Source organism: Schistocerca cancellata, chromosome 7, assembly GCF_023864275.1.
Source record: "Schistocerca cancellata isolate TAMUIC-IGC-003103 chromosome 7, iqSchCanc2.1, whole genome shotgun sequence".
NCBI classification, from domain to species: Eukaryota; Metazoa; Arthropoda; class Insecta; order Orthoptera; family Acrididae; genus Schistocerca; species Schistocerca cancellata.
The window spans coordinates 226,879,362-227,397,926 of record NC_064632.1 but is presented as its reverse complement, the minus strand read 5'-3'; the positions used below and the strand labels follow the sequence as shown (position 1 = coordinate 227,397,926).

Sequence of the window (518,565 nt, the reverse complement as noted above, 5' to 3'; positions counted from 1 at the left end):
GTTAATTGGTATACAGTATTGTGAACCAGTAGTTTGACAAATGCTGTTGTCACTGTAAAATGTGATATTTCATTTGACCACTTCGTGCTTTTTGTGTAAGCAGATAACAAACACTACTGTGAGGAAGCAAAATACTGCATTATGTTTGTTTTTAAAATTATGAGTGTAAGATTTAGTATTTATTCTGTGGCTGTGGCTGTTCTAAGTGCTATGTGAGTGACTGTGCCAGAATTTTTTTTTATCACTGTTCATTCAGTTTGTCATCTGAAGCTACACACAGAGCACGAAGAGTAAAGTTGTGAATTTTTAAATACACTCTATTTATCTTTTTCTGTACAGGTTTTGTGTATTAATAAATACAGTTCATTATTGGTATTGAAATTTCTTAATAGTATTGTTAATATGTGCGCCACCAAACTCAAGGCAGTATAAGAGCTAGGTGTACAGTCATTTCCCCACAGATTCTTTGGATCCTGATCTTTCAAATGAGAAAGTCCCTTTATTTTATAGATGCCAACCAAACTGAAGAGATGGAAAGAAATTGTTGTGTAAAAGAAAATCTTCGGCAAAGATGAAGAAAAAATATGTGCATGGGATGTAATGTGTCATCATTGTTTCTTATGGTTGCTGAGCAGTGGCGAAATGTGGCACTTTTTGTATAGTAGGCTGAGAATCACGAATTTCAAAAAGAAAAAGATCTTACAAAAAACTTGTAAAATAGAAATACTGCAAAAGTAACTTAGTTACATATTTCTCTTAAGACAGAAACTTCTACAGAAATTGTTATAAATAAATGCATAAAAATATTAAACAGCTATACATTAATAAAAATATAACTCACAGTTACAACTTTTTATAAATCAGTTCTATCCTGTCCTTTCCCATAGAGTAAACATCGCAGACATGAGAGATGAACTCCTGAGCCGCATTTAGGCACAACAAAAAGACTGTCACAGTATAATCTCTCAGCCATCAAGGCCTGTGTCGAAAATAGACCACACACACACACACACACACACACACACACACAGACAGGTGGAGGGATAGCTTGGTAGGGGTGGCGGACAGTGAAGTGGTGCTGTGGAGTGCTCAAGGGTGAGGTGGAGAGAAGGTAGGGCAGCTAGGTGCAGTTGGGAGGTTAGATGGAGGGCAGAAGGGAGGGTTTTTTTTTGGGGGAGGGGGGGGGGGGGGTTACAGAAAAGGAGAGAAGCGAAAACACTGGCTGCATTAGTGGAATGAGGGCTGTGAAGTGCTGGAATGGGAAAAGGGAAGGGGCTGGATGGGTGAGGACAATGGCTAATGAAGGTTGAGGCCAGGAGGGTAATGGAAACGTGGGATATATTGCAGGGAAGAGTTCTCACCTGTGCAATTCGGAAAAGTTGGTGTTGGTGGGAATGATCCATATGGCACAAGCTGTGAAGGGGTGGGAAGGATAGTGAGCAGGACATTTCTCATTTCAGTGCACGACAAGCAGTAGTCAAAACCCTGGGGGAAAATGTAATTCAGTTGCTCCAGTTCTGTGTGGTACTGAGTTACGAGGGGAATGCTCCTCTGTGGCTGGACAGTGAGCCTTAGGGAAGTTGTGGGAGATTGGAAAGTTAAGGCATGGGAGATTTGTTTTTGTACGAGGTTGGGAGGATAATTACGGTCTGTGAAAGCCTCGGTGAGACCCTTGGTATATTTTGAGAGGGACTGCTCGTCACTGCAGATGAACCACAGGTGACTAAGTGGAAATATTTCATGTGGTTAATAGGTTTGATATGGACAGTGGCATTGATGTAGTCATCTTTGTGGTGGAGGTCAACATCTAGGCAGGTGGTTTGTTGGTTTGAGTAGGACCAGATGAAGCAAATGAGGAAGAAACTGTTGAGTTTCTGGAGGAATGTGGATGAGGTGTCCTCTACCTTGATCTAATTCGCAAAGATGTTATGTTGTGCCCATGGCGACTCAGTATATCCTTTATATAGTGATTAGCAACTTTCCTTTTCATAATATTGTTAAATTCCATCCTGGATTTTCCATTGTTTGATAGATATGAACTCTTGTTGTTTGGTTGAAGATCTGAGAATTTCCTTCTCAATAGCCAAAATTGCCAAGTTTGTCAGTATGTCATTTGTCATCGTTTTGCTTCTTTTGCAAGATGTAGTGGTTCCTGGAATTCCAAGAACCAATGACAATAATTTCACACATTCAGAGAACATGTTTTTTAATCCATTGTTTATAATGGTTTTAAGGAGGTCCTGAAGCTGTAGACGTTTATCACCACTGTTGTCATAAATACAAATTCTCCTTTCAATTTTTCGCTGTCAAAGATTAATCAATATTTTAAGTATCATGGTTTGAGAAATTGTTTGGCCTGCTATAAACTGAGAACTTTTTATTTACAAGCTCTGTAAAATTTGTTTCATGAAAGTCCTGGAATCTAGTTTCCATGTTTACTACTACTGTGTCAACTGTTTCAAATGCTAGTCTTCTCAATTTCTGAATACTTGCTTCTGTTTCATTAAAATAAATTTCAGTTATTCTTGCTGAATTTATATGCTCTTAGCTTCCACTTTGCATTTAAAATAATTTCCTCACATGCTCTACTTACCCGCGAAAGGCAAAGGTCCCGAGTTCGAGTCTCGGTCTGGCACACAGTTTTAATCTGCCACAAAGTTTCATATCACCACACACGCCGCTGCAGAGTGAAAATCTCATTTAAGCTATAAATTGGTCCTCTTTGTCAGAGGAAGCACCTTTAAATACTCCACCGGATGATAAAAGATCCTTCATGTGCGATTCATCTTCTGCCAAGAAGTCCGAAAGTTCTAAATAATTCCCATTATTTACTGACACCTCAGATTTGTCATGACCTCAAAGGGATAACTCTTGCTGTGCTAAAAAGCAGATGGTCAAAATTATTTTCTTCATTATATTTCTGTTTTGATCAACCTTCTTGTTATGCTTCAAAGCTTTCAAGCATGTTACTTCTAAAAGAGCATGGTCAGTTCTTACTGTACCTAGCTGATTGTATTTAACATCTGCTGTGATATGTAAAATGAACATTCATACCTTGTAGTGTTTTGAAAGGAAATTTTGAAGACACTCTTCACCTACTCCCCAGTTACATCATTCAAAACTGTTATTACCCATTCCAAATAGCACACAGTAAAAAGAAAAAGGTTTTTTACTTAAAAACGTTGCCACTTAACCATAGTACCATTGTGTTTGGAAATGTCTTACAAATTTTCCATAAGATTTTGTAATAGGCAGAATTGGCATTGGCTTTCGTTCTTTCAGCAGGAGTTTATCTTCCAAAGAAAGATGAGAGAAGAATGCAGGGTTTTCAGTTACAAAATTCAGTGGGTCTTGTGATGAAATAAATGTGTCCATGGCAGTTTGAGATAGAAAGCAGTACTATGTGTTATATGATGATGATTTAAATATTAGACAACTTACAGTTTTCCTTTCGACAACCCAGTGACAAGATAAATTGACGTTGACACCTCACACATGACAGGGCACAGTGAAATATACTTCACTACCACTGCTTACAACATTTTAACTGCAAAAATCATGTTCCAGGTTTCACCATAAGCACATCTAGTACTGTTGATTTGAAGACCTACAGCCATGCTATTGAACTACCAACATTTGAAATAAGTAAAACTACTGAATTTTAATCTGAGGACCAATGAAAATACATGGACTATTTCCTATAATGTTGCAACATCATCCTGTGACGCATTCAAATTTATTTTCTGTGAATTATGGATGTCTTCGTGTTCTCTCTCTCTCTCTCTCTCTCTCTCTCTCTCTCTCTCTCTCTCTCCCTCTTTTTTAAATAAACTAGTGTGCTAGACAATGTGAATTAGCACTATCTATTAGGGAACTGCTGAGTGACTTGTCATTCCACTTAGACATGTGTCCACCTGCTGGCGAGCAGAAGAAACAGATCAAATGCCAGCTTTTAAAAACCGTATACACACTGTAGAAACCCCAGTCTGCCACGTGAAAGAAACAGGCGTACTGGGCTTGCTCGTAATGAGCATGGTATTCTGAGCTGCTATTGGTTGCAAAGTTGGGGGAGCGATGCACTATAATAGTGGGTGCCTATATGAAATTCAGATGTTAAATATTTGAAAAAAATTACTAGGATTCATGATCAGATCAGATTAAATTCATTTTAAGCAAATTATTTTGGAATTTTTCGGGTAGGCTGAGGGCCTTAATCGAAGCTTTGCCACTGTTGTTGGGGTAAGTGGTAAGACTGCCATAATTGGTCTCATGACATCTTTCAGCACCTGCATGAAATCTACTTATCAAATGGCTCTAGGTTGGAATAATGACAGTATTATGAAAAGGATAGATTGCTACTCACCGTATAGCAGAGATGCTGAGTCGCAGATAGGCACAACAAAAAGATTTTCAAACTTAAAGCTTTCTCCTAATGGCCTTTGCCCCCCCCCCCCCCCCCCCCCCCCCCCACACACACACACACACACACACACACACACACACACACAACCGTACACGCACTCAACACGCGCACACGCACAGCAACAGTCTGTGGCTGCCGCCAAGGCCAGACTGGGAGCAGCAGCGCAAGATTGGAGAGGCAATCTGTGCAATGGGAGTAAGGGGGAGGCTGTGGCGGGAATGGGAAGGGTGCGGGGTGAGGTGGAGAGAGGGTAGGGCAATTAGGTGGAGGCAGGGTGTTAGACGGAGGGTGAGGTGCAGCAGAAAAGAAGAGAAGTAAAAAGATTGTGGGTGCGTTGGTGGAATTGAGGGATTTGTAGTGCTAGAATGGGCACATGGTGGGTAGAGGTGGATAAAGGAGAAAGACTAACGAAGGTTGAGGCCAGGAGGGTTACGGAAATGTAGGATGTATTGCAGGGAGAGTTCCCACATGCATAGTTCAGAAAAGCTGGTGTTGGTAGGAAGGATCCAGATGGCACAGGCAGTGATGCAGTCACTGAAATGAAGACCATCATGTTGGGCAGCATGATCAGCAATGGGATGGTCCAGCTGATTCTTGGCTACCGTTTGTTGGTGGCGGCTATTCATGTGAACAGAGACAGCTTTTTGGCTGTCATCCCCACATAGAACGCAGCACAGTGGTTGCAGCTTAGCTTGTAGATCACATGACGGGTTTAACAGGTAGTCCTGCCTTTGATGGGATAGGTAATACTTGCGACTATACTGGAATAGGCAGTGATGGGAGGACGTATGGGACAGGTGTTGCATCTAGATCATATTACAGGAATATGAGCCATGAGACAACGGATTAGGAGCAGAGGTTTTATAAGAATGGAGGGGGATATAGTGTAGGTTTGGTGGGCAGTAGGACAATACCACTGTGGGAGGGGTGGCGAGGATAGTGGGCAGGACATTCCTCATTTCCCGGTACGATGAGAGGTAGTCGAAACCCTGGCGGAGAATGCGATTCATTTGCTTCATTCCTGGATGGTACCAAGTCCGAGGAGAATGGCTCCTTTGTGGCCAGATGGTGGTTCTTTGTGAGGTGATGGGGTGACTGGAGAGATAAGACACAGGAGATCTGTTTTTGTACAAGGTCTGTAATTAACAGATCTCCCGTGCCTTCTCTCTCCAGAGGCCCACCACCTCCCAAAGTCCGACTGTCTGGCCACAGAAGAGGATTCCCCTCATGACTCAGTACCGCCCAGTACTGGAGCAACTGAATTGCATTCTCCGCCAGTTTTTCGACTACCTCTCTCGTGCCCTGAAATGAGGAATGTCCTATTTACTATCCTACTTATCCCTCCCATACTTAGTATTCCACTGCCTACCAAATCAACAGAATATCCTTGTCCATCCCTACACAAACCCTGCTCCTAACCTCTTGCCTCTCATGGTCCATATCCCTGTAATACACCTAGATGCCAAACCTGTCCCATACGTCCTCCCACCACCACCACCACCACCACCACTGCCATCTAGTACTCCAGTCTGGTCACAAGCATAACTTATCCCCTCAAAGGCAGGGATACCTACGAAACCAGTCATGTGATCTACAAGCTAAACTGCTGAGCATGCTGCGCAACATGGTGTTCATTTCAGTGACTGCTTCACTGCCGGTGCCATCTGGATCCTTCCTGCTAACACCAGCTTTTCTGAATTGTGGATGTGGGAATTCACCCTGCAGTGTATCCTACATTTCCGTAATCCTCCTGGCCTAAACCTTCATTAGTCTTTGTCCTTTACCCACCTGTGCCCACGCTGTTCCCATTCCAGCACCATACAGCCCTTTATTCCACCAATCCATCCACCGTCTTTTTACTTCTCTCCATTTCCGCTGTCCCCCCTGGCCCTTCCCCCTTGCCCGCACTCTATCTATCCTCCCAACTGCACCTAGCTGCCCTACCTTCTCTCCACCTCGTCCCTGTATGCTCCCACAAGCAGCAATTTTCCATCCCCCACCCCTGCCCTGCTACCCCTTCCCATCCCAACCCCAGCCTCCCCGCATCATGCGCTGCTGCTCGCAGTCTGGCCTCGGCAGCCATTGACTGTTGTCCTGTGCATGTGAGTTTCTTTTGTGCGCGGATGTGTGTATGTGTTTAACTCTGATGAAGACCATTTTGGCTGAAAGCTTACTTGTTGTCTTTTTGTTGTGCCTATGTGAGACTCAGCATTTACACTATATGGTGAGTAGCAATTTATCCCTTTTCATAATACTGTTGTTACCAAATTTTTCTGTTTGTTCTGGTCAGTTATTTCTTGGTTTTACAATTTCCTTTATAACTAAAGTTCAACCTCAAAAAAAAGGGGGGGGGGGGGGGCGGGGGGCAAAGGTGGACGAAATTCAGTTCTGTTCCTTTGTATTAGAAATTCGTTGTGTGGTACAATATACAGCGTGTCCCAAACTGTCTGCTCAGAATGATACACATGGTACAAAATACTAAACTGAGTATTTTGAGAAAAAAACCAATGGTTGCAAGTAAATATTTCAGGCATTATGAGGTTTCGAATTAATGAGTTGTGTAAGGTAGGTGTTAGTAAACTGTGTATTAGGGATCAGTAATGAGCTCTGTGTACTCACTTTAAACTTGCCAGTGAGTCCTGTGACATCTCTGAACTTGGTAACAATTACATTGACATGTAGCACACTTTCATGTGGTTACCAAGTCAGTAATGACATTATCAGAAAATGTGTCATGAGGATGAAGTGCAATGTCTAAATGGTAGCTAATTATTAAAATACATTACAGAAATGAATTATAAGCTACACAACTCATGTTAGCCAGTGAACGTAAGTTGCCATGACAAAATGAATATAAAAATAGTGCTCTTTTTGGTCTTTGGGGTTTAACAATGAGGTTGTTCTGTGCGCAGCTTCCATTTCAACCTACTACATATGTTTTTTCGTGGTGGAGGTGGACTAAACAAGAATACAATCATTTCATTGGATGAAATTTGTTCTTCACCTGAAGCATTGATTACAGTATGAAACTTATTCCAGATATCACTTCTCTAATGTATCACATTTGAATTGTGTACTGTGCATCAGTTACTTTTTGTCTTACATCCTCCACAGTCCTACAAAACACAGTTTTGTTAAACGCCATCAGATCCCGAGAATTGGTCATTTTGCCTTGTCAGCGCTACTTCAGAGCAGCAAGATAGTGTACTCATCTTCCATACTAACAATAAATTACAATTAACACTATACTATTGCATGCTTCAGTAAGAGAGAACAAGTTGATGAGTAGGAAGTGACCACAGTGCCACAGTTCTCAGACTCTCATGCTCATTGAACTACTGCAGGAATGAAGGAAGCCAGTTAGCACTGATGTAACAGTGACACCTTGTTTTGTGAAGTCAAGTGATAGCTCTCACAATAACGACAGCGGTGCTTGTTATATTTCATGCATGTTTGTGTATTTATCAAAGTTCTGCCCTTTATTAACTTTGTAGTGCATAGAACTGCTATTTGCATCACACCAGGCATTTGTTTTGTGTTTGCTGCTTATAGTAATTAGATCCTCCAGTTGAGTGATAGTTCTCATAGCAGCAGCAGCAGCAGCAGCAGTGTATCAGATTACTGTGAGTTGGCCCAGCTTCTCATAGGAAGTGACTTATTTTAAATTTCATGAGAGTCTTTTAGCTTCAACTCCTGTATTTTGTGCATGTCTGAGAGTTTGTCAGGCTATATTTTGTATGGGTAGGAACTATAGTTGCTGTGCTCAGATGAAAATAGAGTTGGTAATCCATTGCTCACAGCTCCAGGCAGTGCTGGCTACAGTCATGCAACTTGAGGCTATTGCCAATGGGCATCGTTTTGGGCAACCAGATGGAGTGATCTGAGGGTGTCCCATGTGTGTCACCCAATCGGTCCACTACCGTGGTCACCACAGGTACTACCTGCACTGAAATTAACCCCTTACCTGTGGTTGAGTGAGAGGTTACTCCAAGGAGAGGCATGCAGTGAGACTTTCTTGGAGGAGGGGAGGGAAAGGGTGATCTTGAGGCCCCTTCCAGTTCGTCCGATGAACAAGTTTTGGGCGCTATCTGTGGTTGACAGAAGTTCCTGAGCCAGATGAAATTGCTTGCCTTGTTCTACAGGAATCCTCTCGGTCCACAAAGTCTGGGCATTCACAGAAAGTGGGATTACTGGTAGATGGGAGCTTCAATGTTAGGCTCGTAATGGGGCCTCTTAGGGGTGCGGCTGCAAAGGAGGGGAAGGAATTCAGTATGCACTTTGTGTGCATACCGGGAGGAGTTCAGATGTGGAACCGGTGCGTCTGGATACAGTAAAGAGCACAGGTACCAACGATGAGTTTTGCTTTGGATTGGAAGAGATTCTCTGTTTTCGGCTGGCTATCTGAAGTGGTAAAGTCTGTTAGTCTTGCTTGTAAGATGAAGGCAGATCTCACCAACTGTAGCATTGTCGACAGAACTGACTGTGGTCTTTTGGTACATAGTCTGGATTTCAGAGCGAGGTGCAAAAGAGTCTGGATTTCAAAGTGAGGTGCTTTTCATAGTTTCCACATCGAAACTCGTCTTGAAATCTGGCGAAAAGAAATCAGAAAGATTCTGATGATATGTAAAGTAAATCAGCAGAAAGAGACAATCAATACCTTCACTGTGTGACAGGAATGTTGACGTTACTGATGACGTGACACGCCACAAAAGCGGAATTACCAAATATGATTCTCTGACATTTCTTCACTATAGAAAACAAAGTAAATATTTCAGACTGGAATCAAGAACAGCTGCCAACATTTGTAACTTAGAAGTAGATATCCTCAGTACAGTGAAGGAGCTTTAATCACTTCATAAATAGAAGTTTTTTGGTCCAGATAGTATACCAGTTATGTTTCTTTTGATGCAGATGTTATTACTGAGCAATTGTATGCAACTGCTTGCTCAACAAAAGATCCATACTTAAAGACTGGAATGTTGCTCAAGTCATACCAATACTCAAGAAAGGAAATACAAATTACAGACAAGTATCACTGATGTTGATTTACAGTAGGATCTTGGAACACACATTATGCTCTAACCTAATAAACACCTCAAAGAAAATCACCTCTTGACAAAGTCACCACAGATTCAGAAAATATTGTTGTTATGAAACACAACTAGCTCTTTATTCACATAAAGTAATGAATGCCATCATCAGGGAATCTCAGATTGGTTCCATATTTTTAAATTTCCTAAAGGCCTTTGACACCATTCCTCACAAGTGACTTCTAATCAAATTGTGTGCCTACATCTCAGGTGTGTGAATTTATTTGTTATTTCCTGTAGAAAGATCACAGTACGTAGCAAATAATGGAAAACTATCGAGTAAAACAGAAGTGGTATCTACTGTTTCCCAAGATAGTGTTATAGGCCCTCTGCTGTTTCTAATCTATATAAACATTTTGGGAGACAATCTGAGCAGCCCTCTTCGATTGTTAGCAGATGATGCTGTCATTTACCATCTAGTTAGGTCTTCAGAAGATCGATGCAAAAATGTTTAGCCAAGGTATCTGTGTGGTGTGAAAACAATAAATCAAGCAAATCTAAAGGCTGTCAATTCACAAAATATTTAGGGATAAGAACTGAAATTGGAACAATCACAATGTTGTAGGGTAGGCAAATCAAAGATTGTGTTTTATTGACAGGACACTTTGAAGATGCAACAGATCTACTAAAGAAGCTGCCTACTCTACACTTGTCCATTCTCTTCAGGAGTATTGCTGTGTGATATGGGATCCTTAGGTAAGATCAATGGAGAACATTGAAAAAGTTCAAAGAAATAGTTTACCTTTTAATGAAATTGAAGTAGATAATTTCTTTCAGTTAATATGGGTAGAAGTTATACTTGACCAGAGTGAATTAATAACTGGTTCCTTTTACTGATCCCCTGACTCAGATGAACAGTTCAAAGATTACCTGAGTCTCATTTCAAATAAGTACTCCACTCATACAATTATAGATGGTCGTGACTTCAATGCACCCTCGATATATTGGCAAAAATACGTGTTTAAAGTTGCTGGTAGGCATGAAATTTTATCCAAAGTCGTACTGAATGCCTTCTGAGAAAACTGTTTTGAACAGCTACTTCAGGAGCCCACGCGAATTGTAAATGGTTGCAAAACATGCTTGTCCTGTTAGCAACAAATAATCCTGACCAAATAGGGTCCTGACAGTTAGTGACTACAAGGTTGTTATAGCTAGACTGAATACTATAACATCCAAACCCATCAAAAATGAACACAAAATACCTCTATTATTTTAAAAAATAATTTAAAAAAAAATCATATAATAATTTGCTTAAAACTTTCCTAAGAGACAGTCTCCACTTCTTCCAATTCGTCTGTGTAAGCACATACAAGCTGTGGTTTGAAATCAAAGATATAGTATCGACGGCAATTGAGAGAGGTATACGACATAAATTAATAAGAGATGGTACAGATTGTCTATGGTACACTAAACAGGTCAAAACACTGTTGCAGAAGCATAACAAAAATGCTAAATATAAAAGAATTCAGAATCACTCCAAAACTGGAGAAGTTTTGAAATCTACAGAAAACCAAAAGAGATTCTGATTGTATGTAAAGTACACAAGTGGCAAGATACAGCCAATACCTTCACTGCGTAATAATATTGATGTTATCGATGGCAGTGCCACCAAAGCAGAGTTACTAAACATGATTATTCAAAATTCCTTCATGAAAGAAGGCAAGGTAAATATTCCAGAATTCGAATCAAGAACAGCTGCCAGCATTAGTAACATAGATGTAGATATTCTCAGTGTAACAAAACAGCTTAAAACAGATAAGATAGGCCAGGTCTCTGGTTCAGATTGTCAGGTTCCTTTGAGAGAATGCTAATACAATAGCTCCATACTTAGCAGTCATATACAACAGTTGGCTTGTACAAAGATCCTTACATAAATACTGGAAAGTTGCACAAGTCACAACAATACCCAAGAAAGGAATCCATGAATTACAGACCCATATCACTAATGTTGGTTTCCAGTAGAATTTTGAAAAAGTATATTGTGTATGAACATTATGATTCACCTCGTACAAAACAGTTTATTTACGAATAGTCAACACAGATTCAGAAAATACTTTTCTTTTGAAATACAATTAACTCTTTATCCTTACGAAGTAATGAGTGGTATTGATATGGGACATCGAATTGATTGAGTTTTTAGGTTTCCAGAAGGCTTTTGACACCATTCCTCACAAGCGACTTCTAATTAAATTGCTTACCTATGGAGTATTGTCTCAGTTGTGTGGGAATAGCAGACTGGACTCGCATTCAGGAGGATGGTGTTTCTAACCTGCATCCGGCCATCCAGATTTAGGTTTTCCATGCTGCTTTCCCTAAATCATTCCAGGCAAATAACAGGATGGTTCCTTCTAAAGGGCACGGCCATTGTCCTTCCCCATCCCTGACACAATCCGAGCATGTGCTCCATCTCTAATGACCTCAGTGTCGATGGGATGTTAAACTCAATATTCCTTCCTTCAGTTGTATGACAGGATTCGTTTCCTGTCAGAGGAGGAGGAGGAGAAGAAGGAGAAGGAGATTAGTGTTTAACATCCCATCAACAACGAGGTCAGATTAGATTAGATTAGTTTTTCATTCCATAGATCCATGCTGAGGAGATCCTCGTGGATGTGGAACATGTCATTTCTTTTTAAGCTTAAATAACAATACTAATAGTATGAATATATACAATACATCATTTGTTTTTATTAAAAAATTCGTCAATGGAGTAGAAGGAGTTGGCCACTAGCAAGTCTTTCAGGCTCCTTTTAAACTGATCTTTATTTGTAACTAAATTTTTTATGTTTGCTGGCAAATTATTGAAGATGAGTGTTCCTTTTTGAACTAAAGTAAGTGCTTTTAAGTCCTTGTGCATATCATTTTTGTTCCTGGTATTGTGTGTTTGAATTGAGCTGTTTGTTGGAAAGAGAGATTTATTATTTAGGACAATTTTCATTAAGGAGTAAATATACTGAGAGGCAGTAGTTAGTATACCCAGTTCTTTGAAGAGGTTTCTACAGGACGTCTGTGAATTTACTCCACAAATAATACGTATTACACGCTTTTGGACTCTGAAAACTTTTGTTTGACTTGAAGAGTTACCCCAAAATATTATACCATATGACATTATGGAATGAAAGTAGGCAAAGTATGCAAACTTTTTCATTTCTATGTCACCTATGTCAGTTAACACTCAAATTGCAAATACAGATTTGTTAAGGCGTTTCTGCAGTTTTGTGGTGTGCTCCTCCCAACTGAATTTATTATCAAGTTGTAATCCCAGGAATTTGTCTGTCAACCTCTTCTATCTGCTCTTCATACTTTATGCATATGCTGGGTGGAAACCGCTTACAGGTCCTGAATTGCATATAGTGAGTCTTTTCGAAGTTTAATGTCAGTGAGTTGGCTTTAAACCATTTATTAATATCCATGAAAATATCATTAGCAGATCTTTCTAGAACTACACTCGACATACTATTTATTGCAATACTTGTGTCATCTGTAAACAAAACGAACTCTGCTTCTGGCAGTGTAACTGATGAGAGATCATTAATGTACACAAGAAAAAGCAATGGCCCTAAGATGGATCCTTGTGGGACATCACGTGTAATTTCTTCCCATTCTGATGATGACTGATGACTTAATTCACTAGTCCCTTGCACTGACACCCTTTGTTTCCTGTTAGCGATGTATGACTTGAACCATTTTGCAGCACTGCCTGTGACACCATAGAATTCTAATTTATTTAAAAGGATGTTGTGGTTCACACAATCAAATGCCTTTGACAAATCACAGAAAATACCCGCTGCTTGTAATTTGTTATTTAATGAATTAAGTACATTTTCACTGTAGGTGTAAATAGCCTTCTTGATATCAGAACCCTTATGATATCCAAACTGTTTTCTTGATAATATGTTATTTGTGGTCAGATGATTGAGAATCTGCCTGTACATTACTTTTTCTAAAATTTTTGAGAATGCTGGCAAAAGTGAAATCGGTCTGTAGTTTGATGGTATCTCTTTATTCCATTTCTTGAATAGAGGCTTAACATCTGCATATTTTACCCAGTCAGGAAATGTCCCAGTTATAATTGACTGGTTACACAAGTAACTTAGAATTGTACTAAACTCACAAGAACATGCCTTAATTAACTTTGTTGATATTTCATCATAACCACTGGAATGCTTTGTTTTTAAAGATTTTATTATGGAAGTTATTTATTTTGGTGAAGTGAGTGATATATTCATGTACCTGAAGCTATTTGTAAAGGCTAGTTTCAGATTTTCAAGGGCATTATTTACTGATCCTGACAATCCCGTTCTATCAGTAACGGATATAAAGTACTTGTTAAATAGATTTGCCACACTGTGCCCATCGGTTACTAATGTGTCATCTACCCTTAATGCTATTTGCTCCTATTCCTTTCTGGTTCTATCAGTCTCCTCTTTCACTCTATCCCATATTGTTTTTATTTTGTTCCCTGACATTGCTATCTTCTTTTCGTAGTGCATTTGTTTAGATGTCTGAATTACTTTTTTTTATATATATATATTTTACAGTATTCCTTGTATTTAGCTAAATCATCAGCATTGGAGCTATTCTTGGTCGACAGATACATTTTCCTTTTTGTCTTACAGAAAATCTTTATTCCTTGTGTAATCCATGATTTTATTATAGACTTCTGTTTAATTTGAGTAACTTTTAGAGGAAAACAGTTTTCAAATATGATACTGACATTGTTCATGAATGTGTTATATTTTTCATTCATGTCATGAGCACTATAAACATCTTTCCAGTTCATATCTTTGAGCAGTTTTCTAAAACATTCAATTTTTGGTTGATTGACTACTCTCCTGTACTGAGATTTAGCAGTCTCGATAATCTGCTTAGAATTTACATCTAAAACAAGGAGCTGCATGTCATGATCTGATAGTCCATTTATTACAGGTTTTATGATATGATTTTGTTCCTTTGATTAGTCTATAAAAATGTTATCAATGGCTGTCCTTGAGGATTTAGTGATCCTAGTTGGAAAGTTTACAGTATGAGTTAGATTGAAAGACAACATTATTAACTACAGTAAATGTTTACTGGAAGATTGCATTAGAAAATCTGTATTAAAATCACCAGCAATCAAAATTTCTTTGTTTCTTCCTGTTAAATAACCCAAAAGAGCCTCTAGATGATTTATGAATAGATCATAATTTCCTTCAGGTGCTCAGTAAATAGTTACTATTATATAGGATCTGTTATGGAACTCTACTTCTGTTGCACATGCTTCTAGATGCTGCTCTAAACAGAATTTATTAATGTCAATGTTCTTGAATTTATGGCAGTTTTTAATAAATGTGGCAACTTCTCCTCCATCCATATCTACTCTGCAGAAGTAGGAAGCTACCTTAAACCCTGAAATGTCTAACACATCTATACCAGTGGTCACAAGATGTTCAGAGAGGCAGATTATGTCAATTTGGTTAGATGAATTCATTTCATCAATACAAATGAGTAGTTCATCAACTTTATTTCTGAGTCCCTGAATGTTCTGATGTAATAAAGATAACTGATACTGCATACTATTGGGATTATAACTGCTTTGGTGAAGATGAACTGGCAGTTTCTGATTACTTTCTGTTAAAAATTGTTTTCTCAAACTGAGTGAGTCTGCCAATCTCTCTTAAAACTCATTTTATTTCCCCCTTCCCTATCCTAAAAAAGGCATCCCTCTGACACCTGTGACCAATGGTATTTTACCACGTGACAGTGTCCCCCCTTAAGTTTTCTGCAATCAACCCAGACAATTTTACCTTCCCTTTCCTATTGAGGTGAAGGCCATGCCTAGTGTAGTCCCACCTGTCGATAGCATCCACAGGAATCAAACCAATATGGGACCCCTATATCCATCCTAAGCAGCCACTCCAACTCCAAGTTCACGCTCCCAACAGAAGAGTTCAAATGAGGCTGATCATGGCATCTCTACACAGACACAAATCCCACACTCGTATGCTTCGTTGCTGATGCTATCTTTACCACGTCACTCTTTATGGAATATTCAGAGTCTCTGTCAATGCTGTTTCCCGGACCATCCACTATAACCACGGCATCCTCCTTTGTGAAATCCTTGCATAAAGAACCTACATCCTCTATTACCTGACCCAGATCTGCACTAGGCTTGAAAAAGTTTGTGACCTGGTACTCTGGTCCTAGATTTTCCTGCAGTAGTTGGCCAACACCTCTACCATGGGAGCTACGTAACAACAGAACTTTCTTTCTATTTACAAATTTCCCTACCTTTTTCAAGTCCTTGAAAGCTTGTTGTGCCCTTTCTACAGCTTCAGCTACATGAGGCTCATCCGATTCTGACTGAATCAACAGTTCAAATCTATTTTCAAGATTTATGACAAAGCTATCTGATGCTCTCCTTTGCCTTTAGAGACAGAGCACAAGCTCGGATTAGGGAAGGATGGGGAAGGAAATTGGCCATGCCCTTTCAAAGGAACCATCCCGGCACTTGCCTGAAATGATCTAGGGAAATCACGGAAAACTTAAATCAGGATGGCCAGACGCGGGATTGAACAGTCGTCCTCCCGAATGCAAGTCCAGTGGGATAACCACTGCGCCACCTCGCTCGGCTGTCAGGAAGGTCACAGATCGTAATTACTGATAGAAAGTCATCGAGTAAAACAGAAGTTATACCCGGAGTTCCCCAAGCAAGTGCTATAAGCCCTCTGCTGTTCCTGATCTACATAAACAATTTAGCAGACGAGCAGCCCTCTTCGCTTGTCTGCAGATGATGCTGTCATTTACCATCTTGTAAAGTCATCACATGATCAGAATGAATTGAAAAATGATTTAGGCTAGATATCTGTATGGTGCGAAAAGTGGCAGTTGACCTTAAATAATAAAGTGTGAAGTCATCCACATCAATACGAAAAGAAATCCGCTAAATTTCAGTTACACGATGAACCACACAAATCTAAAGGCTGTAAATTCAACTAAATGTTTAGGGATTAAAATTATTAAAAACATAAATTGGAATGATCACACAGATAATGCTGTGGAGGAAAGCAGGCCTAAGATTCCAATTTGGTGGCAGAACACTTAACAGATCTACGCTTGTCCACATTCTTCTGGCATGTTGCTGTGCGGTGTGGGATCCGTGTCAGATGGGTTGATGGAGGACATCAGAAAAGTTCAATGAAGGGCATCTCATTTTCTGTTACCATGAAATAAGGGAGAGTGTGCCACAGATAAGATACTCGAGTTGAGGCGACAGTCATTAAATCAAAGGTGTTTTTCGCTGTGGCAAGATCTTCTCATGAAATTTCAGTCACCAACTTTCTCGTCAGAGTGTGAAAATATTTTTTGGTGCACACCTACCAAGGAAGAAATGTCCATCATAATAAAACAACAGAAAATCAGAGCTCACAAGGAAAGATTTAAATGATTATTTTTCCTGTGCACTGTTTGAGAGTGGAATGGGAGAAAAGCATCTTAAATGTGGTTTGATGAACCCTCTGCCAGGTAGTTAACTGTGAATTGCAGAATAGTCATCTAGATTAGATGAAGTATGCAACCTGAACGTTAGACTCGTACTCGCTCTGTTTCTGATCTCTGCTGCTTATGTGTCTGTGTCAGTGTTGATGCCGCTAACTTGAAAAATAACACACAATGGTCTCTGGTGTAATCATTATGGATTCTTTGTGTGAAGAGAAAGTTGTTGGTTCAGTTCTAACTGCTTTTCTCATTGTACAAAAAACATTGTGAATATTTCGGAGAAATTTTATGCTCAGTTGTTATGCTAGAAAAATTTTATGCTCAGTTGTTGAGCTAAAAAGAATTTACGATTTGTTGTTATGCTTTTCTTGAGACTACTTGGAGTCTACTTCCCTTGGGTTTTGCGTGGTAGGCTATATCTGGTGTACAGTCATGAAAGCCTCTCTCTTTGAAGAAAAAGGAACTAATGACGAAGTAGTTTGGTTCCTTTAATCACCCAAGCAACGAACCAACAAACCTTGAGACCAACGTTTGGCGTTTTGAACAGTTGCCAAGAGCTAAAGTTGTTGCAGTAATGTGTAAGTTGTGTGTCAGCCAGAGACAGATTAGGATAATACCCATATTTCCCCCAGTGTCCTGTTCTAACTAACTAACTAAAAAGAGTGCGCGATCACTGAATCTTGTGAGTTTCCATAAATCCCCCCCCCCCCCCCCCCCCCCCCAAGCCTCCAGAGGGCTTACCACTCTTTGGTGAGATCATGCTTAGCTACCACGGGGCCCCAGCCTTAGCAGCACCTTTTCCCTTTCTGTACTACATGTCTATACTCCCACTATTCTTTTTCCCCCTCCTTTGGGGAACATGTCTAGGATATTTTTGGCGATGTGTTCTGAAGTTTTAGTATCCTGACATCAGCAGAGTCCCTCCACTACTTTTTTGTTACTTTCTTCATTTTCCGTCTCCTATCCTTCCTCTGCTTTGACGTTTGAGACCACAACAGCAGAATTGCTACCGACAAAGAACAAGATTAAAAATGACGGACCAGAGCCCATGTACTAATGAACTGAAATGGTACAATAAACTGCCAGAGCCCATGAAAAACAGTAATAAAAAGCAATTGAAATCAAAACTAAAGAATTCTTAACTGAAATGTGTCTATTCACTCAACAAATTTTAAATGGTTAAGTTTAAGAACTGTAAAATGTATAAAAGAATAATTGGCTGTATTAACATGTGTAAGATGTAATGTATTTTGACAACCATCTATTTACTGTTTAATTACTATCTGTAAGGCTAAGATCTAAATGTATTTTATGTTTGTAACTGCACTTGATGTTTGCAAAAACCATCATATTAATGATTTCACGCAAAAGAAATCTAAGTAAATTACTCTATCTTTCTTCTTTCTTGCTGCATGCTCCTGAAGGCTGGCCTACACGTCTGATGCATAATTGGTGACTGTGTAACGTGTAATTCCCAGCCCCGGGTTGACAAGTAAGGTAAAGACTACGCCCAGGGAGGGGTGATTACCTGAGCTGTTATCTTCCCAGATTGCCAATTAGTCCCTCTGTCAGGAGTTCAGGAGGTGTGACCTGAGGCATGAACAATCACCTAACGCAGGTGAGCTTCCCCCCCCCCCCCCCCCCCCCTCTCTGAGAGAGTCCTCCAGTTGGAAGGAGCATGCCATTGGTGACGTTGGCAATCGTGGGGGATTTTCTCACAATGATCCATTCACTATCTCAGTCTACATCCACCCAACGTAAACAGAATGAGGCTAAAGGTCCCAAGACACTCCCAGCTGCACCTCGGTTCCTTGTTGTATCACTTACTGAAGGAGGTCAGTCCTTTGCTACAGTTAATCCGTTTATTATTCAGAAAGGTATTGATACAATTGCAGACCCTGTGAAATCCTGCTCCTGTTTGATGTGACAACACTTTCCTTTTGGAGACCAATTGTGGTTTTCAAGCCCAATAACTCTTTGCAGCTTCACTATCCTGTTCGTTTCAAGGCTCATCGAGCGCTGAATTATTCATGTGGTGTTATTTGCACTAGGCTGCTTGATGGTCTGATTGAGGGAGAAATTCAAAGTTACCTCTCTGATCTAGACGTCACTGCAGTCCATCGGGTAATGAAAAAGGTTGTTGCAACATTAGTACCTACATGCACTCTTTTTTTCTCACATTAGATAGTGTAGTGCTTCCACCAAAGATCAAAACAGGCTCTGAAATCATCATAGTCTGACCTTACATTTCAAAACTGATGCACTGCTACCAGTGTCAACATTACAACCACTCTCAAATGTCTTCTTGAAATACAGCCAAATGTGTACTTGTGGTAGGGATGCTCACATGGGCGATTGCCCATGTCTGCCTCTCCGCTATATCAATTGCAATGGTGACCATGCTGCCTCATCCCAAGAATGTCCCATGTATCTCGATGAGTGGGCTATCCAGGAGATCTGGTTGAAGGAAAAAGTGCATTATCCTGTCACTTGCAAGTTGTTGGCCTGTCGAAAGCCCAGTGTTTTACCATCTTGCACTTACAGTACCATTCTTGCTACATCTCGCTCTATGAAGGACGTGGCCATGCAGTCTTGCGAGCTCAAATTCAGCACCGCAGTTGCAAAATCACCCAGTGTCATGGTAGCAGCACTGTCTCCTTCTCCTCCAGCGGTGAAACAAGCCACCAAATCTTTGTCTCCTGCAACGAAATCACCTGCTACACAACCAACAGGCCAGAAAAGACAGAAGATATACTCCCACAAAGACTTTTAATGTTCTTACACCTAACAAACATCCGAGTCTTCATCTGCCAACTGCAAAGGCTCCTAGAAATCGAGCAAAGGCAAACGGTCTTCTCCTTCGCCGAATAAGAGAGCTGCTTCAATGGTGTCACTGCATGATGCCCTCACCCGGCTGACCTCTGTTTCACTGGAGTGCACTGACAACTGTTTTTCACCTTGGAATTCACAGACTGACCAAGAGAGAATGCTGACACTTCAGTAGATCTTGTGGAACAGGATCTCCCAGCCTCTGTGCCCTGTAGCAATAAGTCTTCAAAGGTTGGCACTAGGCAGCCACTGAGGTGATTTAGCTTCATTTCTTCCTTCCTCTCCAATGCTTGTTATGACTCTTCTTGAGTGGAATATTCATGGGTTGAGATCCAACAAGGAGTAATTACAGCTGCTCTTGTAATCCCAGCGTACACTTGTTCTCTGCCTCCACGAAACAAAATTGTGTCCTCGCAACCACTTTGATCTATTGCATTTCCTTCCAGAGGACAGCATTCCATCTCATGGGGGAGTCATGCTGCTGATTGGGGATAAAATTCGTAGCCAAACGATAGCACTGAACACTCGGATGCTACAGTCCATATTATCCTTCCTTGCTTCACCTTTTCTCTTTGCAACATCTGCATCCCTCTGTTATTCCTCGTCATGAGGCAGACTTCCTCTAGCTTATTGATCAACTCCCTCACCTCTTTTTGCTGTTCGATGACATTAATGCATAACAGAACCTGTCAGATAGGTGCCCTCTTGGCTGACCTCAATCAACTCAGCCTCATCTGTCCTAACATTGGAGCACCCCTGTTCCTTCCAGGCTTTATTCCTCCCTGGCAACCTTCTACCAAGAAAATTTCTCCAGTTGTGATGACAATGTAGAGCACCCCACGAACGTTATTCTTACCACTGCAGAACATTCCATATGTTACATTTCCATCTTTACCGCTGCGTGTCTCGGTCAGCATTGGACTGAGGCATGCCGCTGGTCACCATTGGACTGAGGCATACCAGGACCTGATTTGTGTGCAGAGATGTGCTCTCAACTTCTTTAACCATGATCCTACAATGGTGAACTGTATTCGTTATAAACAGTTGTGTGCACAGTGTCATTGCAAACTTCGCAATAGGAAAAAAGCTAGCTAGATTTCATTTAATAGTTCTTTTAACAGTTCCATTCCCTTTCTGTCATGTAGGGGCAGCCTCAGTTGGCTCTCTGGGACCAAGCTCCATTTCCCAGTTTCTGGCCTGTCTGTAGCAGGTGATGTCATTGTGGACCCTATAGCATGTTTGAAAATATCTCTGTTATCCATGTTTTTGGATTATTCATGCATTTTCTTCCCCTATGGAGCGTCTCAACTGTCCACATCACTGTTAGTTTTTCCATGCTCAAGGAATTTGTTGAGTATTGACCTCAGATGTCGAAAAAGAGGGTGAGCATTACATTACCTGCTGAGCGCACAGTTTTGGATATTTGGTGGCGCTTGCGTGTTTTGTGTCCCTAGATGTCTCACTATATTATCCTAAAGCAATATTTCGTACCTTTTCATTTGAACATTCCTTATAACTGTTGACCAGGTGTAGCTTAAATTCAGAAAAATGGTGTCAACAGCAATTCAGCATTTTACACAAAGTAAATTAATAAGAGACAGACAAAATCTCCCATGGTTCATGAAACATATCAGGACACTATTTCAGAAGCAACGAAAAGAGCAGGCCAGATTTAAAATACCATAAAATATCCAAGGTTGGCAACAGTTTTCACAAGCTTTTAATAGTTTCTAAAACAAAACTCTGTCCTAAAATCTGTCAGAAATACTAAGAGATTCTGGTCATATGTTAAGTATACCAGTGGCATGATATGATTGGTACCTTCATTTCATGATGCAGTGGTACTGTCATTGACAACTGGGTAAATAAAGCAGAATTACTGAATACAGTTTTCCAAAATACCTACAGAAAAGAAGATGGAGTAAATATTCCAGAATCAAGAACAGCTGCCAACATGAGTAATTTGGAAGTAGGGACAGTACCCTCAGTGTAACAAAGCAACGCAGGTCACTTAATAAAGGTAAGTCTTCCAGTCCAGACTGCGTACCGCTTAGGTTCCTTTCAAAGAATGCTGATGTGAAATAGTCCTCTCTGTCTCTCTCTTTCTTTTTCGGTTGTATACAACCATGCGCTCAATGAAAAATCAGTGAAGTTGCACAGATCTTACTTATACAGGGTGAGTCACCTAACATTACCGCTGGATATATTTCGTAAACCACATCAAATACTGACGAATCGATTCCACAGACCGAACATGAGGAGAGGGGCTAGTGTAATTGGTTAATACAAACCATAAAAAAATGCACGGAAGTATGTTTTTTACCACAAACCTACGTTTTTTTAAATGGAACCCCGTTAGTTTTGTTAGCACATCTGAACATATAAACAAATACGTAATCAGTGCCGTTTTTTGCATTGTAAAATGTTAAAAACATCCGGAGATATTGTAACATAAAGTTGACGCTTGAGTACCACTCCTCCGCTGTTCAATCGTGTGTATCGGAGAGCACTGAATTACGTAGGGATCCAAAGGGAATGGTGATGTACCTTAGGTACAGAAGGGACTGGAACAGCACATTACGTCCACATGCTAACACCTTTTTATTGGACTTTTTCACTGACGCAAATGTACATTACCATGAGGGGTGAGGTACATGTTCGACGGGTGTTTCATAGGACGTGGAGGACACATAAACTGGCCAGCCCGTTCTCCTGATCTTACACCTCTAGACTTCTTTCTATGGGGTACGTTAAAGGAGAATGTGTACCTTGATGTGCCTACAACCCCAGAGGATATGAAACAACGTATTTTGGCAGCCTGCGGCGACATTACACCAGATGTACTGCGGCGTGTATGACATTCATTACGCCAGAGATTGCAATTGTGTGCAGCAAATGATGGCCACCACATTGAACATCTATTGGCCTGACATGTCGGGACACACTCTATTCCACTCCGTAATTGAAAACGGAAACCACGTGTGTATGTGTACCTCACCCCTCATGGTAATGTACATGTGCTTCAGTGAAAAAGATCAATAAAAAGGTGTTAGCATGTGGACGTAATGTGCTGTTCCAGTCTCTTCTGTACCTAAGGTACATCACCGTTCCCTTTGGATCCCTACGTAATTCGGTGCTCTCCGATACACACGATCGAACAGTGGAGGAGTGGTACTCAAGTGTCAATTTTAGGTTACAATATCTCTGGATGTAATTAACATTTTACAATGCAACAAACGGCACTGATTACGTATTTGTTTATATGTGCAGATGTGCTAACCAAACTAACTGTGTTCCATTTAAAAAAATGTAGGTTTGCGTTAAAAAACATACTTCTGTGCATTTTTTTATGGTTTGTATTAAGCAATTACACTAGCCCCTCTCCTCACGTTCGGTCTGTGGAATCGATTCGTCAGTATTTGATGTGGTTTACGAAATATATCCAGCGGTAACGTTAGGTGACTCACCCTGTATACGAGAAAGAAAATAGAAATACTTCACTTAATTATAGCCCTTTTTCATTGATTTCTAGCAGGATTTTGGAAAATATGCTGTGTTCCGACACTATCAAATACCCCAAAGAAAACTATATAGTAACACGCAACCAGCACGGGTTCAGAAAAAGTCATTCTTGGGAGACATGACTAGCTCTTTATTCACATTAAGTAATGACGCTATTGATACTCAATTGATTCCATATATCTATATTTACATAAGGCTTTTGAAACCAATCTGCATCCACTTACATTCTCTGCAAACCACCGTGTGGAGTGTGGTGGAGGGTACGTTGTACTATTGCCAGTCGTTCCCTTCCCAGTCCCAGTTTTAAATAGTAATGGAAAAAATGACTTTCTATGTGCCCCAATATGTGCCCTAATTTTCCTTATCTTTGCGGTACTTAATCTGAAATGTACACTGATGACAGTAGAATTGTTCCACAGTCAGCTTCAAATGCTGTTTCTCTAAACTGTCTTGGTAGTGTTCCACAAAAAGAAAATCGTCTTCCCTCCAAAGACTTCCATTGTGTTCATGAAGCATCTTGGTAATACTCCCATGTCGATCAGACCTACTGTTAACAAATCTAGCAACCTGTCACTGAATGGCTTTCATGTGTCCCTTTAATCTGACTATGTGGGTCCCCAAACACTTGAGCTATACTCAAGAATGGGTAATACTTGCATTCTATGTGCAGTCTCCTTTACAGATGAACTACACTTTTGTAAAATGCTTCCAATAAGCCAAAGTTGACATTAGCCTTCCCTACTACTATCCTTACTTGCTTGTACCATTTCAAATCGCTTTGCAATGTTACACCTAGATATTTAATTTATGTGACTGAGTCGAACAGTACCCAACTAATGCTGTATTTGAAAACTGTGGGATTGTTTTTCCTGCTCATCTGCCTTAACTTACATTTTCCTACATTTAGAGCAAGCAACTGTTTGTCACACAACTAAAAATTTTGTCTATGCCATCGTCTATCTTCGTGCAGTCACTCAACGGTGACATCTCCAGGTACACCACAGGATCATCAGGAAAAGATGTAGATTGTTGCCCGCACTGCCTGTCAGCTCATTTATGTGAATAGATAATAATACACTCCTGGAAATGGAAAAAAGAACACATTGACACCGGTGTGTCAGACCCACCATACTTGCTCCGGACACTGCGAGAGGGCTGTACAAGCAATGATCACACGCACGGCACAGCGGACACACCAGGAACCGCGGTGTTGGCCGTCGAATGGCGCTAGCTGCGCAGCATTTGTGCACCGCCGCCGTCAGTGTCAGCCAGTTTGCCGTGGCATACGGAGCTCCATCGCAGTCTTTAACACTGGTAGCATGCCACGACAGCGTGGACATGAACCGTATGTGCAGTTGACGGACTTTGAGCGAGGGCGTATAGTGGGCATGCGGGAGGCCGGGTGGACGTACCGCCGAATTGCTCAACACGTGGGGAGTGAGGTCTCCACAGTACATCGATGTTGTCGCCAGTGGTCGGCGGAAGGTGCACGTGCCCGTCGACCTGGGACCGGACCGCAGCGACGCACAGATGCACGCCAAGACCGTAGGATCCTACGCAGTGCCGTAGGGGACCGCACCGCCACTTCCCAGCAAATTAGGGACACTGTTGCTCCTGGGGTATCGGCGAGGACCATTCGCAACCGTCTCCATGAAGCTGGGCTACGGTCCTGCACACCGTTAGGCCGTCTTCCGCTCACGCCCCAACATCGTGCAGCCCGCCTCCAGTGGTGTCGCGACAGGCGTGAATGGAGGGAGGAATGGACACGTGTCGTCTTCAGCGATGAGAGTCGCTTCTGCCTTGGTGCCAATGATGGTCGTATGCGTGTTTGGCGCCGTGCAGGTGAGCGCCACAATCAGGACTGCATACGACCGAGGCACACAGGGCCAACACCCGGCATCATGGTGTGGGGAGCGATCTCCTACACTGGCCGTACACCACTGGTGATCGTCGAGGGGACACTGAATAGTGGACGGTACATCCAAACCATCATCGAACCCATCGTTCTACCATTCCTAGACCGGCAAGGGAACTTGCTGTTCCAACAGGGCAATGCACGTCCGCATGTATCCCGTGCCACCCAACGTGCTCTAGAAGGTGTAAGTCAACTACCCTGGCCAGCAAGATCTCCGGATCTGCCCCCATTGAGCATGTTTGGGACTGGATGAAGCGTCGTCTCACGCGGTCTGCACGTCCAGCACGAACGCTGGTCCAACTGAGGCGCCAGGTGGAAATGGCATGGCAAGCTGTTCCACAGGACTACATCCAGCATCTCTACGATCGTCTCCATGGGAGAATAGCAGCCTGCATTGCTGCGAAAGGTGGATATACACTGTACTAGTGCCGACATTGTGCATGCTCTGTTGCCTGTGTCTATGTGCCTGTGGTTCTGTCAGTGTGATCATGTGATGTATCTGACCCCAGGAATGTGTCAATAAAGTTTCCCCTTCCTGGGACAATGAATTCACGGTGTTCTTATTTCAATTTCCAGGAGTGTAGTTGTCCTAGCACTCTTCCCTGGGGCACTCCTGACAAGACATGTGTCTCTGATGAATCCTTGCCGTTGAGGACAGTATACTTGGTTCTGTTACTTAAGAAGTCTTCGAGCCACTCGTATAACAGGGAACCTATCCCGTACACTCGTACCTTCATTAATAGTCTGCATGGTTTGTGGAAAGGCTACACACGAATGATCCTTTCTAAGTTTGTGCTGGTTTGTGGAGAGAAGCTATTCCATCTTGAGGAAATTTATTATATTCAAATTGAGAATGTGTTCAAGAAATTTGGAGCAAACTGATGTTAAAGATATTGGTCTGTAATTTTGTGGGTTTGTTGTATTATGTTTCTTATATTGGGGTGTATACACTCTGGGACAGCTGTGAAATTCAGGAAAGCATGGTAATTTTTTCATCCACGAAAAATCGGCAGAATAATAGTACAGCAATAAAACACAAATGAGATAATAAAATTTAGTTGCAAAAAACACATTTTGCTGTTGACAGACGCAGCACACACAAGTGTCTGCCGACAGCAATATGCATCAAAAGCTTCAGGAAGAAGACTATGCAATACCATGTAACAACAAACATGCTTTTGATGAGCATGATGTCACAACTATTTACATTTCTAACAGGTCGCAGGAAAATGTTGGGAATGGTGGTTTGGGAAGCGTCATTTTCAAAGTAAATTTCCTTTTATGCAAGATGAATTGTATTACATGCAGTGAATTCTTGAATCATGGAGTGTTCTGACTCTCATTCAAAATTTAACACTTTAAGGACCAGCCACTTAGAAAAATGTTGGGCCCAGGAGACCAGCCATTTTTATTTAAAATTTTACTTGCACATTTGTGTTTGATATATCTTAAAGGGTAATACACGCTAAAAAAGACCACGCTTCAAGGTTAGTTTTTCATATTTATTTTAGTTCTTTCATAGATTACAAATTATACAATACTGTGGCAAAAAAATAAGTATCCTTTTCTGTGGAAAAGTCAAAGTGTTCTGGCATGCAGAGAGATATGTTGCAATCAAAGCAATACCCATGTGCTTCTTTTTGCCAGCAAACTGTCTTGTCTTCTCCAAACTGTGCTTTGAATATATGCTGTCATTGGCTGGTGAAATCACATGACACAAACTGTGATTGGCTGACAAAAGCATATTGCACAGCACAATTCCAATTTCATTGGTTTGGAAGCTACAGTATTGTATTTGGTGGAAATCATATTTATACTTTCTTAGTATTAAAATATGCAGTTTACATGTTGCTGCACATTTTTCCCAAACACATTGTTTTTTGCCGGGTTTTGTTTCGTGAAGTGCCAGGGAGTTCTGTGGCTGTGTATAAAACATTTACCATTCAAGGATTGTTAAGTTTTGCAGCTTCAGTGGAAGGTATATTGTCACTTAACAAGGCAAAAAAAAAAAAATCTTTTTATTTCTGTGTATACACCCTGTATGTACAGAAGGCACTTGCACTTTTTTTTCCAGGTGTGGGACTCTGCACTGGGCAAAAGATTTGGAATAAATGCAAGCTAAGTAAGCAGTCAGAGCTGTACTTGCTGTAAAACCAAATTTTGATTCCTTCCGGACCTGGTGACTTATTTGTTTTTAACTCTTTCAGTTTCTTATCTATGCCCGGGATGCCTATTGCTGTGTCTTCCATATGGGTGTCTGGGTAATGGTTGAATGATGGAATGTTTGTACCATCCTCCTGCATGTATGATGCCTTAAATGTAAGATTTAAAACTTCAGCTTTCCTTTGCTGTCTTCTATTGCCACACAAGTATAGTCAATGAGTGACTGGACAGAAGCCATAGACCCACTTAGCAATTTTACGTAGGATGGGAATTCTCTCAGGTTCTCAACAAGATAATTTGCTAAGTTATGTTTTGCACATTGATCTTTTTACAGACGCACAAAGTTCTACTAACTTTTGCTTGTTGTTATTTGCCCATTCTTTTTTGAATAAAGAGTGCAACAATCTCTGCTTCCTAAGCAATTTCCGAATTATGTTACGAAATCACAGTGGGGCTTTTCTGGTCTTAATTCACTTATCACATACTTACCCGGGTTGTGATTTACAAGCTGTTTAAAATTTACCCATATTCCTCTACATCCATTGTACTATAACTAAATTATGTCCATTAATTTTCTGAATGGGATGCTAACAACAGCTTATCCGTTCTTTCTAGCAGAAATAATTCCCTGGCCTTCCTAACAGATTTATTAACTTTAGTAACCATCGTAACTATGGCATTATGATCATTAATCCCTGTTTCTGTACTGACACCACTGATAAGTCCAGGCTTGTTTGAATCTGCAAGGTCTAAAATATTTCCATTGCCTATGGGCTGTTGAGCTAGCTGCTCAAGACAGTTTTTAGAATATGTGTTTCAAAGTAAATCTGCCTGCCTGTTGTAGCATCTGCAATGTATCTGTAGACATCCCAGTTTGTACTCATAGCTTGAAGTCATGTCCAACTAATAATGCATGATCTGGGTATTTCTGTGTATTTAGCATACACATTTCTTTGAACAATTCTAAAGCTGTCGTAGTGGAATTGTGTAGCCAGTAAAGAGTTCAGCTATCAGCTATAACTTTCTACTTTGAGTTTCAGCCAGATCTTTGTTCTGAAAATAATTTGAGTGCAACATGTTTCCTGAAGGATAGTTAATTCAGGAATTTTGCCATGAATACTTCAACAATTTACTGTCAAAATTTTTACAGTTGAAGTGTATTTGTGTGATCTGATTTCACTCTCTCCATAATGACTGGCAAGCGTTCATGACAGGATCTCAAATTACCACCTAGCATAAGAAAACCCTGTGTGCTCTTCACAAATACTCTGCTAACTGAATTGCCTGCTACCTTGATGTAGTGCACCCCTTGCCTGACCAAGGGGAGTTTGTCTACCCTGTAACACAGGTCCAGAAATCTGCAGGTGAGACCAGCACAGAATTGACGGAGCCTTTGGTTGAGACCCTCCACTTGACTCCAAACCAAAGGACCCCAATCAATTCTGGAATGATACAGCGAATGGTGAGCCTTGCTTGCATCCCATTTGTGAAATCAGCAGTCTTCACCACTTCCACCAGCTGCTCGTATGAACTGAGGATAACCTCAGAACCCAACTGACAGGCATCATTAGTGCCGAAATAAGCCAAAACTTGCAGATAACTGCACCCTGCATGGTCGATAGCACATCTCAGCACATCTCAGCAGATGTACCGAGTGTACACTTGATTTCTTTCTGGCCATGGGCACTATTTCTGTAAGGGGCTCCATAATGTGCCTAAGATAGGAGTTCCCTTCCCTGATAACTTGCAAATCCTGCCTCCTTGCACCTGCTCGGACCCAACTGAAGAAGTGCCACTTGTCCATTCAAAGGGTGAATGGGTGTGGCCAGACAACCAGCTTCCATGTTGGTTTGAGCAGCACAAACATGTTTCCACCCCTATCTCACCCTGCAGTGAGGGTGGATCTACAGAATAGGGCACACTGTAATATGCCTTGGAAGCAGAGCCCATGGGCAAAATAAGCAACACAGTGGTGGTGTTCCCATGTGATTCGCCAGTCTCCACCACCACTCCTCAAAAGTGGCTTTTAATTAAATTCCATGCCTATGAATCATTGCCTCAGTTGTCCTAGTGGATTTGTGATTTTCTGTCACAAAGATCACAGTTTGTGGGTTCAACTAAATATAAACAGATTACAATTACCAACACCTTAAACTGAAACCATCACATAGAAAAGAACTGTATTGTATTGACAAATGCTTAGGAGGTGTAACAAGTCTACTAAAGATACTGCCTACACTATACTAGCCTGTCCTCTTTTGTAGTATTGCTCTGCAGTATGGAATCCTTACCAAATTTGGTGGACAGAGGACATTTTCAAGTTCAAAGAAGGGGCAGCCCTTTTTGCATTATTGTGAAAAAAGGGAGGGAGTTGGGATGGCAATCAGTAAAAAAAATTGTTTTTCGTCATGACATAATCTTTTAATGAATTTTCAATCACGTCCTCTCCCCTCCCAAATCCAAAATATTTTGTTGATTCCCTCCTGCGTAGGGAGAAATTCACTTCTAAGTAAGAGAAATGAGAGGTTGTACAGCAATGTTTAGGTATTCATTTATCCCATATCTTATTTGAGATGGAACAGGAAAATAGTCCGGGAGATAGTCACGGTGTGGAGCCCTCCAATGACAGACACCTGCAAAGAAATGAACATCTCTGTTCTGGACTCCAAATGCCATATCCTGCAGTAGGGGCAGGGATGTGGTGTAACACCAGCATACAGGCACCCCAACAAGAGGAGAGTATTGTCATACTCCGAAGTTACCACACCATTCATGGTGGCACCTCGCCGTCCATCTGAAGTCATTAGAATGCAAGACACATAGACAGCCTGCTGAGCAGTGCATGTTGCCACCACCCAGCACCAACAGGTGGAGACAAGTAAGATTTGGCTATTTAACCCTGGAGAAGAGTTCACTGTTCCTCATCAAGCAATGTTCTATGGAACTGATAAACACACTACACTCAAGGATCTGGGATTGTTCAGTCGGCACAAACCTAGCTAGGTACATGGGCTCTTTATCATATGCAATTTTGGTTTACATATTAAAGTGATTCTCTATTAACTGCTGTTCTCGGTTTTGTGTGCCACACATTGCACAATGCCTGGCACACATGTAAATTCATGTAAGACAGTTAAACTGTTGGTGATTGATGTTTTCTTGTGGAAACCATACCATGTCGCATTCACAGTTACTCACTCACTTAGGATGCAGATGTGGGCTGGCAGGGTGGCCCACAGTGCCTAGCCCCGATGGTAATACAAGGAACCCTGTGATATGTATATTAGGGAAAGAGACAGGATTACATTTTAAGTTTAGTAAAAGCAGATAATACATATAGATTTGAGTCTATAGGAAGATGGTCATTATTTTCTTGTCTTCATAGACGACTATATAAGATATAATCATATTTATTTTTTAAGTTTCAAAAATCATGTGAGTTATACTTTTGAGAACTTTCATCAAGCAAGAGAAAGAGTAGTGGGAAAGAAGATCAAAATAGTCAGGCCTGATAATGGAGCAGTTTACCAATAAAAAATTCAGGAATAGTTTGAAGAAAGTAGGCATTAGGTACAAAACTGTTACAAGATACAGTCCATCCCCAAATGTTCTTGTTGACAAAGGAAATAAGACTATTGCTAAAAGGACAGCATGTTTGTTAACAGCTGCAGGATTACGTAAATGTTTTGGGGTAGACTTGATGTCGACAGCAGCATATTTGATCGATTGGTCATCTACCAAAGTGGATAAAAATTGAAGCCACTATGAATTGTGGAGAGGGAACAAGCCGAACCGAAGCAGCGTAAAAGTTTGTGGATGCAAGGCTATGATACAGGTCCTGAAACAGTTGAGTGTAAAATAGGACCCAAAGTCTAGAGGATGAAGAAGAGGAAGTATTTTAAGATGGTTCTTCTTGTGTTCCATATGTAAATCTAAATCTAAAGAAATGTATATAGCCCAAATTTGAATGATGAACCTACAATAGTGGTCTGAATTCTCAGAAATGGAGAGAAGCTATAGAAAGAAAAGAACTGTTGAAGATATGATGGGTTAAAAAAAAAAAAGAAAGTCCTGAGAGTGCAGCACTGACATACAAAGTACAAATTACAATCAAGGGATATTTATAAAAAGAATGGATAGACTAAAGAGAAACATTTTTGCCTTGCAAAATATTAATCACTTGATACCTTTTAGCCTTAGCAGTAAAAGATGATTTGCTAATTCATCAAATGAATGTGAAGACAACTTCATTAAATGGGAAATTAGATGATGAAGTATATATGATCCCACCAAAATAAAAAAGAAGCAAGAAAGACTTGTCTAGAAAAAGGGAAGATTTGGCAACTGAAGAAAAGTATATATGGATCGAAACAGTGTGGATGCTTCTGTAACAGATGTCTGCGCGAAACCTTGATTAGAGTGAGTATGAAACAGTGTAAGGCAGATCCTGGTATTTATTAGAGGAGTAAAGGAGAGGTCACAATAATGGCTACATGGGTGCATGATTTCTTCATTCTAACTACAGATAAAAATAGATGAACAATTTTAAAAGATAACTCCAAAGCAAACTTAACATGCACGACTTCAGAGAGGTAAAGCAGTATTTGGGTATGTAGATGGTCAAAAATACGAAGATAGAAGAGTTAAGCATAGTCCAATCATCAGACAAAGAGAAATTTTTGAAAAAAAAGGGGGGGGGGGGTGGGGTGGGAGAGAGAGAGGGAGAGAGAGAGAGAGAGAGAGAGATGGTAGGAGTGACTGTAAACCCATTTCTACATTGATGGAACCAGGAGCCAAGCTAATGACCAATGAAGATGATGGAGAGTACAATGAGTGTGTGTTGTCTGTGCGTATTTACTCTAGCTTGGATAACTCTGAAAGCTAGCAAGTTTTCTGTCTTTTGTTGTGCCTATCAATAACTAAATACTTTTGCTTTTCAGTGAGTGGTCTCCTTCAACTCAAAAGTATTTACACTTTACAAGAACTTTTCTACTACATATATCTGCATGTGTGTGTGACACAAGTTTACTAGATGGAGTTTAATAAACCTTATGGCCATGTTTTATGTACTCTGTGCTGTTACCTTGACAATGTACTATTATGTGCTGTTCTATGTAATCATGAATGTTGAAATATACCTACCTTAGTCCTGCAATTTAGCATTCAGGATTACTTATTTTACTGCACTAGTTCTTACAAGCAGCCTTAGAAATGATGGAAACTGTCATTTCCTTGCATCTCACTGCTTCAAGTTATTGTAATTTTAACTGAGCAATAATGTTTGTTAAGATTGGTATAATCATTCAAAATACCTTCCACATCATCATATGACAACCTCTGGAAGCAAATTGTTTGTCTAACTTTTGGATATTCCCTCAAGGGGCTGACAAACTTATCATGTGAGGTTCTTAACTGGCATTCCTTTGTTGGAACAACTACCTTCCTTTTACATTATTTTCCACATGAGAAAGTATTATAGCCACATGGAGGGACTGGGTATAAATGAGTGCGCTCTGATGGATTCAGAACAGCAGTTTGGAGTAACATATAGTTGTGTTGTAGTAGAAGAGAAAACATTTGACTAATTGAGAGTATGAATACATGTCACTGTTTACTTCAGTAGCTCTGAAAACAAATGTGTCAAGGCACCAATCCTGTATGTACATACATACTTCACAATCCACTATACATCACTTATTTTAGTGGAAGTCTATTGCCATTCATATATGGAGCAAGAGAAAATACCTGTATGCCTTTGTATTCACGTTAATCTTCCAACTATTGTCTTTACAGTTAATTTGTGAAATGATACGTGGAGTCAGAAGAATTCAACAATATGAAGTATTGATTCCTTAAGTTTATACAACAGCACATTTCATGATAAGCATCACTCATAATTTTTTATTTGCACAATATTTCTATGTGGACTAAAACCCCTGATTGCAACTGTAGCAGCACATGTAAAAATTCCTTTCAGCTTGTCTTCAGGTAGACAATGTGAGGACTCCAAACACAAACAGAACTAAAAAACAGTTCACTAATCTCACAAGTGATAAGTTCATCATTCTATGTGCAGGTAAGTCTTCCAACTTGTTCTACAAAGTTAATTTTATTCATTCAGCTTTACATAACTTAGTATCAATATAATAATATTATGAAAAAGATAGTTGTCAAATCACCATAGAGTGGAGATACTGAGTCGCAGATAGGCACAACAAAAAGACTCTCACATTTTATACCCTCTCTACTTCGACCATCATCAGTTATTTTGCTCCCCAAATAGCAATACTCATTTACTACTTTAAGCGTCTCATTTCCTAATCTAATTCCTGCAGCATCACCTGATTTAATTCGACTACATTCCATTATTCTCGTTTTGTTTTTGTTGATGTTCATCTTATATTCTCCTTTCAAGACCATGTCTATTCCGTTCAGCTGCTCTTCCAGGTCCTTTTCTGTCTCTGACAGAATTACAATGTCATCAGTTTTTATTTCTTCTCCGTGGATTTTAATTCCTACTCCAATTTTTTCTTTTGTTTCCTTTACTGCTTGCTCAATATACAAATTGAATAACATCGGAGAGAGGCTACAATCCTGTCTCACTCCCTTCCCAACCACTGTTCCCTTTCATGTCCCTCGACTCTTAGAACTGCCATCTGGTTTCTGTACAAATTGTAAATAGCCTTTTGCTCTCTGTATTTTACCCCTGCCACCTTCAGAATTTGAAAGAGACTATTCCAGTCAACGTTGTCAAAAGCTTTCTCTAAGTCTACAAATGCTAGAAACATAGGTTTGTCTTTCCTTAATCTATTTTCTAAGATAAGTCATAGGGTCAGTATTGCCTCACGTATTCCAACATTTCTATGGAATCCAAACTGATCTTCCCTGAGGTCAGCTTCTACCAGTTTTTCCATTCGCCTGTAAAGAATTCGTGTTAGTATTTTGCAGCAGTGGCTTATTAAACTGATAGTTCGGTAATTTTCACATCTGTCAACACCTGCTTTCTTTGGGATTGGAATTATTACACTCCTGGAAATTGAAATAAGAACACCGTGAATTCATTGTCCCAGGAAGGGGAAACTTTATTGACACATTCCTGGGGTCAGATACATCACATGATCACACTGACAGAACCACAGGCACATAGACACATGCAACAGAGCATGCACAATGTCAGCACTAGTACAGTGTATATCCACCTGTCGCAGCAATGCAGGCTGCTATTCTCCCATGGAGACAATCGTAGAGATGCTGGATGTAGTCCTGTGGAACGGCTTGCCATGCCATTTCCACCTGGCGCCTCAGTTGGACCAGCGTTCGTGCTGGACGTGCAGACCGCGTGAGACGACGCTTCATCCAGTCCCAAACATGCTCAATGGGGGACAGATCCGGAGATCTTGCTGGCCAGGGTAGTTGACTTACACCTTCTAGAGCACGTTGGGTGGCACGGGATACATGCAGACGTGCATTGTCCTGTTGGAACAGCAAGTTCCCTTGCCGGTCTAGGAATGGTAGAACGATGGGTTCGATGACGGTTTGGATGTACCGTGCACTATTCAGTGTCCCCTCGACGATCACCAGTGGTGTACGGCCAGTGTAGGAGATCGCTCCCCACACCATGATGCCGGGTGTTGGCCCTGTGTGCCTCGGTCGTATGCAGTCCTGATTGTGGCGCTCACCTGCACAGCGCCAAACACGCATACGACCATCATTGGCACCAAGGCAGAAGCGACTCTCATCGCTGAAGACGACACGTCTCCATTCGTCCCTCCATTCACGCCTGTCGCGACACCACTGGAGGCGGGCTGCACGATGTTGGGGCGTGAGCGGAAGACGGCCTAACGGTGTGCGGGACCGTAGCCCAGCTTCATGGAGACGGTTGTGAATGGTCCTCGCCGATACCCCAGGAGCAACAGTGTCCCTAATTTGCTGGGAAGTGGCGGTGCGGTCCCCTACGGCACTGCGTAGGATCCTACGGTCTTGGCGTGCATCCGTGCGTCGCTGCGGTCCGGTCCCAGGTCGACGGGCACGTGCACCTTCCGCCGACCACTGGCGACAACATCGATGTACTGTGGAGACCTCACGCCCCACGTGTTGAGCAATTCGGCGGTACGTCCACCCGGCCTCCCGCATGCCCGCTATACGCCCTCGCTCAAAGTCCGTCAACTGCACATACGGTTCACGTCCACGCTGTCGCGGCATGCTACCAGTGTTAAAGACTGCGATGGAGCTCCGTATGCCACGGCAAACTGGCTGACACTGACGGCGGCAGTGCACAAATGCTGCGCAGCTAGCGCCATTCGACGGCCAACACCGCGGTTCCTGGTGTGTCCGCTGTGCCGTGCGTGTGATCATTGCTTGTACAGCCCTCTCGCAGTGTCCAGAGCAAGTATGGTGGGTCTGACACACCGGTGTCAATGTGTTCTTTTTTCCATTTCCAGGAATGTATATTCTTCTTGAAGTCTGAGGGTATATCGCCTGTCTCATACATGTTGCTCACCAGATGGTAGAGTTTTGTCAGGACTGGCTATCCCAAGGCTGTCAGTAGTTTTAATGGAATGTTATCTACTACCGGGGCCTTGTTTTGACTTAGGTCTTTCAGTGCTCTGTCAAACTCTTCATGCAGTATCATATCTCCCATTTCATCTTCATCTACATCCTCTTCCATTTCTATAATATTATCCTTAAGAACATCGCCCTTGTATAGACCCTCTATATACTCCTTCCACCTTTCTGCTTTCCCTTCTTTGCTTAGAACTGGGTTTCCATCAAAGCTCTTGATATTCATGCAAGTGCTTCTTTTTTCTCCAAAGGTCTCTTTAATTTTCCTGTAGGCAGTATCTATCTTACCCCTCATGAGATAAACCTCTACATCCGTACATTTGTCGTCTAGCCATCCCTACTTAGCCATTTTGCACTTCCTGTCGATCTCATTTTTTAGACGTTTGTATTCCCTTTTGCCTGCTTCATTTAGTGCATTTTTATGTTTTCTCCTTTCATCAATTAAATTCAATATCTCTTCTGTTACCCAAAAATTTCTATTAGCCCTTATCTTTTTACCTACTTGATCCTCTGCTACCTTCACTATTTCGTCTCTCAAAGCTACCCATTCTTCTTCTACTGTATTTCTTTCCCCCATTCTTCTCAATCGTTCCCCAATGCTCTCCCTGAAGCTCTCTACAACCTCTGGTGCTTTCAGTTTATCCAGGTCTCATCTCCTCAAATTCCCACCTTTTTGCAGTTTCTTCAGTTTTAATCTACAGTTCATAACCAATAGATTGTGGTCAGAGTCCACTTCTGCCCCTTGAAAAGTCTTACAATTTAAAACCTGGTTCCTGAATCTATGTCTTACCATTATATAATCTATCCGAAACCTGTGAGTATCTCCAGGCTTCTTCCATGTATACAACCTTCTTTTATGATTCTTGAACCAAGTGGTAGCTATGATTAAGTTATGCTCTGTGCAAAATTCTACCAGGCGGCTTCCTCTTTTATTTCTTCCCCCCAATCCATATTCACATACTACGTTTACTTCTCTTCCTTTTCCTACTATCAAATTCCAGTCACCCATGACTATTAAATTTTTGTCTCCCTTCACTATCTGCAGAGCTAGTTGGCATATAAACTTGTACTACTGTGGTAGGCATGGGCTTCATATCTATCTTGGCCACAATAATGCGTTCACTATGCTGTTTGTAGTAGCTAACCCGCATTCGTATTTTCCTATTCATTATTAAACGTACTCCTGCATTACCCCTGTTTGATTTTGTATTTATAACCCTGTATTCACCTGATCAGAAGTCTTGTTCCTCCTGCGACCGAACTTCACTAAGTCCCACTATATCTCACTTTAACCTATCCATTTCCCTTTTTAAATTTTCTGACCTACCTGCTCAATTAAGGGAGCTGACATTCCATGCTCCGATCCGTAGAACGCCAGTTTTCTTTCTCCTGATAACAACATCCTCCTTAGTAGTCCCCACCTGGAGATCCGAATGGGGGCCTATTTTACCTCCAGAATATTTTACCCAAGAGGATGCCATCATCATTTAACCATACAGTAAATCTGCATGCCCTCGGGAAAAATTACGGCTGTAGTTTCCCCTTGCTTTCAGCCGTTCGCAGTACCAGAACAGCAAGGCCATTTTGGTTAGTGTTAAAAGGCCAGATCAGTCAATCATCCAGACTGTTGCCCCTGCAACTACTGAATAGGCTGCTGCCCCTCTTCGGGAACCACACGTTTGTCTGGCCTCTCAATAGATACCCCTCCGTTGTGGTTGCACCTATGGTACGGTTATCTGTATCGCTGAGGCACGCAAGCCTCCCCACCAGTGGTAAAGTCCATGGTTCATGGTTCATGGTTCTGTTTATATGTATTGTAAATATTAATAACCTATATGCCACATTACAAACACACAGCAATCTTACCTTTGTTTCCATTCTAATCTACTGTGAAGGGTGTGTTTTGGTGTCAAAAGTTTTAGACATTTTTGTGAGCTTTATGGGATGCATTGTAATCATTTATGGTTATTTTTTGAATTCAAAGACACTCTACTTCAAAATTTCTGGAGTATCTCATTGCCATCTGTTTGTTGACCAAGGGATTCTACAATCAGATGGAATACCCTATTGAAAATTATACACTGTGTTGATAATCTTGTCCTGAAATACTGTCTGTTAATTGGCACCTGTAAGTCCAGAAATTTACAAACAGAATAATCTTTCAGAAGAAGTAGACAATATATGGTTGAGGTTCGTAGTATTAAAAACTGGCAGAAGTGACACAATTGAGAGAGGTGGTGGTACAGTACAGTAATGTCACTTTATCATATGAAAACAATGAGTGTGTTTATTAGACAAACATGTGTAAATGCAAGTCTTACTCTCAGGGATGGACCTGATGCGACTGACACTATGCCGGGATGCACTGAAGAAGTAAGAGACCAATCCTTTACTGTGCAGGCTATGAAAGAGATTTCTGGACATAAGTTTTCTAAATGGAAGATAAATACCAGTTATTTTGAAGTATGAATAGATTCACATTTCATCAATTATTTGAAGACTATCTGTTGCCTCTAAATGTTATAGGTTAACTGGCTAAGAAATTGGGGTATAAATCTGCATTGACTGTAAAAATGAGTCATGATCTAATCTAAAAAGATTGCAGTCACTGATACTATAACATGTGGTCTTATAAAATTTTCCTTCTTTAATTTGAGAGAACTAATTTGTTATTTCACAATATTTACTGCATATGACTCATGTTCACCTTGTACCTGTTATGTGACTTAAAATGTATAATTACGATAAGCTTTGCAGTCACCACTGCTAACACTAGCAGTGCTGTCCCTTCTACCAGCAAAGATAGTGACAGCAGTCTAGAGTTGTTCCACTTTTGTTTGTGGCATGGGAACATCTGCCACATGTATGAGCACATGGTATATTACACACAATTAAGTAATGCCATCTTTTGCCATTAGTATCTGTCAATCACACAATTATTGTAACAGAGCTATAGAGGCACATACTGAATAAGATCTGGCTGAGTGTTTCTTATTGTTCTTTAAAATACACAATTTAATCACTTTTACTGCGGAATAATGATGCTTGTGTGTGTGTGTGTGTGTGTGTGTGTGTGTGTGTGTGTGTGTTTGGGATACGTATGATTTTTTTGAGGTTTTTCTGCTTCCTATACTGTTTGCACCTTATTTTGATATGTTATGAAATGGTTTGTTATCAAAACAATGGTTTATATTTCCATAGTCAGTCAGGTCTGCCAATTTATTCCCAATATAGTACAAGCTTTGATAAAAAAAATCATTTCTCCCTTTTTTCACTGTTAATGATCTTATCACATCCACTGACAACATTAAAAACTTGGTGGTTGATATTATTGCAAGAATCTTCTCTCTGTCAGTTGCAGACATAGCACAATATGTTTGTATTTATAGTTGTGACACTTACTTTGGGAGTGGGATCAAAGTCATTCAAAACTAGAGAGTAAATATTGTTTTGTAGACAGTCTAGATCATATGAACGTCCTTGATAACATGACTTTAGGCTGTTGATGCTAAAATAACATTTGGTAAAATTTTTGACAAGCGTGTGGTCACATCAATATGTGGATAAAACGGAAAATTTTTCTGTTACAGTTGAAAGTAATCTTCATTAGGACGCCTGATTGGAAAGCATTTGTTACAGCTGTGTGTTCCATTGGATTCCACGCCCTTCCAGTTGTCATTTGGTGGATGTGTTTAAGCGTTCTGTGTATTGTTTGGATTACACTTTCAAGCTGGAAGGAGATTAAGTATTTTATTGATGGAAGTGTTTGATTTTAATTTTTATTACTTGGTTAGGACACTTATCTATAGTCATCAAATGACCATGATGAATAGTGCAAGGGGGTGTGGAATACTCCGTGCAAGTGTTGGAGTCATTCATGATGATATTTACCCATTCACAGTTCTATGAAGAACACTTATTCTCTTAACATTACACAGAGAAGTGTTGGATCACCCATAAAAAACTGCAGAATTCGTTCACTAGTTTCCATCTGGTACTGTATTTAATCAATTCCTTGTCCAACTAATCATTTTGTGGCAACAAAAATATGCAGATGTCTGTCATATGATGGTTTCATTTCCATGCGGTAGACCTCTCCATACAAGATACAAACATTGATAAAGCAGTATGCCATGTGACTCTGTTCTAGTGGTTGATACATTTGGAAATAATTTAAGAATTGCTGCATGTAGACCTGTTCTTTCGGTTTGCAGTCTTATGAGAAATCAACTCTCCTGTCTTGTAATCTTCACCTGATAGACATTGACTGTTCTTGTTGTAAATGTTAACCTCATGCATTTGTTTCTCGAATTATCTTGTATGTACTGTCACATGCCGTACAACTTGACTTCACTAGTGTAACTGCAGCACAATATTGAAATGTTGTAATGTTGGAGTTATTTTGTAGTATCCATTCATTTTACGTCAATTAAAATTGCAAAAGTCGTATGGATGGCCCTTAATGAAGTTCACAAAAAGAGCTAAAATAAACATATTATTGCAATTACAGTCATTTAAGGAATTCTTAAAACTGATTTATTGGTTTGGTGGAAAGTACCCAGAGTCTATCAGATGCCTTCTTACCTCTGTTGCCTTCCTTGTAGCATTGCTGTTTGTTAGGTTATCACCAGTGCAGTTGAACTTCTTAGCCATTGAAAGTAGACCAGTAAATGTGAAACATAATGTATCCGGTCAATTTTGGTCTGTACTACATGTTCAGGATATATCTAAATAAATTATTATTGACAATTTTATTTCAACAGTTTTTAGATATGTATAATATAAGAGCACCTTGTAAAACCATCTCAAAATTCATGTTGTGGCTTCCAGTCTTGTCACTACATGCTAAGGTAAATCGTAGGATCTTTGGAGACAATGACAATTGCACTCAATTTTTTTTTTAAAAAAAGAAAAAAAAATATTTTTAATATGTACATCGAGTCTTAAAAAGCAAGTCCAAGGTTTACATTTGTTGCGATGTATAATACGAATATTGAAGACAATTATAAAACTGAAGGGTACCCATTTCCCACATTCTCTATTTTGTAGTTGAAGTATATATGACAGTGATGTGATTATTGGTTACTGTTGTGTTTGTCCTCTGGTGGAGATTTGGAACCTGAAAATGAATTATTAATCAGTTTGCAGACTGAAAATCATCATCAACAGATGGGTGAATATTCACGAAGTGTATAAAATAACAGTGAAGTTTCAAAGACAAAGTGACATATTTTTTTATATTAATTATGATACAAAAAATTAAATGACTATTTTACCCATGGCAGATTTATATTACGTATATTTTTGCCGAAATAAAAAAATGATAAAATTAGGTACCGGTTACAGCTGACTGTGTTCAACTAAAGAAAAGTGGACTTTAAGATGGAAATAGTATATAGAACAAACAAACATCTCTTTATTCTAGAACCAGTGTTCTGATTTTGCAGTTTTATTGATTCCATCTCCATGGAGTGCTTCCTATCCTGCCCCCCCCCCCCCCTTTTTTTTAAGTCTTCCTCTCATTTATTATTTACGATATGGATCTCGATGTTCTTTTCATGTGTTTGTCGAGAAGGCCTGTGATATTACTGGGAGGCGAACGTTTTTGTACAGCTCCTCGAACACAGATTCCAAGGACATCTTCCCATTTTTATATGGTGCTTCTGCTCTCCACGTTATTTTAAACAGCAAGTTGGTGACATACTCTGTGACTGTGTTGAACAAGAGAGCAGTGTCCATCACAGGAGTTATCAAGTGCGACTGTGTCCCCTATAACTGTTAATAAGGTAACTTTGACAGTAAGAGATCTTGTCCCATGTTTGTTGTTTGTTGATGATGTCTGTATCATTTGTTCCTCTCCAGCCTGGCACTGAGTGATTTGGTGCATTGGTAAAGCACTGCAATTGCTTACAAGGTGGTGGTCATGGTTCAAATCCTCATCTGGGAATCCAAACTTAGGTTTTATTTGGTTTCCGTAAATCACTTAAGGTATATTGTTAGATAGCTCCTTTGTAAAGGACGTGGCCAATTTCCTTTCCCACCCTTCAATAATCCGAGCTTGAGCATCATCTCTAATTACTTTGTTGTCCACAGAATCTAACCCCATTTTTCTTTTTCGAGTATTATAGCCAACTGACCTTCAGTTGAAACATGTTTAGAAGAACGGGCAGAGAAGAAAGGTTGTAATTTTTCACCTGGGTAGTCTATATGTAATCCTGTCCAACCAGTCATGTTCTATTTTTAATTTTGCTGAACTGAAGATGATTGACACTATTCTTAATTTTACCTGTTGGCCACACATTACATACATGAAAGAATTCGGCCTAAAAGCACTAAATATTTTAAATGTTGCTAGTCACAGCTCATGAGAAATAGATCAAACTTGTTTGTTTCACGAAGTCTTCATACTATTCAGGCTTGAGTATGGGTACACAGTATATCTAAAAATACTAGACGTGGTGGAGGAATTAGTATCGAACATGGACCTATGAGAACTGCCCTATTCCAACAAACACAAACATACACACAAAATTCAAGCTTTTGCAACCAACGGTTGCTTCGTCAGGAAAGAGGGAAGGAGAGGGAAAGACGAAAGGATGTGGGTTTTAAGGGAGAGGGTAAGGAGTCATTCCAATCCCGGGAGCGGAAAGACTTACCTTAGGGGGAAAAAGGACAGGTATACACTCGCGCACACACACACACACACTCATATCCATCCGCATATACACAGACACAAGCAGACATTTGTAAAGGCAAAGAGTTTGGGTAGAGATGTCAGTCGAGGCAGAAGTACAGAGGCAAAGATGTTGTTGAAAGACAGGTGAGGTATGAGCGGCGGCAAATTGAAATTAGAAATTAGCGGAGATTGAGGCCTGGCCGATAGCGAGAAGAGAGGATATGCTGAAGGGCAAGTTCCCATCTCCGGAGTTCTGACAGGTTGGTGTTAGTGGGAAGTATCCAGATAACCCGGACGGTGTAACACTGTGCCATGATGTGCTGGCCGTGCACCAAGGGATGTTTAGCCACAGGGTGATCTCTGTCCAAACTCTTTGCCTTTACAAATGTCTGCTTGTGTCTGTGTATGTGCGGATGGATATGTGTGTGTGTGCGAGTGTATACCTGTCCTTTTTTCCCCCCTAAGGTAAGTCTTTCCGCTCCCGGGATTGGAATGACTCCTTACCCTCTCCCTTAAAACCCACATCGTTTCATCTTTCCCTCTCCTTCCCTCTTCCCTGACGAAGCAACCAGGGGTTGCGAAAGCTCAAATTTTGTGTGTATGTTAGTGTTTGTTTGTGTGTCTATCGACCTGCCAGCGCTTTTGTTTGGTAAGTCTCATCATCTTTGTTTTTAGATATATTTTTCCCACGTGGAATGTTTCCCTCTATTATATTCATATCATGAATTTGAACCAAACAATTACGTTTGTTATTGTCACTGTTGCATTTCGAAGTCTTTTCTGTCGTCTTATTTCCTCCTTCTGTTTTTGCCAGTAGTTTCACTTTGTATTCACCTTCTCCTTTTTACCGTAATCTACTATACAATTTTATCCCGCCGATATATACTCAATAATACGTAATACGTAATAATACGTAACCCACTTCCAAACCATAACCAAAAAAATTTTTTTTCCGCTTTCAACACCACCGCTGCTATAAAATCCACCGTTTCTAGTTCACAAACAGTTCCTTTCACCTATTAAACAACCTTTTCGGCTAGTTCTAATAACTTTTGCTTTATTTCCATTTCCGTTTTTCTCACGTCACCGATCATTTTTAGCCGCTTCCCACAGGTTTTAACGTCATTGTTTCTTCATCAGACAATTGTTAGCCTCATTTCCATAATCTGCCACCACCAAACCACTCCTTTTAATACATCCTCACGTAGTTTTTTCGAAATTTTCCCGAATTTCTCCACCTTTTAACGTGTTTTGGCGGCAGCACAACCACCTAACCTTTATGCACATCATTATCTACTTACACAAGTTCACCACAGGATCAACATAGCCCAGTTCTAACCAACACTTTTTCGCCTTTTTTCACACCAGATCTCTATTTGCTTTCTAGTTCACCTTTATCTCTCCCCATATATTTTTATATTTATTTTCATTTTCATTGCAGCCTCATGTTACACTTTCCACCTTCTAGTACCATGTCACCCTCACAACACCTCCACAACGACACCATTAAGTCTTATTTACATTCCCTCCGCAAACATGCCTTCGCCCTAGCCAGATTACACTCCCATATTTTATTTTCTCAGGCTTGTCTGACATTTGGCATCACCCCCAAAGGCCTCACACTTAAAGTTCCCATCTCTGGCTGCAACCCTTCTTTCCATCAGTCCCTATACCAGTTCCAAACTGAACAATCCATTGCCCTCACCCACCTAATCCTGCCCTCACCCACCTAATCCTTCACCTACACATCCACTCAGCCAATCAACACACCCATCAACTCCTATCCTCAATAAAAGTCCTCAATCTTTCCTCTCCCACATCCACACCTGCTGTTCAGAGCATCCTCCTACAGGCCAACCGCAAATTAGAACAGCATGACACCCTCCACCTTAAAAAACTATCCAATCTCCTGGTTTTCCACCTCCGGAAAGGCAACTCACTCACCCTTCACAACCTTCCCAGCAAACCTCAACCTCCTCTCATTGCACACAAACCCAGTCTCTCCCATCTACTCAATCTCCCACTTCCAGCTCCACTCCCTCCAAAACCTCGAAATTCCAATCTACACAATCTGGAACCACAATACCCCAATTCAGTAGTTAACCTTTCCTCCAAACCTCTCTCCCAATCCGAAACCTCTGTCCTATCCAAAGGCCTCACCTTCAGCCCCACTCGCAGATTTAACCAAACAGCCCTCGTCAAAGATTTACTGTCCTACACCCATACTCTCTGCTGGAAATATCACTTTGCCACGAAGAAAAATGATCCTAATCCTACTCCTAATGATCCAACTCCCCAAGACACTATCCAAATTGAACCATGCCTGGAACAGTTCCGTCGTCCGTCACAGCGGGACCCACCTCCTCTTCCTCAAAATCACCCTCTCCTAACCTTCCAGGAATTTCTGACTTCCAGCCTTGCCTCTCAATCCTTCTTAAAAAACCTTAATCCTACTCCCAACATCACCACTGCTGAAGCCCAGGCTATCTGTGATCTGAAGGCTGACCAATCCATCGTCATTCTTCCGGCGGACAAGTGTTCCACGACTGTGGTACTTGATCGTCGGGAGTATGTGGCTGAGGGACTGCGTCAGCTTTCAGACAACACTACTTACAAAGTTTGCCAAGGTAATCCCATTCCTGATGTCCAGGCGGAGCTTCAAGGAATCCTCAGAACCTTAGGCCCCCTACAAAACCTTTCACCTGACTCCATCAACCTCCTGACCCCACCAACACCCCGCACCCCTACCTTCTATCTTCTTCCTAAAATTCACAAACCCAATCATCCCGGCCGTCCCATTGCAGCTGGTTACCAAGCCCCCACAGAACGCATCTCTGCCTACGTAGATCAACACCTTCAACCCATTACATGCAGTCTCCCATCCTTCATCAAAGACACCAACCACTTTCTCGAATGCCTGGAATCCCTACCCAGTCTGTTACCCTCGGAAACCATCCTTGTAACCATTGATGCCACTTCCTTATACACAAATATTCCGCATGTCCAGGGCCTCGCTGCGATGGAGCACTTCCTTTCACGCCGATCACCTGCCACCCTACCTAAAACCTCTTTCCTCATTACCTTAGCCAGCTTCATCCTGACCCACAACTTCTTCACTTTCGAAGGCCAGACATACCAACAATTAAAGGGAACAGCCATGGGTACCAGGATGGCCCCCTCATACGCCAACCTATTCATGGGTTGCTTAGAGGAAGCCTTCTTGGTTACCCAGGCCTGCCAACCCAAAGTTTGGTACAGATTTATTGATGACATTTTCATGATCTGGACTCACAGTGAAGAAGAACTCCAGAATTTCCTCAACTCCTTTGGTTCCATCAGATTCACCTGGTCCTACTCTAAATCCCATGCCACTTTCCTTGATGTTGACCTCCACCTGTCCAATGGCCAGCTTCACACGTCCGTCCACATCAAACCCACCAACAAGCAACAATACCTCCATTATGACAGCTGCCACCCATTCCACATCAAACGGTCCCTTCCCTACAGCCTAGGTCTTTGTGGCAAATGAATCTGCTCCAGTCCGGAATCCTTGAACCATTACACCAACAACCTGAAAACAGCTTTTGCATCCCGTAACTACCCTCCCGACCTGGTACAGAAGCAAATAACCAGAGCCACTTCCTCATCTCCTCAAACCCGGAACCTTCCACAGAAGAACCCCAAAAGTGCCCCACTTGTGACAGGATACTTTCCGGGACTGGATCAGATTCTGAATGTGGCTCTCCAGCAGGGATACGGCTTCCTCAAATCCTGCCCTGAAATTAGATCCATCCTTCATGAAATCCTCCCCACTCCACCTAGAGTGTCTTTCCGCCGTCCACCTAACCTTTGTAACCTCTTAGTTCATCCCTATGAAATCCCCAAACCACCTTCCCTACCCTCTGGCTCCTACCCTTGTAACCGCCTCCGGTGTAAAACCTGTCCCATGCACCCTCCCACCACCACCTATTCCAGTCCTGTAACCCGGAAGGTGTAGACAATCAAAGGCAGAGCCACGTGTGAAAGCACCCACGTGATTTACCAACTGACCTGCCTACACTGTGAAGCGTTCTATGTGGGAATGACCAGCAACAAACTGTCCATTCGCATGAATGGACACAGGCAGACAGTGTTTGTTGGTAATGAGGATCACCCTGTGGCTAAACATGCCTTGGTGCATGGCCAGCACATCTTGGCACAGTGTTCCACCGTCCGGGCTATCGGGATACCATGAATAGGTTGGCGTACGAGGGGGCCATCCTGGTACCCATGGCTGTTCCCTTTAATTGTTGGTATGTCTGGCCTTCGAAAGTGAAGAAGTTGTGGGTCAGGATGAAGCTGGCTAAGGTAATGAGGAAAGAGGTTTTAGGTAGGGTGGCAGGTGATCGGCGTGAAAGGAAGTGCTCCATCGCAGCGAGGCCCTGGACATGCGGAATATTTGTGTATAAGGAAGTGGCATCAATGGTTACAAGGATGGTTTCCGAGGGTAACAGACTGGGTAGGGATTCCAGGCATTCGAGAAAGTGGTTGGTGTCTTTGATGAAGGATGGGAGACTGCATGTAATGGGTTGAAGGTGTTGATCTACGTAGGCAGAGATGCGTTCTGTGGGGGCTTGGTAACCAGCTGCAATGGGACGGCCGGGATGATTGGGTTTGTGAATTTTAGGAAGAAGATAGAAGGTAGGGGTGCGGGGTGTTGGTGGGGTCAGGAGGTTGATGGAGTCAGGTGAAAGGTTTTGTAGGGGGCCTAAGGTTCTGAGGATTCCTTGAAGCTCCGCCTGGACATCAGGAATGGGATTACCTTGGCAAACTTTGTAAGTAGTGTTGTCTGAAAGCTGACGCAGTCCCTCAGCCACATACTCCCGACGATCAAGTACCACAGTCGTGGAACACTTGTCCGCCGGAAGAATGACGATGGATTGGTCAGCCTTCAGATCACAGATAGCCTGGGAACTTCCCACTAACACCAACCTGTCAGAACTCCGGAGATGGGAACTTGCCCTTCAGCATATCCTCTCTTCTCGCTATCCGCCAGGCCTCAATCTCTGCTAATTTCTAATTTCAATTTGCCGCCGCTCATACCTCACCTGTCTTTCAACAACATCTTTGCCTCTGTACTTCCGCCTCGACTGACATCTCTGCCCAAACTCTTTGCCTTTACAAATGTCTGCTTGTGTCTGTGTATATGCGGATGGATATGTGTGTGTGTGCGAGTGTATACCTGTCCTTTTTTCCCCCTAAGGTAAGTCTTTCCGCTCCCGGGATTGGAATGACTCCTTACCCTCTCCCTTAAAACCCAAATCCTTTCGTCTTTCCCTCTCCTTCCCTCTTTCCTGATGAGGCAACCGTTGGTTGCGAAAGCTTGAATTTTGTGTGTATGTTTGTGTTTGTTTGTGTGTCTATCGACCTGCCAGCGCTGTTGTTTGGTAAGTCTCATCATCTTTGTTTTTAGATATATTTTTCCCACGTGGAATGTTTCCCTCTATTTTTCACCGTCCCATAGGCACCTGCATACTATACCATTGCTCACCCACCAATGGAATGACTTTTTAACTAATTAAGTGTGAGCAATGAGGCCATTGTAGATTCGTGTGAAGAACTCTGTTTTAGAAGTGGGTGTATCTAATTTCAAAGTTCCATTTAAAGGTTGCAGCAGATCTACACGTTGGTTCCATAAGAGGTATAAAATTAAAGGAAACACATCCCCTCCTTCAACAGGAAGAGATACAAATGTCATCCTGCTGTACAAAGCGAAAAAAGTGGTCCAACTAAAACATTCATATTTCTTTACATACTAAACGAATATGTAATAAAACAATGTGGGTTCCTATTTTTTAAAAAAATGCAGTTGATATACGTTTGACCTATGGCAGCGCTATCTAGCGGGCCAACCATAGGGCCATCTGGTTTCCCCCTTCAAGCTAGACAAGTTTCGTTCTTTGTAGTTTTTTTGTTTGACGCTTATTTCGTGAGATATTTGGCCCGGTCATGACCAATGGACTACCCTGGCTATTCACACATCTTGGTGGCATTCTTTCAGTGGTTGCTCTATATGATAGCTTGATCCAGTGTAGGAAATGATCACTGGACTGAAGGTAACAGCAACATTTCACTGAACGGAATCTGTGAGGGCTGGAGAGCAGAACAGAGCTGATGTTGACCCAGTAATGGGGCTGAAGCGTGTGGTTGCCAGTGTTTAGAATACACAATTCCTCTCTAAAAATTGTTTCCATGGGTAAGTAGTTTATACTGTTTGCATGTAAGGTCTCCCAACAGGAGAAATGGTCATAGAGCTGTATTATTTTTGAGATCCCCATATCTAATTCATCTGGTGATAGCAGGTCGACAGACACACAAACGAACACAAACACACACACAAAATTCAAGCTTTCGCAACAAACTGTTGCCTCATCAGGAAAGAGGGAATTTCCCTCTCCTTCCCTCTTTCCTGATGAGGCAACAGTTTGTTGTGAAAGCTTGAATTTTGTGTGTATGTTTGTGTTCGTTTGTGTGTCTGTCGACCTGCCAGCACTTTCATTTGGTAAGTCACATCATCTTTGTTTTTAGGTATATTTTTCCTATGTGGAATGTTTCCTTCTATTATAATCATCTGGTGATAGGATGTACAGAGAGAACACTCTGATTTTTTCACCCACATGAGTTTCAACAGCAACTGCTTGAAGTTGTGTAGCCAAGTGTACAACAGAGGAGTGGTATGTGTTATGGACACAGTTGCCCCTCTTTTGGCTCTTTCCCTAGTAAGGTCGCCCTTGCAGTGGACAGTAAAACCTATTAGGGCAGGGTCATCAGTGAGTTTAAACTGAGTTTCTTGGAAACACAAGTACACTAGTCTTCCCTGTGCTAGGAATTTCAGTCTCTTGACATGTGTCATGAATCCATTTAATGTTCCACTGCAATATGGGAGCTTTGTCTTTCCCCTTATCCTTCTGCCATGTTAGGAAACCTAAACAGAATGGTGTATTGGATGAGGGGTGCAGCAGTTCCACCAAACAGTTTCCATAGACGATAGCATATGCACAAGTTTCTTCAGAATTGTCAGATAAACTAGTGTTGAGTATTCTGATGGCTTTGGACTCGAGTCTTTTATGTTTTCTATTTTTTGTTCCCTGTTTATCTTTTGTCAATGAAGGTGGGAATTAAACTCTTTTGCATATACTAGTTGGTTTATCTTTGTCTATTCTCTGTGCATTGTGCATTGTTCGTAAATGTGGGCTTCACTAGTTACTTGGAGGAGGTAGCCTGCTTTATAGTTATTGCTGTGGTATGTGCAGTTACAGGTGCATGTTGATTCTCTTTCACTACTGGTCTCAGTATATGACAACATCTGAACTTTTTGTGGCAGCTTTTTTATTTTAACCACAAATGACGTAAAGGTAGGCGTCTCATTCACATTTTTCACTTCACTGTAAGGTACCTACTTGGTCACTTTAATTTCCCAGAGCATCCCCTCCAATTAGTTAGGACAGCTGATCTCAGACTGGGTGGCTCTACCACTACTGAAGGTGTCAGTGGGAGAAAGTACTAAACCTCAATTCAGTAATGATTAGACGGGTCACTTTGTTGTGTTTGAGAATGTACACATCCTTGTAAATAGCAGGTCCGTGGTACACTGGAAAGCACTGTCTATCATCTAAATTGTTTTTTTTCCATATTGTACTTATGTTCTTATGTTTAACCAAACATATAACATGCAATAACTCAAGATACATCATTGAGTTAAGAAATTTTCTCTGATAACCTCATCAGTTAATATGAGTGTGTAGTTGGATACTGAAGCAACATATATTTTCTACAGTTACTGCATGATGCCCTGCCTTTACATTATAAAGTTGTGTGCCTAAAATCTTGACGTTTAATGCTTCTTAAAGGATCTGGTACATACAACCTTACTTTTAAGCAGATAAACACTGCTGTTAAATGTTAAGGAAGAACAGATGTATTAAACATCAAAACAAGTATAGCTGTCTTTTGTCTTTCCACACTGAATTTTTTTATGATATTATGTACATCATTCACTCCATCAATTCGACCAGCCACCATGTCATCCTTAGCCTACAGGCATCACTGGATGCAGATATGGAGGGGCGTGTGGTCAACACACCACTTTCCCCACCATATGTCAGTTTACGAGACAGGAGTCGCTACTTCTCAATCAAGTAGCTCCTCAGTTTACCTCATAAGGGCTAAAGTCTCAACAGCTTTGCTAAAATTTAGGATATTGTGCAGTTCCATCACATCTGGGCACCAACCAACTCATTACACATTCTGCAGCAGTATTGCCTGGCATGATGTAGCAGTTTTCATTAGCAGTGTACCCCTCTCTCTGTTTCTCAAACCTGCACTGCTCAATTGGGTTTTAGATAATTGTTTTGACAATCTTATAACAGATTATAACATCTAAAGATGTGTAATATTGTCATAATCTACGGCAACTTGAGATCCATTCATAAGTAAAATGGGTGTTAATGTGATTTGTTTGTATATCTTTCAACTGTATAAGAAAGTATGCTATATGATTTTACACTATCACGAATTTATGGCTTTCAATCATTGATGATCCTTTCCCATTGTTTTATCATCAAATGTTTGTTAATATCAAAAAATTAAAATGTTATTGAAAACCAAATTGCCAGTCACATCAACGATTTTTTGTCCTACTGACAAATTAGCCTAACTTTATTTCTTGATGATCATAATTACTTACATATATTGCTTTTATGGTAAAACCTGATGGTGTCTACATTTTAAAGCATCTCCTCCAAATTGTTTTAATTTTTTAATTACATAAAAAAATTTCATAACAAATGTAGAGGAAGTACTAGAAAGTATAACAAACATGCAAACAAAACTTTGTTCACAGTTCCAATGAATATGAAAGGAATTCTCTGATGTGATTAGATGACATAAGAAAATTTCATAGTTGGAATTTTAGTTTTTGTTCATAATGATACATATTTGTTTGTCACAGTAACTGAAATTGTGGCAAAATTATTATGCAGAGATTTAAAGTTTTGTAAGTACATACCAAATAATATTACCAGTATATTATTATTAGTGAAGTACTTCATTTTTTGAACCAGATGTGATTACGTACGATTTTTAATGTGCTTCTTCCTGGGGTGGTTTGGACAGGGCAGGTTCATCAAATGCTGTCGCCAACCATCCTCCCATGGTGGAATGTTGCTGTGACATAATGGACAGTGGTTGGCAGTGCTTAGGGGTTCCACAGCTGCAAGAAATATATCAGTCACTTAGCTTTGAAGCTGGTAGAACAACTGTGTGTTTCTAATTCTTTAAAGCCATTAGTTTTATTGTTGGACCAGTGCACCAGGATGGAGGGGGGGGGGGGGGGGTTGGGGGAGAGAATAGGAATTATGATTAATTATTGAGGTTGTATATTACTACCATAATTGAGTTTCAAGGCAGCACTATTTGAAATAATTTTCAAAAATCAGAGTGGTTGTCTAAAACAAGGTCAGAAAGAATGAAAAAATTTTAGATTCATCATGTAAACTCTTTATAAGAAGTAAGCCATGAAGCTTTTCAGTGCCAAAGAACTAATCAACATTATGCAAAGGTAATAACAAGCATAAAATAAAACTTAGTTATAAGAGTGGACAATCAAAAATGTGGAACAATAGTGACACATTACTCTCATTAGAAACATCTCTAATTTAAATCTTGAATTTATCTTTTCCTAACATTTTGGAAAAAAAAATTACAAGGTTCCTAAAATATTGTTCATTGAGAAATGAGTCCATAGCAAAAACTTTAAACAGAAATGTTATTTTTTTCCCATATCACTTTTGGGATAACAGAGATCCCTTGAGTGTGATGGTATATTTTAGTAGTGTATTGTCAAATAAAACGTATCTGTAAATACATCAAGAAAGATAGGGAAGAAATCCCTTAATGTAAATATACACTCATGGTTGTGGGTTAGCAAAAATTTTACGTGAAGATCATGATGTCAATGTTTGCAATTTTGTGAAATCAGTAGCACCCCTGTATGAAATTGGAAAAAAACATATAAGATGGCTCTCCAACAAATATAAGTGAATGTATGGTAATAGAGGGTGGAGCCAATGACATTTACAAAAACGAATTGTTGAGTGCAGTCCAAAACTTGAAGATGATACTTGATTCTAATGCTGATGTAATCTGTTTTAGTGAACACTTTATGAAACTTGGTTCTGACACACTGCAACTGAATAACTATAACCTAGCAGCTCTTTATTGTGGACATTCTTTAGATAAAGGTGGAGTGGCAATTTATGTTAAGAACAAAATAAGGTAATTTATGTTAAGAACAAAATAGCTTATCAATATTTAGACTTGAGTGAATACTGTATTGATCAACATTTTGAGGTCTGTGGAGTTGTAATCTGTACTGATTTTTCTGAAATTACTGTCCTCTCATTTTGTGGGACTCCTACAGCCAAAATCTGTATTTTTCTAAACAGTTAGAATTTCTGTTAACTCATTTTTTTGCAAAAACAAAAATATTATAATTTTATGTGATTTTAACGTTGATTTTCTTACTGATAACAGGGGAAGAACTGAATTATCACTTTTAATTAGCTCTTTTAATTTAACAACACTGATTGATTTGCCCACTGGAGTCATAGCTAATTCCATGAGTCAAATTGACATCTTAGACAGAAGCAGAAATCTAAACACAACTGTAAAACACATATTAAATGGGCTCTCAGACCATGATGGTCAGCTACTTTCAATTGAAGGTGTTAGCCCTCTTAGTAAGAACAATTTCTACTGTAAAACTTTCAGAGTAATTAGCACACAATCTATCAATACCTTCTGTAATTTCCTACAAGAAGTTGATTCAGACCAGTCTGAGCTCTTTGACATCGTTAATGACAAGTATAATGCTTTTCTAAATTAATTTATCTGCCTATTTGAAGTGGCCTTTCTTAAAAGGACTACCAAATTCAAACATGAAACCTGTTCTAATGAAAGTTGGTTAACTTTGGCCATCAAAACCTCCAGCAGAAGGAAATGTAATCTGTATGCCTTACTCAAATCCAGTTATGGCCTGGAAAACGAAAAACATTACGAACTATACTGCTCTATCCTTTAAAAAGTTCTAAGTATTTCTATAAAATAAAAAATTGATGTCTCTAATAATAAAACTTAAACCATACATGATGTAATATAAAGGGAAACAGGTAAAATCCCTGCTGAAGAAAACACCATAGAAACTAAAACAATTGATAATGTTGAAATAATTACTGATGTTTTTAACAATCCCTTTTTTTTGCATCAGTAGCCCAAACTGGAAAAACATGTTCTGTTAATGAAGCCATATTATCCCTTCAAAAAGCTATTAATAAAAATCCAAGCAGATTAAACTATCTCCTGTCACAGTACATGAAACTAAGAATATAATAAGAGAGATGAAAAGCAAGAGTTCCATTGGTGGTAATCTTCGAGATTACTGAAGGAATGCTATAAGCCAATAAGCAGAGTGCTGTGCCATGTATTCAGTGAATCCATCCAGCGTCGGATGATCATGAGGAACAAAAGTATCCTATTGTGAAACTTCTCTTTTAAAAAAGGAGATAAAACTATTATCAACTATCAGCTTATTTCTCTTTTAACAACCTTGTCTTAAATTCTTAGAAATTGGTTCAAAAAAGACTTATTGAGCACATCATTTATTATAAGGTATTAAACAGTAGCCAGTTTGGATTTTGACAGGGTGTATCAATAGAGCAAGCTATTTTCTGCTTCACTCATCAAATCTTAGTCTTTTCATAATTAGTTATCTTCTCTGGGTATCTTCTGTGACCTTTCTAAGGCCTTTGATAGTGTTAACCATGAAATCCTCTTAGCAAAGGCTGAATATTATGGTATAAGTGGATCAGCTCAAGGATTAAATCCTACCTAACTGGAAGAAAGCAGAAGGTCATGTTGAATGACTCTGAGGGGCACCCTGTGACATCTAGCTGGGACTCTGTTGGCTGTGGTGTTCCTCAGGGCTCAGTACTCGGCTCCCTGCTCTTATTCATATTTATTAATGACCTTGTGTACTAGATTTATAACTATTTTACCCTTTTCACTGATGACACCTCCATCCTCATCAACAAAACTCCCAACCACAATCCTGAGGAATCAGACAATATTATCTTTAATGAAGTAGTTAACTGGTTTGAAATAAAGGGTTATCACTAAATGTCAACAAGACCTGGTTTGCTCATTTCCAAGTAAGTAAAGAAGTGGGGGTCAATTAAGTATTAACTGTAATTGTAGTGAGTTACTACAAGTTGAGTCATCCAAGTTCCTGCTTGTACACACTGACAGCAATCTAAAATGGTCTGGTTATATTTTTCAACTTCTCAAAAAACTCAGCTCAGCAACATTCACCATTCATATGATTTTCATTGTCTGTGACCTAGACACCACAAAAACTGCTTATTTTAGTTACTTCCATACACTATTGATGTATGACATAGTTTTCTGGGGTAATCAGCCACTTTCAAAAAAAAAAAAATTCATTGCCCAAAAGAGAATTATTAGGATAATGAGCAGAGTCCAGCCTAGATATTCTAGTAGAAACATTTTTAGAAAATTAGGGATACTGACAACTATGACACTATATCTGCTCTCTGTTATGTTTCATTGGTAAAAATGAGCAACTATACAAAATCAATGAGTCATACCATACCCACAATACCAGGAGGAAGATGGACCTCCATTATGAATTAAAAAACTTTAGTACTGTACAAAAAGGAGTCCATTACATGAGCTGCAAGGTGTTCAGTGTTCTCCCACCATGACTGAAATCACTTGTCCATGAGCTTCCCAAATTTAAACAACACCTCAAACATTATCTAAAAGATAATTATTTTTATTCGGGTGAAGAATATTTCAATTGTGTTAACTGTAATTGATTTTTTCTTTTAATTAAATCTGATGTACACTAATGCATTGCGAGAGTTGGAATCATTGCTAACATTACTATATATTTTATATAGCTTTATTTCAACCTTTTTAAGTTTAATTTTGTCTCGTTTTACTAAGGTTTGAAGCTCCTCTTGATGTTCTTCTGTGTTTGTGATTTAAAATGTGGTTGTTTTGAGAAATAGCCTTATGCAAATACCGTTTGTTTATTTTTGTATTTACCCAGACATGTTTCAACACCTATGTGTCATCTTCTGTAGTTCAATTTTTTTTTATTTCTTAAAATTACATCACTAAATCGTCTGCATTATTATACACCAGTTTTTGTGCTCTTTTTTGTTATTTTTTTGAGAGCACGTCATGCGCATTTTTTTTTTTTTTTTTCGTCCAGTTACGTGCCTGTTGGTGTCTAGATCAATGGCTATTCAGTACACTGTTTCTACACAGTTTTTCACACAATTTCTGCTCACTAATACACTTCAAATGCACTTACACAAAATGTGCTGAAACATGATGTGAGCAGACACGTCTGACTCCATTCTCAGTGAGAGGTGTTATAACACATGCTGTCAAAAAAAGTCAAGAAAGAGCTCAAAAACTGGTGTGTAATAATGCTTATCATTTAGTGAGAAATTTTACTTGAAAGGTGCTGGCCCAGTGCTGGTGGATACATACAATATTACAGTGCCTGTGTTATTCCGAATTATGAGGCAATGTTCCTTTGGACATGCATGCACACAATATCGTATTTATCCTCATGAATGTCCAAAGGAACATTGCATCATAATTCGGAATAACATAGGCCCTGCAATATGGTATTGTGTAATATAACTCGTTTTCAAGAGATTGTCATTTCTGTTCATCTGATCTTCCCAAGTCATTAGCCACATCTAACAGAGTCACAATGTCAATGACAAACCTAAATGTTTTTTCTTCTTCTGGAACTTTAATTGCTTTTTCCAAATTTCCCTTATGTTTCATGTACTGCTTTCCCTGTGTACAAATTGAACAACATGAGGCAGGCCATGAAATCCCATCTCACTCCCTTCTGAACTACTGCCTACTCTGTGTCCTTCAGTTCTAATAACTGCAGTGTGGTTTCTGGGCCAGCTGCTCTCTGTATTTTATCTATAATAATTTCAGAATTCAAATAATTTATTCCAGTCAACAGTGCCAAAAGCTTTTCCTAAATTAACAAATGATGTAAATGTAGGTCTATCTCTCTTCAATATATTTTCTAAGATAAGTTGTTATATCAGTATTACCTTTTGTGTTCCAACATTTCTCCAGAACTGAAACTGATCTCTCCCAGGTCAGCTTCTACCAGTTTACCTATTTTTTTTTTGTAGTTAATTATTGTTAGTATTTTGCAGCCATAATTTATTAAACTGATGGTTTGGTGATAATCCTGTCTGTTAGCATCCACCTTCTTTGGTATTGGGATTATTATAGAGAGTAGGGTCTTTTTGAGTCTGGGGATTTTTCACCCTTCTCATGTATCCCATATATCAAATGGATCAATATTATGAAACGGAAAGTTGCTACTCACCATATAGCGGAGATGCTGAGTCGCAGGTAAAGACAACCAAAAGACTGTCACAAAATAAGCTTTCGGCCAGCGAGGCCTTTGTCAAAAACAGATCTCTCTCTCTCTCTCTCTCTCTCTCTCTCTCTCTCTCTCTCTCACACACACACACACACACACACACACACACACACACACACACACAAATACAAACACAACTCACACACAAACGACAGCAGTCTCTGGCAGCTGAAGCCGCACTGCAAGCAGCAGCAGCAGTGCATGATGGGACTGGCAATTGGGTGGGGGTAAGGAGAGGGTGGGGCAGGGCAGCTAGGTGTAGTCCGGAGGTTAGACAGTGGGCAGGGGAGGGGTGGGTGGGAGGTGGTGTAGCGGAAAAGGAGGGAAGTAAAAAGACTGGGATGCATTGGTAGAATAAGGGCTGCATAGTGCTGGAATGGGAACAGGCAAGGGGCTGAATGGGTGAGGACAATGACTAACAAAGGTTCAGGCCAGGACTGCAACTGCTGTGTTTGGATGCAGGCTGAGTTGGCATCCCTTCGCTCCCAGCTTCAGGCAGTGTTGGCTTCAGTCACACAGCTTGAGGCTGTTGCCAATGGTTATCACTGTGGGGGTCCAGATGGGGGTTTGTCGGGGACGGCCAGCTCGTCCCACGCATCCCCCGATCGGATTACGACTGTGGCTGCCCGGCGTACTGCCCACATTGAGGCTGATCCCTCACATGTGGTAGAGTGGGAGGTCGTCTAGAGGTGTGTCAGGGGGCGAAAGACATTCTGGAGGGCTGAACGGAAAGCCTCTCCAGTTTGTCTGACGAACCGGTTTCTGGCTCTGTCTCAGGCTGATACTGATCTTCGGTTGGACATGGCTGCATGTCCTGTTCCAGAGGTTGCCCCTCAGTCTGCAAGATCCGGGCGGTCGCAGAGGGTGGGCTTACTGGTAGTTGGGAGCTCCAACGTCAGGCGCGTAATGGGGCCCCTTAGGGATATGGCAGCAAGAGAGGGGAAGAAAACCAATGTGAACTCCATGTGCATACCAGGGGGAGTCATTCCAGATGTGGAAAGGATCCTTCCAGATGCCATGAAGGGTACAGGGTGCATCCATCTGCAGGTGGTCGCTCATGTCAGCACCAATGATGTGTGTCGCTATGGATCGGAGGAAATCCTCTCTGGTTTCCAGCGGCTATCTGATTTGGTGAAGACTGCCAGTCTCGCTAGCGGGATGAAGGCAGAGCTCACCATCTGCAGCATCATCGACAGGACTGACTGTGGACCTTTGGTACAGAGCCGAGTGGAGGGTCTGAATCAGAGGCTGAGACGGTTCTGTGATTGTGTGGGCTGCAGATTCCTCGACTTGCGCCATAGGGTGGTGGGGTTTCGGGTTCCGATGGATAGGTCAGGAGTCCACTACATGCAGCAAGCGGCTACATGGGTAGCAGGGGTTGTGTGGCATAGACTGGGCGGTTTTTTAGGTTAGATAGCCTCGGGCAAGTACAGAAAGGGCAACAGACTCAAAGGGTGCGGGGCAAAGTCAGGACATGTGGGGACCAAGCAGCAATCGGTATTGTAATTGTAAACTGTCAAAGCTGCATTGGTAAAGTACCGGAACTTCAAGCGCTGATAGAAAGCACCGAAGCTGAAATCGTTATAGGTACAGAAAGCTGGCTGAAGCCAGAGATAAATTCTGCCGAAATTTTTACAAAGGCACAGACGGTGTTTAGAAAGGATAGATTGCATGCAACCGGTGGTGGCGTGTTTGTCGCTGTTATTAGTAGTTTATCCTGTAGTGAGGTAGAAGTGGATAGTTTCTGTGAATTATTATGGGTGAAGGTTACACTCAACAACCGAGCTAGGTTAATAGTTGGCTCCTTTTGCCGACCTCCTGACTCAGCAGCATTAGTGGCAGAACAACTGAGAGAAAATGTGGAATACATTTCACGTAAATTTTCTCAGCATGTTATAGCCTTAGGTGGAGATTTCAATTTACCAGAGCATCAAGTGACATTATACTGAGTGCACTATCCAAAAATTACCTCGAGCAATTAAACAGAGAACCGACTCATGGAGATAACATCTTGGACCTACTGATAACAAACAGACCCGAACTTCTCGACTCTGTAAGTGTAGAACAGGACCGTTGCAGCATCCCTGAATATGAAAGTTAATAGGAATATAAAAAAAGGGAGGAAGGTTTATCTGTTTAGCAAGAGTAATAGAAGGCAGATTTCAGACTACCTAACAGATCAAAATGAAAATTTCTGTTCCGACACTGACAATGTTGAGTGTTTATGAAAAAAGTTCAAGGCAATTGTAAAATGCGTTTTAGACAGGTATGTGCCAAGTAAAACTGTGAGGGACAGAAAGAACCCACCGTGGTTCAACAACAAAGTTAGGAAACTACTGCGAAAGCAAAGAGAGCTTCACTGCAAGTTTAAACACAGCCAAAACCTCTCAGACAAACAGAAGTTAAACGATGTCAAAGTTAGCGTAAGGAGGGCTATGCGTGAAGCGTTCAGTGAATTCGAAAGTAAAATTCTATGTACCGACTTGACAGAAAATCCTAGGAAGTTCTGGTCTTACGTTAAATCAGTAAGTGGCTCGAAACAGCATATCCAGACACTCCAGGATGATGATGGCATTGAAGCAGAGGATGTCACACGTAAAGCTGAAATACTAAACACCTTTTTCCAAAGCTGTTTCACAGAGGAAGATCGCACTGCAGTTCCTTCTCTAAATCCTCGCACAAAGGAAAAAATGGCTGACATTGAAATAAGTGTCCAAGGAATAGAAAAGCAACTGGAATCACTCAACAGAGGAAAGTCCACTAGACCTGACAGGATACCAATTCGATTCTACACAGAGTACGCAAAAGTACTTGCCCCCCTTCTAACAGCCGTGTACCGCAAGTCTCTAGAGGAACAGAAGGTTCCAAATGATTGGAAAAGAGCACAGGTAGTCCCAGTCTTCAAGAAGGGTCGTCGAGCAGATGCACAAAACTATAGACCTATATCTCTGACGTCGATCTGTTGTAGAATTTTAGAACATGTTTTTTGCTCGTGTATCATGTCGTTTTTGGAAACCCAGAATGTACTCTGTAGGAATCAACATGGATTCCAGAAACAGCAATCATGTGAGACCCAACTCGCTTTATTTGTTCATGAGACCCAGAAAATATTAGATACAGGCTCCCAGGTAGATGCTATTTTCCTTGACTTCCGGAAGGCATTTGATACAGTTCCGCACTGTCGCCTGATAAACAAAGTAAGAGCCTACGGAATATCAGACCAGCTGTGTGGCTGGATTGAAGAGTTTTTAGCAAACAGAACACAGAATGTTGTTATCAATGGAGAGACGTCTACAGACGTTAAGGTAACCTCTGGCGTGCCACAGGGGAGTGTTATGGGACCACTGCTTTTCACAATATATAAAAATGACCTAGTAGATAGTGTCGGAAGTTCCATGCGGCTTTTTGCAGATGATGCTGTAGTACACAGAGAAGTTGCAGAATTAGAAAATTGTAGCGAAATGCAGGAACATCTGCAGCGGATAGGCACTTGGTGCAGGGAGTGGCAACTGACCCTTAACATAGATAAATGTAATGTATTGCAAATACATAGAAAGAAGGATCTTTTATTGTATGATTATATGATAGCAGAACAAACACTGGTTGCAGTTACTTCTGTAAAATATCTGGGAGTATGCGTGTGGAACAATTTGAAGTGGAATGATCACATTAAATTAATTGTTGGTAAGGCGGGTACCAGGTTGAGATTCATTGGGAGAGTCCTTAGAAAATGTAGTCCATCAACAAAGGAGGTGGCTTACAAAACACTCGTTCGACCTATACTTGAGTATTGCTCATCAGTGTGGGATCCGCACCAGATCAGGGTGATGGAGGAGATAGAGAAGATCCAAAGAAGAGCGGCGTGTTTTGTCACAGGGTTATTTGGTAACCGTGATAGCGCTACAGAGAAGTTTAGCAATGGTCCCATAACACTCCCCTGTGGCACGCGGTGTAGCTTGCTCGCCAGGTTTCGAGAGGGTGCGTTTCTGGATGAGGTATCGAATATATTGTTTCCCTCTACTTATACCTCCCGAGGAGATCATGAATGTAAAATTAGAGAGATTCGAGCACGCACGGAGGCTTTCAGACAGTCGTCTTCCCACGAACCATACACGACTGCAGCAGAAAAGGGAGGTAATGACAGTGCCACGTAAAGTGCCCTCCGCCACACGCCATTGGGTGGCTTGCGGAGTATAGATGTAGATGTAGATGTAGATGTAGATGGTTATGGAAATGTGCTGCATTCTATGTGAACATGACAACCAACAAGTTGTCTGTCCACATGAAAGGCCACCAACAAACTGTGGCCGTAAACAAGTGGACCACCCTATTGCTGAGCGCGCTGCCCAACACAACATCCTTCATTTCAATGACTGCTTCACGGCCTGTGCCATATGGATCCTTTCCACCAGCACCAGCTTTTCTGAATTGCGTGGCTGGGAACCCTTGTTTGCATAATATCCTACATTCCCGTAACCCTCCTGGCCTCTACCTTCGTTAGTCATTGTCCTCACCCATTCAGCCCCTTGTCTGTTCCCATTCCAGCATTATACAGTCCTCATTTTACCAATGCACCCAGTCTTTTTACTTCTCTCCTTTTCCACTACCACCTCTGCCCTGCCCTCCGTCTAACCTCCCAACTGCACCTAGCTGCTGTGCCCTCTCTCCACCTCATCCCTGCCCACTCCCCAGCAGCACTTCACTGTTCTCCACCCCCACCCTGCTGTCCCTCCCCCTCCCTGTCCCATCCTCCTCCTTACCCCTACCCAGTTACCACTCCCCTCATGCACTGTTGCTGCTGCTCGCAGTGTGGCTTCCACATGCCAGAGACTGCAGTCATGTGTGTTGTGAGTTGCATTTGTATGTGTGTGTGTGTGTGTGTGTGTGTGTGAGAAAGGCCTTGTTGGCTGTCTTTTTGTTGTGCCTATCTGCGGCCCAGCATCTCGATATACGGTGAGTAGCAGCTTTCCTTTTCATAATATACATTCCATCCTGGATTTTCCATTGTTTGATATATCAGGTGAAACATTTTTCTCATGATTGGTTCTCATAAGGATATTAATAATTCAGAGCAAATTTTGTTTACATCAGGTGCCTTGTTTTGAGTTAAGTCTTTTTATGCTTTCCCTTCTTTGCTTAGCACTAGCTTGCCAAGTGAGTTCTTGATGTTAATACAGATGCTTCTCACTTCTCCAAATATATATGGAATCTCTCTTTCCTACAGTCATACAGGCTTTTAGAGCTTTCTATTTCTCCACTGTCCATTTCTGCTTTTTAATTTGAACTTTCTTTCACTTCCAGTTTTAGATATCTTTATTCCTTGTGCCTGCTCATTTGATGTATTTTTGTATTTCTCCTTTCATCGGTTACACTTAATAATATCTCATGTGTGATTCTCTGCGCTTTCTCCCTTTGCCTTGTTTCTCTGTTGTCTTTTCTATTTCATGTCTCAAATAAGCTAGCCATTATCTTTGTTGTCTTTTTTTGTCTATTTCAATAAGTTGTTATCTATTGCTCCCACTGAAACTCTCACCAATCCCTGATCTTATCCAGACCACACTCTTTCATTCCCTATCATTTACTAATCAATTAATTATTGTTGAAGTCCAGATCTGCTCCTGGAAACATTTTGCAGTTTAATATCTAATTTCTTAACTATCTATCTTAATATTATATGAAGGTGTTCTGAAAAGTAATGCCTCCAAATTTTTTATATGAAAAATCTTATAAGCATTTTAAATAAAGCAAATTTTATTAACAGTCTACATCTATACTTTCATGACTACATATCTATTTCTCAACAATGTCACCCTGGCAATGAAAACGTTTCACCTTATGAGACACCAGTTTGTTGATACCGTCACTGTAGAATATTTGACCTTGTTGGAACCACAACCGCATTTCTGCTTGCACTGCTTCATCACTAGGTGAAGCCCTTGAATGTGTTCTTTAAGTTTTGGAATGAAAATCAGATGGGGCCCAGTTGGGACTGTGTGGAGGATGATCAATGACAGTGGACACAGGGCACTGGTTTTTTTGCGTATGTTGCAGTGCTTGTGTGTGGTCCAGCATTGACATGGTGAAGGAGAGGGTGCTCCATGTGTGAACAAACTCTTCAAATTCGAAACTCAATTACAGCACACTGTTTCTCATGGACTGACATAATTACATTATACACTGCCATGTTACACACTACAATTCAGAGCCCTCTAGTGAGAAATGGCTGCAAATGTGTAAACACGGAGAATAAAGACAGAGAACATTATTAACATTTGATTTATTTTAATAAGTTCACTGCACTGCTTGTCATTACCAGCATTTCTTTTTTCTTGTTCATTAATAGAGCTACTCCTGTGTTACCCCTGTATGACTTTGTGTTGATAAACCTGTGCTCACATGACCAGAAGTCCTGTTCTTGCACATGTTGTAACTTTCTTTGCAGGCTTTATGGTTCTTCAGTGGATACAGGAGTGAGGAACAGATGCGGTTCATGGACAGAGAATTCAGATGTTAATTCAATCTAGGGCTAATATAAAACAGGAAAAGTAATACATAACTTTGTTTGCTGTAGTTCCAGCATCAGTTGCTAACAGTAGATTTGAATGTAGAAATACCTACAGATACAAAGGTTTACAATTCAGGCAGCCTTCAATAGAATGTCTATTCTGCAGATGGCAAGTCCTACTGCTATGAAAGTCTGTTGTGAAATGGCTAACAACAAAATGGGCTCTGTGCATCAATGTTTGAACTTAAGTACATGTGCTGCTGGAGCTTTGTAGAGGCGATGCTTGCATATCATTGGCAGCAGCTTAAGCATTAGTGGTAGCGCCCCTTGTCATGATGGCAGCTGTAGGAAACAAGGTGGTGTGACTGGTGGCACACATGTTTTTAAGTGCAGCCGACCAGATGGTGGCTGACACCGTAGCTCCCATACTTTACTAATTCCCACTATATCTACATTCAACCTACCCTTTACCTTTTCACGTTTGCTCAACTACCTACCTGAGTAAGGGATCTAAAATTCCATTCTCTGAACTGAACATCAGTTTTGTTTTCTCTGATGACGTCATCGTAGTCTCTGCCTGGGCAGTAATTTCCCCTTGCTTTTAGAGCGGTGCTCCAGTATGAAAATAGCAAGGTCAAGGTCATGCCGGGTAATATTACATGGCTAGATCACTTAGTCAGCCAGACTGTTAACCCAGCAACTACTGGAAAGGCTGCTGCCCCTTTTCTGGAACCATAGCTTAGCCTCTCCACAGATACCCTATACCATGATGTCATCGTGTTGTATTGTAAGGTGCTATGTATATCGTTTGTGTATGTATACGTGTATGTCATCGTCGTCGTCTCTTCTTTCCCTCATCAGTATCAGAGCATGAGAAATGTTTATGTTTGTGTTTACCTATTTGTTGTTGACAACACACAACTACACGGCCATGGTACCACCTGATTACAGAATAGCTAGCTTAATATGGTATAGAGGTAGTGGGTTTCGATGCAGCGTTATTTAAGTGTGATTTTATTCTTTACTTAATCTTTGAGACTCTTAAGAACAAGCTATGCTTAATCAGGCCCAAACCTTGACTTGTAACAAGAGCACTTATGACCAGTCTGTCACAATATTAATAATATGTAAGGCTCCACACCACTATAAGAAAATATCACTGTTCATGAAATAACAAAATATACGAATAAACTTCTTTATATCTTACCTTTTATTCAATCAAATGTTTTCAAATATTTATTTCATATCCACAAATCATTCACACCTTGATGTAGAGTGTAAATGTGTGCATGAAAAATAGTACACTGTTTCTGCTGATAACCATGTATGAGCTTTTGGGTTGCAAGGCTACATCGATCAACACGATTTATATAGGATTTTGAAATTGATCTTTCTATCCAAACTTATGTCTTCCATAATGGCCCTTCAACAGTGGGATAACCATCAAATATTCTACCCTTTCACTATAATTAAGAATTCGTGTAAATTGTATTTTCGCGAGTTTAAAGCAAACCATCGGGCACGAAAACAGTCTTGATATCGCGACATGCTCATGACGCTAACTAGCCTGTCACGAAATTGACCTTCATACATCTACAATCAATTCCAAGGTCATAATTTGCCCCACAAAATTGTGTGCAATTGAACTTCGTCAAATCAATTATTTCTCGAATCGTAATCACTGATCTTGACACTGACCGTTCATAAACGCACAATTAACACTCTTTTTCTAACAGTATAAGAGTGATGCCATGTCATTTGCATGGTTATTAAAATATTATTCCAAATGACCTCAAAACATTTATCATCATTATATTTTAACGGTAATCAGAAAAATATGATTTATTACCAGAAAATAAAACATAACAGATCGCAAATCGCATGTAACTAAATGAGAGCTTCGCATAGAGTCGGGACTTACTCAAGCAAAACTATATGAAGAAATGCCTGAAATCTCAATTTCTCCATACCAACTGACAGATACAAATAAGATATTCAAGACTTCATAGATCAATCCTGACCTGTAATGTTATAACTCCTCTTGTGTGGTGGCATCTATAGTACGCCACTCTACCACCAAGGCATGTAAGCCACCCTGCCATGGCAATATCAATGGTTTGTGGGGGTCAGTGGTACTACTACTCTACATTTTTAGTACATTAAATTGAAGATTCTTGGTTTTTGTGATGTGCTGTGCCACAATGTTTCTTTAGCATACATTATAATCAGAATAGATCTTCACTTTCCATCCTCTCTTGTTCCATTACTGTTTTTACTCACTGAAAAATACAGCTGATAGTATATGTGAAAATTTTGTCTATACTGTTAGGTATACTAATGTTGTGCCATTTGAGACATGCTGGCTTTCATGTCTGCCTCTGGAATACATTGCACAGATAGCTCAGCATATAGTTGTGCCTCCACTGAGAAAGACTTCCTGGTTGTCACATATACACTGGAATATGAGAAGCATGTTTGATGCTCTGTTAGCAGCTGTCTTCCTATGTCTGTACTGATCCAGAATCCCTAATCTCTATTAAATGAGATGCTCTGCAATGCAAATACATATGGCTTTTTGCCAGATGTATTTTGATTGAAACTGAAATACATAAGGAAAATATGTAATATGTATTCCTCTTGTGGACACACTACATAACACCACAAACAGGCGATTATTGTTAGATTACAAACTGGAGTGCCTTTGCTTCAAATTCTGCCCTGGCTTTGATACTGTGGGGAGTTGACGAGACCTGTAAAACAATGCTATCAATTTGTGCTAAGGAGTTGAAAATTAAAAAAAAAATGTTAATCAGGCCAGGTATATTGCCTTAGACAATTACAGTGCCCACTTTATTATTTATTTATTATATACTAACTGTTACCCATGACTGTGCTCGCATATCAGAAGTTTGGTTATGAGGATTTATGGTGGGTAAGTTCAGTATTGTACATGCAATAACCTCAGCTACCTCACATGTCTACTGTTGGGTAAGCATAGCTCAGAATGTGCACCCCACTCTCCCTCCTCCCAAGCTGTCGCAACTCATGATGCATTGGCATGCACAGTGCCACTGCCAAGCCGTGTGTACAGAGGGTCATAGGCAGAAGCACACATCTATGCATTGTGCCATTGAAGTAGCTATACATTATACAACATATACATTATGAAACAGTGTGGAAGTTTGTACTGAACACTCTGAACATTGCATTCAGTACTTTGAATCATTTTATGCAGCAAAAAAAGCATTTTCATGGACGTGATAGAGATCAAAGTCCGAGTGTAAATAGCTTTTGAAGAGTAAATAGTTTTCTCTAATTCATATAATATTCTTCAAATCAATAAGTATCTTGTATTACACACTTTTTAAAGAAGTTTATGTTCTTCCTCAGTTTTTAATCTTTGTTCATGCCAAATTTCATCAAAATCAATTCAGTGGATTGGTTATGAAAATGTAACAGGAAAGTTACTTTCACATCTATAAAATTAGTGTGGCTAAAGCTTTCAGTTATGATTTATGTTTTTTCTGTGGTCTGATTTTGGTGAAATAAGCCTATATTGTGCCCAAAGCAATGCTCAAGTTAAATGTGGAAGCCCCATGAAAATTCATTCTGTAGTTTTGGAGAAGTATGTTCAGACAGACAGAGAACAGTTTACAGGTTTTTTATTAGCATAGATTTCAGCCTCAGATCACACAAATGTTATCATTACTGGTTTCAACTTATCAAGTCATCATCATATGATCTGTTTAAAAAGAAAGAATTGGGAGGAGGGGGGGGGGTAATAAAATACTAGAAAATTATATTACAAATCAAACTAATTTCTATTATGCCAGTTGTGCTTTCTGGTATGTTTGGTGACATCTATGGGAGATTTTAGGTACTACCTGTTCCACTGTGCTGATCAATTATATGAGTGCCTACCCCGGTATATTCATCTGACGAGTTACTATGTAATATAATAAAGTATGACAATTGTGTATACAAATTAGCTTGGTTTGTAACGTAGTGCTTAGTGTTTTACTAATCCTCTTTTTATTTCTTTTTAAACACATACAGGTAATCTGACAATGACTTGGTAACAAGTTGAAATTGGCACTAATACTTGCGACCTGAGGCTAGTGTACATAACTAAGAAATAATAATAATTTCAAAGATAGAACATTTTTGAGTAACTGAATTGAATGATTATTATTACAGATTTTTGGCAAAACATTATGTCTATCAGATTAAAATATGGTGGCCTATCAGTGAAACTGCAATTATGGAGATGCTTGGGAAGGTAATGTACTTCCACTGTTACATTCAAACAAAGGAGAATACCACCATTTTTATTCTTCAGCAGATGTATAATCTGTATTGCTCAGGAAACATATGATATGATGATACCACTAAAGTGAATGCATCTTGATGAGTGCCATATACCTGTGAATCCTGTCAGTCATGTCACTGTTTAATCTAAGGACATTAGGTTGTCCCCATGAGTGGAAGTATGTGTCAGAATGTGGCAGCTGTGCTTTCTGATATCTTCTGTGATATATATGAGAGATTTTAGGTACTGCCTGTTTGAAAGAGATGATTTACCCTGGATAGAAGCTGTCCCAAGTATAGGTGTAATGTTTATCCCCTTCTTCCTTAAGAAAGCAACACACATCAACATTTTCTTTAATGGCATTTTGGGAGGAGGAGAGAGGTTGGGATGGGGGTGGGGTGGGACACTGTGTCATTAACAATATTTTGAGTTTTGACCTTTGTACATCTAAGAATTCTATACTTTCAGGCGTAAGCTCCTGTCAGTGAGAGAAGAAACCTCCTTGTTACAATGCACTGAAAAAGCCTTTGAATGACAATATTTAGTTTCACTCTGAAGCACAGACATCATCAGAAAGCTCTGAATATATTATCAGATGCCCTGCTGGATGTACCGTATTTACTCGAATCTAAGCCGCACTCAAATCTAAAGGCCCGTCCACACGCAACGATCTGTCTGCGCACATCACATTTGCGCAGACAGATCGTTGCGTGTGGACAGAACCTGGAAGTTGAAGTTGGAGGTTTGAGCGAAACCTCTCAAATCTGTGGGTTCAAATCACATCTGCGCAGACAAGTTGGAGCGTGTGGACAGGAGATCGCCGCAAATCTGGCACGAAACAGCTGTTTGCTCAGTCTAGTGTTTGTATTTGTGCGCATAGGGCACTAAAATGACTGATACTCGTCAGTGTTCTAAAGAGTTTGTAAGTGAATTCATTGAAATATATAGAAACTACCCATGTTTGTGGAAGATTAAAAGTAAAGAATATAGTGCCCAAGACAAAAAGACAGCAGCATACAATGCTCTAATTGAAAAATTGCGGGCAGTTGACGACTCGGCAAACAGAGAAACGGTAATAAAAAAAAAAATTCGTTGCGAACTGGCGAAATTATTTGCAGATGGATGTCGAAACTTATAATTATCTCTTAAAGCTTGTAACCCCTCATATTATGAGAAAAAAATACTTGTATGAGAAGGGCAATTTCTCCTCATAAACGGCTGGCGTAACATCAAGATTCCTAGCAACAGGAAGGAGCTACAAGGATTTGGAATTTTCAACTTCAATATCGAAACAAGCGTTGAGTAAAATAATACCCAACACATGTGAAGCTATTTACGCTGTCCTGCAGAATGAGTTCATGAAGGCAAGTCAAGTAAATTAAGTCTGTCAGCGAACTGTTTACCGAAAAGTTCAGAAATCTAGAAGATCTGGTGTAAGAGTAGATCAAGTATACCAGCCAACGTTATGGTATTTTGATCTGCTTGGCTTTCTTAGTGATCAAGAAACGCCAAGACCAAGCAGGAGTACAACTGAAGATGAAATTGGAGTGTCAATGTGCGAGGAAATGGAACACGAGGTAATGTAAAACAAAACAGGTTCGCCCTGCAACTCTCGCAGTAAATGTACGTGAGAAAACTGCTTTCGCTTTAGCAGCCACTGTCTTCACCATTTTGACCGCCTTCTCTGTTTCCTGCCGTTGGTCTGAATGTTTTTTGCAACACAAGCTGCGAACACAGACCACAACAGAACTTCCTCCATTTCTATATTTCAAAATAACTGAATTAAGTTTTTGACGTTAACGGGGAGCGTAGTCGCTTGCCACTGATATTTCTTTTCTGCACCGACAGATGGCGGGCGAGTAGTAGATTGGGGTTTGTGTCGTGTGAACACACCACATTTGCAGCGATCTTTTGCATGTACAGACATCTGCGCCAATGTCTGCGCAGACGGATCGTTGCGTGTGGACCGGGCTTAAGCCGCACCTTAAAAATGAGACTCGAAATCGAGGAAAAAAAAATTTCCCCAATCTAAGCCGCACCTGAAATTTGAGACTCGAAATTCAAGGGGAGAGAAAAATTATAGGCCGCATCTCCAAATCGAAACAAAGTTGGTCCATTGTAATATGAGACACAATTTAGGTCGAATGAATGACGATACAGCTACAGTAGTTTGGTTCGAGTCGTAAACTTTGCAGTTAAGCTTTACCAGGTAGCCATTGCTATGCGTCAGGCGCTCCATCCGTATTTATACGGGTACCCTTCCTTTTCCACGTGCTTCGTCTGATTTGAATTGATTGCTTATTTTTCTTTGATCTGATATGCGCAGTTTTCTTTGTTATAGGTGTTTACGTCACTCTAAGCTGAAAATGCATTACTGTACTGCGTCATGTATTGTTTGTCGCATTCTGATAGTGCGTGTTTACGGCCTGTCGACGCTCGTGGCATGGCTTGCTTTTGTGCGCGCTTCCGCCGCTTTAATATATATATATATATATATATATATATATATATATATATATATATATATATATGAGAGATAAAGAGAGGAATCGTCTCATTAGCGAAACAATGGCAAGAAACTGCTTTTTCTTGTTACTTACACTGCTGCTTTCTTTGATAATGATCAACAAGAACCAAATAATAGATAGAAGATATTCTGAACGAGAGTTTAGCGAAAATTTTTCTCCGTTTGCAGGCGCCTCTTTAGTACATTACATTCTACACAGAAATTAGAGTCATCTTAGATTTAAAAATCTAGTCAATTGCCGTGTTTCATTTATGACTGTATCACTATTAAGCATAATAATAATACGAATATAAACATGACATGATATGTATATTCTTCCACGTTTGCTGCTGTCTCACTCTAGTTTCGTAGTTTATTAGGCAGACAGGATTTAAATGAGATAGCAGCAAACATGAAACAATACATGGCAAAATGTTTATATGCGTATTATTCTTGTGGTGACGAGAATACTGCATGTGATTTACAATTTATAAAAGTTCCTCTTAGCAACCATCTCTTCTCACAGATAGGAAACAATTCAGGACGTAGAGTTGGCCATATTGACAAACATACCAAACATTCTTGCCAGTCGGATTTTCGTAGTACACTGAAATGCTGCTACATTCGAAGATGAACAATACGGAATTTATATTTACTTCGTTGGATAATGTATGAAAATGTAGTGGTCGAAACTCGGGAGCGGAGAAAATAGCCCGTCTTCCATCTTTTTTTTTTTTAATTTATTTAGTGACGCAGAGGTTTTGGCGCCAGTATTTATCTTTGTGCCAACAAAGCATACCCGTGTAGCGCTACATATATTCGACGGCAGAAGTAAGTTTTGGCGGCACCCACCAACTTTTTTCAGAATTTCCGCTTGCTTTACACTCGATTCTAAGCCGCAGGCGGTTTATAGGATTTCAAAAACCAGAACAAAAGTGCGGCTTAGATTCGAGTAAATACGGTAGCTTGCTCACATCCTGGCACGCACACACTATTGGTTTGGGACTCTACGAAGAGATATTGCCATGAAGAACTGCTGCAGTAGTTATCTGGCAACAGCCACCTGAAAATGCAGAGCTACTGTCTCTACAAAATACTGAGAGAATGTGATCCAGCTGCAACTGGGGGATTAAATATTGTTCACAAAATTAGCATGATAACAGTGAAAGGCCCTCTGCATTGCATACAGTACTTGTGTAAAAAGTCATGGAGTGGTTTCTGCTCAGGGCATGTAATACATTTGTTACCTCCAGGCCCAGATATATGGGAGGGGGAGGGGGGGGGGGAGACAAACCCATATATGTGCACTGGGCGGCAATTTCTTCAACCATCAGATTCATATTCTTGAATGAAAAAACCTTGTTTCACAAAACACCTAGCATCCAGCGCACTTTGGCCCATCAGTCATTCATATGATTTTGAAACACATCCCAATTGGTTTGAACACATTGTAAGTTGATTTCTGAACAAATCATAAGTTGGTTTTTGAATGCATGGAGAGTGTACATGAAGTCTCTGCCAGGGGAACGCTGTCGCATGTAGAAACAAAAAACATTCCTGCAGATGAAAGGGGATGAGGCTATGCGAGCCAAGCCGAATAAACCTGAACGGGTTAATGCCGATCGCTGTTTGTTTATGTAGTTGATTGGGTGAGCAAATGATCATTGTTGTAATGATTAATAGTGAAATCCATAGATTCAGATTACCAGGGTGGAAATAAAGAAATATCATATATTATCTTCTCAATGTGTCCAGCAAAATGAAATTTTGACAGAAAATTTTTGCCAGATTGCTACATTACCTGTTGTACAGTCCCCAGTTAGCAGCTGCTTTAAGTTCTATTCTCAGAATAGTGTGGAAAATGTGTTATTCAAACATGCAATAACGTCTAACTTGAAAATAAATGTGGGATAACTGTAACTGTGATTCTGGCAGTGTTACTGAAGTTAACAGGAGAACAAGTTTTGACAGTGGCAAGAATAGTTACAGAATTAGTGATGACAAGATTGTTTGCTAGAACGAGGAAGGAGAAGCAAGGGGGACATCATACAAATTATATGGAAGAATATGATGATTACAACTTTATGTAAGAATTTCATACTACTACTTTTCAATGTCATAGTTAAGAAACTGGAATGTATGAATGGAACATGAAATTATTTGCTAACATAAAACGTTTTGCTAATAATAGACCTAATAGGCACTTGATTTGGTATTTTGTGAATTATGTTGCATCATGTTATTTATGTAAATGAGGTAAACAAAAATGATCATTTGTGCCGAAACAGTTTTGCTTATATTTGGCACATGTTACAATTGCTGCAATATTAGAAAGGCCTATTTTGTTTTATCTAGCAGACAGTGACAAAGTAGGTGTAATCAAATCGAGAAACCACACCAGTATTGGGTATTACTACTAAAGCTGTAGCAAGCTGGGACCTAAGGATTGAAGAAATGTGTACCATCTTGCTTGTATCTTATCTTTACTGGTTTTATGTTTCCTATATTTAATTACTGCTGGGCCTTCATGGTCTGTTCTGGGGGAGTTTAGTTTTTAGTTTTAATATTTAACTTTGTCACATAAAAGAGAAAGTTGTTAGCTAATAGGCAACAAAGAGTGCAAATTTTATGAAGAGTTCTTACTCTCCTGGTCACAAATACATCATAATACCACCCAGTATTAATTATGAGTTTCTTTTGTTGAGGAGGATAGGATGTCAAACCAGCTGACTGGGAGCAGAAGAGGAACCACAGGATATTTTCATTTCCACTGTCCTGAATATAGGTTTGATGGTTTCCATTACAAAATATACATGTTTGAATTCCACAGAGTGAAATATAGTAGTGATGTGTGATAGAAGAATGCTGTGTAAAGAGGTATGGCACTTCACTTTGCCGCACTTAAAAAGACCAAATAACATGTCTTACATTTCCTTGAACATAAATGTTTTATATATAAAAGTCTTCAGAAAGATGTATGCTACAAAATGAAAATAATTTTGAAAATTCGATTTTTTGTTTTTAATTTTTGATGTTCTAACTCAAAAGCTCTAGGGAGATGGAGAGGGGGGGGGGGGGGGGTGATCAAGTTTATGCTCCGGTTCGGAAGTGTCATAGATCCGGAGCTATTTACCTAGTCCAGTCTTCTAGAATAGCAGTTAACAGACTGAGTAGAATAAAATGTTATCTGTTGACTGATGTCTGCTTGTCCCATTAAAGTTTTTATCTGATAGATAACCTTCAGTCACATTGTTGACTATCATTATGAAATCTAAATAACCAAAAAGTCTGAAGCACTGCAATGTGTTCCTTTAAGCAACATCTAACACCTAAACTGGTCATTATCTCATTAAAAAAATTAAAAGCAGATTATATATTCTGCCAGAAAAAAAATATTTTACTTGTTTCTCTTTAAAGCACTGGAGTAATTTTCTGGTTTTATGTTTATTTCTTTGGAAAAAAATTCAGAATAATTACCGATTTACTGTAAATAATATTCTAAGACTCTAATGTTTTCAGCATCTAACACTGTTGATTACTTACGGACACATTCAGTAGAGCTGATGTGGTCATCAAAATAATCTTCCAGGATGGCTTCAGTGCAACGCTCACATTTCTTGTACAGGTGTCGCATGTCACATTCATCTGTAAATACAGTTTCATTGATATTTTTTTGAAATCTGTTAATTTTTCTGTTGCAAATTTAGCAAAGATCAATCATATTAAAAGTCTGCATGTTTGATCTTACAGTGTTTTTGTCCAATATCGAGAATTGAAAAATTTGAGAAAGGAAAAAAATGTAAAGTCTGAAATTTTGAGTGCCACCTCTCAGATCATTTAAAAGAAATCCAAACGTATTACAGTTTTAAATGCTGTGTGCTGTTGCATAAAGTAGATTCTAATGCAGATTGCGAACCACAAAATTAAGGATGAGTATACATTTGGTATTTATAGAATAGTATATTGTTCTGCTGGGAAATGACATCTTACTGTGGGACATTTTGCTTATATTGGCTATTAAATCTGTGAAGGGCCTGAATTTCATATGCTTCTCAATGAATAAGGAAAAGCAATAATCATTTCTCCTTTGTGGTCTATGTACAACATATTGTATCAATTGTGGTTACTTGGAAGTGAATATTTTCTGCTATAAACAATTGCTTGTCATTTTGAGTAAACAAGTTGCATAAATCAGTGGCTGTAACTTCACATATGACACCATTTATTTATAGCGCATGATAGCTTCATTTTGTTTCCCTTAGCATTATGGACAAAAGACAAAATATTCCAAGAGGTCTGTTTAAAAGGTATCATTTGGTTGCAATAGCTTGTGCAATTTTAAAGTGGTTTTTTACATCCAAAAACAAAGATGGCGCGACCCACCAAACGAAAGCTCCGGCAGGCCGACAGACACACAAACAAACACAAACACACACACAAAACCCAAGCCCCCGCAACCAACGGCCACCCCGCCAGGAAAGAGGGAAGGAGAGGTAAAGACAAAAGGATGCGGGTCCCAAGGGAGAGGGCAAGGAGTCACTCCAATCCCGGGATTGGAGTGACTCCTTGCCCTCTCCCTTGGGACTCGCATCCTTTTGTCTTTACCTCTCCTTCCCTGTTTCCTGGCGGGGCAGCCGTTGGTTGCGGGGGCTTGAGTTTTGTGTGTGTGTGTGTGTTTGTGTTTGTTTGTGTGTCTATCGGCCTGCCGGCGCTTTTGTTTGGTGGGTCGCGCCATCTTTGTTTTCGGATGTAATTTTCCCACGTGGAATGTTTCCTTCTATTACATTCATATCATTTAAAGTGGTTTTGTAAGAAATGACATTGCATTCTGGCTGGATGGTATCAAACAGTTAGAAAAATGCTTTATATCAGTCTTCAAATGGGGTTTTTTCACTTTTAGTTGTGGCATGAAGGCAGAAAGCCTACATATAGGACATGCTGCATACATATATTTGAATACAAACTTCACAAAAAACATTTGGTATCAACATCATAAGAACTTCTATAATTTTTTTAAGAGCAATTTCTTTTTCAATACTCTTTTGCTCACAGGAAATCACTTCATACAGCCAGCTGTTTAATGGAGATACAAGTAAATCTGCAGTCACTATACTTGAGTGGTGTACACTTAGTTGCCAATTGTGAATGTGAATTTGCCAACATGACTTGAAGGACCATTTTAAACTTAGACTGTGCACTCATAGCAACTTTACAAAACCAGTTATCAACAAAGGAAGTTGCCCATCAAATAGCATACATCATAGTTACTTCATCTGAATGTTCATCCACCTTCATGAGACACACAACAGTGAAGATCTGCCTCTTAGTGGTCATGTGCAATCAGCATCAACAGCTGATGATCACCGCATACAAGTTGTAACTCATTGGTACCCTGAAGAGAATGGAACGGACAGTGTGCTGTGTTTTGAAGGCTATTGGGAGTATTGTGTCAACTCTGACAGTGCACAACCATTCCCATATGACAAATTTGAGCTCTAAGCATACATCATGAGCAACAGTATAAATCCCCCATCACTATGGTGTGTGAATAAAGTGAGAAATGGTAGACTTTTAATCACTGGCATAAGGTTCTTTTCACTGATTTGTGATAGAGTTGTCTAATGCCTGATGTTCATCATAGAATAGTGATAACAAAACACATCTCAGGCATTGTGGCTTCTGCAGGGAGGGGGGGGGGGGGGACAGGTGGGAGGGTTGAGTCATGTTTGGACGGGAATCGTGTATGGATATGTATTGTTAACAGGGTCCTCCAACCTATTGTGCAGCCCGACAGCCAATATTTCATAGACATGTTCATCCATCAAAATGATAATGCATAAGTACACTGCAACCATCTTGTAAACACTTTCCTCCAAGAACCAACTAAATGTAAGATTTGTTGACATGAACCTGATGGAGAATATTTTGGACAGTTGAAATTTATATTATTGCAATAATCCTTCTCACATTGGACAATCTCAGGGGGGCTTGAGCACCAACATTTCTTTCTTGTGGAAAGCATGCCAAGAAGAGGTCCAAGCATGTTATAATTAACAGGTTGCAGCAACTTAGTGCTGAAAGTTAGTCAACAGGAGACCTTTGTGGATATGCAGGTTGTGTCAAACTTTTTAAAATAGGCTTTTCAAACAATTTCGGACCTATCAAAAAATTATTACAAAGGAAGCATTTGTCAGTTTTTCCTGTAATAATCTGTTCATTATTATCCGAATACAGAAAATAATGAATTGTGCTAAGACTTACAATAATGAATAATTTTTGAGCAATTCATACTTTTGTTTCTGCATGCATATAATTTAGGAGTGTTCATTTCTACATTAGGCATGTATTCTGTCTGTGGCATAAATTGGGACTTGTAATACTGTGCTTTGCTGAACAGAGGACCACATATACATTCTTGAAAATTATGTGAGAAATGGCACTACTGCTTAAAATTTAGTCAGATGAATGCAACATGTACACAAAGTAATTTACTTATACAGATATTGTGTAATACTGATGGTGAAAAATTAAATTCAACTTTTCATTAAATTTAATTTTCTAACTGAACATGTATTTTCCAATAGGTTTAATGTTACATGTCAGAATGTTGTCTTCTTACCTGTCAGATGATGCGACAGGACTGATATCTCAACAACTTGCTTGCAGTGCACACAACGTGTTAACATGGGACATGAACGCCAGTAATGTATATTTAATCCTTCCTCGGTGAAGTTTTCTGCTCTCACAAGGCAGAAAATACACATTCTGTCAACAAAAATTGCAAAGAAATGAAACATATCTGGAGAGCAGAAGGTTGATTTTATCACATAAGAAAATCTCTTTGGAATATTTATATGAAACCCATAAAGCTGCTCCTGCATAGTCATGAGAAAAAAAATGCTCAGCATCTGTCAGTACACATTTTATAATGACAAAAGTTAGTGAGCCTGGTTATTTGTGCTCTATGATGGCCTAACAGAATTTATGGCTTAATATTGATAGTGAAACTCAAATATTGTAGTACTTGTGGCCCCCTGTCTGTCCCTCAAAAATCATGTAGTAGTTAAAATTATAGACTGGAGTATAACGTGAAATAGTGATGTATATATCACATGGTAATAGAGGTGATGCTTTGAAGCAGTTACTTTTAGAATGATGTTATTTTCTGCAATGTGATGTAAAGTAGATGATAATCCAACTTTCAGGATGTGAAATATTTATACCATTGTTATCAATACAGCAAATTCCTTTCTACATGCACTCTTGGTTGCCACCTATATTGAGAGTAAGATGATACACAGAATGCTCTAAATTTCCTAGGAAAGAATAAATATATGATGCATTCAAAAAGAAATTGACTCTTTGCAATAACACCTCTACTGCTTATCGCACAAACTTTTAAGGACTGCCCCCCTCAAAATAGCCCCTCTACTGGCAATACATTGTTCCCATCATTTCTTCCACTTTTGGAAAGCCTCCTGGATCACATTTTATGGGACAGTGTGATGAAGCAAGCTGGGATATTTTTACTTCCCCTCTTGTTTTGCCATCTGCCCCCATAAATTTTTTTTTTTCTCTTTTAACTAATTTTCATTAACATACATGAGTATAAAATACATTTTCATGAAATAAATAGCTTGGCCCTTAGTTTTAAAGAATATAGCACCAGATCTAATTTTGTACTTAGTTTTATGTATGTAGTTGATTTTATAATTTATTTTGACTATTCCTAGTTAATATCTTTCATTGTAGGGTGAAATCAGTAATTGTTTCGTAACTTAAATTCTATTGTTGACTTATATACAAATATAAATTCTGTACTAATTATAAACATTTGGAAGACAAAACACTGGCATTCTTTAAGTATTTATTTGGCTCTATTCAAAAACATGTTAGCGAAGTCAGCTCATAATTAATTCCAAAGTAATTAACAGTTTTGTCAAAAGTATTGTTTGCATAACAATATCTGTTAATTTCATCATTTAAACAAATAATTTGGCCTAACCCTAGTAGCAGAAAAAGCTCTTAAAAAGAACCAATTTTTCAATGTATTCAGTTAATTGAATGAGTTAAGTTTCAGTTGTAATTTCTGTAAATTAAACATTGAACAACATGTAGTTTCAGTGCCTATTATTGTGAGGATATAAAAGGGCCCAATTTTGGTCCCGAGTCAGTCAGTCAGTCAGTCCATGGCCAAGTTTCAGACAAGGAACCTGTGTTGGTTAAAACAACAACAATGCAACAACTTAACTGTGAAGTGTAACCCAATTAGGCCGTGTGTTAAAACAATGACAGTGTCTGTTCCATACGTACCTTATTATTCTACAAAAACGGTGTAATGTGTGGTTAGGTTTTTACTGCTCGTAGATGTTCAACAGGAAACTATTGTAGCAGTTTGTGGACGTTTAGCCTGCAAACTATTAATGAGGGGTATCGAAAGTTATCTAATAGTGCACTATACCATATAACTGTGTAATATTAGGGGGTTGTGAACAGTGAAAGTAAAGAACTGTGAAACACAAATGTGCATCTGTTGGCTACATCATTTAAAGTAATCAGTGTTTGACTTCCACCCCCCCCCCCTTTTTTCAGCCAGTATAGCAACACTGAGGACCATTGATGAGGAAATAAAACAGGCGAACATCACAATGGCATGTAGGTCTTGTGTTGCATTGTCCTGATTCTCCTCTGTGGTTCGGAAATGACATACTTTCAACATGATTTTAAGTTTGGAAAACAGGAAAAAGTTTGATGGGGCTAGGTCTGGAGAATGCAGTGGATTGGGCACAACAGGAATGTGATCTTTTACTAGATGGCTCCAGACAAGAATAATGCTTGAGCCAGCACATTCTCATGATGCAACATCCAAGTCTCATTTTCCCACTATTCTGGTCTCTTCATATGCATGACATATTGCTCACTTGCATGGAGGATTTGTCAACAACTTCTCAAAAAGTTAAATGACAATTTATGTGAATCACAGCATGAACTCTCATGACATGGTCATCATTTATTGATGTGATGTGGAAGGTTGTCCTGGTTTGGGATTGTCATCAACTGACATTCTGCTCTGTTGAAAATGCTTTACCACTCATAGCACTATGTGTGACTTCCTGCGCTCTCTCTCTCTCTCTCTCTCTCTCTCTCTCTCTCTCTCTCTCTCTCTCACACGCCCACACACACACACACACACACACACACACACACACACAGTACTTCCACATCTTTTTCACTATCACTTTAACACTAACCAGATGAGCAGCTTGTGCATTTGCTCACTTCAGCACAAGCTTATAATATGACATCAGTGACTGTAGCTTGCTGACTAGTAATCAGAGTGAAATGCGGCAAACAACAGCTCCCTCTGCTGATTGGTGTACTATTTCGAAAGTTTGGTTTCTTTTTTAAGGCATCTTGTATGCTCATTTGTGACTGTATAACTACAGTGCTGTGACTATGTAGTTAGCCAGAACAATGTAGCCATGTGTGCGTATGGATGTAAATGTTATCTTTCTTTTTTTTTTTTTTAGTTGTCTCTAAATAAGAATGTTGTTTGAAAGATCAGCACTGTTTTCAGTCTCGTCTATGCATCTGTCAGTTACTCAATGTCTCAACTATACTTTAATCCTTCCATTAACTCTGAGGACTTTCCAGTATCATATGTATACAATTAGATTAATTTATGAAAAAACAGAAATGTATTACTTAAGAAAATTCCATGAACTGTCATCTTAAGTTTAGGTCTTTAGTGAGACAGTAATGATGTACCATCATTTGGCGTCCACACATATAGTGAAACAATTATACTGAAATTGAAATAGAATTAAAAACATTTGCATTCAATTGTCTTTTTGCTATGAAACCCAAGATGCCACTCCACCATTTGATGGTCAGAGTACTGAAAAAAAGATAGATAGATAGATAGAGAGAGAGAGAGGGAGAGAGAGAGAGAGAGAGAGAGAGAGAGAGAGAGAGAGAAAGGGGGGGGGGGGGGGAGAACTTACTTCCCCACCATTTCTTTTAAAAAACTAAAACTGATCAGAGACATTGCATTACTAAAATTATTTTTAATGTACTTTGAATTTGCCACTACATAATCAGATAACTACTATTTATTGAAATCTAATGCATGTATGTTTCTTCTGTGTGACAGGAAGTGATCACAGCTCTCTGCTATTTAACAGTGAGTTAAGAGTGTCAGATCAACAAAACTGAAACTGACAGACATGTAAGCAAGTCTGAAAATGTTGCGAAGCTTTTGGACAGTGTGCTCCTTCAGAGTGAACTAGTAAAGAACACACATATACTGTACATACACATGGCTACCCTGAACTGGAACTGCTGCTCTACTGGGGTGATGTGCTGTGTCATACGGATTGGATGAGAGGAAGGTTGACTGAGGGCTAGGGGAGATTTGGAAAGAGAACAGAGTAGGACTGTGGCCCCAGTGAGCTCATCCTGATGTAGGTAGGGCGCTTTGCATCTGGCACTCAGTGGTCTGGCAGGGTGATATGGAACAGAGGAAGAAAGAGACTGCAGAGAGGAAAGTGTGAGTGTGGATTGATGGGATGGAGAGAGGGGCATGACAAGACTGGAGATGGGTGTAAGGCAGGGTCTAGCAGAAACTGAGACCAGAAAGATTGTGGGACTGAAGACATGTTGTGAGGAGAATTGATTTCTGTTTATTACGATGATGATGGTATTGGGAATGAGGTGAGGGTTACAGATTGCATGAATTGTGAAGCAGTCATGGAATTCCAGAATGTTGTACTCAACAGTGTGTTCTCCCTCTGGGTGGCCAATTTCGCTCTTGTCCACAGTTTGGTGGGCCATCCATTTGGGTCGGCAGCTGCTTGGTGGTCATGTGCACATTTGAATTTCTACAAAAGTTTAACAGAGATGGTATATGACATGAGTACTTTCACAGGTAGCCCTGAATCTGATAAGGTAGGATAGGCCTTTGACTGTACTGGAAAGGGATATGCTGGTGGGTGCATAGGACAGGTCTTGCATCTGGGTCTGACACAGTGATATGACTCAGAACTATGTGTAAAGCAGTTGGAAGTAAAGATGGCATAAGAATGGACCAGCCGTATCCCACATACCCCACTTCACCCATCACTCTACATCCACACTTTCTTCTTCGCAGTCTCCCTCTTCCTCTGTTCCAATCGTCTCTCCCAAAACATTCTTCCACTTCATCGTTCTCCACAACTTCCCTATCTATGGCATTGTGAGCTCATTGGTGCCATATTTGCTTGTTAGAACTGAAGAAGAACATTGTCCGCAAGTTTGAAAGCTTAGCAATGTTTTCCACCTTGTTTATGTGCCTATAAACCACTTAATGCAAAACCATACAATAAGTCATTACCTTCAGTCTTTCCATTATTTGTGTTCATTGAGGACTTTTTCCTGAACAACACTTTTAACTGCTGTCTTATTTTTCTGAGTTGTAGATCAGTGCAGATAAGGTTTTTGAATATGGCATATGCTTTTGTAACAGTCAACATAGGTTTTTGAGGGAATGGTCACATGACACTGAATCTACTTCTTTCTATTTTGGACACAATCATTTAATACTAAATATTATGGCAATACTTGGCGTTAACACTTCATTTTTCAAATGTCACCTGTAATGTTTAGAATCTGAAGTTGGCCAATGTGCGGCCAAAACCAATTATGATTGTTATCACATTACATGATTGTGTCTGAAATTAGCTCTTCTCCACAGAGAGAATGTTGTTTTTCCAGAAACTGAATCCATAGGGTTTAGTTTACAGTGATTGCTCTTAGTTTATCTGGAACAATTTATGAAACAGTATACACTCACTTCAGGTACTTGTGTCAACATAATGACTCTACTTGGCATCAAGGGATATGGATGATGACAAAGTTCAATCGCATAATAAACTCTATTGTAAAACTCTTAAGTAAAGTCAGGAGAACATCAAAATTTATGTACATGAAAAAATCAAGTAAATTAAGAAATTTCTTTTAAGGTAGATAATGAACTGGTCAAAGAGATCTCTAAAACTGCAGGAACTTTTAATAACATTGTTCTGTCAGTGGTATATGATTTGGATTTGAACACTCCGTTAGCAGATAGCCCAAAGTCCTTAAGGAAAGCCTTCCAAACAAGTTTGACAAAATTCAACTGCAGCCGACATCTCCAAAAGAAAGGTAAAGTTTTATCAACCCCTTAAACATAAATATTTAAGGTTTTATGATGAAATCAGTAGTAAAATAATGAAATATCATTCAGCTGAATTCTGTAATTTTTGAGTTACTTGGAGACTTAAACATGCTTTTGTCAAGCCACTCCAAAAGAAAAAAAAAGGCAAAACATCAGTAAAGAATTACTGGTCCATATGATTATTGTTAGTATTTTCAAAAAATTTTGAGAAGATAAGGTACAATAGCCTTCATACTTACTTAGTACATGAAAGCATATTCATTAGCAAACAATTTGGATTTCAAAGAGGACTGTCAACTGAACCTTGATAGATAATATACTAGAATCAGCAACACAGAGATTATTACCACTGGGAACATTTTGTGGCTTAGCTAGGGCTTTTGACTGTGTGAACCATTACATCTTAATCCAAAAGTTAAAACATTACAGAACAGTAGACACAGAAGTTCATAGTTTTTATCTTACCTCAATGACAGAAAACAATGTGTATCATTTCCATGTCAGTCACATAATAACAGGCATTCAGAATGTGAGCAGTCAGACATGCTGTACCACAAGTTGCATTTTGAATTCTCTGTTAGTTCTGATATATATAAATGATCTTCAACTTATAATTTCAGAAGATGCACATTTTGTACTTTTTGCAGATAACGTAAGTGTAAGAATAAAAAGCAGTACCTGTCCTCATACCAAAAAGGCAGATAATGAAAGATTTGAAAACATTAACAGATGGTTCAGGGCAAATCAATTATCATTCAAATCTCAATTCAATTATCATTCAGACTCAGTACATACAGTATAGTTCATCTCCAGAACTCCACAAGCCATAAAGATAATTTTCTCAAACGATGCATGCATGAGGTAGAAAGTGTGAAGTTTATGGTACTAAACATAGATCACAACCTCAATGGAAAAACCCACTGCCTAGCATTACTGAAACACCTTGCTTCACCCGTGTTCACAATATGCATGTTTACTGCAGTACGCAATTTGAAAATGAAGAAACTGGTTTATTTTGCATGTTTCCATTTGCTAATGAGTGGTGCAATCATTTTCTGGGCAAATTCGAATTACAGGTATAGTATTTTCAAAATACAGAATTGTGTTACAAGAATTATATCTGCTAATAATTACTGATTTACACAGCTTGGACTCCACCATGTAACTGGTCTGAAGTGGCTGTATACAGGCATGAGGAAGAACACAGTTAGTCTTTAATAGTCATTTGAGTGTGTTTCTGTTTTTTTTTTTTTCTAATATTCTAGCATAGTAGTGACAAGGAAGGAAGCACAGCATACAGTTGATACCTGCTACCTCATAGGCAGTGCTGAGCTGGCATCTATGGTATGCCAGTGCTGAACTGACAGCAGTGATCAAGCACCACTCTTGGTTTTCTGCACCACAGGGCGGCTGGCAAGGTCAGCTGGTACAGCAAAAGGTCACAATGTCTCAGCTACATGGCAATGGCACTGCCTGGAGTTAGAATTGGATCCGATGCTGTAGAGCAAGGGCAAGTAGCTGGCTGTGTGGTGGCTGCCTGGACTGGGCAGATAGGCTGAGGTCTCTGGATCACAGCCCAGCAGCAGCAGTGGTGACAGTGGCTGGATGTCACATAACTGCCCACCTGGCTAAATGCTGGCTGGTTCAGGTGAGCTTAAATGCTGTTACAGCTCGCTGACTTTGTGGGAGACATGGCATTAGTAGTTCACACCAAATTATCTGGAATGAAGTTAATGACCGGCTGGGTGGGTCGAGCAGCTGGTCTTCCTGGTGACTGGCCAGGTTTTGTCATGTGGATGCTGCGACACACAATAGCAGAAGTCCATTCAGCTCGATGGTTGCTGACCGGTGCCGGACTGACTCCGGTATGTGGCTTAATTACCACCCTGGTGCTCCATCACCAACTTCAAGTCCTGTTGAACTTCTTTCCTTTACAACGAATGTAGCACTAGCACCTAAAATAATGTCTACAAAAACCTCAAGTGGTCAACATGTGTACATTCAAATGTCATGTAGTTAATTTAAGACTTTGTATTGAACTCCTTCTTCTCCACTTAAGAGTACCTTCACCTACATTCTTAAATTCAACTTTTGTGATCCTGTCTTCTTCAGTTGCTTGTAATATTGCAGTATATTGATAATTTTTATTTTTTGGACTACCTTGACTACAACTGAATGAAACATGATTTTTGTGCCATACACATTTTGCAAGGCATCTTCAGTGGCAGGTTGTGTGGACGATTTTCTACATGGTATGTTTCTGTTCCATTTTTGGTGCCGTTCCTCTTCTTATAATTGTCACTTCAGGATTTTTACACATTTCACTGAACACTTGTTTTGATGCACCCCTACACAGACTGCACTCGCAGTGAAAATCAGGTCAGTACTATGGACACTATGGTCAAATTTGTAGTGCAGAGTTTTAATTTGAAAATAAATTAAACCGTCGCACTGTGTGTTTGTTCCTTGTGCTACATTAGTTACTAACTCTGTATTCTGTACCATGTAAATGTATTCAGTTCAAAATAAACACTACCAGGCATGTCTGCAAATTGTATTGGCACTGATATAACAGCCCCATTGCAGAAGTGTGGGGTGATAGAATTTGTACCTTTTCCTTGTGACATATTGTGGTAGCCACAGAGGAGACTCGCTAGCTCTCTCTTGAGTTTGCAGATGGACTATGCTCATAGAAATGCGAACACACACATGTGCTCAGAGAGGTACTTTTAAAAGCGCTACGTAAAATCTAACACAATACTTAAATAATCTTTACACTGTGGCTATTCGTACACAGAGTGTGAATCAGCTTTTGACACTGTTGGATGGCAGCTATCAATCTAAAAATAGAGAACTCTTCTAGCCAGACTAGTCAATGCCCATGAGTCAGTGCCGGTTGTATTTTTGCACTTCTCTCAGCCATGCAGCGGAGCTGGCGGTTTGAGGTCCATCCCATTGGGAACCTTGGTTCTTTTCATGCATCAAAACAAGTGTTCAGTTCCTAGTGTTGTGAAATGTGGAAAAAAAACTCCAAGTGGCAATTATAAGAAGATGAATGGCACCAAAAATGGAACAGAAACATAATACTTATAAAATCGTCCATGCAACCTGCCACTGAAGATGCCTTGCACAGAATAAAGGTGAAACGCATATGGCATGCAAATTGTGTTTCATTTAGTTGTTGTCAGACAGTCCAAAAAGTAAAAAATTATCAATATATCATAATCTTAAATTCAGTGTTTTAAGTTAATGTATAATTATACTTAACACTGGAATAAGGTAATATTATGTCATTTAGCAGTATTGCACTTGAATGAAATTAAATTTACATTCTCAAGTTCTTCCATCCCAGAGCTCACTCTTCATGGGACCCAAGGAGTATCACTAAAGTAATACAGTATGATATTCTTGACAAATAAGGATTTGTATGCAACACAGTGTTTAAGTTTTTAGTCATTAAGGAAGTAAATGACAGCTGGCAATGCACTGGCAAAGGAAGGTATGCATCCAAACAGCCTCCACATATTTACTTGAGTGTCTGGCTTGTTTCAAATAAGATGCTGAACCAGTGTAAATGGAGGCAGTGTGACCACTGACTGGTTTGTTTACACATTATGAGACTCTCTGAAATGTTTTGCATGGCAGTTAGCAAAGAGAACAATCAGTCAGTGAAGTAGCATGTAAAAAAAAGCTAAAAAGGTTCTCTCTTCACCGCATCATTCGTATGTTGTGTTGGCCAAGAGGAAGAAATGATACATGACTTAGCTTATTCACAGTGTCTGTAGGTATCTATATACTTTTTATTGGTTGAATTTTGAGAGGGTTATGGGGAATGAGAGACCTAAATCTTGCCATTCTGGAGTGGGAAAGGAGCATTGCAAGTGGAGCAAGTGTTATCTTCCTCATATAGTGCAGCCACCATTTCTACACTTTCTGCTAATTATCTGTGGTGGTAACTCTTATTGTTTGTAGAAAAGTTATTCCACCAAGGAGGGAGCCTCTTGCAGTATCCATGAAGTATCAGAAACTGATTCAGTTCTCATTTTATCACAAAGAAACTGAACATGGCACAGTGAAATAAAAAATAGCTCTCATCAATGACTATACTCTCACAGTATTGTTTGATCACTTAAATTGACAGTGATTGAGATCAAAACACTAACAGTCCAAAGTCTTCTGGTTTCTACTGATTTAGAGCTAGGAACTAGGAAGCTGAGATGTCAACAAATCTGTTGCACACTGTAATTTTTGGTGTATTCCATTTGTGGAATAGCACCACCTCAGTAACAAGAGGATATTTCATGTACGTCACAGAAACTTAGGTAGCACAAATACGGTTAAAAAAATGTTTGAAGTTATGCACCCTGACATGATGCTAATAGTGTATATCTGTGACACTTTTTTCCAGCAAGTCACATTTCCAAGAGGTGGTATAATGCTGATCTTTTGATGACTTTTATTGGTTTTGCTTTACTTTTCATTAAAGTGGTTATGGTTTGAAGTAAATACAAGAAACATTTTATTACAGTAATTCAAACACAAAATATACAGAATACACATACATAAAACAAGAATAAAGAACATTCATAGAACTAACAGCACAGAACATGTATATTTGTAGAGGTATAGATTCTCATTTATACATTCCCACTAGAAACAGTGTTGTGTTGACCGTGATGTTTAGCACCAGACAAGCTTGCAATCACAAAAGCTTAATTTGACACAGTACTGCAAGAGTGCATTGTTAGACCATCAAACAGCTGTGGTCTTATGCCTTACATCTGGTGCCAAAGAAGGGTGGAGCCTGGTGCCCATATGGGGACTGTCGTGCTCTGAACTAATAATAATGTTGGACTGATATCATGTGCCACTACTAACAGACTGTAACTACATGTTACACAGTCTGAGGATATTCAGCATCTTAGACAGTGCTAAAGCCTATGATCAGATACCCGTGACTAAAGAGGACATTCTGAAGACTGCAATTATAACACCATTTGGCCTGTTTGAGAGTATGTGTGGAGCCTCACCAAGTGTGTTTTCAGATAATCTGAAGCGACCTTCTTGGGATGTAGAATACTGCTGTTGGCTCCCTACTTCGGACTGAGAAGACTGGTGTGATTTTACAGTTACCTGGGCCAGACAAAATCAAGGAATTGAGTTAGTTCCTTGGTACACTGAATTTTTATCGTTGCTGTCTGTCTCGTGCACTATAATAGCAGGAACCATTGACAGCAGCACTAACTGGTCCTAAGACAAAAGCAACTCCCCAGTGCAGAGGACTGAGTCTATGTGTTCTGCATTTGAAGCCATGAAACAGAGCATGGCTGACGCAGTGCTTCTAGCTCATCCTAAGCTCGATGCACCTCTTGCATTAGTTGGGGATGCAAGACAGTTGGCTATCAGTGTGGTGCTACACTCTGGAGGAAGGTTTATGGCAACCACTGGCATACTTCTCATGAAAACTGTTACCATCTCAGAGAAAGTGGAACACCTACAACCATGAGTTCCAGGTGGCATTTGAAGAGGAGAAATACTTTAATCCTCAAATCAAAGCTCGAATGTCCACGACATTAACAGATCATAAACCACTGACCTTTGTATTCAAGTGGAACAATGCCAACCTATCTCCTCACCAGTTCAACCATCTATGGTTCATAGCCCAGTTCATTACTAAACATCAAGCACTTTTTGGGAATTGATAATGTAGTGACTGACTGTCTTTCTTGATGAATGCTATCCACTTTTCTCCATTGACCCAGGCACAAGAAGAAAATGAGAAACTCCAAATGTTTCTCAACAATGGCATGTCATCATTAGAACTGCAGTTCCTGGAGAGGATGTCAAGCTCTACTGCAATGTCTCTCATGGATAACCATACCCATTTCTTCCATCAGCATTCAGAAGACAAGCCTTCAACAGCATTCGTAACTTGTGCCATCCAAGAGTGTATGTCCCACTTTTCAACCCCTGTTCCAGTGCATTGTGTGGCCAAGGATGGAAAAGGACTGTCAAGAATGAGCAAGGACTTGTTTGCATTACCAAAGGTGTAAAAAGTCTCAGTGTATGCATGTCTGGGTTAGTAACACGTTTTGCCCATGTACATTTATATGTTGTGGGACATCCTCCATCGAACAGTCAATGCTACCTTTTGGCAACGACTGATTGTTTTACCCACTGGCCAAAAGCAGTGCCAATTTGACTGCAGAAATGTTAGCCTCTACCTTTGTGTCAGTGTGGTTAATGAGGCTTGGGTGCCCACAGCATATCACTATCAACTATGGGTGGCAGTTTGATTTGGACCCATTCAGTTGGCTTGCCAAGTTTTGCAGGTAGATCCACCACAATACCACCAGTTACCATACTGCTAGCAATGGCATGGTTGAACACTTGCATCATTCCTTGAAGATGACGCTCATGTGCTATGGAAACACATGGACTTCGGCTCTTCCAATGTTTCTACTTGGCCTACAAACAGCTTATAAAGCTGATTTTGATTTTTGGCCATGGAGTTGGTCTATGCAGAGACATTGTGTCTGTCTGGTGAATTTGTCAATGCTGATACAATGAAAACAGCTGCACTAGACCAACTGGATTTCTCACATCACCAAGGAACCTTGTCACATAGATCCATCCTATGAGGCTTCATGTCACAGCACACTGCCTTATTATGTGCATCAGGTCCTGGATCACTGCTCTCATGTCACACTCTGCACCGACAATGTAAAACCACCATTGCAGCCTCCATCCCCTGGTCCATACTGCACATTATGGAGAAGTATAAAGACAATGTACATATTGGTAAACAGTAAACCAATGACTGTTTCCCTGCGCACAGAAGTGAAGTGCTCACACAGTGTTGCATAATGTAACAGGTGAATTGCAGCCATCATGGTAGCTCCACACAGGCTGCCAGAGGCAGTGTGTTTTTCACATGTAATAAGTGAATCACGGCTGTCAAAGAGTCCTGCAATCACCGCCAGGAAAACTGTTTTTTTCTGGTGTGTGATTTTGCCTTCTCCATGCATGATATTTATTGCTGCGTTTTTATGTTTTTATATATTCTGAACTGTCACCCTGTGTTACATGTCAATTAACCTCCTGCCTTCATTGAATAAAAAGTGTTTGTTAAGTGTAATCCTTTGGCATTGGATTAATCAGTATTCTTAAGTTGATCAGTTTCAATTATGCAAAAAATTGTTCAAATGGCTCTAAGCACTATGGGACTTAACATCTAAAGTCATCAGTCCCCTAGACTGAGAACTACTTAAACCTAACTAACCCAAGGACATCACACATATCCATGCCCGAGGCAGGATTCAAACCTGCGACCGTAGCAGCTGCATGGTTCCGAACTGAAGCACCTAGAACCGGTCAGCCACAGTGACCAGCTTCAGTTATGCAGGTCTCATCAACATTGTATTCTTGACAGTGACTTAGCCATCATAAAGTAAGCGTCTGCTCCATCAGGATTTGTCCTACCGTGACTTGAGCTGAGTCTATTTTTTTCTCTAAAAACCACTTGTTTTGGTTAAGTCAACTGCATCTTTGTTACCACAATAAAGTTTAACTGGCCACTTTCAGGGCATGAACAGATTTATTTTATTAACCTTTGTAGCCAGTGTCTCTCTAGACAGACAAATTGAGGCTAGGGCCATGTATTCAGCTTCAGTAGTTGATAGGGCAACTGTGGTGCTGAAACAACTTAGCAACTGTGATTGAATATGCGAGGTCAGGTCTTGTTCCCATATGTGCATACATCAAACTGCCTACGGCTTCTCTGTGGGGAATATTTTGATATCTGTTCCCACTTCATCTGTCATGATGGTCATATTATGTGTGGGTACTTGATTGTTTTCCAAAGATGTCAACAGTGAAGTGCAATCCTTCATGTTGTATTTATTTAAGATTTGTTCTATATAATGAGACTGATCCACCCGCTAGACTATTCTTGTGATCTCTTGTGACTCTGATGCCAAAGCAATTTGTCACTTGTCTGAGTTCTCTCAATTTAAATTACTCTTTGAGTTTCTTTTTGAAGATTTCCTTCTCTGGTAGATCATTACTGAAAATTAACATGTCGTCCACATAAACTGCAACAATTAAAATGTTATTTATGCCATTCTTCTGATAAACAAATGGATGTTCTGTGCTTCTTGTAAAGTTCAAGCTGAAAAGTGCTTCATTTAGGTTAACATCCCAGTTACAAGTACCTAATTTTAATCGAGACGCTGCTTTGTTAAGCCTCATGATATATTTGTTCTTAACAGTTGTAGTATCAAAATCGATTTCTGGAATTCTCTGTGTTAAATACTTGATGTTATGCATATAGTGAGGAAAAGTTTAGAAATGTTTGAAATTATGTTTAAAATTTAGTGGAAGTTGCTAAGTGCTCTCATTCTCAAATGCTTGATGAATATAATCTGAGTGAGAGTTATACACAGTTTCTAATTGTGATATTTGTATTACTGTGTTAAACTTTTAACATAAGATTATGCTTTTTAATGAGTAGATTATGATAGTATTTTAAATTTTTAAAGTCAGTGAATAACTATATGAAATACTGAAAATCAAGTTTTTGTTGCCACTGGAAGCTGCTAGATAGGTGACTGGAGCCGTGCACTGGGTATGCCATTTAGTAATATGGACAATGATCAGATATTTGCATATTTAGATTAATTTATTTATTAGTTTCAGAACTGTATTCCCACAGAGACAACAGCAGAATCATTTTAGAGGAGCTACACAGGAAAGTTACTTGACTCCTTAGAAATTATTTTGTACTTAAATATATTTACTTGTCATCACTGACGTCTTGCTGAGATGCATCACTTGGTGAGGTTATTATACTTGCTGATGAGGAACTGCTTCCTGTTTGATGGCCAGGTGATTTGTTGACATTTGCATTGTTTGTAGGACTTGTAGACACGTTTGTAACTTGTGCAGCTGCACGAACCACTTGCCTGTTTCTTTCTAGGACCTCCCTCTTCCGCTGAAAGTATTTTGCCATAAATCACTCATCAACGAACAAGAAATTATTGTGAAATTTTGTTACTATTCCTTTTTTTGCACTGTTACTTGGATCATTTGACATTGCATTAGGAAATCTACCCACTGCATTGCTTTTGATGGTACTCAGTTCACTTTCTTAAATAATTACTGGCTGTAAAGGTAAAGGAAAGTAACAAAATTAGTTAAGCTTTGCAGATGTAACAAGCAGTTGGATGTATCTAAAAAAGTCCACAGATATGTAGAATAAGGTATGATAAAGTACTGATCAGAAACGGTAATGTACATTTATTCATTCACAATCAGATTTCCTAATTTTTCTAAATATTTTATAAATACCACAGTTGCAGTACAAAAGTTGGTGAAGATGACTTCGTGCAGAAAACAAAAGTACATTCCAAATTAAATAAAAAACTAAATGTTAATGGTTTCAAGGTAGTGTGTCAAAACAAAAATAACTGGAATAATGGATATGGGAACAAAATTTAGAAAATGTAATTTAATGTCTTTCCTTTAAAACATTAAAATAATTTCTATGCCAAGAGAATGAGATCAACTGTATTTTGTATTTTTGCACTCTCCGAGTACTATCAAAGTTGTTCTTGTTTTGGCAGCTGCTATATAACTGCTATTAATACATAAAATTTTTGTAATGTTATACATATACTCTACATCTTTTTTGTTTGTTTTTATTTATTTTATTTATTTATTTTGTTTATTTACATATTCCTTAGATCCTTTAATGAGTGTGAGATGCTAGGATGTGAAACGACGTAAAGAATTTATGAATGTATTTTCATAGAATGTAGTAGTTACTTTATGAAAACAGACATTAGACATAACAATAATTATACAAAAACAGTTGCAGGGAAAGTACATAATATAAAACTACAACAGAAAAAATAAGTTATTTTACAAAAACAGCTTTTTCAAGAGTGTTGTCATTGTGGCATAGTTCTATTAATAATGCTCATTATTTCCCATAGCTGATTTAGATCATGATAATATTTACTACATTAATGAAAATTCCATGGTGGAAACAATAAGCAAAATATTAGGATAGGCAGCATCTCACATACAGTTGATTGAAGTAGGGCGCACAAAACATTCTGCTTCTTTCCATATCCATACTGGTCACCCATTGTTACTCAGATCTAATGCTTACTTTTATAACATCCAATTATATAAACAATTGCCACACTGAAGCACAATACTCTCTTGGCAAGGCACTTATTTTATTATTAGGATCTTTTCTTCTGGACTCTTACTCTCATTTCTTCTATCAATATACATTACATAAGATACCAGCAGCTCAGCTTCTTAATTGTGAATATTTGTTTAAATTTTAGACACAGCTTACCAAGTGCACATTTTTAATATGTCCATTCTAATTTTCTATGGTGTTTTACTAAATTTTTGACTCCTGTCTCCATTTATTATCACAGCATTCACTTATTTTCAAAAGTATTCTGTTATTGCATTTTAATTCTTTATTCCTCTTTCAACATGCTTTGTTTTCTACCAGTCTGGCTCATTCTGACTCTAACAGTTAAAAAAAATTGACTCCACCCTAGCCAAAGAGAATCCCAAACATCTTCCTGAACTCCTATTCCTATGGTTGGCTGCCATCCATCCTTTCACAATGATTTCACTTTTTCAGAATCCATAAATTCTAAGAACTTTGCCAGTCTGGTCACACAAGTCACACCATCCAAGCACAGACCTTACTTAACTGCTTCTGCTCCTTTTGCAGATTGACTCTGTGAGTGCAATTGCCTGCATCCTGTCTTTGAGATCGAGACTTTTGCTAGAACAACTCTCTCAACATCATTTGATGAAAGATAACAGCTATTATCAAAACCACCCAACTGCCTATCGAACTCCTCACAGTCCCAAGACAATGGCATGATGACCTACTTCACCTCCCACATTCCCCAGAAACTTCTTTTATCTGCTGCCTTACCATGGTTTTCGGCCTGTTATGACCAGAACCCTTGCTTTTCACTGTGGTCACTCCATCCCTGTGCACCAAGATCCCCCTTGACTTTGCTGCAATGTAACCTTATTCTGACCCACAATTATTTCTCCTTTGAATGCCAAATCTGTAAAAAAGATCTGTTTAACTGCCATGTGGACTCACATGGTCCCTTTCCATGCCAAATTGTTTATGGGCCACTTACAGAAATTCTTCCTTTCCACTCAACACCTTAACTCCCTTGTCTGGTCAGATTCATTGATGACTCTACATGATGTGGACCCACAGTGAGGACAGCTTATATTCTTTCCTACCCACAAATCTGCTTCACATTGTCTTCCTTACCTCAGTGAATCACCTTTCCTGATATTGATCTCAAACTTCTCAAGTAATTATGCATAAACCTCTGTCCATATTCGATGCTCTAACAGCCATTGAATTGCATTGAATCCATGGGACCTATAGGTGCTGCATCTACAGTGGAAAGTAGGAGTTATCCAAGTATGCTGACACACAATGTCCTACTTGGTAACCCAAAAACAGATTTTCTGTGCTATCTCTTCATAAAACAGCAACAAACCTATTGTCATTGTGAAACAGGCATCACTCAGAACTCTCATTATCACTTAATAGTATCCACACACAGTGACATTAAATCATACCTTTATCCAGAGCTTTGATTACTTCTTGTAGTGCCTTGTAATGTGAAATATGCTATCCAAAATCCTGCCTCCATCAGTCAAAGTAGTCCTGTCACTCACCCATCATCCCTATACCAGCCCTGCTCCTGCACTTACATGTCACTCCCCTCAGGCAAACTGGTTTAAAGACATGTCCCATACACCCACCCACCACCTTCCACAGCAGGTCGTTCTGTTTGGTTCAATTGCAGGACTAAATGTGAAAGCAGTCACATAATGTACCAGCTATACTGTGCTAACTGTGCAGTGTTCAGCATATATATAATTCTCCAGGGTATTTTTGATCTGGCATTGCAACTAATAATTAACCTGCTGTGTCTGCTAGCATCAGTGGCCCCCATCAAACTGTGGCTCACCACCTACTTTACTGCTTCAAATGCAATAGTACACGCACACAAGCACGCACACGTGCACACGCGCGCACACACACACACACACACACACACACACACACACGGGACTGCATGGACTGGGGAAGGGGAGGGATAGCAGGGCAGGGGTGGGTGAAGATGCCAGTGGGAGCATGCAGGGACGTAGTTGGACAGGATAGGGCTGTTAGGTGCTGCATCAGGAGTCTGGAGAAGGATGGAGATAGGAGATAGGAGAAAGGAGAGAATTAGCAAAAAGGTCTATGTAGGTGTGCTGACAGAGTAGAAGGCATGTGTAGTACTGGAGTGGGAAGTGGGAACAGAACGAGATAGGCAGCTGGGGAACAGGGACTAGTGAAGGTTGAGGCCAGAGGGGCTATGGAAATCAAGGATATGTAGTTAGGGAGAGTTCCCACCTGCACAGCTGAAAAAAGCTGCTGTTGGTTAGAAGAATACAGATAACAAAGACTGTGAAGCAGCTGTTAACGTGAAGCACATCATGTTGGGTGGCATGTTTAGTAACTGGGTGGTCCAGCTGTCTCCTGGCCACAGTTTGGCAGAGGCCATCCATGTGGACTGACAGCTTGTTAGCTGTCACGACCACAGAACATAAATATATTTCTAATTGCTTTGTTATGCGAGCTATATGAAACTTGTTCATGAAATGCCAACATTCTTTTACAAACTGTATTTGTCTAATCCTTACTGGCCAAGAGTGTAATTTACATTTAATTGGTGATCACAATATAAAATTTGACCCCACTAACAATTGTTTGTTTCAGGACTGACATACCTCATTTTCAAGCACTCTTCTACATAAAACATTTTGTTTTCTTTCAAAATTTTGTAATTATGGAAATATTTCTGTTAAAAACTTATCATAAGAAACATGTTACTTGAATTTTAAAATGGAAATCTCTTTAAAAATCCAGTATTACCATTTTATAGCTCTGAATTTTCTGTCTCTAAATTATGCATTGTTACTGGGAAAATGTGTTAGTTAATTAAATATGTCAAATATATGTATTGTTTTGATAACAACCTTGGTGAACTTAATTAGAAAACATGGGACAAATTTCGTACCTAAAAATCTCATCATAAAAGTAGAACACAAATAATTTCATTTCTAAATGTACACAAGTATTACCTACAACCATTGTCTTTTATCTTATTATCAGATATATAATTGGCCTGTATTTTAATATTTTGTAAAAAGTTAGCTAAGTGAGTCTTCAATCAGCTACTGTGGACAAAGAAAGATATGTTCAGTCTCTGTCAAACATTCATTCAGTGATATTCTGATAGTTGCCCCTAGTCATCCTTAAGCATTTAGTAATGAACATTAACAATGAGTCAACCTTAAACAACTTTAGAGGTCAGTCATGTTCAGTTAAGCCTCTGTTAGTTTCTGCTATTTATTCGAGGGAAATGTAAAGAACCAATATTCAGTTGCTACTCATACAAATAGACAGGATTCTCTGTAATCTCAGCAGGTCATTGACCTAATTTTGTGAACATTAATGATAACCACAGCCTGCATGCTGATCAGGTTGTGTGTGAGTGTGATAATAAATTGATACTGACTGTAATATAATTATCTGCACTGCTGATATGTTTATCCAAAATTTTAGCTGGCCATTAAGTGAGCTATAAGTAAGACACTGTGTGAGGCACACTAAAGGCAAGTGAGATAACATGCTCAAATGCTGAACATGCTGCACGCCACAGTACCAATGACATCAACAGCTATTTCTCTCTGGATCCTCTGCCCAGTACTTTCTTCTCTGAACTATGCAGGTGGGAACTGGCTCCTCTTAATATCCTCCTTTCTCCTAATCATCAAGGCCTAATCCTCTGCTGCTCTTCCTTCTCACCAACCCCTTTCCTACTTCTTTGCTCTTATCCTTTCCTCTTCTATCAATTTTCATTCCATTCCTCTCTTGTAGAGACCTTGTAGCCTCTAATCTCCCCCCCCCCCCCCCAATCCCCCTCTACACTAAAAAAAATCTAACTTCACCCTCAAATTTTGTGGTGTTCCCTTTATTTTATCCTCATTTTGCTTCAGGAAATCAACTTTCTTCTTCACTCATACCTCTCATTACATCCCTACAGTCCATTTTGTCTAATTCCAGTTACCACATGCCTCCACTTAATCCACAAGCCTGAGCAAACTACTTATAAATGGCATTGCCAAATCTGCAGGTGAGTAGTGCACAGCTTCATTTCTCTTTATTTTAAACAATATCTTGAGTGACTTGGTTGCCAGTTAACCTTCCACATTGTGTGGTCACAGTCTATGAAACATTTTTGTTCCTGGTGTTGTGTCGCTAGAGCTGCGTTGAACATTTACATTACTGCTCCTTGTTCCAATGAGCCTTGCTGACTGATGGGTTGGACTTTGATGAGTGACATAAATACTGTGAAAAAGGGCATGATAAAAGCTTAGACATGACTGGCAGAGAGAATCCTTGTCAGAATTGAACCTAACTGTCGGACTGTTATCTCTCGATTCTGTAGAGCGACTCTCCACGTATCACCGAGTTTCTTAGCTTCTTCTTATTATCCCCATGTTTATATATTTTGAAGGCTTCTCTGTGTAGCCATGGAGAATAGTTTGTCATTGTAGATAAAATTTTAGATTTGAAAATTTTCACATAATTTTTTCCTGATTGAAGAGCATGTTCTGATACAGTTGATATTTCTATTTTCCCTAGCTGGCAAAGACTTCTGTGTTTCTTCAGTCATATATTTACACTTCTCTTGTTAGTTACAATGTAGACCTTACCACACATACACAAGTTTTGTATACCATACATGCCAATAGAAGATGGTGTTCATCCTTTACAGATCTGAGGACTTGATGTAGTTTCCTTGTTGGTCTAAAAACTGTCATGACATTATGTTTCTGTAAAATCTTCACAATCTGATCTGTTACTGGAAGAACACTGTCTTCCTTCCATTGAAGATCACAGTTTAAATAGAGAAGCCATCAAAATATGTAAACATGGGGATAATTTTACAGGAAAGAAGAAGCCCTGAAACTTAGTGACATATTGACAGTACCTCCATTGAATCAATAGATTAGTCTTATCTTCTGAAGATATCTGCACAGCTCTGAACAAAACATCAGGACTGAAAACATTTCATGGAGCATACAATGTGCAAGATTCCCCAACAGCTAAGGCAACCAGTCATGAAAGGCTTCACTGTATGATTTAGAATGACTTTCATTTATTTATTCACCTGCATGTCAATGAGATCAAATTCATGAAACAACTGACGATATAGAAGGTTCCTCCGAGTAATGTCATCATCAGGTGGCAGCTGTTTCCTCACAAGTCGAGGATTGACCCTGTACACAAGAGTGAGCACTCTCTCTGCCACTTTACGCACTGCTTCAGCAGGATGATGCAGACCAGATGAGCCAAACTCAGCAAGTACACGGCATGTCAAACCACTGAAACATAGTTGGTACAACATCTCATATGAACAGTGAATAAAACAATAAATTATGTTAAGAATTTGTGTTCCCTCCAGTCTAACATTAAAAGCACATATAGTTACAAAGAAAAAAGTGTGTGTCTTGGGGGCCGAGGGAGGGGAGTGGGGAATGATGAGGCAGAAATAGAGAATTCGTTTTGGCATTAAGCATATCGCCGTGCATGAATTATATTAAAATGTTATTTGACAGCAATGTGTTCAAAAGTGGACTCTCATTGTTTGAGATTTTTTCATGTACGATATTGTCTTTCAGTGGAAGGGAGTCATTTGTGACAGCAACTACTGAAATAATTTTTTTATGATGGCAGAATAATCTCTGGAATGATTTCATTATTACGGTATCAGTGGTCACTGGACTGCTATAAAATTAAGTCTGTGGAATTATACTAGGTTAAGCTACTGGCAGAGCAACCAGCACACTTATGGGGTTTCAGTTATTAAGTCCCTACTGGGCCAATAAAGGCACATACAATGATGACTTGTTATTTGCAAGTGTTGAGAAAGTATATATAGCCTTGTAAATGCTATGGATGTGATGAATACTATCCACTTTTCACAGATAGAAGAACTATTACAGATCAACAGGGAGACTATTTCCACAATCATGGAAATAATGGCTGTTTCATAACATCATTTTACAAAATCAAGGAAGCACAGACATTTTTGTCTCAATCATCATTTGAAAATTTGCTACTTTCCAATAATATGGTCAAATAATCAAGTCTGCAGAATAGTAATACTCACATGCCAAATAAAGACAGAAAAACTTCTACTTACAAAACTACAGTAGACTGACTGAAATAAAATGATCAGGGCTTCCTCATTCAACAATGTACAGATACAAGTAATATTCAGTTCTGTACAGATCTTGGATTTAACCTATTTGTTTGTAGCTGTATGTGTTTCTGTCAGTTTCTGTATGTTTTCGTTAGCCTGCTAATACTTGATAATCACAGGTTATTTCTACCCTCCTTTACTTATACTACACAGGAAAAATGCACTGCAGATTACCTTTGCTTGTCTGTAGAGATACCGTGGCTTAAAACCAACTGTTCCACCATCTCAATGCGGCTGAGAGCAAGTCTAGGATGTATGCTGCTCGTTAATGGACGTGTAAGGTGCACTGGTATAATATGCAGCTCTCTGGAAAATTTAAAAGTTTGGTTGGATTAACTACAAAGTATAACAAAATTCAGCGATAAGAAGAAGTATATAAGAAGAGAGGAACAAAGTAAATCATGTAAAAAGATGGTGAAGCTATGACTCGGAAAAAAATTATTGAAGGCTTTTTGCAATGCAGTGAAGAGAGGGAAGGAGGGAAACAAATGGAGACAGAGACAGAGAGAGAGAGAGAGAGATAACAGGAACTATGCATATTATTTTGAGAAAAGTGGGGAGTCTATTCTTTCCATATTGTTGTTATTCCAACCTGAGATTTCCATTGTTTGAAAATTTTACTTAAGCAGTATACAATTTAAATATAATTATTATTAATTTAAGAAAATTCTGTTGAATGTTTCTCTTTGTGTTGTGAAATTGGCCACAGTTGGAAAACAACATTTATTATTTCTCTATAAGCATGATGCTGCCTGCTTACAGTGAATGCCATAATCATTTCACTGTTTGCCTCACATAAAGTTTTTTCTTATTTTGTAAATGGTTTTCTCTGTTTATCTCAATATCTACCCACTGATTTTGTGTAAGCTTTGGCGTATAAGTTCTTTTTTTAAAAAAATGATTTTTTTTTCTTTTTTTTCTCTCTGCATACAATTTGACAATGGCAACACAACTTGCATCCTAAGGCAAAACTCATTCCATCTGTATGATAACTATTGGATTGAATATTGTCCCTCCCTCTTCTTATTGTGTTTGTTTTAAAGATTTATACTGTTGGTGCCTAGTTTATTTAATCTAAACTCGAGAGGAAATATGAAGTTTATCTTGACATATTTTGAAATTTTTTACTGTATAAAATTGTACTCTTATAGGCTATATTCCGAGACTTTCATAAAAATGTTGGATACTGGTTTTCTACATAAGCTACTGTTAAGCAGACTAGCATATTTAACAGAAGCTTCTGAGTGTGTCTGCTATGCTTGTAAACTGTAAGGTATCTTGTCTTGCTCCTGCAGGAATTTTTTAACAACATAGTAATTCAGTAAACAGAGATACTTGATAATTATGAGGACAAAAACACTGAATCAAGCAATAATAACCATGCTGTTGTGTAATGTGACCAAAACAAGAAAAACAAGGTTTGATTAATGTGCTCCACAGGAAGACATAAAGAGGCTTATGAAAATAAATGGATGTGCATGTTAAAGGAAGCGATGAGATCTTGCAGGATCAACAGACTTTTTATGTTTTTCAACAGTACGCAACTTGTGTAACTGGTGAGCATTACTGCACTGAGTTCAATACCTGACCTCCTGGCAGTCTGCCATACTAAGTATGGTGTGAACAGCCATATTATGAATCCGTGGAGTGGTGTCACCAGATTTGGACAACAGTTCTGGGAGCAGACGCTCTACACTTCTAGATACCTCTGCTGAAGTAACCCTGAACAAAACAACATACAGTTATTGTATTAAAGTGTGATGTACACAATTTGAACAATGAAGGTCTACAAATTTCATTTAACAGAAAGTATATTGGTTTATAAAATAGCAGCAGTTCATTAAATTCTCAACTCTTAAATTACCATTACAGTCTATTATTTGATTTTTATTCCACTATGTTCATCACAGATGTCTCTGTATTATAGATTTGAAGAAACTTATTAATCTTTGAACCCCCTACTTGATAGATATCATCTTCCTTATTCTTTCCTTTTCGTGTCACTTCCAAAGGAAAGTAGCTTTTTTAAGACTTTTAAAATATCTAAGTGTCACTACCAACTTCTTTGAACTTCTCACAAGAAACTGGAGCAGTGTACCCTTCTACTCATAGCATTCTCAGGGCCAACTTTCTCAGGGCCATCATACAACTGGTTCACGTGTTGGGCATTGTAATTTTGTGCAATGATAGTGCAGGTTATGGGACTCAATCATGTGATCAGACACATTGGAAAGTCAGACAGTGATACTGTATGGTTAACACAGGGGACACACATGTAATGAGAGTATCAAGTATGAAACGGCAGTTTATATTTGATAATCATCATCATTTTCCAACTCCAGTTTCCCCGATGTGGTGTACAAGTGCTTGCCATCTCCTTCTGTCTTCATAAATCTTCTTGTTCTGGCGTAATGACAAGCATTGGCATGAAGATCAAGAGCTATACAGCAGAGAGGGCTGTGAGACAACGTCAGCCAATAGCATGCTGACTAGGACATCAGCATGACAGAAGTGACCTTTACATGAAGAGAATAAAAGTGACATGCTGCTCAGCTGCAGCCAGACTAGAAGAGAGGCTCTAGAAGATGCACTAGAAGAGCTGCAGTGATATTAATGATAGCAGTGACTTGTGAACTTGTGTGATTAGTTGGGATGGAAATTGTATATACTATTGTATATTACCAGCCCTTAGTCTCACCTGGATGAGTCTGTCTGTGCGTCTGTATCTTTATGGAGGATGAGGCCAATTCCATTTTTGGATTCATTGCTGTCATCACTCCATTATGGCACGTATCCATTTCTCAGTGGTTTCTTCCCATAGCTTTTCCACTTTGTCTCACTCAACCCCAATATCCTGAGCTTACACCTGTCCATAAGATTTACTAGTTCTTTACATTTGTTGGTGAGAGTGAGGATACTGACTGTATCAATTTTCACTTTATATTTGATGAGATTTAATTTTTTTGAGAAGGACAAAGCACCATACATCATTGTCAAGACAGAGATTTATTAGAATTACTTATAACTTTCTGAGAACATTTTATGCAACAGTTACTGACCCGATCATTGAAAACAGTTTGAACACTTTCAACCAAACTTTGTAACTGCACCCAAATTATTTTGCAGACTGTACTCTTTATCAATTAATCTAAATATACAGCCAGATTTATATCTTTAGTAATGTAGTTATACATGAGAAAGGCAGAACTGTGATTTCTAGCTCACTAAAAGTATTGAGCTACGATTAAAAGAATATCTGCATCCACATCCATGCATTGCAAAGCATTGTGAAGTGCATGGGAGAGGTTGTTTGTCATTGTAATACTTATGAATGTTTCTTCTCATTCCATTCAAACATGGCTTTAGGGAAAGAATGATTGCTTAAGTGTCTCTGTTTTTATGTAATTAGATGAAGCTTGCTTTCATGGTCCTTTTTTAAGTCATCAGTCTTTGACTACTTTGACATTGTCTGCCATGAGTTCCTCTCCTGCACCAACCTTTTCATTTCAGAGCAGCAATTGCAACCTATGTCTTCTATTATTTGCTGGGTTTTTTCCAACCTCTCTCCCTCTATAGTTTTTACCCTCTGCAGCTCCCTCCAGTACCATGGAAATAATACCCTGATGTCTAACAGACATCCTGTCATTCTGTCCCTCCTCCTTGTCAGTGTGTTCCGTGAATTTCTTTCCTCACCAATTCTGTGGAGAACTTCCTCATTCCTTACCTCATCAGTCCATCCAATTTTCAGTGGTCTTTGTAGCACCATATCTCAAATTCTTCTGTTCTCTTCTGTTCTGGTTTTCCCACAGTTCATGATTGACTACCATGCAATGCTGTACTCCAAATGTACATTCTCAGAAATTCTTCCTCAAATCAAGCCCTATGTTTGATACTAGCAAACTTCTCTTGGCCAGGAATAACTTTCTTGCCAGTGCTAGTTTGCTTTTTATGTCATCCATGCTCCATCCATCGTGGATTATTTTGCTGCCTAGATATCAGAATTCCTTAACTTCATCTACTTTGTGATCCCCAACCCTGATGTTAAGTTTCTCGCTGTTCTCATTTCCGATACTCCTAATTACTTTTGTTTTTCTTTGGTTTACTCTCAGTCCACATTCTGTACTCATTATACTGTTCATTCCATTCAACAGATATTATAATTCTTCTTCACTTTCACAGAAGATAGCAATGTCATGAGCAAATCTTATCATTGATATCCTTTCACCTCATATTTTAATCTCACTCTTGAACCTTTCTTTTATTCTCATCATTTCTTCTTCAATGCTTAGACTGAAGGTGATCCACATTGGAGTGATATGTAGGTGGCTGCAGTATATTCCTGGATTGCTCATTTAATATCAGTTCATGAAACTTTGTGAACAGACTTTCACAGGACTGTTGGCATGTATCTTCAACTTCTGCCAGTTCAGGTTTTCCAGCATCTCAGCAACACTGTCCACTTGGGCACACAAATGGTTATAAACATTTAAAATTCTGGTTGAATTTTTTTCTCACAGAAAGAAGAAGGAGGTGCTTAAGAAGAATGACTACACAAGGCACAAGAAATGACTATCTGGAGATTGCAACAGTGTATTTTTTCAGGCATTCTGGTTCACACTTCTCCTCAGCATGACACTTTCAACAGAAGTCCTCATCGACTCTGTGGGATGTCTGCAAACTTTATTAATTATTGGCAAGGTAACATTGCTGTCCAAGAAGTGGGAAAATTACACCTCACTTTTTCGCCTCAATTATGCATTGGCTTTGTAAAATTCATCATCCTATTGCCAGGTTTGGGCTCCACAAAGGCTGTGTCTTACCTTTACTCATCCAATGTCTGATTTCCATTACCAAACTTGCACCATATAGATCAATATTTACCAGAGGATAAAAAGCTAATGTGTTTCTCAGTAGGAACACTGCACACTGTCATGCCACCTTTCTATTTAGCAACGTCTCTCATGTAAACTGCATGTTAGTTCCCGAAAATACATACCTGGTCACAAATTTCTCATTATTATTGTGAATTTCATTATTGTTAATACCTTTCTTTTGATGACGTCAGGTTATAAATTTTGTGGATATTGGAATGTAGATTGCTCCTCCTTATGTTATACAAGGGGGGACCCAAAAATAAATGGAATTTCTTTCTAGAAAGCATATACTTTATTGTTTTCAAATACAACCTTAATCTCCTTTGAAGTACTCTCCATTAGCATTAATACACTTGTCCAAACGTTCATTCCAGTGTTCAAAGCACCTTTTAAATTCATCCTCTTTGATACCTGCTAGCACTTTCATGACAATGCATTTTACGTCTTCCACATCCGCAAAATGTTTCCCTCTCAGGTCTCTTTTCATTGTCAGGAATAGGAAAAAGTCCGAGGGTGCTAAATTGGTGTATAGGGTGCATGGGTCAAGGAAGTCATCTTTGTTTAGGCCAAAAACTGGCGAACGCTGAGAGCCATGTGTGCAGGAGCATTGTTGTGATGCAGGAACCACATGCCAAAGCCTGACATTTTCGCGACAAACTTCTACAAAGCCATTTCATAACCTCCAAATAGAATTGTTGGTTTACTGTCTGGTTTTCAGGGACAAATTCAGTGTACGATCCCTTTGATGTCTAAAAAACAGATCATCATCGTTTTCACATTTGATTTCACTTGTTGAGCTTTTTTTGGTCGAGGGAGCCAGGTGACTTCCATTGTGATGACTGTTGTTTACTTTCTGGATTGTACCCATAGCACCATGACTCATCACCTGTAATGATTTTGTTGAAAAAATTTGGATCATCTTTGAACGCATCCTTCATTTCGAGACAGGCTTGACAATCCCTTTGATCTCCTGTAAGAAGCTTTGGCACGAATTTTGCTGCCACTCTTCACATCCCCAAATCGATGGTCAAGATGCGCAGAATTGAGCTCCAGGACAACCCGGACAAGTTATTGAGTTGGACGATTGTCCTGCGTCAATCTCCACTGATGAGATCATGGATTTTGTCGATTTTGTTTTTGCTTCGAGCAGTTGAAGGTCGACTGGAACGGGGCTGATCTTCAACCACCATTTCTCCCTTTTTAAACTGAGAAAACCATTTGTACACTTGCCTTTTACTAAGAGCATGGTCTTTGTAGGCTGTCTGAATCATCGCAACAGTTTCTGCTGCATTCTTGCTGAGCAAGAAACAAAACTTCACTGCCGCACGTTCCTCATGTCACGTCTGCACTGTATACACACTCAAAGAACTGCTAAAGAGACCACACTTCTCACTGTTGGGTGACGCTGTGTAGCAGAATGACTCAGCAGAGCTCCTACTACAACCCTCTGGTGGCGCAACCTGCTACTACAAGTACACAATATGCAGCAATGCAGCATTATGATTCCAGTTACTTTTGGGTCCCCCCTTGTATTTATAGGTACAGTGTTTCAGGATTGCCAACTCTTGTTTTATTGGCACATATGTTTCTGCTATGATGGAAGAGTTGTTATGAAAACAGAATTCCAGTTTTTTTTCCGATTACAGCTTTGCTGTCAGTCATACATTTTATTTCAGTTTTAAGTGAATAAATCACCACTTTGTGAAATATAGAATAGTTTTGCAAAGAATAATAAAGTAATTTTTCTTATATTACCACATCATTTATGCATACCATAAATGATTCAGGCAGACACCTTTGAAGAGAGAATAACTGTGTTGTGAAGTTCCCAAAAACATAGTAATTGCTTAAAGAGGTTCTTGCTAGACTGTGACAGGCAAATCATACACACTGTTTGTTCCACTTGTCCATTTCCAGTGCAGATATTGTTGTTAAGAGGTGACTTACAGATCGAAACTATGGTGGAAGGACAGTAAATAGAAATGTTGAAAATATTGTCATATTAATGATTTACTTTTCCTTAAACAAAGAAATAATTTATCTGAATTATTTAGGAGTCAACTTGATGTAGTTATTCATTTTAAGTTCTTGATGATGAACACACATGCAAAAATACTGAAGATTTGTTACACATATATCAGGACTACATTTATTATTTATGTTATATCTTTTATGACCTGGGTAAAAGTTGTTTAAAACAATGAAAATTTCTTAACATGTATTTTCTACTTACCATTTTAAAACTAGAGAGTGTAAGCTTTATGTTTACACTGTTTGAACAACTACAGATAATTTCCAATAATAAAGTATGTAAAGAACACGTTCAATTTTTACCTGGTAGGAACAAATTCTGAGAAAAACAGCCTAATATTTTCAGCTGCCAAACTGTAGACGGAATATACCTTATCCCTGAGTGCCCTGTGTAATAAGAAAATTGCAGCCCTTGCAATTTTGTTTGGTGAAGCACTTGGTTGCTCAGGATGTTTCTCTCCAGATGCATATGCCCGAAGCACATCTTTCAACTGCTGCAAACCCTCCTCCTTGTCTGAATACTGCTTTGAGTAGAACTTCTCAACCTAAAAGAGTGATACAGCTGATTAATTTTTACTTACAACTGCCTCATTTCTTTCAACGATAGGAAACAAAACAACATATTCAAATATACTACTGTGAAACATCATGTTGTGAATAAAATTAACTCAGTCATATAATCATAAGGGATAAGATGGCCAACTGTTCACTGTGTGTATTGTCATTCATAACTTGTAAGATGGCTAACATTTCATAACAATCATTTTCTGTCCTGCAGAACAGTTTATGGAATCTTCCTGCAAGGGAGTTTTGTTAGTATGGTACAAGCACTACAGTTTGAGAAAGTTTCAAGGACATTTCTATGTAAGTGCATAATGCTTGCAATCTTTTTATACTGCACTGTTTAGTTGTTCCAAATTTCCCCACATCATTTCCGCACTCATAATTCAGTTCTGCTTTACAGGAGTGTAATGTCACCCCCTTCCCTGTTTTATATCGTATTATTGCACTTGATACAGTCTGCTGCACATAAATTGGAATTTATCCACCTATGAATAACAGGAGGCAGGTAGTTACTTGTTTAATTATACTAATGCAACAAATGGTATTACATAGAACCTGTAGTGAATGTCAAAGTATAATAGATAGTAAGTGACTGGGATGAACTGGCTTTATACACAAAAGGAACAATGAAGTACTTGTTGGTGATCTGTGGAAATCCTTCCTAAAAACACAAGTGACACATAATGTGTGTGTGTGCCAAGAAGAGCGCTATTTCTCAGTGAAGAGATCTTATTGTGAAAAGCTTACGATTGACAGAAGGAACTAGTCATAGCTGGCTGTCTACACTAGGGAAAAACATTCTTTCACTTATACGTGCACCTCTGTGAAGCACCTGAAGACTCCTTGAGGGGTTAGCATGTTTGCAAAATGCTGAAAGCCATTATCTTCTTCAACAGAACCTTGAAAATGCTTGATGGATCTGAGTAAGCAAAAATCCTGCTGGTTTTAAGAAGAAAGTTGGCACCCTGGAACAAGCAATCCAGAGGAAGAGAACTGCCTAGGAGGAATTGTCTATTGCCAGGAACTGATGTATCATCAGCCATTGGTAAGCTGCAATGACAAAATTTCAGTGACCTGGGAGTGTAAGAGGGGGAAGAACTGGATCAGAATCAGAGAGTTGGAAAGGGAAAGGACTGTTTTTGGTAGCGTGATGTGATTTTATGACGACATTTCGTGGACTTTTTTGGTGGAGACATCCAGTGTGGAGCAAGACTTCATAATGAGTCTTTCAGGAGACTTCACATTAGGACTTCATCTCGAGACTTGGTAGTAAGGACTTGGTCTGCACTTGCCCTCGATGCTGATCTGATGCGGTGATGACTTCAGTTTACTCCATGTTGTTTTAATTCCCATTCCAGTCTGCTGGATTTAATCCCAGTCCAATGCTTATTCTTATAACGATTCAACTATGTTCTCTTATTTAAAGCCAGTTTTCTGACTCTCGCCTGATGCTTCTTTTGCAGCTTGATTCCAGTACTGATCCGAATATTGACTCCGTTACCAACGAGTCATTCTCAAGACCATTGTAACTAGCTCAAATACTCCCTTGGTCAGAAAAGTTCCAGGACAGCTTTTATTTTTTTCTTTCTTTGTTTGTAATACTAAAAAGAACAAATGTTGCTTTTATGTTACCTGGTATATGTGTCTGTGCTTGAAATGATTTTGCCCATGTTTCCATGCAAACTCACTAGGTGGCAGTGTTGTGCTTAGAAACACAGTTTTGGTTCTTGGTGCATTAGCTATGGTGGCACAATAGATGCTGATTGTGAGCAAAGAGTGAACATTAAGTTCTGTGTTAAGCTCGCAAAAAGCCCTAGTGAAACACAGACGACATTATGCAAGCATATGCAGGTGAGGCACTTTCAAGAAGTCATGTTTTCGAGTGGCACAAAAGGTTTTGTGACAGCTGAGTTTCAGTGCAAGATGATCTCAGAGCTGGTCGCCTATCAACAGCACATACCAATGAAAATATGGAGCAAGTTAGGCAGTATTGCAAGAAGACTGTAATGTGTCTGTCCATGCGATATCAGAGGAACTTAATCTGAATTGTGATGTGTGTCACATTTTATGCAAAGATTTAGGGAAACGGAAACTTAATGCAAAATTTGTCTCTCACACCCTAACAAATGAACAGAAAGGGAAAAGACAAAGGATATCTGCTGAACTACTGCATAGAGCCAGGCATGATCCCACATTCTGGTCAAAGATTTTTGCTGGGGATGAAAGTTGATGACCCTCACACAAAGCTTCAAAGTCAGGCTCCAGCTCTTGGCTGCAATACAGGTGTGTCTACCAAGCAACAAGTTAAGAGTTTATCCTTTTCTGTGTTTTTCTCATAGTATATTTATTAAATTTCACAAGTGTTTCTCTATTTAAGAGGGTTAATCTTGTGTTTTTGTAAGTGTAAATTCATTCAGCCTGTAGCATAGTAGTTGCTCATTTGTTTTGTTTTGAAAGCAACCATCCATTTATTTAGTAAGCCAGTCAGTCAGGCTCCATCTCTCAGCTGTGGTATGAGTACATCTACAGAGTGTTAACAGAATCTACCATCAGTTCTTATATTTATATTTTTATTTATTTACTGTTCAATCTTTTACTTTTTCATAGCATTACCACCACTCTGTGAAAGATGTTACTTACTGTATGTTTCTGCTTCACTCTGGACGTGTTACTTCTCTTCCAATGTTATTTGCAAACATTGTAACTTCTTTGGTGACAATACTCAGTAAATGTCTGAAGATGGCCTTGTAAGCCAAATATTGGTTAACACAAGAAAAGTAATACTGTGGAACAAAAGCAAACTGGTGCTTTTCATTTGTTAAGTGTTTATCCTTTTCTGTGTTTTCCACATAGCATATTTATTAAATTTCTTGTATGCTTTTCTGTTTAAAGGGATTAATATCACATTTCTGTGAGTGAAAATTCGTTCAGTTTTTAGTGCAATTGTTGCTCACTGAATAGCCAGCTATGTAGCTCTTTAACACATCTGCGTCCATTGGTGACAGATCAGCAGGGTAGCATGTCACATATCTAGGATTGTCTCCTTTTATAGTTCATTTCTTCAGTTAGTCTTGGTAGGACAGATAGGATGTGTGCATGCTGTGTGCCGATGCAAGAGGAGCTGGCTGCATTTTGCGAACTGTGTTGCTGCTGTTGCTGTTGACTGGTCAGTCACCTTCAGGCTGCTGCCTTGGGGTGTAACGGTGGTGGAGAGTATGGCATGTAACATGGGACACCTCAGGTGTCACTTGTTTTGCCTGCATGCTCTGCTTCCAAGTCACCTCCCAGAGCACACGACATAGTGGATCCACAGGGTGAGTGGCTGGTGGTAACATGTTCGTGTCAAGGATGCGTAGTGCCAATGTGGAGACTAGCCACCTGGTCTCACCCGTTCACCCTGTGAGTGGATAGATGGCTGGTCCTTCAGCAGGATCTGAGCAGGCACACATAGGGTAGGGGTTTATCGGTTACTGGAAACTACAATGTTGGGCGCGTTATGGAGCCCCTGAGACAGATAGCATTCAGGGCTGGAAAGAAAGCCATTGTGGTCTCAGTATGTCTGCTGAGGGGCCTCATCTGAGATGCGGAGGTAGTCTTGCCTGTGGCTATTGAGCATGCAGGGTGCAGTCGTCTGCATAATGTGGCTCATGTCAGCACCAACGATGCCTGTTGCATGGGTTCTGAGACAATCCTTAGTTCATGCAGGTGGCTGGTGGAGTAGGTGAGGGCTGCTGGCCTCATGTGTGGGATGAAAGCACAGATTGCAATTTGCAGCATCATTCCCAGAGTTGATTGGGGTCCTTTGGCTTTGAGCCAAGTGGAGGATCTCAACCAAAGGCTTCATCAACTCTGTGATGGTCTTGGCTGCGGATTTCTAGACCTACGTTATCATGTGGGGATTTGTAAGACTCTCCTTGATATGTCAGGGGTGCATTACACAATGGAAGCAGCTACTTGGGTAGCAGAGTACTTGTGGAGTGCACATGAGGATTTTTTTAGGCTAGGCGGCAGTTTGAAGTGCTCTAAAGAACACTTGCTAGTTGATTCACACCTAGGGAAGTCAAATGGGGTTCAGAATAAAGATGCTTCAACTGTCACAATTTTATCAGTAAACTATCAAAGCATTCGTAACAAAATTTCTGAATTTACTACCCTCCAGGAAAGTTCTCTCACTCAAATTATCATGTGGGGATTTGTAGGACTCTCCTTGATAGGTCAGGGGTGCATTACACAATGGAAGCAGCTACTTGGGTAGCAGAGTACTTGTGGAATGCACATGAGGATTTTTTAGGCTAGGCGGTAGTTTGAAGTGCTCTAAAAAACACTTGCTAGTTGATTCACAGCTAGGGAAGTCAAATGGGGTTCAGAATAAAGACCCTTCAATTGTCACAATTTTATCAGTAAACTGTCAAAGCATTCGTAATAAAGTTCCTGAATTTACTACCCTCCAGGAAAGTTCTCGCACTCAAATTATTCTTGGGAATGAAACCTTGCTGAAACCCAAAGTGGAAAGCTCTGAGATATTTAGTGAGTCATGGAACGTATATTGGAAAGACAGATTAGAGGTCATAGATGGGGGAATGCTCATTGCAGTTGACAAAAATATTGTCTCTATTGAGGTCAAAGTTATGTGTGACAGTGAAGTCATCTGATCATGTACAACAGGTGTAGATGAAACTAAGTTAATCGTTGGATGTTTTTACTGGACACCCAATTCTGCTGTGACTGCTCTAGAGTCATTCAAAGAAAGTCTATGGTCAATGGTGTGTAAATACTCAAATCATGCAATACTAGTTGGAGGTGACTCTAACCTGCTGAGTATAGACTCAGATTTTTATGGATTCATTGCAAGGGATGTAGACAACATTCATGTGAAATACTTTTGGACACATTTTCTGAAAATTGCCTTGAGCACCTAGCTTAGTAGCCCATGTGCAATGGAAATATTTTAGACCTTGCAGCTACAAATAGGCCAGACCTTATCGACAATGTTAGTATAGAAATGGGGATTAGCAATAATGATATCATTAGAGCAACTACAATTATGAAAGTTAATGAATCGGTAAAGAAGGCTAGGAGAGTGTTTCTGCTAGATAGAGCAGACCAGCAGTTATTAACATCTCACTTAGACAGTGAATTGATATCGCTTAATTACAGTAAGATGGATGTAGAGGAATGTAACAATATTGTGAAAAGGAAAGTTGCTACTCACTAAATAGCAGAGATGCTGAGTCACAGATATGCGCAACAAAAAGACTGTCACAAATATAGCATTCAGCCAGTAAGGCCTTCATCAGAATTAAGACGGCAAACACACCCACACACACACACCCATCCACCCACCCACCCACACACACACACACACACACACACACACACACACACACACACACACACACACACTTATGCAAATGCAACTCACACACATATGACTGCAGCCTCAGGCAATTGAGGCCACACTGTGAGCAGCAGCACCAGTGCATGATGAGAGTGGTGACTAGGTGGGGGTAAGGAGGAGGCTGGGGCGGGTAGGGGAGGGATAGTAGGGTGGGCATGGTGACCAGTGCCATACTGTTGAGGAAAGCAGAGGGATGATGTGGAAAGAGGATTGGGCAGCTATGTGCAGCCGGGAGGTTAGATGGAGGGAGCAGAGAGGTGGGGAGGGGGAGGATAGCGGAAAAGGAGAGACGTAAAAAGACTGAGTGTGATGTACAAATGAGGTCAGTTGAGAGCTGGAATAGGAATAGAGAAGGGGCTGGATGGGAGAGGACAATGACTAATGAAGGTTGAGGCCAGGAAGGTTACGAGGACATAGGATATATTGCAAGATATGCCACAGGCTGTGAAGCAGTCATTGAAACGGAGGATGTCATGTTTGGCAGCATGCTCAGCAACAGGATGGCCCTCTTGTTTCCTGGCCACAGTTTGTCACTGGCAATTGCTGTGGACAGACAGCTTGTTGGTTGTCATTCCCACATAGAATGCAGCACAGTGGTTACAGCTTAGCTTGCAGATCACATGACTGGTTTCACAGGTAGCCCTGCTTTTGATGGGATCGGTGATGTTAGTGACCAGACTGGAGTAGGTGGTGGTGGGAGGATGTATAAGACAGATCTTGCATCTAGGTCTATTACAGGAGTATGAACCATGAGATAACGAGTTGGGAACAGGGATTGTGTAGGGATGGATGAGTATATTGTGTAGGGCTGGTGGATGGCAGAATACTACTGTGGAAGGGGTGACAAGGATAGTGGCTAGGACATTTCTCATTTCAGGGCACAACGAGAGGTAGTCGAAAACCTGGCATAAAATGTATTTCAGTTGCTCCAATCCTGGGTGCTACTGAGTTACGAGGGGAATGCTCCTCTGTGGCCGGACAGTGGGACTATGTCAGGTGGTGGGAGACTGCAAAGATTAGGCATAGGAGATATGTTTTTGTACAAGGTTGGGAGGATAATTATGGTTTGTGAAGGCTTCAGTGAGACCCTCGGTATATTTTGACAGGGACCGCTCATCGCTGCAGATGTGATGACCCCTGGTGGCTAGGCTGACTTCTTGATATCAAATGGGTGGCAGCTTTCAAAGTGGAGGTATTGTTGGTGGTTTTGTCATTTTTTTCAGACGTAATTCTACATTATTCATGTAATTTTTCACATTTCTTCCACCACCATGGATCCTTGCTTCTTCCATGTGCGTCAATACAGAAAGGTTTCCTTATCCCTAGCCAGAACCCAGTCCCATGTACTGTTCCTGCATTGTTGCTTGCAGGATCTCCAGTCACTCCTCAAATCCTTAAGCCCTATCCAGAACCTCTCCCCGGAGTCCATCTCTCTACTCACCCCTACCACTCCCCACTCTCCCACCTTCTACATGGTTCCTAAAATTCATAAACCCAATCACCCAGGGTGCACCTTTGTGGCCAGTCACTATGCCCCCACTGAGAGAATCCCTGCTCTTGTAGACAAACATCTTCATCATATTACTGGGAACCTACCCTCCTATATAAAAGACACCAACTATTTCCTCCACCGACTCTCCACAGTTCCTGTCCCTTTACCACATGGTGCCCTCCTCATCACTATTGATGCCACCTCCCTTTACACTAATATCCATAATGCCCATGGCCTTACCACTATTGAACACTATCTTTCCCAATGTCCAATAGATTACAAACCAACTACCTCCTTCCTAGTTTCCATGACCTACTACACACATCAAAAAAAGTTTTGCGTCACCTTGGTTCTGGAACCTGTACAGAAAATTGGAATAGACATCAACATAAACACCACTTCTGCCTTTGTTATTGCTCATGAAAATCACGCATTGCATGTTGTACCACCATACAGCAAGACCTTCAGAGGTGGTGGTCCAGATTGCTGTACACACCAGGACTTCTAATACCCAGTAGCACATCCTCTTGCATTGATGCATGCCTGTATTCATCGTGGCATACTATCCACAAGTTCATCAAGGCACTGTTGGTCCAGATTGTCCCACTCCTCAATGGTGATTCGGCACAGATCCCTCACGGTGGTTGGTGGGTCATGTCATCCATAAACAGCCCTTCTCAAACTATCCCAGGTGTATTCAATAGGTTTCATGTCTGGAGAACATGCTGGCCATTCTAGTTGAGTCATGTCATTATTCTGAAGGAGGTCATTCTCAAGATGTTCATGATGGGGATGTGAATTGTCACTGATGAAGACAAATGCCTTGCCAATATGCTGCCAATATGGTTGCACTATCAGTTGGAGGATGGCATTCACATATCGTACAGCCCTTACAGCACCTTCCATGACCACCAAAGGCATACGTTGGCACCACATAATGCCATCCCAAAACAGTGGGGAACCTCCACCTTGCTGCACTCGCAGGGTGTCTAAGGCATTCAGCCTGACCGGGTTGCCTCCAAACACGTCTTCAGTGATTGTCTGGTTGAAGGCATATGCAACACTCATTGATGAAGAGAATGTGATGCCAATCCTGAGCGGTCCATTTGGCATGTTGTTGGGCCAATCTGTACTGCCCTGCATGGTGTTGTGGTTGCAAAGATGGACCTTGCCTTGGATGTCGGGAGTGAAGTTGCACAACATGCAGCATATTGTGCTCAGTTTCAGTCGTAACACAATGTCCTGTAACTGCATGAAAAGCATTATTCAACATGGTGGCGTTGCTTCAGGGTTCCTCCAAGCCATAATCCATAGGTATTGGCCATCCAGTGCTGTAGTAGCCCTTGGGTGACCTGAGCGAGGCATGCCATCGACAGTTCCTGACTCTCTGTATCTCCTCCATGTCCAAACAACATTGCTTTGGTTCACTCCAAGATGCCTGGACACTTCCCTTGTTGAGAGCCCTTCCTGGCACAAAGTAACAAAGCAGACACAATCAAACTGTGGTACTGACTGTCTAGGCATGGTTTAACTACAGACAACATGAGCTGTGTACCTTCTTCCTGGTGGACTGGCAGGAACTGACAGCTGTCAGACCCCCTTCATCTAATAGACACTGCTCGTGCACAGATGTTTACATCTTTGGACAGGTTTAGTGACATCTCTGAACAGTCAAAGGGACTGTTTGTGTGATACAATATCCACAGTCAGCGTATATCTTCAGGAGTTCTGGGAACTGGGGTGATGCAAAACCAATGCATGGTACAGCTATGGGCACCTGCATGGTACCACCATATGCTACCCTATTCATGGGCCATCTACAGGAATCCTAACTAAACACCGAGGATCCTAAACCCCTCATGTGGTACAGATTCACTGATGACATCTTTGTGATTTGGATCGAGGGCGAGGAAACCGTATCCACATTCCTCCAGAACCTCAACATCTTCTCCTCCATTTGCTTCAAGTGGTCCTGCTCAGACCTACAGGCCACCTTCCTAGATGTTGACCTCCATCTCAAAGCTGGCTACATCAGTACCTCTGTCCATATCAAACCCATAACCACCAACAATACCTGCTCTTTGACAGCTGCCACCCATTCCATACCATGAAGTCCCTTCCATATAGCCTTGCCACCTGTGGTCATCACATCTGCAGTGAGGAGTGGTCCCTCTCGAAACATACTGAGGGTCTCACTGAAGCCTTCACAAACCATAATTACCCTCTCAACCTTGTACAAAAACAAATCTCTGTGCCTTATCTTTCCAATCTCCCACCACCTACAACGTCCCACTGTCTGGTCACAGAGGAGCATTCCCCTCGTAACTCAGTATCATCCATGACTGGAGCCACTGAATTGAATTCTCCACCAGGGTTTCGACTACCTTTCATCATGCCCTGAAATGAGAAATCTTCTGCCCATCAGATAGTGGGCAGAACACACAATATACTCGTCCATCCCTACACAACTCCTGCTCCCAACCCCTTACCTCATGGCTCATAACCCTGTAATAGACCTAGAAGCAAGACCTGTCCTGTAAATCCTCCCCTCCACCACTTACTCCAGTCCGGTCACAGACATCACCTATCCCATCAAAGGCAGGGCAGGGCTACCTGTGAAACCAGTCATGTCATCTACAAGCTAAGCTGCAACCTCTGTGCTGCATGCTGTGAGCATGACAACCAACCAGCTGTCTTCCGCATGAATGGCTTCTGATAAACTGTGGTCAAGAAACAAGTGTACCACCCTGTTGCTGAGCTCACTGCCAAACATGGTTTCCTTCATTTCAGTGACTGATTCACACATCCTGTGGCATATGGCTCCTTCCCACTAACACCAGCTTTTCTGAACTGCACAGGTGGGAACTTTCCCTGCAATATATCCTATGTTCCTGTAACCCTCCTAACCTCAACCTTCATTAATCCCTGTTCTCTCCCATTCCAACACTACACAGCCCTCATTCCTTCATCACACCCAGTCTTCTTACTTCTCTCCTTTTCCACTATCACCCCCCTCCCCACCTCTCCGCTCGCAGCATCTAACCTTCTGACAGCACATAGCTGCCCTACCCTCTTTCCATCTCATCCCTCCGCATTCCCCAACAGCATGTCACTGTCCACCATGCCTACCATTCCCCCCCCCCCCCTCCCCACCCAGCCTCCTCCTTATTCCCACCCAGTTGCCAATCCTATCATGTACCGGCACTACTGCTCATAGTGGGCCTCAGTTGCCTGAGACTGCAGTCATGTGTGAGTGAGTTGCGTTTGCCTGAGTGTGTATTTGTGTGTTTGCCATCTAATTCTGACAAAGGCCTTACTGGCCAAAAGCAATATTTGTGACAGTGTTTTTGTTGTGCCTATCTGTGACTCAGCATCTCCGCTATATGGTGAGTTGTGTGTTTGCCATCTAATTCTGACAAAGGCCTTACTGGCCAAAAGCAATATTTGTGACAGTGTTTTTGTTGTGCCTATCTGTGACTCAGCATCTCCGCTATATGGTGAGTAGCAACTTCCTTTTTACAATACTGTTACATTCCATCCTGGCTGCAGAGGAATTATAGGCAAAGTTTAAGTAGATTGTAAATTTTGGTGTGGAGAGTTATGTGTCTAGTAAGTGGATAAGGGATGGAAAAGACCTGCCATGGTTTAGTAACAAAATTCAGTGGATGCTGAGGAAGCAGAGTTTGCTGCACTCTAGATTCAAAAGGGGGCACACAAATGATGACAAGCATAGGTTAACAGAGATTCATGTGTTTGTGAAAATATCTATGCACAACACATACAACAAACTAGCACCGTTCCACCTTAGCAAAAAATCTGGCAGAGAACCCAAGAAAATTCTGCTTGTATGTAAAATTACTAAGTGGGTCTAAGGCTTCCATTCAGTCCCTTGTTGACCAGTCTGGTGTGGCAGTTGAAGATAGTGAAATAAAAGCCGAAGTTTTAAATTTCATGTTCCAGAAATCATTCACACAGGAGAACCATACAAACATACCATCATTTGATCATTGGATGAATTCCTGTATGGACAACATAGAAATAAGCATACCTGACATATAGAAACAACTGAAAGATTTGAAATCAAATACATCAACAAATTTGTTTGGAATTCCAGTTCAATTTTACAAAGAGTGCTCTACAGCATTGTCCCCTTACCCAGCATTTGACACAGTACCCCATTGCAGACTGTTAACAAAGATATGAGCATACAGAATAACTTTGCAGATATGTGTGTGGCTTGAAGACTTCTTAAATAATAGAACCCAATGTGTTGTCCTCAACAGCGAGTTGTCATCAGAGACAAGTGTATTGTCAGGAGTGCCACAGGGAAGTGTGATAGGACCACTTTTGTTCTCTATATACATAAATAATTTGGCAAGCAGAGTGGGTAGCAATCTGCAGCTGTTTGCTGATGATGCTGTGGTGTGCAGTAAGGTGTCGATGTTGAGTGACTGTAGGAAGATACAAGATGACTCAGACTAAATTTCTACTAGGTGTGATGAATGGTAGTTAGCCCTAAATGTGGAAAAATGTAATTTAATGCAGATGAGTAGGAAGAACAAACTTGTAATGTTCAGATTCAGTTTTATTAGTGTCCTGCTTGACACAGTCAAGTCGTTTAAATATCTGGGCATAATGTTGCAAAGCAGTATGAGGTGGAATGAGCACACGAAAACTGTGGTAGGAAAGGCAAATGGTCGACTTCGGTTTATTGGAAGAATTTTAGGAAAGAGTGGTTCACCTGTAAAGGAGACTGCATATAGGATGCTGGTGTGACCTAGTCTTGAGTACTGCTTGAATGTTTGGAATCCTTACCAATTTGGATTGAAGGAAGACATCGAAGCAATTCAGAGGTGGGCTGCTAGATTTGCTACCATTAGGATTGCATGACATGTAAGTGTTACAGAGATGCTTTGGGAACTCAAATTGGAATCTGCGGAGGGAAGGCAACATTCTTTTCAAGAAACTTTATTGAGAAAATTTAGAGAACTGGCATTTGATGCTGACTGCCAAATGATTCTACTGCCACCAACATACATCTCATGTAAGAACCAAGAAGATAAGATACAAGAAATTAGGGCTCATATGGGGGCATACAGACAGTCTTTTTCCTTCGCTGTATTTGCAAGTGAAACAGGAGGGGATATGACAACTAGTGGTACAGGGTACCCTCTGCCATGCGCTTGTGGAGTATATATTTAGATGTAGATGTACAAGTGCTGAGTCCTGGATCACCAGCCTTAAAAAAAGTCAAACAACAACCTTTGAGAATAAAGACAATTTTGATCACTTTCTTTGATAGTAAAGGATTAGTTCAGCATGTGTATGTTCCTCCAGGTAAAACAGTGATCCAAACTCTTTACATCAGAGTCTTGAAACGTTTGGGACAAGCAGTTCAACATCACCATCCTGATTTGAGGCATCCTCAAGACTGGTTATAACTGTGCACAACGCAAGACTCCATACTGCTTCATCTTTTACCAAGTATGTGGCCAAATGTTCTGTTATTGCCATCCCCCATCCATGTTCACCCAACCTCTTGCCTTGCAATTTTTTCTTTTTTTCACGAGATCATCCAGATATTGCAGACATTCAACGGGCTGTGAGAAATGAGCTTACAAGCATTGCAGTTGAAAATTTTCCTGCTTGCTTCCAAGACCTCCAAAAACATTGGCAACTGTGTATTGGTAGCTAAGGGGACTACTTCCACAGGAGCTAGGATCATTACTTGGTAAGAGCAATTTTCTGTTTTTAAAAAAACCTGTCCTGGAACTCTTCTAACCAGAGAGCCGACCACTTCTAATGCTACTACGTAAATTGTGAATGTGTAAGCCGTGCAGTCCTCACCCATGGACCACGGCACTAATCCTCTTGGCCTGCACAAAGGGAACAGGCCATTTAACCATGACAGCTTTCAGTCATCTGCCATGCACTGCCCGCTGCCAGGGTTGATGGACACAATGACAGCCCATGACACACAGCACTGCAGATTGATGCCATCTGACACCCAACTCTGCATGGACAATGGCCAAATGAAGATCTAACTGACAAGCCAGCTACATGGGAACCCTGCTTCTTCCATATCTGCCCAGTCCAAGCGCCCTGAGACCCTGTATTTAATGGTGTTTCTTGTCTTTTGTTGTTTTAATAAACTGCCTGTCTTCACCTCTCAGTCATTCCATTTTGCACATGTCAATTGAAGAGGTGAATTTTGGTTTGATTAATGCTGATGCAAAACACACAAGAAATCACTTTACTTTCCCCTATTCTCCTGCTAAAATTTCCCATTCAACACAGGCTCAATATTATGCAAGTTATCACAAGCTTCACATCCCGATCTCTATGCATCATGTGACTTCCTCTTAATTTTGTCTCTGAGTGATCTATCTCCTTATCCATATTGTGTTTCAGATATTTGTATGGTGTGACACATGGCATGAGAAGTGTGAAGTCATCCATATGAGTACTAAAAGGAGTCTGCTAAATTTCTATCACATGATAAATCACATAAATTTGAAGACTGTAAATTCAACTGAATATTTAGGGATTTCAATTACAAATAACTTAAATTGGAACAATCACATAGATAATGTTATGGGGAAAGCAAACCAAAGACTGATTTATTGGTAGAACAATTAGGAAATGCAATAGGTCTGCTAAAGAGACTGCTTACACTACACCTGTCTGTCCTTTTCTTGAGTATTGCTGTTTGGTGTGGTACATGCAAAAGATAAGAGTGATGAAGGACATCAAAAAAGTCCAATGAAGGGCAGCTCATCTTGTATAATCATAAAATAATGGAGAGAGTGACATGGACATGAGACATGAAATGAGGTGGGGATCATTAAAACCAAGGTGATTTCTGTTGCACCAGGATCTTCTCATAAAATTTTAATCGCCAACTTTCTCCTCAGTGTATGAAAACATATTGTTGGCACCCACCTACAAAGGGAGAAATGATCTTCATAATAAAATAAGAGAAATTTGAGCATGCACGGAAAGATTTAAGTGTTTGGTTATTCTGTGCACTGTTCTTCGAGAGTGAAACAGTATAGAAAAAGCTTGAAGGTGGATTGATGAACCGAATGACAGGCACTTAATTGTGAATTGAAGAATAATCATATAGCTGTAGATGTACCCATCCCAAACCTGTCTTTGACTTATTCCTCTGCTCTCATCCTTAAGAAGGAACCTCTGGTTGCGAAAACTAGGCCTTCCTTGTGTGTTTTCCCCTGTATGTTTGAGACAACATCTCTGGGAGCTTTGTCTTTTGAGATATGTCCTGAATAGATAATGTTTTATTATGTGAAGTATGTTTGAGACAACATCTCTGGGAGCTTTGTCTTTTGAGATATGTCCTGAATAGATAATGTTTTATTATGTGAATTGAGTGTTTTTGCAATTCCCATATACAATGTATGTTTCAAACATGAAGTGGAATCAGACAGAATTTATTATAATAAGTGTGGAAAACTATTTAAAAGATACAGTCAGTATGAATGTAAACCAGCTGACAAATGTTGCTGGCCAGGGTGGCCGAGTGGTTCTAGGCACTACAGTCTGGAACCGCATGACTGCTACGGTCACAGGTTCAAATCCTGCCTCGGGCATGGATGTGTGTGATGTCCTTAGGTTAAAATTAATGATATGAATATAATAGAGGGAAACATTCCACGTGGGAAAAATATATCTAAAAAGAAAGATGTGGGAAAAATTCCACGTGGGAAAAATATATCTTTCTTTTTAGATGTATGTCCTTAGGTTAGTTAGATTTAAGTAGTTCTAAGTTCTAGGGGACTGATGACCTTAGAAGCTAAGTCCCATAGCGCTCAGAGCCATTTGAACCATTTTTGACTAATGCCATAAGTATAGTGTGATTTCTATATCCTTCCAAGGAACACTTCCTTCTTCTAACAAAATGCAGAATGTATGTGTGTCTCATTTTTTCCGTGGGTGTGTTTTGCTTCCTTCTCTTCTTGTCTTACTTGCTTTTCACTCTCTGATTAAGTAATAATGAAAGGTTACAATTTGTCATCTGTTTTTTTCTTTTTTTTCTGTTTGTATCTGTTTGTCCCTATTCCATTAGCTTTTGTTTTATTAATGAACCATGTTAAACATAGTGAGGTGAAATATAACCAAGTAAACAGAATCTGAAGTAGAAAACTTCATCAGCATCAAAAAGACTTTATTATATAGACATATCAATTAAAAATTTCCTTACAATTTCCACACTATTTTTGCTTATGAAATCAAGAAAATTTAGACACTGATATTTGTGCAGGTGTATATACATACCAATTCCAGTCCAAAGACTGTGATTGGAAGAGCAGCCTGTTTCTTTTCTCGTTCACTAATTTTTGACCTGCTTGATGTTTCATTTTCCACTTGGCACTCTCTCAGGCTGCTAGCATGGCAGCTGAAAAAAAAAGTCTGGACTTAAAACTAAATAGGCTGAGAACACTCGTCATGGTTATAAAAACACTAAAATGAAATAAGCATTGAGATAATAATACTGGTATTATAATGAAGTAACAATTTGAATTAATTGGGAAGTAATTCATATAATTATAAGTAAGAGTATTTCCGCATACTTTATTGTTAGTATACTTTACAGAAGATGCCCGTAGTGGCAGGTTCTGCTTATTAATACCATGGTCATCCACAAAGTAAATTCTGTTTGTTATATAAAACAAACATGTACAGATACAGAAAAAATATTTATTGTACAAAAATCTACAACTGTTAAACTACTTTTCTACATGACTTCCGAAATTTTGTAGGCACGTGTCATAGCATGGCACAAGTATCTGTATGCCTTCTTCATAGAAGGTTGCCACCTGTTTATTCAACCATGTGGTAAAATTTTCTTTCAGCTCATCATCATCGTTGAAGTGTTGACCACCAAGGACAAATTTTAGGTGTAAGAAGAGATGAAAGTCGCTAGGAGTGAGGTCCAGGCTGTACAGAGGATGATCAAATGTGTCCCAGCGAAATTCCCATAAGAGTTGTTTGGTCATATTTGCCGTGTGAGTTCAGGCATTATTGTGGAAAAAACAACACCTTTTGACAGTAATCCTTGGCACTTGTTCTGTATTGTGCAGCACGATTTCTTAATGGTCTTGCAGTAACCATGTGCATTGATTGTTTGGCCTTGTGGTAAGAAATCAACCAGCAAAATGCCTTTTCTGTCCCAAAAAATGGTGCACATGACTTTTCGAGGTGTCAAGATTTGCTTAGGCTTAACCTTCATTTGGGATAAAGTGTGCCTCCATTCCACTGATTGCCGTTTTGTTTCATGGGTGTCATATGATACCCAAGTTTGATCCCCCATGACTTTCTGAGAAAGAAAACCATCACCTTCTTCATTGTAGTGTGTCAAAAACTGAAGTGCACTGCCCATCCGTTGTTTTTTGTGTTGTTCAGTAAGAATTTTGGGTACCCAACATGAGCAAAGTTTTAGAAATTTCAGTTTTGCAGTAACAATTTCATGAATTAGTGATCATGAGATTTGTGGAACTTCCATAGCAAGGCACTAAGTGTAAACTTATGGTTGTGCTTAATCTTCTCTTCAATTGTGTGAACCAGTTCATCAGTAACCACAGATTCATTGTGCACTTGATCATGTCCTTCATTGAACAGTCTGACCTATCTTCTAGCTGTTGAATCACTCATAGCATTTTCTCCACAAACCTCACAGATCTGCTGATGAATTTCCTTTGGTTTAACTTTCTTTGCATTTAGAAAATGAATCACAGATCTGATTTCACACATGGTGGCATTTTCAATTATGTCTGACATTATAAAGAAGCACTACAAAGCACATGTCGACAGCAGTGACCTGAAAATGGTGTACATGTCTTCTCCTTGAGTCAGAGTAACTGCCATGCATGCTCGGAACTGTGCTCGTAGTGCTGCCATGGATAGAAATAGAAACGGAACTTACTTTGTGGATGCCTCTCGTATATAACTTAAGTTATATTAACATCCAAATGGGTTGAAGGCTATGTGTATGCTAATCCTCTGCAAGTAATGTGTCATCGTGTTGCCAGTACATTTCTGTAATGGTGTTGTTGATTCCACTGAGTATAATCTTGGGGCACTGAGAGCCCATCTCCTTTCTCCATCCCCCTGCCCTGTACCTGGAACTTTTCGAAAGAAATTTTTGCCACTTGACAGTAGATTTGGATTCATTTATGGAACCACAGTTGCTGTCAGTACCTCATTGTCTTGACATCTGTCATAGTGTGTCACACATGTCTCCTGCTGAGTTGCTGGGAGGAGGAAATCCACCTGATCCTGTACATTTTTGGCCATAGATTTGGCAACACCTTTGGTACCAATGTATGCCACTTTAAGCTGATTGATGGATGGATGCAACTTTATTTCCCTGTTTTACTCAGAGGATCAATCAACGTCCTGTCACTCCATTCTTTGACCAAGTAGGGGTCTTGATACAGTGGCTTCAAAGCCTTACATAGTGGGCCCAGGTACAGAAATTTCTGTTTTGTTGTGCCTAGGTCTGTGAAACCGAACAGCTACTTTGTTGTGTTAATAGGCGAGTTTAAACCAAATTTCTTCCATCTTCTTATGGAGATTAAAAATTTCTTTTAAAATGAGTGTGGCTTATTTTCATTGATTTTTAGTGTGCTGAACACTAATATGGTAACAAAAGAGTCATATCACCCACCATTTTTAACAGTTAACATTCATTACTTTTCTTAAAAAAATGAAATTTTGCTATCTAAATTATGTGTATTTCATACATTATTTCAATGACTAATAAAAGTTGCCAATGGCCTTGCCATAGTGGTACACCAGTTCCCATCAGATCAGCAAAGTTAAGCACTGTCAGGGTGGGCTAGCACTTGGATGGGTGACCATCTGGTCTGCCGAGTGCTGTTGGCAAACAGGGTGCACTCAGCCCTTGTGAGGCAAACTGAGGAGCTACTTGACTGAGAAGTTGCGGCTCCAGTCTCGTAAACTGACACATGGTCAGGAGAGTGGTATGTTGACCACATACCCCTCCACACCCGCATCCAAAGATGTCTATAGGCTGAGGATGACACAGCGGCCAGTCAGTACAGTTGGGCCTTCCTGGCCTGTTTGGACAGAGTTTAGTTTTTTTTTAGTTTTTTTAATAGTATGAAGTTAAAATTTTGGTGGCAGGTTTTATATTTGTAAGTATTGCATTTGTAAGTATTAATTTGTAAGTATTAATTACTATGACAAGTTTTGCCCTGCACAAGAATGTCATGGATCTGAAAAAATTCTGTCACTAACTCTAGATATTAAGTTTGGACCAATGACATAGTTTGTGGGAGTCTTATCTAAAGATGATTCTGAAGATTCACTTTTTGAACAGTCGCCTTTATTTTTTGCTTGAAAATTAGATGATGGCAGTGACGAAAAAGGTGATTACTTCCATCAAGACATCAGATGGTAACAGGGCCACTGCAATACCAATAAGATGGGAGACTACTGTTTGTCACTTCACCAAGACCTACAATGAACAACTGATCAGAGAGAAGACTATACATTAGATGAATTAAAAAGACAACTGCAGTGGCCTATCATAGATGAACTCTGCCAAAGGCACCTAACAGGCCTTCTAAAGCATACTGTGCAATCTCAGCATGCTAGCAGGAGGAAGGAAGATTAGAGTTTAATGTCCTGTTAATGAAATCATTAGATACAGGGTACAAGCTCAGACTGGGGAAGGCTATCAGCTGTGTCCTTTCAAAGGAACTATCATGGCCTATCTCTAAAATGATTTAGGAAAATCGCTAAAAATTTAAATCTGGATGACTGCTCGGAAATTAGAACCAGTTTCCTCCTGAATACAAATTCATTGTCTTACCATTGTGCTATCTTGCTTGTTAGTAGCAAGAATGTGTTCACATAAGACTTGGTTGTGAGTAACATGATTGCGACTTCCAGTGAATGGGAAGGCTTTCAACCATGTCATTAGAAGCTATATGATATGTTGTTATTCTCGTGCATGGAATACTACTGTTTCCAGTCAGCAATCTTAATTAGTTGTCACTTGTTCCAGGCAGCTAAAGTGTGCTGGCCAGCTGAAAGTATGGGCTACTCTCTCCATTGTTTAAAATCCCAGTGGTAAAATTTCTGGTCACCCCTTAAATCTGTTGTTTCCTGTAAAGCAGTAGTAGAAGTTGTTAGAAGCAGGTAGGTGGCCAATTATATTCACATTTCAGTCTATGCTATACTTGTGTCAGGATAATAAAGGTTTTGAGTGTAATAATGTTTTCAGTTCCACTGATGTATTGCATGTTGGTTGCAAGCTGCGTAATAAAATTGTAATGATTGTGCTGAATGCTGTGTTGTTTGAAGAGGGCCATTGCAAAGACAGTTGAAATGCCTGCTTTAATAATGGATTTAGTGTCAAAGTGATGGGGCCTAACATCCAAAAGGAATTTATTCAAATGGAAAATCATGGTGGAAGCCTTTGCACTTATATCAGTGTGCAGTTGCTCCAGAGTTCTGTAAATAGAAGTGTCAGCAGTCGGCACTGTGTGGATATGGTGAAGATGTGGCCTTCGACCATAAATCTGGAGTTTTTATGGCCTTATAGGTAGCCATCAGTTCTGTTAAAACACTGGCTTCTGTCTGACTTTTTAACTAAAAGGCCCAAGGGCTGCCAGGTTGCATTGATGTGCTACTGAAGAACTACACCTATGACAGATGACATGGGTTGAAGCACAAGAAAAGATCACAAAACAGGCTCTCTGGTGAGATGTTTGAGTGAAACAATCTGCACACAGTTTGTCTGCTTCAAATGGATGATGTTGTGCCATAACAATGTGAAAAAGTTAAAAAGAAACAACGAGAACTTAGAAAACTCTCTCTCTCCAGTGACAACTCCAGATTGAGCAAAGGTGAGAGTGTCATGGAAAATGATGTATAGAACTCCACTTCATCCTCAACAGTGGAGGCATAAATTCTGTTACTACTAAAGCTTCTACTCTATAGATGAATATGTTAACAGGGCCAGTTAGACCAGCCCAAGTAAAAATGCCTGTTAGATTTTAGTTTTGACGGCACTTGGTCACAACAGTCAAGATTAGGTTTTTTGTTTATGATAGATTTATTAAAAGTGTGTAACTATGTTTCATTATGACAATGTATTAATTCTGTAAATATTAGCAGTTCCAGTTTACTGTAATATATTCATCTATTTTGACGATCTGACAGATGACCAGGGTAGTGAGTATTGTATTCAAATGTTTTACGTTTTTTTATGTTATACTTTCTGATATGTTCCACACCCATTTGAATCATCTCATTTTTGGGTCTATGGAATAAAAACTGAATCTAATCATTGTGAATTACTGCTTGCTGTAAATGTGCTATGTGTGATTAGCACTTGCTGAATGCCATAAATGTAACAAGAAAAATAACAAATGTAGCATGGATCGATTCTAGCACAATAATATAGTAAACAGGAATAATAATTCAAAATTCTGGAGCAGATTTGATTCAGGATATGCATGAACTTGCATAGCCCATGTTGTGTGTTACACCTTATATGTGACGCCATGGTCAAGGATTTACAAGGAACAGTCTAAATGTATTCCAGAAGCCATGATGCAGTGCGTGCCACCAAGTTTGCCTCAAATCAAATCAAATTTCTACTATCCAGTAACATGCCTCATATAATCAAAGATTGTGACATAGGAGGCTTGTCAATTTTAAGACTGACATACAGACTAATAAACTAATCTAAGGTGAAAATACATATGTATTACTTTTCATGGTTAGCATTTTTTGTCAAAAAAATCTGTGGTTATAATATACTATGGTGTTACTTTTTAGAGAGATACTATATTACATGGTCATCATTCAAGAAACCCTCTACACTACAGTATCATTTACTTTTAAAACAGTTTTTCACGCCTCCTTCAGTATTTTTTTAGATCTGGCTCACTTTTCTGCTAACAGATTTTATTTACAAATTTCATGCCCATGTAGTGTGGAGTTGTTTCATACAGGCTGAGTCTGTGGATAGGTAACATGTAACCTACCCTATGTCTAGTCTCATACTGATGCAGGAAGCAGTTATCCTCAAAAAGTTGTGGGTTTTTGCAAAGTTTTATTTCAAATTGTAATTTTTTACCCATGCCTCCACTTCCTCAAGTGTCTGCTCAATATGGAAGATTAGTCTTCATTGGTTTTACAGCAGACTATCGCTGTTGAATCATCTACACCGTGGATGGTATCTGACGCAACCTGAAATGGCATATCATTGATGTAACACAAAAATAATAGTGGCCCTAATATTGAGCCTTGTGGGACACCTACTTGTATGTGTTGCAAGTCAAAAGGGATTTTCTTGTCACTAAAATAAGAACTTTTTGTTTTCTGTTTGGCAAGTATAAAATGACATACAATTAAGAAATTTTTCTTGAAAACCATTGTGGCTGCCACACCGTTCCAACACGCGAAGGGCTGAACTACGGCACAGCCGACACAAGTAAGCGACGCCTGGCATTCACGAGTGTGCAGCTATACCACCACGCCGAATTTTGGCAATGGTGCGTTGCGCACCGGATGCACAGAACAAAGCAGGTAGACAGTGTGAATTGGTCAATACAAGTCGACACATGTCTCTGCTCCACCGACTTCGCCGTCGCTGACCACGTGCGACGAGTCAACGCGACTCCCCCGCAAACGCGTACACACAGACTGAAATGCAGTCGCTCGTTCGCGGAGTGCACCCTTCCATTTGACAGTGCGGAGTGCACCCTTCCATTTGACAGTGCCTTCCTCCCTTCTGCGGACATCGCGGCGCTTCTGCTCATGCCAGGAGCTGGACATGCAGCGACACGGCCTTTGTCTTGCTTGGTCCACGCAGTCATGCCACAGCTCATCACTGGAGTGTATACCCTCCGGGATCTGTGATTGAGCCGTACCGCTAGGGCAACATGCCTGTATGGATGAACATTAATGACGCATTGCATTTGTAACGTAGTGTAAGACTTCCAAAGAATAAATGTGACACAACCAAACCTGCTCTAGTCATTCTGTCACCAAGCCTCTCCCTTGAACATAGTGCGTGGCCATGGCAATAAAGCCTGTTCACCGCACGTTAATGACTGATACCACACGTCCCCGCTTCACTGGTGACCCTGACGTGATCCGAGGCTAAAAACACATGGTGAAGAACGTTCGTCAGTACGAGTGACGTGAAACTGCAAGTAGGCTGGCGTGTACATGTCCGTGTCTGAACAGTGCTACGTAGATATTTTTTTTTTTTGTATGTATTTTTTTTCTATTGTTTTTGTGCATATGTTTCGTTCCGAACAGTCCAGTGTTATTTTATTGTGTTTTACTTTATTGTGTTATTTTCATTGTGTGCTTTCCCCTTGTGCGAGGACTCAACTCTAAGCTACGATGGTGACATTAGAAGAGTTGCAAAAGACTGTTGAAGAGCTGCTCGCATACTACAAGGGACTGGAGAGTGAGCTACAAGCAAGGGCTACACGTGCGGACGCCGCACAGCCACAGACAATTCAGGACAATTTTGGCGCGCAAATCCCCACCACACTGATGCCTCCTACAATTGCCAGAGCACCCACAAGCACTGGACGGATGTTGATCAGGCTGCCTCTCTTTTGGCCCTGCGACCCTGTAATGCAGTTCAGCCAAGTGGAGGCGGTCTTTATGAGCAACCACGTAACCTGCGACCTGGCAAAATTTGGAAACGTAATGAGCCAGCTCGATCAGAACTACACGGGATATAATCACTGCCCCGCCGACGCAGTCATCCTACAAACCACTCAAGGAGGAGCTGATCCGGGGGATCTCATCGTCTGAGGAACAACGAGTGCACCAACTGCTGTGGCAAGAGGAATGCAGCGACCGGAGGCCCTCACAGTTCCTGCACAACTTGCGGAGCCTCGCACAGTCCGACATGGTGCCAGATTCTCTGTTGCGCACTGTCTGGGTGCGCAGTCTCCCAACTAAAGTGCAGGCAGTGATAGCAGCACAGACGTAGATGCAGCTGGACGCCGTCGCTAACTTGGCCGACCGGGTGCACAATGTGCTGACAACTACGCCTAGCACCGTGGCCGCGGCAGCTTACAACACTGTCCCCCCACCTCCGTGACGCACGCACCTCCTGCAGCCACATCAGAAGCCGACCCTGCATCAGCCAGTGCAAAACTTGGCTGCACAGGTGGCAGCTCTCTCCACGCAAGTCGACCGGTTGGCACGCTCGCAGCAAGAGGGCAGCACGCACCACAGCGGCAGCAGAGCAGGCTACAGGTGACGTGGCTCGTGCAGCCGGCATTGCAGCAACAGCCGCTCCAACAGTACCCCACAGACATCAGAGCAGGCACAAAGCGGCTACTGCTGGTACCATGCCCATTTTGGCAACGAAGCAACCAGGTGCCGCACCCCTTGCTTGCACCCAAACGCCAGCTGTGAAAGGACCTAGGCGCACCTGGCTGCATTGCGATATCAAAGTGTCTGTTTGTCATGGAACAGGGTGCAGGTGTGAGGTACCTTGTCGACATGGGTTCGGACCTTTCGATATTCCCCCATTCTATGTTAAGAGAATGCAGGCGGGTCGAGGCACTCTCCGTCACAGTGGCGAACAATTCAGCTATTAAAACTCACGGCACACACAGCCGCAATTTAAATCTAGCTCTACGCCACTCATTCTCATGGACTTTTACTGTGGCTGACGTTAATGAGCAGATTCTTCGTGCGGACTTTCTCGGCCACTACGGGCTGCTAGCCGACACCTCAAACGGCCAGCTCATCGATGCAACAAAAAATTTAAAGGTAGTGGGACAGCACTGGCAGGCCGCATTCTGCAGTGTTAAACCTCTGAAATGCCCTGGACCTAATGCTGACATTCTTGAAAAATTCCCCGACCTCACCTGCCCAGCCGGTGCACCAAGAGACATTAAACATTCGACGGTGCACCACATAACAACAATACTCGGACCCCCCACATTGTGTCGCCCACGTTGACTTGCGCCTGATAGACTTGCAGCAGCAAAGGCAGAATTCGAGGCCATGCTGCGGCAAGGCATTGTTCGACCATTGAGCAGCCCATGGTCATCGGCGTTACACTTAGTACCCAAAAACGACAATTCGTGGCGCCCATGTGGAGACTATCGCGCCCTTAATTCGCAAATGGTGCCAGACCGATACCCAGTCCCACGCCTGCAAGACTTCAGTTATGCTTTGGCAGGCTGTGCGGTGTTCAGCAAGATAGATTGTGCAAAGTTCAACACCCAAATTCCCGTGGTTGCCCAAGGACATAAAAAAAAACAGCTATTGTAACGCCCTTTGGACTATTTGAAAGCCTGTTTACGACTTTTGGTCTTCAGAATGCTGCCAGACTTGGTAGCAGTTCCTGGACGGCGTCTTGCGAGGCTTGCCATTTTGTTTCGCGTACCACAACACCCTGGTGTATTCCAAGTCGCCCGAGCTCCACCGCTGCCACCTAATGACCATCTTCCAGCGCCTGAGTGATCCCGGCATCGTTATTAACCCAGCGAAATGCGAATACAGTGTAACGGAAATCGAGTTCCTTGGCCACTTAATTACCCCCACCGGATCGACGCCACTACCAGAGAAAGTGCAAGCGATACTGAACATGCCGCATCCGCAGACACACAAAGAACTACGCCATTACCTCAGCATGTTGAACTTCTATCGTCGACACCTACCCAACGCTGCCGCTGTGCAAGAGCCATTGACTACAGCGTTACATGACCCTACCTCAAAGGGAAAGACCCCTGTGAATTGGACGAACACAATGGAGCAGAGCTTCACGGACTCAAAACGAAATATAGTAGAAGCGACGCTGCTCATGGACCCAGTACATGATGCAGACTTGGCTGTAGTCATGGACGCCAGCCAGGCTGCCATCGGTGCGGCACAACAACAACGCGTTGGCAGGAGCTGGCAGCCTCTCGGTTTTTTCTCTAAAAAGCTGTCCGAATTGCAACGCGCTTGGAGCGCTTATGACCGAAAGTTGCTTGTGGTGTATGTGGCGGTGAAATACTTCCGACCACCTGTAGAAGCCCGACAATTCGTAATTTTCACCGACCACAAACCGATTACCCACGTTTTCCAGAACAACCACACTAAGTGTTCACCACGCCAACTCCAGCAATTGGAGTACATGTCGCAATTCACGACAGACATCCGACACATTTCGGGGACAGACAATATTGTCGCCGATTGTTTGTCCCAAGCGTGTGCCGTCATCTCACCCCCTGTGAACTTTGAGGACGTCGCCCAAGTACAGGAGAGTGATGAAGAACTGCACCACTTCTGTCAGAACACTTCCAGCAGCCTGCAACTGGAGCTGGTGCCTGTCTCTCGCTCTGCACGGAAGGTTTGGTGTGACATCTCAACTGGCACACATCGACCGTTCCTTCCAGAGAAATTCCGACACAGTGCCTTTGTCCGCATCCACGGACTGTCACACCCTGGCTCCAACACCACTGTGATGCTTGTAGCTGCGCATTTCATCTGGCCCGGGCTTTGGAAGGACTGCCACTTGCACGGCATGTCAGCACGCCAAAGTCGGGAGGCACACGCTCGCACCCATGGGCATCTTCCCTGACGCGAGACGCCAATTTGCACATGTGCACATGGACTTCATCGGCCCACTTCCTCTCTCTCAAGGCAAGCGGTATCTGCTAACTACAGTGGACTGCTTAATTCGCTGGCCGGAAGCAACGCCCGTCGCGGACATCACCGCCGAGTCCGTCACCACTGCATTCGTCGATACCTGGGTGGCATGCTTTGGATGTCCCAGTCACGTGGCAACTGACCGTGGCTGCCAGTTCGACTGCGAGTTGTTCACGCACATCGCCAGAATGTGTGGCATCCAGTTACACAGGACAACAAGCTACCATCTTGCATCGAATGGCATAGTTGAACAGTTCCACAGGACTCTAAAAGCTGCCCTAACTTGCCACGACACCTCGTAGCCAGAGGCACTACCACTGGTGCTGCTCGGCCTGCGAGTAACGCCAAAAGAGGAGACTGATGCGTCACCTGCCGCCCTCGTATATGGAAAGCCTCTGACAATCCCGGGCAATTTCGTCGAGGAAGTACCACTCACACACGTCGCCATGGCACCCACTCTGGCAGAACGTCTGCGCACTCACATGGCTGGCCTCTGAGCGCATGCACCAGCACGGCGCGGCACCGGGAAGGTATTCGTGCATGCCGACCTGCAGTGCTGCATGCATGTCATGCTCCGTATGGACGCAGTACAGCCATCTCTCTGGCCGCCCTACAGTGGATCACATCGCGTGATCGCCGAGGAGACATAACGCTGCTCATCGAGTGCAACGGGAAGCCGTCTGCAGTGTCAATCGACTGCGTCAAGCCAGCTTACATGTTTCCCACTCCAGCAGCCACGCATTTCTTCGACCTGGCGTAAGATCTGGTTACAGACGACACTCCCTCTGCCAGCAATCAGATGGAGTGCGCACCCGTAGCCACTGGTGATGCACAGCTGCAGCCTGCTGTCATTGCGTCACCACATGCGCCTCCCCCCACCCTGCCCAGGCAGCCAGCATGGCCACCTGGAATGCACCCACCATAGGTGCACCGGTCGTCCCCACCACAGCCGGCAGCGAACTACGTCATGCGTGCCGGCCATCGCGTCTGATTCAAATGGCCGTGCTGCATCACCAATGCACCGTGCCACCCAAAACAGCAACCACGCGCCCGAGCAGCTGAATGCCGTCACAATCTGGTGTCCACAAGCCGCTGTCCAATGTAGAGATCTGGCTCCAGCTGCCCACGCCCTCTGCCGATACTTCCAGTCGAGCCCCGGACAATGCCTCCCGTGTCCGCCGCAGCTCCTGGGCCCGCGTTCGCGTCCCTCTGACTCCACCGCGTCAGGCATTGAGGCCGGTTCGGCATCCGTGTCAGTTTAATGTATTCGCGTTGCTGTCAAGCTTCGGACTTTGCACTCCACACCACCCGGCTTGTCCGTTGTGGCTCCCGGACCCGCATTCGAGTCCCGTTGGTACCGCACTCAAGCAAGTTCTCTGGATCTCCGTTGTCTCGAGCATCGAGGTCAATTCGAAGGCTTCGCTGTGTTCCCATGACTGAGTCACTCGGTGAACTTGTGGAACATTGTAACGTATGAACACTTGGACTTGCCACTCTGAACAATGTAAATAATGAACTTTTTCTGTAGCGCTTGTGGATGCTCGGCGTTATTATTAAGATGTCAGTGCCTTCGAGACGTCATACCAAATGACCTGAAGTGCGCACCTTCGCCGAGCATGTTATGGACAGTTGTAGCCAGTGCTTCACACTGCTGTCACTAGCCGACGGCGCGAGGACATGCCCACCGCACGCTCGCCAACCCAGCATGCTGACGTCATGGGTTGCCACCCTTCCAATGCTGACTGACCCCCACCAACGCTGCCGCACTGTCATCACACAGCGTGCGAACTTTAAACGCACATGCACCACAGAAAGATTGCTGCATTTTAGCAGCTACAGAGGGGATCTGTGTGGCGGCCACACCGTTCAAACGCGCGAAGGGCTGAACTATGGCACAGCTGACACAACTAAGCAACGCCTGGCATTCACGAGTGCAGCTATACCGCTATGCCGAATTTTGGCAATGGTGCATCATGCACCGGATGCATGGGACAAAGCAGGTAGACAGTGGGAGCTGGTCAATGCAGTGCGACACGTCTCCACTCCACCGACTTCACCGTCACTGACTACATGTGTCGAGTCAACGCAACTCCCCCCCAAACGCGTATGCGCAGTCTGAAACGCATTCACTTGTTTCGCAGAGTGCACCCTTCCGTTTGACAGTGCCTTCCTCCCTTCCGCAGACATCGCGGCGCTTCCGTTCACACCAGGAGCTGAACAAGCGGTGATGTGGCCTTTGTCTCGCTCAGTCCATGCAGTCGTGCCATGGCACATCACTGGAGTGTATACCCTCCGGGATCTGTGATCGAGCAGTACCGCTAGGGCAACACGCCTGTATGGGCGAACGTTAATGATGCATTGCATTTGTAACTTAGTGTAAGACTTCCCAAGAATAAATGTGTCATGACCAAAACTACTCTAGTCATTCTGCCACCAAGCCACTCCCTTGAACATAGTGCGTGTGCATGGCAATAAAGTCAGTTCACCACACGTTAATGACCATAAGTGGTGATACCACACATCCCCGCTTCACCATAGCTAGTCAATTTTTGAAGCCAATCATGGTTTACAGCGTCAAAGGCTTTGGTAAGACTGCAAAAGATGCCTGATACACACATTTTATTATCAAGACAATTGCTAACTTTTGTGACCAGTTCATTTATTGCATGGGTTGTGCTGCAGCCTTTCCTGAAACTGTACTGATCATGTAAACTAATATAGTGGGATGAATTATAATTTTCTAAATGGTCACATGCAGCTCTTTCAAATATTTTTGGAAAAAAAAATGTTAACCATGAGATGGGCCTACCAGATGGAAGAGTTTTGTAATGACTGGATCTCCCAAGGCTATCAGTAGTTCTAATGGAATGTTGTCTAATCCCGGGGTCTTTTTTTGACTTAGGTCTTTCAGTGCTCTGTCAAATTCTTCACGCAGTATCATATCTCCCGTTTCATCTTCATCTACATTGGCTTCCACTTCCGTAATATTGCATTCAAGTACATCACCCTTGTGTAGACCCTCTATATACTCCTTCCACCTTTCTGCTTTCCCTTCTTTGCTTAGAACTGGTTTTCCATCTGATCTCTTGATATTCATACAAGTGGTTCTCTTTTCTTCACAGGTGTCCTGTAGGCAGTATCCATCTTACCCCTAATGATATATGCCTCTACATCCTTACATTTATCCTCTAGCCATCCCTATTTAGCCATTTTGCACTTCCTGTCGATCTCATTTTTTAGACGTTTGTATTCCTTTTCGTTTGCTTCATTTAGCGCATTTTCATATTTTGTCCTTTCATCAGTTAAAATCAATCTCTCTTCTGTTACCCAAGGATTTCTACAAACCCTCTTCTTTTTACCTACTTGATCCTCTGCTGTCATCACTATTTCATCTCTCAAAGCTTCCCATTCACCTTCTGTTGTATTTCTTTCTTCTGCTCTTGTCAATCATTCCCTAATGCTCTTTCAGAAACTCTCTACAACCTCTGGTTCTATCTTTATCCAGGTTCCATCTCCTTAAATTCCCACCTTTTTGCAGTTTCTTCAGTTTTAACCTACAGTTCACAACCAATAGACTGTGATCAGAGTCCACATCTGCCCCTGGAAATGTCTGACAATTTAAAACCTGGTTCCTAAATCTCTGTCTTACCATCATGCAATCTGTCTGAAACCTTTGGATGTCTCCAGGCCTCTTCCACATATACAACCTTCTTTCATGATTCTTAAACCAATTGTTAGCTATGATTAAGGGGAGTTGGAATGCCCTATCTCGCCAATGTTAAATTTGCTAACTTTGTGTACCTTTTTCTTTGGAACTATTATCTTCAGAACTTTGAAATTCTGGCAGAGGTTTTCAGCATATATTGTGAGCCCACTGAACTAGAACCAATGTTTTCTTTTTGTTGGTATAGTATTTATGAATTTTTTACCATTAAGCCATTTTTTATTGGAAAAAGTATAACATAAACTTCCCTAGTTCAGAGAATAAGCCAGTTCTTGTCATGATTCTAGTTCAGTGGCCTCTTTGAACTGTTTTGCAGCATTTCTGAAAATTTGAATGTTGTTGGTTGAGTGGTTTATGAGATAAAGGTACATGTAACACTAAAAATGTCAAATGCCAGAAAATGCGATTAAAGTAATTTATTATGAAAATTCACAAATACCTTTTATTCTATTATCAAAAGTGTCCAGCAGAGTAATCAGGGTCATCTTCTAGTTCTTCTTCTTCACCTAGAAGCTTTCTTCTCCTTGCTGCCCTTGCTTTTTTTGTATTAAATTCAGCTGCATACTGAGCCTTCCTTACTCGCACGCTGTCCAGAAGCTGAAGACCTCTGATGGTGTTGATACCAGGAGCAATGCCGAGCCTTGCCATGACCTTTAGCCTACCCATATGACCATCATTGAATGAAATAACAGCATCACTGACTCCCCATTTCAATGTTTTTATCCCAACAAATACATTCTTAGGTACACGAGTCCAAATGAGGTTGTTGAACGACTCGTTTTGATTCTGGGTACAACCATGAAGACATTTTCGCAGAAGATCAGGATGCCCCAAGTCTCTATATATTGGTTTAATTACTTCCATAACAGCCAATGGAATATAATTTTTATGGTGATAAGGATCCCCAGTAGCTTGAGATTTTCTATAATTGCACCATGACTGAGAACCATCTGGACAAGCAAAATGTTGAGGATTATCATCAGTTGATGATCGATGTAAATATGTGGCCCATACAGCTTGTCTCATTTCCTGCAAATTATTTGCATTATTTCTTATTGCCATACCATAGTATTGTTGTAATTCATTTATAATTTTATCTGACAGGCGACCTCTAATGGTTTTACCATCTGACAAAATTTTGTCCTTCAGATTCTGTTTCAGTTTCCTTAGACGAGTGCCCATTCGTTTCTGAACATGACCGACACATTCTAGTTTAGTTATTGTCTTATTGACATATGGCATGGATTCTGTAACACTTTTGTATGCCTTGGAGTCCCCATCTCCAAGGAATTTTGTGTAAAATACTCCCCGTTCTTTTTCTGATCTGCTAAACATTTTCACAGCAGCGGCAGCCTCCATGCCTCCACTCGTACCTTCATAATTCTTGCTACATATGTGAGCTGCTTCTATCTTACCAGATGCACAATGGTAACAATGTTTAGTGAGCACTTCATAGTCCAAAACTTTACCGCTGTCCACACTAGTAACAGTAGCAACAGCATTTTTGGATGTGTGACCCCTTTTCTGCCAGGTTCCATCAAAAGCAACAGGGATATCTGGGTTTCCTTCATTTATACATTTTGCTTCACTGGCAGCAGCTTTCATTGATAAATCTGCTACAGACTGAACAGCATCTCCTATCACTTCAGTGTAATTGTCAATTTTAGCAGGTGGAGGTGGAAGATTCATTATGGCACAAAATGTTTGAGCAGCAGTATGTCCTTTACCAATTGCTCTCATTGCATACATTAGCCTGATATTACTCTCAAACAAATTGCTACTGCATGTTTTAGAGCTCCAAAAACAGGTCTCATTTTCACAACTGGCACAAACTATAGCAATTTTGCAGGAAAGTCCTATAGATTTTGTTATGTTCATATCAAAAGAACCTCCACAAAGATTACAACACAAACATTTCTTCATAAACTCAGTAAAAACAGGAAAGTCGACTAAAACATATTGTTCATTAGAAGCTTCATCTGTAATTTCACTTGCACAGTTTGATAACTTCTTTTTTGATGCACTGGTGGGCGTGTCTCCTTCACACATCTCAGCTGTACAAACGTCAGAACTTTCACCAGCATCAACAGGTGCTGAAGCAGAATCACTTGAACAAACGTTATTTGTAAATCTATTACCGCGAAACTTTCGCTTTTTAAATAATGATGCACTCCTAGGCATCGTAGAAACTACGCACTCACCACTGAAAGTCAAAACAAGACAGATAACAAACTCCAAATGAGCGACAAACTAAACTCGAGGCTCAAAACAAACACTCACAGATCAAAAACTGAACAATAAACACAGCTAGTCGTAAAAACAATGGTACCTATGGAAGGATCAAAGATTCTACAACTGAAGAGTGAAATCCACAGCCTTCTATATGTAATGTTTTCGGAAATGCGAAGATTTAAATGTGTACAAATCACAAGATGGGTAACTTTGCTGGGCGCACATGTAATTTTGAAAAATTAAATAAAAATACTTCCAATTGGAATTTCTTAACAAATTTTGCACCATTTTAAGCAGAAAATTTCAAATTAAGTTATAAGGTTAAAAACTGAAAATGTGAATTTTTTCCATTTTCCGGCATTCCAACTCCCCTTAAGCTATTCTATATGAAAAATTCTACCAGGTAGCTTCCTCTTTCATTCCTTATGTTTGTGTTAAATTGAAAACATTGAGCAATATAATACATTAGGATACTATAGGCCTATGTTAATATATGTTAACAATGTTAAATGTAATTTTCCGACATCTGCAATACACTGTGTACCACCAGATCACATGGAATAAATAAATAAATAAATGATAGGCGTGGACTTTATGTCTATCTTGGCTGCAACAATGTGTTCACTATGCTAGTAACTTATTTGCTCTCCTACTTTTTTATTCATTGTTAAACCTACTCTTGCATTACCCCTATTTGATTTTGTATTTATAACCCAGTATTCACCTGACCAGAAGTCTTGTTCCTCCTGCTACTTAACTTTATTAATTCCCACTATGTCTAACGTTAGCCTTCCCTTTTTAAATTTTCTAAGCTACCTGCCCAATTAAGGGATCTGACATTCCATGCTCCAATCCATAGAATGACAGTTTTGATTCTTCTGATAACGATGTCCTCTTGAGTAGTCCCTGCTCGGAGATCTGAATGGGGGACTATTTTACCTCCGGAATATTTTACCTAAGAAGACACCATCATCATTTAACCATACAGTAAAGCTGCATGCCCTCAGGAAAAATTATGGCTATAGTTTCCCATTGCTTTCAGCTGTTCACAGTACCAGCATGCAAGGCCATTTTGGTTAATGTTACAAGGCCAGATCAGTCAATCATCCAGACAGTTGCCCCTGTAACTACTGAAAAGGCTGCTGCCTCCTTCAGGAATCACACATTTGTCTGGCCTCTCAACAGATACCCCTCCATTGTGATTGCACCTATGATACAGCTATCTGTATTGCTGAGGGACGCAAGCCTCCCCACCAATGGCAAGGTCCATGGTTCATGGGGGGGTGGGGGGGGGGGTTTCCCACATATATCTCTGTAAATACTGAGCTGATACCCATGTCCTGCCATAGACACAATCCACGCAAACATTCAGAAAACGTTCTGACACTTCAAAATGAGAGTTACTCTAGATGGGGCACACTGATTCCTTCCTAGTGAGAAAGGTGTTGTCAGGAAGGGCATGTGGTCACCAAATGTCACTAACATTGCTAAAACTGATATAACAATGCTGACCCCATAGAGAAACCGGAACAGGTGAAGAAGAAGAAGAAGAATCTGTCTGTGAAAAACTGAAGCACACTTAAAACTGAACACGTTAATGTAGTAATTCAAAACTGAGTTGTAACCTCAAAACATGAATAACACAGTATGCTGCAGTGTGTATATAGTCTATATCCCCTCCTTATTTTTTTATTCTATTCACAGGTGGTATATGTGAAGAAAGATTATGGTTACCTCCTTATGTATTTCCAAATGCCTCTATAATTCAACAATCTAACAAATGTGCTGCACCATCCACACCAAAAACTGGGAAGCGGGTTCAGCATAGCAGACATCAGTTTCTTATACCCTTTATGAGATATATAATGATGACTACTCTGGAATCTGCATGATCACCTGGTATCATAAAGGTGCCTGATGATGGCGTGATGCAATTAAAATCGACTGCAATAAAATTAAAGAGTTACAAATAGAGCTGAAGGTGTGAAACCTACTACACAACGATTGTTTTAGTTTGGTGCAGTCTCTGTTTATGTGGCTATACCTTGTTCAGTACACTAATGAGAAAGTATTGACTTTGAACATCTAAATACATCAAATTACTGATCATAATGACATACCACATTAAGATGAGGCGCATTCCATAACTAAGGAAACACATTTTTTCTGAAAGCAGATTGAGTTTATTCAGGATCTCAACACACTATATTATTCCCCAATCTTTTGATGACAAAACCTTATTTTTCAACATAACTGTTAAATGTGAGGCCTTAGGCCACCTTAGTAGGAGTACCTGTCTAAGCCTGCTTGTTACCACTCTACTGGTCAACTTTGGAGCCAACATCTTGCCACTTCAATAACCTCCCTGTTATCCATGTATTGCTTCCTGTAGAGTACATCTTTCATTGGGCCAAAGAGATGAAAGTCGTAAAGTGCAATATCCTGGCTGTAGGGTGAATGAAGAAGAACAGTCCAATGAAGTTTTGTGGCTCCTCTCAGGTGCACAGACTTGTATGAGGGCTTGTGTTGTCGTGGGGAAGGAGAAGTGTGTTCGCATTTTTGTGGTGACAAACTGCTAAGTTGTTTCTTCAATTTTGTGAGGGTAGCACAGTACACTTCAGAGTTGATCATTGCACCATGAAGAAGGACATCAAACAGAATAACCCCTTCAGGGTCCCAGATGATGGTCGCCATGACTTTACAAGCTGAGAGTGTGGCTTTGAACTCTTTCTTCAGGTAGTGTGGTGCTGCTCCACGGATTGCCATTTTGTTTCTGGTTTGAAGTGATGAACCCATGACCATCAGTGACAGAGTACCTTGAGCTCCTGCTGCTAATAAGGCGTACACCCTTCATTTGTTATATATTTTGACGAGCTTCCAACAGAAGTGACTCATTTTCAGTTATCTATGTAGTTACTAGTTATTTTTGTAATTTCTTGCATGTTCAAGTGCTAACTAGGAACAGCCTTTTATTTTAATAACAGTGTAGTGTACAGTATCGGCATTGTTATCAACCCTTGTATTGACTCTCGTAACCTATAGGTTTTGGTCTGTTTTGATTAGTGCCGCTCAGTGTTGGTTCGACTGTCAATGAGAGAGTAACTCAAGTTCCTGCTGCTAATAAGCTGAGCACACTGTTCGTTTGTTACATATTTTTATGAACTTCAAACAAGAGCGACTTCAGTAATGGACAGGAACTGTGTACAGATGCAAACTGAGTTGGTGACCCTTCACTCACAGCTCTAGGATGTGTTGGCTTCCGTCACACAGCTTGAGGCTGCTGCCAAGGGGCATCACTTTGGGGGTCAGACGCGGGGATGCGAGGGACATCAAGCATATCCCAAGTGTCCCCCAATTGGTTCACTGCTGTGGCTGCCCCAGGTACTGCCTGCACGGAGGTTGACCCCTCATCCGTGGCCAGGAGGGAGATCATTCCAAAGTCTGGCAGGCAGTGAAAGACTTTCCGAGAGGTTGATTGTAGGGTCTCCCCATTTCATTTGATGAACAGCTTTTGGGCATTATCTGTGCTTGCCGAAGTCTCTAAGCCGGTTGCAGTTGTCCACTCTGTTCCAGAGGAAGCTTCTCAGCCCACAAGATCTGAGCTTTCACAGATGGCGGGTTTGTTGGTAGTTGGGAGCTCCAGCATTAGGCGCATAATGAGGGGAAGAAAGCCAGTGTGCACTTCATGTGCATACCAGGGGGAGTTACTCTGGTTGTGGAAAGGGTGCTTCTGGATGCCATGAAGTGTACAAGGTGCAGCCAACTGCAGGTGGTGGCTCATGTCAGTACCAATGATGTGTGACACTTTGGATCGGAGGAGATTCTCTCTGGTTTCGCGTGGCTTGCAGAAATGGTAAAGACTTCTAATAATTTCTGGGTATGCAGCCAGATTATTAGAAGAAGAAATACGCCGGGAAAATTTCAGAAGTCACATGGTAAAGACTGTCAGTCTTGCTTGCAAGATTAAGGTGGAGCTCAACACCTACAGCATCATCGACAGACCAACTGTGGTCGTTTGGTGCGGAGCCAAGTGGAGGGTCTGAATCAGAGACTCAGGTGGTTTTGCGACCGTGTAGGCTGCAGATTCCTTGACTTGCGCCATTGAGTGGTAGGTTTCCTGGTTCCGCTTAGTAGGTCAGGAGATTACTACACACAGGAAGTGGCTACAAGGATAGCGGGAGCTGTGTGGAAGGGAGTGGGTGGTTTTTTAGGTTAGAGGGTCTCAGGAAACCACAGAAAGGGTGTCTGTCTAAAAGGGGGCAGGTAAAACACAGTAAGATAGCTGTAGAAATGATTGGTACTGTAGTTGTTAATTGTTGTAGCAGTGTCAGGAAAGAACCAGAGCTCCAAGTCCTAATAGAAAGCACTGAAGCTCAATTAGTTATAGGTACAGAAAGCTGGCTAATGCTGGAAATAAGTTCAGCTGAAATTTTTTCAAATGACCTAACAGGATAGATTAAGGATACAGAGTACATTTCCAGCTCAATATTATGTAAAAATCAACACCTTTTTCTTTCAGGCACTGTTTATAAGGTATATGTTTTACAGATTTTTTGTTGATATCAGGTAATGCAGCACACTTTCTAAACAAATTAGAAGTATTTTGGATATTTTGAACCTGCTTAGGGTCATTAAAAAAATTACAAAGAAATTGAAGCAAATTTTTTCCCAAAACGCTTCCTCAAATTGAGGTACCATTTAATCCAATGTTATACATTTGAAGGAGACCAAATTTTTATCAGATATGCATGAGGTACTAGACCTATTTGATTTCACCTATTGTGTATATTACAAAGATAAAAAATATCACTTCTTACATTATAATTTTTATAATTTTTTTCCTAATAAAAATTTTTTTTTCTACAATTTAGTTGATTCTGCAATACAGCTTAGGTCTACTATATAAGTATGGACTATTGCAATTTACAGAAAAAAATTAGTGCAATGCTTTATAAACTTTAGGAATTATTTGTACCTGACTACTGAAAAATACAACTTTCGGGAAATTGCAAATGAAGATATGAGTCCAATTAAACTGTGCCTCAGAACATTCCTTCATTCTGCAGCATTTCTTTATCTTCAAGCTTCCTCTTGGCATTCCTTTTAGCACTTATTGCTTCTTTGGTAACTTGAAGAGCGAATCTTTCAGCTTCATGTACCAATTGCCTGTCACATGCAAGCAACTGATCTTCCATATTAGAGCCACATTTTATGCCTAAATTTCTCAGTACTTCCAACCTTCCTATCACTCCATCATTGAAACATATCACTACATCTAGTACACCAACTTTTAATATATTTAGTCCTACAAAAACATTCTTGGGTAATATTTCCCATATGCAATGGTTGAAACTTTCATTTGTATTCTGAGTGCCCCCACGAAGACTTTTACTAAGCAAAACAGGGTCACTCAGGACTCTAAGAATTGGTTTTATTTCATTCATAACAGGCTCAGGAAGAGAATGCTTATGATGGTATATTTGACCACTTTCTTTTGCGTTTTGTTAACCACACTAAGAATCTGCTCCTTTAGGGCAAAGTCCGTGAACAGAGTGGTCATCTGTGGACAACTTGCGAAAGCAGGTGGCCCATACAGCTTTTTGCATTGCTGTAACATCATTCAGAGGTGCAGTTCGTCTGATGGCCAATCCTTAATAACTCTGAAGAAGGTCTATTTCAGTTTCTGTCAATCTGCATCTGCCAGACAGAGATTTTCCATCAAATAGCTACTTTCCTTTCATTTCTCTTCATAGCTTCCTCAATCTAGCACCCATCCTCTTTTGCACATGTCCACAACACTCCACTTTTGTTACCAAGATATCACCATAAACATTGAACTCATTAATTTTATTGAAAGCTTTAGAGTCCCCATCACCTAGGTACTTCGTATATCTAACGTTATAAACGGGCACCGACCCTTGAAATATTTGTAGAGCTCCATCACACTCCATACCTCCACTGTAACCATCATAATTCTTAGAACACTGATGTTCAGTATGTCCTTCAGTGTTATCATGGCAGGTGGGGCAGTACTTACATAAGCACTCAACATCAACAACTTTTCCATTCTCCAGATAAGTAGCACTTACAACACCATTCAAGGAATGATGTCCTCGCTGTTGCCATTTCCCATTAAGTGCAACAGCAATGTCCCTGGTTCCATTGATATTTACAGTTTCTTGTACTGCACATTTCAAAGATGCTTTAAATACAACCGTCAAGACATCTAAAAGTTTTTTTATGTACTTGCTGAACCTACTGGGAGGGGGAGGAAGGTCCATCAAACTACAAAATGTTTAAGCAGCCTTTTTTCCTTTTCCTACTGCATACACTAACTTCAAATTCACATCATAATAATTACCATATGCACCACGTTTTAAGTCATTTTAGAGGTAGATTTATTGCAGGATCTACACTGAACAACTAATTTTGACGCTGAATCCTTGCTACTACTTTGTTGTTCAGTTATTTCCAGACAGCCTACACCATCATATTGTTTACGTTTAGCCACTTCCTTTATCAAAGAAGATAAGATGCCCACATCAATAACAATGAATCCACTGCAAACAGTGTCATTGTTAACACAAAAATTTGAATCACCAGGAGGCGTGCCATATGGGAGTTTCTTCCTGCAGAACTGATACACAGGTTACTTTCAACAGTGTGGCTTGCTTTGTTTGTGAACTGGTTACCGCTAATTTCTTTTTATTGTTTGTCTTGATGCGTGGCATAGTTCATATTTATTGCACACTAAAGGATATGTATTTCCACAAATATATGTAGCACTTGGGCAGCAAAGTTTCAGTAACACGTTAACAAACTGCTTCAGTGAAACAAAATGAAATACTAGCAAAGATAGTCATTTACAGGCACTAGAATCCTGCACTGCTACCAACATATACAATGTATCATATGTATAATCACTGGAAACAGAAAGTTCACAGTTCTCTTCGAAATAATAGTAGTTTCTGTAACAGAAATAAAAGGGGCGTGGCAGTATAGATGACCGTAACTTTAAAATTTGGTATATATAGATCATTTTTCATTTGAAATCCTATAATGTATATCAATGTAATCAGAAAAGTCTTATAGAATTTAATAAAGTCATAAAAAAATTCGATTTTTCCACCATTTATAAGTACCCTCTCTCCTTAAATACGGTTTGCAGTGGAATGTTTATTGCTGTCAGAAGTAGTTTACCTTGTAGTGAAACTGAAGTACATAGTTCCTGCAAAATATTATGGGTAGAGGTTATACTTGAGAATCGGACTAAACTATTAATTACTTCATTTTACCGACCTTGCGACTCAGAAGATATAGTTGCCGAACAGTTCAAAGAAAACTTGAGTCTTCTCATTTAAAGTAGGTAACCCACTCATACAATTATAGTCGGTGATGACTTCAATCTACCCTCGGCATGCTGAAAAAAATATACTTTAATGGGCGGCAGGCATAAAACGTCATCCGAAATTGTACTGAATGCTTTCTCACAAAATTATTTTGAACAGTTAGATGATGAGCCCACTCGAAGCGTAAATGGTTGTGTAAGCATACTTGACCTCTTAGCAACAAATAATCCCGGACAAATAGGGAACATCGTGACGAATACAGGGATCAGCGACCACAAGGCAGTTGCTGCTAGGCAACACCCACAACCATCAAAAAGAAACGCAAAGTATGTATAATTAAAAAAAATTATAAAAGTGCTCTTAACGCCTTTTTAAGACACATTTCACTTCTTCCGATCTGCTCATGTAAGAGCAGAAAAGGTGTGGAATGATTTCAAAGAGATAGTATCGACAGCAATTGAGAGATATATACCAGATAAATTAATAAGTAATGGTTCACAAAACAGGTCAGGTCGCTGTTGCAGAAGCAGAGAAAAAAGCATGCCAAATTTAAAAGAACGCAAAATCCACAAGATTGACAAAGGTTTGCAGAAGTTCGAAATATAGCACGTACTTCAATGCAAAGTGCTTTTAATAATTTTCACAACGAAATTCTGTCTCAGTATCTGGCAGAAAACCCAAAGAGATTCTGGTCATACATAAAGCACACCAGTGGCAAGACGCAATCAACACCTCCACTGCACGATAACAACGGTAAAGTCACCGTTGACAGTGCCATTAAAGTAGAGTTGTTAACCACGGTTTTCCGAAACTCTTTCACTAAAGAAGACGAAATAAATATTCCTGAATTCCAATTAAGAACAATTGCCAAGATGAGAAACATAGAAACAGATATCCTCGGTGCCGCAAAGCAGCTTAAATCGCTTAATAAAAGCAAGGCGTCCAGTCCAGATTGTATACCTGTCAGGTTTATTTCAGAGTATGCTGATACAATAGCTCCATATTTAACAATTATATACAACCGCTCGCTCACAGAAAGATCCGTACCAAAAGAATTTGTCATCTCAAGTCACACCAATACCCAAAAAGGGAAGTAGGAGTAATCCACTAATTAGAGGCCCACATCGCTAACATCGATTTGCAACAGGGTTTTGGAAAATATACTGTGTTCGAACAGTATGAATTTCCTCGAAGAAACGATTTATTGACACACAGTCAGCACGGATTCAGAAAATATTGTTCTTGTGAAACACAACTAGCTCTTTATACTCATGAAGTAACGAGTGCTATCGACAGGGGATGTTAAATTGATTCCATATTTTTAGATTTCCAGGAGACTTTCGACACCCTTCCTCACAAGCGTCTTCTAATCAAACTGCTTGCCTATGGAATATTGCCTCAGTCGTGGGACTGGATTTGTGATTTCGTGTCAGAAAGGTCACAGTTCGTAGTAACAAATGGAAAGTCACAGGGTAAAACAGGAAGCAATATCCGGCGTTCCCTAAGAAGTGTTATAGACTCTATCGTCCCTTATCTATATTACCGACATAAGAGACAATCTGAGTAGCCGTTTTACTTTGTATGCAGATGATGCTGTCCTTTACCGTCTTGTAAAGTCATCAGATAACCAAAACGAATAGCAAAATAATTTAGATAAGATAACTGTATGGTCGAAAAGTGACAATTGACACTGAAAAAAAGAAAAAAAGTGAAGTTCTCACATGAGTAGTAAAAGAAATCCGCTAAATTTCGATTACGCAGTAAGTCACACATATCTGAAGGCTTACAATTACTTACGGATTACAATTACGAATAACCTAAATTGGAACGATGACATAGATAATGCTGTGGGTAGAGCAAACTAAAGACTGCGATTCATTGGCAGGACACTTAGAAGGTGCTACAGGTCCACTAAAGACACTGCTTACACCACGCTTGTCCGCCCTCTCCTGGAATAATGCTGAACGATGTGGGATCCGCATCAGGTGGGACTGACGGATGACATCGAAAAAGTTCAAAGAAGGGCAGCCCGTTTTGTATTATTGCGAAATAGCGGAGATAGTGCCACAGACCTGATACATGAATTGGAGTGGCAATCATTAAAACAAAGGCGTTTTTCGTTGCGATGGGATCTTCTCATGAATTTCAATCACCAATTTTCTCCGCCGATTGCGAAAAAATTCTGCTGCCACCCATCTACATAGGGAGGAATGATCTTCACGGTAAAATAAGAGAAATCAGGGCTCGCTCGGAAAAATTTAAGTGCTCGTTTTTCCCGCGCGCCTTTGGAGAGTGGAACGGTAGAGAGACAGACATTGTATTCTGAATAGTAGAGTTATCACGTAGATGTAGATGAAAAAATGTCACGATCAACCTCGTTGCAAGCAATTCTACGCAGATGGTCCTTTGTTGCTCTTTATGGTCTTCTGTAAGGTAGCAAGAAACACAGTGGGCACCACCTTTGATTAGCGCAACTGGTGGACGAGTATGTCAGCACTACCGACAGAGACGTCCAGTTGGGCAGTAATGAGTTTGATTGTGATCTGTTAGTCACCTCAAATGTGAGTGTTCGCTTATTCCAACACTGCAGGAATCACAGCTGTGTGTAGCTGGGCAGAATGCACGAGATCGGGCAGGTTTGTGCGACCTAGTTGCAGTGATAACAGATACTGCAATCAATGACTCACTGCACTTTTGCTCTCTGCCGGGTCTCCGTAGAAGTTATACAAGCAGCTATGAATATCTGCGATGCTCTGGTTTTCTGCCAAAATAAACACAATGGCAGTAGTAGCCGACCGAGACAGACGCAGCATCAGGGAAGCAACCGCTTTTGTGACATTTATGAGCTCCTAACCAGGAGCGAATTTTATTATGTCATCTGAGTGCTTTAATAGTTTAGTTTCTTGAGATTCTGCGTGTAAATTTAATATCTAATAACCAATGTTCTCGCGTTTTCGTTTGCGTCGGAAAGTAAACCGGTTTTGTGACATATTACAAGTTCCTAGTCAGGGGAGAATTATTTAGTTTCACCTGAGTGCTTCGGTAGTTAGGTTTTTGAATATTTGCGTATTATTTGACACAGTTCCTGCGTTTTCGTCAGGGTCTACAGTAGAGTTGCGCAGCACGTGCTGATTGTCCGTTTATCTGCATAGTTTAGTTTTACACGGTCTTTAGTATGGACAGGGACTGCGATTGTGTGCGGATACGAGCCGCGTTGTTAACACTTCGCTCTCAGCTTCAGGCTGTGATGGCTTCGGTTACACAGCTTGAGGCTACAGTGGATGGGCACCACTGTTGTGGACCGGCCGTGGGGATCCAACGGACGTCCAGCACGTCCGAGTCCTCCGATCGGTCCTCACCGGTGGCCAACCCAGTTGCTGCTCGCACTGAGGCTGACCCCTCACTTGTGGTCGAGTAGGAGGTCGCCCCGGGGTGAAGCAGGTGGCGAAAGACTTCCCAGGCGGCCGCACGTAAGGCCTCCCCGGTTTGTCTGACAAACAGATTCCACGTGCTCTCTGTAGCTGACACTGTCGCTGAGCCAGATGCTGTCGCCTGTCCTGTTTCAGAGGAAACAACTCAGCCTGCAAGGTCTGGGCAATCACAGACAGTGAGTAGAATTATTGGTAGTTGGGAGCTCCAACGTTAGGCGCGTTATGGGGCCCCTTAAGGACTTGGCTGACAAGAAGAATAAGAAAACCAATGTGCACTCCTTGTGCATACCGGGTGGAGTCGTTCCAGATGTGGAAAGGGTCCTCCCAGATGTCATGAAGAGCACAGAGTGCAACCAACTGCAGGTGGTTGCTCACGTCGGTACCAATGATGTGTGTCACTTTGAATGAGAAGTGATTCTCTCTGGTTTCGAGCGGCTGACAGAAGTGGTAAGGGCTGCCAGTCTTGCTTGCAAGATGAAAGTAGAGCTGACGATCTGCAGCATAGTCGACAGGACCGATTGCGGACCTCTGGTGCAGAGCCGAGTGGAGGGTCTGAATCAAAGACTCAGACGATTCTGCGACCGTGTAGGCTGCAGATTCCTCGACTTGCGCCAAAGGGTGGTTGGGTTTCGGGTTCCTCTGAATAGGTCAGGTGTCCACTATACGCAGGAGGCGGCTACACGGGTAGCAGGGGCTGTGTGGCGTGGACTGGGCGGTTTTTTAGGTTAGAAGGTCTCGGGAAAACACAAGAAGGGCTTCGGTCACAAAGGATGCAGGCCGAACACAGGAAGAACGTAGATACAGGAACCACTGGTATAACAGTTGTAAATTGTCGTAGCTGTGTTGGGAAAGTACTAGAGCTCCAAGCGCTAATAGAAACCACTGATGCTCAAATCGTTATAGGCACCGAAAGCTGGCTGAAGCCGGATATAAGCTCAGCCGAAATCTTTGCATATAACCTAATGGTGTTCCTAAAGGATAGGCTGAACACGACTGGTGGTGGCGTGTATGTTGCTGTCAGAAGCAGTTTAACTTGTCGCGAAATTGAAGTAGATGCTTCCTGTGAGTTAGTATGGGCAGAGGTCATTGTTGGCAACCGGAATAAAATAATAATTGGACCCTTTTATCGGCCTCCAAATTCAGATGATACAGATGCTGGAAGGTCCAAAGAAAACTTGAGTTTGATTTCAAACACGAACTTGAGTCGTACGATAATAGTTGGTGGTGACTTTAATTTACCCTCGATATGTTGGCGAAGTTAGATGTTCAATTCCGGAGGCATAAAATATCATCCGAAATTGTGCTACACGCATTCTCTGAAAATTACTTCGAGCAGTTAGCTCATGAGCCCACGCGAATAGTAAACGGTTGTGAAAACACACTTGACCTCTTAGCAACAAGTAGTTCTGAGTTAATAACGAGCGTAAAAACCGATTCAGGGATTAATGAACACAGGGTTGTCGTAGCGAGATTGAATATTGTAATCCCCAAATCCTCGAAAAACAAGCGAAAAATATACATATTCAAAAAAGCAGATAAAACTTCATTTGATGCCTTCCTGAGAGACAATCTCTACTCATTCCAAATTAATAATATAAGTGTAGACCAGATGTGACTTAAATTCAAAGAAATAGTATCGGCAGCAATTGAGAGATTTATATCGAATAAATTAATAAACGGCGGAGCCGATACTCCTTGGTACACAAAACGGGTTAGAGCACTGTTGCAGAAACAACAAAACAAACATGCCAAATTTAAACAGACGAAAAATCCCAAAGATTGGTCATCTTTTATAGAAGCCCGAAATTTAGTGCGGACTTCAATGTGAGATGCTTATAACAATTTCCACAACGAAACTTTGTCTCGAAACCTGGTAGAAAATCCAAAGAGATTCTGGTGGTATGTGACATATGTTAGCGGCAAGAAACAATCAATGCCTTCTCTGCGCGATAGCAGTGGAGATACTATCGAAGACAGTGCTGCCAAAGCAGAGTTACTGAACACAGCCTTCCGAAATGCCTTCACAAAAGAAGGCGAAGTAAATAGTCCAGAATTCGAATCGAGAACAGCTGCCAACATGAGTAAAGTAGAAGTAAATATTCTCGGAGTAGTGAAGTAACTTAAATCACTTAATAAAAGCACGTCTTCTGGTCCAGACTGTATACCAATTACGTTCCTTTCGGAGTATGCTGATGCATTAGCTTCATACTTAACAATCATATACAACCGTTCGCTCGACGAAAGATCCGTACCCGAAGACTGGAAAGTTGCACAGGTCACACCAATATTCAAGAAAGGTAGTAGGAGTAATCTACTAAATTACAGGCCCATATCGTTAACGTCGATATGTAGCAGGATTTTGGAACATATATTGTGTTCGAACATTATGAATTACCTCGAAGAAAACGATCTATAGACATACAGTCAACATGGGTTTAGAAAACATCGTTCCTGTGAAACACAACTAGCTCTTTATTCACATGAAGTGTTGAGTACTATTGACAAGGGATTTCAGATCGTTTCCGTATTTCTGGATTTCTGGAAGGCTTTTGACACAGTACCACACAAGCGGCTTGTAGTGAAACTGCGTGCTTACGGAATATCGTCTCAGTTATGTGACTGGATTTATGATTTCCTCTCAAAGAGGTCACAGTTCATAGTAATTGACGGAAAGTCATAGAGTAAAACAGAAGTGATTTCAGGCGTTCCCCGAGGTAGTGTTATAGGCCCTTTGCTGTTCCTTACCTATATAAACAATTTGGGAGACAATTTGAGTGGTCGTCTTCGGTTGTTTGCGGATGACTATGTCGTTTATCGACTAATAAAGTCATCAGAAGATCAAAACAAACTGCAAAACGATTTAGAAAAGATATCTGTATAATATGAAAAGTGGCAGTTTACCCTAAATAACGAAAAGTGTGAGATCATCCAGATGAGTGCTAAAAGGAACTCGTCAATCTTCGGTTACACGATAAATCAGTCTAATCTAAAAGCCGTAAATTCAACTAAATACCTAGGTATTACAATTTCGAACAACTTAAATTGGAAGGAACACATAGAAAAAGTAGTGGGCAAGGCTAACCAAAGACTGCGTTTTATTGGTAGGACACTTAGAAAACGTAACAGATCTACTAAGGAGACTGCCTACACTACGCTTATCCGTCCTCTTTTAGAATACTGCTGCGCAGCATGGAACCCTTACCAGATAGGACTGAGACAGTACATCGAAAAAGTTCAAAGAAAGGCAGCACGTTTTGTATTACGCGGAATATGGGAGAGAGTGTCACAGAAACGATACATGATTTGGGCTGGACATCATTAAAAGAAAGGCGTGTTTCGTTGCGACGGAATCTTCTCACGAAATTCCAATCACCAACTTTCTAGTCCGAATGCTAAAATATTTTGTTGACACCGACCTACATTGGGAGGAACGATCACCACTATAAATAAGGGAAGTCAGAGCTCGTACAGAAAGATATAGGTGTTCATTCTTTCTGCGCGCTATACAAGATTGGAATAATAGAGAACTGTAAAGGTGGTTAGATGAAACCTCTGCCAAGCACTTAATGTGATTTGCAGAGTATGCTTGTAGATGTAGACAACTCCCTGCTTGGAACGCACCCCTGTTGCAGACGCCATTTTGGAGCTACGTGTAGCACCTCCACCTCTAGGAACTCGCCTGAAGCGAGACTGTTCCACGATGTCCCACAAAAAACTCTGCATTTTTTCATCCAAAATTGGCCGTTGTTGTATTACCTATCGAGCGTCCCTCGTGTTTGGTTGATTCTGTTGATGCGACTATTTCGCGTTCAGCACTCTGATGAAAAAGTAAAGAAAATATTCACTTTGAACATGTAAATACGTTGAATTACTGGTCGTACTGACGTCTCCTGTTAACACAAACGTTTACAGACTAGCTAGCTGTAGATTGTAAGTTGTTCAATATAAACATTTGCGCATTGGCTCCAGCCGTCGAACTCCCCCTACCCTAATGTGCAGTGACATGTGCAATGGAGTCCACACAACTAAATGCGCTAAATATGGTCAGAACCAAGAACTTCAAGGAATCGAGAACTGTTCTTGAGAACCCAAAAGGAATCGAATATACACTCCTGGAAATTGAAATAAGAACACCGTGAATTCATTGTCCCAGGAAGGGGAAACTTTATTGACACATTCCTGGGGTCAGATACATCACATGATCACACTGACAGAACCACAGGCACATAGACACAGGCAACAGAGCATGCACAATGTCGGCACTAGTACAGTGTATATCCACCTTTCGCAGCAATGCAGGCTGCTATTCTCCCATGAAGACGATCGTAGAGATGCTGGATGTAGTCCTGTGGAACGGCTTGCCATGCCATTTCCACCTGGCGCCTCAGTTGGACCAGCGTTCGTGCTGGACGTGCAGACCGCGTGAGACGACGCTTCATCCAGTCCCAAACATGCTCAATGGGGGACAGATCCGGAGATCTTGCTGGCCAGGGTAGTTGACTTACACCTTCTAGAGCACGTTGGGTGGCACGGGATACATGCGGACGTGCATTGTCCTGTTGGAACAGCAAGTTCCCTTGCCGGTCTATGAATGGTAGAACGATGGGTTCGATGACGGTTTGGATGTACCGTGCACTATTCAGTGTCCCCTCGACGATCACCAGTGGTGTACGGCCAGTGTAGGAGATCGCTCCCCACACCATGATGCCGGGTGTTGGCCCTGTGTGCCTCGGTCGTATGCAGTCCTGATTGTGGCGCTCACCTGCACGGCGCCAAACACGCATACGACCATCATTGGCACCAAGGCAGAAGCGACTCTCATCGCTGAAGACGACACGTCTCCATTCGTCCCTCCATTCACGCCTGTCGCGACACCACTGGAAGCGGGCTGCACGATGTTGGGGCGTGAGCGGAAGACGGCCTAACGGTGTGCGGGACCGTAGCCCAGCTTCATGGAGACGGTTGCGAATGGTCCTCGCCGATACCCCAGGAGCAACAGTGTCCCTAATTTGCTGGGAAGTGGCGGTGCGGTCCCCTACGGCACTGCGTAGGATCCTACGGTCTTGGCGTGCATCCGTGCGTCGCTGCGGTCCGGTCCCAGGTCGACGGGCACGTGCACCTTCCGCCGACCACTGGCGACAACATCGATGTACTGTGGAGACCTCACGCCCCACGTGTTGAGCAATTCGGCGGTACGTCCACCCGGCCTCCCGCATGCCCACTATACGCCCTCGCTCAAAGTCCGTCAACTGCACATACGGTTCACGTCCACGCTGTCGCGGCATGCTACCAGTGTTAAAGACTGCGATGGAGCTCCGTATGCCACTGCAAACTGGCTGACACTGACGGCGGCGGTGCACAAATGCTGCGCAGCTAGCGCCATTCGACGGCCAACACCGCGGTTCCTGGTGTGTCCGCTGTGCCGTGCGTGTGATGATTGCTTGTACAGCCCTCTCGCAGTGTCCGGAGCAAGTATGGTGGGTCTGACACACCGGTGTCAATGTGTTCTTTTTTCCATTTCCAGGAGTGTATGTCCAAGAACCAAGAAGTGTAAAGGGGAGTGCAGATTTGATATTCAAAATCATGTGCTTGTGCTGCAGTTAAAAAATATGTTTGAACACTAATCTCGGCCGTTTTTGATACACATCAGCCTTTTCCCACTGCCACCTCAGCCCCTCGGCTCAAATAAGTGTTCTACGACGTTCTCATCGTACCTTACATCAGATGGTATGCAGTCTGGTTAAAATTGCTGCAAACCTTCCTCAGATGAGTAGAACAAAAATTCACAGATTCATTTCAACTTGCGCATTACTGCAATCTCAGATGTTACACGTTATTTCCATTACAACCAGTTTTCAATTATGAACACTACATGTATCAGAAATCTGATGGTTGATATTTATTCTGATAGCTGCACACAAAGGATGTGCTCAACAAGGTCGCATATTGCTGACGCTACCCAAATACCACAAACGGTTGCTTCAACGCTGACTTCCCACAATTGAACAAGCAGCGACACAACCACTAGACACTTCTGAGTGGCTTTTATTCGTATTTGCGGTGCACCCAGAGATTGTTGCCACTTCTTGTATCATTATTCCTTAAACAACTTCATTATTTTCATCACAACTTGTTTGCGAAACATTTTACCATTTTACTCTCTTGCATTTTCACAAAATAAGTTTTTAAAGTTAATGAAATATTTCGTTCCGTAATTCTATGATTTTGATGTTGCAAATATTTTGTTTGTTTCAAGACATATTTCAATTCAACGTAATAATTTGTTTCATAAGTTCCTGTATTAAAAGGCAGCAGGCACAAATAAAAGTCTGAGAACCGAAAGCTTTCATCCCATTTTGGTCAAAGGAAACATATACACAACAAAGAACTGAGAAGCAAGAAGTAAGAAAAGAGAACTGGGAAGCAATACGCAAAACTGGCAACTTCTGGATTATAATCATCATAAAACTTTTAAGACATTGATTCGTTTGCCCTATAGACAAAATAACATAAATGGAGGTTTAAACGAAATAAAGGATTGTGAATAAAATAAAACTCTAGCAAAATGACGAATAGAAATAACGAAGGCAATAATATGAAAGAAAATATGAAATGATAACATATAAAAAATAATGAAAATGAATGGATAAAGATTGCAAATGAAAAAAGAATGATATAAAGAAAAATGATTGCAAATAAAAATGTTAATATGATGATTAAACAATGCAGTAAACGATTAGAAATATAAATGAAGGAAGAGATTGTGAATAGAACACAACTCTAGCAAAATGAGGAATAGAAATAATGAACCCAATAACATGAACTAAATATAAAATGTTAATATATAAAAAAATAATTGAGATTACATGGACGAAGACTGCAAATGAAAACAGAGTGATACAAAAAAATTGAGCACAAATAAAAATGTTAATGTGACGGTTAAACAATGTGATAAAGGATCAGAAACGAAAAAAAAAATAGAATTCAAATCAATTAATGGAATAAAAATAATGATTAAAATCATTTCAATGAAAATTTAAAAATTTAAGTTTTAAAGCACTTTCCAAGATTCGAACTCACAACCTTTGGTACATCAGAAATGTATTTCAAGCATTACATTAACGCAGATACTTTGAACACAGTGTCAACTTAATTGTGCCGATACAAAATGCAAATAATTGTACGTTACCTGTGATTGCACCAGCAGCAGGTGTGTAAATGTTTGTGTCAACAATTTTTTGACACTACATGCAAGGACTGAAAACGGAGAACAGAAAGCCGTCCTGGAGAGCTGACTGGAATCTAGAAGTTGCCCACAGTACTTACTGCCTCAGTGCGGGGACGGTGCGCTCCTCGTAGGCCTCGTAGCTGTTCCTGGCGGGCAGCGCGGCGCCCGCAGACTTGTTGCGGCGTCGCTGCGAGCTACGCAGAGAGCCCGTGTGCAGCTGCAGGCTCTGCGTTTGGCTGTGGCTGTGGCTCAGCTGCATGTTTGTGGGCGACGACGACGGGCTCACCCGTGCTGCCGCTGGTGCCCCTGCGCAAACACACGCAAACTGGTCGGGTTTTCATCTCTACACTGGCTCAAATGGAGCACGCAAAAGCGGGAGGTAAAGCAGATTGTAGCCTGTAATTCATTGGTAGGATACTGCGAAAATACAATAAATCTACACATAAGACAGCCTGAAAAACTCCTGTACCACCTATCCTACAATTGAAGGCTGGAGGTCGAATGCAGTGCCAGAGAAGTGTCCTGTATATCAGAATACCTTCACTAGGTTTCACAGTGTGTAAGTTCCTTTGTTCGTGACATGAGGAACGCTAGATGTGTGGACCATGTCTGACTACATTGGTAAATACACTACTGGCCATTAAAATTGCTACACCATGAAGATGACGTGCTACCGATGCGAAATTTAACCGACAGGAAGAAGATGCTGAGATATGCAAATGATTAGCTTTTCAGAGCATTCGCACAAGGTTGGTGCCGATTGTGACACCTACAACATACTGACATGAGGAAAGTTTCCAACCGATTTCTCATACACAAACAGCAGCTGACCGGCGTTGCCGGGTGAAACGTTGTTGTGATGCCTCATATAAGGAGCAAAAATGCGTACCATCACGTTTCCGACTGCGATAAAGGTCGGATTGTAGCCTATCGCGATTGCGATTTATCGCATCGCAACATTTCTGTTCGCGTTGGTCGAGATCCAATGACTGTTAGCAGAATATGGAATCGGTGGGCTCAGAAGGGTAATATGGAACGCCATGCTGCATGCCAATGGCCTCGTATCACTAGCAGTCGAGATGACAAGCATCTTATCCGCATGGCTGTAACCGATCGTGCAGCCACGTCTCGATCCCTGAGTCAACAGATAGGGACGTTCACAAGACAACAGCCATCTGCACGAACAGTTCGACGACGTTTGCAGCAGCATGGACTATCAGCTTGGAGAATATCGCTGCGATTACCCTTGACGCTGCATCACAGACAGGAGTGCCTGCGATGGTGTACTCAACGACGAACCTGGGTGCACGAATGGCAAAACGTCATTTTTTCGGATGAATCCAGGTTCTGTTTACAGCATCATGATGGTCGCATCCGTGTTTGGCGACATCGCGGTGAACCCACATTGGAAGCGTGTATTCGTCATCGCCATACTGGTGTCTCACACAGCGTGATGGTATGGGGTGCCATTGGTTACACATCTCGGTCACCTCTTGTTCGCATTGACGGCACTTTGAACAGTGGACGTTACATTTCAGATGTGTTACGACCTGTCGCTCCACCCTTCATTCGATACCTGCGAAACCCTACATTTCAGCAGGATAATGCATGACCGCATGTTGCAGGTCCTGTACGGGCCTTTCGGGATACAGAAAACGTTCGACTGGTGCCCTGGCCAGCACATTCTCCAGATCTCTTGCCAATTGAAAACGTCTGGTCAATGGTGTCCGAGCAACTGGCTCGTCACAATACGACAGTCACTACTCTTGATGAACTGTGGTATCGTGTTTAAGCTGCATGGGCAGCTCTACCTATACACGCCATCCAAGCTCTGTTTGACTCAATGCCCAGGCATACCAAGGCCGTTATTACGGCCAGAGGTGGTTGTTCTGGGTACTGATTTCTCAGGATCTATGCACCCAAACTGCGTGAAAATGTAATCACACGTCAGTTCTAGTATGATATATTTGTCCAATGAATACCCGTTTATCGTCTGCATTTCTTCTTGGTGTAGCAATTTTAATGGCCAGTAGTGTATGTTACAAACCTCTTTCTCGTTCACTTTCCTACAAGCAATGAACAATACTAAATTTTACTTCATTTCAATTATTTATTTGACGTGAATCTTTTGTGTCTAGCGCTTTTGGATGGAAAAGAAAGACAAACTAGAAATACACACGACAATACTGAGATAAGAATTCGAGGAAAGTCAGATGTAACAATGGGACAGCTTGTAATATCCCCCCTCCTTCTTTGTTCCATCTATTGTCCACATTACACAATACCCAGTCCAAGTAATTAATAAACGAAGTTTTTCTTGTAGATTTGAGAGGAGCGAAGAATACAATAAACTTCCAAGTTTACTTACCTTGTCATGATTAGATGGCTCTAGATACAAAAAAGTTTTGTCTAGAGTAACATATAGAAGCGTGTGCCTGTCAACTTAAACTGAAGGAGGGCTCTTTTATAATTGTGACAGTATATAGGTCCCCTTCAGGAAACTTTCATTTATTCCTGGAAAACTTGGATGCCCTGTTGTGTTATCTGTGAGATAGGAGAAAGCAAATTATTATATGTGGGGACTTCAACGTCGATTCACTGAAAGAGTATAATAGGAAGAATGACCTGAAAGTCTTGCTCAGTTCTTTCAATTTGACATCTGTCATTACTTTTCCTACTCAGGTAGTAAAGGACAGCAGCACATCGATAGATAACACTTTTATAGACCAAGATATGACATAGCTCCATTCAGTAATTCAAAACTAACCTCCAAAGTTGTGCGTCCAATTAATGACTCAACAATTAGAAATTTTAGGGAAAATCTTCAGCAGTTAGAATGGGATGAGGTGTACAAGGAACCTGATGCTAATTTAAAATATAACTTATTTCTTGATACACTTGTAAGAGAATTTGAAAACTGTTTCCCCAAGAAAGTAGTTAAATCTAATTTAAGAAACCATGCAAAAAACCTTGGCTTACTAAAGGAATAAAAATATCTTGTAACCACAAAAGGGAACTGTGTCTAACAACAAGAAAGAGTAATGACCCAGAAACAGCCAAATATTATAAAAACTACTGTACTACACTAAGAAAGGTTATTAAAAAGTCCAGAAGCATGTGCATCATGTCTGAGATTAATACCTCTGATAAAAAAATCAAAACTATTTGGAATATTATTACAAGGGAGACAGGGCAACCAAGAGTACAGGATGACGGCATTACCATGAAAGCAAATGGAAACTTGACAAACAACAAGCTGGAAGTCGAAAACATTTTGAATAATCATTTTTTAAATGTTGTAGAGAAAATAGGATCTACATGTTCGTTAGAAGAAACAATGCAGTTAATGGAAGAGGCCTTACCCACACAATTTGATACAATTGAAATTCCACCCACCTCTCCTTCTGAAATTAGGAATATAATAAACTCTCTCAAGAATAAAAGCTCACATGGAATTGATGGCATTTCCAGCAGGATAATAAAAGCTTGTTCCCAAGAGATAAGTGGGATTCTTAGCTACATGCCATTGTTAAACCACTGCATAAAAAAGGGGATATATCTGATGTCAACAACTACCGCCCAATCTCTCTTCTGACTGCCTTATCCAAAATTCTTGGAAAAGTAATGTATTGATACAGTAGCTTCAAACCTTTTGTAAAAATAAAGTTTTAACAAAATGTCAGTTTGGCTTCCAGAAAGGTTTTTCAATAGAAAATGCTATATATACTTTCACTAATGAAATATTAATGCTTTGAGTAACCGGACGTCACCCGTTGGGATTTTTTGTCATCTCTCAAAGGCTTTTGATTGTGTAAATCATAGAATACTTCTAGATAAGCTTAAGTACTGTGGTATGAATGGAACAGCGCTAAAACGGTTTAAATCATACCTAACTGGAAGAGCGCAGAGAGTTGAAATAAGCAATTCACATAATATGCAAAAAACTGGTGATTTCTCAAACTGGGGAACAATCAAGAATAGGGTGCCGCAAGGTTCAGTCTTGGGTCCTCTGCAGTTCTTAATATATATTAATGACTTGCCATTCTATTTTCATGAAGATGCAAAGCTGGTACTTTTTGCCGATGATACAAGTATAGCTATCACCTCCAACAGACAAGAATTAACTGATGAAATTGTAAATGATATTTTTCAGAAAATCATTAAGTGGTTCTCTGAAAATTGGCTCTCATTAAATCATGACAAAACACAGTATATACAGTTCCACACAATAAATAGAATGACACCATTAATAAATATAGACTTCAATCAGAAACCGGTAGCCAAGGTAGAAATTCAAAATTTCTAGGTGTATGCATTGATGAGGTGTTGAACTGGAAAAAACACACTGAGGATCTGCTGAAACGTTTGAGTTCAGCTACTTGTGCTATTAGGGTCATTGAAAATTTTGGCGATATACATCTCAGTAAATCAGCTTACCACGTCTATTTTCATTCTCTGCTTTTGTATGGCATGATATTCTGGGGTAACTCATCACTGAGTAAAAGAGTGTTAATTGCACAAAGTGTGTAATCAGAATAATTGCTGGAGCTCATCCAAGATCATCCTGCAGACACTTTTTTAAAGAGCTAGGGATCTTCACTGTAGCCTCACAATATATATATATATATATATATATATATATATATATATATATATATATATATATATATATATATATTCACTTATGAAATTTGTTATTAACAATCTGAATGAATTCAAAAGTAATAGCAGTGTGCATGGCTACAACACTAGGAGAAAGAAAAATCTTCACTACTTGAGGTTAAATCTAACTTTGGCTCAGAAGGGGGTAAATTATGCTGCCACAAAAGTCTTTGGTCACTTACCTAATAGCATCAAAAGTCTGACAGATGGCCATATAGCATTTAAAAGGAAATATAAAATATTTCTGAATGGCAACTGCTTCTACGCATTTGATGAATTTTTGGATATAGTAAGTGGGTAATTTCCCCACCCCTCACAAAAAAAAATTAAGTGTCATGTAATATTTTGCGTAATGTAGTATCTTGTATAGACATCTTTTATTAACCTGACACGTTCCACATCATTACGAAGTGTCGTATTCATGATCTATGGAACAAGTACTAATCTAATCTAGTTCTTCTAGTCTAGGGGTCTGAGTCTTGAAGTTGAAAATCTAACATCAGGTCCTCACCGTTTGTTTGAACTAAATAAATAGGAAGATTGTTGTAGAATTTTTTACGTAAATATATTTTCCACTGTTTTTCTCACATTTTAGTACATAATACGGTATTTTGATTTTTCACATTAAGTTGTTTGCACCTTTTATACAAAAATACGTCTGATCACATCAGAGGCAAGCTTACAACTCTCACATCCTGCGGAAATAACAATATTCCACATAGGGTTTACAATTCTCCTTAACAATTGTATTCCTACTAGTTTTCGTTATATTATTAATTTAGATTATTATTTCATAAATGAATCCAGAAATAAACATAGTAAACAGTACAAGATTGCGTAATTAATAACAGAAATTTTAAATGTGCAAATAATTCGTAATTTCAAATGTTTCTTAAAGAATGATTTTAACTGTACATTCAGAACTAGTAGTTATCGATTATAACATCGGAACTAAAATATCTTATAAAGTAATTCCTTCTCATAAATTTTAGCTTTAAATATAACGTACTGTGTACAAAATTATATGAAAGTTTTAGAAAAGCAACTGAGATAATACTGACCTGTCCAAAATTCGAAAAAAAAAATAATATTGGTATCTACAATTACTGTTGAGGAAAAGTAGTGCTAGAGGAGGATGTTCCGTTACAAGCTTTTGCTCAAAAAGAACCACCATAACATGATGTAAACTGAAATCGTTAGGATTTAACTGCGTATTGTGAAGCATAACGAAATAAAACAAAATATCGTGTAAATTTAAGGTTCATCCCGGGAAATATTCGTCACCTTTCACTGACCGGCAATTTAAGCGCTGGAAAAAAAAGGGCAGGAGGAGGCTCTGTTAGCCATGGTCAATTTTCTTGAAGTGAAATACAGGGAATTTTATTCCTGATTGTGTCAGTGATATCAACACTGTGTTCTTTGTTAGTGTTCAGAAATAAGTGAGGTGATCCTATGTGCATTCAGTGATTCCTCGGAAATCGGGACTTGGCATTTAAATATTAACCTAAATTTTCATTTTCGAACCTATTATGCTTCTGCAACACTTTCTTTGACAGACGTTACAAAAGCTGTGAAACTATCATAATTAACATTCCCTTGACTAAAATGATCTATAATGAGAAACTCTTACGGTTTTTTCTTGATTTCTTACATTTTGACGTTTTGCACCTTGAGCGTTCCCCTTTTCCAGTCTACAGGTGTGACCTACAACCTCAATCCAGCCTCGCCTTACGGCAAGACACTTATATGAGCAGTTGTGCAATGTCAAATAGCAAAGAAAGGGGGCCTAAGTTAATTAAATTCAGATTTATATTTGTACAGAATGTCGATCCTCTCGTTACAATTACTAGTCTTATCCACTTCATTTCTTAACATTAATTTTATTTCTATGTCTGTGTAACTTTGCATCAGATTTCCCAGTCAAATAAATATTGAAGACTGAAGATACTATCGTATCCAAATTCCTTACCTACCGCTGAACAGTATGGGAGCACCTGATCTATGATACAATAATCATGAGAGAACTTAATAATTTCTCCAAAACTGCGACAACTGTTAGAATCCGCTGAAAATTTGAATGGCGCCTTCGTCTTAAAAGAGGTGCGTCGATGCAGAAAACATTCTCCTTCACGTCGGTTGGCAGCTAGACAGGATGGGAAATGAAGGCTTTACCTGCTTCTAGGCCCCATGCTCTGTGTGTGCACATCGGTGATCGCACGGTCGGAAGACACCAACAATTATCGCATTCGGCTCCAGGCAGTTGCCGCCTAGACTCACGTTAGTGGGTCGCTAGTCATTAACTTCGACAGAGACGCGCAGTGACACCTTCGATGAAGCTCCGCTGTTTTAACACTGCGTGAGCAACCGTTTTGAGTAGGAAATTTTTAGCAGGCTGCTGAATCCAGCAGACCACCTTCACCATCCCCCACCCCTCTCCTTTTGTCACCTCGCCTGAACTCTCTCTGACATCCTGTAACTACTGCCTGCTTCGTAATTTATTGACAGAGCTTGTATCCTTTTAAATTTCAGTGTTTTGCCAATAGCTGTCTGCAGTGAATTCTTGGTTGTTCCCAAACTTTTGTGAAGCTGTTTTCGGCAATGTGAAAGTTCTTTGCTTTAATATACGAATATTTTAATGATAACTTCTTTCTTGTGTTTTATGAGCCCTGTTCTACTCCTCAGTTTCGTAATTACTCACTCTGAAGAGTACAACCCTCTTGCGAGTTTGATTACCCTATGCAGTTAGGACTAAGACTAGAAATCTTAATTGGTTTTACCAAGAAGAGGGCGCTACATGGAGACATTCCCTCTTCTCACTTGATTCACTCTGTCCAATTCAGTTAGACAATATTGATCATAACTGTGGGTCCTGTACCAAATACGTAGAACTAACACTTTTTTCTGACCTTCTTCCAACTATATCTACACCTTTCGTGATTACTCTGCACATAACATTTACGTGTGTGACTGAGGATTCATAGGACCACTTTCAGACGGTTTCTCTACATTTTAAAATGTGAAACAATCGTGATGAAGTTAAGCATCAAAGGTGGGTCTAAAGCGAGATATTCGGATGCTTTCACAGACCGACTACGTCAGGAGCTATAGCGGCAGAGCGCTTCAGAGAGAATTCGCAGAATTTCGTGAATAAATTACCCGATTACGCTTTTGTAACAGGGGAAGACTTTAACTTACCAGCTGTAGAATGGGAAAATGATGGGATCAAAACTGGTGCCAGAGTGACATTCTCAAAGTCGTGTCTTGGAATTGCTTAGAGGAGATAGAGAACCAACTCTTGAAGGCAATGTCTACACCCTGTAGCAACAAACAAATCTGAACTTTTCGAAACAGTTAACGCTGAACAAAGTTTTAAGGAATGAGAAAGACCCACTATGGTTTAACAACTGCGTTGGAAAGTTTCTGAGAATGAGAGCAATGAGAGAAGGGTCCAGTCGGTTTCAAAGTAAAATTTTGTCAACTGATCTTAGTGACAACCCTAGGACGTTTCGCTCCTACATAGCTTCAGCAGACGGATTGAAATCAATCTATTTAGTCACTCAGTGACTGTACTGGCGTCAAAACAGAAGATGGCAGAAGGCCGAAATACTGAATTTGGTCTTCCAGACTGTTTCACTGCGAAAAATAGTAACGCAGTCCGTCCTTTGAAACGCAACACAGACGGCGAAATGACAGATATTGAAATGAGTGATTGTGGAACAGAAAAACAATTACCATAGCTGTAGAGGAAATGCAACTGGACCAGATGAGATATCTATAAGGTTCTACAGAGACAATACGAAGGGACTTGCTCCCATTCTAGAAGCAGTATATAGTAGATAGCTGGAGCAACGAAGGGTACTTAGTGACAGGAAAAAAAGCGCAGGTCGTTCCTGTTTTCAAGAAGGGCCGTAGCACAGATGCACACAATTACAGACCTATATCGCTGATGTTAGTCTGTTATAGAATTATGGAACATCTCTTATGCTCAAGAATTTTGTGGTTTTTAGAGAAGGAAAATCTGCTCTGTAAAAATAAACATGGATTCCGCGAACAGATATCTTGCGAAACTCAGCTCACTCTTCCTTCAAGAATGATATCCACAGCGCCGCAGACAATGGCTCAGCTTGACTTCGGAAAGGTATTTCACATCGTCCCACACTACCAACAAGTGAAAAAAAATATGAACTAACCGAGTATCCCACCAGATTTGTGACTGGATTCAGAACTTCCTTGCAGATAAATAAAGGGACTGTTAACATTAGTAACTCGATGACGCTGTTTGCAGATGATGTGGTTCTCTGTAAGAAAGTGGCAATGCCAGAAGAGAGTAACGAACTGTAGGAAGACCTGCAGAGGATTGATCAATCGTGCAAGGAGTGGCAGATGACCCTGAACGTAAATAAATTTAACATAAAGCGCATACATAGGAGAGGGAATTCCTTACAGCAAAATTACACTGTGGTGACAAATTGCTGGAAAAAATAACTATTGTAAAACATCCAGAGGTAACCACCAAGCAGCCTTATGTGGAATGGCCACATGAAAAAAATAACAGGAAAAGCAGGTGCCAGACAGATTCACAGGAAGAGTCTTATAAAACACTTGTTTGACCAATTCTCGAGTACTGGTCATCAATGTGTGACATTTACCAGGTAAGACTGATTGAAGATTGGTTGATTTGGGGGAATAGACGAAACAGCGAGCTCATCGGTACCATCGGATTGGGAAAGGATGGGGAAGGAAATCGGCAGTGCCTTTTCAAAGGAACCATCCCGGCATTTGCCTCAATCAATTTAGGGAAATCACGGAAATTAGGATGACTGGACGTGGGTTTGACTGCCGTCCTCCCGAGTGCGAGTAAGTGTGCTAAGCGCTGAGCTGCCTCGCTTGGTCTGAAGGAGACATACTTAAGATCGAATGAAGAGCATTCAGTGTTACGGAGACGTCCAACAGACTTCAGTGGAAAACATTACAAGATAGTTTTTACTTGTGCATCATGGTGAGGTTTATATTGCAATTCTGAGAAAGTACTGGAAAGAGTCAGAAAACATTACTTCTTCCCACGTCTCATGAAATAACAATGAGACAATTTTATAACTTAATTAATTGGTTATAAATTGGTACCCTACATAATTGCGCTCTGGCTATTATTCTCCTCCCACTCCCTCCCTAGTGTTTTATTTAGGGGAGGGGGGGGGGGTCCAACTGCGTTTCAATATCGACGCCTTTTGGCCAATGGGCTCCTGTGCACCGGGACTCGGGGTAGCATTTCTTACTATCAAATGTCCGAGCAGCACCAGTGCCACTTGGGTTCAGTACTTTGAGCAGTAATCATGATAAAACCCATTCTGCAGCAGCGAGCAGCTAAGAAGAAGAATAGGAAGACTGCATGTGAAAGTACTTGGTCATTATTATTGCAGATGTTACGTGTGGGCATACACACACACACACACACACACACACATACACAGTAACTACTGTTTTATTTTTGTTACAGAATTGCGTGACTCCACACAGCCTCCACCAATGGCAGCAGCAGCATTAGCAGCTAGCTTTCCAACTTCTTGGCATTTGACCAGCAGCAATCTGCATTTAAGCTCCCTGACCCACTGACATTCAATTAACCCCAGCCAGCAGCATCGAAACCACAGTTCAGTGATACTACGAACAGAATGCTGCCACTGCTCTTCGCTACTAGATACACTTTGACAGCAAGTGGTTTAAAGTGTGTGAATGTGGGACCGACAGTGACTTTGAAGCTATTGAGAGAGAATGTACAGTGAAGTGATACTAAAGTATGTTCTTTGTGATTAGAATTAGACCACTTGAGTGGCATGATTGAGTACATTGGAAGAAAAATGACTGACGATTAAAGTTCTCTGCTTACACCTATTAATATTTGAATGATAAAAGGCGAAACAGCGGTAGTGAACATGTAATCAGTGGCCATGCGCGAGTTAACAGCTGATGGTGCAACCAGATACATCAAACATTCAAGTGCAGTGCATTTATGTGACTTTAACTGTGTGGTAATGATTGTGTCTGACGAACTGTCGCTGGCAGCAATGTGTCAGAGCAATATTGAGTGACTGTTATGAGTTTGTACACCAACAAAATGAAGCTGAACAAGCTAGATCAGTGTATTCCATATGTACCACAATCCATAAAAGGTGATCTTGTAAGTGTTGATGCTGAATACATTCAGTGGCTATCAGTGCAAATGCCCCAACAGGATTAACCCCTTAACAGTGGTGTTTTTTTCTTCAGATTATATTCCAAAAATAATTACTTTTATTAATGAAAAAGATTCTGTAATGACTGACATTACATACTGACATATAAAGATAGTTTTTAAAGCTAAAAATAACGCGTTACAAACTCTTGAAGATCACTAATAATAAAATATCCTGAAACTTGAAGCCACTTTTTAGTTTCTGTGTGTCTATGAAGTCCAACCATGCATTTCATAGCTGTTTCCTGTGAACACTAATACATCCGCTGTGCTCCAGCCACCTCCTCCAAGATTTCTCTTACCACTGGTCACTCAACTGACAAACTGTCACTTTCAGTTTCTAATCTTTGAATAGCGGCCTCTCGCTAACAGACAGGTACGCGTCCGAACGCGTGACGAGCCTGTGTCACACAAGTGAACATAGTGTCTATCGCCGCCACCTTTTCAGTGAAAGACCGATCGCAAGGTACTTGGTAATCTTACATTTTTACCATCGTCCTCACTGCTTCCAGATACCAAAGCTAGCATGAATTTGATATGAGTATGTCCTCTGACTATATTTCATTAGTTGCTTGTTTTGAAGACAAATGCTGGTGCCTCAGCGTCCTCTGTTACTCTCTTGCTTGGTAGCGTTCCTTCTGATCGGATGGATTACAGAAGTTTGTGTCATTTTATGATGTAATATTTGACTTAAATTAGAATGTTACGAATATTTACATTAATACGAGGGGCGTTTGAAAAGTCCATGCAAAATCCGAGAGATGGCACCACCGGCACGTATCGAGGTCATGTTTAGTTAGTAGGATCTTTGGAAAGAACGGACACCAAGTTTCAGCCATATTGGTCTATTTCTTTGTGTTTGGCATTCATGTGAACCAAGGAAGTCGAGTGATTGTCAAAAAATGAACGAAAAAGAATTTCCTGTGGTGGTTAAACATTACTTTATGAAAGCCAAAACGCCTCAGGAGACTAAAAGAGAAGCTTGATAAACATTACAGTGACTCTGCACCTTCGATTAGAACAGTTTATAAGTGGTTCCAAAATTTCCGGAGTGGCCATATGGGCACAACTGATGCTGAACGTTCTGGACGCCCTGCTGAGGTTACGACTCCAGAAATAATTGATAAAATCCATGATATGGTGATGGATGACAGAAGAGTTAAGGTGCGTGAGATTGCTAGTGCTGTGGGCATCTCAAATGAACGGGTACATACTATTTTGCATAAACATTTGGACATGAGAAAGCTATCCGCAAGATGGGTTCCGCGATTGCTCACGTTTGACCAAAACAGGAATCGTGTGAAGTGTTGCGAGGATGCTTTGCAGATGTTCAGGATGAATCCGCAGGACTTTAAGCGTCGTTTCGTCACTATGGATGAAACATGGATACATTACTATACTCCTGAGACCAAACAACTACCTAAACAATGGGTTACCAAGGAACAATATGCACAAAAAATGGCGAAGACCATTCCTTCGGGCGGAAAGAATATGGCGACTGTCTTTTGGGATTCGCAGTGAATAATCCTCATCGACTATCTGGAAAAGGGTAAAACTATTACAGGTGAATATTATTCATCATTATTAGAGCGTCTGAAAATCGAGCTGCAAGAAAAACGCCGGCGTTTGCACCGCAAAAAAGTCCTTTTCCATCACTACAGTGCACCAGCACGAACCTCAGCAGTTGTGGTAGCAAAATTAATGGAAATAGCATTCCAAGTAGTTTCACATCCCCCCCTTTTCTTCAGACTTGGCTCCCTGGGGCTACTATTTATTCCCCAATTTGAAGGAATGGCTGCCAGGACAAAGATTTTATTCAAACGAGGCGATTGCAGCAACTAATAGCTATTTTGCAGACTTGGACAATTCGTATTATTCGGAAGGGATCACCAAATTAGAACAGCGTTGGACGAAGTGTATAAGTCTAAAAGGAGACTATGTCGAAAAATAAAAAAAGGTTTACCCCAAACACGTAAGCAATTTTTATTTTTACACGGACGTTTCAAACGCCCCTCGTAGTGTTGTCATTTTCTCCATTTCTTCCCCTAATCTGATTTTTAAACACTTTTCAGCAAATTATTCGGAGACGTTCTTCTACGTCGGTCGTCTTAATACGACGATGCAGTTGATTGGCTGCCATTTCGCGGCTTTAGCACGATATACGTCGGAACCCATTTCCTCTCAGAAGTCTGATTCCCTTTTGAGTATTATTTTATTACATGCTCAACACAGAGACAAAAGTTTTAATTATCTTTTCACAGTTACACATCATTGTGTTAAAATGGGCCAGCAATACAGGCTTCGTCGATTTTGACTGATTCCGTCAAAATTACGATCGCCCTTTCTCACTTTTACATATCTTATCCTTTCTTCTTGTTCTTTCTTGGCTCTACAGCTCATGATGAGCCTTGGCCTCTTCTACATTTCCTTCCATCTCTCTCGGTCCTTTGCCAATACTCTCCAATTTCTATAGCCCATCTTCCTAAGATCTTCGATTACTCCATCTTCCCATCTGGCTCTTGGTCGACCACGTCCTCTCTGCCCTCCTGGCTTTCCTTGTAATATTCTTTTTGGTACTTCTGTATCATACATGCGAGCCACGTGTCCCGCCCACCTCAGTCTGGATGATTTCACTATCCTTGTGATGGGTTTATCTTTGTATATGGTATATAATTCATGGCTGTATCATCTTCCTATTTCGCAGGTAGGGCCGATAATTCGTCTAAGTACCTTTCTTTCAAATGCATCCAGTATTCCAATATCTTTAGTTGTTAATGTCCAGGCTTCAGAGGCATATGCAAGCACTGGTCGCATAAGTGATTTATACGTAGTTAATTTCGTGGTACGAGTCAGGAGCCTTGTGGATAGAAGTCTTGTTAGGGCAAAATAGGCTCTGTTGGCCAGTATTAATCTCTGCTTAATTTCAAAGGAGGTACCATTTAGATGTGAAACTGTCGAGCCCAGATACTTGAAATGTTCAACTCTCTCAAATGTATAATTGCCCATTGTTATTGCGTTTGGCATATTTTCTCTATGTGCTTTTCAGCTGCCATATGTTTTGTTTTTTGTTCATTAATAATTAACCCCATGTTCCTACTGGCCTGTTCGAGAGCTGTAAATGTCTCTTCCATTGATTTTTGGGTTCTTGCTATTATATCTATGCCATCTGCGTAGGCCAGTATCTGCACCGATTTATAGAAGATCGTTCCTTTGTTCCTTTAAACGAAATACCTACAGAGGAAGAGCGATTATAGCGTACAAGGTCCAACTACGGGAAGCGTGTGTTCGGAGATGGACTCACCCTCGGTGGCGGTGGCGGCGTGCACGTGCGCGGGCGGGGTCTTGGGCCTGGTGTGGTGGTGCAGCGGCGACACCGGAGACTGGTGCATGGCGGGCGGTGCGGGCAGCGGCGACGTGGCGCCCTCCCTGGCGGCGGTGGGGGCGGCGGGGGCGGCGGCAGCGGCGACGGAGGCGGGCGGCGGCTGCGGCGACACCTGCAGCAGGCGCGGCGGCAGCGGCAGCTCGGGCCGGTGGCCGGCGCCGCCCACGTCCAGGCTCTCGTCGTTCTTCGCCACGGGCTGTCGACATACCGTTACTCGACACTCGACAAAGCGACTCATAGACCTGGCTGCAACTTTCTTACTGACTGAGTACAGCCGGGCTCTAGTTCCAAGTAGTGCGCGTTTTTACCTCGCAGTTCAAGCTTGGAATGTAATCGCGGAAAATGCCTTTGTGGGCAGCCGCAAAGGCTTGCTGTTAGTTATAAAATTTATTGACAGTTAAAAGGAGAAGCGAGTTTCAAGATATCTGTTGTGAATAAAAGGACGAATACTACCCCTTTAAGTACACTACTGGCCGTTAAAATTGATACATCACGAAGATGACGTGCTACAGACTCGAAATTTAACCGACAGGAAGAGGATGCTGTGATATGCAAATGATTAGCTTTTCAGAGCATTCACACAAGGTTGGCGCCGGTGGCCACACCTACAACGTGCTGACATGAGGAAAGATTCCAACCGATTTCTCATACACAAACAGCAGTTGACCGGCGTTGCCTGGTGAAACGCTGTTGTGACGCCTCGTGTAAGGAGGAGAAGTGCGTAACATCACGTTTCCGACTTTCATAAAGGTCGGATTGTAGCCTATCGCGATTGCGGTTTATCGTATCGCGACATTGCTGCTCGCGTTGGTCGGGATCCAATGATTGTTAGCAGAATAAGGAATCGGTGGGTTCAGGAGGGTAATACGCCGTGGTGAATCCCAACGGCCTTGTATCACTAGCAGTCGAGTTGACAGGCATCTTATCCCGCATGGCTGTAACGGATCGTGCAGCCACGTCTCGATAGCTGAGTTAACAGATGGGGACGTTGGCAAGACAACAACCATCTGCACGAACAGTTCGACGACTTTTGCAGCAGCATGGACTGTCAGCTCCAGACCATGGCTGCGGTTACCCTTGATGGTGTACTCAACGATGAACCTGGGTGCACGAATAGCAGAACGTCATTTTTTCGGGTGAATCTAGGTTCTGTTTACAGCATCATGATGGTCGCATCCGTGTTTGGCGATATTGCGGTGAACGCACATTGGAAGCGTGTATTCGTCATCGTCATACTGGCGTATCACCCGGCATCAAGGTATGTGGTGCCATTGGATACACGTTTCGGTCACCTCTTGTTCGCATTTACGGCACTTTGAGCAGTGGACGTTACATTTCAGATGTGTTACGACCCGTGGCTGTACCCTTCATTCGATCCCTGCGAAACCCTACATTTCAGCAGGATAATGCACGACCGCATGTTGCAGGTCCTGTACGGGCCTTGCTGGATACAGAAAATGTTCGACTGATGCCCTGGCCATCACATTCTCCAGATCTCTGACCAATTGAAAACGTCTGGTCAATGGTGGCCGAACAAATGGATCGTCACAATACGTCAGTCACTACTCTTGATGAACTGTGGTATCGTGTTGAAGCTGCATGGGCAGCTGTACCTGTACACGCCATCCAAGCTCTGTTTGACTCAATGCCCAGGCGTATCAAAGCCGTTATTACGGCCGGAGGTGGTTATTCTGGGTACTGATTTCTCAGGATCTATGTACTCAATTTGCGTGAAAATGTAATAGTATAATATATTTGTCCAATGAATATCCTTTTATCATCTGCATTTCTTCTTGGTGTAGCAATTTTAATGGCCAGTACTGTAGTTATAGACAAATCCCGAAACCTTCAACCTACGCAAAATATTGCACTCTCATCTCCCAGAAAAACAGTTTCGAAACGTTATCTGACTCGTATAGTTCAATAGAAATAGCCGCACACACAAATAATTTTGTATTGCAGTGCAGTGGAAAAGAAATGGGTTTGTGCAGCTAATAACTCAATCATTGCACAGCGAGTACTGATTCGTAAATGCAGCAAACTACACTGATGAACCAAAGAAACTGGTACACCTGCCTAAAGTCGTGTAGGTCCCCCGCGAGCACGCAGAACTACCTCAACACGACGTGGCACATACTCGACTGATGTCTGAAGTAGTGGTGGAGTGAACTGACACCCTGAGTCCTGCAGGGCTGTCCATAAATCTGTGAGAGTAGGAGGAGGACAAGAGATCTCTTCTGAACAGCACTTTTCAAGGCATCCCAGATATGCTAAATAATGTTCATGCTTGGGAAGTTTAGTGGCCAGTGAAAGTGTTTAAACTCAGAAGAGTGTCTCTGGAGACACTCTGTAGCAATTCTGGACATGGGGGTGTCGTATTCTCCTTCTGGAATTGCCTAAGTCCTTCGGAATGCACAATGGACATGAATGGATGCAGGTGATCAGACAGGATGCTTACGTACGTGTCACCTGTCAGAGTCGTATCTAGACGTATCAGGGGTCCCATATCACTCCAACTGTACACGCCCCACACCATTACAGAGCCTCCACCAGCTTGAACAATCCCCTGCTGACATGCAAGGTCCATGGATTCATGAGGTTGTCTGCATACCCGTACATGTCCATCCTCTCGATTCAATTTAAAACGAGACGAGGCAACATGTTTCCAATCATCAACAGTCCAACGTAGGTGTTGACGGGCCCAGGCGAGGTGTAAAGCTTTGTGTGGTGCAGCCATCAAAGGTACACGAGTGAGCCTTCGGCTCCGAAAGCCCATATCGATAATGTTTTGTAGAATGGTTCGCACGCTGGCCCAGAATTGAAATCTACAGCAATTTGGGGAAGGGTTGCACTTGTGTCATGTTGAACAATTCTCTTGAGTCGTCGTTTGTGACGTTCTTGCAGGGTCTTTATCCGGCCGCAGCGATGTCGGAGATTTCATGTTTTACCAGATTCCTGATATTCACGGTAAACTCGTGAAATAGTCGTACGGAGAAAATCCCCACTTCATCGATACTTCGGAGATGCTGTGTCCCATTGCTCGTGCGCCAACTACAGCATCACGTGCAAACTCACTTAAATCTTGATAACACGCCATTGTAGCAGCACTAATCGGTCTAACAACTGCGCCAGACACTTGTTGTCTTATATAGGCGTTGCCGACCGCAACGCCGTATTCTTCCTCTTTACATGTCTCTGGGTTTGAATACGCATGCGTGTGCCAGTTTCTTTAGACCTTCCGTGTAAAACGAACATGTATTAGCTTTTCACTTGTATCATTCAGATGCGCCATGATGATGTTTCCTAAGAATATAAGGTATCTCTAAACCATCTGAGCCAAAATGTAATTTCTAAATACCAGTTTTACATAAGGGCATAATAATGTGTGAAAGCTATCCGCACTATGTATAAGGTAAAGATAAAATGCCGCACTTGGCGGTCGGCATGCAATTCCCCATCCAGATTCAAGACAAAAGTTTATCCAGAAAATTTCCTTCCGCATCCCTGACACCATCCGAGCTTGTGCTCCGTTTGTAATGACCACGATGTCGATTGGATGTTAAACCCAATCTTCCTTCCTTCCTTTACGTTCGTGTGGAGCGGAGTATGCAAACGATGAGTACGTCGATATACTTCTGGTGCTGAATGCATCCCATAACCAAGCTGCTGTTGCTCGCGCGTATGCTGCTGGGTACCCCCAAAGGCGAATAAGAATGCTTTTCGTCGCCTGGAGCAACGCCTTCGGGAAACCGATCGTCTTCATCCACAAGTACTGGACAGGTGTCGTCCAAGGACAAGTGGTACTCCACAAAAAAGGAATGCGAATCATGACACCGTTTACCAGTCGCCTCGGAAAAGTACCCGTGGTGTTGCAAGGCAATTCCAGATATCTCAATGACTGACGGTTGAAGTGTTGCATGATTAAGAGCTGCACCTATGTCATTATACGTTAACACACTACCAGAGGCCAGAAGACCGCATTCGACGAGTACAGTATTGTGAATGGTTTTTGCACTAAGTGGAAGATAACGAAGATTTTATAAATAACGTGATATGGACAAACGAATGTAGCTTCACTCGTGAAGGTATTTTCAACCTCCACAACAGCCATTATTGGTCGGAGCACAACCTACATGTGAACGTGACTTTCGGGCACCCTTTGATATAAACCTGTGGGCTATAATCGTAGGAGGTGTGCTTTTGGGCACTTACATATTGCCGGACAAGTTGAATGCGCCCCTGTATTGTACTTTCCTTTGCAATATTTTGCCTGACGTATTAGAAAACTGGTCGCTTGGTGTTCACCGACAGTTATGGTTTCAGCATGATGATGGAACGCCACAATTTGGAATGAATGTGCGTAACTATTTATATGAAGCGTTTTCAGGGAAACTGATTGATTGTGGGGGTCCAATGTTCTGGCCACCACGTTCCCCACATTCCTCCACTAGATGTTTATTTGTGGGAACACTTAAAGAAACAAGTTTATAGTACTCCACCCATGGATGTACACGACCTAATAGATCGCGTGCATGCTGCTTTAGCAATGGTGGATGCAAGTGTGTTGCATAGGGTCCAGAAAGTATGATTTAGTGACAGGCGAATTGTTTTAAAATGCAAGGTGGTCGCTTTGCACATCTTCTCTAGAGTTAACTTTGCTTGTACGTGTACGTTCCGGCCCTGTGAAGATAAACGTGGACATCAAACATATGGAATGAAGTTCTGTGTCGCATACTGTGCAATCTAGTGAACCCTATCTATTTTTTGTACCTCGTTGGATACAGACGCTGTATCGACTATTATTCTCTGTTGGCTTTATTTGTGCCATTGACGAAATAAAGTGGTCGTTTATATCTCTAAGGTTGTCTTACTGTTTAAATAAAGGTAACAGAAACAGAAAGAAGTACACAAGATATAGCATTGTGGAGGTACAAATTGAATACAATTTGATCTTTAACTGAAAAAAAAAAAAGATTGGCGCGAATGCGACTGGAATACCGTCGAGTCTGCATATCCGTTTCCCATGGCATTGCCTTGTCTCACATTTTCTTAAAATATATTTTTAAGGACTCTTACCTTCCTAACGCCCAAAGGGGGGGGGGATCATTTGTGGGAGGAAATATTATGTTGCCCGACTATTTTTGGAACATACGCTCTCGGACATTCAACAGCAAACTTATTCAGGACGTGCAATGTTTCTCTTTAAGTGTTTGCTATGGAAGTTTTACGACCACGGCTATACTCCAGACCTTTCCAAACGAATCCGTGACGAAATATTTTGCTCTTATTTGAATCTTCTGTCTCTCTATTCTGCTGGACGGGCAAATTAAACTAACGTGGAAAATATTTCATGTGCATTAAGACAGGCAACCTAACTTGAATCATCTAATGATCTAAATTTGCTTGCCTGTCTGAAGGAGCATGAAATATTTTGCAGGCGAATTTTATTCTGCCCACTCTGTGTTAATCCTACATGGTAAGAGCCTCAAACTGACACGCACTACTCAATAACCGGTCTAACGAATGTTTAGTTAGCAATTTCTTTCGTCGATGAATTACGGTCCTTTAAGATATTTTCAGTGAATCTTGGTCTGGAGAAAAATTAATAGCCAAGGTCGCATTGTACTATTTATTCCTAATTACCGATTTCAACTGTTAAGACTGTCATCTTCTGATCTTTAAAAAAGTTGTTATTATACGTCCTGGTCCCTTATGACTGTACCGCACATAACATGCTGACGTTATAGTAGGTATTATGTACGACATAACAGACAAGTTTGTTAAAAATAAAATCGATTTTCATTTCTATTCTTAACAAACATCTATGGAATGTCGTACATAATATCCACTACAATGTCAACATGGTACGTGCGGTATAGTCACAGTGAAACAGGACTTATAACAACACGTTTTTTAAAGATCAGAAGATGACAGTCTTAACTGTCCAAATCGGTAAATCAGGAATAAATAGTACTGAATGCCATCTTGACTACTAAAATTTCTCCAAAGCAATTGCGGATCGGTCCTTCTTATCTCTAATTATGAGAAGTTTCAATCGAATCTTGGTCTGGCATCTGGTTTTCCTACAAGTACTTTTATGTGCTCATCCGATTCTGGGTTACTCCAGACAATTACTTTCGGTTTCTGTACGGTTATTTCTGTTTCCAGTCATGTCATGAATAGTGTAATCGATCAGTAAGAGGTAAAAATTAATGTAAATTCGTTCGTCGTTAAAAATAGCGATGAGCGAAGCATATCACTTTCACTGTCACACTGTAGCGAACGCTCTTGACGAAAACCTTAGGAAATTCTAACTCTAAGTAAAATCTTTACTTGGGTCGTCGGCTTCTGTTCAGTCACTCGTAGACCAGTCTGGGTTGGCGATAAAAAGAAAGTAAAAGGTAAGCCGAAGCTTTAAATTTAGTCTTTAAAAAATCATTATCGCAGGACATCGTACATGTGTACCTTTCACAGACGCACAAACTCCCGTATAAAGAACAGAGATACGGCATCCATGGCGTTAGAAAGCAGCTGAAAGAGTTAAAAAAGAAATAAGTAACCAATTCGGTTTTGCAGAGGGTACTCCTCGGCACTGGGCCCTTACTTGGTTACATTTATCGCGAGTCTCACACACAGAGGAAAAACCCAAGCGAGTGGATAAAAGCGCAGGTGTCTCTCCTGTGTAAGAAGCATAAAGGAATGGACCCGAAGAATTACATACCAATATCCTTAATGCTGGCTTGCTGCAGAGTTCTTGAGCATATTCTGAGTTCGAATAAAATAAATTTCCTTGGGTAAGAAAAGCTTCTGTCCATAAATCAACACGGGGTCAGAAAGTTTCATGGTTGAAAGTTTTTGCAATAAATGGGACGTTTTGCATAACATTTTCTGTGGTGTCCTGTCGACTCGTCTCATTTAAGGTGCCTGGGAAGCTGTTTTATCGGATAGCTAAAACGATAGAAGCAAATCATATTAATGGAGTTCATTAGAGTAATTGAATTGACAATACTTTGATTTAGAATGTCGTGTCGCAGGCAATTAGCGACAGGTAAATAATCAATGTCTTTCACCAGACACAATGTCCATGCAAATAATGGATATGGATCACAAGTCACGGCTATCGTAGTGCTCACTTGTAGTCCGGGTCCACTAGTGTCCAACCGAGGCTGGCAGGAGCGGCTCTTATATTCTCTTCGGCTAAAGGCCGCTCCTGTCGGGGTGCGCCGGCCGGGGTGGCCGAGCGGTTCTAGGCGCTACAGTCTGGAACCGCGCGACCGCTACGGTCGCAGGTTCGAATCCTGCCTCGGGTATGGATGTGTGTGATGTCCTTAGGTTAGTTAGGTTTAAGTAGTTCTAAGTTCTAGGGGACTGATGACCTCAGAAGTTGAGTCCCATAGTGCTCAGAGCCATTTGAACCATTTTTTTGTCGGGGTGCGGTCCTTGGTAATGGGGTATTGGCTGACGTTGTCTCACAGCCTTCTCTGCTCTTGCGTTCTTCATCTTCGTGCCGGCGCTTGTCGTTACGGCGGAACATTTTCATCGATCTTTATAAACACTGCCCAACGGCAATTTGCCTTTAACGTCAGTGCGCGATCATTGTTTTAACAACATGAAGAATATAAGAATTTCCTAAGCTACAATACTGGCCATTAAAATTGCTACACCACGAAGATGACGTACTACAGACGCGAAATTTAATCGACAGGAAGAAGATGCTGTGATAGGCAAATGATTAGCTTTTCAGAGCATTCACACAAGGTTGCCGCCGATGGTGAGACCTACAACGTGCTGACATGAGGAAAGTTTCCAGCCGATTTCTCATACACAAACAGCAGTTGACCGGCGTTGCCTGGTGAAACGTTGTTGTGAAGCCTCGTGTAACGAGGAGAAATGCTTACCATCACGTTTCCGACTTTCATAAAGGTCGGATTGTAGCCTATCGCGATTGCGGTTTATCGTATCGCGACATTGCTGCTCGCGTTGGTCGAGATCCAATGACTGTTAGCAGAATAAGGAATCGGTGGGTTCAGGAGGGTAATACGGAACGCCGTGCTGGATCCCAATGGCCTCGTATCACTAGCGGTTGAGATGACAGGCAACTTATCCGCATGGCTGTAACGGAGCGTGCAGCCGCGTCTCGATACCTGGGTTAACAGATGGGAACGTTTGCCAGACAACAACCATCTGCACGAACAGTTAGACGACTTTTGTTGCAGCATGGACTATCAGCACGGAGACCATGGCTGCGGTTACCCTTGACGCTGCATCACAGACAGAAGCGCCTGCGATGGTGTACTCAACGATGAACCTGGGTGCACGAATAGCAAAACGTCATTTTTTCGGATGAATCCAGGTTCTGTTTACAGCATCATGATGGTCGCATCCATGTTTGGCGACATTGCGGTGAACGCACATTGGGAGTGTGTATTCGTCATCGCCATACTGGCGTATCACCCGGCGTGATGGTATGGGGTGCCATTGGTTACACGTCTCGGTCACCTCTTTTTCGCATTTACGGCACTTTGAACAGTGGACGTTACATTTCAGAGGTGTTACGACCCGTGGCTCTACCCTTAATTTGATTCCTGCGAAACCCTACATTTCAGCAGGATAATGCACTACTGCATGTTGCAAGTCCTGTACGGGCCTTTCTGGATACAGAAAATGTTCGACTGCTGCCCCGGGCCAGCACATTCTCCAGATCTCTCACCAATTGAAAACGTCTGGTCAATGGTGGTCGAGCAACTGGCTCGTCACAATACGCCAGTCACTACTCTTGATGAATTGTGGTATTGTGTTGAATCTGCATGGGCAGCTGTAACTGTACACGCCATCCAAGCTCTGTTTGACTCAATGCCTAGGCGTATCAAGGCTGTTATTACGGCCAGAGGTGGTTGTTCTGGGTACTGATTTCTCAGGATCTATGCACCCAAATTGCGTGAAAATGTGATCACATGTCAGTTCTAGTATAATATGTTTGTCCAATGAATACCCTTTTATCATCTGCATTTCTTCTTGGTGCAGCAATTTTAATGGCCAGTAGTGTATTTGGTCATTTACATAAACACCCAGCCATTGACGCAACTGGCAAAATGACGTGGAGGAGGCAATGCAAGCAAGGAATATGAATGTTGAGGAAAGTCAAGACAGTAGAGGATGGCGAATAAGGGTGAAGAAGCGGCCCCAGCTGTAGATAATCCACTAGAAGAAGAAGAAGAAGAAGAAGAAGAAGAAGAAGGGGGAGAACAAATTGTCTATTAGTGCATCAAGTGATGCTTCGCTAGTCTATGACTGTTGTAAATTACACAGTACTGCTGTGGCAAAGATGAGCCTTCTCCTAGAGCAATCAAAGAACCCAGAATTATTCTGGATGCAAGTATGATAGTTTCGCTTTCTCACAACTTCATTGTCAATAAGATGTACAATAACCTTCCACGTGAATCAGTTTAGCTATTAATGAAAACGGGATCAAAATCCCTACAGTAGTGACTGAGATTAGTCGTAACATACAGACAGGATATAGCGGTGGTGGTCTTTAATTTATATGTGTTGTTGTTGTGGTCTTCAGTCCTGAGACTGGTTTGATGCAGCTCTCCATGCTGCTCTATCCTGTGCAAGCCTCTTCATTTCCCAGTACCTACTGCAGCCTACATCCTTCTGAATCTGATTAGTGTATTCATCTCTTGGTCTCCCTCTACGATTTTTACCCTCCATGCTGCCCTCCAGCATCCCTTGATGACTCAGAACATGTCCTATCAACCGATACCTTCTTCTGGTCAAGTTGTGCCACAAACTCCTCTTCTCCCCAATTCTATTCAATACCTCCTCATTAGTTATGTGATCTACCCATCTAATCTTCAGCATTCTTCTGTAGCACCACATTTGGAAAACTTCTATTCTCTTCTTGTCTTAACTATTTATCGTCCATGTTTCACTTCCATACATGGCAACACTCCATACAAATACTTTCAGAAACGACTTCCTGACACTTAAATCAATACTCGATGTTAACAAATTTCTCTTCTACAGAAACGCTTTCTTTGCCACTGCCAGTCTACATTTTATATCCTCTCTACTTCGACCATTATCAGTTATTTTGCTCCCCAAATAGCAAAACGTCTTTACTACTTTACGTGTCTCAGTTCCTAATCGAATTCCCTCAGCATCACCAGATTTAATTCGATTACATTCCATTATCCTTGTTTTGCTTTTGTTGATGTTCATCTTATACCCTCTTTTCAAGACACTGTCAATTCCGTTCAACTGCTCTTCCAAGTCCTTTGCTGTCTCTGACAGAATTATAATGTCATCGGCGAACCTCAAAGTTTTTATTTCTTCTCCATCGATTTTAATACCTACTCCGAACTTGTCTTTTGTTTCCTTTACTGCTTGCTCAATACACAGATTTAATAGCATCGGGGAGAGGCTACAACCCTGTCTCACTCCCTTCCCAACCACTGCTTCCCTTTCATGTCCCTCGACTCTTATAACTGCCATCTGGTTTCTGTACAAATTGTAAATAGCCTTCCACTCCCTGTATTTTACCCCTGCCACCTTCAGAATTTGAAAGAGAGTATTCCAGTCAACATTGTCAAAAGCTTTCTCTAAGTCTACAATTGCTAGAAACGTAGGTTTGCCTTTCCTTAATCTATCTTCTAAGATAAGTCGTAGGGTCAGTATAGCCTCACGTGTTCCAACATTTCTACGACATCCAAACTGATCTTCCCCGAGGTCGACTTCTACCAGTTTTTCCATTCGTCTGTAAATAATTCGCGTTAGTATTTTGCAGCTGTGGCTTATTAAACTGATTGTTCTGTAATTTTCGCATCTGTCAACACCTGCTTTCTTTGGGATTGGAATTATTATATTTTTCTTGAAGTCTGAGGGTATTTCGCCTGTCTCATACATCTTGCTCACCAGATGGTAGAGTTTTGCCAGAACTGCCTCTCCCAAGCCTGTCAGTAGTTCTAATGGAATGTAGTCTACTCCCTTGGCCTTGTTTCGACTTAGGTCTTTCAGAGCTCTGTCAAACTCTTCGGCAGTATCATATCTCCCATTTCATCTTCATCTACCTCCTCTTCCATTTCCATAATATTGTCCTCAAGAACATCGCCCTTGTATAGACCCTCTATACACTCCTTCCACCTTTCTGCTTTCCCTTCTTTGCTTAGAACTGGGTTTCCATCTGAGCTCTTGATATTCATGCAAGTGGTTCTCTTTTCTCCAAAGGTCTCTTTAATTTTCCTGTAGGCAGTATCTATCTTACCCCTAGTGAGATAAGCCTCTACATCCTTACATTTGTCCTCTAGCCATCCCTGCTTAGCCATTTTGCACTTCCTGTCGATCTCATTTTTGAGACGTTTGTATTCTTTTTTGCCTGCTTCACTTACTGCATTTTTGTATTTTCTCCTTTCATCAATTAAATTCAGTATCTCTTCTGGTACTCAAGGATGTCTACTAGCTTTCGTCTTTTTACCTACCTGATCCTCTGTTGCCTTCACTATTTCATTCCTCAAAGCTACACATTCATCTTCTACTGTATTTCCTTCCCCCATTCCTGTCAATTGTTCCCTTATGCTCTCCCGGGAACTCTGTACAACCTCTGGTTCTTTCAGTTTATCCAGATCCCATCTCCTTAAATTCCCACCTTTTTGCAGTTTCTTCAGTTTTAATCTACAGTTCATAACCAATAGATTGTGGTCAGAGTCCACATCTGCCCCTGGAAATGTCTTACAATTTAAAACCTTGTTCCTAAATCTCTGTCTTACCATTATATAATCTATCTGATACTTTCTAGTATCTCCAGGATTCTTCCATGTATACAACCTTCTTTTATGATTCTTGAACCAAGTGTTAGCTATGATTAAGTTAGCTCTGTGCAAAATTCTACCAGGCGGCTTCCTCTTTCATTTCTTAGCCCCAATCCATATTCACCTACTACGTTTCCTTCTCTTTCTTTTCCTACTGTCGGATTCCAGTCACTCACGACTATTAAATTTTCGTCTCCCTTCAGTACCTGAATGATTTCTTTTATCTCATCATACATTTAATCAATTTCTTCATCTGCAGAGCTAGTTGGCATGTAAACTTGTAATACTGTAGTAGGCGTGGGCTTCGTGTCTATCTTGGCCACAATAATGCGTTCACTATGCTGTTTGTAGTAGCTTACCCGCACTCCTATTTTTTATTCATTATTAAACCTACTCCTGCATTACCCCTATTTGATTTTGTATTTATAACCCTGTATTCACATGACCAAAAGTCTTATTCCTCCTGCCACCGAACTTCACTAATTCCCACTATATCTAACTTTAACCTATCCATTCCCCTTTTCAAATTTTCTAACCTACCTGACCGATTAAGGGGTCTGACATTCCACGCTCCGATCCGTAGAACACCAGTTTTCTTTCTCCTGATAACGACGTCCTCTTGAGTAGTCCCCGCCCAGAGATCCGGGAAAAATTACGGCCGTAGTTTCTCCTTGCTTTCAGCCGTTCGCAGTACCAGCACAGCAAGGCCGTTTTGGTTAGTGTTACAAGGCCAGATCAGTCAGTCATCCAGACTGTTGCCCCTGCAACTTCAGAAAAGGCTGCTGCCCCTCTTCAGGAAACACACGTTTGTCTGGCGTCTCAACAGATACCCCTCCATTGTGGTTGCACCTACGGTACGGCTATCTGTATCGTTGAGGCACGCAAGCCACCCCACCAACAGCAAGGTCCGTGGTTCTTGGGGGGAGAATTTATATTTACAGATCGTTAAAAAAACAGGTTTTCGTAGGTCACAAAGAGTCTGGAAGACGGGAGTGCTGGTGAAGACTCACCCCGCTGAGCTCGAGCAGGTCATCGACCTCGAGGAAGCGGTAGACGGTGTGGCGGTACTGGTCCAGCTGCGACTTCTTGAGCTTGGCGCGGTCGTAGTCCTCGCAGCTGATGGCGTGCCGCTTCTCCAGCTCCAGCTTGCTGAGTCGCTCGCCCGCCACGCGGAGGTCCGCCATGGCCAGCTTCAGTCGGCGCGCGTACTCGAACCTCTCGTCTGCCGGCACACAACAGCTAGTAGTAGAGTGCGCACGAAATAAGTCGGCCGCTACCTGTTCAAAGGTGGTGGGTGGGGGCGCGGGGGGGGGGGGGGGCGACAAAGCCGAAGGTGGGGTTCTTCTGTGAGAGATCACCGCGCGGTAGGGGAGGTACAGTTCGACAGCTGAAGCTTATGTACAAGCAGAGGTTCTAAGCTACAGCTAACGAATGCGCAAACAATCGAATTAATAGATCAGGGCAGTAGCATTAATAAATTGTGCAAAAAAAGCACTTGGAAGGCGAAGAGGAAACAAAATGAAACTTCGCAGATTGAGAGGGTCTGTGGTGCTAATTCAGTATTACTAAATCGAGTCCAGTTTACAAAGAACAAGGCGACATGAACCCACTTACCAGTATGATCTAGTGACCCTCTGCCCTGGATTAAAGCAATGATTAAATTGTGATGGGTATCTTTTCCTCAGGCAATCTGGCCCATAACTTTTCCAACTGGTCCTTGATATCGTGGATGCTGACACTGGGACAGAGCTGACGTCTAAACTGGTCCCATACGTCTATTGGGGACAGATCTGGATGTCTTGCTGACCACAGGTGTACCTCAACGCCACACAGACAGTTCGTAGAGATGCTTGTTACATGTGGATGAGCGTTGTTGTGTTGATAAATGACGCCACGATTCTGTCGCATGGAAGGTAACACATGAGCATGAAGAATGTCCCTGACCTACGGTTGTGTCACCAGAGTTGCCTCAATCGCTACCAGCCGTGACACGAAGCCATACCTGATTGCTCCCCACACCATGACGCCAAGGGTAGCACCGTCGCGCCTCTCCAAAAGTTCGAGAACGATTGGACGTCTCCCCAGGTCTCCGCCATACTCGCCGACGACGAGGATGATCATCCAGGGTAGTGTAGAACCCCAATTCATCGCTGAGTACAGTGCAATAGCTTTAATCATCAGTCCATGGTTCGCAGTCACCGAGCCTCTCCAGATGGAATCATTTGTGCTGTGTTGTGAACGGCAGCCTACGCATCGGTCGGAAATTCCCTAGACAGCTGAAGGGGCCACTGCTATATCCAAATGCCGTACAAATCTAGATACTGCACGATTTGACCAGCTGGGCAAATGTAGCGACAAAATGAGACTCGTTTGAAACACTGTCAGGTTCTAATAACGCTGTCCCATACAAGTACACGTATACTCTGTGTCCTTCATAGTGACCGCTATCCCGTCCTGTAGTAGTCAGACGTGGTTTGTTGGGACCTTGACAAGTATAGCTGCCCTCACTTTCCCATGCAGTCCAACATCAGACGACACATCCGGATGCCCAACAAATCTCATATTGCATGATTCGGTCAGCTGATGCTTCGCACGAGTATGCGGCACCTCCGTGTTCTTCTCACTGATCAGTCAACATCTGACGCTATTCACGACCGTTATATGTCCTACCAGGCCTGGTAACAACACTAAACACGAACAACACTAATGCATTCTGGTGGCTGTTCTACCTGTCACGGAGAATTGCAGCTCTAATCATTGACATATCCGCCGATGGTATTTCTGTGTACAAAGTTTCATTGAAGTTCGGCCACGTCTTCTGGCTACTTCAGATTTTTTGTCAGGCAGTGCAATTTGACAAGTCGGTAGTCACTGACTAGAATACCAAATAATAAAATCAGCGCATGTGCAATTGAAATGGTCACTTCTAACAGTGTATATGCACTACTTAGTAGGCTATACAAGCTCAAGGCTTCCGCTCCTTCGGAACCAAGAGGTACACCCAGCCAACGCTAAGAACGAGAATGTGTTTCTGTGCATGGGTCAAGTAATTTTGCACACGCTCTATCAAGTCACTCACCAGGCAGCAGGAACACTGATAAGAGGGTCTTGGAAGGAAAGAAGGAAGAATAGAGCTCTACCTCCCGTCGATGACATGGTTATTAGAGATGCGGATCAAATTAGGAATGGCAAAGGATGGGGAAAGAAATCGACCGTATTCTTTCCTTAGGAACTATTCTGGCATTTGATTTAAGCAATTTAGGTACCCACACAAAACCTAAATCTGGTTGAAGATTTGAACCGTCAGTATCCCAACGTGGAAGTAATGAAGAGAAACTTTACTGAAGGGCCCACCCAGAACTGGGCACTTATCTTTGTGGCAATAGCAACACAGTGAAGGAGATAAACAAATTTCCTCTCGTATTATACCTAGTACCTATCTATAAGATCCTCATTACATATGTCTCGAAAAAAAAAACAAGAAGAATGTACTCAGTCTTTTGAGTTCTTCAAATGCCAGAGGTAGCTCCATCTTTATGAATGGCACAGCGATTCAAGGCAGATAAGATATATAAATTTACGGTTGCAGAGAGGTAGGTCTAACATATGCTGAGAAGCTTCTCATCGACGGCCTTGTTACTTAAACCTATATGTTTCCACGCTTAATGTAAATATGAAATGAAAGATTAATTTCCATCGAGGATTAAAAGATAATAATGGACTCTAATTGACTCTGATCAGCGCAGACAACGTACAAGATACTTTTGTGTAATAAACAACAACTCGTTCAGACAATGAAGATATGAAACTGAGTGCACATACTCACTATCTCTGTACATCTAGCAAATGTAAGTAGAAGAAGGAATAAGTACTATACTTCTTTTTTCTTTATTTTTACTCCTTCAACCACTCACCTGTATTTATTGTTTTCCAGTTTCAGTATTATAGGTTTCGAATCCATAAGACTCCATATTCAGGAACAAGGAACGTGGAAATAGGTACATATCCATAACATAAGTCATCTGAACTTGAGGACCTGCTCATCCTTCTATGTCATCAGTAAAAAGTTCTTAGCGGCGGATTCCCACCATTTTCTGTCACTGTGGAAGTGACAAGACACAACGAGGGTGTCTAAACACATTTTCTTTTTGTTAAGCGTTTGCTACCCTGTGTGAGGATGCGTTAAGCCATACAAGCAGGCAGGCATTCAAATGAAAAAAAAAATTGTTCCCGTAAGTAAATGGTACCCTTACCATTTCAAGCGGGTATGCAAGAGATTTGAATCAGAATATCTGTTGTTTATCAGATGTACTGTATTTTTTCCTTCAAAATCGGCATTTGGAAGATGATACCGCTGTCACAAAACAGACAGACATTAACAACCACGATGTTATTACGGCAACCAAAGTCGCCAAAGGCAGAAAGTTTGTCCAGAGAGCTAGAAGAGTGTTTGAGTTTGATAGGGATGTTAACCATTTAACACCATACTCTAAAGGCGAACTGTGAACATTTTGTTCAAGTCTTACAAACGAAGAAGCCTTGTGATCAAAGTGTAAACAATATGAAAGGCACTTGAGATGAATAAGTAGAGAGTAAGATAATAAGAGATGGCGAAGACCCACGTTAGTGTAATGATCCCATTCAGTGAAGGTTAGAAAACAAAACGTGTTACACTCTCGCATCAAAACATTATGTAGGGGACTGTTGTAGGAAATTTAATGTCACCCCACACATCCATAAGAAGAGCTACCCGTATAGTATTCTACGAACTGTCGAAATAGATTTCAGGAATGCCGAGGAAATTCTAGCCCTATGTGAAGTCGACTAACGTATAGAACCTTCGGTTCAGCTTCCTTAAAACAACAGAGAAAGTACAATTATTAAATTCTAAAAAATCCTTTTACTAACATCCCACCGTTGAAAAAAATTATAAATGGCTGTAGGTACACAGCCCCAAGTACTTAATCTAAGCTGTACGCCATTGTGACAGAATTTTGAATTTCGTACTTCGTACTGAGCAATAAGATGTTCAAAGCTCTCACAAGTTACAACCATATTCCTCAATTCTGCCTTTCAAGTGGCAATACCAAGCACCGTTGTCATCTTACTAATCCTGTGGGCACGAAACCTTGCCTGTTCAAGTTGCAGACTCGCTTGTGTTTCTAACCAGATTGACGTATTTTCCAATTAAACTACATAGCTCTAGGGGCTGTGTTAACCATACAACAAACTGAAATATCTTAATGAACATGTTAAAATGCTTAGAAAATTTAAAATTAAGATAAAGCAGTATAAATGGAGGAAAGTCACACTCTGCTTCTAATGAGCGGAATGTCCTTTCAAGCACAGAATGAAAATGCAATAACTAAGAGAGAGCCCACTTACAAGCAAAAGACTGCAGAAAGTTGTACTTATTAATTCAGTCAATTTACGCAGGAGAGACTCCTGATTGGGTAGAAATCACTTATTGGGTTCCACAAGGATCAGTCTTAGGTCCAATGTTGTCTCTAACTTCATGTAAGCGACCTTCCATCTCATAGAACAAGAGAATTAGTTGTTTCTTCACATTACACTAGTACTGTAATCAGTTCTAACATATGTAAATCAACAGAAGAAACGGTAAATAATTTTCTTAAAAGTATGAGAGTGATTTTTTTGTAAATGGTCTCATATTCAGTTTAAAAAAGATACGAAATATTCAGTTGTGCACAACTAGAGTTATTATACCAGGGATAAATGCTACACATGGAGAAGAAGTAATAACTAGGGTGGAAACGCCAAAGTATTTAAATGTCCATACTGATGAGAATTTAAACTGAAAAAAACGTATTTCTGAACTCTTAAAACAACTCGATATTCGAATCACTGGCAATCTTGGGGAGAGACAAATCAGTAAGTTAATAAATTTTGAGTGTTTTTACTCCGTAATCTCCTATGCAATAATGTTCTGGTGGAACTCATCCTTAAGAAAGAAATTTTAGTTGCACAGAAACGTATTGTAAAACTAATATATGTTCCTCACCCACCATCATCTTCTGTATGTATTTTTCAGGTGTTAAGCATTTTGCGTACTGCTTCACAGCACGTGTATTCCCTCATGAAATTTGTTGCAAATGATCCAAAACAGCCCAAAATGAATAATGCACGTAATTATAATACCATAAGAAAAAATTACAGTCATTATTCCACATTAAGATTGACTTTAACTCAAAAAGAAGTAGATAAATTCTGTCACAAAAAGTTTTGATCATCTACCCAGTGATACAAAATGTCGGACAGCCCGCAAAATTAATTTTAAAACAAACTGAAAAAGTTTCTCCTTGATAACTCCTTCATTTTCGTAGAAGGATTTCTGTTTATGTAATATTTTGAAGTTGGTTAAGGATTACTGATGTAGATGAAAAAATAAAACACTGTTAATGATCTTCATGAAACCATATCTAAATATGAACGTATAATATGAATGGAAAAGAACTCGTTTGACATCACTACGATTAGTCGTACAAATTATCCACGGAACATGAAACAACTACACTGAACTGAGGGGTGCCAGTACCAATGTTTGAAATTTGAAACGTATTGTGTTAAAGTCTCCTCCGTGGTTGTTTCCCCCCTTGCTCTTTGTGACAGGAAGAGATTTTGGTACAGGGCGACTGTCTGCGGAAAACATTGAGCTGGCTGCGCAAGCCAGCTGGCCTCTTCTTTGACTGGTGAAGCGCGCCGCTACAGGTCGGTCACGTGGGATAGGGGAGGGAGAAAGGTCCCCGCTATCGACGTGTGTCCTACATGAGTGCTCTTCAAATCGTACCCATCGTCCATACAGGATGTTAAGACAGAGGTCGAGCTTGTAACTTGTTCTTGTGCTGATGGGGGAAGGGACAGGCGATGACAAGGATTCAGGTCTAGGAGGAGGTGTGTCAGAGTTTCTTAGTTTCCATCCCTCCTCTCAACTCCCCCTCCCCAGACTCCAAATGAAACTTGCCATCTCCACCACATTTAACGTGTCACATATGCCTAAAATTATAATAATAACAATAATCATAATAAAGCATTTTAAAGAAAACTGAAGAAGTAATAGAACAAAGAGCTTAAAAATGGAGAAAATTAGAAGTTCAAGAAAGAGTAACATTTAGAAGAATTCAGAGCAAAGAAAAGGAACATCAAAAATAATCCGAAAAATCAGAAGAGCCTTTGGAGAAACTCAGTTTATAGAAATACAATAAAATTTAATAAAAATAATTCTAGAAATTTTTACGAAACTTTTAAAAATGTAGTTAAAGGGTATCAAGTACCAAGTAATTTTTCAATGATGAAAATGGCAAAACAGGATTAAATAACAAAGAACTTTGTGAAACACTGGCAAAAATTTTAGCGAGGTTTTTAAAGAGTCTAGTTCCAAGAGTTAAACTGGAATTTTCAGCACTATCACAAAATCTGGAGGAAGATTTCCCAACAACAGAGGACGAAATTTATGAAGCTGTCAAATCACTCAAAAACAACAAAGCAAGTGATGAAGACTTCATTATAGAAGAATATTGAAATGTTCACAATCAAAGATTATAAATGATCTACAACAACTGCTTTTTGAGAACATCTGGAGAACTGGGAAGATTCCAGAAGAGAGGAAAATAGCGTTAATTCACCCGTTACGTAAAAAGGGAGTCAAAGAAAATGTCAACAGTTACAGAGGAGTGTCACTCTTGTCAGCAGCACGGAGTATTATCAGAAATTCTCCTGGACAGATTTGTACAAACTTGAGACAAACAGATGGGAGGGTATCAGGGAGGGAATATCATACACAGAACAGATTTTTATCTTAAAATCAATAATCTGCCACAGAATGTTAACCAGAATACCTATAAAAGTATCGTTTATTTATTTCAGAAAAGTATTTGATTCAGTAGACAGAGTAACAATAGACAAAATCATTAGAGAATTTGGTGATAACGCAAACATAGTTCGGGAAACTCTTACAAATACGGTATCTGAAGTTAAATTGAAGGAAAAAGTTTCTTAGCCATTTGAAATAAAATCTGGTGTTAGCCAAGAGGATCGTTTATCACCTTTACTAGTTAACTGAGCTCTAGAAAATATTGCAAGAATCTGGAATTTGGAGCTAAAGAATAACAAGATTGAATTAATAGTCCTACGAAGGAACACAATTGGAATTAAGATAAACTGTCTGGCTTTTGCAGATGATTTTGCAATACTTTCAGAAAATCTGACAAAAACAGTTATTAAAATAAACCTTCTGGAAGAAATGGCAAATAAAACAGGTCTCAAAATTTCAGCTGAGAAAACAAAATTCATGACAAACATGTAAAACGCACCAAAATTCATAGAAACACAGATAGGTGAAGTAGAGTGAGTAAGTAAATTCAAATAACTTGGAGAAAGTATAAAACACCATGGACTAGAAAAATTTGCAGCATATGTAAGAGTAAACAAAATGGAGAGAGCATATGGTTTGACAAAGAATATTTTGGACAGCAAGCGCATAACTAGAAAAAGGAAACTAAAATACTGTAGCAGAGTGGTACGACCAGAATATTTACATGGTTATGAATGCCTAACAGTGAACTATTTGCTGACACAATAGAGGTACTTGAAACACTGATGGTTAGAAAAATAATGTGTGCAATGTAAACTACAGATCGCTGGAAAATGAAATGTAATAAGGAGATTTACAAAAATATAGAGAAAATATCAGGAGTGATGGCTAAAAGAAGATTAACCTTTTTGGACACCTATACCGTTTGAATGAGAACAAGCTCACGAAACAAGCATTCCTGTATTTCTGGAAGAAGAAATCGACAATAGCTTGGATCACAGATATAAGGAAAGACCTAGAAGGCAACAGTATAAAAAATCGGAAGTACCAGACAGAAATCTTTTAAAGATTATAATATTAAATTTAGAATGCTTCCAGTGCAGAAGAAATAAGTAATCAGGAACAACTTGAACAGAAGAAACGAAAAGACAATATGGAGAGAAGATGGAGTACTGGAAAAATAGAAAACGACAAGGACAGAAGAGGAGTTGAGGTAGTTACGTAACCCTAGTTGGTCAATACGAATATTAAAAAAAGCTTATATATGCTTTAATATAATAACAAATTGTATACACCAGTAACTACATCGCTTTTACAGAAGTTCCAAGAAATTCCACTTCAGAGAAGTACACCATTTGTGAAACATTCGTCCAAAAATTAGAGAAATATGGGACACTGTTGCACTTTGGTGCATTTTTCACACTTCCATCTGTAGCTCTCCCTATAATAGAAGTTTCATACATTTTCTTATTGCATTTTTAAACCATGGCATTCAGTTTTTATGTGCAGCAGTTTTATTGAAATTACAACGGTTACTTCAGAAATTTAAGATTTTTCAAAATGTGAAAATGTATTTCAAGGTACAACACGGTCATGTACCTAGGCACATGCATTGTACTGAAATTTAGAAGCGTTGGAATCGACGAGATCTTGTCACACTGTGTTTAATCGTCTATCTGTTACATTATTACTCTACTACACACCAATAGCCAGTAAGTGAAATCAATTTAAGCAGAAGTATTATCAAAAACCAGTTACAAATTAAATACATTTTGAAACAGAAGCTACTGGAAACTAGAACGAATTTCCATTTTCAAGACGAGTAAAATTATTAAGACATTAAAGAAATTCAATTCATTTGCAAGTATCACATGTTTCGCAGTAAAGGACTATCTTCATCCTCTGTTTCAAGACAGATGGTGCACGGCCAACGAAGTGAGGCTTAACAGTCCACATATTATATAAATAGTTTTAAAAATATGTAGCACTTTTCTCTCTATAAAATTCTGTACCCGAAGAATTAATAATATATTTGTGGTGTCACCGCCAGACACCACACTTGCTAGGTGGCAGCCTTTAAATCGGCCGCGGTCCGTTAGTATACGTCGGACCCGCGTGTCACCACTACCAGTGATTGCAGACCGAGCGCCGCCACACGTCAGGTCTAGAGAGACTTCCTAGCACTCGCCCCAGTTGTACAACCGACTTTGCTAGCGATGGTTCACTGACAATATACGCTCTCATTTGCCGAGACGATAGTTATCATAGCCTTCAGCTACGTCATTTGCTACGACCTAGCAAGGCGCCATTACCAGTTACTATTGATACTGTAAAACATGTACCGTCAAGAGCGACGTTCACCATTTACGGATTAAAGTTAAGTATTCCACCAGCTACGTCAGTTTTTCTACAGTCTAATTTCCTTGTCCTGTTCCAGACCTCACGCCAGCCTGCGTGAGCTAAAACGCGTGCCTTTCGGCTTCCTCTCATACCGGTGTTTGCTCTCCAGCCAACCCACAACAATATTCCACATAGCCTAATACATTCTATAGCACATACAAGGGAATAGACCAGTCTGACATGTTGAAACATATCCTGAAATCTTTTATACAGGAAGGATACACGAAAGAAAGACACTGTCAAAATTTCAGCTGCTAAGGTGCACAGCAAGTACTTTTTTAGAAAAAAATGTTGAAAACTGCCAAATTCGTAGCTCGCCAAATGGCTGGAGAAATGTACACCCCTACCAGGGGTGTAGTGGACTGCGCATGAGCATAACAAGTACACGTCCTGGATTGACGGCGCATTGGTAAACAGATAACACGGCAGAGGATTCCGTACTAGTCCTCCATTCGGATCTCCGGCATGGGACTGCCAAGGGGGAGGTGACAATGAGAAAAAGATGGAATAACCAACGAAAGGATAATGTTCTACGAGTCAAGTCGTGGAATGTCCGAAGTTTGTTCGTGGTACGGAAACCAGAAAATCTGAAATGGGAAATACTACGTCACAATGCAAATACATTGGGTATCAGTGAACTGAAATGGAAAGAAGATAACGATTTCTGGTCAGATGTGTGTAGGACAATATCAACAGCGGCAAAAAATGGTGTAATGGGAGTAGGATTCGTTATGAGTAGCGGTGTAGGGCAGAGATTGAGTTACTGTGAACAGTTCAGTGACAGGGTTGTTCTCATCGGAATCGACAACAAACCAACACCCAACAACGATAATTCAGGTATACACGCCGATGTTGCACCCCTAAGATGAAGAGATAGACGAAGTACGTGAGGATATTGCATAAGTAATTCAGTATATAAAGGGAGATGAAAATCTAATAGACATGTGTGACTGGAATGCGGTTGTAGGCGAAGAAGTAGAAGAAAAGGCTACTGGAGAAAACGGGCTTGGTACTAGGAATGAGAGAGGAGAAAGACTAATTGAGTTTTGCAGTTACTTTCAGCTAGTGATGGTGAATAATATGTTCAAGAATCACAAGAGGAGGAGGTATACTTGGAAAAGGCCGGGTGATACGAGAAGATTTCAGATTACATCATGGTCAGACAGAGATTCCAAAATCAGGCACTAGATTGCAAGGTGTGTCTACGAGCAGATATAGACACAGATAACAATGTAGTAGTGATGAAGCGTAGGCTGAAGCTCAAGAGCTTAGTCAGGAAAAATCAGTATGCAAAGAACTAGGATACGAAAGTACTACAGAATGACGAGATACGCTTGAGATTCTATAAGGTAATAGATACGGCAGTAAGGAATAGCTCAGTAGGCAGTGCAGTTGAAGAGGAATGGTCATCTCTAAAAAGGGCACTTTCAGGAGTTGGAAAGATAAGTGTAGGTACAAAGAAAGTAAATGCGTTGAAACCTTGAGTAACAGAAGAATTATTTCAGTTGATCGATGAAAGAAGAAAGTACAAAAATGTTCAAGGAAATTCAAGAATACATAAATACAAGTCGCTGAGGAATGACACAAATAGGAAGTCCAAGGAAGCTAAGACGAAATGGCTGTATGTAAAATTTGAAGAAATCGGAAAAGAAATGATTGTCGGAAGGACAGACTCAGCATACAGAAACGTCGAAACAAACTTTAGTGAAATTAAAAGCAAAGGTTTTAAGAATGCAAGGGGAGTTCCACTATTAAATGCAGAGGAGAGAGTGGATAGGTGGAAAGAGTACATTGAAGGCCTCTATGAGGGGGCAGATTTGTCTGATGTGATAGAAGAAAAAACAGAATATAGAAGAGATAGCGGATCCAGTATTAGAATCAGAATTTAAGAGAGCTTTGGAGGACTTAACATCAAATAATGCAGAAGGTATAAATGATTTCTGAAATCATTGGGGGATGTGGCAACAAAACGACTATTCACGTTGATGTGTAGATTGTACAACTCTGGCGACATACCAACTGACTTTCGGAAAAATATCATCCACGCAATTTGGAAGACTGCAAGAGCTGACAAGTGCGAGAAGTATCGCACAATCAGCTTAACAGTTCATAAATCCAAGTTGCTAGCAAGAATAATTTACAAAAGTACGAAAAAGAATATTGAGGATGTGTTGCACGTTCATAGGATTTGTCGACCCGGGAAAGGGGTTCGACAATGGAAAATGGTGCAAGATGTTCGAAATCTGACAAAAATAGGGATGAGCTATATGGGAAGATAGGTGATATTCAATATGTACAAGAACCAGGAAGGAACAATAATACGAGTGGAAAACCAAGAACGAAGTACTTGCATTAAAAAGGGTGCAAGGCAGGGACGTAGTCTTTCGCCCCTACTGTTCAGTCTGTACGTCGAAGACGTAATAATGGAAATAAAAGGGAGGTGGAAGCCTGGAATTAAAATTCAAGGTTAAAGGATATCAACGAAAAGATTCACTGATGACATTGCTGTCGTCAGTGAACGTGAAGAAGAATGCAAGTTGTGCTGAATGGAACGAACAGTTGAATGAGCACAGAATACGGACTGAAAGTGAATCGAATAAATACGGAAGTAATAAGAAGTAGCAAAAGTGAGAACAGCGAGAAATTTAACATCAGGACTGACGACCACGAAGTAAATGAAGTTAAGGAATTCTGCTACCCGGGCAGCAAAATAACCCATGACGGACGGAGAAAGGAGAACATAAAATACAGACCAGCACTGGCAAAAAGGGCATTCCTCGTCAACAGAAGTCTACTGGTGTCGAACATAGGCCTCAACTTGAGGAAGAAATTTCTGATAATGTTCGTTTGGAGCACAGCACAGAAAGCTAGTGGAACATGGAGTGTGGGAAATCCGGAACAGAAGAGAATCGAGGCATTTAGGAAGCGGTGCTACAGAAGAATATTGAAACTTAGGTGGACTGATTCGGTAAGGAATGAGAAGGTTCTCCGCAGAAACGGCGAAGAAAGGAATATATGGGAAACACTGACAAGAAGAAGGGACAGGGTGGTAAGAAATAACTTCCATGGTGTTAGACGGAGCTGTAGAGGGTAAAAACTGTGGTGGGAGACATAGATTGGAAAACATACAACGAATAATTGAGGACGTAGGTTGCAAGTGTTACTTTGAGATGAAGAGGTCGGCACAGGAGTGGAATTCGTGACCGATCACATCAGACCATTCGGAACACTGGTGCGCTCCTAATTTGTTAAGTGAATTTCAGTTTCCGTTGATAATTCTCTAAAGCAGGTTTCTGTAGTTACTCTTCATTCAGATTTGCGAGTCATTAAATATCCACAATAATTTCCAGTTTACTTTTGCGGTGTTGTGTTAACAATGGATATAAAACTGAATTACTGTTCATTGTGATAACGCTTAACGTTAAGCAGTGTGCGAACTTTTGCTTCGTAAAATCTGACCGTAAACTGTATATATGGAAGAAAACTTATACGAAGTAATAAATACACTCCTGGAAATTGAAATAAGAACACCGTGAATTCATTGTCCCAGGAAGGGGAAACTTTATTGACACATTCCTGGGGTCAGATACATCACATGATCACACTGACAGAACCACAGGCACATAGACACAGGCAACAGAGCATGCACAATGTCGGCACTAGTACAGTGTATATCCACCTTTCGCAGCAATGCAGGCTGCTATTCTCCCATGGAGACGATCGTAGAGATGCTGGATGTAGTCCTGTGGAACGGCTTGCCATGCCATTTCCACCTGGCGCCTCAGTTGGACCAGCGTTCGTGCTGGACGTGCAGACCACGTGAGACGACGCTTCATCCAGTCCCAAACATGCTCAATGGGGGACAGATCCGGAGATCTTGCTGGCCAGGGTAGTTGACTTACACCTTCTAGAGCACGTTGGGTGGCACGGGATACATGCGGACGTGCACTGTCCTGTTGGAACAGCAAGTTCCCTTGCCGGTCTAGGAATGGTAGAACGATGGGTTCGATGACGGTTTGGATGTACCGTGCACTATTCAGTGTCCCCTCGACGATCACCAGTGGTGTACGGCCAGTGTAGGAGATCGCTCCCCACACCATGATGCCGGGTGTTGGCCCTGTGTGCCTCGGTCGTATGCAGTCCTGATTGTGGCGCTCACCTGCACGGCGCCAAACACGCATACGACCATCATTGGCACCAAGGCAGAAGCGACTCTCATCGCTGAAGACGACACGTCTCCATTCGTCCCTCCATTCACGCCTGTCGCGACACCACTGGAGGCGGGCTGCACGATGTTGGGGCGTGAGCGGAAGACGGCCTAACGGTGTGCGGGACCGTAGCCCAGCTTCATGGAGACGGTTGCGAATGGTCCTCGCCGATACCCCAGGAGCAACAGTGTCCGTAATTTGCTGGGAAGTGGCGGTGCGGTCCCCTACGGCACTGCGTAGGATCCTACGGTCTTGGCGTGCATCCGTGCGTCGCTGCGGTCCGGTCCCAGGTCGACGGGCACGTGCACCTTCCGCCGACCACTGGCGACAACATCGATGTACTGTGGAGACCTCACGCCCCACGTGTTGAGCAATTCGGCGGTACGTCCACCCGGCCTCCCGCATGCCCACTATACGCCCTCGCTCAAAGTCCGTCAACTGCACATACGGTTCACGTCCACGCTGTCGCGGCATGCTACCAGTGTTAAAGACTGCGATGGAGCTCCGTATGCCACGGCAAACTGGCTGACACTGACGGCGGCGGTGCACAAATGCTGCGCAGCTAGCGCCATTCGACGGCCAACACCGCGGTTCCTGGTGTGTCCGCTGTGCCGTGCGTGTGATGATTGCTTGTACAGCCCTCTCGCAGTGTCCGGAGCAAGTATGGTGGGTCTGACACACCGGTGTCAATGTGTTCTTTTTTCCATTTCCAGGAGTGTATGTGCCAGAATGAAACTCGTAAAAGTGTGAAAGAAGAACAGTGGTATTCGAAAGATTTACTGTAGAGCTGCTTGTGAGAGGCAATGCACTCTTGCCTGTGGCGGTCTACAAGACTAACTAAGCCTTCCGAACCGCAAGTAAGATGAACAATGCTGATTTCAAGGCTTCTTCGACCTGATTACGCATATTCATGAAATCATACAGTATAGAAAATTACCGATCTACGTACTTTACTTCATGTAAATGTCTAGAGGAGATGCCATTAATTCGTAGCTGATATGAAGACGAAGCTTGCTGTTATCCCCATATCTGCTCTGTTAGCTCGAATCAGTCGGATTTCGTGAGAGAAATGCGAGCAGACCGCACTTCATCATTGTGAGGCGAAAAACAACCAGTCTGTTGTGCAGTCGATTAATGCTATGACACATTCGTATACAGCAATGCCAGAGATAAGTATGAGTCGCTTTCTGTTTCAGCTGGTTCATATCTATCTTCAGAGACGTCAAGGCAAATTAGAAGCAAAAACAAAAAAAGAAAAGAACTGTTTAGTGGTGAAAACCTTATATTGATGTATTAAAATCTGGAATTTTCTAACATTGCATTAGAAACGGTTTTTAACCAGCTGCAAAAGCTAATTCGCCGGGACGTAACGACACCTCTGTCTTTGAGAAGGACGACAAAAAGACTGTTGATATAATTCTCATTCCACCCGAACAATCAATGTGAGTCAGCCATTTGATAAAAGAATTTTTTTGATTGTGGAAAAGATTTTACGGAAATTGTCGGACGATGTAGTTTCCGATAGTTCGGCGTCATTTCAGGCTTATGAAGCGAACAGTATTCTTAAGTTTCAGTAATTTGTTTGTTATCAGTTTCTAGCCGCACGTTTTACGAATTCCATTAAGTATGCCTGGTACGCAGCACAACAAGCATACCAGCGACCAGGATCGTTTCTAACTCCACCGAACCTCTATCTAAATAGAACTAGTGTTTACTGTGACGTGCCTGAATGCATTAATTTCTGTTTCGTCAGGTATGCATGGTGTAGGGAATATGTTTGTTTTCATCACTGACGTGACGCTTTGCTTTATCGTGACTACAGTGGAGAATAAACAAGGAACTGTTTCATTGTTAGTAAACTATTCACTATTCCAAAATTATCATACGATATGTGCTGCAAGAATAGTTATAAAATGAAGTAAGTGTAAGAAATATTTCATTCCAACAAATGAAAGTTCAAAACTATGTGCCGGACCGAGACTCGAACTCGTGATCTTGGAAGGTAGGAGACGGGGTACTGGCAAAGTAAAGCTGTGAGGACGGGGCGTGAGTCGTGCTTGGGTAGCTCAGTTGGGTGAGCACTTGCCCGCGGAAGGCAAAGGTCCCGAGTTCGAGTCTCGGTCCGGTACACAGATTTAAACTGCCAGGAAGTTTCATATCAGCGCACACTCCGCTGCAGAGTGAAAATCTCATTCTGGAAATGAAAGTTCAGATTGATGGAAATCATCTGTATAACATCAAACACTCTCTTCATTTCTTTTCCCCTGTTATTCGCCTTCGTAAGAATTACTTCTGCAACAGATTAGCCGTCAATATGAACTGCCTCTTATTCAAAAAAATAATAAGATGTGACATTTTTTGTATGACTGCCCCAAATTCGCACGTGCCACAGTGGTAATTTGAGCTACGCAGCTTTACGCTCTCTTATAACCGCCGATCGCGCACTAGGCAGGAAGGGATTGTACAAACAACTGTCATAAGCGATTCGTCGGGTGGCAAAAACGAGTAGTTTCAACAGTTTTCAAAAAGTACTTGCAGTGCGTCTTAGCAGATGCAATTTTGACAGTGCATTCCTTTCGTTGTATTTTTACTGCATAAAAAAAAAACAGTGTGCGTTTCGACATGTCGGATTGGACCATTCTCTTGTTACATGTGTAGAACGCGAAATGTTTACAAATTCTGAACAAAACACAGCCACATATCTAACAACAAAAACCGTAGAAAATGAGGGAAAATGCTTTTGGCGGTCTCCAGTTCATGTGTTTATAAAAGCAGAAACTGGACTGAAGGAGCGACAAAAAAACATCATGTGTTCCTAGGTACTCTATCCTCTTGATACAATACTTTCCCCTGCATCTTCAAAATTTGTACACATTTCCGAGATTTTGTGGGATTAAATAATGAACAACACAATTAGAAAAAAATATTTGCGTTACGCTGTAGTCGAAGTTTTATTCTGCCTATTGACTACCAGTTTTGGCACCATTACGCCATCTTCTGGGCACAGTAGTCAAGCTTGCTTTCCAAGTATGAAGGGTGTTCAATAAGTAATCAACACAGTTGTTTTCTCGAAGAGTTTCCGCTGAAAAAAATGAGGAATCTGTTGTGGGACATCGTGCAGTTTTCCTTCTTCAGCCCCTGTAGTTTCATGAAGTTCCGATACGTGGCGGCGCTACACCTGGCCTTCAAAATGGCGCCTGTAACGGAGGAGGGTTACAAGCACGGAGCTGTCATTGAGTTTCTTTTGGTGGGAAACCTAGCGGGCACACCTTTGAGCACTCTAACTGGTGGACGAGTGTGTCAACATTACCAACAGAGACGTCCAGTTGTACAGAGAGACGTTTGACTGTGCTCTACGTTTCAACATTGCCGGCGTTACAGCGGTTTGCTTCCGGCACTCTTAAAACCTTTGCTTTTAATTTCACTAAAGGTTGTTTTGACTTTCCTGTATACTGAGTCTAGCCTTCCGAAAACAATTTCTTTTTCCATTTCTTCAACCTTTATATACTGCCATTTCGTCTTTTTCACTAGCGTTCCTAGAGGCTTGCAGAATGTCTACGGAGGCCTGGCAGTGAACAAAAGCACGGCGAGTCACTGGGCGAGGCGTCTGTCATCATCGCAAAAAGATCGTGCAAACCTGTCTACTCTCCTGCGAACCGGCCGGCTGCAAAACAGTTGGAACTCCTGCAATGTTGAAACGCAGATCACAGTCAAACACCTCTCTGCACAACTGGATGTCTCTGTTAGTAATGTTGACACTCTCGTCCACCAGTTAGGGTACTCAAAGGTGTGTACCCGCTGGGTTTCTCGTAGCTTAACAGAAGACATAAAGCGCAACGAAGGACCATCTGTTCGGAGTTGCTTACACGTTACGAGGCTCATTGTGACAATTTTTTGTAGAACATCGTCGCAGGCGATGAAACAGGGGTTTGTAAGTTCGAATTGGAAACAAAGCGGCAGTCCGTGGAGTGGCAGCACACCAGCTCTCCTTCCAAGAAAAAGTTCAAAGCCGCACTCTCAGAAGGTAAAGTCATGGTGACGGTCTTCTGGGACTCTGAAGGGGTTGTTCTGTTTCATGTCCCCCCTCATTGGGCAACGATCAATTCGGTAGCGTGTTGTACTACCCTCAGGAAAGTGAAGCAACTACTTCAGTGTGTTTGTCTTCACAAAAATACAAACGAACTTCTCCTTCTCCACGACAAAGCAAGGCCTCACACAAGCCTGCGCACCCAAGAGGAGTTCACAAAACTTCATTGCATCGTTCTTCCTCATCCACCCTACAGTCCGCATCTCGCATATTCCTACTTCCATCTGTTTGGCCCAATGGAGAAGATACTCCGCGGGAGGCAGTACATGGATGATGGAATGCTATTCATACAGAAGAATTCGGCTCCAACGCCGACCAGCAAAGCCGGCCGTTGTGGCCGAGCGGTTCTAGACGCTTCAGTCCGGAACCTCACGACTGCTACGGTCGCAGGTTCGAATCCTGCCTCGGGCATGGATGTGTGTGATGTCCTTAGGTTAGTTAGGTTTAAGTCGTTCTACGTTCTAAGGGACTGATGACCTCAGATGTTAAGTCCCATAGTGCTCAGAGCCATTTGAACCATCTGAACCGACCAGCAGAGTGATACTATGCAGACATACAGACCCTCCTTATAAGGTGATGGAAGACCATCACATTGAGCGGATATTACGTTCAAAAGTAAAGTTTTGTAGCCAAAAGAGTGGGGAATAATATGGTGTATTGGGACCATGACTAAAACCAACCTGCATTCAGAAAAAATCTGTTGCACTATTTATTGAACGCCTCTGATACGTGTGACACACTGCTTAAAAGCTGTTTGTCCGTCCTTGGAACGAAATACATAACTGATTCTGCGTATCAGGAATCCGACAGTTTCTTGGTAGGTTTACGTACAGGTCACGTAATTCGCGTAAATAACGGGCCGCTGACTTGCGTACAGTCATGTGGTACCAATAGTGACCTAGATGAGTTCCAAAGGATTTACACCAGGCGAATTTGGTCACCGCGACATCAACATGCGTTTACTATAATGCTCCTCAAACCACTGTAGCACGGTTCTGGCTCCGAAACATGGACAGTTACACTGCTGGAAGATGATAGCATCGTCAGAGAAGACAAAAGCTTGAAGAGATGCAGGTCACGTATTGCTACCACAGGTCCCATGCAAGAGCAGGAGAATGTCTCCCATATTACAATACTGCTGCCACCAGCCTGCGTTGTGGCGCGCTGCACGTTTCGAACTGCCGTTCACCTCGATGATGGTGTTTGTGGAGACGACCATCGACTTAGTGAAGCAAACATGTGATTCACCCATTTGCATTGATCGAAAGTCGAATCCCAATGGTCCCATGCCCACTGCAATCATAACTGACGATATCGTTGCGTGAACATGTGAACACATAGGGGTGAAACTTCCTGGCAGATTAAAACTGTGTGCCCGACCGAGACTCGAACTCGGGACCTTTGCCTTTCACGGGCAAGTGCTCTACCATCTGAGCTACCGAAGCACGAATCACGCCCGGTCCTCACAGCTTTACTTCTGCCAGTATCTCGTCTCCTACCTTCCAAACTTTACAGAAGCTCTCCTGCGAACCTAGCAGAACTAGCACACCTGAAAGAAAGGATATTGCGGAGACATGGCTTAGCCACAACCTGGGGGATGTTTCCAGAATGAGCGTTTCACTCTGCAGCGGAGTGTGCGCTAATATGAAACTTCCTGTCAGTTTAAAACTGTGTGCCCGACCAAGACCCGAACCCGGGACCTTTGCCTTTCGCGGGCAAGTGCTCTACCATCTGAGCCACCGAAGCACGACTCACGCCCGGTCCTCACAGCTTTACTTCTGCCAGTATCTCGTCACCTACCTTCCAAACTTTACAGAAGCTCTCCTGCGAACCTTGCAGAACTAGCACTCCTGAAAGAAAGGATATTGCGGAGACATGGCTTAGCCACAGCCTGGGGGATGTTTCCAGAAAGAGCTTTTCACTCTGCAGCGGAGTGTGCGCTGATATGAAACTTCCTGGCAGATTAAAACTGTGTGCCCGACCGAGACCCGAACCCGGGACCTTTGCCTTTCGCGGGCAAGTGCTCTACCATCTGAGCCACCGAAGCACGACTCACGCCCGGTCCTCACAGCTTTACTTCTGCCAGTATCTCGTCTCCTACTTTCCAAACTTTACAGAAGCCCTCCTGCGAACCTTGCAGAACTAGCAGTCCTGAAAGAAAGGATATTGCGGAGACATGGCTTAGCCACAGCCTGGGGGATGTTTCCAGAATGAGCTTTTCACTCTGCAGCGGAGTGTGCGCTGATATGAAACTTCCTGGCAGATTAAAACTGCGTGCCCGACCGAGACCCGAAACCGGGACCTTTGCCTTTCGCGGGCAAGTGCTCTACCATCTGAGCTACCGAAGCACGACTCACGCCCGGTCCTCACAGCTTTACTTCTGCCAGTATCTCGTCTCCTACTTTCCAAACTTTACAGAAGCTCTCCTGCGAACCTTGCAGAACTAGCAGTCCTGAAAGAAAAGATATTGCGGAGACATGGCTTAGACACAGCCTGGGGGATGTTTCCAGAATGAGCTTTTCACTCTGCAGCGGAGTGTGCGCTGATATGAAACTTCCTGGCAGATTAAAACTGTGTGTCCGACCGAGACCCGAACCCGGGACCTTTGCCCTTCGCGGGCAAGTGCTCTACCATCTGAGCTACCGAAGCACGACTCACGCCCGGTCCTCACAGCTTTACTTCTGCCAGTATCTCGTCTCCTACCTTCCAAACTTTACAGAAGCTCTCCTGCGAACCTTGCAGAACTAGCACTCCTGAAAGAAAGGATATTGCGGAGACATGGCTTAGCCACAGCCTGGGGGATGTTTCCAGAATGAGCTTTTCACTCTGCAGCGGAGTGTGCGCTGATATGAAACTTCCTGGCAGATTAAAACTGTGTGCCCGACCGAGACTCGAACTCGGGACCTTTGCCTTTCACGGGCAAGTGCTCTACCATCTGAGCTACCGAAGCACGACTCACGCCCGGTCCTCACAGCTTTACTTCTGCCAGTATCTCGTCTCCTACTTTCCAAACTTTACAGAAGCTCTCCTGCGAACCTTGCAGAACTAGCACTCCTGACAGAAAGGATATTGCGGAGACATGGCTTAGCCACAGCCTGGGGGATGTTTCCAGAATGAGCTTTTCACTCTGCAGCGGAGTGTGCGCTGATATGAAACTTCCTGGCAGATTAAAACTGTGTGCCCGACCGAGACCCGAACCCGGGACCTTTGCCCTTCGCGGGCAAGTGCTCTACCACCTGAGCTGCCGAAGCACGACTCACGCCCGGTCCTCACAGCTTTACTTCTGTCAGTATCTCGTCTCCTACCTTCCAAACTTCACAGAAGCTTTCCTGCGAACCTTGCAGAACTAGCACTCCTGAAAGAAAGGATATTGCGGAGACATGGCTTAGCCACAGCCTGGGGGATGTTTCCAGAATGAGCTTTTCACTCTGCAGCGGAGTGTGCGCTGATATGAAACTTCCTGGCAGATTACAACTGTGTGCCCAACCGAGACCCCATAGGGGTGGTCTGCTGCGGAGCTTCATGTTCGACAACGTACGATGAACGGTGTGCTCTGAAACACTTAAGCGTGCACCAGCAATGTGCTCTTTCGGCAGAGATGCCACAGATCCCCATCTATCCTACTTTAGAGAGCAGACACTGCTCCGCACCCCACGTTCTGTGAAGATTCGTGGAGGTCCATCCATTAAGCGCCTAGAGGTAGTTTGACTGTTCTTCTACCTCTTTCCATAGATGCTCACGCCGTTCACAGGCTCTGCATCATAATAATCTGCACTTGGTCAAATTCGCTTATTTCAATGGACTTCCCCATTTGCATCGCATATCTTCGCTAAGATGATCTGCCGTTCGTGTCTGCGCCGCTTACATACTTTTGTTACCGCGTCACGCACCCTCAAAGCCACCAGGCGGCACCCAACGTCGCAGTGGGCAGTGGTCATAATGTTCTGGCTCATTAGTGTATACTCAAGGTAACAACGTAATGTCGAAGTGATCTTTCATGCTGATTATGATTTCACTTGGCACTACTTATGAAGAAAGATCTGTAAATACGACTATTCAAAGTTCAAATGTGTGTGAAATCTTATGGGACTTAACTGCTAAAGTCATCAGTCCCTAAGCTTACACACTACTTAACCTAAATTATCCTAAGGACAAACACACACACCCATGCCCGACGGAGGACTCGAACCTCCGCCGGGGCTAGCTGCACAGTCCATGACTGGAGCGTCTTAGACCGCTCGGCACGACTATTCGAATATGTAAATACAAGGACTGCTATACCTCCAATCGCTTCCGTCTACCTTCCGAAATTAGTTGTTTTTGTAATTTTTTTCTCAGCTCGGCGATTATTGTTTCACTTTCTGTCTCGGCTCACTCTACTTCCTGTGGTTTTCCAGTCCTATCTGAGGTCTCCAAACGGTTCGGGTTTAAGGTCGGCAGCACGTTCGGTTGGAATGTGCATATGCTCCTTTACCTGGCTGGAATGTTCTCTGCAGGCAGTCTGGACGCACGCCCATCCACGTGAGAAGAAACTGAAATGTTGAAATATGACGGCCGAATATTTGGTTGATTGGTTTCGAAAGTCGAAAGATATTAAGTCTTCCGCTATTTTAAAAGACTGAATATGAGAAATAAGTAGAGAAATGGCCGACGTTTGTAGGACGAAGGCGTGTTTCCCGCCTCCTTCTCTTCTAAGAATCAGGACAGTAGTTGTCCCACTCGGCTGGAAACTTTTCATAATTCCGTCAATTTGCAAACGACGTAAATTCTGTGCCCCTGGCTCAGTGAATACAACATGAGGCCGCTGGCCAGACAAGTGAAGCAGCTTCAGTTGCGCGTTTGGTACGGGGCTTCGTGTTTTGAGCGTGCCGTTAGCTTTTCGACGAGAAACGTGCATGGACAGGATTCTTTTCCGTATAGTTTAGAAGACACTGACTACACTGTGACTACCGAAAATAATCACGACAACGACAGGGAAACCGTGTCTTCTCGAGGCCAGTCGTCGCCAGAGAGAGCACAGAAATAGTGATGATTGTACGAACTGGATGTGCATGAATTCCGAAAGGAGAAAAATCCGAGGTCGTTTAAATATTGCAACCAGCTGTACCCGGCCACGCCTTGCTGTGGCTTAGTCTGCTGAAACGGAGAATAACGACTGGAGAAAGCAGACGTTTCCACTCTGTATAGGAATTGGATATACATCTTAATCTCCAACTCTCCATCTTTCCCTCCTCCATTCTTTGTCCATCTCCTCCTTCCCTTTTTCTATGTCCATTTTCTCAAACCCCTCTTCGCTCCCCCTCTCAGACCTCGAGCCTTCTTTATTGTTATTGCGAATTCAGATTCTATAGTAATATTATAATTATAAACCAGTAACCCATAACTACAACTTCCCTGATTCATCACTGTGTATTTTACAACGTTTCTCTATTATTAAATTATTGTAAATTTCTGTATTGCGTATATTTAAAAATAGACGAATAAAAATACGCGCGTATACCAGTGGAAATTTGTGTCAAAATTTCGAAGCAATCGGTCGAGAACTTTCGGACATTAACGATTTTGACCAAACGAACATACACATTTTTATGTTTCCCCTTTTATTACATATATACCGGATAGCGTTCCAGTAGGTGTATAAAAACAGGTGAGTATTCGAATGGAATGTTGTGTCAAAATTTCAAAACGATCGTCAAGAACCTTCGGAAATCTGAGATTCTGAAGCAACGAACATTTACGTTTCTACTTATACGGAAACTGTAAATGCTCCTAATCGCATATCTCCGAATCTTTTTGTGCGAATGCTTTGGAATTTTGACACAACGGTGCACTGGAAGACACGTGTGTTTTTATACACCTATTTTCAATATATATAATTTTTTAGACATTTAATAATAGGGAAAAGTTGTTACAAAAAGTCTCAAAAATATCAAAAAGAATATTTACATTTTTCTTTACATAGTTAGCAGAATCGTGGCTGAAAAGCAACAGTCTGATAAAGCAGATGTGCAGATCAAGAAACGAATGCGTAACTGCAAGAAAAGAGTCTACGAAGAAAAGACAGAGTCTGTTTTCTAAATTTTAAAGAGGAATTTCAAGATTTAAGAGATAAAGCTTTAGATTTCATCGCAGACATGCTAAATTATGATAACTCCGAGAAAGCTTTGTCTAAAGCAAGGAGGGAGCTATTGGGACGATCCAGCGCTCTGCCTGTAGTTCTTAGATTCAACTGAACGAAGACATTTTGAAATTAACTGAAGGTGATAGTTGTTTGGAAACTGACGATGAGTCTGCTCCTTACAAAATAATCCTGCTGTTCAGTTACGAAGAAGAGGTACAAACTCTGCCTTAAAATGGAACTTTGCTTATGGACGGAAAATCTGATAGTTTTTTGCAACGATTCAAGTAACTGTACACCAATAGGTTGACATCGGAAGCGCAGAAGGGAAATACAGGGATAGAGAAGAGGTCCGATTGTTTTGCCGCATGTGTGTTTCAGTGGTAGATTTTCCATCAATCAGTGTTGAAGAAGCGTGGATGGTAATAATGGTGGAAATGCAGAGTGGAGAAATGGTCATGACATTCGCAAATTATATGGTCAATCAACGCCTGGAAAATCCTAGTATGCCAACTGAAATGTGGAATGTTTGTTACCAGCGGCACAGAACCACGAACGCTGTCGAAATTTGTCACAGGAAACTAAACGACTCGGCAAATCAAATAACTACGAACGAATACTTTATAATAAATAAGCTGAAAGAGGAAGCAATAAATTCTATATTTGAAATTAAAAAAAGATTCTATTAGCCTGTCTCCCCCCCCCCATGAACCATGGACCTTGCCGTTGGTGGGGAGGCTTGCGTGCCTCAGCGATACAGATGGCCGTACCGTAGGTGCAACCACAACGGAGGGGTTTCTGTTGAGAGGCCAGACAAACATATGGTTCCTGAAGAGGGGCAGCAGCCTTTTCAGTAGTCGCAGGGGCAACAGTCTGGATGATTGACTGATCTGGCCTTGTAACATTAACCAAAACGGCCTTGCTGTGCTGGTACTGCGAACGGCTGAAAGCAAGGGGAAACTACGGCCGTAATTTTTTTCCCGAGGACATGCAGCTCTACTGTATGATTAAATGATGATGGCGTCCTCTTGGGTAAAATATTCCGGAGGTAAAATAGTCCCCCATTCGGATCTCCGGGCGGGGACTACTCAAGAGGATATTGTTATCAGGAGAAAGAAAACTGGCGTTCTACGGATCGGAGCGTGGAATGTCAGATCCCTTAATCGGGCAGGTAGGTTAGAAAATTTAAAAAGGGAAATGGATAGGTTAAAGTTAGATATAGTGGGAATTAGTGAAGTTCGGTGGCAGGAGGAACAAGACTTTTGGTCAGGTGATTACAGGGTTATAAATACAAAATCAAATAGGGGTAATGCAGGAGTAGGTTTAAGAATGAATAAAAAAATAGGAGTGCGGGTTAGCTACTACAAACAGCATAGTGAACGCATTATTGTGGCCAAGATAGACACAAAGCCCATGCCTACTACAGTAGTACAAGTTTATATGCCAACTACCTCTGCAGATGATGAAGAAATAGATGAAATGTATGACGAGATAAAAGAAATCATTCAGGTAGTGAAGGGAGACGAAAATTTAATAGTCATGGGTGACTGGAATTCGTCAGTAGGAAAAGGGAGAGAAGGAAACATAGTAGGTGAATATGGATTGGGGGGAAGGAATGAAAGAGGAAGCCGCCTTGTAGAATTTTGCACAGAGCATAACTTAATCATAGCCAACACTTGGTTTAAGAATCATAAAAGAAGGTTGTATACCTGGAAGAATCCTGGAGATACTAAAAGGTATCAGATAGATTATATAATGGTAAGACAGAGATTTAGGAACCAGGTTTTAAATTGTAAGACATTTCCTGGGGCAGATGTGGATTCTGACCACAATCTATTGGTTATGAACTGCAGATTGAAACTGAAGAAACTGCAAAAAGGTGGGAATTTAAGGAGATGGGACCTGGATAAACTGAAAGAACCAGAGGTTGTAGAGAGTTTCAGGGAGAGCATAAGGGAACAATTGACAGGAATGGGGGAAAGAAATACAGTAGAAGAAGAATGGGTAGCTCTGAGGGATGAAGTAGTGAAGGCAGCAGAGGATCAAGTAGGTAAAAAGACGAGGGCTAATAGAAATCCTTGGGTAACAGAAGAAATATTGAATTTAATTGATGAAAGGAGAAAATATAAAAATGCAGTAAGTGAAGCAGGCAAAAATGAATACAAACGTCTCAAAAATGAGATCGACAGGAAGTGCAAAATGGCTAAGCAGGGATGGCTAGAGGACAAATGTAAGGATGTAGAGGCTTGTCTCACTAGGGGTAAGATAGATACTGCCTACAGGAAAATTAAAGAGACCTTTGGAGAGAGGAGAACCACTTGTATGAATATCAAGAACTCAGATGGCAACCCAGTTCTAAGCAAAGAAGGGAAGGCAGAAAGGTGGAAGGAGTATATAGAGGGTTTATACAAGGGCGATGTACTTGAGGACAATATTATGGAAATGGAAGAGGATGTAGATGAAGACGAAATGGGAGATAAGATACTGCGTGAAGAGTTTGATAGAGCACTGAAAGACCTGAGTCGAAACAAGGCCCCGGGAGTAGACAACATTCCATTTGAACTACTGATGGCCTCGGGAGAGCCAGTCCTGACAAAACTCTACCATCTGGTGAGCAAGTTGTATGAGACAGGCGAAATACCCTCAGACTTCAAGAAGAATATAATAATTCCAATCCCAAAGAAAGCAGGTGTTGACAGATGTGAAAATTACCGAACTATCAGTTTAATAAGTCACAGCTGCAAAATACTAACGCGAATTCTTTACAGACGAATGGAAAAACTGGCAGAAGCCGACCTCGGGGAAGATCAGTTTGGATTCCGTAGAAATGTTGGAACACGTGAGGCAATACTGACCTTACGACTTATCTTAGAAGAAAGATTAAGAAAAGGCAAACCTACGTTTCTAGCATTTGTAGACTTAGAGAAAGCTTTTGACAATGTTAACTGGAATACTCTCTTTCAAATTCTGAAGGTGGCAGAAACCAGATGGCAGTTATAAGAGTCGAGGGGCATGAAAGGGAAGCAGTGGTTGGGAAAGGAGTAAGACAGGGTTGTAGCCTCTCCCCGATGTTATTCAATCTGTATATTGAGCAAGCAGTAAAGGAAACAAAAGAAAAATTCGGAGTAGGTATTAAAATTCATGGAGAAGAAGTAAAAACTTTGAGGTTCGCCGATGACATTGTAATTCTGTCAGAGACAGCAAAGGACTCGGAAGAGCAGTTGAACGGAATGGACAGTGTCTTGAAAGGAGGATATAAGATGAACATCAACAAAAGCAAAACGAGGATAATGGAATGTAGTCAAATTAAGTCGGGTGATGCTGAGGGAATTAGATTAGGAAATGAGACACTTAAAGTAGTAAAGGAGTTTTGCTATTTAGGGAGTAAAACAACCGATGATGGTCGAAGTAGAGAGGATATAAAATGTAGACTGGCAGTGGCAAGGAAAGCGTTTCTCAAGAAGAGGAATTTGTTAACATCGAGTATAGACTTAAGTGTCAGAAAGTCGTTTCTGAAAGTATTTGTATGGAGTGTAACCATGTATGGAAGTGAAACATGGACGATAACTAGTTTGGACAAGAAGAGAATAGAAGCTTTCGAAATGTGGTGCTACAGAAGAATGCTGAAGATAAGGTGGGTAGATCACGTAACTAATGAGGAGGTATTGAATAGGATTGGGGAGAAGAGAAGTTTGTGGCACAACTTGACTAGAAGAAGGGATCGGTTGGTAGGACATGTTTTTAGGCATCAAGGGATCACAAATTTAGCATTGGAGGGCAGTGTGGAGGGTAAAAATCGTAGAGGGAGACCAAGAGATGAATACACTAAGCAGATTCAGAAGGATGTAGGTTGCAGTAGATACTGGGAGATGAAGAAGCTTGCACAGGATAGAGTAGCATGGAGAGCTGCATCAAACCAGTCTCAGGACTGAAGACCACAACAACAACAACAACACCCTGTCTCTTCAAGAAAATAAGGAAAAGATACACGGATCTTAACAAAAGGTCAGAAGACATTGTAAGAATATATAACGACTAGAGGGATTAAGAAGAGGTTTAAAATATCTTTCTTGCAAAAAATTGTGTGGCAAATTATAATTCATAAAATAAGATACGACGTTTAATCACTGCTGCACTACTTTTGTCAAAAAAGGGTAAAAAGAACAAAAACATTTAATCATTTGTCACACTAATTTTATAGAAAGAAGAAAAGTTAAAAATTAAAAAAACAAGAAAACAAACTTACATATGCCTTTGTAGTATGCGAATATTCAGTCCTAAGCCTGGATAAAATGTGAAGCGATGTCATTACAAAAGGGTCGGCAGCGCTTCCCCCAATGTTGGAGCTTTGTTTGGCGGTTGGAGAACCAATGGTTAAAATATTTGAATCGTATATTTTTAAAAGGATATAAGTTCGTAATTAGATCATATTGATGTTCCTACAGCGTCAAACACTACATTTTTAACTGTAATATCTAACAATAAAGGAATATTATCCGTCAGTTAGTGTACATTCTATAGGATTCTGAAAAACAACATAATTTTTATGGGATATCAGTTAATGACACATGCCTTTTTAAAAGTAAAGAGAGGCAACAGCTGTGACTTATGCCCCTTTGGAAAAAATACCTTAGGTAGCAATACTGCTGATGCTACGGACGTATAACTTAATACTTCCTACTTGCACTCCCAGATAATGTTACCAGTAATGTTCACAAGACAGCAATGTGTTGTTATCGTTTTGAAAGATTGCTGTCTTCGTTATCCCCGCAGGTAAACGCATTATAGGTTGGCAGTAGAGTTTTCCAATTATTTGTAATGCAAGGAGTCCTTCCATGACTATACCACAAGAATAAACCGAATTGTGACTATTCTCCAACAACTATCAGCTCGAATAAGAATAACACTCTCAGCAGATTTCTGTTGTGCCTAACTGATTCTGGAAAATTCAGAAAAATTCAACATTTATTTCCTGTAAGAGGGCACAATTTTTACCGTGCGATAGGTGTTTCGGCAGTTTGAGAAGGAAAAATTAAGGAAACACAACAGGTTGTTTACTGTGCATGACGTCGCAGGGATAATTCTTACAAGTTCGAAACCAGGTAAATTTCTCGTTAGAGAGGTTGCTGCTACTGAAATACTGGACTTTAAGGCATGGTGACACACGTACAATAGGAAGACCAGAATTTCAGAATCAACCCAAACTACTGAAAGACAAGGGAAGGTGACGTTCTCTATCGGCACTTTTTCGCAATATGTTTTTGTTAACAGAAAAGGGTTGTATTACATCTTCTGCAATGATCATTGAACTGATGAGTCACACTTGTCGTCTGGACCTAAAACGTGATCCATTGACTGCGCCGGAAAAACTAGCTTATCCATCAAGGACCTGGAAAAACTCCGTTATCTGCCTGACGACGCATTATTTCAAATAATTTCCTACTATGCTTCTTCTTTCCTGAATTTGCTTATATACTTGTAGTTTTTCAAAATCACTTTCCATGATTCCCTCGTGCAATTTTAATAATTCTTTCCTGAATTTGCCGGCCGGTGTGGCAGAGTGGTTCTAGGCGCTACAGTCTGGAACCGTGCGACCGCTACGGTCGCAGGTTCGAATCCTGCCTCGGGCATGGATGTGTGTGATGTCCTTAGGTTAGTTAGGTTTAAGTAGTTCTAAGTTCTAGGGGACTGATGACCTCAGATGTTAAGTCCCATAGTGCTCAGATCCATTTGAACCATTTTTTTCCTGAATTTGCTTACATACTTACAGTATTTCAAAATAACTTTCTATGATCACCGCGTGTAATTTTCACAATAAAGGCGATGTTTCTTTTTGAATGTGGATGACCACGTGTCGATAGACTTCTGTATGGCTCATAGTCTTAGATAACTTCTCACTGTGTTTCTTCTTAACTATTCTTGCTTAAATGCTGTCGCGCAGTCATTTCCAATAACGGCCATGAGTATAATTTCCTTAACTAAACCAATGGTTCTCGAATACGCGCATACAGAGTCAGGAAATCTTCTGTACTGCTCATGGTCTCTAATAACTTCCCCCGTTCCTCTTCATTAGCAAACTTATTTCATGAGAGTTCTGCTGCCTCGTGGGAGTAATTTATTTAATTTGACCGGGATTCCTGTGACAATTCATACTCGTGGTGACATGAATGCGAGTTGGTAGCCACTTTAGTGCGCGTGGATTACCCTTGTTGCCCTGGCATGTTACCCCTATCACGTAGCATTGAACCAGTTATTTCTCTACAAATGGCAGACTATCCGGCATGTTTCGGTCCTTCGTTGTCTGGTCCTTCCTGCCCCACATACAAAAAATTTGCTCGAATTGTTGTAAGAATAGTGTGTTACTTATCTCCATCCAATGGTAAACTCGTGATTCATGAGAATCACGAGAAGTTGTTGTTGGAGAAATGAGAAACAATACAGAAATACAAAAAAAAAGTAGAACTAACTTACAGAGCCACAGTCCTATGACACTCGTACCTGTTTTTAACAGAACACATATTATTAGTTCAAACATTATGACGTATCTACAACAAAACAGCCTTCTTCATAAAACTCAAAATGGATTCCTGAAGTTTCGACGCTGCAAAACTTGCTTTCTTCACACATGATATCCTCAGTCCCATCTGTGTTTCTAGACTTTCGAGGCTTGTGACTGGGACGAACACTGCCCAACAGTTAGGAAGCAGCGCGTTTTCCTGAATAGAGAGTCATATACAGACACTAAAATAATATTTGCAACCATTACTTATCAATTAAAGGACTTGGGGTACATTAAGAGGTGTTTTACATCATGTAGCATTCGCGAACTGGATTAATGTCCAGGGTAGTATAACAGGACCGTTGTTGTATACGTTAGTATCAGGCATAATCACAGCTTTTTGGCAGATGATGTTTTGTTTATGGGGAAATTCTGTTTTGTTCAGAGTGCACTTATACCCATTTAGATTTCGACAAATATCATCCTGCTGCAAAGACGAACAACGAACTGTTAATGTAGAGAAGTGCTAAGCGTGGTATCTTTTGGTTACAGAATTAATCATAAATAGAGTCGGTTATGTCATACAAATATTTGTGAGTAACTGTGTATGGAGACAGGAGTGAAACGACCACACAGTTTCAGTTGAAGGTAACACATATGACAGCCTACGATTCATTCGTAGGATACGAGGAAACTTTTTAATATCATCGATTTTTTGAAGTTTAGGGCGTGATATATATTTTTACAGTGATAATTGGTAGCATTCAGTCACTTTAATAACGCAGTTAACAATTGAACAGCGCGTTTCGAGAAACAATTGTCTTATCATCACCAAATATGCTTACAACACTAAGCTGTATCAATATATTAGTGTCATTCATGAAATGAAATTTAATTTTGTTGACTTTTATTTTATTTTATTTCATGAACGCCTTACATATGTTTTTAGTATTTTAACCAAACGTGCTGAACGTTACCGGCCAGATGAGGAGGGCACTATCTCTCGAATCCCGTTGTTGAATTACGTTGAGTACGATTTAAGTGGCTGACCGATATCAGTTATTACTGATACAAGGAAAGTGCACTCTACAAAAGAAATTACGCACAAAATTTGCACGGCCGATGCTCCAATACTGCTCAAGTGTAGTAAGTGTGCTACTGTCGATAGTGTGTCGTACTCCTTACGCATCGCTGGTTCCCTGGAACAATCGAGCTGAGCGTGCCTTTTTGACAGGAACAGAGCCATTTGAACACGAAAGCAGTACACAAATCAGTATTTTCCTTCTTAGTCAGTAGCATGAGTTGGCGGCCTATATTATTACTTGGATTATTATTGGTATTATCATGAACTTTTAAAGCGTGATATAATTTTGAAAAGCAATGTAGCAATGGCAGTGGAATTAATTGCTAACGTGAGCGTGGTTGAGTCTAAGCATGGTTAGGAAGTCTGTTACTTACGACATCAACCATCGATGAAACGGAATGAACTGTTATCCTCCTCAAGCGACACTTTCAGTTAAATTGAAGAACTGAGGACTTTCATATCCCTAAAGGAAGGAGAAATGTTTTCGTTGTAGGCGGCATTGCTAGGCTTCGTACGAACCGTGTTGTCTCTGTTAACCATCACCTACTCATGTCCGATATACCAAAAGGAATCTGTTTTATTTAAGAATAAGTAAAATATAGTGCGAGGGAGGTTACTAGGTATATCAGCCTTATCAAGTTGGACTGTGAGAGGACATGGTGTATGCGAAGATGCTTAGTACGAATAATAAATTTCTTATCTGACTAGTGAGAGAGTGCACGATCTGATCAAAAGTGTCGGGAGAACTATTAATGTTCCTCTATTGTAGACAGAACACAATGCTGTAAAGTCTGTTCATATTGTTCCACGTATAGCGATTTCTTAAGAGCAGTACGGTTACCACATCCTCATCATGAAAAACACCCCCGTACCGCAACACCACACCCTTCGCTTCACTGTTGGCACCACACATCCGTTCTCCAGGCATTCGACAAAAGGAAAACCTTCGATATGATATATACACTGCTGGCCATTAAAATTGCTACACCACGAAGATGACGTGCTGCAGACGCGAAATTTAACCGACAGAAAGAAGATGCTGAGATATGCAAATGATTAGCTTTTCAGAGCATTCACACAAGGGTGGCGCCGGTGGTGACACCTACAACGTGCTGACATGACGAAAGTTTCCAACCGATTACTCATACACGAACAGCAGTTGACCGGCGTTGCCGGGTGAAACGTTGTTGTGATGCCTCGTGTAAGGGGGAGAAATGCGTACCATCACGTTTCCGACTTTGATAAAGGTCGGATAGTAGCCTATCGCGATTGCGATTTATCGTATCACGACACTGATGCTCGCGTTGGCCGAGATCCAATGACTGTTAGCAGAACATGGAATCGGTGGGTTCAGGAGGGTAATACGGAGCGCCGTGCTGGATCCCAACGGCCTCGTATCACTAGCAGTCGAGATGACAGGCATCTTATCCGCATGGCTGTAACGGATCGTGCAGCCACGTCTCAATCCCTGAGTCAACGGATGGGGACGTTTGCAAGACAACAACCATCTGCACGAACAGTTCGACGACGGTTGCAGCAGCATGGACTATCAGCTCGGAGACCACGGCTGCGGTTACCCTTGACGCTGCATCACAGACAGGAGCGCCTGCGATGGTCTACTCAACGACGAACCTAGGTGCACGGGTGGCAAAACGTCAGTTTTTCGGATGAATCCAGGTTCTGTTTACAGCATCATAATGGTCGCATCCGTGTTTGGCGACATCTCGGAGAACGCACATTGGAAGCGTGTATTCGTCATTTCCATACTGGCGTATCACCCGGCGTGATGATATGGGGTGCCATTGGTTACACATCTCGGTCACCTCTTGTTCGCACTGACGACACTTTGAACAGTGGACGTTACTTTTCAGATGTGTTACGACCCGTGGCTCTACCCTTCATTCGATCCCTGCGAAACCCTACATTTCAGCAGCATAATGCATGACCACATGTTGCAGGTCCTGTACGGGCCTTTCTGGATACAGCAAATGTTCGACTGCTGCCCTGGCCAACACATTCTCCAGATCTCTCACCAACTGAAAACGTCTGGGCAATGGTGACCGAGCAACTGACTCGTCACAATACGCCAGTCACTACTCTTGATGAACTGTGGTATCGTGTTGAAGCTGCTTGGGCAGCTGTACCCGTACACGTCATGCAAGCTCTGTTTGACTCAATGCCCGGGCGTATCAAGACCGTTATAACGGCCAGAGGTGGTTGTTCAGGGTACTGATTTCTCAGGATCTATGTACTCAATTTACGTGAAAATGTAATAGTATAATATATTTGTCCAATGAATACCCTTTTATCATCTGCATTTCTTCTTGGTGTAGCAATTTTAATGGCCAATAGTATTTTTTTCAGTGATTATTTGTAGCACCTAGTCAGTTTAATAGACCATTTAACAATTCAACAGCTTGTTTCGACAGACAATATAGCGTGATCCATAACTCCAAAGCATTCGCTTCCAGTCATTCACTATCCAGCTGCGTCTCTGTTTCCTCCACCGGAACCTCGCTTAGCATTGACTATAGAAATGTGTAGGGCATGAGGGACTGCTTGACCATTGTAACCCATTCTTTTTAACTCCCTGCGCATAGTCATTGTGCTAGCGAGACTGCTAGTAGCATTTTGGAGTTCATGAGTGATTCCTTCAGCTGACTTCTTGCAATTTTTTAAACCCACTATCTGCAGTGTCATTTACCGTCACTGCATGGGTTCTGCCTGGTCTTGGTTTAGTTGTTGTTTTGGCTTCGCGTTTCCACCTCATAATTACATCGCCAATAGTCGACTTGGGTTGTTGTATGAGGGCTGGAATGTCCATACCGGATTTGTTACTCAAGTAACGTCCAACGAATAGTTCATGTTCAAAGACACTGAACTTTCCTGATCGAACAAGTCTGCTGTTACTGCTTCTCTACGAACAACAAAATACTCCTTACCTCCTTTTATACTGCCTCTCGTGCCCATCTAGTGGGCAGTTCCGCGTTAAGTAGCGGTGTGTGGACAAAAATTAAATAAGCGTGTGGCATCGGTGGCCGGGAGGCCCCTAATCGGGGAAGTTAGTCCGCCAAGTGCAAGTCTTATTTCATTCGACGCCACATTGGGCGACTTGCGCTCCGGTGATGAGGATGAAATGATGATGAGGACAACACAACACCCAATCCCCGAGCAGAGAAAATCTCCAACCCAGCCGGGAATCGAACCCGGGCCCACTTGCATGGGAGGCGAGCACGTTACCATCCAGCTAAGCAGGCGGACAGGTGAACAGTTTCGAGTAGATAGTTTATGTTGTCGGTTCATGTGCATGCCCGTAGAGGTTTGGCTGATGCTCGCTCACTTGTTCATTAGATGGCGATAAAACAGCAACAAAATGCATTTTTTGGTTCTTCGCTTCAACAGGTGCAGTTGAATTAAACGATACTGAGTTATTTTCGACGGTAGTATGATATTGCACCTCCTACAGCTGATAGTCGTACGGATCTCGCATTGTACCACCGCCTGCAAGGTCGCCTGATCTCGTAGTACACGATTTTTTTTTGTTGGTTTTTTTGAAACACTTCCTCTGTGTCTCCAGTTGTAACAATGTTGGGTGAACCACGACGCCGCATAGCCACAGCAATCAAAGTAGTAACTGTAAACATGCTCGCAAAACGATGCGACGAGTTTGACTATCAAAAATGGTTCAAATGGCTCTGAGCACTATGGGACTTAACATCTGTGGCCATCAGTCCCCTAGAACTTACAACTACTTAAACCTAACTAACCTAAGGACATCACACATATCCATGCCCGAGGCAGGATTCGAACCTGCGACCGTAGCAGTCGCGCGTTTCCGGGCTGAGCGCCTAGAACCGCTAGACCACCGCGGCCGGCAGTTTGACTATCACTAGGACGTTTGAAGTGAATGCAGTGGAGGGTACATTGAATATTTGTGAAAGATTAGTAAAAACTATTACACCAAGGCTTCATTTGCATATATGTAAAAGGTACATCCTTGTAGTATTGGGTGGCTCTTTAGAAAACAAAAACTTTGTAGTCTCATGCGTAAGTTAAAGCTTACCATGACTATCGTTCTTCATTCCTATAAAAGATGTATTATGAAAAAGTCTTATGAAAAGTGCCTACCAACGCACACGTTACAATGATTCACAGATAAACACCATCCGTCCAAAACGTTCCTGACGTACAAGCGACGTTAGCGCAGTAACTGCGGTGGCTGCTTGAACTAACAACTGTAAACAACAGACGTCCACTCTACCAACCAGTTACGAGCAGGCAGTGTTAAGCAGTGGACATGCAACGATATTGTGTCACAAATCGCAACTGAACAACATCTGTAAATCTTCTCCAGCAGAAGAAAACAGTGTGTACCAAATTTGTCCTGCACACCTTGACTCCCCAACAAAAATAACGACGCGCGGATGACTGGTGCGACTGGATCGAAATGCAAAATGCGGATTTTATTTATTTATTTATTTTGGAAAAATCATCAAAGGTAACGAGATTTTGTGTAATCAGCACGAGCCTACCAGATCATGGGTCAACACTTTTCACTACTTAACCGAGATTGAAGTTAATGTGACGTATGCTTGATTGCGCATTAATGGTTAATGGTTAATGGTTAATCATAACCATATGAACTCAAACATCGCAGCACCCATATCCTCGAGATCCCATTTAGTGAAAACTAACCAACATGCTGAGATGACAGTAGGCCTTTTGTGTTGGCAATCATGCGGATGTGGGCGTGGAGGGGTTCCACCCTAACGCATATATATATTTATATATAATGTGAAGCGCGAGTTGAACAGCAACCTACAGAAGGACTTTTCCGACAGTTTCACGTGGTGGTATGAACTTCTGTGCGTTGTATTCTTTCCTGATATATATAAATATGTACGTGTGTGTTTGTATGTGTGTATAGTCACTACTTCACATATAGAACTCATTTATTGAGTACAAGGAGTTGTCATTCGGAAATTCTTTTAATTTGTTTTTAAATACTGGTTGGCTAAATGGTTTAAATGGCTCTGAGCACTATGGGACTTAACTTCTGAGATCATCAGTCCCCTAGAACTTAGAACAACTTAAACCTAACTAACCTAAGGAAATCACACACATCCACGCCCGAGGCAGGATTCGAACCTGCGACCGTAGCGGTCAAGCGGTTCCACACTGTAGCGCCTAGAACCGCTCGTCCACCCCGGCCGGCCTGGTTGGCTATCTGTTAGATTTTTAATGCTATTTGGCAAACGACCAAAGATTTTTGTGGCAGCATAATTCAGCCATTTCTGCGCCAAAGTCAGATTTAACCCAGAATAGTGAAGATCATCCATTCTTCTAGTGTATTAGCTATGCACTTTGCTATTATTTTTGAACTGGGGTGGGTTATTAATAACAAATTTGGTAAGTGTATGTATGCATTGCGAAGGTGCTGTGAATATGCAGAGTTCCTAAAATAAATCTCTGCAACGTGATCTCACGTGTACTTCAAGTGGCTCTGAGCACTATGGGACTTAACATCTGTGGTCATCAGTCCCCTAGAACTTAGAACTACTTAAACCTAACTAACCTAAGGACAGCACACAACACCCAGCCATCACGAGGCAGAGAAAATCCCTGACCCCGCCGGGAATCGAACCCGGGAACCCGGGCGTTGGAAGCGAGTACGCTACCGCACGACCACGAGATGCGGGCTCACGTGTACTCCAGATATTATTCTGATTACATGCTTTTGTGCAATGAATACTTTTTTCACTTAATGTTGAATTACCCCAATCGAGTCTCGATACTTTTTGGACAGACAAGGTAGATGTAGATGCTCAGATTGTATTTATTTAAGTAGACATAGTTTCGGACAGATTTTTGTTTAAAGAAGAGGTATCTTCCGAAGAACGAAAATTGCTTACTGCAACTACATATGTACTGCACAAGTCCTCGTATGGTGCACGGGAAAGGCACCTTGTATTTCTGCTAGTTATTCTCTTTCCTGTTCCACCCGTAAAAGGAGCTTGCTTCCTTACGGGCCCTAATTTATCTTGTTTTCGCGGCTCTTACACAAGATGAACCTTGGTGGCAGTAGTATCGTCCTGTAGCCTGTCGCAAATGCCAGTCTCTGAAGTTCCTCGATAGTGTTTTGTGAAAGAACAGCTTCTTACCTCTATGGAGGAGACCACGGAGAAGAGAACGTGGAACTACTGTAGGTTACCGTAGACTATCAGAAGTATGCGTTGACTCCGATAGCTTTCCAGGTAGCTTTGGTCAGTTAAGGATGTACCCATATTACCTTTCATTAGGTGTGTTGCATACCTAACAGGTGCTACCTCCTAACGATCGCTTTCTTTATGTATGCGATCAGTGTCCTAGATTCCTCTAAAAACTGGAGGCAGTTAACCGTCTAGGAATTGAGTGAGATTATATAAAGTTCTGGGTAAGCCGCGGAACATTTTTGTTCCACAGTTATCCTCATGTCTGCTGCTTAAAAGTAAACAGTATGAACAGCAAAATTGAAACTGTCAACGGTTTATTTAAGTTTTACCTGAAAATTGTAGATTTGTAACACGAAAAGGGGGATTTTGTAGTAGAAACAAGGAAAACAATACATATGTGTTCCACAGCGCTAGAAAACGCCATTTCCTCGACACAAGGATAAAATTAAAGAAGATTGTATGAAACATGTTTCTGTTATTCATAAACAACTTTCGCATTTATTAATAATAACAGGAAACTCTTGCCTTTGATAGTGATGAAGGATGTTCTGCTGAGTACAAAATAATAACGATAGTCGTATATATCTTTTTATGTTTGTGCGTGTAAACTATTCTTACATCAAAAGTAATCGCTTTGATTACATAAAAGCGTAGAAGTGAGGCGATCAAGTCACTTTTATTAGTTATAAAATACAATTTATATTCTCTAAAGACACAATGGACTAACACTGAATGATGTGCGGTTCTAATTAAGTACACTACTGACGCCGGCCGGAGTGGCCGAGCGGTTAAAAGCGCTACAGTTTGGAACCGCACGACCGCTACGGTCGCAGGTTCGAATCCTGCCTCGGGCATGGATGTGTGTGATGTCCTTAGGTTAGTTAGGTATAAGTAATTCTAAGTTCTAGGGGACTTATGACCACAGCAGTTGAGTCCCATCGTGCTCAGAGCCATTTGAACCATTTTGAACACTAATGACCATTAAAATTTCTACACCAAGAAGAAATGCAGACGATAAACAGGTATTCATTGGACAAAATATTATGCTAGAACTGACATGTGATTACATTTTCACGCAATTTGGGTGCATAGATTCTGAGAAATCAGTACCCAGAACAACCACCTCTGGCCGTAATAACGGCCTTGATACGCCTGGGCATTGAGTCAAACAGAGCTTGTATGGCGTGTACGGGTACAGCTGCCCATGCAGCTTCAACACGATACCACAGTTCACCAAGAGTAGTGATTGAAGTATTGTGACAAGCCAGTTGCTCGGCCACCATTGACCAGACGTTTTCAGTTGGTGAGACGTCTGGAGAATGTGCTGGGCAGGGCAGCAGTCGAGCATTTTCTGTATCCAGAAAGGCCCGTACAGGACCTGTAACATGCGGTCGTGTATTATCCTGCTGAAATGTAGGGTTTCGCAGGAATCGAGTGAAGGGTAGAGCTACGGGTGGTAACACATCTGAAATGTAACGTCCACTGTTCAAAGTGCCGTCAATGCGAAGAAGAGGTGACAGAGACGTGTAACCAATGGCACCCCATACCATCACGCCGGGTGATACGCCAGTATGGCGATGACAAATACACGCTTCCAATGTGCGTTCAGCGCGATGTCGCCAAACACGGATGCGACCATTATGATGCTGTAAACAGAACCTGCATTCATCCGAAAAACTGTCGTTTTGCCATTCGTGCGTCCAGGTTCGTCGTTGAGTACACCATCGCAGGCGCTCCTGTCTGTGATGCAGCGTCAAGGGTAACCGCAGCCGTGGTCCGAGCTGATAGTCTATCCTGCTACAAACGTCGTCGAATTGTTCGTGCAGATGGTTGTCGTCTTGCAAACGTCCCCATCTATTGATTCAGGGATCTAGACGTGGCTGCACGATCCGTTACAGCCATACGGATAAGATGCCTGTCATCTCGACTGCTAGTGATACGAGGCCGTTGGGATCCAGCACGGCGTTCCGTACTGCCCTCCTGAACCCACCGATTCCATATTCTGCTAACAGTCATTGGATCTCAACCAACGCGAGCAGAAATGTCGCGATACGATAAACCGCAATCGCGATACGCTACAATTCGACCTTTATCAAATTCGGAAACGTGATGGTACGCATTTCTCCCCCTTACACGAGGCATCACAATAACGTTTCAGCAGGCAACGCCGGTCAACTGCTGTTTGTGTATGAGAAATCGGTTGGAAAGAATCCTCATGTCAGCACGTTGTAGGTGTCGCCACCGGCGCCACTTTTGTGTGAATGCTCTGGAAAGCTAATCATTTGCATATCACAGCATCTTCTTCCTGTCGGTTAAATTTCGCGTCTGTAGCACGTCATCTTCGTGGTGTAGCAATTTTAATGGCCAATAGCGTATAAAATAAACAACCATAAATAAACAAAGAATAGTCCTCAGCTCCCAGTTTCTCTCTTATACATTCATTTATGTTTGTTTCTCCACCAATGCTACCAATATTACTACTAATCCTACCAACGTCATTTATTTAGTGTGCCAAAATACCGAAACCGTAGTTTTGGCAGATCGCAAGTCTACCACGCAGTATGTCTGTATTGAGTGTGTAAGTAGGCTGTTTAGATTTTTATATTGGTAATGCCACGTAGCGCTCTGTATGAAAATCACTGGCTGTGCTGTGTGCATTGTTGTCTGCCATTGCAGTGTTGGGCAGCGGCAGCTGGATGTGAACACCGCGTAGCGTTGCGCAGTTGGAGGTGAGCCGCCAGCAGTGGTGGATGTGGGGAGAGAGATGGCGGAGTTTTGTAATTTGTCATGAACTGCTATATATATATTATGACTATTAAGGTAAATACATTGTTTGTTCTCTATTAATATCTTTCATTTGCTAACTATCCCTATCAGTAGTTAGTGCCTTCTGTAGTTTGAATCTTTTATTTAGCTGGCAATAGTGGCGCTCGCTGTATTGCAGTAGTTCGAGTAATGAAGATTTTTGTGAGGTAAGTGATTTCTGAAAGGTATAGTTTAATGTTACTCAGGGCCATTCTTTTGCAGGGATCTTTGATAGTCAGATTGCGTTGCGCTAAAAATATTGTGTGTCAGTTTAAGCACAGTCTTGTATAATTGTTCAAAGGGGACGTTTCAAGTGGACACAGTAACAAATCTAGCAGCACGCCTGTCAATTGCTCCGATAACTTCTTTCTATCCGACTTGGTGGGAATCCAAAACACTGGAACAGAACTCAAGAGTCGGTCACACAGATGTTCCGTACCACTATGTCCTTTACAGATAAGCTACACGTTCCTAGAATTCTCTCAATAAACCGTAGTCGACCATTCGCCTTCCCTACGAACGACTTTACTTGCTCGTTCCGTTTCACGTCGCTTTTCTACGTTGCAGCTAGATATTTGACAGACGTGATTTGTCAAGCATCATACCACCTTCGCTATTCGAACATTACAGGAGTGTTTTTCCTGCAGTCTGAGTTAAATATTATTTTTCAACTATCTGCTGCCATTCATCACGCCTCATCAGAGAGTCTGTTAAAGTTATTCTGTATCCTACTAAATTGAATCAATGACAACACTCTCCCATACACTGCAGCGCAATCACCAAACAGTCACAGATTTTTGTTCAACTTACTCATTACATCATTTACATATAGAGGCCAATACCACCGGTAAACAGCAGAAGCTTGATTTTTGATAGGCGAGTACCCAGTCACCACTACTCCTTGACATGAGCTTTAACACGATTGAAAGTGAAAGCGCATACTGGTCTTTGGGTACGGAACACTTGCTGTCGCAGTTAAGAGAGGGTGCGCCCTCATTTCGTTGCAAATGAGACTTCAGAAGCCGCTAGCCGTGGCGTTCCTCACTTTTTCTCATTTATGAAACTCCAGCCACAAGTGTCCGGAAAAGGAGTCTTTTCAGCTTTGTCCGCCCTCGGCTCCCGGACTCACAGATCTTTCCCCTTTAGCTTCTAATCTACTTGTGGGTTAAAAGACTTTTAATCTCCTCTTCCACAAGCGAGTTTTCAAGTGTGGCCACTTAACTCAGATCTTATGGCTCTTTTCCGAATCATAAGCGTTTGTATGAATGTTATAAACGCATTTACATCTGCTCGTACTCCGTTAGATTTTCTGTCGCGTACCCGATGTTGTAAGTCCCTCTACTTTCACCGTCTCCCAGCCTAACTCTCCGATTCTACGACGCATATTCTAAAAGTATGAGTCGTTTGCTTATTCCAAAATGCTGGCGGCTCACAACTATGTTTCACGAATGTTGATTATTTACGAAGCTAGGAACTTATTGTTTTGACTCAGAAGCCATTTTTAAAAAGGTTGTTCCTACCAGTTACGAGGTGCGGTCTGTAATTTCACTTTCGTGCGCAAAAGAATCTGCAGCTGCTCAGATTGATCAAGAGTTGTGCCCAGTTTATTAGCCTACTGTAACGACTGAAGGAAGAACGAGACAATTGTGACCGTACTAAGGTGAATGATGAAGAGTACAGTGGCAGGTGCAGTAACCAGACCGAAGAAATCGTGCAACAAATGGACCAAGAAACGAGAACTGATTGATGATTGGTTCTGTGGCTGATGAATTCCCTAGTGTTGGAAGCATCAATATACATGGTGTCTCAAACCTTTTGGGTCAAATTGAAACAACTAATTGTATTAAGACAGGGAACCAGTCGTTGGAAACGCATATTTATTGTGTTATGGACATACACAGCGCATAACGCATAATGACAAAGTGGCTCATAGTAGTTGTTCAAAGTAAGAACCGCCAGGTCCTGTGGGCGGAGTTTACGTTACGTTACGTTACAACTATGTATAGTAGATGTAATTCTCTCATGTCATCCATTTGGCCTTTAAACGTATTCAGATTGCTAATATGCTCCGTATTGTATCACGAACATTGTGATTTTAAGCAAGAAAGACACTTGTAGTACGTAGGTTAGTATCATATGTTTAGTATTAAATAAGAAAGTTTTTCCTAAGGTTCTCCAATGTAAATTTTGCAGAACATCAGAAAAATGATTCCAATTTAATACTGTTGTCTTGTTCTGACAATAATTTAGAGAAAACGCCGTCAGTATCACGTACAGTGAAGAGCCAAAGGAACTGGTGCACCTGCCTAATACCGTGCAGGGCCCCACGAGTACGCAGAAGTGGCGCAGTACAACGTGGCATGGCCTCGACTAATGAATGTCTGACGTAGTGCTGGAGGGAACTGACACCATGAATCCTGCAGGGCTTTCCATAAATCCGTAAGAGTACGAGGGGGTGGAGATCTCTTCTGAACAGCATGCTGGAAGGCATCCCAGATATGCTCAATACTGTTCGTCTTTGGGGAGTTTGGCGGCCAGCGGAAGTGTTTAAACTCAGAAGAATGTTCCTGGAGCAGCTCTGTAGCAATTCTGCACGTGTGGGGTGACGTATTGTCTCGATGGAGTTGCCCAAATTGTTCAAATGGCCCTGAGCACTATGGGACTTAACATCTGAGGTCATCAGTCCCCTAGAACTTAGAACTACTTAAACCTAACTAACCTAAGGACATCACACACATCCATTCCCGAGGCAGGATTCGAACCTGCGACCGTAGCGGTCGCGCGGTTCCAGACTGAATCGCCTAGAACAGCTCGGTCACAGCGGCCGGCTGAGTTGCCCAAGTCTGTTGGAATGCACAATGGTCGTGAATGGATGCAGGTGATCAGACGGGATGCATACGCACGTGTCACCTTTCAGAGTCGTATCTAGACATATCATAGGTCCCATACCACCTCCAACTGCACACACCCCACACCATTACAGACCCTCCACCGGCTGGCATGCAAGGTCTATGGATTCATGAGGTTGTCTCCACATCCGTACACGTCCATTCGATCAATATAATTTGAAACGAGACTCATTTGACCAGGCAACATGTTTCAAGTCCAATTTAGCTGTTGACGGGCCCAGACGAGGGATGAAGCTTCTTGTCGTGCAGTCATGAAGAGTACAAGAGGGGCCTTCGGCTTCGTAAGCCCATACAGATGACGCTTCGTTGAATGATTCGCACGCTGACACTTGTTGATGGCCCAGCATTGAAATCTGCAGCGATTTGAGGAATGGTTGCCCTTCCGTCACGTTGAACGATTCTCTTCAGTCGTCGTTGGTCCCGTCCTCGAAGGATCTTTTTCAGGCCGCAGCGATGTCGGAGATTTGATGTTTTACCGAATTCTTGATATTCATGTACACCCATGAAATGCTTGTACGGGAATATCCTCACTGCATCGCTACCTCGGAGATGCTGTGTCCCATCTTTCGTGCGCCGACTATAACACCACGTTCAAACTCACTTAAATCTTGATAACATGCTATTGTAGGAACAGTAATCGATCTACCAACTGTGCCAAACACTTGTTGTCTTATATAGGCGTTGCCGACCGCAACGCCGTATTCTGCCTGTTTACATATCTCTGTATATGGATAGGCATGCATATGTCAGTTTCTTTGGCGCTTCAGCGTATATCTACATATACGATATGAAATCACTTCTCGGCCTTTGTTAAGTTTTGCACAGTTCGCATAAATCTGTGAACCTCATCTGCGCTTAATGAATTTGACAGGACTAGTTATGGTAGTGTACTGTGCGATATGCTTGATGTTTAATGGACCCCACTGTCATGTGACAAAATGATGTTCTGCTTACAGGCGACGAGAACTAGAGAACGGACGTCTAAAAAATAAAATAGAAACCGGACGAATATTAGAACCATAGCGCCATGTTGGGTTTGAGTTTGAAGTCCCAGATGTCTACTAATTGAGCTACGACGCCTGGTACCAGAGATTGGGCTGATACATGTCCCTCTGTACATTCCGATGCGCTGCACCATGTATCAGTGTTACCATATCCTCGTTTTCAAAATGGACTCGATTTGATTTTGTCTCGAACGATCGCATGCCGCCCCCAAAGTGCGGCATTTTTTCTTCACCCTGTGTAAGGAAAAATCATAGAAATCAGACAGAAGCATTTCGATTGAAATCACCGCTCATTTCTTATGTGTATTAAATATAACAGAACTATCGTCAACATCGTTCGACTAAACTAATTATTATTATCCTTAATTACCGGCCATCATCTCATGATTTATACGCACTGCAGCTGGCGCATCTTGCGTATTTATTAAAATTAATTTGCGACTCTAGTGGTAATAAAACTCTAAAATCGAATAATCCGACTATTTGGCGTTAAATATGAATCGGAAAATGTAGCAAGTGAAGCGCTTACATTACAGGGTGACAATTATTTCTGAACAGTTTGCATTAGGACGTTCAAACTGCACGGTTGGCCGGGGGGGGGCATGATGGAACTAGTATGCGTATGAGCTTTGTTTGGTTTAGCGACGATGCCCACTTTCATTTGGATGGGTTCGTCAATAAGCAAAATTGGCTCATTTGGGGGACTGAGAGTCCGTATTTCACGATCGAGAAGTCTCTTCATTCTCAACGGATGACAGTGCGGTGTGCAGTGTCCATTCACGGAATAATCGGCACGGTGACTACCGTACGATACGTGAAGGTTTTGGAAGATCAATTTACCTGAAGTGACCCTTATTTCGACAAGATGTGGTTCATGTAAGACGGAGCTCGACCCCATCGCAAGAGGATAGTGTTTGTTATCCTGGAACAGCACTTTGGGGACAGCATTCTGATTCTGGGGTACCCATAGCCCCCATGCAAGGGCCACGATTGGCCGCCATATTCTCCGGATCTGAACATATGCGACTCCTTTTTGTAGAACTACGTTAAAGACAAGGTTTTCAGCAATAACTCCAAAACCATTGCTGAGCTGAAAACAGCCATTCAGGAGGTCATCGATAGCATCGATGTTCCGACACTTCAGCGGGTCATGCAGAATTTCGCTATTCGTCTGTGTCATATCATCGCCAATGACGGCAGGCATGTCGAACATGTCACAACCTGAATCCGAATATCTGTAGGACGTTTACATATTGAATAAACTGTGTGCACGCCGTAGTTTGTAACTAACTTAAGTTTTCTCACATACTTCAATAATTGTCAGCCTGAACATTAAAGGTAATAATCATGCGCGAAATCTCTAAGCCCTCTAAATTAAAGACTGGAGTAAGACAAAAAGGAACTTTCTATCTTCATCAGAAATGCCTCTAAGAAAGTCGGAAAATTGGGAATGAAAAAAACTATGTAAAATGTGACCAGTGACTTACACAAGAAACAATAGCAAAGTGAATGAAGAAATAGCCTGGAAATTGGAGATGACGTTCGTACAATTTTTTAACACCTTAGACACGCAGTCCCTTGAAAAATAGTGAACTATTAGAACAAAAACAGGAATACCTCCAAAAAACTAAATCCTTTATAAGTATCTAAACTATAACAAGAAGTTACCAAGATGATTCCATTGAGAACAGAACGAGCTACAAGGAAACACCAGAAGCGCTTCTAAAGAACACACACACATACCTACCCCGTCAGTCCAAAAATTTTGGAGACTGGATTAATAAAAAATAGAGAAAAGTTAAACTTGTTGGTTCTACTGCTCCATATGTTCTACATAGTCCCCTCAATCCAGCGCCCGACACATAAACACACGCGCACACACAACAATGTGAAACCGTCAGAAAAGTCCTCCATTTGGATACTGTTCAACTCCTGCGTCACATTGGCTTGAATGTCGGTTACGTCGTCAAAGCGTTGACCCTTCTTTTAACTTTGTCGTTTTGTGATAGATTCGTATTGTTAACATCAAGTCTCGTCACCGATGATGTCCGCTTGTTGCGTTTCAATGAAGCGTCCAAGCGTTGTTGTTTTTGTTCTGGAGTCAAGGTGTGCGGGACAAACTTTACACACATTTTTCCCTTCACAATATTATCGAAAAGTCTTAAACACTTGATTTAAATATGTTGCTCCATTGCGATTTGTCACACAACAGCGATGACACAATACGGCAGCTATTCCAATACTTAACACTGTTGATTAATCTAATGTACATCTGTTGTTTGCAGTTGTTAGTTCAAGCTGCCGCCGTAACTGCTGCGCTGACGTCGCCCATAAGCCAGGAATAAAATCAGTATCGGAACTTTTTGGACGGACCGTGTATGCACTTGGTGAGAAGGTGAAAGAATAATCCAGGACACGGAATCATCAAACAAGAGGGATCTAAATTAGGTACTTAAAAAAAAAGGAGAGTACAAAGGGTAGAAAAACCGTGCGAGAGGGCTCTTTACAGCAATGAAATTTTTCATGCTAGTACTGAACTTTCGCGGAGATTTTTCAGTGAGTTTTTTCTTTCGCCAGTTTATTAGTCACACGGTCTTTGTGTTTTGGTATTGGGAGAAATTGTAAGTCTCTTGAAACCGAAAGCACTTTCGTAATTTGCGCTAGTATACTGGAAAGTGTTGCAGACTGCGGCTGTTGAATATTGACGCGAGTCGGAAGCACTCTAGAGAATAGAGAGAGCCAGAGCGATCGAACGAGAGAGAGAGAGAGAGAGAGAGAGAGAGAGACCGCATGTGTGTGTGTATGTGTATGTGTGTGTGTGTGTGCGTGCGTGTCTGTGATGAGGGTAATCTTGAATGACGGAGAATTTTCTCCCCTCCCAGAAGTGGGGCACGTGCTGGCGCTTAACACAGCCCTAGGGACAAGGCGTCCACTCACGTAATTAGTGTGCACGCTCCGCTAGCAAGGCACTGGATTGCTCTTGGAGGGGCCTGCAACATGGCTCTTGACAGCTCAACAAAAGACCGCTGCTATTTGCACAACGGCAGGACGCCGAGTACAGGATATTATTGGAAAGACCTAGACACAGGGAAGTAATGGTCTGTAATTCTTGAAGTTTTCCCGGCGTTATGAGTTATGAAGCACTCAGATGATGTCTACATTTTGCCATGATATTTCGGCTTCCAATCATTCCTCAGGCTAGTTTTGCACTAGAGATTGCTCTCTCTCTCTTTTTTTTTCAATCTTGATAAGAACAGTGGGCTTTGTGTACTTTGGCCCTTATAGCATATATGTCGAAGTAGAGGTGGACAGTTGCTGTGGAACCTCGATAAGTATCCGAAGCACTCGGATCCAGTGCCAACGTTGACGAACTGCTGATTCAGCATATTCTAGATGGCGTGACGTGAGTCGTAGGGTTCTAGTTTATCCTTGAGATTGCGTTTGTGTTGGATGATAATTTGTAGGATAGTTGGTTTATTAAGCTATTCATGCAGGTCACGGATTTTTCCCCTCCTGGGTGCCCCAGCGTGAGTCGCAGACATCGATTTCGCAATGTTTGGATGGTTTTTAAATTAGAAGGGCTTGTCGTCCCCCACGTGGAACAACCAATAGTTGGGAGCACTGTTGCTCTGTAAAGGAGAGGTTTCGTATTGACGTTCATCTGCGTGCTGGCCAGTAGCGGGTATAGTTGGTAGATGAATTGTAAAATCTTGATCTCTTATCTCGCATATGCAGTTTAAGGAGTAACTTACTGCTGACTATGACCCCTAGGTACTTGACCTGATCTCTCCAAGGAATTTCCTAATAATGGAAAATCAAACTATCTCACAATTCCAGGTGGCGATAGGTAAACATCACTGCTCTTGTCTTGCCTGCGCTGATGTTGTTGTTGTGGTCTTCAGTCCAGAGACTAGTTTGATGCAGCTCTCCATGCTCCTCTATCCTATGCAAGCTTCTTCGTCCCCGAGGAACTACTGCAACCTACATCCTTCTGAATCTAATTAGTGTATTCATCTCTCGGTCTCTCTCTACGATTTTTGGCCTCCACACTTCCCTCGAATACTAAATTGGTGATCCCTTGATGCCTCAGAACGTGTCCTACCAATCGATCTCTTCATTTACTAACGTTGTGCCACAAATTCCTCTTCTCCCCAATTCTATCCAGTATCTGCTCATTAGTTACGTGATCTACCCATCTAATCTTCAGCAGTCTTCTGTAGAACCACATTTTGTAAGCTTCTATTCTCTTCTTGTCTAAACTATTTATCGTCCATGTTTCACTTTCGTGGCTACACTCCATGCAAACAATTTCAGAAAAAGACTTCCTAACACTTAAATCTATACACGACGTTAACGAATTTCTCTTCTTCAGAAACGCTTTCCTTGGCATAGCCAGTCTACATTTTATATCCTCTCTACTTCGACCATCATCAGTTATTTTGCTAGCCAAGTAGCAGAACTCCTCTACTACTTTAAATGTCCCTTTTTCTAATCTAATTCCCTCAGCATCACCTGATTTAATTCGACTACATTCCATTATCCTCTTTTTGCTTCCATGTTCATCTTATATCCTCCTTTCAAGACACAGTCCACTCCGTTCAACTGCTCTTCCAGGTCCTTTGCTGTCTCTGGCAGAATTACAATGTCATCAGCAAATCTCAAGGTTTTTATTTCTTCTCCGTAGATTTTAATTCCTACTGGTACTCCAAATTTTTCTTTTGTTTCCTTTACTGCTTGCTCAATATACAGATTGAACAACATCAGGGATAGGCTACAACCCTGTCTTACTCCCTTCTCAACCACTGATTTCCTTTCATGCCCCTCAGCTCTAACAACTGCTATCTGGTTTCTGTACAGATTGTAAATAGCCTTTCGCTCCCTATATTTGACGCCTGCCACCTTCAGAGTTTGAAAGAGAGTAATCAGACAACACTGTCAAAAGGTTTCTCTAAGTCTACAAATGCTAGAAAAATCTATCTTCTAAGATAAGTTGTAGGGCCAGTATTGCCTTGCATGTTGCAACATTTCTACAGAATCCAAACTGATCTTCCCCGAGGTCGGCTTCTACCAGTTTTTCCATTCGTCTGTAAAGTATTCACGTTAGTATTTTGCAGCTGTGACTTATTAACCTGATAGTTCGGTAATTTTCACATCTGTCAACGCCTGCTTGCTTTGGGATTGGAATTATTATATTCTTCTTGAAGTCTGAAGGTATATCGCCTGTCTCAAACACTTTGTTCATCAGATGGAAGAGTTTCGTAATTACTGGCTCTCCCAAGGCTCTAATAGAATGTTGTCTACTCTCAAGGTCTTTTTTTGACTAAGGTCTTCCTGTGCTCTGTCAAATTCTTCACTAAGTATCATATCTCCAATTTCATTTTCATCTACTTACTCTTCCAGTTCCACAATATTTTCCTCCAGTACATTACCCTTGTATAGACCCTCTATAGACTCCTTCCACCTTTCTGCTTTCCCTTCTTTGCTTAGGAGTGGTTTTCCATCTGAGCCCTTGATATTCATGCAGGTGGTTCTGTTTTCTCCAAAGGTCTCTTTCATTTTCCTGCAGGCAGCATCTATCTTACCCCTAGTGATATATGCCTCTACATCCTTACATTTGTGCTCTAGCCATCCTTGCTTAGTCATTTTCCACTTCCTGTCGATCTCATTTTTGAGACGTTTGTATTCTTTTTTGTCTGCTTCATTAACTGCATTTTTTGTATTTTCTCTTTTCATCAATTAAATTCAATATCTCTTGTGTTACCCAATTGTTTCTACTAGCCCTCGTCTTTTTCCTACTTGATACTCTGCTGCTTTCACTATTCCATCTCTCAAAGCTACCCATTCTTCTTCTACTGTATTTCTTTCCCCTGTATTTGTCAGTTGTTCCCTAATGCTCTGTATGAAACTCTCTACAAATTCTGGTTCTTCCAATTTACCCTGGTCCCATCAACTTAAATTACTAGCTTTTTGCAGTTTCTTCAGTTTAAATCTACATTTTATAAGCAATAAATTGTGGTCAGAGTCCACATCTGCCCCTGGAAATGTCTTACAATTTAAAACTTGGCTCCTAAATCTCTGTCTTTCCATAATATAATATATCTGAAATCTTCCAGTGTCTCAAGGCCTCTTTCACATCTACAGCCTTCTTTCATGATTCTTAAACTAAGTGTTAGCTATGATTAAGTTATGCTCTGCGAAAAATTCTACTGAGTGGCTTCCTCTTTCATTCATTACCCCCCAGTCCACACTCACAGATGACAGCGCCCTCTGGTGGTGGTACTGTGTAGTAGGTCAGGTTGTAGTCTGGACCTTATTGCAAACACACTGGATGGTGGTGCTGCTCTAATTGTTTAAGTAGAGACTGGTGCTTGATTTCGATTGTTGACGATTTGCTAGCATGTTTGCAGAGTCATTTAGATGGATTATTATTTTGTCAATTTACAAGTTGTTTGGCTCTCTGGACATAAAGGTATTGCATTATTTACGAGTGTTTTGCAGGTCTGTAGGCTGTGCAATGCGTTATTTTGACAGTCTACAATTAGCAAGCGTGTGTGCAGTGCACTACATATGAGTTATTTAGGCGTAGTTTGCAGGTCTGTATGCTGTGTGGCATGTCAGAGCGTGTGTTCTGTAACACTGTGATAAATGTACTCCATCCCTAAATAAATTGTTACAAAATAAATAAAGTACACTCCTTCCTCTCTCCACCAGCCCAGTGCAGGCTGAGTCCTTTTCCCACCAATCCCTAGGAAGAGGTGGCGGTTGGGTGACTTAGTTTAGTGGAGGTGAGCTTTCTTTCCCACAATTTTCTTAGGTTGGTAGAGAAACCCCATGTGACATTTCTTTACCACCAAAATTCAAACTTGGCGCCAGTTCCTAAGATGAGGTGGCAGTTGGATGACTTAGGTTAGTGGTGGTAACCCATTGACCTATTTTCCCGCCATTTCCTTAGGTTACTAGAGATAACTGTGGTGTGATGCATTATCCTGTTGGAACTTGAACTTCCTGCCATTTTCTGGGGGAGGGGGTTAGGTTAGTGTAAATAGCCCGATTGACCTATCTTCCGCCAAAATCCTCCATCTTGGATGACGTCATCGCCGCCATAATGGATGACATCATGCACTGTTGCCAAGTCTACACACAGCCATCTTGGATACATCTGGCAACAATGGAGGGTGAGGTGGCATCCTTGTTGCCCTACTACTAGCAAGTTCTCCAGTTTGAGTGGTATGCCTTTTCGACGTCCAAAAATATTGCTGGTGGACGTCAATAGCCTTATACCATAATCAGCTGGCCTGCAGTTCGACAGAAAGCGTGCATGCGATCTCACCGTTGTGCATGCACCTGCGCACCACAGATGGAGCAATGTTCGTCAGAGAGCCCTTAACTCAGTGCCACAGCGACAGTTTTCAATGTAAAGGCACCACGTCCACCAGCAATCTGCAGTGCAAAACTCACCTGAAGATAGTTGAAAGGTTGACAGCTGAAATAGCCGTGCGGTTCTAGGCGCTGCAGTGTGGAACCGCGAGACCGCTACGTTCGCAGGTTCGAATCCTGCCTCGGGCATGGATGTATGTGATGTCCTTAGGTTAGTTAGGTTTCACTAGCTCTAAGTTCTAGGGGACTAATGACCTCAGAAGTTGAGTCCCATAGTGCTCAGAGCCATTTTGACAGCTGAAATATCGTGGCGCATTGTTGATGTCATCTTGCTGCAAGCCCGAAGTATTTCTCCCGTCGCTGAGGCCGTTCCTATATGGAACTGCAGTGGCGCTCAACCCAAGACAACCGGAACGAATCCTAGTCGTGGGAGATTTCTTCATCAGCAGTTGACGGAAAGCAAGGAGGGATGGTTGCGTTTAAGTTCTGATCATAATGCTGCAGGCCAATGCCCTACCGTATAACCAAAAATTTCCACTGCGCTATTCGGGAGCAGTGCGAGCACAGGAGTTCGTAGTTTCCTAGTCGCCATTCATGTCACATGTGTAACAAAAGAATTACTGCATATATATGAAGATGGTATCTTGTTCTTTCGATCATGTCACCATTCATGTCACGTGCATAACAAAAGAATTATATATACATACCATTTGACCTTCGACTTCTGTGCTGATGCACAAACAGTGCCCGAACTCTTACGGGAATCGGCAAAAAGCCACGTGTAATGAATATAGTGCGGGACAATAATGAGAATGTGGGTGTCACGGGAGGAGTGCCAAAGATAAGTCCCTGCAGTCGCACTATCCTCTGTGTCCTCGGTGGCTCAGATGGATAGGGTGTCTGCCATGTAAGCAGGAGATCCTGGGTTCGAGTCCCGGTCGGGGCACACACTTTCAACTGTCCCTGTTGACTTATATCAACGGCTGTATGCAGCCAGGGGTATTCATTTCGTTGTAATTACTACATAGATATGCTCAGCAAAACAGGAGCAATTTATCTTAAAGTCCGCAGCTCGTGGTCGTGCGGTAGCGTTCTCGCTTCCCACGCCCGGGTCCCCGGGTTCGATTCCCGGTGGGGCCAGGGATTTTTTCTGCCTCGTGATGACTGGGTTTTGTGTGATGTCCTTAGGTTAGTTAGGTTTAAGTAGTTCTAAATTCTAGGGGACTGATGACCATAGATGTTAAGTCCCATAGTGCTCAGAGCCATTTGAACCAATTTATCTTCAGCTTTGAAAATCAATCAACAATGCTGAAGTTTCAAACTAATGGTGAGGCAGTCAAGTAACGAGAAAAGCGCTGAGATCACTGATCGTGCTTACATCAATCTGTGTTCTTACGATGTTAATCACTTAAATATATTATCTAGACAAATGTATTCCCAAAATTTCATTACTCTACAGTTTAGTGTTGCGACTATTTTTTCGTCAGTGTAAAAAGTCCTAATATCATGTCGGCCCTCAATTTGGCCGGAGTAGTGCAGCAATTCGACGTGGCATGGACTCAATAAGTCGCTGGGAGTCATCTGCAGAAATATAGAAGCATGCTGCTGCTATAGACGTCCATAATTACGAAATTTCTGCCGATTCCGGATTTTATGTACGAACTGACCTCTCGATTACGTCCCATTAATGTTCTATGGGATTCATGCTGAGTGATCTGGGTGGACAACCATTCGATCGAACTGTCCAGGACGTTCTTCAAACCAATAGCGAACAATTGCAGCCCGGTGGCATGGCGCATTATCATCCATAAAGATTCCAACGTTGTTTGGGAACTTGAAGTCTATGAATGGCTGCAAATGGTCTCCATGCAACCGAACATAACAACTTCCGGTCAATGATCAGTTCAGTTGGACCAAAAGACTCAGTGCAATCTGTGTAAACTCAGCTGACACAGTTATGGAGCCACCACCAGCTTGCACAGTGCCTTGTTTACAACGGTCCATAGCTTCGTGGGATCTGCGCTAAACTCGAAACCTACCATCAGCTCTTACCAACTGAAATCAGGACTCATCTGACCAGGCCACGGTTTCCCAGTCGTCAAGGGTTGACACTCAATGCAAGCGAAATAATGAAGGCTACGACGAATTGCGGGAGTCGTGCTGGTTCTTCAAACAGGCGACAGGCATGGGGAAGACCGGAAGCAATCCGGGTAGAGCCGTATCAAAAGCGCCTGCTTAGCGCTCGCCCCCATGGAAACATATCAGATTCCTTAAACGTATTCCCAGCTGCTAATATGAAATATCATCAGCTGTATAATGGAATGATGACAATGAAATTTTCTATAAATAATTCAAAAGCCAAGATCGCTTAAACACTGTGTACTAGTTGACCGGTTTCAACACACTAAAGGTGCCATCATCGGATCTGAATGTAGCGTAACGTGCATAAATCACTTGGTTAGTCGAGCAGCGGTCATGTGTCAAATAGTTTTATCTTGTGACTTCGGTTTTATGTATCTGATTGAATAGAATGACCATGAGAGCAGTCGTTTTTTAATTTTTATTGCTGCGAAAATGATTTTATATCAGCTGGTCTGCCTCATGTATCGTTATATCCAAATGATTTGTGCCACGTTAAGCTACATTCAGATCCGAAGATGGCACCTTGGGTAGTGTGTTGAAACCGGTCATCTTGTAAACAGTGTTTAAGTGACCTTGGCTTTTTAATTATTTATACAACAGAGTGATCGCCCCACAACACACTATGTGTTCACTGCAAAATGAAATTTTGTGCCAGACCGGGACTCGAACCCGGATTTTCCGCTCATCGCGATTGGCCGCCTTACCGTTAGGTTATGCAAGCACGCTACATGGCCAGAACCAAACCTCCATACGTCGTCAACCATATGTCTGCAACAAGCTCTCGTAAGTTCATTAAGTATATTCCCGCACAAGGGAGAGATTCTAACTTAAAGTCGCTCGCCTGATGTCGACGAATAAATACGATATCATACACCAGATTCCATATCCTTGCCATCATCCACTTTCATTCTTACTGACTGCTAGCTTACGACTATTTTTTCTCTCGCCGTTAAATAATGTAACAGACCCAATGACTACGCTATCGATATTTACAAAGAGCATCCTAAAATTAATTCCTATCCCACCAGCGAGCCCTTCTAAATTTAAGTAACTTTTTCTTTTTTTATGACTCCTTGCCGGCTACACCCCCCGCTACCAAGGGCTCTGGAATGCTCTCGGAACGGCACAGAACAACCAGAGCTTCTGTGAAGTTTGGAAGGTAGCAGACGAGGTACTAGCGGAAGTAAAGCTGTGAGGATGGGGCCTGAGTTGTGCTTGGGTAGCTCAGATGGTAGAGCACTTGCCCGCAAAAGGCAAAGGTCCCGAGTTCGAGTCACGGTCCGGCATACAGTTTTAATCTGCCAGGAAGTTTCATATCAGCGCACAATCCGCTGCAGAGTGAAAATCTCATTCTGGAAACATCCCCCAGGCTGTGGCTAAGCCATGTCTCCGCAATATCCTTTCTTTCAGGAGTGCTAATTCTGCAAGGTTGGCAGGAAAGCTTCTGTGAAGTTTCGAAAGCAGGAGACGAGGTATGGTGGAAGTAGAGCTTGAGAACGGGGCGTGAGTCGTGCTTGGGTAGCTCAGATGGTAGATCACTTGCCCGCGAAAGGCAAAGGTCCCGTGTTCGAGTCACGGTCCGGCATACAGTTTTAATCTGCCAGGAAGTTTCATATCAGCGCACAATCCGCTGCAGAGTGAAAATCTCATTCTGGAAACATCCCCCAGGCTGTGGCTAAGCCATGTCTCCGCAATATCCTTTCTTTCAGGAGTGCTAATTCTGCAAGGTTGGCAGGAAAGCTTCTGTGAAGTTTCGAAAGCAGGAGACGAGGTATGGTGGAAGTAGAGCTTGAGAACGGGGCGTGAGTCGTGCTTGGGTAGCTCAGATGGTAGATCACTTGCCCGCGAAAGGCAAAGGTCCCGTGTTCGAGTCTTGGTCCGGCACACAGTTTTAATCTGCCAGGAAGTTTCACATTACAAGTGTTTCCTAAAAAGTCGACAAATCACTACTGCTATTATCACAATGAACAGAGACCAAACACAGCAGATATGGAAGGGATACGATGTCGTTCGAAACTTTCTTAGCAGCTGTGGAGCCATCTTCAAGCAAAATTGTAAGTAAATACACACATCAAATCAAGTTTTGCATCACCTCGGTTCAGAGAGTTCCGGAACCTGTACTGAAAATTGGAATAGAGATCAACATAAACATCATTATATTGCTCATGAACATCACACATTCCATGTTGTACCGCCATACAGCGAGGCCTTCAGAGGTGGTGGTCCAGAATGCTGTACACACTGGTAGCTCTAATATCCAGTAAAACGTCATCTTGCATTGATGGAAGCCTGTATTCGTCGTGGTATACTATCCAAAAGTTCATCAAGGCACTGTTGGTCTAGATTGTCCCATTCTTCAACGGCGATTCGGTGTAGATCCTTCAGAGTGGCTGGTGGATCACCTCGTCCATAAACAGCTCTTTTCAATCTGTCCCAGGCATGTGCGATAGGGTTCATGTCTGGATAACATGCTAACATGCTGGCCACTCTAGTCGAGCGATGTTGTTATCCTGAAGGAAGTCATTCACAAGATGTGCGTTATTGGGGCGCGAATTGTCGTCCATGAAGACGAATGCCTCGCCAATATGCTGCCGATATGGTTGGACTATCGGTTGGAGGATGGCATTCACGTATCGTACAGCCATTACGGCGCCTTCCATGACCACCAGCACCCTACGTCGGCCCCACGTAATGCCACCCGAAAACAGTAGGGAACCTCCACCTTGCTGCACTCGCTGGACAGTGTGTCTCGGGCGTTCAGCCTGACTAGGTTGCCTCCAAACACGTCTCCGACGATTTTCTGTTTGAAGGTATATGCGACACTCATCGGTGAAGAGAAGGTGATGCCAATCCTAAGCGGTCCATTCGGCATGTTGTTGGGCCCATCTGTACTGCGGTACATGGTGTCGTGGTTGCAAAGATAGACCTCGCGATGGACGTCGTGAGTTAAGTTGCGCATCATTCGCCTATTGCGCACAGTTTGAGTCGTAACACGACGTCGTGTGTCTGCACGAAAAGCATTATTCAACATGGTGGCGTTGCTGTCAGGGTTGGTCCGAGCCATAATCCGTATGCAGCGGTCATCCACTGCAGTAGTAGACCTTGGGTGGCATGAGAGATGTATGTCTCTCTGTATTTCTTCCATTTCCAAACAAGACCGCTTTTGTTCACTCCGAGACGCCTGGACACTTTCCTTGTTGAGAGCCCTTCCCGGCACAAAGTAACACTGTGGACGCGATCGAACCGCGGTATTGACCGTCTAGGCATGGTTGAACTACAGACAACACGAGCCGCGTACCACCTTCCTGGTGGACTGGTGGAATGACTGGAACTGGTCAGCTGTCGGACCTCCGTCTAATAGGCGCGCTGTTCATGCATGGTTGTTTAAATCTTTGGGCGGTTTAGTGATATCTCTGACAGTCAAAGGGACTGTATCTCTGATACAATAAGCACAGTCAACGTCCATCTTCGGGAGTTCTGGGAACCGGGGTGATGCAAAACTTTTTTTGTTGTATGTATATTGTTTAGTGTATTTCATTTTATTTACAGTTACGAAAGTTTACTACTTTATTGAGAATCAAGCTAATGAACGAGATAAAGTATTTAAAAAAGGGAGAAAAGGATATTGAAATTACTGAGTTGCTACGTTACAAATTCGATGCAAACAAATCGTATTATGGGAACGCTTCAAAGAACTGATGGCCGATTTCTTACGCCTGACAACAACGGAAGTACATGTTGTCCTAATGAAGAATCCTTGTGTACTATCACATGCCACATTATGTGTACCAAAGATGTCTATTCCTTATCTTAAGAGATGTTTATAATGGTGTCTTTGTCGACTTAAAGGCATTCTTGAGTATCATAAATTTACCACGTCCAATCTCAAAGATAACTAACGCCCGCGACCATTATAGAGCGTATTTAAAGGAAACGCGATTTGTATCCTCATAGTGGCACTGCCAGCTTCTTGGTGTTGTGAGTTCTTTCCCGTCAGTCAACTGTAGCTATTTTTCAATTACAGAGTTTTATGATGAGTAAAATTCTGTGTATTTTTTAAAAATGGTAACGTAACGTGTGGATAATTAAGCTACACGTAGTCAGTCGCGCACCATCTTGTACCTTGAAACGGACGATCTGTTTACCATGGAACACGTGACATTTGCAAATGATCTGAGCTTCCTTAATGTCTTAACAATTTTACTCGTCTTGATAACAGAAATGTGTGAGTTAGTTGCCAATATCTTATATTTCAAAATGTTTTAATCTTTTAACTGTTTCTTCATAATACCGTTTTTTATTTTATTTCACTTACCAATTATTGGTGTTTAATAGATTAATAACGTAACACATACACTAATACATACAGTGTTGACAAGATTTTCTCGATTTCAACATCTTTAAACCTGAATAGAATATTTATTCCTAGATACGTTGCCGGCAGAGGTGGTCGAGCGGTTCTAGGCGCTTCAGTCCGGCTGCTACGGTCGCAGGTTCGAATCCTGCCTCGGGCATGGCTGTGTTAGGTTAGTTAGGTCTAAGTAGTTGTAAGTCTAGGGGACTGATGACCTCAGATGTTAAGTCCCATAGTGCTTAGAGCCATTTGAACTATTTGAACCTAGGTACGCGACCCTGTGTTGTACCTTGGAAAAGTTTTTCACAGTTCCGGATTAATTAGTGTTATTTCAGAAAAAGACTGTAGCACACGTAAAACGAGTGCTGTCAGTTCAAAATGGAATAAGAAAGTGTTAACCTTCTATTAAAGTTTGGCGAAAGTCTGAAAAGTGTTCCAAGGCACAACACTCTCCCCTACTTATCACATTCTGGAACCACGCAGCTCTTCAATCATGTTATGAACCGAAGTCTTGCATTAATTGCATGATTCGTTTTATTAAAACTTACTCTGTAATTTGCATACAAGTAATGAGCTGCAAAATAAGATTGCATTAGAGACACTTTTGTTCTTCACGTTAACATATCAACGTTTAATTACCGTTCAAGTGTTAAAGACAGATTATTGAACACCAGTGCAAATATGTTGCCGGAAAAAAATTAATACACCTGGAAAGAGGACGTCTATTTTGATTTGATGCTGGCGTGCGTCACCTGGAGATACTAAATGTACTGATAATAGTTTCAACGTCGTGCGGCAGCGGACAACGCAGTGGCGTAGCATCAGAGCGCCATCTGTGTCTACCCTTTAATATGGAATGCTCACAGCGATAAGGCTTAGTGCGGTGCAAATGTGGGAAGCAATTGGTCAACCATGCCTCGGAGAGGCACTCGTCATTCCTACATGCAACTGAGCGAGTTTGAAAGGGGTCAAATTATGGCCTTCCGGGTAGCAGGATGGTCCTTTCGGAGGACTGCCACACGAGTTGGACGTGCTGCGTCAGTTGCGCAACGATGCTGGTTTCAGCGGTCACGTGAATATCCTCACAACCACAGACGAGCTTCTGGACGTCCACGCAGCACAGACGCCAGGATGATCTACATCTACATCTACATCTACAGGGATACTCTGCAAATGACATTTAAATGACTGGCAGAGGGTTCATCGAACTACCTCCATAATTCCAAACTCGTATAGCGCGCGGAAAGAATGAACAGCTATATCTTTCCGTACGACCTCTGATTTCCCTTATTTATCGTGGTGATCGTTCCTCCCTATGTAGGTCGGTGTCAACAAAATATTTTCGCATTCGGAGCAGAAAGTTGGTAGATAGTTCAAATGGCTCTGAGCACTATGGGACTTAACATTTGAGGTCATCAGTCACCTAGAATTTAGAACTACATAAACCTAACTAACCTAAGGACATCACACACATCCATGCCCGAGGCAGGATTCCAACCTGCGGCCGTAGCGGTCGCGCTGTACCAGACTAAAGCGCCTAGAACCGCTCGGCCACACCGGCCGACCAGAAAGTTGGTGATTGGAATCTCGTGAGATGATTCCGTCGCAACGAAACACGCCTTTCTTTCAATGATGTCCAGCCCAAATCCTGTATCATTTATATGACACTCTCTCCCATATTTCGTTAAAATACAGAACGTGCTGCCTTTCTTTGAACTTTATCGATGTTCTCCGTCAGGCCTGTCTGATAAGGATCCCACACAGCGCAGCAGTAGTTTAAAAGATAAAGGACAAGCGTAGTGTAGGCAGTCTCCTTAGTAGGTCTGTTACATTTTCTAAGTGTCCTGCCAATAAAACGCAGTCTTTGGTTAGTCTTCCCAACATCACCTTCTGTGTGTTCCTTCCAATTTAAGTTGTTCGTAATTGTAATACCTAGGTATTTAGGGTTGAATTTACGGCTTTTAGATTTGACTGATTTATCGTGTAACCGAAGATTGACGCGTTTCTTTTAGCACTCATGTGGATGTCCTCACAATTTTCGGTATTTAGGATCAACTGGCACTTTTCGCACCATTCGGATACCTTTTCTAAATCGTTTTGCAGTTTGTTTTGAACTTCTGATGACTTTATTAGTCGATAAACGACAGTGTCATCTGCAAACAGCCGAAGACGGCTGCTCAGATTGTTTCCCATATCGTTTATATAGATATGGAACAGCGAACGGCCTGTAACACTACCTTGGGGAACGCCAGAAACCACTTCTGTTTTACTCGATGACTTTCCGTCAATTTCTACGAACTGCGACCTCTCTGACAGGAAATCACAAATCCAGTCACATAACTCAGACGATATGATCGTATTGTAAGGACAGCAGTTGCAGATCATACACCTACCACAGTACAGACAAGAGGGCTGTGAGCCCAGACGAATCAATACGAACTGTTGCGAAGCAGTTATTAGCAGTGGGAGTACGGGCACGCACACCTGTAGCCCGTATTCCACACACACCACAGCATCAAAGTGCACGGCTCGGCTGCTGCCGTCAGATCTCTTGCAGAAGATGGAAAAACGCACCCCGATCTTCAGCAATGAAAGCGTACGACGTAGACCTAGTGGGCACTGTCTCGTAGAGAACATTCGTCCAAGACACACTTTCCACACTACAGGCCTTATGTTGTTGGACCCGGTGTGTGGCGGAGGGTACCTTCAGTATCTCTATCGGTTCTCCCTTCTATTACAGTGTCGTATTGTTCGTGGAAAGAAGGATTGTCGGTATGCCTCTGTGTGGGCTCTTATCTCTCTGATTTTATCCTCATCGTCTCTTCGCGAGATATACGTAGGAGGGAGCAATATACTGATTGACTCCTCGGTGAAGGTATGTTCTCGAAACTTCAACAAAACCCGTACCGAGCTACTGAGCGTCTCTCCTGCAGTCTTCCACTGGAGTTTATCCATCATCTCCGTAACGCTTTCGCGATTACTAAATGATCCTGTAATGAAGCGCGCTGCTCTCCGTTGGATCTTCTCTATCTCTTCTATCAACCCTATCTGGTATGGATCCCACACTGGTGAGCTGTATTCAAGCAGTGGGCGAAAAGCCGTACTGTAACCTACTTCCTTTGTTTTCGGACTGCATTTCCTTAGGATTCTTCCAATGAATCTCAGTCTGGCATCTGCTTTACCGACGATCAACTTTATATGATCATTCCATTTCAAATCACTCCTAATGCCTACTCCCAGATAATTTATGGAATTAACTGCTTCCAGTTGATGACCTGCAATATTGTAGCTAAATGATAATGGATCTTTCTTTCTATGTATTCGCAGCACATTACAGTTGTCTACATTGAGATTCAATTGACATTCCCTGCACCATGCGTCAATTCGCTGCAGATCCTCCTGCATTTCAGTACAATTTTGCATTGTTACAACCTCTCGATATACCACAGCATCATCCACAAAAAGCCTCAGTGAACTTCCGATGTCATCCACAAGGTCATTTACGTATATTGTGAATAGCAACGGTCCTACTACACTCCCCTGCGGTACACATGAAATCACTCCTACGTCGGAAGAGTTCTCTCCATTGAGAATGACATGCTGCGTTCTGTTATCTAGGAACTCTTCAATCCAATCACACAATTGGTCTGATAGTCCATATGCTCTTACTTTGTTCATTAAACGACTGTGGGGAACTGTATCGAACGCCTTTCGGAAGTCTTTTGCCGTTGTTGCAACAGGAAGGTGATATGTTGTTCCAACAGGATAGTGCTCTCTCACACATTGCACATGAAGCAAGCGTATTCTAATCAAACTGCGTGCCTACAGAGTATCGCCTCAGTTGTGCGACTGGATTCGTGACTTCCTGTCAGAAAGGTCACAGTTCGTAGTAATAGACGGAAAGTCATCGAGTAAAACAGAAGTAATATCCGGCGTTCCCCAAGGAATTGTTATAGGCCCTCTATTGTTCCTGATCTATATTAACGACATAGGAGACAATCTGAGTAGCCCTCTTAGATTGTTTGCAGATGATGCTGTCATTTAGTGTCTTGTAAAGTCATCAGATGATCAAGACGACTTGCAAAATGATTTAGATAAGGTATTTGTGTGGTGCGAAAAGTGGCAATTGACCCTGAATAAAGAAAAGTGCGAAGTTATTCACATGAGTACTAAAAGAAATCAGCTAAATTTCGATTACGCGATAAGTCACACAAATCTGAGGGCTGTAAATTCAACTAAATGCTTAGGGATTACAATTACAAACAACCTAAATTGGAACGATCACATAGATAATGTTGTGGGTAGAGCAAACCAAAGACTGCGATTCATTGGCAGAACACTTAGAAAGTGCAACAGGTCTACCAAAGAGACTGCTTACACCACTCTTGTCCGCCCTATTCTGGAGTACTGGTGTGCGGTGTGGGATCCGCATCAGGTGGGAATGACGGATGACATCGAAAAAGTACAAAGAAGGGCAGCTCGTTTTGTATTATCGCGAAATAGGGGAGATAGTGTCACAGACATGATACGTGAATTGGAGTGGCAATCATTAAAACAAAGCCGTTTTTCGTTGGGACGGGATCTTCTCATGAAATTCCAGTCACCAGTTTTCTTCTCCGATTGTGAAAACATTCTGTTGGCACCCACCTACATAGGGAGAAATAATCATCACGATAAAATAAGAGAAATAAGGGCTCGCATGGAAAAATTTAAGTGCTCGTTTTTCCCGCGTGCCGTTCGAGAGTGGAACGGTAGAGAGACAGCATGAAGGTGGTTCATTGAACCCTCTGCCAGGCACTTTATTGTGAATAGCAGAGTAATCACGTAGATGTAGATGTAGAAGCTCAACGTGCTCTGCAAGAGGTGCAGTACCTCCCATGACCAGCACGATTTCTAGACTTGCTTCCAACCTAAATCTTGTGGGGTATGATGCGACGAGAAGCGACTGGCGTGACTCGTCAACCAACAGCTCTTAATAGAACTACGTGAAGAGGTCGAGCAAGTATGGTATAGCGTATCTATGGACAGTAATCGCCTGCTGCACAATCGATTCGATGTCAATGTCAGCGCCTGCATTGCCGTCCGTGGAGGAGTACGCCATATAGTAATACGAGTGTGTCAGCATACCTTGTACCTCAGAACCGCTTGTGCTATTGATCTGTAAACGTAATCATTTCATGTACTCCATATGTACTGTTGCAACAATAAAATCTGAGTGAATTGGGAACGTCAAAAAAGATGTACTAATTTTTTCTGGCAGTGTAAAATGAAACAGTGGCTAGCTCATTACTTTAGATCACTCTTGAGCTGAACGTAATTAAATGGTACGAAAACAACTGATCTGCTAGTGTAGCATAATGCGAAACGTGCTAGCTTGTGATACTGGGAGGTGAGCCAAACTCGGGTCGAATTCGCGCGGCGTGTTGATGATCGTGGGTCGGTACGTCGGCCAGCCCGAGTTTGGTTTTTAGACGATTATCCTAACTCTTTTGGGCAAATGCTGAGCCAGTCCTTAATCTCCACCTCAGAAAATACGATGCACAAGCAGGTAAAATAAGATAACGTTCATGGTGTGGGTTCCTGTAGTCATGTCCTAGTTCATGAACCACGGGCAACGTATGAGTGGCCAAGTAAGTGGTCCCGACAGTCGGGATACCAGTTACTTTGGAATAAGGCTGGGCATCTCGGACATATTCTGAGTCGTGGTCACCTTTGTGCTCATACGGCAAAGATTACCAAATCCACCGGTTAGTCCCTCAGCCGTTAGGGGTAAAACCCAATGGGACTCGGGGCAAGTAAGGCTAGCAACCTGCTTCCCTGGTACTTTAAATATGATGCTGGCAATTATCAGAGCAAAACGCCTCGGACCTTTGGAGGTGACGGAGTCCCACCTCTAACTGACAAACCAGGGGCTCCTAAGATACGACTTGGCAAACAAATGGTATTGAGATGGGGAGCTATTAATATCAATGGGGGCTACTCTGGGAAGAAGGTAGAGCTGGCAGAGGCTGCAAGTAAGATGGGGCTGGACGTTTTAGCTGTTAGTGACATTCGGGTAAGGGGTGAAGAAGAAGAGGAAGTGGGAGAATACAAGGTCTACCTGTCAGGCGTCAAAGCAGGAATAGCACAATGGGGTGTAGGGCTTTACATTAGGAAAGAAATGGAACCCAACGTAGTTGCAATAAGGTATGTAAACGAACGACTGATGTGGATAGATTTGACAGTGTCTAGCAAGAAAAATAGGATTGTGTCAGTATATTCGCATTGTGAAGGGACAGATCAAGATAAGATGGATAGTTTTTATGAGGCACTCAGTGATTTAGTTGTTAGAGTAAAGGACAAGGACAGTGTTCTGCTGATGGGTGATTTTAACGCCAGGATTGGAAATCGAACAGAAGGGTATGAAAAGGTTATGGGTAATTTTGGAGAGGATATGGAGGCCAACAGGAACGGGAAACAACTCTTGGATTTCTGTGCCAGTATGGGCTTAGTAATCACAAACTCCTTTTTAAAACATAAGAACATTCACCGGTATACTTGGGAAGGCAGGGGAACCAGATCTGTCATTGACTATATAATAACAGATCAGGAATTCAGGAAGGCTGTGAGGGACACACGTGTATTCAGGGGATTCTTTGATGACACTGATCATTATTTAATCTGCAGTGAAATTGGGATTGTGAGGCCGAAAGTGCAGGAGGTCAGGTCCATACGTAGGAGGATAAGAGTGGAGAAACTTCAGGATAAGGAAATCAGGCACAAGTACATAACAGCGATCTCAGAAAGGTACCAGTTAGTTGAATGTAGTCAATTACAGTCATTGGAAAAGGAATGGACAAGGTACAGGGACACAGTACTAGAAGTGGCTAAAGAATGTCTTGGAACAGTAGTGTGTAAAAGTAGGATGAAGCAAACAGCTTGGTGGAATGATACAGTCAAGGCAGCCTGTAAAAGGAAAAAGAAGGCGTATCAAAAATGGCTACATACCAGAACCCAGGTAGATAGAGAAAGTTATGTTGAAGAAAGAAACAAAGCCAAACAGATAATTGCAGCATCGAAGAAGAAATCGTGGGAAGACTTTGGAAACAGGTTGGAGACTATGGGTCAAGCTGCTGGAAAACCATTCTGGAGTGTAATTAGCAGTCTTCGAAAGGGAGGTAAGAAGGAAATGACAAGTATTTTGGACAGGTCAGGAAAACTGCTGGTGAATCCTGTGGATGCCTTGGGCAGATGGAGGGAATATTTTGAAGAGTTGCTCAATGTAGGTGAAAATGCGATCAGTAATGTTTCAGATTTCGAGGTAGAATGGGATAGGAATGATGATGGAAATAGGATCACATTTGAGGAAGTGGAAAAAATGGTCAATAGATTGCAGTGCAATAAAGCGGCTGGGGTGGATGAAATTAAGTCGGAACTCATCAAATACAGTGGAATGACAGGTCTTAAATGGCTACACAGGATAATTGAAATGGCCTGGGAGTCGGGACAGGTTCCATCAGACTGAACAAAAGCAGTAATCACACCAATCTTTAAACATGGGAACAGAAAAGATTGTAACAACTACAGAGGTATCTCTTTAATCAGCGTTGTGGGTAAAATCTTCGCAGGTATTGTTGAAAGGAAAGTGCGAGTATTAGTTGAGGACCAATTGGATGAAAATCAGTGTGGGTTTAGGCCTCTTAGAGGTTGTCAGGACCAGATCTTTAGCTTACGGCAAATAATGGAGAAGTGTTATGAGTGGAACAGGGAATTGTATCTATGCTTTATAGATCTAGAAAAGGCATATGACCGGGTTCCTAGGAGGAAGTTATTGTCTGTTCTACAAGATTATGGAATAGGAGGCAAACTTTTGCAAGCAATTAAAGGTCTTTACATGGATAGTCAGGCAGCAGTTAGAGTTGACGGTAAATTGAGTTCATGGTTCAGAGTAGTTTCAGGGGTAAGACAAGTCTGCAACCTGTCTCCACTGTTGTTCATATTATTTATGGATCATATGTTGAAAACAATAAACTGACTGGGTGAGATTAAGATATGTGAACACAAAATATGCAGTCTTGCATATGCGGATGACTTAGTTGTGATGGCAGATTCGATTGAAAGTTTGCAAAGTAATATTTCAGAGCTAGATCAGAAATGTAAGGACTATGGTATGAAGATTAGCATCTCCAAAACGAAAGTAATGTCAGTGGGAAAGAAATATAAACGGATTGAGTGCCAAATAGGAGGAACAAAGTTAGAACAGGTGGACGGTTTCAAGTACTTAGGGTGCATATTCTCACAGGATGGCAACATAGTGAAAGAACTGGAAGCGAGGTGTAGCAAAGCTAATGCAGTGAGCGCTCAGCTACGATCTACTCTCTTCTGCAAGAAGGAAGTCAGTACCAAGACTTAGTTATCTGTGCACCGTTCAATCTTTCGACCAACTTTGTTGTATGGGAGCGAAAGCTGGGTGGATTCAGGTTACCTTATCAACAAGGTTGAGGTTACGGATATGAAAGTAGCTAGGATGATTGCAGGTACTAGTAGTCGTTATCAGGAGAAAGAAATCTGGCGTTCTACGGATCGGAGCGTGGAATGTCAGATCCCTTAATCGGGCAGGTAGGTTAGAAAATTTAAAAAGGGAAATGGATAGGTTAAAGTTAGATATAGTGGGAATTAGTGAAGTTCGGTGTCAGGAGGAACAAGACTTCTGGTCAGGTGACTACAGGGTTATAAACACAAAGTCAAATAGGGGTAATGCAGGAGTAGGTTTAATAATGAATAGGAAAATAGGAATGCGGGTAAGCTACTACAAACAGCATACTGAACGCATTATTGTGGCCAAGATAGACACGAACCCCACACCTACTATAGTAGTACAAGTTTATAAGCCAACTAGCTCTGCAGATGACGAAGAAATTGAAGAAATGTATGATGAAATAAAAGAAATTATTCAGACAGTGAAGGGAGACGAAAATTTAATAGTCATGGGTGACTGGAATTCGAGTGTAGGAAAAGGGAGAGAAGGAAACGTAGTAGGTGAATATGAATTGGGGCTAAGAAATGAAAGAGGAAGCCGCCTGGTAGAATTTTGCACAGAGCACAACTTAATCATAGCTAACACTTGGTTTAAGAATCATGATAGAAGGTTGTATACATGGAAGAACCCTGGAGATACTAAAAGGTATCAGATAGATTATATAATGGTAAGACAGAGATTTAGGAACCAGGTTTTAAATTGTAAGACATTTCCAGGGGCTGATGTGGACTCTGACCACAATTTATTGGTTATGACCTGTAGGTTAAAACTGAAGAAACTGCAAAAAGGTGGGAATTTAAGGAGATGGGACCTGGATAAACTGAAAGAACCAGAGGTTGTAGAGAGTTTCAGGGAGAGCATAAGGGAACAATTGACAGGAATGGGGGAAAGAAATACAGTAGAAGAAGAATGGGTAGCTTTGAGGGATGAAGTAGTGAAGGCAGCAGAGGATCAAGTAGGTAAAAAGAAGAGGGCCAGTAGAAATCTTTGGGTAACAGAAGAAATATTGAATTGATGAAAGGAGAAAATATAAAAATGCAGTAAGTGAAGCAGGCAAAAAGGAATACAAACGTCTCAAAAATGAGATCGACAGGAAGTGCAAAATGGCTAAGCAGGCATGGCTAGAGGACAAATGTAAGGATGTGGAGGCTTATCTCACTAGGGGTAAGATAGATACAGCCTACAGGAAAATTAAAGAGACCTTTGGAGAAAAGAGAACCACTTGTATGAATATCAAGCGCTCAGATGGAAACCCAGTTCTAAGCAAAGAAGGGAAAGCAGAAAGGTGGAAGGAGTATATAGAGGGTCTATACAAGGGCGATGCACTTGAGGACAGTATTATGGAAATGGAAGAGGATGTAGATGAAGATGAAATGGGAGATACGATACTGCGTGAAGAGTTTGACAGAGCACTGAAAGTCCTGAGTCGAAACAAGGCCCCCGGAGTAGACAACATTCCATTGGAACTACTGACGGCCTTGGGAGAGCCAGTCCTGACAAAACTCTACCATCTGGTGAGCAAGATGTATGAAACAGGCGAAATACCCTCAGACTTCAAGAAGAATATAATAATTCCAATCCCAAAGAAAGCAGGTGTGGACAGATGTGAAAATTAGCGAACTATCAGTTTAATAAGCCACAGCTGCAAAATACTAACACGAATTCTTTACAGACGAATGGAAAAACTAGTAGAAGCCGACCTCGGGGAAGATCAGTTTGGATTCCGTAGAAATACTGGAACACATGAGGCAATACTGACATTACGACTTATCTTAGAAGAAAGATTAAGGAAAGGCAAACCTACGTTCCTAGCATTTGTAGACTTAGAGAAAGCTTTTGACAATGTTAACTGGAATACTCTCTTTCAAATTCTAATGATGGCAGGGGTAAAATACAGGGAGCGAAACGCTATTTACAATTTGTATAGAAACCAGATGGCAGTTATAAGAGTCGAGGGGCATGAAAGAGAAGCAGTGGTTGGGAAGGGAGTAAGACAGGGTTGTAGCATCTCCGCGATGTTATTCAATCTGTATATTGAGCAAGCAGTAAAGGAAACAAAAGAAAAATTCGGAGTAGGTATTAAAATCCATGGAGAAGAAATAAAAACGTTGAGGTTCGCCGATGACATTGTAATTCTGTCAGAGACAGCAAAGGACTTGGAAGAGCAGTTGAACGGAATGGATAGTGTCTTGAAGGGAGGATATAAGATGAACATCAACAAAAGCAAAACGAGGATAATGGAATGTAGTCGAATTAAGTCTGGTGATGTTGAGGGTATTAGATTAGGAAGTGAGACACTTAAAGTAGTAAAGGAGTTTTGCTATTTGGGGAGCAAAATAACTGATGATGGTCGAAGTAGAGAGGATATAAAATGTAGACTGGCAATGGCAAGGAAAGCGTTTCTGAAGAAGAGAAATTTGTTAACATCGAGTATAGATTTAAGTGTCAGGAAGTCATTTCTGAAAGTATTTGTATGGAGTGTAGCCATGTATGGAAGTGAAACATGGACGGTAAATAGTTTGGACAAGAAGAGAATAGAAGCTTTCGAAATGTGGTGCTACAGAAGAATGCTGAAGATTAGATGGGTAGATCACATAACTAATGAGGAAGTATTGAATAGGATTGGGGAGAAGGGAAGTTTGTGGCACAACTTGACCAGAAGAAGGGATCGGTTGGTAGGACATGTTCTGAGGCATCAAGGGATCACCAATTTAGTATTGGAGGGCAGCGTGGAGGGTAAAAATCGTAGAGGGAGACCAAGAGATGAATACACTAAGCAGATTCAGAAAGATGTAGGTTGCAGTAGGTACTGGGAGATGAAGAAGCTTGCACAGGATAGAGTAGCATGGAGAGCTGCATCAAACCAGTCTCAGGACTGAAGACCACAACAACAACAACAACAGTAGATAAGAACAATGACAGGAGGGTGTCCACAATAAGGAAATCAAAGAAAAACTGGGAATGAACTCTATAGATGTAGCAGTCAGGGCGAACAGTCTTAGATGGTGGGGTCATGTTACACGCATGAGAGAAGCAAGGTTACCCAAGAGACTCATGGGTTCAGCAGTAGAGGGTAGGAGGAGTCGGGGCAGACCAAGGAGAAGGTATCTGGATTCGGTTAAGAATGATTTTGAAGTAAAAGGTTTAACATCAGAAGAGGCACCAATGTTAGCACTGAATAGGGGATCATGAAGGAACTGTATAAGGGGGGCTATGCTCCAGACTGAACGCTGAAAGGCATAATCAGTCTTAAATGATGATGATGATGATGATGATGATAGACTGTTTAGTCGATTCACAGACTGCTGATGCGCAAGACTTTCCTTTCCTTGGTAATCTTGTGAGTATGGCCATAAATTTAAATAAAAGATTAATTTTAAAACAATTATTACAACATTTTAAAAGTATCTAGTTCACAAACAATGTCAATCTAGACAATTTAAAAAATTACAATGAATTTTAATCTCAACAAGTTTGCTTGTATGGCCATCATCCGCAGGAAGCATAGAACTATTCGTTTTGCAAATAAAAACCGGCTTTTCTTGATGCAATATATTTTATTTCTTCTAGAAGCGTTTAGCCTTTTCCTTTAAGGCATCTTCAGTGAAATCTAGAGTGATACAGTGTTAATTTCATTCTATCCATATTTCGCAGCTTCAGACGAGACTGTATTCAATACACTAGAGGTATGGATTAAAAAATGCCTTGAGTCACAACTTTCGAAAAGTTGTGACTGAAGGCGTTTTTTAATTCATAGACGGCCAGGTTGGCCGAGCGGTTCTAGGCGCTTCAGTACGGAACCACGCGGCTGCTACAGTCGCAGGTTCGAATCCTGCCTCGGGCATGGATGTGTGTGAGGTCCTTAGGTTAGTTAGGTTTAAGTAGTTCTAAGTTCTAGGGGACTGATGATCGCAGCTGTTAAGTCCCATAGTGCTCAGAGCCATTTGAACCATTTAATTCATACCTCCAATGATACAGTTTTGTTTTGATGCGCGATATTTGTAGATTATGAGAAGTTCACGTCTCGTTTTTTACATAAACAAGTGATTACTCCGAGCTATGTGCGTTTTTGGTTGGCATCTGTGTTCCCTCTCATCTGGTGAACAGGATAAGGCACAAAGGGAACAAACGGTAATTAGGACTTCAAATCGCAGTTTTCGGTAAAATATCTACAATTAGTGGCAGAAGACTAATAGTGATCCACAGCAACAAGGGGAACCAATATGGAAATTGTGAAGAAAAAAGTTCGTAACATGAAAACATGCTTATGTTTCGTAAGTGAAGGTATACTAAGGTATACTGCAACCTCCAGCATGTGACCAGATGAGAGGAAACGGAGATGCCAACCAAAAACGCGAAAAACTGTAAGTAATCACTTACTTATGTAAAAAAGAGACGTGAAATGTTTTATAATCTACAAATATAGCGCATCAAAACCAAACTGTACCATTCTAGATTACATTGAAGATAACTCAAAGTAAAAGACGAAACGCGTCTTGAAGATATAAAATATATTGCAGGAAGAAAAGGTGATTTTAATTCACAAAATGAATTTAATTTTTTTAAAATCTGGAAGATCGTTATCTATATTCCTGATAATGTTAGGTATTACAAAAATATTAATATGCCGAATCATGAAACAAAGTGAGGCTGGTATTTCGTAATAAACGCTTGGAAGTAAAGAGGTATGATTATATGCAAATTTAAAATTACATGATAACCACTATGATTCGCAGAATACACAGTTAGAATTAGTATTACAATTTTTCAAAATGTATTATTTGTGTGTGTGAAATGTGGTTCATGTACGTTCTGTACGTTATGTACGTCTGCGCTGTGTTGTCAATAAGTTATCTATGGCGGTATCGCTGTGGTGTGATGTGTACCAGTTAACTACCAGTATTGCTCGTAATATGTTGACAGAAACGGAAACTGACATACCATTAACAACTCGAATGCTAACGAATTGGTACTCCAGTATTTCCCTGCCTGTGGGAAATGTTGATAAAAGTTTAATCCTCAAAAGAGCTTGTTTTCAGTGCAGAAAGAAATCCTACTGATGAAGAATGGTATTGTAAGGGCTCCAGGGGACCTACTTTTTCTCTCTTTTTATTCCTATGTTTTTCCATTATATTTATAATAAACGTCACTACATTCAAATATTATTTAAAAAATGGTTCAAATGGCTCTGAGCACTATGGGACTTAACTTCTGAGATCATCAGTCCCCTAGAACTTAGAACTACTTGAACCTAACTGACCTAAGGACATCACACACATCTAGAACCGCTCGGCCACCCTGCCGGCCTCAAATATTATAAATACGCTTATCTGAACATAAATGTTCCAATGTGTCTTTATGTATCCTTGCCTGTAAGAGAGCGTATTCCGACTATCGAAACTGAACTATCGGACGGCAGGATCGGTGATGAAAGAAACGTTGGTTGTTGACGTGAAGGCATGCCTGGTGGTATGGTTTTCACGTATGCGGAAGCGGTTAAATTAATGTGTGAGTTGCAGAAAGACTGATTACTGTTGAGTGAACCGTAAATTACACGGTGTACGTTTATCCTTGGATGAATTGAGATAGTTTTTGCGTGTTCAAGGGACGCAGATCGATGGGTCTCTGGTAAGAGAATACGTGTTGATATGCGATCTGAACATTGCTTTGATGTGAATGAACGTTGAATTCTGTCGGGCCACTCAATGAGCAGATACTGTTTCACGGGTGTCTTGGAGTAGGACATCGTATAGACAAAAATGTTATCTACAAATACGTCAGTGCTGCATGTTTCACATTGTGCACACTCGGGAAACGCAACCGCATGACATCAAGCTCGTGACGACAGCTGAGGCAGAAACAGCTTTGAGCGCATAATCGTTAAATCGTTAAATAGTTTGGACAAGAAGAGAATAGAAGCTTTCAAAATGTGGTGGTACAGAAGAATGCTGAAGATTAGATGGGTAGATCACATAACTAATGAGAAAGTATTGAATAGGATTGGGGAGGAGAGGAGTTTGTGGCACAACTTGACTAGAAGAAGGGATCGGTTGGTAGGACATGTTCTGAGGCATGAAAGGATCACAAATTTAGCATTGGAGGGCAGCGTGGAGGGTAAAAATCGTAGAGGGAGACCAAGAGATGAATACACTAAGCAGATTCAGAAGGATGTAGGTTGCAGTAGGTGCTGGGAGATGAAGGAGCTTGCACAGGATAGATTAGCATGGAGAGCTGCATCAAACCAGTCTCAGGACTGAAGACCACAACAACAACAATTAAATTATGATAACTTTATCCACTGAAGCTGGGTGGAAGAAAGTGATCCCTACCAGTCACCAACGATGCCAGCTCAAACATTGACAGAGAACCTTTGTTGATGACTTACATCAACAGTCGCGTGAGGACCGACGTCTGCCCATAAATGTCGATGGTGAAAAATTTACATGTGATCTCGTTGAAACTCGTTGCAGAAAATGAGTTGTAGCATGGAAAAAAAGCGTTTCCAGACGTTTTCATATGACACAATTTCTTCGTCCATGTGTGAGGAACGTGTCCTGTAATTTGTGCCTTACATTTTTGTTACTCCATGCATGTTTAAACTTGCAGTAACGCTGCCTTATAAATTTCATAAAGTATTTCGAGTTTAGGGAGAATACCGGGTGAGCTGAGATATGAATGGGATCACGAACTGAGGATGGAGGCGTGCTGGGGCAGCCGGTACAGTAGTGCAAGGCCACTGGTCCAGAGTGGCGTAGTGGTTAGCGCCTCTGCCTTACGAGTTGGAGACCTGGGTTCGAATACCAGCCTTCATACACATTTTCATTCGTCGCTTCAGCCTGCATCTATACATCATAGATGTCGGAGACTATAAATGGTCTCTGGAACCGTATAGCTTCATTTTGGCGCTTAGAAAAGTTTACAACTAACAAAGACATAAAAGAGGGCGGTAGGTAAAAAAGATTGACTATCCCTGTGTTAGAGTATATTCTGGCTATTGGATGTGTCTGACGTTAGCAGAACTTTTAAGGTGGAGGTCGCAATACAGTATGCCCAGGAAATGTCCACCTGCAGCTTATTGTCATTTTTCACACTGTGAGAATGGCCAAATGACTGTCATTAGGAACCTGGGACGGTCATACCAACAGACTACACAGACAGTAACTGCAGTACAAGTAGTTACTAGGTGGAATCAGGACGACAAGAAGAGCAGACACGTGTCATTCCAGGACTAAACTACGAGAACATCCTAGGGTTGTAGACTTGCTATGACGAATGGATGAATGACAGCAGCTGAAGTCTTGGAGAAGGTTACAGGCAGAGTATCACTACGAAACGTCGGGAACAGATCACTGGAACGTCGTGGCATATTAAAACGGTGTGCAGTATTGGGACTCGCTTCTGAGACTTCGCGAGCAAGTGCTCTTCCGAATGAGCTATCCAACCACGACTCCTGACCCACCCTCACAGCTTTATTCCGCCAGTACGTTCCAAGCGTCACAGAACTTCTCATGCATACCTTGCAAGACTAGCACTCCTGGAAGACAGGAATGTGTACTGATGGTTCAAATGGCTTTGAGCACTAAGCGAGCTAACATCTGAGGTCATCAGTCCCCTAGAACTTAGAACTACTTAAATCTAACTAACCTAAGGACATCACACACATCCATGACAGTGGCAGGATTCGAACCTGCGACCGTAGCGGTCACGCGGTTTCTAGACTGAAGAGCCTAGAACCGCTGGGCCACTGCGGCCGGCTGAATGTGTACTGAAAATTTATTGTTAACCACAAATTCTGTTATGGAGTGTCGATACAGAGGCGGCAGAGTGAGAGCGCTGAGCCGGCCGGTGTGGCCGAGCGGTTCTAGGCTCTTCAGTCTAGAAACCGCGCGACCGCTACGGTCGCAGGTTTGAATCCTGCCACGGTCATGGATGTGTGTGACGTCATTAGGTTAGTTAGGTTTAAGTGGTTCTAAGTTCTGTGGGCCTGATGGCCTCAGATGTTAAGTCCCATAGTGCTCAGAGCCATTTGAACCATTTGAGAACGCTGAGACGCTGGAGAGTTTCACGAAGTAATTGCGCAGCCTGTTCTGACTCCTTTTCTGAGGTGAGAATATGCTTTGTGAATGAACAGAAAAGCCCCATAATACACTGGTGTGCAAAACGTATGGACGGAAGTAGCTTTTGCTTGATGTGTCAATGCCAAGCAGATAGCTTGATAAAACTTGGACTATACATAGAAAGAACTACTAGAGTATAGTGCAGAAGGTGAATGAAAGCAAGACGCGTTTGGAAGGACAGAAATGATACTCTTATTCAATGATAATAATTACACTAAAGTCACAGCGATTAATGATGATCTCCAGGATAATACAAACGGCGGGAAATGGTTCTTAATATGGTATGTGATCACCACGGACGGCAACGTTTGCTCTGCTGCGTGCTCCCATACTGACTGCAAAGTTTGTGAGGAGTTATTATGGTAGGAATTTCTATTTCTCCAGCGGCGAGGTTGACAACTGCTGAACGGTCGTTGCTGCATGCGGACGAGCTGCAATCCTCCCATGCAGCTCACATGTGCTCGGTGGGATTTAACTCAGGGTAACGGCCCATCCACTCCATTCGACGAGTATCCTCTCATTATCTTCTCTCCAGAGTGCAGCATGTCACTCTCAATTGAAAGAAGTCTACCGAAGTAAGAGTGATTTCAGGCGTGCTGCAGGGGAGTGTCGTAGGACCGTTGCTATTCACAATATATATAAATGACCTTGTGGATAACATCGGAAGTTCACTGATGCTTTTTGCGGATGATGCTGTAGTATATCGTGAGGTTGTAACAATGGAAAATTGTACTGAAATGCAGAAGTATCTGCAACGAATTGACGCGTGGTGCAGGGAATGGCAATTGAATCTAAATGTAGACAAGTGTAATGTGCTGCGAATACATAGAAAGAAAGATCCTTTATCATTTAGCTACAATATTGCAGGTCATCAACTGGAAGCAGTTATTTCCATAAATTATCTGGGAGTAGGCATTAGGAGTGATTTGAAATGGAATGACCATATAAAATTAATCGTAGGTAAAGCAGATGCCAGACTGAGATTCATTGGAAGAATCCTACGGAAATGCAGTCCGAAAGCAAAGGAAGTAGGTTGCAGTACACTTGTTCGCCCACTGCTTGAATACAGCTCACCGGTGTGGGATCCGTACCAGATAGGGTTGATGAAAGAGATAGAGAAGATCCAACGGAGAGGAGCGCGCTTCGTTACAGGATCATTTACTAATCGCGAAAGCGTTACGGAAATGATAGATAAACTCCAGTGGAAGACACTGCAAGAGAGACGCTCAAGAGTTCGGTACGGGCTTTTGTTGAAGTTTCGAGAACATACATTCACCAAGGAGTCAACCAGTATATTGCTCCCTCCTACGTATATCTCACGAAGAGACAATGAGGATAAAATCAGAGCCCACACAGAGGCATACCGACAATCTTTCTTTCCACGAATAATACGAGACTGGAATAAAAGGGAGAACCGGAAGAGGTACTCAAGGTACCCTCCGCCACACACTTTCAGGTGGCTTGCGGAGTATGGATGTAGATGTAGATTCCAACAGCTCCTCCACCTGCGCTGTTCAATGCGCTCGCTCTTTGTCATCCATAGAAATGAAGTTAGGACTGAATTCAGCCCTAAAAAGGTGCACGTGTAGAGGAAGTACGGTGAGACAGTAACGCTGACCGTTTCAAATATTTAGAGGTAAGTACGCCCATGCAACAAAATTCCTCTACCAACGTCAGAACCTCCAAAACGATAGAGTTCGACACTGCTGGGTGTACCCTACGACGAGAGGCGAGCTTACGTAATGCACCCAGGAACGTTGTCGAACGTGATCGTTTTGGTGATGTAGATCTTATGGTGTGGGGAGGTATTGTAAGAGGTCCATGACTAAGGAATTTATTGCTAGCGCATTTGAGCAGATGTAACTTCGATGGATTGCTCATGCGCTGCCTGCGATATGTAAGCTGCAATAGAATCGCAGACCAGGGAGCAGTGTCGGCAGTAGTAGTAGTAGTAGTAGTAGTAGTAGTAGTAGTAGTAGTTCCCAGTAGGGCGGTTGGGTCAGGTCGCTTTTAGAGTGTTGTAAAGCTCACAGAGAGCATTTGTGTCCTGTATGGAATTACCAGGGCCGGTCGTGGAGAACGATGGCGGTGCCTGAGCGATCTAATATAAGGTAAAAGCAAAAATTATTATTATTTATTTCCGTGTGCATATGTAATTTGCAACAACTCATTTTGTACTATTTTTATATAAAAGTCCCATGTAAATAATTTTCAATAATTTTTCAGTAATAATCTTTCTTGTAAAGATATCTTTTGACAGTCATTCATCTGAATTTAAAGTTTTTATTAATTTCTCCTATCCATAGTCATGCCAGTTATCGTAAATAAAATCAGTTGTTTTTCATTCATAACAAAATCTAGTGGCCAGCATTGCACTGGGCTGTGCCACAACAATTTCTTATAGGAGCAGATATGTACGCGTCATCCAGCGACTTCATTGAGGTAAGAATCTTCAGTTTATTCAGAATGACTTTTCAGGGCCATGATGCAGCATGGCTGACGTCTGGATTTTCCAGTTTAGATTTACAGTCAGATAATTATTGAAAGGTCGCATTTTTATTGGGAGGTTAGTCAGATTTTTATTCTGAGGTTACGGAAATAATCTGCTGGGAGGTTACAGTATAATATTGTCGCGTGGGCGTATTGACCTCCAAGTCTTTGAATACGGTCACTGGCTAGCGTTATTGTGACAACCTACACTTTCCCCAGGCACATCTTTTCATGGGTGCGTTCAGTCGTGACTTCATTTTTATGGAAGAAAGTGAGCGACTCCATCGAATGGTGCACGTGGAGGAGCTCTTTACACGAGAGGATATTCGACGAACGGACTGGTCCATTTCACGACTTAAATTCCATCGAGTACTTGCGGCATGCGTTGGGGAGACGTATTGCAACACTTGTACATACTGGCCATTAAAATTGCTACACCAAGAAGAAATGCAGATGACAAACGGGTATTCATTGGACAAATATATTATACTAGAACTGACATGTGATTACAATTTCACGCAATTTGGGTGCATAGATCCTGAGAAATCGGTACCCAGAACAACCACCACTAGCCGTAATAACGTCCTCGAGACGCCTGGGCAATGAGTCAAAAGAAGCTTGGATGACGTGTAAAGGTACAGCTGCCCTTGCAGCTTCAACACGATACCAGAGTTCATCAAGGCGTATTGTGACGAGCCAGTTGCTCGGCCACCATTGACCAGACGTTTTCAGTTGGTGAGAGATCAGGATAATGTGCTGGCCAGGGCAGCAGTCGAACATTTCCTGTATCCAGAAAGGCCCGTAGAGGACATGCAACATGCGGTCGTGCATTATCCTGGTGAAATGTAGAGTTTCGCAGGGATCGAATGAAGGGTAGACCACGGGTCGTAACACATCTGAAATGTAACGTCCACTGTTGAAAGTGCCGTCAATGCGAACAAGAGGTGACCGAGACGTGTAACCAATGGCACCCCATACCATCACGCCAAGTGATACGCCATACTGGCGATGACGAATACACGCTTCCAATGTGCGTTCACCGAGATGTGGCCGAACACGGATGCGACCATCATGATGCTGTAAACAGAACCTGGATTCATCCGAAAAAATGACGTTTTGCCATTAGTGCACCCAGGTACGCCGTTGGGTACACCATCGCAGGCGCTCCTGTCTGTGATGCAGCGTCAAGGGTAACCGCAGCCATGGTCTTCGAGCTGATAGTCTATGCTTCTGCAAACGTCATCGAACTGTTCGTGCAGATGGTTGTCGTCTTGCAAACGTCCCCATCTGTTGAGTCAGCGATCGAAATGTGGCTGCACGATCCGTTACAGCCATGCGGATAAGATGCCTGTCATCTCGGCTACTAGTGATACGAGGCCGTTTGGATCGAGCACGGCGTTCCGTAGTACCCTCCTGAACCCACCGATTCCTTATTCTGCTAACAGTCATTGGATCTCGACCAACGTGAGCAGCAATGTCGCGACACGATAAACCGCAATCATGATAGGCTACAATCCGACCTTTATCAAAGTCGGAAACGTGATGGTACGCTCTTCTCCTCCTTACACAAGGCATCATAACAACGTTTCACCAGGCAACGCCGGTCAACTGCTGTTTGCGTCTGAGAAATCGGTTGGAAACTTTCCTCATGCCAGCACGTTGTAGGTCTCGCCACCGGCGCCAACCTTGTGTGAATGGTCTGAAAAGCTAATAATTTGCATATCTCAGCATCTTCTTCCTGTCGGTTAAATTTCACGTCTGTAGCACGTCATCTTCGTGGCGTAGCAATTTTAATGGCCAGTAGTGTACATGCAGCAACGACCACCCAGGAGGCATGGAACGCCGTATCACAAGAACTCCTTACCAACCTTGTGGCCGGCATGGGAACACTTTTCAGGGCATGCATTTTACCAACGGTGGTGATCCCACACCTCATTAAGAACCATGTGCCGCCGTTTGTAATGCCCAGGAGACCATCGTGAATGGCGCTTGTAACACCAAGATCGATTATAAATAATTTATACAATGTAATTATGTGTATGTAAATATGAAGTAATTGGTCTTTTGCTGGTTAAGTTCATTGAATGGTGAAAAAAACTAAACTCCTTCCTCACAGGCCAAGAAGGCCCAAAGGAACCGCCTGGCCGCTGTGTCATCTTCAGCCCACAGGATGCGGATGTGGAGGGGCATGTGGTCAGCACACCTCTCTCCCGGCCGTCTGTCAGTTTATGAGACCGGAGCCGCTACTTCTCAATCAAGTAGCTCCTCAGTTTGCCTCACAAGGGCTGAGTACACCCCGTTTGCCAAGAGCGCTCGGCAGACTGGATGGTCACCCATCCGAGTGCTATCCCAGCCCGACAGCGCTTAACTTTGGTGGTCTGACGGGAACCGGTGTTACCACTGCGGCAAGGCTGTTGGCTGAGTTGTGAAAGAAAAGTTGATATGTGTAATTTATGTAATATAAAAACTTAAAAGACGTTTAAAAACAGTGAAATTTTGTAAATTATGTGTGTTTATAAAAGAGAATTTGTAATTTGAATACTGGTTCATACTTAGGGAAATTGTATGATGTAACTTAAAAGACGTAGGGAACCGCCTCCGCTACGGAAGAGGCTTGGCGCGTGGGAAAAGGTGGATCTGGCGGTCAATCTGGGGGGCAAGAGAGAGAGAGAACAATATGCAGTCAGTGGCTAGACGTTGTACTGTTAACGACGCGGGTACCAAGTGAGGCAGCAGGTTCGGGCGTTGAGATCGGCTACACAGAGACAGCTCACGTACTGGCGAACTGATTCGAAAACATCAGCCGTCTTCGGCCGACGTCCGCCGTCGGCAGAGTGTCCTGATATCGGTGCTACTATGACAATAGCCTAATATGTATAAATTCCTTGATGACCGTCTGGGAGGATGCAGGTCATGGTGTGAAGCAAGTTTCCGTAACAGTATCGACAGTGCACCAGCGCCCAGCAAAGGTAGAATGTATCTGGAATCTACATCTACATCCACATCTATACTCCGCGAGCCACCTTACGGTGTGTGGCGGAGGGTACTTATTGTACCACTATCTGATCCCCCCTTCCCTGTTCCATTCACGAATTGTGCGTGGGAAGAACGACTGCTTGTAAGTCTCCGTATTTGCTCTAATTTCTCGGATCTTTTCGTTGTGATCATTACGCGAGATATATGTGGGCGGTAGTAATATGTTGCCCATCTCTTCCCGGAATGTGCTCTCTCGTAATTTCGATAATAAACCTCTCCGTATTGCGTAACGCCTTTCTTGAAGTGTCCGCCACTGGAGCTTGTTCAGCATCTCCGTAACGCTCTCGCGCTGACTAAATGTCCCCATGACGAATCGCGCTGCTTTTCGCTGGATCATGTCTATCTCTTCTATTAATCCAACCTGGTAAGGGTCCCATACTGATGAGCAATACTCAAGAATCGGACGAACAAGCGTTTTGTAAGCTACTTCTTTCGTCGATGAGTCACATTTTCTTAGAATTCTTCCTATGAATCTCAACCTGGCGCCTGCTTTTCCCACTATTTGTTTTATGTGATCATTCCACTTCAGATCGCTCCGGATAGTAACTCCTAAGTATTTTACGGTCGTTACCGCTTCCAATGATTTACCACCTATGGCATAATCGTACTGGAATGGATTTCTGCCCCTATGTATGCGCATTATTTTACATTTATCTACGTTTAGGGAAAGCTGCCAGCTGTCGCACCATGCATTAATCCTCTGCAGGTCTTCCTGGAGTACGTGCGAGTCTTCTGATGTTGCTACTTTCTTGTAGACAACCGTGTCATCTGCAAATAGCCTCACGGAGCTACCGATGTTGTCAACTAAGTCATTTATGTATATTGTAAACAATAAAGGTCCTATCACGCTTCCTTGCGGTACTCCCGAAATTACCTCTACATCTGCAGATTTTGAACCGTTAAGAATGACATGTTGTGTTCTTTCTTCTAGGAAATCCTGAATCCAATCACAAACCTGGTCCGATATTCCGTAAGCTCGTATTTTTTTCACTAAACGTAAGTGCGGAACCGTATCAAATGCCTTCCTGAAGTCCAGGAATACGGCATCAATCTGCTCGCCAGTGTCTACGGCACTGTGAATTTCTTGGGCAAATAGGACGAGCTGAGTTTCACATGATCTCTGTTTGCGGAATCCATGTTGGTTATGATGAAGGAGATTTGTATTATCTAAGAACGTCATAATACGAGAACACAAAACATGTTCCATTATTCTACAACAGATTGACGAAAGCGAAATAGGCCTATAATTATTCGCATCTGATTTATGACCCTTCTTGAAAATGGGAACGACACTATGTCTAACAGCACGATTCATAACCCATGCTGGCAATCCACATTTATCTTTTCTGCAATTACGCTAAACCATTTCAAGCGAAACCCGGCTTTATGCCGTCAAAGAGTCTGCTGCTGATTGCCATTCTTATCCTTGTCCACCTGATTCTTCTTCCCCCTCCTTACGGATCAAGCAGTCGACGAGACAGTCTCCGAGGTTTCTCCTTTCTTAAATCCTTCCTTCTACTGGAAGAACTGCAACGAGTACTTTTCTGGAATAAAAAAAATTGTCACCGTTCGGTCCCACTTGCAACGCGCTGTCATGCTATTTGGGCCCAGCTGATTCGTGCTGGCGACTTCCCATATCCGTTATAACTTCGGTAGGTTGCTTTAGCTTCGAAAGTCCCTTTAGCTGTTCGATCGGCCTAGATGCATTGAGCGAATGAATTAGGTTTGAACAAGGGACCCCGCTCTCCACTCCTTAAATTCCTCTCTTATTTATAAGGCTGCCAGTTCCACTAACTTCGCACGCAAACACACACACACACACACACACACACACACACACACATACACACACACACACACACACACCTCTCTTCTCTACTGGAACTAGCCCGACGTCAGCAGAAGACCTGAATCCTATACTCTCGATAATTACTTGAAGATTCAAAGTTGAAGTGCAGCAGACCTTTTTGTCACGAAACAACAAAAACAAAATGTTCATCAGTTGCTTCAAAAACCTGCTTTAACTAACACAGGGTAATACAATCTCAGTTTTAGCTAATACACTACTGCCCATTAAAATTGCTACACTACGAAGATGACGTGCTACAGAGGCGAAATTTAACCGACAGGAAGAAGATATTGTGATATGCAAATGATTAGCTTCTCAGAGCATTCAGACAAGGTTGGCGCCGGTGGCGACACTTACAACGTGCTGACATGAGAAAAGTTTCCAACCGATTTCTCATACACAAACAGCAGTTGACCGGCGTTGCCTGGTGAAAAGTTGTTGTGATGCCGCGTGTAAGAAGGAGAAATGCGTACCATCACGTTTCCGACTTTGATAAAGGTCGGATTGTAGCCTACCGTGATTGCGGTTTATCGTATCCCGACATTGCTGCTCGCGTTGGTCGAGATCCAATGACTGTTAGCAGAATATGGAATCGGTGGGTTCAGGAGGGTAATACGGAACGCCGTGCTGGATCCCAACGGCCTCGTATCACTAGTAGTCGAGATGACAGGCATCTTATCCGCATGGCTGTAACGGATCGTGCAGCCACGTGTCGATCCCTGAGTCAATAGACGGGGACGTTTGCAAGACAACAACCAGCTGCACGAACAGTTCGACGACGTTTGCAGCAGCATGGACTATCAGCTCGGAGACCGTGGCTGCGGTTATCCTTGACGCTGCATCACAGACAGGAGCGCCTGCGATGGTGTACTCAACGACGAACCTGGGTGCACTAATGGCAAAACGTCATTTTTTCGGATGAATCCAGGTTCTGTTTACAGTACCATGATGGTCGCATCCGTGTTTGGCGACATCGCGGTGAACGCATATTGGAAGCGTGTATTCGTCATCGCCATACTGGCGCATCACCCGGTGTGGTGGTATGGGGTGCCATTGGTCACTCGTCTCGGTTACCTCTTGTTCACGTTGGCGGCATTTTGAACAGTGGACGTTACATTTCAGATGTGTTATGACCCGTGGCTCTAACCTTCATTCGATCCCTGAGAAACCCTACATTTCACCAGGATAATGCACGACCGATTGTTGCAGGTCCCCTACGGGCCTTTCTGGATACAGAAAATGTTCGATTGCTACCCATGATAGCACATTCTCCAGATCTTTCACCAATTGAAATAGTCTGGTAAATGGTGGCCGAGCAACTAGCTCGTCGTAATACGCCAGTCACTACTCTTGATGAACTGTCGTATCGTGTTGAAGCTGCAAGGTCAGCTGTACCTGTACACTCCATCCAATCTCTGTTTGTCTCAATGCCCAGGCGTATCAAGACCGTTATTACGGCCAGAGGTGGTTGTTCTGGATACTGATTTCTCAGGATCTATGCACCCAATTTCCGGGAAAATCTGCCGGCCGGTGTGGCCGCGACCGCTACGGTCGCAGGTTCAAATCCTGCCCCGGGCACGGATGTGTGCGATGTCCTTAGGTTAGTTATGTTTAAGTAGTTCTAAGTTATAGGGAACTGTTGACCTCAGATGTTAAGTCCCATAGTGCTCAGAGCCTTTTTTTGCGTGAAAATGTAATCACATGTCAGGTCTAGTGTAATATATTCGTCCAATGAATACCCGTTTATCATCTGCATTTCTTCTTGGTGTAGCAATTTTAATGGACAGAGAGTACGTGAGACCCATTAACTTACTTGCACTATAGGGAACTTAATTTAATGATTACTAACGGAGGGTATACTGAATAGAATTGGGGAGAAGAGGAGTTTGTGGCACAACTTAACTAGAAGAAGGGATCGGTTGGTAGGACATGTTCTGAGGCATCAAGGGATCACCAATTTAGTATTGGAGTGTAGAGTGGAGGGTAAAAATCGTAGAGGGAGACCAAGAGATGAATACTCTAAGCAGATTCACAAGGATGTAGGCTGCAGTACGTACTGGGAGATGAAGAAGCTTGCGTAGGATAGAGTAGCATGGAGAGCTGCATCCAACCAGTCTCAGGACTGAAGACCACAACAACAACAACAACAACAACAACAGAGGGTAATACAATCTTCATTTTAGCTAATACATGAGACGTTCTTGAAATTACCTCTCTAGTTGCCGTCACCAAAAAGCAAGTCACACACTCTATTTTTAGGTACGTTATTTATGTACGAGGGTGTGCTTTAGCGTGTAGCTTTTTTTCCACTCACTGAAATTCAGATACCGCTACAGATTTCAAACAAGTGCCCGCAGGTTCGCTCATAATTTTTAGTTGTTATAGGTCCGATCTGAACCCTCATCGCAGTGTCCTTCAGGACACGCAGTACCTCTCGTACCAACTTTTAGGACTAATTCTTGAAAGAGTGTCACATATACCACATGCCAACGCCTTTGACAGACCGGCATTTGTTGCGTATCGTCGTGCGGCCAATAAAAAATGGTACTATTTGAGCGTACCTACTTTTCCAGCCTAGTGTAAGTGGAAGTCTAGAGTGGGAAAGTGAGCCAGTAGCTCACGCCGAGAAGAAAGGTATGCAGAATCAAAGAGGAACAAGTTTATCTTGGAAACAAATGAGACAAATATCGACTGGAAGGAAGTGGTAGTACATTAAAAAGAAAAATATCAATAAAAGAATTCAACGAAATATGGTAATAAGAAGGGTGTTGTGTTCGGGTTTGTTGTTGTTGTTGTGGTCTTCAGTCCTGAGACTGGTTTGATGCAGCTCTCCACGCTACTCTATCCTGCGCAAGCTTCTTCATCTCCCAGTACGTACTGCAGCCTACATCCTTGTGAATCTGCTTAGTGTATTCATCTCTTGGTCTCCCTCTGCGATTTTTACCCTCCACTCTGCACTCCAATACGAAATTGGTGATCCCTTGATGCCTCAGAACATGTCGTACCAACCGATCCCTTCTTCTGGTCAAGTTGTGCCACGAACTCCTCTTCTCCCCAATACTATTCAATACCTGTAATTCCCGAATATCCAAGATGTCTATTCAATACCTCTTCATTAGTTATGTGATCTACCCATCTAATCTTCAGCATTATTCTGTAGCACCACATTTCGAAAGCTTCTATTCTCTTCTTGTCCAAACTATTTATCGTCCATGTTTCACTTCCATACATGGCTACACTCCATACAAATACTTTCAGAAACGACTTCCTGACACTTAAATGTATACTCGATGTTAAAAAATTTCTCTTCTTCAGAAACGCTTCCCTTGCCATTGCCAGTCTACATTTTATATCCTCTCTACTTCAACCATCATCAGTTATTTTCCTCCCCAAATAGCAAAACTCCTTTACTACTTTAAGTGTCTCATTTCCTAATCTAATTCCCTCAGCATCACCCGACTTAATTCGACTACATTCCATTATCCTTGTTTTGCTTTTGTTGATGTTCATCTTATACCCTCCTTTCAAGACACTGTCCATTCCGTTCAACTGCTGCTCTTCCAAGTTCTTTGCTGTCTCTGACAGAATTACAATGTCATCGGCGCACCTCAAAGTTTTTATATCTTCTGCATGGATTTTAATACCTACTCCGAACTTTTCTTTTGTTTCCTTTACTGCTTGCTCAATATACAGATTGAATGACATCGGGGAGAGGCTACAACCCTGTCTCACTCCCTTCCCATCCACTACTTCCCTTACGTGCCCATGGACTCTTATAACTGCCATCTGGTTTCCGTACAAATTGTAAATAGCCTTTCGCTCACTGTATTTTACCCCTACCAACTTTAGAATTTGAAAGAGAATATTCCAGTCAACATTTCAAAAGCTTTCTCTAAGTCTACAAATGCTAGAAACGTAGGTTTGCCTTTCCTTAATGTTTCTTCTAAGATAAGTCGTAAGGTCAGTATTGCCTCACGTGTTCCAATATTTCTACGGAATCCAAACTGATCTTCCCCAAGGTTGGCTTCTACTAGTTTTTCCTTTTGTCTGTAAAGAATTCGCGTTAGTATTTTGCAGCTGTGGCTTATTAAACTGATAGTTTGGTAATTTTCACATCTGTCAACACCTGCTTTCTTTGGGATTGTAATTATTATATTATTCTTGAAGTCTGAGGGTATTTCGCTTGTCTCATACATCTTGCTCACCAGATGGTAGAGTTCTGTCAGGACTGGCTCTCCCAAGGCTGTCAGTAGTTCTAATGGAATGTTGTCAACTCCCGGGGCCTTGTTTCGACTCAGGTCTTTCAGCGCTCTGTCAAACTCTTCACGCAGTGTTGTATCTCCCATTTCGTCTTCATCTGCATTCTCTTCCATTTCCATAATAGTGTCCTCAAGTACGTCGCCCTTGTATAGACCCTCTATATACCCCTTCTACCTTTCTGCTTTCCCTTCTGTGCTTAGAACTGGGTTACCATCTGAGCTCTTGATATTCATACAAGTGGTTCTCTTCTCTCCAAAGGTCTCTTTAATTTTCCTGTAGGCTGTATCTATCTTACCCCTAGTGAGATAAGCCTCTACATCCTTACATTTGTCCTCTAGCCACCCCTGCTTAGCCATTTTGCACGTCCTGTCGATCTCATTTTTGAGACGTTTGTATTCCTTTTTGCCTGCTTCATTTACTGCATTTTTATATTTTCTCGTTTCATCAATTAAATTCAATATTTCTTCTGTTACCCAAGGATTTCTACTAGCCCTCGTCTTTTTACCTACTTGATCCTCTGCTGCTATCACTACTTCATCCCTCAGAGCTACCCATTCTTCTTCTATTGTATTTCTTTCCCCCTTTTGTGACAATTGTTCCCTTATGCTCTTCCAGAAACTCTGTACAACCTCTGGTTTAATCAGTTTGTCCAGGTTCCATCTCCTTAAATTCCCACCTTTTTTCAGTTTCTGCAGTTTTAATCTACAGTTCATAACCACCAGATTGTGGTCAATGTCCACAACTGCCTCTGGAAATGTTTTACAATTTAAAACCTGGTTCCTAAATCTCTGTCTTACCATTATGTAATCTATCTGATACCTTCTAGTATTTCCAGGATTCTTCCATGTGCACAACCTTCTTTTATGGTTCTTGAACCAAGTGTTAGCTATGATTAAGTTATGCTTTGTGCAAAATTCTACCAGACGGCTTCCTCTTTCATTTCTTTCCCCCAATCCATATTCACCTACTATGTTTCCTTCTCTTCCTTTTCCTACTCTCGAATTCCAGTCACCCATCACTATTAAATTTTCGTCTCCCTTCACTACCTGAATAATTTCTTTTGTCTCATCATACATTTCATCAATTTCTTCATCATCTGCAGAGCTAGTTGGCATATAAACTTGTACTACTGTAGTAGGTGTGGGCTTCGTGTCTATCTTGGCCACAATAATGCGTTCACTATGCTGTTTGTAGTAGCTTACCCGCAGTCCTATCTTTTTATTCATTATTAAACCTACTCCTGCATTGCCCCTATTTGATTTTGTATTTATAACCCTGTATTCACCTGACCAAAAGTCTTGTTCCTCCCGCCACCGAACTTCGCTAATTCCCACTATATGTAACTTTAACCTATCCATTTCCCTTTTTAAGTTTTCTAACCTACCTGCCCGATTAAGGGATCTGACATTCCACGCTCCGATCCGCAGAACGCCGGTTTTCTTTCTCCTGATAACGACGTCCTCTTGAGTAGTCCCCGCCCGGAGATCCGAATGGGGGACTATTTTACCTTCGGAAGATTTTACCCAAGAGGACGCCATCATCATTTAACCATACAGTAAAGCTGCATGCCATCGGGAAAAATTACGGCTGTAGTTTCCCCTTGCTTTCAGCCGTTCGCAGTACCATCACAGCAAGGCCGTTTTGGTTAGTGTTACAAGGCCAGATCAGTCAATCATCCAGACTGTTGCCCCTGCAACTACTGAAAAGGCTGCTGCCGCCCTGCAGGAATCACACGTTTGTCTGGCCTCTCAACAGATACCCCTCCGTTGTGGTTGCACCTACGGTACGGCCATCTGTATCGCTGAGGCATGCAAGCCTCCCCACCAACGGCGAGGTCCATGGTTCATGGGGGGGGGGGGGAGGTTCGGGTTTAATGATTAATAATCTCTTGTGCATCAGAAGAATCAGTAATTGTCCGTATGAGTTTTTATGTAAACTTTGAAAATTCTCATGGAGAAGTTTCCACAATCGCGGTAACCTGAGTGAAAAAGTGTTGTAAACATAACGTCGAATGCGAGCAAGGACTGAAGTATTGTAAAGTTTAAATTGGCGCCTAATAAACAGTGACTGTAGCTACAAGCGTCGTTCATCAAAATTGTTGAATATAAACTGTGTGCATCCTACCATCTATGTAATTATAATATAATCAAGCTGTATCAAAATCAAAACAGGGTTTGGTAGTAATAGCAGGATTACAGATCTTAACATTCCGTTGTTTACCTGAATGAGAATACTTCGCCCTCCAAAACAAATAATATTAAATTTACCACCGTTAATAACCGTCGAAATATAGTAGCCTACAACTAGCCTATAAAAATCATTATCACGCAGATATTCAACTATGGTGAAAAAATAGTTCACTTACATGTGTACACTGTATCCATAATCTCATACAAAATACTGTTGCGTCCTACAAGTAACTGCGGCAATAACCAGTGCTGGTCCTAAGGAGCAACGTCCCGTTTAAATCTCAAGTTAGGTAAGGTCCCCAATGTAACGAAGCTGCTTAACCAGTAATCGCAGCTCTCTGCGGCCTTGATTCATATGACTACATCACTTGATATTGAGGTGAAACATTGCAGGTGACTGCTGTTTGGCTAATGAGCATGTAGGGTAGAACCTTACATCCATTTAAAACTTATCCTATTACTCTTGGAAAGTACTGCTTTACTAGACATGTGCAAAACCGCAAGAATCACCCTTGCGCAAGATGGCGTAGTCTGGAATTATGATACCATTAGCGCTGGCGTGACAGGGTTCAAAATCATTCTACATCTGAGTACATGGTCTGCAAGCCACTGTAAATCACTCTACATCTGCATACATGGTCTGCAAGCCTCTGTCTGGGGATAGGCACTGCTTTTCTGATCTATCCAGAGCGAAGACCTGTGTTCCTAAGTGTGAGGCCTTCACTTCCATATTTTGTTCTTACGCAAAATGTTCGTTGGACCAGCAGTCTGCTGTGAATGCTGGTTCTATAAACTTTCTCAATAGCATATCACGAAAAGATTATCATCTTCCCTCGAAAGATTCCTATTTAAGCTCATGGAATACTTCCCCAACGGCTTCGTGCTGCTCGAACCGACCAATAACTGCACTCCTCTGTAATGCTCCGATGTTTTACTTTAATGCTTTCTGGAAACGATACCAAACAATGGAGATGTGCTCAAGAATGGGTCGTGCAACCGTTGTGTCCACAGTCTCCTTTATACCCGCGCTGCGTCTCCTTTTTCTACCCAACCCAAAAGTCGGCTGGCTCGCACATACTTCCTCTCCGGTATCCTAGGACGTCAGCTAGACTGCTACACAACTAAAGCTGATGGGTTGCCACATCAACCATCAAAATAATAACTTTTTAAAAATTTTATACATGGTTGGATAGCAACCATAGAATGAAATCTTCTTGTAGAAGTAGTAAACAGCCAATAAGTTGCAAATTGGAAGGTTTATTAAAATCTATTTACCATGGTTTCAGTATTCATAAATACGTCTTCTTCAGAAGTAAAATATGTGGAAGGTTCGTTAAAATCCCTTTGCCGTGGTTTCAACGATTATAAAAATGTCTTCTTAGAAACAAAATATGGATAACTGGATTCCGTATAACCGAAAGGCGTTTTCACATATAAAACTTTCACCTCCTTAGCGTAAGCGTTGTGTACGTGACGCTAGTGCACTAGCTGTACATTGGTGAGCACGTACTATTTGACGACAACCATATTGTGCATCTTTTAATTTAATATGGAGGCGAAAATTTTATATCTGACGACATCTTGCGCCTATATTTTAATGTAACTGAGCCACAACATGTAATATAGTTGTCCATATCTTCCTTCTGAAGAAGACGTTTTTATAAACGTTGAAAACATCGTAAAGGGATTTTAATAAACCTTACAATGTGCACCTGATTGGCTGTTTACTATTTCTACTAGAACAAAATAATAACACTGGCCGACGTACACCAACAATAAATAATAATAGCTTCCTGTGTCCACCACTGGAAAATAACACATTTATCGGCGAGCCAAGAGAAGATTACTAATATCAAACACAGGTCTGGTCGACGTACATCAACAATAAATAAAAACAGCTCTCTGTGTCCACAACTGGTAAATAACATATTTATCGGTGGGCCAAGAGAAGACTACTAGTATCAAACATAGATCTTAATTCGAGGAAGGTACTTCTGAGAAAGTACCATCGGAGCATAGAATTGCACGGTAGTGAGACATGGACGTGGCAAAACCAAGAGAGAATCTTAGTATTTGAGATTTGGTGCTCCAGAAGAATATTGAAAATTGGGTGGACTGTAACGTACGCAGAATCTGTGAGGAAAGGAATATATGGAAAATATTGACTAGAAGAAGTAACAGGATGGATCGACATCTGCTAAGAGATCAAAGAATAACTTCCATGGTATTAGAGGGAGTTGTGGAGGGTTCAAACTGTAGAGGAACACAGACATTGAATAAATCCAGCAAATAATTGAAGACGTAGGTTGCGAGTTCTACTCTGATATAGAGAGGTTGGCACAGAAGAGAAATTCGCGAGGTCTCGCATCAAACCAGTCAGCAGAGCTATGAGCGAAACAAGAAAAAAGGCGGGCCTATGGAAGGCCGTGCGCAAAAATCGCGGAGCCAGCATCGCCAACCACGGCGCCTGCATCGCCACCAGAGCGCTGCAGTCACGTCCTGTTTTCTCTATGCTGGCCATGTGCCCGCCGAAGGAAAGAACGAGTACCTTTCCGCTCAGCATGTATTTAAGAAACCGCCATCGCCAAGCCAGCCAGTTACTAACGCTGCACAATCTAGGATACTGAACTCCAGCGAGCATCACGACGGCTACAAGTGTGTAGATATCGCTCTCACCAGTGACCACTCTCTCATTGGACTGTACCGCTTGTTGTGTCCTGTCTACTCCTACATCTACTTGTGGCTCATCTGTTTCCAACTGTGACAACAGATCAAACATGTTTTCCACATTCACAACCACACTGTCTGAGAACGTCCTATTCCAATTTCTTCTCTCACCTATTGTCACTTCCCACCTCTCTTTTCCCTTCTCCCCCATTAATCTTTGCATATCTTGTTTCGTTTTATCTAGTTCCACCTGAAGGGCAGCAATCTTCTCCTCCTGTTCCACTATCTTCCTATCTCTACAGAAAATCCGACACGACCAATGAGCCTTGTTTATTTCCTTTTCTCTGTTGCTATTGATGTCATATGCTACCTTGTACAGAACATAATGAACTTCTTTCCCCATTAAGTAAAGCCACAGACGATCTACAGAATGCCAGTCAATCATTTTTGTGGGAATTTCAGATATTTACTTTCTACTGGACTTCGTTCACAAAATGAACGGTTTTTAATTAATCAGCATAAGACAAGGCAAGTCATCTATGTACAATGAGTATAGGAATGGGCCCAATATCGAACCCTGTGGAACGACTGCAGTGATTATTGCACATGAAAATTGCGTGTGCCGTCTAACATGACTACTTCCAAATGGTTAAATTTGAAGTGAATCAACTACTAACAGTGCAGTGAAAGTCACAAAGTTAAAATTTTTCCATAGGCATGTTGTGATGTTCACATTGAGTGTACTAATGTAATTTCCAGTGGACAGTGTGGAGAGGAGACGTACTTATGACAGCCTGCTGCTTTTTGGCCTCCATGGTGCGGATGATGCTGGCCACCTCGGGGTCGACGTACATCTCGAAGGCGAGGTCGTCGTAGGGCGAGGTGTACTGCGGGTTGCTGACCAGCAGCAGCGCGTTGTGGTTGTTGGGCAGGCCGTTGTTGTTGTTCTCGCGGCCGCAGCCGTCCGGCTCGCACAGCTGGCCCAGCACGTTCACCGCGATGAGGCTCACCTGCAGGGAGCAGCACCCTAAGTACCCCACAGTAGTCGGAAGCAAACACAACTTTCATGGTTCTGGAAGTTTGGTTAAGAACGATTTTATCATGCAGTATACTAATCTTTGAAACATGAAAACATTTCTACTGTCGATAAATTGTAAATTTACATTAGTGAAGCGGAACTACATCAGAAGCTTAACTTGTCTTTGACAGAAAATTAGACTACTGTGACCTACATTATAAAGCAGTACGCCAGCATCTACATAAATGCTCCGCAAGTACCTACAGTTTGTGGTGGAAGGTATTTCGTGCCAATATTAGTGGTTTTACGTTCTATTTCATTCGTGTTTCGAGCGACAAAAAAATGTCTACACGCCTCGGAATGCACCCTAATCTCTCTTATTTTATTCTCAAGACCCCTAAGCCAGATGTAGAGGACGAACAAAATCTTCCCCTTGTTACAATTTTTTTTAGCGCTATCCTAGATACAGCTATGCGGTTTGTCTGCAAATGGTAGCTTAGCTCATAAAGCTTTCGTTGATACACTTCCACGTGTGCTATTTTTGTTGCCCATAGAACAACTAGACGATATTCAATTTCTCACCATGTCTTTGCCAACATCTCCTCCGTCACCGCCTCTACAGCATCTCGTATTCATACTGTAAGAGTCTGTACATCAGGAACTGGTGAACTGAACATTTTATCCTTAATGTAACTCCTCAAAAGATTCGAGAGCGGTTATGTCTGGTGAACGTGGTGGCTATGATGCTGGACTGTATCTATCGATCCACCTGCCCGGAAAGGTTTCATCCAAGAACCGTCAGTTAATAACTCTTATGGTGATGCACCACGTTATTGAAACACTACCATTATCTGAAATGTCTATAACTGAGGTGCAACGTAAAGCTCCAACATATCCAAGTAAACGGTCGCCGTAAAGGTAGGCTCAGTGAAAAAGAATCACACGGAAATGTGGACGTGCATCCATAGAAAACTTTGAGTTAAGCTGCCATTTGCAACAAACCAGATAGCTATATCAAACATAGTTGCTTAGAAAAAAATTTGTAATCAAGAAAAGCGTTTATGCTCACCCAATGCACTAGGGCACCATTTCGCGAATAATAGATCTCTTTAATCAATATGTTTTCATAACATTCTTTTTCTTCCAAAGATCGTGTTTTTCATGATAGAAACTATCCTCATAATATTGTCACAGACGCATTGTCCTACTTGACATAACCGTACGTACTTCCCTTAGTTGTTATTTCTCTGTAAAAATCATTGCAGTACATTGTTTACATACCCATCAGAGGACATGGTTTGGTGAACACTTGTGGCAGGGATCACGGTATGTGTGTGTGTGTGTGTGTGTGTGTTTTATTGTGTGTGTGTGTGTGTAGTAGCTTGCTGCGCCACTGACGTCACAGCCAATCCCACCTCCGCTCAGAAGCCCCCCAACATTGTTTTAACCTATTGTGATGTCATTGTGTTTCTGAGTGAATACAAGATTGCTTATGTGAATGTGAGTTCTTATCGCTGACTGATAGTTAAGTGTTGAGTTAAGCTACAGTTCTCAGTGTGTTGAGGGATTCAGGAGTGTATTTTGGATTCTTTCCAGTGAAAACTAATGGTTTGCTGTCCAGTCGCGAGCGGTTCTAACCGCTGCAGACAAAGCAAAAAGTTAGCAATATACATATAATTCCTAAGAACAAAGAGAGGGCCGGCCTTTGTGGCCGTACGGTTCTAGGCGCTTCTGTCTGGAACCGCGTGACCGCTACGGTCGCAGGTTCGAATCCTGCCTCGGGCATGGATGTGTGTGATGTCCTTAGGTTAGTTAGGTTTAAGTATTTCTAAGTTCTAGGGGACTGATGACCACAGATGTTAAGTCCCATAGTTCTCAGAGCCATTTGAACCATTTTTTTTTGTAACAAAGAAAGGAAACAAAGTGGATAAATGCCTGTAAACATACCGATTTGTTTTTAGATGCTAATACTTTTGCATGCTCCAACATTTTGCTGATTCGGATTATGAAACAGATCTGAAAGTGAACTATTGAATCTTACTCAAAAATGCAAGTTGAAGCCTGATGCTGTTACAGCTGTATATCTCCCTAGCGCAACAGTGGATTTTGGAAGTAGTAATAAGATTAATAATGACAAAAAGATTCAGGCACAAAAACTGAATTACCGTAAAATTATGTGTTTCACAGGTTAATAATCAACAACTAATGATTGTACCACTAGTAGAGAAAACATTATTATGAAAACAAATAATGCTGTAAACACGAGAATGTTTGTTTGTGCCAACAGTTAGAAACTATTGGCATAGAAGAACTTCGCTAAAATAATGCAAACTATCAGGATCGTGTCTCTCAGTATAATGCTGAGTTATTTAAAACGGTTTCAAAGAGTAGTTAAGGGTTCTTTTCCCGACTGTCAGCAAAAAGTGGTTATGAAAGGAAAGTGCATCAATTGGGTCTCTGACGATGTTGTAGGTACTGCGTCTTTACACAGTTTAGCCGTGGGTGCGTTACAATCGATTTCTACAGCTCATTAAACTTCTATGATTTTATTCTGGTAATTATTTCCCTGGCATGTCGAGAGAGGGAGTGTAGTCGCTCGCCGAACTCACTTAACCACACGCACGCTTCTCCTTGGCATCATTGTCTATCTGGCGTTCTGTTTAGTAACTGTGGTTGCTCACCAGAGGACGGACGTCTGGGTTTTCGTGTCATGAATGGCGATGGAAAGTGTGCCTACCATGTCTGCTATATCATTCTGCTTACGTTTTCACGGGTTTGTGCCGTTTCGCCACCTTGTTTGTGGATGCCGTAGTCCCGGTATTTACCTGCATCCAAGGACTGGCGTACAGAGTAAAGGATGTGCACACCACAGCTAAGAAAGTAATGCTTCCCCTGTCTTCATGGTTGCGGGTTTGCGTCTTGGGAATTGGCACTTTTCTCATTTCTGCTGCCTTGGTTGTAGATGCTCTGCTGTCAGTATTTGCTTACAGCCGAAGGGAGGCTTACCAAGAAAACGACGAGCACCTCTTCATACACGTAACTAGGAGGCTGGTTGTCATCCAGCGAAATTCAGTTTGTGTTCTCCCGTTTAACGCTGTTTAGCTCTGATCATCAACAATTAAATTTGCCTTCATGTCGATCAGCATTCCGTGTTAATAGTACATGCCAGAGTTATTTTAAGCTACTTGTAAAAGGCGAACAGAATATAAATTTTACTGTTGGCTGGCTTATGAAAATTTTATTTCCTGTACTTTAATTTTCAAATCATGCACTTCCTTTTAAAGACCCATATGTTAAAGAAGTTAACTTCTGAAAGAATTGATCTTTTAATCATGCGTCAAATTACTATCATGCTTCAAATTATTGTTATTAAGCCATAATTTAACTTATGGTATTTCTTCTCGAGTGAATTACAGTTTATTTCTATTATAACTTTGTGTTTATGTGGTTTTAAATTTTTCTCTTAGTGTTATAGAATTCCTAATCTAAGGAACAGGCTAAGCTCAAGCTGGTCACATTGTGTTGACATCTGTTTAATGACCAGATGTATTTGTTTCAGGTTTTTCAACTGTTATTAATGGTGTCAGTTATTTGTCTGTTGTTCTTCTATTTAAAAAATATTACATATGCCTAACCTTCAAAATTATTTTCATTGTGGCATCTGTTAAATGACTTATGGTCACCTTTTATAGTTCATTTGGTTAAAGTTAGAAACCTGCCGAGGCAAATAAAATCTTTTACAATTTAATCTTCCATATGCTCAGCACCTCCCCTCTCCTAGTTACATGCTTTTTAACTTTTCAGTTGTATATCTTTCAAAGCATTACGTCTTGCCAAGTACACACTGAAATATTCTTTACCTAGCGCAATAGCTATTAGAAGAAGAAGCTCGCAGTTAGGGTCCGCCGCTCGTGGTCTCGCGGTAGCGTTCTCGCTTCCCGAGCCCGGGGTCCCGGGTTCGATTCCCGGCGGGGTCAGGGATTTTCACCTGCCTTGAGATGACTGGGTGTTTGTGTTTGTGTTGTCCTCATCATTTCATCATCATGCAGGAAAGTGGCGACATTGGACTGAGCAAAGGTTGGGAAATTGTACGGGCGCTGATAACCACGCAGTTGAGCGCCCCACAAACCAAACATCATCATCATCGCAGTTAGGTGTTCCACCAGCTTCTATACTAGCATTTCATTCACCACAGAAATATCAGCCTAGATAAATCTGAGAAAGCGGACAACCTTTTATGTGTTTCTTAAAGCTTTATACAAAGAAAAACTTTTAAATAAGGGCAAATTTATTTGTTTATTTAATAACTTAATAATGATAACACATAAAATGAAAAATTGAGATTTTTTTCACAACTGTGTATGAGTCAAATACGTGCGTGAGGTGCGCTTATAACCGACAGGCATTAGGAGCCATGCCGAAGCCAGTGCCGGGGCCATCTAGGCTAGGTTCCGCGGTTGAGTATTCATAGCGCTAACAGCCCGTTCGAGGTAGTCCCACACATTGTCTATTGGGTTTAAATCTGGACAGTTTGGTGGCGCATTGCATTGTCCTGCTGATAAGTGCCATCATGCTGAGAAAAAAACAAACTTCATGTTGGGGTGGACATGGTCCCCAAGGATAGATGCATACTTGTGTTGATCGATTGCGCACTCCGGAAAGACTAAATCACCCAGGGGATGCCACGAAAACGCTCCTCGGATCATAACGCTCCCTCCTCCGTCCTGGACCCTTCCCAAGCTTGTTTCAGGATGTACGGTTTCAGACGTTTCACGCCATACATGCCAACAGCCGTTTGTCGTATGCAGCATGAAACGTCATTCATCTGGAAGGCCACTTGTCGTCACTTAGTGGACGTCCGATGCAATATTAGCGTGCTAATTCCAGCCTTCGTCGCTTATGTACGACAGTCAACGTGGGTGCATGAACCAGGCGCCTGCTGTAGAGGCCCACTTGCAGCATTATTCGCTTCAAGGTCGTTCAGGAGCCACTGTACGTAGCCCCCATCTGGGAGGTCAGATGCTCGACAGGTGCACGTGTGCTCGCCCGTACACGTGTCCGCAACCCACGGTGCACCAGTTACCTCGGCGCTTGTTTTGGATGGCGTCATTTAGCCATGTACGGCATTCTTTAACGACGACGGCACACAAAAAGTTTAAACTCTGGGCTGTTTTGGAAATGCTTTCTTCCTTCGCTCGAAAGCTAATGATCATGGCCTTTTAAGACGTCAGCTAAATCGCTCCGTTTTCGCATTATTACAACGACTCCACTGTTTTCCGCCTCCCCCCCCCTCCCCCGCGACCCTCCAGTGACAATGCTGCCACCTGCCATCTATGAGTGGTTACTGAATAGCCGGTGGTCACATTTTTGTGGCTGGACCCTGTAGTAACCGTGGTTTCGTGGAAAATAGTGATGGGCAAAGTCGTTCTTCCTTGGGAACTAGTTCACTGATGATCGCTCTTTTTTGGGAACCGTTAATTTTTACTCATTCACTGTTCATTGTGCTTGGTATATGGTTCTTATGAAAAAATGAAAATTAGTAGCATAGGTGACTGAAGATGGAAGGTGCCAAGTGGGGGACTTGCCTCCCCCCTGGAGTACCGAGTTTTTATTCATAACAGAATTCTCACACACTTGTAATTTTCGTGATTCTGCAAAATTCGTTTAGCCAACTGTAGCGTTATGTGGCTAATCGCTGTGAAATAATGTAAGGTGGCGCACGAAAAACCGGCTCCGAGAACAGACTGCTCGCCAATTACGCACGATTTATTGACCGCTACGAGCAGAATAGATAAACATGTAATAATTAGGCAGTGAATAAATAACAAATAAGCTAATGCAAACAACTTCGAAACAATATATGACGATTGGTAAACGACAATGAGCAGTCTAGTACTCAGCGCCGATTTTTCGTGCGCCACCCTGTACCATTGGATTATATTGTAGGAGTTAATATATTCGCTTTACAAAATGTGACACCATACACTCGAATACGAAGCGCGGGCTTCATTCGGTTGTAAGTCGGTCTGTCTTTCATAAAAATGAACACGCCCTTTTACCTTGGATCAAAAAAAGACGGAAAATGGCCACTCATGTGCGCCCTACCGACGTCCTTTGCTTGTGTAATAACAAAAAATCTTGCCTTTTTACGAGTATTCCTTCTGCTGTTTATCGAAATAGTGAAGTAAGTAAGTTGATACGCCGTTTTGTTACCTGAAAAGATGTATGTATTACATACCACATAATTTTTATGTAGTTCACATAATTATAAAATACATTTTAATTACCGGTCGTGGACGCTGAATAGAATACGAAAAGAACCAGAAGTTCAGAGTTCAAAAAAGGTTTGAAACGGATCTAGAATGGGCGTGCGAAGCAAACGAAACGAGTAAAAACTCGATACTGAACTATGAGCAGTCGGTAGTGGAACTGCGACGAGTGGCCACGCGAAGAAGGACGCGTTCGGCCGAGCGAGACCGAGACAGATGGGAACGGGACCGAGGCTGGAACGAGACCTGCCGACGTGCCGTTCGTGAACGATACCGACCGTTTCCCGTTCCCGGGAACTATAAGTAGGAAGCCGCGACCGAAGTGATGAAAGACCGTTCCTTGCAATTCGTTCCTCGCTCGTTCCGTTCGTCTTTGTGAACCGTTCCTTTGGACACGTTAGTTCGAGAACGACCCATCTGTAGTGGAAAACAGATCAATCAGTACCTCGTGTTGTACTAATTGCACATCGCATTCGTGTTTTCACATATTGCAGAAGCATTTCATGCAACTGTTGAGAATTTTTAGAGCTCTACTCACTCCCATGACGACGAATGAGGAACTATTCGAATGAGAAGCACTGACTCACATATCGAAATGCTCATTAATGACATGCCTCTTGATCTATATCGTCCAATGATGCCACAGCAAGAAGATTAAGCACTGATCAGGACGCATCACGAAGGCCATTAGTCTCATTGAAAAGTTACTATAGTTAATTATACCTACAATTAATTATAATCAACCACTTAATGAGGTATTCGTTTCTTTCGTAACTCGTTTCATACCACGATCACCTTCAGGTGAGGAGTGCGGAGATCTAACATAATTACTCATAAAGTAACGTATTGGGCGCGGAGCTTGCTTGATAACGCAATGTTGATGTCAAAGTTCCGCTAAAACCTTGCGCCACCTTTGCCTTCCAGTTACAGAGTTAGGTGCCACGCCCTGTCACTGAATGTTTGTTTTTTGTTGTTTTGCAAAACTTCATCCGTGTACAGAGCCGCCGAGCATTCAGTATATCTGTAAAGTTCACAGCAGGCGGAAAGAAACTGACTTATTCTCAGAAGTTCCCAAAAGTCACAGTATGTCCCAGGTGAAATCAGTTAAGAAATAGATGAGAACAGATAGCCGCAGACATGCACATAAGCATTCACGCAGCCCTTGTTCTTTTTCTAGTATTGGTATAGACAAGTACTCACACATAAGCGAAAAAAGCTCACAATTTAACGCCCTGTAGATGACGAGACTTAAAGTAGTAAAGGAGTTTTGCTATTTGGGGAGCAAAATAACTGATGATGGTCGAAGTAGAGAGGATATAAAATGTAGACTGGCAATGGCAAGGAAAGCGTTTCTGAAGAAGAGAAATTTGTTAACATCGAGTATAGATTTAAGTGTCAGGAAGTCATTTCTGAAAGTATTTGTATGGAGTGTAGCCATGTATGGAAGTGAAACATGAACGGTAAATAGTTTGGACAAGAAGAGAATAGAAGCTTTCGAAATGTGATGCTACAGAAGAATGCTGAAGATTAGATGGGTAGATCGCATAACTAATGAGGAAGTATTGAATAGGATTGGTGAGAAGAGAAGTTTGTGGCACAACTTGACCAGAAGAAGGGATCGGTTGGTAGGACATGTTCTGAGGCATCAAGGGATCACCAATTTAGTTTTGGAGGGCAGCGTGGAGGGTAAAAATCGTAGGGGGAGACCAAGAGATGAATACACTAAGCAGATTCAGAAGGATGTAGGTTGCAGTAGGTACTGGGAGATGAAGAAGCTTGCACAGGATAGAGTAGCATGGAGAGCTGCATCAAACCAGTCTCAGGACTGAAGACCACAACAACAACATAGATGACGAGGTCATTAGAGTCGGATACAGATTCTGAGTGTGTAGGAACAGGGAAGCAAATCGGATGTGTGCTTTTCAGTGCAGCCTTCTCTGGTCTTTCTTTAAACGATTTCTTTAGGGACACCACGGAAAAACTAAATTTGTGTGGGTGGACATAGACCTGAACCTGGGTCGTCAGAAATGCATAACCTCCCACTGTTATATACACACGAGGCAGAGTGTTTGTGGTAATAATAATAGCAAACGACCTGAAGCTCGATAATTTGTGCAGCGTTCTTATTTCTTTAAGCGACCGAGCTTCACCCATCATCAGTTTCCAGGGGTGCTTGCCACTCCTAAGTTTTTGCTCATTAGCATTACATCTAAAGTGAATGCAGCCGTCACCGTATTGCAAGAAACAGTTTCTTCATGTACTGAAAACAGAGCTGATACTTCAGTATCATCATCCGGGAAGTCCTCTTGTGTATTTTACTGACGGACAGACATTCGATTTCTTTAGCAACAGAGTGCAATTGCTTCCAAAAGTAATTGTTGCCTGAGTAGACTTGTAGAGGCAAACGTCAAATATGTCTACCAGTTGGAACCTGGTCCTATGTTCCCTTAAGTCAACAGAAAACCCCATTTGTCTGCTTCTTATTACAGTGGATGATATTCATCTCCTACCAGACGTATCAGCGACATAACATGCGTTTAATGTGTTTTTTATAAACGCCTATCAATACACTTCAGCAATAAGCACCCATGAGATCTGGACCAAGAGGCAAGGGGTTCGGTAGATAACAAATTAGTGACACCACTCCGAAGTTTCTGACCAGTGACAATAGATAGTAACTTCTGCTAAGCTTCTTGACGGCACATCACTGTACTTACTTTCGCTCTGCTGAAGAAAGGTGGTGGGGATGAACGTGAGCTCTATCAAATGATCAGTCTTGTAATCGACCCTTATAATTTGATGACTGGAATAATATAGAGAAGAGTAAAAAAAATGAATTGAACAGATAGTGGCTAGTGTCTATTCCGGTTCGGAAAAGCTATAGACAAACAGAAAATCAATCAAGATATTTCGAATCACCCCCCCCCCCCCCCCCCATGAACCATGGACCTTGCCGTTGGTGGGGAGGCTTGCGTTCCTCAGTGATACAGATAGCCGTACCGTAGGTACAACCATAACGGAGGGGTAACTGTTGAGAGGCCCGACAAACGTGTGGTTCCTGAAGAGGGGCAGCAGCCTTTTCAGTAGTTGCAAGGGCAACAGTCTGGATGATTGACTGATCTGGTCTTGTAACACTAACCAAACCGGCCTTGCTGTGTTGGTACTGCGAACGGCTGAAAGCAAGGGGAAATTACAGCCGTAATTTTTGCCGATGGCATGCAGCTTTACTGTATCTGCATGGAGAGCTGCATCAAACCAGTCTCTGGACTGAAGACCACAACACATTTCGAATCAAGAAGAATATAAGGAAATGATCCTGTTTATCAAACGGTTTTTGTTAACTTTATATCACAGAATCAAACCAAAATATGAGAATCGAAATTGTAGTATGAGAGAAAAAATGCCAACTCCGTGGTTCTAAAGCGATGTAGCCTATAGGAATATACGTCAGAAAGATTCAGAAGAGTTGTCAAGTATTGTTTACCTCGAAGAAGTCGTTCCACAAGATGCTAATTTTAATAGACCAAACTCACTTTCACGTCACGAGGCTGAGCGGACAGCAATCCAAACCTTTCTACACAAAAAAAAAAAAACGTAAAACAGCCACAGAGAATCGAATCCGAAACCGCTATTTCGGGAGTTACAATGTTAACCACTGCATCCTGAACAGAGAGCAAATTTTTCGAATACTAGAACTAAAATGAAACTTACGAAGAGCAGTAGGATAGAATTAAAACTGTGAGGTGCAGAGGACGTTCATTATAAACTGAGGTGACTAAAGTCATGTGATAGCGATATGCACATATACAGATGGCGTTAGTATCGCTACACAAGGTATAAAAGGGCAGTGCATTGACAGAGCTGTCGTTTGTACTCATGTGATTCATGCGAAAAGGTTTCCGATGAGATTATGACCACACGATCGGAGTTAACCGACTTTGCACGTGGTGTGGTAGTTGGAGCTAGACGCATGGGGCATTGAATTCCGGAAATCGTTAGGGACTCTACAGCGTCAAGAGTTTGGCGAGAATACTGTATTTCAGGCATTACTTCTACCATGGAGAACGCAGTGGCCGACGGCCGTCACTTATACACAGAGAGAAGTGGCGATTGCGCATAGCTGTCAGTGTTAACAGACAAGCAACACTGCTTGAAATAACCACAGAAGTCAATGTGAGATGTACGACGAACATATCCGTTAGGACAGTGCGGCGAAATTCGACGTTAACGGGGTACTACAGCAGACAACCAACGTGGATACCTTTGCTAACACCACGATATCGCCTCCAGCGCCTCTCCTTGGCTCCTGACAATATCGGATGGGCTCTGGGCGACTGGAAACCCATGGTCTGTTCAGATGAGTCACGACGTCGGTGTGTAAGAGCCAATGGTCGGGTTCGAGTGTGACGCAGAACCCAAAAAGCCGTCGATGCAAGTTGTCAACAGGGCACTGTGTAAGCCAGTGGTAGCTCCATAATGACGTGGGGTATGTTTACATGAATGTGGCGTAAGAGTAGCGTCTTTGATCAGTATCAAAACGACCTCAGTCCAGGGTTCGAACCACATCACCGCTTAAATCTCGAATGCAATTCATCAGCAATGGTGGTCAAAGACTTCCGTCGTAAGAAGTCACCCTAATCAGCCAACTGCCTTGTCAAAGGGGGCGGAGAAGCGGATGGAGGTTCGGGGTCCTCTCTTGCGCTTAGGGTGGGAAATTGGCCCGATAAGCGGAAGAATCAGGAACGATCAATTGTATGATGATGCGGAAGGCAATGGAAACCACTGCGTTAAAGTCACATAACGTGTATCCACAGGAAACGTGGCCTGTCATTGAAAAAGTGTCATTATGATGTCTCTATTGGCAAAAGTTTCTGTACTAGTCCCGCATTCAGATCTCCAGGAGGGGACTGCCAAGTGGGAGGTGACCATGAGAAAATGATTGATTAAGGTAACGAAAGGATAACGTTTGTCGAGTCGGGGCGTGAAATACTGTATTACCAGTTTGAGCTTGATAAGGAAGCTAGAAAATCTGAAAAGAAAAATGCAAAGGCTCAGTCACGATACAGTGTAGGTCAATGAAGTGAAATGGAAAGAAAATAAGGATTTCTGATGAGAGGAGTATATGGTAACAGCAACAATAGGGCAGAGAGAGAGTTATTGTGAACAGTCCAGTTGAGAGAGGACGAGTTACTCACTCACCTATTTTTCGTGTACGGAAAATTATTAAAGAGCTAGACTCTAGAAAGTTAATGGTCTGAACAGCCGTTGATGGAGCCTGGTAGGGCGCTAAAAGCATGAGGTATTTTTACGGTTCTTAGTTCGTAGAAACGGCATGTTGGAAGCTGAAAGCAATTGGCGGCGAGCCCATCCCTCAGTAAATCTTGCCGGACAGGCCGACAACTGTACAGGGCAGACAGAGCAGCCCCTAGTCGAGACAGGTCTCCAGCAGGACAATGCTGCTATACCTGCAATGGCACCAGCCGAAGGCTGGGCTGGGGGCGATGGACAGAAGGGATGTGTCTACCAATTGTGTGCAGAGCCATGTATCATAAAAATTCACAAGTTTTCATGTTCGCCGATACTGCAAATAGGCCTCTGACTCACTTCATCGGCTGCCTCAGTTATATGAGAAACTCTAGCGTCTGAGAAACATTTGGAGATAGAATCTTTATTACACCTCATAGCTAGGACTAACATGCTCCAAGGTGCAGGTGATTTAGATAAAGATCTTTAAGATTCTATACACTTGTGGCTGCGGGAAGCGATGCGACTTGGAGAAAAACATCTTCTCCCTCCACAAAAACTTAGAAAAGCCAGTAATCGGCGGTTTCTTTTTTTTTCAGAGACGCAGGTTTCTTGTGCTGGTTCGACATGAGTTTGTACTGTCTTGTAGGAGGGGAGATTTAGCGCCTCTAAAGCCCTGTGATTGGCACTCGGATTCTGGACTTCGGTCTGGAAGGGATCTTCTGGTCGAAGCTATGGCATGTGTGGTTGGTGCTTAGGACCCGTCCTGAGACTTACTTCACTTGCAAGTAGTTAGCCTGGAGAGCCTGTGGTGAAGTTCTTACTGTACCTACAGTGTGACTTCAAATGTCTCGGACTACTCATTTGCCAAGGGCACACTTATTTCTTTTTGTCTTACTAGTCTTGATGTTTGGTATCCTTGTGCACTCTGTCGTATAACTGAGTCAAATTGGTCCTTGGTACAAACTGCAAACAGGTGTGTCACACACTGAAATCCACAGTAATTTCAGGCCTCTGGTAGGTAATAAATTGCCATCCGTCTGCCTGTTTGCTAGACTGTGAGATTTTGCATTTCTTTCGTGGCCGCAATCGATTCACAGGTGCCGCCTTACGTCTCGTCTCCACCACACACATCTCGCCAGCTGGAAGTTACACTGCTGCACGAAGCAAACTGGGTAACATACTGCTGCTTCGGCCTTGCCAGGATCTCAATCGCCACTTGCTCTCAGCTGCGCCTATATAGACTTCTGTAGATTATCAATCAAAGTCTGCTCAGCGTCAGATCAATTCAGATAGCGTTATCCACATTTTTAGGGCCAGAGTACTTGACTCACTTCTGTCACCCAGGATCCTTGTCCATTGTTCTCTTAACCCAACTGTTAGTTGTTTACTGTATTTAGTAAATAACTATAATTTATATCTGTTTTTCTTTAAAAAAATTAATATTGTTAGTAAATTTTAAGACATTCTCAATTATTTTATGTAGTCAGCACCACGGGTTAACTTTCATTGTGGCGTCCGATGCCAGGATAACTTTCACAGTGATAGGATTGTTCTCATCAGAATCGACAGCAAACCAACACTGACAATGATAGTTCAGGCTTACATGCTGATGTCGCAAGCTGAAGATGAAGAGAGAGAGAGAGAGAAAGTGTATGAGGATATTGAATGGATAATTCTGTATGTAACGGGAGATGAACATCTAATAGTCATGGAGGATTGGAATGTGGTTATAGGAAAAGCAGTAGAAGAAAGGGTACTAGGAATGAGAGAGGAGAGAGAGTAATTGAGTTCTGCAGTAAACTTCAGCTAGTAGTAGCGAATACTCTGTTCAAGTATCATAACAGAAGGAGGTATATAAAAAGGCCAGGGGATATGGGAAAACATCAGTTAGATTACTTCATGGTGAGGCAGAGATTCCGAAATCAGATACTGGATTGTAAGGCATACGCAGGAGAAGATATAGACTCAGGTCACAATTTAGTAGTGATGAAGAATAGGCTGCAGTAAGAGATTAGTGAGGAAGAATCAGTGCGCAAAGAAGTGGGATAAGGACGTACTAATGAATGAAGAGATACGTTTGAAAATCTCTGAGACTATAGACGCTCCGATAAGGAACAACTCAGTAGGCATTTCCGTTGAAGAGGAATAGACGTCTCTAAAAAAGTCAATCACTGAAGTTGGGAAAAAATAGGAACAAAGAAATACAAGTAACTTAGGAACCAAACAAACAGGAAGTGCAGGGAAGCTGAGGCGAAATGGCTGCATGAAAAATGTGAAGAAAAGTCAAAATAGCCTTCGGTGAATTTAAAAGCAAGGAAAAATGGGAATTCCACTGTTAAATACAGAGGAGAGAGCGGATAGGTGGAAAGATTACATTGAAGGCCTCTATGAGGAGGAGGACCTGTCTAATGGCGTGACAGAAGAAGCAGGAGTCAGTATAGAAGAGAAAAGTGCTTTGGAAGACTTAAGGAATACACAAAACTACTTTTAAGCCTGAACTTTCCTCTACTTTAAGAAGAACATGATATTTGCCAAGAACTCTTCTGTCTAATCACAAATATGGACTGATATTCCGTATTTTTTCTCATGTAGCGGCAGCACAGAAATGTATCAAACATGGTATCGACCTAGACACTGGTATCTACTGCTGTCCAGTCCTCGTGGTTGAACACATCAAGCTAAGTCTCACACAATGAACGGTTTTAGAATGTGTGTTAATATTATACACCCAGGAAGGTCATAATACGTGAACATGAAACGTGTTCCAATATTTGACAGCTGGCTGACATCAGCAATATTCGATTATAGCTGAGTGCGTTAGATCTGGACAGTAGTTACTTATTTTCAGCCATCAGGCAGATGCGCTGCTGTTAGTGAACATGTGGTAACACTACACGGTGGAAGCAAACTCATTTTACATACAAGACATGTAGAAGCGCTGTGGAATGGTTCTTATACAGATTCTTGGCTATGTACTGCGTTTACTGTGAATAGATGTGTACATATTTGAGGAACAGCCCTTTATACTACGGATCATTACAAGCACGAAACTAGCACAAATTAGTGATACCTGTAAGACATGTAAGCCTTTTATTACCCATTGCATGCAATTATATAAAAGTGTTTATAGTGCAACAGATTTTAAAATATTTGTACTAGTCAGATATCGTTAGTAACTCTTTCTTGGCCATGATAATTTTGTTTATGCGTACCACTGTAATATCAGACTTGTGCATCAAAATCTCTGTGAGTGATTGTTGCTTGAAAAGAAACACATTCAACTTTAATCATTTATTAGAAACTAGTTTTGTGGCTATATTACTGTGATTAAAATCTATGATCAAGTGGACTGCCGTGAAAAATTAGAGAAGGAAATGGCTATCACATTAAGTAAGGAAATGTGTGTGGTGGTTTTAACAGCTATGGTAAATTCTCGAAGATCATCCCTAGGAGAGATGGCATCAAGGCAGAAATACTGTTTCTACCGTTGTTGTTGTGGTCTTCAGTCCTGAGACTGGTTTGATGCAGCTCTCCATGCTACTCTATCCTGTGCAAGCTTCTTCATCTCCCAGTACCTACTGCAACCTACATCCTTCTGAATCTGCTTAGTGTATTCATCTCTTGGTCTCCCCCTACGATTTTTACCCTCCACGCTGCCCTCCAATACTAAATTGGTGATCCCTTGATGCCTCAGAACATGTCCTACCAACCGATCCCTTCTTCTGGTCAAGTTGTGCCACAAACTTCTCTTCTCCCCAATCCTATTCAATACTTCCTCATTAGTTATGTGATCTACCCATCTAATCTTCAGCATTCTTCTGTAGCACCACATTTCAAAAGCTTCTATTCTCTTCTTGTCCAAACTATTTACCGTCCATGTTTCACTTCCATACATGGCTACACTCCATACAAATACTTTCAGAAACGACTTCCTGACACTTAAATCTATAGTCGATGTTAACAAATTTCTCTTCTTCATAAACGCTTTCCTTGGCGTTGCCAGTCTACATTTTATATCCTCTCTACTTCGACCATCATCAGTTATTTTGCTCCCCAAATAGCAAAACTCCTATACTACATTAAGTGTCTCATTTCCTAATCTAATTCCCTCAGCATCACCCGACTTAATTCGACTACATTCCATTATCCTCGTTTTGCTTTTGTTGATGTTCATCTTATATCCTCCCTTCAAGATACCATCCATTCCGTTCAACTGCTCTTCCAAGTCCTTTGCTGTCTCTGACAGAATTACAATGTCATCGGCGAACCTGAAAGTTTTTATTTCTTCTCCCTGGATTTTAATACCCACTCCTAACTTTTCTTTTGTTTCCTTACTGCTTGCTCAATATACAGATTGAATAACATCGGGGAGAGGCTACAACCCTGTCTCACTCCCTTCCCAACCACTGCTTCCCTTTCATGTCCCTCGACTGCCATCTGGTTTCTGTACAAATTGTAAATAGCCTTTCGCTCCCTGTATTTTACCCCTGCCACATTTAGAATTTGAAAGAGAGTATTCCAGTCAACATTGTCAAAAGCTTTCTCTAAATCTACAAATGCTAGAAACGTAGGTTTGCCTTTCCTTAATGTTTCTTCTAAGATAAGTCGTAAGGTCAGTATTGCCTCACGTGTTCCTTTATTTGTACGGAATCCAAACTGATCTTCCCCGAGGTCGGCTTCTACTAGTTTTTCCATTCGTCTGTAAAGAATTCGTGTTAGTATTTTGCAGCTGTGGCTTATTAAACTGATTGTTCGGTAATTTTCACATCTGTCAGCACCTGCTTTCTTTGGGATTGGAATTATTATATTCTTCTTGAAGTCTGAGGGTATTTCTCTTGTCTCACACATCTTGCTCACCAGATGGTAGAGTTCTGTCAGGACTGGCTCTCCCAAGGCTGTCAGTAGTTCTAATGGAATGTTGTCAACTCCCGGGGCCTTATTTCGACTCAGGTCTTTCAGCGCTCTGTCAAACTCTTCACGCAGTATCGTATCTCCCATTTCATCTTCATCTACATCCTCTTCCATTTCCATAATATTGTCCTCAAGCACATCGCCCTTGTATAGACTCTCTATATACTCCTTCCACCTTTCTGCTTTCCCTTCTTTGCTTAGAACTGGGTTTCCATCTGAGCTCTTGATGTTCATACAAGTGGTTCTCTTATCTCCAAAGGTCTCTTTAATTTTCCTGTAGGCAGCATCTATCTTACCCCTAGTGAGATAAGCCTCTACATCCTTACATTTGTCCTCTAGCCATCCCTGCTTAGCCATTTTGCACTTCCTGTCGATCTCATTTTTGAGACGTTTGTATTCCTTTTTGCCTGCTTCATTTACTTCATTTTTATATTCTCTCCTTTCATCAATTAAATTCAAAATTTCTTCTGTTACCCAAGGATTTCTACTAGCCCTCGTCTTTTTACCTACTTGATCCTCTGCTGCTTTCACTACTTCATCCCTCAAAGCTACCCATTCCTCTTCTACTGTATTTCTTTCCCCCATTCCTGTCAATTGTTCCCTTATGCTCTCCCTGAAACACTGTACAACCTCTGGTTCTTTCAGTTTATCCAGGTCCCGTCTCCTTAACTTCCCACCTTTTTGCAGTTTCTTCAGTTTTAATCTACAGGTCATAACCAATAGATTGTGGTCAGAGTCCACATCTGCCCCTGGAAATGTCTTACAATTTAAAACCTGGTTCCTAAATCTCTGTCTTACCATTATATAATCTATCTGATACCTTTTAGTATCTACAGGGTTCTTCCATGTATACAACCTTCTATCATGATTCCTAAACCAAGTGTTAGCTATGATTAAGTTGTGCTCTGTGCAAAATTCTACCAGGCGGCTTCCTCTTTCATTTCTTAGCCCCAATCCATATTCACCTACTACGTTTCCGTCTCTCCCTTTTCCTACACTCGAATTCCAGTCACCCATGACTATTAAATTTTCGTCTCCCTTCACTATCTGAATAATTTCTTTTATTTCATCATACATTTCTTCAATTTCTTCGTCATCTGCAGAGCTAGTTGGCATATAAACTTGTACTACTGTAGTAGGTGTGGGCTTCGTATCTATCTTGGCCACAATAATGCGTTCACTATGTTGTTTGTAGTAGCTTACCCGCATTCCTATTTTCCTATTCATTATTAAACCTACTCCTGCATTACCCCTATTTGACTTTGTGTTTATAACCCTGTAGTCACCTGACCAGAAGTCTTGTTCCTCCTGCCACCGAACTTCACTAATTCCCACTATATCTAACTTTAACCTATCCATTTCCCTTTTTAAATTTTCTAACCTACCTGCCCTACCGTACAAGAATGATAATGCAATACAGAGTAAAATCAGCACGCAATCATCTAAAATCCCAGTGACTGTACTATATTAAGTGGAATTGGGTGAAGCTAAAATGAGTGTTCTGACTGGCCAATTTCCTGGAACATCAAAGTATATCTTGGTGCTTTGGTGCACATGTTCAAATGTAGGCAAATAGAACTGTATCTTCGTCTTAACTCTTTTCAATCTGAGCACTCCTCTATTGGACTTACATTCATATGTTTCTCTGTAGGTTCCGCTACATGTTGTTTATTATCAATCTTTCCCTATAGCCTTGGCTTATTTTTCTTAGAATTTGAAATACCTATTCACTAACCCGTCGGGAACCTCACCGTCTAGACAACCAAATGTGTCGCAGACTCCTCCCACCACCGCACAAATGTGATACGATTATGCTTGATAATGGTCATTTGTTTCATGACCATGCATGTATCGTCACAGATTCTGGTACTATTTATCGAAATAGTTACAGATTTGTTCTATAATATTACGAGAGATGCATGGCACCACTACTGATCAAACTTACAAGTTGAAGTGACTCTGGCAATGACTGACTGACAATGTCATTACTGTTATACAGTGGACACTACATAACAGTTTGATGAAATAGCTTGATGTACAGCAGTCATACAAATTTGTGTAGTTAGGAAAGAGAGTTTCCATGCTTTCAACTACCCACATTCAGTTTATTTTCAAAGTCACCCAAATACTGTAGTGCTTCCACAGTCAGTTATTAACTTTATCTTGGAGTTCAAAACGTTTTTTTCTCATCTACTTACAGAGCTAACTTAGTCACACAGTGACAACTCCATGTCACTTAGTCCCCTATTTCTATATGTTACAGTAAAATCGTAACAAATTAACCCCCTCTTAGATTGAAACTGTAACAAGATGCCCCCACTACAGTGAAACCGTATCAGATTGAAGCATTTTACAGCAAACTTGTAACAAATTACGAAAATTGTAACAATCTTACCACTCGTACAGTGAGACTGTAATGAACTGCCTACTGTTACAGCAAATATTGTTGCAAAATACTCTTTGCTGCAGAAAATTGTAACAAAGTGCCACATATTACAGTGAAACTGTAACAAAGTGCCCATGTTACAGAGAAACTGTATCAAATTACCCCTTGTTACTGTACTGTTGTAATAAATTACCACATGTCACAGTGAATAATAAATTGACCCATAGATCACTATCTTTCAGTAAACTGTAACAAAATGCTCCATACTTTGTTACATGCTTTTTGCAGTTCCTCTCTTATTGTTTTTTTTTTTTGCATATAACAGGTGAAATTCCCTCATTAACCACATATGTTGTCGTAACAATTGATGTGGTATAATCACTACACACCTCTAGTAGATTTGGTATTGTCGTCCGCTGTCTGTTTTATTCAAAGTCTGATATTGTAGTTCGTTAATATCGCCAGGACAGTAGCTGCTCCACTGACAGATACAGGACCAAGTCTGTATCTAACAGGTAACCAGAAATTATGCTCTGGAGAAGAGGTATTACTCATATCACTAATTCTTTAACACAGTTTGTATAATTTTGTGTGGAACTTTCACCTTCCTAGTTGTGGCGATTATGAGTCTGTGGGAGAGGTGATGAGTTCTTTAGCCACTTGCTCGACAGTTTTTGTGGCAGACCGTAATGACAAATGTTCCCTTCTTGTTGACATTGATAGTACAATACGTGCTGCATGCTATTGAGTTCAGACCACAAACAATGCTGCATGCGTATCTCTATTTCTGCCAATAATCTTTCTTTCATGACATTGGCCAGTAACATGTTTATAGACAGAAGCATCCACTTGTCACAAAATATTCAAAGTCTGAACCTAATCTGAAATATTCCAGAGTAGCCGTCATTAAACCAAAGTTCCCATGACGAAAAATAACTCAAAATTCGTTGATTGTTAGAAATATTTTGAAGTCCAACTACAGTCGAAATATTTCTAAGGCTCACAACCTAACAGAATTGTAGAATTTCTCCAGTTTCACATACAAGGTCATTTCACAGTTCATGTCCTGACACTCACTATCATGACAACCCGCTAAATACTTCCCCACAAATCCCCTTGTTGAAGGAACCACATCTTTATTCGTCATAAATGATTTAGAAATCCTGTGGAAACGTCTGATGTCACATGTACAACGTAGAACACACAGTAATGCAAGAAACCTTAAAGGTAAATGTTTTGTGATGTGGTTGCTGTCGAATGACATTTGCAGAGGTTAAAACCGAGTGAATAAGTACGTTTGGTTCTTCAATGTAAAGGTTCATCAAATCGAGAGCAGGTTGATTTCACCGAAAAATTCACTGATTTCGACACTAAATTCACTTTTTTCGACACTAAATTCGCCGATTTCGACATAAAATTCTAAAAATCATGTAGCACTCTCTACTGATATTAGTCTGTCAAATGAAAAAGCCAACTACACCATTTATCTCTCGCATTTGGCATACTTGTAATCAGTTTGAATTGCAACAGGAAGGTTCATCATCAACATTTCTCTAATCAGTTTCTTGTCGGTTACTGCAAGAGAGAGATTGGTGAGCCGTGGCGGGACTGGCACGAGAACGATCGATTTCGTAGTACAGAGGTTTGTCTTGGGGCTTTGGCCGGCTAGGGATATAAGCGAGTGCCGACCGGGAGTAAGAAAACAACGCTCTGAGAACGGAAGGCGGCGGTGGCAGAGTAGGCGACTGGCTGGCGGGCCGAAGCGAAGACGGCGTGCCTGAGGCCGGGCGGCGGTTGTCACGTGGTTGTACTGGAGGCGGCGGGAGTTGGCCGGCGCTGTGCATTCTCTGGCAACCTGGTGAGCCGTGGATGTGCCCGCTTCCTTGGAGGGACACGCTGTTAAGGTCTTGCGAAGTGGTGGTCTGACATCTTCGCAAAATCGCCCCAGTGTAGAGACACCCAGTTAAGTACTCTAATTACTAAGAGCGCTTAGTTAACTGTGATTGTGATCGCTCTTGGTATAGTAAGACGTTGCCGGAAGCGTGATGTTATGTGTGTTCGATTTCATTTGATGCCTCTTACTAAGAGTGTGCTCTGCTTCCGCATAATAACGGTTGCAGAATGTTAGTTCATTAGCTATTATTAGCAAGTGTTTAATTTACTTACGATATCGGTTAATCCATATCAATATGTCCTTTGCGGGTAATCTGAGTTTTTATTTCTAAAGGTTACCGTGTTGCGCTTTGCAGACCCACTTAAGGTGGCCAATATGTGTGTCATTAAGTTCTAGTGAGTGTCGGTTCTCGTGAGCCAGTTCACGTCCCACTCTTAGCGTTTGTTTATCAGGTACTGTTTCACTTAAAGAAAGGACTTGCGACTGAAATTAGTTGTTGCTTAGCCTTGATCTTATAGTGTTAATTTACCGGTCAGTCTTGAATGTTAAAGTTAAGAAAAGTTTTTTGGCCTCCTGTTGTCGAGTGTGGTCTGTGTTTCAGTGAGCTGAGGCAGCTGGCAACCGAAGCGCAGAGCTTCCCTTTAGATTACAAGTTTGGCTTACGGGTGGTGGACTTCGCCTGAGCTCGTGTGTTCCTCTTCGGTAGCGTTTGCTGGGTTCACATTTCGGTAGCCTACTCGATGTGGGGTTGCAAACGGAGCCACGACTTGGTTCAAAGTTAAGTATGACTTCCCTCAGTTGGCTCCACCGTTCGTGGTTGAACTTTGGAATCACAAGCTTGGGCCTTACTTCTGTTGTTACACATTTATGACTGTACAAAGTTGTAACTTTCTATGGCCTTAAGTCCATCTTAAAAGCCATTGGGCATTTGAATAATTTCGTGGTTCGCTCTGCAAGGTTCTCTAGTCTAGTAACTTGCAAGATTGCCCAAGTTACGTTTTAATAAATATGTTCTAAGTATTCGTGTTAAAAATTGAGGCTGTGTGTCCACTGTTATTTTAAAGGTAATGTTGAAGTATTGGAATTGAACGGGCCTGAAATAACGTGTCTTAACTATAGTTTTTTTGTTAAAGTTATGGGTAAATTCAGACTTAGAGGCGTTTCTCAATGTTTATGGGAGATCATTGCCTAATGATGTATTAACTTGCTTATGATTTTGTGTAATGAGTGTTTCGTAAATAATCTCGCCTGAGTGGCAGTAGTGGGACAACCTTCGCGTCAAGACACGCTGCATTGTTGCCAAATTTATTCAAGATGGCGGCGATGACGTCATCCAAGATGGCGGCATGTAAACTTGGCAACATCGCATGACGTCATCCAAGATGGCGGATTTTGGCGGAAGAATAGTCCAATTGTGCTATGTCCACTAACCTAACCTCAAGAAAAAATGGCGGGAAGTTTTAATTTTGGCGGGAAAATAGACCAATTGTGCTACGTCCACTAACCTAAGCCTCCAGAAGAAAAAATGGTGGGAAGTTTGAATTGCAACAGGATAATGCATGCAAAAACCGTACTTATCTTTATTCTGATTACTGATTATCATTCATTAACATTCATTATCATTTATTATTATTTATTATCATTTATTATTATCATTTATTATTATTGACCTGCCTCCACTAGAAAATTAAATCCAAATTCTAATTCCAACACGATAATGGCTGCAAAATCTTACTTTTGTTTATTATTATTCATTATTATTTATTAACATTCATTACCATTCATAGTCATTAATTATCATTTATTATCATTCATTATCATTTATTATTAATATTATTATTTATTATTATAGGCCTACATCCACTAGAAAATTGCGCCAAATTCAAATTCCAACAGTGAAGGGAGACGAAAATTTAATAGTCATTGGTGACTGGAATTCGAGTGTAGGAAAAGGGAGAGACGGAAACGTAGTAGGTGAATATGGATTGGGGCTAAGAAATGAAAGAGGAAGCCGCCTGGTAGAATTTTGCACAGAGCACAACTTAATCATAGTTAACACTTGGTTTAAGAATCATGATAGAAGGTTGTATACATGGAAGAACCCTGGAGACACTAAAAGGTATCAGATAGATTATATAATGGTAAGACAGAGATTTAGGAACCAGGTTTTAAATTGTAATACATTTCCAGGGGCAGACTCTGACCACAATCTATTGGTTATGACCTGTAGATTAAAACTGAAGAAACTGCAAAAAAGTGGGAACTTAAGGAGATGGGACCTGGATAAACTGAAAGAACCAGAGGTTGTACAGAGTTTCAGGGAAAGCATAAGGGAACAATTGACAGGAATGGGGGAAAGAAATACAGTAGAAGAAGAATGGGTAGCTTTGAGGGATGAGGTAGTGAAGGCAGCAGAGGATAAAGTAGGTAAAAGACGAGGGCTAGTAGAAATCCTTGGGTAACAGAAGAAATATTGAATTTAATTGATGAAAGGAGAAAATATAAAAATGCAGTAAATGAAGCAGGCAAAAAGGAATACAAATGTCTCAAAAATGAGATCGACAGGAAGTGCAAAATGGCTAAGCAGGGATGGCTAGAGGACAAATGTAAGGATGTAGAGGCGTATCTCACTAGGGGTAAGATAGATACTGCCTACAGGAAAATTAAAGAGACTTTTGGTGATAAGAGAACCACTTGTATGAACATCAAGAGCTCAGATGGAAACCCAGTTCTAAGCAAAGAAGGGAAAGCAGAAAGGTGGAAGGAGTATATAGAGGGTCTATACAGGGGCGATGCACTTGAGGACAATATTATGGAAATGGAAGAGGATGTAGATGAAGATGAAATGGGAGATACGATACTGCGTGAACAGTTTTACAGAGCACTGAAAGCCCTGAGTCGAAACAAGGCCCCCGGAGTAGACAACATTCCATTGGAACTACTGACGGCCTTGGGAGAGCCAGTCCTGACAAAACTCTACCATCTGGTGAGCAAGATGTATGAAACAGGCGAAATACCCTCAGACTTCAAGAGTAATATAATAATTCCAATCCCAAAGAAAGCAGGTGTTGACAGATGTGAAAATTACCGAACTATCAGTTTAATAAGCCACAGCTGCAAAACACTAACACGAATTCTTTACAGATGAATGGAAAAACCAGTAGAAGCCGACCTCGGGGAAGATCAGTTTGGATTCCGTAGAAATACTGGAACACGTGAGGCAATACTGACCTTACGACTTATCGTAGAAGAAAGATTAAGGAAAGGCAAACCTACGTTTCTAGCATTTGTAGACTTAGAGAAAGCTTTTGACAATGTTGACTGGAATACTCTCTTTCAAATTCTAAAGGTGGCAGGGGTAAAATACAGGGAGCGAAAGGCTATTTACAATTTGTACAGAAACCAGATGGCAGTTATAAGAGTCGAGGGACATGAAAGGGAAGCAGTGGTTGGGAAGGAAGTAAGACGGGGTTGTAGCCTCTCCCCGATGTTATTCAATCTGTATATTGAGCAAGCAGTAAAGGAAACAAAAGAAAATTTCGGGGTAGGTATTAAAATCCATGGAGAAGAAATAAAAACTTTGAGGTTCGCCGATGACATTGTAATTCTGTCAGAGACAGCAAAGGACTTGGAAGACCAGTTGAACGGAATGGATGGTGTCTTGAAGGGAGGGTATAAGATGAACATTAACAAAAGCAAAACGAGAATAATGGAATGTAGTCGAATTAAGTCGGATGATGTTGAGGGTATTAGATTAGGAAATGAGACACTTAAAGTAGTAAAGGAGTTTTGCTATTTGGGGAGCAAAATAACTGACGATGGTCGAATTAGAGAGGATATAAAATGTAGACTGGCAGTGGCAAGGAAAGCGTTTCTGAAGAAGAGAAATTTGTTAACATCGAGTATAGATTTAAGTGTCAGGAAGTCATTTCTGAAAGTATTTGTATGAAGTGTAGCCATGTATGGAAGTGAAACATGGACGGTAAATAGTTTGGACAAGAAGAGAATAGAAGCTTTCGAAAAGTGGTGCTACAGAAGAATGCTGAAGATTAGATGGGTAGATCACATAACTAATGAGGAAGTATTGAACAGCATTGGGGAGAAGAGGAGTTTGTGTCACAACTTGACCAGAAGAAGGGATCGGTTGGTAGGACATGTTCTGAGGCATCAAGGGATCACCAATTTAGTATTGGAGGGCAGCGTGGAGGGTAAAAATCGTAGGGGGAGACCAAGAGATGAATACACTAAGCAGATTCAGAAGGATGTAGGTTGCAGTAGGTACTGGGAGATGAAGCAGCTTGCACAGGATAGAGTAGCATGGAGAGCTGCATCAAACCAGTCTCAGGACTGAAGACCACAACAACACGATAATGTCTCGAAAACTGTACTTCTATATATTATTATCATTTATTATTTATTCAAGATGTCCCATTTTCTCGGCGAGAAAGCAATTTTCCTTACACCCATAACAAAAATCTATCACAAGTTCAAATCCCAATACCATAATTAATCACACATACGAACTTTCTCCCTCACTTATCTTTTTTCACTGGTAGCCTATCATAATCGCGTCAAATAATAAACTGCTCTTATAGTAACGTAAGTCACGTCCTTTGATTTTGCAGGGGGGAAGGGACTGAAGCCTTTATTTCAAGCAGTACGGTCATCATTTGTTCTCCAACAGAGTCAGCACACACATCTTTGATATCGCAGTGTAGTCACCACGACATCACGCTCCAACTGAATTAGTTCAAATCCTCGCCACCCCCTGGCCAAGGCACGAAGACACTGCCTACGCCTGTCACGTGTGGCGGCCGGCCACTAGTGCGGAGGGCGAGCCCAGCGATCGCTCCCACGTCGTAAACATGTTTTCACTGGACACGCTGGAACTTGTCGAGTCTGACGTCACAGCGGCCCCTTGTCCGCTCACCACGTGTATTCGTCGCCTCCGCACGTTTCCCGCCAAAATTGTCTCCCACATAGCTGAATCACACAACGGTCGACCGTTAGCTGCCACACTTTTGGTGCCACGTTAAAACTTGTCGATGCCGACTGCTCACCGTCCACCACGTCTCCCTGTGCGAGCGAGAACGCAGTACTACTTTTTTGATGACAAAGTTTGCTCGACAGTGGTATCCGCCATGACTATATAACAGCACGTTTGGCCCGCACTAGAATGCCTGCTAGCTCTCGCGCTCCTGTAATAACTGTAAAATCGCTGCGCCACCGTCCTGCTTACGTCACACACTCTCCATACACCCGATGGTCATAGCCTTCTGCAAATACCTGTAAAATGACTCTTTATTTCAGACATTACGGTCATGCAGGTGTGTCCCAACTGACTTCTCCATGCTCACACAGCGAAACTCCAGAGCGCAGCTGACGTACGCGCGGCCGGCTGAGCCCACTACATTGGCAGCTCCCTGGCCAGCTGACGTCAAGCGACCAGCGGTGCCCGCACACCCCCACAGCCAGCACACCAGGTAGGCGGCGAGCGGCGCCTCAAGGTCCTGCCACAAACGGTCGGCCGTGCTTGCCTCAGAGTCCGACTACGTAAACATCTTTCCGCGCCCGCGAGCACTTAACGCTGGACAGGATGGAACCTGTCGACTGCATGCCGGACAAAGATTACGTTTGGCGCCAGAGTTTGACCGACAGTGGAATCCACCATGACCATATAACAGCGCGTTTGCTCGTCGCGAGAACGCTCGCTAATTCAATCTCACCACCCCGCTATATTAAACAATTGAATTTAGAATTTCATATACGTATGAAAACTTGTTCAACTCCCTAATTTCAACTACTTTTCGAGGACCAGACCGCCACCTCCGCCTCCTAGGAACCAGCGCCAAGTTTGAAATCCACCAGTAAACATAGCTCACTTGCGCTTCCGCCACCAACCTAAGAAAATTGTTTCAAACTAAGCCACCAGCAACCAACCTCTTCCTACACGTTTCTGGTAAACGGACTCACGCTGCACTAGGGCCTTGGATGGAGCAACGAATTTACTTTATTTAGGAATGGAGTATATGCATCACACCGACATGTCCCACATCATACAGACCTGCAAAACACTCCTACATAACTCATTTATAATGTTCTAGACACACGCTTGCTAATTGTGAACAGTTAAAAATAACTCATAGCACAGCCTGCAGTCATGTGAACAGCTCGTAAATAATGCAAAACATTTACCTCCAAATAGCAAAACAACTGCTAATTTTCGGAAATAATTTCAGTGCATAGGCTGATGGAAGGAGGGGCGAGTGAACTTTATTTATTTGCGACATATCTTTTTGAAACTTGTCATAGGTCTCGAGATGTAAGGCTGACATAAGACAGTTTCTGAACTCCAATAGTGCACTACACTTGGCAACACAACCACACCCACCAAGTTATTCATTCCAATCCAGACCTGTAACTCCTCTACAGATAAATTTGTCCAGTTATTTGTCTACTCACTCACATTCTGACCAGATTGCCATTATTGCGCAAAAACAGCTTAGACTGCGCTGTGCTGCTCGGGGAAGTAAGGACGGGCTGCACTCCATTTATTTGGAGCCCTTTTATTTAGTCGTGGAGTATATTTGTCACAAAACACCCGCACTGATCCGGCTGTGGTCATCTGACACAGGCCACAGACACGTAAACAACTCCTAATTTCACCACACAGAGCAAACAGCTCTTAAATAATGCAGTACACAATATCAGCAGATGAGCTCTGTACTCTTAAACTCTCCAAATAAACCACCGCACAGTGCACAGACATGCTCGCAAAATAATGCAACAGAAGCGCCCAAACACCACCAGCTGCCAAACCGACCAAAAGTATCTATTCGGCCTCCCCCAAACACGTCCTCAACACAGTCGCATTCGCACCTATCACCGGTGAAATTGATATCGCCTTAGATTACGCTCCAAGGCAGGCCGCACGCGCATGCTGTCGGCGGGGAAGCGGGTTCCAGAGTCTCCAGCCAAGTTCAGCTGCCGAGCGTTCGTGACAGCTGACACATGTGAAAGCTGCATTGTTCTTCTCATGTATACCGCCGGCGTCTCAGGTCTGGACCTGCCTCCTTCACGTCTATTGTCAGAATAGCTCATAGCTCGTTGACACACACGATTAACGCGGCCGGGAAAACATTCACTACTCGCATGCAACCGAGATGGTGACGGAAAACCAATCACTCTGATCTGCGCTGCAGGCGCGTGTAATCATTCAGAACACTCTATTTATTTTTTCGAACAACTTATTTTACCATGCAGTATATCTATCACGCTATCACAAAACACCAATCCCAGATGTGCCCTGGCCCATGTTGCACAGCCCACAGACACGCACCCAATCATAATTTCAGTACACACTATAGCAAACTGCTACTAAATAATACATCACACAGATGTGTAGATACGCTCAGTACTCGTAAACTATCCTAATAACGCATAGCAGAGCCTGCAGATCCGCTCGCAAAATAACTCAGCAGACGTGCGCAGGTACCCCCCACTCCGCACCCTGCCCACAGGATCGTGAAGTCACCCATCCGTCTGATTTCAGACCTCGCACAGCCCCTGCTCGGCTTCCGCAAGCGTGAGTTGGCGCGGTCAACGCGGTCGTCAGCGGTCAAAGCACACACATACGTCCGTCCAGGACCGCAATCCCGAGCCGCGACCACCGAACGCGGGTGAAAGTCCACTTTATATCAACGTAACATAATTCCAAAGTGCAGCCTCCATACGCTAGACACATCATAGCAGCACATGTCTTTACAACCTATGACCCTGTAGCACACTGCGCATTGCTCCTCACACGACATTACACGGCCCTTTAACTAAACATAACTACACATCCCCTGCTCTCGCCTCGTCGCGTGACCAGCCATCTAAAACCTTCTCAATATTATTCTTACTTTACAACATTTTTTTAAAAAATAAGATCTAATTTACACCTCCAACCGCACCTAACCTCACACCCGCCCCACCATCAACATACGCAAACGTCCGCAACCCTATCTTGACACTCATATATCACCCCACAAACCATGCCCATCAATCAATATACCATTCTCATCCCCTCTTTTCGAATTACAAACGTAGCCTCTATCTAAACACCAATCAACTCATCTTTCTCGCACTTTCAACAGTAAAATTAATTTTACACACACCCAGAAATATCAAGTAAAAATTTTATACAGAGAATCAAGCACATACGACACTCACACCAATATTCAAAGCCTGGTCCATATTTACCACCTCCACCTTCAATTAAATATTATTACCATTTCCGCAACATTCTGCCAGCGCTCGATTTGTACCTATTTTTCCGCTCTTAACTGTTGTCACTAGCGGTCGAATATCACTATCTATAGATTGCATAAATTTCCACATAAAAAAAATCTCGCCCCGCCGTTTAGAGACTCCTATATCCAAACACATAGCATCATTCAACTACACTCCTGGAAATTGAAATAAGAACACCGTGATTTCATTGTCCCAGGAAGGGGAAACTTTATTGACACATTCCTGGGGTCAGATACATCACATGATCACACTGACAGAACCACAGGCACATAGACACAGGCAACAGAGCATGCACAATGTCGGCACTAGTACAGTGTATATCCACCTTTCGCAGCAATGCAGGCTGCTATTCTCCCATGGAGACGATCGTAGAGATGCTGGATGTAGTCCTGTGGAACGGCTTGCCATGCCATTTCCACCTGGCGCTGGCGCCTCAGTTGGACCAGCGTTCGTGCTGGACGTGCAGACCGCGTGAGACGACGCTTCATCCAATCCCAAACATGCTCAATGGGGGACAGATCCGGAGATCTTGCTGGCCAGGGTAGTTGACTTACACCTCCTAGAGCACGTTGGGTGGCACGGGATACATGCGGACGTGCATTGTCCTGTTGGAACAGCAAGTTCCCTTGCCGGTCTAGGAATGGTAGAACGATGGGTTCGATGACGGTTTGGATGTACCGTGCACTATTCAGTGTCCCCTCGACGATCACCAGTGGTGTACGGCCAGTGTAGGAGATCGCTCCCCACACCATGATGCCGGGTGTTGGCCCTGTGTGCCTCGGCCGTATGGAGTCCTGATTGTGGCGCTCACCTGCACGGCGCCAAACACGCATACTACCATCATTGGCACCAAGGCAGAAGCGACTCTCATCGCTGAAGACGACACGTCTCCATTCGTCCCTCCATTCACGCCTGTCGCGACACCTCTGGAGGCGGGCTGCACGATGTTGGGGCGTGAGCGGAAGACGGCCTAACGGTGTGCGGGACCGTAGCCCAGCTTCATGGAGACGGTTGCGAATGGTCCTCGCCGATACCCCAGGAGCAACAGTGACCCTAATTTGCTGGGAAGTGGCGGTGCGGTCCCCTACGGCACTGCGTAGGATCCTACGGTCTTGGCGTGCATCCTTGCGTCGCTGCGGTCCGGTCCCAGGTCGACGGGCACGTGCACCTTCCGCCGACCACTGGCGACAACATCGATGTACTGTGGAGACCTCACGCCCCACGTGTTGAGCAATTCGGCGGTACGTCCACCCGGCCTCCCGCATGCCCACTATACGCACTCGCTCAAAGTCCGTCAACTGCACATACGGTTCACGTCCACGCTGTCGCGGCATGCTACCAGTGTTAAAGACTGCGATGGAGCTCCGTATGCCACGGCAAACTGGCTGACACTGACGGCGGCGGTGCACAAATGCTGCGCAGCTAGCGCCATTCGACGGCCAACACCGCGGTTCCTGGTGTGTCCGCTGTGCCGTGCGTGTGATCATTGCTTGTACAGCCCTCTCGCAGTGTCCGGAGCAAGTATGGTGGGTCTGACACACCGGTGTCAATGTGTTCTTTTTTCCATTTCCAGGAGTGTATCAATAACTCATCCATCAGGTCTGGGGGCAAGGTCACCCCTTTCTTTCTTTCTTTCTTTCTTTCTGCAGCAGACAGCTTTTTTTTTTTACAGTGGTAGCTAAACTGCGCCATCAGCTTAACATCACCATTTGGGAAACATATCTTCAAATACGTAAACACACTTACTCAATTACACAGCGGTCCCGCTGAGGACATGTCCTCCAATATTACAGTTCTTAATCTAATAACCACCGAAACAAGTACTAAATGCTCAAACTAATCCCATAGCGCCTTACAAAGCGAGTGTCCGAGCGCTGCCGGCGGCATGTCAAAGCCACATAGCTGTCCATCTAAACAGCCGTCCACTCAGCCCCAGGACCAGAATGCTGAAGTGGGCTCTCCCTATACCTGTTCTCCAGCTATTGTCTAACGACATACAGTGCACAAATGAATTCCTGAATAGCGCAGATCACTATCTCCCCCCTTGCATCTCCAACAGGACATGTAAACAGTCTCACAATTTCCACTCGCATATATAAAACCATATTCACTCTTGCCAAAACTCACTTAATAATAAAAAAGCACTCTCCCTCTCTAAGCATAGATGAGTATGCATTTATCTTCACCCATCTGATCTCTGCAATTTAAGTCGGAGAAAGAGATATCTATTACCTTTTGCAACGTGTCTATAAACAGAACGATCTCAGTTACTACAACAGGACCTTGTTTAGACCATTTGCCGGAAATGCGTGCAATGTTGTACACCTCAAACTAGGTACAAGTACAAAAGATTCTCAACACCCGATCATCTTTATCCTCTACCATCAAACAGTGAAGAAGTCACGAAGGCACCAATTCGATCCACCTCCAGCACGGACAAACGGAATACACATTACTTCCCCCGAATCATGTGTGTCAACGAGCTATGAGCTATTCTGACAATAGACGTGAAGGAGGCAGGTCCAGACCTGAGACGCCGGCGGTATACATGAGAAGAACAATGCAGCTTTCACATGTGTCAGCTGTCACGAGCGCTCGGCAGTTGAACTTGGCTGGAGACTCTGGAACCCGCTTCCCCGCCGACAGCATGCGCGTGCGGCCTGCCTTGGAGCGTAATCTAAGGCGATATCAATTTCACCGGTGATAGGTGCGAATGCGACTGTGTTGAGGACGTGTTTGGGGGAGGCCGAATAGATACTTTTGGTCGGTTTGGCAGCTGGTGGTGTTTGGGCGCTTCTGTTGCATTATTTTGCGAGCATGTCTGTGCACTGTGCGGTGGTTTATTTGGAGAATTTAAGAGTACAGAGCTCATCTGCTGATATTGTGTACTGCATTATTTAAGAGCTGTTTGCTCTGTGTGGTGAAATTAGGAGTTGTTTACGTGTCTGTGGCCTGTGTCAGATGACCACAGCCGGATCAGTGCGGGTGTTTTGTGACAAATATACTCCACGACTAAATAAAAGGGCTCCAAATAAATGGAGTGCAGCCCGTCCTTACTTCCCCGAGCAGCACAGCGCAGTCTAAGCTGTTTTTGCGCAATAATGGCAATCTGGTCAGAATGTGAGTGAGTAGACAAATAACTGGACAAATTTATCTGTAGAGGAGTTACAGGTCTGGATTGGAATGAATAACTTGGTGGGTGTGGTTGTGTTGCCAAGTGTAGTGCACTATTGGAGTTCAGAAACTGTCTTATGTCAGCCTTACATCTCGAGACCTATGACAAGTTTCAAAAAGATATGTCGCAAATAAATAAAGTTCACTCGCCCCTCCTTCCATCAGCCTATGCACTGAAATTATTTCCGAAAATTAGCAGTTGTTTTGCTATTTGGAGGTAAATGTTTTGCATTATTTACGAGCTGTTCACATGACTGCAGGCTGTGCTATGAGTTATTTTTAACTGTTCACAATTAGCAAGCGTGTGTCTAGAACATTATAAATGAGTTATGTAGGAGTGTTTTGCAGGTCTGTATGATGTGGGACATGTCGGTGTGATGCATATACTCCATTCCTAAATAAAGTAAATTCGTTGCTCCATCCAAGGCCCTAGTGCAGCGTGAGTCCGTTTACCAGAAACGTGTAGGAAGAGGTTGGTTGCTGGTGGCTTAGTTTGAAACAATTTTCTTAGGTTGGTGGCGGAAGCGCAAGTGAGCTATGTTTACTGGTGGATTTCAAACTTGGCGCTGGTTCCTAGGAGGCGGAGGTGGCGGTCTGGTCCTCGAAAAGTAGTTGAAATTAGGGAGTTGAACAAGTTTTCATACGTATATGAAATTCTAAATTCAATTGTTTAATATAGCGGGGTGGTGAGATTGAATTAGCGAGCGTTCTCGCGACGAGCAAACGCGCTGTTATATGGTCATGGTGGATTCCACTGTCGGTCAAACTCTGGCGCCAAACGTAATCTTTGTCCGGCATGCAGTCGACAGGTTCCATCCTGTCCAGCGTTAAGTGCTCGCGGGCGCGGAAAGATGTTTACGTAGTCGGACTCTGAGGCAAGCACGGCCGACCGTTTGTGGCAGGACCTTGAGGCGCCGCTCGCCGCCTACCTGGTGTGCTGGCTGTGGGGGTGTGCGGGCACCGCTGGTCGCTTGACGTCAGCTGGCCAGGGAGCTGCCAATGTAGTGGGCTCAGCCGGCCGCGCGTACGTCAGCTGCGCTCTGGAGTTTCGCTGTGTGAGCATGGAGAAGTCAGTTGGGACACACCTGCATGACCGTAATGTCTGAAATAAAGAGTCATTTTACAGGTATTTGCAGAAGGCTATGACCATCGGGTGTATGGAGAGTGTGTGACGTAAGCAGGACGGTGGCGCAGCGATTTTACAGTTATTACAGGAGCGCGAGAGCTAGCAGGCATTCTAGTGCGGGCCAAACGTGCTGTTATATAGTCATGGCGGATACCACTGTCGAGCAAACTTTGTCATCAAAAAAGTAGTACTGCGTTCTCGCTCGCACAGGGAGACGTGGTGGACGGTGAGCAGTCGGCATCGACAAGTTTTAACGTGGCACCAAAAGTGTGGCAGCTAACGGTCGACCGTTGTGTGATTCAGCTATGTGGGAGACAATTTTGGCGGGAAACGTGCGGAGGCGACGAATACACGTGGTGAGCGGACAAGGGGCCGCTGTGACGTCAGACTCGACAAGTTCCAGCGTGTCCAGTGAAAACATGTTTACGACGTGGGAGCGATCGCTGGGCTCGCCCTCCGCACTAGTGGCCGGCCGCCACACGTGACAGGCGTAGGCAGTGTCTTCGTGCCTTGGCCAGGGGGTGGCGAGGATTTGAACTAATTCAGTTGGAGCGTGATGTCGTGGTGACTACACTGCGATATCAAAGATGTGTGTGCTGACTCTGTTGGAGAACAAATGATGACTGTACTGCTTGAAATAAAGGCTTCAGTCCCTTCCCCCCTGCAAAATCAAAGGACGTGACTTACGTTACTATAAGAGCAGTTTATTATTTGACGCGATTATGATAGGCTACCAGTGAAAAAAGATAAGTGAGGGAGAAAGTTCGTATGTGTGATTAATTATGGTATTGGGATTTGAACTTGTGATAGATTTTTGTTATGGGTGTAAGGAAAATTGCTTTCTCGCCGAGAAAATGGGACATCTTGAATAAATAATAAATGATAATAATTGAAATAAGAAATTGAAATAAGAACACCGTGAATTCACTGTCCCAGGAAGGGGAAACTTTATTGACACATTCCTGGGGTCAGATACATCACATGATCACACTGACAGAACCACAGGCACATAGACACAGGCAACAGAGCATGCACAATGTCGGCACTAGTACAGTGTATATCCACCTTTCGCAGCAATGCAGGCTGCTATTCTCCCATGGAGACGATCGTAGAGATGCTGGATGTAGTCCTGTGGAACGGCTTGCCATGCCATTTCCACCTGGCGCCTCAGTTGGACCAGCGGTCGTGCTGGACGTGCAGACCGCGTGAGACGACGCTTCATCCAGTCCCAAACATGCTCAATGGGGGACAGATCCGGAGATCTTGCTGGCCAGGGTAGTTGACTTACACCTTCTAGAGCACGTTGGGTGGCACGGGATATATGCGGACATGCATTGTCCTGTTGGAACAGCAAGTTCCCTTGCCGGTCTAGGAATGGTAGAACGATGGGTTCGATGACGGTTTGGATGTACCGTGCACTATTCAGTGTCCCCTCGACGATCACCAGTGGTGTACGGCCAGTGTAGGAGATCGCTCCCCACACCATGATGCCGGGTGTTGGCCCTGTGTGCCTCGGTCGTATGCAGTCCTGATTGTGGCGCTCACCTGCACGGCGCCAAACACGCATACGACCATCATTGGCACCAAGGCAGAAGCGACTCTCATCGCTGAAGACGACACGTCTCCATTCGTCCCTCCATTCACGCCTGTCGCGACAGCACTGGAGGCGGGCTGCACGATGTTGGGGCGTGAGCGGAAGACGGCCTAACGGTGTGCGTGACCGTAGCCCAGCTTCATGGAGACGGTTGCGAATGGTCCTCGCCGATACCCCAGGAGCAACAGTGTCCCTAATTTGCTGGGAAGTGGCGGTGCGGTCCCCTACGGCACTGCGTAGGATCCTACAGTCTTGGCGTGCATCCGTGCGTCGCTGCGGTCCGGTCCCAGGTCGATGGGCACGTGCACCTTCCGCCGACCACTCACGACAACATCGATGTACTGTGGAGACCTCACGCCCCACGTGTTGAGCAATTCGGCGGTACGTCCACCCGGCCTCCCGCATGCCCACTATACGCCCTCGCTCAAAGTCCGTCAACTGCACATACGGTTCACGTCCACGCTGTCGCGGCATGCTACCAGTGTTAAAGACTGCGATGGAGCTCCGTATGCCACGGCAAACTGGCTGACACTGACGGCGGCGGTGCACAAATGCTGCGCAGCTAACGCCATTCGACGGCCAACACCGCGGTTCCTGGTGTGTCCGCTGTGCCGTGCGTGTGATCATTGCTTGTACAGCCCTCTCGCAGTGTCCGGAGCAAGTATGGTGGGTCTGACACACCGGTGTCAATGTGTTCTTTTTTCCATTTCCAGGAGTGTATATAGAAGTACAGTTTTCGAGACATTATCGTGTTGGAATTTGATTTGGCGCAATTTTCTAGTGGATGTAGGCCTATAATAATAAATAATAATAATAATATTAATATTAATAGTAAATGATAATGAATGATAATAAATGATAATGAAGGGTAATTAATGACTATGAATGGTAATGAATGTTAATAAATGATAATGAATAATAATAAACAAAAGTAAGGTTATGCAGCCATTATCGTGTTGGAATTGGAATTTGGATTTAATTTTCTAGTGGAGGCAGGTCAATAATAATAAATGATAATAATAAATGATAATAAATAATAATAAATGATAATGAATGTTAATGAATGATAATCAGTAATCAGAATAAAGATAAGTACGACTTTTGAATGCATTATCCTGTTGGAATTCAAACTTCCCACCTTTTTTTCTTCTGGAGGCTTAGGTTAGTGAACATAGCACAATTGGACTATTCTCCCGCTAAAATCCGCCATCTTGGATGACGTCATGCGATGTTGCCAAGTCTACATACCGCTGTATTGAATGACGTCATCGCCGCCATCTTGAATAAATTTGGCAACTATGCAGCGTGTCTTGACGCGAAGGTTGTCCCACTACTAGTGGCGTCTGTCAATTTTTATGTGAGATTGTTTTTGGTAGTGTAAGTAGGCTGTTTATGTTTTCTTTATGTAAGTAGGCTGTTTAGGTTCTTATACTGGTAACGCCGCCGCCACGTAGCGCTCTGTATGAAAATCACTGGCTGTGCTGTGTGCAGTCTGTGGCTAGTTTGCATTGTTGTCTGCCATTGTAGTGTTGGGCAGCGGCAGCTGGATGTTAACAGCGCGTAGCGTTGCGCAGTTGGAGGTGAGCCGCCAGCAGTGGTGGATGTGGGGAGAGAGATGGCGGAGTTTTGAAATTTGTCATGAACTGCTATATATATTATGACTATTAAGGTAAATACATTGTTTGTTCTCTATTAAAATCTTTCATTTGCTAACTATGCCTATCAGTAGTTAGTGCTTTCTGTAGTTTGAATCTTTTATTTAGCTGGCAATAGTGGCGCTCGCTGTATTGCAGTAGTTCGAGTAATGAAGATTTTTGTGAGGTAAGTGATTTGTGAATGGTATAGTTTAACGTTAGTCAGAGCCATTCTTTTGTAGGGATTTTTGATAGTCAGATTGCGTTGCGCTAAAAATATTGTGTGTCAGTTTAAGCACAGTCATGTAAAATTTGTTCAAATTGTAAGGGGACGTTTCATATGTCGACCCTTAGCCTAGGATACCTCACTGGAATCTTCTGATTTTTTCTTGTAGTTTGTGTATTTAGTGTAGCTTTTGTTTATTGCTAGCGCGTAATTATAGGGAGAATTTCCTTGGTAGTTGTGGTTTTTCATTGTTGCACAATAAAACAGTTGTGGCATGCATGTACATTTGCACCAAGTATTTAGCAGCTGCAATTAACTAGATATTATTTTCAGTGCTATGTTAATGTGTTCTCTTATTTTTGCTCTTCAAATTGTGCTTTTCTGTGTTGTCGTGTGAAATATTGTCACAATAATGGCGCGTGAAAAACGTAACACTAGGCTCCAAAGTAAACTGAGAAATAATAGTGACGACGAGCGTAGCTTATCAGCACCACTGTGTCGTGAATTAACAGACATTCCAAGTAGTAATTTGGTAATTGTGCATAGGGAAATGGAGCGGGCGGCAAATAATGGTGTAGACAGTGAAACAGGTTGTGAACAGGGAAGCATTATCGATCGCTCGGTAGGCAACAGCTCGCCTCAGGAATCCGAAATGACAGGATACAATTTTACAAATACTGTAGATTTAGGTTGTGCGTCCTCATCGTTTTCTCAAATAAGTCAAGACACATTTTCAGCTTGTCAAAATGTGAATGTTGCCGGTGCAAATGCACTGCCGAAAAGCGTAGAGGAACAGATTCCAGACACTAATGCATTGTTATTACAACTAATGCAACAAATGGAACAAAATCAGAGACAAACACAGCAAAAGCTTCAAAAGGTAGACACAATGGAACAAAATCAGAGACAAACACAGCAAAAGCTTCAAAAGTTAGACACAATGGAACAAAATCAGAGACAAACACAGCAAAAGCTTCAAAAGTTAGACACAATGGAACAAAATCTTCAGAAGTTAGACACCACACTTGAACAAACACGTGAAGATTTAACTACTGAGTTACATAACATTGAATCGAAATGTCAAAAAGTCTGTAATGACATAAAAACACAAATTTGTGAGCATTTTCAACCTATTTTTTCGCAGCATGAAAATGCATTACAGAATCACAAAGCAGCCATAAAAGAACTGCAAACCATTGTTCATGAAAATCATGAGACCTTGTGGGCTAAAACTGACTCAGTTGCATCTACCGATTCGGTTATGCAACTTGCAAAAACTCAGGAAAACTTAAAGGACACAGTAGATTCGATTTCAACACAAATGGACACTCTGAAACTTGGTTCAGAAAAACACACTGAGGAAATGTGTTCATTATCGGAGAAAGTAGCCGAACTTTCGGATCAGGTCACTAACTTATCTACAAAGGTTGATGATACTCTGAATGACACAAAACCGGTAGTCTTTAATGATACAGAAGAGTGCGAACAAATTAGGAATCTGAAACAAAATCTGAATCAAATTAATACGCAACACCAAAGAGAAATCCGGGAAGTACAAGATCAGCTGATACAGGTAATACAAGAATTATGTATTTCAGAGGACACTCGCGCTCCAATACGGGAAGAGGGACATAGAAATACGGAACAGCCACAAAATAATAACACAGGGCATTTCGGAAGTTATGAAAGAAATTGGCAATGTGCACCGAATTTTGAGATGGAACCGCCGACACGACGTAACAATTACCGACATGCGACTCGCCGACATGATGATTTTGACTATAAGCTGTTCATTACTACACGTAAATTCAAAACGTTTAAGAATTCTGCCAACAACATTCATCCACAAGCGTGGCTCCATCAATTCTCTCATTGTTTTCCTCCCAACTGGTCATTAGAACACAGGTTAGAATTTATGTGTGGCTACTTGTAGAATGAACCAGCCGTAAGAATGCGATCGGTCATTCACGATTGTCACAGTGAAGGAGAATTTTACCATGCATTCCTCTCAGCATATTGGTCTCAAGCTACACAAGACCGAGTAAAACATGGCATCATAATGATGAAACGTTTCGAACAATCTGAATTTTCCAGTCTTATGAAATATTTTGAAGACATGTTGCATAAGAATCAGTATCTTTCAAACCCATACAGCCCCTCAGAACTCATCCGCATTTGCTTAATCAAACTGCCTGAACATTTACGACATATTATTTTAGCAGGACGTTGCAAAGCCGACATTGAAGCTTTTCAGGGACTGTTACAAGAACTGGAAATTGGCACTGACAATCGCGGAACGCGAAAACAGGAGCACAACAATTACAGGTCACATCTGTCACAATTCCGCGATGACAGAAATAATACACGACAAGGTTCTTCTTATAACCTAAATCGTGACCAAAACAGACACCACCCGTATGACAACCCTTGGCAGAGTAGTAATAATTACAGGGAAAGATCACCTCTCCGCGGTAATGACTATCACAGAGACAATCAGAGAAACAGACAATATGGCAACCAGAACTATTATTATCATGGGAGACAGAATAACTTCAGACGCAACGGTCCACCGTGCAGTGATAATTCATGGAGAAATTCTCCACCACTTAACCGACAAGAAAGAAGCTACAGGAACTACCGACATGACGACAGACGATATAATCATAACGACAGACCTGAATTTCATCAGAACTGGCGGGACTCAAACAGAGCAGGGCACTTTCGACAACGTGAATTTGTAGAAGCTATGTCTCCTTATGCCAGTAACGATGCACGCCTACAAAGAAACAGACAATGACTCACACCGCAGCAGCCACTTGCGCCCGCTGGCTCAGGGAAAAATAACATTGACGCTAACCTTGAGAAACATTCCAGTATTCTTTACGGACATACCGCATGATAATTGCATTCAAGTTGAAACTCTCCGTACTGAGAAGAGCAAAGGGTTACACCACATCTCACATGTAAAACCGTTTATTGCGAGATAAACTGTTTTTTTAATTTAGTCTTTGCTATAAAATTTTTCACTTCACGTTACTAGTACTCTTTGTCAAACTTAGAAACTGTTAACATGCCACAATGTTTTGAAGTTCAATATCCACTCAAGAACCAAGAGAACTTATTTAAACAGACATTACAAATGCATTGTTATTGTGAACAGACGACACAGTGTTATTGTGTGTGTACATTCTTGTTTGTTAGTTGCACAATTACGTAACGACTATAAGGCTCATATACTTAGAACATTTACCAGTACTGCTAATGAGATTTTAATGCAACATTTTGGTGTACTTGAAAATACATTCTGAATTAAAGTACTTTCTGAGAGATACCAGATGACACAGTGGTTAGTTTTTGTGACAGCTACAAGATTATATCACGACGTTACTAATGAGTGACAATTTACAATGTTGCTTTTGCGGTGTATCTGTTTTATATCTGCACAGTTTTTCTGAATTCTTCTGGAAAGTAAAACATGTTTTAGTAGTAACTTTTGTGGTATAGCTACCATGAGACAGCCTTTTCCGTACCACAACAATACGTTACAGCACAGTACTTTCTTCATCATGGCAATAAGCGTAATAAGTAAGATATCTATACGCAAAGCATTTCACTTTTGTTTATCATGAGGTAAGTACATTGACTTCTGCAGAACTTAGCTTTCGGAGGACAATAACTACGACACTTCCACAGAGATTATCTTACAGCAAGACGCACATTTAGCGCTACCGGACACGTATTTGAGTGATTAATTTTGTACTTAAAACATTTATTTTTAAAGATTTTTGAATTACAAAGAAAGTTTTCCGTGATACATTTCATTCCATTGCTGTAATCTGTAACAGCTGAGGGTATAATTACAATAATCCTCAGGGGGGTACACGCTTACTTTGTGTACCATGTGTTTGGCAAGCACAAGGAGCCCTAGCTAATATGGTATTTGCTTATACAACTTTACACATCGGTACCATATTTCTCCAACACAGAATTACACAGCCACCTGATTATTTAACAGAGAAACAAACATTTTTTTTACTACATCAGTGACACATGTTTACGCAATTACACAGTTGGGTAACTTCACACTTACGAAATTGTATTTTGTCTGTACTTTGTGAACTGTTCATATTTTTTCGGACCCATTGTGATATTATGAGAGCTTTGAATGACATATTTGGTATGGGATCACGATTTTTAAAGTACGTTTGAGGCAGGTGACACTTTTGACATGAGCAGAGAATTTTTTTTTAATTATTGGAGGAAGCTACGACGATTTTGAGAATTGACTGAGATGTTATGATATTATTACGACGACGATGTGTATTATTCTGTTGAGGTATGTTTATGTCAATAAGATGATGCTACCAAATATGAGGAATGTGATTACGTGTTTATATGTATATGAATAATGAATAGAAGTTAGGGACTCTGGCTTGTGAAAAAGGATGTTGGAATCCAAGAATCGTACTTTAAGAGTTATGAAATGTGTGTAAATGCGTGAATGTATCACAATGCCGGCGAAAATTTTTTGGACACTGTTATATTCATAAGATTTTGTTTCTACACATTTGCAACACAAATTCTCGACCCGTGATATTTTGTATATGAGACTGTCACTGTAGCGGAATCTGCTGTCGTAAATATTTCCGTAAGAAAGTTAAGTGACCACCTGCATGTAATGCGTCATGGGCACCCAGCTGAGAGGTAGTCGTCTGACAAAAGAAAGCCATTAGGTGGCGAAAAAAAGAGTCCATTAACCTCGCTGTTGACATTCCTTTGTAGAAAGCATCGCTAATACGACACGTTCGTTACTTGAAAACATATGATTACTCGTACTTTGTGCTACTTACTGAAATGCTTATGAATTGATGGGAAATATTTGTACGTCTGCACACCTGATTATGACAAGTGTTTTTCTATGAGAATTGAGAGAATTTCTACTAACTTATGAAATGTCACATGACTATTGAATGATATTTTTATGCTTTGCTTTTCATAGTTGCTTCTTTCATTTGATATCTAGTTTCTGCTGTGTTGCAGCATTGCTTTTATAAAATAAAATAAAATGCATTTGCTAATGTGAACACTTTCTGTCAACAGATCTATTAAATAATAATTTTTTGATCCACATTCTTCAAAAAAGGAGCACTTGGAAAGGAAAGAACAATAAGAAGGGACTAATAACAGTAACTGCATATATAATTTTCTTTTCAAGTACTTGGTAATTTTTTTTAGAATTAATTTTGTGGTGCACCACTTTAATTGCATAGACATTAAGATGTAAATATACATTTCCCTTATCTGCATTGTTGTTTTTACTGTAATATTTTTTTCTGCTTGAGCTTTGTCATGTATAGATATAAGTTTTATATTTTTTATATTTGCTGCTGCTGTTTGCCAGGCATAGTGCTACTGAATTTTAATTTGTGTTACTCTTCTAAGCTAGTTTTACTACTGATTTATTTTTCTTGTTTGCTGCACAGTGCCTTATCTTAGTTGTAATATTGCAATTGCTTTGCCAATTTGAATTTTTTGTCCTTGTGGTTTGTGTTAATTTGTTATGTGCTGCTGCATTGCCTCGTCCCTTAGTTTAGCATCTGAGCTCAGTAGATTTAAGTTAGCTTAAGAGGGGTAGACTATATAAGAAACTGACTATGGAGAATAGGTAAAGAATGCATTGCAAAGCTACAAGAAAATTGTTTGGCCAAAAAAGTACTTTGAAAGAGGATATGAACAAAAAAAGTAGGGTTTAGGGACAACAGGTTTAGGTAGGATTTTCTTGGAAATAAATGTTGAGGTAAGATAATGGTAAATAAATAATGAGGTAAGAAATGTGTGAACAGAATACAGAAAACATGCTTGGATAGAATTTTTTGGCTGGAGCAAATGTCGAAATAAGAGGAACGATCTATGGCATGAAGTTTTGGGTTGGACTGCAGTACCAAATGTTACACTGATAACGAACCCTGTCCTTTCCTTTTGTGACATCCCACTATGTGTTTGTGTACCCTTGTGTATTTGTTTTCTTCCTGTTTCTGTGTAGTTTCATAGAATTTTTTCTTCTAACACTAAGCTACATTCACTATGATGAGGAATACTGTTATCCTCAAATATAATTGGCATTAATAATATGTTATTTACCTTGTAAATATGCTTAGACATTATTTATTCTGTTTTGTTTTAATGCTCATGTGTAAAGGAGATGTTTCGATAATTATTCTGATCTTTTATGTATGTATTTATGTCATAAACCTTGTAACACTGATGTATATGTTATTTCTATTCTTTTGTAAAGCCTGTATTACTACAAATGTTATCTGTATTGTTATGTTTTTAATGATGTATTTTGTACCTTTGTTATTGTATTATTATGTTATAAAATTGTAATTGACACCAGTTCATTAAATTAAGTAACTTGTATGTTACATTTCACTGCACACGTTTCTGTTGGTCATACTATATGGACAATATGTGAGAATTTGGGACTGTTAGTGTTTGCACGTGTGTTAATAATTCAGCAAGGGACTGGATAACAGCATTGCTGGTTCTAAGGACAATTCCAAAAACTTTGTGAGTGCACAAGTAGTGGTTTATGGACTTGCTATATTATCCGCAAGACTCTTCAATGGTGATTGTGCACCTGCACAGTCGCAACAGATGGCTGCTGGTCATCTCTACAAGGACTACAGTGGGTCTGCAACTTTGGTGACCCACCAATACCATTATTTCTACAAGGACTGCAGTGGGTCTGCACCTCTGGTGGTCCACCAATACCATACTCTCTACCAGGACTACAGTGGGTCTGCTCTGTGATGACCTACCTACCAATATTCTTCAAAAGTTCGAATGACTCTGCTGTGGGTTTGCTCTGTTGTGGCCCATTACCTGTCAGCACGTCAAGAGTCAGCACTGTCTTTCAGTTGGAAGGACAATACTACTTCTTCAAGACTGCATGGAAATCCACTACTTCCATGTGTATTTTCTTTTACTGCTCAGACTTTGAGAAAAACACTGCAATTTTACTGTGATGAACAATCTAGACTGTCTTTATGGACTGTGAGAAAATTTTAGCTTTTGACCAACATTGTATAAATAAGTGTGTGCATTTGATATCTTTGTTATGGTAATTATGAAAAAATTTTTCAAATCATTATTGGCCACTGCCCAAAACAATTTGTAAAATTTTTTGTGGGGAGCATGGGGGCTATGTAAGTAGGCTGTTTATGTTGTCTTTATGTAAGTAGGCTGTTTAGGTCCTTATATTGGTAACGCCGCCGCCACGTAGCGCTCTGTATGAAAATCACTGGCTGTGCTGTGTGCAGTCTGTGGCTAGTTTGCATTGTTGTCTGCCATTGTAGTGTTGGGCAGCGGCAGCTGGATGTTAACAGCGCGTAGCGTTGCGCAGTTGGAGGTGAGCCGCCAGCAGTGGTGGATGTGGGGAGAGAGATGGCGGAGTTTTGAAATTTGTCATGAACTGCTATATATATTATGACTATTAAGGTAAATACATTGTTTGTTCTCTATTAAAATCTTTCATTTGCTAACTATGCCTATCAGTAGTTAGTGCCTTCTGTAGTTTGAATCTTTTATTTAGCTGGCAATAGTGGCGCTCGCTGTATTGCAGTAGTTCGAGTAATTAAGATTTTTGTGAGGTAAGTGATTTGTGAAAGGTATAGTTTAATGTTAGTCAGAGCCATTCTTTTGTAGGGATTTTTGATAGTCAGATTGCGTTGCGCTAAAAATATTGTGTGTCAGTTTAAGCACAGTCATGTAAAATTGTTCTAAGGGGAAGTTTCAGTAGTTAATTAACACATTGGAATCGAAATGTTCACTTTATTGGGTCAGTCCTTCCACTCCCTTTAGATTTAAAGGTTAAACAAAGGAAGTGTTAAGTATAATCGTTCCAATTGGGGTGACCTAGTGTTCTGTTATATTATTATTCATGATGTTAGCATAAGGTCTGCGGCATACTGTAAACCTCATGCCTCAAATGTTGCTGCCATGTATGCATCTACACTGAGGTGCTGGAAGTCAAGGGTTAGCGATTTGTACGTATAAGGATGGCAGTAGTATCACGTACAAAGGTTATAAAAGGGCTGTCAACTTGTGGGGCAGTCGTTTGTACTCAGGTCATTCATATGAAAAGGTTTCCGTCGTGATTATGGCCGCAGAACGGGAATTAACAGACTCTGCACGTGGGATGGTCGTTGGAGCCAGACACATGGGATATTCCATTTCGGAAATCGTTAGGGATTTCATTATTCCGAGATCTACAATGTCAAGAGTATGCTGAAAAGACTGTGTTTCAGGCCTTATCTCTCACCACGGACAATACAGTGGCTACGTCCTTCACTTAACGACCGAGAGCAGCGGCGATTGCTTAGAGCTGTCAGTGCTAACGGACTAACAACACTGAGTGAAATAACCGCAGGAATCAATGTGGGACCTAAGACGAACGTATCCGTTAGGACAGTGCGGCGAAATTTGGCGTTATGGCAACGAACGATCGACAAGAGTGTCTTTGCTAACAGGACGACACCGCCTGTAGCGGCTCTCCTGGGCTCTTGACCATATCGGTTGGACCATAGACGACTGGAAAACTGTGACCTGGTCAGATGAGTGCCGATTTCAGTTGGTAAGAGCTGATGATAGGGTTCGAGGTTGGAGCAGAACCCACGAAGCAAAAAGGCAATGTGCAAGCTGGTACTGGCTCCACAATGGTGGAGGCTGTGTTTACATGGACTAGACTCAGTTCTCTGGTCCAACTGAACCGATCATTGGCTGGAAATGGTTATAATCAGCTACTTGGGAACCATTTGCTGCCATTCAACGACTGAACTTTTATGGATGACAATTCGGCTTGTCACGAGGCCACAATTGTTCGCAACTGGTTTGAAGAACATTCTGGACAATTTGAGGGAATGATTTGGTCACCAAGATCACCCAACATGAATCCCATCGAACATTCATGAGACGTAATCGATAGGTTAGCTCGTGCACAAAATCCAGCACCCGCAATACTTCCGCGATTACGGAGCGCTATAAGCGACGCTTGGCTGAATATTTCTGCAGGAGAGGTGGGTGGCCTCCAACGACTTGTTGAGTCCATGCCAAGTCGAGTTGCTGCACTACGTTGGGCTAAAGGAGATCCGACAGGATATTAGGAGGTATCGCACGACTTTTGTTACCTCAGTGTATTTCTGCCAAGGAACTCGCTTTCGTTGTGTTAGTCAGTCAGGGGTGTGTTGATATTAGCTGGTTTTTGAAGGACGACTGATATAGAACAATAACAACATTAAGGCATCTCATCACAGACAGTGATTAAAGTGAGAAGTATGTGTGAAATACGTGAACACTGTGTAGATAAGATGAGGTACCATTCATTTGCCCATGTTCAATGTCTCTAATGTCCGAATTTATGGATAATAATAATAATAATAATAATAATAATAACAATTACAATAATAACATTACAACACTGTCATTAAACCAGAAGCACTATATGCAGCTGAGACATTATCTATCACTAACCATGGCCCAATTGAAAGGCTAGAGATCAAAGAAAGAAAAATATTGAGAAAAATTTTAGGCCCCAAATTTCATAACGACAAACTAATTCATACCAAAAATGAAACACTCTACAAAACCACAGAAAAACTTTCGGATACAATGAGGAAAAGAAGAATTGAGTTTTATGGGCACATTCTCAGAATGAACCCAAATAGACTTACAAAAAGAATGTTTGACTACTTCAGGAATAAAAAATCCAAACCAAATTGGTTTATCCAAACAGAGAAAGACTTAAGAGAACTACACATCACAGAAAAAATGCTCACAGACAGGACCGCAAAAATGATAAGCAAAGACAGAAAAGAGGGATTCCAGCTCCAAAATAGAAAGAAAAGAACGATTGTCATCTCTGATGAGGAAAGAAAAGCAAGATCAGAAAGAATGAAACAGTACTGGGCGAAAAGAAAGGCACAGAACACACAGAAGTGATTGATTCAACGTACCCCAAAGTTGGGAGAAACGAAGAAGAAGAAGAAGAAGAAGAATAACAATAACATTTAATTCACAAAGTGACTTCCTGTGATGCATTCTACGAGGTGGGACCTCATCTAAATCTACGTAATTACTCTGCTATTCAGGATAAAGCGCCTATCAGAGGATTCAATGAACCACCTTCAAGCTGTCTCTCTACCGTTCCACTCTTGAACGGCGCGCGGGAAGAACGAGCGCTTAAATTTTTCTGTGCGATCGCTGACTTCTCTTATTTTATCGTGATGATCATTTCTCCCTATGTAGGTGGGTGCCAACAGAATGTTTTCGCAATCGGAGGAGAAAACTGGTGATTGAAATTTCATGTGAAGATCCCGTTTCAACGGAAAACGCCTTTGTTTTAATGATTGCCACTCCAATTCACGTATCTTGTATGTGGTACTATCTCCCTTACTTCGCGATAATACAAAACGAGCTGCCCTTATTTGTACTTTTTCGATGCCATGCGTCAGTCCTATCTGATGTGGATCCTACACCGCATAGCAAGACTCCTGAATAGTGCGGACAAGCGTAGTGTAAGCAGTCTCTTTAGTAGACCTGTTGCACTAAGTGTTCTGCCAATGAATAGCAGTTTTTCGCTGGCTCTACCCAAAACATTATCTATGAGATCGTTCCAATTTAGGGTATTTGTAATTGTAATCCCGAAGTATTTAGTTGAATATACAGATTTCAGATTTGTGTGACTTATCTCGTAATCGAAATTTAGCGGATTTCTTTTAGTACTCATGTGAGTAAATTCACACTTTTCTTTATTCAGGGTCAGTTGCCACTTTTCGCACCATACAGATATCTTATCTAAATCATTTTGCAATTCGTTTTGGTCATTTGATGACTTTAAAAAACGGTAAATGACAGCATCATCTGCAAACAATCTAAGAGGGCTACTCAGATTGTCTCGTCATTAATATAGATCAGGAACAATAGAGGGCCTATAGCACTTCCTTGGGGAACGCCGAATCTTATATATCTGTTTTACTCGATGACTTACTATGAACTTGGCGTTTCTGGCAGCAAATCACGAATTCAGTGGCACAACTGAGGCGATATTCCATACGCATGCAGTTTGGTTAGAAGACGCTTGTGAGGAACGGTTTCGAAAGTCTTCGGGAAATCTAAAAATATGGAATCAATTTGACATCCCCTGTCGACAGCACTCACTACTTCATGAGTAGAAAGAGCTAGTTGTGTTTCGCAAGATCGATATTTTCTGAATCCGTGCTGACTACGTGTCAATAAATCGTTTTCTTCGAGGTCCTTCATAATTTTCGAATACAGTATATGTTCCAAAACCCTACTGCAAATCGATGTTAGTGATATGGGCATGCAATTCAACGGATTACTCCTACTTTCTTTTTGGATATTGGTGTGACTTGAGCAATTTTCCAGTCTTTAGGTACGGATCTTTCTGTGAGCGAGAGGTTGTATATAATTGCTAAATATGGTGCTATTGCATCAGCATACTCTGAGAGGAACCAGACTGGTATACAATCTGGACAGAAGGCCTTGATTTTATTAAGTGATTTAAGCCGCTTTACGACACCGAGGATATCTATTTCTGTGTTTCTCATCTTGGCAGTTGTTCTTGATTGGAATTCAGGAATGTTTACTTCGTCTTCTTTGGTGAAGGAGTTTCGGAAAATCGTGTTTAATAACTCCTATTTAGTGGCGCTGTCATCAGTGACTTCACCGTTGTTATCGCGCAGACCAGAATCTCTTTGGGTTTTCTGCCAGATGTCGAGATAGAGTTTCGTTATGGAAATTATTGAAAGCATCTCTCATTGAAATACGCACTATATTTCGAACTTCCGCAAAACTTTGCCAGTCTTGGGGATTTTGTGTTATTTTAAATTAGGCATGCCTGGGACTCTTATGTTTAACCCGAGAATTATGGCACAAATGATTTGAAACTTTTAATTTAAGCTATATAGCATCTATTTTTGCACAAAATCACATCCTTTTTCTGCGGTTTTTAAATACTACACATAAACAAATTGTTAGAGAACTGAATTTCACATTCTGAAACATTATAGCATCTCTGTAGTAAGCATACGTTCACATAAAACTAAATTCCAGGGCTTACATTTGGACATGAAAGTTGCACTCGTTAGGTATAAACAGAAAATCTGAAAAATTGGCATTGAACGCTGGGATATACATTGTGCTTTATCACCACTGAGAACACATTCTTTTAACATACACATTAAGTACTTTATTGGAGAAACAGCCACATCCCCATCACAATTGTCCCGAAGTTCTTCCTTCGAATCAACGTCCAGTTCGATAGCACAACTGTGATAACTAGCTATTGTAAAATCGTCTTTTTCATATATTTCTTGATGTATATCACTGACATCTTCATCCATCCACCGATTAACAATTTATCAAGCTTAGGATCGTTGAAACTGACATGTTTCTGCGAACACATCTTTTATTGTACTGAAGAAAACAGGTACGTAACTCACGAGACCCAGTCTAAGAGACCATAACACGTGTCAGTAACGCGTGTCAACAATAAAGAAAGAAGGGCTCAATTCAGTTAACAATAAAACATTGTAGGGTTGGCGATGCAAGAGAGGTAGGGGGAGTATAGAAGTAATCGGCTATAACTGGCCTTGGAGAGCGATATCGAAAATTTTTGCGTAGTCTGAGAGACCACACCCTTGAATTAAGGGATACTACTACTACTACTACTACTACTAATAATAATAATAATAATTTCATGTGGCTCAGTGGCGTGGCCTGATGGAAAGGAGACCAATAGTTTTATTTACACCATCACTACAGCAGCAGATGCAGTGATAACAGCTACAGAACCAAACGTGTATCATGCTCCAGAAAAGAGGTATTATTCATATCACTTCATAAAGCGTACCTGGTTGTGGGAATAGGTGGCAGTTAACTTTCATGAGGAGGGCAGATTGGACAGCTAGGGAAATTTGTTTGGAAAGGTGGAACGCTTGACAGCATTACTGTGACGAATTGGACAATAACTTTAGCTATGGGGGAGGTACACAGAGAATTGTCGGGGTGGATTTGGCTCTCACAGTCTTAGGGGACCTGTGTGTTCGAAGTTTTGTTGGGCGATGTTTGGCTTTCTATTTGTAGGAATATGTGAGATGGGCATTATTGTGGGTGGGAGAGTTCCAGGTTGGGGAAATCTCTACGAAGACTTGCAGATAGGAATTTTGTACCATAGTTCGGAGTCCACCGTGCATAACTGGATGAGAGAGTGCACAGATAGGAGGACGTACCAACAGAACGGCGCACTGTTTTATTCAAACCATGTTTACAGTAACGGATAGCTTGACGTTTAAACCTGTGGCAGAATTGTCCACTGCAGTGGACAGCATATAATGTCGGTTCTTTGGCGTTTTTAATCAGTTCTGACGCTGTCTATATATATATAGATTTTGACGTTAATGCCTATATTAGAATATTTTTATAGTATGTATGGCTGGTATGCATGGCTGTTAATCATGTTAGCATTTTTATTTTTTATGCATCACTAGGTCTAGTCCAGATTACTTTCAGCTAATCAAACTTAGTTAGCTACTCCACTATTTTTCTGTTTGTAACAGATCTTAAGATGGCAATGATTGAAACCGGTAGTTCTGGAATGTACAACTTAAGTGATCAAGACAGACCTTCTCTCGTCGAGAGCAATGTGATCGTCGCCAGGTTGACTATGTTGACAAATAAATATGTAGATATGAAGAATAAAGATGTAGAATGTTAATCAAGTTAGTTTTGTTTAAAAATTTTTAAGAGTTTTTACATAAAAATTCGGAGGCATTAATTTTCAGCACGCACTGGTAATAAATAATGGAGGACTTTGGGTGTATGTGCTTCTCTCAGCTGAAGAGGTTGGCACAGGAAAGGAAACAGTGTCGAGTCGAATCGAAACAGTCAGAAGGGTAACGACACGAAAAATATTATATTAGTTGTATTAATAAGGGACAGAATCAGAGATTTTAGCTGACGGCTTACCTGGTTGTGGACGTTAAAGGCGTTTGGGTGGTTTCTGTGCAGGCGCAGCTTGAGGAACCTGGCCTTGCAGGAGGGGACGGTGACCGACTTGAGCTCCCGGGACTTGAAGGCGGTGCTCTCGTTGCTGGAGAGCGTGATGTAGCCCAGGTACTCGAAGTGCGAGCCGCACAGGCTCTGCGGGTCCGACTCGTCCACGTCGCTGCCTGCCCACAGCTCCAGCCGCTCCGCTGCAATCACACCACGGTCCGCCTCAACTTCACTTTATCTATTTGTGGAAGGAAAACAGTTATCTGCTTGCAGCTATCAAGCATGTGCATTCGGCATACCGGTTTCATACGAGGTGCATTCAAGTTCTCAGGCAGGGCTTAACACCTGCCCGGTTTTGAGCGCGAGTACTCGCGTCTGCTCAGGCACGTGCTCGCGAGCAGGTGCAAGGTCGCGGAGTAGGGAGGGAGGGGAAATGCGCGCGCACGTTTGAATGTGATCTCGCGTTCGTAGCAGATTTAACTAGCCATCTGAATGCTTTGAACATTTTACTACAAGGTAAAGATCTGCTAATTACTCATTTCATAGATCGAATACGAGCTTTTAAAATGAAATTCACACTTTGGGTGAGTCAGCTGTAAACAGGAAACCTAGCTCATTTTCCTAAATTATCATCCATGCAAGATGTTCACAAAGACTGTGAACGTTATTCACATAGTTTAGTTGATCAGCACTTTCAAGATCTGACAGCACTAGACAGTGATTTTTATCTGTTCTCTCCATATTCAGCGAATATTTAAGAGATTCGTCCTGAGCTGCAGCAAGAAATTATTGACCTGCAGTGTGACAGAGAATACAGAGACAAATTTCAGAACAAGAAAAACATTTTGGAATTCTACAGACGCTTCCCTCAGGATAGATTTCCTCGTTTGCACAAACTGGCGGCTTCGATAATATCAATGTTCAGTTCCACGTATGTTTGTGAACAACTGTTCTCTGCAATGAAATGTAACAAGACACGCCTGAGAAACGCATTGTCTGATCGAAATTTAAACTGCACGCTGCGCCTAAAATGCACAAGAACAATTACTCCGAACATAGACGCAATTGTAAAGGGCAAAAAGTACAAGATAACCGAGAATCCCACACTTCAGTGACACCTTTTATTGTGTAACAGTTCACAAATTAATGCGAATGTAGAGGCATACACTAAGCTAATAAAATTATGTGGCATGTGTACATTCTCCTTTATTTGTTTCATTCGTCGCAGTAATAATTTGTGAGTGATATCCCTGCAGGTCGCCGCGGATTTACATTGACTGGCGGCAGCTTTTGTGTGCCCCGCGTGACTTTCCCCACTCTCCGCTCTGGTCCAGTAGTGGGGGTAGCGTGCTCGCGCTGCTCCGTGCTCGCGCCTTGCTGCTCACAGCTTGCTCTGCGAGCACGTATGTTGTGAAGCCCTGTTCTAAGGCCTCCGATTTTTAATTTCTAATTAACTACTCACCCGAAATCGATGAAACTGGTGTTACTCTCGACGTAATCGCCCTGCAGACGTACACATTTTTCACAATGCTGACGCCATGATTCCATGGCAGTGGCGAAGGCTTCTTTAGGAGTCTGTTTTGACCACTGGAAAATCGCTGAGACAATAGCAGCACAGATGATGAATGTGCGGCCACGGAAAGTGTCTTTCATTGTTGGAAAAAGCCAAAAGTCACTAGGAGCCAGGTCAGGTGAGTAGAGAGCATGAGGAATCACTTCAAAGTTGTTATCACGAAGAAACTGTTGTGTTACGTTAGCTCGATGTACGGGTGCGTTGTCTCGGTGAAACAGCACACGTGCAGCCCTTCCCGGACGTTTTTGTTGCAGTGCAGGAAGGAATTTGTTCTTCAAAACATTTTCGTAGGATGCACCTGTTACCGTAGTGCCCTTTGGAACGCAATGGGTAAGGATTACGCCCTCGCTGTCCCAGAACATGGACACCATCATTTTTTTAGCACTGGCGGTTACCCGAAATTATTTTGGTGGCGGTGAATCTGTGTGCTTCCATTGAGCTGACTGGCGCTTTGTTTCTGGACTGAAAAATGGCATCCAGGTCTCGTCCATTGTCACAACCGACGAAAAGAAAGTTCCATTCATGCTGTCGTTGCATGTCAACATTGCTTGGCAACATGCCACACAGGCAGCCATGTGGTCGTCCGTCAGCATTCGTGGCACCCACCAGGATGACACTTTTCGCATTTTCAGGTCGTCATGAAGGATTGTGTGCACAGAACCCACAGAAATGCCAACTCTGTAGGGGATCTGTCAACAGTCATTCGGCGATCCCCCAAAACAATTCTCTCCACTTTCTCGATCATGTCGTCAGACCGGCTTGTGTGAGCCCGAGATTGTTTCGGTTTGTTGTCACACGATGCCTTCATTAAACTGTCGCACCCACGAACGCACTTTCGACACATCCATAACTCCATCACCACATGTCTCCTTCAACTGCCGAGGAATTTCAATTGGTTTCACAACACGCAAATTCAGAAAACGAATGATTGCACACTGTTGAAGTAAGGGAAATGTCGCCATTTTAAGTATTTAAAACAGTTCTCACTCTCGCCGCTGGTGGTAAAATTCCATCTGCTGTACGGTGCTGCCATCTCTGGGACGTATTGACAATGAACGCGGCCTCATTTTAAAACAATGCGCATGTTTCTACCTCCTTCCAGTCCGGAGAAAAAAAATCGGAGGCCTTAGAACTTGAATGCACCTCGTAGCACTATAGCTTCTAGTGATACGAATATTTTGATTCATACCAGAAAACTGAAATGATGTTAGATGTTTATAGAAAAATTTTTTAAAACAGCAAGTGGGGTGAACGAGAACGATGACAGAGGAGCAGCACGGAGCGTATTACAAACACATGCATCATGGTCACGTGTTGCGGAAAATGTTGCACAATGGTCGCGTCTTTGGGCAGAGAGTGAGAGTGAGGCCTCGGACTCAGCAGAGAAGTAAGGTGACCATCCGTCCCCTTTTTTTCGGGACAGTCCCGATTTTTGTGTGTCTGTCCCGAATTTTTTCAAAGGTAATTCGGGACACCTGTTTGTCCTGAAATTAACAATCACGACCCAATTTGTCCCGAATTAGATATTCATTTTCCCTGTATCGGTATATTTTATTATTAGTTTTAGTTATGATGGGAAATCGTTTGACAAGAGGGTACGACAAATTGTCGAAACCGTTATCAAACTGTTTCTACTGTGCAAACACGTGTTGGCCGCAGCTCGAACAGCTAATGGGCAGTCAGAGACTTTGTTCACAGTGAGGCTTCATTATTTCATGAAGCAGTTAAAAAAGTTGAAGGACAGAAAGTCACTATATTTGAAGTGGCTGATTGTATTAGTAAGTTGAAAACTACATTGCAGTCCAAAATTGAAGACCAGTTCCTTCACTCAAGAGTTAAAACAATTCTTGAAACTCTTGAAACAGAGGTAGGTCTGCTTCCAGCAGAGGTAAAGTGTTTTCATGGTGCTGTATTATTTTTCTATGAAACTGCTCTATCCTACTTACAAAATGAACTGAAAAAAGTTTCCATAACTTGGACTGCTACAATTGGGTTACCTTGAGTCAGATACCTGTATGGGATGACATTGAAAGAACATCTTCTCTAGCTAGCGAAACTGTGCCATATGTCCAGTTTGCAGAAAATGTAATGTATGATGAGTATGTCAGTGTCAAACAGTTTGTAACCACTGAGAAAATCATTGAATGGACTGCTAACAACACTGTTCCAGGTCAAAGATGGGTTGAGATGATATCTCATTTCAGCCAGAATCATGAGCCATTCTCAAATGTACTCAAGCTAGTGGAGTTTCTTTGCTGCCTTCCTGACACTAATGCTGCTACTGAAAGGGTATTTTCCCACATGAAAAATATATGGACAAGTGACAAAACACAGTTGGCTGTAGAAACCAGCCGAGCGAGGTGGTGCAGTGGTTAGACACTGGACTCGCATTCGGGAGGACGACGGTTCAATCCCGCGTCAGGCCATCCTGATTTAGGTTTTCCGTGATTTCCCTAAATCAATCCAGGCAAATGCCAGGATGGTTCCTTTGAAAGGGCACGGCCGACTTCCTTCCCTGTCCTTCCCTAATCCGATGAGACCGATGACCTCGCTGTCTGGTGTCCTTCCCCAAACAACCCAACCCAACCCTGTAGAAATCATGAAAGCAATGTTAGTAAGTAAAATAAATTATGATGAAACGTGTGTCGAGTTTTTTCATATGTTGTTGAAAAATACAGACTTGATAAAGTAAATTCACAGCACTGATAAATACAGTTGCCCTGATCACACTCATTCATCTTAGAAGGTATTAATAAAATGTAAATGTGCTTTTCTTTGTAACAAATTTAATTGATATTTTGTATTTATTACATTTAATTGAAACCTTCTTCTCATATAATAAATAAATAAATAAAGCGTATTTTGCAAAAAATTTAATGTGTCCCGAATTTCAGCCTAGGAAATATGTTAATGTCCCGAATTTGAGTCTAGCAGAGATACTGTGCAAAATCGACGTAAGGAAACTTAGAAGAGACAAATTCTTTCGCTATTCCATTGGAAGAAGCGTATGTACGGCACAAATTGGGTTGCATAGTGATACAGATTTTGTGCTACATCACTGAAGAATTGTCCGCTTACACGATATATGAGAAAGAATGCCATATGGTATGTTGTATATTATTGTTAACGATTTTTCATAGTGCTAATTGCTTAAAGTAAAACTGCGCAGTGTTGGTTTTTTTTTTTTTTTTTTTGCTTGAACGTCGCGCACATCAAGCGAGAGCGGACGACTGTTTCTTGCGCAGCACGGGAAATTCAAGTCGCTAGCTCCAACTTTCTCTTTCCCACGCAAAAGGCAGCCCGAAGCTGCGTAAAATCTCTTGTGGTTATTATTTCTGCAATGCAAATAAACGAAAACTGGAGAACGTACTGAATGTCGATGTTGTAATCAGTTCTGTTCTGGCCACGACCAAGTCAACTATTATGTTGTTACACTGCCTTGAAGGTTTTAATAGATGGCATGGTACTACATTCTTTCGTGAAGAATAAACCAACTTAAAAATCATTGAGTTCTCAATTTAATTTCAAGTACATTTGTTCACGAAGTCATTGTCTACTGACTGTATGTACTGAAACAAGTGTTTATATCGTGAACAAAACAAAAAGCATGAGAATATATATAAGAAGGGCAGACAGTGCTACAGAAATATGATTGACAGTGCTTTGGAGCCGGCGCCGCCGTGTTACATGTCCCAAAGCATTATCAGACAACTTGTAAGCGTATTGTCATATCGCTGGCTTAGTTGCGGAGTATCTTTGCGGGTAGCCGCATCTGTAGATTCGAGCACGGGACACGGAACTCTTAAGTTGTGTAGTTTGTAGCTCTGCATGTGAGAGGCATTGTTAGCATGGAAGCTGAAGTGTTGGTACAAGTGTTATTACAGTAAAGTGATAAAACATGCAAGTGATTCAGAGGAAAGTGCGTCAAGAAGTAATTTAAAAATGAACAGTGCTGCTGATAACGTATTTGTGTATCCTCTCGTTGCGTGTTATACCGTACAGTGTCAATCATCCGCGCCGTGTTCGGTCTCTCACAAGGGAACCTCCCCATCGCACCCCCCTCAGATTTAGTTATAAGTTGGCACAGTGGATTGGCCTTGAAAAACTGAACACAGATCAGTCGAGAAAACAGGAAGAAGTTGTGTGGAAATATGAAAAAAATAAGCAAAATATACAAACTGAGTAGTCCATGCGCAAGATAAGCAACATCAAGGAGATGCTGAGCGCAGGAGCGCCGTGGTCCCGTGGCTAGCGTGAGCAGCTGCGGAGCAAGAGGTCCATGGTTCAAGTCTTCCCTTGAGTGAAAAGTTTACTTTCTTTATTTTCGCAAAGTTATGATCCGTCCGTTCGTTCATTGACGTCTCTGTTCATTGTAATAAGTTTAGTGTCGTGTGTTTTGCGACCGCACCGCAAAACCGTGCGATTAGTAGACGAAAGGACGTGCCTCTCCAATGGGATCCGAAAACATTTCGTCGCAAGATCATAGGTCAACCGATTCCTCCACAGGAAAACACGTCTGATATATTCTATACGACACTGGTGACGGCATGTGCGTCACATGACAGGAATATGTTGTCGACCCACCTAACTTCTACACTTGGCGAATGGGTAAAAAGATTCTTCTACCTTGCCCGATTTAGGTTTTCTTGTGGATGTGATAATCACTCCCAAAAAAGTGATTAAAACATAAGAGTTTGTCACATAAACTGCAACAAATGAATGCAACAGTTTCACAGTCGCACAGTTTTCCCTGTGCTCTGTCAAAACATATGTTTTTAAAGTTTTCAAATTTTTCCGTGTGTAGACCGTCAAATCCTGCATGTGTCCAAGCAAATCTGAACATGTCCTGGAATTTTGGAGAGCGAAATTGATTATGTGTGAGTGCCTGAACTTTGATAATTGGCTGAAAATAAAAGTTTTTGCACTCGAGGGATGACTTGAACCATGGACCTCTCGTTCCGCAGCTGCTCACGCTAACCACGGGACCACGGAGCTCCTCAGTTCAGACTGTCCTTGATGTTGCCTATCTTCCACATGGACCACTCAGTTTGTATATTTTGCTTTTTTTTTTCATAGTTCCATACAATTTCTTCCTATTTTCTCGATTGATCTGTGTTCAGTTTTTCAAGGCCTATCCACTGTGCCGACTTATAACTAAATCTGAGGGGGGTGCGATGGGGAGGTTCCCTTGTCAGAATGAACTAATGTGAATCAGAAAAAATTAGTTAACATAAAAGAATGCAAACAAGTGCCAGTGCCTTGTAACGAGCGTGAGAACGTGCATTCGGTCATCGCGTTTCCGCATCATCAACAATCAGCCGCGCCGCGACGGTTACGCGCACGCTAGTACAACTGAGAACTGTGAACTGTAAATTTAACTTTGTGAACGTGTTAAAATTTATTACTAGTGCCAAGGACGACTGGTACCAAAAGAAATCTGTGTATGCGTGGCGAAAGTAAGAGCTTTCGTTCGATTATTCGGCTTTCGCACCAACAACAGTCACACGCGTCATGTCGGTTACGCGTACGCTCGTCTGAGTGATATTGTGGATTAGTAATCATCCATTAATTGGGATAAACACTTATGAATTAGAATGTAAACAGTGCAACCTGCGATTTTCTTTTATGGTCTGAAAATATAGTTGTTCATACCAGACGTCAAACAGTGTTGTGGTTTAACGTTGAGTGGCTCCCCTTATCCGCTTGCATATTTCGATAAATAATTTCAGGCAAGCCAGCAGCAGTGTGGAGCAGAACAGTACGACCGCCGCGGGATTACCAGGTACGTGGTGTGGACAAGGTGCACAGAAAGCAGAAGAGACAACCAGTTTAATGGTCTCCCATCCCCATTTGTACTCCCAGGCGTGTTACAAACTGTTTACGATTCCTTTTCGTTCTTAATTTCTGTCGTATGCAAGCAACAGTTGCTTTAATAGTAAATGTTACAGTGCTTTCGTGCATAACACAGTATCAGGGAGGAATTTTCAGTCGTTTTTCTGACTTAAATGCATATCTGATACAGTAATGCGATGAATGTATCCCAGTTGATGTAACTTTATTTTTGTTATTCGTTTCAAATAATAAAGAAGAGAAGCATATTCTATGAAAAGCCCGCTTTCTTAATCCAGCGTTTTGTTTAATAAGGTCTGATTTTCGGTCTATGTTCTCTTCCCGCAAAATACTGAGAACATATTTTGCAATGTTTGTTCGGTATCCAGTCTTCCTTCTCACAGCATTCAATCAGACAGCTTTTCTAAATGGGCTGATGTTAAATCTGAAGTCAAAGGACTGGAATAAAACCACTACACTAAAAATAAATAGCGCAACGAAAATTCATGTATGTAGGAAAAAAAAACATCGCTTGAAGGAGTCCACTCACGAATGAAATGTGATTCCTTTACACTTCAGACTACAATCAGAACGGTTAATACAGCCGTATTTAATGCAAACTGGCACTTTTGGTCAAGACACTTCCACCAGAATCTAATGTTTGGGGTAACGGACATGACGGGCATCAGCTTCAAGTATGTGATGTCATGACAATGTTCTTTATTATACCTCGATGACAAAAAGTGAGAAATGAAATATCAGGTTTTAAAACATTTCGCCGAGAATATTTTCAAAACAGTGTTCAATTTTTTAAAAAAATTTGTAAGCTGTTAACTTAACATGAATGAAAGATACTTAAATCGGTTCAGTGAAAATAAGCACGAAGTGCGTTAAAGTGGACATAGTTAAAACCAGAGATTCAGTGAGTTCAGTGGAGCGCAATATTAAAATTATCTTTGGTTGTCTAAGCAACGCACAATCAACAACTAAATTACGACGATTTTAAACAGAAGTACTAACTTTTTTCGCTCTGTTCCATCTCAGAGGAGACGAGCCTGTAAACCATTAAACAGATTAAGAAACGGTAGTGTACACGTAGAAACTGTTCCTGGACCCTTTGGTCCATCAATACACCAAGAGGGACCCTGAGATCCGGAAATTAATCCCTATGCCCACCCATGTTGTTTCCCTTATTAGGAGAGAGGACATCGAACGCATTTACCAAATCAGATATCTCCTGTGCACCAAGGTGAGTATTGAATCATATGATGGCCACAACAGCCCCTCCATCTGAAGTAGGTGTCAATGTTTGCGACACAATGGCAATTTCTACTCACTGCCTTTTCGGTGTGTCAAATGTATTGGCTCTCATGCATCAGAAGACTGCAAACGCCCAGCCTCAGAAAAACCCACGTGTGCCCGTTGTTTGGGCACTTCTCACAAGCCCCACCATCTGGCTTCCTGGAAGGGCTGCCCTACATACCTGAAGGTTATGAAACTTTCCCTCCTTCCAAGAAGGAAAACACGGACAAATCTGCCACCCCTGCCATTGTGGAACCGCACCCATTCCTTCTTAAGAGGTAAGCCCAACGACCATCCCATCACTGCTGCTAAGGCACCTGACACATCTGCAACACAGGAGCCCCCTCCAGCTCCATCCCCTATGACCACATTTGATGTTGCAGCTCAGTCTCCTTCTGCTCATTCGTCTTCGTGACACGTACCAACGGCCACCAAACAGAAAGGCAGTCTGTGGCCTCCTCACACCCACCAGCTCAAGTGCACAGCCCTCTATTACGGCACCTTCTCCACCAGTCACCACACCTACCACTGCCCGTCGCAGGGTCAAACAGCCCACCCGGGACATTCCCTCAGTGGTGGAGACATGCTTCTTTCTGGGATGATATGCGGGAGATCCTCCGTGTGATCTCTCTGTTCATGCAGCCCCACATCAGTGCTACCATTCGTGAAACAGCTCAAAAGATCTTTCAGTCTGAGGACAGGCTCACTGAGGCCAACACCCTTGTTGACGGGCTCAGCTGGATCTTGTTACAGTGGCGAATCACCCACCGCACAACCATCAGCCCCCTCAGGACCTAGTTGTCTGTATTTTTAATGCTAATGGCCTTAAAGGTATGAAGACTGAACTGAACACTTTCCTCTACGACCACCGTGTGGACGTTTTACTTGTCTCGGAAACCCACCTGAAACCCAGCGACGATTTCCTTCTGTGTAACATGGTTTGCTATCGCACTGACCAACTCCATCGCTGAAGTGGGGGCACAGCAGTGTTCATCCATAATCACGAGGTTCTCCGATCACTAGAACATAATTATAGAGGCTACAGCCATCACTGTTTCTACTCACCTCAGTACTACAACTTTTGCTGTGGCGTATTTGAGCCCTAACCTACCACTTCTTGAAGTGGACCTCTCTACGTTGACATCATTTGACAAACTCATTGTTGAGGCAAATCTCAACGCCAAGCATCTGACTTGGCATTCTCACGTTGCTAATCCCAAGGGCAGACCTGGAAGATCATCTGGCGCTGTCGGTCTATGGCCCACATGCTCCCAGCCGTCTGCTCCGATTGCCAACTGGACGTTCTGGATGTTGCCATTTTTAAGAACACTGTGGTGTAGTTTCTGTTGGAAACACTCCACAAACTTGCCTCTGACCACGACCCCATGCTCCTGCACCTTACTGACATCACTCTGTCGTTAGATGTCCATTCTATGTTGATCATCATAGATTGGGACAAATATTCCAGGATCCTCAATAACACCACTCGGCAACATCTCTACCTGACAACGCCTGCCAATCTGGTTAGTGCTGTTGATTGCCTAACCACAAAAATCCAGAAGGCGATGAAGGCCTCTTCTTTTATTGTCTTAAGGGCTTTAACTCCACTAGATGACTTGCCTCCCCTCCTGCACTAACTCAAATCCATACGAACTACTACCACATTTATCTTCTTTCTTTTTTTCATATTTAGTGTAATTTACTGGAGACTGGCAATGGCAAGGAAAGCGTTTCTGAAGAAGAGAAATTTGTTAACGTCGAGTATAGATTTAAGTGTCAGGAAGTCTTTTCTGAAGTTATTTGTATGGAGTGTAGCCATGTATGGAAATGAAACGTGGACGATAAATAGTTTAGACAAAATGAGAATAGAAGGTTTTGAAATGTGGTGCTACAAAAGGATGCTGAAGATTAGATAGGTAGATCACATAACTAATGAGAAAGTATTGAATAGATTTGGGGAGAAGAGAAATGTGTGGCACACCTTGACTAGAAGAAGGGATAGATTGGTAGGACATATTCTCATGCATCAAGGGATGACCAATTTAGTACTGGAGGGCAGCGCGGAGGGTAAAAACCGTAGAGGGAGACCAAGAGATGAATACACTAACCAGATTCAGAAGGATGTAGGTTGCAGCAGGTACTGGGAGATGAAGAAGCTTGCACAGGATAGAATAGCATGGAGAGGTGCATCAAACCGGTCTCTGGACTGAAGACCACAACAACAACAACAACGGTGTCTTGTCATGTATTAATTTTTAAATCTGTGAATATGTGTAAATCATAAGATGCCTGATTCGGATAAGGCGTAACCCCCAACTCCTCTTTGCCTTTGGTTTTTCGTTCATATTTTCATAGAGTTTCTTTCATGACCGCTCCTGTTAAAGGAAGACAGGAGGTTGCGTATGGTCCTATTACAGCATACAATGTAAAACAAAAAAGACTATGATAATTTTTTTCATATTTCATTTATCATTTTTTTTTGTTTTACTTTATTGCTGCCCTTCCAAAGAACAAATACAGGAAGCTGTACTTCGTCTTGTCATATATTTCAGTGTAATAAACAACTGTCACAATGTTGCCATCGCAACTGTGTTATTTTTGCGTTAAAATGAATGTAGATAGGACCCCCCCCCCATATGAACGTTCTGCACACAAAAAAATAATAATCCTTCCTTCACTTCCTGCTACTCTTCTATTGTACTACGTCACTATCGGGGTTAACAAAGGTTATGAAAAACATAAAAAGAACAACCATCCGCTAAGTCAAGTCCGGTGATTTACTTCAACCTCTTTACTGTAGGATGTCCTTCCTTTCTGATTATTTGCCACTTTTACCTTATTTCGTTTATAATTTCATTGTATATCAGTCCAACCATTCTCCCGTCAGATCACCGAAGTTAAGCGTTGTCGAGCTGGGCTAGCACTTGGATGGGTGACCATCCGGTCTGCCCAGCGCTGTTGGCAAGCAGGGTGCACTCAGCCCTTGTGAGGCAAACTGAGGAGCTACTTGACTGAGAAGTAGCGCTCCGGTCTCGTAAACTGACATACGGCCGGGGAGCGGTGTGCTGACCACATGGCCCTCCATATCCGCATCCAGTGACGCCTGTGGGTGAGGACGACACGGCGGCCGGTCGGTACAGTTGGGCCTTCATGATCTGTTCGGGCAGAATTTAGTTTTTAAGCAACCAATGGTTGCTTTATACTTTGTATTTTAATTACACTACTTGCCACTAAAATTGCTACACCACGAAGATGACGTGCTACAGACGCGAAATTTAACCGACAGGAAGAAGATGCTGTGATATGCAAGTGATTAGCTTTTCAGAGCATTCACACAAGGCTGGCGCCGGTGGCGACACCTACAACGTGCTGACATGAGGAAAGTTTCCAACCGATTTCTCATACACAAACAGCAGTTGACCGGCGTTGCCCGGTGAAACGTTGTTGTGATGCCTCGTGTAAGGAGGAGAAATGCGTACCATCACGTTTCCGAATTTGATAAAGGTAGGGTTGTAGCGCATCGCGATTGCGGTTTATCGTATCGCGACATTGCTGCTCGCGTTCGTCGAGGTCCAATGACTGTTAGAAGAATATGGAATCGGTGGGTTCAGGAGTGTAATACGGAACGCCGTGCTCGATCCCAACGGCCTCGTATCACTAGCAGTCGCGATAACAGGCATCTTATCAGCATGGCTGTAACGGATCGTGCAGCCACGTCTCGATCCCTGAGTCAACAGATGGGGACGTTTGAAAGACAACAACCATCTGCACGAACAGTTCGACGACGTTTGCAGCAGCATGGACTATCAGCTCGGAGACCATGGCTGCGGTATCCCTTGTCGCTGCAACACAGACAGGAGCGCCTGCGATGGTGTACTCAACGACGAACCTGGGTGCACGAATGGCAAAACGTCATTTTTTCGGATGAATCCAGGTTCTGTTTACAGCATCATGATGGTCGCATCCGTGTTTAGCGACCACGCGGTGAACGCACATTGGAAGCCTGTATCGCCATCGCCATACTGGCGTGTCACCCGACGTGATGGTATGGGGTGCCATTGGTTACACGTCTCGGTCACCTTTTGTTCGCATTGACGGCACTTTGAACAGTGGACGTTACATTTCAGACGTGTTACGACCTGTGGCTCTACCCTTTATTCGATCCCTGCGAAACCCTACATTTCAGCAGGATAATGCACGACCGCATGTCGCAGATCCTGTACGGGCCTGTCTGGATACAGAAAACGTTCGACTGCTGCCCTGGCCAGCACATTCTCCAGATCTCTCATCAATTGAAAACGTCTGGTCAATGATGGCCGAGCAACTGGCTCGTCACAATACGCCAGTCACTACTCTTGATGAACTGTGGTATCATGTTGAAGCCGCATGGGCAGCTGTACCTGTACACGCCATCCAAGCTCTGTTTGACTTAATGCCCAGGCGTATCAAGGCCGTTATTACGGCCAGAGGTGGTTGTTCTGGGTAGTGATTTCTCAGGATCTACGCACCCAAATTGCGTGAAAATGTAATCACATGTCAGTTCTAGTATAATATATTTGTCCAATGAATACCCGTTTATGATCTGCATTTCTTCTTGGTGTAGCAGTTTCAATGCCAGTAGTGTATATTATACGATACGTATGGCAGGCACTCGGGAATGACTACACAGTCGAAACTACGGAACAGTGAAAAATATGAAATAAATGAATGGCTTAACCCTAACAATAAGAGCCAGTGCAGCAAATTAAAATATGATGTTAGAAAATTACCATGACTGTGGACCCCCTTGCAACTATAAATATTGGGCCCAGAAACTTGTGCTACGTTGTAACAAAATTGTTACTAAAGGAGAAGTACGGATGGATCTCTCAAATAAACGATGTCAACTTGCGGCAAGCCTTTCTCAACGTCTTTTGCAATGTCAGTTCAGCTGGCGCGTCGCCTCTGTTGCTTTGTGCGGCAGCGCTTGGCATTTCGGGCGAGGTCATCTGCGTAAAATACGGCAATCGTTAGCGCCGAGGCGGACGGGAGCACGGACGCCTTACTTCCAGCTTAGCTGCCGTTTTTAATAGAGGTACAAGAGCTGTGCCTAACAACCTGTTACGCGAGAGTTGTCAGTGGAACTGTTATCTCGTCAGATCTCTCTGAGTGGCGTAAGACGCCAGGCTAGCGCAGTAAATGACCAGGGCAGAACTGCGCAGGATCGAGCAGAATGTTCGTAGATGCGGTGCCGTTTTCCACTGTGCGCAGTCCGTCAGTAAAAATGAAAAATGAGAAACGCCGACGAAACAGAACGTGCACGAACGTGCCATTTCGTTTGTTGTACCGACATTGTGCGGAACTTATTCGTTGTTGCACAGACCGGCGTTGTTTGAAATGCACAACGGTCGCGCCAAGCTGAGCCAAACTCTTTCTTCGGTTTTGCACTGCGTCGAGCAGTCGGTATGGACTAGAGATGGGTCGTTCGCGAACTAACGGGTCCAAAGGAATGGTCCACCAAGATGAACGGAGCGAGCGAGGAACGAATTCTAAGGAACGGTCTTCCATAGTTCACTTCGGTCGCGGTTCTCTACTACAGTTCCCGAGGACGAGAAACGGTCGGTCTCGTTCCCAAGAGGCACGCCGGGCGGTCTCGTTCCAGCCTCGGTCCCGTTCCCGTCTGTCTCGGTCTCCGTCTCGCTTGGACAGACTCGTCCTTCTTCGCGTGGCCAGTCGTCGCAGCTCCACTGCCCACTACTCCTAGTTAGTTCAGTATCGAGTTGTTCGTTTCGTTCGCTTCGCACGCCCATTCTAGATCTGTTTCAAACCTTTTTTGAACTCTGAACTTCTGGTTCTTTTCGTATTCTATGCAGCGTCCACGACCGGTAATTAAAATGTATTTTGTAATTAAGTAAATTACATAAAAATTACGTGGTTCGTAATACATATATTTTTTTCAGGTAACAAAACGGCGTATCAGCTTCCTTCACTATTTCGATAAACAGCAGAAGAAATACTAGTAAAAAGGTAAGATTTTTTTGTTGTTTCACATGCAAAGGACGTTGGCACGGCACACACGAGTGGCCATTTTCCATCTTTTTTTGATCCATGGTAAAAGAGCATGTTCATTGTTATGGAAGGCACACCGACTTACAACCGAATGAAGCCCGTGTTTCGTAATCGAGTATATGGTGTCACATTTTGTAAAGAGAATATTGTTTCACTGGTACAGGATGGCGCACGAAAAATCGACCCCGAGTGCTAGACTGCTCATTGTCGCCTACCAGTCGTCATCTATTGTTTCGAAGTTGTTTGCATTAGCTTATTTGTTATTATTTCACTGCCTAATTATCACATGTTTATCTGTTGTTTGTAGCGGTCAACAAATAGTGTGCAACTGGCGAGCGCTGTACTCGGGGCCGGTTTTTCGTGCGCCACCTTATATTATTTCACAGCGATCAGAAACACAACGCTACAGTTGGCTAAACAAAATGTTTTGCAGAATCACGAAAATTGCAAGTGTGTGAGAATTCTGTTATGAATAAAATCTCTGTACTCCAGGAGGGAGGCAAGTGCCCCCTCTTGGCGCCTTCCATCTTCAGTCACCTATGCTACTAATTTTGAATTTTTCATAAGAACCATATACCAAGCACAATGAACGAGGAACGAGTAAAAATTAACGGTTCCCAAAAAAGAGCGATCACCAGTGAACTAGTTTCCAAGGATGAAAGACTTTGCCCATCTCTAGTAATGGCCCGGCGTGAAACAAACTTTTGGATCAATTAGGGGCTACTACTACCCCTGCAGCCCTATTCTTTAAGGAATAGAATCCTCATGTATAAAACTGATTCAAACGTCTGATTGCTTTACAAATGAGTTAATGAGTTATTCTAGTTTTCCACGCATCTCAATGTATATGATATATCTCCTGAACTACGTGTTATTCAGTTATATGAGAGGATCAGAAGCCAAGTGACATTTCCCAGAAAAATGAGATAAATGCATCTAAGCAAGGTAACTGTTGTGGCTAAAGGATACGAGTGAAATCCCACTCTATCCTGCCCATGTTGAACGGAAAGAAAACTAGTAACAAGACGTCACGAAACAGTTAGGTTCATGTAGTGTTATACTGATTTTTTTATATTCTCTACGTCTCATTCTATAAGAAGAAGAAAGTGACACAGGTGGTGCGAAATAATTTCAGTAACGGGATAAGACATTAAACAGTATTCCTTCTTATTCTGTTGCACAGGTGTAAACCACAAAATGTTCAAATGTGTATGAATTCCTAAGGGACCAAACTGCTGAGATCATCACTCCCTAGGCTTACACACTACTTAAACCAACTTATGCTAAGAACAACATACACACAGCCATGCTCGAGGGAGGACTCGAAACTTCGGGGGGGGGGGGGGGGGGGGAGTGCCACCCAGTCCGTGACAAGGCGCCTCAAACCACGCGGCCACGCCCCGTGGCTAACCCACGAAAGGCATGGTTTTCATGGTAGTACCGCATACAAAATTTGCTAAAGCTCTAAATAGCGAATACATGATTACTGAATTAGTAACAAACAGCAATAAAGCATTATAGAGAAAACATAACTAACTTTCTCCTTAATTCGCAATATTCTGGAAGGAAACGCAAATAAGTGCAGACAGACTTGTACGAACTGTGAGATAAAACTGATCACTTATACTGGACGTATTATTCCAGTATTCAGACAGAGTATTCTACAAAGTATTTTTATGTCTAATATACACAAAAAATTTTAAATTTCGTTTTCTACTCTCAAGGCAACTCTGAAACCTTGTGACGGTTAACTTTAGTTTTCTCAAAACTATAAGAAATATACCTATACCCCTTTGCTTCAGACTCCCTCATATAATTTTGCAGCTACATGCAGTGATATATATGGATACCGTCTGAAATATGCATTGTGAATAGAATTAGTAGTAAAGAAATGATAAGTTAAAACGTCGTTACACGTGTTTAAGTTTTACCGCATGAACAGTGAAAATGTAGTAAAAGATAAGCTTTTAAGGTTTGAAATTATGTGTAAAGTTTGTTGGAGGTCGATAAGCTCTCTCATTGACAAATACTGGATGAATATAGTCTGTGTAATTTGCGCGCAGTGAATTAAGCTGCCTCAAATTATATACACAGTTCCTGACTTTAATATTTGACTTATTGTGTTGAGCGTTTAATGAAAGATTATACTTTTTAATGAGTAGATTATCAAATTTTCGTTGCCTGTGGAAGGCGTTTGATAGGCATTATGTAACTGGGACTGGATGACCAGGAGACCTTTTTAGGCGATATATAGGTTGTGAGCAGACGGTTTGTTTACCTTGCTTACTTTCACTCGATTATCTTGTATGGTGTAATATTGGGGGGAACTCTGTACTCTCACCAAGAATGTTCTTAGAATAGGGTTGGTCAGCTGGCTCTGTGGTGTCAGTTCGCGAACCTCGTGCAGGCCGTTGCACAAGTGTCTTGGAATTCTAACTCTGCGATCCTTGTACATATCCTCCACCACGGGATTTGTTGTTGACAGTATTGACTCATTCAGAAGAAACTGCATAAATTCAGTGAACACTACACATAGCTGCAAAATGCACTTGGATAAAACTTCCTTAACCCTCCTACCACCAGGATTTCTTTTGTCTCACTGAGCACCACTGGCGTTATATAGTCTCCACGTAATGTACTCTGTAAATATAGGCAGTTTTTAATGAACTAACTTTAAAACATTGATACAGTTATTCTGTGTAACAGTATTGATTCTATTTTCACAAATGTCACATTTAAGAAACGAAAAGAAGTTTAAGTTGGGCCCATTACTGACCCCAGCGGCACTCAGTGCAAAAAGAAGGAAATTTTAATGTGTTTTAAGTATAAAACTGAACGAAACGTCATTCGATACAATTGGCTCAGAGAGACAAAGTCATGTAATTCCAAAAAAAAAAAAAAAAAAAAAAAAATAGCTTTGAAAACAAGAGAAATGTGATATTCCAGTTCGCTTATGGGATCATATTGAACCCAAAGGTACTAGCAGGGTTAAGCATTATACAGAGTGATGTGCACTGTTCACCAAGTTACATTTTCAATAGGCCTCCAGTAGAACTGAAAGAAACAGCGACAAAGCCCAAGTATTGAAATCTAAATTGAAAGGTTTCTTTGCTGCTTATTTCCTATGTTCTGTACAGGAATTTTGTGCGACAGCCGAGAAGGTTACTCTGTACTGTTTCATTTATTCATGGACTCTCAGAATTTTGTGTTTAATTAATTCTTTAACTTTTCCATTAATAAATTTTCTAGTCACCATTCTGTGAACTACGAGGGGCGTTTGAAGAGTCCATGCAAAGTCCGAGAGATGGCACCACCGGCGCGCATCGAGGTCATGTTTAGTTAGTAGCATCTTTGGAAAGAACGCACACCAAGTTTCAGCCTTATTGGTTCTTTGTGTTTGGCATTCGTGTGAATCAAGGAAGTCGAGTGATTGTCAAAAATAGACGAAAAAGAATTTCGTGTGGTGATTAAACATTACTTTATGAAAGGCAAAACGCCTCAGGAAACTAAAGAGAAGCTTGATAAGCATTAACGTGACTCTGCACCTTCGATGGGACAGTTTATAAGTGGTTTCAAAATTTCCGGAGTGGCCATAAGACCACAAGTGATGCTGAACGTTCTGGACGCCCTGTGGAGGTTATGACTCCAAAAATCATTGATAAAATCCATGATATGGTGATGGACGACAAGAGTTAAGGTGCGTAAGGTTGCTAGTGCTGTGGGAACCTCGAATGAATGGGTACATAATATTCTGCATAAACATTTGGACATGAGAAAGCTATCCGCAACAAGGCTTCCGCGATTGCTCACGCTTGACCAAAAACGGAATCCTGTGAAGTGTTGCAAGGATGGTTTGCAGCTGATCAGGAAGAATTCACAGGACTTTAAGCGTCGTTTCGTCACTGTGGATGAAACATGGATACATTACTATACTCCTGAGACCAAACAACAATCTGAACAATGTGTTACCAAGGGAGAATTTGCACGAAAAAAGGCGAAGACCATTCCTTCGGCTGGCGATTGGTGAATGTCTTTTGGGATTCGCAAGGGATAATCCTCAACAACTATGTGGAAAAGGGTAAAACTATTACAGGTGCATACTATTCATCGTTGTTGGACCGTTTGAAAACCGAGCTGCAAGGAAAACACCGGCGATTGGACCGCAAAAAAGTCCTTTTCCATCACGTCAATACACCAGCACACACCTAAGCATTTGTGACCGCAACATTAATGGAAATAGGATTCCAAATCGTTTCACATCCCCCCGCCCCCCCTCCCCCCATTCTCCAGACTTAACTCCCTCAGATTACTATTTGTTCCCCAGTTTGAAGAAATGGCTGGCGACACAAAGATTTTATTCAACCGAGGAGCTGATTGCAGCAACTAATACTATTTTGCAGACTTGGACAATTCCTATTATTCGTAAGGGATCACCAAATTAGAACTGCGTTGGACGAAATGTATAAGTCTAAAAGGAGACTATGTCGTAAAATAAAACACGTAAGTAGTTTTTATTTTTGCACGGACTTTTGAAACGCCCCTCATATGTACTAACTCGTTCCATGAGCAACTAACTTTGGCTCGCATGATCCCACGGAACCACATGAGCAACCAAAATAAATAAACAAATGGAAGTGTCCATTCTGATGCAGTAGTTCGGATTCCTCCAATTGATGAGGGCGCTGCAGTAGCCTGCGGTTCCCAAGGTCTATATAGGACAGACCTTGGCGGTTCCTTCCTTCCCCTTAAGGTCAGTTCAGGTAAAATAACGACAGAGACTGACCACTAATCAGAAGTCAAAACAGAGTGATCGTAAAAATTTTACCAGGAAAATATGTCAAATTAAAGCAGTGGGAACATTCTAAAGACAAGTGTTCTAAGTGCAACATTGCGAAAATAATACATTAGTGGTACGTCAAAAACCCAAATAGTAGCAGTGAAACTGCTCCTTTTGCGAGTATCAAAATTTGTCATATAATTGGCCATATCTTTTGATTGCATTGACTTAGGAGCTTAAATTTTTTAAATCCCCAAGAGATCATAACATTTTTATTTGATATAAATTTCAACTTCATACCTCTACCCATTCCTGAGAAAAAGAGCTCTTAACAGACGACCGTATCTTTTGATTGTCTTGACGTAAAACCTTAAATCTTTTACAACGCCAAGGGACCGTAAAGCTACCTGTCCTGAGAAAAAATAATCTTAAGAGACGACCGTATGTTTTGATTGATTTGACTTAGAAGCTCGCTCCGTAGGACATTTGCCCGCAAAACGCAAAGGTCCCAAATTCGAATCTTGGCTCGGCACACAGTTTCAATCTGCAAATAAATTTCACATAAGTGCACACTCCGCTGCAGAATGAAAATTTCATCCTGGAAACTTCCCCCTGGCTGTGGCTACGCCATATCGCCGCAGTATCATTTCTTCCTGGAATGCTTGCCTTGAAAGGTTGCCAAGGGAGCTTCAGTGAAGTTCAGAAGGTAGGCGATAAGGAACTGAAGGAAGTAAAGTTGTGCGGAAGGGTATGAGTGGAATTTGGATACTCAGTCGGCAGAGCACTTTCCCTCGAAAGGCAGAGGTTCCCAGTTCGAGTCTCATTCTGGCACATGGTTTTCATCTACCAGGAAGTTTTATATAAGCTTAAATCTTTTACACGGGCAAGAGATTGAAGACCTTAGTATTCGACGTAAATTTGGACTTAATACCTGTATCCATTCCTGAGAAAAAGAAGTCTTAACGAACAGACAGATAGACGGACAACGAAGTGATCCTGTAATAGTTCCATTTTTGCCGACTGAGGTAAAAATTTGACAATTTTTTTAATAAGTTGTTTGCTATTCTGACCAGTTAAAACTTTTAATCCTCACACAGGGATTTTGTGATCCTAATTTTTATATTATTAGGGAATTAAGTTATAAATTGAAATAGAAAGAATCCCTCCAGAATTCCAGTGAGTTCCCGAGACGACAGTGAGACGGAAATTACGTATCGGCTCTATATAGAAATAATTTTGTGCCAGGATAATTTTGATGCAACTCTTTTCAAACTGTAGTTATTGGTAATCACAAATATGGCAGAGACCGTTAGAGGGGCTGTTTGTTTGAAGCAGGTCACCAGGAGCACAGGGATACCCTTTTGGGTGGCAGTTGCGGGTAGGACAAGCTAAGTAATGCAGCCTAACGTATCTGGAGAGTTCTCTGAGGACTCGCTTGTAAGACGGATATAGCTTTTCGCCGTATCGGGCGTTTAAGGTGGCAATAGAAAACAGTGCTTTTCTCGAGAGCCTGCAGTTTTCTTGCTGGGCGAATTTTTAAATAGGAACCAGCAGGGTCACTCAGTTTTGTTGGTTTCCCGGACCATTCAACACGAAATGTCTTGCGTAGCCAGCATGTTTCACAATGACCTCGTGGTAGGCGCTAAGTTGACCTTATGGAACAGAAAAATTGAGTATGACATTTGCTGTTCGCGAGATGTAAATGATCTACTTGATTCACGCGATCGGAAGATAACCACCGGTCGCCGTCTACGTAACACAGCAAGTCGCTGCGGCCTAGAGGCTAACTGATAGGCCATCGTGCTCCGCTGTGTTCCTCATTGCTAACATTTCTTTCTCTCACTCGTCTCAAACTCATAGAGGCTTCGTTGATATCATTTTGTAACTTTTATCTTGAAACGAAGCTGGATCACATGCGAAATTTGACAATGAACGCTAGTGCGCGCTTTCCTCCTGAGTTAATTGCTGTTTGGTTGTATATCTTAAAATTCAGAATACATTTCATTTAATGTGTCAAGCTTGGGCTTCTCTTATAGTTACGGTTATTGTTCAACTCTCCCAGTTCACCCACATCCCACTGCAAGTTTTGATAATCCGTGTTCAAACTGAGTGCTTCATTTACACCGGTAAGTACTATCAGTCAGATGTCTCCAGAGCCACAAAGAAGTATGACACCACCTCATTCGGATTCTGTTTGTTAGAGGAAGCGAGGAGCAGGCGAGGTGTATCACCACCGTTTCTGCCAGAGAGGTCAGATTCCCGGCAGTGGACTTTGCTCACATATTTGATAAACTCTTACTCAAGTTATTTCTGATATTTCTAACTATTACATAAGCTTAATACATCACATTTCAATATCATATTCATCTCTCATAGTATCGAGCTCCACGTAAAAAATCTTTTAAAATGTTCTTAATTCCAACGTTTTCACATTCATTACCTAATGCAGATGCACCGCATTGCTTCGATCCTCACATGTGCACTGAAAAACAAAAGTTATTTCTGGCATGGTGTTTTCGACGTATCTGTCCTTTTGTCGAACTTTTCAATCGATGTTATTTATACTGTGCCGAAGCCATCCTCTTTCTGTGTACTTCCTCGTCATCTCTATCACATTTATCTCTGTTCACCCCACCCCACGTCATCCCATGTACATTCCATCCCATACCAGATCATTTCATCGTCACCATCATCGTCATCGTCGTCTTCGTCACCGCAGTCGCTATCGTCATCGTCATCACCTTCTAGCATTTTGCAAGTGCTGTTCCTCATTACTTTCCACCTAGCGTCATAAAACTGCCAGCGCCAGCCTTTATCTACATCTACATCTACATCTATACTCCGCGAGCCACCTTACGGTGTGTGGCGGAGGGTACTTATTGTACCACTATCTGATCCCCCCTTCCCTGTTCCATTCACGAATTGTGCGTGGGAAGAACGACTGCTTGTAAGTCTCCGTATTTGCTCTAATTTCTCGGATCTTTTCGTTGTGATCATTACGCGAGATATATGTGGGCGGTAGTAATATGTTGCCCATCTCTTCCCGGAATGTGCTCTCTCGTAATTTCGATAATAAACCTTGTAACCTCCCCACAAAAATTTCATAAGACAATTATTAATATAAATGGAGCCAAGTGAAACTTTCCCACAAAAATGTTGAAAGACTATAATTTGAATGTTAACAAGAATGCAACCTAACGTAATCTCCCAGCAGATAAATTCACTGACAATGACAATTAAACAGAAATTCGCAATCTGACTTTGGTGTATGCTTCCGCAAAAACAATCAAAAACAATTCAGTGATAATGAAACCTCAGTGATAATGATAATTCAATTAAACCGAAATATCGGTCTTTGGCCCTGTGGAAATCAGAATTAAATTCTTACCTCGTTGTAACTGCTAGTCAAATTTCTGCTCTTATTCTTGCGCACAGCTTGGAGGAACTGCATTGCAAATAATAATATTCCTTTTTTTTGTAATTCAACTGAACTTTGGTTTAAGGGAAGTGGAACGAAATCGTTAAAATAAAATTTTTTTTGTAAAATTGCTTTTGAAATCAAAATTATTATTGGGGCGCTTGTTGGAAATTAATTACAATAAATAAACTTTACATTATCTGATGATTACCTTAATTAACAATATACCTCATTCAGCATCTTGACCAGTGTTGCCGAGAGACTACATCACACAACCGCACTGGGCTGCTACTACTGACCGACTGCTCTGCATGACGACTACTACAGAACTGCTCTCAACGACAACTAACTGAGTACTGCCCTCAACTAGACAGAGCTACAGAGTCGCAACGACTGACTGACAGACTGAGAACCGCTCGCAACATTCGCGCGGTCAAGCGCATACTCTCTGGTCACAGATGCTACAATGCCTCGCCATCGCTGCTATGTTACATACGTGTTTCATAACCCTCCACTGGGGGGGCAAAAATTTGGCAGCGATGGTGAGTCATTTGGACTTGCCATCGCAAGAAATTTTTAATTAACAAACTTCTATAACTTACAGAGTAGTACATGAATTAAATGTTGTGCACACGCACTAAGTACAAAATATATCAGACAAAGACAAAATGTGAGTACAAAACATAGTAGCAATCAGAAAAATGTATATACAAATTATTTGACAGATAACAAAGTGCACAGGCACTAAAAAAAAATTCTTTAGCATATTCAGAACAAATAAACAGACTGGCAAAAAATATTATGTTGACAAGTGGCATGAGTGCACATGCACTGCAGTTGAGAACATATCAGTAACAAATGACATAAGTGCATACTCACTGAAGTATTGAATATACAGAATAGTACAAATCATATTGAAAAATGAAAAAAGTGCACAGGCACTGAAGTTCAGTAGAAAACATATTAACACACAACATAAGTGCACATGCACTGTAATTCAGAACATTAAAATAAAATACTAAAAAATTGTATATACAATATAAAAGACAAGAGTGCACATACTGTACTTGAGAACAAATCGAAAAAATGTCTTAGGTATTTTTGCAAGAAATAAACATAATGGCAAAAATCATATCGACAAGTGACATAACTGTACTCGCACTGGAGTTCAGCGAATCAAAAATATGTATAGTCATGAACATAAATAATGTTAGCAAAAAATTATTTTCACTATGTGACAAGAATTAGGATAGGAAAGGGAAGGATTGCATCATGGTTGTAGCACTTTAGATTGCACACAGCTGTTCTGAAAGTCCATATCTTTCCACAGAAGTACAACACCAAGTGACACAATTTGCAGTTCTTTTCCCATCAGAATTCATCAGTGTAGCCAAGACACTGAACTCTCGTAGTAATATTTCATGTTCTCATTTTGGCAGTACATTAGGTACACCAAACAGTGGGACCATAATAACGTCTTCATCGCTCATGGTGGTGGACAGCATGTCGTGTCAACACCACGCTTTTACAAGGCACACCAACGTAGAAGTAGTGCAAACCCAAAGGTAGTGCTCCATGATCACTAGGATAGACAGGACAAATGGACATTGCAGTAATTCAGGGTAGTTGGCTCATGAGGTGAAGGACATTAAGTCACATAATATTGACAATTACAGTTTTCATTTGGGGCATTCATAGCCCAGTGTTGAACATTTCTGTACCATGAATGTAGTATTACAGAAAATGTTCATTAATTGTTTTACATAGAATCAGTAACCTTCTTTTCCTAGTTACAAAGCATTATTAAATAATCGCATTCTTTTCCAGTTACAAAGTATAGCATAGTTAATTAATTATGTGTCATTCCAATATAGTAATAATCATTAGCCTTCTCCTAATTACAAAGTATTATTAAACAGTAACATTCTTTCCCAATTATAAAGCATAGTTAATCATTTGTCATTTCAATATAGTAAGAATCATATTCTTTTCCAGTTACAAAGTATGGCATAGTTAATTAATTATTTGTCATTCCAATAGTAATAATCATTAGCCTTTTCCTAATTACAAAGCATTATTAAACAGTCACATTCTTTTCCAGTTACAAAGTACAGCATAGTTAATTAATCATTTGTCATTTCAATATAGTAAGAATAATTAGCCTTTTCCTAATTACAAAGTATTATGAAGCAATCGCATTCTTTTCAGTTACAAAGTATTACATCGTTAACTAATTATTTGTCATTTCAATATAGTAATAATCATTAGCCTTTTCCTAATTACAAAGCATTATTAAACAGTCACACTCTTTTCCAGTTACAAAGTACGGCATAGTTAACTAATCATTTGTCATTTCAATATAGTAAGAATCATATTCTTTTCCAGTTACAAAGTATCAACATTGAAAACAAGAGCTAATTAATGGCATAATTAATAACCTAATTCATTGATTGTCATTAATTATTGGCACTCAGTGGCCATCAAGTATTGAATAGAATAAAACATTGTTCATCATTCAGTATTATTCAGATCATTAAGAAGTAATAACAATTCAGTGAGTGACATTCAGATCATTACAAAGTCATTATTAAAAATCAGCTAATTACAGTCATAGCATTAATAATCATGGGCATTATAAGTAGTCTCATTACAATAAACAGTGGCAGTTATTAGCCAGTTACAAGGCATTATTCGGGACTGGTAATACATATATTTTTTTGTTTTTGTGCTAGCAACGCATTGCTTTGGGTAATTACAAGAGAAAGCAAGAAGAGAAAAAAGAAAAAAAATTGGTACTGGGTTGTTCCTGTAAATCAAAAATGTGTAACGTCATTCGTCATGAGTCAGCTGTAGCAAGGTTATGTAACAAGGCAGTATATGTGATCACATTTATAAATGATAAACACAAATGGGTTAAAAAAAATGCAAGTACTAGAACAGGTATAATAAGTAACAGGTTTAGTAAGTATCATGAAAAACTTCTCCTGGAAAAAATACAAAATGGATTATTGACCTGAAAGAAGAAACGCACACTATGCTGAAAAGTAGTGAACTTCGAATTAACAAGTAGTGAAATGTGTATAAAATGTGCTTCATAGCTGTCCTTTCCAAAACTTTCCGTCATCCTACTATGCAATATAACACCTGCTGTCAAAACAAACTGCAACAAATACTTAAATAACTACGTAGCATAAATACATGACTTCAACATTATCCTCATCTGTAAAGAAAAAACTTCATTGTCAATCACTTCATTATTCATAACTCCATCATTATCATTACCTGTAAAGAAAAACTTCATTATTCATAATAGCATATTCTTCATCATTGTTCATCAGTATTCATTATCATCTGCAAAAATATCACTTCATTACTCATTATACAACTATTCCTTATCTCTAGCATATTTCATCACTAAAACTAAGATGTGTAGTTCTGTCTGACAGCCTGCATCAATCACCTTGTATTCTGAAAGAAAAATTAGTTAAGACTGCTATTCTACGATGAGTATAGTATATTCTTGTTAATGCTTGTTAATCCTGATCCATTTACTCCTCCTCATAAGGTTTTTGTATCCTCTTTCGTCTATTCCGTAGTTGAAATTCCCATTTCTGTTTAATTTATTTCCTTTACACGTTATTTCTTTCTGAAAATGATGAACAAAGATTAATGTCTTGCATTTACATTATATACCCACTAAGTAATTACTGATTAACGGTAACAGAATCAAGCATACAGCATAACGTGACAGAAAACGTAATATGTCAAAAGCATAGACAGTGTTCAAAGGCAAAAAATGTACACGGAATATCACAATGCAGCAGCAAAAAATTAAAGTAGTCACGATGTTGAGATATCACAAAGCAAAATGTCAAAGTCAACTGGTGTTTGCTATATCTTAACTATTTCACAGTGCATATAGACAAAACTGGAATACAATCGTACATAAAAAAAATGGAAAATGTGCACGGTCTGGTGTATAACGACAAGTAAAGCGACCTGCTAACCTTACCTTGCCGGGCACTTGACAAGAAAAAATACGATAATCATCAGTAATTAGTCAGGTAAAATAATTGCATTAGTAAATGGCATCATAGCATGTTACATCATAAAGTGATTTCATTCAATAAACGGTTTAATGTTTGAGATATGGTGATTGCCTTTCGATTTTCTGGTTCTCAAAGTTTCGATGTGTACAACATTGGGGTGAGGGATGCTGCGAATCCGATATGGACCTGCGTATAGAAGTTCAAATTTACTGCACTTACCTTTTAATTTGCTGGATAAATAGTGTGTACGTACTAATATTTTCTGTCCAACGTGAAAGTCGCGGCGTGTACAAACCTGTTTTTGTTGTCTTCTCCGGCGCTCTGCGGCACGTTTGATGTTGTTCAGCGCAATGTCAATTATTTCGTGGTGTCGTAAGCGACGAGATGTAGGAAAATTTACAAATTCTTTAATTTTGTTTGGTGGTTCAACGTTTTTCAGTATAACAGACGGAGATAGCATAGTGGATTCATTTGGAATCGAATTAATTACATCTTGGAATGAGAGTATATGTGTATCCCAATCAATATGTCTTTTGTGGCAGTATATTCTACACAGTTTACCAATTTCTTTCATTAACCGTTCACAGGGGTTCGAAGAAGCGTGGTACTTGGATATATAGATCGGAGAAATGTTTCTGGCTCGTAACATGCGTGTCCATACGCTACTACGAAATTGAGATCCATTGTCAGAAATTACTTTCATCACATGCCCTACATGAAATAGAAAATGTTTTACAAATGCTTTTGAAACAGTTTTAGCAGTAGCTTTGCGTAACGGAGTGAAAGTAACAAATTTTGAAGTGAGCTCAACAGCGACTAAGATGTAGCAAAAACCTCTGTTAGTTCTCGGAATCGGACCAAAAATATCTACTGCGGCCATGTGTCTTAATTTAAAAGGTACAATGGGATATAAAGGAGGAATATGTGTAGTGGTGTCTGATTTAGCTTTCTGGCAAATTTTACAAGACGCTAAAACTCGTCGTATACGTTTCTCCATGTTGTTAAAATAACAGTTCTGTCTCAGTATAAGAAAACATTTTCGTGCTCCGTAATGTGCGTAGCTTAAATGAGTATACCAGATTAGTTTGTTAACCAGTTCGTCGGGAATGCATAATAACCAATTGTTGCTGTCTGGATGAGAACGGCGAAACAGAATGTCATTGCGTACAGTGTAGTGGTTCCTAATCGTAACATTTTTCCTATCTTGCCAAAGGTGTTTAATTTCTTTCCACACATTGTCTTTATTTTGTTCTTGTGCTATGTCCTGTAATGACGATGAAATAAAATTTTCAAATGCTACTTGCTGAATGTACATGACACTGAAATTTGTTTTGCAGAAGTTGGTTGCGATGTCTTGCTGATTGTTGCCGAGAGAACGCGATAGTGCGTCTGCTATAACATTTTGTGTGCCGGGAATGTGAACTATTGTAAAATTAAATTCCTGTAAATATAGTTTCCATCTACTTAATTTGTCGTGCGTGAATTTGGCCGAAAGTAAAAATTGTATCGCTCTGTGGTCTGTGTACACGGTTGTATGTCTGCCATAAAGAAAGTGCCTAAATCTCGTGAAAGCCCATACAACACATAATGTTTCCAGTTCTGTAACGGAGTAATTTCGTTCAGCAGGTGACAAAATGCGGCTTGCAAATGCGATGTTTTTAATTACTGTAGAACCATCTTCTTCAATTTCCTGGAAAATGTGTACGCCTAAAGCGGTGTTAGAACTGTCGGTGGCAATGGAAAAATTTTTGGTAAGATCTGGGTGCGATAAAAGTGGAGCATTCAACAAGGCATGTTTCAAATAACATTTTCGTGAATAAGATTCTGTGATTCAAAAGTATTGCTTGCGTAACTGAAATATGCAACCTGTACTGTATTTTAATCAAATTCTATCTGACGTGTTACTATTTTCAGAGGGACACTGTGGAATTTTGACTATTTGAACTATTCTGTTATTTCTTCCTGACGTATTACGCTATGTATGACACCTACTGTCTGGTTCATTCATGAAAATATGTTGTTGCTGATCATTTTGTTGCTGAAAAGATCGACTGTTATTAAATGTACGCTGAAAATTGAGCTCATTATTTTTACGTCTGTCATGATAGTCATTTGTATACGTCGCATTGCTATACGGATTGAAATATTGTGTTTTCTGTACGTAGTTATTTCCTCTTGGCTGCCGTGCGTTACTATTTGTTGTACCAGGGACTATACGTGCACGCGGCGAAACATTAAAGCTTGGTTGACCTTGTAGACTGCATTGTTGGTTAGGTATGCTAAGCGGCTGACTTTCATGCTGTTATGGTGAAAAATGTCTATTGTTACCAAAATGCGTTTACTGTTACTGATAATTTTATACATACTGATGATTAAGATTTTGTCAGTTATTAAAATTACGCTGGTAGTTGTGGAGTGCCTAATAAAAATTGTCACTTTCGGTAAAAATTTGTCACATCGGGTTTTCATTACATATTCTTAATTCTAGGTAGAGCAATAGTTAAAGAGCGGTTTTGATAGATATAAAGGATAGTAGAAGAGAAGGCAGCAGTGCAGAAAACTAAAGATGAAACAGCACTACTACAGCTCGGGGCCCTATGCTCGCTACGGCACATATTCATTAAAGCGTAATGAATCCCCTGAGGTCAATTACGCACTGCAAATACTTTTCAGCTTTTGCCTTACAGGCAATGCCGGTAAAAATTCAGAAATAAATTGCTGTATCCATACTAATTCATGTTTTTGCATTACACGAAATGTTGGTAAAAATTCAAGAGCAAATTGTCGTATCCAGTTCAAAGCTAGTTTCTGCGTTACAGGTAATAGCGGTGAAAGTACAAAAATAAATCGTCGTATACAGTTCAAATCGTGTATCTGTGCTCTGTCATTATTAAATTCCTTAGTTTTTCTTACGGATAAAAACTGCTCGTAATCAACGTTATCGTCTCTGAATTTGTGAACACGTTCAGGTTTGTGCGAGAATCTGTTTTTCTGTGTCAGTTCGGATTTCAAGTTGCGTAGCTTTCCAGATTTTAAATCGCGTACTCTTTGTAGATTACCTAAATTATATGCACTGCGTGAATCTGACAAATGTTCGCTAAGTGGCGTCTGCTGTGATGTGTTATTTACTGAAATATTTTTCATCTCTGTTACTTCTTGCTGTAAACTCGACAGTTTTCTACGCAACGTGTTGTTAGATGAATCGATCTCATTAATTGTCTGCTGTAAATTTTGAAATTCAGGTGTTTGGTTAAATGAAACCGGTGCAGTATCGTCTGATTTATTCTCATTAGCACTTTCGATAGCATCAATACGACTGGCTAATTCATCATATTTTTCAGTCAGTATTTTTGCCTGATCATCGGTTTTAGAATCGGACGCATTAATCTGTTTTTGCAACTTACGCGTAGTTTCGCTCAGTTTTTTAACATCAGCTTTGATGACATCGCAATCCTGCGTCAGTTCTAATTGTTCGAATCTGTCTGTCACTGTTTGAATATCTACTGTGTGTGTATCTGTTTTTGATTTAAGATTGGAAATTTCGTCACGTAATTCTGTGTTCGACTGTTTGATGGAATTAATTTCGTCGGACACTGAGGCAATATTATTGTCTACATACGTCTTTGCTTTCGCGAACATTTTGCGTTTGTCTTCTTGTCTTTGTGGAGTGATTGTTTCCATGACTTGACGTTTGACTTTATTTTGATCTTGAATAAATTTACGGAAACGCGTATCACTGTTTTGTATGTGAAGATTAAAGCGTTCGTCAATCTGAGTATTCTGTTGTTCGAATTTCGCGTCGATCTTTTCATCCATTGTGCGCGAAAGTTCTGCTGTCATTGCTTTAAACTCGTCGCGTAATTGTGTAGCTTTTTCAGAGCATTGTTTAGCGACTGTACTAATTTCCGCTCTAAGTGTTTCTGTTGTGGCTGTTTGCATTTCCCTTAATTCTTGCGCAACAGACTTAATCTCTTCGCTATTTTTACGTGAACAAGCCTCAATTTCCACGCGCAACTGTTCCTTAGTGTCATGACACTGCGCGGCAACGGCTCTAATTTGTTCACTAAGCTGTCTGGAATTGTCGTCTAATTTTTCATTTAGCTGTTCGTTCTGTTCCCTAAGTTGTTTAAAATCTTCGCTTTGTTTGTCTAATTTTTCATTCTGTTGTTTGAAATTCTCTTTAAATTGTTTGTTATCTTCGCTATTTTTGTCTAATTTTTCATTAAACTGCTTAGTCATTTGTAGCAACAATGCCATAATTGGATTCGACCCAAAGTCAGCATTTCTATTCTCTCCACTGTTTAGTGGTGTACCTGCAATTGTCTCGTTTTGCGTGACCATTTGGTCATTCTGTAATTTACAAAAAGGATTATCATTCGGATGTACACTGTCAGACACTATTTCGGAATTAAATAAATCCGTCGTACTTTCACTACACTGACCATTTTCATTAGACAAATTTGTCTGTACGTTACTTGAATTTTCCAAATCGGTTGTGTTAAGCTGGGTAGCGCTCATTACAATAGAGCGTCCAGCGTCATCAATTGTCGTCAAATCAACACAAGACACAATCGAGTTCATTTGTTCATCATTAAGGTCTACATCATTATTAATGGTTGGAACGCATTGATTGTCAGTGAACGCAGGATTGACATCATTACACTGCGTGTCACATGTCCTATCGGTCACGTTGTTTAAGTCAGTAATTTCGTTCATAATACCTCGCGATACACTATCCACAGTCTTTCGCGGCATTTTTACAATAGTCACAATTATTCACAAAACATAAGCACAAATGCAAAAGCAACACACAAATACAATAGAGCAACGAATTGCCGTTGACCTGTAGAAAGAAAGTCACAAGATTAGTAAAAGCGTTGCGCCAAATCCTAATTATATTTAAGCAAATAAAAGCAGATATCTGACTGTTGTTCAAAAGACTCTCAACGAAATACGATCCTGGACTGGGTGTCGCCAAGTGTAACCTCCCCACAAAAATTTTTAAAAGAAAATGACAATATTTAATACAAATGGGAGCCAAGTGTAACCTCCCGTAATGAAATTTACTGACAATGACAATTAAACAAAAATTAGCAATCTGACCCAAGTATAAATTCCTCACAAAACAAAATGAAAGTCAATTCAGTGATAAGAAAATCTCAGTGATAATGATAATTCAATTAAACCGAAATATCGGTCTTTGGCCCTGTGGAAATCAGAATTAAATTCTTACCTCGTTGTAACTGCTAGTCAAATTTCTGCTCTTATTCTTGCGCACAGCTTGGAGGAACTGCATTGCAAATAATAATATTCCTTTTTTTTGTAATTCAACTGAACTTTGGTTTAAGGGAAGTGGAACGAAATCGTTAAAATAAAATTTTTTTTGTAAAATTGCTTTTGAAATCAAAATTATTATTGGGGCGCTTGTTGGAAATTAATTACAATAAATAAACTTTACATTATCTGATGATTACCTTAATTAACAATATACCTCATTCAGCATCTTGACCAGTGTTGCCGAGAGACTACATCACACAACCGCACTGGGCTGCTACTACTGACCGACTGCTCTGCATGACGACTACTACAGAACTGCTCTCAACGACAACTAACTGAGTACTGCCCTCAACTAGACAGAGCTACAGAGTCGCAACGACTGACTGACAGACTGAGAACCGCTCGCAACATTCGCGCGGTCAAGCGCATACTCTCTGGTCACAGATGCTACAATGCCTCGCCATCGCTGCTATGTTACATACGTGTTTCAACCTCTCCGTATTGCGTAACGCCTTTCTTGAAGTGTCCGCCACTGGAGCTTGTTCAGCATCTCCGTAACGCTCTCGCGCTGACTAAATGTCCCCATGACGAATCGCGCTGCTTTTCGCTGGATCATGTCTATCTCTTCTATTAATCCAACCTGGTAAGGGTCCCATACTGATGAGCAATACTCAAGAATCGGACGAACAAGCGTTTTGTAAGCTACTTCTTTCGTCGATGAGTCACATTTTCTTAGAATTCTTCCTATGAATCTCAACCTGGCGCCTGCTTTTCCCACTATTTGTTTTATGTGATCATTCCACTTCAGATCGCTCCGGATAGTAACTCCTAAGTATTTTACGGTCGTTACCGCTTCCAATGATTTACCACCTATGGCATAATCGTACTGGAATGGATTTCTGCCCCTATGTATGCGCATTATATTACATTTATCTACGTTTAGGGAAAGCTGCCAGCTGTCGCACCATGCATTAATCCTCTGCAGGTCTTCCTGGAGTACGTACGAGTCTTCTGATGTTGCTACTTTCTTGTAGACAACCGTGTCATCTGCAAATAGCCTCACGGAGCTACCGATGTTGTCAACTAAGTCATTTATGTATATTGTAAACAATAAAGGTCCTATCACGCTTCCTTGCGGTACTCCCGAAATTACCTCTACATCTGCAGATTTTGAACCGTTAACAATGACATGTTGTGTTCTTTCTTCTAGGAAATCCTGAATCCAATCACAAACCTGGTCCGATATTCCGTAAGCTCGTATTTTTTTCACTAAGCGTAAGTGCGGAACCGTATCAAATGCCTTCCTGAAGTCCAGGAATACGGCATCAATCTGCTCGCCAGTGTCTACGGCACTGTGAATTTCTTGGGCAAATAGGGCGAGCTGAGTTTCACATGATCTCTGTTTGCGGAATCCATGTTGGTTATGATGAAGGAGATTTGTATTATCTAAGAACGTCATAATACGAGAACACAAAACATGTTCCATTATTCTACAACAGATTGACGTAAGCGAAATAGGCCTATAATTATTCGCATCTGATTTATGACCCTTCTTGAAAATGGGAACGACCTGCGCTTTCTTCCAGTCGCTAGGTACTTTACGTTCTTCCAGCGATCTACGATAAATTGCTGATAGAAAGGGGGCAAGTTCTTTAGCATAATCACTGTAGAATCTTAAGGGTATCTCGTCTGGTCCGGATGCTTTTCCGCTACTAAGTGATAGCAGTTGTTTTTCAATTCCGATATCGTTTATTTCAATATTTTCCATTTTGGCGTCCGTGCGACGGCTGAAGTCAGGGACCGTGTTACGATTTTCCGCAGTGAAACAGTTTCGGAACACTGAATTCAGTATTTCTGCCTTTCTTCGGTCGTCCTCTGTTTCGGTGCCATCGTGGTCAACGAGTGACTGAATAGGGGATTTAGATCCGCTTACCGATTTTACATATGACCAAAACTTTTTAGGGTTCTTGTTTAGATTGTTTGCCAATGTTTTATGTTCGAATTCGTTGAATGCTTCTCTCATTGCTCTCTTTACGCTCTTTTTCGCTTCGTTCAGCTTTTCCTTATCAGCTATGATTCGACTACTCTTAAACCTATGATGAAGCTTTCTTTGTTTCCGTAGTACCTTTCGTACATGATTGTTATACCACGGTGGATCTTTCCCCTCGCTTTGGACCTTAGTCGGTACGAACTTATCTAAGGCGTACTGGACGATGTTTCTGAATTTTTTTCCATTTTTGTTCCACATCCTCTTCCTCAGAAATGAACGTTTGATGGTGGTCACTCAGATATTCTGCGATTTGTGCCCTATCACTCTTGTTAAGCAAATATATTTTCCTTCCTTTCTTGGCATTTCTTATTACACTTGTAGTCATTGATGCAACCACTGACTTATGATCACTGATACCCTCTTCTACATTCACGGAGTCGAAAAGTTCCGGTCTATTTGTTGCTATGAGGTCTAAAACGTTAGCTTCACGAGTTGGTTCTCTAACTATCTGCTCGAAGTAATTCTCGGACAAGGCAGTCAGGATAATGTCACAAGAGTCTCTGTCCCTGGCTCCAGTTCTGATTGTGTGACTATCCCATTCTATACCTGGTAGATTGAAGTCTCCCCCTATTACAATAGTATGATCACGAAACTTCTTCACGACGTTCTGCAGGTTCTCTCTGAGGCGCTCAACTACTACGGTTGCTGATGCAGGTGGTCTATAGAAGCATCCAACTATCATATCTGACCCACCTTTGATACTTAGCTTAACCCAGATTATTTCACATTCGCATTCGCTAATAACTTCACTGGATATTATTGAATTCTTTACTGCTATAAATACTCCTCCACCATTGGCGTTTATCCTATCCTTGCGGTATATATTCCATTCTGTGTCTAGGATTTCGTTACTGTTCACTTCCGGTTTTAACCAACTTTCCGTTCCTAATACTATATGCGCACTATTTCCTTCAATAAGAGATACTAATTCAGGAACCTTGCCCTGGATACTCCTGCAGTTTACCAATATTACGTTAACTTTTCCTGTTTTTGGTCTCTGAGGACGGACGTTCTTTATCAACGATGATAATGTCCTCTCTGGTAAGCCGTCAGGTATTTTATCGTTTCGCCCAAGGGGGGGTCCCTCTAACCTAAAAAACCCCCGTGTGCACGCCACACGTACTCTGCTACCCTAGTAGCTGCTTCCGGTGTGTAGTGCACGCCTGACCTGTCTAGGGGGGCCCTACAGTTCTCCACCCAATAACGGAGGTCGATGAATTTGCAACCATTATAGTCGCAGAGTCGTCTGAGCCTCTGGTTTAGACCCTCCACACGGCTCCAAACCAGAGGACCGCGATCGACTCTGGGCACTATGCTGCAGATATTAAGCTCAGCTTGCACTCCGCATGCGATGCTGGTTGTCTTCACCAAATCAGCCAGCCGCCGGAAGGAACCAAGGATGGCCTCAGAACCCAAGCGGCAGGCGTCATTCGTTCCGACATGTGCTACTATCTGCAGCCGGTCACACCCAGTGCGTTCAATAGCTGCCGGAAGGGCCTCCTCCACATTACGGACGAGACCCCCCGGCAGGCACACCGAGTGCACACTGGCATTCTTCCCCGACCTACCCGCTATTTTCCTGAGGGGCTCCATAACCCGCCTAACGTTGGAGCTCCCTATAACTAATAGGCCCGCCCTCTGTGACTGTCGGGACCTTGCCGGAGAATCGGCCACTGGCCCAACAGGCGAGGCATCCTGTGGTGGCTCGGAAACGATGTCATCACCACTAGGAAGCACCCCGTACCTGTTGGAAAGGGGTAAGGCAGCTGCCACGCGGCCAGATCCCACCTTCGCCTTTCGGCCAGGCACGCGCGAGCCCACCACTGTCCGCCATTCACCCTGGAGTGATGGCTGACCGGTAAGATGCTCACTGCCGGAAGACGCAGCGACATCAGGGGTTCCATGTGATTCCAAGGCCACCGAAGTAGGCATAGGTCTCACCACAGTTGCCCCAACGCCACTACGAGCCGACGCCTGCGCCTCGAGCTCGATGAGCCTAACAGACAAAGCCTCCACCTGCCCCCGAAGAGTGGCCAATTCTCCTTGCGTCCGCTCACAACAACCACAGTCCCTACACATGACTATGTTTACCCTACCCTATACGGTGACAAATTCCCAAGATAATCTTCTGATGAGCTACTCTGATAATCAGGAAACACTCACTGAAATACGAGACGCGAAAACTACGCTAGGTTTTCCCAGAAAAACTATTTAAAAGCTAAGCGCAGCAAATAAGTACAAAAACGCTTTATACAAACAGTACTCGCTGCTGCTGGTGCTCTCGCTCTGGCTGTCACAAGACAACTGCTGATTCAAGTGACTAGTGGCTAACGGCCGCGAAACAAACAAAAGACGGTTTTAGGGCGCTTTCTGTTCTAAACGATCAAGAAAACACTAAGAAATCTAACACGAAAACTACGTAAAGTTTTATCAAGAACTGTTAGTTACTATGCAGAGCAGATAAACACAAATAGAATCCCTTCCTTAGTGGAAGGTCGTAAACAAAATGCAAAATAAACGCTTTATACAAACAGTACTCGCTGCTGCTGGTGCTCTCGCTCTGGTTGTCACAAGACAACTGCTGATTCAAGTGACTAGTGGCTAACGGCCGCGAAACAAACAAAAGACGGTTTTAGGGCGCTTTCTGTTCTAAACGATCAAGAAAACACTAAGAAATCTAACACGAAAACTACGTAAAGTTTTATCAAGAACTGTTAGTTACTATGCAGAGCAGATAAACACAAATAGAATCCCTTCCTTAGTGGAAGGTCGTAAACAAAATGCAAAATAAACGCTTTATACAAACAGTACTCGCTGCTGCTGGTGCTCTCGCTCTGGCTGTCACAATTTTACGTTAATACAGCAACTGTTTACGCAATATTTTCCCATTTTGCCCCTAATTCGCACATAACACATGGTGATCTCACTTTAATTACCGGAATTGATGAAAATCAGTGAAAGCATACATTTTAACGTACTAAGTTACAGCTATTCTCTTTGCATTGCATACCCACTTTTCAGCAGTGAGAATGTTCGTTAGTCTGTCACCGCACTGCTCCTTAAACTAAGGACTGGGTGACTAAATGATTTACATGGTGCGTATATCTCTGCTTGTTACAATAGCAGTGCTTTCTTACAACAACAGTCTCTTGTTTAAACCTTGAATACTCTTTATTCAACTCTTCTTTGGACATTTGAACGGAATTCGCCTGACAGAGCCAAATTGGTTTGCTCGTAAGTGCCCATGATTGCGACAGTACTTGTGATGAAACTACCGCTGGATGCGAAAACAAAACAGGCACAAAGTTTTACTTGGTCAGAAAGTTTCAAACTAGTGTTCACTGCTCTGCAAAGTGAGACATCATTCCGTAAACAAACCGAAAGCTGTGGCTAAGCCATTTCTCTGTAACGTTCTTTCTTCCACGAATGGTACTCCAGCAAGATATGGGTTTGAACTCCTACTGAAGTTCGGAAAGACGAAAAGAGGTACTAGAAGAGGTGAAACTGTGAAGGCGTACCTAGACAGCTCAGTCGGTAAGTGGTTGGCCGTGATACAGACTCGACTGCTGGCACAATAAAGTTTTAATATACCTGCAAGTTTCAAATCAACGCATACTCCACTACAGAGAAAAATATTCGTTCCAGCATCTGCTGTGACAACATGCACTATGAATTTTTCTTTGTTAGAATCCAGGTCATACCGCAACAACTTTGTTTTAAGCATGTTATTCATGTTTTATCATTTGAACCACAGTATTTTAAGGTACCCCGTCTAGAAACTTAGGTAGACCCTTTGACATACCAGCCGGCTGCTGCGGAGACTAAATGCGAAACGTTCACTTAAGGGGCTCCGGAAAGGCTCAAAATCATGAAAAGTTCAATTTTTACTTTTTTGCGTTTTCTGAATCTGCAGAGTATTACCTTTTAATAGATACATAATTCATTCTATTCCGAAGACTACAACTATTTATAATTTTTTTTTGAAATGTGTTCTACATGGGCGTGACCCACTGTGGCGCTGTTAAACTGCTGTTGGTGTAAATATAACAAAGGATTGCTAATTGATGAAGTGTACACTCATAAGCATAGTCTGCCTCATGCAATAATGGAGGTGATAAAACCTATTTTCAGAGACTTAGCAGCACCTGAACTGTTGAAAAAGTGTATTCACGGAAAAACTCAAAACCCCAATGAAAGTGTAAATAGTGTTATATGGTCGAGAATCCCCAAGACTGTATTTGTTGGAATAGAAACACTTCACTTTGGTGTGTATGATGCTGTTGCGACTTTCAATGATGGCAACATTGTAAGGTGCAAGGTATTTAGAAATATGGGAATGAAGATAGGTTCTAACATGGTACGAGCGATGCTTGCTTTAGACAAGGAACGCCTTCGGGCTGCAGACAGGGCTGTAAAGAGTCTAGAAATACAAGCAAGAGTAAACAGGAGGAGGAACAAGAGGATGCTGGAGGAGGAGTTTGCAGAAGATGAAGATAATCCATCCTATGGACCTGGAATGCACTAAAAAGTTAATCCAATCTTTGTCGCTCGATTCCCAAAACTTTTATTTTCTCATACTAATTACATGTTTTCTAAGGCTCTTCAAACATACACTCCTGGAAATTGAAATAAGAACACCGTGAATTCATTGTCCCAGGAAGGGGAAACTTTATTGACACATTCCTGGGGTCAGATACATCACATGATCACACTGACAGAACCACAGGCTCATAGACACAGGCAACAGAGCATGCACAATGTCGGCACTAGTACAGTGTATATCCACCTTTTGCAGCAATGCAGGCTGCTATTCTCCCATGGAGACGATCGTAGAGATGCTGGATGTAGTCCTGTGGAACGGCTTGCCATGCCATTTCCACCTGGCGCCTCAGTTGGACCAGCGTTCGTGCTGGACGTGCAGACCGCGTGAGACGACGCTTCATCCAGTCCCAAACATGCTCAATGGGGGACAGATCCGGAGATCTTGCTGGCCAGGGTAGTTGACTTACACCTTCTAGAGCACGTTGGGTGGCACGGGATACATGCGGACGTGCATTGTCCTGTTGGAACAGCAAGTTCCCTTGCCGGTCTAGGAATGGTAGAACGATGGGTTCGATGACGGTTTGGATGTACCGTACACTACTCAGTGTCCCCTCGACGATCACCAGTGGTGTACGGCCAGTGTAGGAGATCGCTCCCCACACCATGATGCCGGGTGTTGGCCCTGTGTGCCTCGGTCGAATGCAGTCCTGATTGTGGCGCTCACCTGCACGGCGCCAAACACGCATACGACCATCATTGGCACCAAGGCAGAAGCGACTCTCATCGCTGAAGACGACACGTCTCCATTCGTCCCTCCATTCACGCCTGTCGCGACACCACTGGAGGCGGGCTGCACGATGTTGGGGCGTGAGCGGAAGACGGCCTAACGGTGTGCGGGACCGTAGCCCAGCTTCATGGAGACGGTTGCGAATGGTCCTCGCCGATACCCCAGGAGCAACAGTGTCCCTAATTTGCTGGGAAGTGGCGGTGCGGTCCCCTACGGCACTGCGTAGGATCCTACGGTCTTGGCGTGCATCCGTGCGTCGCTGCGGTCCGGTCCCAGGTCGACGGGCACGTGCACCTTCCGCCGACCACTGGCGACAACATCGATGTACTGTGGAGACCTCACGCCCCACGTGTTGAGCAATTCGGCGGTACGTCCACCCGGCCTCCCGCATGCCCACTATACGCCCTCGCTCAAAGTCCGTCAACTGCACATACGGTTCACGTCCACGCTGTCGCGGCATGCTACCAGTGTTAAAGACTGCGATGGAGCTCCGTATGCCACGGCAAACTGGCTGACACTGACGGCGGCGGTGCACAAATGCTGCGCAGCTAGCGCCATTCGACGGCCAACACCGCGGTTCCTGGTGTGTCCGCTGTGCCGTGCGTGTGATCATTGCTTGTACAGCCCTCTCGCAGTGTCCGGATCAAGTATGGTGGGTCTGTCACACCGGTGTCAATGTGTTCTTTTTTCCATTTCCAGGAGTGTATTTGTTTCAAACTTTCAGTAAATGTTACACAGTACCTTCTGCATAATTTAACACAGCCTTTTTCCAAAAAACTGTATATTTTTTAATATATAAGTAAAAAATTGCAAAAAAATGTTGTGAATTTTCATTACAATTGAAAAAAATCATCTTTAATAACTGAACTAAAATTTTGTAAAATCCCTGTGTTAAGTTGTAGCCCATATTCCAATAAATAATCTGTAAAAAGTTCAACTTCCTACCTCAAATACTTTGTGAGGAAAGATGTAATTTATAAGCGTTATTTTAACATTGCAAGAATAGGGCGTTCCGGAGCCCCTTAAGGGACCGGACCAATGAAACTGGTCACCCCTCGGAATTGCGACTATCTGCGCGATCTGGCAACACTGTATGATACGGAAGTGTCTGAACGAAGTGTTGTCTTCGGATCGGGCTGTTAGGATGCTGTATCTGCTCGCGGTCCAGTGGTAAACGTCACGCAATGTAGGCAGAGTCGCGAGGCCGAGTCCTCTTGTTCCTTTATTTTTTAAACCCCATTTCGGCTGTTTGCTAAATGTATCACTGTGATGGAACCTGTAAGATAATTTGTGTCACTTACTAACCTGCCAGCAACATTTTTGAATGAAAACTGTCTCGGTTGCAGAATTGTTTTTATTAATAACAACTACGTGATTCACCCTTGTGATGCGTCATCAGATTATGTAAAAATGTGGTCGGATGAGCTTCATCTGTCAGTTGCCACTGAAAGGTACTGAATAAGAATAAGACATGTCTAGATATAACTTCAGGTCGTTAAATGCCTTCTCTGATACGTGAAGGACCCCAGGTGTACTAAAGCAGGATCATCATAGTGTATACAGCACAGAGCCGCACATACAACATGTGGATGTCGAGCAAAATAAGATTGGCTAAGCAGTTCTGGCCTGCACAAAAATAGAACTGACTCTCTTCTGATCTTGTGCTGGGCGGACCTGCATGCGTAGGATGTTAGGCTAGGCGCAAATTGAGACGCGTATAGCGCGTCCGGCGCGACGCATCGCGCGTTTTTGTAACATCAGAGGTTCAAATGGGACCGCGCAAATTGCGACGCTACGCGACTGGGACGCAACACGCGCCTGCGCCAGGTCGCGCGGCGTTGTGGTTAAGGCACAGTTTCTCGCGCCGCGCGTCGCGCGTGCCTCGCTAGCACCGTGGGAAATTTGAGGCGGGGAGCGGAAAAGTAGCCCGGCCATGTGCTCACATCGGAACGGCGCATATGAGCAGTGGTAGTATTGCCCATACGATAAATTTTGCCTTACTGTGTACTAAATTTCATTGCCTTTGACCGAGCGAGGTGGCGCAGTGGTTAGACACTGGACTCGCATTCGGGAGGACGACGGTTCAATCCCACGTCCGGCCCTCCTGATTTGGGTTTTCCGTGATTTCCCTAAATCGCTCCAGGCAAATACCGGGATGGTTCCTTTCAAAGGGCACGGCCGACTTCCTTCCCCGTCCTTCCCTAATCCGATGAGACCGATGACCTCGCTGTCTGGTCTCCTTCCCCAAAAACAACCAATCATTGCCTTTGGGTATGTTTCGGTTTTCGCCATTTAAACGCCATTTAAACGCTCTATCTTTCCTCGTTAGTACGTAATACTTTTCTGTTATTTATATCTGTACAGTTTTGTTTTGCTTTGTTTTTCTTCTGTCAAGAAAATGCATACTTCAGTAACCGGTGAGCCATTGGCCGCTGGGATTGTATCATACGCCTCCGCGATGTTTTCAGATTGTAAGAAGGAAGTGAATAAGGAAGCAAGGAATATTATAAAATTATGTGATTAAGAATCAAGTTAGGAAAGTAATACAAGGTTATCTTCTCGCTGCCTATGTGCTGGCGTATCTGTACGATCTGTTACAAAAATTTAGAAAGGGATAATTTCCACAGCTGTGATCCCTTTGTGCTCCTGGTAAAAAGCGTCCAAAATCTGAAGTATAGAAGTCTCACTGTGATTACTCTGATATGGATGTAATAATGTAATACGACACACTGTACTACATGCATGTGAACATCACATTTCCACTCCAAGCTAGGAACAGTCGAAAAGCAGTCACAAATAGCAATGTTTTAATTGGTTCGCCTTGATGAGAAAAAGCATTTCAATTGTTGCATGCACATTATCAGCATTAATAAACTAATTATACAACAGGCTACACAAATGAAGAAAATGGTCGGTATTATTACGCAAGTAGGAATATCCTAAAATTGTGTTATGATTAGATATATTTAATTTGTTGAAATGTACTGCTGACAAAGGCAGATCTACTTTCATGACAATGTTTTTCGAATTCCGACTCACAAGGCACACATGGCTAGCTTGTGCATTCCTGTCGCGCGCATTATCCTCCGCTGCTGACAATCCACCGAACATTGTGTTGTGCGACAGATCAGTTGTTTATTTTTCTCAATAACAACTATTTTATTCGCGATCATACATTGTCAGTTTGGCAAGCCGTAGGTGAGTAACCAGTATCTGGCAAGTGCTTATCATTCCTCCTGAAGGAACGCTCGTCATTATTTTAATACTGTTCAAATCAAGAGAAGGAATAAAATCCTTTGGTAAGTTCCCATTCCAGACGCCCAGTGTTAAAAATACGGTGGGTTACGTGGACTCCACCAAAATTCCAACGGAATTGGCAATCTATTTTTGTGTGACCTGTTAATCTTTTCTCATTCGAAGAAACATCATCGTTTGTGAGTAACAGCCACATTTCTCTTGGTGAATGGTTTAATTGTACTTCCTTTGTCACAGTGTAATTTGCCAAACTCATCTCACAGCAGCTATTGAGACAGAATTCCGAAACGGAGTGCCTCATTAAACAAGTAATTGGCAATCACAGAGCTCAATAGCTAACGAAAAACCTCGTAGTGTCGGTTTGCAGTAACATAAAAGAAGAAATTTCATGTTTATTTTCATACTAGGTAGCTCTTGTTTCGCTAGCTGTCGATAACTCTTAAAAAATTACAGTCACTGGAGTGAAATAAATAAAAAGGGAAGTACTGATATATCGCCATAGATAAGGAAGTTCCGTGTGTTTAAGAATTGACAAAACACTCTCCTCCTTGTGTGCTATCATTCGCCAAACTTTCGTTTCGATGTCTCGAGCGGTTTAGGAGATATGAGAGATGTTGCGAGTATTTCATTCTCGCGGGCGTGAGATCGGAAGTGAACGCGCTACATGGGATCCATTTTCTCGAGATCGGAGGCAGATAGAGACCTCCTCCCAAATCTAAACAAAAATTCAGCACGTTAGCTAAATTTCATACGCAGCAACATATGGTGTAATACGCACCAAACGCAAAATCATAGCGACTCCTAATTTTCGTTGCAAACTTTTTGAGTTTTGCGTAGTGTCTTACTAAAATGTGTACATCACAATAAGAATGGTCATTAGCGAGTTGATGGGCACTCCGTCACGAAGCTGACATATAACGCTACAAGTAAGGCAAAAATCATATATTTTCAGTGAATAGTTTCTGTAAAATCGTTTGAGAAAGATAACAGGTTGCGCGCGCTTCGGTTCTGTCAGCGCAGCCCGTCGCCAGTCGGCGCGTGCGAAGTATGGCGTACGCGTCGCAATATGCGCTGCACCCGCGCGACTCGTGCGGCACGTGCGTGACGCGCTGTAGTGGTGTGTCTCGTCACACGTGCTAGACGCGTCTCAGTTAAACTAAGTAACGACCTTGCGCTGCTGAAAAAGCAAACCAACTTTCAATCTTATTGTCGAACCCAAAGAAAACGTCTACATTCGAGGCCAGCACTAACCGAACGCTGATATAGAGCGCCTGTAGAACCCGTGTGGCCGTATTCGTGTTAAACACCGTGAAGGAGGCACATAACATGGCACGGAGAAGAACTAAGCTACAAGCATGTGCGAATGCCGAAAAAATGCAGAAGAAGTATTTGTCAAATTACGTTCCATTAGCAATGTGGAATGCACTCAACGACTGTGATATGACTTTCAAAATGATGGAGAAAGCATTCAGTCGCCCTCTCCTTTCATACTGTAGATTCTATTAGATTAGGTTAGATTAATTCTTGTTCCATAGATCATAAATACGACACTTCGTAATGATGTGGAACGTGTCAGGTTAATAAAAGATGTCTGTACAAGATATTACATTACACAAAATATTGCATGAGACTAATGTTTAAGTTGTTTTTTTTTCCTTTAATTTATATCCAAAAATTCAGCCAATGAGTAGAAGGAGTTGTCATCTAGAAATTCTTTTAATTTATTTTTAAATGTTAGTTGGCTATTTGTCAGGCTTTTTATGCTGTTTGGTAGGTGACCTAAGACTTTTGTGGCAGCATAATTTACCGCTTTCTGTGCCAAAGTCAGATTTAACCCTGCAAAGTGAAGATCATCCTTTCTCCTGGTGTTATAGCTATGCACACTGCTATTACTTTTGAGCTGGGTTGGATTATTAACAACAAATTTCATAAGTGAATATATATACTGTGAGGTTACTGTGAGGATCCCTAGATCCTTAAATAGATGTCTGCAGGATGACCGTGGGTGGGCTCCAGCAATTATTCTGATTACACGTTTTTGAGCAATGAATACTTTTCTACTCAACGATGAATTACCCCAGAATATGATGCCATACGAAAGCAATGAATGAAAGTAGGCATAGTAAGCAAGTTTACTGAGATTAAAGCAAATCCATATTTCGGCTAGTAACTAGTCATTATCAATGGAGTATTTCAGAGTGAACTGTGACAGGAGCCCGAACGACAGGGGATTGACGTACTAGGGCATGAATTAAAACTCTGAAATACTGCATTCGTAATGTCTAGTTATTGTCCAAAATCAAGATTGGCTTTAATAAAGCCTGAAAAGAGAGAACGACTAATTGCTGTTCTCCATCATTTTGAAAGAAATATGTGTAATAACCAAAAGTAATTGTATTCCGGCTTGGAAGAAATTCCCCTTAACAAGCAAACAAGTAAAAGCAGCATGACTAATGACATGATAAATGCAACATAGCAACACCCACAGGACATGGAATGCAAACATAAATAATAACATAACCCACAGGCTGACATATGTAAAATTGCCAAAATCTGCATCTAATAGCAGAAATGTGCATACTTAACAATTGACGAGTTGTGAACCAGTCAAATTAAGAGATAAAATATTTAAAACAGAAAAATGCCAAGTCTGCATCCAGTAGCAAAAGAGTCCTAACGTAACAAATGACAGGTTCTGAAACAGTAAAACTAAAAAGTAAAACATCTAGAAGATTTAAACAAATTTAAACAAATATAAGAAATAAAAATAACATTAAAAATTTAAAAAAATTATAACTATGGTTTTTGCAATAATTAACCATATGATGTGATTGCAATAAAAGAGATATGGCACAGAATTATCCTGTTAAAGTCACTAAATATTTTCTTGTCATTTCTATTGAGTAACCTGAGCGGTTTTCACTTAATGTGTGACACTGGGTTATCAGTTTGTGGTTTTGAGTCCTTGAAAAGCATTTAGAAGCCGAAATTGTAACTAATCTCATCGTTTGCGTTGCGAATTATCTATCCTAGCCACTGTTAGAGCCATAAGTGTGAGACGAATAGAGACAGAGACAGCTCTTCACTAGCTCTGACATAAGGTGATGGCTGCACTGACTCTCACTTCTGAGCTCGACTGAGGTCAGATATTTCCTGTACTGTGACAGAGCTACAAAAAGCCATATCGAAAACCAATAAGGAAACCTTAAGAAAACTTTTCCATCATAATTCTTCTGATTGCTTTCAGTACCCCACACCGTAAGGCTGAAAACTTATGGTACTGTTTACTTGATAATGCATTTTTCTGCTTCTGCCAAGAAAAGTTTTGGTTCTTGTAAATACATAATTATACTGCGTTTCAGTCTGCGTCCACTCCAACTGCCACATTTCCATATTGTATCTAATCTCATCTTTCGCGTTGCGAATTGTCTATCCTACCACTGCTAGAGCCATAAGTAAACGTAGTCTGATTTGCAGCCCAAAGTGTGTAATAACTTATTAATTCATGCTGATTTAGGCATTCCCGTTTTGCTGAGACTTTATGCTTGATTTAAATAGTCTTTCATCGTAAGGTTACCATGGTAAGTTGCACTGGTACAATGTACACTTAAATAGAGTTTTTCCACTAGGTTACTGAATACAACAGTAAATGTAAGAGAGAAATTAGTCATCAACAGTACGTTCACTAACATTATCTGAAACAGACTGACAACGAATAAGTAGTTTACTGACTCCATACCTGTAGATACCTACTCGTTCAGAATTAAAGATCTGTCAGGCCACGTTTCAAGTGTATTTTCGTCCGGAAACATTTGAGGGGAGAAGATCAGAAGAATATGTGCATGAGGGATGACTACCCAAACGAATTCCTGCATAATTTTGTTTGTGACAGCAGCAGTTAGCGTTATCATGTAGTAGAAGCACTTGACGTAGCTTTGTTGGTCTCTTTTTCTTACACTGCGATCGAAAAGTGTCCCAGTTGTTGACAACAAATGTAGTCTGCTATGGACCGGGGAGAAGTCTGCAGTGCACAACACTCTTTTTGTGCTACCAAATGCAAAATATTGTCTGTACACACAGCCACTTGCTCGTCAGGATGTCTTATGTTAGGCCTCATCCAGTAATTCCTTCTTAAGAAGTTGAAATATACTGGCCATTAAAATTGCTACACCAAGAAGAAATCCAGATGATAAACGGGTATTCATTGGACAAATATATTATATTATAACTGACATGTGATTACATTTTCACGCAATTTGGGTGCAGAGATAATGAGAAATCAGTACCCAGAACAACCACCTCTGGCCGTAATAACGGCCTTGATACGCCTAGGCATTGAGTCAAACAGAACTTGGATGGCGCGTACAGGTACAGCTGCCCATGCGGCTTCAACACGATACCACAGTTCATCAATAGTAGTGACTGGCGTATTGTGACGAGCCACTAGCTCGGCCACCATTGACCAAAAGTTTTCAGTTGGTGAGAGATCTGGAGAATGTGCTGGCCAGGGCAGCAGTCTTAACATTTTCTGTATGCAGAAAGGCCGTACAGGACCTGCAACATGCAGTCGTGCATTATCCTGCTGAAATGTAGGGTTTCGTAGGGATCGAATGAAGGGTAGAGCCACGGGTCGTGACACACTGTTCAAAGTGCCGTCAGTGCGAACAACAGGTGACCGAGATGTGTAACCAATGGCACCCCATACCATCACGCCGGGTGATACGCCAGTATGGCGATGACGAATACACGCGATGTCGCCAAACACGGATGTGACCATCATGATGCTGTAAACAGAACCTGAATTTATCCGAAAAAATGACGTTTTGACATTCGTGCACCCAGGTTCGTCGTTGAGTACACCATTGCAGGCGCTCCTGTCTGTGATGCAGCGTCAAGGGTAACCGCAGCCATGGTCTCCGAGCTGATAGTCCATGCTGCTGCAAACGTCGTCGAACTGTTCGTGCAGATAGTTGTCGTCTTGCAAACGTCCCCATCTGTTGATTCAGGGATCGAGACGTGGATGCACGATCCGTTACAGCCATGCGGATAAGATGCCTGTCATCTCGACTGCTAGTGATACGAGGCCGTTGGGATCCAGCACGGCGTTTCGTGTTACCCTCCTGAACCCACCGATTCCATAACTGCTAACAGTCATTGGATCTCGACCAACGCGAGCAGCAATGTCGCGATACGATAAACCGCAATCGCGATAGGCTACAATCCGACCTTTATCAAAGTCGGAAACGTGATGGTACGCATTTCTCCTCCTTACACGAGGCATCACAACAACGTTTCACTAGGCAACGCCGGTCAACTGCTGTTTGTGTATGAGAAATCGGTTGGAAACTTTTCTCATGTCAGCACGTTGTAGGTGTCGCCACCGGCGCCAACCTGAATACTCTGAAAAGCTAATCATTTGTATATCACAGCATCTTCTTCCTGTCGGTTAAATTTCGCGTTTGTAGCACCTCATCTTCGTGGTGTAATTTTCATGGCCAGTAGTGTAGCTATGTTCACCCGTCAACAGTAACAGTGTTGCATAGGAACTGCCAATGAGCGAACTGATGACCTTCACGCAAACATGCTGTGATAATCGGCCCTTTAATATTTGCTGTTTTAATTTAAAGGACACAAAAAAGAGTGGACGGTACGGCATTCTCGTATTCATTTTGAGGTGGAGTACGCAAAAAGCACGAGAATAAATCACTTTTATTTTTAAAAAATTCATTGCCAATCTGTGTAATTATCATAATTGTCCCCCAACGATATTATTTGCAGTCTCCTTTGAGCCACACGGAAGTTATTATGATAATAAGAGGTTACTTGACAGCAACGAAACTTTCACGTCTTATGTTATGGTTTTCTTTCTAAAGACTTGAATATGCCTGTTAACTCTTGTAGTATCGAGTCATACCCACCACATATACCATTGTACACTGCTCTGCAAGACTTAAGTGCATCGTTTGCGATGTTGCCAAGAGCAGAGGTACTGGATCAATAACGAGACCAGATTCCCTCATATGGCGTGACATGGGAACACGCAATACTCCCAGGAACATTGTCGAACAAGATGGTATAGGTGATCTAGGTGTTATGATGTGTAGAGGAACAACGTTTCACGCGCATACTGATCTCCGAATCTATTAACACGGTACAATTACCGGTCAACTTTATCCTCACACTGTACTCCTTCCCAAGCGCGTCTTTTCAAAGGTGCATTCAGCTCTGGTTTCCTTTTTAGCGATGACAATATGCGACTGTATTGTAACTGGGTAACCTCTTTTGATGCTAGTCAATTGTCAGGATGAGCATTACTGCAAAGGGCATTTGATTCTAAAGCATTATGTCAGGGTGAAAAACACTAAATAAATTACTTTTTCTCTCTTAACAACATGTGGGCAGGGTGGGTTCTTCCTTGGCTTGGGTATGAGGTAGCATGAAACAGCATTTTTACATAAGATAACTTTTATTGAAAGATTTGAACAATGGTTTCCTTACTGGATTGTTCTGGCTGGGAGAACAGCAGCTGTGTCGTTTGCGAAGCCTTCTGCTGCGTGAGTGGCGGCGTCTCATTACGCCTGGCGGAGTGTATCTCGTGTCACTGTTTCGCCCAGTTGACTGCAGACGCGCATCGTGAGGTGGCCCGTTAAATTATTGAGAACGAAGTCGTGAATCGGATGGTGATACCTTGGATGTGGCGTCCCAGTGTTTCTCTTCTCTATGCGGCCGCGTGTGTCACGGTTGTGCGTCGGCCAGCGGAGCAGCGTGGCGGGGGAAGGCCAGTGTTCCGGACTCGAACAACGGACTCCAGCTTGCCAGTCTTTGGCTGTCAGATCTTCATCACCAGCTCACAGGTGACTGCTGATGTGAGGCCGTCTCCTTCCCGGGTATGTAAAAATCAGTCTTCAAATACCTTCTAACTTCTGTCTTCTGGCGGCGAGGCTGCTGCTTGCTATTCCATTACAGCGGCGGACTTGGTGCTTCTGTGTACGATGTAGTCTCTTCCTGCATGATGGTCTTCAGCACTGACGGATCTGTACTGGAACTGAACTCTAACCGAAACTGAACTGAAAACTACTGTTGGGCCCACTGCGCCTCGCGCATTTATTTACTTCAGTTCACTGGAGGTGAACTTCACGGTCACTGCCTCTTCTGTCACGTTGAAAAGCTTCTCAAAGAATCGTCTTAACGTCGGTCATTGGCTCTTGGAATGTAGGCGAGGGCCTTTGATCACTGAGAAACACATGAGCTGGTCAGGCGATGCCCTGATGGCTGAATCGACAGCTCCCGCTTATGTGAGGAGGATGATGGCTTCTCCTGAATGTGCTGACTTACAAGCGCCGGTTGTTGCCACTGCTGCTCTGCCCGGTGTTTGCTAGTGTGTAACTCTTCTAAACTAAACTAAGTTTTTCATTTATTTTCTAATTTCTACTTCACTTCGCATGAATTAGGTCCTCTGACTCTGCCATACTTGCAACAGAAATGATGCGTACACCATAATATGTTAAACTAAACGATTGAACTTTATTTTTGTGTACGGCGCTAAAATACAGAGCTCACGATTCCAGTAATATGTGATGAAAAATATTATTTAAAGGCAAGAAAACATTTTATTAGCTGTGTAATTACACCCTGGATACGGAAAAAAAACACATGTACTGTAAGAAAAACACAGAAGTTACACACAAGCCAAGAATAAAGATATTGACAGCAGAGTCATGGAGCAGCACATAAATATAGACGTCAAGGATTTTTTTCTTTTCTTTTAACACTTCCTCCAAAAGAAAAAATCATGAAATTATTGCTTTGTCTCTTGCATGCCAATTTCTGAACATAGAAAATTAAATCGAACTCGTTCAAGAGGTTTCGTCAAAATATCTGCCAACTGGTTGTGTCCATCAATGTGTTCCAAGAAAATCTCACCGTTCAGATATCTTTCACGAACATAGAAATGTCGGACCTCTATATGTTTAGAACGTCGATGATATTCTGGATTTTTTGCCAACTTCAATGCACTAGCATTGTCAATGTAAAGAACTGGAGGCTGCCCCGACATTTCCACTAATTCTCATAGCAGACGACGTAACCAAACTAACTCTTTCGCTCCTTCACTAGCTGCAATTATTTCCGCCTCGGTTGTGGATGTGGCCACTACTTTCTGCAACTGACTTGTCCATGACACTGCACCACCTGAGTACTTTGCAAGAATTCCAGTTGTTGAGCGCCTTGTCCGGTTATCACCTGCGAAATCTGCATCAGCGTAAATTTTTAACTCTTCTTTTTTATTATATACAATTCCAAAATTTAAGGTACCTTTCAAATACCGGAAAATGCGCTTTACTCTACTCCAGTCTTCAGTGGTTGGTTTTTCCATAGCTCGAGCAGCTTTATTGACTGCAAAAGTGATGTCTGGACGAGTTACTGTTGAAAGGTACATGAGACAACCAATTGCTTCACGGTAGGGTACAGATGACGAAACTTCTTCGTTTTGATTATTGTCCTCACGTCCAATAGGAGTTGAGATTGTATTGCATTCTGCCATTCCAAATCTTTGCAGAATTTCTTTTGTGTATTTCTCTTGACTTATCATTATTGCTCCATCTTCATATTGCTTTATTTTTATGCCAAGAAAATTGTCAAGACTGCCAGTTGTTATTTCGAATTCATGTTGTAAAACATCCATAAAAACAGCAATTTCTTTCTTGTTACTGCCGACAATCAGGCCATCATCAACGTAGATTGCCACATAAAGGCTATTTCCATTTTGTCTACGATAAAATAGGCATGGGTCTGCATCACTGTTTGAAAAACCAGCTTTCTTCATGAACTCAACAAAACGTTTGTTCCAGCAACGTGGCGCTTGCTTCAACCCATAAAGACCTTTTTTTAAGAAACATACTCGGCCTTTACCATCTTCGAAACCTTCTGGTTGTTCCATATATACTTTATCTTCAAGTATTCCATTCAAAAAAGCTGTCTTTACATCGAGTTGTTCTAGCAGCATTTTCTTTGAAGCAGCTACAGCCAACAGAGTTCGTATGCTGTCATAACGTGCCACAGGGCTAAAGGCGTCGTCATAATCAATTCATGTTAAAAGAAAAGAAAAAATTCCTTGACGTCTATATTTATGTGCTGCTCCATGACTCTGCTGTCAATATCTTTATTCTTGGCTTGTGTGTAACTTCTGTGTTTTTCTTACAGTACATGTGTTTTTTCCGTATCCAGGGTGTAATTACAAAGCTAATAAAATGTTTTCTCGCCTTTAAATAATATTTTTCATCAGGTTATGGGCCCAGTGTAGACAAAATTCGACCATTTAAGATTCTTTCAGATAGCGTATTTTCTTCATGTTTTGCTAATTCATCGTTCAGGTCCACAAATAACTTTTGCAGTCTGGCCACATGTCCACTAATATCTTCCGATTCATCACGTTTAACACGGAAAAATGTTTCAATCAACATATTCAAACGCTGAGTACTGCTACGTTCAAATCGGGCGCGTAATTTGTCCCAGATTTCTTTAGCATTCTTGCACGTTAAGACGAGTTCTGCAGCAGGTTTACTTAGCGCACTTGCTATAAGACTTGCTGCCTTTGCGTCGTCCTTGAGCCATTCCACATACGCTTCTTTTTGTTCACTTGTCGCATCTTGCGGCAACTCTACACGTTCACGTGTACCGTTAATAATATCTTCTAGTCCATATGAACGTAGCACCATAGAAATATGCCATTTCCATTTGGCCCATTCGTCAGGTCCTTCAAGCTTATCAATGCTGACCTTATAATCGCCGCTAGCAGTCATGTTTCTTTACAGACATACGCTCATTTCAAATATTGTTTTAATTAAACTGTGTTGTTTGCTTTTACACGTGTACTGGGCCCATAACCTGACATAACAATATTGCTACTGACTTGTTTTCGAACACAGACATTATTATAACTAAAATTAGTACTGTAGCCTCTGCAGGCAATGGCTCTCACAGAGAACAGATTAGCACTTGCATCAGGGACGTACAAAACATTGTCCATTCTAGCATTGTACCATTTATTGTTTCGTCGGATTTGGATGTAAACTGTTCCTTGACCGTACGCACACATTTTGACATCTTGTTTTTCCAATGAAATTACTTGAGGAACATCAAATTCACTATACGAAACAAAATACTGTTTGTTGGGAGTGATATGATTTGTAGCGCCACTGTCGCAATACCATTTATTTGGGTCACTGTGATTACTGGTACACACACCCATAGCGCATGAAGTAAATGCAGCGTGTTCACTGTCTCGTTTCTTTTCTTTTCTTTTATTGCTGTCACGAGGGTTCTGTGGACACTCTGCTGCCCAGTGACCTAATTGTTTGCATTTATTACACGGAAACTTCTGTTTTAATTGTGACTTCGTCATCTTTACTTGCTGATTACTTGTTTGCCGTTTTCTTGTTTTAGAAACGACAAAAGCTGCACTTCCATTAACGTCTTGTTCACGCAGTTCAATAGTACAGAGTTTTTCAATCAATAAATTCAAGCTTTGCTTTTCTGTCGGTATCGTATCCCAGAGATCCTTAAAATTGCCGTAGAACCCAGCGGTTTTGCAATACTTTGGCATTCTTCTGACGGTCAACCAGCACCCAGGTATTGTTTTCCTTAAGTGATTGAAGTTCTTCACTAATAGCTTGCATCCATTCTTCCTTCTCGTTTGACTGCAATATTTCTGAAAAACAGTTTGGATCTTTGTATCCAAGTGCATCATCTTTTAGATGGAATCCAAACTCTGAACCCATCTTTGTCATTAACATATCCAACAAGTCGTCTAAAAACTGCCTTATCATCAAACTTGGAACGGAATTGTTTGTTAATGTGAACATAGCAGCCTGTGCCAAAAATTCTGAGATGATCAAGTCGTCCTACTGGTCGATTAAACCATAGTTCATAAGGGATTTTATTTTCAACTGAAGATTTTCCAGTACGATTTATTAGGTAGACTGCTGTGTTACATGCCTCTGCCCACAACCCTTTAGGTAATTTACTCGGATTTAGCACTGACCGGGCAGCTTCAACAATGGTCCTATTTTCCCGTTCAGCCACACCATTTTGTTCAGGAGTGTAAGGAGGAGGAATCAGTAGCTCTATTCCCCTGTCTGCAAGCAGTTCACTGACATTCTTTCACCATAATATGTTAAACTAAACGATGGAACTTTATTTTTGTGTACGGCGCTAAAATACAGAGCTCACGATTCCAGTAATATGCAATAGTCTAGTCGAGGTCAGTGAGCTCCTTATTGCTAGTGTTACTAAACAAATATGAGAGGAACACACGCTAGGCAAATAGAGATAAAAAACATAGAATAATTAACATACAAAAGGTAAGAAAAACAAGGAATAAATGATTCGTGCTTCGCGCGAATAAACCCAGATAAACCCAGCGCCTCTGGCTGCGCGCATGGTACTACTGATGCGCGCGCGAAAATTTGACACACACACACACACACACACACACACACACACACACGGTAGGCGGCTGCGGGTCATTACATCTGCATACAAATGATTTGTCAAACAATATCGCTACAAACGGTGTTTTGAACGCGAAAACATAGTCGTTGAACATTGGTAAGAAATTTTCAATTGGTTTAACGAATGATAGTGGGAATTTTTCGGAAATTTGTGGTAAGGTCTTACGGGACCAAACTGTGGAGATCATCGGTCCCTAAGCTCACACACTCCTTAACCTAATCTAAACTAACTTACTCTAAGGACAACACACACGCCCATGCCCGAGGGAGGACCCGAACCTCCGACGGAGGGAGCCGCGAATGCCGTGACAAAGTGCTTCAGATCGCGCGGCTACCTCGCGCGGCCAGATGATGGTACTCCTTAAATTGTATGACTGTAAGATAATGTGTATAACAGAGAGAGATAACCCCACAGTATATGAACTCATAAGAAAGCAATGGTAGAAATTAATTATGAGAAAACACAGTATATTCAGTTCTGTACAACAAATGGAGTAATGCCAACAGCTGATGTAGCAGACAAGTAGGAGTCAGTAAACAGGGTAGAATGCTCCAAATTTTGGGTGTACATGTTGATGGAAACTTGAGCTGGAAGACGCATATCTCAGCATCTCAAAGAGTTAAGTTCGGTTACTTTTGCCCTTCGAACAACTGTTAGTCTTGTAAACAAACATACTTCTTGACATACTTCACATATTTCCATTCAATAATGTCTTATGGAATATTTTCTAGGGTAACTCATTACTTAGAAAGAATGTATTGATTGTAAAAAAGTGAGCAGTAAGAATAATATATGACATTCACACGTGGTCGTCATGTAGGTACCTCTTCAAGGCATTGTAAGTGCATCATATATATATCACAAATTTCATAAGAAAGTATATATATATATATATATATGATGAATAAACATATATATTCTTCTCAAATTGCGATCAAATGGCTATGGATTGTATGTATATACACTTCCTAATGAAATTCATCATAAATCATCCATCGCAATTTGAGAAGAATAGTGACGCCCATACCAACAGCACTAAAGGATAAAATTGCCTTTATGAAAGCTGTCATTGACTCAGAAAGTAGTTCAATATGCAGAAAAAAAAACAGAGAGTTTGATGAGTTGCCCAATAAAATAAAATGTCTGAAAGTTTTAAATCTAACCTAAACTCATTTCTCCTGGACAACTCCTTCCATTCCATGGGCGAATAGTTATTTAAAAATTGGAAGCCTGTAAAAAACCGCTAGTTTTTATTTGTAGTTGCATGATGAAGACAAAAAGCTTATATCGACACTAATGTAAACACTTATCATGTATACGCATCCTGTAAACTAACCCATTCCGCATCGTTTCGGCGGAAGGATGGATCAATTTAACGACACGTCAGTGTCGAAGTCGTTAAGACGGAGCACACGTTCGGATTACGAAAGAATGGGGAAGGAAATCGGCCGTGTGCTTTCAAAGGAACCATTCCGACAGTTGACTGGAGCGATTTAGAGGAATCACGGAAAACCTAAATCTGAATGGTCGGACGCGGAATTGAATCTTCGTCCTCATAAATGCGAGACCAGTGTGCTAATTACTACGACACCTCGCTCGGTACGCCATTTCGATAAAAAGATTCTTCAAATGATCTATGGAACATGTAAGAAACCAACGACCTAACTAGTTATAAGATTAGTGGTCAATATATCGAGCATATCACGTTTTATTTGGAAGTAATTCTAAGAAACAACATGAAATCGAAAGATTACTTAAAATCAGTTTTATGGAAGATGAAAGGAAGAGTTAAATTAGTTCGAAGGGCTCTAAGAATTGTAATACATCTGCAAAGGAAGTGGAAAGACGCTAATGTAACCAATGTTAAAAGTTTGAAGGCCTTGTCAAGCATGAATGATGAGAGATGGTTCAAATGGCTCTAAGAACTTTGGAACTTAACAGCTGAGGTCATCAGTCCCCTACACTTAGAACTACTTAAACCTAACTAACCTAATGACATCACACACATCCATGCCCGAGGCGGGATTCGAACCTGCGAGTGTAGGAGGAGCTTCGTGGTTCTGGACTGAAGCGCCTAAACCGCTCGGCCACCGCAGCCGGCATGGTAAGAGACATCGAACGGATTCAGAAATGCGTTGATGGGATCGTAACAGGTCGGCATACGCCCTACGAAAGCGTAACAGGAATGATCAGTGAACTAAAATAAAAATTGCTGGAAGGAAGATGACGTAGTTCTCGCAAAACCATAGCAGATGCATTTAAACAACATATATTCGTAAGGAACGATGCGACCTTTATGTAGCCACCATCATATACTTACATAGGCATCATAAGAATAAAATAAGAGACATTACCACACTTACAGAATCTTAAAAAGTCTTTCATTTCGTGAACGGAGCAGATCAGAAAATCGATAATATTATCATAATGTATCCCCCGCCACGCACTGTGCAGTGGCTTGCGAGGTATGTACGAGGGTTATTCGGAAAGTAAGAAACGATTGGTCGCGAAATGGAAAGTACAGTGAAAATCTGATGAAGCTTTGCACAGATGCGTTGGGCACTGTGTCTAGTACACCCATCGATCGCATCGTGTCGCTCTTTTCAGTTCTGAGCTCACAGTGAGAACATGAAGATGGCTAGAAATTAGCGTCTCCCACCAAGTATGAGGGCCTGCCGAAAGATTTCGCCTGAAGCTATGTAATCCACATAACGTAACTGTCATGCGCTTCGTTCTACACGACAATTCTCGGCTGCACTCTGCAGGAGCAATGAAGATGCTCCTGCAACATTTTCGATGGGAAGTGTTTGATCACACACAATACAGCCCGTAATTGGCTACCCCTGAGGTTCATCTCTGCTCAAATGAACCGCTGGCTATGAAGACAATATTTTGACACAGACAACGAGCTGCAGTCTAGAGTAGAAAATTGTCAAAAAGCACTGGCGGCTGTCTTCTGTAACGAGGGAACTGAAAAGTTGGTACATTGCTACGACAGATGTCTAAGTCTGATCGTGGCTGTGTAGAGAAGTAGCTGGAAGGTGTAGCTAACCGTTGCAGATAAAACAGTTTTGATGTTCACTGTGGTTTCCATTTCAGAACCTGTCGTTCCTTACTTTCCGAATAGCCCTCGTACGTTGCAGTCTCTTGCTCACTTTCGTCGCCAAGACGCACTGTCCCGAGTTAGTGAGTGAAATTATGAGTACAGAGAAGGGCAGATAATTGCAGAATGGACAGATCAACCAGGTAGAATTTTGGATCATCTTTTATGCTCGTGTATTATGACATTTCTCGAAACCGAAAATCTCCTCTGCAGGAATCAACATGGGTTCTGAGGGCAACGATCGTGTGAAACCTAGCTCACTATGTTCGTCCACAAGACCCAGAAAGCAGTAGATACAGGTTCCCAGTGTAGCGGCGCCACCGTTTAGGATAGGGAAAGTTAGTTTTGTGCGATATTCGGAGCACAAGTTACAGCCAGGTGTAGGCCGGATTGCAGTAAGTTACGCATACCAGCAGTTTCGAAGGCAAATAGAGGTCACAGGGGCGTAGAACTGCCAGAGAGGGCACACACAGCAGTTTCCAAGGCGCAAGTCACAGGTAGAAGAGGGCCACTGGCCAACCTAAGTGTTATGCATAAGTGAAGTGAAGTGGCGCACTTGGCAAAACAGAGGCGTACAGACGAGTATAAATAGGTGCCGTTTTCTAACGAGATTCATTCAAGTGTGGCAGCTCTCCTAGACGGCGGGGCATGTCACACAGCCGAGCTACATGCAGCAACAGATGGGGTGACAGTGTCCCAGTCCATGGCAGGTCGTTGGTTCGACCCTCTGAGGCCGACATGGGGTTTGGAGCCAGCCAGTGGTGGGATACTTTTCGGCTCGCTACTATGGGCAGTCGTCTCGGCTCCTGACACTCGCCAGAGATTTCCCAAAGCGAGGGCAGCAGATTCGGATGCCGGATAGCGGGCGCTTGTTCGTCGCAGTGATCTCAGCCACGCCCACGAGGAGAAGGACACAGCTGGCCACCCGCGGCTTAAACCGAGCAGCGCTGAGTCGGCTGGTGGTGCAGCCATCCTGACATCATTGGAACTCAGCAGGCCAGCCAAGGCAGGCAAGACACAGCATTGCATTGCACAGGCTGCTGGGGTGCATCCTCAGCATTGTGGGGCTCTGTGACACAGACTGAGGTGAACGGAGCACTGCAGTGGAAGGAAATAAATCATTTGGAAAGTTCTCGCCAAGTTTTAATACAGCATCTCCTGGCACCCAACCACTACATGTGGTGTCTTCCCACTACATTTGGTCATCCTGATACATTCAGTGGCAGAAGCCACCCACAACACCAGGTAGGTGCTGTGTTCCTTGACTTCCAGAAGCCATTCAATATTTTTCGCATTGCTACCTCATGAATAAAATATGAGTGTACAGAATATCAGACCAACTGTGTCGCTGGATTGAAGAGATTCTAGCAAACAGAACACGGCAGGCATTCTGAAAGCAGAGAAGTCTTCATATGTAGATATAACTTTGGGCTTGCCCCACGGGAGTGTTACAGGACCATTACTTTTCACAATATATGTGAATGGCCGACCGGATGGCGTCGGGAGTCCCAGGAGGCTTTTCTTTTATGATGCTCTTGTGTATAAAGACGTGAAGCTAGAAAATTGTAGGGAAACGCCAGGAGACCTGGAGAGGATCGACGCATGTTCGCAGGAGTGACAATTGATCATCAGCGTAAACAAACGTAACTTATTGCGAATGCATAGACAGAAAGAATCTTTATTGTATGATTACACGATTGCAGAAGAAACACTGAAAACAGTTATTTCCATAAAATATCTAGGAGCATGCGTATGGAGCGATTTTAAGTGAAACAATCACGTAAAATTAATCGCTCGTGAGGCAGATGACTGAGATTCAGTGAAAGAATCCTCAGAAAACCTAGTCCATCAACAGAGGAAGTAACTTACAGACCACTCGTCTGACCAGTACTTGAATACTACTCGTCAGTCTGGGGTCCACACAGAATACATGTGACAGATGCAATAGATAAGATCCAAAGAAGGGCAGGATGTTTCGTTGCAGGTTCATTTAATAAGCGCGAAAGCGTCACTGAGACGCCCAGTGAAATCCAATGGCAGGAGCTGCAAGAGGTTCGGCATCATGGTATGGTCTACTGTTAAAATTACGAGAGTATGAGTTCCTAGAAGAGTCAACCAATATATTGCTTCCTCCTACGTATAACACAGGAGCAGACCATGAAGATAAAATTAGATAGACTCAAGCCTGCACATACACATACCAGCACTCGTTCTTCCCGCTACCTATAAAAGGAAGAAATTACAGTGGTACACAAAGTACACTCCGCTAGATACCGTAAGGTGGCCTGCAGAGTGTAGACATGGATGTTGATACTTGGGAATTTTCTGGTGTAGTCCCGGCATCAGCTGAGTATAACGTGCATATGCATGTATATACCAAAAATGTGTTGGACGTCGTTATTTAATAGAGTTAAACGAAGTGTGTTGTACGGTCCGGCTGGTTGAACTGCTAAATTAATAAATAGATTTGCTTCATTGTTATAATCATGTCTAAATGGCTCTCTCCCGGCACACTGCACACAATGTCTGCTTTCGTATTAGCACAGATGGCCCCCTCTACTCACAAACAATGGCGCGAGATACATATTTGAAAACGTAATCTGCCTCGGCCAGGGAACGTCGCGAATTATTTAGTAGGTGGCAGTCTGAAATACTGTGAAGCGGTTGTGCTAGGAGGTAGCAGTGTGGTCGTGAATCACTTCTCGTTGAGCCCTTGGAGCAGGCACACGTGGACTCACCACTGCCTCCCATAAAGATAGACGACTGTAGTCCCAGTAGAGGACTTATAATAGCTTCATTGAATCATTATACAGCGTGTTTCAAAGTCCAGGAACACTTTAAAAATTATATTGTAGCCGAGTAAACTTGTAAGTTTTTTTCAACAACATTCAGTTCACATACATTCCATGTGGGAACAATGTGTGATACATAGGTTGAAAGAGTAAACTTGCAGGTTTTTTCAAGAACATCCAGTTCACACACACTCCACGTGGGAACATTGTGTGAGCCTACAAGCGTTGACTCGATTACGAACTCTTGCCACTCACGGGCCAACATGTGTTCCGAGTTTGTGGCTGTTGCTTATTCAATTCTCTATTCAACTCCACAACACCACCTGGAAGAGGAGGGACGTAAACAAGGTCCCTTACAAAAACCCATAAGAAGAAATCGAAAGAGGTAATATCCGGGGACCTAGGAATCATTTTAGCACACAATAGTCTGTTGCTCCACCACGACCAGTCCAACGATTGGTTCAGGTATGCCCTAAATGTGGGGTGCACCATCGAACTGAGGGACAAAGTCATCTGGTGCTTTTTACAACAATGGCATTAACCAGTTCTGCAATATCTGAAGGAAGGACTCTCTAGTAACAGTTTGTTCTTCAAAGAAGTACGGCCCATAAAGTTTCTTGTGAGATACGGCAGAAAAAACAATTGACCTTAGGAGAACCTCGTTCGTGTTCAGGAATGTTGTGAGTGTTTTCTGTTCCCCAAATCCTACAACTATGCCTATTTACTTTTCCATTCATATGAAATGTTGCCTCGTCCGAAAGAATTATCGAATTCACAAAACCACCATCAGCAAAACTCGAAAAGCTGGTCTTTGTCTTTAGGACATAGCTTACACAAACTGTAGTCTGGTATGGTTTCATGTTTAATTTTTTACGCAAAACACGCCAGACAGTCGTTGTTGACGTTTCCAACTCAAATGAAGCCCTGTAGAGATTTTGCCGGACTCCTTGTGAAAGCTTCTGTCACTCGTTCAGTGTCATTTGCATTTACGCCTGGCCGACCACTTCTCTTCTTGTCACACAAACACCCAGTTTCAATGAACTTTACGTGCCAACTGTGGATTGCTTTTCTGTTTGGTGCCGGTTTTCCATACTTCATGCTAAATTTTCTTTGGGCATCCGGTGCTATCTTAGTGTTATCAAACTCTAGCATGCAGAAAGCTTTCTTATCTCCAGACAGCGTCGTCTTGATTATGATACCACCTAGTGACCATACATGAAACTACACCTCACACCTGCAACGAGAAAAAAACTTACGAGTTTACCCTTTCAAATTATGTATATTGTTGCTTTTTAATGCTACTCATTCGGTTACAATTAATTTTTTTAAAGTGTTCCTGGAGTTTTGAAACACAGCTAGACCCTACGAATTGATTGCTTTATGGCACACGCCGTAAGTTTTTCCGAGTTTAATTACGACTGATCGCAAAGACAGGACTTGAATAAATGTGATGGCTCCGTAGGCTTTTTGATACGAGAGCGTGATGCGTAAGAGAGAATTAGCCTTGTGACACTTACGAACGATGTTTTAGTAAACAGTATTGCACAAAGACTACCGTGACTCGTGGTATGAAATGGGGTATGCAGCGCCACCGTACAACTGTATTACGACTTCTTGGTTTCAGTCATACTAACCACATCGCATTTTTCGATACACAACTTGCAAAAGAAAGGGAAAATAAGTAATGAAATACAAGTCGTGTTAAAGACGCATATTATCAGATGACCATCAACAGTCAGCACTCGAAATGTTGTATTTTCGGTAAGCACAAATACATTTTCTGCACTGTCTGACTAAAACAGTTCATCTTTATGCATCGACGTTTAGCCCCATATATAGCTAGGCCATAACTTCTAAAGGTAATCGTAACTTCAGTTTGTGGATAGAGTGTCCGACACATTGTACACTTTTCAGGGTGCGAGGAGGTTTAAGACCGACCTTTAGAGAAGATGAGTTCTCAGAGGTAAGAGTAAACCACAACGTACTCAGCGTGGGACATACCCATTGGGGACCGAAGGAGGCCACAGATGTAAGAAAACCGGGGGGATGGTTGGCTCATGAAAATTTTGTAGCGATGGCGATGACTCGTGAATGCAGACATGCATCCGCATCTATTGGGTGAAACACGAAAACCAACTAATAGTGCTAGAAAATTTCTGTCTTCTGCAGTAATCTAAGCGAGAACATAGCATGACTCATTAACCACAGAAGTTTCGTTAGGAGAAGGGAACTTGTTGCGTCATAAAATTTTCGTTGGACGAAGCTCTGGAAATATTGTGCTGTTGACTACAGAGATTCCGGCGCTGGGAGAACCAGAAGACATTTCCTCTAAGATCTCCATAAAGGAAAAGACTTCGTCTTGGGGCTGCAGACAGAGGACACTTCAGTACTGCAGAGGAAGACGTTTTCGCTAGAGATGCCGGGCAGAATTTAGTATTCTCAGCCACTACTGTAGCCATCATCTGCAGCTGAATATCAAATGGTTCAAATGGCTCTGAGCACTATGGGACTTAACTTCTGAGGTCATCAGTCCCCTAGAACTTAGAACTACTTAAACCTAACTAACCTAAGGACATCACACACATCCATGCACGAGACAGGATTCGAACCTGCGACCGTAGCGGTCGCGCGGTTCCAGACTGTAGCGCCTATAACCGCTCGGCCACCCTGGCCGGCAGCTGAATATCAGCAGAGTGGTAAGCATGGACCGCCAGTCGCGACGAGGGAACTGCGAAGTTACTTGCTTCACGTCGGAGTTTCGTTTTTCTGAATTAATTCACGCAGCCAGCTAGCTGCACTCAATATGAACTTAGGCGAAAAAACTGGATGGAGAGGAATTCCGCCTATACACGACACATTTGTAGGTTTGCATTCACCCATACATGTTTCAGCATTTTCTGTGCTACCTTCAGTGTCTTTGTTTGTTTATTTTCCTTCTGTAAAATTGTTGTTACATGTAAACCTTTTGCTGGCCGGGGGGGCCGAGCGGTTCTAGGCGCTACAGTCTGGAACCGCGCTACCGCTACGGTCTCAGGTTCGAATCCTGCCTCGGGCATGGATGTGTATGATGTTCTTAGGTTAGTTAGGTTTAAGTAGTTCTAAGTTCTTGGGGGCTGATGACCTCAGTAGTTCAGTCCCATAGTGCTCAGGGCCATTTGAACATTTGTAAACCTTTTAACTTAGTACAAAATTTTTACATATGTAAAATCAGCGATTACTGTCAAATATTTTACATTGATTTGCATACAGTACAGAACTAAGACATGTATCACTGAGTTGAGGCATTCTATGTTGTTTGTTTACAATATGTTTAAGGATCCTACTTTTGTAGTACATTTGAAAATAAAGCGGCTGTATCCGTTTGTTTACATACCTTACATGAAGCTACTGAATGTTTCTGCTAGTGGCTTACAGTCTACTAAGCAATCTACAGATTGTCATTTGCAAACAGCAAAACGTTGTTTTATTTTTCTGTTTATTATACGTTTCCGGCCATCAACCAGTATGTATCGTGTTATTTAGCGTATTACTTAAAGCTTTTGTTACTGAGATGTTTTTGCTTTGTTTGTGTCTCAGTAGCACGCTTATTTCTTTAGCGTCTCTCGTAACACATGCATTTTCAACGCTTTGTTCGCCAAGCACAGAAATTTCGCCCCCATCGCATGTAGTTCTGGCTGTGCAATGTTCACTTGTTTCGTAGTATGTTTGTTTGGGATGCGGCGAGCGGATTAGAAGTGCTTTTGACGTTTGTGGTGTTCAGGTAGTTCGTGAATGTGTGTGTGTGTGTGTGTGTGTGTGTTTTGTGCTTTCAAGACAGCGAAAGGGAGAGAGAGAGAGAGAGAGGGACTTGTGGATAGGCACACACAGTGAATGGTGTGGTGTCCTGTAAGCAGAGAAGGGAATTTTACAGGGTGATCATATGCGGTTTTGGGGTGGGTGTTATTTATATAGTTCTTTTCCTGTGGCACAAGGGGTTTTATTGCACTATTATTTCTACAATAGAAGTAAACTACCCAAAAATCATTAACCCAAGGAAATGAAGTACTAAACGAATACACATCACTTTGCAATGAAACACCTTTTTGCCGCAATAGAAGAACAATATAATTAATGCTCATCCCAAAACCGCGTATTATCAGCTTCCTGTACATGCCTATCCACAACTTCCCTTATTCCCTCCTCCCCCCCCCCCCACCCCTCTCTCTCTCTCTCTCTCTCTCTCTCTCTCTCTCTCTCTCTCTCTCTCTCTCTCCCTGTTGGGAAACACACATACTCACACAAACTAAACACCACACATGTCAGAAACACTTCAAATTCGCGCCCCACAACCCTAACAAACGTGCCAAGCAACACGCCGACATGTGAAGGCGGCGAAAAGTTGGTGCATGACCAACAAATCGTAAAAAACGCGTTTGTCACGAGGAACACGAAAGAAATAAGCGTGCTAGTTCGACACAAAGTAAAAACATCTCAACAACAGAAACTGCCAGTGACGCTAAATAAACACGAAAGGTAGTGACTCTCGGTCACAAACGCGTAAGCAAGCCGGAGTGGCCGAGTGGTTCTAGGCGCTGCAGTCAGGAACCGCGCTACCGCTACGGTCGCAGGTTCGAATCCTGCCTCGGGCATGGATGTGTGTGATGTGCTTAGGTTAGTTAGTTTTAACTAGTTCTAAATTCTAGGGGACTGATGGCCTCAGAAGTTAAGTCACATAGTGCTCAGAGCCATTTGAACAAACGCGTAATAAACGGAAAAATAAAATAACGTTCTGCTGTCTGCAGATGGCAAGCTGTAGATTGCCTTTTACTATATGTAGATCAGTGTAAAATATTTGACAATATTCGCACATTTTACAAATGAAAATATTTTGTTTTGAATGGTTAATATAATAACAATTTTGCAGAAGGAAAACATACACACTAAAGATAGCACAAAAATTGCTGAAACATGTCTGGGTGAAAACAAAACTATAAAGTTGTGTTGCATAGGCTGAATTCCTCTCCAGTTTTCTTAGCAAACATGCAAATAAGAACTGCAACGTTCACAAGATGAGAAAGGTGGCGCTTATTCGTACTTATCTGCATCTTTTCATTAGTTTATCAACTTATTCAGTAATCATTGGCGATTCCTTTGAACACCTTTTTTGTATCATTCCTATTTCAAATCCACCCACCCGTGCCAAGGTCTTTCGTACATGTTTTTGTGCCATTTTGTAACTATTTGTGTTGTTTATTCAGTGGCTGGCATTACATTTGATCGTTATAGTAACCTTCACTTCTATGTAGCAGCTTGATGGAAACTTTATCAGATTACCCATGTGAGTTGTGGTACCCGTGTTTGATGTTTAATTTGGCCACCCGTGTTTAATTCAGACATGTAATTAGTTATCTACGATATTGCACTGCCTGCCTTGTTAACACAGGCATCTCCGGAAGAACAGGCACTACGGATACTGCAACCTTTATGAAATACATGACGTGTATTCACAGTTGCGAATATGGACAACCATCAGCCGTACAAGGGAATGACGACAATGAAATTTCGTGCCAGGCTGGGACTCGAACCTGGAATTCCCGCTGTACGCAAGCGGTTGCCTTAACCGCTTTGGCTATCCGTGCGTGATCCACAGCCAGATCCAAACTTCCATATGTCGTCGTTCCTGCGTTACAACCTGTGCTCGTACACACTTTATATAATTCCCGTACAGGACAGGGCATCTTTAATTGACAGCCGTTGCCTGGCATCGGCCAGTAAATACGATACTGCAGTGCCTGTGTTGTTAAGAAAGACGCTATGTTCCTTCGGACAGGCTAGGGTGTTACAAGGACATTATTCTCTGGGCAACATGCAGGTAGGCGCTAGCGTCGTGGTGATGGCCATAATAACGAAAATTTAGACATGCGATAACGAAAAGTATATGAAACGAAAAATATGTTGTTTTAGAATATTTATGTTGGATTGCGCGTTGATAGCCACAACAAATTCGTTTTGATAATGTTCATTTTAGGTAGCTTACACACATACACACATACACACACACACACACACACACACACACACACACACACACACTTTGCGCATCGTAATCTTTGACATCAGATGCATTAAATTACAGAAAAATATTCGTAAGCGTGGATAGTGGACGCAAGTGGACATTGCTAGCTGTGGGGTGTCTCCACATATTGGCAACATACATGAAACGTAAATCAAAGACAGATAAACAGATAGTCACAAATTAAAGAGTGAATGAGATACTGGCGTATGTGGCAGACAAAGACGAACATGGAAAACTGTAGGTTTTTACTTGAACTAGGCTTTTGCTTGTTAGAACATGGCAATATAAAATAATGAAGAACAAATCGGTTACAAATAAACTAACAGAGTTAAACAGTTGATACGTGAATAAAACAGTGAAAGAGTTAACAAGCTTACGTAACAGATATGTCTAAAGATGGAAAGCTGTGGATGTGACCTATGTTGGTTCAAATGGCTCTGAGCACTATGGGACTCAACTTCTGAGGTCATTAGTCCCCTAGAACTTAGAACTAGCTAAACCTAACTAACCTAAGAACATCACACACATCCATGCCCGAGGCAGGATTCGAACCTGCGACCGTAGCGGTCTCGCGGTTCTAGACTGTAGCGCTTAGGACCGCACGGCCACTTCGGTACCTAAGTTGTATTATTAATTGTGTGCTCATAGAATGGTAAGTTATGAAGTTTATTGTAGATGTTTTGGTGCCAGGATATCTTGATAATTCAAGGAAAAATAAAGTCCTACGTCATTTAAGTTAGCTCGTGAAGGAGTTTATGAGGTGATTTTAGCTTGTGCATTTAATCTCTAACTGTCCAAAGAGATCTGTCTGTAAACCTTTGCCATCAACGAGTAACACAGAAAGTTTGTCGTTGAAATATAGAAGTCAAAAGACTAATGACTTCATGTAGAATAAATGCTTTCCTTTGTTGTGTTTCGCAATAAGATGGCGAAATATTAAAAAAGTTTGGTGGGTGCTGCGTTCCAGGCGCATACTCGGGAAGTGCTGCCCTGCGAACTTTGTCCCCTCCAGCCGACCTGCTTGACCCGCCCTCGCGGCCCCGCCTACCTCACTCCTGCCCCTCCCCCCCGCCCTACCTCTTCAGTCCAGCCTCCCCCTTCCCCGCCCACCACAATTTCCGCTGCGTCGCATCCAGAAGGGTCGTTATTGACGCCCTGGCGGTGATCGAGTAACCCCAGCCAGCAGATTCTCCTTTGCATGTTCTGCGGCCTTCTGGCAGCGCTGCAATGCCTCATTTGCGCTACTGGCTGTAACGGGATTGCGAACAGCGATAAATGATTTGAGTCTGCAAGTCTCTGAACTAACTGTCGATGCATATATAGTTTTCTGGGCTGCTTGCGTCATTTTTCATCTCAACGTTGCAGTCGCACAACTGTTATCTTCATCCGCAATCAATGTTTTACAAATGTCGCTATTCATTGTCGAAAAATGCAGTGCTGCTTCAGTATAAAATAGGAAATTCAGGTCAGCTAACTAACCGATACCAGATGTCAGCTTCGACCCCTAACGTAATGATGAAGCGGGGCGTGACATATCAGTTTATGGAATGTAGATTGTGTTGGCAGTCTGATCTGCTGCGTAGCCCGTGGTGTAGGTTAGGTTGGAAGAGGACAGTGTGGGTGTCAGCTGTCGAAGTGATACCGAACGCTTTAGTTAATCCGGAAATTCTAACCGTCTCTTGCTATAACTAGAGAAAATTAGAATATGAATGTAAATATAAACAATTGCGACCAGTCACTTGTGACATTTTTGTTTATCTTCATACATTATTTTTCGTGCTTTTTCAGGCTCGTCTTCAAATGACGTATCCAGAAGTTAGTTATTTATTTTCGTAGCCATTTGCTGGGTTCTGAGTCTGTGAGAAGAAGTTAGGAAAACTCGAATGTGACGAAAAGAATATTGTTGTTAATATCCACTAACCAGCTTCCATTTTCATTGTCCCGTGACAGATAATGTAGCATCTGAATGCCCCACCTGAAGATAAGCCTGAAAAGGTTCGAAAATTAATTTGTGGTTATAAACAAATATTTCACTGGCGACTGAGTAAATTAGTCTGATAGAATGTCACCTCATTTGAAAGTGGAGAGAGGAGTGTTTCAAAGTAGTGCTCTCTTAGTGCGAAAATTAAATGATTTCCAGTCTCAGTCATGACCACGAAAGGCAAAGAAAATCGTCCCATTGCAGGGAGTCCTAAAATGATTAAGATCGAGGAGATGGCCAGGAGTTTAACATACAAAGAATAAGGTTGTCAATTAAATATTCGTACCGTAGAACAAAGAACTCTGATTTTTCCTAGAGCAGTCTTTATAAAGTATATACGCATCCAATAACTTACTTCATACAACCATAAGCAAAACATTGAAACATAACGGGAAAGAAGCGTTATTAAGAAATTACAAAATGAAAGGGCCGATAAAAAAGTTTCTGTTCGAAGGGCGTATGGTCCAGACTCGACATGCCAGTCAGGAAAAATCGCGGTAAGCATTGAGGCAATCATCTTTCTAACGCACCAGGTAGTAAAACAGTAAAAGGTAGTAAAAGAGCGTGTCCTCCCTGAAGAAGTCCGTACCTACCTGCTGCACATCCTCGTCAGACACGAATCGCTGACCCTTCAAGGCATTTTTTAAGGGACTGAAAGATGGGGAAAGATCAGGACTATAGGACTGGTGCTTGGGTGTCTCCTACTTGAGTTGGCTTAAGTTCCGGGTTACGATGTAAGAAAAATAGGGACGTGCCTTGTCAGCACTGTTCTTGGCGCACCATTCCACAATGGCGGTTTTCGTCAGACATGCTGTCCTATACACATTCTTCATTCTCTGAAGGATGTCTACCAGTATTTATCCTTCGGCAGCTAAGAAGAGGATAACAGCACTATGGTCCTGTTTGGACACCTTTGGTAATAGCATAGCCATAGTTCGCGTTTCCGCATTTGCCGCACACACATAAGAATGACACCAATCCAAACTAATCCTTTGCCTATACGTCAGTGCTTATTTTACTACATCGGAGTCCCGCTACGTTGCACATACGCTACAGCAACGCTATCGAACGGAAACTTTTTGATTGTCCTTTATAAGTACTGGATCAGAGTGTTGTACAACATTTCATTACTCTAAAAACTAAACTTGATTCTACATTTCAGATATTGTTGGGGGAAACCTTTCGATATATATCAGAGATATCAGCCGGCCGGTGTGGCCGTGCGGTTCTAGGCGCTTCAGTCTGGAACCGCGTGACCGCTACAGACGCAGGTTCGAATCCTGCGTCGGGCATGGATGTGTGTGATGTCCTTAGATTAGTTAGGTTTAAGTAGTTGTAAGTTCTAGGGGACTGATGACCACAGATGTTAAGTTCCATAGTGCTCAGAGCCATTTGACCCATTTTGACCCTCGAGATATCAAAGAGATCATTGCACTCATAAGAGGTCATTCGAAACGACAGGGAGGGGAAGGGACGTATCATGTGGCGATGGTGAAGATAACTTCTCATGATCGAAACATTGCTCACGCTGCTTTAAAACAATGGTAGATTACCACAGGCATCATTACGAATGCTTGTCCAAGGTAGTGCAAAGTAAATGTATATCGAAACTCTACAGCCTGGAGCCTGGTAACGAACGCGAAAACCGATAGCGTCTTCCGAATGCGCAACCGCTGATGTTCGAACAAGGGCAGTTGGGTTACACAGCCTTGTTCCAGAGTTTTATGACCTCGGAGGGATCCATAATTTTCCGACGTCAGTAGAAAGGTCTCCTGTCAATATCTGAGAAATGCAGCTGTCGACTTTTACCTCTAGAATACAGGAAGCAGATAATGCCTTCGCTCCACAGAGGTTTCCCACCCTGCCAAGGCGCCAACCGACGAAAATGAGGACGTATTTTGTATCATGGAGCTACTTTTAAGAAGAAGAAGGCACTCAGATTTGCAGCGATTTGTGCTGGTTGTTGATATTTTGAAGAAATTACTAAATATTCTCTGGATGATTGTCATAAATCAAATTCCAGGATACTGTGTAAGGTGGTAGAATAAATGAAGGTCAATTTCGCACCTTACATAAGAGTTTTATACATTGTAATGGGAAGGTGAATATGACACTTCACTTAATTCGGCGTTAATGAGCAGATTTGCCTGTAAGTACCGGGTGATCAAAAAGTCAGTATAAATTTAAAAACTGAATAAATCACGGAATAATGTAGATAGAGAGGTACAAATTGACACACATGCTTGGAATGACATGGGGTTTTATTAGAACCAAAAAAATACAGAAGTTCAAAAAATTTCCGACAGATGGCGCTTCATCTGATCAGAATACCAATAATTAGCATAACAAAGTAAGACAAAGCAAAGATGATGTTCTTTACAGCAAATGCTCAATATGTCCACCATCATTCCTCAACAATAGCTGTAGTCGAGGAATAATGTTAACAGCACGGTAAAGCATGTCCGAAGTTGTGAGGCATTGGCGTCGGATGTTGTCTTTCAGCATCCCTAGAGATGTCGGTCGATCACGATACACTTGCGACTTCAGGTAACCCCAAAGCCAATAATCGCACGGACTGAGGTCTGGGGACCTTGGAGGCCAAGCATAACGAAAGTGGCGGCTGAGCACACGATAATCACCAAACGATGCGCGCAAGAGATCTTTCACGCGTCTAGCAATATGTGGTGGAGCGCCATCCTGCATAAACGTCGTACGTTCCAGCAGGTGTTTATCAGCCAGGCTGGGGAGAGGCGATTCTGTAACATATCGGCGTACCTCTCACCCGTCACGGTAGCAGTTACAAAACCAGAATCACGCATTTCCTCGAAGAAAAAAGGCCCGATAACGGTAGATGTGGTAAATCCAACCCATACTGTGACTTTCTCGTCGTGCAATGGAGTTTCCATGACATTCTAGGATTTTCGGTAGCACAAATTCTGCAGTTGTGGGCGTTGACAGACCCTCGGAGCGTGAAATGGGCTTCTTCGGTCCACAACACGTTACTCAACCAATCGTCATCTTCCGCCATCTTTTGAAACGCCCACACCGCAAATGCCCTCCGCTTCACTAAATCGCCAGATAACAGTTCATGATGCCGATGGATTTTGTATGGATAGCATCGGAGGGTACGCCTCAGTGCCAACCAGACAGTAGTGTATGGAATGCCGGTGCGACGTGCGACTGCAAGAGCGCTGACTTCCCCGTGCATACCGGTAGGCCGGTCGCGGTGGTCTAGCGGTTCTGGCGCTGCAGTCCAGAACCGCGGGACTGCTACGGTCGCAGGTTCGAATCCTGCCTCGGGCATGGGTGTGTGTGATGTCCTTAGGTTAGTTAGGTTTAAGTAGTTCTAAGTTCTACGGGACTTATGACCTAAGATGTTGAGTCCCATAGTGCTCAGAGCCATTTGAACCATTTTTGAACCATACCGGTAGACGAACCCGCTACAGTCTCCATTTCTTCCTGAACTGTCTCAGCGGCATTACACCTTGTGCTCGGTCGGCCACTACGGTGTCTATCGTCTAAACAACCCGTGGCTTCGAACTTCGAAATCATTCTCGCCACAGCTGCATTTGTCAACGGACCTTTACCCGTTCGAATCCCCTTCCTATGGCGACAGGATCGTAAAGCTGAACTAGCACATTCCCCGTTCTGATAATACAGCTTCACTAAAAGCGTCTTTTCAGGTAACGTCAACATGCTGCGACTGCTGGCGCATCTGATTCTCTCTCTCATTATAGCTCCTTTCATACACGATTGTCAAGCGCAGTCTCTGACGTTTTGCTGTCCAGCGCCATCTGTCCGACATTTTGTGAACTTTGTTTTTTTTGTTCTGATAAAACCCCATGTCATTCCAAGCATGTGTGTCAATTTTTACCTCTCTATCTACTTTATCCCGTGGTTCATTAAGTTTTCAAATTTATACTGACTTTTTGATCACCCAGTATGTAATGCAAAGGATATGGCACTCAATCGACGGTATTAACACACGGCTCCTATATAATGCATGTCAATCAGCAGAAGGTAAAACAAGCAGCGAGAGGAAACGTTTTCTGTGGAAGAGGCGTGGGCAGAAGCAGAGGCCACACCATTCGGGAGGCACCACGAAAAGCTCTTAGTGGTCGTCCCGCGGCAGGAGTCAGCGACCGGTTAGGTGACACATACTGGAGAGTAAGTAACGGGCCACCAGAAGTAGGACAGAAAGAAGCTTTAGAAATGGATTCGAATTCCAAATGGATACTAACGAAACCAGTGATGCAGTTGATCACGTGGACAGCGAATGGTACACATCTGCTGTATGCATGTAGCATTTAGGCGTCTGGAGCGGGCACGAACCAGGAAGGAGTAAAGTTCCGAGATTTCGACGCAGTTCAATGGTAGGGTCCTTGCGATTGGTAGAGAGAGTTTGCACAAAACAAGAGGAATGCTCCTTTTGGTCGAAAAAAGCTGTGATTTGGAGAACGAAAGAACCCAGGTGGGGAGACAGTTCCGTTACGAGGAAGACGAGTGAAATTTTCGGGGACTCTTCTCTGAACTGGCGTCAAGTGCAGAATGAGGCGCATAACACTCTTTATGAAGCAGAGCAGAAATTTGTGTGAACATTGCATTCACTGCGGCTGAAATTCAGCTAGATATTAGCTGAAGCGTAGTTGAGCTCCAACTGTGGAAAAATGATATTCTAGCCACGTGCGGGCATATCGCCATATTGCAAGACTAGGGATGAGTACTTGTTTTCTCACATAACGAGAAACATAGGGAGAGTTTCTGCTGAAAAAATCAGAAAAGGCTTAATTAGTTTTTATAGGAATTTCAGTGGACGAGAGCAGCCATGCAGACGACAGCTCATCGGAGCTAAGGTAAATACCGTGAGCAGAGGCGTGGACTTGTTGGTTCACCAGCTTGCGTCCACTGTAAACTCGAGTGACCTTGGGTAATCTTTTGCTCAACTTGTCACAAAACTAGCCATCTTCCGTAGACTTGATTGTCTTCCTAAATACACTCCTGGAAATTGAAATAAGAACACCGTGAATTCATTGTCCCAGGAAGGGGAAACTTTATTGACACATTCCTGGGGTCAGATACATCACATGATCACACTGACAGAACCACAGGCACATAGACACAGGCAACAGAGCATGCACAATGTCGGCACTAGTACAGTGTATATCCACCTTTCGCAGCAATGCAGGCTGCTATTCTCCCATGGAGACGATCGTAGAGGTGCTGGATGTAGTCCTGTGGAACGGCTTGCCATGCCATTTCCACCTAGCGCCTCAGTTGGACCAGCGTTCGTGCTGGACGTGCAGACCGCGTGAGACGAAGCTTCATCCAGTCCCAAACATGCTCAATGGGGGACAGATCCGGAGATCTTGCTGGCCAGGGTAGTTGGCTTACACCTTCTAGAGCACGTTGGGTGGCACGGGATACATGCGGACGTGCATTGTCCTGTTGGAACAGCAAGTTCCCTTGCCGGTCTAGGAATGGTAGAACGATGGGTTCGATGACGGTTTGCATGTACCGTGCACTATTCAGTGTCCCCTCGACGATCACCAGTGGTCTACGGCCAGTGTAGGAGATCGCTCCCCACACCATGATGCCGGGTGTTGGCCCTGTGTGCCTCGGTCGTATGCAGTCCTGATTGTGGCGCTCACCTGCACGGCGCCAAACACGCATACGACCATCATTGGCACCAAGGCAGAAGCGACTCTCATCGCTGAAGACGACACGTCTCCATTCGTCCCTCCATTCACGCCTGTCGCGACACCACTGGAGGCGGGCTGCACGATGTTGGGGCGTGAGCGGAAGACGGCCTAACGGTGTGCGGGACCGTAGCCCAGCTTCATGGAGACGGTTGCGAATGGTCCTCGCTGATACCCCAGGAGCAACTGTGTCCCTAATTTGCTGGGAAGTGGCGGTGTGGTCCCCTACGGCACTGCGTAGGATCCTACGGTCTTGGCGTGCATCCGTGCGTCGCTGCGGTTCGGTCCCAGGTCGACGGGCACGTGCACCTTCCGCCGACCACTGGCGACAACATCGATGTACTGTGGAGACCTCACGCCCCACGTGTTGAGCAATTCGGCGGTACGTCCACCCGGCCTCCCGCATGCCCACTATACGCCCTCGCTCAAAGTCCGTCAACTGCACATACGGTTCACGTCCACGCTGTCGCGGCATGCTACCAGTGTTAAAGACTGCGATGGAGCTCCGTATGCCACGGCAAACTGGCTGACACTGACGGCGGCGGTGCACAAATGCTACGCAGCTAGCGCCATTCGACGGCCAACACCGCGGTTCCTGGTGTGTCGGCTGTGCCGTGCGTGTGATCATTGCTTGTACAGCCCTCTCGCAGTGTCCGGAGCAAGTATGGAGGGTCTGACACACCGGTGTCAATGTGTTCTTTTTTCCATTTCCAGGAGTGTAGTACCAAACTCTGAACCGGAATTGGACGATTTGTCATAGTACTGGCCAACATCATGACATAGTCGCAGGAATAATTTTGTAAAGAAACTTCTAGTTAAAATTCACCATTGTTGTGTTTAGAATTATTTCACTTTCAGAGAACGAGATACGTTCGTTTGACAACAGTCGTAACATTGTCATATTGTAAACTGTGCAAATGCGTGTATTTCTGTGATAAAGCTCTCCGTCTTCAGGTCACAAAACTCCTCAGTTGGCATCACGAGGCTGAGTGCACCCCGAATTTCTGTGATAAGATTGCAACATTAAACCAAAAAATATTTACAGCTTACACAGTTGTTGTTCTGACCTCATAACCTTACAACTGGACTACAGTATCTGGCTGTGATTGTCTACTCTCCGATTTTTGTTGGGGGTGAAAATATGCATGTAGATTTATCCAGACATGGAAATAAAGTTAATATCAAAAGATCAAATACAGCAGAGCATTAAACTACAGCAAAGGGTGTGAACATGCTTGTAGTGGATGGTTCCAGGGACTTCAGCTGTTCAGTATGAAATGAAAATTAAAACGCCTGCAGCTGTCTATTTTGAATTTAATTTATTTGCTCAGCCAGTTTTGATTTTCCATTACACCCTATTCAGGTCTCCGTGTAAAAACAACAATGACAACATAAGCGATTATTATAGGAGATTAGTGTTTTTAACGTCCCGTCGACAACGAGGTCATTAGAGACGGAGCGCAAGCTCGGGTGAGGGAAGGATGGGGAAGGAAATCGGCCGTGCCCTTTCAAAGGAACCATCCCGGCATTTGCCTGAAGCGATTTAGGGAAATCACGGAAAACCTAAATCAGGATGGCCGGAGACGGGATTGAACCGTCGTCCTCCCGAATGCGAGTCCAGTGTGCTAACCACTGCGCCACCTCGCTCGGTGACAACATAAGCAAGCTAACAAACATACCAGTAAAAGTAAAGAGAGAACAGTTTAAAAATTTTGCTGTTATTATGCTGAATTCCCGTTATTGCCCAGGTATATTTTCGTTATAATCTTCTACTTGTCCATCTCCCCCTTCCTCCCTTCTCTCTGCTCATCTCCTCCTTCATCCCTCTATCTCCATCTACATCCCCTCTCCATATCTACCACATCCCACCCCCACTGTCTATCTTCTCTTGTCCCTCTCTCTGTTCATCTCCTCCTCCCCACACTCTCTATCCATATGCTCCCCCCACCCCTCTCCTCTGCCCATCTGCTCCTTCCAACATCACGCTCACCGCACCAGCAGGATGGTGGCTCTCGCCCCACAGTATTTCTTCGCGGATCGTAACTAATTTTTGAAACAAATTTGGTTAAAATCATTCCAGGAGCTTAAAATCAGTTTTCTATCTGTGACTTTGCCTACATACGTATATTTCAAATACGTTAACCTATATTTGAATCACTGATTGCAGAAACAGCATTAGTCCATGCGTGTTGATTTTGAGAAAAACGGAAAAATAAGTTTGTGGGCCTGAGTATTCTATTTTCTTTGACAGCTCTATTTTACTTTGAATGGCACAGTTTCTGGTGATGTCCAGACACTATTTTCAATTATGTTTATGATCAGATTGTATAATGATTTAAATACGCAAAGTTCGTGGACATGTGCTGTTTCTGAAATCAGTTGGTTGCCAGAAATGTAAGTCTTTGTTATTCAGCAGTTTATTTGTAAGTTTATTATCTTCAATACAATATTATTAGGCTACATAACAGTTTCTGAAGATCCGCTATATTATTTCTCATTACCAAAATTCTTATTTTATGTGTATATAACAGATTGTGAACAGCTACTTTTAACTACAAATTACAATCAGGTAAATAGCAAGCTTAGTGAAATATTGCTTGTACCCATGTCTATTATTCACTGTCAGGCCCTCTGCTGTCTACTGAAGGCCAGTTGTAGAGAGCTCTGTAAAAGAATAGGTGGTCTTCAGGGATATACGGCTCCAATTTCTTGAGTTCAGCTATTTAGTGGTACACATTTTTCGTATGCTGCAACCATAGGTAGAGTTACTGTTGTTTTTAAATCAAGAAGTAAACGAAAAGTGTGCGTCACCAGGCTTCCAATGTATGGTTTTGCAATGACGTTCCCACTACACTCACTGTTGTACTCAAATCCCTTGAATTCTCAAACGGTGAAGGATTGTTTCTCATTCCTTGTGAGCACTTTGCTGTTCATTGTTTCCAAAGACAAGGCATTGCGTTTGTAAAATTTAGGCCACCATTGTTTGAAAGCCAGTACAAACTCTGTTGAAACAACTTTAACCTGTTATTCGTTAAAGGTGCTTGCAGCAACAGTAAGTTCTACGAACTGCATGATGCTCTAAATCCTATCGAAAGCAGGAATTTTCCTCTTAATCTCTGCAAAGTCCCTGTCACAGGGTAAGAATGAATGGCCTCAGACCGGGAAATAATGATAAATTCTGAGTAAACACTGAGATGCTGCAACTGCCATGAGGAACCTGACCATAGTATTATTCTTACTCTGCCCTGGGCAGCCATCTGAAAATATATGTAAGTATTTTATGTTTGGTGGCAACTCGTTCCGTATGTAATCCAGCAGAAACGTGCAGACTTCATCGGGACCCTTCTTTGCTACACCTTCGTGATAAATGTAGAATGTTGCATATCTTGTCTTCAGGTTGTGGATATTGAATACATTAACATTGAGTTGCCGAAGGTAGAAAACTTCCTGAACTGGAATGGTAGCAAGGGACAAATTTTGCATAAAATCTATGGCAATACCTGCAACATCCTCGTCTTTTTGACACAATACTTGTACTTCACGAATACGAGCAGAAAACTTTGCAGCCCTGCGTTTATGAACCATCATGTCTGCAGCGGCAACCCTCTTAGCCTTTTCATTCAGTGTTTTGTTTCGTAATTTATTTTGAAGTGCTTCACAAGTACCACATGTGTCAACTTGTGGTCGACCAAATGTAAGTGAAAAACGTTCTTTGAATATTTTAAAATAAAATTCATACTTAATATTACTTGCTTCGGGATGTAACCTGAACTGCTCATGCATTATTATGACATTAAGTTGGCTATTTAAATAACGCTGTTCTCTTGTGCCATAGTGAGTAATTTTTTGGGGATAGGAATTTATGTGATCAATTATCAAACTTATTTCTGCACCACCGATTTGACTTCCCGATGCATTTTTACCCCTCTGATCACTAGGCGACTTTCCTCAAGCAAGCAGATTGCTTATCCTCCTTACCCTTTGGTTTGTGACACCATGGATACTTAAGAAAGCTTTCTTGCATACCTCTGATCATCCAGTGCTGGAATTAATAAAATACTGCAAATTGTTGCATCTTGGTTTGCAGTTGCCTCCTTCCGGTACTCTTCTTTGTCCTCTGGAAATATTACCTACAGTATTCAGCCCTTGGAGATAAGAATCTTGTACGCCCTTTGATGTCATGTTGTAGAAAAGTGAAATACTTCATTTCTTTCCCCTTCAGGAATTCTTCCAAAGCAGTTTCTACGACATCTACAAAGTTACACAGATATTTCAGTCACGCAATAAATCATTAGTTTACTATTTTACTGACGTATAACCTCCCGTATTACAACATTACTTACTTGCAGTCCACACCAATGCTTTTCTTTGAAACTAACTTTCCACTGTAGTTTTTGTACTCTAAACCTTTAATTCGCAATCTTTTTATGATTTCACGCTGATACTCAACATTCTTTACACCTTTTTTCCTCTTTCTACTTTCACCACCATCATGTACATCCATATCTTCCCTGTTCAACATTGATGTGCTTCACAAAGAAAAACCGTGCGAACACAGAGATGATATTACACAACAGGCTAGTCAACATTGGCTGCAGAAATAGCACTAGTCCTGAACAAGTGCTCTTTCTCCTCTCACTCATAACGTCGGGATCTTGTTTGTCACATTAAGAATGGTGGACTAATGTTGTTTCTGCATTCATTCGGTAGAGGTAGCGCCATAACATGGAAATCAGCTCTTAACTCAATTTAACCAAAAAGTGGACAAGTGTTGTATCTGCAATCAGCGATTCATTTAATATACTTCACGCATATTTGTGCACATACTTAATCTGTATCTCCAACGAATTTCGCCCTGCAGTTTCATTTTGACGCAGCTCAATGTTTATACTAATGACATCTTCTGGAAAATGGGCTGTATAATGATAGTTTTGCAGATACATACATCCTGTGGTATGTGTGTCTACTGTCTGCGAAACTGTTGTGAATTGAGTTAGTAGTAAAGAAGTAATAAATTAATACGTCATGCGCGTTGCGGTAGTTTTTCACGCATCTGTGTTTATGATGTCGTATCTCCTGAAGTATATGTCATACAGTGATATAGTTTTGCTGGTACATTCAATGGAAAATGTGAATGCTGTTTGCAAAATGTGTTCGGCGTACAGCTGGTAGTAAAGAAAATTATAATAAATTAAAATGTCGCTCTTCACGCGACAGTTTTACTACATGAATAGCGAAAATGTAGTAAACGACGAACTTCTTTCCTTTCGTTATTTTGGGGGAACTGTCAGAGAGAAAAGTTTTCTTAAAGATTTGAAACTATTTGTAATGTTTGTTACAAGTCACTAAGTGCTCTCATTCTGAAATACTGGATGACTTAAGTAAGGGTATTGGGGTACCATGGGCTACATTGCTACTTCACTTCCACAACCACCCCTATGACAGATAGGTGGTTCTTACCTTCTTCCTTACCTAGTTCTTAACTAGTTTTCCGCCCAGTTTAATGCTGTCCCGCATCTTTTCCTATCTTGTAGAGTTCTCTACGTAACTATTACACAAAACATCTGCTGTAATCTGTCTGGTATATTCTAGTTTTGTTCTTCTTGTAAGGAACCGGTCAATAACTTATCTTTACAACAAAGATAAAAAAAATTAGTCGTCAGCTGCACAGAAAACCCTTTTGGTTCACTTTACCGGTTTCAACAGTTAAGCTGACATCTTAGAAGTGAAACAGGCTCAAATCATTGACAAGCTGTGACCAATATGCTGGCTGACTTTCGTCGCACACGCTATGTACGATTCTTTATTTGACAGTTCGTTATTTGCTACTAATCGCACATACCACATATTTTTAGCGATGTCTCTCTATTTAATCGATATTGTAGTAAAGGGTACTACCGTCTGATTCTGATTTCGACTGAACATCTTTTTTTGGCGCTGGTCAATAGCAGGTACGAATTTAACAAAATGCATAACATTGTGCTGCCTGTGAAAATATTATTTATTCTGCTACCGGTTTAGGTCTTAAACCATCATCAGCGACAGAAAAATTATAGATTTATCACATGTCATACATGCTTTGACATACGTTACAACTCAAAGCCTAGATTGCCATGTGGTGTCGAGTAGTAACGTATGTGAAAGTATGTATGACATGCTAATTTTTCTGCCGTCGTTGTTGGTCTAAGACTGAATAAATAAAATTATCACAGACAACGCAGTGTCATGCATTTTGCAAGATTCTTATTCTGACGTTGGTTTACCAATGATATGAGCGTATTTCACTTCTGTAGATGACAGCTTAAACTGTTGAAATCGGTAAAGTGAACCAAATAAAGATGATTTTTTTGGGCAGCTGACGATTGACTTTTTGTCTTTGTTGAAGTTTTCTGCAGCTGCTGAACTACAGCTATGAACAAAATCATAAGCTTATCTTTTGTTACATGTACTACTAATCAATACATTAAAAGAAACAGATTATTCGGTACACTCCATAAATTTACTATACGATACAGATAAATTCGAAACCGTAATTTCGTATTCGGCATGCACTTAATAACATCAGTTAATTAGTTTTGTACACATACACAGATAATTATGTTCAAACATGGATCTAATATAAATAATATTAATTTTACAATGTTTCGAAAATTTAATAGTTTCTCATATGTTTGATTTATTTCAAAATTTATTCATTCAATTTTATTTCCATTTGAAGTCATCGACATTAAAATAGTTAGTTATAAACTTCAACAAATAACGTCAAAGAAAACATTATCAATAAAAACTCTTTCGTTATGCAAAATAAATTTTTTAGTCGATGACCTTTGTTGTTCTGAGGTTAGTTGTGAGACGTTTCCTTTGTTTGTAGTCCGCGGGAAGTTGTCGGAGCCAGGGAGCGGAACGTGACTCTGAGAGGTTGAAATCTGCATGTGAAGCGTAGTTCGTACTGCGACAATACGATCTGCGATAAAACACACTGCAAAAAGTATCGCGCGACGCGACGCTTATCCGTTTGACGCTCGTGTTCTCATTGCAGCGATACGACGGGCAACAACACATCACGTATCACGTTTCTGCCTCAGTTACGATCATTCGCTCTTTTCTGAAAAAGAGCTTGTGGCTTATCATTATTTCATTATTTAAAGCTCAGGAAACTGAAAAATAAAAGAAAGTATTGGGTACACACCCTTACAATGCTATAAATATCAAACGTGGTTCGACTGTGATTTCTCAACACCAACACAAACCCCACGTTTTCTACCGAACGAATCGAGGCAGTTTCGAATCTCCGGAAAAAGTAGTATCAGCTACTCTGACAGAAGAGGACACAAATTTTCGACTTGGTGTTTCACCTAACGTAAATTGGCGCAAATGTTTGAGTGACATTAAAAATCCCACAATGACAGGTTCACTTTTAGTAAGAACATCTAGTACAGTACTTTATTCAATGTGGTGCATGTATAAGTAATGGTTACATTTTAAAGCTAGTGTATCATTTCTACAACTGTTGAATTTCGCGTAGTAGGTTGGAGAATATTCGGAAGAAACGTTACTGCAATTGAAGTGTGAGCAGTCACCACCGATGGTGTTGCAGTGGGTGGTGAATTTCGAGTAGGTGTAGACATTGTGTTTGAAGAAATGGAGAAGCCCCAACATGAAAGGGAAAATCCTTATGTTTCCTTCTCAGCTGCGTCCAACTGCTCATTCAGAAGTAACACGAATTTACCTTCCAGATCTCTTTTACACTTGCCACGGAGTTTCCTGAAATCAGGGAGTATAGATTGAAAAAATATCCAGTCAGCTGATGAACCCTGGTGTCTTTTCATTTCGGTAAGTTGTTTTCATTTCCAGCTTTGGCTTGTACTGCCAGCGTACTAAAAAGAGAAAGACAAGGCAACTCCATACTCCACATAGCAGGCAGCCTTTGCCTTGCGTATGACGCATAGCTGTCAATTTTGTCGCTGACAACCTACAGTATATTTCACGTATTTTCTCGAGAATGGAAAGAGGTTGGCTCTTCTTTCGCTTTTAAAAACGATTTCGATAGTCTAGCTGTATTTTGTCTGCAGCAACGTATGGCCTAAAATTCACCAAACCTAAAGTGGCCAGCCACTACATTCTTCAGAGTAAACTTCTCAAATTTTGCCCAGTGTTTTTCTTATTTTCGAAATAGCGAACAGCTCATTATAATGTGAGACATGTGGGACTATAAGTAGTAAAAAAATCAATTTTTTTATACCGATAATTTCCGTAGAATCGAATGCGAAAAACTGTATTACGGCGAACTCATGAAAGACAGAGGTTTTTAATTTTTTACGCAAAATGTAAAAGCTTTACTAAGAAACTAACTAGAGAGCTGGATGACGCTTTGCTTCATTTACAAAAAGGAAATTTTTTAGACGTGCACGTATCTCGCGTAAAGATGCCAGTGGTTCATGGAATGTAGAGAGTTAAAATGAATCGTGTATAAAACAAGTTCACGTTGTGAATATCTGCCACACTGAGTGGGCGGAACCAGTGATATAATCATCATGCTCACGAACACAGTGGTTCTAAAAGTGATTAAAATTGATGTGTAGAAAGCAGTGTGCAAACAGTGCAGCCCTGTGAAAGAACTATCTGTGAATACGTTGAAAGTTTCATTGGCACAGTGGCACAGTAATTGTAAGCGCAGCAGCCACTAATTCGCTCCATATTGAACCTTGTGCAAGGGAAGATTTCAGTTTAGTTGTCCTCGTAATTTTTAACTTTATTCGATAAGACCAACTCTCAAATGTTTCTAGTATCTTGTTTTCTGGATCTGCAGCAGCCCACATTTCAGTTTCACATAATGTGGTGTTCTGGACCTACACTTTCCAAAATTTCCTGTCAGTTTCAAAGCGAAATGTAATATCGGGAGAGCCTGTTCACTGAAGAAAAATTTCCTCACTTGTGCCAGTCTATTTCTGCCTTCATTGGTTTGACCATCCAGTGTAATCCTGCTTCGTAGATGAGAGAATCTTTCCACGTTTTCTACTACTACAATGTTCTCAAATTTAATGTTAATGCGAATCATTATTCTCCTTTCTACCATTCATCACTTCCGTATCGCTCCATTTATCTGGAAGTACCATTTTCATTTGAATACGTGGCCCATTTCTTTCAACAGGCTTTATATGTCTTTCTTACATCGAAACAGGAAGGTCTGTCACCTGGGAATCTTAGCACTCTTTTCTGTTCCCCTTTAACTTTTATTCCTCATCTGAATTTTTCTTTCACTTGCTTTGATGCCTGTTCGATGTACAAGTTGAATAACAGTGGAGTTAAGCTCCTACTCAGTTTTACACAGCTCCTAACTCGAAAGAAAATGACTAGTAATGCAACAAGGTACCTTCGGCATGCACCATTTGGCGGTGTGCGGAGTATATACGTATATGATTGCGGAGTATGTATGTAGATGTGGATGTAGTACTTCTCATACTTGAACTTCTACTTTTATTACTCGCAGTTGGGTTTTGTAGATGCAGTAGATTATTCATTACTCTCTCTACTTTAGTCCCAGTCTTCTAAGAATTGCCCTAACACTGTCATCTCCGTACATCCATTTCTGCTGGATATTGAGGGAACAGCTGTTTTAACACCTTAGATACAGTAAGAATAACACCATTAGTTGTATTTACTGGTGTTATTCTCACACAACTGGTTTCTGTGCTCCAGTACACCATCTTCAGAAACCTATAACTTTCAGCTGCTCAAGTTGGTAATGGCAGTCACATGCTGCGTGATTCAGTTGCTTCTACCACTGTTATTTCATGCAACCCGCAATGTTGTAGCTGACTTTCATAAATCATGTTCGAGTTTTCATTATTCTCTCGCTCGCTACGCGAAGTATTAGTCCTACAAAAAAATGAACACGACCTTTTTGTAGGAAATGAAATGTAGTTAAATTTTGTACTGGGATACGTTTTCGTTGTAGGCCACGGTTCTTGAATTATTGAAGAAAAACGTTCAGAAGTGACATTCAAACGCACCTCCACGTGACATTCAACCTCAACAGTCAAGATTTCTAGTATGTCGTTCGTGACACTTCCCCACATTGCTATGCAAAAGTTTCCAACCAGGCGAACTATTCCTGATATTCGACTTTCCTTCGGTCTCTGTTGATTGGGTTATTACGACACCAGCATTGTGGCCTACTTCGATAACATTACCAATTTAAACGTGCCCGCGAGGGTAACAACGAAAAATGACTTTTGTAAATGTTACACCAAAACTAATTGCATTGACAATTCGATCCCAACTTAACTCTTAAAAGCACAGTAGTTTTGTAGTCACAGGGCCTGGCGAGTATAACGATGTAATTGTTTACTGTATGCTGTTAAAATAGACAAAACCGTTAGGTAAAATTTACGCAAGCGTCAATGTTAATATTTGTTAAGTGCTCAAATGGTTCAAATGGCTCTAAGAACTATGGGACTTCACATCTGAGGTTATGAGTCCCCTAGACTTAGAACTACTTAACCGTAACGACATCACACACATCCATGCCCAAGGCAGGATTCGAACCTGCGACGGTAGCAGCAGCGCGGTTCCGGACAGAAGCGCCTAGAACCGCTCGGCCAGTGGCCGGCTGTAAGTGCTCGACTAAGCTGATGGCGTGATAAGGCCAGACGATAAAGATCAAAGAAAGGTCGAATTTGGGAAATAATTTGTGCAGTCGCTAATATTTGTACAACAGCGTCATCAGCAACATACCAAAAATCCTGACAGGTGGGGACTGAGTGTGGGAGTGGGTCTGCGTTTGAAGTCACTTTTGTACATTTTTCTAATTCGCAAATTACGGCCTCTAGCGAAAAAGAATTCCATTACAAAATTTAACTACATTAAATTTTCTACAGAAAGGGCCTGTTCATTTTTTATGTAGGACTAATACTTTGCGAGTAGCGTGCGAGAGAAAATGGAAATGCCGAGCGTGGTTTACGAAAGCCAGTTATAACATTGCGGGCTGCGTAAAACGACAGCGGTAGGAGTAACTGACTCACTGTGCACCATCTGTAGACGGCCCAAAACATCGGCGGCCTCGAAGCTGAAGCTTATTGTCGGTCGTGTGTGTACAGCGGCAGCGTACGTATGATTCTTGGTGTCCACGCGATGATCCGAGAGTCGCAGAGGGGCCTGAAGATGATGTCTTGTAACACCGAACCAGCTGTGTATGAGTAAAACCAGTAAACGCAACTGATAGTGTTATACTTAAAGTACAAGTTACAACGTCGTTGTCATTCTGTCTTGTTTCGTCATTGTCACTGGTAGGCGCTCACTATTAGAGAACTTATTTTCACACCTTTTCAAGCTCTCAAGAAATTGTGGGAAGGAAGCTTTTCGTTCTTAAATATGCTAGTTTACGGAAGATTAGCGAATGCTACGAGACGCAAAGTATACAAAGAGCCTACCCACACAAAAGGTTCCAGGACACCAGTTCACACCTGCCATCAACGAAGGAGCGAGCAGTGCTCAACACTGCAGAATATTGGTGAGAATAATCCATGACTCGCGTGGGTAGCGGCATCAAACCAGTTTTTAGACTGACGACAATATCGGCGACGACGACGAAGACGACACTCTAAAAATATCTTGAAACCAGCAATGAAGGCATGAAATGAATTATGTGCATTCAGTATCCTACTTACACACTAGAGGATATTCCACAAACTGATTATACAGGGTGTCCCAAAATAATGTATACACTCTTTGAAACTGAACATGTCTGTAATGAAAGGGGTTAGAAATAAAATTTTAGTGGTATTAGATGCCTTATGGTCCGACTTCAGGCGGTAAATGTTCAAACTGGTGCCCGTCCATCGCAAAACACCGTCGACAACGACCTACGACTGAGCGACATGCCAACTTTATATTGTTTCCAACGGATTAGCATCACAGACTTGCTCAGTTTGGTCTCTAAGATCATCCAGTGTGTATGGTCTCGCAGCGAAAACTGTGTTCTTGAGAGTACCCCACAGAAAGAAATCTAGAGGAGTTAAATCTGGAGACCGAAAGGGATACTACACACTCCCTCTTCATCCCATCCATATGTCAGGGAATGTACGATTGAGAAATGCCCTTACATCCAGGTCAAAGTGGGGTGGCGCCCCATTCTGTTGAAATTAATAATCTTCATTTCCAAACACAACGCTGAGACCAGGAGCTATCATTTCCAGCATCTCCTGGTACGAGTCGCCCGCGACAGTGTTGTCAAAGACGTACGGCCCGATTACCCCTCTAGAAGACACCACATCAGACTATTACTCCCGGTAGATTAACATGCTTTTGCTCGGCTACGTATGGATTCTCCTTGGCCCAGTACACCCAATTATGGCGATTAATTGTTCCATCAAGTTTAAACGTCGCTTCATCTGACCAAAGAATTCGATCATGTAAACGTTGCTCTTCCTCACTTCTGTTAATGAACCACTCACAAAATTCGCTTCGCCTATCAGGTTCATCCTCGTTAAGAGGATGGAGAAGTCTTGGAAAGTAAGGCTTAAAGTTCTGAGACCGCAAAATTCTATGAAGACTGCTTCTGCAGATCCCAGTCTCGCGAGAGCATTTCTTCACAGATCTCTTCGGGGATCATGTGTACGCCTGCATTACTGCATCAACACTCTCATAGTCTGTTGAACTTCTCTTTCGTCCGCTATGCCCCATCTTCATATCGTGTACGGTTCCTTCGACTTCAAACTTATCTCTGATTCTTGTAATTGTTTCTCTCGTCGGTGGTGGTGTTCCAAATTCAAGTCTCCAACATCGGCGTACCGCACTCACATTCTCTGTTTTCCAGTAACACTTTTGCACCCATTTCCGTTGTTCAAACGATAACGCTATGTTTCCTGACAATCCTCAAACAAAAGAAAGCATTGTTGTATTTTTCACCACCTTCTAAATTATTACCCATAAAATTGTATTTCTGTATCCTTTACTTAAAGAGATATTCTGTTTCAAAAAGTGTATACATGATTTTGGGACACCCTGTAATATTGCATTCAGTTTTAGGTGCCAACACATGAATTGTCAAGCATTTGGTAAATCTTTGTTCATCTTCCCAGATTTCTCGAACTAACAATTTACATTTCGAGAAACTTTTTTTTACAATATTTTATATAACATGTTACATGTTATTAATTCTGACTAATGTTTATTTTGTGACCATATACTAACATACGTAACACATTATTTCTGTGCCTGTTGAGATAAGAGTTCAGAGGAGCAAATATCCTATTTAGTTGTTGATTGGGGCAGAGATTTTATGAGCCTTCGAGCTTGGCCCATTGGGGCACCTAATCTCGGTTGTCAACTGCACATGATCAGCAACTGTCAGTTTCTGCAAACCCCTGTGGGCTAGCGGTCTCGCTTTCATCTATAGCCTGGACATGATGCGGTAGTTTCTACGAATCCACGGAAAGAGAGCTGGAGGGGAGAGTCCCAATGCTTAGTGAATGTGATCGTCTGACTTGGCTAAACTTGATGTAGAGTCAGAGATTTCCTGATGACAGCTGATACTCACGTGTTCGGAAATAATAAAATTGGAAGTCATTTCAGGTGGCAGTATACGCCGGAAAATTGTTGTTAGTGGGGAAGCGGGATTTCCAATACAAATGTTTGAGTTTGAGGAAAAAGGTCTTCGCCTCAGGGCTGATTGGTTGAAACGCTAGAATATTTGAACACTTTTTGGGACCTACTCAGTGATTATGAAAGTTGTGGGTCGGATGGCAGCCTTCCTGGGTGTAGGAGTTGAAGGTCAGCTGGAACAGAAGTGCTGTTTGATAGTATTCTTGGTCTCCGAAGTAAGTTACAGCTTCACAGGGATCTACAAAATTCATTGTACAGAATGGAAAGCCTATAAGCATTAGCAAGTGTGTTCGCCCGTGCAGTTGTAGAACCCATCAGTTTCATTACGATTTTGTTGTTGTTTAGTGCTCGTGTACTTGATTTTTTGGTCAGCTATCATGTTATATCGTGTGTGGCTGGAACCGGCGATGATGGAAGAGAAGGATATAGCGAGATTTAATTAAATTTCATAAAATACATTTTTTCGTAAAAACTTGAAGTTGTTTCGTGTGACACACTGTAGGTTAACCATTTCAATAAAGTAAACTCAGCAACCAGCCACTGTCAATAACGCTATTTATTATATACCAAAAGTGCGTTTTCTGTCTCGAACCGACAAGTTCATCTTAAGACAGCTGTTCAAACTTAAAATTAAAATATGCGGTCCATGTGATGTTCGCAGATTGTGGCGAAAGTTCGTCGGGCTGATAGCCCCCTACAGCAAAAAAACTGCCCAAGTGCGAGTAGGATTCGAGCTCTGAGAGTTCCGAACAAAATTATATATAGTTCATCCATCCTGGGAATCGAAAATCTAACGATTTTTGCCTGTTATCAATATCGATACTGGTAACATCTTGGTTCCGGGAATTCCAAGCCCGTGTCAAAATCTATACAGTACTTTCTGAGACTATCCCAGTTATACAAAAAGAAACTAGCAGAGGCTTTCATTATATGTATCTAAAGAAAGAAGATTTATTTAAAAAAAATAATTTACTTACTAAAACATGGTTGCAACTTACATTTTATGTTTGTATGCAGTAATGTTTGTCTGTCATGATTTTGACAGATGACGAATGCAATGTATGTTCAAACGACAAAATGTATTTCTATGTGATAAAATTTAACAAGTTTCAGATTTTTTACTTTACTTTTACTGTAAGCCCTTGCCGAATTTCGTGATTCTAGTTAAACGGGAAGTACCCTATAGGTTCTAATGCGTGAGTTTGCAAGTGTCAAAATATGTGACATAAATAACCGAATCTGTTGACTGCATTGACTCGGAGGCTTAAATGTTTTACACCGCCATGGGACCATAGGCTTAAATGTGTGACATAAATCTGAACTTGCTACGCCAACCTATTCAACAGAAAAAGGGGTCTTAAAAGACAGACAGATAGGCGGACGGATAAAAAATGATAAAAAATATTTTTTCTTGTGATATGATTACAAATTAAAAATTTTCGGATTGTTTCCTTTAGTTTCACTGTGAAACTTTGCTTCTAGCTAAATTTCATGATTGTATGTCGACAGGAAGCACCCTATAAACTGTTGATGAGTGAGTTGTCGGGTATCCAAAATATGTGACATAAATGACCGTACCGTTTGAGTGCATAAACTTGAAAGCTAACAATTTTTACCTAATCAAGGGACCAAAGACCTCAATATGTGACATAAATTTGAACTTGATACGCCGAACTGTTCCAGAGAAAAAGGGTCTTAAGACATACAGATGAATAAAAACCGACGAAAAATACTTTTTTCGTGTGACGCAATTACAAATTTACAATTTTCTGGTTTTTTTCCTTTACTTGTACTCTGAAACCTTACTTATTACGAGATTTTATGGTTCTATGTCAACGGGAAGCACCCTGTATATTTTGATGAGTGAGTTTTCGAGTATCAAAATATGTGACATAACTGGTCGTATTCTTGCGTACATTGAGTTGGAAGCTTACAATTTTTACACCGGCAGGGAACCATAGACTGAAGTGTGTGACATAAATTTGAACTTGATACGCCACATTGTTCCAGACAGAAAGGGTCTTAACAGACGGACAGACAAACAGACAGAGCATAAAAATATGACAAAATCTTTTTTTCGTGTTACATAATTACAAATTAACGATTTTCGGATTTATTTCCTTCGCTTGGACTGGAAACCTTGCTTCTTGCCAAATTTCAATATTGTAGTTCAAAGGAAAGCACCCTGTACGTTTTGACGAATGAGTCATCGAATATCAAAATATGTGACATAAAGGGCCGTGTCTTTTGACTGAAGTGACTCAGAAGCTTGAAATTTTGACACCTCCAAGGGACCATAGAATCAACAAAGGTCACAAATTTTAATTTGATACGTGTACCCGTTCCTGAGAAAAAGGGTTCTTAGTAGTGGAACGAGCGGACGGACATACATACATACGGACAATAAAGCGATGTTCCGTATAAGGGGTCCGTTTTTACAGATGAGGCACACATTTTCAACTGTCCCCATTGTTTTATATCAACCCCTGTCGACAGCGTAGGGTCCTGGTTTTATTATCGTTACATACGAGATAGCTGCACGGTCACCGATAGTATCCGTTCTTTTGGACACTCTTACCGTGTTCATACGTTATATTGTTAGTCGTTTATTTCCACTCTCGTAGTCTGAATCTATGGATTTCGCTAATAATTATAACAAAGCTGATCTTTCACACACTCAGTCTACCACATAAACAAACAGCAATTGGCATTCACCAGTTAGGGTTTATTTGGCTGAGCTCATATAGCCCCGTCCGCTTTTGTTTGCGCTAAAGTTTTTTATTTATAGATGCGACAGGGATTCCCCTGTCAGAGACATCACGTACACCATACCCGCATTCAAAAATCAACTTATGATTCGTTCAGAAATAAACATAAAATTTGTTCAAAAATGTTCAAAAACCAACTGGGATGCATCTCAAAATCATATGAATAATCGATAGACCAAAGAGCGCTGGATGCTGTACGTTTGTGAAACAAGGTTTTTTTCTTCAGGAATGTGAATTTGGCGGCCCCTGAAACTGCCGCCCGGGGCAGATACCCCGGTTTGTCCCCCCTTCGATCCGAGCCTGCGTACTACTCGCGTGGATATACTCGGCTCTATCTTGGTCGATCCACTATCGAACAGCACGTGGGGCTAAAAAAGGGGCTATGCTGTGATTACGTCCCAAATCTCCCCTTACTCTTGCAGCAGATCTGAAATATAGTGGAGGTATGAGGCTGTTGAACCAATGTAAATGATTCAATGGACATGGTACAGCGGGGCTGTTCCGCTCATTTCAACTGTAAGCCCGATGCAATATGACATGAAACTTTTTAAAAACCTGTCAATGTGATACAGTTACGGTATTTTCATTGCGAATACATTCCAGTATATAAAAGGCCGAAATTCCTTTACAGGAACAAAGTATTAAACAAACATGTGAAGAAGGCAGAAATTACAGAATATAAAAATGGTGGGGCTATTTCACCCAGTCAAGATGCTATTCTGCCCAGTGTATTTCAGTATCAAAATCACAGGCATTTACCACAAGTTATTTTTCGTCCTTTTGCATCCACACACATTTCGTGAAAACGTGTAGCACATTGCTGCCACTTTATCTAGAGGAGCTGCCTATAGTACTTGTTACTGTTTGTCTCATTCTTCCTCGGACCATGAAGCACTTGTCATTTTCCTTTTGCATGCACGGAACGTTTCAAAAGAAACCAAGAACTTCACAGTAAAACATCTATTAAACTGATAACTTGACTGAGCGGAAATAACCCCACGTGTACGGGGTGGGAAACAGCCTCATGTGCAAACGTTTCGAAAGACTCGACACATCATAACTTTGTGGAAAACGTCAGCAGTATTTGTTGATACACGCTCTGGATACCCTGTGTTCTTATACAAGTAACAATACGAGTTTAAAATTTTTAAGGTTATATTCTTTAACTATGGCAATAGTCCATAAGAATCTGCTTGCTTATGAGTTTGTTTTTCTGTTCTGTCAATAAATTAACAGAAAACACCCTTACTACATCCACATGCAGCGACACAGAGGTACTGGCACACGCTGAAGCCAAAACGACCTTGACTCTGTGACTAACTAGAGCACAATTGCAAAATTTATTTCAGGCGGATTAGCCCAATGAGCGAAATAGGTACCCTAATGTATTGGAAGCTATGTGATACTGTTAGATTCGTATTGTAGCATGCTCCATTTGGGAAAAAAAGTTTCCCACGAAACGCTACGCCGTCAACGGAGACTCTGACACCATTAAACTGTCGTATTTCTAGCGTAGTAATCATTTCCTTTCCTATACGACCTGCAAATAGAGCGAGGGAAGAAGACTGTCTATATGCCTCCACATCAGCGCTAATGTCTCGTACCTTATCTTAGTCGTCCTTACACGAAGTGTATGTTGGTGGCAGTAGAATCCTTTTGTAGTCAGCTTCGTTGGTTCTCTAAATAGCATTCCTCGAGAAGAGCATCACCTTCCCTCCAGGGATTCCCGTTTGTTTCTCGAAGTATACATACACTAATTTGGCGGGTGCCAATAGGAATGCTTCTATAGGGCTGTATTCTGAGGGAAGCCTAGATCTGCAGGTTCGTATACGTTTGGTGGAGCCGACGGTGGCTGCTGTTCTCATGCGGGCAGGGATGGGGGCAATGGGTGAGGGGAGTGAAGCTTCCTACTGCCCCCATAGATCGACGAGTCTGAGCAGGATGAGTCCTAGAGCAGTATACCGGAATTCTAAGTGACTTTCTCCCACCATCTTAACAAGGCAACCGACTGATAGCGTAAACGGCGTTGGATATCTTCAGCTATCTGACACGGTTACTACCCATTTGGGTATCGGAAGAAGTAACTGTCTACCTGTGGGAAGTTCCCGGAGATGTAACAGAAGCTTAAAAGTTACCTGGCGGCTGTAATCTGACTGCAGGAAAAAATTACCCACGATGCTAAGGGACTCTCATGATCAATTTAATTAATTAATCAATCAATTTGATTCCAATGACCTGCCACTGGACAGGTGTAAGTGAGGGCGAGAGTACCAGGGATAGGATTCGCGAGTTGGAGCGGTAGTCAGGCGTTTTTTCGTTGCGGCGAGATCTTTTCAATCTCCCATCCACACAAGGGTAGAGATGACCATCGTAACAAAATCAGTTATATTACCGAATTTATAAACTAATACCTAGTATTAACTGATAATTACAGCTCCTCTGTTGCACTACCTCAAGAGATTTCATAGATGTCGAGGCCTTTGGCTGCTTTAAGAGAGTTTCGAAACTGAGGAGACATCTTGTGATTGAGGTAGGACATGCTCTTAGCACTGTTTAATATTCTAATCCTGTGATGGAGGATGTAACAGATATTAAGCTGATAAGAACAGATTTTTTTTTTGCCTGATGAGAGAATACTTAGAGGAAATATAGCCTAGGTCATATTGTACAGGATTTTCACAAGTAACGATACTTTAATGATGTGAAAACGCGTTTATGCTCTGATTTCTTCTGGCTTCGAAAATAACTCATATAAAAGGGAGGAATCTAGATTTTGCGTGGGAAATTCGAAGTTCATGAACAACAACGTCTCTGTTTTGTATTGGGTAAAGCGAATTTTTTGAAGTGGAGAATCTGTCAGGATGGTGTTGCAATTCCGCACCTGCTTGTCTTGCAGTGGGCTGTAGCCAGTGGCAGGAGTGTCATGAGGTTTCTGACAACCAGATGCCGCGGCATAGCCTCTTGCAACCGACGTGTACAAAGAATGCTCCGATCTGTTGGTTCATACCCGCAAGTTCCTCGGCCGCGCTCATGGCGCCCTCTGGGTAGCTGAATAGCGAAGTAACCAGTATGCTGGTTGAGGGGCGACAGAAGCGGACACGTGTGTTGCGTGAGAAGGTTCAATATGGCGAGTGTTTGCGCTGGATGATTATTCACCTCATGCAAACTGATCGGTTGACAGCTTGGCCATCACGGTGACAGTCTTTCCGTCCTCTGAGCGTCTGGTAGGGCTGGCGTGCGGATACCTGGAGTCGGCAGCACAGCTGTCGGCATAGCAGGTGTGGCAGCGTCTTCCAGCACTCCTCCAGTCGGCGGATGGCATGTGCTTTGCAGTCACGAGTGGGTGTGATGAGAAAGTTGTTTTCGCCAGATATGTTTAATGTAAAGCGGAAACGTTGTGAGGGAGGGGGGTGCTTTAGTTCTCAAACGTCAGTGCATGCAGTACCTCAGATATATTTAGCAGTATTATCTGTTTGTGGTGGAAATTTAATTACTTGACTTGCAAAATGTATGTGTAAGATACTCAAACGTTGAAAGTATGCTGATCAGCCAGAACATTATAACCAACTAACTAATAGCCGGTATGTCCACCTTTGGCATTGATAACAGTGGTAACATATCATGGCATGGAAGCAATGAATCCTTAGTAGGTCGCTGGAGGGAGTTGGCACCACGTCTACGCGTATACATGTCCCTTAATTCACATGTTCAAATGTGTGTGAAATCTTATGGGACTTAACTGCTAAGGCCATCAGTCCCTAAGTTTACACACTACTTAACCTAAATTATCTTAAGGACAAACACACAGACGCATCCCCGAGGGAGGACTCGAACCTCCGCCGGGACCAGCCGCACAGTCCATGACTTCAGCGCCCTCGACCGCTCGGCTAATCCCGCGCGACTCCCTTAAATCCTGTAAATTCCAGGGGGGGGGGGGGGGATGAGCTCTGACGCCACATTCAATCACATCCCAGATGTGTTTGATCGGGTTCAGATCTGGCGAGTTGAGAGCCAGCACATCAATTGGAAATCGCCACTGTGCTCCTTGAACCACTCCATCACACTCCTGGGCTTGTGCATGGTACATTATCCTGGTGAAAAATGCCACTGCTGTCTGGTAACAAGATCGTCATGAAGCGGTGTACATGGTTTGCAACCAGTGTATGATACTCCTTGGCCGTCTTGGTGCCTTGCATGAGCTCCACTGGATCTATGGATTCCCACATGAATGTTCCCCAGAGCATTATGGACCTGCCGCCAGCTTGTCTCCGTTCCACAGTACATATGTCAAGGTGCTTATGCCCTGGAAGACGACGAATTTGCGCCTTACCATCAGCATGATGAAGAAGGTATGGGGATGCATCAGACCACACAATGCTCTCCCCCTTGCTAACGTCCACTGCCGGTGGTCACATGCCCATTTCAGCTGAAACTGCCAATGTTGTGGTGTTAACACTGGCACGTGCATGGGTCGTCAGTTGCAGAGGCCCATCGTTAGGAGTGTTGAGTGCACTGTGTTTTCAGATGCACTTGTACTCTGCCCAGCCTACGACATCCAACATCTGTAATGGGGGTGGCTCCCCAAACCCGCAACATCTGGAGATGGTTTCATCTTAGTTTCACCTCGTGCTGAAGACACTCACCACAGCACTGCTTGAACAAGCAATAAGTAGTGCAGTTTCCGAAATGTTCATGCTGAGCCTCTGGGCCATCACAATCTGCCCTCAGTCAAACTCAGATTGCACTACTTCCCCATTCCATAAACAGAGGGTACGCTCACCAATACTACATACATCACGCATGTGTCTGACTAGCAGTCAGTCATCGCCAGGTGGCGCTGCTATCACCTGGACGAGTTTACACAGATAGCAATTCGGTGCTCATAATGTTCTGGCAGATGATCAGCGTATGTTTTATTACAAGAAAGAATCGTCATAAGGTGGTGGAGAGTGTTTTATGTTATCTATTTGATCGGGATTTCCCAGAGGGTGGAGAAGGAGGAGGGGATGAGAGGAGGCATGACGGGTTTCTCAGAAGAACAGATTATCCCCAGGTGGTCCCAGATCAATCCCAGGGGGCGTAAACCACTTAGTAGAACAATAGGTTACAGGAGGGGATTCTAATTGATGAGTTTAATTAATGAGCATATTCATTTGACATGAAAAGTGTGCCAGAACTCTCTTTGCCGCACTGCTATAGTCATCCATCTGATGGACAGTGACTTCTGAGGGATTTCATCGGCGGGATCAAAATGTTGTTTGTCAGGACGAAAGATGACTCGACCAGCTCACTCAGAAGTTTTATTTGGAGTGGCCTACAATTCTGAATACTATCATCTACAAGGAAATGCATCATGGAAACACCCCAAGTTACTGAAATACCGTGGAACAGTTACTGTGTCATCTACTTCGACTTATTTTCTGCAGATAGCGCTCTCAGAGCAGTTTTCTATCTACAGGACAGAATCTATCGCTCCTCAGAGGGCACTGGAGCAGATGAGACGACATGTGGCCAAAACCTCATCTTCTCCTCCGATTCCCATAGTGCCGTGTTGCCACTGGAGGCCGCGCTCAGCAGACAGGGTGGTCCTGGACATTTGGGACCTGTTCTTCCCCACCATTTTCTAATAGGTTTCAGTTCACATTTGAATATGGGAAAACGAACTTTCTCATGCGTCCGACAAGGCTTGTTTTCTCCCATATGCTCCTTGTTCAGTATCACTGCGAGTAAACGACTCACGGAGCACTTGTGGAGAAGGCCCGGAAGCTGGGAGTCAGGTACAGTAATCTTCGCTCACTAATATCTACAGAATCACTTTGGCTTACCACCTTCTGGCCACCATGAGCAAAAAAAGTAGCCCATTTATAGCTAAGAGTGTGAAACTTGCGGAACATGAGTTTCGTGTTTGCTTAGATTTAGTACAGGAGTAGGGCAAATGTTTTGTGGTCCTTTTCTCCTGCCAGTGTGACAATGGTATGTGGCAATGTTACCTTATTCTATTGTATATTGTGTATTGAACCGGGGACCTAGAAACGATGGAGAGGCTTTGTCCCGCCATAGCCCTCAGTGATCCACAACCCCACAACACACCACAGCAGACCACCCACCTCACCGCTGCCCCACACCAAACCCATGGTTACTGTACGGTTTGGCCCCCAGTCGACCCCCGGGAATGTCTCATACCAGACGAGTGTAACCCCAAATGTTTGCATGGTAGAGTATTTATGGTGTACGCTTATGTGGAGACAGTGTTTGTGCAGCAATCGATGACATGGTGTAACTGAGGGAGAATAAGGGGAACCAGCCCGCATTCGCCGAGACAGATGGAAAACCGCCTAAAAACCGTCCACAGGCTGGCCGGCACACCGGACCTCGACACTAATCCGCTGGGCGCATTCGTGCCGGCGACCGGCACGCCCTCACGCTGGGGAAGCTGCGCGTTAGTCCGCGCGGTTAGCCGGGAGCGGGTGTTACCTTATTACCATTTGATAAAGTTGTAGTGCTTCAGATTTTGAATATTTGTGTTAAAGAAACGCTGTTTTTTCTTTCATGTTGAACGAGCAAGTCCCTGACATGCTGCTCCAGCGATGATCTGCGACGCTGCGAGTGGCAGTGTGGCTCACTAAAACAGTAAACCGGAACAGTGCCAGGAAGAGTTGCTAGACTGCATGTCAAGAGAGACTTTGTACTTTGTTGTTCACAAAACCTGAATGAAAAATGTTGACTATTGTATGCTTGTAGTGTCTTTTCAGATGTAACATCTTTCACGGTGTGCATATTAAAAGGTGGAGCTACAATATTTTGTCTTGCGTACGCCTCTTGAGTAGTGGAGTACCTCACCGACATAGTTAATATTGCGGAAAATATTATTCTGTTCACCTAAATTTTATTGAAAGTGGACAAACTTGCAATGAGTTTGTTTAAAAGATACTAACTACAGGAAAGGTGTTGGTTTGAACCACAATACAAATTTTAAGGTATTTGATTTGAACAAGTCATTCACAAAACAATTACGTGAGTATTGAGAATAGCGGTAAAGAGTAATCTCTCTGAAAGTGGTTAGAAAAACGGAAAACATAATGAGCGATTGGAATTATTTTACACAGAGTGATCGTAATAGATTTATCAGCTCATAACATAAAGAAGCATTTATACGAAAATCATTCAGAGATATATAGTCAAACAGCATCTGTGAATTATCGATCTCAGCGGCAACACGTTGTTGTTTTTCATAAATGAATATTTTCTAACTGTATTAACGGAAAGGGAATGAACGATTTTCTCTGTCTTCTCTTTCGATAAAAAGTCTTGCATCGTACTTGGAAGATGTAGATAACAAATCTGCAACCTGTGGAGGCAATAAACTTCACAAAAAATGGCTCTGAGCACTATGGGACTTAACTTCTGAGGTCATCAGTCCCCTAGAACTTAGAACTACTTAAACCTAACTAACCTAAGGACATCACACACAGCCATGGCCGAAGCAGGATTCGAACCTGCGACCGTAGCGGTCGCACGGTTCCAGACTGTAGCGCCTAGAATCGTTCGGCCACCTCGGCCGGCAATAATAAACTTAACAGAAAGAAGATAAGTATGCGGTGAGACGACAATATTCAGTATCAAACAATCACTTGAAGATAATATTTTCTCGCTATTTTATGGGGACTAAAATTTCACGATAGTAAGAGTTCAAACCGATTCATGTCTATATAGAGCTAACGGAGTGTTACCGGACAGCGGAATGTGATATTAAATATTTTCAAAATCATTTTTCCCAGCTTTGTTGAAGCAACCACAAAGTTCTACATATGTTTTGCCACTGAGGACCTCTTGGTAGGCTCTTTCCAGTATAGCAGAAAACAATACGTCGTTTGTTAAAAAAAAAAAGAGAGAGAGAGAGAGAAAATTTTTTCATTATTATGTAGGTAAACAACTCAATCCAGATGGAGTGGGGGGGGGGGGGGGGGGAGACCGGTGAAGTGATATGGAAAGAAGACGAGTATTTCTGGTCAGATGAGTATAGTAGTGAACAATTAGTGATAGGATTGTTCTCATCAGTATGGACAACAAACCAACAGCAACAACGATAATATATATATGATGTCGCAAGCTGAAGGTGAAGAGACAGAGAATGTATATGAAGATATTAAAAGTGTAATTCATTACGTGAATGGAGATGAAAATCTAATAACCCGAGGGATTGGAATGTGGTTGTAGGTAAAACAATAGAAGAAAGAGTTACAGGAGAATATGGGTTTGGTACTAGAAACGAGAGAGGAGAAAGACTAAATGAGTTGTGCAATAAATGTCAGCAAGTAGTAGCGAATACTCCGTTCAAGAATCGCAATAGGACGAGGCATACGTGGAAAAAGCCGGAAGATACGCAAAGATTTCAGTTACATTATATCATGGTCAGGCAGAAATTTCGAAATCAGATATTGGATTGTAAGGCGTATGCAGGAGCAGATGTAGACTCAGATCACAATTTATTAGTGATGAAGAGTAGGCCGAAGTTTAAGAGACTGGTCACGAGGAATCAATGCTTAGAGAAGTGGGATACGGAAGTGCTAAGAAATGAAGAGGTACGCTAGAAGTTCTCTGACGCTATAGATACTGCGACAGCCGATGGCTCAGTGGGAAGTTCAGTTGAAGAGGAATGGACATCTCTGAAAAGAGCAATCATGGAAGTTGGAAAAGAAAGATAGGTACAAAGAAGGTAATTGCGAAGAAATCATGGTTAAGAGAAGAAATACTTCAGTTGGTCGATGAAAGAAGGAAGTACAAATATGTTCAGGAAAATTCAGGGATACAGAAGTACAAAACACTTAGGCATGAAATAAATGGAAAGTGCAGTGAAGCTTGGGCGAAACTGGTGCATGAAAAATGTGAAGAAATCGAAAAAGAAGTGATTGTCGCAAGGACGTACTCGGCCTATACAAAATTCAAAACAACCTTCGGTGAAACTGAACGCAAGGGTGGTAACATTAAGAGTGCAGTGAGAATTCCACTGTCAAATGCAGAGGAGAGAGCCGATAGGTGGAAAGAATACATTGCAGGCCTCTATGAGAGGGAAGACCTGTCTGATGTGACACAAGAAATATCAGAAATCGATATAGAAGAGATAGGGGATCCAGTATTAGACTCAGAATTTAAAAGAGCTTTGGAAAACTTAGAAGACTTAAGATCGAATAAGGCAGAAGCGATGGATAACATTCCATCAGTATTCCTTAAATCATTTGGGGAAGTGGCAACAAAACGACTATTCTCATTGGTGTGCAGAGTCTTTGAGACTGGCGATATACCATCTGACTTTCGGAGAAACGTTATACACACAATTCTAAAGATTCAAGAGCCGACAAGTGCGAAAATTATCGCACAGTCACCTTAACAGCTCATAAATTTAAGTTGCTGACAAAATATAATATACAGAAGCATGGGAAAGAAAACTGAGGATATTTTAGATGATAATCAGTTTGACTTTAGGAAAGGTATAGGCTCCAGAGAGGCAATTCTGGCTTTATGATTGATAATGGAAGCAAGACTAGGAAAAAAAAAACCTTTCATAGGATCTGACCAGGAAAAAGCGTTCGACAACGTAAAATGATGCAAGATGTTCGAAATTCTTAGAAAAATAAGGATAAGCCAGAGGGAAAGATTGGTAATATGCAATATGTAGAAGAGCCAAGAGGAAACAATAACAATGGAAGACTAAGAACGACGTGCTCGGATTAGTAACGGTGTAGCACAGTGATGACGTCTCTCGCCCCTGCTGTTCAACCTATTCTTGGAAGAAGCAATGACAGGTGAAAGGATATCAATGATAAGATCCGCTGATCACATTGCTATCCTCAGTGAAAGAGAAGAACAATTACAGGACATGAAATGAACAGTCTAATGACTACAGAGTATGGACTGAGAATAAATCGAAGAAAGACGAAAGTAATGGGAAGTAACATAAAATGAGAACAGCTAGAAACTTAACATCAGAGCAGGTGATCACGAAGCGGATAAAGCTTGGAAATTCTGCCACTTAGGCGGCAAAATAACCCATGACGGATGGAGCAAGGAGGACCTAAAAAGAACACTAGCACTGGCAAAAATGGCATTCCTGGCCAAGAGAAGTCTACCAGTATCAAACACAGGCCTTAATTTGAGGAAGAAATTTCTGAGAATGTACGTTTGTAGCACAACATTGTGCAGTAGTGAAACATGGACTGTGGGAAAACAGGTAAAAAAGAGAATCGAAGCGTCTGAGATGTGGTGCTACAGAAGAATGTTGCAGATTAGGTGGACTGATAAGCTGAGGAATGAGAAGATTCTCTGGAGAATCGGAGAGGAAAGGAACATACAGAAAACACTGACAAGAAGAAGGGACAGGATGGTGGAACATGCGTTAAGATATCAGGGAATAACTGCTATGAGGCTAGAGGGAGCTGTAGAGGGTAAGGACTGTAATGGAAAACAGAGATTGGAATACAGCCAACAAATAACTGAGGATATAGCTTGCAAGTGCTACTCTGAGATCAAATCCATCACAAGACTGATGACTCAAAAAGAAAAGTCTCAAAATATATGTACACTGTTAGACATATCAGATATTTACGAGGGCTATTCGGAAAGTGAGGAACGATCGGTCGCGAATTGGAAACCACTGTGAAAATCCGACGAGGCTTCTCACAGATGTTTTGGACAGTGTCTCTAGTATGCCCGTCGATCGCATCAAGACGCTCTTTTCAGTTGTGAGCGTACTGTGAGCAAGTAAAGGTGCCTAGAACAACAATGTCTTCCGCCAAGTAGGAGTGCCCACTGAGAGGCTTCGCCTTAATGAATGCAGCCCACCTAACACAACTGCCACGCACTTCCTTCTTCATGGCAAATCTCAGCCACACTCTGCAGGGGCAGTGAAGATGCTCCTGCAGCCTTTTCGATGGGAAGTGTTCGATCACCCACAACAGAGCCCTAATTGACTCATCCTGAGTATCATGTCTGTTCTCATGAAACGCTGGATACGAAGACAACACTTGGGTGCAGGCTACGCGCTATAGACTAGTGTAGAGAATTATCGGAAAGCACAGTCTGCTGCCTTCTATGACGATGGTGTCGGAAATTTGGTATAACGCTCCGACAAATGTCTAAGTCGGAGTTCCGACTAATACAGAGAAGTACTTGGAAGTTGTATCTGAAAGTGCAGAGAAAACAGTTTTGATTTTCACTGTGGTTTCCATTTCGCCACCGATCGTTCCTTACTTTCCGAACAACCCTCATAGTTGATCGTTGAAAGAAGGATGTACAAAAATGTTCAGAAAAATACAGGAATACAGAACTACAAGTCACTTAGGCATGAAATCAATGGAAAGTGCGGTGAAGCTTGGGCGAAATGGCCGCATGAAAAATGTGAAGAAATCGAAAAAGAAATAATTGTCGCAAAGACATACTCGGCCTATAGAAAAGTCAAAACAACCTGCGGTGAAATTGAAAGCGAGGGTGGTAACATTACGAGTGCAATGAGAATTCCACTGCCAAATGCAGAGGAGAGCTTACACATATTTTCGTAGTACCACAGATTATTTGTTTTGTGTATAAATGGACCAGAGAATAGATATTAAATTTTGTTCTAAGAACAGAATAAAATGCAGCAAAGTTATGGACTGTTAACTAATGGTTTCTATGAATCATCTATGAGCAAAACAAGGGTTTACGAATGTTACAAGCGTTTCGACGAAGGCTGTGAAGACGTTAGAGATTATGAGTTACCCGTATCCCTCAGCATATCAATGGATGAAATCGTGAGAAAGGGGAAATAATTACAAACCATAGCCGGATCACAGAGCAATTGCTGATTATATAGGAATATCAGTGGGCTCATGTTATGAAATTTTTTCGTATTTTTTTTTGGACATGAGACGTCTGGCAGTAAAATTTATCTTTAACAGCGGTGAATGCAATTTGCTCAGAAGTCACTAGATGAAGTCAACAATGATACAGAACTACTGAAACGTGCCATAGCAGGGGATGAAACACGGGTTCACAGACATGACGTCGAAACTAAGCATTCTGGATAGCCGGGTCTGAAAGAAGCTCGACTAATCTGAAGTTATACTCAAAGACGGACGTCATGTTGCTTCTAGAAAGCCACGCGGGACGATAAGTGGTCTGTACTGAATCAGATCGAAGCCGATTTGAATGTGGGATGGCGGGAAGGGTGTCAGTCATTCATTTCCACCAGCGCTGTACGCTAACACGTGCACCGCATACGCTTCAGCAGCCAACGACCGATCAGCCTCACTTCGCTGACGTCTCAACACAGGAACCGCTGGCTGTCTTGGCTCTTGAACGTCGTCGATAGACCATGGAGTGTTTTAACTTGAATCCACATCGTAGAACTTTGCCGACACAGGACACGTAGCTTCAGGGGGAATACATCACAGACCTTTACAACTTTTTAGTTGGATTCACCGATCCAATTTACACGTCGCCACTGTTCCGATTTTTTTTTCTGAGGACTGGAAACAGATAGAAACACGAGGTTTTTTTTGAAAAGAAAAATACGCATGCACTCGTTTTGAGTGCGTGACAGAGATTGCAGCATTGTACAGCACACAGAAATCTTGTGGCAACGGCGAGATTCAGGACTATTTTTGACTTACATTCTGTTTCTCCAGTTGCATGGTGTAGCACTTATTGAAACTGATCGCCGGTTGAGTGAGACACGCGGTGATGGTATCATGGATGTGTCTAATGAGCGTTCGTGAGCGCTACAATTCAAAGAAGGCTGAACGTCGTGTGGCAACAAACCAGGAAAATTTCGGCCTCGCAGCAACCGGTCTGTAGACATGACCGAGCGAGTGGACAAAGTTGTTTTGGAGGATCGCCGAATACGTATGGAACACATCGTCTCTAAAGTTAGCATTTCCGTAACACTTATGCGTACAATCCTGCATGAAGAACGGAAACTGCCAAAATGTGCTCCAGATGGGTGCCACGAATGCTGACGGACGACCACAAGGCCTTGCTCGTGGTGTGTACCAGTGTTGTCACGTGACGAAGGCATTGTCATTCGTCCATTGTGACTTTGTACGGGATATGGATATCGTTTGTCAATCCCGAAACGAAGCACCATTCAGCTCAGTAGTCGCACATACACTCACCGCCACCAAAAAAAAATTCGGCTATGCGCCAATGACGGAAAAATGATGGTGGTCATGTTCTGGAACAGCAATGGCGTAATCGTTATTCATTGCGTTGCAAAGGACACTACGGTGACAGGTGCGCTCTTCCAAGATGTTTTGAAGAACAAACTCCTTTCAGCACTGCGTGAAAAACGGCCGGAAAAGGCTGCACGTGTGCTCTTTCGCCAAGGCAATGTACCAGCGCATCGGGCGAAAGCGACGCTGCAGTTTGCTTCGTGACAACAACTTTGAAATATTTAATAATTTACCCATCTTCATGAAGTATTTGTATTGATAGAAATAATCAGCAACCAGCTGCACAAAATAAACTTTATTTCCTTTACTGGTTCCAGGCATCTAGTGCCCTTCTTCAGAAGGTTGTAATTATCTCATTATTTGTGTGTGTCAAAAATAAAATGTATGTAGTATATTGCTGTGGTCATGCTGTTCGAAGTGCCTGTACAAAAATAGTATAATGAAACCAAATAACAAGTAAGTTAGGTGATTTCAGATGCTCCCTGCTCATATGATGTGGCTCTTAGAGACTTTCGGCTGTTTGCATTCGTGTGTGAAAGCAGACTCCTAAAGAAGCGTTCGCAGCTGTCATGGAACCATGATGTCGACTTTGTGAAACATGTGTACGTCTGCCGGGAGATTACGTCGGTAAGTGACAGAAGTTTCACAATTTTCGTGTGATTAGTTTGTGAAGGAAAAAAAAAACTGGGAGCCGTTATACGAGGGCTATTCAGAAATTAGGGATCGTTTCCGCCTAACGCCGCTAGGCGCGCGCCGATCGCTTATATTTTGGTAAGTGCGTGCTCAGCAGCTCAGTCGGCATCCATCTGTGACAGAGGGAACGTCTCTGAGAGTCTGATTTTTTCGATATTCGAATTTGAAATGTGCGCTGCAATCGAAAATCCCGTCAGCTGTGAGGTGCGGTCTGTGATACGGTTTTTGTTGGCAAAAAACCTAAAACCTATAAAAATTTATCGTGAACTGTGCGAAGTGTACGGAAACAACGTAATGAGTGAATTTTCCGTCCGGAAATGGTAAACTCGGCTTAAAAATGGCCGAACCAACTTTCATGATGAAGAGAAGAGTGGACGCCCGAGCATTGTGACTGACGATCTTGTCGCTATAGTTGATGAAACGACTCGTGGAAACCGTCGCTTCACAATAACGGAGCTTTCACTTTCTTTTCCCAAGTTTCACAAACTTTGTTGTTTGAATTTGTCAATCAAAAGCTAGGCTACCACAAATTTTGTGCACGATGGGTGTCCAAAATGCTTACAGAGCACCATAAAGAACAGCAAATGGAGGCAACGTTGACATTTCTGGAGGCCTACCACAAACATGGTGATTCATTACTGAGTCGAATCGTAACCGGTGACGAGACTTCAGTGAAACACATCAATTGGGAGACACAATTACATTCCATGGAGTGGGGGCACACAAGGTCACCCCAGAAACCAAGAAAATGCTTGCAAACCTTGTCAGCGAGGAAGTTGATGGCGACAGTGTTTTGGGATAGGCAAGTTGTGCTCCTTATTGATGTTCTCGAACGTGGAGCAAGCATATATTCTGCCTGGTACTGTCAAACTTTGCACAGCCTTAGAAGAGCAGTTCAAAACAAATGCTGAGAAAAGCTGACATTTTGTTTTTGCACGACAGTGCCCGACCTCACGTGGCAAACTGCACTAAAGAACTCCTTAATTCATTCAAACGGGAAATTTTCCCTCATCCACCCTACAGCCCCGATCTTGCACCAAGCGACTTCCACTAGTTTCCCGAGATGAAGAACTGGCCTGCAACGCAGCGCTTTGATGACGACGCGGAACTCCAGGCGGGCGTGACCCACTGGCTGAAGTCTCAGGCGGCAGAATTTTACGACGAAGGTCTTTCAAAGCTTGTCCACCGCTATGATAAGTGCCTCAGTGTGTTTGGTGACTAAGTGTAAAAGTAGCATGTCAGTCGCTCTTTCAGGTGTATATAATAAAATGAATTTCTTGTACTTAGTTTTTTATAATGCCAAAACCATACCTACTTTCTGAATAGCCATCGTAACTTGAATGCACCTCCTATCCAGGCAGGAAGTGTTCATTTATAATCTGGGTGTGTTCACATGATCGCAATAAGGCCTCAATGTCCGTCTGTTACAAGTGGACGTTTTGCGGACATTCTGGCAAATCATCTGCTTCCGTCTCTGATATTAGAACACCCTGATGGACATGCGATGATTCCGCAGAACAATGCGACATGTCACCGCTCTTTGTTTCCACGCAAGTGGCTTAATGAACACTCCAGTATATTCACGGCCATAGCTTGCTCCAACTATGGAATGACGTCGGTGACCATGTACGTTCGATGAAGCAAGCACCAAACACACAAGAACAGTTGTGTGTAATACTACTAGATCCTTGAATCAGTATCACTTCTGAACGATTACAACACCTCGTAGAGTCCACGTCTCAACTTGTCGCTGTAGCTCTGAGGACTCACGGAGGAGCAACTCGCTATTTCCTCTGAATGCACCCCCTCAATTTCCTTCCTCTTCCTTCCCCAATAAGAGCTCGCGCTCCCTCACTAATGACCTCGTCGTCGACGGAACGCTTAACCCTAATCTTCCGTTTTCGTTAGGTGCAGTTGTGCTGGTATTTCCGAGTACGAGTCTGGTGCTTGAATCACAAAACCATCTGCTTAACGACCTGCTTTATGGGTAAACTAGATCCCTCGATAAGGCCCGTTAGTTTTGTGCCCTAAGGTAGTTCTTTTGTGGTGAGTGATGTCTTACGTGTGCGGAGCGTTGGTGATTTTGCTTGCCTGGGGGTGTAATTGTGGCAGTTTGAGTTTTCCAGGGCGTTGTGAAGTGTGATCGTGTGGCTACGTTAGTACATCTACAGATTTAACTATTTGAACAGAAGATAACGAGTTGATGTTCCTAACCAATCACGCCTTAAGCATTTTCTTTGGTGGTGCTAGTAACGAGCTCAGTGGTTCAAATGGCTCTGAGCACTATGGGACTTAACATCTATGGTCATCAGTCCCCTAGAACCTAGAACTACTTAAACCTAACTAACCTAAGGACAGCACACAACACCCAGCCATCACGAGGCAGAGAAAATCCCTGACCCCGCCGGGAATCGAACCCGGGAACCCGGGCGTGGGAAGCGAGAACGCTACCGCACGACCACGAGATGCGGACCGAGCTCAGTGATTACAGTTTACATGAACTTGTAATTACTTATTTTGTCTCAAATGAGAGCCAACTTAAACGTAATGAAGCTGATAGAGTGAGTGATAATGAAGGATGTAGGTTGCAGTAGGTACTGGGAGATGAAGAAGCTTGCACAGGATAGAGTAGCATGGAGAGCTGCATCAAACCAGTCTCAGGACTGAAGACCACAACAACAACAACAACAACAACTGAACAAAGAAAAGCTAATACTTGAACAGTTACGAATTACGTAAGTCTGCAGAAGTTTGACAGTAAAAGAAGAACTGAATCCTTAAAAGTTAAGTATAAGGAAAGCAACATTAACCATTGTAAGTAACAGATAACACCATGCACAGCGACAGAATAAAGTTAAATCATAATTTCCAAGTTCGCCTTAGTGTGTATCACCGCACGTTTAAGCGATATCAAGTTTATTTTGTTTCCTGAAAAGAGTTTTCAAATCAAATGGTTCAAATGGCTCTGAGCACTATGGGACTTAACTACTGAGGTCATCAGTCCCCTAGAACTTATAACTACTTAAACCTAACTAACCTAAGGACATCACACACATCCATGCCCGAGGCAGGATTCGAACCTGCGACCGTAGCGGTCACGCGGTTCCAAGCTGACGCGCTTAGAACCGCACGGCCACACCGGCCGGCAAAGAGTTTTCAGTCGAGATATATAGGTCAAGTGATGCTTTAGATACCGTGTGCTGTTAGTTGCCGTGATTTTCGGCTATCTGCATTGGCGTCGGTGTTTGGTTATCTGTATTAGAATCGGGTTTCTCGCTTGATCAATACAGCTAAAGTGATGTTTTCAATACCAGTTACGGTTGGTTGTCGCTAACTTTGTGCTTTTTTGTGATTTTGGTACCAACAGTTATTCGTGTTTTTCTTGTTATGTTGGTTTGCATATTTTAGTATTTTCGAGATCTTGTGATTGTTATTTCGGATTTTAGTTTGTCCTCGCCAAAAATCACAATTTCCCATGTTTCTTCCGTTCAGCTCAATATTAACTATGAACGATTTCTACGATTCTGTAATTGATGTAGACACAGTTTCGCGTCCTGGCGAAGACTGACTGTGAACTCATGGCCGCCATTTTGAAATCACGTTCGTATTGCATTACAACGTTTGCGATGACGTCATTGGTCAAGGTCGGAGGGTGGTCCAGTACACACTGTGATTCCATTCCCAGTTCGGTAACACAGTACTGTTTGCAGCACACGCGGCCGCTTTCGCCCCTCGGGAGCTGAGTCCCCGGCGCTCGATATGGCGACCCAGGAGGTCAAGCTGCAGTCCCCGGCAGCGGTACCCAAGACTGGTCCGTGGCTCTGCCCTGCCGTGGCGCGTGTCATCAATGCGGAACCAGTCACAGAAATCACCTGACTACAAACTGCCGTGGTAGTCCAATTCCTTCCGTCGTTTGCCAACCGCCTGTTCCTACACCCGAGTAAAACACGCTGCATTTGTCCGTAACGCTTCTGTGGTAAGAACGGACGATGGCTCAGAGACACTGCTTTCATAGATTCTGTGTAATATCCATTTCTATCGGCTTACCTTACTTATTGAAAATATATTACCAAATTACTTTCGTTACGAAACTCTCTCTGACACGACCACAATCCATGTCACGATGATCGTTTTAAATTTATTATTCAGTTGCAATATTTAAAGTTTTGAACATAGTTGCTGTTCAGCGACGGTGAATGTAAATGAATGAGGTGAGAAAATTAGCCACCTAGCTGCAGGTGTGAAGTCTTATAAAAAAAAACCTTGATTATAGTTTCAACAATTGTAAAACTTTCTGCTTCAGAAGTACATCGACAGGTAAAATCACATATTGACCACGACAAATTTCAGAGTAAAGAAGCTCATTTGAAGTAATTGGTATGTTTGACCATCAGTAAAACAAAATAAAATCCGTTAAAAACCATTCGATTGGACTGATCTTAGCGTAAAAGTCTTTACTTTTAAAGTACGTAGAATGTGAAGACTTTTACACTTACAGCCAAATCTCCAGATGTCTGACGCTCAGATCGGTACCAAACGTTTTATATCGAGAGAGTATCAACCAAAACTCCAATTTAGTTCGTATGGTGTGGTGTCGCCCAGCAGAACGAGCGTAAACGTTAATTAAAAGTACCACCAGAACTATTTGGAGTACATCAAAAGCACAACTATAAGTTAGTCCACATGTTGCTTCCGTGGGGAAGCTGGTAGAACGTTAAATCCTTATGCTAAGCGTCCTGGGTTCAAACCCAAACGGCAAAGAAGTTCTTTTTTACTGTATTATATATGAAAGTGTTATACAGGACAACGTGTTTATGACATGTAAAAGAGCTGTTTGGAGTTTACGGCAATGTTCTCTTGGCAGTCTCCTTTCGCTTCTTTTCTTTGAAAGAAACAGACCGATAAGTACATTTGTAGTTTCACAAATACACAGTCAGAACACAAAAAGAAGGAAATAATTGCATCACACGTGCGGAAGTAATAGTAATAATAATAATTAATAATAAACAAAATAATAAGATCAATAATAAGTACATAACGTTCAACTAACGAAGTGAAAGCAGGTTTCCAAAAGAACATCGCTACAAACTCCGAAAAGCCCTTTTACATGTCAGTAAAATGTTCTCCCATATAACAATTTCACGCATAAACAGTTTACAAAAATTGCCATCAGTGGGGACCGGACGCTCTACCTACTCACTCACGCGAGATCTACAATACTTTTCATGTGCTCCATAGCTATGGTGACACTTTTATTGGACTTTTACGCATGTTCTACTGGACGACAGCACACAACACGAACTAAATCGGTGTTTTGGTTGGTACTCTATCGACAGACAACGTTTGGTACCGATCTGAGTGTCTGGCATCTGGAGGTTTGGGTGTTAGCCCAATTCCAGTGGGAATGTTTCTTAATGGGTTTTATTTGGTTTTATTGATGGTCACAAATACCATTTTACTTGACACGAGCTTCTTTGCTCTGAAATTATTCGCCATCAATACGTGATTTTTCGTGTCCCTGTATTTCTGAAGAAGACAACTTTACAATTGTTGAAACTATGGACAGGGATTGTTAATAAACCTTTATACCTGCAACTGGCTGGCTGGTTTTCTCACATCATTCATTATTCAGTTATTAGTCGCCCGGCTGACCTAGAGAGAGCGGTACGAAATCTGGCTACCAATCCTGAAATTTCTATTTTATTACATCGACGAATATAAGATGTTGGATCGTTCCCTCCGTATCCTATTTTTCAAACGTATTTAAACTGCAGCACCAAGTTACGATAGTAAAAAAGGATATAAGAATAGTACTGATCTTAGTTACTAGCCTGATCAGGACGCATTCTTCAATTAATTTATGTTAAAAAATCTGTGATGTCTACATATTAAGGGATCTCTGCTCCTGAGAGAAAAGTATATTGTACATTACGAAGTGACTGATATTTTCATCGTCAAAAGCAAGCAGACAGGGTTTGGGGTCCTGAGCGTGCAGTAAATTCAGACATAAAGCATATAATTCAAATATTTATTCAGTTTTTAACTGGTCGTCCAGTTTATTTACATTATTATCACAAACACACAGATATATATGTCACATCTGGAGAGTCAATGCATCGCCTTCAGGGCCCAATTTATTTAGTCATTCACTCATCCAGTCTATTCCATCGATTACACCATGATCGAGAACATTCGGGAAGATGGATTGGGTCAAGGTCAAGATACAAACCAGTAGCCGGAAGTAGCTTTCGAAAACCAATTCTGTACCAGAATCTCAAATCAAACACCTTTCAGCCGTCTAATTTCTAAACTGTTATTTTATTGGGCTACCAGTTTCGGCGATATATTACGCCATCTTGAGGCGGTTCCGGTCAAAATAGCGGCCAGCATTCAAAGACTGGTATCTGCAGATTTCTACTTCATACGGCGATCACTGCAAACATCATCTGCATTTGAATCGACAGAAGATGTTTGAAGTGATCGCTGTATATCAAGTAGAAATCTACAGATATCAGCCTTTGAATTCTGACCCCTATTTTGACCGAAATCGAGATCTTCCTACAGGTCGGTCAAGGGACCTGAAGATGGCGTAGTAAATCGCCGAAACTGGTAGCCCGATAAAATAACAGTTTGTAAATTAGACGGCTGAAAGGTGTTTTATTTGACATTCTGTACGGGACAGCCGAGGTCCTGCAACTACCTCCGAAAAGATGGACATCCAGAGAATTCTATATCATTTTTTCTCCTCTGTGAACATTCTGATCGCACGCTAGCAAACTTATACTCCAACATGTCCATGCCTGTGGGATGTACTCGTATTGATTAAAATCTCATTCTTGAGTGAAAATATTTTCAATACAGAAAAAAGTCCATAAATACAAATGATGGCTAAGAGATGTGTCTAAAGTTGGAGGAAGTTGTTAGGTGATGACTGCAACACAGCATGTCCAGGAAGACTTGAACGTGCAGCTGATCGCTTTCTGACTTGAGAAAGATCGAGGCGGACATACCGTCACCTCGCATTGACTGTTGGCTGTAATGCAATGACTGCGTAACGAGTGCTGACTAGATAGACAGGAAAAGTAGGGTCACACGATTGATCGGTTGGCTCTGACGACTAGAAGGATAATAACAGCTGGAATTCGGGCAGAGTTAACAGACACAGTGACACCACGATCCGTCGGGAAGAGATTACGGGAAGTTGGGTGACATCTCGAGTTGCTAAGCGTCGTTTACGGCTGACATCGCATCACTTACAGCTGGTATTTGGATGGTGAAGAGCCAAAGGCAACTGGGACATTGAGTGGCGTACTGCCGTATTCAGTAATAAGTGTCGCTTCTGTCTGTAGCGACTCTAACGTGTTGTAACGCCGGAAATGCATATCCTCCTATCTCCATCTATTGTACTATTATTTTTTTCCTTGCTTTGTTACCTCAAGATATGACATTTCTGTCTCTTTGTATATTGTAATTGTTTTACTGTTTGTATATATATATTTATACATTTATGTCGATGTATAATTGGTTTGTTTCGTAAATATTATTTGTATTTTTACGCTGGGTCTTGCCTAGGGAAGACTGCTATCGAACGATTACGTCGATAGGTCGTGTGAAGAATCAAAGTGTGTAGGATCTTTGGTAGCGTTAACTCTGCCGCGTGAAGCGCGGGCTGAGCACAGGAGTGTGGCGGGAGTAGCGAGTGGAGCAGGTGTGTCGTGTGACGCTCCCGCGAGTTGCCGCGCTTTCGGGGTTTGGCAGCATGTAATTGCGCTCGACTTGCGATGATAGTTTCTGACATGGTGTCGCGGACGGGAAACATTAACTAGCGCACATCAAGAGCCCGTTTCGTCTGGTGACCGTGTCGAGAAGAAGGCGCGCCAACATCCAGCTTCTGCAACAGCGACGGCCGACAATGAGTGACTGTCGCCACCTCCTCGACCGACGGCTTCAAACCTTCAATCAACCGACGAGGAAGACTGGACGCACGTAAAGTTTTAGAACTGTATGGCAGACCTCAGCTTTTCAAACTGTTCCATTTTCGTCACTATAATTACAGCAACTTAGCATGAACTTTTGTTGCTCATTGTCCCAATTGCATTACCAAGCAGAGTCCCTTCCTTTTCCGAAATGAACCCGAGTGTCGTTGAAATTCAAACGCCAGCATTAAAATAATATAGCTAACTCGTTTTCACTGCTTTAATTTCAAAGTTCAATTATGGCATTAATAGCTGGCTACAATATTCAGATTATACAAGCACGAATTAAGAGTGCGAGCTTTGTTACCGTATTTTAGCTTACCTGTGACTGCAGCTCAGCTTGGTACGTACTAAATTTTACTATTGTTAATTGTTCAGAATCATTTAATTCAAGTTCAATCTCTTCTTTCTAAATTGCGTAGATTCAAGTAGCTTTTGAAATGATTGTTGAGGTAGTCCAAGACTAACCGTATTTTACTGAATTTCGATGTGCTTCAGAAAGAAAGCTCACTATTAACTTCAGTCACTAAATTAACTTTCGATTTTCCGGTTTTATTAATTCTTTTGCTAAATTAAGTCAGGGTGTAGCGAAATTTATTACTTCTGACAAACTTTCAGTTTTCACACTACGCGTGTCAACCTTCAGTTGCCACGCTTCTAGTGCTAATTATATGTGTAATAACCTTTCTTTTTCAGTTACTATAGTAATTGTCCTTAGGACTGGCGACCGTGATTTCCCCCAAATCTCAAATACCTAATTACCGCTAGTTAATTGTTAACGTAACGGCTGCACATTTACTTTCTTTATTAACTTTACCCCTTTTCAAAATTAATTTCCAGCAGTTTCATTAGCACATTTCCTTTCATTTAGATGTAACCCTTTCTTCCCTCTTTACCGACAGGTTAACTTCGGTGACGATTGCTTTTGTAGCGGGGCTTTAAATTTCGCCGCGCTACACTCGTTCCCTCAGATAAAATTATCCCGTCGCAGCGGTATAAGCGCTCGACAGCAGAGAAAATACCAAAATTGTAACCTTTTTTTGTTTTCTATCCGTTTTCAATTGTCTCTTGTTAGCGGTAGCTTAAGGCAGACGTGATCGGATGCTGATGTTAAAACTTAATGGCTAATCTTGATCTGATTGTAATGTGTAGACATTGTGGAAGTTATTAAGAAAGTCGGTGGATGGAAGTAGCAAAGTGAATTAAATTGCATACAGTATCAAGATGATTTTCATTGGTATAAATTAGTGATCCCTGGACTATTGCAAGATTTCGGAGCAGATTTTCTCACGCTGAAATGAAGGAGATTTTTGAAGACGTGGACGCCTCCCGAAAGAAGATAAGTTAATCTGGTAAAGGATGATCTCTCGTCTACGCCATTTCCCCCTGTCAGTTACATTCTGTTATTCTCTGTTTCTTTTCAATACTTTTTGTAGTGGAAATTGGTTTAACTTTTGCTCAAAAACGCCACAAGGACCACCCCAACAATAGCTTTTTCGAATAACGAAGTCCGATACCTTTTCTGTTATACAAAGTCCGATTTGCATTTCTTTCCTTCTTTCCCTTTTTCACGGTCTCTTCTCCCATTATTATTATTTTTTTTTAATTAACCACTACACTTTTCCAAAACTCCCATTAGGTACACGCGGTTTCATTTTTCACTGTCATTAAGGTCGGTAAGTGAGGGGGAGGTTACAGTGTCCGTTGACGACCTAGTGAAACGCCAAAGAAACAACGATTCTCGAGACCCGTACCATTCATACTCTCGATACTATGGTGAATTATGGTACGGTGAACAATTGGATATGACAACACGACTGATTTGATAGTTTCTGAATGGGGGCTGAATGCTCTTCAGTACGTGGCAAGAACGGCAGATGCTGATGACATGTCCTTCATAGGAGTCTTAAGAGTACAAAGTCCACAGCCGTGTCAGAAGCAGCGGTTGTGTTTTGGTAACTAAAAAACAAGTTTTTGGGATATTACTCGATAACTGGTAAAGATTTTTGAAAACCGGAAATGGCACTTCTAGATAAATACCTAGAGAATATTCTGTTAAAATGTAAGCAATTTACTGCGTTTATTAATTATTTAGATTTCGCCTTATACCGGATTTCACGTGTAGAAGCACGGCAATTTTAAACCCTTGTATCTTAGCGTTGAAAATTTTCTTGATATCTCTATCAATTTCTATTCGAGATAAGGATCGCAGGAATATATCGTAAAAATTTAAGCCATTTGCTGTGCATAGCCACCTTGGAATTCTCGGCTGGGTTTTGGTTCGCTAGTGACGGCGAAAACAGAGTAAAAGAACTCTTTTTGTAGAGTTTCCTGAAGAGCTACAAATGAACTAATCGTGCCTCCGTAAGTCCCATCAAGCCCACCGTAGATCACAGCAAATGCAACAAGAACCAAACGTTTTTGCCCATTTGCCTTAGCAGGAGAAAGTCTGCAGTGTTCATTCTTTGACTCCGTACCGTACAATAATGGCATGCATACCAACTAACTTGAAGAAGACGATCTATTGACAAATAGTCAGCAGTAATGCAGGAAATATCCTTTTTGTGAAACACAACTAGGCATTTATTCATACAAAGTAATGAGTACTATCGACAGGAGATCCAAAATTGATTCCATATGTCTATATTTCCAGAAGGCTTTTGACACCGTTCCTCAAAAGCGACCTTCAATAAAATTGCTTGTCTACGAAGTTATCAGTTGTGCGACTGGATTCGTGATTTCCTATCAGAAAGGTCACAGCTCGTAGTTAACGGCAGGAAGCCATCGAATAAAACAGAGGTGATATCTTGTGTTCCCCAAAGAACTGTTATAGGCCCTCTGCTGCTTCTAATCTATATAAATGATTTAGGAACAATCGGAGCAGCCCTCTTTACGATGTTTGCAGATGATGCTGGCATTTACCGTCACGTAAAGTCATCGGAAGATCAAAACTATTTGCAAAATGTTTTAGAGTATGGTGCGAAAAGTGCCAGTTGACTCTAAGTAATGAAAAGTGTGAAGCCATTCACAGAGTTCTAAAAGGAAACTGCTAAATGTCGGTTACACGATAAATCACTCAAATCTAAATTCTGTCGGTTCAACTAAATACCTATGGATTACAATTACGAATAACTTAAATTGGAACGACCTCGTAGGTATTACTGTGGGGAAAGCAAAGCGAAAACTGTGTTTTATTGGCAGAACACTTAGAAGATGCAGCAAATCCACTGAAGAGGCTGCCTACCCTACGCTTGTCCGCCCTCTTCTGCACTATTGCTGTGCGATATTGGATCCGCATCAGACTGGATTGACGGAAGACGTCACAAAAATTCGAAGAAGGGCATGTCGTTTTGTATGACCTCGGAATAGGGGAGAGTGTGTCATGGGTATGATATGCGAGTTGAGATGGCAATCTTTAGAACAAAGGCGTTTTTCTTTGCGGCAGGATCTTTTCGCAAAATTTCAATCGCCAATTTTTTCCTCCGATTGCCAAAATATTTTATTGGCCCCCACCTACATGGGCAAAAATAATTATCGTAATAAAACAAGAGAAATCAGAGCTCGCACGGAAATACGAGGGTTGGAACTTTAATAGTGTCAGCTATTTATCTACAGCTCGTGCAAAATAGATACGTGTTTCAGAGTTTTACTGACCTTCAAAGTAGTCACCAGCATTGTGTATAATCTGTTGCCAGCGATGTGGAAGTCTTAGGACGCTCTTAGCAGTGCCAGTTGTGTTGACAGTTCGAGCGGCGCGAGCTGTTGCCCGACGAATTTGTAGCAGCTCTGAAGCGAATGCCGTGAAGTGTTTCCTTCAGTTTAGAAATTGACTTGAACTTACGAGGGCTTAAGGTAGGCGAGTGCAGTAGGTGGTACAGCACTTAGCAGCCCCATCAGTCAGACGAATCAGTAACAGCTTGCACTGTACGTGCTTGAGCATTGTCCTGCAAAATTATGGTCAGGTCCTGCAGAAAGTTCATCAATTCGGTCTGTATGCTGTTCGTTTTTGGAACACAACCTACGACCAGCTTAGAGACAGAACTGATGACACTTTCTGCAGGACCTGACCATAATTTTGTTGGACAATGCTCAAGCGCGTACAGTGCAAGCTGTTACTGATTTTTTGACTGAGTGACTCCCCTGATTTAAGCCCTCGTGAGTTCAACTAGATTTCTAAACTGAAGGAAACACTTCACAGAATTCGCTTTAGAACTGCCACAAATTCGTGGGGCAATAGACCGCGCCGCTTGAACTGTCAACACAACTGGCACTGCTAAGAGTATCCTACGACTTCCACATCGGTGGCAACGGGTTATACATAATGCTGGTGACTACTTTGAAGATCAGTAATACTTTGAAACAAGTATTTATTTTGTACGAGCTGTAAATTAATAGTTTCACTATTAAAGTTCCAACCCTCGTATTTAAGTCTTTCTTTACCCTGCGCTCTGCTCGAGAGTGAAACAGTAGAGGAATAGATTCAGGATGCTTTCCAGAATGAAAATTTTCCCTCTGCAGTGGAGTGTGCGCTGATACGAAACTTCCTGGCAAGACTGAAACTGTGTGCCGAACCGAGACTCGAATTCGGGACCTTTGGACTTGGCAGGCAACTGCTCTACCGAGTGAGCTACTCAAACACCGTCGCACAGCTTTATTGACGGAAATAAAGCTGTGGGGAGGGGTCGTGAGTCGTCATTGGGTCCCAGGCACTTAATTAATTGCAGACTAGTGATGTAGATGCAGACGATGCGGAATTGACCACTAGACGCCACCAGAGGCGGACCCGCCTGTATGAAAGGAGATGGGTAGTATTATGTTGACAGTACTGAAGCAGCAACAGCATAGTGGATCGGTCGGAAGAGCTCAGTGAGTTCGAACGTGGACTTGCATGCCACGTAAATAACAAATCTATCAGGGACATTTGAACCCTTACATAGTTGCCAAAGTCCACTGCTGGTGATGTGATTGTGATGTGGAAACTCGTAGAAATAACCACGGCTAAAGCAGAACCAAGAAGACCACATTTACTGACGGACAGGAACTGTCGACCATTGTGGAGGGTGGTTGCAAAAAATCGCGGGTGAACAGCGGGCTTTCGAAAATGAAAAGTGATGAAATGGTGTTGTTGGGCCTCAACTACGCACCCACAGACTCAAAGTTGAAATATTAAAAGTTTTGGCTGGTTTCGTTGTCTAGGGGCTGCAATACTTAGTTGCCGCATTACAAGTCGAATACTGCTGAGTCAACAGTATACAATACTAATATAAACATGGATCGAGTGGTCAAAGGTTCCTATCACTCGGCAATTGCGAATGTAACGTAAAAATTTATAAATGAAAGATTGCAGTTAAGTAAAATCTGCAGGTACTATCTTAACGACATTAAATGATGAGTACGATAGTAGAAGTACTTTTGAGAATGTGGTATATTTCTGCTAAACACTTATTGGTGTCGATGGTCCAGCAATCAAATAAAATATAAGTTGAATAACAGGGAAATAACAGATTCCTTCTGCACGTAATTAGTTATGAACAACAACATAGCTCGCGAGATATTCCCTTCTAAACGCACACTACGTCTTCACTGTAGAAGCCACGGAAATCTCACAAGTGCACAAGTCAGCACTCCAAAGTATTTTTATTGCCGCGACCACGAGCAAACCGCTGCACACTCTGCGGGTGCCTCTCGCCTCGCGCCCCGCACTTGCCGTGTCCTGTGCGACTGTCCCTCGCGCCGCCCTATTCCGCACTCCCCCGTGTCCTCTCCCGTACCCCCTCACTTCCATACAGTCTCCCCACGTGTCCTATCGCTGAGACTGGCTAGAGTAGTCCCGCCCTGTCTTCAAGCCAACGCACACGCACAAACATATTGAAACACATTCGAACTAGTGGATTTACATTTAAATAACTTGAAATTAAATAAATATCGCTACAGCTGGACCATAAACACACTCTAACACACATTATTAAATACATAAACAAATTAAATAAACATATATCAAAGGAACAGCAACAAAAGGTAGGCCAGTAGCCTAATGTCTCTGTGCTTTCTAAAACACAGTAAATAATTGACCAATTTCTTCATGAATTGCATGTATCGGGTATAAACAAAGACATAGATGAATAAATATATTTATAAGCATGCTGCCACCGTTTTTTCGTGTCACTGTAGAGTACTTATGGCCTGACGTGATTAATAGTAATCGGCCACTTTGACCTCCCCATAACTCATGTACTATTGAAGTTACATGCCTGTAACTCATACCAATTTGGGTTTACACTAATAGCTTTCTAAAGACACTTCCATCGAGAAAATCGGATGAACTGTTTAGATTTTGGAAGTTCGTTGCTGCGTGTTACTTGTATAATTTACAGTCAGATAATAAACTTTAAACTAATAAAGATATTGAAAATCTGATTACACCATCAGAATCATCGTGCAAATAATCGTAACATACATGTTTCTTTTTTACGGTATCATGATTCCTCTGGCTATTATTAAGTTCTGTACGAACTGTGAAATGTCTGCAATGATGGTTTCACAAAGTCCGCCATCTTTGGCACTCCCGGCATGTCTCCTTCATCGACATAGCGTCACCGTGGAATTCGCAGCCATGCTGTTGCTGGACGCTGGCTAACATTCTGCACCACGTGGCCGCCAACGGGCTGCGGCCCGCCGAGAGGCCCCAGCCAACTCCCAACTTAGAATATTTTCAGGGCGCCACAACTCGCCGTTACCTCACATGCGATATGAAGCCACACATTTGTGTAGTCGATGCGACGCTTGAAGTGGTGTAAAGAGTGACACCACTGGACAGTTGATGACTGGAAACGATTGATCTGGAGTGATGACTCACGCACTGCCTTGTAGCAATCCAGTGAAGGGTTTTGTGTTTGGTGAACATCAGGAGAACGTTGCCTGCCATCATGTTTGATGCGATTAGTGCAGTACAGAGGAGATGATGTTACGATATGACGGCGCTTTTCGTGGTTAAGGTGTGGTCCCCTTCAGAGAACGCTAAACGCTGTAGGGTATGAACAGACTATACAGCATTGCATACTGCGTAGGGTAGAGGAACAATCGGAGTCGACGACGGTTTGCACCCTCACAATGCAGCAGCTACGAGGCAATGGTTTGTGGTCAATAATAACGCTGCATTGGGCTGTCCTGAGCACAATCCCAAGCTGAATCCGATGGAACTCCTTTGGAACGAGTTAGAACGTCGTCTTCGCTCCAGACCCCACGCCCAACATCACTATGTTCTCTGGTTTCGCGACTTGAGGGAGACTGGGCTGACATTTCTTCACAGACAGACATCTCGTTGAAAGTGTCCCCAGTAGAGTTCAAACCGTCATAAAGGCGAAGGCTGCGTTCATACATGCGTCATATTAATGTCCACTGATAGGTGATCGGATACTTTTGATCAGATAGTGTAGTTTGCGCTTTCCTGTCGCCCAGTACAGGTTACAAGGATTTGATTTTGTTTCGCAGTGAGACTTCCAGTATTTCTCCAGAAGTCACAGCTATATACGTTACCTACCATATTCCCCGTCTCTTGATTTATATCTGCCAGTACTTATTAAAGACCTTTGCGTTAGAATGTTGTAGTGTACTCCAAATATTAAACACAGAAGCCAAGCTTATACGGAAATAATTTATGGGTCTTATGTTACGGTTGAGTAGTAAATGAGCTGGTGTGTGTGTTAAATTTGTGAAGTGCTTTGTCGGAAAAGACCATACCAAGTGACTTTAACAATACCAAAAGGGGAAGAGTGTGCAAAGGAACTTGCAGAGAAGGAAATACACCTCAAAAAGCACTCAAGAATTATATCTGCGGATCGAGGAAACTGACCGAGAAGAGTGTAAAACCAAAAGAGCCCTCACGGTTAAAGGGACCCGAGCCGAGGACTGTAGGTATTAGGAATCCCTTATTGAAAAGATAGAAGAAAACTTCCACACAAATGAAACAAGAGAGTAATATAGAAACATCAAGGAGTTGCAAGTCAATGTCGTGTTTTTCACGAATGGATGGTAAACCGCCGACCTTGAACGTAGAAAACTGTAAGATCCGTGCAGACTATTCCGAGAAGCAATTAAATTGAAAAAAATAGGAGTGCCACTGAGGACATCCCGCCAAATAGAAAATAAAACGCTACAGTGCCAGAATTAAAAATAACAAGACACTCTGACTCGCATAACGCTTGGAAATACGGCCATGAAGACTGACTGCCGGCCGGTGAGGCCGGAAGGTTCTAGGCGCTTTAGTCTGGAACCGCGCGACGGCTACGCTCGCAGGTTCGAATCCTACCTTTGGCATGGATGTGTCTGATGTCCTTAGGTTAGTTAGGTTTAGGTAGTTCTAAGTTCTAGCGGACTGATGACGTCAGATGTTGAGTCCTATAGTGCTCAGAGCCATTTGAGCCATTTGAAGACTGACTGACTTGCTGTAAAAACAAGCAGTAGAAACTTGAGCGCAAAAACACTATCCACAGATGGGAAAATGGCTGTGATCTCTCCACTCCGCAAGAAAGGCACCATGAAGAATGTCAATACTTACACCAGATCTCCCTCTTATCGGTGACCTACAGAAATCTATCATTCTGGAGAGATTAAAAGCCCAAGTCGAGCATGAAATAGACGAATACTAAGGGGACTTTAGCAACCGTCGTTGAATATCCGAACAGTTCCATAACCTCTCAGCAATGACATACTGCATGCTGAGGTTAAAATAGTATGTACGCTTTAAGAAAGCTTAGGACTCCACAGACTGTAATGACTTGTTTAACATCCTTGACAAATTCGCCACTGACCTGCTGGCCATTGGCCGAGCCACAATGACGAACGACAAATCCAAGGTGAAGTTTCTAGGGTGTCTCTCGCATTCCTTCGTGGTCAAAACAAGCGTACTTCAATATTATGGTCACCCAATGTTGCTTTTCAGTTGCGTTCTCGAGAAGATAAGAACTACGAAAAACGGCTACGTCCCACTGAGAACGAGAATCGAATTTAAAAGGATCGCGACAGACACTCTAACATTTGCCGACGAGATCGGCATTCCCTCAAACGACATAGAAAACGCTAGGTACCAAATCAGCCTGCCAAGCGAAATCATGAACCAAACTGGCCTACAGGTATCCTTCGAGAAAAAAGAAATAATGACTAGCAAGCAAGACGCCCCACCAATGACCTTTTTTTTTAACTTTGTGTTCTGCCTTACGGCAGGTCTTGTCATGGGGGAAGCCTCGCCAGAGAGGTCCACCGCATGGGCGTCTAGGGAAGTAATTCCAGTGGTGGTTTCCCGTTGCCTTCCAATAATGATGATGAAATGATAACGAGGACAACACAACACCCAGTCCCTGAGCTGAGAAAATCTCCGACCCAGCCGGGAATCGAACCCGGGCCGCTTGGCGTGACAGACTGCCGCGCTGACCACTCAGCTATCGGGGCAGACTGATAAAATAAAGAGACATAAAAACAAATATCTAGAAGAAGACGCTATGAAAAATACACTAAGATGACGAAAGTCATGGGATACCTCCTAATATCGTGTCGGAGCTCCTTTTGCCCATTGTAGTGCAACAACTCGACGTGACATGGACTCAACAAGTCATTGGAAGTCCCCTACAGAAATCTTGAACCATACTGCCTTTATAGCCGTTCATAACTGCGAAAGTGTTGTCAGTGCAGGGTTTTGTGTACGAACTGGCCTCTCGATTATCTCCCATAAATATTCGAAGGGATTCATGTTGTAAGTAGGCTGTTCAGGTTTTTATATTGGTAACGCCACGTAGCGCTCTGTATGAAAATTACTGGCTGTGCTGTGTGCAGTCTGTGGCTAGTTTGCATTGTTGTCTGCCATTGTAGTGTTGGGCAGCTGGATGTGAAAAGCGCGTAGCGTTGCGCAGTTGGAGGCGGGCCTCCAGCAGTGGTGGATGTGGGGAAGTGAGATGGCGGATTTTTGAGAATGGATAATCTGGAAGTGTGTCCATCACAAACAGTACATTTGTACGAATGAATGTCATGAACTGCTATATATATTATGACTATTAAGGTAAATACAGTGTTTGTTCTCTATTAAAATCTTTCATTTGCTAACTATGCCTATCAGTAGTTAGTGCCTTCCGTAGTTTGAAACTTTTATTTAGCTGGCAGTAGTGGCGCTAGCTGTATTGCAGTAGTTCGAGTAATGAAGATTTTTGTGAGGTAAGTGATTTGTGAAAGGTATAGGTTAATGTTAGTGAGGGCCATTCTTTTGTAGGGATTTTTGAAAGTCAGATTGCGTTGCGCTAAAAATATTGTGTGTCAGTTTAAGCTCAGTCCTGTACAATTTTTCAAAGGGGACGTTTCAATGTCAAGCGATCTGCGTGGCCAAATCATTCGCTCGAAGTCTCCAGGATGTTCTTCAAACCAGTCGCGAACAACTCTCGCCCAGTGACAAGGCGCATTTTCATCCATAAATTTTGCGTCGTTGTTTGGAACGTGAAGCCCATAAATGTCTGCAAGTGGTCTCCAGGTAGCCGAACATAACCATTTCCAGACGATGATCGGTTCAGTTGGACCAGAGGACCCAGTCCATTCCTTGTAAATACAGCGTACGCCATTATTTAGCCAGTACCAGGTTGCACTGAGCCTCGTTGAAAAGTTGGATTCATGGCTTCCTGGGGTCTGCGCCACTTTCGAAACCATCGATCAGATCTCACCAACTGAAATCTGGACTTACCTGATCAGGTCACTGTTTTCTAGTCGTCTAGGGTCCAACCGATATAGCAGTGAGCCCGGGAGAAGCGCTGCAGGCGATGTCGCGCTGGTAGCAAAGCCACTCGCGTCGGATATCTTCTATGACAGCCGGTTGACGCCAAATCTCGCATCACTGTCCTGTTGTTGTTGTTGTTATTGTGGTCTTCAGTCCTGAGACTGGTTTGAAGCAGCTATCCATGCTACTCTATCCTGTGCAAGCTTCTTCATCTCCCAGTACCTACTGCAACCTACATCCTTCTGTATCTGTTTAGTGTATTCATCTCTTGGTCTCCCCCTACGATTTTTACCCTCCACGCTGCCCTCCAATACCAAATTGGTGATCCCTTGATCCCTCAGAACATGTCCTACCAACCGATCCCTTCTTCTAGTCAAGTTGTGCCACAAACTCCTCTTCTCCTCAGTTCTGTTCAATACCTCCTCATTAGTTATGTGATATACCCATCTAATCTTCAGCATTCTTCTGTAGCATCACATTTCGAAAGCTTCTATTCTCTTCTTGTCCAAACTATTTATCGTCCATGTTTCACTTCCATACATGGCTACACTCCATACAAATACTTTCAGAAACGACTTCCTGACACTTAAATCTATACTCGATGTTAACAAATTTCTCTTCTTCAGAAACGCTTTCCTTGTCATTGCCAGTCTACATTTTATATCCTCTCTACTTCGACCATCATCAGTTATTTTCCTCCCCAAATAGCAAAACTCTTTTACTATTTTAAGTGTCTAATTTCCTAATCGAATTCGCTCAGCATCACCCGACATAATTCGACTACATTCCATTATCCTCGTTTTGCTTTTGTTGATGTTCATCTTATATCCTCCTTTCAAGAAACTATCCATTCCGTTCAACTGCTCTTCTAAGTCCTTTGCTGTCTCTGACAGAATTACAATGTCATCGGCGATCCTCAAAGTTTTTATTTCTTCTCCATGGATTTTAATACCTACTACTAATTTTTCGTTTGTTTCCTTTACTGCTTGCTCAATATACAGATTGAATAATATAGGGGAGAGGCTGCAACCCTGTCTCACTCCCTTCCCAACCACTGCTTCCCTTTCATGCCTCTCGGCTCGTATAACTGCCATCTGCTTTCTGTACAAGTTGTAAATAGCCTTTGGCTCCCTGTATTTTACCCCTGCCACCTTCAGAATTTGAAAGAGAGTATTCCAGTCAACATTGTCAAAAGCTTTCTCTAAGTCTACAAATGCTAGAAACGTAGGATTCCCTTTCCTTCATCTTTCTTCTAAGATAAGCCGTAGAGTCAGTATAGCCTCACGTGTTCCAATATTTCTAAGGAATCCAAACTGATCTTCCCCGAGGTCAGCTTCTACCAGTTTTTGCATTCGTCTGTAAAGAATTCGCGTTAGTGTTTTGCATCCGTGACTTATTATCTGATTGTTCGGTAATTTTCACATCTGTCAGCACTTGCTTTCTTTGGGATTGGAATTATTATATTCTTCTTGAAGTCTGAGGGTATTTCGCCTATCTCATACATCTTGCTCACCAGACGGTAGAGTTTTGTCAGGACTGGCTCTCCCAAGGCCGTCAGTAGTTCTGATGGAATTTTGTCTATTCCCGGTGCCTTGTTTCGACTCAGGTCTTCCAGTGCTATATCAAACTCTTCACGCAGTATCGTATCTCCCATTTCATCTTCATTTACATCCTCTTACACTTCCATAATATTGTCCTCAAGTACATCGCCCTTGTATAGACCCTCTATATACTCCTTCGACCTTTGTGCTTTCCCTTCTTTGCTTAGAGCTGGGTTTCCGTCTGAGCTCTTGATATTCATACTGGTGGCTCTCTTTTCTCCAAAGGTCTCTTTAATTTTCCTGTCCTAACGAATACAGTAGTCGTACATTCCACATTGATTTCTGCGGTTATTACTCGCAGTGTTACATGTCTATTAGCACTGACAAATACGTAGTCGCCGCTGCTCTCCGTCGTTAAGTGAAGGCCTTCGGCCACTGCGTTGCCCATGGTGGGAGTTAAGGCCTGAAATTTGATATTCGCGGCGGACTCTTGACACTGTGGATCTCGCGATGTTGAATTCCCTAACGATTTCTGAAATGGAAATTCCCATACGTCTAGCTCCAACTATCATTCCGCATTCACAGTTCTATTAATTCCCGTCGTGCTCTATAATTATGTTGGATACCTTTTTTACATGAATCACATGAGTACAAATGGCAGCTCGGTGAATGTGCTGTCCTTTTATATCTCGTGTATGCCAATGACCATCAACTTCCATCTGTAATGTGCATATCGCCATCCCATGCTTTTTGTCACTTCAGTGCAGTTTGGACAAAAAACACTTAAAATAGCATATAAAACATGACGAACAATCTACAAATGCCTTTTCCAAAATTACGTACGTCTTCATATAATAATCCTGCAAGCAGGCGTTTTATATGATGCGGAAGCTATGGGTATGTTCTAAGGTGGCAATAAAGGATTCGTCGGAGAGGTAGAAAAGAAAGAAGAATTCTGAAATCCAGTTTCGTGAAAAGCATTCATAAAAAAATAAATCTAGCAAACAAGCTTTCAGTAGAGACGAACGAAATCGCAGATAGTAACCGCAGGAGTACGGCACGCCTTTAGAGTCACAGCAGACTTGTTACTCGTATTTGACTTTTTAGACGGAGAAACCAAAACGGTAATGCCCTGTCTTACAAACCTTCATACACTTTCGACAGATATCACGTCCATTGAAACACAGTGACACATGGGAAGGACAGCCAAAAGCAAGAGGCTTTGTCCCACTGGACGCAGTATTCCACAAAAACAAACTAATAGAAAATGAAGGAATGTTGGCCACTAAGGAAAGTGAAGTCCTATGTCAAGTTCACTAAGGCTTAGCGTGATCCGAGGTGATCCCAACGAAACTTCCTGTTCAACTTTCTTTCTTTCTTGAAGATGGTTTCAAACTCTGAAAATTACAGGACCTGACGGCTGCTTGTGATGTTATCAATCACCGCCATCGCCACGGAAGATCTACGAGATAACTAAAGATTACGGTTTCACCAAACTTATTCATAGTTTATTCCAAAATAGATTTTATGTGGGGTTTCGGGGTCATCGTAGTTGAAGGAGATGTCAAAGAAACGACTTACCACAAGGAAAGTTCATCAATGGTTCAAACAATGGTTCAAATGGCTCTGAGCACTATGGGACGTAACATCTATGGTCATCAGTCCCCTAGAACTTAGAACTACTTAAACCTAACTAACCTAAGGACAGCACACAACACCCAGCCATCACGAGGCAGAGAAAATCCCTGACCCCGCCGGGAATCGAACCCGGGAACCCGGGCGTGGGAAGCGAGAACGCTACCGCACGACCACGAGATGCGGGCAAAGTTCATCAATGTTGTTTAACATTTACACCAATGACCATCAACTTCCAGCGAAAACAAGGAGTTTCCTTTACGCTGACGAACTGGCATTAACGAGATCTTGAAGCCCATCAAACACATGCATTAAGAGCGTTGCGTATCTTCTACTCTAACAATCGACGTCGTCCAAACCCAGCTAACACCCATCTCTGTGCGTTTCATTGGATCGTACTCTGACGTACAAGCAGCGTTGAAAGAATACGAGAATGAAGATGGAAGTCAGAAACAACGTCCTTCGCAAGGTCACTGGTAGTACGTGAGGTTCTTGAACACAAACTCTGAGGACGACGGCTGTGGCAACATGTTACAGTGCTGCGGAGTATTCATGGCCATTGTGGTACGAGTATACAAACGCAAATATAGTTCACAAGGCACTAAACGAAGCATGTATTCTTATTTTCTTATTCAGGTTCTCTGAAACCTACGACACTCGTAAATCTCTACCATCTCGCAATCACAGCGCCAGCAGATAGTTGTGGTGAAGTAATTGTCCACGGGGAAAGAACGGATCAGGCTCAGCAGAAAACCCATGTGCACGTTCGAAGAGCCCCAAGTTTGAGGCCCAGAAAAATTTTCCTCAGGACCACTTCAGGAAGCAATTGTAGATTTCTCGGCTTAAGAATAACTCTACTTGCCCTCTCCCTTCGCATACTGTCCCACTTGGGCATGAAGAGAATTGAATGGTGAGGAGTTTACTCACCCGTCATCGTTCTGGAGTTGGAAGATCTAGATGTAACTTCCAGAAATGGCATTCCACGTGGGTACCCTCCTAATACACAGAGTACTTACTGGACTTTCAAATGTGTCCTCCATCTGCTGCTTGTGACTCCGAGGACAAATGCAGCTGCAGAATTTTGGTGACGGTTCAAATGGCTCTAAGCACTATGGGACTTAACATCTGAGATCATCAGTGCCTTAGAACTACTTCAACCTAACTAACCTAAGGACATCACACACATCCATGCCAAAGGCAGGATTCGAACCTGCGACCGTAGCAGCATCGCGGTTCCGGACTGAAGCGCCTAGAACCGCTCGGCCACAGAGGTCGGCAGAATTTTGGTGAAGAGGAGTGTAATTTGACTGTTCTTTCTTTCATATGTTTTCATTCGTAATAACCATATATTGTATTTGTTTCTGACTCAAATCGAAAATGTCTTTCTCTTTATTCGCACTGCAACTGGGAGGAGTCTGTTACAATTATAACTAGCTGATGGCTCAACCTGTCCGAAAGCTCTTAGGATTAAGGCTCATCGGAACGGCATCAGCACAACATACTTCTGCTTTGTGTTGCTTAAAGGCAATAAATTAATCATTAATGACTAAAAAAACTTATTTTCATTCTACTTTTAATTGCCGATTTACATAAGGCAAGAAAATGAGCAACTCTTTCTTGAATAACCGAGTTGTGTCCATAAATGTGATGAGAGACGCCATTACTCTAACGTAAGGCTTGTCTGTCATCTGTGAAATTAAAAGTGCTGTAGAGCGAGGCAGGAATTGTTTGATGTCATCTGAACAGAGTACTTAAAGAAATGCACAGCCTTTCGTGTACTATATAGTTGTGTTACACGTTAACAGCTCTCATGACGAGCAGCACATGACGCAGAATGTAAAGCCAGCATCCGCGTGTGCGAACAATTTGTGTCATAACTTTGAACGGTTTCCTGTCATTGTGGTTGGTATCGCTGATGACAAAACAGCATGTTGCACATGAGATGCCAATAAATGTCGCCCACACTTTCCATGGGCGGGGTTCCGAGTTGAAGCTTTGCACAAAATTCGCTCCAGCAGGCAGAAAAATTTCGTTATTGAGAATTCCTGCAGCAAATACATTTAATGGCAATGCGTTTGCCCCTTACGTGGTTTCTAATTTGAAAACAACAGCAGTACTTATTACTTACTAGGAATAAAGTCAGAAAACGGATCAAAATATTTCGCCCATCAATCATTGATCAATCTAGCAACTGTCCTCTTTCAGCTTCAGTAATTCAAACTGCACGTGCAATTCTGATCGCAATTTCTTGAATTAACTACTACATCTACTCCTGTTTATATCATTAAGTGAATCTACTATATCTGTTCAGCTCGCAGTTTTGAGTACTTCTGTTGGAAGACAGGATGAACACAGCTCGTATTGACATATCAGGCTTTGTACTAGTTGATTGAGTTATTTGATATCAGGCACGCTAAATACTTATACTCCCGTGGATATCATTGAATAAATCCAATGTGCACAGGCAGTCTTCACTTTTCCCTAAAAGTACTGACTACCTATCTTAAATAGAAATAAAGGCAAGAGGATATTTTCACTGGTATTCTTAACCGTCGTCCTTCCTAAGGTAATCTTACGTCGCAATGAACTGAAAGTTCTTCATTGAACAAAATAAACACTTATCTGGCACGGAAAATAATGGACCTGATATCGAAATTATTCCGAAGAATTCAGAAATTACTCGGGACCTTAACTGCAATCTTTGATCGGCTTGACGTAGTGTCTAAGGAACAGAAGGCAAAGTCTGAAAACAGGTAAACATGCCGACTAAAAACAAGTTAACGGATGCTCAACCTGCCTTGCGCAGAGAAATTTCCCAGTCGCGTGCGAAACTGACGAATGAAATTTCAGGGTCTCAAACTGCGTTGAGCAAGGATATCTCACAAATCTCATATCGCCTTAGGTAATGAGATACCCGAGTTTAAGTGGGCACATTAGCACTTGCCAGGAGCAATTTCACGCTTAACCACATAAGTAACCGAAATCTGCCAGAGCCAAGAAATCCTTTCCGAAACAGTTCTCAGACCACGTTACGAATATGTCTCTGGAACAAGACAAAATAATCAGTGAGCAATTTACCTTACAAAAGGATCAGTTATTTGCTGAATTGCTGGCTTGAACAACTGCTAAAAATACTCAAGTGTAAGAAGCAAAATAATATGACTGTTTTTATTTATCCGTACTGCCATAATAAAATGTACACCCATCCAACGATATGTATGAAAACTTCCTGTCAGTTGTCAAAACAGAAGTTTGTTGAGGGAAGAAACTCATTCCCTTTTATCATTCTCGTTTCCCGGTCTCGTAATGCACCCATATATACGAATAACTGCTAAATCTTGTACTTTGTATTGTTCTGAATAATCATTTGGCGTATTTATCAAAAATGTCTCTCGTTAACGTAGTCACCTTAAATTCCTCGTTGATGTTTTTATGCTGTGTATTTTCTGTTTTTAGGGACCGTGTGTCAAGAAAGGTCACTTCGTTGCTCGGAAGCAATCAAACCGATCGCGGGTCACGTCTTGCTACTTAAGCATTGTATTCCTAACAGAACCAACATCTTTAAATACGAAGATCAGTTCAGTTTTGCTACGACTATTTAAGGTGTAAATTAAAGTAAGAATTTTCGCGGTCAGTCTGCTTATTGAACAATGGCACTTTCATCACTACCCACGGCCGAATACTCTCACCAGTCTATAAGAGATAGCGGTTTCGTTTTTCTTACAGGAATGCATGTTAATGCTCAGCGAGATAATTAATATTTTCAGACGTCTCGAAGTAAATCCAAAGCGTCATGCTACCGCTTCTGTGATGTGTCCTTCCGACGGCAAATCTTAACTTCATGCAATGCAAACTATTGAACAGATTCATTTAACAGTGTCAATTTCATACTTGTTCACTGCTTCCCTATGAAGGGTACCTTACAATAAGCTGACGTGAATAAGATATAAGAAGAAGTGCAAGCTGCAGTAGAAACTCTAGCATCAAACAAAGATAGCGTTAGCGGAGACCTGGCGAAGTGATTTCGCGAGATTTAACCAAACTAGGGACCGATTTTGCTCGTTAGCGAGCTACAAGTATCAGAGGACATCGAAAAAGTACAAAGAAGTGCAGCTCGTTTTACATTATTGTGAAACAGGGCAAAGAGTGTCACGGACATGAGCAGAAAAAACGAGTTGGGGTGGCAAATGGCAACGATTAATACAAAGGGGTATTTCGTTGTGGCATAATCTTTCCACTAAATTACATTCGCCTGCTTCCATTACAGAAACTGTAGCATATATTGTTGTCGCCGACATAGGGAGAAATAACCATCGTAATAAAATAAGAAAAATCAGAATTCGTACAGAAACATTTAAGTGTTCATTTTTCCCACCCGTTGTTAGAGAGTGAAACGGTAAAGTAGTAGTCTTAAGGTGGTCCGATGAATGCTCTGCTAAGCACTTACGTGTGTATTTCAGAGTAATCGTGTAGATTTTCGTGTAGATATACATCTGTAAACAAGGAGCCTACTGATCTGAAGGAAACACTCCAAGATAACCAGACGAGTATCTATGAATCTGCATGGATACAACCAAGAGCTCCGATGTCAGGAAGGGCGCAATGTGACCGGGCAGATCTTGACGTGAAGCCATCACCTCATACGCAAAGTATGCATGGGGCGATGACGAATTATGCTACAGTGATATTAGAAGAAAAACTGATTAAGCTTAGTGAATTCCGAGTCTTTACCAGATAAAAAGAGCATTCATAGGGTCTTATTGATATGAGCTTTTAGAGATTTACTTCTGAGCCGTGGTAAAAATTGCTGTTTTGAAGAGCGCGCCGCAGCGCGTAGTGTGAAGCAGTCGCCCTCCGTTTCTGGCGGCGGCGCCGCTGTGGCAATCGCAACTTTGGTGTCTCCCTCTGGTGGGAAACGGGAAAAATTGACTGTTCACGTGCATTTAAGGGGCGCTATGAGCTCAGCAGTCGATCAGTGAGTCAGTCGAAGTGAGTGTGAGCCGGGTCTGTGTGGGACAGACAGTGTCTGTCTGTCGTCCGGAGTGCTAGTATGTGTTAGGCCGCCAGTCTGCTCGGGATTGCTCAAACAATGGGCATTGGCGGTTGGATCGATTGGTTGATCGGTCGCGCACTGGGACACCAGATGACTAGTTCGCCTGGAGCGTCGGCGCATGTGAGGTCGCCACGTAAGTCTAGTGGGCCGCGCTGTATAGCGAGGTTGGTTGGTTGGTTTTGGGGAAGGAGACCAGACAGCGAGGTCATCGGTCTCATCGGATTAGGGAAGGACGGGGAAGGAAGTCGGCCGTGCCCTTTGAAAGGAACCATCCCGGCATTTGCCTGGAGCGATTTAGGGAAATCACGGAAAACCTAAATCAGGATGGCCGGACGCGGGATTGAACCGTCGTCCTCCCGAATGCGAGTCCAGTATAGCGAGGGGTAGTGGCTTCGCGGCCGACACGAGAGCAACAGGAGTCAACCCACGACGTCGGTCTGGCCGGTGCGAGCTGCGACGCCGTGAGACGGGAGATCGGCGCGCCTTCCTGCGTCCGTTGAAGCGGCCGGCAGCGGACGGTTCGGGAGAGCGTTTTGGGGGGTGCTGCGCCAGGTCTTCGCCAGACATCACACTTTTATTAGAAGTTAAGTGATTCGTGATCTGTCGTTTCATTTACTTGTTAAATTCTACTTGTTTTCTTGGTCAGTCTCTCGTTCCCAGCTTGCTCGTCTGTCTCTCGTCCGCATTTGTTAGGCAGTTAGTGTCTGTCCGTCGGTCTGCCGTACGTTAATAGCTGCCTCTGCCATGTTTATCGGATTCGGTGTTAACGAATTTATTGCTTAAGGTGTAAAGGCCGAATTCCTGAAATATGTTTTTATCTTGCCTATCATCTTGAGAGGAGGTATATGTGTAATGTAGAGCATGTTTGAGCATTTTATGTAAGACTGTATTTCATGGGTTTTTATTTAAATGGTCATTTTAGTATATAAAGTTGCCACTCTTTTACCGTAAGAGTTCTTTTAAAAACAAGTTGCACTTTCGGTGGCAAATAATTTTTAATATGAGTAATTTGTACCATTTCCATCCCTCATACGGGGTGCATAGTTTATGCATTTGTGTGAGTTGTTAAAATGTTTAGTTTAAAGTAATCTGGTGTGTTGCAGATTTGCACTAGTGTAGTCTTTCAGAGGTTGTTGTGAGCGGTCGTGACTACGGCCGTGTTAAAAGGGAGCGGCAAGGTTCTCAGCCCGAAAGCTGATATTGTCAAAAAGGAAAAATTTTGTTATTTCTGCATCAGAATAAATTGTAACTTGATATTTACAGGGTGCTTTCTGAGTATAATTTTAAATCTGTTTTAAAAAAAGGGGTTTTAAGAATAAAAGTTTCCATTTATTGAAAAAAAAATTTTTAATTTGTTTCATCAGTTGCCAATTGGCAACTACTTTCCACGCTCACATAGTGTGATTAAATGTGTTAATGTTCTTGATGAATCGCTAGTAAATAAAGTAAATTCTTTAAGAAAAGATTTTGAAAGTAAAGTCACAGTGCAACTTCCTCGTTAGTGAAACAAAATACAGAATACAAGCAATGTGAATAGAAACTTCCTGGCAGATTAAAACTGTGTGCCGGGCCGAGACTCGAACTCGGGACCTTTGCCTTTCGCGGGCAAGTGCTCTACCAACTGAACTACCCAAGCACGACTCACGCCTCGTCCTCACAGCTTTACTTCTGCCAGTATCTCGTCTCCTACCTTCCAAACTTTACAGAAGCTCTCCTGCGAACCTTGCAGAACTAGCACTCCTGAAATAAAGGATATTGCGGAGACATGGCTTAGCCACAGATACTGGCAGAAGTAAAGCTGTGAGGACGGGGCGTGAGTCGTGCTTGGGTAGCTCAGTTGGTAGAGCACTTGCCCGCGAAAGGCAAAGGTCCCGAGTTCGAATCTCGGCCCGGCACACAGTTTTAATCTGCCAGGAAGTTTCATATGAGCGCACACTCCGCTGCAGAGTGAAAATCTCATTCTGGAATGTGAGTAGATTCTTATATACGGAGACACTACTCTCTGGACAGTTGATGCTGCTGAGTACAGTGGCACATATGAAGAATTTGATTTGCTGGAAGAGTAGCTGAATAACCGTTGACAGTCCTCCCCACTCCTCGCCTCCTTCCCCCCACCTCCGCCGTAATGTCAGGGGGTGGGAGGATGAAAGGATTGATGAAGCAAAACAAACGAGTTGAGAGCCGGCAGAGCGCGCGGGCGTGGTACTCACGGATGAGGAACTGGTGCGCCAGGATCTGTATCCTGCTGACGACGGCCTCTGCGTGCAGCTGCAGCACCAGCTCCTGCGGGTAGGTGCAGGCCTGCGCGGACTGCCAGCCGCGCACCGTGGGCCCGTGCACGTTCAGCTCGGTGGCGCGGTGCTGCTCGTCCTCACCTGCGAACGCCGTCATCAGCCGCTCACTCTCCCTCCTGTGGCACACTTTTTTATGAAGCGTTTTTTTTTTCAAGTAAGTATCATTTTCAAACACGGCCGCTGCGTGGCTGCATTCCGCGATCTGTGCATGCGAGCTGAATACATCCATCTATTTAATTTATTTACTGGATCATTTGTGAAGCCTCTTGCCTTTTAGATACGAGGGCTGTTCAATAAACAATGAGCATAATTTCTGTACGGTCGTAATTCATAGTGCTAGAATTTATGTAATACTATAATTTTCTGCTAGCTTAGTGCTTAACAAACACGTTGTTGTTGTTGTTGTTGTGGTCTTCAGTCCTGAGACTGGTTTGATGCAGCTCTCCATGCTACTCTATCCTGTGCAAGCTTCTTCATCTCCCAGTACCTACTGCAACCTACATCCTTCTGAATCTGCTTAGTGTATTCATCTCTTGGTCTCCCTCTACGATTTTTACCCTCCACGCTGCCCTCCAATACTAAATTGGTGATCCCTTCATGCCTCAGAACATGTCCTACCAACCGATCCCTTCTTCTGGTCAAGTTGTGCCACAAACTTCCCTTCTCCCCAATCCTATTCAATACTACCTCATTAGTTATGTGATCTACCCATCTAATCTTCAGCATTCTTCTGTAGCACCACATTTCGAAAGCTTCTATTCTCTTCTTGTCCAAACTATTTACCGTCCATGTTTCACTTCCATACATGGCTACACTCCATACAAATACTTTCAGAAACGACTTCCTGACACTTAAATCTATACTCGATGTTAACAAATTTCTCTTCTTCAGAAACGCTTTCCTTGCCATTGCCAGTCTACATTTTATATCCTCCCTACTTCGACCATCATCAGTTATTTTCCTCCCCAAATAGCAAAACTCTTTTACTATTTTAAGTGTCTCATTTCCTAATCGAATTCCCTCAGCATCACCCGACTTAATTCGACTACATTCCATTATCCTCGTTTTGCTTTTGTTTATGTTCATCTTATATCCTCCCTTCAAGATATATAAACGTGTACTAGTTTAATTGTTGGCACTCGGCTGTCAGAAGCGGGCAAGCTGAGGCATCTTCACTACCGTCTAGGTAAAGGAAAAAACCAACTGGTTAAAATCGATACCAGAATTTTTGTTCTGAATAACCGGCATTTTTCGGTATTTATTTGGTCTCAGTTACGAGGGTAATCCCAAAAGTAAGGTCTCCTATTTTTTTATTACACTTCTGGCCATTAAAATTGCTACACCAATAAGAAATGCAGATGATAAACGGGTATTCATTGGACAAATTTATTATACTAGAACTGACATTTGATTACATTTTCCCGCAATTTGGGTGCATAAATACTAAGAAATCACTACCCAGAACAAACACCTCTGGCCGTAATAACAGCCTTGATACACCTGGGCATTGAGTCAAACAGAGCTTGGATGGCGTGTACAGGTACAGCTGCCCATGCAGCTTCAACGTGATACCACAGTTCATCAAGAGTAGTGACTGGCGTATTGTGACGAGCCAGTTGCTCGGCCACCATTCACCAGACGTTTTCAATTGGTGAGAGATCTGTAGAATGTGTTGACCAGGGCAGCAGTCGAACATTTTCTGTATCCAGAAAGGCCCGTACAGGATCTGCAACACGCGGTAGTGCATTATCCTGCTGAAATGTAGGGTTTCGCAGGGATCGAATGAAGGGTAGAGCCACGGGTCGTAACACATCTGAAATGTAACGTCCACTGTTCAAAGTGCCGTCAATGCGAACAAAAGGTGACCGAGACGTGTAACCAATGGCACCCCATACCATCACGTCGGGTGACACGCCAGAATGGCGATGGCGAATACACGCTTCCAATGTGCGTTCACCGCGATGTCGCCCAACACGGATGCGACCATCATGATGCTGTAAACAGAATCTGGGTTCATCCGAAAAAATGACGTTTTGCCATTCGTCGTTGAGTACACTATCGCAGGCGCTCCTGTCTGTGATGCAGCGTCAAGGGTGACTGCAGCCATGGTCTCCGAACTGATAGTCCGTGCTGCTGCAAACGTCGTCGAACTGTTCGTGCAGATGGTTGTTGTCTTGCAAACGTCCCCATCTGTCGAGTCAGGGATCGAGACGTAGCTGCACGATCCGTTGAGCCATGCGGATAAGATGCCGTCATCTCGACTGCCAGTGATACGAGGCCGTTGGGATCCAGCACGGCGTGCCGTATTACCCCCTGAACCAACCGATTCCATATTCTGCTAACAGTCATTGGATCTCGACCAAAGCGAGCAGCAATGTCGCGATACGATAAACCGTAATCGCGATAGGCTACAATCCGACCTATATCAAAAGCGGAAACGTGATGGTACGCATTTCCCCTCCTTACACGAGGCATCACAACAACGTTTCACCAGGCAACGCCGGTCAAGAGCTGCTTGTGTATGAGAAATCGGTTGGAAACTTTCCTCGTGTCAGCACGTTGTAGATGTCGCCACCGGCGCCAACCTTGTGTGAATGCTCTGAAAAGCTAATAATTTGCATATCACAGCATCTTCTTGCTGTCGGTTAAATTTCGCGTCTGTAGCACGTCATCTTCGTGGTGTAGCAATTTTAGTGGTCAGTAGAGTAGTACATAGACCTGTTTATTTCTACAATGGTTTACATCAGTTTACAGCTTGAACATTTAGCTATTTTTCGACATACCACTTCTGTCGATGCATTTTTGTAGACGCTGTGGCAGTTTTTGTATGCCCATGTCATACCAGCTCGCCGCTATGCTGTTCAGAAAATTATGAATCTCTTCTTCCACATCGTCGTCGGATGTGAATCGCTTTCTCGCCAAATGTTCTTTTAACTTCGGGAACAGGTGATAGTCACTGGGCGCCAAGTCAGGACTACGGGGTGGGTGGGTGATTATGTTCCACTGAAACTGTTGCAGGAGAGCAACGGTTTGCCGAGCGATGCGTGGGTGAGCGTTGTCATGGAGAATGTGTACGCCCTCGCTCAACATTCCTCTTCTCCGGTTCTGAATTACTCATTTGAGTTTTTTCAGAGTCTCACAGTACCTGTCAGCGTTAATTGTGGTCCCAGTGGGCATAAAGTCGACCAACAATACCCATTTCCGATCCCAAAAACCGGTTGTCATGACTTTACGGGCAGACTGTGTTTGTTTGAATTTCCGCGGCTTTGGCGAAGCAGGATGCCACCACTGGCGTGATTGTTGCTCGGTCTCAGGTGTAATGTGGTATGCCCAAGTTTCGTCACCCGTGACAATGGAGTCCAGAAAGTTGTCCTGTTCGGCTGCAAGGAGGTGAAGAAATGCGCGGGAAGCATCAACTCGTTGCCACATGTGGTCCTCAGTCAGCATGCGTGGCACCAATCTTGCCCACACCTTCCGGTAGTTCAAAGTTTCCGTTAAAATTCTGTGAGCGGCGCTTCGGGAAACCTCAGGAACCAACGTGCAGATATCATCCAGGGTAATGCGCCGACCTCCACGCATGCTTTGCTCAACTTTCAACTCTGTCGCCTCAGAAATTGACGGTCTCCCGCTCCTTTGTTCGTCGTGAATTTCGGTCCGACCAGCTCCAAACTCTCTACACCACTTGCGAACATTTTTGACATCCATACACGACTCACCATACAATTCCGTCAGTTGGCGATTGATTTCAATCGGCGCAATGCCCTTTGAGTTCAAAAACCGAATAAGTGCACGCAATTCGCACTTGGCGGTAACATCCAATTGGAGCTCCATTCTCAACGGCTGCCTCAGCACAGCGTGCGCGTGTTTTACCCACTGCGCGTAAAGCACTCTTCATAACAGTGTGACCAACTACCACGCAAACAGAGTTCTGTAATTATAAGAAAATAGAAGACCTTACTTTTGGGATTACTCTGATACGAGGGCTGTTCAGTAAACAATGATCATAATTTTTGTACGGTCGTAGTTCATAGCGCTGGAATTTATTTAATCTTATGATATTCTGCTAGCTTAGTGCTTAACGAATACGTGTACTAGTTTCATTGTTGGCACTTGGCTGTCAGAAGCGGGCAAGCTGAGACATGTTCAGTATCGTCTAGGTACGGGAAAAAACCAGCTGGTTAAAATCGATACCAGTATTTTAGTTCTGAATAACCGGCATTTTTCAGTACTTGTTTGGTCTCAGTTACAATAGGAGTTTTCCATTTTTTGCTAATAACCAGGCAAAAGACCGAAATATCAATTAGCCTTAGCAGCATTGCTAAAATTTTTCGTTTTAAAGTAAATCTTTTTTAAAAAATAGGAGCAATTTTTATTTGTAAAGTTTGCATTGCTTTCAAATAGTGTATTAGTATAGAAAATGAAAAAAGCGATCAGTGCTATTGTAAAAACCATGTCAACAGAAACAAGCAACAAACACATGGCGAAAAGATTGGTACATCACTGCTGAGGCAATAATATGCCAGTTGTCGAGCGTCGTTAAGGTACGCGTGTGTGTGCAGGGTGCAAGGCGTCTCCCGTATGATTTATACGGTATTTTCTCACTGTCGTCACCTTTGATTCATTGTACTGCGAATGGCACCTACCGTAGTACGGAAATATCTTTACGAAGTGACGTAGCAATGACAAATTGAAATTTGAACAATTCATTCACATTATACAATAAAAACAGAATGTAGCTGATCTGTTGCCTGTGTCTACATAAAGCCGTTATCTGTTTGTAGCCCTTGAAAACGCCCAAATTAACACGAAAAACCTCAACCTTAGTTTTCACCCCAAATAGTGGTATGATCCCTGATTACAAAACGGGTTTTGAGGAAAGTTTAAAAGAATTAGAATCAAAATGAGAATATTAGTGATTTTTTGTAGTATTTAACCACGTATCACTTATCGAGATAAGCAGTGAACGGTGGACGGACTAAGCTTTCTTTTATTTGCCTAATTAATTTAATATTTTCATTCTATGTATTTTGAAACCGAGTGAACTGAAATTTTTAAATTATTGTTCGATTTCTGCGTTTATTAAAGGAAATAATAGGAACAAAAAACTGAAAATTTGTTATTTCAGAAACCAGTTATTCTGAGCGGTTTTAACAGACAAGCTGAAATAGCGTCGAAAAAAAAAACGATATGACCGAAAACCGGTTGTTTTAGCGGAAATCGCCATCCTTAGCTATCGCCTACCGCAGAAATGGAGGTGACGGCCGATGAACAATACGCAGCTTTGAAACACTACTTTCGTCTCAACACCTCTCCAGCTGAGCTCCATGCCATGTTAATGGAGAGTCTGTTCTGTTCTGCTACACAGACCAAAAATGGTTTAAATTGTTTAAGAGGGGAGACAATCAATTTCAGAGTAAGGTGGACCCAACGTTCCATGTACTGCTTAGCAAACAGAGATTCGCTACAAATTCATACGTACCTAAAGCCTCACAGACAAATGAAAACTAAGCGAAGCCATAATTACACTACTGGCCATTAAAATTGCTACACCACGAAGATGACGTACTACAGACGCGATTTTAACCGACAGGAAGAAGATGCTGTGATACGCAAATGATTAGCTTTTCAGAGCATTCACACAAGGTTGGCGCCGGTGGCGACACCTACTACGTGTTGACATGAGGAAAGTTTCCAAACGATTTCTCATACACAAACAGCAGTTGACCGACGTTTCCTGGTGAAACGTGGTTGTGGTGCCTCGTGTAAGGAGGAGAAATGCGTACCATCACGTTTCCGACTTTGATAAAGGTCGGATTGTAGCCTATAGCGATTGCGGTTTATCGTATCGCGACATTGCTGTTCGCGTTGGTCGAGATCCAATGACTGTTAGCAGAATATGGAATCGGTGGTTTCGGGAGGGTAATACAGAACGCTGTGCTGGACCCCAACGACCTCGTATCACTAGCAGTGGAGATGACAGGCATCTTATCCGCATGGCTGTAACGGATCGTGCAGCCTCGTGTCGATCCCTGAGTCAACAGATGGGGACGTTTGCAAGACAACAACAATCTGCACGAACAATTCGGCGACGTTTGCAGCAGCATGGACTATCAGCCCGGAGACCATGGCTGCGGTTACCCCTGACGTTGCATCACAGACAGGAGCGCCTGCGGTGGTGTACTCAACGACGAACCTCGGTGCACGTATAGCAAAACGTCATTTTTTCGGATGAATCCAGGTTCTGTTTACAGCGTCATGATGGTCACATCCGTGTTTGCCGACATCGCGGTGAACGCACATTGGAAGCGTGTATTCGTCATCGCCATATTGGCGTATCACCCGGCGTGATGATATGGGGTGCCATCGGTTACACGTCTCGGTCACCTCTTGTTCGCATTGACGGCACTTTGAACAGTGGACGTTACATTTCAGATGTGTTACGACCCGTGGCTCTACCCTTTATTCGATCCCTGCGAAACCCTACATTTCAGCAGGATAATGCACGACCGTATGTTGCACGTCCTGTACGGGCCTTTCTGGATACAGAAAATGTTCGACTGCTGCCCTGGCCAGCAGATTCTTCAGATCTCTCACCAATTGAAAACGTCTGGTCAATGGTAGCCGAGCAACTGGCTCGTCACAATACTCCAGTCACTACTCTTGATGAACTGTGGTATCATGTTGAAGCTGCATGGGCAGCTGTGCCTATACACGCCATCCACGCTCTGTTTGACTCAATGTCCAGGCGTATCAAGGCCGTTATTACAGCCTGAGTGGTTGTTATGGGTACTGATTTCTCAGGATGTATGCACCGAAATTGCGGGAAAATGTAATCACATGTCAGTTCTAGTATAATATATTTGTCCAATGAATACCCGTTTATCATCTGCATTTCTTCTTGGTGTATCAATTTTAATGACCAGTAGTGTAGTTACGAAGGCTATGCTTGAAGCGTTTAGCGAGTTCGAAATTCTATCGACTTGACAGAAGACCCTAAGAAGTTTTGGTCGTATGTCAAATCAGTAAACGAATCGAATCCGGCTGCCCAAACACTCTGTGTCTATACTCGCATTAAGAAAGAGGATGACATAGAAAGACCGAAGTGCTAAACTTTTTTTTCCAAACCTGTTTCACAGAGAGAGATCGCATTTTAATTCCTCCTTTAAATCGTTGCACGAGTGGCAGGAGATTGATATCCAAATAAGTCAGCAAAAGACAGAAAAGCAACTGAAAGCGCTCATCAGAGGAAAGACCACTGGACGTGACGGAATACCAATTCGAATCTGTACAGAAATTAGCCCTCTTCGAGCAGCAGTGTACCGTATGTCTTTTGAGGAGCGAAGCATTTCTAATGATTGGAAAAAAAAACTCGCCATTCTCATTTTCAAGAAGGATCGTCGAAAAACGCATAAAACTATAGTCAGATGAAGAATATTGGAACATGATTAATGCTCACATGTTAGTATTTTATGATACTTGGGAGGATCGAAAATCTCCTCTGTAGCAATCAACATGAGCTCCGAAAACAATGATCGTTTGAAGCCCCGCTCGCTCTGTTCGTCCACAAGACCCAGAATGGAGAGGGTACAGGCGCCCAGGTAGATGCCATGTTCCTTGACTTCTGGGTGGCGTTCGATACAGATCCGCAACGCCAAACGGCGTCCACAGCGGTGAGGGGGGGGGGGGGGGGTTGCAGGAGGGGGTCGCCTCCTCTCTCCCCCCTCTTGCTCTCAGGGAAAGGAAAAAACATATTGTAGTCACGTGTTTTTCTTTCAATAATTAGTATACTTTTTTAATGGAGTATCAATACTATGGTCTAGTATTTTAGTAAGAGAACAAAGTTTTTAACATTGTCAGAACTGGAACTTTTTTATGGCTACTGCCTGCCAAGTCACCACTCGCCTTCCAAAATATTTAGTCCATGCCCTTCCACGACGTCTGCAAACTATCACATGGGCACCCTTGGCACTGCCACCTAGTTAACAAAATACGAGCGTACGGAATGTCACATCAGCTGCGTGACTGGATTGAAGAGCTTCTGACAGAAAACACAGAATCTCATTCCGAATAGAAAGAAATCCTCAAACATACAAGTAACTTCGGGCGTGCCACAAGGGAGTGTTACAGGACTATCACTTTTTACAATAACGTCGGAATTTCCATGAGGCTTTTCGCGGATGATGATGTTGCTGTATACAGAAAAGGCAACGCTAGAAAACTGTAGCTAAATGCAGAACGACCTGCACAGGATCGACGCTCCGTGTGGGGAGTGGCAACTGACTTTCAGCAAATTGTATGGTTACATGATCGCAGAACAATCACCGGAAGCAGTTACACCCATAAAATATCTAGTAATATACGTAAGGAGCGATTCAAAGTGGAACATTCAGGTAAAAGTAATCTCTGGTGAGGCAGACGTCGGACCGAGGTTCATTGGAAGAACCCTCATCAAATGTACTCCATCAGTAAAGGAAGTAGGTGACAAGACTCTCGTTCGACCAGTGCTTTAAAATTTTCGCGTTACTCTGGGACATGCACCAGGTAGGATTGGTATAGGAAATAGAGAATCTAAAGAGAAGCTGTACATTTTGTTATAGTTTCGTTTAGCATGCGCGAAAGCGTCAGTTGCAGTAGCAGACACTACAAGAAAGGCGTTATGCATCACGGTATGGTCTACTGTTAAGATTACGAGAGTTTACTTTCCAAGAAGAGTCCCCAATATAATGCTTTCTCCTAGGTACATCTCGGGAAAAGACCATGAAGATAAAGGGATTCGAACCCACACGGAGGCTTAGCAATAAAGGTTCTTTCCGTCAACCATACGTGACTGGAACAGGAAAGGGGAAGTGACAGTAGTGCACAAAATTCCTTCCGCCACACACCGCAACGTGGCTTGAGGAGCTTAGATGTAGATGCAAATGTACGGAAGAAAATATCAACACACCTACTGTTATAGTGAGAGAGGAGGTAACCTTGCGAACACTTTCAGAAATACCGCGTTGGTGATACACATGAGACATGTTCGTGGGCGGTGGGTTCCAGGACTGCTCATTTCCGAACAGAAGGACATTCGCGAGTAAGTCTTCATGGAGTTGATATTAGACGTAGATACGGAGTTTCTTCAAAGGTAATCATTGCTGATGAAACTTGGCTTCATCATTTTGATCCTGAGAGCAAAAGCAAGGTTCAGTGTGGAAATCTCCTACATCGCTAACCTCGAAAAGAGCAAATGTGGTTGCTTCTGCAGGGAAATTTATGGTCATCTCATTTTTTGATATTAATGGAATTGTTTATCATCATGTTGGAAAAATTGGAAATTTGTGGGAAGGTCTTATGGGACCAAACTGCTCAGGTCATCGTTCCCTAAGCTTACACACTACTTAATCTAACTTAAACTAACTTACGCTAAGGATGACACACACCCCCATGCCCGAGGGACGACTCAAACCTCCGACGGGGGAGCCGCGAGGACCGTGACAAAGCGCCGTAGACGGCGCGGCTACACCGCGCGGCTATCAGCATGTTGTACCTCCACAGAAATCGCTAACTGGACAATACTACAGGGATATCCTGAAAACTTTGCAAGTCCGTATCAGGCGCGAAACAGCACGTACCTGTGAAACCAGCTGGGTGCTGAACCACGATAATGCACAGCCGCATACTGCACATTTTGTTATCGAATATCTTTCACAAATCAGTGTGAAATACATCTATTATTATCCCTATAGTCCTGATTTAGCTCCTTGTCATTTTCTTCTGTTCCCTAATCCGAAGGTGCATCTTTCGTATGAGGCAATCAACAAGGTGGTCAAAATTTTGTATTCTCTCTTATAATTTACTGTACAGTATCATGCACTTGTTGAGTTTCTTAACAAAATGTAGAATGTTCAACCATCATCACACCCGACATTTGTTGACTAAATGTATACTGCCGAATATGTGGCCCTATTTCTTATGTGTTTCCGCTTTAAGAACGTTAATAATGATATACTGAGTTCTTTTAGCCAGAAAGTCTTCAGTCCAATTGTACACTTATTCAGACAGTCAACATGCACGTATTGTATTTACTGGGCGACAATACTCGATTTGTGTAGAAGGCTTTCTGTGCGTCAAAAAACGCTGCATCAGCCCGAGCTTCACCATTTACTGTCTTCTGCATCCCATGAGTGAGCAAAGTAAGCTGGGTTGTACGTGATCAGTACTTTAAGGAACCACGTTGATTACTACATTGTTGCTCGGTCTCTAGAAAAGTCATCATGCGCAAGCATAATGTATGTTCAATAACTGTGTAAGAAACTGACGTCAGTGAAATAAGGCACACGCCCAGAGCTGTAGACTGGAACGAGCTGCTCCTTTTTACAAACACATGGCAGGAGTCGTTGATCCAGTGACCTGTGTGCTATAAGAATGGCCGGATTCTCCGTATATTCAATACAGAATTAAATTCTTCATTTGTGTGGCCATATTGACCATAGTTGCTTTACAATATCTGGCGTATTTTTGTTCTGTCGTTCTAATTACAAGAAAATACGTGTTTTCTCACCAGCCGCGTTTCGCCTTATTGAAGTAAAGCATCATCAGAGGTCTGTAACTAAAGATATTTCCAGTTTGATTTGTTTTCTACCTCGAACAACAGTTCCTTAACAAACTGTTGGTTTCTACTTACTGTTGTTTCTCCTTGTTTTTTGGTCGGCATCAGGAAATGCTGTCTGCTAGCACGTCTTTGGTTACTTCCTTCGTTAGGTACTGATGTTTGTGCTCTAATTTTATACTGCTTTACATAACTATGCATTTTTACGTTTAACAAAGCACAGTTTCGTACACCACAGTTTAATATTAATTTGTATACTTCTGTGTGTGTGTGCGTTGTTTTGTGGGGTTGTCAACACTTCCACTAGTTCTTCTTTCATCTATCCATTTTTTTTTCATTCTCTGTAATTCATTATATGCGTGTTGTTCCGTGTGATGCAGGAGTAATGAAAAAATAGTGATGGCGTTTTCTTTTTGAGTAGTTGGAAGAGGAAGAAGTAAATTGTATATAGAAATTTTTTTGGGAAGCGAGGAGATGTACGTCTTTACTGATTCTTACGATATTCATATCTTTTTCGTTAGTGCTTGGTCTGTGGTATTTCTGTTGAAGATGGTCTCCAAATGTCAAATGATTTGTACCGTATTTCAGTGCTCTGATGTGTTCTTTATATTTTGTGTCAAATGTCCTGTCAGTCATTCCAGTGAATATTTTTGCTCAGTCTTTGCAACTGATAGATACCAGATTGTGTTTCTGTTATTAGTTGTTTGTTTGGTAAGCAATGTTTATGCTATGTTTTTTGAATATGTTGCCCATTTTATGTCTGAATTCCTTATGGTAGGTCATTGTATGCAATTTTCTTTGGTCGTGTAGAGTTTATGTGTTGACGTGGTTTGGTTAGTTTTCTTCATTATTCGTGTCTTTATTTTTCTGTTCAGTTTGTCCACCAGTGCTTTTTTTATGTCAATTTTAATTCTGTTTGTTTTACAATGGCCAGCTCTTTTTGGTAATCAGAAATGTTTAGGAGGATACTGTTCAGTCTGTTTAGCATGTATCTGACTGCTGCCTGTTTTTGATTCTGCAGGTGGTTTGAGGTTGCATTTAAGATAGTGCCACTTGTCGTGTGTTATCTGTACGTGTCAAATGGGTGCTTGTGTTCGCTTTTTCTTGACGCTATGTCTAGAAAGTCGTGTAAGTTCTTCTTTGATTGTAAAGTTTATGTGCTTGTTTATAGCATTTATGTCTTTGTGTAGCTGTTGCATTTTATTTTTAGGTTCATCTAACACGCATATTATGTCGCCCATGTACCTGTACCAGTAGATGATGAAGTAGCCTTCCTTTGTTATTATATCTTCAAATATTAGTTTTTCTATACGTTTCATAAAAATATTGACTAGTATTCCTGAAATAGGTGTACCCGTGTGGAAACCTTCTTCTTGTATATTGTATTTCACTTGTGTGTAGTATTTCACTTCTTGCCCGTCACATTTTTTCCTCCAATTCACTTTCCATCACACTACTATGCACTTAGGTCCACCCATCTTTGCTTCACCCTCCCCCACCTACTCATAAAAACACTCCATCACTATTGCTTCTTTACTCCTACACAGTATACAAACATAATCAAACGGAATAACAAGCATATAATGAACTACAGAGAACGAAAAAAAAGTGGATAGATGAAAGAAGAGATAGTGGAAATGTTGGTAACTGTACAAAACACAACACTCACACTGAAGTATACAAATAAACAGTGAAGAGTGATGTACTAAACTGTTCTTTATTAAACGTAAAAATGCATAGTTATGTAAAGCAGTATAAAATTAGAGCATAATTATCAGTGCCTAACGAAGAAAGTAACCAAAAACGTGGTAGCTGACAGCATTTCCTAATGTAGACGAAAAAACAAGGAGAAGTTACAGTAAGTAGAAACAACAGTTTGTTAAGGAACTGTTTTTCGATCTAGAAAACAAATCAGACTGGAAATATCTTTAATTACAGACCTCTGATGATGCTTTACTTTAATAAGGCGAAACGCGTCTGGTGAGAAAAAACACGCATTTTCTTGTACTTGTAACGACAGAACAAAAATACCTCAGGAAATATAGAATTTAGCAGGCATCCCACACGCTCCTGCGGTCTGTCTTCTTTCGGGCGATTTGTAGTATCTTTCAATGTCGCGCTTACGTTACTCTGTATCTGTAATTTTCTCGTCTGTGCGATGTGCAGATGCAGAACATACTCTGCCCTGCCAGAAGCGTTCTCTCGATGCTAGTGCATCGAACAGAGCTGGAATCGCAGGGGTTTCCCTGCGCCACGTTCTGACGTCTGCACTTTGCAGATGGATTCACAGAGGAACGGAGACAAAGTGCTACAATAATGTTTGTGCTAGAATTTCCGTTTCAGGCGGGCTCTCATCAAATTTACGATATCTGATCCACAAGTTTCATCTGGCAGAATGTAGCTCGTAATGCTGTAAGAAAAATAGACGTGACTTTTGCTAGTTACGCAGGGAAGCGTAGTAGTGTGATTGCCGTTCGGCCTCTACAAGGTACACTGCATGAACCAAAACATTTTCTATACAATTCAAATGATCCAGGGAAGATTTCCGGCCAGTGATATAGCCCAGGAAGATATGTTTCAACATATTTTTTACTCGTTTCTCTTTTGTCTCTTGCGTTATTCAGTCATCCTCGATTTGTTTAAATACAGTTTTTACCAAAACTGAAAAAATAGCCAATACGTATTCTAAAAGTGACTTCGACCTCTTTGAAAATCCGAGTTACAGCCACTACGCGATGTTTACTTGACAGAGTAAATGAAAACAATGCAATACTTGTCCTTTACTTTTAATACATAGCCAAAATATTTTTGCAGTTAAGTTTCAGTTTGAAAAGTGACAAACGTTATATTATATGCCACCTTTTCGAGAGTTCAAGAAGTCCTTTGAAATGGAAAAAATGGAAACTGTCAATATGACGTAAATTGACGTAATTATACAAAAGTAGAAACAAAGTTTCTTTATTTTTTGTGAAATATGTTTCTTGTGAAATTTTGTGGGTTCTGTTATTTTAGATTCTGTAGGGGTTACCTTGTATTTGATTATTGCATTACAGTCATTTGAATGTGTATTGACAGACAAGCTCTATTGGCCATAGACAGCAGAAGAACTCCCAAACCTGTTAGTGGTATAGGAAAAAAAATCTCTAAAATCCACACCAGTATTATAAATACGAAAGTAACTCTATACGCTACGTTTTCAAGACGAAACCGCTGAACCGATTTCGATGAAATTGGTATGGCGATGGCCTTCAACCTGAGGAAGAAAATAGCCTACTGCAGAACGCAAAAAGTAAAAAAAGAAAAAAAATGAAAAAGGAAATGATCGACTCCTAAGAGGGATGCAGTAGAGAATGGAAAATCTATTTTTCACAATCAGTGAACGTAATCCATGTTAAAAAAACTTATATTTGTTGTAGTATAATATAAAGCGATTTCAACAGCGTGATGCATACATGCGCGCTCCTACCAACGCCCTTCCGCACACACTACTTGACGCCCATACTAGGTGTGCGGTCTCGTCACGCGTCGGGTAGTTTAGGGAATGGAAGGCCGTGCGCACATCACTAGTTGTGCTCACCAGAACAGGCTGACATGTGAGAGCAGCTGACTTTATTTCACGTACAAATATTATAAAATTTGCACTGCGCCAAACTACAAACCATTTACTTTCTTTCTTCCCCTGCTTTGCTATTTGCCGGCCGCTGTGGCCGAGCGGTTCTAGGCGCTTCAGTCCGGAACCGCGCTGCTGCTACGGTCGCAGGTTAGAATCCTGCCTCATGCGTTGCTGTGTGTGATGGCCTTAGGTTCGTCACGTTTAAGTAGTTCTAAGCCTAGGGGACTGATGACCTCAGACGTAAAGCCCCATAGAGCTCAGAGCCATTTGAATCACTAATGCAATTTGATAATTTTAGAAATTCCACATTTTATTTTAGTACAAAACTTGATTCCTTGAAACAATCATCCATTTCGTAGTAGATAATAGATACATTGTAATTTTCGATTTTGTATTAAATTTGGTTGTGATTTTAAAGTCCAATTTTAAAAATTTATTATTTTTTTCGCGCTGAATATTTTTACCGACTTTTTATAAGTAATTGTTAATGAGTTAAGTAAGCAAAGTCGTTTCTCTTACAATTTTACAAAAGTCTGATTAAACTGAGTAGGTATTCAGCATTCAGTGTTTCTTTGTTTATATAACATTTTTTATTGTTTCAATATCTAAAAGGTTTTCAGTCTTTTCAATTACCAAAACAACCTTGCAGAGCTCGCATTGCCGCCCATGGTAATCACACACGCTATTAAGAACCATCTCGTACCTTTGTAATGTGCAGGGAACTATCATAAGCCATTGCATTTCAGCGTAATTATTGTCTTCGAATAAAAGTGTCATTTCTGTTCATCTCTTTGCATGCTTCATTTAGTTACCTTCTGTACCATCTGCAGCAGTTCTTTCTATAAACTGTTCATGTTTCATCGAACTATGTTACTTGACCTATGTTTCAGTGAAACATCATGCGAAAGTTACTTTCGTCCTTACGTTTTGCACACCAATGTAGCAGTACGGTGAATAGTTGTAGTAGCAGCAATAGTAGCAGTAGAGGTGGTGATAGTGGTGGTAGCGGGATGGTGGTCGTCGTCGTCGTCGTAGTAATAGTCCCCCTCAACAAACTCCTGGTAGAAGCAGTGACACTCGTATCGCTTATTATGGGAAGTATAGTTGTATTCCCCGCCAATCACGAGGGTCTCATGTGTAGGCTTCTTCTTTTCTGTGCATTATGTGGCCACTTGGTCATAGTGTGCACAGATGTCCATTGTACAGAGGGCGTTCTAAATGTTTTCCACAGTCGCCTCTTATTATTTTAATTTATGCTGGAGGAGAATGAAATTTTTTGTGAACATACTTGGGACATTTAGCTATAAGTTGGTATAAAAAGTATTTTCTTTTATTTACAGTTAAGCCATAATGGGCACTGAAGTAGATGTCAGGCTGCGACAACGGTCGGTGATGGATTTTCTTTGACTTTTTGGAACCTGGCTTCACAATTAACCGGGACCGTTATTGTTTGTCATTGGACAAGCTGCGACGTGCCACCAAGACCCACAGACCACAGCTTCAGGGTCAGCTCATCAGACTACACCATGACAATGCCAAACCCCATACAGCCCTTATGACGTAGGAGAAAAATCAGAAAAATGGGTTGGAAAATTGTTCCTCATCCTCCCTACAGTCCGGACTTGGCTCCGTCAGATTTTTACCTCTTTGGTCGTCCGAAGGCCCACCTGCGCGGTAAAACATTTGATAGTGAGAAAGATCTTGTCTCCTGTGTCAAGCGATAGTGTAAAAGTCAATCCCCAGAATTTCACCAAAGTGCAATTACATCATGGAAAGGACGTAACAGCTGATGGGGGCTACATTGAGTGGCTCAATGTATAGCTAAATGCTCCAAGTATGTTTACAAAAAATTTCATTCTCCTCCTGCAAAAAATAAAAAAAATTACAGACGACCGTGCAAAACTTTTTGAACACCCTTTGTATCTTCCTCAAGTGTGATAAACACGTGAAGTGTTATCTCACGATTTATGCTATCGATGAAATCAGAAGCTACTGTTTACTTTTGGCGTCCAAAACTCCTCGAGTCTTCAAACCTGCACGCGGTAAATGTTGAGGGAGCCATTTCCTATTACAGGCTGGTTCCGTGTCCATATTCTCTCTTTCTTATTTAATATATCTCTTCAACTTCTCCTTGTGACGTCGGCGTGTATACCTGAGCTCTTGTCGTTGGCAAAAGTTTGCTGTTGATTCTGATGAGAACAATCCTATCTCTGTATTGTTTGCAGTAACTGACACTCTGCCCTACTTTCCTATTCATAACGAGACAGGCTAAAAACCTTCAGACTTCAAGAAGAATATAATAATTCCAACCCCAAAGAAAGCAAGTGCTGACAGATGTGAAAATTACCGAACTATCAGTTTAATAAGTCACGGCTGCAAAACACTAACGCGAATTCTTTACAGACGAATGGAAAAACTGGTAGAAGCTGACCTCAGGGAAGTTCAGTTTGGATTCCGTAGAAATATTGGAACACGTGAGACAATACTGACCCTAAGACTTATCTTAGAAAATAGATTAAGGAAAGGCAAACCTACGTTTCTAGCATTTGTAGACTTAGAGAAAGCTTTTGACAATGTTGACTGGAATACTCTCTTTCAAATTCTGAAGGTGGCAGGGGTAAAATACAGGGAGCGAAAGGCTATTTACAATTTGTACAGAAACCAGATGGCAGTTATAAGACTCGAGGGGCATGAAAGGGAAGCAGTGGTTGGGAAGGGAGTGAGACAGGGTTGTAGCCTCTCCCCAATGTTATTCAATCTGTATATTGAGTAAGCAGTAAAGGAAACAAAAGAAAAATTTGAAGTTCGAATTAAAATCCATGGAGAAGCAATAAAAACGCTGAGGTTCGCCGATGACATTGTAATTCTGTCAGATACAGCAAAGGACTTGGTAGAGCAGTTGAACGGAATGGACAGCGTCTTGAAAGTAGGATATAAGATGAACATTAACAAAAGCAAAACGAGGATAATGGAATGTAGTCGAATTAAGTCGGGTGATGCTAAGGGAGTTAGATTAGGGAATGAGATACTTAAAGTAGTAAAAGAGTGTTGCTATTTGGGGAGCAAAATAACTGATGATGGTCGAAGTAGAGAGGATATAAAATGTAGACTGGCAATGGCAAGGAAAGCGTTTCTGAAGAAGAGAAATTTGGTAACACTGAGTATAGATTTAAGTGTAAGGAAGTCGTTTCTAAAAGTATTTGTATGGAGTGTAACCATGTATGGAAGTGAAACATAGACGATAAATAGCTTGGACAAGAAGAGAATAGAAGTTTTCGAAATGTGATGCTACAGAAGAATGCTGAAGATTAGATGGGTAGATCACATAACTAATGAGGTAGTATTGAATAGGATTGGGGAGAAGAGAAGTTTGTGGCACAACTTGACTAGAAGAAGGGATTGGTTGGTAGGACATATTCTGAGGCATGAAGCGATCACCAATTTAGTATTGGAGGACAGCGTGGAGGGTAAAAATCGTAGAGAGAGGCCAAGAGATGAATACATTAAGCAGATTCAGAAGGATTTAGGTTGCAGTAGGTACTGGGAGATGAAGAAGCTTGCACAGGATAGAGTAGCATGGAGAGCTGCATCAAACCAGTCTCAGGACTGAAGACCACAACAACAACAACGAATCTCACTTTCGTTATATCATTTCTGCTGCTGTTGATAATAAACGATATTCAGCTGATCATAAATCCTCATCTTATTTCCATTTCACTTCACTGACACTACGTACAGACTGAGTTGATGCATTTCCCTTTTCAGATTTTCTACTGTCCTGAACGCTTTCCACAGACTCGTAGTATGCTACCCTTCCGTTAGTTGTTCAATGTTTTCCTCATGGTTACCTCGTCCCGCAGATCCGAATGGGGGAGTAATCCGGCACCTTTTGCCAATGGAGAGGACATCACTGCAATTTTTCAGTTACAAGTTATACATCCTGTGGATACGCATTGTGTCTTTAATAGAGTGGTTTCCATTACCTTCTGCATCGTTGAAAAGTGACATGTATAATCCCTGAGCGGGAGTGACTTTACAGATGGTACAGTCGGTAACTGAAAGAAGTACGCAAAGAGACGAACAAAAATGATACTTTCATTCGAGGACAATAATTACATTGAAGTCGCCACGATTCATGATAGTTCCCTGCACATTAAAAAAGGTGCGACGTGATTCTCAGTAAAGTGTGCGATCACTGTTGGCGGCAACTCGAGCTCAGCAAAGTTGTTTTAGTAATTGAAAATACTGAAAATCTTTGAAATATTGAAAAAATAGAAAAGTTATAGAAACAAAGAAACACTAAATGCTGAATACGTACTCAATTTACCCAGACTTTGAATGGCATAGGAGAGTAAGAGATAAATATTGGCCTAATTTAATTGGCCTGCAAGATAATCTTTAAAATCTGGAGAGAATACTGTGGACAAGAGCCTCATGGATCAGATGAATCAGAAGAACGGTTATATCACTACCACTACACGCTAAGTTGTGCCTAGTGATGGAACGGTACAAAATGGCTCTGAGCACTATGGAACTTAACATCTGAGGTCATCAGTCGCCTAGAACTTAGAACTACTTAAACCTAACTAACCTAAGGGTGTCACACACATCCATGCCCGAGGCAGGATTCGAGCCTACGACCGTAGCGGTCGCGCGGTTCCTGACTGTAGCGCCTACAACCGCTCGGCCACCCCGGCCGGCTCCCCTGGAACTTTTTGTTGTTGTTGTTGCGGTCTTCAGTCCAGAGACTGGTTTGATTCAGCTCTCCATGCTCCTCTATCCAGCGCAAGCTTCTTCATCTCCCAGTACCTACTGCAACCTACATCCTTCTGAATCCTCTACGAGTTTTACCCTCTACGCAGCCCTCCAATACTTACTACTTTAAGCGTGTCATATCCTAATCTAATTCCCGCAACATCACCCGATTTAATTCGGCTACATTCCATTATCCTCGTTTTGCTTTTATTGATGTTCATCTTATATCCTCAAGACACGATCCATTCCGTTCAGCTGCTCTTCCAGGTCCTTTGCTGTCTCTGACAGAATTACAATGTCATCGGCGAACTTCTCCATGGATTTTAATTCCAATTCCGAATTTTTCTTTTGTTTTCTTTACTGCTTGCTCAATATACAGATTGAATAACATTGGGGAGAGGCTACAATCCTGTCTCACTCCCTTCCCAATCACTGCTTCCCTTTCATGCCCCTCGAGTCTTATAACTGCCATCTGGTTTCTGTACAAATTGTAAATAGCCTTTCGCTCTCTGTATTTTACCCCTGCCACCTTCAGAATTTGAAAGAGAGTATTCCAGTCAACATTGTCAAAAACTTTCTCTAAGTCTACAAATGCTAGAAACGTAGGTTTGCCTTTCCTTAATCTATTTTCTAAGGTAAATCGTAGGGTCAGTATTGCCTCAGGTGTTCCAACATTTCTACGGAATCCAAACTGATCTTCCCCGAGGTGGGCTTCTACCATTTTTCCATTCGTCTGCAAAGAATTCGTGTGAGTATTTTGCAGCCATGGCTTATTAAACTGATAGTTCGGTAGTTTTCACATCTGTCAACACCTGCTTTCTTTGCGACTGGAATTATTATATTCCTCTTGAAGTCTGAGGGTACTTCGGCTGTCTCATACATCTTGCTCACTAGGTGGTAGAGTTTCGTTAGCCCTGGCTCTTCCAAGGCTGTTAGTAGTTCTAATGGAATGTTGTCTACTCCTGGGGCCTTGTTTCGACTTAGGTCTTTCAGTGCTCTGTCAAACTCTTGACGCAGTATCATATCTCCTATTTCATATTCATCTACATTCTCTTCCATTTCTGTAATATTGTCCTCAAGAACATCGCCCTTGTATAGACCCTCTATATACTCCTTCCATCTTTCTGCTTTCCCTTCTTTGCTTAGAACTGGGTTTCCATCTGAGCTCTTGATATTCATGCAAGTGGTTCTCTTTTCTCCAAAGGTCTCTTTAATTTTCCTGTAGGCAGTATCTATCTTACCCCTAGTGATATGTGCCTCTACAACCTTACATTTGTCCTCTAGCCATCCCTGCTTAGCCATTTTGCACTTCCTGCCGATCTCGTTTTTGAGACGTTTGTATTCCTTTTTGCCTGCTTCATTTACTGCATTTTTATATTTTCTCCTTTCATCAATTAAATTCAATATCTCTTCTGTTACCCAAGGATTTCTATGAGCCCTCGTCTTTCTACCTACTTTTTCCTCTGCTACCTTCACTGTTTCGTCTCTCAAAGCTACTTAAACCTAAATAACCTAAGGACATCACACACATCCATGCCCGAGGCAGGATTCGAACCTGCGACCGTATCGGTAGTGCGGTTCCAGACTGAAGCGCCTAGAATGGAACGCCACGGTTGATTCATTCATGTACAACGTTTTTCTCCGTGAAGATGGTAGTAACAATCGAAACCGATAGAGAATAAACAAAAAATTGTACAGCTGATGACACAAACATGCTTTTTCCTAATGAAACAGTTTGTGAAAGCCTTTCATCACTTGAGAACGAGTAACGGAGATACGCATGTTGGGAATTACTGATTAGAAACGAAAATAAAGGAATGGATCGGGAACAGGGTGAAGTTGAAGATGTAATTACGACTGCAGTGAGAAAGAAATGGAGATGAGGGTGATCAATAGCAACCCGAATGGATGTTCCCCAAGGACGGCTTTTAGTAGATTCCAAGAGATAAGAATAATACAGAGAGACAACCTAATGAAATGTGGACAGATGGCATTATAAATCACGCAGGAGTAATATGGATATGCGTAAGTGAATGGCTGTCTGCATGGAGAAGACTCATAAAGGCCTTTATCCAACATTCGATGGCAAATGGTTGATGCTGACGGAGATAATGATGATGATGATGATGATGGTGACGCCCTGAAGACACGCGATATATTTAGTAATCGTCAATAGCATCTACAGGAATATAAGACATTCGAATTCAATGGAACGCTCAGTCGTTGCTAATCTGAAAAATAATCTATCTGCTTCTAGTCACATGGCAAGTTTAAACAGGCTGTCGGTCAGAACAGGAATGTTAGCCTCGCACAACATCCGTTCTAGGACAAAGACACAAAGAAAATGCTGTGAATTGCGGACATTTGTTTTCCCGCCCGCTGGTGAAGCGTGTCCAGAGGGTTACGCCGAGGTCACCTGCAATGAGGCGACCAACCGCGAGTGCCAGCACTGGGGAGCTGCGAGGAGCCTCACTGGAGAGCTGGAAGTATGAAGAGGGCCAGCGAGAAAGCAGCACAGTTAGTTAGTAGTTTCCTAAGGAGACAGCCGGCTGGACGAAGCGAAGCAGGAAGTTCGTTCAGCAAAGCAGCGAGGCAGCCTGGTGGACTCCGGGACCTGGGCTTCCAGTGGCTGGCTCTCAACACGAGGCACCGTATCTGGACTGGTGGAGTGGACGGTGTTTGGCTTCGTGGATCTAGAGAAAGCGGCGATGCCAGCATGCAAGTTGTAATTAGTTGCTGTGTGTTTTCGGCTATGATACTTAAAGGACATTATGGTTGTTGTGTTCTGTGCAAATCTTTGTAGGGCAGACGACCGTGTGTGGTGGCTTGGTCAGTTCGAATTCTGCAAGAGGTCAGATTGCAAAAGTACTGGGAGACGGCTGTACAGACTGCAGTATTAAATACTGGGGATCTGCATTTTATTGCTTATCTTATTCAGAGTGTTTTTCATTTGTTCTTACTGCTGGCGTTCACTGATTGGTTGTTCTTATTTATTGTGGCTGTGGTCAGCAGCGAGTAGCCTGGTTTGGTGCGTTCCATTATTTGTGTTCTGTTCTCTTGGTAATTGATTTTATAGCATTAGTTTACGGTGTCAGCCTTCGTGAGGCATATTTTGCGATATTGTATTCTGGGCTAAGATTTTATCATTGTGTGACATTCTTGTTATCCTTATTGTTGCGTTATTATTTGTAGTATATTGTTTTGTTCGCCCTTTCTGTAAACTTGAGGAAATTTTAATGGGCAGATAATTTTACCATATGGTCTGTTGTGTTAGGTAATAAGTTTTGCATTTTGGTAATATGAGCGCTGAATACGTTACTTATGTTCACCTTGTGCACGCGCTCGGAGTTGTCGAATGTGATTAATAAATACACTACTGGCCATTAAAATTGCTACACCATGAAGATGACGTGCTACAGACGCGAAATTTAACCGACAGGAAGAAGATGCTGTGATATACAAATGACCAGCTTTTCAGAGCATTCACACAAGGTTGGCGCCGATGACGACACCTACAACGTGCTGACATGAGGAAAGTTTCTAACCGATTTCTCATACACCAACAGCAGTTGACCGGCGTTGCCTGGTGAAACGTTATTGTGATGCCTCGTGTAAGGAGGAGAAATGCGTACCATCACGTTTCCGACTTTGATAAAGGTGGGATTTTAGCCTATAGCGATTGCGGTTTATCGAATCACAACATTGCTGCTCGCGTTGGTCGAGATCCAATGACTGTTAGCAGAATATGGAATCGGTGGGCTCAGGAGGGTAATACGGAACGCCGTGCTGGATCCCAACGGCGTCGTATCACTAGCAGAGGAGCTGACAGGCATCTTATCCGCATGGCTGCAACGGATCGTGCAGCCACGTGTCGATCCCTGAGTCAACAGATGGGGACGTTTGCAAAACAACAACCATCTTTACGAACAGTTCGACGACGTTTGCAGCAGCACGGACTATCAGTTCGGAGACCAAGGCTGCGGTTACCCTTGACGCTGCTTCATTGACAGGAGCGCCTGCAATGGTGTACTGAACGACGAGCCTGGGTGCACGAATGGCGAAACGTCATATTTTCGGATGAATTCAGGTTCTGTTTACAGCATCATGATGGTCGCATCCGTGTTTGGCGACATCGCGGTGAACGCACATTGGAAGCGTGTATTCGTCATCGCCATACTGGCGTATCACCCAGCATGATAATATGGGGTGCCATCGGTTACACGTCTCGGTCACCTCTTGTTCGCATTGACGGCACTTTGAACAGAGGATGTTACGTTTCAGATATACCCGTGGCTCTACCCTTCATTCGATCCCTGTGAAACCCTACATTTCAGCAGGATAATGCACGTCCGCATGTTACAGGTCCTGTACATGCCTTTCTGGATACAAAAAATGTTTTACTCCTGCCCTGGCCAGCAGATTCTCCAGATCTCTCACCAATTGAAAACGTCTGGTCAACGGTGGCCGAGCAACTGGCTCATCACAATACGCCAGTCACTACTCTTGATGAACTGTGGTATCGTGTTGAAGGTGCATGGGCAGCTGTACCTGTACACGCCATCCAAGCTCTGTTTGACTCAATGCCCAGGTGTATCAAGGCTGTTATTACGGCCAGAGGTGGTTGTTCTGGGTACTGATTTCTCAGGATCTATGCATCCAAATTGCGTGAAAATGTAATCACATGTCAGTTCTAGTATAATATATTTGTCCAATGAATACCCGTTTATCATCTGCATTTCTTCTTGGTGTAGCAATTTTAATGGCCAGTAGTGTATATTTAAAAATGTTAAGGATTTACGTGGACACAACCCCAGCCACATTCCACCCCCTATCGTTTCCTGCGCCACAAGATGAAGTCTATTTGCAGATCTGTCAAAGTTCGGTCGTTAAATGTGTTATCCCTTCTGGCTATATCCAGTTAATTACCTCCATCTATACATAATCTCAAGGTTAAAATGTTACAAATTTGTATATTAAATACTTCGTACATACTTTTGCCTAAATATTCTAGCACAGCCAGGCTGTTCCACAGTATCGATTTGAATGTAGTGGTAACACGTATTCCCGTCAGATCAAGCACTGTCGGGCTTGCCTAGGACTTGGATTGGACACCGTCCGTATCTGGTGAGTGCTGTTGGCAAGCTGGCTGCACTCAGCCCTTGTGAGGCCGATTGAGGAGCTACTTGACTGAGGATTAGTGAACACTGAGGACGGCCGGGAAGCGCTCCTCCACAGCCGGTGGCGCCTCAAGCCCGAGGATGGCACGTCCTGCTCGGGCGGCGTTCGTTTGTTTTTAATACAGTCATCAACAATGTTATGGAATTTGTTCAGTTTATCGGTGCGCGCTGACACTAAAAGGGATTTCCGTACTACCATTTTGATGCCATTATCTGGTTTCACTAAATGATACACGAAGGAAAATCATAAGATATCCATTTCCTGACCGATACAGGCTAAGATTCCCATAAGTAGCCTACAGAGTATGCAATCTACCACTAAAGGTCTTACAGACATTTTCCTAAACCGTGTATGAATGTTTTTGTTAAATAATATATATACAGGGGAAGGTGAATGACTTCATTCTATTCCTGAAATGTGTATCATGACTTGTTTCACCTCGCAAAATATTGTAGAAATGGTCGCAGATCATTGAATAATGTCGTTGCAGATTACGCTTTCCTGTGCGTTGGTTTTCGTCTGGAATTTCCGCTGACATTGGAGACTGAAGTGACAGAAAAATTTCCGTTAATTATTACTAAATAACAACCAACCTGGTTCTTCATTGCGACATGGTATATCCAGAAGACACCCTCCATAAACACGAGCTACGATGAGCAGTTAGAGCCGCGCGGAGTGGCCGTGCGGAGTGCGGAGTTCGAGTCCTCCTTCAGGCGTCGGTGTATGTGTTGTTTTTAACAAAAGTTAGTTTCAGTGTCGTGTGAGTCTAGGGACCGATGACTGCAGCAGTTTGGTCCCATAGGAATTCACACACATTTGAACATTTGACCAGTTAGGCAGTGGTAGTACCCCGATACTACATGCGAACGTTTACAAGTAATTATTCATTTATGTTGAGAGCACTGTTATCTACAGAAAAAGCGAGTAGTTCCCGTGTCACGCGGCTCTTTTCTTCATTGTCTACTATGAGTATGTGCCTGCGTATCCTTTCTGAATACGATTCATTTAGACCGGTTACTTTATTAGCTCCTACTTTTGACCTAAAACAGTCAGTTTTGGTCTTTTCATAGAAGTCGTTCATGGACTGGCTTTTTACTGGGTGAGCAACAAAGTAATAATGTTAAATCTCATGCGACAATACTTTCTCATTTATTCGCTGTTCATACTTACAGATCATAATAACAAAAAAAAAATCATTGTGTTTTACTTTACTCCCTGTAGACCAGGGCAAATTCTATTAAAGTATTTCCAGGTTTCCGTTAATACTTTCCTCACCCGTGAAGCTTAAACCACGCAGAAAAATCTGTAATGAGGCTTAATCGACGAATGTAACACCCCTTTAGGGATACAGGGTACTTACAAATGGTGGAAAAATCGAAATTTTTTATGACTTTACTAAATTCTATGGTCTTTCCTGATTACATTTATATATAAATTATAGGGTTTCAAATAAAAATAACATATATTCCAAATTTTAAAGTTACAGCCATGTGTGTCACCAAGCCCCCTTCATTTCTGTTACAGAAACCAGTATTATTTCGAAAAGAACTGTGAACTTCCTGTTTCCAGTAATTATACATATGATACATTGTATATGTTGATAGCAGTGCAGGTTTCTATTGTCTGTAAATGATTATCTTTGCTAGTATTTACTTTTTTTCGCTGAAGTAGTTTCTTCACTTATTACTGAATGTTTGTTGCCCAAGTGCTACATATATTTGTGGAAGACATATCCTTTAGTGTGCAATAAATACGAACTATGCCACGCATCTAGAAATTCAATAAAAGGAAATTCCGTGGTAGTCAGTTCACAAACAAAGCAAGTCACACTGTTGAAAGTGACGTATGTATCAGTTCTTCAGGGAAGAAATTCCCATATGGTACACCTCCTGGTGATTCAAATTTGTGTTGACAATGACGCTGTTTGTAGTTGATTTGCTGTTGTTGATGTGGTCGTCTTATCTTCTTTGATAAAGGAAGTGGCGAAATGTAATTTAAATGTGATGGTGTACGCTGTCTGGAAATAACTGAACAACAAAGTAGCAAGAAGGGTTTAGCGTCAAAATTAGTTCTTCTGTGTAGATCCTGCAATAAATCTACCTCGAAATGACTTCGAACAGTGTGCATAATTCATATGATGTGAATTTGAAGTTAGTGTATGCAATGCGTGCAATAGGAAAAGGAGAAAAGGCTGCTCAAACGTTTTGTGGTTTGATGGACCTTCCTTCTCCCCCCAGCCCCCCAGTAGGTTCAGCAAGTACATAAAAATACTTTTAGGTGCCTTGATGGTTATTTCTAAAGCATCTATGAAACGTGCAGTAGAAGACACTGTAAATATTAGTGGAACCAGGGGCATTTTTGTTGCACTTGATGGGACATGGAAACGTCGAGGACATCGTTCCTTGAATGGTGTTGTAAGTGCTACTTCTGTGGAGAATGGAAAAGTTGTTGATGTTGAGTGCTTATATAAGTACTGCCACGCCTGCCATGGTAAAACTGAAGCATATATTGAACATCAGTGTTCTAAGAATTAGGACGGTTACAGTGGAGGTATGGAGTGTGATGGAGCTCTACAAATATTTCAGAGATTGGTGGCCGTTTATAACGTTAGATAGACGAAGTACCTAAGCGATGGGGACTCTAAAGCTTTCAATAAAATTAATGAGTTCAATGTTTATGATAATACTTTGGTAACAAAACTGGGGTGTTGCGGACATGTGCAAAAGAGGATGGGTGCTAGATTGAGGAAGCTATGAAGAGAAATGAAAGGAAAGTTGCTATCTGATGGAAAATCTCTGTCTGGCCGAGGCAGATTGACAGAAACTGAAATAGACCTTCTTCGGAGTTATTATGGATTGGTCATTAGACGAAGTGCACTTCTGAATGATGTTACAGCATTAGAAAAGCTGCATGGGCCACCTACTTCCATAAGTTGTCCACAGATGACCACCCTGTTCACGGACTTTGCCCTAAAGGAGCAGATTCTTGATGTGGTTACAAAAAATCAAAAGAAAGTGGTCAAAAATACCATCATAAACATTCTCTTCCTGAGCCTGTTATGAATGAAATAAAACCAATTTTTAGAGACCTGAGTGATCCTGTTTTGCTTAGTAAATGTCTTCATGGGGGCGGGGGGGGGGGGGGGGGGGGCACTCAGAACACAAATGAAAGTTTCAACTATTGCATATGGGACAGATTACCCAAGAATATTTTTGTAGGACTGAATACATTAAAAGTTGGTGTACTAGATGCAGTGATATGTTTCAGTGATGGAGTGATAGGAAGGCTGGAAGTCCTGAGTAATTTAGGCATAAAATGTCGCTCTAATATGGAAGATCAATTGCTTGCGTGTGACAGACAACGGGTGCATGAAGCTGAAAGATTCGCTCTTCAAGTTACCAAAGAAGCAAGAAGTGCGAAAAGGAATGCCAAGATGAAGCTTGAAGATGAAGAAATGCTGCAGGATGAAGACTATGCTTCAGGAATGTTATGAGGGACAGTTTAATTGGACTCATATCTTCATTCGCAAGTTCCTGGAAGTTGTATTTTTCAGAATTCTGGTAAAAATATTTCCTAAAGTTTATAAAGCATTGCTCTAATTTTTTTCTGTAACTTGCAATAGTCCATACTTATGTAGTAGACCTAAGCTGTATTGCAGAATCAACTAAATTATAGAAAAAATAACATTTTTATTAGGAAAAAATGTAAGCTGTGATATTTTTTATCCTTGTAATATACATAATAGATGGAATTAAATAGGTCTAGCACCTCAGCCATCATGTCATACATATCTGGTAAAAATTTGGTCCCCTCCAAATGTATAACATTGGGTTAAATGGTACCTCAATTTAGGAAACATTTTGGAAAAAAACTGCATCATTTTCTTTGTAATAACCCTAAGCAGTTTCAAAAATATTCAAAATACTTCTGATTTGTTTAGAAAGTGTGCTGCATTATCTGATATCAACAAAAAACTGTAAAACATATACATTATAAACAGTGCCTGAAAGAAATAGGTGTTGATTTTTACACAATATTGAGTCGGAAAAGTACCCTGTATCCTTAAAAAAATTTGAGAAAAAGACGTTTGACTTGATACACGAGTAACTCTTCCTACGTTCTGGGCGGCCTGTTTATTTCCTCTTTTAAGTCATGACTGTTCGGGGAAGGTACCATACATCAACATCTATAAGTTTTCGTGCACCAGCACTTTTCCAACAATGTCCAATTTATGGGGGCATATCATAATTGACGTAGCCTTTTCTCAGAGTCTTGTAAGTAAACGCACTCACACAATAAATAGCATTAGTACTGCCTCACTAGCACCGCACTTGTACTAAGAAACTGGACTGTTGGGACACAAGCACATCAAGTATCGCACTCCCTCATTGTCTACACCTTACATTCTGTATTCAAATGACAAATACATACGTATATACACAATAACGGACAAAATTTACAGAATTAAAGGAAACAGCTGTCTTATCACAGACGTGTAACATAGAAAATTGAAATACTGGAAAGTACGTCGCTCATCAGACGCTTGCTTATTTAACGTATCTGGGTAAGCGCAACGGGCTTCTCTGTAATGATGCTGAAAGATGGTGCTCTGTTTACAAAAACAGAATACTCCTGAGGGTGTACCAACGTATGTTTACGTGTGCTCCCGAAACGTATAATTACAGCCTTCCCCAGTCACAACAGGAAATGCTTCGTAGAAGGTAACATGTTTCATGTTCGCTCTACGAGAGGAAGATGAACCCTTCGACCACATTACGGGACATTGTTTCTAACACTGGCACCCTCTCACCCCTACTTGACCTATGTGAAAATGTACATTTCCGTAGCGAACCACCCAACAACACACTTCAGGCGAGTAAACAACTTGGCAACTAATCTTTTACAAAAAAAAATTATGTCAGAGGTAGAAAATAAGAAAACAACTTATACTTGCATACAGCTTATTATTAAAGAGGAATAGGTAATCTACATGCTATGTACAGTGTTTTTCGTGCTGGCGAAACGTTAGAAAACTCATCAAACAAACGTCGGCCGAAGAGCCCGAGACAGATAGTTTGTCAACAGGTGGCCACGAGACCTTAATAAATTTAATGAATAGTCTCAAAAATTGCTGTTATTCTGTGTATAACATAAACGACACGTACTACATGCGTACACCACACTGTACACAGTGAACACATACTTTTGGTAAAAAAAACGATAATAATATTTCTGCCTTCGTATTAATTTCATCTTGTTTTTCCCCCGGACATGAACAAGATATTGTGGCCGGGACGGATAAGACTCTGCAGGGATAGTCATTGTATTTGACTTTATACTGTGTAATAACGGAGTTGTTTACTATTAACGTACGTTAATTTCATACAAATTTCTAAGACGGATAATATTCTACAGGGCGGTACATCATATCCCTGACTGCTTAGTCATTGGTTTCAACGGACTTTTTAAATACCTGGATTCTTTCTGTCATTTATTACGATCTCCTTGGGTAGTTTATCGAATAGTTTTATTCCCTGGTAGAAAATGGTGTTTTGTGTTCCTTATTCTACTTCGAATCATCTAAATAATCCCTAACTGTATAGAATGTACTATTTGAAAAATTTTCTTGATTGGACATTTTAAATATATGGATTCTGTGTTGTGTTTAATCTATATGGGCAATATATTGTACCATCTTATTCCCCGATACAAAAATGATGCATTCTGTTTACTTTTTTTCTCTGTAAATGTAGATTAAGTCTGGATCCTGTCCCATGGTTATGTAGGCTGCCGTTTTTGAGTAATAACTGAAGTTCTTCTTAATGTGTATGCGGACTGGTAGACATACTGACAACTTGCAGTTAGATTCCTCAGCTTTTAAAATATATCCTTAGAGTGAGCCTGATAGCTATTTTTTATTATCCTTATTTCCATTCTCCGTAGCTTGAAAATGTTCTTCCTGTTCTGTGTACTGAATTTCCATAACGTGATTCCGTAGCTGACTATTATGTAATTACAAGGCGTTGTCTGTTGCAATCTGATGATAGTATTAAAAGCGCACCACAAGATAAGGCATCTTCTTGTTAAAATTGTAGTGTGTTTATCCCCTTCAGGTAGCAGTCAAAAACTTTGGTGTTTGGTACAGAAACGATTGAATTATCGTGTATACTTACTGTTACATTACTATTTTCCTAGTTAAACAGAAAGTCAAGCAGCTTGTTTTCTTTAAGTGAAATCTTTGTGTTATTGAAAATTAACCAAAAAATCATTCTTGAAGGTTTCATCTGATTTCTCTACCAGTAGTCTTGCATTGAACACATACAGTATTTTGGGAATCTACATCTTACTGAAATTGTTATTTGGCATTTCTGTCTACTACATCTCGACAACCGACACTTGCATTTCCCCCAGTCTGAAGTCGGGATCGTCCGCATCGCTAATATCACACTCTCAGAACGGTAATTGACGATTGTAGCGGGACTTTGAATTTCGCCGCGCTGCACTCGTTCCCTCAGACATGAATTGTGTCGTCGCAGCGGTATGAGCGCTCGACGGCAGAGAAAATACTAAAATTGTAACTCTTTTTTGTTTTTCTATCCGTTTCGATTGTCTCTTGATAGCCGAAGCTTAAGGCAGACGTGATCTGATGAAGACGTTAAAAAAAACTTATTAGCTAGTCTTGATCTGATTTTAATGTGTAGACATATTGTGGAAGTTGTTAAGAAATTCGGAGGATGGAAGTAGCAAAGTAAATTAAATTGCATACAGTATCAAGATGATTTTAATTGATATAAATTAGTGATTCCTGGACGATTGCAAGATTTCGGAGCAGACTTTTCACGCCGAAATGAAGAAGATTTTTGAAGACCTGGACGCCGCACGAAAGAGGACAAGTTAACCTGGTAAAGGATGATTTATCTACGCCACTTCCCCCTGTCAGTTACATTTTGTTATTCTCTGTCTTTTTTCAAATAATTTTTGTAGTGGAAATTGGTTTGACTTTTGCTCAGAAACGCCACAAGAACCACCCCAGCAATAGCCTTTCCGAATCACGAAGTCCGATAACTTTTCTGTAATACGAAGTCCGATTTGCATTTCATTCTTTCCTTTTTTCACGGTCAGTTACGATTTTAAAACCCCCTTTTTATTCACCATTTCTTCCCACCATGGTCAACCTTTTCTTTTTCTTTTCTTCTCACATTTCTTTTTTTTATTAACCACTACAACTGGCTCTCGCGACAGGACGCAATTTTCGGATGTGTCGTTTTTGAGCAAATTTGAAACTTTAATTTATATTTTTCCCAACAGAGAATAACCAAAAATCTTGAAGTTTAAAGGGTAACGAAAACACCAACTTTATTGTACCTAAGCAAATGATTATACAACAATATTGTAAAGAATTTTTGTAATTAATTCAATCTGTTTTCTTTTCATGGCATATATTGATGCAAAACTTATTTTGAGACCTTTTGGTGATTATCCGATGGAGATGTATTAAGAAAATCCATATTTTGACGAATACGATTTACGCAGAAGTGTTTGAGCAGCCGCTGCAGGACAGAAAATTTAATGGCGAGTCACACAATTATGTTTCATTCAAACATTCAATAGCCAACTGCAGAATCCATTTTTCAATCCATTTTTCCCTTTCCACGCATCCTGTAGTTTTCTTCTAGATTTTTCCAAAATTATCTATCTCTATTGTAGTTTGTGGTAATTATAGTATTGTTGTAGCATATGAAGATCGTGAATTTGACCGCCAAACAGTCATTTGTTACGAAAAATTTTGTCCGCCCTGCTGCATCTTTCCCAACCATTGGTTGCAATAGAGCAATCATTTACATTGACGAGAAAATATTTCAACCTAAATTTGAGTCAAATCTTTATTAATCAGACTTATATTATTCCCTTTTTGACTTACGATTATACATCCTATTAAAATGGAACGCGGTAAGGTAGAGATAGTTTCGGCAGATGAGTTAAGTGAGCTAGATTCATTGTTCAACCAACAAGAAAGTCCGCGTTTCCCTCCATGGACGAGTTCACAGATCAATGCAATGATTTTGCCTCAAACTCGCAACATTTGTGATAATACACAGATAGCGACTTTAAATGACGAAATGTGGAATGGACGCGAGACTAGACCGTCAGCGCTATTGTTAACATCAATGTCAGAACCGAATATGAGACAAATTCAGCAATGTGACACCAATCGGACACAGGAAACTGACAAACTGGATCGACTATTAGAGTTATTTGCAGACATGAAACGAGACGTTAGTCAGAAAATTGACACAAAACTGGACGCACTTGGTCAGGACTTTAAACAAATGCTAGATAAAAGCGACGAAAAATTTGACGTATTAAACCGTACTATGACCGAAAATTTTGAGCGAACGACAAAACAGATGACAGAACTAAATAACACCACTCAACAGCTCAGCCAGCGATTTGAGACATTGTCCGACCGAGTCACTAAACAGGAAGAAACTTTGGTTACATTCACACATGAAACAAAAAACAATATCGCCCGATGGGAGAATCAGTTAACTCAAATAGTTAATGGGCAGCAGGAAGTGAACACCCGTGTGGAAGAGTTAGCTCAGGCCCACACTTCAGCTAGCTCCACCCAAGAAAAGCTGACTGAAGAAGTGGGAAATATTACCCAACAACTCACAATGGTAGTTCTTGAACAAACCCACCTCAAAGAAAAGATAGAAAAATTAGAAGACCGAGCGGACCTCGCGTCACTAAACAACGACACCAACATGGCCGAGAGAATTGTACATGAATGTAAATTGTGTGACGACTATCTGGACAAAAAACTTGAAACAATTACACAGGACATAGTTTCAAAAACAAAGACACATGTTAAAGACGAGACAAAACACATAGAAGACGAAGTGACAAAATTACGAGACAATGTTGTGCCGTGTTTGGCGATTGGTGCAAATGCATCGTCAGGGAACGACAAAACAGATAAAACCATGGCTAATGACACAGACATAACACCTATTGTGGAATCACCTATTTCAAGTCAAAATTACAATGTGCCGCTTTCTTTTCCACCAAACGAGCAATATTACGGTACGACACCTAGAGTAGCAAGTGACACAAACCACGTCAATAGTGCTATACCAACCGGCATGGCCGATGACACGTTTGTAAGGCCTGGGTATTTCCAGACATTTTCCAGTGAGGACAAGCACAAAGTCCACCCTATTGTGTTTATTAGATCATTTGACGGTGTTTTTCCACGTAGTTGGTCAGAAGTCGATAAAATCAGATACGTCACCAATCTCATGAGAGGACGAGCAGCTAAGTGGGGTGCCGCTATGAAGCGGCGGTGTCTTACGTTTGAAAAGTTCGAACAAGCCTTCTTGGACGAATTCTGGTCCGAGAAAGAGCAACAGAGTCTAAGGAGAGAAGTGTGCAATCCCGAGACCTATGACCCTAAAAAAGAGACATTAAGACAATACTTTGAGAGGTACCTAGACAAGACACTGTACTGGTCCAAACCAGCCGACTTGTCAGCGATAATTGACACTCTAAAGAGCCACTTACCCTTTGCATACCGAGACAGATTAATAGGAGTACCGGAGAATGACGTTAAGACTTTCTTAAACTTCTTAGATCAAATGGACGTAGTTTACAGAGGCGATTCACGCCATTCAAATTTTACTCATATTAATAACCAAAATCAGCACCCACCCCAAAGGAACCGTAGTGACGGTGGTTGGTGGAACCATCCCTCCGCGCCGCGACACAGTATGATGCCTGCGCGCGAAACATATTCAAATGGAAACGTGTATGACGGTAGGAACAACCGCATACAAAATGAAAATCACAGACAGTACAACAACAACCGCAATGGGAGACATGAGAATAACCGGTACAACCCGGGCTACTTTGACAAGAACATGCCATATAACAGACATAATTACCATCAAAACAATAACAATCCCAACAATCATAGACCGAATATGTGGAACACCCAACATTCACGCATGACAAATCATAATCCTCCACGTAATCCGCCGCCGTTCCCCAGTACAGTCATGCACTCCCCACCACGAAGTAGCAATAACAATTGCGGCGCGCCATCAGCTGACGCCGGAATGTAAACATAGTGGAGCTGGTCAATGAACCCGGCCAAACACAGCAGACGACGTAAAACAGTCGACGACCGAGCTAAGCGCTCGTGCTTCGGTCGTGAGGTGTTGTAAGAGCGCAACGGCTGAGACGGTTTGTTTCCTCAGGTACGACGACAAAATGACAGTAGAACAGAAATTAACAAACCTATCAAGTTTATGACCTCGTTCTTTTGCGTTCATATCCCAAGTCTACAAAATTAAAACAACTGAACAGAAAATGGCAGCTATTATATTCAGGTCCTTTCAGAATAGCAAGCATACCTCACCCAGGTTGTTACTCCCTAGAATACCCGTTATCTCACAAGCCGAGGGGGCTGCATCCCCACAGACATTTGAAACCCTTTGTGCACTAAAACAACACAATATAATGACAACTAATTTGAACATGAGCAAGCTGCTGTGAAAACGAGATCGTAAATATTTGTATTGAATACACGAACATTAAGTTATACAGCCTAAAACACAAACGTTAATTTATGGAAATTATATACTGCAGTTACACTTGTACACATAATTATGAAGAGAATGTAAACCCAGGTGAGTACACTTACTGAATGAGAAAAGATATTCATATAGGAATGAGGTCTACGTAGGTTACATTTGTTGTTAATTGTAAATTATAAGGTGAATCAACAATTAGTTAGTTATTTCAAGGCACTCTAATGACAGGAGATAATAGCTATTGAGATCAGTAATGACGTAGGTGTGTAGCAGAATGAATGAGGACGTAAGAATGAATGATCAGTATGAATGAGTTAATATTTAAGTTAATATAAGAAGGTAAGTTACTGTGAAGTAGTTGATGGAGACAAGAGATTATTTGAGGAAAATATTATTGGAGTTTTATGAGAATGGAAGTGCCAAATTGCCCCACGTATGTGATATATTAATGTTTGATGAGGAATATGTTTAATGGTTAAGAATATATATATATATATATATATATATATATATATATATATATATATATATATAATGATGAATATGTGAGTAAGGAATGAATGCGAATGTTTTGGTAATATTTGTGCTACATAGAGAAGTGAGTAAACAGTCTACATCTTTAAGATTACATAAGAATTGCAGTTTTAAAGAAAACATTTGTGATGAGTTAGAACACGTGAGTACAAGTCGTTAAATGTGAATCTATTTTCAGTGCCCTTGAAAATGAACGAATGCAAGAAAAGCAGTGTGAACATAATGATGATTACAGCTGTGGAAAGAAGTGTAGTAAGAATGTAACTTGGAAACACATTAGCTTTAATTTATTTCAGAAGTGTAACTTGGTAACCTTTCGTTAAGTTTTGTTAAGCCACTGTGTGGAAGAAAACATTTATAGTTCGTGTTCAGACAGGAGAATGATATTTTAAGGAACGTAAGTTGAAATATAGTTTTTACGCAGCCCTCATGTGAATACATCTGTATAATTTTTTTTTATGAAAGTGAAATTTAGTGCCATGTTAGCCTTTATTGTACTTACACATGACAGAAAACCCTGAGGAAGCAAAAGATAGGAGAGTTATTAAGGCTGTTTTGCGACTCGTACAACACCTCCACTTAAGCGAACAGATGACAAAATTACATCTATGTTGAAGACAACATTTGACTTTTCAGGCTATGCAAGGTAAGTGCAAAGGAGCAGTGACCACCCGTGCAGCCGACGTCGAGCAACGGACACTGAGAAAGAGACATTTTACTGTCAATTATAATACTATGTTCTTTATTTATGTTTTATAGAAAGAAATTATATATATACACCACATACATGATGTTTAACCTTCACTAAAGTAGAAGAAAGTTCATGGTTGAACTCTTGAGAGGAAATTTGATATGTTATTATATAATACACATTATGAGAGAGACAATCTCTGTGAGATATATTTTCCATTTGTATAGACAATATCCACAAGAAGTGGAGATATCGAGGAAGTACTGACCAGCTATGTGATTTACTCATGCAAGGATTTGTTAATGTATAATACACTTAGTCATATGAACAGTCAGAACACAAACAGAGAATCTGTCATGATGTTACACTTCACAGACTTGACGTAAGGACACTTACATTTACCTATGATTTGGTAAATGGTAAGCACCTCCTTTCACACACCCCTTGAAGGTGATGCAAATGTTATAATGTATTATGTTCTCTTTTTATGTAGTAGCTGTAGGATTTGGTAGTTTATAGGTAGTGAATAGTTTCTTCCAGTCTAACTTTCTTTCTTTCTCCATTATCCTACCACCTCCTGCAGCTGGGTATTGTTTGTTTATGGAATGTAAGAATATATTGTGTGACAGTAAACTTTCAGGTATGAATAAAAAGACATGAATATTGATGGCATTACAAGCCTGGTCAACCACTAGCCAAGATATGGAATCAAAAGAAAGAAAGAAATAGTAAATGAAGGAAAGCCCGTGCTTTATATATTAAGTCTGATATCCCTTGGCACGCCCAAACCTGAATAAAAAAAAAATTAATACCCCAATAAAAGAAAGCCAATGGGACTTAGTATAATTGTTTTTTAGTGTAAATATTTCACATGCATATTCTTGTAAATGTATATGTATTTGTAAACGTGTTAAGACTTTGCATATTGTCAACATATTTTGAAATGTGACCACGAAATATAAGCTTTCATAATTAACTATGTAAACATGCTGGGACATAGTGAACTTTGTTAAAATGTAAATATGGCAAAAAAGGTGTTGCAAACTGTGTTAAACTGTGAACGTTATAAACGACGAATTTTGTGTTATTTGTGAAACTTATGGTGCATAAACCAAATAACTGTTTGTAAATCGATATAAACTGCAATTTACTTCGACGATAATGAGGATTTTCACACTGCAATTGAACGTTTGTTGGCGAATGTAAACAACGTGATGATAACCTATCTTTGCGAACATCGACGCCGTTGTTCCTGGCCGGCCTTCAGATGCTTTGGAGACAATAAACTCAGCACCTGTCGTAGGCGATGTGGAGGCTAAAAGCCACATCGACCATATATGCCCCGGGAACAATAGTTATAAAACGCACAAGGACCTGGAGTGTTGTGTCGTAACAGAAGACATGGACATTGCTTCAGATCACGCACACGTTCAATCTTATGGTGTCTCCGGACTTAACACACGATTTATGCTGGAATAACAACTTGTAATGAACGCTATGTGAAAGTGAATACTGTTCAACACTGTCATAACACAGCGATTTTGAAACTGCCGCACGCGAAATTCAGTGATGCTATTGCGCATGCGCAAAGACTACGTGCAGCCAGAGATTTATTGGGAAACCAACGCTGGAAGCGCACAACATTAACTGCACTGGCGAGCAGCTTGCTCGAACACACACTATGTAAATATATATATATATATTAATTTTGTAATAGGGATCCAAACTGTAATAATTGTATTTAGTATATAGGTTTAGAAAGTAAGTGATGGCAAAGATTATCCCCTGTGGATGCACGTGGCCTTTCCAATAAAAATATACATGTATTGACTTTTAGGTTTGCTAGCCTGCCACGCTAAATGTTTTAGCGTGACAGTCGAGGGGGCGATGTAGCGGGACTTTGAATTTCGCCGCGCTGCACTCGTTCCCTCAGACATGAATTGTGCCATCGCGGCGGTATGAGCGCTCGACGGCAGAGAAAATACTAAAATTGTAACTCTTTTTTGTTTTTCTATCCATTTCGATTGTCTCTTGATAGCCGAAGCTTAAGGCAGACGTGCTCTGATGAAGACGTTAAAAAAAGAAAAAAACTTTTAGCTAGTCTTGATCCGATTTTAATGTGTAGGCATATTGTGGAAGTTGTTAAGAAATTCGGAGGATGGAAGTAGCAAAGTAAATTAAATTGCACACAGTATCAAGATGATTTTAATTGATATAAATTAGTGATTCCTGGACGATTGCAAGATTTCAGAGCAGACTTTTCACGCCGAAATGAAGGAGATTTTTGAAGACCTGGACGCCGCACGAAAGAAGACAAGTTAACCTGGTAAAGGATGATTTATCTACGCCACTTCCCCCTGTTAGTTACATTTTGTTATTCTCTGTCTTGTTTCAAATAATTTTTGTAGTGGAAATTGGTTTGAATTTTGCTCAGAAACGCCACAAGAACCACCCCAGCAATAGCCTTTCCGAATCACGAAGTCCGATAACTTTTCTGTAATACGAAGTCCGATTTGCATTTCTTTCTTTCCTTTTTTCACGGTCATTTACGATTTTAAAACCCCCCCTTTTTATTCGTCTCCGGCCATCCTGATTTAGGTTTTCCGTGATTTCCCTAAATCGCTTCAGGCAAATGCCGGGATGGTTCCTTTGAAAGGGCACGGCCGATTTCCTTCCCCATCCTTCCCCCACCCGAGCTTGTGCTCCGTCTCTAATGACCTCGTTGTCGACGGGACGTTAAACACTAATCTCCTCCCCCTCCTCCTCCCTTTTTATTCACCATTTCTTCCCACCATGGCCAACCTTTTCTTTTTCTTTTCTTCTCTCATTTCTTTTTTTTTATTAACCACTACACGATGCAGGCTGCATCCACGCCTTCCAGCTACAAATCTATATACCTTCAGGAGCTCTGTAGCTAAGTTTCCGTTACTGACGAAGTACACATCGATCTCGCCCATTTGAGCAACAATTCAAAATGCACAGTACTGGTTCTAACTTATAATACACCCAGCTAAATGTAACTCTTTCTGTAGTAAGCTCAGTCTAACTGGGCAAGAGAATCGAAAAGACATGAATCCAGGTGAGTCACTGCAAAATCATTGTAAACATCATCGTCATGGCTGGGACGTGTTGCAAACTTTGGATAGCACGTACTCTTCGTCATTCCACTTTGGTTTCTTGCTTGTTCTCCTCAATGAAGCCTCTTGTTTGATTGTAGTGTATCACTGTTCTCGGAAAATGTGAATCTCACATCCGTTCTTCATTATGCGAAGGATGTGATTGTTGTTTCAATAAGAGACTTGCTAACAGCAACAGTAAATTTTTTAGCATATATCATTTGAGTTATTTTCGGTACCATAAGCAGATAGAGCTTTTAAAACCAAACATTATCTCTCTTTTACTCAATTTTTGTCATACCAAAATCAGCAGTTCTTGCAGATGCCTGAGTTAGGTAGGATGCCCTGTATGAATCAAGCAAAAGGAAAGCAAAGAAGTAAAGGCAAAAACTATGCCAGTTGTGACATATAAAGATACGAAAGCATCAGGCAGAATAACAAATGAGATGTCCATACAATATACAAGGAAGTCTGCTACAAAGAGCAGAGGAAATTCAAAGAGATAACATAGCCCTCTGGAAAATCACGATCTATCTGAAAGCCTCTGTAACGCTGATGACGTAATTGAGGAGCATCTTTAATTGCATTTATTCAAATGGCATAGTATGCAAAGTAGTCCACCATTATTTAGCGACGAAAAGCCAATCACCCCTACCCTATCAAAACGTATCACTAAATCCAATTAGTATTTACAAACACAAATGTTCAATGCTGCAACTTCTGCACGCCCTCCAAATGACATAAAGTAAAAAACAAAATAAAAATGGCCTCCAGAGCATATAATAGTTACTTACGTACAAGTGAAATGTCTTTTCACAGATTTTGGTCAACGTGGACTTATAGCCGCGGATTAGCAGCCAGCCGCTTCAGCTATTTCTCTCGGTGGGTAAAGTTTCACAGATGACGAAAGTGTTCAAAGATACCTGGAAAAATTTTACTAGAACATGCTGTGTGTTTTCAGGGAATAAAGTAAAACCCAATCACATTTTTTTATTTTTATTTTCTGGATTGCTAAGTATGAACAACACATAAGTGAGATAATATTGTCCGAGAAAGTATTGTCGCTTCGGTATATTTATACTAGTACAGTATAAGGCCAATTCTTGTTAGATTTCAGCTGGAAGATCATAACAGTCTGCTTTAGTCAGTTATATAAGTTTATAAAGTAAACAGTCATTAGGTATGGTATTCAGAAATGAAACACATTTGCATAAACGCAATTTGGTAGGAAATGTTCACGCGATGATAACCTAAAGCCATAACAGAACATGAGGAATTGCGTGTTGTACTATGCTAATCACTTTCTCCGTATATACCATTTCTTTCACCATAAATCAATAGTAATATCTAAGGCATTCACGTCATGTACTCTCACTGGCAGTCCTGCCTTTACGACTGGTACTCACAAGACACACCATGTCGCATACAAGAACCTGTTTGTCCCTTGTTTAGTCGTAATTAACCGAGATTTTTTTCTATCACTTCTGTCTCCAGTGTCAGCAGAAATTCGAACTAGAACCAACAGACTCACACGAAAGCGTCACTTACATCGCGATTATTCTATGAACTGCCGCCATTTCTGCAACACATCTCGAGACGAAACAAATCATAGTGCACATTACTGGAACACAAAGTTTTTATTCTTCCCATAAACACGTTATTTAACACACAGTCGTTTATAACAAAAAATAATTAATGTAGAGTAATGAAATTTCGGGAATACATTTGTCTTGGTAACATATGTAAGTGATTAAAGCTGCAAGATCACTGGTTAATGTAAGCACGAGATACGCCATTGCAAATGTGAAATGCTGGTACGTTAATAGCCGGAATAACCACCAGAATGTTGAATGCGAGCATGGAAAGGTGCATGCATTGTGTTATACAAGTGCCGGATGTCAGTTTGTGGGATGGAGTTCCATGCCTGCTGCACACGGTCGGTCAATACGGGGACGGTTAATGCTGTTTGAGGATGAATTAGAAGCTGTCGTCCTATGATGTCCCATGTATGCTCGGTTGGATGCTCCAGTGATGGAGCAGGCCAAGGCAACATGTCGACACGCCGTGGAGATGTTGGGTTACAACAGCGATATGTGAGCGAGCGTTATCCTGCTGGAAACCACTCCCTGGAATGCTGTTCGTTAATGATAGTACAACAGGTCGAATCACCAAACCGACGTACAGTTTAGGAGTCTCGGTGCCTGGGATAGGCACGAGAGCGCTCCTGCTTTCATACGAAATCGCACCCCAGGCATAACTCCAGTTGTAGGTCTGGTGTGTGTAGCATGCAGACAGGAGCGTCGCAGATTTCCAACTGGCCTCCTTCTAACCTACACACGGCCGTCAGGGGCACCGAAGCATAATCATCGTTCATCAGAATACGCAACAGACCACCAACCTGCCCTCCAGTGAGCTCTCAGTTGGCACCACTGAAGTCGAAAATGGCGGGAGTTTTGGGTCAGTGGAATCCACGCTACAGGGCGTCTGGCTGCGAGCCGTCCTTGAAGTAACCGATAAGTAACAAAAATGGTTCAAATGGCTCTGAGCACTATGGGACTTAACATCTGTGCTCATCAGTCCCCTAGAACTCAGAACTACTTAAACCTAACTAACCTAAGGACATCACACACATCCATGCACGAGGCAGGATTCGAACCTGCGACCGTAGCAGTCGCGCGGTTCCGGACTGAGCGCCTAGAACCGCGAGACCAGCGCGGCCGGCGATAAGTAACAGCTATTTTTGTCCCTGTGGTGCTAAAGTCTTCTGAAATTACTGCTGCAAGTGCAGTATGACGCGCCAGAGCCATACGTCCAACACGAGGGTTTTCCCTCTCGTTAGCCGTCCGGGGCCCGGTCTTCTTGCAACCGTACATTCCCGTGACCATCGCTGCCTGCAATCACATACAGTGGCTACATTCCTGCCAAGTCTTCCTGCAGTATCGCAGAAGCAACATCCCGTCTCTCGTAGCCCTACTACACAACGTCGTTAAAACACAGTAAGGTGCTGATAATGGCGTCTTTGTCGACTTAAAGGCATTCGTCACGTCCCGTCTCAAAGGTTACTAACCCCCTCGATCTTTAGAGCGTCTATTTAAAGCAAACCTGATTTGCATCCTCATAGTGATGCTACTAGCGCCATTTTTATGCAAGTCTTGCTAAATCTGAATAGACATCATCTCTGAGATGTAGAAACACGCCTAACAGTGTTCGTTTATGACGCACAACTCCTTCTTGGTGTTGCGCTTTTCTTTCCAATAGTGCAGTTTTTTCTGGATCCATGAACTAACGAAAGTTCCAGGAAACGACGTAAAGAAATAAAGAAATGTGTGAAGATGACATTAGAAAATGGATATATTGTTATTGGATAAGCCACTCAACTGTTTCATTGATAGTATTTAATAAGAAAGATAGATTTCCAAATTGTAAAACTCTATTTAGTTTACCCTTTAGGAAATAAAAGAAAAAAACATTATTTTACAATTATGCATTGCTAACTACCAACTAAACGAAAATGACAAATCAGTTTCGCATGGGAGCTACGTTAATAGAGAGCTATAGAATGTTCTCCACAAGCAAACATCAGAGACTGAGAGATCCGAACACTCAGAAATGTCTGCTGATAATTTTATACCAGAAATCCGAAAGAAACGGATTTGTATGTGCAACACGAGCCCGGGTTGTGTGTCACTGTATGTCCTCTTTTTCTCCATAGCACATCATTCCCTGTCCTTAGGTTAGTTAGGTTTAAGTAGTTCTAAGTTCTAGGGGACTGATGTCCATAGATGTTAAGTCCCATAGTGCTCAGAGCCATTTGAACCATTTTTGAACATCATTCCCAACAACCTGAATATTCTCAGATATGCATTGAAAAATTATTTAAGGCGGCAGATTGAGTGTAGAAAAAAGAATAACAGCATTCGGACTACGCTCTACGCATTGATTTCTAGTTGCGCTGCAGGCAAGCTCTGTTTACGTATGCAGTTGTGGATGTATACATTGGCCTCGCGTAAATGAGTGTGTGCGTGTGTTTTGTAGTGTGTGTGTGTGTGTGTATGTGTGTGTGTGTGTGTGTGTGTGTGTGTGTCGCGCACTCGTGCGTGCTTGCGTATGATTGTGTTTCTGTGTCATAGGGCCAGGGAAAGGTCGACGAGAGAGAGAAAAGAGAGAACGCAGCGGTGCAAACATCTGCTATTACCAGGGCTACTGTTTACGTCACTTCACATTTACGAGGCAGAAATAAAAAACTGAGAAGATAAATGAAGTAATGGAAAACCAAAGATTTCTTTGGACACCTCTACAAAATGAATGAGAACGTGCTTGCGAAATAAATCTTCCTGTATTTCTAGGAAACGAAATCTACAACAGCATTGATTACAAAGTAAGAAATTAAGTACAAGGAATAACATCAAAGAAAAGGAAATAACAGTAAAAAAACTTTTTAAGAACGAAATACTAAATTTAAAAAGCTTTCAAGGCAAATAATGGGAAATCGTGAATAACATGGACTGAAAAAAGGAAAAGAAACATGGGTAGAAAATTAAGCAGTACAGAAGAAAAAGAAAAGTACAAAGAAAGAAGAAGAACCGAAATTTTCACCTGACCCTGGATGGTCAACCCGAAGATAAAAAATCCGTGCAGTCGTGGTTCTTGGTGGGTGGCTCTAAGGTTTTATATTCTATACGCTTAACAACGTTGATATGTCAAAATTTCTCTGACATTACAAGGTAGTTCCTCTCTGACGTTTTTCCTATTTTATACACTAGATGTAAAACTCTAGATGTACAGCAGGTTTTCCCAAACTGTGTTTCGCGAAACGCTGGTGTTCGGCGGCCAAACTACTAATAACATGGCGTTTTTTCCGACATTTGACGATGATAATTATTTTTTTAATATTTGGTTATTATTTATGTGTTATAGTTGTTATTTAAAATTGAAGTAATCACTGAATAAAACAAGTTTTTCTCATTTTTTAGAAGTTTATTAATCTTCAAAGTTAACAAAGTGTTCCCTCAAAGTACCAGGACTCCCAAACTGTTCCGTCAGAGGGAAGGTTTGGAAACCCCTGTTCTATAGTGTATAATAGTAGAGTAGGCCCAGTATAATAATAGTACGTATAAAGTATGTAACGGAGAAGGGCGAGCAAAATTGTGCTTTCGTATCAAAGCAAATGATGCAAGTATGTTCACAAAAGGTTTGCACTGTGTTTAATGCTTCAGAGTATAAAATCTAGCACCCGAGTCTCATATGAAATTGTTGGATGTTGTGGAGCACCACCTGCACAAGATATACTAAACATGATTATTTTTTCAGGTGTTTTGAAAAGAAAAATTCATTCAAGTTCATCTTCAGAGAAGATTACACATTTCACATGAGGACGTTTACATTATGGCCACAGAAAAAAACAGCAAATTTCCTATTTCGTAAAGCGTGTCGAGAACATGTGGCGTGCAACAGTAAGGACACGTATTGGAAAACAACGCATTGTTTTGTTCCAGCTGTCGTAGCATAAACTAGCGGCTCCAGTTGTGGTAACAGCGCTCATTTTAAGGTGAGAAATTCTTTTGCATGTAACTTACGTTGAAAACGTGTATCGCTTCTGAATGAGAATTTTGTGCTGTCATCAGGTAGCCATCGCAATAAACGTCCTGAGCATGTAGTTCAAAATGGACCTTCTCTTCTACAGCTACTTTGGCAAATAAAATGCAATATTGTAAGACAACCGATGAGCTGTATGCTTCAATTTTCCTCTGTAACTTTTCGCTGTTTTCTGCAAATTGCAAATGCAGTTTCTGGCTTTCTAACAAATTATATGAAATTTACTACAAGTCTCAAACATTAAGGAAGAACTATTAGACGCTCTGAGGCGTACTGCTCTGCACCGATTGTCTTTCCAAAATTAGAATGATAAAAATATCCGCTTTTGCTTATAATTCTGTGCACTGTGAAGAATTTCCGGGTATGTCATTCAAGAACGGCATATGTTTTTAACACAGTTAACATGCAAAAGCATTCTTCACGTTAAAATAAGCGCAAAAAGTTGTTGTCGCTTGTCATAAGATCTGGAATAAAACAATCCATTGTTTCGTAATACCTCTTTCTGTTGCCCGCCATCACTCCTTGCGACGTTTACCAGAGCTGGAAGCTTCCGGCAGTTTATGGTCAATACAGTGTAAAATAAGTGAAATAAAATGAATACTCCTGTCTGAAGACGAACTGCTCTTTCCGAAAAATCTGAATAATCAGCTGTGGTAAGCACTGCGTACGTCGTGGTCCACAACTTCCAAAAAAACACTTCTAAAAAAGGAGCGATGAACGCCAAAAAGTTGTAACATTTGATTTATTCGCGACTAATTTCGATACCGTGACGCATTAAACACAGTACAAAGTTCAGTACGGAAATATGCCTGTATAATCTGCATATTCTGACAATAATTTGAAGCAAGCGAACTTAGTATTCTTAGAGTATGCCAGTTATATAAGTATGTTTACAATATCTTCGTACAGCACTTAACGCCCACCGTATATGATGTCTCACCCTAGGAAGACGGTATGACTTGATTACGTCAACCGGAAGATGATAAAAAAGGCATCTCCCGATTATCTGGATCAGTGTGGCCCCGAGAGCGCATGGATAACCGAAAAACACGGACAATCCAAAATAAACATGTATTTACCTCGAACTGTTATTTATTTATTTACAAAACAAGCTTCATGTCACATTTGAAAGACCACTGTATTGGAAACGCAGTACTTGCCTGAAAGAATGGGCTGAAAATTACTAGCATTTAGCTTCTAGGGAAGTAGCCAAGCATTCTCCTCTGAATGCGAAAATATTTAGTTGACACCCATCTACACAGGGAGAAATGATCATCGTAATAAAAGAAGAGAACCCAGAGATCGCACGGATGGGTTTAAGCGTTCGTTTTTCCCGCGCGCTGCTTGAGAGTGAAAAGGTGGAAAAACCAAGTGAAAGTGGTTCGATGAACCCTCTGCGAGACACTTAAGTGTGAATTGCAGATAGTCATGTAGTTGGATGTAGATAGAAAATCGGTCGAGGACGCTTTACAAGGTCAGACCCACCACGTTTACCTGGAGATAAGAAGCGAAATAACAGAGACATATTTCAGAAAAGTCTGACGGTGCGATTGGTTCCCACATCGTTTTCCGCCAATAAAACATGAGTCACAAGGTGTTTCACAACTTCTAGAGGTAGTAGAGAGGACTTAGTAGATCAGGTTTTACATAGGAACCTATAACCGGAAACGTCACCCAACGTCGTTACAGAGCGTCAGAGTTAAAAGTGGCGGCGCCTGTAAGAGTATGTATATACAGGGTGATTCAATGATGATGGTACAAACTTTCTAGGATCATGGAGAAGGAAAACTGTATCAGTTTGAGGTAAGGGTCCCTGTACCGGAAACGAACGAGTCGAAAGTTACAAGCGAAACCGTTCTGACACCACAGACAGAGGAATGCAAGTTCTGGTACTGTTATTGCAAATATTTTAGGGTGGTAGGCAACTTTCAGAGGTGGCAGTACGAACCAAAACAAGGAAAAAATATCCAGTAAACGTGGGCTCTGAAATACGCACCAGAGGAGCTATGAGTGCTTGTTCATCTTCGCTACTGTGAAACACAGCTCTTCTTAAGTTGTGCATTTTACAGTTTAAGCTTAGTATATAAGTTTTTCTTTTTTTGGTCCTTACTACCACTACCAGCTCTGGAAGTTGTCTACCCTACAGTCTTAACAATAATAGTACCAGTACAAGCATTCCACTGACACAGGTATCACAACGGTTTTCGCTTCTAACTTTCGACTCATTCGTTTGCAGTACAGGCATACTTAACTTGAAATTTGTACATTTATCCATCTCCATCATCCTGGAGAGTTTGTAACATTATCATGGAATCACCTAGTATGTACACACATTTACAGGTACCGGCACCTATAACTTATACTCTCTGTAGCATCGTTGGATGACATTTCCGGTCGGGGGTCCTTTTGTAAAACTTAATCTACTAAGTCCCCTCAACAACATCTATAAGTTTGTAACATGAATTGTGAGACACCTTGTATAACAGTATATTCTGGACGAAAATATCCCCTATAACTACAAATGAATACTTCAGGCTTCGTTTTCTGTTTTGCCAAAAATCGCCGAATTATGCAAGAAAGATCCACAAAATCGGATAATCCACTCTTCAGTAACCCGGATCTTGCTGTATTATCGAAATTAGTCTTAAATAAATAATCATGAGATAGCTTCTTGGCGATCAGCTGTCCTTTATAATTAATAGCAGACTTTCGCTGATTTAATTTTCAGTAGTAAATAATCAGAATTGTAAGAACTCTGCAGACAATGCGATAAAGGCCATTCACTAATTTGTTACGTATCATTAACTTTATTTACCATTATTCCTTATGCGTTTGTACTTACAGTGATTTCTCAAAAAAAAAAATTTCTTTTTAGCTGATATTCTCCTCTGCATTGATCATAAAATCGCGTGTATTTTTACGAATTGAAAGACATATACATAGAGCCAATAGAAAACTCACCGGTGGCATAAATGACAGTGAAGCCGATCTTGTGTGGCATTGTGCGGCGTCTGTGCAGAATCAGAAGAGCAATGGTAGGCGTGTCTCCGACGCGCCACAGTGCGCTCCTTGCAGCGTGGATCACGATAGTTCCCCTGACATCTCTGCAGCCCTGTGTAACACATTTGCCATTTTGGTCACCTAACTCACAGGGGCAGAGCGGCAGCTATGCGCGAGGCACGTAAACGCGGCCGTTTACAATCCGCGATCCGGACGCGGAAGAGAACTGGGCAGGCCACGAAAGCGACCGCGCGAGTGTTCTGTGGGGAGCGTGCCCGCGACGCGGCTGTTCCGGTTAAAAGCCTGCCGCCGTTTAGCGAGGCGGGCGAGTGGCGAGTGGCAAGTTGCCGTAATGCCGGCGAGCCCCGCGGCCACGCGCGATCAATACGACGCCGACGCCGTGCTCTGCGCCGCGCCGCGCCGCACCTCTCCGCACAGAGATGCGGAACCTGTACACCGGATCAAATTCCCTGCCCGCACCCGCCCACGCTAACGGCAAAGCCTCTGAATCATATGGACTTCCTCGTTTCCTGCACATCTGCTTTCTGGGGAGCTTCCCTACGAAAGTGTTGCGCTTGGCGTCCACCATTACCGTATACACACAAGAAGCTAAGGTGAAAATATCGTAAACTGGCACTCGAAAACTGTTTTTTGTCGTGTTCTCACTGACAGGCCTAATAGATAATGTCAGAAGATACATGACGCTGTTCACGGATTATGCATTATAAAAGGTGCAAAGAAACAATAGCAGGATCGGAGCAAGTAGGGGACTTCTAGATTTGCCACATAATCATTCTACGAAAATATACCTTAATGTGTCTACGGCAAAATGATAACCAATCGGCGGCTAGCACGCGGAGTTTTGTCCGGTAAACGAATATGTTTGGCTGTCTCTAGCAGTGCGGTTTGTCCGACTAACCTGGTGCTGTAATTTCTTCGATGATGTCAATATTCTAGCGACGCTGAAGGCAGATGTTTCTAGTATTTGTTGTAAAAATCGGATGTTGAGAAAAAACTAGCAAATAAAGTCAGAAAATTGACATTATTTTTAATTATGGTTGACCATAAACAAGAACCACAACATGGCTCTGACCACTATGCGACTTCTGAGGTCATCAGTCGCCTAGAACTTAGAACTAATTAAACCTAACTAACCTAATGATATCAACACACCCATGCCCGAGGCAGGATTCGAACCTGCGACCGTAGCGGTCGCTCGGCTCCAGACTGTAGCGCCTACAACCGCACGGCCACTCCGGCCGGCAACAACCACAGAATCCTGACTTAATCCTTAATGATCAAATACAGTTCCAATATTCTTCCTTGCTAAAATACCAGATAATATTTTTCACTCTATAAGATAGTATGCTTGTTGTAACTACTACAATTATTCCCCTCTGGCCCTGTGTCTCGTCTCTCCCTCCCCCCCCCCCTTTCCTGTACATCACTTTTACCTGTAATTTTTTCCTTATAACATAGCACTTTCCCTCCCCCTCCCCCTCCATGGTCCATTGTCCTGCCATTCGTGGGGAGGCTTGCATGCCTCAGCGTAGGTGTTAAGAGGCCAGACAAACATGTGGTTCCTGAAGAGGGGCAGCAGCCTTTTCAGTAGTTGCAGGGACAACAGTCTGGATGATTGACTGATCTGGCCTTGTAACATTAACCAGAAGTCCTTGCTGTGCTGGTACTGCGAACGGCTGCAAGCAAGGGGAATCTAAAGCCGTAATTTTTACCGAGGGCGTGCAGCTTTCCTATATGGCTAAACGATGATGGCGTCGTCTTGGGTAAAATATTCCGGAGGTAAAATAGCCCCCATTCGGATCTCCAAGCGGGGACTACTCGGAAGGACGTCGTTATCAGGAGAAACAAAACTGTCGTTCTACGGATCGGAGTGTGGAAGATCAGACCCTTTAATAGGGCAGGTAGGTTAGAAAATTTAAAAAGGGAAATTGATATAGTGAGAATTAATGAAGTTCGGTGGCAGGAGGAACAAGACATCTGGTCAGGTGGATACAGGGTTACGAATACAAAATCAAATAACGATAATGCTGGATTGGTTTAACAATTAATAAAAAAAATAGGAACGCGGATATGCTACTACAAAGAGCATAGTGAACGCATTACTGTAGCCAAGATAGACACGAAGCCCACACCTACCACCGTAGTACAAGTTTATATGCCAACTAGCTCCGCAGATGATGAAGAGATTGAAGAAATGTATGATGCGATAAAAGAAATTTTTGAGATAGTTAAGGGACCCGAAAATTTGATTCTGATGGGGAACTGGAATTCGATAGCAGAAAAAGGAAGAGAGGGAGAGCTAGCAGGTGAATATGGACTGGGAGTAAGGAATGAAGAGGAAGCCGCCTGGTAGGATTCTGTACGGAGCATAACTTAATCAGAACTAACGCTTGGTTTAAGAATTATGAAAGAAGGTTGTATACGTGGAAGAGGCCTGGCGAGACGGTAAGGTTTCAGACTGATTATATAATGGTAAGACAGATATTTAGGAACCAGGTTTTAAACTGTAAGACATTTCCAGGGGCAGATGTGGAATCTCGCCACAATCTATTGGTTATGAACTGTAGATTAAAACTGAAGAAACAGCATAAAGGCAGGGATTTAAGGAGATGGGACTTGGATAAACTGAAAGAACCAGAGGTTGTAGAGAGTTTCAGAGAGAGCATTAGGGAACCGTTGACAAGAACAGGGGAGAGAAATACAGTAGAAGAAGAATGGGTAGCTTTGAGAGACGAAGTAGTGAAGGCAGCAGAGGATCAAGTATGCAAAAAGACGAGGGTTTGTAGAAATCCTTGGGTAACAGAAGAGGTATTGAATGTAATCAATAAAAGAAGAAAATATAAAAATACAGTAAGTGAAGCAGCCGAAAACGAATACAAACGTCTCATAAATGACAAACGTCTCATAAATGAGATCGACAGGAAGTGCGAAATGGCAAAGCAAGGATGGCTAGAGAACAAATTTAAGGATATAGAGGCATATATCACTAGGGGTAAGACAAATACCGCCTACAGGAAAATTAAAGAGACCTTTAGAAAAAAGAGAGCCACCTCTATGAACATCAAGAGCTCAGATAGAAGACCAGACCTAAGCAAAGAAGGGAAGGCAGAAAGGTAGAAGGAATACTTAGAGTGTCTATACAAGGGCGATGTACTTGAGGGCAACTTCATGGAAATGGAAGAGGACGTAGATGAAGATGGAATTTGAGATATGACACTATGTGAAGAATTTGACAGAGCTCTGAAAGACCTAAGTTGAAACAAGGCCCCGGCGGTAACAACATTCCGTTACAACTACTGATAGCCTTGGGAGAGTCAGCCATGACAAAACTCTACTATCAGGTGAACAAGATGTATGAGACAGGTGAAATACCTTCAGACTTAAAGAAGAATATAATAATTCCAATCCCAAAGAAAGCAGGTGTTGACAGATGAGAAAATTACCGAACTATCAGTTTAATAAAGCATGATTGCAAAATACTAACACGAATTCCTTACAGACGAATGGAAAAACTGGTAGAAGCCGACCTCGAGGAAGATCAGTTTGCATTCCGTAGAAATGTTGGAACACGTGAGGAAATACTAACTCTACGACTTATTTTAAAAGATAGGTTAAGGAAACGCAAACCTACGTTTCCACCATTTGTAGACTTACAAAAAGCTTTTGACGATGTTGACTGGAATACTCTCTTTCAAATTCTAAAGGTGGCAGGGGTAAAATACAGGGAGCGAAAAGCTACACTCCTGGAAATGGAAAAAAGAACACATTGACACCGGTGTGTCAGACCCACCATACTTGCTCCGGACACTGCGAGAGGGCTGTACAAGCAATGATCACACGCACGGCACAGCGGACACACCAGGAACCGCGGTGTTGGCCGTCGAATGGCGCTAGCTGCGCAGCATTTGTGCACCGCCGCCGTCAGTGTCAGCCAGTTTGCCGTGGCATACGGAGCTCCATCGCAGTCTTTAACACTGGTAGCATGCCGCGACAGCGTGGACGTGAACCGTATGTGCAGTTGACGGACTTTGAGCGAGGGCGTATAGTGGGCATGCGGGAGGCCGTGTGGACGTACCGCCGAATTGCTCAACACGTGGGGCGTGAGGTCTCCACAGTACATCGATGTTGTCGCCAGTGGTCGGCGGAAAGTTCACGTGCCCGTCGACCTGGGACCGGACCGCAGCGACGCACGGATGCACGCCAAGACCGTAGGATCCTACGCATTGCCGTAGGGGACCGCACCGCCACTTCCCAGCAAATTAGGGACACTGTTGCTCCTGGGGTATCGGCGAGGACCATTCGCAACCGTCTCCATGAAGCTGGGCTACGGTCCCGCACACCGTTAGGCCGTCTTCCGCTCACGCCCCAACATCGTGCAGCCCGCCTCCAGTGGTGTCGCGACAGGCGTGAATGGAGGGACGAATGGAGACGTGTCGTCTTCAGCGATGAGAGTCGCTTCTGCCTTGGTGCCAATGATGGTCGTATGCGTGTTTGGCACCGTGCAGGTGAGCGCCACAATCAGGACTGCATACGACCGAGGCACACAGGGCCAACACCCGGCATCATGGTGTGGGGAGCGATCTCCTACAATGGCCGTACACCACTGGTGATCGTCGAGGGGACACTGAATAGTGCACGGTACATCCAAACCGTCATCGAACCCATCGTCCTACCATTCCTAGACCGGCAAGGGAACTTGCTGTTCCAACAGGACAATGCACGTCCGCATGTATCCCGTGCCACCCAACGTGCTCTAGAAGGTGTAAGTCAACTACCCTGGCCAGCAAGCTCTCCGGATCTGTCCCCCATTAGCATGTTTGGGACTGGATGAAGCGTCGTCTCATGCGGTCTGCACGTCCAGCACGAATGCTGGTCCAACTGAGGCGCCAGGTGGAAATGGCATGGCAAGCCGTTCCACAGCACTACATCCAGCATCTCTACGATCGTCTCCATGGGAGAATAGCAGCCTGCATTGCTGCGAAAGGTGGATATACACTGTACTAGTGCCGACATTGTGCATGCTCTGTTGCCTGTGTCTATGTGCCTGTGGTTCTGTCAGTGTGATCATGTGATGTATCTGACCCCAGGAATGTGTCAATAAAGTTTCCCCTTCCTGGGACAATGAATTCACGGTGTTCTTATTTCAATTTCCAGGAGTGTATTTACAATGTGTACAGAAACCAGATGGCATGTCGAGGACATGAAAGGGAAGCAATGGTTGGAAATGGAGTGAGACAGAGTTGTAGGCTACCCCGATTTTATTCAATCTGTATATTGAGCAAGCAGTAATGGAAACAAAAGAAAAATTTGGAGTGGGTATTAAAATCCAGGGAGAAGAAATAAAAACTTTGAGGTTCGCCGATGACATTGTAATTCTGTCAAGAGACAGAAAAGGACATGGAAGAGCAGTTGAGCGGAATGGGCAGTGTCATGAAAGGAGGATATAAGACGAACTTCATCAAAAGCAAAATGAAGATAATGGAATGTAGTAGAATTAAACCAGGTGATGATGAGGGTATTAGATTAGGAAATGAGACAATTAAGGTAGTGAATGAGTTTTGCTATTTGAGGAGCATAACTGATGATGGTCGCAGTAGAGAGGATATAAAATGTAGACTGGCTATGGCAAGGAAAGCATTTCTGAAGAAGCATGGAGGGTGAAAATCTTAGAGGGAGACCAAAAGATGAATACACAAAGCAGATTCAGAAGGATGTAGGTTCCAGTAGTTATTCGGAGATGAAGAGGCTTGCACAGGATATAGTAGTATGGAGAGCTGCATCAAACTAGTCTCTGGATGGAAGGCCACAACAACAACACAATAATCCATGCCAGTACTCACCTAGAATACTGATTGGCCTTTACCACAGTTACACTTTTAATCTTTGAGTAGATTGTAATTTAAGGTTTATTTCTTCATAAAACTGAAGCTGTGCTCCGCCCGCACAGGCCACGGAGGCCCAACGGTACCGACCGGCTGCCGTGTCCTCCTCAGCCCCAAGGCGTCACTGGATGCGGATGTGGAGGGGTATGTGGACAGCGCACCGCTCTTCCGACCAGATGTCAGTTTACGAGACCGGAGCAGCAACTTCTCAATCAAGTAGCTCCTCAGTTTGCCTCAAAAAGACTGAGTGCACCCCGGTTGCCAACAGCGTTCGGCAGACCGGATGGTCACCCATTCTACATATACATCTACATCTACATAGATACTCCGCAATCCACCATACGGTGCGTGGCGGAGGGTACCTCGTACCACAACCAGCATCTTCTCTCCCTGTTCCACTTCCAAACAGAACGAGGGAAAAATGACTGCCTATATGCCTCTGTACGAGCCCTAATCTCTCTTATGTTATCTTTGCGGTCTTTCCGCGAAATGTAAGTTGGCGGCAGTAAAATTGTACTGCAGTCAGCCTCAAACGCTGGTTCACTAAATTTCCTCAGTAGCGATTCACGAAAAGAACGCCTCCTTTCCTCTAGAGACTCCCACCCGAGTTCCTGGAGCATTTCCGTAACACTCGCGTGATGATCAAACCTACCAGTAACAAATCTAGCAGCCCGCCTCTGAATTGCTTCTATGTCCTCCCTCAACCCGACCTGATAGGGATCCCAAACGTTCGAGCAGTACTCAAGAATAGGTCGTATTAGTGTTTCATAAGCGGTCTCCCTTACAGGTGAACCACATGTTCCCAAAATTCTATCAATGAACCGAAGACGACTATCCGCCTTCCCCACAACTGCCATTACATGCTTGTCCCACTTCATATCGCTCTGCAATGTTACGCCCAAATATTTAATCGACGTGACTGTGTCAAGCGCTACAACACTAATGGAGTATTCAAACATTACAGGAGTCTTTTTCTGCATTAATTTACATTTATCTATATTTAGAGTTAGCTGCCATTCTTTACACCAATCACAAATCCTGTCCAAGTCATTTTGTATCCTCCTACAGTCACTCAACGACGACACCTTCCCGTACACCATAGCATCATCAGCAAACAGTCGCACATTGCTATCTACCCTACCCAAAAGATCATTTATGTAGATAGAAAACAACAGCGGACCTACCACACTTCCCTGGGGCACTCCAGATGATACCCTCACCTCCGATGAACACTCACCATCGAGGACAACGTACTGGGTTCTATTACTTAAGAAGACTCCGAGCCACTCACATACTTGGGCACCAATCCCATATGCTCGTACCTTAGTTAGGAGTCTGCAGTGGGGCACCGAGTCAAACGATTTCCGGAAGTCAAGGAATATGGCATCCGTCTAATACCCTTCATCCATGGTTCGCAAGATATCATGTGAAAAAAGGGCGAGTTGCGTTTGGCAGGAGGGATGCTTTCTAAAGCCGTGCTAGTGCCAGCCCAGCCCGAGAGGTATTAACTACGGTTATGTGACGGGAACCGGTGTTACCACTGCGGCAATGCCGTTGGCAATATTTGTTCATATCTGTTTGAATTATTTCAAGACGCTTATAACAGTTTACCAGTTTGTGAATAGTTGAGAAAATTTAACCAATCTCCGTATAACGTTTGTAGCACAGTATGTTTCTGTCAGTCAATCAGTCACATATGCACAGCCCTACGTGCTAGCCCTGGCGTGACTAGACGAAACCTTTTTCATGGCGTGTGACTGTCAAGTAACATAGCTCGACGATACTTGGACCATACTTAGGAAGAGCTGCTACAGTACAGTACGGTACAGAAAGTAACTGAAGGGAATACGCAGTGAGACAGACAGAAATGACTCGTTTATTCAAAGACAACTGAGCCGTGGGTGGCTCATGTTATGCGTTTGATTATACCCTGATTAGTAATCTGTGTTTAGTCCCCCGCGGCTATCGCCATTATGCTGTTATTCTCTCTCTCCGCGAGTGGCAGCAACGGTGTGTATCGATATTTGCACCTTGTACTATCTTTGGCCTGGCGCTCATAGTTTCCAGCTGGGCTGTGTGCGAGCAGTTGGTTGGTTGGCGTGGAGCAGCGAGGAAATCTCCGCGGCGCGCAGTTTGGCCGAGGCCGCTGGCGGCGACCACGCGCGGTCGGAGTGTTTGGTGCTGTTCCCATTGCTACGAGGTCCGAGTTTTGACTTAATCTATCAGCAAGTCACGACTGTTCACATCTTGTTGTTTGGATTTCGTTGTCGGCTGTTGGGACATTCCCGCGAGCAACAACGTGTGTTTTCAAGATGGCAAATTTTAGCCCCCCTCCGGTGGAGTTTAACTGTACTTGCTTATTTTGAATCTTCTACCTTGTGGCAGTTAACGTTCCGGTTATCTGCCCTGGCCGTTGACGTAAATTCAGGCAGTGTGTTTTCCTCATCGTGTTGTAGCTGTCCAGCATGATGTGTAGTTTAACAGCTCAATGTATAACTGGTTGTGGACGCCAATACCTTCCACGTTGTTCCATTGAACTCCCTGTTGTGTGCTGGTCGAGTGGAGCGGAAGTTATCTTGTCGGTGGGTCCGTTTACTGTCTGTCGGTTGCGTTGTCGCCGGATCGAGAATGGTTGGGCCGACTCCCTGTCTCACCTAAGCGAGCGTTAGTGTTTGAATACCAGGCCGACTCTCGGAAACTTCTGAGCGCCGTTGGGTGTACAGGCTTTTTTAATTTGTTGTTGTTATTTGCATTTGTATGGCTTCTAGCCGATTTTTAAATTAAGGTTGTTTTGCCCTTAAGGCGTAAGATTGTTTGGGCCTTCAGCCTAATTAAAGAACTGTTTTAATGTAAGTGGTTAGAGTCTTAAGTGATGAGCCTTCAGCTGATTTTTAAATTCCGGCCGGGATGGCCGAGCGGTTCTAGGCGCTACAGTCTGCAACCGCGCGACCGCTACGGTCGCAGGTTCGAATCCTGCCTCAGGCATGGAAGTGTGTGATGTCCTTAGGTTAAGTAGGTTTAAGTAGTTCTAAGTTCTGGAGGACTGATAACCTCTGAAGTTAAGTCCCATAGTGCTCAGAGCCATTTTAAAAAAAAAAATTAAAGTTGTTTTGCTCTTAAGGTGTGAGATGGTTTGGGCCTCCAGCCTAATTAGAGAACTGTTTTAAGCTAAGGCCTTTTGCCTTTTAAAAATTTAATTTTGGTTTAAGTCTTAAGAGATGGGCCTTCAGCCGATCTTTTTAAAATTAAAGTTGTTTTGCTCTTAAGGTGTGAGATTGTTTGGGCCTTCAGTCTAATTGAAAGAACTGTTTTGAGATAAGGCTTTCTGCCTTTTAAATTTCTGATTTGGGTTTGAGTTTTAAGTTATTGGCTTTCAGGCGATTTTAAATGAAAGTGGTCTTGCCCTTAAGGCATGAGATTGTGTGGCGTATTCAGCTGGTTATTAAGTTCTAAATATTAATGCTGTGTTTTTTTTAAGATTTTCTTGGCTCTTGTAATGTTTGGTCAAATAAATAAAGTTGTATGTTCGAGTGTAACTGACAGCCGCTTACTTTGGCCCCTTTCCACAGTTTAAACTACCTGTCCTGTCCTGCAGGTTTAACAGGGCGTCTCAACAACACGGGTGTCACCACGAATTGACATGGTCTGCTGGACACTACACAGGGTGGGACATTGTTTTAAAAAGGGCATGTGATTGCCACGGATGACGGAAGACCGTTAGCCGGATATCCTTTCGTTCCTAAAGTTTCCTCACCAATGTGGTCCGCATTGTCATCCATGAAAATTAACTCAGAGACGAGTACAGGGTGTTTATAAATGAATATCGGGGTTTTAACGCTTTATAATATTTATTACATTGAACTTACAGTTATAAATGATATGTCAAATGAAAGAGCAATTCAAACATTTATCTTTGGCACCAGTGCACATGCGCAGCGCCCAATGTTTCCGCCGCAACCCGCTAGATAGCGGTAGTAGCGGTAGTGGCAGAAAATCCTAAGAAATTCTGGTCTTATGTCAAAGCGGTAGGTGGATGAAAACAAAATGTCCAGACACTCTGTGACCAAAATGGTACTGAAACAGAGGATGACAGACTAAAGGCCGAAATACTAAATTTCTTTTTCCAAAGCTGTTTCACAGAGGAAGACTGCACTGTAGTTCCTTCTCTAGATTGTCGCACAGATGACAAAATGGTAGATATCGAAATAGACGACAGATGGATAGAGAAACAATTAAAATCGCTCAAAAGAGGAAAGACTGCTGGACCTGATGGGATACCAGTTCGATTTTACACAGAGTACGCGAAGGAACTTGCCTCCCTTCTTGCAGCGTTGTACCGTAGGTCTCTAGAAAAGCGTAGCGTTCCAAAGGATTGGAAAACGGCACAGGTCATTCCCGTTTTCAAGAAGGGACGTCGAACAGATGTGCAGAACTATAGACCTATATCTCTAACGTCGATCAGTTGTAGAATTTTGGAACACGTATTATGTTCCAGTATAATGACTTTCCTGGAGACTAGAAATCTACTCTGTAGGAATCAACATGGGTTTCGAAAAAGACGGTCGTGTGAAACCCAGCTCGCGCTATTCGTCCACGAGACTCAGAGGGCCATAGACACGGGTTCGCAGGTAGATGCCGTGTTTCTTGACTTCCGCAAGGCGTTCGATACAGTTCCCCACAGTCGTTTAATGAACAAAGTAAGAGCATATGGACTATCAGACCAATTGTGTGATTGGATTGAAGCGTTCCTAGATAACATAACGCAGCATGTCATTCTCAATGGAGAGAAATCTTCCGAAGTAAGAGTGATTTCAGGTGTGCCGTAGGGGAGTGTCGTAGGACCGTTGCTATTCACAATATATACACTCCTGGAAATTGAAATAAGAACACCGTGAAACTTTATTGACACATTCCTGGGGTCAGATACATCACATGATCACACTGACAGAACCACAGGCACATAGACACAGGCAACAGAGCATGCACAATGTCGGCACTAGTACAGTGTATATCCACCTTTCGCAGCAATGCAGGCTACTATTCTCCCATGGAGACGATCGTAGAGATGCTGGATGTAGTCCTGTGGAACGGCTTGCCATGCCATTTCCACCTGGCGCCTCAGTTGGACCAGCGTTCGTGCTGGACGTGCAGACCGCGTGAGACGACGCTTCATCCAGTCCCAAACATGCTCAATGGGGGACAGATCCGGAGATCTTACTGGCCAGGGTAGTTGA

At 41.9% G+C, this 518,565-nt stretch overlaps 1 protein-coding gene and 1 non-coding gene across 2 annotated transcripts; one reads left to right on the top strand and one right to left on the bottom strand.

The window, feature by feature from the left end:
* Window positions 1–40,916: 40,916 nt before the first annotated feature.
* LOC126092709 (centrosomal protein of 104 kDa) lies at window positions 40,917–507,741 on the bottom strand. Its single transcript, XM_049908432.1, has 18 exons — window positions 507,390–507,741; window positions 459,677–459,841; window positions 326,166–326,392; window positions 275,130–275,355; window positions 183,200–183,411; window positions 170,537–170,575; window positions 170,299–170,377; window positions 156,202–156,409; window positions 121,760–121,880; window positions 106,314–106,555; window positions 100,690–100,827; window positions 99,280–99,411; window positions 98,011–98,224; window positions 91,513–91,706; window positions 77,141–77,286; window positions 74,065–74,166; window positions 51,769–51,903; window positions 40,917–41,096 (listed from the first exon to the last, which is right to left on the bottom strand). Exons 1-18 carry the CDS (start codon window positions 507,427–507,429, stop codon window positions 41,053–41,055), a joined length of 2,664 nt encoding a protein of 887 aa, XP_049764389.1. The 5' UTR covers window positions 507,430–507,741; the 3' UTR covers window positions 40,917–41,052.
* On the top strand, window positions 459,288–459,362 carry Trnas-cga (transfer RNA serine (anticodon CGA)). The gene has a single exon. It is a non-coding gene; the product is annotated as a tRNA-Ser (tRNA).
* Window positions 507,742–518,565: the final 10,824 nt, after the last annotated feature.

Excerpts from the sequence above, each read along its gene's own strand:
- LOC126092709 (XM_049908432.1), bottom strand. The coding sequence starts at position 507,429 with ATGCCACACAAGATCGGCTTCACTGTCATTTATGCCACCG. Across the intron at positions 275,356-326,165 it reads CCTTTAACGTCCACAACCAG|GTGAGCCTCATCGCGGTGAA; the intron begins GTAAGCCGTCAG and ends TGCTCCCTGCAG. Across the intron at positions 51,904-74,064 it reads CAGCTCTACTGAATGTGTCC|CTGTGGAACCCCTAAGCACT; the intron begins GTAAGTAATCAA and ends TATTTCTTGCAG.